The sequence below is a fragment of the Bos indicus x Bos taurus genome, chromosome 2 (genome assembly GCF_003369695.1).
Source record: "Bos indicus x Bos taurus breed Angus x Brahman F1 hybrid chromosome 2, Bos_hybrid_MaternalHap_v2.0, whole genome shotgun sequence".
Taxonomy (NCBI): Eukaryota; Metazoa; Chordata; class Mammalia; order Artiodactyla; family Bovidae; genus Bos; species Bos indicus x Bos taurus.
This window is the reverse complement of record NC_040077.1, coordinates 47,795,741-48,372,456: the sequence shown is the minus strand read 5'-3', so window position 1 is coordinate 48,372,456 and position 576,716 is coordinate 47,795,741. Positions and strand designations below refer to the sequence as shown.

At 37.1% G+C, this 576,716-nt stretch overlaps 2 protein-coding genes, 1 long non-coding RNA gene and 3 pseudogenes across 5 annotated transcripts; 5 read left to right on the top strand and 1 right to left on the bottom strand.

The window, feature by feature from the left end:
- Positions 1–41,240: 41,240 nt before the first annotated feature.
- Positions 41,241–42,288, top strand: LOC113900234 (annotated as a pseudogene).
- Positions 42,289–95,776: 53,488 nt separating this feature from the next.
- Positions 95,777–96,249, top strand: LOC113900232 (annotated as a pseudogene).
- Positions 96,250–125,130: 28,881 nt separating this feature from the next.
- Positions 125,131–221,232, top strand: ACVR2A (activin A receptor type 2A). Of its 2 annotated transcripts, XM_027561302.1 has the most exons (12): positions 125,150–125,825; positions 183,113–183,320; positions 189,479–189,588; positions 189,780–189,934; positions 200,519–200,542; positions 204,278–204,421; positions 206,330–206,473; positions 207,683–207,828; positions 209,475–209,589; positions 211,978–212,116; positions 216,571–216,701; positions 217,612–220,119. In XM_027561302.1, the coding sequence occupies exons 1-12, from the start codon at positions 125,771–125,773 to the stop codon at positions 217,804–217,806; spliced, it is 1,566 nt and encodes a 521-aa protein (XP_027417103.1). In that variant the 5' UTR covers positions 125,150–125,770; the 3' UTR covers positions 217,807–220,119. The 2 variants fall into 2 exon arrangements, with proteins under 2 accessions (XP_027417112.1, XP_027417103.1); XM_027561311.1 differs by lacking the exon at positions 200,519–200,542 and having other exon boundaries at positions 125,131–125,825; positions 217,612–221,232.
- A 120-nt stretch (positions 221,233–221,352) lies between these two features.
- On the bottom strand, positions 221,353–318,269 carry ORC4 (origin recognition complex subunit 4). 2 transcript variants are annotated; one of them, XM_027561329.1, is made up of 15 exons: positions 318,166–318,259; positions 291,895–291,954; positions 274,452–274,525; positions 266,558–266,634; positions 265,976–266,066; positions 256,534–256,609; positions 255,898–255,983; positions 252,435–252,483; positions 250,430–250,581; positions 243,538–243,711; positions 233,543–233,629; positions 227,923–228,031; positions 227,130–227,225; positions 226,976–227,043; positions 223,303–224,286 (listed from the first exon to the last, which is right to left on the bottom strand). In XM_027561329.1, exons 3-15 carry the CDS (start codon positions 274,506–274,508, stop codon positions 224,098–224,100), a joined length of 1,311 nt encoding a protein of 436 aa, XP_027417130.1. In that variant the 5' UTR covers positions 274,509–274,525; positions 291,895–291,954; positions 318,166–318,259; the 3' UTR covers positions 223,303–224,097. The 2 variants fall into 2 exon arrangements, with proteins under 2 accessions (XP_027417119.1, XP_027417130.1); XM_027561318.1 differs by lacking the exon at positions 291,895–291,954 and having other exon boundaries at positions 221,353–224,286; positions 318,166–318,269.
- LOC113881751 lies at positions 249,419–249,596 on the top strand (annotated as a pseudogene).
- Positions 318,270–318,343: 74 nt separating the features above from the next.
- LOC113904348 lies at positions 318,344–507,667 on the top strand. Its single transcript, XR_003514491.1, has 3 exons — positions 318,344–319,195; positions 491,346–491,439; positions 507,304–507,667. It is a non-coding gene; the product is annotated as an uncharacterized LOC113904348 (long non-coding RNA).
- Positions 507,668–576,716: the final 69,049 nt, after the last annotated feature.

Here is a 576,716-nt window from a genome sequence, read left to right as displayed (position 1 = left end):
TCCAGATGCATTTAGTACTGAATATTATTAAAGTCTAGGCTATCCTGAAAGTCAAGGCTTTTTCCCTTTCTCAGGCCCAAATTAGTCCTGAACTTCACTAAAGGGTGTTTTTTAGCCAATTGGATCATCATATGGCCTTCCAGGGCATCATTGTGAGGAGCTACCTTTTATAATTTCTGTTTGCATAAAGTAAGCTTTTAAATTGTTCTCACTCATAATATGCAAGCTCTTAGAAAAAATACAAATTATTTCTATTAACCTGCTTTTTTAAAGTGCCCAAAATAGCACTCCACACAGATCAATTGAGAATAAATGTATCTTCATGATGGCAGTAGGGACAGTAGTCACAGAAACCTTCTTCAAGGATACTAGCACAGTCAGTAAAGCAATTTGTATCTATTTTTAAATAATCCAGAAAGATCTCTGCACTCGCAGAATGACTATGTGAGCCCAGCCCCACTCACCTCACTGTAAGCCCTCAGCTCCTTCCCTTCACTCTCAGCTGAGCCCTGGCCAGAGTCTTTCTGGATTCTAGTTCTGCTCTCCTCTGCCCCTTGGTAGAGAATCTTGGAGAACATCAGTCCTCAGGCAGTGTGATGTCAACATAAAAAAATTCTGTATCTCAGGACATTTGCTAAGAGTTTTGAGGGAAGCAGGAAGTAAATGAAGCCTATCTTTAGCTTGACCTTTGGGGTTTTATAACCTCCTCATTGGGTAGTTCCCCCCTCCATGGGCTTTCTCAGTGCTTATGAAGGGCTCCTCCTTCATCTCCGACCTTCATAAGCTACTATCCCTAGGTTTTCACCAGGTCTCCTCCCAGGAGTATTTGCATCTTAAATATAAAAATCTTCCCTTCCTGGAAAAAAAAGAAGAAATTTAATTATTATTTTTAATAAAAAGATGCATACTTACTTTGCAAGATATAGGGAATTATAAAGAAAATAAGAATCACACCCATCATCCCACCATCTCTGGGATGGGATATCTCCTTCAGGATTACTTTCCAAACTTACATGCCTATACAAGTGAATGAGACCATGCAGTAATAACCTGCTTTTTTTCTCTGTATTATAACATTCATAAAGGCCCTCAAAGCTCTTTTTTAAAGTGCCTTAATAAATGCTGGCATAATCTGATTCTAACATTTTGTCTTTTCTGGTAGAAAAAGACTGCTGCTCTCTCTCTCTCTCTGCACCTTACCACCAACACACCATTTGGTCAGATGATACAGAGAACACTCTTTGTTCACAAAATAAATCACAGATGACTCTTCAAATAGGATTAAGAACAGCCCACCAAATGTGGCAGGTCTGTCTACCCCCTACACCGTGCTATCCAAGAACACATGCCAGGCCCTGGTCGTCTTCTTTGTACTCCTCAGTCCTCAGAACTTGGACATTTTTCATGCACTGAGTAGCCTCTGTCAAGCTGAAAATCCACATTTCAACTTGGCAAACTATCTTCTCTCACTGCTTTGAGTATTTCCTCCCCTTCATTTTCTGTCCTTTTCATAAGATGTTGGACCTCCTGGTTTGGTCTCTTATCTCATTGCATTTTGAATTTCTATTTCTTATTATTGTTTTATATTCCAGGAGATTTACTCTACTTGATTTTCCAGATTTTGCACCAAATTTCCTTTATGTAGGTAAGAATAGTTTTATTCTTTAAGAGTGCTCACTTTTCTGATTGTTCTTATTTCATGGAATATTTTCTTGACTCTCTGAATGTTTTTCTTTTAAAGTTTTTTCCTGTTTCCTAAATAATCTTGGTTTCAGGTTTAATTTTTTTCTGTTTATCTTGGTCTTTCTCTTTTGTGGCACTACACCTGTATCCCCACCATCCCCAAACAATGAATACAGGCATCATCACCAAAACCTTAACTTTCCTCCAAGGGTTAGTTCAGTTTTTCAAGATGAGGGTCTCTGAATATTTTCCAGGGAATAAATGACTCTTCAGGTTTCCAGGGACAGGAATATACATATTAATAAAGATGCACAGTCTCTTACCCACAATTATGGAATCCAAAGACTTCTAAAAATCAATGTTTTTTCCTAAGCTGACAGCTGATTAATTATGTTGCAAACCCAACCTGAATTGACTGCAACTGACTACATGTGATCTTTATTTGTCTATTTAGTATAGAAATATTAAAGGGTTTGTTTATGAGGTGCTTGCTGTCCTAGGCCTTCCTGGGGTGTTATGTAATATATGAGATACATATTCCCCCAAGACCCTGTTTTGTTTTGTTTTAATTTATTTATTTGGCTGCACCATGTCTTCATTGCAGCACATGGGATCTTTAGTTGTGATGTACAGGATCTCATTCCCTGACCAGGGATGAGCCTGGGTTCCCTGCATTGGGAACATGGAGTCTTAACCTCTGGACCTTCAGGGAAGTCTCAAGACCCTATTCTTTTAAAAGGATGTTTTCAAAACAAATAGATTGATTGCTCAAAAGGTAAACTAAAGAATTGATTTACACTTTTGAGTGTTGCTATTTTAATAGTTTTGTTGTTAAAGGTCTTTATTGGTTGTTTTTTCTTTCCCATTTATACCTATGAAATGTCCAAAGGAAAAAAAGTCTTAGGACTCAATTTTATCCAAGGTACCCCATTTATACAAAAACAGGAAAATTATCAGTGATCCATTAATTTGTTTGTTTTATCACTTGGTGTTGATTGTATATTGAGTATTCTTGTCCTCTTCCTGATTTCTTTCCATGCCTGGACCAGTGTCTTAAAGGCCTGGGTCTTTTCATCCTGGCATGCATATAATGGTGAGGCAAATTAATTTAAAATCTATAGCGAAATATTGTGAAAAAAATGTGAAAATGAAACATTGATTTAGAAGTGGTTCCTCACCCAGAGCCATTTATATTGGCCACACATAGTTTACTAGTTATCTCAGTTAGGCAAAATCATTTTTCTAGTTGTATGTGGAGTCATAAGGTGGAAATCAGATTAGCCTCCCTCTTAATAGAGCCCAAAGCTATTAATAATAAATCCAGGAGATATAGTTTAATTAAAAAAAAAAAAACTAGAAACTATTGGCAGACAGAAATCACCTAATAAAAAAGTAATTTATAATGCACACTCTAATTAATAATTTATTCCTAGGGTAAAAATATTATCAAAAGTAATTACAATTAAAATACACTATTTCTTCTTTAAGGATAATAGGATAACACTAAGAAGCTAGAATAATCTTGAGCAACAAATTCAACTGCTGGTATCTCCACTTTCTGTCAAATATTGTAATTAATTTTTAATGCTTTGTTTTTTATACAGATGTTTCTTTCCCTCAGCTAACAGTCCATTAAGCTGATAATTGTAAATTTATAAATGGTAAAAATTTCTAAACATAGTCTAGTATAATTCAACCCAAGAAAGCTATCCACTAATTTAAAAGGATTTGGAAAACAATAGCCAAGTGCATAAGGCTTGGATGAGAGATTAAAATTGGCTTAAATTAGGCTATATTGAGTTACTGACCTAGAACCAGTTTCTGATTAACCAAGAGACTTTAAGGAAGGAGATTAAATACAAATATCCTCCCTTAGACTATAAACATTACAAGAACAGTAACTTGGTACATATACATATTTTTCATTGTCATTTCCCCAACCTCTCACACAGAGCCTGGCAGAAAAATTCATACTGAAAAATTTTATTTTGCTTAAATAAATGAAAGAATAAAGAATTATAGTATATATATATATATCATTATATTATACATCTAAAACCAGTATAATGTTATATGTCAATTATACTTCAATTTTAAAAAATACTTTCTCCAAACAATTTTGCCAAATTAAAGGAAGAAAAGAATTCCAGAAAGAAAAAGTGTGTATATAAACAGTTGTGCTGAATGCCCAGATCGCCCTTAAGGACCAGAGGACTTATTTTCCCCTGCTTGTGGCAGGTGCTGCTGGATAAGAGGTGTCAGTCTAAAGAGCACTGCCTTACCTAAAATCACACCCCTACCCCAGGGTGGCCTATATCCAGTGACAGGTCTTTGGTGGTCGAAAAGCCTCTACTCTACAACTCTGAACAAGTTATCATATCTGAACTCCCTTTAGGGCTGTCTAAGGACACTTGAAATTTCATCATGGCTCAATTTTGTTCCTCTGCCCAATTCTACTTCCTTCTGTTTCCTTGAGCATTTCCTAATAAATCTCTAGTATACTAATCTCCATTTTAGGTGCGTCTTCCCAGGGGACCCAACACATCTTTCCCTAAATCCCTTCCTTTATTATCCAGAGTACTACTAAACTTAATAAGCCAGTAAAGAAAGGCTGAAGAAGGAAGTTTTCAGTTGAGAGAGAAGAGAATCTCCATGGTAGATCATTGGCAATGGCACCTTATTTGAGACCAGTCTCTCAAAACAAGAATGGATCAAGTTTGCCTGCTTGATGCCTGGGAGTAGTAGTATCCCAAAGGCGTCTAGAATGGTCACTAACAACATGGAATTGGGCATCCAACTGACCTGGATTTGAATCCTTTCTTCACAACTTACTGGTTGAGTGACCTTGGGTAAGTTACTTTTCCCAAGCCTCATAATGGAGATAATAACACATAAAAATGTAAAAACTTAACAAAGTTCTTGGCATCATAGTAAACACTCACTAAATAGTAAACATTCTTACTTCTTTTTAAATATTTGTTTCCAAAAAGGCAGAAAAATAATGCCCTTCCATTGTCAAATCTCCAAGCCTGAAAACTAAATGGCAGCTATTGTTGCCAAGGGGAAAAATAATCCTCTGCACCCTGGTTATCAGCAATCAGAAATGAGAACACTGAAAATTCATTCACAAGGAAATAGAGAAAGAACTACGGATAGAGAGCTTAAGCCCGTTTGCTTCTTGATGTATGGATGATGGATGGAGTATTTCTTTTGGGGGGATGTAATGGCAAATATAGTGCATGACTTTTGGAACAGGGGCTGACCTTTTATTAATACATCCACATGCAAAAGATATGGACACATCTTCAATGAAGATCTTGTCATGAAAACTAAGTGTAGGAGACTTCCAACTTCCACTATGACAGCATAAGGAAATCAAAAAATCCTGTCTCCCAAAAGCAGCTTTAAAGCTGGACTAAAAATCTAAAACATTTATCTAAACATTCTGGAATTTAACCAAAAACATATAACAAACTGAGATGTATTTATTCATGAAAATGACTAAACTTGGGGTAAGAACAGCACAAACCTGTGGCATTTTGCCTGGGGTTGCAACCACCCCTCCCTCAGTAGTTCAGCCAGAGTGGGACAGGCTGTGAAAACAATAAGCAGTGTTGCTGTTGCTGCTGCTGGAGAGGACTCACTTATTTTGGAGTACTGTCAGTTTGACTACGCCTAAGCCTTTGACTGTGTGGATCAAAACAAGCTGTGGAAAATTCTTAAAGAGATGGGAATCCCAGACCACCTGACCTGCCTCGTGAGAAACCTGTATGCAGTTCAAGAAGTAACAGTTAGAACTGGACATGGAACAACAGACTGGTTCCAAATCAGAAAAGGAGTATGTCAAGGCTGTATATTGTTACCCTGCTTTATTTAACTTACATGCAGAGTACATCATGAGAAATGCTGGGCTGGATGAAGCACAAGCTGGAATCAAGATTGCCAGGAGAATATCAATAACCTCAGATATGCAGATGACACCACCCTCATGGCCGAAAGCGAAGAAGAACTAAAGAGCCTCTTGATGAAAGTGAAAGAGGAGAGTGAAAAAGTTGGCTTAAAACTCAACATTCGGAAAACTAAAATCATGGCATCTGGTCCCATCCCATCACTTCATGGCAAATAGATAGGGAAACAGTAGAAACAGTGACAGACTTTATTTTGGGGGGCTCCAAAATCATTGCAGATGGTGACTGCAGCCATGAAACTAGAAGATGCTTGCTCCTTGGAAGAAAAGCTATGACAAACCCAGACAGCATATTAAAAAGGAGAGACATTACTTTGCCAATTAAGGTCCATCTAGTCAAGGTTACGGTTTTTCCAGTGGTCATGTATGGATGTGAGAGTTGGACTATAAAGAAAGCTGAGTGCCAAAGAATTGATACTTTTGAACTGTGGTGTTGGAGAAGACTCTTGAGAGTTCCTTGGACTGCAAGGAGATCCAACCAGTCCATCCTAAAGGAAATCAGTCCTGAATATTCAATGGAAGGATTGATGTTGAAGCTGAAACTCCAATACTTTGGCCACCTGATGTGAAGAGCTGACTCATTTGAAAAGACATTGAAGCTGGGAAAGATTGAAGGCAGGAGGAGAAGGGGACGACAGAGGATGAGATGGTTGAATGGCATCACCAACTCAATGGACATGAGTTTGAGTAAGCTCCAGGAGTTGGTGCTAGAAAGGGAAGCCTGGCATGCTGCAGTCCATGGTGTCACAAAAAGTCGTACACAACTGAGCGACTGAACTAAAGAGAACAGTTAAAAAGAAGATCTGGTGACAAAGAAGGACTAGGACTCCATTAGCCTGAGGTTGCTGGCATGTTTGGAGCAAGCACTGGACTGGTGGACTAGCCAGAGTTTTAATAGAGAGTTGTGGGAAGTGAAACATATATATGGGATAAACTCTTCAATTATCCTGGGTTGATCAGAGGTTATGCATGTGCACAGCCACCTGTATGTTCCTGGCTGATGAAGCTGAGTCTGGGTATATGAAGAGGAAAAACAAGAGAACCCAGCAGAAGGTAAAAGCTGATGTGGACTTGAAACTTATCTGAAGTTTGAATATACTTTCTGGCCTACCTACAAACACATTAGCAGTGAATAGAAGCCACACTGACTCTGTATTTGAGGACAGCCTCTGATCAATTATTGGCTGAACACTAAGCTACATAGGCAGAGAAATGATCCCTACAAAGTCAGACTTAAAAATAAAAGAAAAAAAAAAGTAAAGAGAAAGAGAATATGGATATCAGGGGCCATGCATTGCAAGGAGACAGACTTCACATATATATTCCAGACAAGTTATTAAACACACAAGCAACAAATCTTTCAAGGAAAAAAATTCAGAATCTAGAGTTGCTACAAGAGATTGTCTAAAGTGTCCTGTATTCAACAACATAATTATGAGTATGCAAAGAATCAAGAAATTATGACCCATACTCAGAGGAAAAAGCAGTAAATAGAAACTGTCTCTGAGATAATCCAGATGTTGGATTTATCAGACAAAGACCTGAAAATGGTTATTATACATATGTTCAAAAGATGAAAGGAAACTATAATATTTAAAGATTTAAAGGAAAATATGATGACAGTGATTCAGCAAAAAGACTGCCTCAATAAGAGATACAAATTATATTATTAAAAGACCTAAATGGAAATTCTAGAACTGAAAAATACATTTACTGACATGAAAAACTGACCAGATAGTTTCAACAGGAAGTGTAATATGGCAGTGAAATCTGGGAGATACTTAAAAATAGATCCACAGAAATTTTCCAAGCTGAAGAACAGAGAAGACAATAAAAGAACACCAATGCATTTAATGACTAACTTTTTTTCAGAAACAATGGAAGCCAAGTGACACTGGAATGATAAACTCAACGTACTTAAAATTATTGAGTTGTATACTTGTAATAAGTGAATTTTAGGACAGGTCACTTATAACTCAATAAAGCTGTTTTTTAAAAACAACAACAACCTAACAGTGAGAGACCACAGGACAAATATACTTGGAACCATTTCTAGAAATATTCTACCACACTCCATTCTCTCCTTTTACTCCCTCCGTTGCTTTTTCTCCTGCTCTTCCTCTTTCTTTATTTCCATCACCATCTTTTCCTTCTTCCATGCCATGACTTTTATGGCACCTATAACCCATGAAGATTACTCAAACCCAGAAATAATACTCAAAGATAGTTTTGAGTCACAGATATTCTAAGATGGGCCTTCTCTATGTTCAGATTTTTCTCTTTTCTTTCTGGAGGAAGAATTTCATTCCCACTGAGCAGTCTGGCTTTATAAATTTTTCAGAAAACAAAAACAAAAGAGGGACAAGTTGGATACCCAAAATGATGATTTCAAGATGCCTAGTATTCAAAACAGACAGCTTAAGAAACCCCAAGGATAAGTCTCATATGCATACTTGGCTTTGGCTCCATGATTTAGCAAAATAGCTATTTTTATGTAAACTTAGATATCTCAACTTAATATTCAATTAGTTTGTCATTTACGTTCTTATTATTTAAGCTGATATTTTCTGGAAAAAAATAACTCAGTTTATTTCTGTGCATTAATTTGAAGCAGGTTTAGGGAGGGGAGATTTCTTGAAAATCACCATACACTAACAGTAGCATTTTCTGTAAGATTAGTCACATACAGGAGAAATTGGGCAGCCTTTCAGAATTAAATCTGAACATGACAGATAGGGGCTAGCATCAGGTGGGAAAAGTTACACAGTGTTCTTGGAGCCTGGTGATGGTACTGTACTGGCTAAGCTGGTACACTTGTTGGTGCAGTATGCTACAAGGACATTCAAATTAAGCTCCTTTTTACGATGCTGAAAGGACATAATGTGATGCAGGCTTCACAAAACAAACTTTTATCAGAATTATTAGAATTCTACCCAAGCCAACAGATCTGGTAGGAAAATCTAAGGCAGCAGGCCCTAATAACAAAGCCTTGGGCTGGGAATCAAGAATTCATTCTGGTTCTACAGCTGTTATGTAACCTAAATTGTGGCATTTATGTTCTTTGGTCTTCAGTTTTCTCGTCTGTAAAATGAAGGTGTTGGTCCATCTGACCCTAGGACTCCTTTCAAGCTTAAATATAAATGAAGCTTATAAAATAGTCTCTAGCCCCACCTCTATTTTGTTAATTGCTAATTCACTTTTTAAATGTTTGCCCAGGACTAATTATTATCCTTCCCGAACAGTTTGGCAAATGATGATCCTACAGCAGATCATGAGGGCTCCAAAGATGCCAGAGAACAAGTTGTTATAAAAATTTACCAAATTCCTTATATTACTGAGGGATTTCTGGAGCCCAGTCATGATTGGATATGAAAGAGCTTGAGATTAACATCCACAAAAATAATGCCTCCAGACATTTTTGTCTTTTGTGGAATTGTGTCTAGATTTTCATAACAAAATATTTTAAATATTACACCCACTTTCCATGGAAATTTTTTAAAGGTGTAGTCAAATATGAAGCAGAGATCAATTTACCAGTCTTTTTTACCCCATTTATTTGCTGCCTATATGTCTCACAAAATGCACCCCCTTATGCTTTGAACTTTCTTTTGGAATGAATTTCCCAATGAGAGACTTAGGGAAATGCATACAGCAGAAGCACATACTGGAAAAGAGAGTCTCTCCTATGGTGTTCTGTTTCACTTTCAGCAGATAGTCAACACTGAGCAAAGAGAACCAAACGAGAGATGAGGAGGAAAAAAGAAAGGATCAAACCACAAATTGAGAATCTGATTAATCTGCTTCCCAAATAGAGAAATAATTCTATAGTAAAGAACCTTATTGCCCCCTATGCTCCTTAACTACATCAAAGCTCATATTTCTGTATTTTTGTGCAGGACCTCACTGCCAAGAGGTTTGTGTGTCAAGCTAGCTATTTCCCTGAATCAAATGGTGGAAATTCTCTAATTTGCATTAGCTCTAATCTAGTCCTGGGAGCTTGTCCAGTAAAACAGGAACAGGGAAATTTGCATCTGGGCTCACAGATTTTTCACAGTTTAATCAGCAGGTGAAAGAGAAGCACCTTGCAAAACTTTGCTTTATCTTTAGATGGTCCTTAGCTGTCGGTAACGGAGTTCTTCAGTGATCACATTTGACTAGAAAGCAACATTTGCCTTGTTCTACAGCTGTTGAAGAGTGGTCATGTTGTAAAAACCTAATTAGAAACTAAGGTTTTATTTTAGTAAATGCATACTGTCTTTCTCTGGGACCTCCTAGGTGGCTCGGTGGTAGAATCCTCTTGCCTAGCACAAGATGCGGGTTCTATCCCTGGGTCAGGAAGATCCTCTCGAGAAGGAAACAGCAACCCTCTCTAGTATTCTTGCCTGGGAAGTCCCATGGACAGAAGAGCCTGATGGCTACAGTCCATGGGGTCACAAAGAGTTGGACACGACTTTGTGACCAAACAGCAACAGCAGCATTGTCTTTCTCTAAACCATCTCTCAAACGTTACTACTTAGATTTTTTCAATATAAAATCAATTCTTATTAAATCAACCAGAAATAAATTTATTTCATTGAACATCCCCCCCCTACTTACCCCCTCTACATAGATACAAGATTATTTCACTAACCTGGATTTTTATTGACTATACTGATTCTCACCAAAAATTAGGGATGAGGATTCAACTGAAGGTACATGTCAATTGATTCAGGGATATTTTATTTGAAGAAGTTTTTCATGGTCATGCATTCTTCCTTCTCTTGACCAAAGCTTATATCAGTTCTTATGGTGAGAAGGATATACTACCATCTGTGATTTTTAATGAAAGATGATCCCAAGCCATAAGAAGCAGCTAACCCTCACCACAGCAGCTGGCCTCTGTCTCCAAAGAGAGTTATAGGAGAATCGTTGTATGCATAGCATTGCTTTGCAAGAATCTGATTATATACAGTATGGTAACTGAAAAATGTGAAGGAGCACAGCTTCAAAAAGTGAGAGTCACTATTCTATTCTCTATTCTACATACTTTCTGGGTTTCATAAGTAGAGAGTCACAGTTTCTCTAATTTTCACAGAAATGACAATAAGTTATTTTACATTATCTATCTGGAGGTAAAATCATTGAAGGAAAAAATTTAAATGCAGGTACAAAAAATAAAGCCGAGGTTTCTCCCCCGACTTTTGCCCATAAAGAGGGGGCAGAGGACAGGCCATACATAGGTAGAGAGCTGTATCCCTTTTAAGTGTGTAAGGTCGGAGTGGAATCAAAGAAAAACTAAGACATTGTAAGACAGCAAAAAAAGTAACTTGTCAAATGACTTTTAAGAGGAATTAAACTTTTCCCACTATGTTTCTTGAAGCAAAGCCAAAGAGTCATACCATTTTAGAAGATCAAGGGAATAAAATTCAGACAAGTGCTTGGATGGCAAACCAAGAAAGCTACAGGGCCCAGGAGATTGTTGTTTGAGAATGCAGGCTCCAGGTGTCACATCTATTTCTCAAGAGATACTAGAAATCTTAGGTGAAGTTTCCTGACTTTTAAAACAGTATGTAGCCCAAACAAAATGCCTGTGCACATTAGATTTAAGCCATGAGCTGCCTGTTTACAAATCTTTCATTTCACAAAATAAGTACACTTAAGCTCAGCAAGTTTAAGTTAAAGTTTAGTAGCTACTTGTAGGCAAATCCAAACCTGGATTCCAGGTCTCTGCTCAGTCTGTACCCTTCAATATAACTGGCTTACCCAAACTATGCCAACAATGTAAAGATGATGGAAAGGATAAAAAGGGAGACAATTACAAGTGGATAAGCACCCTTCCATTATTCCATATTGGTACCCAATTTGCATTTGCACTGTGAAGAATCTAAGCATTTCCAGTATGCATGTGCTGTGCTATGAGAAGCGAGATGTTTACAGTTGGGGGGCCACAGATCCTTTGAGAGATATGCAGGGATACACAGAACACTTCTTAGATTAGAATCTGACCCAAGGAGTGCAAACCATCTTCTTCTAGGATTATGACACTTTCTCAAAATGACAAGCGTGTTGACATAAGGCAATAAACACAACTGACCAGTATTTTCTAAGAAATTTTACTCGTTAATGCCTTGAAATAACAAACACTATTTAAAAACCTTTAAAAATAACTTGTCCTGCAGTATTTACTTGTTCCTTTTGAGAACTAAGAGCAAAAATAGCCACTCATGGAGACTTGCATAAGGATAATGTTTTATATCCTTTCCATAAGATCACAACCAATTGTCTAAGGTCAAAGTTAAAATTTACCAAACTTTCACAAAACAAGATAATGCCAACTCAAAGAGATATTTCATTCCTGCAAAGGAAAAAAATGTAATGTGCTATGTAAGAATGTTATTAGGGGATAGTGACTTACATCTTGCAAGAGTGTGGAATGTATTATGTATGCAAAATAGATTTTCAATAAAGTTGGGGACTGGTATTTAACAAGTTTGCCTTAAAGGAACTTTCAGCCATGGGTTGTAAGATAAGAATTTTAGTAAATAATACTACAAATAGTGTAAGTACAAGTCAATTTTTTAAATTAAATGCATATATTCCTATGCAAATAAAATGTGATATATGTAATACATAGATTACAATATATTTTAATAATCAAGTTAACAAAGCATGGCTTGGCACATTCACTGGCTGAGTTTTTTATCTGTTTTATTTAGAACTATATAATCAATAAAGGGAAATAGTTGGATGAAATTCCTTTTCAGAAGGATCACCTTAATTTCTTATAAAATATTACTGTTTAGTTCATCTGTTTTCTGCCATTGCACAGTTTCAAAAGACTCTGAGAGTAAATAATCCTTACCGAAGACCATACAACTAAATGTTCTCTTATGTTATCAAAAGGAATCAAATTAGAACACCAGCACTTTGTAAATAGCTGATCATGTGATCGGACATTAAATAGGAGGTCATTCTGTAAGGACATAAGAGCTTTAAAAAGATCTAAGAAGACAGAAAACTGAACCAATAACTAAATACTACCATGATCTCATGCTTCATTTTAGGAAACAGTGTAGTGGCAATAAAGAGAATTTTAGGACTATTTTAGATACAAGTATGCAAGGATGGTGAGCTTGCTGTCTGCAAAAGAGCTAACTGCTCCTTTATAAATGTCAGAACCAACTTCAGAAGGATCTGGGCCAATATAACATCATCTCAAAAAATAACAGCAATTATTATAGGTCATACTGCAAATGGTATTTTAAATCATACCATCCATACCAAATTAAGTTTCCAAAAGGTAAATCATGTGATTCCATAATTTTGGTAGCAGATGTCTAACTGGGTTCTTCGGACCCAACATTCTCATACACAACAAAGATTTGCTCATTGTTTTATGATTATATTTCCCAAAGTGAGAAATAATTTTGCTCTCCCAAACATGCCATACTTCTTTAATGAACATGAAAATATTCATCCTTGTATTATAGCATTTGTCATCTCTCAGGGATCAGGATTTATTCATCTTTTTATTTACTATCTAATTGTATTTTGCACATAGTAAATGCTTAATACATGTTTGTTGATTGATATTCACCAAATCCCCTTTCATTCATCCATTCAGTCAATCAATCTAATATCTTTTCAAGTAACTCAAATCAAGGAAGAACACTGAAATGTGAAATTTGTGCTATTTGCTTCCCTTGCTTTGATACATTTTCACCAATTAAGGCTTTTTAAATCAAGTTTTCTGCATTCCATGAAGTACATTCTCTCCCTTGACATTCCTAGATTTAGTGTTGCAATCAAGGGGAAATAAAATACTGATTTCTAATACTGTTTATAACAGGAATATGGTTCTTAAATCTCTTCCCTACATGTAATGACATATAAGAGCTTCATCTTCTCATGAGGAACTTACAAGGATTGCAGTACCAACCCCTTGTGTCATGAAACTTAATCCCCCAGTGTCTGGCCAAGTTTAAATTGGAGCACGTTCACTGTGCTTTCATAATCCAGTAAAATGTAAGCAGGAATTCTGGGACCATTTGCTTCATCCTTCTCAGTTAATGGTGAGGGGGGTTCCCTTCGCCCCTTTAACCTTAGAAATACTATTTGGCGTGGTCTTCAAGCCACTGCTTCTTTTGGATTTTCAGTTAGCACCTTGAGCTGACACAGTCAAATTCCTGCTGTGTTAGGGCAGAGACTGTGGCCACTCTCTGAGAATCACACCTTTACTGACTGCCTACCTCATACCAATTCATATCCGTTTTCTAAGCAGCATACAGCACCAGGGAGAGACCAGCGCTGGAAGGCAGAAGACCTGGTTTTTCATCCTTGCTGTCTCTATTTTCTGTCAAAAAGGATAACCCTTTAAACTTCTCTCTTCATGAGTAAAATGCAGAGTGTGAATAAAAATTTTTCTAAGATACTTCCCAGACTTGAAAAGCTACAGTCACAATCTCAGTTTTGTGTTCTATTAAATGAGAACATTGTAAAGATTAAACTAGACAGTGGACATGCAGGATCAGAGACATCACCTACTTTGTCACCACTCTAACCCAAGTGACCAGGACAGAGGCTACTACTTTGTAAGCACCCAGTAAATACTTGTTGAGTGGATCAGTAAGTGCTTTAAACAAGAACAATATGAATGTGATTCACTCTTAATGGTTACTACACTGGTGCTAACGAAGGAGATGATCCAATATTTCTGCCTGTCTACTGAGCAGTATCAGCCACAACAGCTGTCCCACACTTTATATCTTGCCTGCTTATCTCTGGTGCAATTTAACACCGTGCCTATTTTGGAAAGGTCTCATGATTTTTGCTCCAAATCTCTTAACTCCCTAGGCAGCAGTGTTAGGATTGGTCTGGATCCACCCCATTTTTAATATTTGCATACACTTTTTCAGTGATGCTTCCAACTGCTGAGAATAATATCAAAGATCTCTATCTTTCAGATGGCTGCATGGCAAAGCTGGCCATGGATATGCCATCTTGAGGTACACATTGATCAAAAGTTCTGGATTATTTGAAGCAGATCCAATTTCAAATTTTCCTATTGTCATAGAACATGTCAGATCATGTATACCAATTTTTATGTCAAGATATGTATCTTCTGTCTTCTCTGTTCTACAGTTCTTATTTAAGAAATTTAGGACACCATTTTACCAAAGCAATTTCCCCAAAACCTAGTCTTCATAAATGCTCTGTGATAAAAAGACTTTTATGGGAAAATAATTTGAGGGAAATATTACAACCACAGTGAATAGTACCTTGTTAAATGCTCTGATAAGTCCTGTAGAGAAGAAACCAACTTGTTTTTCTAGAATTTCTCAGATCTTTTTTCATCAGGAAACATTTTCCTTTTCCAGTACCACTTACAAATACTCTGAAATAAAGAAGCACTTTTTCAAAAATGCTCACAGATCTATTTTAATTTGGGGGCAATGAAGGATATGCAACCAAATTTATGGGGAAAAATGACAATCTTCAAATTAGTACTGACAAAAACATTTTAACCTTAAATCTTACCTGTGAATAAACTTCATGGTAAAGAGGCAGCTCGAGGTTTAATAGATGCTAGCTTTAAACTGTTAAAAGACACAGCTCCAGTGAGGCACGCTTCCCTCGTTCTGTAACCTCAGCTATTACAGCCAAGTTTAGTCAGGGGAGGGGGGACATTTGAGAGCTTGAGACAGTAGACTGCCCCAGAGAAAAGAACTGACCAATAAAGGGAAACCTTCCAGAAGATAGATGGACAAGAGATCATCTTCTCTTTACCCAGATAACTTGTCACAAATTTATTTTAGGTATGGAAGAAAGTTTTGTTGTAAGGCTCTTTTAAAAAGTACATTCACATTGGAAGGAAAACACATCTCCTATATTTCTCCCATTTTACAAGAACAATGGGAAAATTTGAGTGAACGACAAATGCCAGGGACAGAGGTCATGTGTGAAGTCAGAAAGTGCCTGTAAGTAAAGAATGATGTCCAGACAGGTCTGAGTCCTATCTGGGCACTGGCCCCAAGAGGCATGTGCAGAACCTCATAACTTCAGGGGCATGTTTACAGGTCTCATACCAAGAGAACATTTCATGCAAAGATGGGCTCAATAAAGGACAGAAATGGTAGGGACCTAACAGAAGCAGAGGATATAAAGAACAGGTGGCAAGAATACACAGAAGAACTGTACAAAAAAGATATTCACAACCCAGATAATCACGATGGTGTGATCACTCACCTAGAGCCAGATAGCCTGGAATGTGAAGTGGGCCTTAGAAAGCATCACTACGAACAAAGCTAGTGGAGGTGATGGAATTCCAGTTGAGCTATTTCAAATCCTGAAAGATGATGCTGTGAAAGTGCTGCACTTATTATGCCAGCAAATTTGGAAAACTCAGCAGTGGCCACAGCACTGGAAAGGTCAGTTTTCATTCCAATCCAAAGAAAGGCAATGCCAAAGAATGCTCAAACTACTGCACAATTGCACTCATCTCACACACTAGTAAAGTAATGCTCAAAATTCTCCAAGCCAGGCTTCAGCAGTACGTGAACTGTGAAATTCCAGATGTTCAAGCTGGATTTAGAAAAGGCAGAGGAACCAGAGACCAAATTGCCAACATCTGCTGGATCATCAAAAAAGCAAGAGAGTTCCAGAAAAACATCTATTTCTGCTTTATTGACTATGCCAAAGCCTTTGACTGTGTGGATCACAATAAACTGTGGAAAATTCTGAAAGAGATGCGAATACCATACCACCAGACCTGCCTCTTGAGAAACCTATATGCAGGTCAGGAAGCAACAGTTAGAACTGGACATGGAACAACAGACTGGTGCCAAATAGGAAAAGGAGTATGTCAAGGCTGTATATTGTCACCCTGCTTATTTAACTTCTATGCAGAGTACATCATGAGAAATGCTGGACTGGAAGAAACACAAGCTGGAATCAAGAGTGCCGGGAGAAATATCAATAACCTCAGATATGCAGATGACACCACCCTTATGGCAGAAAGTGAAGAGGAACTCAAAAGCCTCTTGATGAAAGTGAAAGTGGAGAGTGAAAAAGTTGGCTTAAAGCTCAACATTCAGAAAACGAAGATCATGGCATCTGGTCCCATCACTTCATGGGAAATAGATGGGGAAACAATGGAAACAGTGTCAGACTTTATTTTTGTGTGCTCCAAAATCACTGCAGTTGGTGACTGCAGCCATGAAATTAAAAGACGCTTACTCTTTGGAAGGAAAGTTATGACCAACCTAGATAGCATATTCAAAAGCAGAGACATTACCTTGCCAACAAAGGTCCGTCTAGTCAAGGCTATTGTTTTTCCTGTGGTCATGTATGGATGTGAGAGTTGGACTGTGAAGAAGGCTGAGCGCCAAAGATATGATGCTTTTGAACTGTGGTGTTGGAGAAGACTCTTGAGAGTCCCTTGGACTGCAAGGAGATCCAACCAGTCCATTCTGAAGGAGATCAGCCCTGGGATTTCTTTGGCAGGAATGATGCTAAAGCTGAAACTCCAGTACTTTGGCCACCTCATTCGAAGAGTTGACTCATTGGAAAAGACTCTGATGCTGGGAGGGATTGGGGGCAAGAGGAGAAGGGGACGACAGAGGATGAGATGGCTGGATGGCATCACTGACTCGATGGATGTGAGTCTGAGTGAACTCCAGGAGGCCTGGCGTGCTGCAATTCATGCGGTCGCAGAGTCGGACACAACTAAGCAACTGAACTGAACTGAACTGAAGTGGTTGCTTAATACAGCCAAGGTCCTTGGCTTCTGATTTGACAAGGACAACATGGGGCATTGTAGGCTGCCCTCTGTGGGTTCAGCATCAGGCACCTGGGCACTTACCTTTATTAACTAATTGTGACACTGTCAGAATTGAGGACCATTGCTCTATTCTCTTCCAAAAGATTCTTAATTTCTCTGGCAATCCACATTAAGAAAGAAGGAAATGAAGAGATGCTAAAGATGGACGAAACCAGAGTCAGGATCTCTGGCCTCTGTGGCAGACTCTTCACATGTCATATGGAAAGGCCCTATGAAACAAGTGAAAAGAAAATGTTAGTTGCTCAGTCGTGTCCAACTCTTTGCAACCCCATGGACTGCAACCCACCAGGATCCTCTGTCCATGGGATTCTCAAGACAAGAACACTGGTGTGGGTTGCCATACCTGTCTCCATGGAATCTTCCCGACCCAGGGATAGAACCCAGGTTTCCTGAATGACAAGAGCATTATTTACTGCCTGAGCCACCATGGAAACTCCTTATGCAAGCTGGTAATTGGTTTTGGGTGAAGAGTTATCAGGGCTAGAGACTAAAAGTGATTTTAAATGACAGCAGTTTATAGAATACTGTTGATTATGGTGACAGTGAGTGAAAGGAAAATAAAACTTTTACAAACCCCAAGGACGCTTTTATGAGTTGTGTGCTCAGTCGTGTCCAACTCTTTGCAACCCCATGGACTATGGCCCACCAGGCTTCTCTGTCCATGGAATTCCAGGCAAGAATCCTGGAGCAGGCTGCTATTTCCTACTCCTGGGGATCTTCCCAACTCAAGGATCGAACCCGTGCCTCTTGCATCTCCTGCATTGACAGACAGATTCTGTGCCACCTTGGGAAGCCAAAGAATGTTTTTGTAGTATAGGGTTATTTCTTGTAGCAAGTCCACTGTAACCAGATCCCCAAAGACCAGTTTCTTAATGCCATGACATGAAAACATCTTTATTTTACAGAGCCCTTTGTTGGAATTCTCTAGTTCCAATTGCATCTGCCCATCAGATAGCCACTGACAGCACCAGTTATTTATTGAACTTTCATTACATGCCAGGCAACAGACTAAGCACAGTAGTTCAGTTACTTTTCACCCCAACCCAACGTGGTGTATAATGTCATTCTCCATCTACAGAGAGAAAAATGAGGTTTGGAGAGTTTAAATAATTTACTCAATTGAAGAGTTTAAGTAATTTACTCAAAGTCACCCTACTGGGACGTGAATAATGGAGGCATGAACAAGCTGGCCCCTATCTGGTAGAATCCCTGCCCTTAAATTGCCTGTGTCAGGGTGCCTGGATGGATGAAGTTTAGTTATCTACCATAGTACCTCTAAGGTGTGTGTCCATGTTCTGGGTAAAGACCAGGCAGACTTTGCCTCTTTCCACTGTGAAAGGCTGTCAGATTCCCCTTACTCCTTTGTTTTCCTATGGCAGGGTAGCATTCACTCAGTGGGTCAGACATCATCAGAACTCACACATCCAGATGATCCAATGGTCAGATTTACTTGGATTTGTAAGCAAGACCCTTACACAATATCACAGAAGGGTATGCTTAAGAAACACTATGTTTCTCTATGGTGGATCTGCCCAACCTGTGTCATAGCTCTGTATCTGGTGGTATCCCTATTTCCACTGATAATCAACTTTGGTGCTCCCTGTTCCATGGTTCCCTCTTTTCTGAATGGGTCCCCTTCAGTGTTCACATGTTGCATTTATCTGATTGTGGAGGGAGTCTGTTGTCTATAGACAAAAAGTCACAAGTCACAGCCCTAGAATATAACAAACGGTATAGTCCTGTCCTCGATTACCCCCGGCCAAGTAGTAGCAACAATTTTCAAGAACAGATTGTGAGTTTTATTCCAAACAAGTAAAATACCTTTTAATCAGTTCCGCTTAGTATAGCAATTTCCAGGTCTCTGTGGATAGGCCATAGTAACAGTGCTTTGCTGATCTGGTTTCCACACACACTAAATTATCTATTAAAAGAAAATTCTTTAGAACAGATGCATTGACAAATCCCTCTCCACAAAGAAGTTAAGCTATTTAACAAAAATGTTGGTTCAGTATTTGTTCTCTCTGTTGTAAGTGTGTGTGTTTGCTGAGTTTCAGTAGGGGTGGATTGGAGGAAGCAAACAGGAGAATCAGGAAACAAGCATTAGCAGGCCAGGTGAGGATGAAAGAAAACTGCAGTGAGATAGAGTAAGAGGGAGTCACAGACAGAAAGAAAGGGAAGATAGGGCAGAACAATAAAAAAACAATGTTTTAGAGAAGTTACCAGAAGACAGAGCCAGGAAACCAAGATGCTTACCATTCCAGACAATGCTAATTTCAACAATTCTTCCCCCAGTTCAGCAATCTTAAATCATCTTCCCTTTTACACCATCTCTTAAAAGAAAGTACTGGATCCTCAACCTAAAACCTGTGTCTTCTAGACTCTTCCTTCTCACTCACCAAGTTCCAATAACTCTTCCACTTTCGTGTTGCTTAAACTTGCCCCTTTCTCTCCATTACTGCCATGGTCTCTTATTTAGCCTCCTCATTCATCCCCGATATTCCCTGGTGGTTCAGAGGGTAAAGTGTCTGCCTGCAATGCAGGAGACCTGGGTTCAATCCCTGGGTCAGGAAGATTCCCTGGAGAAGGAAATGGCAACCCACTCCAGTACTCTTGCCTGGAAAATCCCATGGACAGAGAAGCCTGGTAGACTACAGTCCATGGGATCCCAAAGAGTGGGACGCGACTGAGCAACTTCGCCTTCACTTTCACTTTCATTCATCCCCAACTGCATTTAGTCACACTCATTCTCTCCCAACCCATTCCACCCCTGGCAGCCCAGAGGGTTTTATTTAAAATGCAGAGTTTATCATCTCATTGTATCTAAGCACACTCTTCCTTGTCTCATTTCTGCTGTTTCTTTTGGCCCCTCCTTCTGCCCCCAGCACTAACAAAATGCTTAAATTCCTCAAATGGTGCCCCCATGGCATTCCAAATAAACTTTGAACTTTTCCTATTCTTGTCTCTTTTTCCAGTCCCCTTCTACACTCCAGCCGGCATCCTCAACTCCTGAATATTCCCATCTCTATATTTTTGCACATGTGCAGCTCTCTACAGAGAATGGCTCATCACCATCACCAACTCTTTTACCAGGTAGAGAACTAGAGCACAGATCAAGCTGATTCTCCTAACTGTCCCTCCAGTGAGCTCCCACAGTCCTTTGCGCTTGTATCTCTAGGAGCCTTTGTCGTGGTCACACTGTGTTCTAATTCCAAAAGATTTTAATCTCCTCAGGAGCAAAAACTCTGGCAGGACACCCCCAATATAAGCCTCATGCTCACCACATAATAGCTACCTAATAATTACTTCTTGAATGAAACAGTCTCTGCCTCCACCAAAACTTTCAATGTTAACAAGCTGTTATTTGCCAAGTGCACACCAAAGAAAAGGTAGGAAAAGTAAATTTTTTGTAACCTGTGACACTAAATTTTTACTTTCATGTAATTTGAATTTAACAAAATAATCTAAATAACCCATCTGGTTGATTAAAATGTAATTTTTACCTGAAAATACGAATAGGAGTTTAGGGTTTAAAATAACTTTGTATACTATTTGAATTGTTCTCTCTGATGGAATTCTATCTACAGTTTAATCACAGTGTTTATTGATGTTTCCATAAATGTATCTGCACTGAAGCACAGTTTATTTTCCAGACCGCAGAGCTCTAATTTCAACTACCCCAGAGAATACCCATCTTTTTCATCCAATTCCTTGACTTCATAGGAGGTCTTCCTTTCTTCTCAATGGGACAAATGAACCATTTCCCATCATTTAAGCTCACAGAGGCTGCTGTAGTGGAAGCCCTCTGCACCGGAGAGAACAATTCATTAAGCACTCAACAATACTACACTAAGTGCCAGGAGGAGAAATTAAGGACCTAGATAAAGACCCTGTTGTTGAGGAACCTCCATTTTTGGGTGTAAGCAGACAGCAACTTGGGAGAAACTGCTGTCAGCAACCCTGCATTCTGCTCCATCTCTCCACCTCTTGCTGGCTTGCTTTTCTTTCCCTTTTCTGCTTTCCTAAACTTTTTGTCCCCTCTCTCTTTTTCCTTTCTGAGAATTCCTTCACGCTTGCCCTTGGATTTAGGCCTGATATCGACAGTCCCAATAGCTTAAGACTGCTAGGCTAATACCAAATATTTTTCTTGCTTCTTCCCTCAACTTCTACTGCCCCAGGTTCCACAGTCGGAGCATCCCCTCAACCCCACCAGTGGGGAGTATTTCTGCAAAAGATTTGACTTCTCTGACATAATTTCTGTTGAAGGAAGTCACACCTGCACAATCTTTACAGAGTGATGTTACATCAGATAAGATAATGAGTATAAAAATATGCTAACACCATAAAGTGCTACACAAATCCCATCATTGTGATGACGTTTAGGATAGATTTTTAAGTAAAAAGATAAGAAATAAGCATGTGAGTGTCCCATGGACCAAAATAATTCATTTGATCTTGATTTATAACTCTGCCTAAATTTTCTGTCCCAAAGCTAACCTTAATCTTTGAGAATGTATAATGGTGGGTGAATGGGAGTGGTGCAAGGGGGAATAAATTATGGGGGTAGGGGTAAATTTAGTGACAAATACAGGAATTTCCGCTCAATCCCTTTGGGAAGTGTTGCTTACATTAACTACAGGGACTATAGTAATAATGACATTAATAATAATAGGAAATATTTATTAAGTAATTTACTATGCACAGACACTCTTTTAAGTGTTTTACTTTTTTCACTCTCTATCCTCCCAACAACACTGTGAGACAGGAAGTGTTTTACTCTTGTTTTACAGAGAGAAACTGAGGCACATATGGTTATGTAAACCCCAAGTCTGGAGCCCATACTCCCGGCCGTTCAGCATTGACCTGCACTTGATCCATGGCTGAAGAGCCAAGTTGCACAGAGTTGAAGCTGCTGCGCCACTTGGCAATAACCTTCAGATTCATGAGATAATAAATTCCCGATGCATGGTAAGCATACAGTAGATGTAAGCTAGCAACACATTGCCTCAGTGTGCTTTCTTTGCTTCTAGAACAATGAACTGGCTCTGCTGATTGTCCCAAAGCAAAACAGTCTTTGAAGATCATATGTTTAAAATAATGTGCCAAGCTTACACCCATGCAGATCCACAGTGAACCAGCAGAACTGGGAGCATTAAATACGTCAGGCTCGGACCCTCCCAGGCTTGAGAGCAGAATGGGGCAGCCAGAAACAAGAAGCATTCATTTTTCCATTTGCTCTATTCCATGAAGGCCCTTTGTGAATAGAATTAATTGAATTTTTTGGCCCCAAATCAATCCATACAGGGTAAAGCAGACACAGCCTAAGGTCTGTCTCTCTAAAAAGATAAGGTGAAATAGAGAGCAAGGCAATTTTAGATAATTTTAATGTAGTTAGTCCAGTTGAATAATTTAAGCCAAAAATCCCTGTTTAGCCTTAATGAAGGGTTTTAAAAATGAAATAATTGAGGTAATTGTCCCAGATTTCCATTTCACTTTGCTTGTATCCACAAGGCTTAAACTTGCATTTGAGAAATTCATTTTAAAAAAGGACAAGGAACTTGGTTCTCTGTTCAGGTAGAAGAGAAAATCTTTTCAGTCTTTACCTGATCGGAACCTTCCTTAGCCAGTTTTCTTTCCCAAGTCCTGCATCGGGACTTCCCCTGTAACTCCTCCTACCAGAGAAAAGACATGATCAATTATTTCATAATAGGGTGTGAGTTACTTAGTATATTACTCCTTCCTGGAATATCTGCAATTTAGAAAAGAGCCACTAAATTAGAGGAAAGCTTAACAGAAAGCAATGCATCATTATTGGTGCATTTCAGATATCCACAGTAGGCCAATATCTTTGAGCAGCGAAACTTCCCAGTTTCCTGTCAAATCCATGGGCATCTATTTGTGCTAGAGAAACTGAAACACTTCAGACTTTTTGGCATTTTAAGAATTAGAAACAATACATATGATATTATAAATACTAAGTCAATATGAACTTTTATTAATAAAAATGACACACAATGGGATTATCTCTCAATATACCAGAAAGCTATGACATTGAAGGTATTTCCTCACTCACAAGGTAGTTTTCTTTTTCAATTTTTTCATATATTACATAAGACTATTATTTTCAAATGCAATGAAATATATGGTAAGGACTGGAAAAGGTCAGTTTTCATTCCAATCCCAAAGAAAGGCAATGCCAAAGAATGCTCAAACTACTGCACAATTGCACTCATCTCACACGCTAGTAAAGTAATGATCAAAATTCTCCAAGCCAGGCTTCAGCAATATGTGAACCGTGAACTTCCTGATGTTCAAGCTGGTTTTAGAAAAGGCAGAGGAACCAGAGACCAAATTGCTAACATCTGCTGGATCATGGAAAAAGCAAGAGAGTTCCAGAAAAACATCTATTTCTGCTTTATTGACTATGCCAAAGCCTTTGACTGTGAGGATCACAATAAACTGTGGGAAATCCTGAAAGAGATGGGAATACCAGACCACCTGACCTGCCTCTTGAGAAACCTATATGCAGGTCAGGAAGCAACAGTCAGAACTGGACATGAAACAACAGACTGGTTCCAAACAGGAAAAGGAGTTCGTCAAGGCTGTATATTGTCACCCTGCTTATTTAACTTCTATGCAGAGTACATCATGAGAAATGCTGGACTGGAAGAAACACAAGCTGGAATCAAGATTACCGGAAGAAATATCAATAACCTCAGATATGCAGATGACACCACCCTTATGGCCGAAAGTGAAGAGGAACTCAAAAGCCTCTTGATGAAAGTCCAAGTGGAGAGTGAAAAAGTTGGCTTAAAGCTCAACATTCAGAAAACGAAGATCATGGCATCTGGTCCCATCACTTCATGGGAAATAGATGGGGAAAGAGTGGAAACAGTGTCAGACTTTATTTTGGGGGGCTCCAAAATCACTGCAGATGGTGACTGCAGCCATGAAATTAAAAGACGCTTACTCCTTGGAAGGAAAGTTATGACCAACCTAGATAGCATATTCAAAAGCAGAAACGTTACCTTGCCAACAAAGTTTCGTCTAGTCAAGGCTATGGTTTTTCCTGTGGTCGTGTATGGATGTGAGAGTTGGACTGTGAAGAAGGCTGAGTGCCAAAGAATTGATGCTTTTGAACTGTGGTGTTGGAGAAGACTCTTGAGAGTCCCTTGGACTGCAAGGAGATCCAAACAGTTCATTCTGAAGGAGATCAGCCCTGGGATTTCTTTGGCAGGAATGATGCTAAAGCTGAAACTCCAGTACTTTGGCCACCTCATGCAAAGAGTTGACTCATTGGAAAAGACTCTGATGCTGGGAGGGATTGGGGGCAAGAGGAGAAGGGGACGACAGAGGATGAGATGGCTGGATGGCATCACCAACTCGATGGACGTGAGTCTCAGTGAACTCCGGGAGTTGGTGCTGGACAGGGAGGCCTGGCAGGCTGCGATTCCTGGGGTCGCAAAGAGTCAGACACGACTGAGCAACTGATCTGATCTGATCTGATCTGATGTAAAATATTTTAGATATATGGAAGGAAAGTATAAACAGGCCACATTTGTCACATACTGAAAGTACTGACTCATTAAATAGTACACATTTTTAGAATAAGTTAAAGAATCAGAGTTTGTGTGGTATAGCTGTGTGTCTGCATCACACAATATATGTTTATGTGTCCTCAAGGAAAATACCATCTGAATTTTAGAGACGTGACATGTTGGCTTGAGCTTTCACCAGTGTAAAAATTGCCCATATGCATTTTTTAATATGGTAAAAATTTAAGTCTAAAATTTAAAATAATTGCATTGTGTAAGAATTTGACTATTGTCATTATTAGAACTACTTTCTTTAATAGAAAAATTACATGTACATATTGAGTATGTATTGTTGGACATAGCACAATACTTGTATAGTATTTCAGTCTACCCTCTAAGAATTCCTTTTTTTAATTCTGGTAAAATACAAATACATAAAATTTACCATATTAACTATTTTTAAAGTGTAAAGTTCAATGTTGTTAAGAATATTCACATTGTTTTATAACAGATTTCCAGAGCTTATCCACCTTGCAAAACTGAAACCTATTAAAAACAACTTCCCTTTCCCTCTCCTCTCAGCCCCTATCAGCTACCATTATACTAACTGTTTCTATGAATTTTACTTACTCTAGATATCTCATGTACATGGTATCATACAATAGTTTTATGACCACCTTATTTTACTTATGGGATTCCCTGGTGGCTCAGACAGTAAAGCATATGCCCGCAATGCGGGAGACTCAGGTTCAATCCCTGGATCGGGAAGATCCCTGGAGAAAGAAATGGCAACCCACTCCAGTACTCTTGCCTAGAAACTTCCACGGATGGAGAAGCCTGGTGAGCTATAGTACATGGGGTCGCAAAGAGTCGAACATGACTGAGCGACTTCACTTTCACTTTCTTTATTTTACTTAGCATAATATCCTCAAGGTTCTAAAGTGTGTGTTAGAATTCCCTTCCATTTTAAGGCTAAATAAAACTCCATTGCAGATATATACTACATTTTCCTTATCTGTGTATCCCTCAGTGGTCTCTTGGGCTGTTTCCAAATTTTAGCTGTTGTGAATAATACTGCTATAAACACAGGTAACACAGGTACACATATCTCTTTGAGACCCTATTTTCAGTTTTTGGGTGTATATACCCAGAAGTGGACTTGCTGGATGATATGGTAATTGTATTTTAAATTTTGGGGGGGAGCCACCATAATGTTTTCTGCAGTGGCTGCATCATTTAACGCTGCACCAGCAGTGCACCCAGCTTCTAATATGTCAGTATTCTCACCAATACTTGTTATTTTCTGGCTTTTTGATAATAACTATCCTGATGAAAGTGAGAAAGAATAATTTTTTTTAAATAGTTGCCTAAAGTCAAAGACAAAGATTATTTATTGATTGAACCCAGTACTGCATTTTCTTGTTGAAGACATTTGGAACTGAACACCCAGGGATTCAAATCGCAACCCCATCACATTCTGTTTCTTCTCCAGTGATTTGGAAATATTCACACCTTCCTTATTAGATTGTTCTAATGACTAAGTTAATGTGAACCAAGCACATAGCACAGTGTAAGTGTTCAAAACTGGTCAGTTCATACTGATTGGAACTGATATAAGAATAAGAAGACTTGAGATATCCATTCATAAAAATCCTGCTGTCTTGTTGGGAAGAGACAACTAACTCACATGGGACCTCTAAATGATGAGAGGAGAATGAACTTGGGACAAAAATATAGAATTCAACACAGGCAGAAATCAACCTACAGCTTTTAGAGCACTTACCGGGCTTCCCCGGTGGCTCAGTGGTAAAGAATCTGACTGCCAATTCAGGAGATGCAGGTTTGACCCCTGGGTGAGGAAGACCCACAGAAGGGGGAAATGGCAACCCACTCCAGTATTTTTTCCTGGGAAGTCCCATGAACAGAGGAGCCTGGTGGGCTACAGTCCATGGGGGTCACAAAAGAGTCAGACACGACTTGGTGACTAAACAACAGCAACAATGTCCATGGTGTTTGTGAATTGGACAGAGGAGAAAAAAGTCATCTCCATGATTTTTCCACCTGGCATCATCATCAGGTTAAAAAAAAAAAAAAAGGATGCAAGTAGACTTTTCATTCCTTCTACCCCAATATAGGTGGTCAAATAGGGAGTCAGTCGGAAATTGACTGGCAAACCAAACCAGAGGTGGCAAGACCTGGAGGTCTGCCATACCAACATGGCAGGAAAGAGGGAAACTTGGGATCATGGCAAGTTTTAAGGAGTCGAGCAGTAGGCAACAAGCACAGGTCTGGGAATAGAGTTGGTTAGGTCTGCTACCTAAGATCAAGTATTCAGCCAGAGGCAGGACTCTAGTAACCCAGAAAAGGGTCTAAAGTCAGATATATCCTACAGCAACTGCTATATCAAGCAAACTATCAAGGTGACCTAGTTAGATAAGGACTCACTTGGCTACTGGAATTGGGCACTGAAGAAAAACAATAGCCTGGATACCACAGAGGGTAGGAGGTGGTAGAAAGCATAAACTGTGAACTCTTGGATCAATTCCTTTAAAAAAGTCTCTAGTTAAAAACAGGCTTGAGATAGCAGACTTAATGTGGTGGTTCCATCTGAGAATCAAAGGAACTATGGAGTCAGAGAGTGAGTGGTTTGCTCAAGAACCTTGTACTCTCTGCTAAAATTGAAATGACCTGAAATGTGGACTATTAGGTGAGTTTATGCTCTAAACTCTTAATAAATATATGTTGAATGAATGATTTGTGGTTAATGAATCATTAGCTTCACTGGCATTATAGTCAGGTCATTCATTTATTCATTTGCCCAACATTAATTGAATACCTGTTACATACTGGGTCCTATTCCGAGTGCTGTGGATACAGAGATGAATAAGCCAAAATGTTCCCAGTCTAATAAGCAATGAGAATCTCTTGGCAACCAAGAATCTTTAGATCAAGCACACTTCTCCATGGGTTATTTCAACTTCCTGCCAACATTTTACAATGAAACTGGAGCACATGGTGAGTGGTTCTCTGATCCGTGTGAGAACACACACTGTACCCCGACACTGGTATAAAAGTGCAAGAGGTAGAAGTGAAAAATAGGAATTGTTGCAGTAGTTTTCAGAACATTTCTGCAACTATCCAGGCTTTGGTCTAACAGATAGCCTGGCTTCACTACTTACTAGCCATGAGACACTGGGAAGAATATAACTTGCTGTGATTCATCTTTAAAACAAGCACAATAATGGTATCTACCTCATAGGTACTATTACGTATTGAGCAAAATAAGCACTCAATAAGAGTTGATCTTTTTAAAATTTATGTTGTTAATAACTTCTTTTTACAGATACTAAAATGTTCTGAGATCTGAGATAAATTGGCCACAGTGGTGACTTTGACCAGTGGTGGAAGTGAAAATAACACTGATTTTCTCTTTTCCAAATTCCTTCCAAAACATGTTCCTGGCTCTCCTCACCACAAATCTGAAATATTGGAAAGATTTATTCAATATTAAAGAAAAAAACGTTGTATCTCAACAATATACCATAGCTTAAAAGCATATGTCTCAATAATGTGCTATGGCTTAAAATAAAGTAAGTATACTATATTCTTGAAATAAAAAATTATGAAAGGAAAGATGGAGAAAGGGAAGGATGGGGTTGCAGTTAAATTTGGGGGTAAAGTATATCATACTTGGTACCTTGGAACTTAGTCTGAGCTTTTTGAAATATGTAATTACCCATAATCCACTCAACAAATATTTATTGAGTGCCTACTATGTGCCAAGAATTATTCCAGGTGCTGGAGATATTTCTATGAGCAAAGACAAAACCCTGACCTCTTGGAAATACAACAAGTGGGGAGAAATGAAATATAATCAAATAAATATGTAATATTATTCAGGAAACGACAGATGTTATAAAGAGAAATAAAGCAAGATAAAGGCATAGAAGGTGACATGGAGATACTTCAGATAGACTGGTCTCTCTGAGGAGGTGATGCTTGAGGCCAAAATGGAAAAGGAAGCACAGCATGCAGTAATCTGGGGAAGAGCACTCTAACCAAAGAAACAGCCAGTGCAGAGGTTCTGAGACGAGAGTATTGTGCTCAAAGAATAGCAAGAATGCTAGTTTGGAAACTACAGGAGAGTGCGTGATGGAGGGATAGCAGGAGATGAAATCACAAAGCTATACAGCGATCAGGTCATGGAAGCCAAACCTAGGGTTTGGGAATTTGTTAAGTATAATAGAAAGAACTTGGATACTTTTAATAGAGAAATGACATGATCCAGTTTGTTAAAAGATTTTTCTGAATGTTTTGTGAAAAATAAACTGGAAGGAGACAAGATTGGGAACCGGAGGCTATTGCAGTCGTGTGGGTAATGATGTTGGATCGGGTTGAGGTAGCAGAAGCAGCAGCCATAGAAGTGGTAACAGCAACAGGAATCATCAGAATTGGTAGGTTTCAGGATATAATCTAAAGGTAGAGCTGGTAGGCCTGCTGATGAATTGGCTGTTGGGAGTGAGACGAAGAGGAAAATAAAAAATGACTTGCTTTGGTTTGCTTAACTGGTGGAATGTAAGTTCTCTCCAGAAATGAAAGAAGACTTGGAGAAAAAGGGGGTTAGATCCTCACTTATGCTTTCTGTGTGCATGCTCAGTCATGTCCAACCCTTTGCAACCCCATGTACTGTAGCCTGACAACCTCCTCTGTCCATGGGATTTCCCAGGCAAAAATACTGGAAGGGGTTACCATTTCCTTTTGCAGAGGCTCTTCCCCACCCAGGGACTGAACCCTCATCATCCCCTGCATTGGCAGGCGATTCTTTATCACTGAGCCCCCAAGGAAGTCCCAGTTATAACTTAGACATGTTAAATTTGAGATGCCTATTAAACACCTCAGTGGAGATGTTGTTCAGGCAGTTAGGCAAAAGTCTGAGGAAGAAACTGGAGCTGGAAGTGTAAGTCTGAAAGACATTAGCCCTTAGATCACTAGACAGTGAGTAGAAAATAAAGAAAAGAGAGCTGGAGACTGAGCCCTAGGTCATTCTACCATTCAGAGGTCTATTAATGAGGAAGACCCAACACAAGAGACTGATAAGGAGCAACCAGCCTGGCAGCAAGAAAACCAGGAAGGCAGGAAATCAAGAATTATAGAGTATCCAGAAGAAAACAAATGAGTACAACTTATATAAAATAAAATTTTAATATGGATGGCTCTTGGATAGTCTTCATAATAAGAGAAAATAAAATTTAAACATCATTGCAATATCATTATTGACCTATCAGATTAAAAAAGTTTAAAAAGTTTAATTACATACTGTATTGGTGAGGTTGTAAGGAAACAGTCTCGTGTACTGCAGATGGGTGTGTAAACCAGCACATTTTCTTTGAAGAGCAATTTTTTTTTTCTGTTTGCTTTTTTTTAATATAAATTTATTTAATTGGAGACTAATTACTTTACAATATTGTATTCGTTTTGCCATACATCAACATGAATCCGCCATAGGTATACACATGTTCCCCATCCTGAACCCCCCTCCGACCTCCCTCCCCATACCATCCCTCTGGGTCACCCCAGTGCACCAGCCCCAAGCTTCCTGTATCATGCATCAAACATGGACTGGCAATTCATTTCATATATGATATTATACATGTTTCAATGCCATTCTCCCAAATCATCCCACGCTTGTCCTCTCTCACAGAGTCCATAAGACTGTTCTATACATCTGTGTCTCTTTTGCTGTCTCGCATACAGGGTTATCGTTGCCATCTTTCTAAATTCCATATATATGTGTTAGTATACTGTATTGGTGTTTTTCTTTCTGGCTTACTTCACTCTGTATAATAGGCTCCAGTTTCATCCACCTCATTAGAACTGATTCAAATGTATTCTTTTTAATGGCTGAGTAATACTCCATTGTGTATATGTACCACAGCTTTCTTATCCATTCATCTGCGGATGGACATCTAAGTTGCTTCCATGTCCTGGCTATTATAAACAGTGCTGCGATGAACATTGGGGTACACGTGTCTCTTTCAATTCTGGTTTCCTCAGTGTGTATGCCCAGCATGGGATTTCTGGGTCATATGGCAGTTCTATTTCCAGTTTTTTAAGGAATCTCCACACTGAAGAGCAATTTGACAACAAAATCTGAAGAGTAAATATACTGTATGACCAATCAATTCTGCTTCTGGGAATTGATCTTATAGTTTGTTTATACACGTGAAAAATGATAAATGTACAAGGATATACACTGAACAATTACATTCAATAGCAAAAGGTCGGAACAATCGTCATGGAAATGGTTAAACAAATTATGACTCATCCTAAAATAAATACAATAAAATTATGAGAGCTGGTTAAATTATAGCTCATCTCAGAATACTATTTAGCTAATAAAAAGATAAGACAGATTTATAGGTACCATATGGAGGGCTCCTGAAGATATGTAATTAAGTAAAACAAGTCAAAATTTAGATTAGTATCTTTATTATGTTACTATATCTTTTATAAGAAAATAAAAGAATATAGTTACCTATATATTTGTATATGCCTAGAAGATCTCTTAAAGGATACACAATAATCTGGTTATAAGGTTATATCTTATACATTTTGAATTTTATGGCACATCTATATATTTCTATTTTTTAAGTTTTTTTTTTCTTTTTTTGAGGATGGAATGTTGCTAAGAAGTCAAGTAAATTAAGGACTGAAAATTGATCATTGATAAGGCAAGATGGAGTTTCCTGCTGCTACTGCTAAGTCACTTCAGTCGTGTCCGACTCTGTGCGACCCCATAGACGGCAGCCCACCAGGCTCCCCCGTCCCTGGGATTCTCCAGGCAAGAACACTGGAGTGGGTTGCCATTTCCTTCTCCAATGCATGAAAGTGAGAAGTGAAAGGGAAGTTGCTGACTCTTCACGACCCCATGGACTGCAGCCCACCAGGCTCCTCCATCCATGGGATTTTCCAGGCAAGAGTACTCCTAGTGATCTTTATAAAGCTGAGTCCACTGAACTGATATCGGGATGAAAATCTGATTATACATTGAAGTGAGTGGGAGGTTGAGTACATGGTGATACTGAGTCCAGAGTTTTGTATTGTGAAAACTGGATTTTGTTTCTACTTCTGACTCAGCCATGTCTAATTCTTTCAATCTGGACAAATCACTTGATTTCTGTGAGCCCCAATTACTACATGAGTAAGATGGAGAAGTCATATTTGCCCAACCAGTTGAAGAGTATTCTTATTGGGCTCCAATGAGAGAATGTCTCATAACTGATACACTATAAAACCTTATTGGATAAGATGTATCACTGTTGTAATTACTACCTAAGCACCCTTGTACTGCACAAGGAGTTCTAAAAGAAGTATTTTTGGAAAGTTGAAGATTTAGTGTTAGCTCTGTGGGTCTTTTTAAAATAATATAACCTGTATTATATTCTAGATGTGTCTATATTGCTGCTTTCTTAAATGCCTCTTTTTTCCAAATTAAAATATATATATTTTGGCTTAAAACTTTTGATTTTAAAGCTATAGCTTTTAAAAAGCTGTAAGAATTCCTACTGGTTATCATTGCTTTAACATTATTTTGATAATATAAATATACATAAATTATAAAAATAAAATATTATTTTTAGTCTCATTTCCCAGAAACAATCACTAGTAACTAGTACATTTTCAAATCTTTCCAGATATTTCTCTGTCATAATTAATACCCTTACACATATTTGCTTTGGACTTAAACAAAATCTACTTGGCCCTTCCTGGTACTTTTTAATACAAATGTTAACCACAGTGTTCCCCAAAACACATGACCCATCCAGATTTGACTTGTAATAGGAAAATCAAGAGCTTTTTTTTGTTGTTATAAAGAACACCCATATAAAAATTTGTAAAGAAACCATCAATTTTAGTTCTTTTTAGTTTTAGTTCTTTTCTAAATATTTAAACTATGTATTGAGTAGAAGTTGTAGAGCTAATTTTCCCCTCTCAGATAATTCTTCTCTCATTGGAAGCTGGGACAACAGCATGGATGGGTGCCTTGCAGAATGAGAACTGCAAAACTTCCTCTGCTAATCACACTTTTGACCAAGATGATAAGGAATCCCCTAATTTAGCCCTGAACACTCAATAGTGAATAACATATTCTTACTTGAAAGAGAAATTTTAAGGCATAATAAATATTCTTTTTCATCAAGTTAATCTTTGTTTGCATAAGTAGATCAAATCTCTAGGGCAGGTCCAACAGTAAAAAGTACACATAAATCATGCAGTACACCTCTATCTACAGATGGGAATTTGAGTTGCAGAGACTTAGCATGCACTGCTGAGCTTCCTTTTCCTTCTTACCTTCTAATTATACTTCATTAAGGCAATGTCTGAACTTGCAGCAACACCAAATGAATGGGAAAATAGCAAAGTTTGGCTATGTTTACAAAAATGTTGTGTTTTTTTTCTTCCCATTTTTTATGTTAGTCTGTTTGGGCTGCCATAATAAAATGCCATAGACTGGGTGGCTTCAACAACAGAAATTTGGTTTTTTGTTTTTTTGTTTTTTACCAATCTGCAAGCTTGAAACTCCAATATCAAGTTACCAGAATGGTTGTTTTTCTAATTATGGCTCTTTTCCTAGATTGCAGACTTTCACCTTCTCATGTCCTCACATGTTATAGAGAGTCAGCAAGCTTTCTGGTGTCTCTTCTAACAAGGGCACGAATCTCATCTTCAGGGCCCTATCCTCGTGACATCATGTCACCCTAATTCCAAAAAGGCCCCATCTCCAGATACAGTTACATTGGAAGTTCAGACTTCAACGTATGAATTTGCGGTTGATATAAATATTCAGTCCATAACACTAGTACTTTCTGACATAATTTTTACAGTTAAAAGAATTATAGAAAGAATAAAAAGTAGTAAAAAAAATGCCCTGTGTGTCTTTGAATATATTTCAGTTTCTTCTATTTGTTAAAATAAGACAAGTGAGTCTAGAGACTCACTATCAGAGCTAAAATTCCATTTGTTCAAAGAAAAAAAAATTACAGCACTTAATTTTTCTAATAGCAACTGAATTAACTTCTATCCAGCTGTGAAAGTATGATTGAATTATAACTTCCCTTCCCTTTCAAAAATTATCTTTTCCAAACAAAAAGCCAGTTTTGTTACTAAAAATAACTTACAGTATCTATAGGAGAGGTGGTTTTAATGTTGCAAAATCATAAGTAACATATATCACCTAACTGATGAAGAATTAAGAGAAACTGTGGGGAGCAATCTACCAGAGAAAAACTGTAAGGGATTTCAAATTTCTTATTAATTTCCTTTTAGCATCTCACATTCATCTCTGAATTTACTCCTTCACGTATTGATAATGTTATTACAACCAGACTTAATACAATTAGTTTGTAATCTTTCCACTTCCATAGTGATATAGAATTGCCTAAGCTTCATTTGTGAGGATGAAGCTTGATAGGTTACATGACTGTCACAAGACACTTTTCAGATACTATGAATTTAGATAAGTTAGTATTTAGGATTTTTGTTATTGTTAGGATTCAGACATCTTATAAACTGTAAGAACAGTACTATAAACTTCAAAGTTCAGTTCAGTTCAGCTCAGTTGCTCAGTCATGTCTGACTCTTTGCAACCCCATGGACTGCAGCACACTAGGCCTCCCTGTCCATCACCAACTCCCAGAGTTTACTCAAACTCATGTCCATTGAGTTGGTGATGCCATCCAACCATCTCATCCTCAGTTGTCCCCTTCTCCTCCCACCTTCAATCTTTCCCAGCATCAAGGACTTTTCAAATAAGTCAATTCTTTGCATCAAGTGGCCAAAGTATTGGAGTTTCAGCTTGTTGAATAAACTCCAAAGTTACTCAAATAAGTATTGAGAGTGTAATAGTGACATGTAGTTCAAGCAGTGCTTAATTTTTAAAAATTATAAGTAGGCATAGAAGATATCTCTGTATGACACATGGAAAGCCATAAAAATGATTTCTGCACAACAGAACATTATTTTTAATTATTGAATCCAACCAGTGGCTGCTTCATTATGTCAAAAAGTCATGGAAATATATAAATTTTTTCAGTCCTTCAATATAGGGCAAATCTAAAAACTCTAAGAGAAACCAAGTTGCAGCAGTGCTAGCCAAAAAAGGGGCAAGGATTTTGTAGAATATAGGGGATGCTAAGAATCCTCCTTACATTTGATGCAATAATGGATTTAATGCAAATTACATCTAATGCAATTACTTAAAGAAATGATTTATGAAAATTCTAGTTAAAGGCTGTTCTAAGCAACTATAAATGTAACAACCAAATGTACTAATCCTAAGTCTAAATCAATGCATGCCCATTCTAAGGCAGGAAGATATAGGATGTGGAGAGTGTGGAACTTGTAAAAGAAGCCATACAAAGGAACCAGCACTAGGTCAAAGATATTTTTCTGACCCACACTTACCTAAGATATCACCAGTTCCCTCCTATAAAGATATGAATGTCTCCATCAGAATAACATTCAATACTCACTGTAATTTGTTGGCGTGTATTCAAGCATAACTTAGTTTTAAGTATAATAGTACTAATTTGCTATCTGGGTTCAGTTATTTTCAATTGCACACAATTTCTTCAAACCTTATTAAAGAATGTTGTCTGAAAGAAGTGATCCTCAAGACTCAAAGTAACAACTGCAGTCAAGATTGGGTTGTTCAAAGTGCCTGGGGCAGGAGTGTCATTCCTAGCAGAGGGTGCATGTGTGTGTGTGTGTGTGTGTGTGTGTGTGTGTGTGTTTGCATGTGCTCAGTCATGTCCAACTCTTTGAAACCCCATGGATGGTAGCCCATGAGTCTCCTCTGTGCAAGATTACTAGAATGGGTTACCATTTCCTACTCCAGCAGAGGGTACTTAAACAGGTCTTATTCCTACCTGGGTGTATACATGTTACCCCAGCCACTAACTGGGCACAAAACACATTTACTATAGTGCACAAGGCATTGTCCCTGACTTCCAGAAATGTATAATATAGCTGAGGAGACAAAACTGATATACATACACTCACAAATTTAGCAAAGGAGAGCCTATATATAAGATGATGTGCTAAGCAGGATATAAAGAGAAATGAGACTGCATGATCCCTGCCCTCAAAATGACTGTAAGTAGTGGAGAACATAATAATAGCAATAAAATAATCATTTCAAACATAAATTGGCTCAGACGGTAAAGAATCTGCCTGCAATGCAGGAGACCTGGGTTCAGTCCCTGGGTTCGGAAGATTCCGTGGAGGAGGGCATGGCAACCCTCTCCAGTATTCTTGTCTGGAGAATCCTGATGGCCAGAGGAGCCTGATGGGCTACAGTCCATGGGATTGCAAAGAGTTGGGTACAACTCAGCAACTAAATGGAGAAGGCAATGGCGACCCACTCCAGTACTCTTGCCTGGAAAATCCCATGGACAGAGGAGCCTGGTAGGCTGCAGTCCATGGGGTCGCTGAGTCAGATACGACTGAGCAACTTCATTTTGACTTTTCACTTTCATGCACTGGAGAAGGAAATGGCAACCCACTCCAGTGTTCTTGCCTGGAGAATCCCAGGGACGGGGGAGCCTGGTGGGCTGCCGTCTATGGGGTTGCACAGAGTCGGACATGACTAAAGTGACTTAGCAGCAGCAGCAGCAACTAACACACACACACACACACACACAATGTGCAAAGAACTGCACCAAGAGTTTTACAGCACATGTACAATCTCATTTAATCCTCATATTAACATTATAGGATAGATATTACTGTTCTTATTTTACAAATAAAGAAACTAAGCTCAAGAGTTTAAGTAAGTGGTTAGGTTTATAAAGGGCTTCTCTGGTGGCTCAGCTGGTTAAGAATCCACCTGCAATGTGGGAGACCTGGGTTTGGTCCCTGGGTTGGAAAGATCCCATGTAGAAGGGAATGGCTACCCACTCCAGTATTCTGGCCTGGAGAATTCCATGGACTGTATAGTCCATGGGGTCGCAGAGTCAGGCACAACTGATCGACTTTCACTCACTAGGTTTATAAAACTAGTAAGCAGTACTTGTGGATCTGAGTCTAAGGAGCAGTAGCTCCTTCCTGTGACAGCACACTGCGCCTCCCACATGTAGACAAATTACTGTGAAATGGCAAACATTATAAAAGTAGACCCATGAACTTCAGTGTTTTACAGCAGTCATTTCCAGCCTGAGGGAACTGGAAATGTTTGGTGGAGGAGATGGCCTTTGAGCTGGCCTTTGAGCAACAGTGAGAAGCCTAATAAGAGATGAGTAACTGTAGGAAGTTGGATCACTCCAGGAAGTACATAAGCAAAGGCATAGAGGCAGGACAGCATACATTTATAAAGGAGGAATGATTAACAATCTATTTTGGTGGTCATCTGGAAATAAAATAGTGGTGTGATGTGAAAAGTAAGTTGGAATCACTTTGGAATCAAATGGTAACAAGCAGATCTTAAATACTGCTTTAAGGAATTTAGACTATTTGGAGGTTACTGTTGACCTATTGCCCACTCCAGTACTTTTGCCTGGAAAATCCCATGGACGGAGGAGCCTGGTGGGCTGCAATGCAGTCCATGGGGTTGCTAGAGTCTGACACGACTGAGCGACTTCACTTTCACTTTTCACTTTCATGCATTGGAGAAGGAAATGGCAACCCACTCCAGTGTTCTGGCCTGGAGAATCCCAGGGACGGGGAAGCCTGGTGTGGGCTGCCATCTCTGGGGTCGCACAGAGTCGGACACGACTGAAGCGACTTAGCAGCAGCAGCAGTTGACCTATTGAAAGGTGTTTGTGAAAGAAGGGCATCATAGAACAGTGTTTCAGTGTGATTAAACAAAGAGACAATCATACATGACAATTATTAACAAATATGAGCTCAGTGTGAAGAAATATTCTTGTCATAATATTAGGAAAGAACTGGTTAACCTTACCTTCAGGAGTGGTTATAAATAACTAATCACCTCCTGACCAGAATCATCACAGTCTAGACTGGGCCAAGAAGATTTATAAACTCAGTTTCACCCCCAACAGTTTGATCACACTGGGAGAAATAATAAAGTAGCCAGGAAAATAAAATAATAATCCATAATAACAGCTAATCTTGGTAGGGGTTATATTATATGTCAGGCACTACCCTCCAGGCCCTTTATAATAACTGTCTGCCGTCTGCGGACAGAACCTGCCGTCCAGGTTCGTTGCAAAGGAGGTTAGACAGTCCTGTGAACTATTTAAATCAAGCTGTCTGAGAAGTCAGAGAATTCATCACCTTTCAAGAGATCTAGTCATGATTACTGCTGCTGCTACTGCTGCTAAGTCACTTCAGTCCTGTCCAACTCTATGCGACCCCATAGACGGCAGCCCACCAGGCTCCCCCATCCCTGGGATTCTCCAGGCAAGAACACTGGAGTGGGTTGCCACGTCCTTCTCCAATGCATGAAAGTGAAAAGTGAAAGGAAAGTCACTCAGTCATGTCTGACTCTTAGCGACCCCATGGACTGCAGCCCACCAGGCTCCTCCGTCCATGGGATTTTCCAGGCAAGAGTACTGGAGTAGGGTGCCATTGCCTTCTCCGAGTCATGATTACTACTGACATAAAACATAGTCTCTTGCCCCTGTTGAACAGTCAGGGATAAACACTGAAATTATGCACCAACTTTCATTTTCCTAAACTCCATAAGGATCATTTGTCTCTAACATGTTTCCATTTCCAGGATTACAGTTTCTTTTACATTAGTTACATTTTATGGTGCTTGTTTTCCGGCACTTCTGTCTCTTCAGCAAACTCTCTCTTCTCCAAATCAGAGTGTAGGATGGGTTATTTCTAGGAAAAGCTTCTTCAAATAAACTGATTCCACCCACCATGTATTCATTCTGGTGTCTTGTTCCTGCATTTCGAAGCACTTTTGGAGCCCACAGCTCACTATCTATGATTGCCTAAACCTTCTCAATGTAATGAGGGAAAGAGAATGTGTGAAAGAAAAAGTTGGATTTGTGACCCCTGTAAATCTTAATTACCAAAGGAAAGCCAGCTACCTCTATTCTATTGTAAATAAGCTATATGCATACTAAGTCACATTAGGACAGAATGTGTGTGTATTGGAGGGACTAGTCTGAGCCAAATTATTATGTGTGTTCTTTAGGGAAAGAAATTATTTCTTAATTATCTTTGCAAGTGAATTGCACACTCTAGACACCAAATAGTTAATAAATGGGTAATGGGTTTTTTAAAAAATAAACACAGATTGGTGGAAGGGAGAGGAAATAAAATTCAAACATGAACAACTCACTTGTTTTAACAACTTGAGTTAGAATGTTAAATGAAGAATGAGGCTAATGGCTAAATTTGGGCAGCATGTTGGATTTTTACAGGGATTTTATAATCTTTTCTTTTACATGACCAATATAATGAATATCTTTAATAATAATAACTAAGTCAACAACTCAGGCAGCCACCAGGTGCCCTCTCAACGAAAATTAAAATTATATACATCCCTCCCTCTCACCGCATTTGCTTTTCTCACCATCTCCTTCATTTTAATCAACAGTGTAGTGGGTTAAATAACAAGCCCCCCAAAATCCTTAGACCCTATGAACATTATCTTATTTAGAAAAGGAGACTTTCAGTAAGGATTTGTGATGGAATCATCCTGAATTTACCCCCCAGGGGGCCTAAGACAAGCATCCTAAGAGACAGAGAGCAGGAGTCAGTGTGACCGCAGAACCAGAGACTGGAACAATACAGCTGAGGAGTGTCAGTGAAAGCCGACAGACACCAGAGCTAGGGGACACAAAGAACCAGATTCTCCCTGAGAACCTTCAGAGGGAGTGCAGGCTCACCAACACTAAGATTTTTGAACTCACAGTCTCCAGAACTGTGACAGAATACGTTTCTGTCATTTGGAGTCATCCAGTTTGTGGTAATCTTTTACAGCGTTCCTAAAAATCTAACAAAAAGGACAACTCTTTCCTTCCAGTTGCTCACTAAAACTCCAAGAGTTGTCCTTAACTTCCATCTTTCTCTCATGTCACCAATCTACCCAACAGTGGTAAAGAATTTATACTTTTAAAATGCATCCAGAATCTGATCACTGGTCACCACTTCCACTGCTGCCACCTGTCAAAACCACCATCCTATATTATCCCCTTAAAGAGTCTCCTATTTAAAGGAAATCAGTCCTGAATATTCATTGGCAGGACTGATGTTGAAGCTGAAACTCCAACACTTTGGCCACCTGATGGGAAGAGCTGACTCATTGGAAAAGACCCTGATGCTGGGAAAGACTGAGGGCTGGAGGAGAAGGGGACGATAGTGGATGAGATGGCTGGATGGCATCACCGACTTGATGGACATGAGTTTGAGTGAACTCCGGGATTGGTGATGGACAGGGAGGCCTGGCGTGCTGCAATTCATGGGGTCGCAAAGAGTTGGACACGACTGAGCGACTGAACTAAACTGAACTGAAAGAGTCTCCTTGATTCCACCCATGCCCCCTACAACCTATTCTCAATATACCAGACAGACTGAATCTTTAAAACTTAAATTGGAATTCCCACATTGACCTGTATGCATCCTGCCACCCCCTTGCCTCATCCCCCTGCCCCTAGCTCATTGCTCTGCTCCCGCCCACAGCAGGAATGCTCTTCCTTGCCCCTCCTCCAACACTCCAGGTGGGGTCTTTCCTCAAGGGCTTTGCACTGGCAATTCCTCCTGTTTAGAAAACTGTTTCCTCAGGTTATATCTCTGCAAAGTTCACTCCACCACCTCCTTTAAGTCTTACTCAAATGTCACCTTCTCAGAAGTAAAAACTTATTGAATAAATAATCAAGTAAATGGATTTCAAATCAATAACTTTTATAACTATCAAGCACTTTTACTTTATAATTATTCTAACTAGTATTGTTCTTTCTTAAAGCCTATGACCTAGTCTTAGTGTTGCATCCATATATTCTCAAACTGTACAGAATTAGATTCCTTTACAATGTCTTGTTCATTAAGTCCATGATTACTTCATGACCTTAGATGTTTTGGAATAATGTTTTGGAACATACAGTAATGTCCAATGTTTTCTGAAGTAGTATGTGGTAACTTGCCTCAGTCATTAATTAGCTTTAATATGTGACATAAGTGAAATAGTCTTTTCGTTATAATCAGGGAGACAAGCTTGTATCTCCTTATTTTTTCCCAAAGTTGTAAACTACTGTCAGAAATACAGATGGCGGTGGGTGTTCTGGTGGTCTCTATGCTAGGCTTGACGTGGGGACGGCTACAGCTTGGCATCCCTAACCTGTCCTGCCGCTGGCCGCCCCCTGGGCTTGTGGGCACGTGTCTGGCAGCTCTCCAGGCAGTGTGGCCATGGCCAGTAGACCTGACACCTCAGGCACTGACCTCTACTGCTTGGAGCCACTGCGGAAACAAGATTATGAAGGCTGTTTATGCTCCCTGCTTCCCTCTGCCGAATCCAGAAGCTCTGCTTTTGCACTGAGAGCCTTCCATGTGGAATTGGCTCAGGCTAGTTAAGGACTCTGTCTCTGAGAAAACAATTGGACTGATGCAAATGCAGTTTTGGGGGGAAAAAAACTGTGAATGATTTATATTGTGACAGTCCACCACATCAGCGTGTGGCCACTGAACTATGGAAGGCTGTCAGAAAACATAATCTGACTAAAAGATGGCCTGTGAAAATCACTGATGAAAGAGAAAAGAATTTGGATGACAAAGTATATCATAACATCCAGAAACTAGGAAATTATGCTAAAAACACTCAGAGCTCTCTTCTTTATCTAACACTAGAAATATTGGGTATAAAGGATCTTCATGCAGATCATGCCACAAATCACATTGGAAAAACGGAAGGCATTGTCACTTGCTTGAGAGCAACACCCTGTCATGGTAGCAGAAGAAAGCTGTCCCTTCCCATGGGTATTTGTATGCCGCGTGGTGTTTCACAAGAGGATTTTCTACAAAAGAGCCAAAATGAAAATGTGAGAGATGTGGTGTATGACACTGCCAGCCAGGCACACTTGCACCTAAAGCATGCTAGGTCCTTCCACGAAAGTGTTCTTGTGAAAGCGTTTCCTGCTTTTGCACAGACAGTTGCTCTGGAGGACTATTTAAAGAAAATCCGACAAGTGGATTTTGATCTATTCCACCCATCTTTACAGCAGAAAAATAGTTTACTTCCATTATCTTTATATATTCAGTCGTGGAGAAAAAGATATTTTAAAAAAGCAAAAAAAGAGATATGGATGGCAATTAGTTAATGAATAATGTAAGAGAGTAGTTAGAATAACATAGAAAGTTAGTTTCAAAATGAACAAACCTATCAAAGAAAAAGCTATTTCTCCAATATGGTCAGGATGGTAGCAGGTATATTATCACTACAGGAAGCAAGTTTGACTGTCAAGTTGGTGAAGAATAATTACAATTGTCAGGCAGAAAAATGATGAGATTGTGGGAAATTGAGCATTCCAAAATTCTCACAGAAGTGTTGACTTCATGTTATAGTCTGCAAACTCATTTTAATGCTATAAGATCCAATTCACTTTTCCAGAAGTCAGCTGTTGCCAGTTTTGTCCTGCCAATTGTGAAATGTTCCAGTGTGATTTTTGTGTTTGTTTGTTTTATTTGTTTGAGAATTCATTATCACATTGTCAGATTTCTAGGTCATTGCTTAGAAAGGCAATTTTAGTAGTGTTTTAAATCACCCATGTGATAAACCTTTTCTTTGGAACGACCTCTGTCTCAATCATCCAAAATAATTTCATAATCTCTCTTGGATAGAAAGTTTATAGATTTGAGGCCACACAATTCTTTCCTTGGCTAAAATAATAAATTTTCCCAAGCTAAAAAGAACTTTCCCAAACCATGTTGAAAAAAAAAAATTTGTGACACTCTACAAAATGTCAATTTCAACAGCCCAAATTTATTTTCAGAAATTTCAAGTAGATCAAACACTTCTACAAGTTAGGCACTGTGGGTCTGCTTCTCATTTTGCTAGATACCTGGTTTGTAGTATTTGTAATAGCACGTACTTCCTTTGAAGTTAGTATTCTTGAAGTCTCCAAAGGCTTGGATAAGTTCCTCAGAGACAGAGCTGGTATAATTTGTATAACAGCCCACGGCATTACCAGTTCACACTGTAATTTTGCCAGATCTTATAAAATAAGTTGGCTTGGCCCTAGTCATTAGAGAGATGGGCAGCCTCCAGGGTAAACCCAATTGCTGTAGAAACTATCATTAAAACTATTATTGAACATCTAGCTGGTGCCAAAAATACATCCAACTCATTGTAGTCATGGGGATCTACAGCAAGACAATGCTTTTGCGCTACACAAGGGGCACATGAATGCTTTAGCAGTTTTAATCCAGGGAAATGCTGAAATGGAAAAGCACTGGTCTCAGAAGGCACTCAGGCAACATCATCCTGCTCCCTCTCATTCTGGACCACTTCCAGTTCCAGCATCCTTTAGCATCCCCTTTATAGCCAAGAATCTGAAGAGAGACACAGATGTAATTTGATCATGTTTGGCCATTTTTCATCTCCAAAACACTTCTCAAATCTATCTCCTCTTTCTTCATGACAAATACCACTGCCTTACGTCAGTCCTTCATACTGTTCACCTGGACTAACACAGGAACTTCCAGACTGGTCTCTCTAACTCCTGTCTACCCACTTCCCCCACCCTGAATATACCCACTTACCTACATTCTCCATGTTGCAGCCAGCATGGCTTGTCTAAAATATACAAATGACTCTTTCACTCCCAAGTTTTGAATGGTTCTGAATTCATTCATCAATTCATGCTCCTGCACTGGGAATACAGTAGTAAACAAAACAGATCCAATTTTGCCTTCTTGAAGCTTACATTACTGTGGGTGAGACAGGCAATAAGAAGACAACTCTACAGTGGTATATGTAGCAGGAAAGAGAGAGTGATGGAGGTGGGAATATTTTAGAAAGGGTAGTCAGGAGGGTCAATTCTCAGCAGAAGGGAGTGAGGGGAAGGTGTCAGCCATGAGACAGATGGACAGCGAGGAAGCACAAGTACTCCAGGCAGAGTGATTAACAAGTGCAAAAGCCTGAGTCAGAGAGATGTTTGCATGTTCCAGCACATCAAGGTGGCCTATGAGGTTGGAACCTGGTATGTAAGGAGGTTGAAGGCAAAGTGGGGAGCAGAGCACAGGCCAATTCAAGTAAAGACTTGCCTTCCAGGCCTTGGTAAGAATGTAGATTTTATTCTAGATGTGAAGGAGCCATGGGAGGTTTGAGCACTTACTGGGGAATGTCATTATCTGATTTATATTTTAGAAGGACCACTCTCGCTTCTGTGAAAAGGGTAGACTTAGAGGAGCCGAAATGGAAGACTTATTCCCACTATAACTATGGACCTATTGCTGTGATCCTTGGTAGCTTGCACTAGGATGGTCATGGTAGTCAAATTTGGCATATCTGATCAAGAAGATTTGCTGAAGGATTGAATGTGGGTGGGTGTGAGAGAAAGCAAGGAATAAAGGACTCAACACTTCCTATAGAATACGGGCTTTATTGTTGGGCTTTATTATACAGCATCCAGTTCTATCTGTTTGACATCTGCTTCCTTCTTCATCCTCATCTCCCACCCACATCTGAAAATTTTCCTTCCAGGAATTCTGAATTCTGGGAGTTTCTCTGCCTATGTGCCCATGCTGTTTCATATCTCTATGATGTTTTTCAGGCTGTACTTTTTGTATGAATTTCCCTTCCTACCTATACAATTCTTTTCAATCTTCAAGACTCAGCTCAGGCATCATTTGCGCAAGAAACCTTTTCTGGATTAACTTTCCAGGTTAAACTAAGTATCTTCTCCTATATGCAGCATTCAGCAGTCTTATCACTAATCGTACTACACTGAAACTCAGGTTTTTGTCTGTCTTCCCACTGTCACCTCCACAAAAGGGGCATCTTGCATTATATGTCTTGGCATCCCCAGTGCCTCACTCAGGGCCTGCACACAACAGAGGCTCAATAAACGTTTGTTGATCTGAACTGAATCTCCCAAGAGCTCTTCACGCCATCAAGTCAGCCTTGTCAGGGACAAGAGTGGATCAGATCATCAAAGAGCCATGAAGAGTGAAGTTTTCCTGGATAAATCACATTGTGCAGACAGGCATGTTGACCACATGGATCACTCGTTCTTCATATTGAGTGCTCATGGCCTTTGGTCAAAGTAAGCCAGCTCCAAAATATCTCTGAATGTGATAGATACAGGGATCAAGGAGTAAAGTTTGGGAGTAAATGGAAGAAAGGACTCAGTTACCTACTGCCTTTTGAACATGGGGTAACAGACTTCTAGAAAAAATGAAATGAAGCAGGCATATCCTCTATTATCTCTGTCAGTGTGCTCAACACCAGCAACACCAGCTGCTTTTCCTGGTCATCATAGCTGATAGAAGATAGCAAGAGAATCAGTTTGCAAGCTGCAGGTACAGAGCAGTGTTCAGGGGATCTATAATCACATTACATAAAGCGGGGTTTATATAAGGTTGACAGAATGTGCTGATGAGAGCCATTTACAGTTCAATTGTAACAGAGCAGTCTGGCAAGCAGCTAGCTTTCTCTGGGAGGTGATGTACTTTGGGTTCTGCTATCAAGTCAGATTTAGAATAACAATCTGAAGGGAACACAATCCCCCTTTTAAAAATCCTGCCTTCTCTTCCTCAGATCCAGTGAAGCAAAAGAAGTTAGAAGTGTCTGCGTAATACTAGCAGATTTTTCATTACTTTTTATGGAAATGCAACTGTATCTAAAGATTTAATTTTTTGGTCAGGGGAAACATAGTCAATATAGAAAACTTGATTTAATACAGCAGACAACAAACTCTTTTTTAAAAAACAACTATATTCCTTGAACTTTAAAAATTTGCCAGATGAATTAACCAGCTCTAACAAATTTTCAGCATAGCTTCACTAGTTTCTATAAAACATGCAGCCAGTGACAATTCTATAAATGGATTAAATTATGGAAGAGACACAGATTGTCAGTCCATATATGTTGCGTGTGTGTGAAAAGATTGAAAACTGTTTTCCATAAACACAAGAATGTATTGTCACCTGGTTTTATTTTCAGATATGTTCTCAAACATTTGTTTCAAATAGTTTTCCCAATTTGTTTTATATTATTTTTCCTGTTGCTTTTCACGGCTTCTTTAGCTGTAATCGATTTTTAAAAAAAATTTTATACTTAAATATTTTAATTTTTTTTTTGAGTATATATGAGGGAGAGTGTGTGTGTGTGTGTGTGTGTATGTGATGGTAAAAGGCTTTCTCCACCACAAGAGTGTAATACTGGCCAAACTTGGTTTTTGTCTTTTAATTCAATGCTTTAGCTTTTACATTAAATCTTTAATTTATTTGGATTTTATGTTAATATAGTGAGTTCTTTTTCATTTCTGATGACCAGTTTTTTTAACATCATTCATTAAAGAATCCATCTTTTGATATTGTCATCTTTATTATATATTTTATTCCTCCACTAACTTGAGTCTCCTTCTAGACTTATTATTTTATCTCCTCCTCTGTTCCTGTCCTAGCAAAATCACATTGCTTTACTTACTAATGCCTTGATACTAGAGAAAATTACCCTTCGTCAATTTTCTTTTTCAGAATTTTATTAGCTGTTACATTTATTTACTATTATATTTTTCAGAATATTGTTGGATATACTATGATCAAAATGATTTTTGGGTAAGAAATCTTTAGAATCATTTAATCAAGTTCCCTTCAAAAAAAAATCCCATTTCAAATTACGACTAAGGTTACCATTCACACATTACATACTGTTCATGGGGTTCTCCCAGCAAGAATATGGAGTGGGTTGCCATTCCCTCCTCCAGTGGACCATGTTTTGTCAGAACCCTCCACTATGACCTATCCATCTTGGGTGGCCCTGCATGGCATGGCTCATAGCTTCATTGAGTTATCCAAGTCCCTTAGCCATGGCAAGGCTGTGATCCATGAACGGTATGAAAAGGCTGTCACCCTGCTTATTTAACTTATTGTCACCCTGCTTATTTAACGTATATGTAGATTACATCATTTGAAATGCTGGACTAGATGAATCACACGCTGGAATCAAGATTGCCAGGAGAAATATCAACAACCTCAGCTATGCAGACATCATTCTAATGGCAGAAAGTGAAGAGGAACTAAAGAGCCTCTTGATAAGGATGAAAGAGGAGAGTGAAAAAGCTGGTTTGAAATTCAACATTCAAAAACTTAAGATCATGGCATCTAGTCCCATCACTTCATGGCAAATAGAAGGGGAAAAAGTGGAAACAATGACAGATTTTATTTTACTGGGCTCCAAAATCACTCTGGACCATGACTGCAACCATGAAATTCAAAGACACTTGTTCATTGGCAGGAAAGCTATAACAAACCTATATAGCATATTAAAAAGCAGAGACATCACTTTGCCAGCAAAGGTCTGTATAGTCAGAGCTAGTTTTTCCAGTAGTCATATACAGATGTGAGAGTTCTTTGGACTACAAGGAGGTCAAACCAGTCAATGCTAAAGAAAATCAATCCTGAATACTCATTGGAAGGACTAATGCTGAAGCTGCAGCTCCAATACTTTGGCCACCTGATACGAAGGGCCAACTCATTGGGAAAGACCCTGATGCTGGAAAAGATTGAGGGCAGGAGGTGAAGGGGGTGACAGAATGAGATGGTTACATAGTGTCACTGACTCAATGGACATAAATTTGAGCAAACTCCAGGAGATAGTGAAAAACGGGGAAGCCTGGAGTGCTACAGTCCCTGGGGTTATAAAGAGTTGGACATGACTTAATGACTGAACAGCAACAGCCACCATTCACACTTTGATTGACTTTGAGATTATGGAATTCTTAATATTAGTGATTGTTTCCAGCCAAGAAAAGATGTCTTCCCATTCTTTGTCTTCTTTTATGCCTCTCAGCACATTTTGTCACTTTATTCATAGGTTATGCATATTTCATGCTAGGTTTATCCCTAGGTATTTTGAATGTTTGCAACTTAGAAATTACAATTTGTCCAAATCCTACACATCAAGATTCAAAAAAGATCTTACCCTCCAACATTTAGTCAGCATATCCTGTTAACATGCCACCTAATTTTAATTTCTAGCTCATCCTGAAATAAATGTGTCCTCACTAAGTTTCTTTAGTCATAGCCTTTAGAACTTTATCATTTGTAGCTGCCTGATATCTTGTAAACATTCTCAGTATTTAAGCTGGTTCTTATTTTATGAATCTATCCCAGCCACAGTAAAAATACTACTCCTTCCAGTTTCACTTGCAGCTACAGTACAAGCATCAGACCTAGGTTGTGCCAAGCAAATACACCCATAGAAGACTCCAGAAGTAAAGCATGGAAGGTAGCAACGTGAACCAGTGGCCACATGTGCAGAAATTGATCTGGCAAATGTAGAGTGCTATTATCTGATTCTTCAGAAAGAGTCGACACATGGCACCAAGTGCAGTCAGTGGAGGGTGGCACAGTATGTACTCCTGGTAATAACAATCCTGCAGCAGTTTATTGTTTAAGAATGTATTGTATTCAAACTTGGTCTGATGGCTCCTGCAGAAAATTTGTGAGCTACCTGAACTACCTTAATAAATCTCTTTTTCTTTAAACTAGCCAGAGTAAATTCTCTGACTTGCAACGAAAACTGACCAATTTACAGATGAAAGATGGAAATACATGTAGTTGGCACTAAGGAAAAAGAACTATTAGCAAAAGTTGATGAGACTGTGCCCTTGCTTATCTTTCTATTCCCTAGGCATTTATCTAATTATGTCCTTTAGCAGGCCTCTGACTAGTAAACAGTTTCTGTTTGAATTCCTCAAGTGCTGCTGAACTTGGATCCCTGGTGTAAAAAGCAAACATACTTTCACAGCATAGGACTTTGATCCCTCAGCTGTATAATTAACCATGTGTTATGGAGAAAAATGTGTGAATTTGATAATTTTAAATCCTTCTTAATATTGGCCATCAGTATATCTAGAGGAAATTGAAGTATACTTGAACACACAAATTAAGTATATGTATACAACTATTAATTCATGCTGAATGATAAACACATGCAATATTGCTAAACCATATACTGGTCTTGGCTACACCATCACCTTCAATAACCTTCCATATTTTACTGGATTTCCTAAGCCATGTTAATAAGCTAGAGGAGACCAGGACTTCAGAACTGAATGAGGATGGGATTTATTGCTTTTGTTATTGGCTTCTCATACTGGAACACCAATTGAAGGTAAAAAAAAAGTTCTCTTCAAGATTGCTAGGTGTAAAGTATGGACACAAGAAGCTGAAAATACATTCTCTTCTCTTCTTTTTTTAATTCTATTTTCTTTTTAAACCTCATATACGGGGGTGACCCATTTCTACTTTCAGGTCTCCTTTCCACTTCCTCAACTAGATAGTGAAAAATCTATTCTGTTCTCCCTTAGTCAAATTCACAGATATCTAAGGCTCCTTCTCTATTTGCCTTCACCAAGACTGAGATAATTTCTACTCATTTTCAGAAGTGCACCTCATACCCTGTTCACGGTATCTACTAGTTATTAGAAGAATAACGATTAACAGAGGATTAATTCTCAGAATGCTCACACCCATCTCAGATGCCATTTATTTCTCTAGTTTCAGAACTGCTAGCCTGTAACCTTTATTAGGAAAGAAACTTGTGTCTCTCTTGTTTAGTACAGTCTCTGGTACATATAGGCCTCACAAGCACTATTTGTTAAATTATGTTTTGGTGTTGGATTATCATTGATCTGTTTCTTGGATGTATGTGAAAATACATTATAACTGAATTTCAAATTTCCAAAGTATTTGAGGTGGTCTAAGGTCCAAATAGCAAAGCATCCTGAATATATTGTTTTTCTTCTTGAAATTTATTCTTATAATTTACTTTAGAACCAAAAGGATGAGAAGGAAATTCATATTTATTCCACAATTGCCTTGTCTGAACACTTTTTTGAAAACTTTATGTTTTGGGGGAACTTTAAGGTTACTTATATAACCAACTATATGCTCTTGTTGTTTAGTCTCTAAGTCATGTCCTGCCAGGCACCTCTGTCTGTGGGATTTCCCAGGCAAGGATACTGGAGTGGGTTGCCGTTTCCTCCTCCAGGGTATCTTCCTGACTCAGGGATCAAACCCACATCTCCTACATTAGTAAGCAAATTCTTGACCACTGAGCTACCAGGAAGCCCTAAACTATATGCTCTAAAAGTAGTGTATTCAAGTGAATTAATCAACAAGGTTTTTCCAATGGTCATGTATGGATGTGAGAGTTGGACTATAAAGAAAGCTGAGCACCGAAGAATTGATGCTTTTGAACTGTGGTGTTGGAGAAGACTCTTGAGAGTCCCTTGGACTGTGAGGAGATCCAACCAGTCCACCCTAAAGGAGATCAGTCCTGGGTGCTCATTGGAAAGACTGATGTTGAAGCTGAAACTCCAATACTTCGGCCACCTGATGCAAAGAGCCGACACTTGAAAAGACCCTGATGCTGGGAAAGATTGAGGGCAGGAGGAGAAGGGGATGACAGAGGATGAGATTGTTGGATGGCATAACCGACTCAATGGACATGGGTTTGGGTGGACTCCTGGAGTTGGTGATGGACAGGGAGGCCTGGAGTACTGCGGTCCATGGGGTTGCAAAGAGTTGGACATGACTGAGCGACTGAACTGAACTGAATCAACAAGGACCATCTAACAAAGAGTTGAACTGAAACATTTAACCAGTGAAAGTTTGAGGGATTATCTCAACTATTTCATGTGTTAGAATTGATATTTATAGACTCCATATTATAGTATAATTATGTGGGAAAATTTTCTATCACATTGAAAAGTCCAACTTTTTCTGACCAGACTAATAGACCATACTGTCTAGACAGTCTTTTCCTGTGACGACATGGCTAAAATGGATTTTTAAATACTAGTTCCTTTGGCTCTGCATTTATCTAATTGCCCTTCTGAAAGATAAACCCTAGCTCAGGTAGCTGCTACAGATTTTCTCTTTTGTGCCATGATTCACTTTTATCCTACTGACCTTCCTTTTCCAGCAATAATTGCAATGAAAATTAATAGCAATTGGAAATCAAGAAGAATTTTACCCTAGAAACTTGAGAATGTGAGAAAAACTGAAAACTTGAAAGGTAGTGTCTTTTATAAGTACTTTCTTGAAATTATTTATTTATTGCCTTAATCATGTTGCTTGGAACTATTGGCTTTCATATAAACACAATTAAGAAACATTTTCTTTTCACATAAAAAGCAGATGGGTACTTGTTTTCTAATAAAGCAAAATGATGACAGAATGAAAAGGAAAAGAAGAGAAGCTCTCCAAACCTACAACATTGTAATTTCTTTTTCCTCTTAAAGAATACTAAAAGGTCTCTTTTTTTTTTTTTTGCCCCTTCATTTGGGAATTTATCTCCTCAGCTCTTTCAAGGCCACTCAGAAGAAAATCAAGTCCATAATAGCTGGAAACAAAAATAAGTGGCAATTACTTTGTAAGTGACCACTTACAAAGCAGAGCCTTCTTTTACGCATAAAGTCTTCATGTCATTTACTTCAATTTGAATCACCCATTTCTTAGCTGTTTCAAATTCTTGTCAACTCTAGTGATCCTTTTTCTTTACATACCACACTACAGATTAAGGTAACTGATTTTGCATAGAAAAAAGTGAAGAAAAAAAAAAAAAAAAACACTGAGAACCCAATTTCAATCAGCCAGTGGGAGAAAAAAGGTCAGTCTATTAACAATTATTAAACAGCCACCATGTGTGGAGTGATGAAATAGATTCTGTGTGGGGAAACGGGAAGCAGACGATAGTAGCCATACTTATTGAAGAACTCAAAATGTAACAGGGACAGAACAAATCTCACAGACACTGAACAAATACAAAGGTAATGACATGGCAAAAAGACAGGGGAAATATGTATGAGTAGCCTGAGTATTTCATGCAGGACCAAAATCAAAGATGAGTCTAACTTACCATCTTACTGCTGGGGTATAGTTCACTTCACTCTCTTTACTGCCTTGCTCACTTATAGAATAGACTATAGGACAGACAAACAGGGTCCGACAGATGCAGCATGTATCAGCCTCTCATCACATCATTATACAAATTTGACCTCTCAAATTTCCCTCCAAATGTGTGAATTCAGAGGTTTTAAAGCAACTTCTTAATCCCCAAACTATATTCTAGAAAACCATGAACTTAAATTTTCATTAGAAAGTGAATGCTCCCCCTGTCTCTTCTACACTAGTTTAATAAAAACAATTAAAATTAATAGTTTTCACTGGATTCCTCAAGAAAAAAAAAATTTAAAAAGAAACAATTCTCCATGTGTGAATCTCAGCCAAGTGAGCAGAAGAAAATGTGAAAAATGAGAGATGGCTCTGGCTATCCATGCAGCGTTGGGGAGAGCATGGTGCTACCTCTCCTGTTTATCTTGATAGGGGGCTGTCCAAACAGAGGGAAATTTTTGAAAAATAGTAGATAATGAACACAGAACAGCAACCTGGGAAAATCACTAAGCAAGTCAAACAGCTAGCACTCTTAGCTTTTCCTTCTTTCTTTTCCTACATTTTTTGGCAATGAGAATAACCAAAGCACAGGATCACATGCATTAAACTTTTTCAAGATAAAGTTCCTATTTCAAAAATAGTAAATTCCTAGTGGGAGCATGATAAGAAGTATGTTGATTCTTTTGGAGATAGATAGTTACTGCTGTGGATGCCAGTGTTTTTGTTGATTTTGTTTTTTTTAAGTGCTCCAAAAAAAAAAAAATACCATCCATCTGTCCTTAATCTGGAAATGACTCAATGGTTTGCAAGCTTTTGTTTAAAGCTCACAGAATTGCTATACATTGATTTGACTGCCTAAATGTGAAACTGAAGCCTTCAATGAGACACCCAAGTGAGAAAATTATTAGAATAACAGAATTATGTTTTTTAATAACCATTTATTGTCATCCAGTGTATTTAACTTAATACCTTATGTCTTTGACATCTAGTTAAAATGTTAGTCTCATCTAACTGAAATTGATGAAATCTAAAATGTATAATTAATGACCTCCTTTGCAGAAGAGTAGAAAATTAACTTTATTTCTTTTAGAAAAGGTGTTATTCTCATGAATATCCAAATTTCTCTAAGTTGTTGAAAGTAGTTTAGCTTAATAATCTTATTTTTAAAAATCACAGAATTTTTATTCTTCCTTTTGCAAAAGAAATAAAAGCCACATGCACTGTAACATTAATGCTCAAAATTAGAAATTTTTGCTGGCTACTTCCATCCTCAAACCCCATACTCATTGCTTGTCATGCCCCCTTTTTACACTTTTGTATTATTTCTGCACTTATCTGTCTCCCCCACAAGACAGTAAGCTCTTGGTAAAGCAGGAAATAGGTCTTGTTCATTAGAAGCTTTAGTACGCCCACCCCCAAGTCCAACAAAGTGGGTATAGTAGGCATTGTACTCCAATAAATGTTGGTCCATAAATATTTTAAAACTTAAATTAATAACTGTGCAAAAGATTGCATTTGTTTCTATATACAAAAATAGGGAATTGTTGATATCACAGCCAAGATGACACCAAGAGTTCCAAGTGGGCACATGGTGTATAAGCAATACCTTACCCACCTTCCCCTTCCTCTAACTGGCCTGAAGCTGCTGTTTGAGCAATATAACATTCCTCCTTACTTACCCCCAAGGCTGCTCTGGATACCAAATCTGTACTAAGTTCTCCAAGGTTGAGTGTCCCTGCGGGGAGAGCTTAGCTGTGAACGGTGCTTTATTCCAAGGACAAACAGAGTCCCAAAGAAACCCCTCTAGACTTTCTGAGCCCTCTAATCTGTGTGGGAATCTAATGCTGTCCTGGACAAGAAAAGGCAGAGTTCCTTAGATAGTGTGCATGTGCTTTAAGAAAATGGTTCCACAGCCTAAGTCTGATTGGAAAAGGGAATATTAATCAGCTGCTGAAAGTTGGCCTAGAGCAATGTTGACAGTGAGTGTCACGGGTCTGTGGAGTGTTTGTCTAAATCTCCTTGGAGTCAATCGTATTTCTGTCATCAGCAGAGCCAGTCCTCTAGTACACAAGGGTTAAGGTGTTTGGCTTCTCATTCTCATCTCTACTCTGGTAGAAGCCAAGCATCCTTAATAGGGAGTGAAAAGGCAGGAGAAGAAACCCTTTGAGTTCAACCTCCCCAGCTCCAAGAGTAGCAGCAGTGAGAAAATAAATATATAAATAAATAAGCAGAACTAGCTTTAGCCTGTGGTTAAAGAGAACTAAGAGTCCTGGTCCTGGACCAGGCAGCCCAAGAATCAAGCACAGAACCAGAATTAGTTCCAAGTACAAGATTTGCAATAAACAGCAAAGGGCCAGAGGGTCAGAGAGAGCTGCGATGATATGCTGAAGGAGGAAGCCTTTGATGTTGTTCCACTCACAAATGTACCAGCAGGCAAGGAACTGTTAATGGCCCTGACCAGATTTGTTTTTTCTCAGTTCCCAAATTATCAGAATGAGAGTGGGAGAGTATAGAATTCAGGTGCCTGCCCTTTTGTGTGTGTGCTCAGTCACTCAATCACGTCAGATTCTTTGTGACCCCATTGACTGTAGCCTGCCAAGCTCCTCTATCCATGGCATTCTTCAGTGGGTTGCCATTTCCTCCTCCAGGGGATCTTCCCAACCCAGGGATCAAACACAAGTCTCTTGTGCCTTTTGCGTTGGCAGGCAAGTTCTTTACCACTGTGCCATCTGGAAAGCTTGCCTGCCCTTCTAGAAACAGTTTTTAGCTTGGAGTGCTTGTTTCTTTCCCAAAATCAGCATCAGAGAACCATCCATTGTCTCTGAGAGAGAGGCAGAGCAGCGATGTGAGAGGTGTCCAAGATGATGATGACAAATGCAAAATTGGTGAAAGCGGCATTTGAAAAAGTCTCAGGAAGTCAGCAAAAAAGAAGTCCTATCTGTGGCTCCAGGAACAGCACCTCTGCCTGAGATCAATGAAGGATGTAAGCCAGAATAACTCAAACACATTACTTTAGCAAATAATAGGTGGTATGTGAGCAGGTGAGAGGATTCTGAGAGACCAAGGGTGTCAGGGTAAGGCATAAAGCAAAATTTGCTGAAGGAAACAGTTGGCGGTGCTACGCTATCCCTGTGGTATACAAACCTGTGCAGATGTGACTGTCCCAGTGGGACTGGATGGCTCAGACTAAGACTGGAACTCACCTGGATACTGCGGGCATAGACAGGAGGGAACTGGGTGCTCTCGTTTGTCATCTGCATCAGCATTCCTCATATATTCATTGAGGGACCAGTAGACACAGGCATTGTTCTAAGACCGGGGATATACAGTAGTGAGCATAAAAGATAAAAACCCTGCCCTCATGAATTTTGAGTATATAATATGAGGATGGTGACAAGGGTAATGGAGAAAATATATCCGGGAAGAAGGGAAAGGAATGATGGTGGGGATGGATCCCAGGAGTTCCTGGAGCCACTACTTCCTCCTTTAGGAAAATGGTGGTTTGTGTCCTCTGGGAGCAGTTGGAGCCTGCTCTTACTGCCACCTTCTCTCCAAGGGCTGCTCCTTTCATGACGGCTTCCCTGGGGGTGCCCTTCAGCACCAGGCCTTCACACGAAACTCAGAGCATTACTGGAACCTGGAGAGGAATGGATAGAATGGATCTCCTTTCCTTTGCCACACTAACCTTTTAGTTTCCACAAGAATAACCCAGCAGACTACATAGATTTCAGCAATTTTCTTTCTTAAAAAATGAGTGGAATTTCAAAAGAGAATAAACACAGAAGCAGAACAAATATCAAAATTCCAGCAAATTGGACTTTTTCCTTGAGTGTCAGATACACCACACAGACACATCTTAAGAATTAAACCTTCAGAAAAGAAGGTCCCTTGGAACCCTTTCCCCAGGCCCTGCTTTGGTTCTTTTATACCCACAAAGGTGCACGCATGCACACACACTTATACAACCTTCTTTCCACCACCATGTTTAAACAGATATCTGCTGATGATAAGAAAAAGACAAAGCAATATAGACCAACCATCTCTAGTTTCTATCAATTCCTAAATGTTACCTGGCTGGGGTGGGAGGTTAGTTCCTCATTAATAGGTCTCTTGAACCTTTCCCTTTTTTTTCATTTTTTAGTATTTTTCAGTATTAACTGAGAACCATCTCCTGATTTACATTGTCTCCATCATATAAACAGCCATTTAGTTTTCAAAGTCTGGGATTTCATCCTTTCCCAAATTAATTCTGTATTCAGGAACAGCTCTAAGTGCAAAACAGCATAGAAAACCAACTCCATGAAAGAAATGATTTGAAATAAGAAAATGAACCCAAATTTTCCTTAGTAGTTATACAATATAGCTTGAAATTCATCTCTGAAATTTCTTCTTTGACTGGACACCAGAATAATAAAGAAATTAAAATTACCAGTATATCAGGAATGGAATAGCTATTGAGTACTCAGAAAAATGAAGGTTAAGTGATTTGGTATTTTTGACCCAATAATCTATTAGAAAGAAAAGACTAGTTTAAACACAACCCTCACTGGACCATGCCTCACCATGGGAAAACTGATCATCGTCGCCACTTAGATTTGTCAAGGATCATTTCAGTGTTTAGTAGAAGAAAATTTTAATATTCCTTTAATATTGAACTGGAGGAATACTGTGTCTGAGAGCTCATTCACTCAGGTTTTCAGTTCAGTCTGATTTTGATGAGCACTGTCCCTTTTACTTTCTACAGATTATTTTCCTTATGTAAGTTTTTCCTGGTAAAGTTGCATATTCATCTAATATTCTCTTTATGCAAATTAAGGTTATTTACATATATAAAACTGGTTAAGAAATCAAAATGACATCAATTGATATTTGCAGGCAATTTCATCTGTGTATTTTTCAGTTTCATAGAATTTAAATTTAGCAGTTTCTGACTTGGATTCCATTAGATTGGTACACTTAAGAGTTAAGCTGATTTTCTTTCATTAAAGTTTAGTTTCTGAGGTTTAATCAGTGAACATATAATTGCTTAAAGTATTCATTTTATAAGATTTTTCAATTAATTATCAAAGATGCTTAAAATCTAAAAACCAGTACTATTTTTATACTTGTGGTCATAGATACACAGCACAATTTTTGCAGCTAGTCAGCTTGCTCTACTTTAATCTAATAAACCAGCTGGAAAAATGGTTCTGTTTTATCTCTGCCGGATTTCTTTCTTTTTCTTCTTCTGTATGAATATGGTCCCTTGATACTTTATCATTCTGTCTCAACGGCCGTAAGATTTTATTTCAAATCATTCTTTGATTCCTCAGGTAATAGTTAACATTGAGAGTTTAAGCTAGACACAGTATTGAATTATTTCATTTAATCCTCGTAATACCCCTTAGATGCACTTACCATCACTATCCTTATAAAGATAAGAAAAGTAATGCACAAAGAAGTCAACATTAGGAAGTAATACCTACTTTCCAAGTCCATCATAGTCTTGTTAACTGAAAAATTATATATGTAAAGAATGGAGCTGTACAAGGTCTTCCATGTTCTTATTAAATGCAATGAGATATGTGAAGCATGCGGCATAATGCCTAGCATACTTTTTGCATTGTAAGCATTCAAAGGGAGTTTCCATTGTACTCTCTGTGTATGTTTCTCTGTTAGAGTAAATGGTTCACCCTGTTTCAGGTATTTGTTTAGCTAAATGACCTTGAACAAAGTGCTTCACAGCTTGTAAATTGGAAGGCAGCATTCTTACCCAGGGAGTTCTTGCCTGGGGCCCTAGCTCTTACTCAGTACAATGTTGTCGCTGTTGTTATTCAGTTGCTAAGTCATATCCAGCTCTTTGCAACACCATGGACTATACAGCACACCAGGCTCCTCTGTCCTCCAAAATCTTCCAGAGTTTGCTTGCATTCATGTCCATTGAGTCAGCAATGCTATCTAACCACTTTTCCTCCTCTGCTGTCCCCTTCTCCTTCTGCTTTCAATCTTTCCCAGCATCAGGGTCTTTTCCAATGAGTCAGCTCTTTGCATCAGGTGGTCAAAGTATGGGAGTTTCAGCTTCCTTAACAGTCCTTCCAATGAATATTCAGGGTTGATTTCCTTTAGGACTGACTGGCTTGATCTTCTTGCAGACTCTCAAGAGTCTTCTCCAGCATCACAGTTTGAAAGCGTCAGTTTTTCAGGGCTCAGCTTTCTTTATGGTCCAACTCTCACATCTGTACATGACTACTGGAAAAACCATAGTTTTGAATATATGGACCTTTGTTGGCAAAGTGATGTCTCTGCTTTTTAATATGCTGTCTAGGTTTGTCATGGCTTTCTTTCTAAGAAGCAAGTGTCTTTGAGTTTTAGGGCTACAGTCCCCATCTGCAGTGATTTTGGAGTCCAGGAAAATAAAATCCACCACTGCTTCCACTCTTTCCCCTTCTATCTGCCATGAAGTGATGGAACCAAATGCCATGATTCTAATTTTTTCAATGTTGAGTTTCAAGCCAGCTTTTTCACTCTCCTCTTTCATCCTCATCAAGAGGCTCTTTAGTTCCTCTTCACTTTCTGCCATTAGAGGGGTATCATCTGCATATCTGAGGTTGTTGATATTTCTCCTGGCAATCTTGATTCCAGCTTGTGCTTCATGTAGCCTGGCATTTCTCATGATGTACTGTGCATATAAGTTAAATAAGCAGGGTGATAATATATAGCCTTTCGTACTCCTTTCCCAATTTTGAACCAGTCAGTTTTTATATGTAAGGTTCTAACTGTACTCCTTGACCCACATACAGGTTTCTCAGGAGACAGGAAAGATGGTCTGGTAGTCCCATCTCTTTAAGAATTTTCCATAGTTTGTTTTGATCCATAGAGTCAAAGTCTTTAGTGTATTCAGTGAAACAGAAGTAGATGTTTTTCTGATATTCCCTTGCTTTGTCCATGATCCAACAAATGTTGGCAATTTGATCTCTGGTCCCTCTGCCTCTTCAGTACTATATATTGCTGGATAAGCAATACAGCATTGATTAGTCCATCAAATCAACATATATTCCACCTTATTACACTCTCATGGTACACAATGGATACCTCTGTTCCCACACTGATTTGGGAATATCAACCATAGTCAAATCTAGATGACAATGTCAAGGTGTAAATAAGAAAGGAAGATATACAATGTAAAAAGTACACACAGTAAAGGGTGTAGGACTATAGTGGACACGCTCATAAAAACTGTAAATCTAGACTCAAGACTGGGTAGTCATGACCTATCTCTTGGTGGAAAGAAAAAGTACAAAAAAATCTAAAGCCCAAAATGTAAGAGGGATGATGAAGCCTCTTGTTCATAACCTTCATGTTGGTGATGCTTTTAAGTCAACAAGGAAAATAGTATAGTAACTGTAGTTTAAGAAACTTTTAAAGATATTATCAGTCTTCTTAAATGCTGCCAAACTGCTCTTTCTACAACACAAATCTGATGTTCCTCTGCCAGGAATATCTTTCAATGGCTACTCATCACCCACAAGATCACCATGATCTGGCCTTGTTTCTTGCAATTTCTCTCCTTTCCCAGCCTTGCACAGACCACTTGATGTAGTGGAGAGTATTTGGGTTTTGAAACTAGAAAAATGCAGATTTGGATTTCTTACTCCACTACTCCAAATTGAGTGATCTAGGGGAATTTAACCTCTCTGACTCTTATAGCCTTCTCTATGACTTGAGGATAATTATAAACACTTTCGTGGTTGTATCATTTGGATTAAATATGACATTGGGGCTTCTCCAGTGGCTCGGCAGGTAAAGAATCTGCCTGCTATGCAGGAAACACAGGAGACTTGGGTTCAATCCCTGAGTTGGAAAGATCCCCTGGAGGAGGAAATGGCAACCCACTCCAGTATTCTTGCCTGAAAAATCCATGAACAGAAGAGCCTGGCAGACTATAGTCCATAAGGTTGCAAAGAGTCAAATAGAACTGAACAGATTAGAGACAGTGTGATATTATTTGGATTAAATAATATAACACAATGCCCAGCATGCCCTAGGAATTTTATAAATTCAATTTGTTTTAATCCCATTATATTTTATTTGTATATTTTTTTTATAATCATATCAATACATGGAAACATTTCCAAGTTTCTTCATTTCTTTATGTCCCATTTTATTCATCTTTAAAATGGTCACCTAGAAGAGTTTTAATGAGGAATGGAGAAAATAATGAAAGCAAGGTGTGTAGAAATTACTCAATAAATGTTAATTATATTATTGTCACTGCTGCTGCTGTTAGTCCATGAACTCCTTGCACACAGAGACCATGTCTTATTTTTCCTTTTATCCCCAGTGTCTTACCTAACACCTATTTATACAGTGGATCCTCAACACACTTCTAAAATATGAACAAAAGAGTTTTATCTGCTCTGCTCTTGAGGCAGGATTTCTTGAGACCCACCAACACTACTGGATTCCAAAGCAGTTCCAAATCTCATATTCTTAGTCCTATTAGAGATTTCAGAACCTAACTTTATTACAGTTACCGTAGAAGAGAACCCCTAAACCTAACTACTTCAGCATAAAAAGTTTCTCTCTCATGGTACAGCCTAAAGCATATTGGATTCCCAAGGTTTGTGATAGAGATAAAATTACCAAAAATAGGTAAGTTCCCATAGAGTAGCATTTATGTGTATATTTATTTATATGTGTGACTTCCTTAACTATCAATACCCCTCAGTCCATAATCATTAACGCAGTGCTTTGTCTTTCATAAGAATTCAGAAGATATTTATTATTTACTAATCAAACTACACAATAAAGTCAAGCTGCTATCCAAATATTATAGGGCAAAAAAAATCTTATCAAAGAAAAGTTTAATATAAAAGCCTGTATTTACTGATGTCTAAGTTAGCTTTGCAAGAATATTAACTAAATCATATTCACACTGAAAGCTCTTCTTGTACCAATTTAACGCACTTCTATGTTAAAAAGTTTTTTCAGCTAGCTTAGTATGTGTATGACAGAGGTGATAAGTATTCTTTTGTACACCAGTTCAGTTCAGTTCAGTAGCTCAGTCATGTTTGACTCTTTGCAACCCCATGAACAGCAGCACGCCAGACTTTCCTGTCCATCACCAACTCCAAAGCTTGCCAAAAATAAAAAAATGTCCATCAAGTCAATGATGCCATCCAACCATCTCATCCTCTGTCATCCCCTTCTCCTCCCACCTTCAATCTTTCCCAGCATCAGGGTCTTTTCAAATGCGTCAGCTCTTCTCATCAGGTGGCCAAAGTATTGGAGCTTCAGTTTCAACATCAGTCTTTGTAATGAATATTCAGGACTGATTTCCTTTACAGTTGACTGGTTTGATCTCCTTGAAGTCCAGGGGACTCTCAAGAATCTTCTCCAACACCACAGTTCAAAAGTATCCAGTCTTCAGTGCTCAGCTTTCTTATAGTCCAACTCTCACATCCATACATGACTACTGGAAAACCCATAGCTTTTGCTAGGCGGACCTTTGTCAGTAAAGTAATGTCTCTGCTTTTGAATATGCTATCCAGGTTGGTCATAACTTTCCTTCCAAGGAGTAAGCGTCTTTTAATTTCATGACTGCAGTCACCATTTGCGGTGATTTTGGAATCCAAGAAAATAAAGTCTGTCACTGTTCCCATTGTTTCCCCATCTATTTGCAATGAAGTGATGGGACCAGATGCCATAATCTTTGTGGTTTTTTTGAATTTTAACCCAGCTTTTTTACTCTTCTGCACACAGGAGTCTGAATATTCCTGAATTCAATGTAGAGAGTGTTAGAGTATGATAAATACTGAATATTTTCTCTTCATAGCCACTAAGTGCTTTGCTGGTATTGACTCATTTAATCCTTTCAACAAACCCCATGAGAGAAGTTCTATTATTATTCCCTTTTACAGATAAAAGAACTGAAACACAGAGAAGTTTCAAAACTTGCTCAAGGACTCACAGCTGGGGAATGGCACAGCCAGAATATAACTTCAGGCAACCTAACCAACATTCTGTGCTCTTTACCACCTCCTTTACTGTTCCTGTAATAGAGCATAGAAAAAAAACTTTACAAAGTAGAAAGGACTGTGTAGAATACCACACAGGCAAATTGTCATTCTAAACAATATGTTTTTATATTGTCTTGTTTTTTTTTTTAATTTAAAAAAGCTTAAGCTTTAGTATAGCCTAAATTGATAGCACTTAAGTTATGAATTATCCTGGGAGCTGCTTTCTTGATGCCAAAAGGCATTTGATTTGATGTGGCAAAATAATACAATCCAGTTTTAAGGGTAAAATTTGAGCTGAACTCAAGATTTGCTTTTTAAAAAACAATCTGTAATCTTCAGTTACCAATGGCTGATTTCCAGGTTCTATTTTGAAAGTGATAATTAGGCCTGGAAATTTTCACTAACTTTGTTATGTAAATCACACCTTTGGGGAAAAAAATGGACAAAATAACACAATAGCAATAGGAAACCAATTTACCGTGAATGATATTTTTTCACCTATTCAGTTAGATGATATACGTGTGAGGCTTTTTTGCCATACTCAATGACTCCTAGAGTATTTAAAAATTCAGCCTCCAATTTAAAAAAGAATGGTGCTTGTTTTTGTTTATTCCAACCACAGATATAATCTTGAGTTCCTCAGATTCTGGTTTCCCACCCCTTGACTGGTTGGAGGCTCATTATAAAATCTTGTACCACCAGAATCTTAAATAACTTTTCTCTTTTTCATCACATCCTAGTCCCACCCCACCTCCCATTTTTGCCAGCTTTTCTCTGAAAAGAAATATAAATTAATCTCTGAACCATGTTTTTAAATTCCTATTTCTACACTTCCTAAAAACTTCAAGACTGGCCTAATTATACAATTCAGGAGGACTTTTCTTAGTCGAGGTAATCCCCAAATAAACTCTATACCCTCTCTTGCACAATCAATTGGAGATAACTTCTCTGAGTCAGACAAAAAAAGAACTATATCAGCTCTGTGCCACTTCACAGTGGAAGGCAAAATGAAAATGGTCCCACCAAATAGCACTGGACACCCTATTCTGTCTCCCCGAGAAGCAATGTCCGGTTTTGATGGGAAAGTCCAATTTCAATGATAGATTCAAGACATCTGCAAAACTAAATATATCTCTAAATACAGCACAGCTTGAAAAACAGATTAGATCTTGTTTCAAAACACTATGTTGTTAACCCTTTTCAAGATTCATAATTCCTTGATATCATTATCCTCATCATTACAGACAAAAAGTATCACAGAAAATCACTTTGTATGCAAATATTTGCTTGTGTCTCAAAATATGACATTTCATGGTGGCCACATTCTACCTTAAATTACTTACCAAATGGCATCCAATGGCTTTCTGATTGCTAAATGCAAGAACAAAAGCAAAATGGATATAATTCTCCTATTCATAAGTCGAGGTCAGAATAGAGAAGCTGACTCATCATAGAGTCGTTACAGCAAGTCACAGCCTTTTCTACCATCATTCTGTTCATTTGTTATTATGAGCTATACAATTGCTGTTTTTCTTTCTTTCTTCATTCAGGGCAGAAACATAAGGTCTAGACCAGAGAGAATGGAGTCCTTAATGGCTCTTTCCTCTCATTTCCCCACTTGACAGGCCAGTTAGTTGGCTTACGTAGCCAGCTGGACACAAATGCCTTTGTCATCTCGCCTCCTCATGCCTTCCTGCCTTAATCACTTGTCAGTGTGCTTTTGTCTCGTCTTCTGAGAGGGTTGGATTCCAGAGCACATATGCTCTCTTTGTTGCAAGATATGACATTCACCATAGTACAGTTTAGTACATATTTTAGTAATTTACCTACTTTAAAGAAGTCACTTTCCCTTTACAGGCAGACCTCAGATATATTGCAGGTTCAGTTCCAGCCTACAAAAAGTGAGGTACACAATTTTTTTTGTTTCCCAGTGCTTACGAAAGCTGTTTACATTATACTGCAGTCTCTTGTGTGCATTGTCTTAAAAAATTAATGTACATACTTTAATTACAAAATATTACTAAAAAGCGCTAATCATCATGTCATATCATCTATGATATGACAAGTATTTTATTGCAAAAAAGTACTAATCATCTTCAAGGAGTCATATCTTTTGGCAATAGTAACATCAGAGATCACTGATCATGGGTCACCATAACAAATACAATAAAACGCGAAGTTTGAAATACTGGGAGAACTGCTAAAATGTGACACAAAGTGAGCAAGTGAGCAAATGTCATTGGAAAAATGGTGCTGAAAGACTTGTGACACTAAGGGTAATCATCAGATCCATTAAACTTGTAACCTGCCTTCACTGATTAAGGTCCTTTAACCCCTGCTACAAAAAAAAGGTGCATGTTCTCCAAGCATCAAGTACTGTAGCCTAAACAACATTATTTGCCCCAATTGTTTTTTAAGAACTTGAAGCCAGTGATGTCCAGTTCAAGCTCCAGACTGTTAAAACTGGTTAGGACCATGGACCCTTCAACTGGGCATGAATGAGTTTCCTCTTGGTGACCTTTGGATGTCAGAGGGCCAAAAACTCCACCCTCAGAAAGTACTAAGACTGCCATCTTCTAAATGTGAGTCACATAAAATTTAGATGCACCTGCCCAGAACGAAGATTATCTCATCCTTTTCCTATTTTCAGTCACCTTTCCCCATACTCCCCACACCTCAGCTTTATCCCATAAATATCCCTTCGACTTTGAAGAGGCAGATTTGAGATTTGTCCTCCCATCTCCTGGCTTGGCTGCCTCATGAATAAACTCTCTGCTCTTTCTGTTGCCAACCTCAGCATCTCAGCATTTGCTGTGCATTAGGCAATTGAGCCTGGTTTAATAATACTTGCTCAACACTGGGTTGCCACAAACCTTCACTTTGTTGGGGGAAACAACAGCATCTGTAAAGCACAGTAAATCAAACCAAAGTACATCTGGATTCATATTCTTCCCAGTGATTGAAGATCGTATACAATAAGGGGACTTTTGTTTTTCAAGCTCTAAATGCTATTATATCTAGTTTTTTGTAAACATACTGACTCAACAAAATCTTCCCTGATTTCATAATATTTCCCTTTTATTTATTAATAATATCTTATTCTATTTTTTCTTACTCTCAACTTGCATATCAGAGGTTCCCAAATCTGTTGCATATCAGAAATGCCTGGGGAAACCCTAACTCTGTGAATTCTGACTCAGCCCTGAAACACCCAAGAAACTCTGTTTTTAAAGCTCCTGCAACAAAAGAGAAAGAGAGAGAAATGGAAGAGATGGAAAAGAAACTTATTTTTTTTTTAAAGTTCCTGCAATTTTATAAATCCTTATTCCACCCCCACCCACCAAAAAATAGAGACTTTTTTCATTGCATAGCTGGTATGGAACAGTTTAAAAGGGCCAAAGTATCTATAAGAGTGTGGCCTGGGACTATAAGTTTTTTACATTCTCTAGTGATCCTGAGGTAGACACCACTGACAGTGACTGAGAACCTTTGTTAGCACCTGGTGCCTGGTGGGCTGCAGTCCATGGGGTCGCTGAGTTGGACGTGACTAAGCGACTTCACTTTCACTTTTCGCTTTCATGCACTGGAGAAGGAAATGGCAACCCACTCCAGTGTTCTTGCCTGGAGAATCCCAGGGACAGGGGAGCCTGGTGGGCTGCCGTCTATGGGGTCGCACAGAGTCAGACACGACTGACGTGACTTAGCAACAGCAGCAGCAGTAATGGGGGATGTTAAAGTGGAGACAGGGAATATAGAGAAGACTGATATGGCTGGAGCACACAGTAGGGACTAAAGTTTAGATATGGGTAAAGAAATAAGAATCCTTAAATGCTAAATTAAGGAATGTGCATGTTTTCCAATGAGCCAGCTCTTCACATCAGGTGGCCAAAGTACTGGAGCTTCAGCTGCAGCATCAGTCCTTCCAATGAATATTCAGGGTTGGAATATGTATGAGAGAGCAAAGAAATACTATCAGGTATTAGAGTGGAGATAAAGGATCAAATGCTGAAAGGGGCTGAGATGACTTAAGCCTTTAGTTGGATTACAGGAAGACTTGTGACCCCATTAACTGGAAAAGGAGGTCCAGATTTTGAGGGAAAGATGATGAGTGTAGTGGTATATTTTTCACTTGAAAATCAAACTCAAGCTGATCTTGGAAAGATACTCCATAGCCAGTTGGAAATGAAGATCTGGAATTCAGGAGAGAAGTCATAACTGAAGAGATGGGTTTAGGGTCATCCAAAATTGTACTACTGAAATTTGTACACAAGACTTCTCAAGAGACCTTGGATATTTTGAGACTGAGGGGGTTGGGGTCAACTGGGGCCTTAAATTTGACAGTAGGCTGACTGTATCTTCTGTCCTTCCATTGAATCTATGAGCTCAGTGAAAAGGAAATTGTGAGGAATGTGAGAAGGTGTAAAACAAGAAAAAGTAAAAGATTTATTTAGCAATGTCAAGCGTCTGTCCATCAGACTATGTCAATTGCTTTAACAAACAGCCCTCAAATCTTAGTGGCTTAACACAGTAACATTGTACATATTTCTCACGTCACAGTCCAATGAGGGTTAGTGGAGTTCAGAGAGAGCAAAAGGTTAGGGTAAGGGGCTTGACTCTGTTCCATGTAACCACTCAGGGACCCCACTGTTCAACTTTGGTGTCAAGACAACCCTGGCTTCCTCCAAGAGGAGGGTGAGGAAAGAGGAACTATGGAGGCTTTATAAGAGGTCAGACCCAGAAGAAGTATATATCACTTCTACCTATACTCTGGAGAAGCAAATGGAAACCCACTCCAGTATTCTTGCCTGGAGAATCCCATGGACAGAGGAGCACGGTGGGCTACAGTCCAAGGGGTCGCAAAGAGTCAGACACGACTGAACAACTAACACACACACACATACACCCACACTCCACTGGTCAGTTATAGCGCTTAAACTAACTGCAGGAAATTCTGGGAAATACATTTTGCTGCATGCCAGTAGGAAAATAAAACCGATTTGGTGAAGGCATGAAAATGTCTCTGCCACATTCTTGACCAAGAAGGTCACCTCATACCTATTTTACCTCCTCTTTCAGTACACAGAACAAAATCACTGCCTCCCACGAGAGACAGCCCCAGTTCCCATTCAATCACTGCATCTAGCCCAAACACAAGGATCTCTGAGTAATGATCAGGCTGTCCATCTGGTCCAAATGGGATTTCTCAAGTTCTTGTAAACTACGAACTAAAAAAGGCACAAATCATCTGCCTCTCAGCACACATACGCCCAAAATTCAGTGGCAGGATGGGCACATAATTACCACTAAAACACTCCCATTTAGGAAGAGAAAACAGACACGAGTTAAAGCAATCCTAAAACCTTGCTGGGCAGACCTCTGAGGGCCTACTACCCTAAAGTGGGGTGGGCAGTGGGAAACATGTTCTTAGATAGGCCCTGATTCTACTTTTGGGGAGAACTCATTTGATTGTCCTATCCATGGCCACTGTCTCTACCATCTGGAAGCTACTTCACTATCCAACATCTCCTCTGGCCATGTCTGAAATGGGTACCTTGAAATAGTCCCTTCTTGCAAACTGCATGCTTTTAACCAGCTGCTTCCTGTTAGAGCAACTTGGGAACCCAAGAGTTGTCTTACTGTTTATACAATCAATATTTGTTTTAAATCCAAGCTTGCAGTTTGCAGTTTCTTTGGTAATATATTTTCCTCAAAAGCATAGCATGTTTCTGTTCTACTTTATTTGTGTTCATCTATTAGCTAAGTAAACATCCCCCAAATTTTTTCTAGACATAATTCTCAAGTATACTTTATTTTGGAGAAGGCAATGGCACCCAACTCCAGTACTCTTGCCTGGAAAACCCCATGGACAGAGGAGCCTGGTAAGCTGCAGTCCATGAGGTAGCTAAGAGTTGGACATGACTGAGCGACTTCACTTTCACTTTTCACTTTCATGCATTGGAGAAGGAAATGGCAACCCACTCCAGTGTTCTTGCCTAGAGAATCCCAGGGACAAGGGAGCCTGGTGGGCTGCCGTCTATGGGGTCACACAGAGTCGGACACGACTGAAGTGACTTAGCAGCACCATACTTTATTTCTTCTTTTCCTCACTCTGCACCTTGCAGACTCATTTTAATGGCAGTCAGGGCCATCAAGCTTGGTTGGAAAGTCACATCCTTAATTTGATCTTTACCAAGTGCAAATTTGAATAGGATTATTTTTAAATTTTTTTTCAATCTTATGTTCTGCTGATTGGGGCTTTTAGTAATGGTCATCTTTGTCAACTTTTCAAGGCCCCAAATTTCTAGGCTCTATTATTTTAATTTCTTCTTGCTAAGTGGCCAGTTCTTTCCTGACCTTATCTATCTTTTGAAATATTTTTCAGAAATTACTCAACAGAAGTAAATATATACTGACAATTTTATTCTTTCCAACTATTTCCTCTAGAGCTATTTGTTCAATAGAGACATCATCTGCCTCCAAAACATAAGTGATGACAGTTTTATCAAACCATTTGCTACTATATAACATGGGTTGTCTTTTTTTTCCGCCTTTAATATTGGTTTCTTTGCTACCTACTCCCCTTGCTAAGCCGATGCCATATAGTTTAGGTTTTTATTATACAGCACCAGTCTTGGTATCAATTTCTGTACTAGTTAAGATATCCTAGCTGTTTACAACATCTTAGTGAGTTGAGTAAAAACAGGTTTCGAGTTCATGTCATAGTCATAGCATTTTAGGGACAAAGAGGGGGCTTAGATACTCCCAACTAGAACATAATGACTTTTGTTATGGGCTTAATTGTGTTCCCCTCACCAAAATTCATTTACATACTAACTTCCTGTAACCTCAGAATGTGACTATATATGGAGATAGGGTCTTTACAGTGTAATTAAGCTAAAATGAGATTATTAGGGTGAGCACAATTAAATATGTCTATATTCTTATTAGAGGAGGAAATTTAGACATAGATACATACAAACAGAAAATGGCATGAAGGCACAGGGAGAAGACAACGATCTGCAAGCCCAGGGGAGAGGCCTGGGACAGACTCTTATCCTAAGGACCTCAGAAGGAACCAATTCTGTAGACACCTTAATCTCAGACTTCTGACGTCCAGAAGTATGAAAAATTTAAAATTTGTTGTTTTAAACCATCCAGTCCATAGTACTTTGTTATGGCCATCCTAGCAAACTAATATGACTTCTGACTCTCCGGGTGTCATCCAGCCAGCAAGTGGGGAAAGAGAGAATGTGAGAATCTTGCAGGAGATCTCAGGATCATTTTCTGGAAACTGTAGGGGCTGTGCCTCTGTATCATGTCTACCCCCATAACATAAGCTAGAACTAAGGCTCATAGATGCACCTTATTGTAGGAGAGATAAGGAAATGTTTAGCTGTTTGCCAGGGATAAAAAGGAAATGTGCGGTAAGCCCATGTAAGCATCTCTGCTAGAGTGGCTTAGCTCAGGTTGGGTAGTGTGAACCTGAGGTGGGAATGATTCTCTACTCAGACCAGGAATTAGTGTAATTTCAGCAAAAAACTGGGGAAGGAAGCAGAAGAAAGGGATTTTTTTTCCCCTTCATTTATGTATCACTCTGTTGTTGACTTTTCTCAGTTTTTATATAATTCACTTGGTCCTCAAAATACCCCATTTAAGTATCCACTGAACACATATTTGTTGAATTCATTATACGTAATAAGTACAGAAGAGACTCTCACTTAAGAAATTCCCAGTCCATTAGATGTATGGATGGATAGGTAGATACATAGTTGTAGGGGTATTATTGTCCTTATTTTATTTACAAGTAAATGCAGTCACAGAGAGATTGACTTTAATAAGTCATATAGTTAATAACTAATAGTATCTTTTGAAAAATATGAATATATACAGTGTTTGTCAGGCATGTAATAAATACTAGTCATCTCGTTCCACATTTTGGGACCCATTACATCCAGTGTAGTTTTCACAGATTACACAGGGTAATCAAGTACATTAAAACTGCAAGTGAAAGGTGCATTGTAAGAAGCATGACTGTGTTAAATGCTTCTAACTATACATATATCACTTGTTCTGTGACACCACCACCAAGTGCCTTATGTCAACTCTTCAAGGCCCCAAATTTCTAACCACATGTTCAAACATGACTGCCACACACTTGCCCTTCCCACCTGAGCTGCCCAGCAGAAAAGACTCTCCTGTTCTCATCTTTCATTCCACAAAACATGCTATGAAAAAACCCATTCTCTTGTGTTTGCTTATGCTCTTTTTTGCCTATCATCTTTATCTATCTAAATCCTACCAGTTCCTCAAGTCTCTTAGGTGGCCTCCACATAACTCACAAGTTTTCCTGTGTATTTCAGCTGACCACAAGCCTCTATTATCTATCTGAAATCACTACTTACAGCATTGCTTTGGCATACCATCTTTATACTTCCCTTATAGAACACTTTTAATGCTCAATAGACTTAGATTAAAGCATATTTTTATATTTCTAAACTTCTGGGGCTTTCAAAATTTATTTTGTGCCTAAAATAAAGTTTGCCTGAATTGTGTGCTCACTTATTTCTTTAAGTGTCATAAGTTGGAAGATGTTTTTTTGGTGTGGTGTCTAGATAGGGAGGGCTTCCCAGATGGCTCAGTGGTAAAGAATTTGCCTGCCAAACAGGAGACACAGGTTCAATCCCTGGGTCAGAAAGATCCCCTGGAGGAGGAAATGGCAACCCACTCCAGTATTCTTGCCTGGGAAATCCCATGGACAGAGAGGAGCCCAGCAGGCTACAGTCCATGGGGTTGCAAAGAGCCGAACATGACTTAGAGACTGAGCACACACATATTAAATAGAGCCTCCACTAATCAAAAAGTAAAATAGAAACTTACAGCATCTTCCTCCCACTGTCAGGGTAGCAGGGCTGCCTTGGGCTCATAGATTAGATCTGCCTGGAAGAAGCCTTGTGACCATAGATACTCTCAGTTTTCCTCATCTCTTTCCCAACAAAACTGTCTATCCTTTCTTCCACCCCCAGTTATCCAAACTTAATCAGATAAACACATTTTCAGTAAGATACAAATGCTAAACATGGCAGTAGTTTCATGGTTGCAATTTCATGACATTTAAGATGATTTGTGCAAATTGTAGTCAGTGAGACACCCCTAGAAGTAGGAGGGTGGGTTGTGAAGAACTTTAGATGTCTCTCAAATGACAAAATCATATGCTATACCATGGACAAAATTCTGGTTCTGTAAAATATCATCAATGGAAGAGGGAAAAATTGATTTGATTAGTAAAGGAGCATAAAGCATGGAATGTACATAAATCATTTAATGTAGAAGTCTTGTATCCCTAGTATAGCTTTATGGTTATAGAGCATGATTATAGAGAAGCTGGCCAGCTACTTATACAAAAAGTTTGTTGTTGCAGAAGCAACAACAAAATAATTGCTCTTGGATTTAGCATTTAACAAGAGAGATAACAACAAACAATGCTTTAGAGGACGACTTTCTGTTTAACAGTAAGTTAACCTGGTAAAAAATATAATGAATAGATTCAAGCGTCTTCCTTCTCTGCAAGTTTGCTGGCTGGTAGGACCACAGACATTATGGTCCAAGTCCTGAATGTAGTCCAGGCAGGCTCTGACCACCTCTGAGAAATAGCTGGGAACAGGCAGGTGATGTTTTTAGGTTATGAGCTTCAAGTACCTGGAGACCATATCTGGTTGATTCTCTTGGCTTACTCTTGCACAGTAGTACCACATACATTATTGCCACTCAAACATCCTTTAATACTGAAATCAGAAACCTATCTGTCTTTGTTCCTTCATCTCAAGAACAGAAGAGGAAACTTCACCTATACTCAAATGCTCCCATACCACTTGAGGCCCAAATGCTGAGAAATCTTCCCCTACTCCATCATAAAATATTTTCCTATGCCAATTACGGAAGATCAATCATTCAAATAATTCATACTGAGATGGAACAAAGTATCTGGAGAATAATCAAAAAATCAACCATGGATGTGAACACAAAGATATAAATGTCCTTCTAATTTCAATAATTCCTTATTCCTGAAAATAAAAGAAATTATTCATTCCTCCCTTTTAACTATATAGATATAAATGAGCTTCCCCATTGGCTCAGTGGTAAAGAATCTGCCTGCAATGCAGAAGTCATAGGAAATGTGGATTCAATTCCTGGGTCAGGAAGATCCCCTCAAGGAGGGCATGGCAACCCACTCCAGTATTCTTGCCTGGGGAATCCCATAGACAGAGGAGCCTGATGGGCTGTGGTCCATAGGGTCGCAGAGTCAGACACGACTGAAGCAACTTAGCATGCATGCATTCACATAGATATAAATGCATTTAAATAGAAGAGATAGGTTGAGCATCATAACTACCAAATTTCATTATGAAAAGTGAAAAAAGTGTTAGTTGTTCAGTCGTGTCCGACCCTTTGTCACCCCGTGGACTGTAGCTACCAGGCCCCTCTCTTCATGGAATTGTCCAGGCAAGAATACTGGAGTGGGTAGCCATTCTCTTCTCCAAGGGATCTTCTCGACCCAGGGATCAAACCCAGATCTCCCACACTGCAGGTGAGATCAATGCAAGGAAAGAAGAAAAAGACAAAAACTAGTAGCATTCTCTCATAATAATTCACTATAAATGTGTAGTAAATCAAGCTCCACAAAATTTTATTTAATTTTTTAAATAAAAATAATTTAAGGTCTTCACTATAAGACAGTAAAATGAAAAAAAGTAGAGTAAGCCAATTTATTTATTTATGGAACATGCCTTCCCATTTAGAAGTATTTCAAAGCACATCAAAGGATAAATTGTTAATTGCAGAACTAAGACTAAAATGGCATACTGATTACCTGCAAATGTTCCCAGCTCATTTTCCTCTATCACACAAAAATGAAGTAAATTTTTATTATTCTTTTTGTTTCCCATTTGAAAAACTTTTCCACCAACTACTTAATATTAACATGTTTGTGAATCTTACAAACAAAACCCTGTAGTCTGCTTTTATAAAAAAAAGTCTGTTTAATAGCCTTTTTGTGATTAGAAATCTTTTCATCATCTTTACTATATTACAGGGGAAGAAAAGCAATTTCAAATCTTATTATAAATGACAAAAGGTATTTTAAAAAGAAAAAACTAGTTTCAATGATACTTTTTCAGCTCATTGCAATAGAACCGCTTTGATAAACCAATGACAGTGTTTTTGTACAAATTCTCCTTAGTACTTTCATCTGTTCTGTATCTAACCTCTCCAGCTTCAAAAATACTAAAGGAATATGCAAAATCACAAAGAAACGCATCTTTATACATGCCTTTTTGTGAAGAAGAATGAAGTTCTGTGGCTACATCTCTGAATGAGAATTAGTCAGCTTTGTCTTCCTTGTATTCCTCAATCTGACCTGGAATATGGATTCACAAATATAAGTGGTGAAAATAGGTAGAGGACTATCATAGGTCCACCCACCCCCATTTATGGCTGAGTCAATAGGATCTGTTTATGGCCTGTACATATATGTGAGAACAGGAGAAAGGAGGAAAAGCAAAGAAAGGACCTCTTCAACCCTAGCTATTTGAACACCAAAAGATAGTATGTACCCACTTCCAATAACTCATTGAATGTTATTGCAGATCTCTCAGCAAATGAAAACATTAAGTCTAAAAGAGTGGCTTTTCTAGTGCTTCAGACAACCCACATCCTCATAAAGAAAATAAATTATCATTTATTTTTTAAAAATGTCTTATGTGCTTATAACCAAAACACTCCTCTAAACAATATCATGTGGTGGAAAATGAAAGGAACAAAGGATGTTTTGGTAACTGGGTCTTATTGTGTTAAACAAATGCAGCATGAAGTTTACATATTTATGTGGGTGTAATGATGTAATCCAATCTCAGAAAACTCGTGCATTTACAAGATGATGTTGGGATATATGCATTCCTGAGCACTGAGATTAACAATATGCTTACATAAAACTACACACGTTGTTGATAAAATTATATATATTGCCATCTTTATGGGAAAAAATGAAGACAAAGACAAGTCATTTGTATAAAATATTTTGATCAGTTCTCTATTAGCTTAAAATTGAATTACTTAGTTTTCTCCTTCTAGTTAGAAATGATCCAGCAAATTTTCTCCAAGCATTTATAATTCAGACTGAATCTTATTTTCATATTCTAACTTCTTTCATTTTACCCTAAAATTTCCTCTATGTTTTATCCTATTGTGTATAAGCCACCTTAGATCCTCTTTAAACAACGGGGGAAGCACAGTCAATCACATCTTCTTTCCTCCCAAGAAGCAGGGAGACTCAACTCCACCTTAATAGAGGGTCTGTTCTGAAGATTTACCTCTCAGCTGCCTTGGGAAAATTGTTTGGCCCCCACAGCACCTGCACCATTAGCTTCACAGGTCAAGGAAGAGTTTGGGGAGTAATACATGCATGTACATATTCAAATCACCAGGTATAAGATCTGGCTTGAACTTATGGTAAGTTCTGAGTAAAAATGACAACTTCAGAATCAATACAGAAAAAGCAACCAAAATCTTAAGCCAGCCTCTGTAGCGTCTCTCATTACATACACTGTTGTCGTTTGGGGTAGGATAGTTCTTTCATGCATATGACTGCCGTGCAAGGCTTTTACCTTCATCTCTGTTCCCTGCTCCAGTTGGTTGTAACAATTCCACCGTCTCTTCTCATTTCCAAATGCTCCATGAAGAACTCCATGGAGCTCCTAGATGAAATGTCAGAAACCAACAGCTAGAGACTGAGTAAGGAACTGAGTGTGGAAAGGAAAGTTTGAAGTGTAAACAAGACCTTCTCAGAGCCTCTTGGTGGGGAAAAAAAAGAGCCTAAATAACTTCTTTTCGCTCTTTGCCATTAGATCTTAAGAAAGAAGAGATCATCTGGGATCCTCGTCTGACCAATATCATTGCAGTCTACAATCCATCAAAGACCACAGATAGAATGAGAACAGGGTGAGCAAAGCAGATTTGCCGGTCAGTTTAGAGACTGGCCAAAGAAATAGACATTTACATCACACATACACACCCCAACAACAGCACAGTTGCTCACACAGGTTTTTTTTTTAAAAAGTTTTATTGCTATGTCATTCATATACTACACAATTCACCCTATAGAGTGTTCAATTACAGTTTTATTTTCAAAGTGGATTTTATTGGACTAGGTGGTCTCTAAGGGCACTTGCAGCTCAGGGATTCTCCAGCTTGCTGAGCTCTCCCACTTGCCCTTATGAGGAAATGGAGGGTCATTGGGGCCATGATTGCTTGGCTCTGCAATCAGTGCTGAAGGCAAAGACTCTTCACCTCTTTCAACACCCTAGCACAGAACACTTGGGGAATGTGGTGTCCCTAAGCAACAATCGTAGCATTGATAAATTGCACTGTCCTTCACAGAGCTCAAAGCTAATGTTGTTATCTTACAAGAGTATTTATTTTCATATATGCATTACGCAGGTAGGGGTTAAGTATGATTATCTTCACTTCAGTGATAATGAAAGTAAAAGGCGTTGGTTTTGAGTGGCTTAGTCAAAGTCCCACCATTTGTCACTGGGTTAACTGCACTGAGATTTCCAGTGAGAGTGCTTTGCTTTTATCTTTTAGGAGAATAAACTTTAATGGCAGTTTTCTACAAAGTTGAAAAGCAAAAGTTACAATAGAATATAGTTCCTTTGTAAAAGATTCTTGATGTGTTCTTTCTAACTTAATCTTTTGTTACTAACAATGAAGATTTAGCATTTATATACCACTTAAAATCTGCAAAGCACTTTTCAAAGGTTAACTAATTAAACATCACCTTGGAAATGAGAAAGAAAGTTCTTATATTTGACATATGCTTCCTTTAACATGTATATTAAATACTTTATTCTGAGTTTATCAGAATATTTGTGACACCAATGAGGAAAATCTCATTTTAACTAATTAATTGTCTTCTTTACAGAATACAATAGAAAGTGTTATTGAAAGTATTCATTATATATTCAGAAATTTTCATTTAAATAGAATAATACAGGGTTTGAGGCTCTTAATGTATATTTGGTGTGACATATTGTGATTTGAAAGCATAAAGTAATATGAATTGGATTGTTTTATATCAACCCTTGAGAGAGGGTAATAAAATCATCAAAATTGTTAATATTTATCAAACCTCCTCTGTGCCAGACACAATTCTTAATGGTTTACATTTATCAGCTTATATAATCTTGCTAACAACCCTATAGTGAAGTATACAATGACCCCCATTTCACAGATGAGGAGACTGAGAGAAGATTTGCTCTAACGTGAACAAGGTTAGATAGCTGGGCAGCCTGGCTCCAGAGTCTATCCTCTAAAGTATACTATTGAAGTCACAACTGAGAGTAAATTTTTAAGAAGATTGTAAGTTAAAGGCCCATGGACAGTTATTAGGATACAATCTGTCTAGGCCGCCTAAGAAGTCTGAAACGTGTTTAATTATAAATATAGAAAATGAACTAAAATTCTGACACCATTACAGATTTAGGGAAAACAATGATAGATTTCATATTTTCAATATGGATTTTAATGCTTGGTAATTATTTTAAATGCACATATATTAAAAATATTCTTTGCCACTAACCACGGTTAAATTTTTGAATTTTTAATTTGTCAATTTATCTGTTAATAACTTCTAAAACAACTGTTAAACTTAACACTGAGTGGGAAAAAAATGCCATATGTAAAATTTATTCTTTAGATATGTAAAGTACCCAAGGATTTGTGTGCGTGCCTGTGTGTGTGTGTGTGTGTGTGTGTGAGTTTGTGTGTGTGTGATATAAGCTAAGAACAAGTGAGGCAAAGTCTTTTTATTAGGAAAAACAAAAATATTACTTTTGGTCTACATATATTGTTTCAAATATTATAGTAAATTCAGTGGATATTTGATAAGCATTTTCCATGCACATATTATCTATTAAGTCTTGTTATGAATCTTTGCAAGAAAAGAGAATATCATATAATTGAGTATGTTATTATAAATATCTTGATAGAAATGTATCATCCTATCTATAATTGAGTGGTGGTTTAATTGCTCAGTTGTGTCCGACTCTTATGACCCCATGGACTGTAGCCCACCAGGCTCCTCTGTCCATGGGATTCTCCAGGCAAGACTACTGGAATGGGTTGCCATTTCCTTCTCCACCATAATTGAGTATGTTAGTATAAATATCTTGACAGAAAAGGAAATGATCATTTACTATGATTTAATGTGTCAAGATACATGACTTAACATCTAGGTTGAATCAAAGTATCATCCTGTAATAATCTGTTTTATTTACTGTGGATTAGATTTATACTTTAGTCCAAATAATGGTAGCTCATTCATTAAAACACCGAAAACACCTCCATGATGAATGTAAATCTTACCTCTGTCCCCAGTATTACATACAATGGCTCCATTGTATCATCAGAATTTTAAAAGCCAACTTTGAGAAAGCTACAGAATTCTCACCTCCTTGTGGAACCAGCACAGAGCAAATTCTCAAAGCTGTTTTCTACTTTTCTTTCTTCTTTCACCACAACCCCTCAACCCTGCAACTAAAAGAGTGAAAGGCTCAGCACTAAGAAGCCATATATGGTCAAAGGCATTAGAAAATAACTCAAATTTTTAAAACACCTTAGTTATTATATCACTCATTGGAAGACATATGCATTATACCCTTTTGTTACTTCTTTCCCTCCTGTTAACAACTCCATCCCTTCATCTGTACTCCTGGAAGTATAAACATACTCTCATGACAGTTAAAAGCAACAAAATTAGTCATGGAGCTTACAAAGCAACTATGTCAGTGATATTTCAACATTCTTATTAAATTAACTTCATCTTTATTAGCCCTCCACTTTGAACAACTCATTTTGTTTGCTTTGCCAGAAGGACAACAGTTGTTGAAGGTAAATATCAAGATAAGAAAAATGAAATTTAGTAATGGTTAGAGAGCACATAGAAAATCACTAGTACATTTTACACTTACCTTCAAAAGTGGAAAAGCTTTCTTTCACTTTCTCTTTGTTTCTGAACTACACTTTTAGGAATGGGAAACCTTGTAACTGATATATGTTTTATGTAAGGCTGGTGGTGATAACGCCACTCACTGGCTCTTGTAACTCTTAAGCGAAACTCTCTAACTCAAGATATGGAGCCTAACCATCAGACAAATCTTCCAATTTAGGAGTTAATCATTTTGATAAAAGCACCAAATTTGGTGATGTTAAAAGAAAGTTATAATAAAAAGAGGAAAATGTGACAAAACAGTTGGGCACACTATATTCCAACTTGTCTCACTGGGGAATGAATGTGATGCAATGTTTGATCACAATCTAGTTGCTAAGTGAAATGATTGTGTGACTAATGAGCATAACACAAGTATCACAAGGACCATCTAGTTAGTAAAGAGGTGTTTCATGTCTAAAAAGGACAGCATTCTATATTAATAGTGCCATGGTAGGAAGAAGCATTTTCAATAATGTTTATTATTTTTTGATTATGAAAGTAATATTTTCCTATGTATGTCTACATAGTTGAGAATATACTACATATAGAATTATACATGTATTATATGTATGTATGTATTCTATATGTATATAGAGGTGCTTCCCAGGTGGTGCTAGAGGTAAAAGTACCCACCTGGCAATGCAGGAGACTTGAGATGCAGGTTTGATCCCTGGGTCAGGAAGAGCCCCTGGAGGAGGAGATGGCAACCCACTCCAGTATTCTTGCCTGGGAAATCCCATGGATGGAGGAACCTGGCGGTCTACAGATTATGGGGTCTCAAAGAGTTGGACACGTCTAACGGGACTTAGCATGTACATGTATATAGAAATTTTTGTCCTGCTTTTTTGATCTTATATATTAAGTGTTTTGAAAGTGTGATTAAGAGATCCTTATTCTGCTATCCACCCAAAGTCAAAAGGCAGGGGGAAAATAGTGAGAAATGGACAGCCAGCTGAATGTGTCACAGCGCTAAAGTAAAACTTACATTTATTTAAAAAAATATTTTTTAAAAAGCTTATCATTATTATTGATCACTTGAGCTCTTCACAGGGCATGTAAACAACATGTGGCGTGTAGGTACATCACTGTTTCTGTCCCATATAACAGAAAACCCAACTCAAGCTGTCTTTAAACAGAGCTTGAGGAGCTTGAATCCAGAAGTTCCGACTTGAGATGAAGCTGAATTTGGCAGCTCCATGGATGTTGTTTTTGTTGTTGTTCAGTTGCTCAGTTTGGAGAAGGAAATGGCAACCCACTCCAGTGTTCTTGCCTGGAGAATCCCACGGACAGGGGAGCCTGGTGGGCTGCCGTCTATGGGGTCGCACAGAGTCGGACACGACTGAAGCGACTTAGCAGCAGTTGCTCAGTTGTGTCCAACTCTTTGTGAACCCATGGACTGCAGCATGCAAGGCTTCCCTGTCCTTCCCAGAGTTTGTTCAAACTCATGTCCATTGAGTCGGTAATGTCATCCAACCATCTCACCCTCTGTTGTCCCCTTCTCCTCCTGCCTTCAATCTTCCCCAGCATCAGGGTCTTTTCTAATGAGTCAGCTCTTCACATCAGGTGGCCAAAATATTGGCACTTCAGCGTCAGCATCAGTCCTTCCAATGAATATTCAGGATTGATTTCCTTTAGGACTGACTGGTTTGATCCCCTTGCAGTCCAAGGGATGTTACCCGCGAGCCAACTTGTCTTCAGCTCCACACTTTACCTTCCTTGCTGTTGCTTTTATTCTCTCCCTCCACATTTCCCCTGCGTTGCCCCATCTACAGCCACTGCAAAGATGACATCTTAATATCATGCCAGTCAGGAAAAGAAAGGCTCTGAACCAGTCACAGGGACCATGAGGAAGAGACACTGATGTACCAAACAAGTTCCAGTCCAGGCTGAAAATTGGGTATGTCCCACCTTTGGATAAGAATACAGAAAGATACGATAGGAATGGATATTTCCAGAAAAAATAAACTAAAATAACCAAATAGTAAAATATGTACTCTGTACTATCCTATTATTGTTCTACTGCCATTGGCTCAGATCACACCTTCCTTGATCCAGTCTTCACAAATAAAAAAAGAAATGTGAAAAAAATAGTAGATAATTCATAAATGAACGGCAAAGGTAATGAAAAGTATTTGGATTCGTTACTCAAGGAAAGGAAATTTTAAACCTGATTCAACGGATTCCATAATAATAGTTGTTAAAAAAAATTGTGATATACATTTTCCTTCATCGTGGCTTAGACTGGGAGAATTAGCTTGGCCTGTTACCCAAACATTCTGTCACTCACAAGAATAACAACCTTAGCAAGGGCTAACTTCTATTGGTCACTTATTAAGTGTCAGATAGTGGGTGTTCTTTGGAAGGACTGATGCTAAAGCTGAAACTCCAGTACTTTGGCCACCTCATGCGAAGAGTTGACTCATTGGAAAAGACTGTGATGCTGGGAGGGATTGGGGGCAGGAGGAGAAGGGGACAACAGAGGATGAGATGGCTGGATGGCATCACCGACTCGATGGACGTGAGTCTGAGTGAACTCCGGGAGTTGGTGATGGACAGGGAGGCCTGGCGTGCTTCGATTCACGGGGTTGCAAAGAGTCGGACACGACTGAGCGACTGAGCTGAACCGAACTGAAGTGTGCCAAGAGCTTTGTATTCACGCGTTCGGTTAGGCTTTACACCTCTGCTGGGTGGGGACTACTACTATCCTCATTTTAAAGATGAGGAAATGAAGTTGACTTTCTTCTCCAATGTCACAGCCTGTAAGTAGTGCAGAATTCTTTCTACATGTCCAGGTGATAAGCAACACAAAGTTCCTACTGAGCCTGTTGCAAGGCTCTGAGATGAGGATTTTTGTTTTTCTTCTAAGTAAGATTCTCGCTTTTTTTAAAGACATATTTTTGTACTCTTCAAGGAGAGCTGCCAAGTCTTATGCTCTTTGAATGCCCATTCCAGCTATTTCAGGACCATGACCAGAATTGATACTTATGGACTATGTTAGTGCATTGATTAATCTGGCCAAAGAGAATCTTAAACTGTTGTTCAAATCTATCTAATTTGAATAGGCACGTCGACCCAAGAGAATTTTAAAGCTTCTTTTACATGCTAAATCTATAAATGTATATTCTGTCTTTACAGTTGAGCCTCTTTGTATCAGTCAGTAATTGTTCTGTAGAAAATTCTCAAGTCATAGTTAAGTACTCAAGTCATAGTTAAGTACTCATGTCACAGTTAAGCACTAATTCTTAGTCATGTATCTGTGGGTTGGCTGGAGTGTCTTTCTTCAGACTGGACCAGAATTGCTCTCATTCCTGGTCTCCTTCAGAGGTGCAACCTGAAGGAGCAGTGTCTACTTGGGGTAAATTCTTTTCTTGAAGGAGACAGAAGAGAAAGTGAAAAAATCTTAGTGTGGACGCATATGTCAAACCTTTGCTCATATTTCTAACAACGCATGGGCCCAGTCACGTGGCTAAGATCAACATCAACAGGAGATGGAAATACACTTCTCTCTTGGAATGTTGAAGGGGGAGAGACTAAGTATTATCTGAACTGTAATTTACTGTATTATACCTCCTCAGATAAAGAACAAGGAGTATAACATGAATTAAGCACATGCTTATTTATCCATGAATTTAGAAAAGATTATGGAGTAGGTACCATATAGTAATTTTTGAGCTAGATGATGACACTGCAGTAATGAATAGTAGCCTAGTGGCAAAACAAATCCCATTTCTTTGTGTATCCTAGTACCAATCCCATTGGTAGACTCTTCCCCACTTGATAGCGAAGAAACTGAGGCATCAAGAGATCAAATAAAATTGGTCAAAGACACACAGATAACAAGTGCCAAAGGTCGCATGTAAAGCCTGCACATAAAGCCTGAATCTTTTCAACCTCATCAGTGTTGTTTTCCAATAATAGAGAAACTCCAAGATTGCTTTAGAAATGAACAACAAAAAATAGACTGCTTATTAGTTAGAGTTATATCCGACAAGCATAGTCAATACGAGTGATAGAGAACCAGAAATCCACTACTGTAGGCATTAGCCTTATACAATCATGGGTGCCGGCTGCCTAGCAGTCTGGTGCTGAGCCGGAGTATCAGCAGTCAGGAAGAAAGATGGACATGAAGTAGAGCAACCAGGGGGAGCCTGTGTGGAAAAACTGGAAGTTCACTAATCGGCCACTGCCTCCAGTCCCAGTGATTTGGACAACTTATGAGATAAGCCAGCATCCTGTACCACAGAGCTGTAGGTGCCCCTGGCCTGAGATTCTTGGAAGCTGAAGGAGTCTGATGGGAGCTGAAAGTGCTGTGGGCCCACGCGCTGCCCCTTGCCAGCAGAAGATCTGCGACAATGTACACGGAGACCAACAGTACCTGCCCTGCAGTAATGCCTGGAGCCTAGAAATGGCTGCCTTTTGGTGCCAAATCCCACTCAGATCTCTATTGTGGCTAACCCTAGCCTGGTGGAGAAGGAAATGGCAACCCACTCCAGTATTTTTGCCTGGGGAATCTAATGGACAGAGGAGCCTGGCAGGCTGCAGTCCATGGGGTCGCAAAGAGTCAGACACGACTGAGCAACTGAACACCAACACCAACACCAACACCAACTCTAACCTGGAACCACATGGGAAGAGAATGTGGGGAAATTGACATGGGGAAAGCCATCACACCATGTTAGGATTTTTACTGTGAATTAAGTAAAAGTTGTATTTAACAGTAAGTATGAAATGAAATGATTTGCTAGAAATTTCAAGTGTTCCAGAGTGGAAAATCCTGAGAGATGTCAGAGCATTCGTATCTAGAAGCTTCTTCCTGTGCAGTAACAAGCAGATCGTGAGTTTATTTATTTAAGCCTGACATTTCATAAACAGCCATAGCACTTAGGTTTTCTTTCATCATAATGTCACTCTGATGTATACGATTTGGGTTGCAAGAACTCATACAAGCTTAAGGAAAAAAGGGAATTAATTGGCTTGTATACCTGGAAATATAAGAGTAGCTCTCACATCAGGCATGGCTAGGTTCAGGGATGCAAAAAATATCACTAGGGTTTATTCAGCATCTCTCAACTATGCTAATCTCTGCTTCTCTTTGTGTGTAAGGTCCATGTTTTTCTACTCTAAGCAGGCTAGTGCCACGTGTCAGAAAACATAACTGCCAGTATTTCCCACATGTGTGTCTTTACATCTTGAGATGCAAAAAATAAATAAGCTATTTCTTTCCTCCTCCCACACATCACACACACACACACACACACACACACACACACTTTGAAAGATTCCAAGTTGCCTCGTCTGGGTCATACGCCCACCACTTGCATCAAACACTGTAAGACAGAAGGATGAGATACTATGATTGAACACTTTTGGATCTCCTGCCCACTCCCACAGCAGAAGCTGGCAGGACACTGAGGCTGTCATTTCCACCAAACCCCTAGAATGAAGGAGGAATCACTCCTGAAATAATACTGGAGTCCTGGCCAGATTAAAGTGATTAATGCAAATGTACTTTAAATCAAAGAATTATAAGGTCTTTGTTAATTGAAATAGAGAAGATGTTGAAGTTTATATTATTCTTTTCTCTTTTCTAGAAAGTATGACCATAACACAAATAAACACCTTTATTAGCTCTCTGATAACAAATGAAGTGTAGAAAAAAAAAAAAAGCACATATTGGCAATAGAAGCAAATGCAGTTTTCTATAGATAGCACTGGCCCGCTGCTATCTCAATTTAAAATACATTAAAAACATCGCCACCAGATGAACCTTATGGCCAGCTTTAGCTTTGAAGGAAATGAAAGAAATCGAATGTCCAGCAGCTATCCTGGAATGTTTTGCCTTGGCCTGAAATATTTTTATTAACAAATAATGATGCATGCAGCTGTTACCCATTGGTCATGCACAGCTCATATTTTTTAATACAAAACAAAAGAATCCATAAGAATGGAGAGGCTTCCTAATAATGAAGAATGACCTTTAATTTAATGGACTTTACTTTGAGGTAAATTGGTAAAAGCTAATTTTTTATAGCTTGTCTTAAAATTATTTGTCTTAGTGGCTTTGTTTTCAGACATAATGTGAATCTGTAAGTGATAACACTGAAATTGGTTCATAACTCTTCATTCTCTCATTTCTTCACTGATTTTGAGCCCATTGTGTTGTCATGTGCTGGGCTTAGTACTAGTGATACCAAAAAGAATAAGATACATCCTTGCCCTCAAGAAGCTCAAATACGGAGGGAAGGAAAGCTCAAGAAACACAGACAACACTATGAAATGGACGTGTTCCATTTTGCCTGCAGTGTCAGAGAAAGCCTTTTAGACCAAGATCTTGATGAAGAAACATTTTCTAATCAGAGGCCCTAGAAAATGGTATTCCAGGAAGAAAAGACAGCAACCATTGTTATAGGACATTACAGATTAACTATGTCATGGAGTTTAGAAAGATAACTCTGGAAAGAGGGGAAAAGGAGCCGTGACAAAGGAGGGACTGATTACACAGAGACCTTAAAGAGATTACAGAGAAACCTGACGTGGGGCTAAACTAGACACCCTGCAAAGTTCACATGGAAACTAGTAGTAGTGGATTGAATGAAGGTGCTAAGAAAGAGGGAGGAATCAGAATACCTTTCACGTTTCCAGTTTTGGAGACTAACTGGATGGAGGTATCATTGGTGGTATTGGGAGAAAAAGACAACACGTGGGGGGTAAATATGAGGACAGCGAGGATTAGAAGAGAGAACAGATCTGTGATTGCCTATATAAGACATTAATTTGTGTCTTAGTACAATAGCTACATAAAATCGTCTACCCATAATATATTTTTCTTTAGTATATTTTAATGTCCCATTTAAACATATTCATCATGTCAATACACATTATTAAATAACGATATGGACCAAGTCATCTGTTTTTATATTCCCAATAGTCTATGAGGAGTATAATTTTTTATGGCAGTAATCTCATGTATGTTTATTATTCTATCTTCACGAGGAGACTTTTAGAATTTTGGCTTCCCTAATGGCTCAGATGATAAAATATCTGCCTGCGATGCAGGAGACCTGGGTTTGATCCCTGGGTTGGGAAGATCCCCTGGAGAAGGGAATGACTACCCAAGCCAGTATTCTTGCCTGGAGAATTCCATGTACAGAGGAGCCTGGTGGGCGGCAGACCATGGTGTTACAGAGTTGAACACAACTGAATGACTAACACATTCTCAGGTACATTTATTATTCTGTCTTCATGAGGATATTACAGGTGTTTTGAGGGGGGTGGGGAAATACCATCTCCATGTGACCACATATTTTGAGACAAGAAAAAAAAAAATGTGTCTGACCTCAACTAAGCTGAGAACTACTCCAGTTTGTGTTTTCTAACCTTCAGTTTTCATATGGAGACATTGTCATCTATAAGAATATAACAATGTTAAACCTTTTCAAATGTCTTTTTGTTTAACTCACAAAATTTGAGGACTACAGATTCTTACAGATTAGGAGTAAACTATTCATCAGAAACAATAATAGCTATTAGATGTTGAATGCACATAGCATTTTTCACTGATGTTCTCAGAAACTTGTTTAGTTCCTAAATTGTGTCCAACTCTTTTGCAACCCCATAGACTGTAGCCCGCCAGGCTCCTCTGTCCATGGGATTTCCCAGGCAAGGATACCAGAGAGGGTTGCCATTTCCTTCTCCAGGGGATCTTCCCAACCCACGGATCGAACCCACATCTCTGCTTGGCAGGCGGATTCTTTACGACTGAGCCACCTGGGAAAGCCCACCTCTAAGAGACTTGCTTACCACCATATTATAAAATGGGCTTCTCTGATGGCTCAGACAGTAAAGAATCTCCCTGCAATGTGAGAGACCTGGGTTTGATCCCTGGTTTGGGAAGATCCCCTGAAGAGCAGGGCATGGCAACCCTCTCTAATATTCTTGCCTGGAGAATCCCCTTGGATAAAGGAGCCTGGAGGGCTACAGTCCATGAGGTCACAAAGAGTAGGACGTGACTGAGCAAATAAGCACACACACACATATTGTAAAACTTTGACAGCAATCTTAGGTAAGGCATTAAAACGAATTTTAAGAAAGGTAACAGTTTTTTTCACATCAAATGTCAGGGTGCAGGGAGGTTGGTTGTCTAGTCTTACTTCACACTGAGTCTTTTCCATTTACTTTTGTTAATGCATTCCAAAGTTGTTAAAATTTCTTATATAAAAATATGATTGATTGTTACAGTGACAGTAATTGCATTTTAGCAAAAGTAACCATTATAGTAATTTTCTTCAAGGAAGAGAAATCTAACTAACTAAAGTAGCTAGTTACTTCCTAACACATTAACTTTGAAATTTTTTAACATAAAAATACTTGATAAGGCAAGTACAATAAAATGGCATGCAATATTTGTAAAACTACTCGCATTAGGTACTTCTCAATTTTATGTAGCTGTTAATCACAAATTAAGTGAAACAAAATACAGGAAAATACTAAAATTTCTATACTAGTGGGCCAATTAAACTAAGTCTTCATTTGAAGCCTTTTAATAACGACTCTCAGAGAGTCTTATTTCATTTCTAAACTATAGAAGGTAATGATATTTTTAACCAAAATTTATTCATATGATGCCCTTAGAAGATTGAATGAAATGAATACATGAAGATAGTATGATTACAAAGGAAAAACAATTATACATGTGCCTAGACAGGGTAATGCTGTATATAGTGTCAACTTGAACATGTTAAATCACAAATGCAACAGCATTAGCATTTAATTCCATGTATTTAGCTGCACACCTGAATACTAATTAGCAACTAAAAAAGGAAACATGTGGTAATGTATGTATTGATAAAATCTCAGTTCCATATTCTTCAGACACCAGTGATTTAACATGAACTACATACCAGGAAGAGCTACTTTCTCATCTTCACCGTTTCCTTTCTAAAATTCTTTTTCGTTATTATTGAAAGCAATAATTCAATTTCAAAATCAATTAATGCTGACTGAAGTGTTGGCTAAATCCAGAATTACATTTTCTAATATTTATTGTTAACAATATATAGACAGTACCTGCAGAGTATAAAGCAAGAAGCCTCAAATTCAGTATGCAAATAGACAAACAGTAATTCAAAGTAACATAAGTCAATTGAGATAACTCAAATTTTTCATTTTTAAGGAGCCTCAGAGGACACAGGTACTTTGTTTCTGCCCCTTCTTAGCCCTTTTTTTTGAAATGGCCCCTGCAAATAAAAGATTTATTTTGAAGGCTTAGACAGAGGAAAAGGAGTTTAAACTTCATGATTTTTTCCTGCCTGCCTCTATTCATCTTTCTCCATCTCCATTCCTTTGCTAGCCTCTGTATTTAAATTGGCCCTTGCACTACCTTTGATTTATTTTGCAGTTATTGTTATAAAAGAGAATTTTATTCATAAAGCCATATTTCTTTGACTTAATGCTTCCCTTTATTTTTCTACTATTCCCCATAGATTGCAGATTCTCACCCCCTTGTTTGTATCATTTTGTCCCTCAATTGCATCTATAGTAAAAGTTAGTTCTTACTATGTATGGCATGGAATGCAGTGAGAGAAATTGCAGGTGTGTCTGTGTGAGAATACATGTGTCCCTTTGCTTTTGAGTTGTATTCAAAAATAAGGATTCGGTATAAAATTAATGACTACTGTCTTTCATCACAGTCCTATTTCCTTAAAACCTGGCTGGTGTTCCATTTATTAACAAAACACCAAGGTAAAAGGTAATTAGAAAATAATTACACTAGTGGACATCAAATAAGACATTTAAATATCTTATAAATATCTGCTAAGAAAGTTCCAAGGACTATGTAAGTTAGCATGCTTCTAGTTACAAACAACAGAAAAACCAACTGAAACTTGCAGAAACAATAATGCACATTTAGTGGCTCAAATAACTAATAGTTCAAAGGATGGGAGAGATTCAGGCGCAAATGACCAGAGTTTCAAATAATTTGGCTACAGTTATCTAGTTTTTCCTTCTTTGATTGTTGACTCTACCCTTAGCCTACTTTCTTTCCAGGTTGCAAATTTCAGCTTATAGCAACGAGGGATGTTTCCCATTTACATCTCCTGAGAAAGGGCATGTTCCCCCCCCCCCCCCCCCCCGTCAAAGAATAAAAGTCCCGACCCTCATTTTGATTGGCCCAATTTGGGCAACTCTTGAATCACCTGTAATGGCAAGAAGGAAAGACCAACCAAGGCATATGCCTGGAACATGCTGATATAACTCCATAGGTTTTTAAAATATTGAAATGCTTCTAAACCAGGTGATAAGCAGCCAGTGCTCTAAGTCCCCAAGGTGTTCCTCACTGCAACAGCCTGGAATCCTTCTGACCTCTCTTTATCCAACACCTAAAAAGTAAACACCTGCAAAGTGGGGATCCATTCAGACTCTGCTTCAGCAATGCAGCAGGCATCTCTTCTGTTAGGATTCCTTGGTTGTCAAACATGAATATATTTCCAGCTTGCGACTGAGGGTAGGATCAATCCCACTGTATTAGTTTTGTAGGCCTGCCATAATAAAATACCAGAAACTGGGTGGCTCCAAGCAACAAAAATGTATTCTCTCATCATCCTGAAGGCTGGAAGTCCAAACCCAAGGTGTTTGCTGAGCCATGCTCCCTCCAAAGACTCTAAGAAAGAATTCTTTCTTGTTTCTTGTAGCTTCTGGTGGTTGCTGGCAGTGCTTGGTGTTCCTTGGTTTATGACAGCTAACTCCAATCTCTGCATCTGTCTTTACATGATGATTATTTATGTGTCTGTGTCTAAATTTCCTTCTTATAATGACATCAATCACTGGATTACAGATCACTAGTCCAGCATGACCTCGTTTTAGCTTGATAATATCTGCAAAGATCCTATTTCCAAATAAGTCACATTCATAGGTTCCAGGTGGACATGAATTTAGGGGGGCACTATTCAACCCAGCACCCCACCTGCCAAGTGAGATGACTGCTCAGTGACAGGAAAGTAGTAAAGTGATGCTGAGGAGGTTCCCACAGGGTCTACTCTAGATGCAGGACACTCTGGGCCTCGGCTCTCTTCATGTGCCTGGTTATGTCTACAGCTATATAGTTGACCTGGCATTTCAGATTTTACTTGAATCTTCTGAGCTAGCTCTTCTGCTGCCTAATCTCATATTCAATTCTGTGAAAGCCTAAGTCCATGGACTTCAAATATTTGTGCTGGGAAGGGGTCTGGCAGAATCCTTACATCTGCACACCAGTCCAAGCACTATCAATAGAGTGAATAAGCAATATATTTCACCTATGATTGCAGCCATGAAATTAAAAGATGCTTACTCCTTGGAAGGAAAGTTATGACCAACCTAGATAGCATATTGAAAAGCAGAGATATTACTTTGTCAACAAAGGTCCGTCTAGTCAAGGCTATGGTTTTTCCTGTGGTCATGTATGGATGTGAGAGTTGGACTGTGAAGAAAACTGAGCACCAAAGAATTGATGCTTTTGAACTGTGGTGTTGGAGAAGACTCTTGAGAGTCCCTTGGACTGCAAGGAGATCCGACCAGTCCATCCTAAAGGAGATCAGTCCTGGGTGTTCATTCGAAGGACTGATGTTGAAGCTGAAACTCCAATACTTTGGCCACCTCATGCGAAGAGTTGACTCATTGGAAAAGATCCTGATGCTGGAAGGGATTGGGGGCAGGAGGAGAAGGGGATGACAGAGGATGAGATGACTGGATGGCATCACTGACTCGATGGACGTGAGTCTGAGTGAACTCCGGGAGTTGGTGATGGACAGGGAGGCCTGGTGTGCTGCAATTCATAGGGTCGAAAACAGTTGGACACGACTGAGTGACTGAACTGAACTGAACTGATGCTTTTCAAATGTACATAGCTATAATTAATTTTTAAAAATTCACTTAAAATCTTCTTGCATTTATAGTACCACTTTGTCATTATGTGTGTTCTCTATCAACACATAATAAATGCAACTTCTATTGTACTTTAGCACATTGGCTTTATTAAAAGGGTCATGAGTAAATTGAGATACAAGTCTGACTGCTGTGACAAAGGCCAAAAAACAATCAGTATCAATTCAGTCGCTCAGTCACGCCCAACTCTTTGCAACCCCATGGACTGCAGCACACCAGGCTTTCGGGTCCATCACTAACTCCTGGAGCTTGCTCAAACTCACGTCCATCAAGTTGGTGATGCCATCCAACCATCCGCCATGACCCTCTGTCATCCCCTTCTCCTCCTAGTTTCAGTCTTTCCCAGCAACAGGGTCTTTTCCAGTGAGGCAACTCTTTGCATCATGTGGCCAAAGTATTGGAGCTTCAACTTCAGCATCAATCCTTTCAATGAATATTCAGGACTGATTTCCTTTAGGATGGGCTGGTTGGATCTCCTTGCAGTCCAAAGGACTCTCAAGAGTCTTCTCCAACACCACAGTTCAAAAGCATCAGTTCTTCAGGACTCAACTTTCTTTATAGTCCAACTCTCACATCCATACATGACTACTGGAAAAAACATAGCTTTCACTAGTCAGACCTCTGTCGGCAAATAACGTCTTTGCTTTTTAAAATGTCATCTAGGTTGGTCATAACTTTTCTTCCAAGAAGCAAGCATCTCTTAATTTCATGCTGCAGTCACCATCTGCAGTGATTTTGGAGCCCAGGGAAATTGTCACTGTTTCCATTGTTTCCCCATCTATTTGCCATGAAGTGATGGGGCCAGATGCCATGATCTTAGTTTTTTTTGAATGTTGAGTTTTAAGCCAGCTTTTTCACTCTCCTCTTTCATGTTCAGAGACTCATTAGTTCTTCTTCACTTTCTGCCATAAGGGTGGTGTCACCTGCATATCTGAGGTTATTGATATTTCTCCCGGCAATCTTGATTCCAGCTTGTGCTTCATCCAGCCCAGCATTTCACATGATGTACTCTGCATATAAGTTAAATAAGCAGGATGACAATATACAGACTTGACGTACTCCTTTCCCAATTTGGAACCAGTCTGCTGTCCCATATCTGGTTCTAACTGTTGCTTCTTGACCTGCATACAGATTTCTCAGGAGGCAAGTCAGGTGGTCTGGTATTTCCATCTCTTTAATAATTTTCCACAATTTGTTGTGATCCACACAGTCAAAGGCTTTGGCATAGTCAGTAAAGCAGAAGTAGATGTTTTTCTGGAACTCTTTTTCGATGATGCAAGGGATGTTGGCCATTTGATCTCTGGTTCCTCTGTCTTTTCTAAAAGCAGCTTGAACATCTGGAAGTTCATGGTTCACATACTGTTGAAGCCTGGTTTGGAGAATTTTGAGCATTACTTTACTAGTATGTGAGATGAGTGCAATATTGTGCTACTTTGCGCATTGTTTGGCATTGCCTTTCTTAGGGATTGGAATGAAAACTGACCTTTTCCAGTCCTGTGGCCATTGCTGAATTTTCCAAATTTGTTGGCGTATTGAGTGTAGCACTTTCTCAGCATCATCTTTTAGGATTTGAAATAGCTCAACTGGAATTCCATCACCTCCACTAGCTTTGTTCATAACGATGCTTCCTAAGGCCCCTTTGACTTTGCATTCCAGGATGTCTAGCTCTAGGTGAGTGATCACACCATCATGGTTATCTGGGTCATGAAGATCTTTTTTGTGTAGCTCTTCTGTGTATTCTTGCCACCTCTTCTTAATATCTTCTGCTTCTGTTAGGTCCATACCATTTCTCTCCTTTATTATGCCCATTTTTGCATGAAATGTTCCCTTGGTATCTCTAATTTTCTTGATTAGATCTCTAGTCTTTCCTATTCTACTGTTTTTCTCTATTTCTTTGCATTGTTCACTGAGAAAGGCTTTCTTATCTCTCTTTGCTATTCTTTGGAAATCTGCATTCAGATGGGTGTATCTTTCCTTTTCTCCTTTGCTTTTAGCTTCTGTTTAGCAAAAAGGCAAAATGGTTGTCTGAAGAAGGCTTACAAATAGCTGAGAAAAGAAGAAAAGCTAAAGGCAAAAAACAATAATTCAAACAGATAGACATTAATTTCTTTTTCATGTAAAAGCTAAATCATAAGTAGTCCAGAACTCATATGGCAGCTCTGTGATCTTGAGGACCTGGACACTTACTGCTTTGTCGTTCTACCATTCTCAAGTCATGGCTTTCATCCCTGGTCTAAGATGGTGTTTGCAGTTTTCACCAGTGTGGCTGCATTCTGCTCACATATCGTTGGTAGACCCTAAAATAAACGGCCAAGCGTAGCAGCAAGAGTGACTGGGAAATGTAGTCTTTATCTGAGCAGGCTTGTGCTCAGCTGAATGTTGAAAGTTATCTTGCTAAAGAGAGAAGGAGAAAATCAATATTAGGGGACAGTTGACAGTCCTTGACAAAAACTACATGCACTTAGAAGAAAGTGATGGATATTTGCAAATAACTGGCATATTCCTAACTGATTATCAAGTTTGTTCTAAGATCATTTTCAATATAACTTTACACACCCTGAATATTTTAAATTTGTGACTTGTTTTCTTTAGACTACCTTACCTTACTAACTCTACTTATATAGTTGAACTAAATATATATTCATGAGATATCTGTAGTAAGAAAATTTTAGAGTCATAAAGAGAATGGCTGCAAATATTGAAGTTAACAGGAAACAGTGTATGAAAAGGGTAAGATTGTAAGTTAGTGAGTGACTGTTTTGCTAGAATGATAATTTTAACTCCCTTTATCTAGTGACAAGTTATCCAATCGCAGATCTTCCTCAGCTTACAGTGGGTTTGCGTCCCAGTAAACTCATGATTGGCTGAAAATATCATAAATCTAAAACACATTAATATACCTACTGAACATCACAACTTAGCCCACCCTAATTGAAACATGCTCAGAACACTTGTTAGCCTACAGTTTGGCAAAATCATCTAACACAAAGCCTGTTTTATAATAAAGTGTTGAATATCTCAGGTAATTTACTGATGCTTGCTGTAGACTTTATATAGTTGTTTTAGTATCTCCAGTGTAGCAATTACTTTTTTATCTACTTTCTGTACAAATTCCCTGACCATTTCTAGAGTTATATGCTTCCTAAGCAATAGATATGAAATATTTGTGATATTTAGGAAGCCAATACCTCACTCTCTTAGGGTTTGAATTGGAAAGCAAGATGTAATACAGATAAATTTCCTCAAAATGTATTCCTCTACATTTTCCCTACAAGCAACATATTTGCAAATCATATACTTCTCCCTCATCTCCAGCACCTCTTAATGCTAGAGAGGCCCAGGACTTCATCCCTTCTCACTCTTTCCCTGGTATACACTGGAAAAGTATATACACTCTTTCCCTGGTAGTTCTCATTCAGTCTCATGATTTTATAGGCCAAATGAAGATTTCTGCTTAGCCTAATAGGCCTTTTAATCCTAAATTTTTCATATCCAAACTTCTGATCTCCTTATTTACCTCCATCTCAAATATGTTAAGGTTCCAGTTTTCTCTGTCAGTGACTAATAACTCCAGTTTCTTGGGCCAAAAATTTTGGAGTCATCTTTTACTTTTTTTTCCCCTACATCCTACAATTACCCTTCAAGAAGTCATATCAGCCCTATATACAAACTACATCCAGCTTCCAATCAGTTCTCATTGCTTCCTCTGCTGTCTACAACTCTGGTCCAGGAACTGCAATTCACTGCAGTAGCCTCCTCACTGGTCTCCCCTACTTTTGCCCTAGTCCTTCTAATAGTCTTTTCTTAACAGAGCAGCCTGAGTGCTTTCTTTTAAAGTCTTAAATCAGGTCATTTCTCTGTTCATACCCTCTACTGGATCCACTTTCCCTAAGTGACACTTGAAGTCCTTATTTATAGCCTAGAAAGTTCCTCATGACAGAGCCTCTATCTGACCACATCTCCTACTCCACACCAGACACACTGACCTCTTTGCCACAGCATAATGTACTTACCATCCCCTTTGTTGACCTTAAACAGTAGACTACCAGTTATTTCTGCAGCAAAAATGCGTTTATTCAAGATCAACAAAGAAGAGCAATTCAGGAACCACAACTGTGGTGAGCCACAAGCAAAGTCTCCCCAAAGAGAAGAAAAGAACTCTTTTATAGAAGAAAAAAGAAAGTTGGGAGGGCTGTAGTAAATGAAGAGTCCACTGGAGGAACTGAGAGTCTTCATTGAACGAGTTGTGACAGTCTTTCGCTGGCTAAGCTCTTCCTAGGCAAGAAGAAAAAGTTTTCTTCTTCTTGGTGGGCTCTGCTATTGTAGTAGGGCAAAAGAGTACCCCCCTGACATTTAAAATAGAAAACTGTATCTTAACTGAGGTTACTGTCTATTAACTTTTACACTCTCTTCCCCTAGGTGTCTGCATGGCTTACTCTCTCACCTCCTGTTAGTCTCCTCTCAAGCATTACCTGCTCAGGGCACAACTGCCTTTCCATAGTAGTTATTAACATTTGACATATATTTTGCATGTTTATTTTGTTTATTGTCTGTTTTTCCCATAAGAAAGAAAAATCTTGTATAAACTTAATATATATTAAATATTTACTACATATTTCCAGTTCTTAAATCTGTGCCTGACATAAAGAAGGTGTGCGACAAGTATTTGATGAATGAACAAATGAAGTATATATATAACATTATTTCACAAAAATAAATAAGCATTCAGTTCAGTTCAGTTCAGTCACTCAGTCATGTCCGACTCTTTGCGACCCCATGAATTGCAGCACGCTAGGCCTCCCTGTCCATCACCAACTCCCAGAGTTCACTCAGACTCACGTCCATCGAGTCAGTGATGCCATCCAGCCATCTCATCCTCTGTCGTCCCCTTCTCCTCCTGCCCCCAATCCTTCCCAGCATCAGAGTCTTTTCCAGTGAGTCAACTCTTCGCATGAGGTGGCCAAAGTACTGGAGTTTCAGCTTTAGCATCATTCCTGCCAAAGAAATCCCAGGGCTGATCTCCTTCAGAATGGACTGGTTGGATCTCCTTGCAGTCCAAGGGACTCTCAAGAGTCTTCTCCAACACCACAGTTCAAAAGCATCAATTCTTTGGCACTCAGCTTTCTCCACAGTCCAACTCTCACATCCATACATGACCACAGGAAAAACCATAGCCTTGACTAGACAGACCTTTGTTAACCTCAAATAAATTTAGAAGAATCTCATGAGTATAGAGTATTATCCATGGGTTAGGCTCCAGGTAGTATTTTACAAGTGTGATGTCAGTAAATTTACATAGCAAGTCCTATGTTATTGGTCTTATTAAACCAACTTATAGGTGAGATATTGTGTAACTAGTCAATAAATGGGGAATATGGGTTCATACTCTGATATGCTGGTCATTCTTTACCCAACATTCCTTTTTAGATTTAAAAAAAAGTCAACACCAACAACAGCAACAAAAAAGATTATTACACCAAAGCTTCATTTAAAAACGGGCAACTAAATGCCTGGTTAGGATTCCAACTGTGTAAAAATTATAAATCCCAGCTTTTCAAAGGAAGAATATTGGGTAGGTCTGGCAAAAGCCTGAGCAGAGATTAGACAGGCAGAACTGAGCATTCAAACAGACAAACAGATTATAGTTAGAGAAACTTCTCTTAAGATGCCATCTTCCCTTCCCTGTTGTGGTCATCACTGAAGTGGCAACAGCCAAAAATGAAAATTAATCCCTTTTTGATTTCAGACAAGAGCAAGAACCATAAATAACATGCCAACTCACTTTCTCACGTTCACGTTAAGATTATTTCTTTCCCTCTTTCCAAAGAGCTGAGACAGGAGTACCATGTCCAGTCCATGTCCATCTAAAAGGATGATGAAGTTCAGGTTGTACAAGGATATTACAAAGGTCAACAATTTGGCAAAGTATTTCAAGTTTGCAGGAGGACATGTGTCATCTACAATGAACATGTACAGCAGGAGAAGCCTATGGTACAAGTGTCCATGTGGGCACTCAGTCTAGCAAGGTGCTTAGCACCAGGCCAAACATGAACAAGGCTGGCAAAAAGAGCTTTGGATGTAAAGCCAAATCTTGCAAAGTAAGAAAGGAAAAGGGCCAAAAAAGGAAGAAATATATGAGAAGATGTGGAAATAAAGTAATCTTATATACACCCTTCATTAATACCTGCTAAAATGAAAACGAAAACAGAAACAAAAAACCCAACTCCCTAACCCAACCAGCCATCCCATACTCCCATTGTGCAAAAGGATGAGAAATTGTTTTATGTTCTTGCCTGCTGGTTTGTTGTTATCAGTTTGCACCAGACGACTGAGATAATCCAAGGGTGCCAGAAATAAAATTCGGGATCTTTTTATTAAAGTGGTTTCTTATTTTGGTTGGTCATAAATAGTAAAGAAGGCCTTCCTTTGCCCTTCTGCTGGCCATGTGCAGAAACATGGGGTTGACTTTGCCTCTGATCTTCTCCAACTCTTCTTTTCTCTGAAAGATGTTTGAAAACTACTATTTAAAAAAAATAATTCAAAAAAGTCAAAGAAAGAGGATAAAAAGCATAGCACACCCCATACACAAGGAAATGTTCTTCTGAAGCATTTGCAAGTTGGTACCAGAAACTTATCAAAACCACCTCAAATGGTAAACTGCTTGTGATTATGAATGACTTTGTTTCTTGCTTCTTGTGCTTTTTGGTTTCCTATTATGCACATGTTAACTTTTAAGAAATAAATGTTATTTTAAAAACCTTAAAAAAAAAAAAAAACCACCTCAATAAAAGAAACGGTTACATGAATGACTTTTGAATACTGAAACTTCAAGTATGTTAGCAAATCAGAAGACCTGTGAAATAAGTGGATATACTTACTAACATCCTGGATGGTCTCTACATAAACAGATTCTAAAGGGACATTTATATAATTAATTCACATTTGGAGCCAAAAGAAGCCCTGTATTGATTCCAAAGGACAACATCTCTCAACGCACACAGAATAGTGAGTTGTCATTTCTTTGTTTCAATAACCAAATGTGGTTATGGCCAGCTTAGTACTAAGATTTGGGTGATAGCTGCAGCTGTCTAGAAACTATCTCTAAAAGGTAGGTGCCAATATCCCAGCAAGCACTTTAAGAAGACTTCAAGTTGTATTTATCTGATCTAAGATTGAATGATATATATAGGGGAAAGAATGTTGGCAGGAATTTAGCAGTCAGAAGTCTGTGTTTCCTTGCAAAAGACAGTTGGACAATTCCTTTAAAGAGAGCAAGCTATTACTCAAAACTCAAACATTTGCTTCTCCATTTACCAGTGAAAATTGTATCCTATTGTCAGATACAATGTGTGTTATTATTAAAAATTACATGTCCCTCCTAAATAGCTGAGTTCACCTACATATTTGAGTTAACATATCGACCAAAGAGAACAGGGTTGGCCACAAAGTCAATGAAAGTCAAATAAAAGGCCAAACTAAACAGATGAGACACCATGCCCTAAAGATCAACAGAGGAGATCATTGTTAGGTAAGAAGGGTTTAGTCAATTCAGCAAGGAGAATTTGCCATGCCCATCACAAAGCAACTCATTTAAACTACTTAAACACAAATTCTACTGCAAGACTTGTGGGCAGTTAGTTGAATACAACTGGGTTTTTTTCTTTACCATATTGTATTAAACTACATTGAATCTTATGTGGATATCCTAGAGATATCTTTGAAATTTTTGGTAATAACAATGGTGGCAACAAATCAGTAGCTTTATATTAGTTAACTTTTTCAACTATCTAATTGAAAAAATTAATTAATTTCAATATTTAAATTTATATTTAATTGTGCGATGTGATATTTAAATGTAAGATGTAATGATAATTATGAAGTAATGAACTACTTGTTTTAAAGCAATCCTTATTCCAGTATATTCTTCCTAAAATGATTCTACAGCTTTTGAATACTGGGCATTATCTGGACTGGTCTAGAGTATCAAAGACATGCCCGGAAAATCCCATGGATGGAGGAGCCTGGTAGGCTGCAGTCCATGGGGTCGCTAAGAGCCAGACACGACTGAGCGACTTCACTTTCACTTTCCACTTTCCACTTTCATGCATTGGAGAAGGAAATGGCAACCCACTCCAGTGTTCTTGCCTGGAGAATCCCATGGACGGAGAAGCCTAGTAGGCTGCAGTCCATGGTGTCACACAGAGTCGGACATGACTGAAGCGACTTAGTAGTAGTAGTGGTAGAGTATCAAAGAGTCCACACCTTGTCCATATTTGTCCTTTCTGAGATTTGTCAGAAAGAACTTCTATCCACTAAACTGAAAAGCACAATTTCTTCTTCTCTGTAGCATCCATTAGGATTCATTCTGCTAAATATTATAATTAAATACCTGGAAAACCCAAGAGACTCAACCAAAAAGCTATTTAGCCAAGTAGTGAGGCACAAAATTAATATACAAAAGACAACAAATGGCATGAATATACAATGGATTCAAGCACTCATTTAAAAAAGAAAAGATGAAAGCTACATTAATAAACTTAATAAGAAATGTTAAAACACAACTGAAAACATACAAGAAGTTTTGTACAAAGGGAAGATGTGCCTAGTTGGTAAATACCAAAGGATGTCAATTCTTTCTGAGTTAATTTATAATTTCAACATGAGCCCAATAAGAAAAATATTGACAGTGAGGTTTTTAACACAAGGCAAAATTATCATAAAGTTTATATGGAAAAATAATTAATCAGAAATAGGCAGAAAACTGAGGGCTAAAGGGCAATTAGGGCAAATTAGCACTATCAGATTTGTTGTTGTTCACTCATTCAGTCATGTCTGACTCCTTGTGAACCCATGGTCTGCAGCACGCCAGGTTTCCGGGTCCATCACCAACTCCCAGAGTTTGCTCAAACTCATGTCCATTGAGTTGGTGATGCCATCCAACCATCTAATCCTCTGTCGTCCCCTTCTCCTCCTGCCTTCAATATTTCCCAGCATCAGGATCTTTTCCAGTGAGTTGGCTCTTCACATCAGGTGTCCAGGGTATTGGAGTTTCAGCTTCAGCATCAGTCCTTCCAATGAATATTCAGGACTGATTTCCTTTAGGATGGACTGGCCTTTTCACCTTGCTGTCCAAGGGATTCCCAGGGGTCTTCTCCAACACCACAATTCAAAAGCATCAATTCTTTGGCGCTCAGCTTTCTTTATAGTCCAACTCTCACAACCATACATGAATACTGGAAAAAACATAGCTTTGACTATGTGGACCTTTGTCAGCAAAGTAATGTCTCTGCTTTTGAATACGCTGTCTAGGTTTGTCTTAGCTTTTCTTCCAAGAAGCAAGCATCTTTTAATTTCATGGCTGCAGTCGCTGTCTGCAGTGATTTTGGAGCGCAGGGAAATAAAGTCTCTCACTGTTTCCATTGTTTCTCCATCTATTTGCCTTGAAGTGGTGGGACCGGATGCCATGATTTTCTTTTCTCTTTTTTTTGAATGTTGAGTTTTAAGCCAGCTTTTTCACTCTCCTCTTTCACCTTCATCAAGGACTCCTTGGTTCCTCTTCACTTTCTGCCATAAGGGTGGTGTCATCTGCATATCTGAGGGTATTGATACTTCCCCCAGCAATCTTGACTCCACCTTGAACTTCATCCAGCCCAGCGTTTCACACGATGTACTCTGCATATAAGTTAAATAAGCAGGGTGACACTATACAGCCTTGACATACTCCTTTCCTAATTTTGAACCAGTCCATCACTCCATGTCCAGTTCTAACTGTTGCTTCTTGACCTGCACACAGATTTTTCATGAGACCGGTAAGGTGATCTGGTATTCTCATCTCTTGAAGAATTTTCCATAGTTTGTTGTGATCCACACAGTCAAAGGCTTTACAGTAGTCAATGAAGCAGAAGTAGATGTTTTTCTGGAATTCCGTTGATTTTTCTACAATCCGAAGGATGTTGGCAGTTTGATCTCTGGTTCCTCTGCCTTTTCTAAATCCAGCACTATCAGATATTAAAACACAAAGACCTGAACACTGAAACAGTGTGGTACTAATTAATCATTACACAAAATGACTGATAAATATCACACAAAATTCAAAACTAATTCCAAATGCATACTGCGATTATGAAAATTATGGCATTTCTAACCAGTGGGGAAGAGGTAAACACCTCAATAAATGATGGCCAACTGCCTGCGAGGAAAAGATCTTGGATTCTGAGCACATACCATTACTCTAGTAAAACCAGGACAAATTTCAAATGAATGAAAGATGTTCCTACAAAATAGTGAGAGCATATAATATTAGAAGAAGTTACAGAAGTTATATTTGAGTATTTCAGTGGAGAAGATCTTTATGACTCAAAATCTATAACCCATGAAAGAGAATAATAAATTTAACAATATATAAAACTATAAACAATGTCAGATAGTAAATTACAAACAGAAACTCATATCATAGACAAATAATCTCCTTAACATGTGAAGAACTATTGGATACCAATAAAAGACCAACAATGTAATAGAAAATAGGCATAAATACCAGGTGGTGCTAGTCATAAAGAACCCACCTGTTGATGCAGGAGATGTCAGAGATGCAGGTTCAGTCCCTGGGTTGGGAAGATCCGCTGGAGGAGGGCATGGCAACCCACTCCAGAATCCCATAGAGAATCACAAAGAGTCAGACATGACTGAAGTGACTTAGCATTCATGCATGGAACTCTGTGTATGTGTGTGTAAGAGTTATGTAAATGATGGACAGGGTGAGAGCAAAACTTTTCACTGTATACCTTTATATATATATATATATATTTTAATTTGAACTATCTGAACATATGACATTTTATGTCACAGGACCAGGAAAAGATTTTGATACCCAAGAGGAGCTATTCCTTTAGGGCCCTCATCATAAGCAACCATTTGCTGCTGCGGAGTGGAAAGTCAATTGAAACTGTCTTCTAACAACAGTCAACAAATGGGACTACATCAAACTAAAAAGCTTATGCATGGCAAAAGAAACCATCAACAAAACAAAAGGGAAACCTATTGAATGGGAGAAGATACTTGCAAACAATATATCCTATAAAAGACTGATATCCAAAATATACAAAGAACTGATACAGCTCAATATAAAAAAAACAGCAATTGACAAATGGACAGAGGACCTGAATAGACATTTTCCAAAGACAGACAGATGGTCAACAGGCACATGAAAAGATGCTCAGCGTGCTAATAATCAGGAAAATACAAACCAAAATGACAATAAGATGCCACTGCAGGCCTGTCACAATCACTATTATCAAAAAGACGACAAATAACAATTCTTAGGGAGGATGTGAAGAAAAGGGAACATTAATGTACTGTTGGTAGGAATGTAAGTTAGTATAGTCTCTGTGGAAAACAGTATTGAGGTTCTTCAAAAAATTAAAAATGCAACTGCCAGCAATTCCAGCTCTTAGTTATTTATTTGAAGAAAATAAAAACACTAATTCAAAAAGATATGGACCCCCATGTTTGTTGCAGCATTGAGTACAATAGCCAAGATTTGGAAACAACCTAAATGTTCACCAGTAGATGAATGGACAATTAAGATGTGGTATATATACAATGGAATATTACTCAACAGTTAAAAAAAAAAAAAAGAAATCATTCCATTTGCAACAACTTGGATAGACCTAGAGAGTATTATGCTAAGTGAAGTAAGTCAGTCAAAGGAAGCAAATACTGTATAATTTCACTTATGTGTGGAATATAAAAACAGAATGAAAGAATAAAACAAAAACAGACTCATATATACAGAAAACAAACTGATGGTTGCCAGAGGGGGTGAGGGGCGAAGGATGGGAAAAATAGGTCAGAGGGATTAATAGGTACAAACTACTAGTTATAAAATAAATGTTATGGGGATGTAATATACAGCATAGGGATTATAGTCAATACTGTTATAATAACTTTGTATGGTGAGAGATGGTTACTAGATTTACAGTGATCATTTCATGACATATATAAATATGGAAACACTGTTTTATTCCTGAAAGTAATATAATATTATGTGTCAATTATGTGTCAATTATGATTCAATTAAAAAACAAAAAACAAAAAACCCACCAAATTAACAGGCAAATAAATAAAACTATCTTCTTCATTGCCAGTGGTCTCTTTCTACTAAAAAGTACACCATCAAAGCTACACATTAGACAGAGAACCAAGTAGAATACATGTTTTACTTACTTCTGTTCCTTTTCCTAAGAGTAAGGGAATTATGCCCAAATATAGTGTATCTTCCTTTAAATCTTTCTCTTCTTTTTAATCTTTTCTAAACATACAAAAAGAAAAGAAAAACCCCCAAAACAAAACAACCTCAAAAAGCCAAAGGAAAAAAAAAATGGCCATTCAATATTTTCCTTGTCTTCATATATCCAGGCTGCCATAACAAAATGTCACAGACTGGGCTGCTTATAAACAACAGAAATAATTTATTTCTCATGTTTTGGAGCCTAGAAGTCCAAGATCAGAAAGCCAACCTGACTGGTTGAGGATCCTTTCTGGATCACAGACTTTTCATTGTATCTTCATGTGGAGAAAGGGGCTGAGGATATCTCTGGAACCTCTTTTAAAAAGGATACTAAGCTCAGTCAGTAAAGAATCTGCCTGCATTGCAGGAGACCCGGGTTCGATCCCTGGGTTGGGAAGCTCCCCTGGAGAAGGAAATGGCAACCCACTCCAGTGTCCTTGCCTGGAAAATCTCATGGACAGAGGAGCCTGGTGGACTGCAGTCCGTGGGGTCGCAAAGAGTGGGACACGACTGAGCGACTAACATACGGGAACACTAATGCCATTCATTATGTTAAGGCTCCACCCTTATGTTATGTTAAGGGCTCCACCCTCAACTTAAGACCTCCCAAAAGGAAGTGGAAAAACTCTCTTTCAAACTGAATTTAAGAGAGTCTCTTTGTACTTAAACTTTACCTTCTATTTGTCACCTCTGATTTCACGCCCTGTTTTCACACTAACATTTTACCAACTTTCAAGGTCATTTCTCTCTTGGCCTTAGGATATTATTCACCTAATTCAGCTCCCTATGAGTTTAACAGTATGCTCTGAATTCTTTTATCATCAATAAGGATATGAAGGAAACCATCCTCATGGCAGGTTTCCACTCATTATCATTTGATTCACTGTCATTGTATGAATCACTGGAAACTCAGTGATGGCTAAGTACTGTTTGTAACTTTGTCAAATTCTTCCATTACCCAGAGGTGGTTTAAACCAGACTACTTTAGCTCTTTGGAAGCTTCTTCTCTCTTACTGCTGTGATGCTGTAGCTTTTACTACTTTCTCATAAATAGATATCTGCAGACCCTAAGCTGCCTATATTGAAACTGATTCAATCTTTTGTCCAGAGGTTTCACTGAAGAATACAGTGTAGGGTAACTATGACAACACTGGTATAATAAAAGAAAAGCAAACTCCAATAATCTAGAATTTCCTTCAGCCATTGTTTCCAGGGAGAACCTTTAAGACATTTTATGTTGCAACTTGCTTTATATGGTAACAATAATATGAAAGAGATATTCCTGAAATTAAAAGAACTGTATTCAATTTTTTTTCCCTCTCACTTTTTCCACCTGTGTTTTAGTTTGCTTTCAGTACTAGAGTTAGAATAAAAAGCAAATTGGTCATGGGAGATAATCTTTGAAAAAGCAATTTTCAGTACAGTGGCCAAAAATATTTTTAAAAAATAACTATAGTAATTGTAGAAGTTGGGTGATGGATATGTGAGAGTTCAATACAATATTCCTCTCCTTTGGTGTATTTTGAACATTTTCTATAACAAAAAAATTAAAATAAGTAAACCTTTAAGTGCATTCTCAATCTCTTTTTGCTGTGGTACATCATATCAGATATCCTATAAACTACCCTTGGCATCATCCTCCAAATTGGATCTATGTCCAGAGAGAGATATTAAAGTATAATTGAGGTGAAATGTAGTATTACTTTACTGTAGTTAATAATTTGATGAGAAAAGTAGAGATAATAGCAAAATGGTGGTAATTCCTGAAAGATGGAAACTTGGGGCCATTCAAGTAGGTCATTGATGTTGTTTGCATATGTTCAGAGGAGGAAAGAGGGGAACATAGTGTGGATAACACAAGGGTGATATGAGGAAATAAGATTTTTTAAAAACTCTAGGTCCAGATGGTAAAGAATATAGAAAAAGAAGCTGAAGAACAAACTTAGGAAGGGCTGATAATGAAAAGCTGAGCTCAGGCAATCTCTGCATTTTATCACATATCCAGAATAAAGGAAAGAAGGCTATCATGGAATCCCTGTGAGTGTGATCCCAATGACCCTGAACACACTGAACATTCAGATGCCTGCAAGGACTGCAGTTTTAGCCTGAAACTGATCCAAGCAGAAAAGGACCCTGCACCTTCAAGGATACGGTTTTCCAAAGAGGTTTATCCTCCCTCAGCTTGAGAATGGGGGTAGACTGAACTAGAAAGAAAAGGCATCGATTTCAGTGGTTTGACTCAAGGAGAGAGCAATAAATGAAAGAATTGAGACAGCTTAGGAGAGGTGGCTTAGTGTTTTCAGACTGTACTGAGCTAATGAGGCAATATTTTCATCAGTACCTCACTTCATCTATTTATATGTTTTTATTTTTTTAGCTGAATTTGTCCAAACAATTAGTAATACCAGATGTGGAACTGAACAGATTGGGTATACTGTATTTTGGTAGATATAATGGGAAAGGTATACTTTAGAGCAGGAAAAGGGTTATCCGGCTGTAGAGAAATATTTAGAGGAGAAATCTCTTGCCCCACTCTTGAATCTTTAAGAGTTTGAGAAGGCAAGTTTTTGTTCAAGATAAGGGTAGAGAAAATCCAGCTAAAGTTGCTTTCTGTTTGGGATCTGAATGGCATTTCATCAGCCATTTGGAATTTAATTGCAAAGCATAAATAAATTTCTCAAGCCCCTTATTCTCTTTATAATAGCTTTTTCTCATTTGTGTGCTATTCTTCATTTGCCTGAAAGCAAATTAAGGTTTTTTAGTAGCTATCCACAAATGCAGAGCAAATTCATAGGTCTGGCTTTATTTATTATTCTCATTTGAGATTTCAGAATTTATGTTGAGAATATACGTAAGAAACTAGCCAAAGATGCAAAGGTAGCTGGCATGCCTATTACTTAAGAAAATGTGATTAAATTCAAAATCTCCTTCACAAAACTAATGACCTTTAGTGGAGACAAATGCATATTCAGTTCAGTTCAGTCGCTCAGTCACGTCTGATTTTTTGCGACCCCATGAACTGCAGCCCGCCAGACCTCCCTGTCCATCACCAAATCCCAGAGTCCACCCAAACCCATGTCCATCGAGTTGGTGATGCCATCCAAGCATCTTATCCTCTGTCGTCCCCTTCTCCTCCTGCTCTCAATCTTTCCCACATCAGGGTCTTTTCCAATGAGTCAGCTCTTCTCATCAGGTGAACAAAGTGTTGGACTTTCAGCTTCAACATCAGTCCTTTCAATGAACACCCAGGACTGATCTCTTTTAGGATGGACTGGTTGGATCTGCTTGCAGTCCAAGGGACTCTCAAGAGTCTTCTCCAACACCACAGTTCAAAAGCATCAGTGCTTCGGCACTCAGCTTTCTTTATATTCGAACTCTTACATCCATACATGACCACTGGAAAAACCATAGCCTTGACTAGACGGACCTTTGTTGCCAAAGTAATGTCTCTGCTTTTTAATATGCTGCCTAGGTTGGTCATAACTTTCCTTCCAAGGAGTAAGCGTCTTTTAATTTCATGGCTGCAGTCACCATCTGCAGTGATTTTGGAGCCCAGAAAAATAAAGTCAGCCATTGTTTCTACTGTTTCCCCATCTATTTGCCATGAAATGATGGAACCGGATGCCATGATCTTAGTTTTCTGAATGTTAATCTTTAAACCAACTTTTTCACTCTCCTCTTTCACTTTCGTCAAGAGACTCTTTAGCTCCTCTTCACTTTCTGCCATAAGGGTGGTGTCATCTGCATATCTAAGATTACTGATATTTCTCCCAGCAATCTTGATTCCAGCTTGTGCTTTATCCAGCCCAGCGTTTCTCATGATGTACTCTGCATATAAGTTAAATAAGTAGGGTGACAATATATAGCCTTGACATACTCCTTTTCCTATTTGGAACCAGTCTGTTGTTCCATGTCCAATTCTAACTGTTGCTTCCTGACCTGCATACAGGTTTCTCAAGAGGCAGGTCAGGTGGTCTGGTATTCCCATCTCTTTAAGAATTTTCCACAGTTTATTGTGATCCACACAGTCACGTGAGTTTGAGTGAACTCCAGGAGACGGTGATGGACAGGGAGGCCTGGCGTGCTGACATTCATTGGGTCGCAAAAGTTGGACACGACTGAGCGACTGAATGAACTGAACTGACCACAGTCAAAGGCTTTTTCGGTGATCCAGCAGATATTGACAATTTGATCTCTGGTTCCTCTGCCTTTTCTAAAACCAGCTTGAACGTCTGGAAGTTCATGGTTCACTTGTTGCTGAAGCCTGGCTTGGAGAATTTTAAGCATTACTTTACTAGTGTGTGAGATGAGTGCAATTGTGCGGTAGTTTGAGTATTCATTGGCATTGCCTTTCTTTGGGATTGGAATGAAAACTGACCTTTTCCAGTCCTGTGGCCACTGCTGAGTTTTCCAAATTTGCTGGCATATTGAGTGCAGCACTTTCACAGCATCGTCTTTCAGAATTTGAAATAGCTCAACTGGAATTCCATTGCCTCCACTACCTCTGTTCGTAGTGATGCTTCCTAAGGCCCACTTGACATCACATTCCAGGATGTTTGGCTCTAAGGCGAATGATCACACCATCATGATTATCTGGGTCGTGACAATCTTTTTTGTACCATTCTGTGTATTCTTGCCACTTCTTAGTATCTTCTGCTTCTCTTAGGTCCCTACCATTTCTGTCCTTTATTGAGCACATCTTTGCATAAAATGTTCCCTTGCTATCTCTAATTTTCTTGAAGAGATCTCTAGTCTTTCCCATTCTATTGTTTTCCTCTATTTCTTTGCATTGATTGCTGAGGAAGGCTTTCTTATCGCTCCTTGCTATTCTTTTGAACTCTGCATTCAAATGGGTGTATCTTTCTTTTTCTCTTTTGCTTTTCACTTCTCTTCTTTTCACAGCTATTTGTAAGGCCTATTCAGACAGCCATTTTGTTTTTTTTGCATTTCTTTTTCTTGGGGATGGCCTTAATTCCTGTCTCTTGTACAATGTCACAAACGTCCATCCATAATTCGTCAGGCACTTTGTCTTTCAGATCTAGTCCCTTAAATCTATTTCTCACTTCTACTGTATAGTCATAAGGGATTTGATTTAGGTCGTACCTGAATGGTTTAGTAGTTTTCACCACTTTCTTCCATTTCAGTCTGAATTTGGCAATAAGGAGTTCATGATCTGAGCCACAGTCAGCTCCTGGACTTGTTTTTGCTGACTGTGTAGAGCTTCTCCATCTTTGGCTGCAAAGAATATAATCAATCTGATTTTGGTGTCGACCATCTGGTGATGTCCATGTGTAGACCCTTCTCTTGTGTTGTTGGAAGAAGGTGTTTGCTATGACCAGTGCGTTCTCTTGGCAGAACTCTATTAGCCTTTGCCCTGCTTCATTTTGCTTTCCAAGGCCAAATTTGCCTGTTACTCCAGGTGTTTCTTGACTCCCTACTTTTGCATTCCAGTCCCCTATAATGAAAAGGAAATATAAGAAATAAAAGAAATATATGTTAGGAATTTACATAAACATGACAGAATATTATTTGGTAATCATGATATATCTAAAACAATTAAAAATACTAAAATCTTTATATTGATCACTGACCAGATGCTGTTTTCTAGAATAGAGCTTTATAGAATAGCTAGAATGACAAGACAAGGATCTTTTCTTCCTGATGGGGAGAAGTTCAATCAATATGTGTAGTGAGTGACAGAAGGAAAGCCTAAATGTAGTAGGAAAAAGATCATCTGTGTGAGGATAGTTCTTAATATTCCTCAAATATCTAGAAAGGAAACATAGATGGTAGTCAATCATTCTACATTTGAGTAGAGCATGCTGCAGAAACAGAGACTTAGTATAATCATGGGCTAACTTCTTGTAAGTGATATTTTAATGTGTGAGCATTGTGAAATCTCATCAAAAGATACGTTTGAGTTGAATGAGAAATATCCTGTATCTCATGGAGATATTTAAAACAAAAGATTTAAAATTCTGTCTATTCCTATAATCCAGGGATTACCTAGAGAATCAAGGATTAATATAATGATTTAATAGAGAATTCTAAACTCTTAGGCACCCATCTAGTTTTGATAAGTTAGTGAATATCAATATTCTAAAGAAAATATAAGTGTGGTAAAGAAGCATAATCATTTGATAATAAGATACATAAAGTATCAATCTTCAGTTCAGTTCAGTCACTCAGTCGTGTCCGACTCTTTGCGACCCCATGAATTGCAGCATGCCAGGCCTCCCTATCCATCACCAACTCCCAGAGTTCACTCAAACTCACGTCCATTGAGTCACTGATGCCATCCAGCCATCTCATCCTCTGTTGTCCCCTTCTCCTCCTGCCCCCAATCCCTCTCAGCATCAGGGTCTTTTCAAATGAGTCAACTCTTCACATGAGGTGGCCAAAGTACTGGAGTTTCAGCTTTAGCATCATTCCTTCCAAAGAACACCCAGGACTGATGTCCTTCAGAATGGACTGGTTGGATCTCCTTGCAGTCCAAGGGACTCTCAAGAGTCTTCTCCAACACCACGGTTCAAAAGCATCAATTCTTTGGCGCTCAGCTTTCTTCACAGTCCAACTCTCACATCCATACATGACTACTGGAAAAACCACAGCCTTGACTAGTCGGACCTTTGTTGGCAAAGTAATGCCTCTGCTTTTGAATATGCTATCTAGGTTGGTCATAACTTTCCTTCCAAGGAGTAAGCGTCTTTTAATTTCATGGCTGCAATCACCATCTGCAGTGATTTTGGAGCCCCCAAAAATAAAGTCTGACACTATTTCCACTGTTTTCCTATCTATTTCCCATGAAGTGATGGGACCAGATGCCATGATCTTAGTTTTCTGAATGTTGAGCTATAAGCCAACTTTTTCACTCTCCTCTTTCACTTTCATCAAGAGACTCTTTAGTTCCTCTTCACTTTCTGCCATAAGGGTGGTGTCATCTGCATATCTGAGGTTATTGATATTTCTCCCAGCAATCTTGATTCCAGCTTGTGCTTCTTCTAGCCCAGCGTTTCTCATGATATGCTCTGCATATAAGTTAAATAAGCAGGGTGACAATATACAGCCTTGACGTACTCCCTTTCCTATTTGGAACCAATCTGTTGTTCCATGTCCAGTTCTAACTGTTGCTTCCTGACCTGCATATAGGTTTCTCAAGAGGCAGGTCAATCTTACTGCTGGTACTGCTAAGTCACTTCAGTCATGTCCGACTCTGTGTGACCCCATAGACAGCAGTCCACCAGGCTCCCCTGTCCCTGGGATTCTCCAGGCAAGAACACTGGAGTGAGTTGCCATTTCCTTCTCCAATGCATGAAAGTGAGAAGTGAAAGGGAAGTCGCTCAGTCGTGTCTGACTCTTTGCGACCCCCATGGACTGCAGCCTACCAGGCTCTTCCATCCATGGGATTTTCCAGGCAAGAGGACTGGAGTGCGGTCAATCTTAAGTATTCACAAATTCAGACTCTATATCTGATTCTACTCATAGGCAAAATAATAACATTGGCATCCAGCTTCAAGAGTTGTACAGATGATAAGATAATATATGTGAAAGCAATATAAGAACTATAGAGCACTGCAGATATACAGACTTCTGTTATCAATATAAATAGTAATTTTAAAAACAAATCATTCTTATATTTCAATGGCACATATGTAAATATCTTAACTCTGAAAATTAAACCTTTTACTCTTTGCATAAAACTCTGCAAGGGAATCTATATCTAAGAATTAAAGATGGGCCTGAGGTTAAGCATTTATTTTCATTTATTTTGAAAGTATTTTTTGAGAGTATACATTCATACTTTATTATTCACAAAGTGTATTGCTCAAAGAATATTTAGTATTTTTAGTATTATAAATGAATACACCAATGTAACCACCATCAAAGGCAAGATATAGGACATTATCAACATCCTAGAATATTCCTTCATGCCTCATTCCAGTAAACTATTACAAAGATAACCACTATTCTGAATTTAATTACTGTTGATTTGTTTTAATTGTTTTAGAAGTTCATATAAATGAAATAATACAGTACATATTATTTGTGTCTGGCTACTTTGGCTTAACCTTATTTCTGTGATAGTCATAGTTGTTGTTGCATGAAGCAGTTGTTCATGATTTTTATTGCTGTATGTTATTTCACTTTAAGAATATACCAAAACAGAACCCCTTTTGGAATGGCACTCTGGTAATCTCCTCTCCTATAAAAACAATGAGAACACTACTAAAAATTGTTGAAATAAAAATTTTCATACCTCCGGAAATAAACCAAAGATTTGAACTATCTGAAGAGAAATTCATTCAAGAAAAACAATTTAACTGTATAAATACAGTGAGCTTTGTGACATTTTAAGTTGCTTTATTTTGATTCCCTCTCCCCAGGTCCATGGTAACCTTGAAAATAAGCAGCCTCACACCATAGTAGCTGTGAAAACCACCCTAGTAGACACTGAAGGGGTCGAATGGATTTGGAGATCCCCAGAAGTCCTGTCAATTGTTATAATTTGACCTGTCTGAAAACTTCCTGGAAAAGCCCCATTCGTGAGGCTTGTCTGTGGTTTACTTAACCCAGAGTTTGCTCAGCCACTGAGAGCTCTGTCCCCAGGGCACTGTCAAAGACGTTCAGCCGCAGTTGTTTAGCATTACAGTTGTTTAAAACAGAGATACCATTTGAGACAAGGAAGAGGCTTGCCAAAAATCTTTAAAGGGAACTCTGGAAAACAGATGTCTATAGTGGGCTTTAAAAAGTTCCAGCATATTCCTGGGAGACCCAGAAGGCCACATGCATATACAAGGCTGTGTGTATGCCCCAGAAAAAACACAGAAGACCTTATTCTCTGACCTCTAGCACAATCCAAGAGTCTGTGCAAACAGGGAGTGAAGACTAAGGCAGAAATAAAATGCCAGAGCACTGAAGGCATGCCTCAACACAAACACACACAAAGCCTCTTGGAAAAATCTCCACCTCAAAAGAACTGACTCAAATTTGTTCCTTTTTATAGCTGAGTAATATTCCATTGTATGTATGCACCACAACCTCTTTATCCATTCATCTGTCAGTGGACATCTAGGTTGCTTCCATGTCCTAGCTATTGTAAATACTTCTGCAGTGAACATCGGAGTACACGTGTCTTTTTGAATTATGGTTTTCTCAAGGTATATGCCCAGTAGTGGGATTGCTGTGTCATATGGTAGTTTTATTCCTAGTTTTTAGAGAAATCTGCATACTGTTACTTCACCCCTTCATACAGACAAATCATAATCAAATTGTCAAAAGATAAAGTAAAAATGTACTTTAGTTTGTAATGCTTTTATTCCCCTATATGAATTAAAAGATATACACACAGATTATAAAATCATATTGATGGACTTAGTATATAAAAATATAATTTGTATGACAATTATAGCACAAAAGTTGGGCTGAGAAAATGAGCTACAGTGGAGCAGAGTTTTTGTACATTATTGAAATTAAGTTAGTATTAATCTGAAGTAGATGGTTTTAAGTTAGTATGTTAATAGTAATGCCCATGGCAACTATTAAAACAGTGAAATAATATAATAGAAAAAACAACAAGGGAGTTAAAGTAATGCACTAGAAAACATCTAACCCAAAGACTGCAGAAAGGGAAAAAAGACATGACACAGAACACAAATAAAATGGTAAATGTGAATCCTACCTTACCAGTAATTACATTAAATATGAATGAATTAACCATTTGAAGCAAGACAAATATTGGAAAAATGGATTTTAGAAAAACAATCCAACTTTATGTTGTCTATAAAAGACATATGTTTGATTCAAAGAACAAAGAGCTTGAAAATAAAAGAATAGGAAAACAATCTCTTTGGTTACTGTAATCAAAGAGATCTAGTAACCAAAAGAGACCTAGAGTGGTATACTAATATGAGACAAAATAGATTTTAAGATAAAAATGGTTACTAGAAACAAAGAAGGACATTTTATAATAATAAATGGATCAATCCCTCATAATAATGTAACAGTTTTAAATATATACACACCTTGCAGCAGAGCTCCAAAATACATAAAGCAAAGCCTATGGAATTCAAGAAAGAAATAGACAATTTAAAAACAATAGTTTGAGACATCAATACCCTACCTTCAATAATGGATAGAACAGAAAGAGAGAAGAAAAACAAGAAAATTAAAAAGTGCATTGATGGTATAAGACAACTAGACCTAAAATACATCCATGGAACGCTCTATCCAGCAACAGCAAAATTCAGATTCTTCTCAAGTGCATATGGAATAATTCTCTAGGGTAAACCATATGTTAGGCCATAAAACAAGCCACAATAAAGTTAAAGTAATGGAAATCATAGAATATATGTTCTTTGGACATAATGTAATAATATTAAAAATCAATAATGGAAATTTGAGAAGCTCACAAATATGTGAAAATTAAATAACATACTCCTAAATAATAAATAGATTTTAAAAGTCACGAGGAAAAGTAGAATATATTTTGAGATGAATGAAAATGAAAACACAATTTACTAAAACTTATGCAGAGAAAGAAGTGCTCAGGGAAAAATTTATAGTTATAAATTCCTAGATAAAATAGAAGAAATATCTCAAATAAATTATCAAATCTTCCACCATAACAAACTAGAAAAAGTAAAGCAAACTAAATCCGAACAAGCAGAAAGGAAAAAACAAAGATTAGAGAGGAAATAAATAACATAAGGAACATAAAAATAGAGAAAAGCAGCCAAACTAAAACTTGAGTATTTGAAAATATCAACAAATTGTCAATCCTTTGTATTGATCAAAAAAATTAAAGAACTGAGAAAGAAGACTCAAATTACTAAAATTAGAAATGAAAAATGGGCCATTTATACTGATCTTACAGATATAGGAATTGTAATGGAACACTATGAACATTGTATGCCAACAAATTAGGTAACCAACGTGAAATGGACAAAGTACAAGAAAGACACAAACTACTGAAATTTTTTTTATCTCTGTAACATCATTGTTCACATATTTAAGACTTTATTAGGTGAGATATATTAAAATTTGTTTTTTAAAAAAATAAATGTATAATCTTGATCCCTTTGTGATTATGAAGCACTCATTTTCTTCTCTAGTATTACTTTTTGCCCTAGAATTTGCTCTACCTGATATGAGTGTAGTTTTACATTGTTTTCTTTTGGTTATTATTTCATGTTATATTTTTCATAGTGATTACTTTATACATTTAAGAATCCTTATATTTAAGGTGTACCTTTTATAAGCAACATACAGTTGGCTGTTTTCTGTCCACTTTGACCATCTTTTTCATTTAATGGGATTGTTAATCCAACTAAGTACAATTTTTGCTGTATTTGGATTTAAATCTACCTTCTTACTGTATGTTTCATATTGTACCATCTTCTTTTAGATTAATCAAATGTTTATTATTCCATTTGCCACATTTATTAGATTGTTGGGCTTCCCTGTAACTCAGATGATAAAGAATCTGCCTGCAATGCAGGAGGCCCAGGTTTGATCCCCAGTTTGGGAAGATTCCCTGGAGAAGGGAATGGCTACTCCCTCCAATATTCTTGCCTGGAGAATTCCATGGACGAAGAGCCTGGCAGGCTACAATCCATGGGGCCGCAAAGAGTTGTACACAACTGAGTGACTAACACTTTCACTTTCACTTTTCATTAGATTGTTAGTGATATATTTGTTATTTTGTTGGTTATCAAAAATAAGAAATTCAACATTCATCCTTTGCTTGTCACAATCTACCTTGAAGTAGTATATTTACACTTCTTGGATAACACTTTTAGTGTCATTTATTTTCATTCTGCATATATTTTAAATTACATAATATATTACTACTATTATTTGTATAGATTTACTAATGTACCCTTCCCTGTGCTCTTAATCTTTTCCTGCAGTTCTGTGTATAAACCTGAAAAAAATTTCTTTAGACTTTCTTTTACAATAGATCTAGTAGCAACAAATTCTCCCTTCTTTTGTTTATCTGAAAATATATTTATTTCACATTCCCTTCTGAGGCTATTTTATGAGTTTAGAGTTTTGAGTTGGCATTATGTTCTTTCAGAACTTTAAAGATGCCATTCATTAAGACAACTTTAAAGATGTCTTCTGGATTCCATTGTTTCTGTCAGAGAAGTTGGACTTAAATCTTATTTTTGCTCCTTTGAAAGTAATGTATATATATTTTTTTCCTCTGACTACTTTCAACATTTATTTTTATCATTGTTTTTCAGATGTTTGATTATGAAGCTCTGGGTATAGTTTCTTTGTATTTCTCCTGTGGTGTTGTGGAGCTTCTTGAACTTAAGACTTCCTGTCTTCCAGGAGTTTTATAAAAGTAGTTGCCAACAGTATTTGAAATGTTGCTTTCGTTCAATTCATGCTCTCCTATCAGTGTATCAGACTTTTAAACTCTGTTCCACATAGCTCTTATTCTCCTGCATTTTCCACTTCTTTTAGTCTCTATCCTTAAATTTAAATATTTTGGACACCTTTCTCTGCTAGGTTCACTCTTCTTTTCTCTGATGTGCCTAATCCATTGTAAACTCATCTTTTAATTTTAGTTCTTGTAATTTCTTGTTCTAGCATTTCCATTTGGTCCTGTTTTTTACACACTTGCTAAGCTTTAAATTGAATGCTGAACATTGTGTGTGAAAAATTGCAAAGACTCTACACGAAGTTACCTTTTTCCAGAAAGGATTTAATATGTCATAGTCATGTAATGTATTAACTTATTACATCCTTCCAACTGAGGCTGGATTTTAGACTTCTTAGCATCATCAACTTCCAGTTTGTTCTAACTCTTAAAACATAGCCTTTGATTTTTAAGGAGTAGACTTTTTCCTTTTCTTATGAAATCTTGAAGTATTTACTTTGGTTCTTGCATCTTGATGGTGTCTAAATTTTCATCTTTTTCACTTAAGCTCTCCAAGACTGCCAAAAATCTCAGCTCACTCTTTTATCTCTAAGCTTTACTTTACACTTAGTTTCTCCACATTTTACCCTGCACGGTTTAGGAGACAGCACATTCTGTAAGAGGAAATTGCACAGAAGTCTGGGTTTCCTCCTCTATGGTTTTCTTAACTTCTGGATCTTAGTCTTTCAAGTCCTAATCACCTTGTTAGACTCAAACCTTAACATCTGTCTCCCTACCCCAGCGAGATTGCCATAAGTCCAGGCTGACACTTTCTTAGCCTCTATTACTGATGCCACAAATCTACAAATACATAAGTGAAATTTTGAGGTGAATGTGGAGCTCATTCATTATAGTTTTCTCCGCTCTGGGATCTTGGTTCCCCCAGTTCAGTTTAGTACCCTGTCCATCACTAACTCCTGGAGCTTATTCAAACTCATGTCCATTGAGTCAGTGATGCCATCCAACCATCTCATCCTCTGGTCGTCCTCTTCTCCTCCCACCTTCAATCTTTCCCAGCATCAGGGTCTTTTCCAATGAGTCAGTTCTTCACATCTGGTGGCCAAAGTATTGGAGCTTCAGCTTCAGCATCAGTCCTTCCAATGAATATTCAGGACTGATTTCCTTTAGGATGGACTGGTTGGATCTCCTTGCAGTCCAAGGGACTCTCAAGAGTCTTCTCCAACACCACAGTTCAAAAGCATCAGTTCTTCGGTGCTCAGCTTTATAGTTCAATTCTCACATTCATACATGACTACTGGAAAAACCATAGCTTTGACTAGACTAAAAACCATAGCTTTGATTAGGTTCCTGCAGTACTGGCCTCCTTAGTTCCTGTTTAGTGACTTCATACAATTGCCTTACATACGTTTAAATAGTTGTTCTCAATAGGAGAGTTAAAGTAGTATAAGCTCTTCTATCATAGCCAGAAGTGTAAGTTGAACCATTTACTTTCAATATGCAATTTTCCTTAATCTCTACTTTCAGCATAGTCTTCTCAGTTGTGGTTTTAAAACTGCAAAGTTAAAACTGAGTCAGAAAAAGTATGTACCTGGGTGGACTTGAAATAAGAAAATAAGTCAGGAAAGCATCTATTCAAATATTAAATAAAATTTGTACAATTGCTGTTTTTCTATGATTAGCCTAAATCACAAAGGGAAGATGGATTCCTGAGTTATGTAGGTATTTATCTAATACTGCAAATTCACTGTTCGGTGTATTCCAGGTCTAATGTCAGTATTGAAAAGCAAAAACAAAACATCTTTTCAGTTTTAAAGTACAAAATGTAGTGCCTTTTTATAACATATATTTTTCATTACTTTTTGAATGTATAACATATATTCTCCTTACAAAAAGGTGAGGTTGAAAAACATCTTGGTATTCTCAAAGTCTTATTTATTTATTTTTTAAATGAGAGAAGTAGGTCTCTCTACTATGTACCATAGGCCTTCTGGATGGGACATGCTCCATTTAGAGCTCTGTTTCCTGCTTGGAGGGACAATTAAAATGCTTGCTACTTGAGAAACATTATGGCTCATTGGACTAAGCTTTGAGTCAGTCATTTGGAGTTATAATCCTCCTTCTGCTACTGATTCAATTTGTGCCCCTGGGCAAGCTATTTAACCTTTGTATTTGTTCACCTGAAAAATGAGATAAAATTATCGCTTATTTGCAAGAGTAGCTAGTAATAACTGATTTTGAATGTGAAAAAATGCATGTAACATATTTTGACCAGTTAAGATTACTACAAACATTCCTACAATTGTTTCCCCTGAAGCCTCAGTAGTGCTTTGATTAAAATTTGTCTGATCTAAGTTAAAATGAAGCACAATAAAGTGCAGTTAAGTGTTTTGCTTAATCTGCATGCTTAAACAGGTAGGAAAACCCATATAGTTTAGCCTGAGAAAACAAAAATATTTTAAAAATAGAGAAAAAAATGATCTTTCTTTTTTCCACTGTTTTTTTTTTAATTGTAAAAGATATTATATATTATACACATGTACTATTCCCTATTGCCAATTGCAAAAATTCACATTTATACACAGTAATAACAATAAACTCACATCTATTATTTTCCTATTTATAATTTTTCAGAAATGGAGTTTTAATAATAATTATTCTTAATTTTTATGATAATTTTATCTCAGCACAGACTGTTTTAAATGCTCTCACCATATTATAGAAGGGAAATGTTCAGATCACACATTTGCCTGGAACTTCATCTTACTTTGCAGTGAATGCTTTTGAGAAACTATGAAGACTGAATGTTTTGTATACAGAGACAGTTAAAACATACTTATACTTTGGAAAAGTGCCATTGAAAGGAAAACTTAAAAAATGCTTTTAAATATTTAACAAATTATCCTTAATTTATTTGATAAACTTGAATTCAATTTAAAATAGAAAACAATAAATTCTCTCTCTTTACTATGTGCCTCCGTTTGCCTACTTCTAATATATTTGTAATTTCTCTGAGACTCAGGTTTTTTCTTGTCTATGAAATGGTAATAATATTACCAAGGCTACTTACTTACTTCACAAAGTTGTAATGAAAATTAAGTAAGAATGTATATGATATTCTTTAAGAATAATTTATTTTGTTAAGATAATGTTGAGGAATGCTGTCATTGAACAGCTCCAAGTAACATCTTGGTATTCTCAAATTCTTAATGTTTTTCAGTTCAGTTCAGTCGCTCAGTTGTGTCTGACTCTTTGTGATCCCATGGACTGCAATACGCCAGGGTTCCCTGTCCATCACCAACTTCCAGAGCTTGCTCAAACTCATGTCCACAGAGTCGGTGATGCCATGCAAACATCATATCCTCTGTCATCCCCTTCTCCTCCTCCCTTCAATCTTTCCCAGCATCAGCGTCTTTTCCAAAGAGTCAGTTCTTCACATCTGGTAGCAAAAGTATTGGAGTTTCAGCTTCAGATCAGTCTTTCCAATGAATATTCAGGACTGATTTCCTTTAGGATGGACTGGTTAGATCTCCTTGCAGTCCAAGGGACTATCAAGAGTCTTCTCCAACACTGCAGTTCAAAAGCATCAATTGTTTGGTGCTCAGCTTTCCTGGGTTCCCTTACCCTACTGCTCTCTACCCGGGTGCCCTTTCCCAATAAAATTTCTTGCTTTGTCAGCACATGTGTTTCCTTGGACAATTCATTTCCAAGTGTTAGACAAGAGCCCAGTTTCGGGCCCTGGAAGGGGTTCCCCTTCCTGCAGCAAATGGCGACTCTCGGTGGGACTCTTCTTTGCTGAGACTGACATGCTGACCACTCAGGGTACTCAGGGGCCAGCTTGCCTGCCAATGCACCACACCCAGCGGCCGCAACTGGGACCCTTTTGTCCCTGGTCTCCTCCTGACACAGAAAACTGGCCAGAGTGTCCCAACCAGATAAGGAATAAGAGACTTTATTGACCTTTCTCCCCTTCCCTCTCTCTTTCCTCTCCTTAACCCTTCCTATCCTTCCCCATTTTCCTAGTCCCCTGGTCCTGGATGCAGGAATCTGGTTGACGGGCCTCATCCTGAGCTGAGGATTGGAGACTGATCACCTCCTCTTGGCAGAGAACTCGAATTTTGGTTCTGGTCTGGTCTGATTTCTGGTAGGGCCGAGTTCCAGTCCTTCCTTCTCTGGAGGCCCAGGGTAAAGTCCCATAACACCTGGGTATCTGCAGGTGGCAGGAGATGTCTGTAAGACCACCCCTTTTGCCCCCTCTCCCGCCTTCTCCCCTTCTTTCAACCTGGCTTCCTTTCCTTCCTTTGAAATCTTTAAAACTGTTAGTACTTTGACTTTTTCATCCCCTTTCCTGGCTTTTAATCCTCTACTTGCTAAATTTCTTTTTTCTGTCCACTCATTATCTAGAGGTTCTCATTCATTTCCATGGCCTTAAATACCATTTGAGTGCTGACAATTCCCAAATGTATATCTTTGAGATTGCATGTCCCTCCAAACTTCAGTTACCCACATCCAATTTCTTATATTATATTCTCTTATATTCTATATATTCTCTTATATTCTATCTTATATTCTCCATTTGTATGTCTCACATCATTTCAATTTTAACACTTTTAAAATGGAAATCTTCCACTATTAATGTCTCTATTCCCTTCCTTATAATGTATCTCTCCCCTTAAATCTTGCCCAAGGCAACAAATGAAACTATTGCTGCTCCTTTGCTAGAGATAAAAAGTAGGAGTCATCCAGTTCATCAGCAAATCTGTTGATTCCAAAATACATCTTGAATCTGTCTACCCCTTTCCATAATAGTTCATGGTACCATAATCTAGTTAATGCAGCATCATTCTAACTAGCTGCTTTCTTTGATAATCTCTTGCAACCTGTTCTCCATTTAAGAGCAAGAGTAATCTTTTAAACATAAAGCAGACCATATAACTACCTTAATTAAAATCCTCCAATGGGAGAGACATGGAGCACAGACTTATGGACACTGGAGGTGAGAAGGAGAGAGTGAGATGTATGGAGACCTAACATGGAAATTTACCGTACCATATGTAAAACAGATACCAATGGAAATTTGCTATATGACTCTGGGAACTCAAGCTCTATAACAACCTAGAGGGGTAGAATGGGAGGGAGATAGGAGGCAGATTCAAGAGGGCGGGGACATATGTATACCTATGGCTGATTCATTTTGATATTTGGCAAAAACCAGCAAAATTCTGTAGAGCAATTATCCTTCAATTAAAAAATAATTTAAAAAAATCCTCCAATGGCTTGATGCTTCGCTTTGAATAAACTCCAAGAACGTTATTTTGACATATAAGATCTTGTAGTCTGGGGCCTGTTTCCCTCTCTCCTTTTCACTGCTACAAGAGCCTTTTCAATTTCTTGAACATATTGTAGGTTTTGTACATACTGTTCCTTCTTAACTAGCTCCTCTCATAGCTATCTCCTTTTCATCTTGTAGGTTTCAGTTTAAATGCCACTTCCTTAGTAAGTCCTTCCTGAATCATCCTCTTATATAAGAACTCTCTTCATATCTAATATTACCATTCTTGTCCTATATCTCAACATCCTGTCAATTTTTATAAATAATCCTTCCCATTTGACAATTATTTGCTTACTTGCTATTTTCCTGTCTTCTTTATGTTACTGTAAGCTCAATGAGGGCAGGGATTATATCCATTTCATTTATCATTATACAATCAACATTTCACACAAGTCTTATATGTAATACTTACATCAGATAAATGAATAAAGATGGACAATATAGTGAAAATGATTGATTCTTATGTAGTTGTGCATTATAGAATATTGTAGGACTATTTTAGAACTAAGCTTCAAAGCCTTATTTAAATTTTAAGTATTTGTCAAAATGGAGGCAGGGCACTGCATTTGAGAAAGTCTTGGGTTTACAGCCTATTCTCTATTTCAGTGCCTTTCAAATTGTATTTGCCAAATTTACAATCTATGAGATTTTTTTATAAAATATAGTAATATTGAATTACTAAAAACATGAAATAAAAATAAAAATATGAGCCCTTTATTATTACCTTCAGTGAAGTAAAATTATTCTGTTAAGTTTCTACAAAATGTAAATGGTTGTTGTCAATGTCTATGGCTAGTCTCATTGAGGATCAGTGACAGTTTGAGATTAACACTTGTTTGAGAACTTTACTTTGAGTAGTTTTGTTTTACTTAAACTTGAATGACTTAAGTCCTTGGCATTTTACATAGTGTATCTCAAAGCCTCAACTATTCTTTGTAATATGAAAAGTAGTTGAGAACTACTAGAAATAAAATAGTTAAAAAAGTAAGCAATAAAAGAGTTGTAGCATTTATAAAATAGTCATAAAATTTAGAAATAAAATAGAAAACTTTAGAAATAGGAGATAAAACTAAGTCCTCTGTCACAAATATAAATTGGAGGGTGGGGAAAAAAATCATCCCTACATTTTAAACCTATTTCCCACATATTTACTGGATTTCGAACAAGGTGCCAGCGGGAGAAAAAGTCAAATGTTACCCTTGGGATTATCTTCCCTCATAGCTCAGTTGGTAAAGAATCTGCCTGAAAAGCAGGAGACTGGGTTCGTTTCCTGGGTCGGGAAGATCCCCTGGAGAAGGAAATCGCAATCCACTCAAGTATTCTTGCCTGGAGAATCCTATGGACAGAGGAGCCTGGCAGGCTACAGTCCATGGGGTCACAAAAGTCAGACACGACTTAACGCCTCAACCGACACCCTAGGATGTTACCAAGAAACCAATTGGTTGTTGAGATTTTATTACCAGCTGCATTGGTATAGCTTTTTAATCAAAGTGCTGGATACTTTATTTCCATCATAGCTAGTTTCTCTTAACTCCTCTAGCTCACTTTCCTGACCTAAAATAGTCTGTCTTAATGTTTTGTCCCCTTAGCCATTTCCACATCCTTTATTCTTCTCAGTACGTCTTTTTTTTGCCTGATTGGCGCAATGCAATGCTATGGATATGTAGAAAAGGAAAGTTACAGGGCAAAAGCTAGAATATTCACGGAAGGTAAGATGATTATTATCTGCCTTCCTTTGACTTACCAAGTTACTAAATTTGTTTGCCTTGTACTATGCCTTACAGCTTAGGTATATAACAAATTCATTACTTGTGCCACTTCAGGAATGTCCATGTTATTTGAACATAGGAGTAGATTTTTACAGTAGGTGAAAGCAGCAGAAGTACTTTAAAATCCTTCATATAAGGGGAATTCAGTATCCTTCATTCTCCAAAGGGATTGTCATCTTCCTGAAAATGGAGAGAGATCTGGCATGTCTTATTTGTGGCTGTTGGTATATCCAAAGGCAGGTGAACACCTTAAGGTGAATTTCCTCACAATGTGTGGCATACTACCCAGTCCCAAAGGCGAGGTCAATTTCAGCCCAGTTCAATTGCAGCCTTACCTTGCAGTTGGAGATTTAATCTATGTTTTTGAACCTTGTGAGCTTCAAGCATATGAAGCAATCAACTTTGTTCAGGAAGCAGTCTATGATTCTTTTACCTGTTTCCTCATCCAGTCAACACACACTTGAATCTCTAGGGTAAATTGGCTTCTTGAGTGTCTTCCAGTTGGGAAGAACTGTAAGTTCAATTGAACTTCTGTCAGGACTGTGGACTTGAAATTCTTAGCACTGCAGTGACTGCAAGCCTCAGTATCAGGTTTGAGTGATGTTAGCTAAAGCTATTGAACACATAATTGTCTAAAGCTCAGGCAAACCAGAATTCCTTTCATGTTTCCTTTTCCTTTCCTTCCTTCCTAAATCCAGTTTGTTCAGCTTGCATTGTTAGGAAAGTGTTGGATTTGTAGATAAGAAAAGGTGATTATAGAAAACAGGAAGGAAAGAGGGACAGTAGCATTAGCTGCAGCTACCTCTATCTTTTTAAGCTTTGGAATTCAAGTGGGAATTAGTCATATATTCTCAAGTCTTATTCTGTTAAAAAAATTTTTTTTTAATTTTTTGCACTTACAAATTGAATATTTCTAAAAGTGAAAAAAACTAGCCAAAAATGAATTTCTGGTTCATGTGAACTGGGAAATAGTCAATATTAAGTTGATACCTGGTATTAGTTTATTGATCTAATTAATATAGCCATATCTTTAGAAACAACATAAAATAGAATACTTTCATTATTCCTAGGTTTTAAAAAATTTTACTGAAATATAGGTGATTTACAATGTTGTGTTTCAGGTGTATAGCAAAGTGATTCATACTCACACATAGGTTATTACAAGATACTGAGTATAGTTCCCTGTACTACACGGTAGATTCTTGTTGGTTATCTATCGTATTTTAGATATTCTTTTTTTAAATGCAGAGGGTGGGAATGAACACACATTCAGGAACAAAACAGGTAATTACTGTTACTGGATGTTAACAATTTCTACCAAGGAGCTATGCTAACTCTTTATTAAAGAATAGTCTAGTGAAGACTTTGACTTGTTGCTCATTTTTCATATTACGGAAAAATATTTTTCATCTTCTCTTGCATTCTTATACGGGAAATTTGGGTGGTAAGATAAGGAATATTTTTTCAAGTTTTAGTCCTATTGCTAGTCATTCCTGTTATTCCACTTGTTCTGGTTTCCCAATTTAAGAAATACTGAGGTGATGCAGAGATAAGACAACAGTGGGGCCTGACTCAGGGCATAACTAACATCAAAATCCTGAAAGAACTAAATAAAATACACTCTTCCATTCTAGAAATGTTGGTGGCAAGTCTTAATCAGAGAATGGAAGGTTTCTATTTATTCCTCTGACCAGTTCATGAAGTCCAAAGAACTACATAACATGAGACCATTTAGACACTTTGAAGACCAACTACTTTTCTTAACTGTTGCACAATATCATTCAAATTCTGAGCATCACGACTTGAGAACTGGAAATCTTGGAGAGGGTTTAAAGAGCCACAGTGATTACTAATAACCTTGACAAGTTGTAGAAATGGGCAGATAATTACAGGATGAACTTAATAGAAACACAGTAATTTAGAGGAAGAGAAAAATAAAACACTATAAATACAAGGGAGAAGGCTTGGCTTTGTGGGTAAATGTGGGAATTAGTAAATCACAAGTACAACATGAATTAGCCATATAAAAGAGATGTTTTCTTTATTTATTAGTAAAACCCCAAAACTTGTAGATTACATGTGGGAATATTGTATTTAAGAAAAAAGGCAGTTATTCCCTAGTCAATTATACAATTATTCACATTAAGCACCTATCACATCAGGCTTGACACTGAATGCTGGCATAAAACGGGGAAGCAGACATAAGACTTGCACCTACAGGGAGATCGCTGAAGTGTGGTAAATAACAAAGCTGGTACCTTTAATACTCTCTTCGGTTTGTATTCTGTAGCCAGCTCCGACTATAGCAAATACTGTGAACTCCCTGAGGTAGATATCCTACTTTTACATTTTGGATCCCATTCCGTGCCTAGCATAGCATCTAAGAAATCAACTTGGATTCAGGGGTAAAAATAAGCCCTAAACGAACTAAAATTCGAAAAAGTAAATACTAGTCTGATCAAATATGTCGATCAAAATCTGCAGGTTTTCTCTTCAGCGAGTAATAAATATTTGAGAACCTATTATACGCAGAACAGTTCTCAACAATGCTTTGTGTACAAAAGGGAAGGAGGGAATGGATTCACATTGCACATCACGATAATTACCGTGGAAATCCTGGCCGGGTGGATAGCCCATCCTCCTCGAGTTCCACCAGCCTCCCAACCCCTTTTCTTTCCCTTTTAACCGAAATACAAAATGCATAAAGCAAAAGCCTCAGGGGCAGGACGCACTGCTACCACTGGGGGTACAAACACCAGCTCCCGCAGGTCGGCAAGTGCGGAGGACCAAGTCCCACCCCGGCTTGCCGGCGCCCGGGATCTAAGAGCGGACGAGGCGTCCCCCCAGAGGAAAGACAAGGCGCCGCAGACGCCCGCCCCGCCCCGGGTCCTGTTCCTCTCGGGCTCCCCTGACCATTCGGGAGTGCGCTCCGCTGAAAGGTCAGTAGAGCACGATTAGGAAACCATGCACTCGAGACCCCAACAACATTCACTTGCCACCCACTCGAGCCCCACCGCCCAGCAGGCCAAGCAGGCCGGACGACGAGGCCTCGCTGTAAAGAGCCTCCGTCCGCCCCGCCTCCTCGCCCTCCTGCCGGCCCCGCCCTCGCTCTCTTACCCCTCCCCCGCTCCCGCCTCGCTTCCCCGACAATCTCCTCGCGCTCACGGCCCGGCACGCGCTCTGCGCCCGGCCGCCGCCGCCGCCGCCACTGCCGCCGCCGCCGCCACCGCCGCTGCCGAGCGTTCCTTCGCTGTGCCTGGCTTCCAGCTTCGGGCCGGAACCGGAAGTTTAGGGGGCGGGGCCGGCGGAGGCCAGGGGACCGAAAACGCGGCCGAGCCTGGAGCCCGGAGCCGGAGCCAGAGCCTGGACCAGAACTTGGCCGCCGCCTGCACCACCGCAGCCGCCCGCCGCTGCTTCTCCGCGCCACCGCCGCCGTCTCGGCCGCCACCGCCGCGAGCTCGGCCGCCAGTGGTCCGCGGACTTTGGGTGTCCGGGTTGAAGGTCGGTCCGGACGTCGGACCCAGCTCGGTTCCCGGACTGTCCGGGCGGCAGCGGACGCCGCCGCCTCCTCGTCGCCTCAGCCTGGCGTTTTGTTCGGAGAGACCCGAGAGGCGAGCGGAGCTGACAGTGATTTTGACAGTGATTTAAACCCGCTTTTGTTGTTGTTGGCTTTTCGTTGTTTGGTTTTGTGTGTTGTGCTTGTGTGTGGCGATTTTTCCCCCCCGTGGTGCATTTTTTTTTTATTGTTGTGCTCGCTCTTTTTATTTTTTATTTTTTCTATTTTTTTTTTTTGACCCCGTGAACGTTTTTTTGGTCGGGGCTTCCGAATATGTTTTATGACGGTTGATTTTACACCAGGAGGTTTGTCTCCGAGGAAGACCCAGGGAACTGGATATTTAGCGAGAACTTCCTACGGCTTCCCCTGCGTCTCGGGAAAATGGGAGCTGCTGCAAAGTTGGCGTTTGCCGTCTTTCTTATCTCTTGTTCTTCAGGTAGGTGCATGGAGCGCGGCGCGGCGGGGCTGCTGCCGCTGCCGGAGGCCGCGGTTGTTGTCGGGTCGGCGAGCTCCAGCGGAGCCTGGGGAGGTTTCCCCACCCCGAGCCCCTCGGCTGCCGCCCTCCGCACCCCCCCTCTCCCGGGCTGATTATGATCTGGAAACCTCCATGAATTTTTCTCTTTTCGAGTTTGGTTGGCGACTGATAAGAGTGACTGCTCTGTTGTTGTGGAAGTGAGAAAGTCATGGTTTGTGGCCGTAACGCTGAATGACAGCGCTGGTTGGCTTGCAATTAAGCCGCAAATACCACAAGTGACAATTTATGCAAAGGTTTGAGACCCGAAAGGCATATTCCAAAACGTCCTTTTAGTGCGGCATATTCCAAAAATAAGGGTGTTTTGTTGTTGTTTGTTTGTGTGTGTGATTTTTAACGTCTTTTAATCAGTGTTTCAGTGACTATCACAGCAGATCAAGTCAGTTGCTACTTAATTTTGACCGTGAGAAACAATGCATTATATCAGCAATTTCATCTGGGTGTCCCCTCACGTTTTCTGCAACTTCAGTGTCCAGCAGTGTTAAAAATAGTTGTAGTTGTTGTTGTTGGAGTATTAACAGTAACCCAGTGCAGAAGAGGTCTGCCACTGTGAGTTGCTAATGTGCTGGCTTTCAACCACCATTTATGTGCTCTTTTCTGGCATAGATTTTGCTTACCTACGGAATACTTATTTTAAACGCGTTGTGTTGGAGCATTGTTTGCGATTTAGAACAACCCATTTGAAATTGTACATACTGTCAGATGCACTGTAGTCATAAAATGGGTTTTGGCCCAGGGTTGGAAGAAGAATTTGGCCCATTTATATTTGAGATTTTGATTTTGTGAGAACGTTCTGTGGTTGCAACCAGTGGTTGGAAAACTATCTAGGCTTTTGTATTTGAAATTCTGTAAATGAATACAGCATCTAGCTCAAAGGTGTGCAGATGTACGTAAGAGGAGAGTTAGTTTGTAGATGAAACAGTTTTAAAGTGGCAGTGGATGTATTTATCATAAAATTCAATATTCAGTTATTACGTTGTGAGATAGAATTATAGGGGGACAACGAATTGACAGGTTTCATGGCCATGTCTTTTATCTCGTTTGCCACAGGGAAATTAGAGGGTGGGAGTCTTTTCTTTGTGTACCTCTGTGGTGTGTGTGTTTGTGTGTGTGTGTGTCGGTGTCCATCAGTCCTCCCTGCCCCCCTTTTTAATAGAATCTTTTGTAATGTATAGAATTTGCTGAATGGTACATTTCCTTGTGGTTAATAAATGGATAAAGTCTAGTCTTATGTCTGTAGTGGTATTGATCAGTTCCGGGTGGGCTGAATGTGTTTGTGAAATGGCGATCATTGCCAGAGATTAACCAAAAGAATCATGTCTGTTTAAATGGAAGAAGGAACATGCTTAAGGCAGGCTGACGGTTCTTTTTGTGCAGGGTTTGGGGAGGAAGATAAACAATGGTGTCTCTGAAATGAATGAATACTGGATAACATTAAACCTCTTGCTTTTTGTGACCTAACCTAACCATGTAGTTTTTATTTTTCCTGTAGTACTCTTCCTCCTCTGCCCCTATATGTTCTGGTTGGTGAACTCCTCTTATTCATATCCCTTTTTCTGATCTCCTGCCCTTGAGGAGGAGGGGCATCATGGCCACTGACCAAGGAATTGTGGACATTATTCCCTCCCAAACCCACGGGAGTCACACTAATTGTTGAGGGAGGCTATTCTTGAGCAGTCTCAAGGTATTACTTCTGGAAAAGCAGGCTGTCGCTATAGATCTTACAGCTTCCTTTGCTTGGCTTGGGAGTAAAAAGAATTGAGCATTAGTTTCTTGTAGGATTATTTTCACTGAGTCAGGAGGTTAATAGGGCTAAAATTTTCCAATAAAGTAATTTTGTTACTGGAGAGTACATAGATATTGCACTTATATTAAATTCATTAAGTATTGTTGAATAGGTTTTTTAAAAAAGTCGTAGTTTAAAATATAATTCTGTTGAAGATAATTGAAATAAATCTTAAAGACTTTAATCCATATTTATACATGAAGATTTTTAATACTTAAAATGTCTAATTTTTTAAAAGGTCTTTTGTTACGCATCAGATACACTCTCAAAGAGGATTATTATTTTTTTTTCTAATTGATTTTTCTGTGTAATATTTAATCTGGCCTGCTGGAAGCATGAGGATGGCTATTTTTATGAGAAAACATTTCCAAAGTTGACTTTTTGTTTGTTTCTTTATGGATATTTGATTTTTTAAAAATCAAATGAAGAATAGTAGTAAAGAGCAGTTTTACTTCAGGTGTTTAGGATGGATGTTTACTGTTCTCTTTAATATTTTGTGGACTTGGATTTTTCATTTTCCGTCCCATGGTGTGGATACTAGAGACTGATATGTAGAGTGTTCCTCTAGGATATGGCCAAGTGTATAATTCACTCCTTTCATTCTGGGGGAAATATTTTTAAGTTTTGCCCTCATCCTGAAATGCCTTCAGATTCCTTTTGATTTTGAATGTTTTCATTGTCCTTATCCTTACTCAGCTTCTGTTTCAAAACACAAATATACTTCTTAGTTATTTTGTTTTTAAAGCATTGTGGTTAATTTGTATCATTCTCCAAATTTGTTGAAATCTGAGGAAGAGTTTAATACTTGCTCCAGTGTTTAGGTTTATCCTCTCTAGAGTGATGCAGCTATTGTGGTATTTGAGTTGCATTGAATAAGCTGAGAATTCCTTTGGATTCTGTGGGAACTGAAACAGTCTGGTCTATATATTTAATGAAATAAGAAATGGAGATAAAGTAGTTTTGTGCATTTTCTTCTGATCGGCATGGCAATACCGTGTGGGTGTGTGTGGATATGTGCATCTATGTGTGATTAGAGGGGTCATTGGAGTACAGTGAATCTTCTGGAACTCTTCTGAACTTTGACTAACAAGTGATAGATATTAAATGCTTTTGTTTTCTATAAGACAGAATCTCTTAAATATAGTCTGTGATCAGATTCAAATATATTATCTTGGAACATTAATACCAGAAGAAAAACAAAACAGCACCCTCCCTTTAATTCATTTTTTTCTGCTTATAAGCCAGTAGTTCTTAAGCTTGGGTGACTTTTGCTCCCCAGCCCGGCAGCTCTTCCCCAGGGGCCCTTTGGAGACGTATTTGGCTGTCACAGCTGTGGGGGAGGAGGAGAGGGTGTGCTACTGGCATCTAGTGGGTGGAGGACGGGATGCTGCTGATCATCCTGTGATGCACAGGACAGCCTTCCACAACAAAGAATTATCTGGCTGTGAATGTCAATAGTGTTCAGGGTAAGAAGCCCTATTCTAAATTCTTAATTTTAAAAAGCATTAGTATATTAGTAAAAGGTCTCTGCTCTCCCTCCCACAGTTAGTCATCTAAATTTTACAAGTACATGGCATTTTTGATCTCCAGGTGAGCTTGTATTGAGAGTTTTCATCTTTTCATTATCTTTAAAAATTAGAGTCACTAGGAGAATAGACTAGGTATATACGTTATTTTATCCTATTGCACTTTAATAAAAATACTTTTGCTGACTGTTAACAAATAAACTTTTTCCAATCATCTGTTATGATGGAGTACTTTTGAAGACTGTATATTCATGGATATGAAGAGTGATTGGTCAAGGTATCAAGTTTAATTATTTTTGCTTTTGATCCAGTAGTTTCTTTGCTCTTAATAATCATCTTTAAGACTATTTCCTCCTATCCTTATTGAAATCACGGAATGATGTGGTGACAGCAGGGGTGTGAGAGATAGAGAAGGAGGAGGAGGAAGGGAGGGTGACAGAGGGAGAAGAAAAGAGATGGATTAACATGATGCCTGAAAGTTTTGTAAGTGTCATATGGAAGAAATATTTTCACTATTACATCTTCCCTGAATGGAAAAACTGAATTTACACCTTGAGTTTTTTTTTTTTTTTTGAAAGAATATTTCCTTTATCTAGCAAATTTTTAATTTTAAAAAACTTTTAAAGTGATTTCTTAATTACATAATTTTCTTAAGAATCTGTTATCTGGATTTTGGTTACCATTAGACTCGTTTAGGCTATACTACTAAGTAATATTCTATGATCTATTGCAGACCCTTGTCCTTTTTGAGGTTAACATTTGACCATAATTAATAAGTGCTTATTTTGTTTTGAACTCTGGTTTTAAGGAAGTTAGCCAGCCAGGATAAGAATTACAGTGAAGTACTTAAGGTAAATAGCGCTATACACCATAGAGAGGAAAAATTCTGAAGTTGCTCTCACAAAACATGCAAATAAATCTCATACTTTTCTTTGTAACACACCTCCCTAGACATATCTCTGGTACTAGCTGACATTTTCATCTTTTGTGTCCATTGGACTCATTGTTTCATGAGAAGTAAAGCATAACTAAACCAAATGAGATTTTAGTAATCTTTAAATTGTCTCTTTAGATGCTAAAATTCTTTCATCGCTTTTTTACTTTTGTCATTACTCTCATTTCTCATCTTTGGCATGTTGTAAACCTGTGACTCAAATTTGTTTTTTCATGCTCCCTAATGTTGCCATTGTCATGGTGCCACTCAGTCAGGTAAGGTTGGCAGCGTTTGATATTGAGGTTACTAGTGTTCCTCAGTTTTATTCCATATTTTGTAACTTATCATTTCTTCCTTCCCTTTCATGTGAGTCCCTTTCTCCTTTCCACTCTTGCTTATCTTCTCTGTTGCTCCTCTACTGTAGGCTGCTTACTTGTGGAACCTACTCAGTTACTTAGTATCAAGGGTGGCTCAAGAGGGCTCCGCTTGGTTTAAATGAAAACAGATCAGATTTAGAATGCTCGAGAATTGACCAGATAGTCTTTTCTACTGTTCTTTTCATTTGTTGGTTTCTGGAATACCGCACACACTTGAGCTGGTATTACTCTCTTGAAATCAAATGGCTTGAACTTTACGTTGCTCTTACTCACATACCTTTTTAATATTCTGTTTTTCTTGCTGTTTTCAAAAAGTCTGTCTTATTACTGTTCATTCATCATCTTTGTTTAAACCAAAATTTGACCGGACCAGAGAGTATATTTTTTGCCATAGCTGGGACCACATTACACTTCCTCTGTGGTAGATTTAATTCTGTTAGGTTATAATAGTCATGTCTAGACAAAACATTGATTTCAAATCGACTATTGAACATGAAAGTTCCAGGAATAATGTATAGAGGAAGGAGAAAAAGTCAAGAAGGTAAGGAAACTGCAGATAGCAATAGACTTTCTGTCGCTCTCCAATTGGATTGTGTTAGTCACTTTCACAAATGCAACACTTCTAGTGACCATGGTTTGTTTAATAAAGGGACCTGAAAGGAATGTGTTGTTGTTTCTGAGGTTGGATTTCTTAAACTATTAGCATGGTGACTTAAGGGGGAAAAATGGGAGGTTCTTCTGGATACTGGACAAGAAAGTGGTTGTGGTGGTCAGTAGACTTGAGTTCTCGTGCCAGCACTGCCACTGCCATTTCTTTTACCTGAATTTATTATAGTACCTTTCTGACTGTAACTAATTTCCCTGCCACTAATTCCTCTCCCAGTCCAACCACATAGCTGCCAGATTAGCCTCATTTAAAAATGTCTGAATATGTCACTCCTGCTTAAAACCTTTCACTTGTCACCTTTAGCATAAAATCTAAAGTCTTTAGACTGGCGTACAAAGTCCTTTATCATTTAAATCCTGCCTCTTTTCTCTAAAAGCAGGTAAAGAATCTCCCTGCAGTGCAGGAGACACTAGAGACACTAGTTCAATCCCTGGGTTGGGAAGATCCCCTGTAGAAGGAAATGGCAACCTGCTCCAGTATTCTTGCCTGGGAAATCCCATGGATAGAGGAGCCTGACCAGCTACAATCTGAAGGGTCACAAAGAGTCAGACATGACTGAGTGACTAAGCACAGAGAGAGTAAGGGTATAGGCTCTAGAGTCTAGGGTATCAAACTCTAGACTACATTCTGAGTAGTCTAAGAATGTCTCTGATCCTTAGACTACATTCTCATTTCACAACTTAACTTTGGGCAGATCACGTCATCTTTTGTGCTTCAAATTTTGTCATCTACAAAATGGGAATATTAATAGTGCCTACCTCACATAGTGGTTTCAAGATTAAATGTCACATAAATGCTAGCATGTGCCCTATACTCCAGGTATACAAACTCAACATACAGTTTCCTGAATGTGTCATTCTTTATTGTATATGACTATGGTACCTTTGTACATGTTGTTTCTTCCTCCTTTACCTGTTTAACTCCTCGTTTGTAAGACTGATAAGTACCACCTCTTCAAAAAAAAATATTTCTCTGCCATTTAACCTAGAGTGAATTAGTTAATTTCTGTTCTTTATAAATGACCTTGATTCCAGTAATTACTCTTAATGTTTACTTGCATATATGTAGTATAGACTTTGAGCTTTTCAAAGACATCTTCTCTTTGTTCACAGACTCACACCTAGAACCTGGTATCCACTATGTGGTTAGCAAATGTTTACTTGAATGAATGAAGTGAAATGTTTTTATTTCTGGGCCTGAGTTTTCCTTTTATGTATTAAAGCAATAAACTTGGATTCAGTTCAGTTCAGTTCAGTCGCTCAGTCGTGTCCGACTCTTTGCGACCCCATGAATCGCAGCACGCCAGGCCTCCCTGTCCATCACCAACTCCCGGAATTCACCAGACCCACGTCCATCGAGTCAATGATGCCATCCAGCCATCTCATCCTCTGCCGTCCCCTTCTCCTCCTGCCCCCAATCCCTCCCAGCATCAGAATCTTTTCCAATGAGTCAACTCTTCGCATGAGGTGGCCAAAGCACTGGAGTTTCCGCTTCAGCATCATTCCTTAGATGATCTCTAAACTTTTTTCCTACTGTAAAAGCTTTATGAATCTAGTTCTAAGGGTAAAGTTTAATAATGACATTTTATTAAGAAAAAGTGATTTTGCTGGTTGTTTTTTGAGTATCCTTAAGTTCTGCCCCCTTTTTAAATGCTGTGTCTCTGATCCTTAGACTAAATCATTTAATATAATTTGAATTGTATAGATTTAAAAGACATCTTAGAGTATTTCGAATTCAGTGGCTTTCAGCTTTTTTGACCATAACCAACAGTAAGAAATACACATTGCATCATGACTCAGTTCCCATATACGTAATAGGTATATGCATCAGAAATAGAAGTTTCATGAACTTACTGTATGCAAGACATTTTTGTTTTTATATTCTATTTCATTAATGAATTTTTGATTATGACCCCATTAATTAATTCAGTGACCCACTAATATGTTCTAAGCTCTCCCCAATTACTGGTTTTAGTCTCTCCACCCAGTATTCGGAGTAGAGAAGGAAACTACATAAGTAAATATGTGCAATGAAAAATATGTGCACTGAAAAATACGCTCATTATTTAATCTGCAATGGAGAACTTGTGCCTCCATACAGAATATAGGGAAAACTGGTCCCAGGGCAGAGCGTGGACCTGCCATGGCTGAGCTCATTTCTCTTCTGAACTACCTGGATGACTTATGCACATACAAAGGCGCTAAAAAAAATTATATTGTAATTTTGAATAGTTCAAATTTTTCATTTAGGAAAGACTTGCTGGAGGAGATAGGTCCTAATAATAGGCAAAAAAATATCTTGGCAGGAGGTTGAGAAGCATATTCATTAGTCTTACTGTGTGGGAACAGGGACAAAATGGTATCTGGAATACAGAAAGCATTTGTGAGTAAACCTGACTATGGATGGTAGGCAAGTTGAAATAGGAATTTTGGACTAAATTTGACTAAATCTAATTTCTGTGATGGAAAAATGTTTAGAACTGCTTGAAGTAGAACAGTCTCAGTTGAGGGAGTTAAATCCAGATGAAAAGTTATTAAAACCAAGAAGAGGTAGGAGTGGATGATAGACATCCTGATGACTATCCCAAATACTTATAGTATGTGGAATATAGAACAGAAAAACAGCTTAGAGATTAGGTAGAATGGCAGCACTACTAAATAAGATTGGTAAAGAAATAACAAGCCAGAAGAAAATAGGAAGCACTTCCATAACCAAAGAAATTCTATAGTGAGAAATGGATTTAGAGTATAAGCATGAATGAAAATATAAGTATAGATTTGGGAAAATAATACATAAAAATATGAGAGCATATATTATTCTCTTACATACAGTACAGTGTATGCTGGGTACGTCTCCATTGTGAGGTTGGTTCTAAGCTCTGGTAGCTCAATATGTTGTTTGTATTTAAATAATGGTCAGATTCCAGTAATTGCAGTGATGCTTATACTGGTCATTCAAATTATATTATTTGAAATCTATGTGAGACATTTTCTTCACAGTAAATTGTTTTAGAAACTTTTCTGAGGTTGTTATATGTTATTCAGGCCTGCTTCCTGAACTTTTCAATACCTTTCTTTTGGACTATATAAAAGTTTCTTTGGTATTAGTAATTGTAATCATGTTGGGAATCATTTTATTCTCTAATGTTGCTGAACAAAAATAATTGTAAAGCAATGAGATAATTATTTGAAAGGCTTATGTAAGGAGGGGTTGCCTTTTAAGATGAATCTTGCCTTTTAAGATGAATCATCTTTACATATTATAGTAATAAGTCTATCTTATCTAAAGCTTTAAGAAAAAATTTTCCTACTGATTACTAACCTTATATTTTATAGAAATGAGCCCTGTCCTGGGAAAAACCTGTTGGTCTTCACATCTTTATGATACATTGTAATTCAAGCTTGAAGGGGAAGCTTATTATTTCAAGAGGAAGAGGCCTGGGCAAATTGTCAGATCTGGGCAAGCTTCTAAAACTATGAGATTAATTTTTTTTTTCATTTATTTATTTTTTAATTGAAGGATAATTGCTTTACAGAATTTTGTTGTTTTCTGTCAAACAATATTTTTAAATTTGTAAACCAAGATGTAGTAAAGGAAATAATATGCCATATAATACAGGAGCTGGGTCATAGTAGACCTTATGTACATGTCAGTTTTTAACCTTTCTTAAAGTCTTATTTTAAAAAATGTAGTATGTAAAACATTTAAAATACAGTTTTAGTTTTTGGGAGATTTTTTAGATTTGCTGGTAAATTACTTATAAGTTAATATGAGATAATATTTGACTAAATGATTTGGCCATAGAATATATCAGTAATGCTGCCAAATTGGTGCCAGGAAATATTTAGAACATTCAGCCATCATAGTTCTTTTATAAAGAGTTAAGTTCTTGTTGTTTTGCTGCTGCTGCTGCTGCTAAGTCACTTCAGTTGTGTCCGACTCTGTGCGACCCCATAGACGGCAGCCCACCAGGCTCCCCCGTCCCTGGGATTCTCCAGGCAAGAACACTGGAGTGGGTTGCCATTTCTTTCTCCGGTGCATGAAAGTGAAAAGTGAAAGTGAAGTTGCTCAGTCGTGTCCAACTCTAGCGACCCCATGGACTGCAGCCTACCAGGCTCCTCCATCCATGGGATTTTCTAGGCAAGAGTACTGGAGTGGGGTGCCATTGCCTTCTCCGTCTCCTTGTTCTAGCATGCATTAAAAGGAAACATTGGTGTAAATGTTCATCTGTATTTGTTGGAATTTAAAATATTTCTCATAGGCAATTTCACCTAAACATTAAGTGTTTTAAAACTTCATATACAGTTTTGGAAGCTTCTAAAGTCAGTTTTAAGGTACCAGCTACCAGCTACAAGCTTTCAAAACATGGTTAGTAAGAGTTTTGAGGTCAGTATTTTAAATGTTGTATAATATTTTGGACTAAAACTTGAGTCTTTCGTTTAAATTCTTGCTTTCCTGCCGACCCTTTTTTGACCTTGGCAACCGTGAAGACCTTACTCATCACTAAATTAAAGAGGATGAAATAAGTATTCATTCGTTTAACAAATAAATGTTGAACTACACGCTAGGCACAGTGCTAAGTGGTTGAAATGGAGCAGTGAGCAAGACGCACGTGATAGTGCGCTTACAGAGCGAACAGTCGTAAAGTAAGCAGTCAGATAAATAAAATCATCAAGGAGTGTCATATGTGCTCTAACAGGATTCTGAGGAGGTAACTTTATTTTGCCTCATGTCCCATATCACAATCTCTAATTACTCAAGTTTATTTATCTACCTATTTATCATCTGTCCTTTGCACTACTTGACTGTAAATTCTGTGGGAGAGGGTTTCTCTCACGTATTCATCACAGTATCCCTAGAGCATGGCATGGTTTCTAGCAGAGTAGAAGCTCAGTAAATATCTGACTGACTGCCTGGAGAAATGGATGCAAGGATGGGACTAGAGAGATTGATAGGGACAAGATCATGCAGGGCTTTTGATCTAAGCTGGGAAAGAGACTAAACTCCAAAGGGCAGTGGAAAGCAGAGTTTTAAGGAGGAGCTTGAACGGTGTTGTGTGTTAAGGTCACTGGCAGCTGTCTGGAAAGTATATTGAAGGTGTGTAGGAGTGAGAAGGTGAGACCAGTTAGTTAGGAAACTGTTCACGCCAGCCTAAGCTAGAGAGACTGTAAGATCCCTTCTAGCTTTGTATTCTAGTCGTTGCCTACACTTCCCAGTCTTACTCTCTTATTTTACTAGTTACCCCATTTTCTCCCTACTTTTTACTTAAGAAAAATGGATAGCTTATTGTGCATATGAGAACTGAATACAACGTCTCCCAAAAAACTCAAAAAGAGACAAAATCCAAGCCAGAGATTACTGAATTTTTTGTGGCAAATTCCTGTCTTTAGATTCTATGCATCTGCTAGTTACTTACTCACCATTTTTATTTCTCTCTGGAACTTTGGTTTACTTCTTTTTTCAAATGTCTGTTTTTTTCTTTTCTCTTTAAGAAGAGCACCTTTTGATTGTTTTATCATGTAATATACTGTATTGTTGACGCGACTGAAGATTCAGGAGCAGAAACCAGCATATTTTATATCTTAATTCTTAGGAATTTGGTATCTTTACAGCTTATCAAAATCTTGCTATAAAAGCTGAAAGGATAAATAGTTAATACTATGGGCTATTATTTTTACTCAGGGCTATTGCCTCTGTTAAGTAGTTAGCTTGAATATTTTTATCTGAAAGATTTTAAGCCTGTACTCTTGGTGGGAGGGGGAGGTGATGCTTGGCACAATCAACTATATTGGCAGAAGTTCAGCAGCATCATCTTTGACTAGGAAAAACTGCATTATTATACAGAGATAAAGCCAAAAGAGACGTTAAACATCACTGCAGTTAGAAATATAATGGTGGCTGTCTCTTTTCATTTGGTTTCATTTCTTTTCATTTTGGATGTAGGTAAAGCCACCTTCTTCTGTTAATTCACCCTGTAAATATTATAGGTGACTTTATTTATTATTACCTTAAATAAAGTAATTAGGCTTTGTGCTACTTGGTAGTATAGTTTCACATAGCAAGATTAGTGTGTGGAATTTGCTAATTATTTGTGTGTAAGCTTAGAGTTGAAATTAACTTCTGTAAGTACACTTTTAAATGGTTTGGGGAGAAATGATAAGTCAAAACTTAAAGAAAATGATGAAAAATGAGTAAGGGTAGTTAACAAGATATTAATTATTCAAGATGGGCATGGTAATAGTAAAGCAATTTGGTTAGTAGGCATTCAGAAGAGTAAAATGCCTTTCTAAATAATCATCCTTTTATTCCATATAAATATTATATAACAAATCTTTCCAGGTAGCCTTTTAAGATATTCTCTTCCTTAGTTCTTTAGAGATACATAATACCTGGCTTGGGTGTTGAATTAGGGAATAAATTGCTATTTGTATTGTTTGTTAAAATGTAAATAGAGATTGCCTCTTACCTGAGGGGGCTAGAAATAATAGAAGCAGTTAAATTAGGAGAGTTTAACTCCCTAGAGGACCTGACAGACTATCACGTACTATTTTCTCCATTAACTACCTTATCAGAATGATTTTTCTGAAGAATAAACTATTCAAACTGAAGAATGAAAAAAATGAAAAGATTAGGGTCAGAGAAGAATGTTGTTATATTTTTTCTTTTTGAATCAGTGAAAGGTAGTTTTGATCTTTCATCCACAGATCTGATCTTTCATTTCAAAAATAGCCCTCCATCAAAATGTGTAATTCTTAGTCTAGCAGCGTGTATTTAGCAACGCTTATTAAGCAGTAGTTTTATGATTACTATCTAGTTGTATTTCCATGATATGGAAAGATATCAGCTCACTAAGCTAGAGAGCCTAAGAGTAGATGAACCTAGTCTGTTATAAAATTGTAGAGTTGCTGTTGTTGGAACGTGTGGTTACTTAGTAAGGACTAGTTATAGAAGCTGTCTTGTTTGTACAAGGGTAGCTGTTGCTTGAAAAGAATGGGTTTCTCAAAAACAAACAACAGTAGGTCCTTCATCTCAAATTCAGTGAAAGTAGTTAATTATGCAGTGTGGGGACAGGTATATTAGAAAGAACAAGCATTCTGTAGGGAGAAGACTTGGATGTTGGGCCTTTCTTTATCGTGATGTGATATACCATGTGAACTTGGGAAAATTCCATAACCTTAGTTTTTTCATCTGTAAAGTGGAGTTTATAGTACTGCCTCACAAGATAACAGTGAAGATCAAAGGCTATAGACATAAACACACTCATATCATATATATGTGTATATGTATACACACACATATATGGAAATTTTAAAACTTCAAAATATTATTCCAAATGGAATAGTCGCTAAGTTGTGTCCACCAGGCTCCCCTGTCCATGGGAGTCTCCAGGCAAGAATCCTGGAGTGGGTTGCCTTTTCCTTTTCCTTAAAATACAAATTAAGTATTTGTAATTAATACAGTGATTTTTTTTTTTTCAAGGAGAGCAATAGGAAAGGTTCAAGTGAACTACAACACTTTTAATTGAGAATTTGTGGTTCTTCATCAATAGACATTTATTTTTACCCTAATTCTTCTGTGAATAAAGGATTTGACTCCGTGAACAACTGAATATAAAATCTTAGAGGAAGATCCATTCCTTACAGTGACTGATGGTTCTTACAACAAATCAACTGCTGCTTATTCCTCCAAGCGTTTTTTACCCACTTGCCTTCTATTAGTCTTTACAAGGAGGTGGACCAAACCCAACTTATTCACGGTAGTTTCCTTAGTGTTTGACACCTAGTAGATGTTTAACAAATATTTGTGAATGAATATTGAGTGCTTTCAAGTGCTTAGGATAGGGGCCACAGACTTTTTTATAACGGACCAGATAGTAAATATTTTAGTCAATCTCTCTTGCAGCTACTCAGCTCTGTTAGTTGTAACACAGAAGCAGTCATAGACAGTACGTAAATGGATCAGTTTGACTGTGATCCAATAAAACTTTATTTATAGATACTGAAATTTGAATTTCATATGATTTTCATATGTCACAAACTCGTGTATTCTTTTTTTCAACCATTTGAAAATGTAAAAACCATTGTTCAGCAGCTGTACAAAATCAAGTTGCAAAGTGGATTTGACCCACTGGCAGTAGTTTTCTAACCCCTGGCATAGCATATTGTATAAGTAGCACCCTCCCCCAGCTTAGAAATAAATATATTATGTTCCAAAAACTTTGTTTGGAACCCAGGAAGCATTTTCTTATAGGATCATTGTCATCTGTGTTGGTTACATTCCCAGACCAATCTACAAGCCTGTTTTACCTTCAGTGTTCTGAATTCCAGCAGTACAACTTCATCCTCAGGAATAACACTGTCTCTGAGGGAATATGGATTTAATATTCCTTCCTGGACCAGAAGGAACACAGACTTTCCCCAGCACTATCAGAATTTCCTTCTTCCTGTTCTCTTCATTTCGAGTACCCTGCTCCTTGGGACTTTAATAGGGTGGTGTGGTCACAGGACCAAAAAGGTTTGTGTGTATGGTTAGGTGGGAGAAAGGTGGCAGGGAAAGAAGAATGAAAGAAAAGAGAAGATACCAAGATGAATCACACACAGTCAGAGTAGCATTGCTCTGTGAAACTTTAGTTATGTGTGTGTATATGAACTGGGTCACAGTGAAAGTGTATTTATTTCTTACTGTGATTGGTGATCAGAATGTTTGAAAGCCTGTGTTCTAAGGGTTTGAGGTACAGATCCCGAGATTTTTTTTTATCCTTTTATTGTATGTGAGAGCCAAATGAAAAATATAAAGTAAGCCTCTTGACCACTTAGGACAGTGTGTTTCTAGTAAAGTTACCTTATGAGGTGGTTACCTGTTTTACAGATGAGAAAACAGGGTCATGCAGCTAATAAGCATCACAATTGAGATTCGAACCCGTATTCTTACCTTGCTTAAGAATATCTGCTTCATCCAATATACTACGTTGTTTTTCCTTGTAGGGAAAGAAGGAAAAAAGCTGTGTATGACTTCCATTGAGTTGGAAAAACATCACAATTGTTGGCAACTCACCGGGTTTCCTGAGATATTGATTTAAATATAAGGACAGGGCCACTGGAAGAAAATAGGAACTATATGAAGAGTGACATGATGTGTTAGGAAAGAGGGCCTCTGTCATTTTACCTTTAATTTTTCTTCTTCTTTGTTCTCCCTGCTCCTTCATATCTCAGCACCAATATGGGCTCCTAACTCATACTAGAAACAGCAAGGGTTCCAGTGGGGAGGAGTAACGTAATCTTGTCTTTAGCTGAAAGGAGAATGAGGAGGGAAACCCAAGTAGCTAGGCCACCTTGGTCATCCAGGTTAATTGGCTGTTCCCAAGTGGCGGTGTGTAAGTGGGTACAGATAGAAAAGGACCTGCTATTACTTGTGGTACGAGCAGAAATCTTGACTTTGAAGACTTGTAGCTTTGATATGCTAGTTGAGAATAGTTCTTTTTTAGTCATTAAAGGACAACCTCTCTTAAGCAGTACTTTTTAACTAGACTTTGTTACCCATTTTAAGTACTTAAATTTCAAAAGGCGTGTTTAAGATATCTTTCTCTTACGTGTTGAGTTAGGAAGTATGGGGACAACAAATTTATGCTGATTCTGATGTCTAACTTGATTTGGAATTGTCTTGGGAAGAGGTTGGGGCTTCCCTGGTGGTTCAGTTGATAAAGAGTCTGCCTGCAATACAGGAGACCCCAGTTTGATCCCTGGGTTGGGAAGATCCCCTGGAGAAGGAAGTGGCAGCCCCCTCCAGTATTCTTGCCTGGGAAATCCCATGGACAGGGGAATCTGGTGGGCTACAGTCCATGGGGTCGTAAGAGTTCAACACGACTTAATGACTAAACATACCTAAACCTGGGAAGAGGTAGATTTGATAGGAAGGCTGTTGTTCTTAATTAGAAATGTAACAAAATCATAGCGGACAAATACCTGGTTAATTGAATGGAAGGATGACAAACACTTGTGTTCTCAGGCTGAGGTGAGATTCTTGATTTTGCAATGGAAAGTACTAATTTATATAGAAAAAGTTTCAACTGGTAATACCTGAAGATTTGGACTTAATATTTTTAGCCTTACCAATATTTTTAGCCTTACCTCTTACCTCGATGGTACTGCTTACCATGTTCTGTATTATAATTGCCAGCTAATGTGTCTGTCTTCCAGCTGACCTGGAATTTTTTTAGACTCATTCATTGTAGTGCTAAGTTAGTGTTTGATGTAGGTCAAGAGCTTCGGAGCCAGAGTGACAGATCATGTATCTTGGCTCCATTATTTTCTGTCTCTGTGATCTAGGGGCACGTTATGTAACCTACCTGTACTATGGTTTTCTCATCTGGAAAATGGAAATAATAATGGTATTTACTTTATAGGGTTGTTATAAAGTGTAGGTGAGTTAACATAGTAAAGTGCATTGAATGATATCTGGTATATAGTAAGCATTCTGAATAGCTCAAAAATATTAGTTGAAAGGTAAAACAGACTGGGAGAAAATATTCACTATGTTTGATAATATTCACAATATTGTTATCTGTAATAAACGAAGAACTCTTAAGACTCAACAAGAAGAAAGCAAACAACCCAGTTAAAAAATGGGCCAAAGACTTTGACAGATACCTCACCAGAGATGATATACAGATGGTAAATAGCATATGGTAAATAAGCATATGATATCATCAAGGAAATGGAGTTTAAAACAACTAGGTACCACTACACACTTATTAGAATGGTAGTGTGAAATCTGAAACACTGACGCCACCAGCTGCGAGCAATGATACGGAACAACAGGAACTCTCATTCGTTTCTGGTAGGAATGCAAAATGGTATAACTACTTTGAAAGACAGTTTGGTGGTTTCTTAAAAAACTAAAAATCTTCTTACCATATGATCCAGCAGTCACACATCTTGGTATTTACCAAGGAAATTGAAAACGTGTTCATACAGAAGCCTGTATGTAAATGTTTCTAGCAGCTTTATTCTTAATTGCCCAAATTTGGAAGAACCAAAATGTCCTTCAGTAGGTTAATTGATAAACTATTGTCTGGTACCTCCAGACAATGATGTATTTTTCAGCATTAAAAGAAATGAGCTCTCAAGTCCTGAAAAGACATGGAGCAACCTAAAATGCATATTACTAAGTGCTAGTCTGAAAAGGCTACATAACTGTAGATTACCACTATATGGTATCTGAAAAAGGAAAAAGTATGGAGATTATAAAATGGTGAGTGGCTGCCAGGAGTTGGGTGGGAGGAAAGGGATGAATAGGCAGAGAATGGAGGATTTTAGGGCAGCAGAAATACTCTGTATGATTTGATAATGATGGATATACGTCATATATATTTGATGAAACCCATGGAATGAATGTACATTACTAAAAGTGAGCCCTAAACCATGGACTTTGGGTAATTGTGATGTGTCAGTGTAGGTTGGTCTTCAGTGACAAGTGCAGCACTCTAGCGGAGAAGGCGATGGCACCCCACTCCAGTACTCTTGCCTGGAAAATCCCATGGATGGAGGAGCCTGGTGGGCTGCAGTCCATGGGTCGCTAGGAGTCTGACACAACTGAGCGACTTCACTTTATTTTTTCACTTTCATGCATTGGAGAAGGAAGTGGCAACCTGCTCCAGTGTTCTTGCCTGGAGAATCCCAGGGATGGGGGACCCTGGTGGGCTGCCGTCTGTGGGGTCGCACAGAGTCGGACACGACTGAAGTGACATAGCAGCAGCAGCAGCAGCACTCTGGTGAGTGATATTGATAATGAGGGAGGCTGTGCATGTGTGGGGTTAGAGAGTATATGGGATATTTCTGCACCTTCCTTTCAATTTTATTGTGAACCTAAAACTGCTCTAAAAAAAGTCTTAAGAAAAATAGTTGCTAATGCTGCTTGTTGTTTTTGTCCAGCACAGTACGTAGCTTTAAACTGTTTATTGACTATGAATAAGTGCAATATAGTAAAATTATAATCTAAAATCTGAGGGCATCCTAGTACATTTAGTGAGAAACTGACATTTGGCAGATAGCTACACTCTTTCGTTTAGGATACAATAGTTTTTTTCTTTATAACAGTTAAATTTATTTATATATTTATTGGACTCTTGTTTAATTCTAAAATACCAGCTTAGGGAAGAATACAGTTGGCTCTTCCTATCCGTGGGTTCTGCATCCATGAATTTGACCAATTGGGGATCAAAACTATTTGAGGAAAAAATTCCAGAAAGCTTCAAAAACCAAAACTTGAATTTGCTGCACACTGGCTATTATTTTCATAGCATTTATGTTATATTTATAGCTATTTTCATAACATTTTCATTAGGTATTATAAGTAGTCTAGAGGTGATTTAACATAATCAGAAGGATGTACAGGTTATATGTAAATACTGCACCATTTTGTATAGAAGATTTGAGCATCCTGGATTTTGGTTATCCTTGTGCAGGGTAGGAAAGGTGTCCTGGAACCAGTCCCCCTTGAATACCACGAGGCAACTGTACTGACATTTCCAGTTATGTAATTTGGTGGTAAAATTGTTTTATATGTAAATCTGGGGAGATCCTTTCAGAAAACTATAGAGTGGAGTAGTGCATCATTCAGTAATATATTCCCAAATAAGAGCACCTCAAAACCTTTTATCCCAAAATGAGGTAAAGACAAAGGAAGTGGCTGTGTTAGGGGGATAACTGTAACTTCCAAAAGTGTACCTAGTTGTATTTTCTCAATATTTGAATATCTTCACTTCTGGGAGACTAGCTGCATCTTGTGCTGTGCTGTGCTTAGTCGCTCAGTCATGTCCGACTCTTCTGCAACCCCATGGACTATAGCCTGCCAGGTTCCTCTGTCCATGGGGAATATCCAGGCAAGAATCCTGGAGTGGGTTGCCATGCCCTCCTCCAGGGGATCTTCCCAATCCAGAGATCGAACCCAGGTCTCCCTCATTGCAGGTGGATTCTTACTGAACCACCAGGGAAGCCCCTTCTTCTTCTTAATGGTTTATAAAGTTTTCTAAGTGATTTCATATATGTTCTTATTTGATACTTTGTGAACCTGTTTGAGATAGGTTTCATGTTTCTTTTTGCTTTAGCTCAGATTCTAAGATAGTAGAATTAGTCTGAAGTCATTAACCAGTGGAGCTAGAAAGACCAACTTTTGCCTCATTATCCTCTGCTGTCTCCCACCCTTAGAGGAGGAAATGTTTGCATATATTTATACTAGAGGTAGTTACTTTGCAGGTCATCCTTATACCATATTTTGAGAAATTCATGCTTGATTCTGGGAAAGGGAGGAGCCTGAAGTAGCAGTACAGCAGTAGGAAGCACTAAAGTGAGCTCTAATTCCACGGCAGAGGTGGTTTTACTCTTGCTTGGATAGCTTGATGGCAACCATAAACTCACCTATGTTAATATTGCTGAAGGAGATTTGCAGGTAAATCCTGCCTTTGATTCCTGCAGAAGTGCTTTTATTAATTACTTTTGCTCTTGATGAAGAATGGCTAACATTGTTTTCCAAATGGGTCATTATTAGGTTTGTTACGTTACATGTGCATCACAATTTTACGTTTTTCTAATATTTATATTTATCTTATTTTTGGCTGTGCTGAATCTTCATTGCTGCAGGCTGTTTTCTCTAGCTGTGGTGAGCAGGAGCTACTCTCTAGTGGCGGCGTGCTGGTTCTCCTTGCAGTGGCCTCTCTCGTTGTGGAGCACGGGCTCTGGGGTGTTGAGGGCTTCAGCAGTTGCAGCACATAGACTCAGTAGTTGCAACTTGTAGGCTCAGCAGTTATGGCTCCTGGGCTCTAGAGCACAGGCTTAGTAGTTGTGGCCCATGAGCTTAATTGCTCTGCAGCTTGTGGAATCTTCCAGATCAGGGATTGAACTAGTGTCTCCTGCATTGGCAGGTGGATTCTTTACCCCTGAGCCACCGTGGAAGCCTGCACAGTTTTACATTATTGCATTTCTTTGGTCAAAATTGTAACTGGCAGGTTATGTTATAGCTCAGTCATTATATAAAATAAAGATTATTATTTGTTAAAACACTATTATTGATAGCCACTGCTTTTTGCTTGCTCTGGGCTAAGTACTTTTAAGTTTTAGTGATAATATGTGTTACTCACCCTACGAGATAAATATTATCCCCATTTTATAGATGAAGAAACTGAGACTCAGTGACTTGCCTAACTAAGTAGCAGAGACAGTACTGCAAAGGTCTGCAGGGATTAATTCTATTATTCTGTTGAATCAGATATTCTAAAATGTTTATTAAAACAGGAATGACCAATTCCAGTGCAGTGTGACTTCCTTTGAATCTATTCTGCCAGAATTCCTTCCCCCTGTTCCACCCTAACAGCAGCTATTTGTGGTACTCCTCAAAACCTGATATGCAACAAAAAATGCTGAGTTATCAAATTGAGTTTTTGATAATATATTATGGGTACTGTAGCTGATAGAGCACAGCTTTCCACCTTTTAAATGAAACTAGTTGTTTGTGCACAGCTGTTTAAAGACTGAGAAACAGAATTGTTCCTTTTGGTTGTATAGTGAACCAGAATCAGAACTAGGTCAGAATTCATTTGCTCTGATCATCACTTGGGTAATTAGTGAATCAAAGGATCAAAGTAAATGCATCTTTTAAAAATTATACCTTGATTCAGAGAGGTTGAATTAATTGAAATTTGCTCGTGTTGAACAAGAAATCCAAGGTTCTTTTTGACTCACATTTGAAAAAGAATTTAATGATAGTGGTTGTTAATGACTTACTTGGTGCCTGTTACCTATGCTTGGTGGGTAAGGAAGAATGTGTTAGATAGATAACTATGAGTGTTTCTGGCATTTGGATTTGGGATTCCTTTGCCTGCATTCATATTAAGACAAATTGGTTTAAAAAAAAAAAAAGATATACTTTGTTTTTCCAAACTCAAGGACTTCAGTTTTCTCTTACTGTAATTTTTAAGTTATAGATTAGCCTGCAGGAAACTGAAAGATAAAAAGAGAATAGACAAGAAAGGAAATCCCTTACTTCTGTGTTTCTTAAACTAGGAATAATGAATAAAAGATGGCAAATGAGTGGTAGGATTAATAAAGCCATAGTGATTTGATTTGAATTTAAGTGACTGGATTTATAGGAAAACTTAAATATTGTTGATCCTGAATGCATGTAGCTATGATTGATATTATCTGTCATTTAAGGTGTACCTACCGTGTGCTCCTTAGTTAGTTTAGCTGCTCAGTTGTGTCTGACTTTGTGACCCCATGGACTGCAACACCCTAGGCTTCCCTGTCCATCACCAACTGCTGGAGCTTACTCAAACTCAGGTCGGTGAGGCCATCCAACCATCTCATCCTCTGTCCTCTCCTCCTCCTGCCTTCAATCTTTCCCAGCATCAGGGTCTTTTCCAGTGAGTTGGTTCTTTGCATCAGGTGGCCAAAGTATTGGAGTTTCAGCTTCAGCATCAGTCCTTCCAATGAATATTCAGGACTGATTTCCTTTAGGATTGATTGGATCTCCTTGCAGTCCAAGGGACTCTCAAGAGTCTTCTCCAACACCACAGTTCAAAAGCATCAATTCTTCAGCTCAGCTTTCTTTATAGTCCAACTCTGACATCCATACATGACCACTGGAAAAACCATAGCTTTCACTAGACGGACCTTTGTTGGCAAAGTAATGTCTCTGCTTTTGAGTATACTGTCTAGGTTAGTATGCCAGTTATTATGGAGGCTACAAAAAGAATATGAAGTCATTGGCTGTCCAAGAAACGAGTCACTTTGGAGGTGATAAACCTTACACTCTAAACATAATACGCATTCTGAAACTGAAAATGTAGTAGAAGAAAACATTTCATGTGTTAATTATTAAAATTATTAATGGTGTTAATAATTAATGGTGTTAGGCACTAACAGATGTTTGTCTCCTCTTTTTTGAAGCGGGGGAGGGGGTGGTGGCTTTGGTTTCCTTTAAGCCTTCACTAGGTGAGGAATCTTTTCAGATTCTACTTGGTCTAGTCTTTTTTGAGGCCTTGGCTTTCTTTGAATTTATTGCTGCTAAAATAAAAGCACCATGAGGATAGGGCTTATGGCTCTCATGTTAATCACTGCATTCCTAGTGTCCAGTGCTCAGTAAATATTTATTGAATACATTAAAATGAAAGAGTCTCTCTTTTTCCTCTGTCTTCAAAAGTTTCTGTTCTACACTGGCTTCATATCTACGTTTTATTTTCTCTTGACTTGTTATCCTAAAGTAAGTGAAATAATTCCCTCAAAGATTAATGATTTTCTACTTGCCTAATCTAAAGGACCTGTGTTATCCATACTTGGTTACTGCTTGACTTTCCTGTAACTTTGATCCTATTGTCTACCTGTTCCTTCTTGAAATTCTTTTGTCCGTTTTGCTTTCTTGGTGTTTCTGACTATAGCTCCTCACACGTCAGCTTTCAATCTGCCCATCCCTTTAGTTTGTGTTTCTCAGAGTTCAATCCCCAAGGAATTCTTCATCTATATACTCTTCCTTGTTGAAGTAATCCCATCTCTGTTCTTTCACTTGTAACTAAATGTAGGTGTCCATAGTTAAATCTCTAACTTTGATCTCCCTCCGGTGCTCCAGACTTAATTATTAGTCATCCAGTAAATATTAAGTATATGTCAGAACTGGGAATATAGAGATGAATAAGATACAGTCTTTGTTCTAGAGAACTCACAACTTAGTTGGAGGAGAATAATTAGTAAACTAGCAGTTATGCAGCACATTATATTAGCGTGCCTGGGACTATAGAAAAAGATAGCCTAATTCAGTTTTTAGGGAGTCAGGTAATATTTTCCCTCAGTGTTGCTTGAGATAATCAGAAGATGTTGAGGATTTTACCAGGTGAATAAGGTGGGAGGACTTTTTTACGTTGTGAAGTCTGGTGCATGTGCTTTTTGGCGATGAGTCAGCCGTTATGGAAACCTCAGGGTCTGAGGATGTAAAGCCTCAGTACAGAGAGTGAGAATTGTCCAGTCAGTGAAGCCAGTGTCTGTGCCAGCAAAATGGTATGAAGTATTAAATCTAGAGGGAGAGAGGTGACTGTAAGAACAAGAGAGTCATTTATAGAATTCTTTACTACTCAGTCAAAAGCAGTGTGTGTAAGGGAATGATCTAAACTAAGACTCTGAAAGTGGTGTGTGCCAGATTTGCCCTTTTCTGTGGTACCTGTTGTATATTTTAATAGTGGTCATAGTACTTTAGGGCTTCCCTGATGGCTTAGCTAGTAAAGAACTCACCTGCCAGTGCAGGAGATACAAGAGACGCAAATTTGATTCCTGACCCAGGAACATTCCCTGGAGAAGGAAATGGCAACCTGCTCCAGTATTCCAGCCTGGAGAATCCAGTGGACAGAGGAGCCTGGTGGGCTGCAGTCCATGGGGTTACAAAGAGTCAGACATGATTGAGTGCACACGCGCACACACATAGTAAATTAACGTGGAGCTTCTCAGGCTTTTATAGGCATGTGAATCACTTGGAGATAATATTAAAATGCAGATGTTGATTCATTGTGTCTGGAGTGGGGCCTGAGGGTCTACATTTCTAATAAGCTCCTGGTGATGCTATGCTGTCAGTACCTGTACTTTAAGTAGATAGTGACCAAAGGAGCCAAGAGTGGCCAGACAAAGGGAGAGGGAACAGCTTATATGGGACATGAATAGTTATTACATGTTTGAGGAACTGGAATTAGTTCATGAGACCTAGATCATAAGGCATATTATGGGATATGGTGGAGCAGTGACGAGTGAGAATGTAGAGATAGGCAGGGATCAGAACTTGATTTCCAAAGGAGTATTCCCAGGTGGTGCTAGTGGTAAAGAACCCGCCTGCCAGAGCAGGAGACACAAGACTCACAGATTCGATCCCGGGGTCGGGAATATCACCTGGAGAAGGAAATGGCAACCCACTCCAGTTTTCTTGCCTGGAGAGTCCCATGGACAGAGAAGCCTGGTGGACTACAGCCCATGGGGTCGCAAAGAGTTGTACACGACTAAAGTGACTTACCACACACCACATTAACTTTATGCTGAAGGCTGTGGAAGGGCCATTTTGAGCCAGAGAATGCTTCGTCAGATTAGTGCTATTTAGCGTAAAGAGATGCATTAAATTTTCATCAGAGAGAGGTCAAAATACTTGTGGCTCATTCTGATAGAGTAGCTGATGATATAGATCTAAGCTGGAGAAGGATTTGAATTTTTAGCCAGTAGATTTACAGGCATGAATCAATTTGGCAGGAGAAAGAAAAAACCAAAGATCAAACAATGGAAAATACTAACTTTTTCAGGATAGGGGGAAAGGACAAGGAAGAGCTTGTAGAATGTGGCCAGAAAGGTAGAAGGAAAACAAGTATACTGTCATTGTAAGAAATCTTGATGGAGAAAATATTTGACAGTGCCAGAGAGCTCAAATAAGATAGAACCTGAAAAGTTAACCACTAGAATTTTAAATTTGGAGATTATTTGTAACTTTAGCAAGAGACATTTCAGTGGAATGGTGGAGACAAAAACAGTGTTGTAGAAGATGGGGAATGCATTGTGAATAAGGCAATAGGTTTGGTGGTGGTCGATTACGTTTTAGGGGATGTTGGCTGAGCAGGGAGGTAAAGACATGGAAAGAAAGCTAAAGTTGAGATGTTCATGTGTTTGAGGAGCTGGTTCAGGAGAGAGCTTATAGAAAGGGGAAGATTAAAATTTAAACCTTTTGGAGCCAGATACTTGGGTGCCATCTTCAGTGCTTTGCTTTTTAGTGTTCTGCCAAACCCACAGAGTTTTTACCTTCTGGGTTTTTGTTGAATCTGTTCTTGCTTGCCTGTTCCAGTCACCAGTGTGCTAGTTCTACCCTTACTATTCCTTGCCTGGTCTCTTAAACAGACCTTTCTCTCCCCCACTTCCAAACAAAGCAAACAAAGAGGCACCAGGGAAAAAGAAAAATCTGTCTTCTGTACTCTGTGTTAGAAACCATGGAGACGATAGATACTGACATCTATCATGAATGTGCAGATCTGACCCTGACACTCAACAGCTTAAGTCCCCTGAACTGACTTCATCACCTACATAGGATTTTCAGCATCAAGCTTTTTAACATGATTTATAACACCCTTTGGGCTTCCCTGGTGGCTCAGTGGTAAAGAACCCGCCTGCCAACGAAGGAGACATAGGTTCTATCCCTGGGTCAGAAAGGTGCCCTGACTAACCCACTCCAGTGAAATCCCATGGACAGAGGAGCCTGGAGGCTACAGTTCATGGGATGTCAAAAGAATTGGACACAACTGAGTGACTTAAAAACAGTAGTACCCTCTGGAACTCATCATTTCCAACTTTATTTCCTCTCACCACCATCTTCTGCTTTGATCCTGTAACACTAAGAAAACTCTCTCCTCTCCCCTCCTACCAAACTCTTTCTTTCACCTGCCAAACTCTTTTTCCCCTCTCCCCACATACTTGTTTTTTTTGCCTCCAGACTCTACTCATTTTCTACTTCCTGCAATTCCTGTGGGGCTGCTCTTTCCTAGCAAACTCTGATGTACTCCTTTCTGTGTTCCCATAGCGTCTTATTCGTCCAGTTAATACTATACTTCCTAAATTATTGACACTTGCTCCAGTTTTCTCCTACGTTATTGACACTTGCTCCAGTTTTCTCTATTTACATTAGATTTGTAAGGAATTTGTCTAATTTGTCTCTGAGTTCTTGCTGCCTGCCTCAGTGCTGGTAGAGTTGGTGCTCAACTCATGTTCATTGATTAGATATATAAAGAATCGTATGTGGGGGTGGTGGCCTTTAATTGGACCTGGGAAGAATGGTAGGATTTCAACAACTGGCCTTTAATGAGGAAGAAGATTTACTACGGAGTGACCAGCATAATGTACGAGCATTGAGATGGTAAATATAATATTTATAGATAGGTTGAATACTTCTTTTAGACAGAAAAGAAAAGATAGAAAATGTAATACGAAATATATTTCAAAAACTAACTTGGGTACAGATGAGATAAAGCCTTAGCTGCTATTCTTTAAGATTTTTATTTTTCTTTTTCCCCCGTAACAACTCTTGTGGATTTTTAAATTGAGAAGTAACACCAACTCTTGAATTCTAAGTAAAAGCTGTGTTTCTTCTTGAAGTATCCATGTAGAATAACTTGTCTGTTTTGTGCAAAGTTTTAGAAATTTCTGCTTTTTAAAAAATTGCATTTCTAAGGATTATAATATATTGCCCTTTAGGGATATATTACTGTTTTCCGTTATTTTAATATTTTAAAAAATTATCCATGATTACTTCTGTTCCCCCCCACCCCCGGCCACATTGATTATCAGTTAATAAGGGCAGTTTACATTATTTTTCCTTTAATAATAGAAGTTAATATTAAAGGGGAAATATTAGATTTCTATATTTTTAATAATAATATTAAAGGAAAATACTAATTCCTTTAATATTCTAATATTACAAATTTCTACCCTTAAGAGAACTTTCTAAAGTTGCTTCCTTTTTGCATGGTAACTTGTTTCCTAGAATTGTTTGTTGAAATCTGTAAGTCTGCAGGTATTGCTTTACCTGTGTTTTTCCAGATTGTAAAAATATTAAAATTGGTTGTACATCATTCATAAGGGAGTTGACTCTTGTCTTTTGTATATTCCCTTAAAGCAGTGACCAATTTATGGTTGTGAGATACTTTCAGTTGTGTTAGTTACAGTGTGATACTGTGGAATTGTGGAAAGAAATCCAGGAGTGAATGTTTTTGTGGAACTGTTAGACAAGATTAGGTCAAAGAAGGGAATAGCATATAGGCTTCAGCAGTCATTCAAAGGGGTGCCCTTCATTGTGTTCCTGTAGAGAAAACAAAACCTGTGACCTATGCTTATGCTGTAGGTGAGAAAATTCTATATGTAAATCAACAGTAAATGTTACGATAGTTTATATTTAAATGCTTAGTTGCATGAGAAAACAGCTGAATACCATTTGAGTGTGAAATTCAAGACCAAAAAAATCATCAAAAGGTAAATGTATCCCGAAGAACTTCATAAAGGAAACTGGACTTCAGTGAGCCTTAGATAAGTTAAAATTTAGATAGATGGGAAAGAGGCTGTGTTAAGAGTTGAGGAAGGGAGGGTGAAGGCTGGGGTAGGAGCTAAAGTAGGGCGGGGCAGGGAGGCAGCATGTTTGTGTTGAGTGAGGTATGGGTGTGCTTGGGGTATAGGAGAGGGTGGATGTGGGGAGTGTGAGACCTGTGTGGTTGTGTGAAGCTTGTGGGGATGTGTGAGAAGAGGATGTGAGGGTATGTGGAAGTTGTGAAGGTATGCAGTGGTATGTAAGAGGAAGGAGTGTGTAGGGCTGGGAAGGTATTGTGGGGTGTGTGAGAGTAAGATGTGTGTTGAGGATATGTGTGTGGAGATATGATGGTATGCAAGAGAGTATGTGTAGGGATGTGAGAGGAGCGGGCGGAATGTGAAGGTGTGTTTTGGGAGAATGTGTGGGTTTGAGAGGAGGGTATGTGTGGAGTGTGTCAGTGTGTGTGCTTCTCAAAGCAAAGAACAATTTTTAGTGGAGTGAAAAATGTCTGAAGTATAATGAAACCATCAATATTCAAACATGCCTGTTAGTCATTGTGGTGCTCTCATGTAGCATTGGAGAAGGAAATTGCAACCCTCTCCAGTATTCTTGCCTGGAGAATTCATGGACAAAGGAGCCTGGCAACCTGTAGTCCATGGGGTCGCAAAGAGTTGGACATGACTGAGTGACTGTCACTCTCGCTCATGTTAGCATAGCATCACATTAAGTGTGGGCCTATTTCTTCCTCCCTTTAATATTCTATCTGATGATCTCTATCACTTGCTTAGTCAAAAATGTACTTTTAATCTCAGATAACGGCCTGTCTGCATTTTTTGAGTTAGTCTCTTGAGTAAAAGTGTATCTCGCCAGAGTACTGAATTTAACAAGCACTTTTGTTAAATTTTGGTTTTTCTTATTCGCGCATTTGCAACTTGAGAGCAGTTGTTACACTTTGTACAGTTCTTCACTGTCTAGTACCCTGTGAGCTGCTTAGGACACAGTTTCACCCTTTACTCTTTCAGGCCTGCTGGCCTGTAAAATCACTCTGTGGGCATCCTGCGGGCACTCTGATACCATAGATAAATGGTAATAGGTAGATAATAGATACCATAGGATAATAGTTAATTATCACACATCTTTTAGTTGCAAAACCTGTTTTGCCTGGGTTTTCTCATTTCTTACTACCATTAATCCACTCACTGTATTGTGGAAACTCCACTATTTCCTTCTTACCTTTTAATGAGCTTCCTTTTTCATTTTTTCTCAGTATAGGGTGCTTTTTGCATTTGTGCTGTTCTTTTCTCTCAGTACCCTCTTCCTTCAATAGGTATCTTTACTTTCCAAATATATCTAGAATCTGTTTTCTAACTGCTGCTTCTGTGAAGCCTTTTCAAATGAATCCTTTTTTTTTTATCACTTTGTCTTCATATTCCTCATGTACTTTGTTTGCAACTAACCAAAAAGTTATTTTAAATAATTTCTAAAATTTTTATATATCTAATATCCAGAGTGAATTGCAGATTCCCCAAGGGCAGAAAAGGACTATTTTATTTCTTTTGGTGTGTTTCCCTACCCTTTGCATACTCTGAGCCCTTAGATATGGGTATCCATCGTCTCTCATTTGGAACTCCCCTCCTGTGTCTAGAGGTCATACATGGAGAGGTGTTTCTCCTGCAACGTTGTACATTCTAGTTCTTTGACTTGTGGATTTTTATGATACTAAGAATTTGTTAAGAAGACTTTTTCTCCTTCTTTTTGGTCATTGTTGAGTAAATGCCAACAAGCTAGTACCTCATTACTAAATTAATTGTTAAATTAGCGTTTTCCTACTCTTACCTTCTGCTAATCACTCTCTTTGCATTTTAATACCTAAGAATTTTGAAAGAACTGGGACCCAATTAAACTTAAAAGCTTTTGCACAGCAAAGGAAACTGTAAGCAAGGTGAAAAGACAACCCTCAGAATGGGAGAAAATAATAGCAAATGAAACAACTGACAAAGGATTAATTTCCAAAATATACAAGCAGCTCATACAACTCAATGCCAGAAAAACAAACAACCCAATCAAAAAGTGGAAAAAAGACTTAAACAGACGAAGACATACAGATGGCTAACACACACAGGAAAAGACGCTCAACATTGCTCATTATTCAGTTCAGTTCAGTTCAGTAGCTCAGTCGTGTCCGACTCTTTGCGACCCCATGAATCACAGTACACCAGGCCTCCCTGCCCATCACCAACTCCTGGAGTTCACTCAAACTCACGTCCATCAAGTCGGTGATGCCATCCAGCCATCTCATCCTCTGTCGTCCCCTTCTCCTCCTGCACCCAGTCCCTCCCAGCATCAGTCTTTTCCAGTGAGTCAGCTCTTCTCATGAGGTGGCCAAAGTATTGGAGTTTCAGCTTCAATATCAGTCCTTCCAGTGAACACCCAGGACTGATCTCCTTTAGGATGGACTGGTTGGATCTCCTTGCAGTCCAAGGGACTCTCAAGAGTCTTCTCCAACCCCACAGTTCAAAAGCATCAATTCTTCGGTACTCAGCTTTCTTCACAGTCCAACTCTCACATCCATACATGACCACTGGAAAAACCATTGCTCATTATTAGAGAAATGCAAATTAAAAGTACAATGAGGTATCACTTTACATCCATCAGAATGGCCATCGTCAAAAAGTCTACAAACAATAAAGGCTGGAGAGGGTGTGGAGAAAAGGGAACACTCTTGCCCTGTTGGTGGTATTGTAAATTGATACAGCTGCTGTGGAAGACAGTATGGAGATTCCTTAAAAAGCTAGGAATAAAACCACCATGTAACCCAGCAGTCCAACTCCTATGCATATACCTATCCTGAGGAAACCAAAATTGAAAAAGACACATGTATCCTGTTGTTCATTGCAGCACTATTTACAATAGCTAGAACATGGAAGCAACCTAGATGTCCATCAGCATATGAATGGATAAAGAAGTTGTGGTACATGTACACAATGGAGTAGTAGCCGGCCATAAGAAAAGAATGCATTTGAATCAGTTCTGATGAGGTGGATGAACATAGAACCTATTCTACAGAGTGAAGTGAGTCAGAAAGAGAAAGATAAATATTGTATTCTAACACATATATATGGAATCTAGAAAAATGGTACTGAAGAATTTATTTACAGGGTGCCTGTGAAAGTGCTGCACTCAATATGTCAGTAAATTTGGAAAACTCAGCAGTGGCCACAGGACTGGAAAAGGTCAGTTTTCATTCCAATCCCACAGAAAGACAATGCCAAAGAATGCTCAAACTACCACACAGTTGCACTCTTCTCACACGCTAGTAAAGTAATGCTCAAAATCTCCAAGCCAGGTTTCAGCAATATGTGAACCATGAACTTCCAGATGCTCAAGCTGGATTTAGAAAAGGCAGAGGAACCAGAGATCAAATTGCCAACATCTGCTGGATCATAGAAAAAGCAAGAGAGTTCCAGAAAAACATCTATTTCTGCTTTATTGACTATGCCAAAGCCTTTGACTGTGTGGATCACAATAAACTGTAGAAAATTCTGAAAGAGGTGGAAATACCAGACCACCTGACCTGCCTCTTGAGAAACCTGTATGCAGGTCAGGAAGTAACAGTTAGAACTGGACATGGAACAACAGACTGGTTCCAAATAGGAAAAGGAGTGCGTCAAGGCTGTATATTGTCACCCTGCTTATTTGACTTATATGCAGAGTACATCATGAGAAATGCTGGGCTGGATGAAGCACAAGCTGGAATCAAGATTGCCTGGAGAAATATCAATAACCTCAGATCAGCAGATGGATACCACCCTTATGGCAGAAAGTGAAGAAGAACTAAAGAGCCTCTTGATGAAAGTGAAAGAGGAGAGTGAAAAAGTTGGCTTAAAGTTCAACATTCAGAAAACAAAGTTCATGGCATCTGGTCCCATCACTTCATGGCAAGTGAATAGGGAAACAGTGGAAACAGTGGCTGACTTTATTTTTCTGGGCTCCATCTGGGCTCCAAAATCACTGTAGATGGTGATTGCAACCATGAAATTAAAAGATGCTTACTCCTTGGCAGGAAAGTTATGACCAACCTAGACAGCATATTAAAAAGCAGAGATATTACTTTGTCAACAAAGGTCCGTCTAGTCAAGGCTATGGTTTTTCCAGTAGTCATGTACGGATGTGAGAGTTGAACTATAAAGAAAGCTGTATGCCGAAAAATTGATGCTTTTGAACTGTGGTGTTGGAGAAGATTCTTGAGAGTCCCTTGGACTGCAAGGAGATGCAACCAGTCCATCCTAAAGGAGATCAGTCCTGGGTGTTCATTGGAAGGACTGATGTTGAAGCTGAAACTCCCAATACTTTGGTCACCTGATGCAAAGAGCTGACTCATTGGAAAATACCCTGATGCTGGGAAAGATTGAAGGCAGGAGGAGAAGGGGATGGCAGAGGATGAGATGGTTGGATGGCATCACTGACTTGATGGACATGGGTTTGGGTGGACTCCGGGAGTTGGTAATGGACGGGGAGGCCTGGCTTGCTGCGGTTCATGGGCTTGCAAAGAGTTGGACACAACTGTGCGACTGAACTGAGTGGAGAAACAGACATAGAAGATAGACTTATGGACACAGGGAGAGGAGAGGAGAGGAGAGGGTGAGATATATGAAAAGAGTAACATGGAAACTCACATTACCATATGTAAAATAGATAGGCAACAGAAATTTGCTATATGGCTCAGGAAACTCAAACAGGGGCTCTGTATCAATCTAGAGTATATGTATACATATGGCTGATTCATGTTGAGGTTTGACAAAACAACAAAATTCTGTAAAGCAATTGTCTTTCAATAAAAAGATTTTAAAAAAGGTACATGCAAAAAAAAATTTTGTATTTTATCCCTCTTAAGAAATTTTGCAGAATATCTAATCTGGGTGCCTGTGTATATAATGGTATATATATGGTGTGTGTGTGTATATATATATAGAGTATATATATATGATGTATTTAATTATAAATAAACCTTGACAGCTGATATATCAATATTTTGTGAAAGAAAAAAAAAGAGAAAAAACTGCTATCTGCTTCAGGTCAGTCCTAGCAGGCAGAGGCGTGGAACAGCTGCCTTATACTGTCTTTTTGGTGTCAGTGGAATTGAGCAGATATGTATTGAAAAAGTTGTTTTATAAATATTCTGAGGACTAAGTCCCCTACTTAACCATCCTTTAAGATTTCATTTTAAAGACAAACTTGCCTCCTGCTTTTTGGGATCATCTTAAAACGCTGCTTACATTGCCATCTTCTTTCTCTTCCTCAAGTTGACGTCCTGTTTATTTTTCTACTCGTTCTCTTCTCTAGTTACTTCCCATTTACATTCTTTGTAACTTGATTTTGTTTGTTGGACAGAAATAATTTGTTGAATGGCTGCTGTGTTAGAGACTCTTATTGATGAAGATCGTTTGCTCTCTGATGCAAACAGCAGCAAACCTGGTCACACACCTTCAATTTCCTCCTCTGAGTTAGCACGGAAAACACAGAGCCCATGGCTTGTTATGTATGTATTCTATCCAGTAAAATTTAAATGATTGATAGTTAACTTCTTAAATGTGTCCTGCCTAGCAGTTCTGCACCTGTCAGAAAGGAGTCATGTATTATTTCTCCACATTGGACACATTATGTAAAGTCCAGTTAAAAGTAAAATATACTTGATGTAAAAAAGCTTGTTATATCTTGATGGAAAGTTGGGTTCCATGCTATGTTGAGTAGTTGATTTAAAGCATTGATAGTCTACATTGTGTCCTATTATATTTTCAGGATATTCCTCAAGAGAAACCTCTCTTTCGGTTCTTTATCAGTCTGACATTAACAGACTGCCGCAGTTTTTCATCTAATGTTTTTTGGTTTAATATTGCTATTTCTGCAAATTCAGAGAAGTTGTCACTGATGGCATCTCTTGGCTCATACAGTTAAAGAAGCATTGCTGTGACTTCTTCCTTTGACAGAGTGGTGCCAGGTGATCACAGTAGTGGTCTGAGTCACATACTACTGTCTCCACGTTATCTGATTGAGCAGGATTTGTGACAGATTTTTGTTAAATGCATCCTTCCTTTTGCATATTTTCTTCCTTAATAATGTATCTTCTAACTCACAAAATATTACTCATCTGACTTTACATATAGATATTTTGGTGATACAAGTTGTAGTCGTCTTTCTACGGTTTCTAGGTTTTTCCTTTTGTTTTATCAGAGATAGCCATTGCCTTACTTCTTGGGAGCACCTTTTAAGTACAAAAGAGAGAAAGCAATGAAAAAAAATTCCCAAGAATAATTTTCAGGCATAGGAGGGGACTATTTTTAGGATAGGCAGAGTGGTTTATGTGCCTTTGAATGCTCATTTACTTGATACCTAACTTGTAGTTCTACTTTGGAGACAATCATGGTAGCTTCATTTCCAGATGGTGTTCCTTAAAATGTACATGTACATTATTTGTGATATAACATTGTTTTGGATTTTTTTAAAATAAACTAAACATTACAGTATTTAGGAAGTGATTGAACAGATAGAGTGGGTATGTTCTAAGAAGATCACATATGGCACATGTTATAATGAGGGCATTGGGCCAGTCAAGCTCAGGATGGTAGAATGTCTGACATGCTGCAAAAGAAATATAATGCAAGCCATAACTGTGAACCACAAAATATAATTTTAGATTTTCTAGTAGCCACATTAAAGTTAAAAAGAGATTAATTTTAATGTTTTATTTAATGCATTATATTAAAATATTATTTCAACATATCAGTAAGAAAATTATAAAATTTTTTGTACTAAGCCTTTGAAATTCAGTGTATGTTTTATACTCATGGCGTATCTTAATTCAGATTAGTGATCTCTCCTAGTGCTGGGTAACTACCCATGGTTGTGGCTGCTATGTTAGACAGCCCAGGTATAGAGTATTTGGTGAAATGATGGTGATGTCCAGAAATTGGGGGAGGCATGAGAGGAGCAAACGTGAATCCCTGAGATAGACCTGGCATAGGTAATTCTGTATGAAATTGTCTTTAATTTCAGCGGGAGTCACATTGAGAAGTTGGAGTGAAACAGAACTTTGGTACATGGTGGGAAACCAGCTGAAAGGTGAAAACAGCCTAGATTCGAAAGATAAAAGTAGGAAAAGGCAGACTTGACAATCGCTAGTATGGAGAAGGCAATGGCACCCCACTCCAGTACTCTTGCTTGGAAAATCCCATGGACGGAGGAGCCTGGTAGGCTGCAGTCCGTTGGGTCACTAAGAGTCAGACACGACTGAGCGACTTCACTTTCACTTTTCACTTCATGCATTGGAGAAGGAAATGGCAACCCACTCCAGTGTTCTTGCCTGGAGAATCCCAGGGACTGCAGAGCCTGGTGGGCTGCCGTGTATGGGATCGCACAGAGTCGAACACGACTGAAGCGACTTAGCAGCAGTATTCAATAAGAACAAAATAATTGATTATCATTTTAAAGAAAACATCTTTCCCAGCCAAGGGCTTTTTAGGGTAGGGCTCAGAAAGTGAAGAGGAACTAAAAAGCCTCTTAATGAACGTGAAAGAGGAGAGTGAAAAAGTTGGCTTAAAGCTCAACATTCAGAAAGCTAAGATCATGGCATCCAGTCCCATCACTTCATGGGAAATAGATGGGGAAACAGTGGAAACAGTATCAGACTTTATTTTTTTGGGCTCCAAAATCACTGCCGATGGTGATTGCAGCCATGAAATTAAAAGACGCTTACTCCTTGGAAGGAAAGTTATGACCAACCTTGATAGCGTATTCAAAAGCAGAGATATTACTTTGCCAGCAAAGGTCCATGTAGTCAAGGATGTAGTTTTTCCAGTGGTCATGTATGGATGTGAGAGTTGGACTGTGAAGAATGCTGAGTGCAGAAGAATTGGTGCTTTTGAACTGTGGTGTTGGAGAAGACTCTTGAGAGTCCCTTGGACTGCAAGGAGATCCAACCAGTCCATTCTGAAGGAGATCAGTCCTGGGTGTTCATTGGAAGGATTGATGCTAAAGCTGAAACTCCAATACTTTGGCCACCTCATGTGAAGAGTTGACTCATTGCAAAAGACCTTGATGCTGGGAGGGATTGGGAGTGGGAGAAGAAGGGGACGACAGAGGATGAGGTGGTTGGATGGCATCACCAACTCAATGGACATGGGTTTGGGTGGACTCCGGGAGTTGGTGCTGGACAGGGAGGCCTGGCGTGCTGCAATTCATGGGGTCACAAAGAGTCGGACACGACTGAGCTACTGAACTGAACTGAACTGATGTCATTTAGTTTAGAGGAGAGCAGTACAGTAGTTAACTCTTAATGGCACCCAAAGACAAACCATTGAGGTCAACAGGTAAAATTAGTTGCAGAGAAATGGTGTGGGTAACAGGGAGGCAGGGGAGGATGATTTATACTCATAGAGTAGAAAGGAAGGGTCTGAGGTAAATGATTGATTTTTATGAAATAGGCACTGGGCGAAGTTCTTAGTAATTTAAGAGCAAATGAAAGATTATGCAGAATGCCATATCAAAATTTATTGCTTAGGGAGTGAATAAGAGGACCTAGTGATAGGGCTATGGCCACAGTATGTAAGTGAGGTTAAGAGCTCATACTTTTAATTTTGGTCCAGTCCTGTCCTGACCATTTAACTTTATATTTCTTGGCAAATTAAACCACCCAAGTTGCAGTTTCTTCATCCATAAAATGGGCAGAAATAGCATCTACTTCATAGAATTACATTGATTGAATAAGATTATGTATTCAGTGACTTTGGCCAGCATGTTACATCTTCCTGTTATTCCTCTTAAGTTTAGAATATCCAGAGGGAAGAAAAAGAGTTAATACAATGTTTTCTTGGAATACATGCTTACACCACATCTTCTAAGGGATTACCCCTTAACGCAGTTTTTAGAGTTTGGGTTGGTGAAAACTCTTGATTAATAGTTGATGAGAAATTTCTTTAAGTGTAATTCCTATTAAATGAAGAGAGACTGACCACAGTGACCTCATCACTTTATCTTTCTGGAACTCAGTTGGAATTGAATTAGTGTTTCTCCAGCTCTGGTGTGAGGACCTCCGAGCATTAGAATCACCTTGAGTACTGGATAAAATTGCAGATTCTTGATCTCCACTTTAGACCCACTGAGTCAGTCTCTGAGAGTAGAGTCAAGGAAATTTTCCTTAGCACTCAAGTATAGCTGATCTACACCACATCTAGTTTGAGAACCACCAGAAAGGATGATTCGGAGATCTTTTTCGGTTCAAGTATGAATCTGTTCATTATATTATAAGCCTAGAGTAGGAGTTGGATAGGAATAATGATATCTATTCCTGTTTACCCTGTAGGATTGTCGTGAAAAACAATAAGATATCTTTCAGTTTGTAAAAATAACTTTAAATGAAAAGATAATTAAATTTTAGACGCCTGTGGTGTCTTATGGGCTTCCCTGGTGGCTCAGATGGTAAAGAATCTGCGTGCAATGCAAGAGACCCAGGTTCAATCCCTGGGTGGGGGAAGATCCCCTAGAGAAGGGAATGGCTGTTCACTCCAGTATTCTTGCCTGGGGAATTCCATGGACAGAGGACCATTGCAGGCTGTAGTCTGTGGGGTTGCAAAAGGTCAGACATGACTGAGCAACTAATTAATGGAGTCTTATATATAATACATATTACATAAGTATAAGTGTATTGTAATTTATAATACATATCTGTATATGTGTGTGTGTGTCTATTTGCAGTGACTCTTAGCTATAAATCTACAGTGATTTCTGTATTAGGTGAGTCACAGTACTTACTAAGTAATATCAAATTCTTTTTTTTTATTTTATTTTATTTTTAAACTTTACAATATTGTATTAGTTTTGCCAAATATCGAAATGAATCCGCCACAGGTATACCCGCGTTCCCCATCCTGAACCCTCCTCCCTCCTCCCTGCCCTACCCTCCCTCCTCCCTGCCCTACCATCCCTCTGGGTCGTCCCAGTGCACCAGCCCCAAGCATCCAGTACTGTGCATCGAACCTGGACTGGCGACTCGTTTCATACATGATATTATACATGTTTCAGTGCTATTCTCCCAAATCTCCCCACCCTCTCCCTCTCCCACAGAGTCCATAAGACTGATCTATCAAAAAAATAATGAGTTTATTTTTATTTTCCTGATTTCTGTTTGATTTTTTGCTTTTATTAGTTGCCTGGAGGTCCAGTAGGATTATAGCCATTCAAACAAGTGAATATATAACTTGAAGACTAGTGTCTGTTCTAGATTTTTAAATTTACAAATTAAAGTGTTTAATAGTAGGAATAATAATTCCTACTGTTACAAATTACAAATATTGGAATAGTTTTTTAAAAACGATCTTTGTGATTCAGTTGTTTGGATTGTCCTATTTAGAGATTATCTGTACTTTTTCATACTCTTTTCCGTCAGTTAAACCCTCTGCTCTCAACAAAGAAACCCAGTCCCACCGCTAGGGTATTTTCTGGGGATAAAATATAATCCCCCATTTTTTCCATCTCTAGAGAGGGCAGACTGTTAATAGGTATCTGTTTTGTGTTGGTTATAGTGTTTCATGCTTTAAAAACATGCTTATTTTGGTATCCCCTGTCTAATTCCTACACATAATTTAATATAAGGTATACTTATTAAATGATTTTTAAATATGCAGTGTGTTGACCAGACAATACACTTTTAGAGAATTTAAATTGATTTAGTTGGTTTGGACTGGGGCCAGAAATCAATGTCTTGGTTGTACAAGACACTAGATTTAGGTTGTACATGGCTCATGCTTTGAGAAACATGGCTCTGTTTCCTGTTGCCTCCAGAGGCATAAATTGTAGGCACTGGCTGCACAACATAAATTAGGAATAGTATGCTTCCAGCTTGAAAGTGAACATAAAAATGTTGCACATCAGAACTCCACATGTGTTTGTATACGTTTTTTCCGTAGAACTCAAGATAATGTTAACACAGGTAACGGGACAAACTTAACCACCTGCAGGTTAAAGCTGTTTAATTACACAGAAAACATTTTTATAAGTAACAAAATCATAGGACATGGCTGGATTTTGAATGAATCTGTATTTCTTAGCCTTCCTTTTAAAGTTAGTTTCAGAGATTAAAAAATGCTACCATCAATTAATGGAAATTTTAGATTGTGTGGCAAAATAAACAGAGAAGCAGAAAATAAGATAGGCAGTGTCTAGTACTTCTGTTAAGAAAAGCTATTGAGCTTTATCGTATGCCTAGTACTAGGCTCCTGCAAGCAAGGCCTGCAACACCAGCATTCACCTCTTGAACGGATTAAACGCCTTTATTCCCATGAACCATCCTCAGTTGTCGGTCTTTTCCTGTTTCTTGAACAGTCTGCTCACTCACTTTTACTCCTATTTTTCTTGTAATATGTCTCAATTTTTGTCTCCCTTCCTGGGTTCTTAGTTTCCCTCTTCATGGTATAATGAATGAAATAGCTTATTACAAATTAAAAATTCCTAAATATCAGACTAATCAAAAAATTAAAAATTGATTTGATAAAACCCATTTTCTTTACTTACACCAGTGCTGCTTCCTTTTCTCCTAGGTATTTACTTCCAAGCCTTTTCTTAAGTGTTAGGTATACGCTGTAAGTGCTGCTTTATATTTGAAAAATGCTAGTATTACAGATGGATCATAGACTGTGTAGCACATAGTGCATAATTTTCAGCAGCCTGTCACTTCCATTCTCTTCATCAGACTTAGGAAACTTTTAATACCTACTGAATATTTAAGTTCCTGTTGGGCTCAGACTTTATTGAAAGGAATTCGCTGTTCTTAGTTTGTTTTTAAAAAGCAAAATTGTTCTTCATTGAAAATTAGGGCAGGTGGGTATAAGTGCTAAACTGGAAGAGGGTGTGTAAATTCCACTAGGAATTGGTTTTCAGATTTAGTGGAGGTCTAGGATTAGAATTGTTGACCCCTGAGTCACCAGCTGGCCAGCTGCTTAACCAAGAGCAACTCAGATGGATGCAGTTGTTCCCCATGTCCCTTTAACTGTTTTTGTCTCCATCCTTTTCTTTCTCCTTGCTCCTGCCCTTTCTCCATCTCCTCGGTGCTCAAGTACATCACTGAGCGTGAAAAAGGGCAACAGCAGTAGTGCTGCTACTAAAGCTTTTGTGTCTGTGAATTTCTTTGCTTTCTGCTCTGCATGTCTGAACCCAAGTTTCCACTTCTAGGGTAGCCCTAAAGCTACACATTGGCCAGCTATGGCCTTACTTAGTTTCTGGCACGGGGAAGGTAGCTTTTAACTTGAAGAAAAGTGCCCTATATTTGAACTTTTTTGAATCTTATTTTGGTATCTTACAGTGACTTACTAGTAAGATTTTTTTTTTTTTTAAAACCTCATGTTTAAATGGTTCACAAGTAAAAGACTAGGAACAGACCCAATAGTTGTTAGGGTTCTTTGGATCTTTTGTCCTTAAGAAAATGATGGATATAAACATTTCTGGGTGGGAGGATGTTGGAAAAAATGGTGGAATGGCATTCAAGGTGGGCTAACAGGTCTTTTTAAACTTATTAAACTTTTTAGGACATAAGCAAGGATGTATCAGCAGATTAACCCCCTTCCACTATTGGATTTAAAAGTATTATACATAGTTTTAACTTTATTTAGTATTCTTAAGCTCTACATTTCCAGGATTGTCTGTTATACTCCTGAACATAAAAAAGTTACTTTTACTATTAGATTAAGTAAAAAAGTGTTTTTCTAGTTTTGTTAATGGGTTATAGGTGGTGGCTTATTAGAAAATAGTTTAATTATTCATATAGGGAACTTCACTGGTGGTCTAGTGGCTGAAACTCTGGGCTTCCACTGCAGGGGGTGGGGATTTGATCCCTCATCAGGGAACTAGGATCCTGCAGTCCCCAAACTGTAAAAAGTCATTCATATAGATAGGAAATCTTACCAGGTATTGAGTATTGTTGAAGTAGACATACCTTGTTTTCAACGTAAACATTACATTTCAGATGAAAGTTATATTAGTGAAGGTGATAAAATTTGTAGACTAATTGTGAGTGATATGCTTTCTAGGAGTTTATATGAAAGCTTTCACAAGAAGGCTAGTCTAGAATATCTGTGTTCTGCCATTTGTTTGATACTTGATGAAAACTGTTAGTGCTCCATTTATCATGCTTGTTTTTTACTCTTTGATAACTAAATTTCTTAACTACTGACTGTTTATACACGTTTTATCACACTGCATGGATATAGCATATTTTACAGATTGAAAGGTCCGTCTAGTCAAAGCTATGGTTTTTCCAGTTGACATGTATGGATGTGAGAGTTGGACTATAAAGAAAGCTGAGAGCCAAAGAATTGAAGCTTTTGAACTATGGTGTTGGAGAAGACTCTTGAGAGTCCCTTGGACAGCAAGGAGATCCAACCAGTTCATCCTAAAAGAGATCAGTCCTGAATATTCATTGGAAGGACTGATGCCGAAGCTGAAACTCCAATACTTTGGCCACCTGATGTGAAGAACTGACTCAACTGGAAAAGACCCTGATGCTGGGAAAGATTGAAGGCCTGATGTGCAGTAGTCCATGGGGTTGCAAAAAGTCAGACTTGACTGAGCAACTGAACTGAACCAAACAGATTGAAAGTTTGTGGAAACCCTGGTTTTAAATAAGTTTATCAGCACCATTTTTCCAACAGCATTTGCTCACAGCATGTCTCTGTGTCATGTCTTCTTGTACAGTTAATAGTCTACGGTATAGTGTAAACATAACTTATATGCACTCGATTTCAGTTCAGTCTTTCAGTCGTGTCTGACTCTTTGTGATCCCAACTCTTTGCAGCACATCAGGCCTCCCTGTCCATCACCAACTCCTGGAGCTTGTTCAAACTCAGGTCCATCAAGTCGGTGGTGCCATCCAACCATCTTATCCTCTGTCATCCCCTTCTCCTCCTGCATTCAATCTTTCCCAGCATCAGGGTCTTTTCCAATGAGTCAGTTCTTTGCATCAGGTGGCCAAAGTATTGGAGTTTCAGCTTCAGATCAGTCCTTCCAATGAATATTCAGGACTGATTTCCTTTAGGATTGATTATTTTAACCTCCTTGCTGTCCAAGGGACTCTCAAGAGTCTTCTCCATCACCAGAGTTCAAAAGCATCAATTCTTTGGTGCTCAGTTTTCTTTATAGTCCAACTCTCACATCCATACATGACTACTGGAAAAACCATAGCTTTGACTAGACAGACCTTTGTTGGCAAAGTAGTATCTGTGCTTTTTAATATGCTGTCTAGGTTGGTCATCGGAGAAAGCAGTGGCACCCCACTCCAGTACTCTTGCCTGGAAAATCCCATGGACAGAGGAGCCTGATAGGCTGCAGTCCGTGGGGTCGCAAAGGGTTGGACACAACTAAGTGACTTCACTTTCACTTTTCACTTTCATGCATTGGAGAAGGAAATGGCAACCCACTCCAGTGTTCTTGCCTGGAGAATCCCAGGGACGGGGGAACCTGGTAGGCTGCCGTCTGTGGGGTCGCACAGAGTCGGACATGACTGAAGTGACTTAGCAGCAGCAGCAGCAGGTTGGTCATAACTTTTATTCCAAGGAACAAGCGTCTTTTAATTTCATGGCTGCAGTCACCATCTGCAATGATTTTGGAGTCCTTAGATAACCAGTGGTTAAATGTTGACTTCTGCTTTTATTCTCCTTTTCACACACATGTATGCACACTCTGTGTCTGGTTTCACAGTGTTCAGTTCTCATATTTTTATGTTATTCCATGTTGGTTGTGTTTTCAGTTTATATTACTTAAGCTAGATGGGCTGAATCTAACACTGTTTTGTCAGACTGATAGTAGTAAGTACAGAATATAACAGGCAAGGCAAAAAAAAAAAAAAAAAATTGTGGGAACATTGCCAGAAAGTGTTTATATTATCCTTTGGAAGTGATTGTTTGGTGGTAGGAAGGTGCTTAGTTTAAAAAATAAAAAATTAGATTGACAGGGCCTAACATGTTGTGTTGCCATGCAGAAATTTTATTTGAAAGTTTATTCTCCTTCCTCATATTTCTGACTTTTTATCAGAAGTCTTTTTGGACATTTTGGACTTTACTTTTTTTCCTAATACTTAAAAACAGTCCATGGCAGCCAAATGGGGAAGGTGATTTGTCTTCTATGATGTTTATTAATATAGAAAAGAAAGGATACCAGAAGACCTTTGATATGTTTATAGATGCATAAAAACAAATTATTAAATGAGTTTCAGTGAGAAAGAAGTTACATAACAGAGAAGTAATAAATAAGAATTTTACATTTTTCTTTTTTAGTACTTAGAATCTTATCTGTAAATATGAAGGCTGTTGGTGATTTTTGAGATAAGGCTAGTTAAGTGATATCTCTGTTATGTAATATCATAGTGTGTTTTTAGTTTGCATTCTTTTCCATTAATAGAAGTGTATTGCTATTTAAACTTCTAATAACTATTGCTAATTTTCTTCCGTTACTGGTTTTAAGTTGCCAGGTGTTACTTTGATGAAAACTTTTGTGATGATTTTTTTCTGTTTTGGTTAAGTTTTTCTTAATACTATTGATTCTTCAAGGGCAATATTTCACATTATTTTCATAGCTGCTGAAGTGATCCATTTTTATATCAGTGTTTGATGATTTACTAAAAAGAAATCCTGCATCTTCCCAAGTAAATAAAGCACTAAAACCCCTTAATGTACCTGTTATCTTTTCAGAATAATTGAGGTTTTTAGGTTGTTTTTAATAGAAACTGCTTTGTAGTGTGTGTGTGTGTGTGTGTGTGTGTGTGTGCTGTGCTTAGTCGTTCAGTCATGTCCGACTCTTTGTGACCCTGTGGACTGCAGCTCGCCAGGCTCCTCTGCCCATGGGGATTCTCCAGGCAAGAATACTGGAGTGAGTTGCCATGCCCTCCTCCAGGGCATCTTCCCAACCCACGGATTGAACCCAGGTCTCCCACGTTGCAGGTGGATTCTTTACCAACTGAGCCACCAGGGAAGCCCATTGTATATGTATGTGTTTGTTTTCCCTTAATCTAAGGATATCTGTTTTGATTTTGAGAATTTACCTTTTATCTCTGTTCTAAATTTATACCCAATTTTGGCTTCTGTGCAGTTTTATTTTTATCTATTTTTTAAGGTTGACTTTTATGTAACAGTTTTATTTACTTATTTTTGGCTGCACTGGGTCTTGTTGCTCTGCCCAGGCTTTCTCTAGTTGTGGCGAGCTGGGGCTGCTGTTTGTTGCGGTGCGCAGGCTTCTCACTGCAGTGATTTCTCCTGTTGCAGAGGCCGGGCTCTAGGGCGCCCAGGCTTCGGTAGTTGCAGCATGTGGGCTCAGTAGCTGTGGCTCCTGGTCTCTGGAGCACAGGCTCAGTAGTTATGGCACATGGGCTTATTTGCTCTGTGGCATATGGGATCTGCCCAGACCAGGAATCCAACCAATCCAACAGTCTCCTGCATTGGCAGGCAGATTTTTAACCACCACCAGGGAAATATTGTGCAGTTTCAAAAATAGTCCTTTTATTCTGATGGGAGTGTTGGCCTCTAGCTATAGCACCATGATCCCTCTGTTCCCCCCAAATGAACATCAAATACCAGAAATCTGTTTTGTGCAGTCTGTGTAATACTTATATCTACTTGTACCTGTTTTGATGTAATTCACATTTTGAATGAGCGCCAGATAACTGCACAGAACTGTTTTAATCTTGAGATGTGGACATTTATAGATAGCCCACCCAGTTAGTGGCTATAGGCAAAGTTACTTTTCTGTTGTGCATTGTCTTTGAAGGTATCTTGCTCATCCTGGATAATGCATATTTTTCATGACAGTAAGATAATATTAAATCAAATCCCTTATGATTATACAGTGGAAATAAGAAATAGATTTAAGGGACTAGATCTGATAGAGTGCCTGATGAACTATGGACAGAGGCTCATGACATTGTACAGGAGACAGGGATCAAGACCATTCCCAAGAAAAAGAAATGCAAAAAAGCAAAATGGCTATCTGAGGAGGCCTTACAAATAGCTGTGAAAAGAAGAGAAGCGAAAAGCAAAGGAGTAAAGGAAAGATATTCCCATTCGAATGCAGAGTTCCAAAGAATAGCAAGGAGAGATAAGAAAACCTTCCTCAGCGATCAATGCAAAGAAATAGAGGAAAACAACAGAATGGGAAAGACTAGAGATCTCTTCAAGAAAATCAGAGATACCAAGGAAAATTTCATGTAAAGATGGGCTCAATAAAGGACAGAAATGGTATGGACCTACAGAAGCAGAAGATATTAAGAAGAGGTGACAAGAATACACAGAACTGTACAAAAAAGATCTTCACGACCCAGATAATCACGATGGTGTGGATCACTCACCTAGAGCCAGACATCCTGGAATGTGAAGTCAAGTGGGCCTTAGAAAGCATCACTATAAACAAAGCTAGTGGAGGTGATGGAATTCCAGTGGAGCTATTTCAAATCCTGAAAGATGATGCTGTGAAAGTGCTGCACTCAATATGCCAGCAACTTGGAAAACTCAGCAGTGGCCCCAGGACTGGAAAAGGTCAGTTTTCACTCCAATCCCAAAGAAAGACAATGCCAAAGAATGCTCAAACTACCGCACAATTGCCCCTCTCACACGCATGGTAAAGTAACGCTCAAAATTCTCCAAGCCAGGCTTCAGCAGTACGTGACCCATGAACTTCCAGATGTTTAAGCTGGTTTTAGAAAAGGCAGAGAAACCAGAGACCAAATTGCCAACATCCACTGGATCATGGAAAAAGCAAGAGAGTTCAGGAAAAACATCTATTTCTGCTTTATTGACTATGCCAAAGCCTTCAACTGTATGGATCACAATAAACTGGAAAATTCTGAAAGAGATGGGAATACCAGACCACCTGACCTGCCTCTTGAGAAACCTATATGCAGGTCAGGAAGCAACAGTTACAACTGGACATGAAACAACAGACTGGTTCCAAATAGGAAAAGGAGTGCATCAAGGCTGTATATTGTCACCCTGCGTATTTGACTTATATGCAGAGTACATCGTAAGAAACCCTGGGCTGGATGAAGCACAAGCTGAAATCTAGATTGCTGGGAAAAATATCAATAACCTCAGATATGCAGATGACACCACCCTTATGGCCGAAAGTGAAGAGGAACTAAAAAGCCTCTTGATGAAAGTGAAAGAGGAGAGTGAAAAAGTTGGCTTAAAGCTCAACATTCAGAAAACTAAGATCATGGCATCTGATCTCATCACTTCATGGGAAATAGTTGGGGAAACAGTGGAAACAGTGTCAGACTTCATTTTTTTGGGCTCCAAAATCACTGCCGATGGTAACTGCAGCCATGAAATTAAAAGATGCTTACTCCTTGGAAGGAAAGTTATGATCAACCTAGATAGGATATTAAAAAGCAGAGACATTACTTTGCCAACAAAGGTCTGTCTAGTCAAGGCTATGGTTTCTCCAGTAGTCATGTATGGATGTGAGAGTTGGACTGTGAAGAAAGCTGAGCGCAGAAGAATTGATACTTTTGAACTGTGGTGTTGGAGAAGACTCTTGAGAGTCCCTTGGACTGCAAGGAGATCCAGCCAGTCCATCCTAAAGGAGATCAGTCCTGGGTGTTCATTGGAAGGACTGATGCTGAAGCTGAAACTCCAGTACTTTGGCCACCTCATGTGAAGAGTTGACTCATTGGAAAAGACCCTGTTGCTGGGAGGGATTTGGGGCAGGAGGAGAAGGGGACGACAGAGGATGAGATGGCTGGATGGCATCACTGACTCGATGGACATGAGTTTGAACTCTGGGAGTTGGTGATGGACAGGGAGGCCTGGCGTGCTGCGATTCTCGCAAAAAGTCGGACACGACTGAGCAACTGAACTGAAGATAATACTAAATACCAGGAGGAGAGTTAGCAACAAAAAGAATCATAGGGTAAATATAAATTAAATGAGGCTGTATTTTGTCAGATAGTGTAAGATAAACATTTATACTGCCAAATACTTAGATCACTTATATCTTAGGAGTTGATCATGGACAGGGAGGCCTGGCGTGCTGCAATTCATGGGGTCGCAAAGAGTCGGACACGACTGAGCGACTGATCTGATCTTATACTTAGACCAAATAAGAGACTATGGAAAGCAAAAACTTGATCTCTGTATTCTAATTTGTCAGTCGTTTTGGTACCTGTGGTCATCGGGTAAGTATGGATATTACAGACTTAAAAGTTTTATTGAGTTTCCAAACTGTTTCCATTCTAACAGTTTACCAATATTCAGGTTAATCTAAAAAATATCACTTCCATTCTTAACTTTTAATGTCTTGCAAACCTGACTTGATTATACCCAATACTAAAGAATATGGAACATTCATGTTTAGTGAAAGAAATCTTGTCAAACACTGATTAATCACAGCCCTGCTTATTTGGTCATGATCTTCTCTGTCTCTGTTTATTTCAGTTCTGTCGCTTGCTTTAATAGTCCTGCCTAGTCCTGTTTCCTCCATAAAACATTCTTTTTTCATTTCCTTGTGAATTGATTGATTTAGTGCATGTTATTGAGTTCCTGTACTGTGCTGCCCTGGAGAAGGGAAAGGCTATCCACTCCAGTATCCTGGCCTGGAGAATTCCATGGATTTGATGGTCCATGGGGTCTCAAAGAGTCACACATGACTGAGCAACTTTCACTCACTGTGCTAGGTATTGCTGATACAATGATAACAGAGCTTGTTCCGGAAGCTCTTAGTCTAGTGAAGGTCCAAGTTATCATCTGCAGATTCCTATTGCATTTATCAACAGCCCTTATCTTGATTTTTTAAATTTACAGTACAAGCATATGATCATTTTATCTGAATATGTTCAATATAAAAGCAAAGTTTTCTACAAAGATTATTGTCAGAAAAAAGTCATTTTATATTTGAGACTGCAGGTTTTTTTTTTTTTTTTTTTTTGAGGCTGTCAGTATTTGTATTCTGAATAGAAGTATAATGTTTTGTAGAGGACAGGCTTGAGATGATGTCAGTAAGTAGTAATTTTGAATGTTTATGGAAATTTCCTGAGGTAAAAGGGGAATAAAGAATTTAGACAAATTGAGGGGGGTTGATTTACTGTCATAATTCGTTTTAAAGTATTCACAAAGGTTTTTTAAAAAGTCTTTAAAAATCTCACCTTAAAGAGCAATGTTGTAAGTAATTTATGGACACCATAATATATACTATAAAACAAGTGGAAAAAAACACTATGTTAGTATTATGTGAATGGAAGTTTGTGGGTTGGAAAAGTATTTCCAGTGACAATATTCTATATGACTTCAAAAAGTATTGCTTCTCAACTTAAATGCAAATGAAGGTAATTCACGTTTTGATACTTTTAAATGACTCAGGCAAAAGATAATGAGATGACAGTTGTTCAAAGATATAGGTGAAATTTGAACAAAGTTGTTTTTAAAATTTTTGTGCTTCATGATTTAAAAACATTGATAAAAGTAAATTAATGAGTTAAAATATATATTGGGCTTTTCATACAAATATGCAAAGGTTTGTATATTTCAAATTGGTCAAAAGATTTTAAAAATATCCTCTCATTGGTAAAAAATTAAGGCATCCATCATATTGAGGGTTGTATGGTATTCATTTATGGTAGATAACTTGCAAGTTTCTGGGTTGTTGGATGACTATTTAACATAGTGAGAAACTGTTAAAAAATACATGTTGAACTAATAAAATGCTCTATACATTTATTAAGATTTTCTTGATACCATGAGGGATGATGCTATACCAGAATTTCCCAGTTATTTGCTTAAAATGATTCTTCTGCATAATGTTTTTTAACAACTTTATTTCTTGATTTGTACTATATAATGTTTTGGGTTAAAAGCATAATTTCATAGATGATTCTCTTTGGACATGTGTTCTACCCCTAGAGTGATAGGAAGCAGTGGCATGTGAAGCAGAAACAAGAATTGCTTTTATGTTGCATTTATTAATTTTGAAACTTCGTTAATCCTTCCTGGTGAACTAAGTTGTCTTTGGGAGGCGCAAGTTTAAGGAAGACATTCAGTAGCATGCCTATTGATATTCTGTTCTCAATGACTTGCTGATAGTTTCAGACAGTATTAAACTACTTTTCCAGAAGTGAGCCTCAGAATTGTAAGTTGTCAAAATAGTTCTTTTCTTTACATTTATTGTTGAGTGCATATATAGGAAAATTATGATAAGATAAGGCTGGTTGCAAGGCTGTGAAAAACACCATCATCTCGGGACTTCCCAGGAAGTCCAGTGGTTAAGACAACATACTTCCATGACGGAGCATGAGTTTGATCCCTGGTCAGATATGCTGTGTACCACAAGGTGTGGCCGAAAAATAGAAAAAGAGGCATTGCCATCTTAATCAGATAAGAAAACAAATTGTAATTGTAAAAGAGTCTTTAATTCCATCTACTTGTTTCAGAGGAGATGGGGGTACAGTAGTAGCTGGTGGGTTTTTAAAATTCAGTTGTTATATCCCATTTTTACATTTTAATCTTTAGTTAAGTACTGTTTCTCTTTGGAGGAAAGAAGAAAAGCGAAAGGTGAGGGAGAAAGGGAAAGATATACCCAACTGAATTCAGAGTTCCAGAGAATAGCAAGGAAAGATAAGAAGGCCTTCTTAAATGAAAAATACAAAGAAATAGAGGACAACAATAGAATGAGAAAGACTAGAGAGATCTTCAAGAAAATTAGAGATATCAGGGAACATTTCATGCAAGGATGGGCACAATAAAGGACAGAAATGGTAAGGATCTAACAAGCAGAAGAGATTAAGAAGTGGCAAGAATTCACAGAACTATACCAGAAATGTCTTAATGACTCAGATAACCACGATGGTGTGATCACTCACCTATAGCCAGACATCCTGGAGTGTGAAGTCAAGTGGGCCTTAGGAAGCATTGCTATGAACAAAGCTAGTGGAAGTGACAAAATTCCAGCCCAGCTATTTAAAAATCCTCCAAGATGATGCCCTTAAAGTGCTGCACTCAATATGTCAGCACATTTGGAGAACCCAGCAGTGGCCACAGGACCAGAAAAGGTCAGTTTTTATTCCAGTCCCAAAGAAGGGCAGTGCCAAAGAATGTTCAGACTACCTGTGCTGATTTCACATGCTAACAAGGTAATGCTCAAAATCCTTTAAGCTTGGCTTCAGCAGTACGTGCACCGAGAACTTCCAAATATATAAAATGGGTTTTGAAGAGGCAGAGGAATTGAAGATCAAATTGCCAACATTCGTTGAATCATGAGAAAGCAAGGGGATTCTAGAAAAACATCTGCTTCTGCTTCATTGACTGTGCTAAAGCCTTTAATTGTGTGGATCACAACAAACTGTGGAAAATTCTTAATGAGATGGGAGTGCCAGTTACCTCACTTGTCTCCTGAGAAACCTGTATGCGGGTCAAGAAGCACCAGGTAGAACCAGACAGGGAACAATGGACTGGTTCAAAATCAGGAATGGAGTACACCAAGGCTGTATATTGTCAACCTGCTTATTTAACTTTTATGCAGAGTACATCATGCAACATGCTGGGCTGGATGAAGCACAAGCTGGAATCAAGACTGCCAGGAGAAGTATCAACAATCTCAGATATAAAGATGATTCCACTCTAATGGCAAAAAGTGAAGAGGAACTAAAGAGCCTCTTGATGAGCGTTAAAAAGGAGAGTGAAAAAGCTGGCTTGAAACTCAACATTAAAAAACTAAGACCATGGTATCAGGTCCCATCACTTCATGGCAAATAGAAAGGGAAAAAATGGAAGCAGTGACAGATTTTATTTTCTTGGGCTGCCAAATCACTGTGGACGGGGACTGTAGCTGTGAAATTAAAAGATGCTCACTCCTTGGAAGGAAAGCTATGATAAACCTAGACAGTGTATTAAAAAAGCAGCGACTTTGCTTTGTCAACAGTGGTCAGTCTAGTCAAAGTTATGATTTTTCCAGTAGTCATGTATAGATTTGTGAGAGTTGGAGCATAGAGAAAGCTGAGAGCTGAAGAATTGATCCTTTTGAATTGTGGTGCTGGAGAGGTTCTTGAGAATCCCTTGGGCTGCATGGAGATCAAATGAGTCAATCCTAAAGGAAATCAAGCCTGAATATCCATTGGAAGGACTAATGCTGAAGCTCCAATACTTTGGCCCCTGATGCAAAGAGCCAACTCATTGGAAAAAACCCTGATGCTGGGAAAGATTGAAGGCTAAAGGAGACGGGGGCGGTGGGGTGTGGGCAGCAGAGGATAAGATGGTTAGATATGTCACCCAACTTGATGGACATGCATTTGAAGAAATTCTAGGAGAGAGTGGAGGACGTGGGAACCTCATGTGGTGCCACCATGGAGTTGCAAACAGTTGGACACAACTTAGTGACTGAACAGCAACAAATGTTTGGAGGGCAAGTAAGATAGTATTAGCCCAAATGACATTTACATGTATGAAAGGCATATATAAACAACTATCTGAAACAGTGAGTAAATATGAAATAAAATATTTTATGTTGGATGGCAAGTAGTGTGCATTTTGTGGAAAGGAAGCAGGAGTCCTGATGGTAAAACTTGAAAATTATCACATGTGTGAGATTTAGCCTGGGAAACTTTTTGCAAGAGCTGGGCTTTCAGAAATGATTAGGATGATGATAGATTGCAAAGGGTAGGGCAGTAAAGAAATATTTGCTTGAACCATATCCATTGCTCCAGCACCATTTCCTGAAAAGGCTGTCTCTCCTCCATTGAAATTCTTTTGTTCATTTGTTAAAATTAATTGGGCATATTTGTTTGGGTCTGTTTCTGGGTTCTCCTTCTGTTCCATTGATCTTTGCGTTTATCTCTCCACCAGTACCACCCTGTCATATTTACTGCAGCTATGTGGTAAGCCTTAATATCAGGAAGAATGATTTCTCTCTTTATTATTATTTTTCAGCAGGTTTTAGAAAAAGCCCTTTTATTGTCTACAGAGAAATTTGCTGAGATTTTAATATGAATTGTATATTTTATATATGTTATCAGTTCAGTTCAGTTCAGTCGCTCAGTCATGTCTGACTCTTTGCAACCCCACGAATCGCAGCACGCCAGGCCTCCCTGTCCATCACCAACTCCTGGACTTCACTCAGACTCACGTCCATCGAGTCAGTGATGCCATCTCATCCTCTGTCGTCCCCTTCTCCTCCTGCCCCCAGTCCCTCCCAGCATCAGAGTCTTTTCCAATGAGTCAACTCTTCGCATGAGGTGGCCAAAGAACTAGAGTTTCAGCTTCAGCATCATTCCATCCAAAGAACACCCAGGGCTGATCTCCTTCACAATGGACTGGTTGGATCTCCTTGCAGTCCAAGGGACTCTCAAGAGTCTTCTCCAACACCACAGTTCAAAAGCATCAATTCTTCAGTGCTCAGCCTTCTTCACAGTCCAACTCTCACATTCATACATGGCCACTGGAAAAACCATAGCCTTGACTAGATGGACCTTTGTTGGCAAAGTAATGTCTCTGCTTTTCAATATGCTATCTAGATTGGTCATAACTTTCCTTCCAAGGAGTAAGCGTCTTTTAATTTCATGACTGCAGTCACCATCTGTAGATGTGTATATGTATGTATATATATAAATATGAATATATCAGTTTAAGAAGAATTGAAATCTTGGTTATGTGGACTCTTCCAATCCATGAACATGGTGTGTTTCTTCAAGTGATTAGGTCTTTGATTTCTTTCATGTTTTATAATTTTCATCATACAAATCCTATATGTTCTTTATTAAATTATTTGTAAGTATTTTATTTTTTTAGGAGCAATAGTAACTGATGCTTTTAATTTTTAATTTCAGTTCTGCCTGTTCATCGTCAGTGTAAAGAAACATAATTGATTTTTGTGTGTTGATTTGTTTTCTGTGATCTTACTGGACTCACTGATGCTAGCATTTTTTGTTGTTGTTTGAAGATTCCATAGAATATTCTGAATAGACAATCATTTTATCTGCAAATAGAAACCATTTTATATTTCCTTTTCCAATTGATATGTCTTTAATTTTTTTTTCTTTGCCTTATTGCAATAGCTAAAGCTTTCAATACTATGTTAAATCAAAGTGGGAGGGGAAGGCATCCCCTTTTTGATGTTAGGGGAAGGCATTCAATCTTTCACCATACAGTGTGATCTTAGCTGGAAGTTTTTTGGCAGGTGCTCTTTCTCAGTTTGCGGAAGTAGCTCTCTATTCTTGTTAGACTTATCGATAGACCATATGATTTTTCTCTTTTTGTCTGCTTGTTTGGCAGACTGCATTTATTGACTTTTGAATATCAAATTAGCCTTCATGCCTGGAATACACTGTGGTACATTACTTAAAATATATTTTTTGGATTTTTGTTTGCTAAAATTTTGTTGAGAACTTTTTCATCTAATCCGTTGTTGTTCAGTCGCTAAGTCGTGTCCAGCTCTTTGTGACCCCATGGACTGCAGCAGGCCAGGCTTCCCTGTCCTTCGCCATCTCCTGGAGTTTGCGCAAACTCACGTCCATTGAGTTGGTGATGCTGTCCTAGTGATATATTGGTCTATATACCCTGTTCGCCCTTTTTTGTTCTGTCTTCGACTGATTTTTGTATCAAGGTAATACATGCTTCATAAAATTAGTTGTGAAGTAGTCCTTCTTCATCTGGTTCTGAAAAAGACTGTGTAAAATTAATGCTGGTGTATTATTTTAGTACTTCATGCTTTTAAAAAACAGAACCCCAGTTCTCAGATGCATTCACATTAGATAAAATTTACATTTTCCTTATTGGAGGCATATCTTAGATTTGAGTATGATTTTTACAGGGCTGTTTTAACAAATTGTAGGTCCTGTGTGTTGCCTTTTTTCTTTTTTTAAATGGTAGGAAAAAAATGAAATTGTCAGTATCAATCATTATGTATAAACAGTAGGAGGGAAATAGAATTATTATCTGAAATAATTTATCAAAAATAATTCTAATACTTGATTCTGTGATAGACTTACTGATTTGCAGCTTGCCTGAGCGTGTGTTATGAAACTACAGAATTACCCATAGTAATTTTGGAATTGTTAGGGAGATTGAATGACATGTAGAAACAAAGCAGTGCAAGGTTTGGTAACTTGTTCAAGGTCACAGTGTGTAAACTAAATTCCAAGTTCAGTTCACAGTCTTCTAAGCCAATACTTAGCTAGGAAGGAACATTAGATCACCAGTGAGTCTTTGCCAAAGGAAGCAAAGAAAACATACACAAAGTATCTGTATATCTATATACCCCCCTGCTGACCTCAGGTCCTTTTCAGCTACTCATTCCTGGGGCATACAAAATGGTACTCAAAGATAAATTTGAGAAAACACATGAGGGATTCTGATGCACAGCATAGGTTAAGAACCATTATAATAAACCCCACACATTATGTCCATTTATTTCTTGTGAAAATCGTATTAACTATTTGTAATTCGTTTGTTAGAACAAACCTATGGTAGAAATTTACAGTTTAAGAAAATCTTAAATTGTGAAATGTTATTAAAAACTAGAAAATATAGGTAACTTTTACCATCCTTTTTAGAAGTGCACTTTTAAAGTCATTAGGTGAGTGTAAGCGGAGAAGGCAATGGCACCCCACTCCAGTACTCTTGCCTGGAAAATCCCATGGACAGAGGAGCCTGATGGGCTGCAGTCCATGGGGTCACAAAGAGTCAGACATGACTGAGTGACTTCGCTTTCACTTTTCACTTTCATGCATTGGAGAAGGAAATGGCAACCCACTCCAGTGTTCTTGCCTGGAGAATCCCAGGGACAGGGGAGCCTGGTGGGCTGCTGTCTATGGGGTCGCACAGAGTAGGACAGGACTGAAGCGACTTAGCGGCAGCAGCAGGTGAGCGTAAGAGCATAACAATACATGTAACTTGCTTTATTTTTATAATTATGTTATTGTATTTAGTGGTCAGTTAGAGATATGATGGGATAGACTGATTACTGAATCAACTTGAAGATACGGGAGGGGGTTGGCAAAATTGTCAGTTTTCCCCATAAGCAGTTTTCTATCTGTGAATAGTATCAAATGATAGTCTAGATCTAGAAAGTCATTCTGAAATCTTAACTTATCATTAAATATTGAGAAGTATTAAAAGAAATAAAAAGTAATCGTTTGTTTATCTTTTTTCTAGACCAGAGGTGGCAAAGAAACGAAACTGATGTCCCCCGCACCCCCCCCCGCTTCTGTACTAATTCCAACGTCTTTCTCAGTACATTGCTTCTGGCAGCTATTCTTAACTGGAATTGACACCAAAGATGAAACCTATTGTATTTGGCATTTTTGTTCTAGGCAATGTACTTTTTTGGCGGTCACTTTCGTTTACTTTAAATGTTGTTCTGTGCCTCAGTGGAGTCTTCTTTTGGAAATTAAAAATAATTAATAGTGGTTTTTAACTTGAGTTATATAAATGGTAGTTCGTAGAAGACTCCCCACCCCCAGCAAAACACAACAAGCGAAAGAAAAGTCCAGTTAGCTAAAAATTAGGATGTTGTTTCAAGAGATAGCTGACCACAGAGCCTGTAGGCCAGATCCAGCCTGTGAACTCAGAATGATACTTACATTTTTAAATGGTGGGGAAAATTTTTTTTAAAAAAGAATATTTTGTGACGTAAAAATTACATGAGATTTAGTCTTCAGTGTCCATTAGTAAAGTTTTATTGAAATGTAGCAGTGCTCATTCATTTACTGTCCAGTGGATGCTTTTGTGCTGCATTGGCAGAATTGAGTAGTTGTAAAAGAAACCATAAGGCCAACAAAGCCTAATATATTCACTGTCTGGCCCTTCCCAGAAGAAGTCTGCCAGTCTGTTGTGAGATAGTACAGGTAGCGCATGTTTGCTTTTGGGTTGTTTAGTAAAGGAGGAAACTTAATTTGCCGTTTTTTTCAACAGGTTTCTGAAAAGGAATAATTTAGAAACTTTGTGGTCTCAGAACTTCTTTAGATTTAGCCCCAAGGAGATTTTTATGTGGTTTGTATCTATAAATATCATCATATTAGAAATTAGGGCAGAAAATTAAAAAATATTTATTTAAAAGTGTCAATAAATCCATTATGTGTTAACAAAAGAATAGATTTTTATGAAAAATATTTACTAAAAAATTAGAGAAAATTTTTACAAATTTCTTTATAATTGTTTTAGTAGATGACAGCTGAATTCTTGTACCTGTTTTTCCACTCAGTTTGTTGTGATGCAAAAACTTGTGATGTTTTGACATGGAGGAAATCTGGCCATACACACACATACTAGTTAGAAAAATGGGGAGTATTTTAATAGCTTTTTAAGATAATTGTGGATATTTTTCTTTGATAGTACACCATAATTCAAAAAGTGGTAATTTCTTGGATGGTTTTATTTTCTTAAGTCAAGTTGATTGAAGTATACATTGCAGACAATACAGTATATTTTGTTTAGATACACAAGTCTGTTGCAATCTGATTAACTCATGAATTATATAACCATCACCACAATAAAAATGTGGAATATTTCCATCACCTCTAAAAGTTTCCTTATACCCTTTTGTAATTAGCCCTCTCCCCTCACTCTTAACTTCTGATCTGATTCTCATACCTGTACTTCTGCCTTTTCCAAAATATTGTGTAAATGGAATCACACAGTATGTAGCCTTTTCAGTCCATTTTTGTTTTTAGCATAATGTGTTTACAGTTTATCCATTTAGTTGCAGCTATCACCAGTTCATTTATTTTTATTGTATAATGTTTATTTTTACATCTATCAGTGCTAGATATTGGATGGTTTCTGGTGATTCTGAATAAAGCCACCCTAAAAATTACAGATATTTGCATGGATATATGTTTTCGTGTCTTAAATAGCTAGGCGTGAGATTGCTGTGTAGTACAGTAGATGCATGTTTCCCTGCAAGAAGACTTTTTCCTGAGTTAATGGGCCATTTTGCATTCCCACTACCAACGTGTGGTGGAAGTTGCAGTTGCTCTACATATTTCCCAAAACTTGAGACTCTGTGTTTTTATTTTTATGTTAGTCATTCTAATGAATATTAGATTTAGTTTTAGTTTGCATTTCCCTGGTTAGTGATACTGAGTATCTTTCTATGTAGTATTTCCCATTCATATTTCTTTGATAAGGTGTCTATCTGAATCATCTTGCCCATTTTTTTGGAAATTAGGTAATATGTTTTCTTATTATTGAGTTGTGATAGATCTTTATATTTTCTGAATATCTGTTCTTTTTTAGGTATATAATTTGCAGGTATTTTCTCCCAGTCTGAATTTTTTTCCTTAATTTCAAAGAGAAGTTTCAATTTTCATGAAGTTCAGCTTTTGAAGTCCAATTTTTTCTTTTGTAGCTCCTGTATTTTTGTATTTTAACAAATCTTTCATGTTAATAATTTAGGGTCACAAGATTTGTCTTGTTTTTAGAAGTTGTATAGTAATAGTTTAAGGTTTTATTTTTAGTTAATTTTGGTATATGGCATGAGCTATGAGTTGTTATGAGTTGAGGTTCTCTGTTCTGCATATAGATGTCCAGTTGTTCCAGCATCAGTTGCTGGAAGACTTTATCTTCTCCATCTGAGTACACTGCATTGGCACCTTTGCTGGTATCAGTTGACCGTGTGTGTCTGGGTCTGTTTCTGGAGTCTCTCTTCTGCCTCCCAGGTGCGTGTCTTTTTACTAAGACTGCATTGCCTTGATTGTTGAAGTTTTAGTGTAAGACTTACAAACAATTAGTATGGGAACTCCCTGGTGGTCCAGTGGTTAGGGACTAGGCTCTTTCACTGCTGTGGCCCAGGCTCAGTCACTGGGTGGGCAGCCAAGATCCTGCAAGCCGTGTGGCATGACCAGAACAACTGCCCCAGATCAAGTAGTGTGAGTTCTCGTTTGTACATCTTTTTCAGAGTTACTTTGGGTGTTCCAGTTCTCTTGCTTTTCCATATAAAGCAAGAGATGGTTTCTTAAAAGTTAGTGCATTGTGGAATCTGAAACTGCTAATGAACTTTTTGTCTTCTGTAATGCTAGAGTCTGCTTGGCTATCTTGAACATTGAATGGATTTTTTTTTTTTTTTTAACCTATGAGTGTTTTTCAAATGTCACACAGAATTCACTTGGAAAATATTGGTTCTCTGAATGATATAGACCTTTTAAATGTTGGCACATCTTATTATTCTGTATTTAAAAGTCATATTTGTTAATATTACCAATGACCTCATCAAAAAATTCTTTAAATATTGGGAAGGTGTCAGGCTAATGGTGGTGGTTGATACAATTTTTCCAAAATTCTTGTTTTTGCTTGGAAACTCATATTTTATCATTGGCAGTGCATACTGTCAATTGCTTTTCTTGAAGTAACAGGTTCATTTTGAGAACATTTTTGCCAGATACTCAAGTCTGAATAACCATGGTTGGTTTAGTTCACAACTCGGTCATGCAAGGGCTTCTCTTGGAGGCTGTCATTGTACTGCAGTGTGCAGCGGATGTGCTTTTGGTTAGTTACCACTTTGTCGCACAGAATAGTGAGAAGAAATCTTGACTCAAGGGTCAAAATTTTAAGAAAATTAACAATGTTACTGCTTTTCATCAAGGACATTCTTAAGGAAAGCTGGCCTTTTACAGAGAAAACGTGATTTATTTGGTCGCTTTCTACTATGTTTATTATACCTAAAACACAAAGATGGACCTGGAAACCTAAACCCAAAGTTATAACTGTAAGACAGTAAATTCTTGACATTTTAGGAAGATCTGAAATTTGGTATACTGGGAGACAGTGTAAGAACAAATATAGTTATATTAAGCTGTTGTTTTATTATCTTATAGGTGCTATACTTGGTAGATCAGAAACTCAGGAGTGTATTTTCTATAATGCTAATTGGGAAAGAGATAGAACGAATCGCACTGGTGTTGAATCCTGTTACGGTGACAAAGATAAACGGCGGCATTGTTTTGCTACATGGAAGAATATTTCTGGTTCCATTGAAATAGTGAAGCAAGGTTGTTGGCTGGATGATATCAACTGCTATGACAGGTAAGAAGGCATTTTGTTTATGATAGTGTTGAATAATTTTCACTTCTCCCTCTTTTTTAAAAAGGGGAAGAATCAATGCATGGATTTTCACTTAAATGCTTCTTTTTAAAGAGAGTATAAAGATCATTATTACATGTTGATGACAAAATATATATTTTAAAGCAATAAAACAAATATAGCATATTTATGTTTTATCTTCTGTTACTTTGAATTATCTACCAAGTAGTGAAAACTTTAGATAATAAGCATTTATTTCCCTATGTTGTAGGATTATGTTTTTTTTTTTTAAACAGCAATTTTAATGAAAAGGGATTTTTAAAATTGCTTTAAAAGAGAGTATATCTGTTGAAAAATCTATCCTGAAAGAGAATAAAGTTTAATCATAGTATTAAATTTCCTTTTAGTTTCCCTCTTTATGTATCTGGAAGAAATTGATCTCACTACATTTTCCCCCTTTTTCCTTGCAGAGTAGGCCTTTGTTCTTTATCCCAAGGGACATTTTAACTTGACATTCAGAATTACATCAGAACTAACACAGTGCTCATAGAAAGCTACATTTTATTTAAAAGATTTTGCTTAAATTGTTTTATTCTGTACTGGAAATAAAATACAGGGGATACAGTAGATATGTTATTGACTGCCTGTGATCTTTCTGTAAAGTGTCCCTAGATGTTGAGTCGATCACTTAAACGGCTCAGGACACAAGATTTTCACCGTGGGTGGGTGCTGATGACTGCAGAAGCTGAAAAATCCTAGATAACCAGATTTTTTGGAGCCAAATAACTAATACACTCACGGAATCCAACTATGTCCTGATCTACTTGCAGGGACTTTAATTGATTACTGTAAATCTGTGGTTGATTGGCCATATGTGATTAATAGTAAAATGTGTTGAATAAAATCATGAAAATTGAATTAGTTCCACTTTTGGTGAGAAAATAGTCATTTAGGTACATAGTTAGTAGTTAAGATATATTTCTGATTCTGTGAATTTTCCAAGGATTACTGCTGTATAATTAAACATTTTAGCTGTATTTCTGATTATTAGCTTCTTTATTAACAGAGGTGATCATTAAGTGACATTTGCTATTATGAAAGGATAAGTAGGGCCACTGGGGACAGTATGGAGGTTCTCAGAAAATTAAAAATAACAATGATATAGCAGTTCCACTTTTGATTATATGTCCAAAGGAAACAAAAACATAAACTTGAAAAGATAAATGCACCACGGTGGTGGCCACATTATTTACAATAGCCAAGATGTGGAAGCAACCTAAGTGTCTGTCAGTGAATAAATGGATCAAGGAAATATGCTTTGTATATACAATGGAATCTTTTTCATCTGTGAAAAAGAACACCTTGCCATTCATAATACCGATGGACCTTGAGGGCATTGTCCTAAGTGAAATGTCAGAGAGAAACAAATACCATATGATCTCACTTGTATATTAATCTTGAAAAAACAACAACAACACAAACCCATATATATAGAGAGAGAACTGTTTGATGTTGTTGGAGGCTGAGGGTGAGAAGTGGGCAAAATAGGTGAAGGAAATCAAAAGGGTATGAATTATCAGTTATAAAACAAATAAGTCTTAGGGATTTAATGGAGATGTGATGTAATTGTGACTATAGTTAATAATACCATATTGTATATTTGAAAGTTGCTACAAGAGAAAATCTTAAAAATTTTGTTCACAAGGAAAAAAAATTGTAACTGTGTGGGGATGCGATGTTAACTAGATTATTGTGGTGATCATTTCACAATATACTCTAATTTTCAATCATTGGGTTATATGCCTGAAACTAATGTTATATGTCGATTATATCTCAATTTAATCTTAAAAAGCCAAGGAGAAAGAAGTTGGGGAAAAATGAAGTTTGGGGATAATCTCTATTCAAAGTTTGTTGTTCAGTTGCTCAGTCATGTCCAGCTCCTTGCAGCCCCATGGACTGCAGCATGCCAGGCATCCCTGTCCTTTACAGTCTCCTGGAGTTTGTTCAAACTCATGTCCATTGAGTCAGTGGTGCCATCTAACCATCTCATCCCCTGTCCCCTTCTCCTCCTGCCCTCAATCTTTCCCAGCATCAGCGTCTTTTCCAGTGAGTTGGCTCTCTGCATCAGGTGGCCAAAATACTGGAGCTTCAGCATTACTCCTTCCACTGACTATTCAGGACTAATTTCCTTTAGGATTGACTGTTTTGATCTCCTTGAAGTCCAAGGGACTCTCAGCAGTCTTCTCCAGCACCACAGTTTGAAACATCAGTTCTTCTGTGCTCAGATGTCTTTATGGTCCAACTATCAACATCCGTACATGACTATTGGAAAAACCATAGCTTTGACTAGACAGACGTTTGTAGCAAAGTGATATCTCTGCTTTTTAATACGCTGTCTAGGTTGGTCATAGCTTTTCTTCCAGGGAGCAAGTGTCTTTTAATTTCATGGCTGCAGTCATCATCTGCAGTGATTTTGGAGCTCAAGAAAATAAAGTCTGTCACTGTTTCCATTGTTTCCCTGTCTGTTTGCCATGAAGTGATGGGACCAGATGCCATGATCTTAGTTTTCTGAATGTTAAGTTTAAGCTAGCCTTTTCGCTCTCCTCTTTCACTTTCACCCGGATACTCTTATCTTTAGTTCCTCTTTGTTTTCTGCCATAAGTGTGGTGTCATTTCCATATCTGAGGTTGTTGATATTTCTCCTGGCCGTCTTGATTCTAGCTTGTGCTTCATTCAGCCCGGCATTTTATATGATGTACTCTGAATGTAAGTTAAATAAGCAGGGTGACAGTATACAGCCTTGACATGCTCGTTTCCCAGTTGGGAACCAGTCTGTTGTTCCATGTCCAGTTCTAACTGTTGCTTCCCGACTTTCATACAGATTTGTCAGGAGGCAGGTCAGGTGGTCTGGTATTCCCATCTTTTTAAGGATTTTCCACAGTTTGTTGTGATTCACACAGTCAAAGGCTTTGGCATAGTCATTACAACAGAAGGAGATGTTTTTCTGGAACTCTCTTGCTTTTTCAATGATCCAGCGGATGTTGGCAGTTTGAACTCTGGTTCCTCTGCCTTTTCTAAATCCACCTTGAACATCTGGAAGTTCTTGGTTCACATACTGTTGAAGTCTGGCTTGGAGAAATGTAAGCATTACTTTGGTAGCATGTGAGATGAGTGCAATTTTGTGGTAGTTTGAACATCTTTGGCATTGCCCTTCTTAGGGATTGGAATGCAAACTGACCTTTTCCAGTCCTTTGGCCACTACTGAGTTTTCCAGATTTGCTGGCTTATTGATTGCAGTACCTGTGCAGCATCATCCTTTAGGATTTGGAGTAGTTCAACTGGAATTCCATCACCTCCACTAGCTTTGTTTATAGTGATGCTTCCTAAGGCCCATTTTACTTCGCATTTCAGGATATCTGGCTCTAGACGAGTGATCACACCACGGTGGTTATCTGGGTCATTAAGATCCTTTTTGTATAGTTCTTCTGTGTATTTTTGCCACCTCTTAATACCGTCTGCTTCTGTTAGCTCCATACCATATCTGTCCTTTATTGTGCCCATTTTTGCATGAAATATGCCTTTGGTATCTCTTAATTTTCTTAAAGAGATCTCTTCTTTCCCATTCTATTGTTTTCCTCTATTTCTTTGCATTGTTCACTGAGGAAGGCTTTCTTATCTCTCCTTGCTATTCTTTGGAACTCTGCATTCAGATGGTTGTATCTTTCCTTTTCTGCTTTGCCTTTTGCTTCTCTTCTTTAGTCAGCCATTTGTAAGGCCTCAGACAACCATTTTGCCTTTTTGCATTTCTGTTTCTTGGGGATGGTTTTGATTACCACCTCCTGTACAATGTTACTAACCTCCATTCGTAGTTCTTCAGGCACTCTGTCTACCATATCGAATCTCTTGAACCTGTTTGTCACTTCCACTATATAATCATAAGGGATTTGATTTAGGTCATCCTGAATGGTCTAGTGGTTTCCCTTATTTTCTTCAATTTAAGCCTGAATTTTGCAAGAAGGAGTTCATGATCTGAGCCACAGTCAGTTCCCAGTCTTGTTTTTGCTGCCTGTATAGAGCTTCTCCATCCTCAACCGCAAAGAATATAATCAGTCTGATTTCGGTGTTGACCATCTGGTGATGTCCCTGTGTAGCGTCCTCTGTTGTGTTGTTGAAAGAGGGTGTTTGCTGTGACCAGTGTGTCCTCTTCGCCCTGCTTCATTTTGTACGCCAAGGCCAAGGCCAAACTTGCCTGTTACTCCAGTATCTCTTGACTTGCTGCTTTTGCATTCCAGGCCCCTGTGATGAAAAGGACATCTTTTTTTTGGTGTTAGTTCCAGAAGGTCTTATAGGTCTTCATAGAACCATTCAACTTAAGCTTATTCAAGACTATCTTTTATTAATTAGTTGAGCTCAAGGATCTCTGTTCTTTTTATTGTAAAAAGCTACTGGCTTCTCACCTAAAACCAGTATTGCTTGAGATTAAACTTTGCTAGATAATGGTGAGTTGGTCAGTGCAAATGCCTGCTCTTACAGTGATAATTACTACACCAGCTTTGTTTCTGAGGGTTAAGTGCTAATTTAAATATATGTGAATTTTTGTTTTTATGTTCTGAATTTGATTAAAAGGAAATATTAAGAGTAGTCAGATAAATAAGAGTAAGAAAAAGAAGATTCAAGAAATGTCAAAGTATGGAGGAAGAGACGGGGAAAATGAAGAATGAAATTGAATGGTGAAAAGTAATTTCCTTGCATTAACTAGGCTAGTATTTAATTATATTAACCTATAATTTGAGGCATATTTCTGAATATTAAATTTTGAATTTATATATTTCTCTATAAATTGCTAAAAATTTAGCTTTCATTTGACCTTTACTTTCTATTAGATAGATATAGGTATAAATTTTATTTTAAAGTTTGATTTTGGTAAAATTGCCTTCTCCCTGAAATTTCTTGGGCTTTTCACTTTAGAGTTAAATTTAACCTTATTTGAAACAACCATTGTAAAAGTTTACAGTTTATTTGTAATATATGTCTTTAAATATAACTGATGTTATTAGCAATTTAAATATCTGCTTTTAAAAATTAGATATAACTAATTTTTTAGTGGTTGATTAGGATTTGTTCTAGAGGCTAAATCTCTGTTTTTTCAGTAACTCAGTTCCTATATCGAAGGCTGCCTTCCTTCTACTCTCTAAATCAACCTAACTCTAGTCAGTTTTTGAGTTACTTGGGCCTCTATTTTTGTCGTTAAAATTGCTCTTTACTTGTTTATCTTTAGCCCTGCTCATTGTGTTCAGGGAATTTAATTCTGCTGCAAAAATGGCTTAATTCCCAAGCCTGATTTAAGTCTCTGATGTTGAAATGTGTTCTGCTGTGAGATATGAGCAAGGATTACTTCGTGCCTGTGTATTTGTATGTATGAGAAGTGAAAGTGCAAGTGTTAGTTGCTCAGTCATGTCTGACTCTCTGAGACTCCATGGACTGTAGCCTGCCAGGCTCCTCTGTCCATGTATTTCTCCAGGCAAGAATACTGACATGGGTAGCCATTCCTTTCTCTAGGGGATCTTCCCGACCCAAGGATCTAACCCTGGTCTCCTGCATTAGTAGACTCTTTACTGTCTTAGCCACTAAGGAAGCTCATTTATCTGTATACATATATATGTGTGTGTGTGTGTGTGTGTATATATATATATGTATTTATGTGTGTACACACAAATACAGTTTTTTACATATAGTTTTCAGTTTTTGTATTCATAAAATGGAAAGGCTCTATTTCCTGTGAGGATAAAGCACTCTTAGACCAAATTTCTTCATTGACTTTATGTTCCTCTTCAAGCTTGTCTGATAATTAAAGAAAACAATAAAAAGATGGTTGCCTTAGATTGATCATTAAAATCCAAATTAAAGAAGTTGTTTCATAGAACCAATGTGATTGTTATAAAATCAGCTGTTGAATTTTTTTCTGATGATATTTCATAGTTGGTTTCAAGGAACATTTTTTACTTTTAAGAGTTGATCGTTGAATATTAATAAAAATCTCAAAATTGACTATAAGTGACTTACTCATTATTTTATCTCTGAGAAGAACTTTAGTAAAATACCTGTTGTAGATAGAGAGTAATAATGTTGGTTTTAATTATTTCTTCTCTTTTTATTTATAGGACTGATTGTATAGAAAAAAAAGATAGCCCTGAAGTATATTTTTGTTGCTGTGAGGGCAATATGTGTAACGAAAGGTTTTCTTATTTTCCAGAGATGGAGGTCACACAGCGTAAGTTCACTGGGAAAACACATAAGTCTGTTCAACTATTAGATTGAAAACAAAGCATGTTTGTGTTAGAATAATTTGCTCCCACCTTCTCCTCCTCTGTTTTTCTCCTACAATTTGGCACTATAATAAATATTTATTGTGGAATTTTATTGACCAAACCTGAATGATTTTCTTCCTCCTCTTTTCCACAGCTACGTCGAATCCAGTAACACCTAAGCCTCCCTATTACAACATCTTGCTCTATTCTTTGGTGCCACTTATGTTAATTGCGGGGATTGTCATTTGTGCATTTTGGGTGTACAGACATCATAAGATGGCTTACCCTCCTGTGCTCGTTCCAACTCAAGTAAGTTATTATCTAATACTTCATGCTGTTTTTGATTGTATATTTTAAAGAAATATTCCTGTGGAGAAACCACAGTAGGTAGTTACAAATTTAAGCGTTCAGGAGACCTGGGTTCGATCCCTGGATCGGGAAGATCCCCTGGAGAAGGAAGTGGCAATCCACTCCAGTATCGTGCCTGGAAAATCTCATGGACAGAGGAGCCTGGTGGGCTGCAGTCCATGGGGTTGCAGAGTCAGACACAACTGAGCGACTAACACTAACACTTAAATTTAGGCGTTGAGATAGAGTAGAATGAACAGTATTCCCATTCCTGTTCTTCTTTGGAGAGTTCTACTGTGATCATAGTACTTACAAATGTGGGATACACTCTACTGTGTTTCTTGAGAAGTAATTGATGATGGAGAAGTGATATCAAAACTTTTTCTTTCCCTTCTATTTTCTCCTCCATTCCTAAGTTTTTGTGCCTTTTTCAAGACTTGCCAAAACATTCTTGTAATCATGGAGGAGAATTCAGTAAGTAACCAGGAATGTGGAATAAAGAGGTTTCACACAGGCATGAAGAGGATGCACCTGAAAAATGTCGTTCTAGGGAGGAGGAGCAGAAGGGCAGCATTTCTCATCATGTGTTGTAGTTCCAAGTATATGTATTTTATTTGCAGCGTATCAAGTGTGTAACTGAAGTCTGAAAACTTCTTTAATGCCCTTGATTCTTTTTCCCTCAACACCGAATATCTGAAAATATAGGTGTTGTGGGCAGTCAGAATAAATTCTGAAGTTTTTCTTCATTCTCTGTTATGAAGATAGTGGCAGCTGATTCAGTGCTTTATAAGGATTTTTAATATAAGTAGTTAATATTCTACAGGCAGAGAGGAAAGTGGTAACTTTTGGTTTACTTACTTGAGATGTCTTTAAACTCTAATTTGTGTTTCTTTGACTTTTAAGATCATATTACCTCCACCTTCTGGATCTTTTGGTTTAACTGTTTCTCTAATACCAGTAGGATTAATGGTTAAAACTTGGTAGAAGAAAATAGTTAAGTCCTATAATTTAATGACCAAAATAACTTCTTCCCTTTAAGCTTTATTTACATAACATATTCCTTTCTTGGTGCTTGAACGAATCTGTTAGCATTAGATCATTGATCCTTATAATCTTTGTAAAATATACATATGGAGAAATAAGCCTGAAGGTAACATTCCTTATTTAGTAAATTAGGTAAACACAGTATATTTTATATAGCTGAAATATTTTAATTTTTAACATTAGTAGATAAATTGTGGGTTTGTTAAAAGTCATCTTTTAAAAATACTTTAAAATTTAAAAAATATAGTCCCTATGCCTAATAAATATATGTAGTTTACCTCAAATGTCCATAGAATACACTTTACCTTCTTATTGGTGGTAACTGTTTTTGATTTAATATCTACATTTGAAAGAAAGAATGTTTCATACTGTAATAGTATCTGAATTTACCCTGGCTTGTGATATAATAGAAACAAACTGGATACTACATTTAAAAACAAATTTGTTAAGTTTCATCATAAAACTTTAAAAATAATAATGTAATCCTATATATAACATTTATTTATATAAATTCTAGCTTAAATTTTTGGTTGGGTATTCTTAAAGTCTGGATATCTTATATTTGAGGCCACTTTAATTAGAAATGCTGGGTTTGGACTTATAAAAAGGAAAGATGACTCCTTATTCATAAATGACAACTAAGAATGTTCAATGAGTATCCATCTCTGTGGGTTTTAGGTATTTTTTGCAGTCGTTAATATTTTTGTACACATTTATTTAGTGCCTGTGTTGTTCTGTACATACATACAGTTTGTATGAATTGTATGAATTACTGAAAAATAGGAATAAACTTAAAAAGGTTTTGAGATGGAATGACTGGGATGGTCAGACTTTATTGTGAAAAATACAAGACATGCCTGACTATGCATTCCTTCTGTCATGAACTGCGTTGTGGAAAAGGAGCATTGTCATCAATGTGGAACTTCATTTACGTCTTCTTTCACTGTCTCAATATAGTGTCATGCTATCTCATTTTTGGTGAGGTTTATGCAAACTACTTCTGCAAGACACTTAGTGGCCTTCTTGTCACAAAATGCTCAGTTTTATTTCTCCTTCAAAAAATGATTGATAGTTGTATCAAGCATTAATTGTACATTTATAGTGTACTAGATTACTGGTAAGTTACACAGATGTGTATTAATATATACATTATGTAAAAATATTAAAAAATACGTAAAACTTCCCCTTGATTTCCAGTTGTAACCAGTATGTAAGGATCATCTTTGGAATTTGTTCAGAAAAACAAAACAATACCCCTGGACCATACCCGTGAAAGTATGGAATGGGGCCTGGGATATTATGATTCTAATAAAAGTTCCCCAGGCACTTCTGGTGACCAGCCAGGTATGGAAAGCACTGATCTGATTTTACCTCACAGGGTTTTTTATGTAGTGCTATAATGCCCATTGTATAGATAAAGAAATTGAGACACAGCGAAGCCCACAAGTATCAGAGCTGGAATATGAACCAAGGACTCTCTGACACTAAATCTTTGTTCTTACTGCTTATCCTGTTCTGCTTCTCTTTCTTCAGAAAGCAGATGCTTTAGCTACCTCAGATAATTCAGTAAACATCCCTGCCATCTCCAAATCATTCTCTAAGCTATTTTCCTACTTTGGGACATTGAGTAGTCTGACTACTAAAAGGAACAATAACATGATCACGTTGTTTTACAGAGGACAGAAGCGGAAGTAAACAAGTAATAGATAAATAGAAAGGCATATTCATGTGTTTTCCGTTAAAATTTTTTAGCACACATTTTAGAATAGGGTTTATGAAGATGGATTGGATCTTAGGTAAAGATTCTTGTGTTCTGAGTTGATGGTGCCCATGCCCTAGTTATTCAGTGCCCTTGTTTGAGGGGTAGGAGAAGTAGGTAGGGGAAATAGACTACCCAGTTGAAGTCTTAAGCTGACTTTGGTATTTCACCCCAAATTCATGTCTCCATATTCAAAGTTTAATTTCAGGACCAGTTAGGGAAAGATCTTACATTCTTGTTGTGCATCTCTGCAACACTGTCCCTCTAATTTCTTCAAACACTTTTAGACAAAATTTATCATTCCTTTTCTTAGGGAAAGCTTTTCTTAAAGCATTGGCTAAAGACAACTTAGTGATTAAAGATAGCTTATTGATGGATCATTTCTACAATAAGAAGTACATTTGAAGAGAATTTACAGTGATTCTCAGCAGAGCAAGCTAAAGTTACGTATACTGTGCTCATTCATTGGTCTCATCTCAGTCTTTTATTCTCTTTGGGGAGAAAAGATCAGTATTATGGAGGTATTCTAGAGGACTAAGTGATGTATCTAAATGAATCTCTTAATAAGCTGGTTTCTGGTAGTTAAATGGTGGAATTCTTTATTTCCAAGACATCAAGTTGTTTATAGTTTCTTAAGATTTTGTTAGTATTTTATTCTGAAGACATGATGTAGAGATGTACATGCTTTAAAATCTAGTCTCCAATGATGGTTTTAATTTATTTTAAAATAAAAATATTCTAAAATAGATTTATCATAGTTAAAGGCGTAGAAAAAAGTAACATGCTTAAAAAAAAAATCTATTCCTTAAAAAAAACAAAAAAAAACCAAAAACTATGCTTCTTTCTTTATAACCTGTAACCACTATATATCTAACATTGTTTCACGTTATCACTGTCTTCCCTGCAATGCTGCATGAAAGCCTTAGAGACAGCTACTTCTGTTCCTAGCCCTGTTATTTATGAAGTCCAGTTCATTTACCTTTTCATCCTTTCTGATCCTCTTGTTTTCAGGGCGTTTTTATACTGGAGGCTGAGATTATTTCTGCAGTCTTGTAGCTGGTCTTGTTTCCAGTCTCTCTCTCCATCTATACTATTTGCTATACAATAACATTTTACATGTCTGATTATGTTACTTCTGTGCTTAAAAATATTTGAAGGCTCTCAGTGATCCAGTAGCAAGAATACAAAGTTTGAAGTCTGACAGTGGTCTTCCATACTTTTCCTTTTGATTATTTTCTCTCATTAACACCCTAAGCCATCCATCATATACACCTATAAGGCTATTAGTTATGTGCCATCCTTGAAAGAATAGAGAAACTAGTGCTCAAGTCAGTTTCTCTCTTTTGTGATTCACATGAATAACCTTGGTTAAGAAAGGTTTTAGTCATTTGTGAGCATGTTCCATTCTCATACTTGATTATAAGATGAGGTATATATTGTAATCATTACTGCATCTCACACAATATTTCTATGTAATAACCATTCTGTAAGTAATGAATTGCTGAATTGACGTTGTTTCATTTAATGTTATACTAAGATGATAATGCCAGAAAAGGCAATGGCACCCCACTCCAGTAGTCTTGCCTGGAGAATCCCAGGGACAGGGGAGTCTGGTGGGCTGCCATCTATGGGATCGCACAGAGTCGGACACGACTGATGCGACTTAGCAGCAGCATCAGCAAGATGATAGTGCAGTATATTCAGGGATTGTTTCATAAATGTTTGAGGTGCTTTACGGCTTTACTTTAAGATAAATCTTGGGACCATGTTTCTTGGGGATAAGATAAGTTGAAGTATTTCAAGCTTTTATAAGAAAATGCCATTATTCAATTTTCCATGATCACAGGTGCAAAAACATCCTTTTAGTTTGCATCACCTGGGTCACATTTCTTTTACCTGTCCTGAAACTGTCTTTCCACATGTAGGTAGATGCTCTTATGAGCTCCAGTCAGTAAACTGAACGCAAACTTGTTTTTTTAGTACCAGTGAGTCATGAATATGAGGGAATTGATGCACTGACTCTATTATTGAGAAGTTTTATTGTGGTTAGAGTTAATGTGATTTCAATAAAACTGTTTGCATTGTTTCTATAACCATATATAAGCTTAAGTTTTTTGCTTATAAAATCTCTGTGCTAATAAAAAAATACCACTTGATAAGAAAATGCATTTTAGGGGCTAGAAATTGTTTGCATTTAAGAAAGTATGAAGTTAACTTCTTGTTAATTTTTGAAGGCTATGGTAATAGAACTAGAGTATTGCAACATTGGTACTTTTTAAATGACATCAGTCTCTTCAGTCCTGGCATCGTGACATTTTGTCTAGGTTTTGATAAGGACTAAAGGCTTTTAGATGTTTAGAATATTGAGTTGAGCATACAAAATAATCCTATTGACCTTAATATTAAAGTAATGATAAGTTGATGTTTCACACTATGTCAAATTATTATCCACCAGGAAACCAAGCCATCTCTGACGAGGTTTGTAGGATTTTCCTGTTAAGTCTATATATGTTTAAAATTAAGAAGATACTAAAGGGGCAGCATAATAGTATCCAGCCAAGTCTGTTTAGGAAAGTGTGCTGCTCCCTTATTTTGGAAGAATGCAGGGAGAAGTGTACTGAATTTTGTTGAATATTTAATATGCTAATATTCAGTTATACTTACAAAATAAATATTATATCTGTAGAAGTGCATCTTGAAGTAGGTTGATTGCTAAATGGTTGAGGTTTGTGAACACATTTCTCTTTATTTTTCTCTTTCACCTTCTGTTCTGTTTAAAAATTAATTACAAATGGTTGCTTGTTATGGCAATACAAATTATACAGAAAGAAGTATGTCCAAAAAAAGAATCATTTGTTCCTCCTTTTCCTTTATCAGTTTACTGAAATAACCAGTTTTAGGTTGGTGTGTATCTTTTGACATTTTTCTCTAATCTCACTTGTTTGAATGTATACTTTTCTTTTTTATAAACTATATAATGTTATTCTATAGTTACTTTCCTTTTATTTAACAGTATACCGAGGATAGCTTTTCAGCTCAGTACTTTTTAGTCTATCTTGTTCTGACTGAGTGATGTTTTTAAGTGAAGTTTAGTGCAGCATAATGCATGCTCATGAAATACCAAAAGTTGATGTTTTATTGGCTTAGAGTTTGTGTTAGGTTTCTGCTAAGGGCTAGAACTTACATTTCACAAGTAGTTTTTAATTGTATTATTTTTGGATATTTAAAATACGGTGATATAATGCTACTGTATACTCTTGAGCATATTCCCCGCCCCCCCCCCCCCCCCCCATTTCATGCCTAAAAAGTAGTACAGGGCTACTAGAAATGCTTTCTGTGTTCATTATTTTTGTATTATGACCTAAATTAGAACTTTTATGTATACTTTTAAACTAATTGTAGGGAGAACTGTCATAAATGATCCATAGACATGCTGCAGCTTGACAAAGTGTTGCTCTAGGTGTGTTTAAGTTATTTCTCTTACAAATGTACAGACAGATCCACTTGGATTGGCTGAAAGCAAAAAAGAAGGGCAGGGGAGAAGAAGTCAAAGTGTCGGGGGATTGGGGGGGGAGGTGGAGTCTGTATCAAAAGCTTAAAACAAGTTGAAGCTGCACATTAAAATTAATCAAAACACCTTATTTCTAAAAATAACATACTAAATTTAAAAATCTTGAGATCAGTTTTCCTTTGGCCTACGGAGAGCCCCATTCCATTAGACAGTTGCAGATGGGGCTGTTGCATATAGACCAGAGTGCCTAATATCTCCTTTTCCTTGTCTGCCAAGGAGATGGTAGGTAGAAAGAAGTGAGTTTGCTTTTCTCTGTATTTTTTATTTCCTGAGTCTCCTCCTCAATCTGATCCATCATTCCTAGCTACTTCATTGCTGTCAAACTTTTTTCTATTAATTTGAGATAATAAAAATGAAGAAGTCCATTTGTTTGTTAGTGAAAGCTGTTTGCATCAGGTAGGCCGGGAGGTGTTCACATTGGTTGGTTTTATTTTTGTTGAACTGTTCACCTGTTGCTTGAGTGCCCACTGTGCGGGGTATGCCAGGTGCTGTGCTTGATGCGTAGTATTAAGTGGCTCAGGGCCAGTCCTTGCTGGCCTTTTTGGAGCCCACAGTTAACATGTAGGTGCACTAAAAGGTTGGTTGATTGGTTGTTTGACTTTGCAGCTTGGAAAGGAAGGGTGAAGAAAGTAAAAAGGGAGTTGCGTCAGTAAATTTGGGCAAAGGTGGAGAAAAGGATTCCAGTTCTGCGGTGATAGGAAGAAGAGCCACATGTGGGGTGGTGGGCTCATTTTAAGTGCTCAGTAAGTGTTAGCTGTTAATTGCTAGCCACCTCAAAATTGTACTCCAAAGGAGGAATTTTTTGAAGTTGTTGATTTCAACGTCAAAACTGATGTATTGAAATCATTTTACTTGAAATTAACTTGCAACTATTGAGACACACACATACATGTATGTCAGTACTTGAAGTTAATTTCGAATAATGGAAAAATTTCATTTTGAGTACTCTGTCAAGCACTTGTACAGAGCACTTTATACATATTAGCTCAGGTAATCTTTCAATACTCATGATGTAGGTTCTGTTTTATTACGTTTATTTTAGAGATAAGAAAATCAAGGCACGCATAAGTGAAGTGACTTGGCCTAGAGTCAGTCTGCTGAGTGGCAGAGCCTGGGCATTTATGTCTTGAGTATTATCCATTGAGTTAATTTTAATTGAATGGCTTATTTCAATAAATTATTAGGTCAGGTCCATAAAAAACTAAAGTCAGATAAAGGGAGGGATTAGAGTATATAAATTAAATTTAAAAGTTTTTATAGTGGATATATATATTGCCTTGCAGATCAACATATCAGTTTTACCATATCACAATTATTACTGTATAGCATGGTCCTTTTCCTCTTTACTTGCAGAATACAAATGCTAAATAAAAATAAAATTTCTTCTGTACACAGTAGTAAACCTGGTGCTTCTAAGCAGCAGCCAGAAGAATGGGCATGGCTGCAATATCTCTTTCAGACTTATAATCCCAGTGCTGGCTTTGCTGATGAGCTAATCACTTCTTATGGAGCTTATTCAGAATCCTCATTCAGCCACCTTGGTCTGTCTTTACTTTCGGAAAGAGTTAGATGAGGAGAAACTGTGGAAAGTAGGAGTTGATATATCACAGAGAAATTTTGAAGATCTGATTGGATAGAATCATGGCTGTGCATTTGACAGTGTCAGTATTATCAAATCTGTTAATGTATAATGTCTTGCTTTCGCTAGCTCAGAAACATTTGTCCTGATACACATACTATATTATTTCTTTACATATTCTATTTCTGTCAGCTTGGCAGTAGTCCTTTTTAAAATTTGCAATTGTAAAATTTCTTAGAATTTAAGATTACTAGATGATTAGAGGAGACAAGTCCCAAATTTGTCGATTTTTAAATACTTTTCTTAGAGTACTCAATTCTTCTTGATGGTCCGAAGAAGTTGTTGAGTGAGTTATTTAAAAAGTATGTATAAATATAAATCTTGGAATGGTTTAAATAGTAAGAGAAGACTTATAGTACATTTCCTATATTTTTATTTATAGTATGTAAAATCCATATTTCCAGAAAGAGTTCTTTGTATTCTGGTTCTGTATATATAACTGCCTACTGAATATCTCCACATAAATGTCTCCAAGCACTTAATAGACAAGAGTAATGATCTTCTCTCTCAAACCTAGTTCTCACTAAATGGACAGTAACCATTTAGCTACACGAGTTAGAAATCTAGAATGTGTCCCAATACTGTGTTTTTTCTACCTAATCTGCCTCCCTCTAGTTCTTAAGTTATATTTCTCAGAGATGCTCTCCTCAGAAAATCTTTTCTTACTCATTTTGCCTAGTATTTGTTAGGTTTCTCCTTATAGATGCTCACGGTAACCAAATTCCTTTTTATTGCTCTTATGTTATGATCATACTTTAATTAGTAAGATGCTTTGATAGTTTTTCTTCCCCACACTGTATAGTGTCAGGAGAGCCTGGGCAGCCAGTGCCTGGCACAAACCAGGTGCTCGGTAAAGATCTGTTGAATGAATAGAGAAGTATTATTCATTCTTTTCTGATATATGTTAATAGTTAAATTTCTTTTTCCCTTAAGGAATAAGCAGCAAGTCTCTTTCTCAGCTGGCAACCTAATTACTTGATGTTAATGTGCTGATTTTGTTTTCACTCTTATCTCCGGTCGCAGTGCATGGTATTCAGGTTTCATTTTCCAAGTTGAGAATCCAGACTATTTTGTTCAGTTGCTTTTCATTTGTTTGTGTATTTTAGTCAATTTTTTTTGGGGGGGATTCCTATTGAGGCCTGTTCTTGGTGTCTCTTGTTTTGCTTGGATTGTCTTATAGCTTATTCTAATATTCCTTTATTGAGAGGTATATTGAGTAAATGTACACTTTTTGATAAGATGCATGGATGGCACCTGCTTGCACAGTGACATCTTTGTCTCTGAAAGTACTGGTATAGAAACAAAAACTGAGAGATGTCTAAGCTTTGGGAAGCTACAGTCTAGTTACTTGTTTGGCATGCATTCCTTTTAAGGGATAAATTTTACTCTGCAGTACTGAGAAGATGTTTTGATAGTGGGATTAGCTAAGCCTTTTAGGTGAATTATTAAATGATTCTGAATCATTATCACAGGAGAAAATCAGAAGCAAGAAAAACTAGTTAAGCAACTGGTACACATAAACAAGTTGTCAACTCTTTTGTGTCAGTGCTGTTGTTTTTTGTAGAAATGTTGGAAACTGGGAAAGTATAATCAGTGATTGGAGGGATTTGAAGCCTTTCTTTACACTCGTGACAGTATTTCTCTTGATTTTAAATTGGGGCCTTACTTATTTTGGGATGACTAGGAAAATGAGACTCTTGAATCTTGTTCCGTATCTGAGTGTCCTGCATCTGAAAAGAATGCGTGGGTTTCTTCCCAGGGCCACCAGTACTTGACTTCCTTACCCTGCTTGTGGCTGGGTCAGTAGTTAACGGTGGCCTGGTCTGTCCCTGTGATCTGCTCAGTTCTGATCTTCCTCTTCTCCTATCTTACTTTCTTACCCTAGTTGTATTATTTATGTTGTACACACCCACACAGGCACCAGAAATGTTTTTCTGTGTCACTGTAAGGATTTTTCTATCTGCCTTGAAGGGAGAATGCAGTAGTTCAGCAACTTGGAGATTGTAGATTCTGAAGACAACTGTCTGAGAAACTCAAGTCTAGCTATATAAAAATTTCTTGTGCTGCTCGTCCAGTTTTTGTTAAAGGCAATACTGCCCTCTGGTGTCCACAATCCAATTCCAACCCATAGCTTCTTAATTAAATTGTTTTTTTTTTTTTTTTTCACTTTTACAGTTTAGACCCTACAGCTTCTTAGAAAAATGCAAAAATTATTTAAGACTTTCGGTTTAGTTTATTTGCTGGCTTGAAGTCTGTTGGATCAAGTAACTTGGGATCATACTAGAGTCATCTATATAATACTTCTTATCTGATAATGTCCAAAATTAAAAAAATATATATATTACTTTCCTCTGTTCATAAGGAAAGTGTTCTTAGTTCTCATTTTAAAAATATGATACATTGGATCATTGCCAACTTTGAAAAAACGAAATCCTTATTCTCCTTCCTTCACTTTTGTAACTAATGTGTCATTTTTCATTTCATTCTGGATATAAATCGTAATTTCTTTTGCCTGTGTTTTTTCTTCACAAGCACGCCTTTCATATAATGATAGAGGTAAGATGCACTGATGTTTGTTTTATGGCTGTGGAACTTTGTGGATGCATACTAAACATTTTGTTCTTAGATTTTGTTGTTGTTGCTTTATTGTGCATCCTTTATAGTTTATAAATTTATGTTATAGTTTTTTCCACTTACAATATTAAAAATATTTATTTTATCATAGCATTAGTTTTCGGTTTTAAAGAATTGTTAACAATGTTTATACTTATCTAAGGTGAAATGTGGAAACGATTGTTTTAGTTGATAAGTTAACACCTGATGGCTAAATTTTTAGCCTTAAAACCTTGGATTGGTTAATTTTTATAGTATGTCATTAATGTCAGCATGTGCTCATTTTTAACAGGTGCTGACTTTCTCATTGAACCCATTATCTTTTAATGTGAAATCTGTATTTTCAGGTAGTTTATTTCATCTTTGGCATCTTTAGTAAATGGACTGGCCAGAGGAATTATAACTTGCTCTTTTGCTGTCTGGGAGTTTTAAGGCTTTTATTTAGATTAGAATTGGCCTTTCATGTGGAGAACTCAGAATGAGTAAAATGGTTGCAGACAGCTTTACAGCTCCTCGCTTCTAACCTTGTATCCATTCTTGGCTGTAGGGATGATGCTGGGTAGTGGTACTGGGATGGTGGCCACTGTTGTTTCCGTGCGATTTCTCAGCATGATTTCTTCTGCTGCCATAATTTTCACATACAAATGGGGTAAAGAAGAGATGTGATCAGAGCCATGTTCTAACGTGTGTCTTTTTCACTGGGCAAAATAGCATGGGTACTGCAAGAGAACTGGAACTTAGGGCGTTTTCAAGAATTCTGTAGTCCTTATAGTTGTCCCTCTAGAAGTGGTTTTTCTCTGTAGCAGGGCAAGGGCATGTTTTATGGATAACATTAGAATGTTGTCATTATGAAGTTTAAGTTTGAATTTGTCTCCCGAGGTGTTCATGTATTTTAAAGGTATAAATCTTTCTTCCTAGAATCAAGTGTTGAGTTTTTTATAAATTAGTAAAATGATGCTAATAAACTGAAAATCATTTTTAATATTCTTAGATTATAGGATAAATAAAAGCTAGATGTAAGAGAAGCTGTTAAAGCTTCCTGTAAATGTAATGAAGAGCTAAAAAGTATGAATTAGAAGAATATTCTAATAATCTTTTACTAGAAAAGCAAAAAGATATATTGATTGGTATTACAGATTTTATAGTTATAATCTTACAGAGTTCTCATTTTTAAACCTGACCTTTCCAAGAATTGTAGAATATTGTTGAAAAACACATATTTCTAAAAGTTCTGACATTTTGTAGGTGCTGACTTTTTAGACCTTTTTCTCACCCTTTGAAAATTGGCCTGTGTTCTTGTCAGTTTAAGCTTCTTAAGGTAATTTTGACAAAGCGTATTTCAGGCTGTTAATATATAATGTTGACCATAATGGTAATAATCATTAAGAGAGTGATCTAAGATTTCTTACCGAAATAATGGTAGCTTCAAAACTTTGTAAGTAGAGTCTTGAAAACTAACAAGAACTTTTTAAAGTTTATCTGTACATTTGGAAAACATCCAGTGATTTTTTTTTTTATTGTAAACATAGGCATTGGAAATTTTTGTTTCTTAAAATTAAGTTTAATATTACATTAAAATCTTATTTTGAACAGTTAATATATTCTTAATTTGAGATGTGGATTAAGTCATCTAAATCCTGATGTATAGACTGGATCGTATCCACACGGTTGGTACTCTTTAGAATAGAGAATGGGTAAGAGACATTATCAGTCAGTTTATAAAAGTTATTACAAATCTTAGTGTGCACGTATAGTACCATTTTACTTTCTACTTGGTTATTTTCCCTCTTCAGCTTTCAGCCCTCAGCTGCATGGTTTAATTTTGGCATCCCTGCTTTGAAAACTCAACTTTTCTAACTTTTCTTTAAAAGATGAGGGAATCATTGATTTTAACTTTGTAGTTATAAAGTTTTTCAAATTGAACTTTTTCTTTCTAGTTAGCCTAATTATTCTTTTATGCAGTTATCGAATAATTCTTGAATTTTGAGGACCGAGTGGTTTCCTTTGCCTTTAGAAGAGTGGTTTTCAGCTTTTTGCCCTCTGTCTCCACGTTCACAGAAGTCCTATGTCCCTATCAGTGGGATCTCTTATTACAGACCTACTTGATCAGTCAGGGGATGAGGAAAGGAGGGAGGGTTTAATACTGGTAAATGTCACAGTCTTGTTTCCCGTCCCACTGAGGGGCCATACTTCTAAGGGTTACATTTGACTTCCTTGACTTATCACTTTGTTAACTAAAACAATCTTTACCTCTACTAACCTTCCATATTTTGAATGTGTGAGGGAAACACAGCTTCTGTAGACATTTAAAAATTATGTTAGAATGGGTCACAGGAAGTCTTCTGGTTTATCATACTGTTTTAAAATAGAAATTCACAAAGGATTTTTAGAAAGATTGTCTACTTCAGAAGAAGAAATTACATTATGTTTTCTCTTTAATACTTTGCAATGTTTCTATTGCTGAGAATCTTTCTAACGTAGATGTCAACTTTTAAAAAATCTTGAGTGGCACTTGGGCTGATTAATGCCTAAAGGGAGCACTAACTGTCTTGAGGCATTAGAAGACGAGTTTTGTTTTGTTTTTAAAGGGAGAGTAAAGGCAGAAAGACATGCATTGATGAAGGGGGTGACATATAATTTATAAGTGTCTTAGGCTCCACCCAGTGCCATAAAGTCTGTTGCTACAGAAATTTTAGTTACTTCTTACAGTATTCATTACCCAGGCCTTCAAACATCTCTTGAAGCTTTCCAAAAGGCTTCCTTCCTCATGCTTTATTTGCAGATATTAAACTAATACAATGCTTTCTGCAAAGGGTTGGCACTTCACTTTGTATAGGAGGATTCCCTGGTGATGCTGTACTCCTATTTATGTATTTGCTCCATTTAAAAAATTAACTATAGCAGTATACTTCTCTTTCATTTACCATAGCGTATCATCTAATGTGACCACTTGTTTTCTGAATTATAATTTGTATTTTCTTTGCCATTAAGTCCCAGAATACTATCTCAGTCAATTCTGGGAAATAATTATAAGCAAAAGGATGAAGTGTTACTGGGTGGAAAAATTAGAATGAACAGGGTAGTTTGGTTATAGCAATACTAACTTACATATTTTTATATGTGCTTTGTATTTGAAATACTTACTTGTAATGTATTTGAAAATAGCCGTGGGTATTTCTGATATTAGTGAAAAAGAGTTGAAGCTAAACACTCATTGGGGAAAGTAATGGATTTTGAGGAGTGGGTTTTTGATGCATAGCCATAATTTGCTGTTTTGTTACTTTTCAAATCCTTACTCTATAAAGAAGTATCAACTGGATAAAATTGAGATACTATTAGTAGTATCCTGGAAGGTCACAGAAAATCTTAGAATTAATGAGACTGGATCAAAAAGATATTTTCTCCTGATTGCTATATATATGTAGTGATCACACACACACACAGAGTAATAGTGTTGAATGTTATTATGAAAATGAAATTCAAGCTCCTTGCTTTGTGATCCCTATAGATAATTAGTAATGCTTGAGAACTCTGTTTTGGCAAGGTTGAAGTTAATGTCATTTGTATGTGTTTACCATTTTTGTCAATTGATTCCTTAGTATACTCACTTTTTTCTGATGTTTAGAAGTGATATGTATCATGTGCTGCTTTTTAAAATAATACTATTATTGTTTGTAGGACCCAGGACCACCCCCACCTTCTCCATTACTAGGTTTGAAGCCATTACAGTTACTAGAAGTGAAAGCAAGAGGAAGATTTGGTTGTGTGTGGAAAGCCCAGTTACTCAATGAATATGTGGCTGTGAAAATATTTCCAATACAGGTATGTTCATTGCAGTTTTCTGATATGCATATATTTGTTAAAAGATGCAGCTGGTTAGGTCATTGTAAATCAGAAACAGTCTGAAAACACAAGCCATATGTTTCAGGGTGGTTTTGTGCTACTGGGGAAAATGGTTAGCCCTTTTATGTCTGTCTTCTCATCTGAGAAATTAATCATACAACAGTCATGTTTGTTTGGAGCGGTGGAATTTCAGTATATGCACATATTTTTGCCAATAAAAGTTGTACAGAAATGCAGAGACGATTCTAATTAAAAATTAAAAATTCATTGTTTGAGTGGTTAATTTTTAATGTCCCATTGACATTACCAGAAAAAGCAAACAGAATAATGAAAAAGTAGTGTGCTTTGTTTTAGAATTGCTGTTTGGAGATATATCAATATTACTAGACTGATTGGATTTTGTTCTACTTTTGAGTATTGATGTAATTGTTTCATTTTGTTCAGTGAATTTTCTTTCTTTCTTTTTTTTTTTTTTTTGTTCAGTGAATTTTCAGAGGCAGTCAGCTGACTCCAGATAATTGGTTTACTGTTGACTTGTTTTTGTTTTAGAGGCCAACCTCATAAAACCCTGGTCTCACACACCTCTGAGTTACCCTTTAGTTTTGCTCCATTCGTGGTGTAGATCTGTGATGATTCCTTTGTTCCTGTTGTCTGTTTCTCTACACCTGTGGCTAATACCATGCATGGTATTGGGATCCTGGCTGGGTGTTTTGATGCAGGTTTCATCACTCCCTTGCACCTTTGTTGTAGACCTTCCTTATACCAAAATAATTCAGTTTCTTTGTCTAATATACCTAGACTTCTGCCGTCTTACCTCCTTGAAAGCCTGTTTCTCAGAGTCTGTGAAGAAGTTTATTACTTTTTTTTTTTTGGTAGCAAGGCAGATACTGTTAAATGTAGTTTAGTTCTCAGAGGAGAAGTCTGTTGGGCCAATGAGTGTTCTTATTTCATGTGAGGACGCATTTGGATTAACATAAATGTAACAACAACAATGACCATAGCTAACATTTTATTGAATGGTTCTGTTGTGTCAGATAGAGGTACTTTACATATGTAAGTACACACTGATACGTATCCATGTATTACCCATACATATAATACAACACACACTTCACGTATAACACAACAACCCTGTGAGGCAGACACCACAGTCCCTGTTTTACTAATGAGGAAACTGAATGATTATGTAATGTGCCAGAGATTCTTAGATAGTTTGGATCCAGAGGGTTCGTACCCATTGTGCCTCCGTCTTTCATTATTCTCCCATTGTGAAAAGAAACTAATCCTTTGTAAGTAGACACAACACATAAGAGGCATGGATCACTTTGCAGGCATAAGTGAGTCTGTGGTGTTTCAAATTATTGTATTGCATATTTATACCCCATTGCTTTCTTATCAACTCTGCAGGGTATTCTAAACATTTTGTTAAGAATGTCTGACATACTGTTAGTCTTCGAAAAAAATTATTTTCTATTTAGATGAAGTCATTCTCCCTGAATTTCATGTCTCAGAGAGATTATTCTTAATAGTAACATAGGTAACTTCACACCATGATGAAATTACACTGTAGTTATTAACTTGTGTAGGGAACATGTTGCCATTTTTAAGATTCAGAAGTGCAGCATTTCTGATAACTCCTACATTTACAAATTAGAAACATAAAAAAGTATGTTTGAGGGAATGGCGGAGGGCAGGCATTTAGTATGGAGCTGTTACTTGTTGTCAGAGTTTTCTTTTATTAAAAAATAGGACAAAAGAAAACCAAAGAATCTTTTAATACTTAGTCTTTACAAAAAATTGTCTTAGAACTTACTGGAGTAATCTCTTAGATATGGTTTATTTGCCTGTGTTCTTTGTATTCTTATTTTTCTTTCTTTTTAACTCTAGGATAAACAGTCATGGCAGAATGAATATGAAGTCTATAGTTTGCCTGGAATGAAGCATGAGAACATACTGCAGTTCATTGGTGCAGAGAAACGAGGCACCAGTGTTGATGTGGATCTTTGGCTAATCACAGCATTTCATGAAAAGGTAGAAATATCAGTACTCCCCATTTTAACTCAGTAAGGTCAGGGTTGGCTTACTTTCCTAATGTTGGCTACAAAACCCTCACTTACTTTTCTGGGAACAGGGTGTATCTTTATAAATAAAAACCTGTTTTAAAAGTAATTTATATTAATAGAAAAACAAAGATGACAACTTTTTCGCCTAACCCTCTACTTATATAATACTAGTCTTTTGTCCCTGATTTCTTGTGCTGCAGTTACTTCTCTTACAAATAATTATTTTAGTATCAGTTCACTTCAGTTCAGTTGCTCAGTCGTGTCCGACTCTTTGCGACCCCATGAATCGCAGCACACCAGCCCTCCCTGTCCATTACCAGTTCCCGGAGTTCACCCAAGCTCATGTGCATCGAGTCGGTGATGCCATCCAGCCATCTCATCCTCTGTCGTCCCCTTCTCCTCTTGCCCCAAATCCCTCCCAGCATCAGGGTTATAGCCAATGCTTAATAATTTTCATTCACCATTTACCATCCACCTTTATTACACAGGCCATTTTTCAACTTGAATTTTGTTTCTTAAAATTCTTTAATCAGTGTCGCTTAGTGACAGAAGTAATGTCAGGAAATTTATCTGATCTTTGATTTGTCACTAATTTGTAGGGTAGTTACCACCAAAACACATTTGCTATTTTTCCTCAATTTTTCTACTTTCAGAGTTAGTATGAAAGTATACATTAATGAAGTAGGAAATTGGGTTATTTTTGCCAATCAGTTTCATCATTGTCAGAAAAAAGTGGCTCTTTTATTTCTCTGATTCTTGACCAAAAGGTTGTCAGTGATCTCCAGAGGAAGATCCTTTAGGTTAGTTGTTTATATGTTTTAATTTTTTGTTCTCCTAGTCCTATGATATAACATCTCAATAGTATATTTTAACTTCTAAAATATTTTCTAGAATTTTAGATTTCCAATAATCTTTTTTTTCTTTTAAATTTCATCTTCTAAATGAGAAATTAACTGACTATGCTTATAGCAAACCTTGAAAGATTAGTGGTATTCCTTTCAAATGTTTATTAACGTGAAACTTAAAACCATTCAGAAAGAAATGGACTTTGGATATTATTCACTGAAAGGAAAGATATGTTGGCTTCCATAACCTCTTAAAAGTAAAAAGGAAAGTCTCCATATACACATGGCTTTTATCAAGAACATAAGTTGTTTTTTTTTCCCCCTTTCTTTAGGGTTCACTATCAGACTTTCTTAAGGCTAATGTGGTCTCTTGGAATGAATTGTGTCATATTGCAGAAACCATGGCTAGAGGATTGGCATATTTACATGAGGATATACCTGGCCTAAAAGATGGCCACAAACCCGCCATATCTCACAGGTAGAGCTGAATTTATATTATTTTCCCCAATAATTCAGTATTTGTTTATTATTTAAACTTTCAAACCATTGGGCAAAATTTTTCCCCTAGTTATTTAATCATGCTGTTGGAGGCATTTGATTTTTATTTGTTTTTCAAATTAGCTTTGAGATTGGCCAGGAAGTATTTCGGATGATATATATATTAACATCATTATCAAAGGTTAATGATTGACTTATGTTTCAATTTGTCTTATTTCCTAAAACATAGTTAAGAATGAAAGTGTATTTATCTCAAAGGAGAAATTTATTTTGCCTCAAAACATGATTTACTTCAAAGATGATTATAAATATGTATAAGAGGATGTAATTAAGGAGAGATTTTCGAATATATTTTTGTTGTGTTTTGAATGACCAAGTGATCATTACCGAAGTGCAGGTGATGGGAGGCATGATTTGAATAATTGGGTTGCCTAAATTTCCTTTTTCAGTGAAGAAATAGTACTTGGACCCAATAACGGTCAGATCCTTAAAGGGAAAACATTAGTTCCCTTTAGACATGGGATTCAGTTTGCCACTATAATTTAACTTCCTTGAACCTGGGATCAGTTTATCATCTTTTCAGTTTAAAGATGGTTGTTTTAAATTAACTGATTCTTGGAACTAATACTTAATCGAGTGCTGGTGGTGTTTTAGGTTGCAGGGAAGCATTACTTTTATTTCAATTCCAATTTTGAAAACCTTAAATGACTTCCACCTCTGAAGTTGCTCCCCTTCATCTTCCTGCATACTGTCTAACTGCCTCTTCCTGAATTTTTGCTTGCCTCACATAGTCCTATGGGAAATAATCCTTGTGAACCCCAAAGGTTACTTTAAATAGGGTACCTAAAAATCGATTGAGTCTAAAACTGGATATTGTATCATTTTTGGGTCTCTCTGCACACATAAATTTAACCATTGCTTACGACATAGATGTGTTTGCCTGGGGTATAGTTACCTCTGGCATGAACTAGTTGAGGCTAGAGTGTAGAGGAGGAGATCTGATTGCCTTAAAATGGTTACTCTTTTCGGAACACCAGGATCCAGCTGGAGCATGTATGTTATGGTGAAAATTTTTTATGTGGTAAACATTCCTACGGATGCTTTTTGTACAGCCAGGTTGATGACTATAATAAGAACCATTAAAATAAGGGACTATTTTAAAATGTAGGCCTCTGCCAATAGGCAAAAAGACTCCAATCCTGCTATTATTTGAAAATTTTTTCATTTTGGTTTTTAAACTGAAGTTTCAGTGAGAGTTTCTAACTTTAAACTGAAATATGCTTATCATCTTAAAAAACATTTTTTTGATTGGTAGATTGGAGTGACATAGATAACATGAAAGCTGGACAGTATCTTTGGAATGGCAGCTCTTTATAAAAGGCTTTATGGGGAGAATTCCTTCCTATTGTCCCTGTGGTGGATAGGACTTGGTCACTGTACCCTTGTGCTTCAAGCTATATGGAGACTTTACTTAAGCTTTTTTCCCTCTCCCTTTTTCTGTATTTCATACTTTGAATTAACTTTTTTTATAGCATACATAGTCTCTTTTCCTAGTCAGAGTCAAAAAATTTAAAAGATACTGTTTAAACTGAATTTGAATACTTTGTCTATCTTTCTATTTGCAAGGGACATCAAAAGTAAAAATGTGCTGTTGAAAAACAATCTGACAGCCTGCATTGCTGACTTTGGGTTGGCGTTAAAGTTTGAGGCTGGCAAGTCTGCAGGTGATACTCATGGACAGGTAAGGATGATAACTATAAACTCTTAAGGAAAAATAATCCTGTCCCATATTTTCTTAGATGGCTGATCTGGAATCAGTTGGTCTAAAATTATTGTGGTGGTTATTAAATTGGCATCTAATACAAGAATAACTGTCTTGAGTAAGTTTTAAAGTTGCTAAGGAAGATATTTTCATATGGTAGTTTAGATCAAGGAGTTCATCTAAAACAATTCAGATGTTATAGGACTCTATTTTTAAAACTAATCAAAGGAGAATCTAACACATTTTAATAGGCCTCATTCTTTTAGGGAGTTCTTAATATTATTAACTTATTAGCTTTAATTTAGGGTTTCCCTAGTGGCTCAAATGGTAAAGAATCTGCCTGCATTGCAGGAGACCTGGGTTTCATCCCTGGGTTGGAAAGATCCTTGGAGAAGGAAATAGCAACCCACTCTAGTATTCTTGCTTGGGAAACCCATGGACAGAGGGGCCTGATGGGCTACAGTTAATCGAAGTTTACACAGAGATCTCAGCAATGGAAGCCTGTAAGGAAGGCTAGAGAGGAAAAGAACATCCATATTTTATTCTCAGAAACTGAGGCTAGGAAAGGTGTTTTCAAAACAGTTTGACCAAAAGGTGTTATTTCCTTACAAAGCCAAATGATTTTGTATAATCATTGCTTCATCTTTCAAATTATGCAAATTATTTGATCACCTGATTCTCAGATTTCTTTTTTCCCAGTGTATGCTGTTGGCCTCCAAGAACACAGCACAACAAATTTTGGCAGTATTGACTAATGATTTAAGAATTTAGTCAATAGTCATAGTTCTAGAAAGTTGACAGCATGTGTATTTTGGAAGGAAGGCATTTTTGTGGAGTATTGCTGAGATGGGAGATTGTGCAGGAAGTCTAGGACCAAACTTCTGAGCTGATTATTTTAAGACTTAACTTTTCCAAAGAATTCAATCCTTTGGTACCTTATAAACTTAATATACCATCCCTCCCTTAAAAAAAAAAAAAGGATTCATTCATATCTTTTAATGCCCTCATGATTGGGTTATATGACGTGGGTAAAAATAATAATACATAACAATAATACATAATTACATGTATGCATAATAATAAATAATACATCACTGATTCCTTGACTTTAGATTTCATGGACCAGAAAATTTTAAATGCATGTTATTGACTATTTTATATTTTGCAAAGAACACTGGGAAAAAATGATTTTTATCTTTTGTCATCATCAATTGATAAAAGAGAGGACATTTTACACTAAAAAAAGATGATGTCATTATTTCATAAAAATAGAAGTACTTTGGATGACATACATTTGTCTTTAGGAGAAAAGACTTTTGGGAAAAGCTTGCTTGTAGCACATTAAAAGTTACTTAAAGTGGCAAAAAAGGGAAAGTTACTATTTAAAGTGTTCTCCTTATTATTAATAAATGAATTAGAAACTTGAACTTTAGGGTCTTAGTGAGCAAAACATTTTTTTTTTATAATACCTTTGTTAAATGTGTATTTACAGGTAATTGCCCGATTTCTAGTGTAGCTCACAGTAACTTAATAATGTATCTTTTGGAAATACTAGTATCTGGGCCACTCCCTAGACCTACTAAAACTCAAGTGGATTGTGATCTACCCAGGTATCACACAGAAATTTTTAAAATAAATGAATTTTGTCAAGCACCAACCAGAGTCATCTGTACTAGCTTGGTAATCATAGTTACATTAATAAGAAATAGCAAACTGCTAGGGACAGATATCAATAAGGAATATAAGAATTCATGAAGAAACAAATAGATTTTGTGCAAATAGAACTTTAGAAAGTTTATCTATCCTTTATGTGGCTAATTTGCTTTATGTTTTGTATTGTTATACTCAAAAAGAGTATTTTTTTTTTAAGGATACATTTCAAGCAGTGTACAGTCAAAAAGCATACAGATTTTTTCTCTGTTCCATCCTTTATCCACAAATAACCATTGTTCAGTTTGTGATTACTTCCAGAAGGGGGAAAAAGTCTAAGCCTAAACCAGCATAGTATGTGTTGATATATCTATTAAGTGTATACCGAAGGGATCTTAGTATATGCACTGCTTTGTTCTTTGCTGTTTTCATCCTACAGTATTTTTAGAACTCTTTCCATGTCAGTCCTTATAGATCTACCTCATGTTTTTCTAAGAGCTGCATAGTACTTTTATTTGTTTAAGCACACCCTACTCATGGTTGCCTCCACCGTTTCCATTACTGTTGTATTACTTGAAATGGAATAAAATTCTGGTGGTCAAAATTTAGTTATCTTTCCTGATAGTATACCACAGTTGGTTTTGATTCTCTTTACAAATGATAAAATGTCAGTTCACAAAATTAGTAATGGCTATTTGCTTTTAACATCTTTTTCAGGTGGGTACCCGAAGGTATATGGCTCCAGAGGTGTTAGAGGGTGCTATCAACTTCCAAAGGGATGCATTTTTGAGGATAGATATGTACGCCATGGGATTAGTCCTGTGGGAACTGGCTTCTCGCTGTACTGCTGCAGATGGTAAGGGAACAAATATTTTTTAAAAAGATATTATGTATGTGTATGTGTGTACCTACTACACATGTATGAAAAGGGTTGAGTACTCTCTAAGGTAATATTATAAAGTACAGCTGTTTTTTAAGTAGACTCCCAGAAGTGGTAGCGTAAAGAAAATTCAGGAGGCGGGACAGGAGGGCAGGAAAGGAAAGGTGCTGAAATGTCCTGATTCATTATGGTTGCCAGATGCTTTGCTGGGCACTTCACATACCTTTAGCTTATTTCCTGAAACAACTTTGGAGGTAATTATTAGCTTAGTTTTCTTTGTGAGGAATTTGACACTCAAATTTTAAGTAGAAATTAAGTAGCTTGTCTATTTTAGCTTCAAGTTGATGAGTGATAGGGCCTAGATTTGAAACTCTGATCCAGATTCAGGGAGAGGGCTGCTACCTTGGTCAGGTCATATGGGTCCTAAGACACCTAAGGGTTAAAGTCAGCTCTTGGGTGAGAGTTGCATGTAGATTTGGCCTCTCAGACATTGTCCTGGGAAGGTATATGATGGAAACATATACCTCAGCAACAGATTGAATTAGCATTCTATCCTCCATGGCTGAGCACATTATACTGCAGGTTAGATTCTGCCTCTTCAAAGCTTTGAAAGTCTGATCTACTGTAGACATTATTATAAACATAAGTTACATTCTCTAGCACATCACCTTGGTTCCAAGAGATTCCTAGTCCTTGTTTTTTAAATCCTTTTCAAAAATAGGTATTCACATTGATTGATTATAAACCTGCATGTTATATTCCTGGTGTGAAGGAATTATAGTGTTGTGGGTACTGTCTTTAGTGCTCCTTAGAAGGTCTCTCTTTTCTCCAATTATGTTACACTTTTTGGGATATCAGAATATAAGATAAACTTTCTGACTGCTAACCCCCAAACCAATGTTAGTTTGATGTTTTGTTTTTTTCTAATTTTGATTTTTTAAAGGTGTAACTATCTTAACCTATGTTCTAAGAGTATTTTTTGAGTACTGTAATAGTTTTTCAGTGTATGACAGACTACCTCTGGTATATGAAATTTGACTTGGGAAAAGGTGCTTTTAAAGGGAATTTAGTGGACAGTGGTCAGGAATGGACAGCCATTCATTCTTCCAAAATTGGTGTGGGAGTGGACCCAGAACCTGAGTAAACTGCTCAGTGTGTTTTGGGTCAAAGTGGAAGATGAACGCATTTATTATGTGCATTTATGGAGGCAGAAAGAAGCAGGTGAGATGGCAGATGTTACGGGAAAATACATTGCTTAAAATTTGACTAATAACTCTGAAGCAAATCAACTGGATATAGTATTATGAGGGATAAACAATGTACAGTTCAGTTGATAAAAATGTATCTTGGACAGTTAATTCTAGAGTAAGGTTAAGTATGAATTGTCCATGTAGGTATGTGTTTTCTGAGTTTATGTGCTCAGTCATGTCCAACTGTTTGCAACCACATGGACTGTAGCCCATCAGGCTCATCTGTCTATGGGATTTTCCAGGCAAGAATACTGGAGTGGGATTCCCACTTCCTTCTCCAGGATATCTTTCCAACCCAAGGGTCGAACTCATGTCTCCTGTGTCTCCTTCATGGCAGGTGGATTCTTTACCTGCTGAGCCATGGATAAATGTTAATACCTGAGAAGTGTAAGGAAATATTATCAGAGTTTGGAGGAGTGAAGAGTTGCTTTGTTTTGTATGAGGGAAGTTTTTATGGAATAAGAGAGGGATAGATGCTTAGATTTCTTAAATACCTTGCATGTGCTATGGAATACTTAGTTGCAAAGAGGCATTTCTGATCCAAGTCAGAAATTATAGGGGACAGTGTGAACATTGCTATAGTGATTTTAATTTTTTTTGATGGCTAGTCATTGATGGTTTAGTTCAGTGAGTCTCAAATTTCAATGTGCAAACCAAACTCCTGGGAATCTTAAAATTCAGATTTTGACTCAGTAGGTCTAGGGTGGGGCCTAATAATTACATTTCTTATAAGCTGCCTGTCAATGCTGCTCACCTGTGGACCACATTTTGAGTAGTGAGGGGAAGAGACACTTTAGAATGTCAGTACTCTTAGGTGCACAAGCAGAGCCCGACTATTCAGCTACCAGGTATTCGTACAGTTAGACAGGGTTGAATTAGATAGCCTCCTTCATGATCCACTTAACTTAATTCTATGCAGGAGTATTTGGTATGTTTCGAGAACTTGCACAGGGTTTGTTATCTATATACAGACACATCTGGTCACTGAAGTTGCTCATTAGTGACCAGTTTCCCATCAAGGACAGATGGTTCACAGACTCTAGAGTCATTCTCAGGTGGATTCAGCTTACGTCATAGCTGTATGCCTTTGTGCAAATTATGGAACTTTTTTTGAGCTTATCTGTAAAATAGGGTAATGCCACCTGTACTCTGTGAAGATAAAATGGAATATAAAGTTTCTGGTCAGCATTAAGTGTTTATTGATGATTAGCTATTACTAACTCCTAACTGAATTTCTGTATTTGAGTAGGCCTAAGTAAAAAAAAAATTATGTTGTAGAATAAATCTTGCTTTTCTGTGAAGGCACCATTCTGACTTGTTGGGAACCCTCTTTATACAGTACATTTGTGATTTTTAAACTAAATATTTGGCAGCTTTTGTGAGGGCAGAGATGTGCCTCTGGAGTACATACCTCCTTGTATGATTGTGTAGGGGGCTAGGGCATGTCAGAATAAAGATGGCTGTAATGGACTGAACCGAAAGGAAAGCACTAGTGTTGATAGTCTGATCTGAATTGCAGGAGGAGTGGGTACCTTACAGAGATGTTATATCCTTAATATGCACATATCCACAGTTCCCTGTGTCCTATATACAGAGGTAGGTATTCCTTATGCAGTAGGTAAGAGAGCTCCTTAGAATACTTAGCAGTGTTACATGCCAAATTAGACTTTTTGATTTCTTCTAAATTAAAATTTGTGGTTGTAACTACAGTTGAGTGTTTGTTTCTCTCCTGTCATTATCAGTTCAGTTCAGTCGCTCAGTCGTGTCCAACTCTTTGTGACCCCATGAATCGCAGCACACCAGGCCTCCCTGTCCATCACCAACTCTCGGAGTTCACACAAACTCATGTGCATCGAGTTTGTGATGCATCCAGCCATCTCATCCTCTGTCGTCCCCTTCTCCTCCTGCCCCCAATCCCTCTCAGCATCAGGGTCTTTTCCAGTGAGTCAGCTCTTTGCATGAGGTGGCCAAAGTATTGGAGTTTCAGCCTCAGCATTAGTCCTTCCAATGAACATCCAGGACTGGTCTCCTTTAGGATATACTGGTTGGATCTCCTTGCAGTCCATGGGACTCGCAAGTCTTCTCCAACACCACAGTTCAAAAGCATCAGTTCTTCTGCGCTCAGCTTTCTTCACAGTCCCAACTCTCACATCCATACATGACCACTGGAAAAACCATAGCCTTGACTAGATGAACCTTTGTTGGCAAATTAATGTCTCTGCTTTTGAATATCTAGGTTGGTCATAACTTTCCATCCAAGGAGTAAGCGTCTTTTAATTTCATGGCTGCAATCACCATCTTCAGTGATTTTGGAGCCCCCAAAAATAAAGTCAGCACTGTTTCCCCATCTATTTCCCATGAAGTGATGGGACCAGACGCCATGATCTTCGTTTTCTGAATGTTGAGCTTTAAGCCAACTTTTCACTCTGCTCTTTCACTTTCATCAAGAGGCTTTTTAGTTCCTCTTCACTATCTGCCATAAGGGTGGTGTCATCTGCATATCTGAGGTTATTGAGATTTCTCCTGGCAGTCTTGATTCCAGCTTGTGCTTCTTCCAGCCCAGCGTTTCTCATGATGTACTCTGCATATAAGTTAAATAAGCAGGGTGACAATATGCAGCCTTGAGTTACTCCTTTTCCTATTTGAAACCAGTCTGTTTGTTCCATGTCCAGTTCTGTTGCTTCCTGACCTGCATATAGGTTTCTCAAGAGGCAGGTCAGGTGGTCTGGTATTCCCCTCTTTCAGAATTTTCCAGTTTATTGTGATCCACACAGTCAAAGGCTTTGGCATAGTCAGTAAAGCAGAAATAGATGTTTTTCTGGAACTCTCTTGCTTTTTTGATGATCCAGCGGATGTTGGCAATTTGATCTCTGGTTCTTCTACCTTTTCTAAAACCAGCTTGAACATCTGGAAGTTCACGGTTCACATACTGCTGAAGCCTGGCTTAGAGAATTTTGAGCATTACTTTACTAGCATGTGAGATGAGTGCAATTGTGCAGTACATTCTTTGGCATTGCCTTTCTTTGGGATTGGAATGAAAACTGACCTTTTCCAGTCCTGTCATTATAGCATATGACAGTTAGGAAAAGGTGGTGAAAGTATGCTTTAGAAAACTTGTTCCAGTTAGGAAAGCAAGATGATTTGAATTAAAATGACTTTTCCCCCTTTTTTACATTTCAGGACCTGTAGATGAATACATGCTGCCATTTGAGGAAGAAATTGGCCAGCATCCCTCTCTTGAAGACATGCAGGAAGTTGTTGTGCATAAAAAAAAGAGGCCTGTTTTAAGAGATTATTGGCAGAAACATGCTGTAAGTTATAGTTAGCTTTTCACTTTAATTTCCAATTAAAAAAAATGCTCATCAGAGGAATGATTTATATTTTTGCACCTTTTCTTTCTGGATTTCCTGAGGCAGAGATCTTGGTACAAGGTATTCTATTCTAGAGTCCTAGAAACAGTGCAGTTAAGGCCACATCTGTACACTCGTGAGGGAGACGGTAAAGTCAGAGCTGTGGGGGACACTTGGCTTTGTGCTCCTGTGTCACAGTGTCTCCTATCTGGAAGGTTTCCAAGGGAAACAAGTGGCTGACTGTGAGCCTGTGGAGAGTTGTATAACCTTGCTGACCACCACCGTCGCATATGATGTTGTTTTAAAAAGTGAAGTACCTAGTATTATTCTATGACAGTTACTGCATTTTGATTGGATGATTTTCAAGTTCATAAGAGACTAGGAATGTGAAGGCTGGAACAATATTGCCCTGGTTATTTTGTTCTAGATATAACTAGAAACATGGATAAGCCAAGTAGAGAATCCTTAAGTGTGGCTTCCTAACCCTTTTCCTACTTATCTGCAAGGTAGAAATGCTGAGAAACTAAGAAAAGAATAAAAATTGGTAAACTTCTCAAAGCCTTAGTTTTGAATTCAGTTCAAAGGTTAGCTTAAATTACCTGCTTTGTGAATAATGATCAGAGATATTTGGAATTAAACAAATCACCTGCTGTGATCATCTCCAGTGCTTAAAAAAAAAAAATACTGTTTTCTCTCAGTGCTTCTCTCCATGTGAGATATTCGAAAGTGAATGTTGACAAATATCAAACTTGGCTAATTTTGAGACTTTCTTTAACCCACAAGAATAGCAATTTCTTTATGAGAGTTTTACTCTAGTTCCCAATAGAAAACAAAAATTGCTATGATATTTAAATGTGTTTTTCCTTTTTAGGGAATGGCAATGCTCTGTGAAACGATAGAAGAATGTTGGGATCACGATGCAGAAGCCAGGTTATCAGCTGGATGTGTAGGTGAAAGAATTACTCAGATGCAAAGACTAACAAATATCATTACCACAGAGGACATTGTAACAGTGGTCACGATGGTGACAAATGTTGACTTTCCTCCCAAAGAATCTAGTCTATGATGGTTGCACCATGTGTACACACTGAGAAACAGGACTCTCAACTGGAGCTGCTAATGAAACTGCTTGCAGTTTATTTTCTGTGTGAAATGAGTAGGATGTGTCCTAGACGTCTCAGAAAGAAGACTCTCATTTCAAATGGTGGCTCTGGGAGACTTACGGCATTGCCTGTAGCAGAGACATACATGAAGGACACGCGACTAAGAGAAAAGTTGTAAACTCTATAAAGAAACTTTTGAAAAAATGTACATGAAGAATGTGGCCCTCTCCAAATCAAGGATCTTTTTGGACCTGGCTAATCACGTGTTTGAAAACTGACATCAGATTTCTTAATGTCTGTCTGAAGACACTAATTCCTTAAATGAACTACTGCTATTTTTTTTTTTAAATCAAAAACTTTTCATTTCAGATTTTAAAAGGGTAACTTGTTTTTATTGCATTTGCTGTTGTGTTTCTATAAATGACTATTGTAATGCCAATATGACACAGCTTGTGAATGTTTAGTGTGCTGCTGTTCTGTGTACATAAACAAAGTCATCTAAGTGGGGTACAGTAAAGAGGCTTCCAAGCATTACTTTAACCTCCCTCAACAAGGTATACCTCAGTTCCACGGTTGCTAAATTATAAAATTGAAAACACTAACAAAATTTCAATAATAAATTGACCCATGTTTTGTAACAAGGTATTACAAATTCACTGTGTTATTTAAGAAAAAAGGTAAGCTATGCTTAGTGCCAACAGTAAGTGGCCATTTGTAAAGCAGTGTTTTAGCTTTTCTTGTGCTAGCTTGTGATTTAAGGGAAAAAAAGTGCTGTTTTTTGAAATGAAAAAATGGTGTATTTCCCCCTTTTCTCCCATGTTTTAAAAAAAACTTCATCTTATATCAAGTTCCCAAAATATTGCATACTTAGCTACATATTTTTTTAGGTGTGCTGTGCTTGGGGACTATTTGAAAATTTAAAGCATGATTTAAAATTTTTTAAGTGAGCTGTAACACTGGAAAGCTCTTCATTTTTATTCTTTAAAAATAGATTTTTTTTCCTATTTATATATGTAAAATTGTAGTGTATTTCTTTTCACCAAACAGTGTGTGGGACATTCTTGATCACTGTTTTAGAATCACCTCAGGAAGTGTCATTACCCAGAATTCCTCACTCTCTGCTTTGAGACTTGTAACTTTATTACTATATTTCTGCTTGGTGCCATCTTGTCAGAGTAATATTTGATGTCTGTGATATGTCAAGAATTATCCTAGGATAGAGATTTAAACTTTTAAGCACAGATTTCAGATGTTACTGCTTTAAAACAAATCAGGGATAACAAGTTAAACTTATAACTTAAAATATGCAATGACATTTAGAGGTAACCAATGTTGATATAGGTAACATAGCTTAGCATCCTTCCACAAATTGCTTTTACAACTAACTGATATTAATTTAGGATAGTTCATGCCTTATCCTTGATGAGAAAATCGAACTGATAAGTAGGTGCCAAAGTGCTTTTCAAAACACTATTACATTAGAATATAATTGGATTCCTTCTCAAATTTACAGGCCAAAGCAAAACATTAATTAGATTACTGACCAACAAATAGTCAGTATTATACTATGTACTTTTGTCAGGTCATTTAAAAATCCATGTTAATTTTATAAAAGAATTTTTTATGTGTCACTATCAGGAGCTCACTGTGAATGTGTTATCTTCAAATGGCTATTTAACCACACAGTACACTACATTTTACATAAAACATGCACTTAATCTCTGGGAATAAATTATATTATTTATAAATAATACATAGGTCAACAGACTCTAAGCAGGGAGGGAAAGAAGAGTAACAGCATTGTCGTCAGTGTGCCACACACCATACAGAGAATTGTGTTCTTGGTCACATCATGTACCCAAGGCTTTGTTGTATTTCTAAGAATTCCCATTTCAGTGTTGAGTTTACCTTTATTTCAAAAAGTACCTGGCTTCTCAATTTCTTGGTTTTGCTTCTACCTGGAAACTAATCAAGAAGGGAAAATAATGAGAATGTTCATACATGAAAATTGTTCATCTCTTGAAGACTGATTTCTACCTGTTCTGAACATTTAATCCTGTTTTTAAAAGTTTAAAAAAAAAAGTCAAAGGAAAACAAGGAGTATTATGATGAATGTTTGGCTTATGTGAACACTTAAAGAGTTACATTTATAAGACCAGTTATTCACAAAATAAAGTTTTCTCTTCATGTTAGAAAACGTTTTTAGAAATCCTGGGTATTGTACTTAACTCTAGCTAACCAATTTTACAATAAAACCTGTATCCTTTTGAGAACTACATTGGTAGAAAAATAATTTTTATAAGCAGTAAAATAAGAATGTTCCAGTGACTACCTGTCCTGTACCTAGTCTTGTTAAAACTTTCTTTTGCAGGGCATTTTCACGTTTGGTTTACAGTCAGTGTAGAGTGGGCAAATTAATAAAAAGTTTGAGCTTAGGGATACTGAAAAAAAGAAAGATCAAAGAAAAATGATTTGTTTGGGGGTAAACAGACCCCAATAATTTTTTCCTCATGTGTATGGTGCTCCTTATGATTCGTCTTGTATTTTGCCTTTATGACACACATCAGAACTGCTGCTCTAACTTACACTCTTGACCTTGCCCAGATCTCCGTGTAAGGAATGCTTTATGATCAACTGCCATAGGACTGATGGACTAGTCCAAACTGATGGACTGTTTGGCTGTATTCGAAGTCTATGCCCTGCACCGCTCTTGTATGTATTTTAGATGCTAGGCAGTTTTCAGCATGTGACGTGTGATTCTTGTTTGAATGTTTATTACAGGTACCTTGTGAATTCCAGAACAGAGACTGTGCCTCACAGTTGTTGGTCCCATGAACTTGCACTGTCCTTCATGGTGATGTTTTGAAAATACAATCAGAAAGAAAAAAGTTTAGAACTTAAAGATGAATCATAAATCATGAAACTCTTCTTCCCCCGTCCTTACTCCTAGGTAGTATAACAGCTACATTTAAGTAAAATGCAGGTAGGAGGGGAAAAAATCCTGGATAGTTTAGTGGAAAAAACTGATTAACTTTAAAAAAGATGCTTTGCCACAGATATTTTCCAGTTTCTCTTTTTTACCTTTTTAAAATATTACTTTTTAGGAACATTTGGTATAATGTGCATAAAATTATTTACTGATTTATGGGCAAAATGATACAAGTAGCATCTTGATTGAACATCATTTACCTCAGATATTCAACCAGCAGTACATTTTTTATGCAGTCTCAACCCATATCCTATTTGTTACCTCTCAAAATATTGGTAAACAATTATTTTAGCTTTACTCTGTATTTCTTGTCAGTGTTTTGGGCACAGGTTGTTGTACTACTGTCAAATTGTACTTGCTATTTTTTCTGCAAGTATTTAACAAAAAGTCAAAAAAAGAAAAAAAAAAAAGTCCCATAAAACCCCACCTTGGGTAAGTGATTGTTAAATATTGTACAAATAAAATGTATGCTATCCCCATTCCATTCCCAAGTTAAATAAAAAAAATAAACATGGTATGATTTGCATATGAAGTTTTTCTTTAGTTACACATTCTTAAAGATGGGAACAGCAGCTTTACAATTGCTAGGGAGCCTTACACCTTAGAATGTGCAAGAATGGGGACAGGTGAAAGGGAGGTTTGGCATTTCTCTCCTTTGCTGTGTAAGCAGATTGTGTTCCTTTGAAAGTACAGATATTGGTCCTGCCAATTTTAAGAGAGACTAAATGGCATTAGTTACCTTGTCTTTTCATACAGACTTTTTCTTAAAAAGTGACTTAGGTAATAGACATCAAAGATATAAATTACACTTCCCAACTACAGTTTACCAATAGAAGGGAAGAATTCTGATATTTTACACTTAAGGTAATCAGTAAGAGGGATCACCAAGGAAGCAAGCTTTCATTTGCATTTTTAGTGCTGCAAATTCTAAACACTAGAATTTTGGTTTATCACCTGACTTTCCAAGCAAATGGGGGTGAAAGAGCCCCACCTACCCACATTTAATGTCGAAGTTCACATCAATGGATCCTCAATTTTTTAGGGTAAAGGTGAAGGAAGGGGCAACACTTAGGTTACACTGGTTTGAAAGAAACTGCATTTTCTTCTAAAACCAAATGAAAATACAAACCATGAATCTACAGAAAGACTGAAACTGTTTCTAATGTTGTTCTGCAAAACTGATTCTTCAGAAAGTTAATAGTATGTAATCAATATATACAGAATTATGATGTAAGTTTTGGGGCAACAGCACATACTTCTGAGTCATTCACATTTGCACGTCCACAAAACTGGGAACTTTTTTCTTAATGTTTTTGGTTGGACACATGGAGGGATCACAGGAGTGATCAGTAACCTCACTGATGCTGCTAACATGCCTGCTCACCTGGTTTTCAGTCTTTTGATCGTGTGGTTAACAGGCTGCATTCCTTTTCTAGTAAATGAAAATATCTTTAAGCCACATTTGCTTATGTTATTCTTGAAAGGTTTTTACTAGGGCTTTTGAGATTTGGTTTTTATTTTATTGACGACAGTTTAAACAATTTAAAAGATGAAGTTAGTTTTAAAACATTTAAGTATATTTTAGCTTCTCTATATTAAGGAATATGGAAAGGGAAACACAACATTCTTTCTCTGAAAAACTGCTTTTGAAATGTAGGCTTATACTTCATTTGTGTGACTTTTGCTAACTTACTTTTTATAGTTTGTTATTTAGCTATTTCACTGATGTGATGGATATTTCTGTAGTTTTTACATAGCCAGGTAAGTAGATGAGGGCTTTCAAACCTTCGAGTGGGCATCCTAAGCAGATAAAAATTTGCAGTCTTCAAGCCAGTTCTTTAGGTGCTTTTGTGGTCAGTGCTTTTAAAGCAGAGGGTACTCACCTAAAACAGCTCAGAAAAAATTTTAAGGGACAATTTTGGCTCAAGTGCAAAAAACCCTTACGTCTTAATATTGCTGTGACCATGGTAAGTATTTTGGCAAAATATCCCCTAAAAATCTGTAAACTATTGCACAGAACCAGGATGCAAGCCTTGGCTTTCATGAAACACTGCTGAAAAGTAAATGACAGTGATCTGGAACCTAAGAATGCCTATGTATGCAAGGAATAGTTGCAGGTACTGAAGAGCTATTTTTATGCATAGAAATCTCATACTCCATTCTAAACGCAGTAACTCTTAAAACCAAGAAAATAGTTTCTTAGAGTATACTTAAAAAGACACACTAAGAAACACAAAACTGAGCTCTGATGTCAACGAAATGAGTTGGAATTCCAGGGTCTGTCAATGCTCTGGACAGGGCCACTACTGTGTTAGTTTTCTCACCTGTAAACAAGAGTAACTAATGTCAGGGTCTTTGACAGTTTTAAAAGGATTGCAAACTGTACAAGGATAGGGACTTTGTCTTTTGTAACCCTTCTATGAAAAAAATAGACAAATATTCTTGAATAAATGAAGTCACTAACACTTCATGAATGCTTATTAAATTTCACTTTAAACACATACCAATATGGTCAACTTTTTGATACAAACATTTAGTTAACACTGTCATACATTTTCTATTATTCGTGGGAGTGGCTTTACAGGAATTTGCTAAAGTGCTTGTTAAACAAATGCTAGTTCCTACAACATGCCCAAGAGTCGCATTTAAAAACATCCTACAAAAGATTCTTCCGTAGATGGTATGAGTACCATATTTTAAGAAGACTGGAAGAAAATGTTCAAACTTTTGGGTTTTTTCTTACATGTGAACCATCTTCTAGTCAAACTGATCAGGCTCCTGAACTGAAAGACCTTGGTCTGGGAGAGAATCTTAAATTTTCATGAATACAGAAAGACTGCAGCACTGCCCAATGGACCAAAAGATTACTCATTACATTTCAAGTCTTAACCACTGTTTCTTTACTGCTTTGTTTACAGTTTGTAAAAATATCTGGCTGCTGGATTGAAATGAACTCTTCAAATGTACCACATAAATACTTTACAAGGGTTAAATTAAGCATACGTTTCAATCCCTAAGACAGTCATATTTATTTTTTTGAACAGTTACAACATATCACTGGAATTAAAACTTAAAATCATGTAACTGCTCGTATGATTCAAAGGCAAGGCACAGCCATGATACATGTTTAACAGTCTCCCATAAATACAAAAATACATCTTTATAAATATAAGAAAATGCAATAACATATCTTGTTAAAGGACAACAGCTTTTAGTTCTTTAGAGAAGTCTGCCTGAAACTCCATAACTGAAACCATGGTTATACTCATAACCAGCTTAGGGAGGATGTCGCCCACTGCCTAACATCTGTAGGACAGTTGGGGTATTTCTGCAAAGCATTCATAATTTGTGTATTATCCAAAAGTAGTTTCATCAGCTGATACTCCCTCTGTGCATTTACTGATGTTCTTTCCATGGGCCTTATTAATTCTAATTGTTGTAAGTGTTCAAACGCCTGAAAGATGAAACAAATAGTTTAGGTTGAATAAGGGAAGTAAACAACATTAAGCCAGAGAACAGTTAGGATTTTAGTCAGTTTTAGAACAGAGTACTAGGAAACAAAATGTAATAATAGATGTCAGTAAAGTTCAAAAACAATTCTCATCAACCTCATAAAAACTTCACACATCACATGAGGCAGTGTCAGTATAGAGCTGCCTGTCCCTACATCACTGAATGTAAACGGAACAAACAACTCAACTGCACAATCTGATTTTGTTCCTCACCTCATTCTGTCATATCTTTTCCTAGTACTTAAGTTAACAGAGTTTCTGGTTCTCTATGAAAACCCAAAGTCTGATAAGACCAGTACATTTTAACTAATGGCCCAAGTTACTCAAATTTGCCTTTATGTTTTGTTTTGTTAGACTTTGCTGTATAAAAGTTTAATATAGCTGTAAAAACAGAGGGCAGCAGGGAAGACCTCTAGCAGCACACCTGTTTAGCTGATCCTGTATGTAAATGACTCAGCAGAGTGGTGGAGGTATGGAGGAGAGGACAGGCCCCTCCTTCCTGAAGAAGTCTGACAGAGACCACTACCACCTGTCAGAAAGTTCCTTTCTTCCATCTTCCCCACATTAATAGGGCTCCTTACTGTCCACTTCCTCTTAGCCCTTCATGTACCATGTCTTTTCTAACCATGATTGTTGTTTTAGTTACTTTATTAGGATATGAAGAAAAAAAGAAAACATTAAATTAGGACCAATCAACTATTAAATACTGATACACTGACCTTTCTATTCTTAAGCCTCACTGTGAAAAATACTACTGGGATACATTCTTTATAAACTAGAAAAATTCTTATGAAAAGAAAAATTGTTCAGGCAATTTCTGAAAATGAGAAAATACTAGAGGATCTGGCTATTGGCTGAATAAAATTGAGACTTCAAATATTTCTAGGTAGCAAAATACTTTCTTAATCAAAATGTAGAAATGACCAGTCTCAAGCTACTAGTAAAAATTTAAGTGCTCAGCTAACCCTTTCCACTAATACATTCCCATAAACCATGACTATCATTAGGAAGGGAGGAAAAAACCAACCTCCAGTACGTTAAGTATTTTTCCTATTGTTTTGAAGAAAATGGCAATGCCCTGATCTCATGTTTTTTTGGTTGCCCTAAAAAATAAGCTTCTGACTTCTAATATCCTTTAATATCCTTATAAAGGATACTAAAAAACTTATGGGTGCACTGCTTAAAAAATTCATAAAAGGTGTTTCTTCCCATAAAGTCCTCGAGAGCTGTGCTATTCAATATGTAACCTCAATGGGCTCTTGAGGATCTGAAATGTGGAACTCTATTTTTATAAAGTTTAAAAACTAACAGAACATTTTAAGTATGTTTGAAACAATTTCAGAATGTAAATTTACTTCTTCAGCTAAATAAGGGTCTGAACAAATAATTTAAAGAATCTAAAGAGCAATTATTTCCAATGACTAATCAGTGAATCAAAATGTGCTTTAAGTGTAAACACACAGAATTTCAAAGACTTAACACAAAAGAAAATAAAAAACTTCATTAATACCTTTCTATATTGACTACAGATCTAAATATTTTGGTACATTAAATAAAGCTTACTGTCTAAGTTAATCTCACCTTTCACCTTCTTTTTGTTGTCGTTGTTGCTACTAGAATATCTAAAATTACATTATGTAGCTCATGTTTCTGGTGGACAATGGTATGCTAGAATAAATTTCCTCAAGTTTTGAAACTCATGCCTTACCCAAGCTCTAACAAAATTGTCTCTATATACCCTCACTAACCAATGAGATTGTTTTTTATTTTCTTAATGACTCATTCTATCTCCTTTTACTGCTGAGATTTTATAAAGCCAACCTTAAGGGTATAAAAAGATAGGGCTGTATCTGTGTCTTGTGAAAGTCGCTCAGTTGTGTCTGACTCTTTGCAACCTCATGGACTATCCAGTCCATGGAATTCTCCAAGCCAGAATACTGGAGTGGGTAGCCATTTCCTTCTCCAGGGGATGTTCTGAACCCAGACTGAACCCAGGTCTCCCGCACTGCAGGCGGATTCTTTACCAACGAGGGAAGCCCAAGAATACTGGAGTGGGTAGCTTACCCCCTCTGCAGCGGATCTTCTCAACCCAGGTATCGAACCAGGATCTCCTGCATTGCAAGTGGATTCTTTACCAACTGAGCTATAAGCTGTGTCTTGCTGCTGCTGCTAAGTCACTTCAGTCGTGTCCGACTCTGTGTGACCCCATAGACGGCAGCCTACCAGGCTCCTGCGTCCCTGGGATTCTCCAGGCAAGAACACTGGAGTGGGTTGCCATTTCCTTCTCCAATGCATGAAAGTGAAAAGTGAAAGTGAAGTCGCTTAGTCGTGTCTGACCCTCAGCAACCCCATGGACTGCATGCTTAGGTAGAATTTAATGAGTAGTTCCTTTTCAGCACGCAATTGATAGGAGGAGACAGTAGAGGGCAGTACATCCCCACAAACTAAAACAACAGTACTCTTCAGAATTATTCAAACATTTCATTTTTAGAGTTTTTTTTTGGGGGGCGGTGTCTGTTTTGAATAAAATTCCTATGATAATATCTAATGTTTCAAAATTAATAAAAGTTCAGCTATGATATATATGATCAAAGTAGACAAAAATAAGCCTATCTGCAGAAAAAATCTTACCTTCATGACAACAGGTTTCTCAAAATTATAAACAGAATGGGCCTTTCTTTGAACAAACTTCTGGAATTCTGGACAGAAAGCAATGACATTGTTAGTACCGTCAAATAAGCAGTGGAGTATAGTCAGAAAGAAACTATCAAATGAGTCATCTCACCATTATAAACCATTTGAAAATTAAAGGGCTCCTCTTCATAGATATCATTTAAATGTTTCATTGCTATGATAAGACAGATTTCCAAGACTGACAGACCTATAGTAAAAGGGGAAAAAACTATGAGGTATAGTTTTACATACTGATTGAAACAAATCCTCCAAATAGGAGGATAATGTGAAAGGTTATGGCTTTGAGGGGTGGGGAGAGGCCAACAAAGCACTCCTCGGTTCAAATGTGTATCCGTCACTATTATCTGAATAATCTTAAGCAAGTTATTCAACCTCCCTCAGCTTAGTTTTAATTTTTTTTTAAATAAGGATCTTTCTAAACTTCCAGAAATTGTTACAAAGATTAGAGACAATACTATCAAGCACTTATCATATGACCTACAGCAAACATGAACAAGAGCTGCAATTATTATGTAACTTTCAATCATATAAGGCCCTCCATTATTCATAATCTCTAACCCCTGGAAATTACATCTAATTTATTTTTCCTGGAGAGGAGAAAGTTCACTAGATTCTCAAAAGGGATAGTCAACACCAAATGGCTAAAAGCCAATGCTCTTCAGTAATACTTGGTACACTGAGAATTGTATTTCCAATGCAGCAAGGCAGGTAGTGCATCAAGTTTCTTTCACTTTAAATGGGAGAAGTGAGTTAAAGGATGTATAGATATAAAAATATTTTGCAAATAAAAACACTATACTGATGTTAATTGTAATTTCAAAAAGTATACCATTATATAAAACTCAACCTTATTTTAAAAACTACTAATCAAACAGGTTTCTCACCATGCACAATATTTCCTTTTGAGTCCATGCTACACAGCTGGTTTGCCTCCATTAGATCTGCTGCAGTTATAAATGGGTGTGACGGTGTTACACGATTTAAAGCAAGCATCTAGGGAAGTGCAGATCAGAAAAAGAAATGCATATTTACATGGGCATTTGGGGGTATTTTATTGAAGAAAACTTAATTTAGAGTTATGAAAGAGTAAATATTAATACTTGGGAAAGTTACTCTCAAATTTAGCTCTATTTAAATACAGTATTTCAATTCATAAGCCACATAAATGTATAAATGTAAATAAAGCATTAAAAACTTCTTGCTGCTCTCTTGACCTCTTCCTATTTGCATATCTTGATTACAAATCCTCAAAAGAAGAAAAAAACATTTTAAAAGGAGTGAGGAGAAGAGACCAAAAATAAGTAAGAATACTATTCAAAGCTCCAGAACAAAAAGGCAGAACTATGACTTCTATAAACTTTCTCACCACCCAATCAACCAATCCAGGTTAGTCTTATGTGACAGACAGAACTCAGCCACTTTGATGTTCAATTGTATTAAAAAGAAAAAAACAAAAATAAAATTATACCCAGAAACAACTCTCCTGGAAAGCAGGGAGCAAGTTGCTTTTGTGTAGCAAGCTATCTGCTCAACAACTAACAAAACTTCTGCATTTGAAGTTTTTATTTGTAACTTTGATAACAACTAAATTTTTTTTAAAGTTTATTTTTCACTGAAATATAACTGACTCTGCATTTAGTTCATATAGATAAAATCAGCAGATAAAAATGCATGGTATCTGATTAAATTTGAATTCCACATAAACAATGAGCAATTCCTTAAGTCTACATATTATATATGTAATGTAATAGTTGGGACATTTACATTAGAAACTCCCTCCCTTTTTAAAAAAAATTATTTTATATAAGTATAGTTGATATACAATATTGGGTTAATATCTACTATACAGCAAACTAATTCAGTTATACATACATATATATTATTTTTCATATTCTTTTCCATTATGGTTTATCACAGGATACTGAATATAGTTCCCTCTGCTTATAGTACAACCTTGCTCTCTATCCATTCTACATATCATAGTTTACATCTGCAAATTCCAAACTCTCAACCTACCCCACTCGTGCCCTCGGCAGCCACAGACCTATTCTCTATGCTTTTGAGTCTGTTTCTGTCTCGTAGATAGGTTCATTTGTGTCCTATTTTAGATTCCACATGGAAGTGATGGCATATGATATTTATCTTTCTTTCTAACTTAGTATGATAATCTCCAGGTCCATCCATGTTGCTGCAAATGGCGTTATTTCATTCTTTTTATTATGGCTAAATAGTATTCTGTAGTTATGCACATACCGCTTCTTTTTTCATTTATCTGCTGATGGTCATTTAGGTTGTTTCCATGTGATGGCTACTGTGAATAGTGATGTTATGAAAGTGTGTTTGTGTACATTTTTTTGAATTATAGTTTTGTCCAAACATATGCCCAGGAATGAGATTACTGGATCATATGGCAACTCTATTTTTAGTTTCCTAAAGAACTTCCGTGCTATTTTCCATAGTAGATGGAGCAATTTACATTTCCAACAGTGTAGGAGTGTTCATTTTCTTCACACCTTGCCCAGCATCTGTTATGTATAGCATTTTTGATGATGGCCATTCTCACTGGTGTAAGATGGTACCTCACCGTACTTTTGATTTGCATTTCTCTAATAATTAGTGAGTTTAAGCATCTTTTCATGTGCCTGTTTCCATCTGTATATCGTCTTTGGAGAAGTATTTATTTAGCTCCTCTGCCCGTTTTTTGATTCGGTTGGCTTTTTTTTGTTATTAAGTTGTATGAGCTGTTTGGTATTTTGGAAATTAAGATCTTGTCTGTCACACCATTTGCAAAATTTTGTCCCACTCTGCAGGTTGTCTTTTTATTTTGTTTATGGATTTCCTTTGCTATACAAGAGCTTGTAAGTTTCAGTAGGTTCCATTTGTTTATTTTTGTTTTTATTTTTTTAATATAAATTCATTTTAATTGGAGGCTGATTACTGTACAATATTGTAGTGGTTTTGCCTTTTATTGCCTTGAACTCTCTCCCTTTTTTAACCAGGGCCCAGGGTCCTTAATTGAACAAAAGAGTTTGGTAATCCTTGACCTTCATTTCCCTACTGGGAGGGACCCAGGAACCCAGTAGCTCCTTTCCATTCTCTTACCTTTCCTTTTTATTATAAAATATTTTCAACATATAAATAGGCAAGAGAGTAATATAATGAATATCCATGACCACTTCCTCAGCTTATGAAATATAAACTTACAGAGTTGAAGCCCCTGTCTCTTGCCCTGGTTGGACTCTCTACTCTTCTCCACGTAAAAAAAAATCATGCATGTCTTCATCCTTCTACTACATATCTTTGTATTCCTAGATAATACAGAGTAATTTTCAAGTTTTATATAAATATCATCTTGAACTTATGCAACACAGACACCATACCATCAGACATAAACTTTGCACACCCACCAAACTGGCAGAAAAAAAAGGTTTAATTGTAAAATTGAAATTGTACACCATTTCCCTATACTGGAGAAGTTAAATATCTTTGTAACTTATAAATCATGTAGGATTCTACACTGGTAGATTATTCTTAGTTCTTTCGCTCATATTCACTCATATTCACAGTTTGTTCCTTTATTGATTACTGTAGAAGCTTTTTCTACATTATGGACAGTGTTGATGATTACATGCATTGCATTTTTCATCTCCTAATCACTTCTTCTATGGTATCTTCCAGTGTCCAGACATTTAACAAAAAATTCAATATAATTAACATTAACTGTCTTTTCTCCTATGGCTTGTAATTTGTGTAACTTCTCTAAGCAATCTTTTCCTACTTCAAGTATACAAACATATCTTTCTTCTAATTAAAAAAAAAGCTTTGTTTTTATACATATATTTAGGTTTATCAATCTGAAATTACCTTTAGGCTATGCATTTGAGGGTACTTTTTTTACCATGTGTATAACTCCTTAATTTTATTGAAAAATTAGCAAACTATATTTAATCTCAGTCTTTATTTTCTTTATAATTTCTACCAATTACAAAACTTTTCTTTTTTTTTTAATTTTTATTTTTATTTTTTTATTTTTATTTTTTTTGATGTTCAAGCTGGTTTTATTTTTATTTTTTTTTAATTTATTTTAAATTTTTAAAAGAAAATCCATCCTGAACCCTCCTCCCTCCTCCCTCCCCATACCATCCCTCTGGGTCGTCCCAGTGCACCAGTCCCAAGCATCCAGCATCGTGCACTGAACCTGGACTGGCATCTCGTTTCATACATGACATTTCACATAAAACTTTTCTTAAAAAAGAAAAATCAAAACAAAAATTAAGCCATCACCTTGAATTAAAAATATAATAGGAAACTAGCAAAACAGTGCTTTCTCATGTTGACAATTTTGAGCCAGACATTTTTCCAGAATGAAGGTATGCTATGCTGTGCTTATTCATTCAGTCGTGTACAACTTTGTGACCCCATGGGCTGTACCCCATCAGGCTCCTGTATCCATGGGAATTCTCCAGGCAAGGTTGCCACACCCTCCTCCAGGGGATCTTCCCAACCCAGGGATTGAACCCAGGTCTCCTGCATTGCAAGTGGATTCTTTACTGACTGAGCCACCAGGGAAGCCCAAGAATACTGTAGTGGGTATCCTATCCCTTCTCCAATGAGAGGTATGTGTTTCTGTATGTATGTGTGTGTGTGTATCCTCCAAATACCGTAAGTTAGTAAACACAGGTACCTAAATTACTAAAGTCTCTACTCTAAAAATTCTTAGTCTTTGTAATACCTCTGTGATAAAGACAGCTATTGCTAAAAATGGCAGGATGGTTTTGATAAATGGGAGGAGGATGTGCTAATAAGAGGGTAAGTACACAGGGAGGAAAATTCTTTTAAGTTTCCTAAGCAAAACCAGAAATGGAGAAGGAGAATCTGTAAAAAGAAAAAACAAAAACATGACAGAACCATGTAAGAGTAAAGCAGGATAAGCCTGAAGCCAGAGAGACTTGGATCTGAGTCGTGGGTTTGTTATCTACTAGCTGTGTGACATGGGGTAAGTTATTTAACCTCAAAGAACATCAGTTACCTCAAAGGTAAGTATAACACCCAAACATTAAAAAAAAAAAAGCAATAACAAAAAAACAGGATTGATATAATGGTAAGATATAATGCTGGTCATAACTAGAGCAGGAAACGGCAACCCACTCCAGTATTCTTGCCTAGAGAATTTCATGGACAGAGGAGCCTAGCGCGCTACAGTCCATGGGGTCGCTCAAACAGTCAGACATGACTCAGCGACTAACACACAAAGTAACTAGGTCACCTGACTTTTGTGCTATTTAATAAGTGATACCCATTATTATCATAAAATGGAAGTGACCAAAAAGAAACTCATGAAACCAAAATTATTTTCTCTTTGGAAGGTATTTGCTATACCTTTCATAATAATGAATAAATAACTTTCTAGAAATAGTAGTCTAGTATCAAATACTCTAGCGAAGGAAGTTTACTTTTCAGAAAAATTAAGTACCCCTTTCTTGATACTGTTTAAACTTAAGATAGAATTACTTGGTGAAAGACTATGACCAGGTAGGATTTGTCCAGGCATGTAAAGCTAGTTCAACATTTGGATCCAAGATATTAGAAGGTGAGAAATAACAATAATATATGAAGAAAAATTAGGTCATGTTAAGAGATTTGCACATTTCATGCACTTAAGTGTGTGTACTCGATTTCCACTTACTCATTACAATAAAAAAGATTTTGAAATGGCAGAAATAAAAAAAAAATCAAGCAATGTTGTTCAATATAACAAGCTAAACAAGAAAAGTCATATATCATGTTCATGGATAAAAAAAATAAACATCTGGCAAAATCCAACACAACCACAACAAACTCTCAGCAATTTATGGATAGATGGGAATTGCCATAACTTGACAATAAACATGTATTAAAAAGCTTCAGCTTATATCATATTTGATAGTAAAAGACTGAAAGTTTTTGCCCTAAGCTTGGCAATTATACACCCGCACCATTCTAATTTAATATAGCGCAAGTTCTAGCCACTGCAAAAAAGAAAAAGAAATAAAACATATACAAATTAGAAAGGTAAAAAGAAAAACTATTTTCAGATGACATGATTATCTATATAGAAAATCTCAAGAAGTCTATTAAAAAAAAAACTTAACTAAATGAGTTCAGCAATACTGCAGAAAATAACATCAACAACAAAGAAATCACATTTCTATATACGATCAGTGAGAATGCTAAGACAAAAAGTAAAAACAAAGTATTATTTACAATTGTTCCAAAGGAAGTTAAACACTTAAGAAAACACTGAAAACATACACAGGATCTGTGAGGTGAGATTTATAAGATGATGATAAAAGAAATCAAAGAACTAAATAAAAAAAGAGATGTACCATATTCAGGGATTGGAAGACCTAACGTAGTATATATGTTAATTCTCACAAAATTTATCTAGAGGTTTAACCAGTTCCCATCAGAATATAATTACCTGGTGAAAGAGAATGAGTGAATAAAAATAAAATTAATACAAACCAGTAGCATGTGTAATGAACGCAGGTTTTTGCTGACATTAAAATGCTTCTGCAGCACTTCTTTCACACTTCTATCTTCTGAGAGACTCTAGATGAAAAAAATCAAAAGAGAATTAAGGAAGAATGCAGATTAAAACCTAAATATAATATTATGCCTCACTGGTCGGTATACCTCATTAACTCTATCTAGTATTTATTCATTATTAAATAGGTGCTGGTCTTTTGGGGAAAAACAAAAAAATCAAAAACAAATTTCTACTCTATTGATTTTCTCCTTATCCTCTACCCTTTATGTTAATTCTGAAGACACAAAGATAAATATAACCCTTGTTACCATAAAATTTATTCAATCACAGTAGTGGGATGATCAAAATGTAGTAGTACATGCAACAGAGAATGAGGGTTATTTGTTGTTGTTTAGTCACTCAGTTGTGTCCGACTCTTTTCCAACCCCATGGACTGCAGCTTGCTACGTTCCTCTGTCCATGGGATTTACCAGGCAAAACTACTGGAGTGGGTTGCCATTTCCTTTTCCAGGAGATCTTCCCAATTCAGGGATCAAACCAGTGTCTCCTGCACTGGCAGACAGATTCTTCACCGCTGAGCCACCAGAATTTCCACAGTTTATTGGATCCATGTAGTCAAAGGCTTTGGCATAGTCAATAAAGCAGAAGTAGATGTTTTTCTGGAACTCGCTTGCCTTTTCCATGATCCAGTGGATGTTGGCAATTTGATCTCTGGTTTCTCTGCCTTTCCCAAAAGCTTGAATATCTGGAAGTTCATGGGTCACACATTGCTGAAGCCTGGCTTGGAGAATTTTGAGCATTACTTTACTAGCATGTGAGATGAGAGCAACTGTGGGGTAGTTTGAGCATTCTTTGGCATTGCCTTTCTTTGGGATTGAAATGAAAACTGACCTTTTCCAGTCCTGTGGCCACTGCTGAGTTTTCCAAATTTGCTGAGATATTGAGCGTAGCACTTTCACAGCATCATCTTTTATGAAGTGAAATAGCTCAATTGGAATTCCATCACCTCCACTAGGTTTGATTGGAGTGATGCTTCCTAAGGCCCACTTGAATTCACATTCCAGGATGTCTGGCTCTAGGTGAGTGATCACAGCATCGTGATTATCTGGGTCATGAAGATTTATTTTGTACAGTTCTTCTGTGTATTCTTGCCACCTCTTCTTAATATCTTCTGCTTCTGTTAGGTCCATACCATTTCTGTCCTTTATTGAGCCTATCTTTGCATGAAATGTTCCCTTGGTATCTCTAATTTTCTTGAAGAGATCTCTAGTCTTTCCCATTCTATTGTTTTCCTCTATTTCTTTGCATTGATCACTGAGGAAGGCTTTCTTACTCTCCTTGCTATTCTTCGGAACTCTGCATTCAGAAGCTTATATCTTTCTTTTTCTCCTTTGCTTTTCACTTCTCTTTTCACAGTTATTTGTAACCCTTCCTCAAACAGCCATTTTGCCTTTTTGCATTTCTTTTTCTTGATGGTCTTGATCCCTGTCTCCTGTACAATGTCACGAACCTCTGTCCACAGTTCATTAGGCACTCGGTATATCAGATCTAGTCCCTTAAATCTATTTCTCACTTCTACTGTATAGTCATTTAGGTCATACCTGAATGATCTAGTGGTTTTCCCTACTTTCTTCAATTTAAGTCTGAATTTGGCAATAAGGAGTTTACAAGCTGAGCCATAGTCAGCTCCTGGTCTTGTTTTTGCTGACTATATAGAGCTTCTCCATCTTTGCCAGCAAAGAATATAATCAATCTGATTTTGGTGTTGGCCATCTGGTGATGTCCATGTGTAGCATCTTCTCTTGTGTTTTTGGAAGAGGGTGTTTGTGATGGCCAGTGCATTCTCTTGGCAAAACTCTATCAGCCTTTGCCCTGCTTCATTCTGTACTCCAAGGCCATATTTGCCTGTTACTCCAGGTGACTGGAGTAAACCTTTGACTGCGTGGATCACAATAAACTGTGGAAAATTCTGAAAGAGATGGGAATACCAGACCACCTGAGCTGTCTCTTGAGAAACCTGTATGCAAGTATGGAAACAACAGTTAGAACTGGACATGGAACAACAGACTGGTTTCCAATAGGAAAAGGAGTACGTCAAGGCTGTATATTGTTACCCTGCTTATTTAACTTATACGGAGAGTAAAAGTTCAATATTCAAAAAGTAAGATCATGGCATCCAGTCCTATCACTTCATTGCAAATAGATGGGTAAATAGTGGAAACGGTGGCTGACTTTATTTTTGGGAGCTAAAATCACTGCAGACATTGACTGCAGCCATGAAACTAAAAGATGCTTACTCCTTGGAAGGAAAGTTATGACCAACCTAGACAGCATATTATAAAGCAGAGACATTACTTTGTCACCAAAGGTTTGTCTACTCAAGGCTTTGGTTTTTCCAGTAGTCATGTATGGATGTGACAGTTGGGACTATAAAGAAGGCTGAGAGCTGAAGAATTGATGCTTTTGAACTGTGGTGTTGGAGAAGACTCTTGAGAGTCCCCTGGGCTGCAAGGATCTCCAACCAGTCCACCCTAAAGGAGATCAGTCCTGGGTGTTCACTGGAAGGACTGATGTTGAAGCTGAAACTCCCAATACTCTGGCCACCTGATGTGAAGAGCTGAGTCATTGGAAAAGACTCTGATGCTGGCAAAGATTGAGGGCAGGAGGAGAAGGGGACAACAGAAGATGAGATGGTTGGATGGCATCACCGACTCAATGGACATGGGTTTGGGTGAACTCCGGGAGTTGGTGATGGACAAGGAGGACTGGCGTGCTGCGGTTCATAAGGATCGCAAAGAGTTGGACATGATGAGCGACTGAACTGAACTGAACTGAGCCACCAGAGAAGCAAGAATTCAAATACAAGGTAAAGTATTACAAAGAATGCTTAACATGTATGAGGTAATAGGCTACAAAGAAGATAGAGCATTACAATTTTAGGGAACAACATGAGCACTGCAGGGAGATGGTGGCATATGGACAAAAGATGCGTAGTCACAATATCCTGAGGTTCAGTTACTGGCAGACTGATTGTATGGAAAGACAAAGGCAGCAAAGCTTAATTGGAGATAACTGCAATTCTCCATATAAGAAACAAAATGAGTCTGAATTAGCACACTGGTGTGAAGACAAGAAAGAAAAACATTAATAGAAGACACGTCTGATGGAGACTCTACTGGTGAAAAACAGAGATGAAGGGTAAAAGGGGATACAAAAAAATGAAAAGATGAAACTACAGGGAATAGAATGTCCCAGGAGGAGTGAAGAGGGAGATGTAGTCAGAAGTGAAACTTGCATTACTGACATTTAAGAAGTAAAGGGAAAAAAAGGAGCAAAGTAAGGGATTGAGAAAGATGTTGAACAAGTGAACAGAATCCAAGAGAGAGCAATAAAACCAGGGGAAGAAAACAAGAGGGACACACTTCAAGAGGGAAGTGGTAATAAAACTATATACTTTGTATAACTAAATTAAGATATATTTTGAGAGGTTGACGGCTTCAGAAATTTAAAGGTCAATTTGGCCAACCAGTGCATCCTAAAGATCAGTCCTGGTTGTTCACTGGAAAGACTGATGTTGAAGCTGAAACTCCAATACTTTGGCCACCTGATGCAAAGAGCTGACTCATTTGAAAAGACCCTGATGCAAGGAGGGATTGGGGGCAGGAGGAGAAGGGGATGACAGAGGATGAGATGGCTGGATGGCATCACTGACTCGATGGACATGAGTTTGAGTGGATTCCGGGAGTTGGTGATGGACAGGGAGGCCTGGCGTGCTGCGATTCATGGGGTCGCAAAGAGTGGGACACAACTGAGTGACTGAACTGAGGGCCATTTAAAAAAGCAATACCTAAATATATACTTAATATATCAACTTTATAAGCTATTTGGTAAGAAGGATTTTACCTTTTTTTAGAAGGATTTTTAGAATTTTTAGAAGAATTTTAGAAGGATTACAGTTAATTTCCAAAAGTTTTCTTTAATATGTATTACTTTATTATTTTATGCTCATCTGGTGTACTTCCAAAGGGTATTTGACCCTGTTTATACAGCAACAGCAAGCCCTTTAAGAAAGAAAGAAAAGACTAAAAACAGTGACTGCAGTGAATAAGGATCAATGAACCGTGAGATTCATGTGGCACTGAACAAAAGATTAGATGGAAGGACAGTAAATTCAGAGTTGGCAGAGACAAAAAAGGCTTGGCTAAGATTGATATAATTTTTCAAAAGTCATCTGCAAGGAATAAAAATTATTTAACAACAGTAACAAAAAAAGCCCAGAAAACTAAGTATACTGTATTTTCAGAGTTAAAACTGTATGTTTCTACTTCCGACTGGAAGAAGATCTAGATTCAGGCATAAGTTCAAGTCTAATGGGGTGAAGTTTTATGCTCCCAGTAAATACACTATCCTAGTTATTATAGTTTCCAACCCTTGCTACTATTTTTAGTCTTTATCTTATTCATGGAAGCTGTAGAGTCCCTTTTCACCAATAAGCACAGGAGTAACAGTTGCAGAAATAACTTCTTAACATGCTCACTGCAGTTTGCTTCACAGGCAGTTTCTCAGAAGAATGTTATAGGGGAACAGCAGTATTACAGAGGAACAGCAGGATTCATGCTGCTCCAGGGACAACTCACTGGCAGCAGTACAGGTACCAAGTCTCCTAGTCTGTCCTGTTAAACATTCTCACCTCCTGTTAACTGAAAGGTTAAGACAGCAGGGGATCTTTCTTGAACTTAGCTATAGCACTTTGTGGGAACTTCCTTTGAAGAGAAATAGATATGGTCCTCTTAAGATGCTTTTATACAGAGATTTTTCTTACACTGTCTTGCTGAGATGTTGTTTATCCTGCTTACTTGCACATTTCCATAGAACTAAAACAAACACTCAAGCTGGTACGATGTCTAGGTTCAAGCCTATCATGAAGATATTTCTTGGATGCGATTCCATAGGTGACTTGTTAGCACTACCTTTGCTTTCTGTTTAAACCTAGAATTTGAAAAAACTTGCTGGATAGTCAGCACTGAGAGAAAGGATAGCTCCTTCAATGCACACCCCCATTTTCAGGCAAGGCCTCTGGCCATGGTGCTGACATTTTAATTTTTTTCTTCAACTGAAGCTCATTTATTAGCATATTCCAAATGCTATCGGCAACAAGGGACTAGACAGTGTCCCTGAATAAGATAAAGACTAAAAACAGTAGCAACAGATTGGGGACTATAATAACTAGGATAGTGTATTTACTGAGAGCATAAAACTTCATCCCATTCAGTTCAGTTCAGTCGTTCATCGTGTCCGACTCTTTGCAACCCATGAACTGCAGCAGTTGGATGGACAGCAGCCTCCCTGTCCATCACCAACTACTGGAGTTACACAAACTCATGTCCATTGAGTCAATGATGCCATCCAACCATCCCATCCTCTGTCATCCCCTTCTCCTCCCGACTTTAATCTTTCGCAGCAGCAGGGTCTTTTCCAATGAGTCAGTTCTTCACATCAGGTGGCCAAAGTATTGGAGTTTCAGCTTCAACATCAGTTCTTTCAATGAATATTCAGTACTGATTTCCTTTAGGATGGACTGGATGGATCTCCTTGCAGTCCAAGGGACTTTCAAAAGTCTTCTCCAACACCACAGCTCGAAAACAACAATTCTTCTGCGCTCAGCTTTCTTTACAGTCCAACTCTCACATCCATACACAACTACTGGAAAAACCATAGCTTTGACTAGACGGAACTTTGTTGGCAAAGTAAAGTCCCTGCTTTTTAATATGCTGTCTAGGTTGGTCATAACTTTTCTTCCAAGGAGCAAGTGTCTTTTAATTTCATGGCTGCAGTCATCATCTGTAGTAACTTGGGAATCTAAGAAAATTAAGTCTCTCATTGCTTCTATTGTGTCCCCATCCGTCTGCCATGAATTGATGGGACCAGATACCATGATCTTAGTTTTCTGAATGTTGAGTTTTAAGCCAACTTTTTACTCTCCTCTTTCACTTTCATCAAGAGACTTTTTAGTTCTTCTTCACTTTCTACCATAAGGGTGGTGTCATTTGCATATCTGAGGTTATTGATATCTCTCCCGGCAATCTTGATTCCAGCTTGTGCTTCATCCAGCCCAGCATTTCTCATGATGTACTCTGCATATAAGTTAAATAAGAGGGTGACAATATACAGCCTTGATGTACTCCTTTCCCAATTTGGAACCAGTCCATTGTTCCATGTCCAGTTCTAACTGTTGCTTCCTAACCTGCATACAGATTTCTCAGGAAGCAGGTCAGGTGGTCTGGTATTCCCATCTCTTTCAGAATTTTCCACAGTTTATTGTGATCCACACAGCCAAAGGCTTTGGCATAGTCAGTAAGAAGTAGATGTTTTCCTAGAACTCTCTTGCTTTTTCAATGATCCAGCGGATGTTGGCAATTTGATCTCTGGTTCCTCTGCCTTTTCTAAATCTAGCTTGAACATCTGGAAGTTCACAGTTCACATACTGTTGAAGCCTGGCTTGGAGAATTCAGCCCATTAGACTGGAACTTATTCCTGAATCTGGATCTTCTTCCAGTGGGAAGTAGAGACATACAGTTTTAACTCTAGAAAATATAGTGTACTTAAGTTTTCTGGGCTTTTTTTGTTGTTGTTGTTTTGTTTCTGGGCATATTCCAAAGGGAGGTGGCAAATGATGATTCAGATCAGATAGATCAGATCAGTCGCTCAGTCATGTCCGACTCTTTGTGACCCCATGAATCACAGCACGCCAGGCCTCCCTGTCCATCACCAACTCCGGGAGTGCACTGAGACTCATGTCCATGGAGTCAGTGATGCCATCTAGCCATCTCATCCTCTGTCGTCCCCTTCTCCTCTTGCCCCCAATCCCTCCCAGCATCAGAGTCTTTTCCAATGAGTCAACTCTTAGCATGAGGTGGCCAAAGTACTGGAGTTTCAGGACGGGGCAAGAAAATATCAGTGCTAAGAGACAGAAACTCCAGTGGTACTAGCTCTACCTTAAGAAAGAAAGAACCACAAAATAATCAAAAAGATGACGGGAGTGTTTTCACATTCATTCCTATCATCCTGCCCCTTAACTCAGTGCTCAGCAAAGGACAAAAAAAAAAAAAAAAAATAAGGGCAAGCAACTCTATTATCACATGCTTACCATTTTCTGAGTCATCAAAAGTTACACTTCATAGAAACTGTCACCATCTACTTCCTTTATATACCCACTATAAGACGCTCAGAATGCAACACAGCAGGGAAGGACAGAAAAATCCAGGACAGGACAGCACAATCTAGGCTTATGGAGTCATTTTAGGAAAAGAAAGTGAGCAGAGATAAGAATACAATAAGCACTGGGAAATCACAGACATTTAAATTCTAGGAAAGACTGCGTCTGATCACTAAAGCAATCAGAAAAATAACTATTGTTAACATGACAATCAGTTCAAGATTTAGGAAAGGTGAAAGTTTGTGACACACTCAAAAGTGGACTCACAGGCCAAAGATCCAGAGCTCTGATGCACTTCAGACCCAGGTAAAGAAAAAGACAATATAAGAGCACCAACCATAAAGTGTTCATAAAGCATGGAATCCTTCAGTCAGATGCAGGATCAAGAAAAACTTACATGACATAGTAAATTACTGAGTTCCAGGCAAAATTAATTTGGGGAGGAGGGTAGAAGGGAAGACTCACTAGTTATATCATGACACAATATCTGGGTTTAAGGAAAACAGTCAATTATTTTGACATAAAATTCTGTATAAAAATAATTAACAATCAGAACAAAGGTAGAACAAAGTAAAAAAGATAAGCCAGAGAATAACATTTAAGGTTTGAATCCTTCATGTAAAAACAACTTCAGCATGTAGATAAGGTCTGAAATGCTATAAACCAAATAATTACTTTGCAGTGAAAGGAGGGAAGATGAGCGTGAACATAAGGGAAAATTCTACTTTTTACCATGTTTCTAAAGCACTGATTAAATTTTATTATATGAGCTTTTAATTTTAAAAACAGTGTCAAAATTAATAGTGCTTACATGAGCACAGTATTTTAAAATCAAAATAAGAATCAAGTTTCATTTATACAAGTTGAGTAAGTTCTGCACATGTGCAGTAACATGATTATAGTTAACAATATAGTACTATGTACTTGAAATCTGCTTAGAAGATAAAACTTAAGTGTACCACAAAATTAAAAAAAAGATGAGAAAAAATCTATATGAAGTGATGGATATGTTAAATAGCTTGATTGTGGTATTTCACAAAGTATACCAAAACATCAAGTTGTACACTAATATAAACAATTTTGAATTTGTCAATCATACCTCAACAAATGGGGAAAAAATTATTAAAGAGCAAAATAAATGCAGAGTCTCACTTTTAATTTGGTATTGATATTAAAGATTTTATAATAAAAAGAATATCAACTGCCATTATTGCTATAACATAAAAAATCTTTTTAGAGCCAATGAATATAGACTGTGTTATGTTTGTTGTCTAGTTGCTCAGTTGTGTCCAACTCTTTGTGACCCCATGGACTGCAGCCCATCAGGTTCCTCTGACCATGGGATTTCCCAGGCAAGAATACTGGAGTGGGTTGCCATTTCCTCCTCCAATAGACTGCGTAACTCTAAGCAGAACTAATCATCCTCACACATTAGTATTTCATATTATAGACCAGTTATTCCCAATTCTTACAAAACCAAGGACTCCAATATTTTCTACAAGGCCCATATTTTTAATGTGTGAGATTTATCAGGAACACTGTTTTCCAAACACATTATTAATCACATATTCACATACATACACTCTCTCCCTTCTCCCTAACAACTAAAACTTTTCAGTATAAGATAAATGGATGCTAGTATGCTTACTTGAAATTAAAAGACGCTTACTCCTTGGAAGGAAAGTTATGACCAACCTAGATAGCGTATTCAAAAGCAGAGACATTACTTTGCCAACAAAGGTTCGTCTAGTCAAGGCTATGGTTTTTCCTGTGGTCATGTATGAATGTGAGAGTTGGACTGTGAAGAAGGCTGAGCGCCGAAGAATTGATGCTTTTGAACTGTGGTGTTGGACAAGACTCTTGAGAGTCCTTTGAACTGCAAGGAGATCCAACCAGTCCATTATGAAGGAGATCAGCCCTGGGATTTCTTTGGAAGGAATGATGCTAAAGCTGAAACTCCAGTACTTTGGCCACCTCATGCAAAGAGTTGACTCATTGGAAAAGACGCTGATGCTGGGAGGGATTGGGGGCAAGAGGAGAAGGGGACGACAGAGGATGAGATGGCTGGATGGCATCACTGACTCGATGGGCATGAGTCTCAGTGAACTCCGGGAGTTGGTAATGGACAGGGAGGCCTGGCGTGCTGCGATTCATGGGGTCGCAAAGAGTCGGACATGACTGAGCAATTGATCTGATCTGATCTGATCTGATGCTTAGTTGATACAACAATAGCCTGCAGAAGTTATGCTCATCAACTTAAGTAAATTTACAGAGTCCACAATGTTTAGTAAATCCAAGAACTCAAAGATAGCATTTGTCAATAGAGATAATATAACCAAAGGTGCCAGTCTTAACAGACACAAGAAGAAAAAAGCTTAACTCTTCATAAGAACAAAAATCCACACTCTACAGGTATGTATGAACCTTACTAAGTTAGTATATTGCTGAACTTGTAAAATAAAGAAAATACTTAATGATGAAATTCATTAACAAAATAATCTAAAATATAAACAAGATATAAAACAAATCTCATAAAAGTTCTTTTGAGGAAAAAAACAGGAGGTATGACATTTCAACTGTTTTTTAAAATAAAAAACACACAACAGTATATATTAACGCGGTTTTATGCCACAGTAACATTAGAAACTTTATGCTAATTTACAGATTATAAAAATTTTCAAGTTTCAAATGCTTTCAAATGGTATAGCAAGACACAAAAATAACTTTAATGTTATTGTTTTTGTTCCAAATTACCTGTACATTCTCATTCCATTTCTCGGCGAAAATCTCCTCTGGAAATACCGAAGGTAGAGATAATTGTTCTTTAAATATTTTAAGATACTGTGGAAAACTAAATGAATTCATTAAGTGTATCTGCCGGTGGGAAAATCGTGACTTCACTCTTTTTTCTAAGAGTTCCAAAATATCCTTAAAAACAAAAATCTCCATGAGATGCATGTTTAAAATAACCATACCAATGATACAGGTATAATGATTTGAGCTACCACTTATAATTAGCAGTGCTTACCCTATAATACACAATTAAGCATTAAAAAAATTTATGCAAGCTTCTAAAGACTTTAATTATTCCCTTGATATACGTAGGACTACAAGGTAGTACAGGTTAAGACAATGTGACTTGTAAATAAACCAAACCTCTAAAAATATTTTTAATGCAAGCTACTTTTAATCCTTTTCTAAGCACTTGTAGGTCTGGTGATGTCAACGATGTCCTGATTAGCCTTTTTCTAATTATGTTTTTCTCTGCTAATCTTTAACACTGCAAGACCTACAATAATTGCTAAAAAATTATAACCATAGTGAATATAGCTATATTCCAGAGTAATATGAAGAGTTTCAATAAGGAATTTCAGTCTATGAAGTTCATCTAAAAAAATTAAGATAATAAAATGTAGTTAGACTTAATAATTAACATTGATGAAAACTTACAACATTGTTTTCATTGTTTTATGTAGCAAAAACTCAAGAAGCAGCATACGTGATGAAGAAAAATTCAGTTTACTAAACTATACAGATTAAGCTGAAGCTACACTAGATGTAAGAAACAAAGTATAGAAAAGGAAACTGGCAAGAATATAGCATTACATTGGTAAAATAAATTATTCTGTCTTCTGGCTCTTTTATAGTAACATTTGAGAAGCTATGTGCTAGTTTCCCTTAAGAGAGGGAGCAAGTTTAGTGTCAATTTTCTATAAAAAAGAAAAACAAAAAGCTGTGGTGAGGCCCAGAAATATGGAATTCCAAATCTACCCAGATGACTCTAGGGTAAGAAACAAATGACACACAGGGAAGAATTAAAGGCATCATGGCTAACGTGGGAAGGAAGACAGGAAAGATGAACAGTTTGGGGCTGAAACTGGGAAGGTGACTAAAAAACCTAAGATATTTTTATAGGTACAGAAAAATATAGTGTCAGCATAAGAGAACTATAAGTTATTTCAGAAATACTACACATTAATTTTCTGCTAAGGAGGAGTTCTAGATCACCCATCTGAGTAGGTGGTTGAAAGGTAGTGGAAGCAATGCTGGGCAAACAGAATTAAGAGCCTTAACTTGGGAATGGGAAAAGACAGAAGTCTGTATAGTCAAAGCTATGGTTTTTCTAGTAGTCATGTACAGATGTGAGATTTGGATCATAAAGAAGGCTGAGTACCAAAAAATTGATGCCTTTGAACTGTGGTGCTGGAGAAGACTCTTGAGGGTCCTTTGGACTGCATGGAGATCAAACCAGTCAATCCTAAAAGAAATCAATCCTGAATATTCATTAGAAAGACTGGTACTGAAGCTGAAGCTTCAAAACTCTGGCCACCTGATGCAAAGAGCTGACTCAATGGAAAAGACGCTGATGCTGACTGAAGCAAAAGGAGAAAGGGACAGCAGAACATGAGATGGCCAGATAGCATCACCGACTCAACAGACACGAATGTGAGCAAACTCTGGGAGACAGTGGAAGCAAAAGACTGAAGCAAAAGGAGAACGGGACAGCAGAGGATGAAATGGCCAGATAGCATCACTGACTCAACAGACATGAATTTGAGCAAACTCTGGGAGATAGCGGAGGACAGGGAAGCCTGGGATGCTGCAGTCCATGGGGCTGCAAGGTGTCAGGCACAACTTAACAACAAAACGACAACAAAAGAATTTTAGAGGTGAACACTAACCGATATTTTTATGGTAGACAGTAATGACAGAAGTTGGTAATGTGGGGATAGAGGAAATAGTGAAAATAAATGATGCCACAGGGAAGAGGTTATTTGTTAGCAAAATCACTACTCCATCAATCCTTCTGCTCTTTCCCTCTAAAAATGGACACCTAGATGGACTTGAATCACACAGTTGGAGAGTTACACAGCTGGAAAATTAAACATACAAAATAAAAAAGAGCCTTTACTAAGGAGCCACAAACCCTTTATTTGGGCCCTCGTTGGGACGACAGCATCTGCCATTGCCACTTCCATCTAAAGGAAGAGCTTTTAGCAAGAAGGAACAGGCTTCCTTAACGACTGTGTTATATTGCTATTTTTCAGAAAGAAGAATAAAGATACGTGGAGAACCCGCCAGATTTAGTCTGAGAGAGGCTTATTATGAAAGCATACATTGAGAGCTCTAAAGTACTGGGGAAGAAGGACATAGAAAGCTACTCTTTAGAGACTGTTCATGTTCTCAAGGCAAGAATACTGAAGTAGTTTGCCATTCCCTTCTCCAGTGGACCACATTCTGTCAGACCTCTCCACCATGACTCACCCGTCTTGGGTGGCCCCACATGGCATGGCTTAGTTTCACTGAGTTAGACAAGGCTGTGGTCCATGTGATCAAATGAACAGTATGAAAAGGCAAAAGACAGGACACTGAAAGAAGAACTCCCCAGGTCGGTAGGTGCCCAATATGCTACTGGAGATCAGTGGAGAAATAACTCCAGAAAGACTGAAGAGACGGAGCCAAAGCAAAAACAACACCCAGGTGTGGATGGGACTTGTGATAGAAGAAAGGTCAGATGCTGTAAAGAGAAATATTGCATAGGAACCTGGAATGTTAGGTCCATGAATTAAGGCAAATTGGAAATGATCAAACAGGTGATGGCAAGAGTGATCATCAACATTCCAGGAAGCAGCGAACTAAGATGGACTGGAATGGGTGAATTTAACTCAGATGACCATTATATCTACTACTGTGGGCAGGAATCCCTCAGAAGAAATGGAGTAGCCATCATAGTCAACAAGAGAGTCCAAAATGCAGTACTTGGATGCAATCTCAAAAACGACAGAATAATCTCTGTTTGTTTCCAAGGCAATCCATTCAATATCATAGTAAACCAAGTCTATGCCCCGACTAGTAATGTTGAAAAAGCTGAATCTGAATGGTTCTATGAAGACCTACAAGACCTTCTAGAACTAACACCCAAAAAAGATGTCCTTTTCATCATAGGGGACTGGAATCCAAAAGTAGGAAGTGAGAAACACCTGGAGTAACAGGCAAATTTGGCCTTGGAATACAGAATGAAGCAGGGAAAAGGCTAATAGAGTTTTACCAAGAGAACACACTGGCCATCACAAACACCCTCTTCCAAAAACACAAGAGAAGATGCTACACATGGACATCACCAGATGGTCAACACCAAACACAGACTGATTATATTCTTTGCAGCCAAAGATGGAGAAGCTCTATATAGTCAGCAAAAACAAGACCAGGAACTGACTATGGCTCAGCTTGTAAACTCCTTATTGCCAAATTCAGACTTAAATTGAAGAAAGTGGGGAAAACCACTAGACCATTCAGGTATGACCTAAATCAAATCCCTTATGACTATACAGTGGAAGTGAGAAATAGATTTAAAGGACTAGATCTGATAGACAGAGTGCCTAATGAACTGTGGACAGAGGTTCGTGACATTGTACAGGAGACAGGGATCAAGACCATCCCTAAGAAAAAGAAACGCAAAAAAGCAAAATGGCTGTGTGAGGAGGCCTTACAAATAGCTGTGAAAAGAACTGAAGTGAAAAGCAAAGGAGAAAAGGAAAGATATACCCATGTGAATGCAGAGTTCCAAAGAAAAGCAAGGAGAGATAAGAAAGCGTTCCTCAGTGATCAATGCAAAGAAATAGAGGAAAACAACAGAATGGTAAAGACTAGAGATCTCTTCAAGAAAATCAGAGATACCAAGGGAACATTTCATGCAAGGATAGGCTCAATAAAGGACAGAAATGGTATGGACCTAACAGAAGCAGAAGATACTAAGAAGAGGTGGCAAGAATACACAGAAGAACTGTACAAAAAAGATCCTCACGACCCAGATAATCATGATGGTGGGATCACTCAACTAGAGCCAGACATCCTGGAATATGAAGTCAAGTGGGCCTTAGGAAGCATCACTAGGATCAAAGCTAGTGGAGGTGATAGAATTCCAGTTGAGCTATTTCAAATCCTGAAAGATGATGCTGTGAAAGTGCTACACTCAATATGCCAGCAAATGTGGAAAACTCAGCAGTGGCCACAGGACTGGTAAAGGTCAGTTTTAATTTCAATCCCAAAGAAAGGCAATGCCAAAGAATGCTCAGACTACCGCACAATTGCACTCATCTCACACGCTAGTAAAATAATGCTACAAATTCTCCAAGCCAGGCTTCAGCAATATGTGAACCTTGACTTCCAGATGTTCAAGATGGTTTTAGAAAAGGCAGAGGAACCAGAGATCAAATTGCCAGAATCCACTGGATCAACACAAAAGCAAGGCAGTTCCAGAAAAACATCTATTTCTGCTTTATTGACTATGCCAAAGCCTTTGACTGTGCGGATCACAATAAACTGTGGAAAATTCTGAAAGAGATGGGAATACCAGACCACCTGACCTGCCTCTTGAGAAACCTGTATGCAGGTCAACAGTCAGAAATGGATATGGAACAACAAACTGGTTTCAAATAGGAAAAGGAGCACATCAAGGCTGCATATTGTCACCCTGCTTATTTAACTTCTATGCAGAGTACATCATGAGAAATGCTGGGCTGGAGGAAGCACAAGCTGGAATCAAGATTGCTGGGAGAAATATCAATAACCTCAGATATGCAGATGACACCACCCTAATGGCAGAAAGTGAGAAGAACTAAAGAGTCTCTTGATAAAAGTGAAAGAGGAGAGTGAAAAAGTTGGCTTAAAGCTTCACATTCAGAAAACTAAGATCATGGCATCCGGTCCCATTACTTTTGGCAAATAGATGAGGAAACAGTGGAAACAGTGCTGACTTTATTTTTTTGGGCCCCAAAATCACTCCAGATGGTGATTGTAGCCATGAAATTAAAAGACGCTTACTTTTTGGAAGGAAAGCTATGACCAACCTAGACAGCATATTAAAATGCAGAGACATTACTTTGCCAACAAGTTCCATCTAGTCAAGGGTATGGTTTTTCCAGTAGTCATGTATGGATGTGAGAGTTGGACTATAAAGAAAGCTGAGCGCCGAAGAATTGATGCTTTTGCACTGTGGTGTTGGAGAAGATTCTTGAGGGTTCCTTGTACTGCAAGGAGATCAACCAGTCCATCCTAAAGCAGATCAGTCCTGGGTGTTCATTGGAAGGACTGCTGTTGAAGCTGAAACTCCAATATTTGGCCACCTGATGCAAAGAGCTGACTCATTTGAAAAGACCCCGATGCTGGGAAAGATTGAGGGCAGGAGGAGAAGGGGATGAAAGAGGACGGGATGGTTGGATGGCATGACAGACTCAATGGATGTGGGCTTGGGTAAACTCTGGCAGTTGGTGATGGACAGGGAAGCCTGGCGTGCTGCAGTTCATGGGGTTGCACAGAGTCGGACACGACTGAGCGACAGAACTGAACTGAACTTGAGAGAAATAGTACTAGCAGGACTGTTGAAAGATGACTTAGTAAAGACCTTCCCATTTCTAAAAAAGAGAAGTAGCTGTAGAAAAGGAAAATAAGTAGAAGGGCCTGGCATAAGTTTGCTAAAAATGAAGGAAAAAAAGGGATAAAAATTATGAATGCATGGCAGCCATAATGTTAGTATTAAGATGACTCATATTAGTATCAAGATGACTCTTAAATACCAGTTTTACCTGAATTCAATAAGACAGTTCATATAAGGAGAGTAAAAGAAGGTAAACACAATGCTTTTTGGCCTTTTGCCTAGTAGTATATGTTCTTGTCAGCTTAGTATCTGATACATATTCTGAGGACAATGAATTAAACGTATTTCTGGAACTAGGAGATGGAAAGGGAGCTTGCTCCATCCACTCCACCCATCGATCTGGTATTGCAGTACTTTCACAAATGGTACACCCACTTCCAGGGAAAATTTTAAAAAAGAGAGAGAGTAAACACAAACAGACCTACATAAACTGTCTGAAGATTTAACATGCATGTAGTCTTCACAAAGTAATGTGATAGTTACATTAAGACTTCAATTAAAATCATTCTAAAAATCTCCCAAGGAGCAAAGACGCTAGTGACTACTATGATTAATATGATGGAAATAATCCCTTCCATTTCCAGAGATGTATACCTAACAAAGTTGGGTTAGTATCATTTTGAGCTGATTCCAAGCACTTTTAAAATATGGAAAGAATCTTAAATATAAAAAGTATGAGAAACCATTAGCAATTTTTATAAAATGGTGGTGATGTTAATTTTCTATTTATTTACTAATGTAGAAACGAGTTGCCAGTCCAGGTTCGATGCGCGATACTGGATGCTTGGGGCTGGTGTACTGGGACGACCCAGAGGGATGGTATGGGGAGGGAAGAGGGAGGAGGGTTCAGGATGGGGAACACATGTATGCCTGTGGCGGATTCATTTTGATATTTGGCAAAACTAATACAATTATGTAAAGTTTAAAAATAAAATAAAATTTAAAAGAAAAAAAAAAAAGAATTACATAATATTTTTAAGCAAAATCTCACTTCATATTTTTTATTCAGTAATCTGAGTGAAATGGAGGGAGGTATTAGCCTACAAGCATGTGTGATAAATGTTTCCTTGTTTCCTTTGAGTTAAAAAGTGGCATAAAGGTGCCACACCCTAATGAAATACATTAGTGAGCTACATAGTAACTAAGTCAGTTATTAAACTTTAATTTTCTAAACATTATAATCAATTGTTTTTAAATAGAAAGACTTACCAATCTGCATGTAAGACCAATAATTACTACTGGAGTCTGTGCAGACTGAGAAATGTCAAGAAGGTTATAGAGGAGTGTTTGGTTTTTATGATGAGCAAAAAGATCAAATTCATCTAATATGAAGATCACTGGGCAACTACTAGTCCGGTCACCTAAGAGAAAATAAGAGTTTTATACTAATAAGTAGTCATATCAACCTTTCTTTAACTTCCAAACTATTTAGTACATTTCATTTTCTAAAACTCAATCCAAGAAAAGTACACTGTTAACCTACTTTCAGTAGGGCACTTACCAATGCATGTACAATTATTCAACAAAAAATTATTCAAAAGACAAAATAGCTCCTATTGCCCTCAAGTACTTCAGTCTAATTACCAGACTTCTAGTAGCTTTATTGATGAAAAGTTAAGAAAATCATTTAAATGACTGAAGACTACTGTTTCTTAAATTATGTAAATAATTCTTCTATCATCAGAAAATAGACAAAGATTTTTTAACCTACATAGACCAAAATACTCTGGGTTTAAATATAAAAGTACATAAAATTATTACTTCAAAACAGACTCACTTTTAGTTAGAAATGCAAAGTAAGTCTTCCCCTGGAAACAATTTTTATAAACAATGGTAACACTATGAAGTTTAACCAAAGCTACTTTAACTTCTACTAATGACAATTTCAACATTTTAAAAAATAGGGAAAACTTTCATATGACTCTGGATTCATTTTTCTCACTACAACAATGGAAAGTGCTTTAGGAGAACAAGCACTATTTCCTTAAGGTCAAAGGCTTTATTTTATATCCACATAAACAAGTGAAAAAAAACATGGTAATAAACAGGTTAATTAATAATTCTTTTAATTGTTATCAGATATTATAGTTTGGATAATACTATCTAAAAGATAATAATGTGGTTTTAATGTCTTTCAGGTTAATGTATTGGAGAAGGCAATGGTACTGGAGTGGGGTGCCATTGCCTTCTCCAGTACATTAACCTAAAAGACATTAAAACCACAGGGACCACTCAGAAGTCTAGACACAGACCTACATAAGGCAGAAATTTCATTTTGGTATATTCAAGCCATCTCCACTTTCCACCTTTCCAAAACAAATTTCAGCTAAATTATGAATTATAAGTGTACGTACTGGATGAAAACATGTGTATGTCTTTAAAGTGTGAAGAAGAGAAAATTTTTGATTATGTAAATAATTTAAAACTTCTATTCATCAGAAAAGTCCAAACCAAAATTAAGAAAAAAACAAGTGCAAGAATTCTCACAGTTATAAAGCAAAGAACAGGAAAAACACAAATCAGGAAATATCTATGGCCAATTAAAATTTGATATGAACACCATGAGTACCCAAATTATTAAAATTAAACTGAAAATTTTTTTCTATTAAAAAAGCAAACAAAAAAAACAATTGTTTGAGGTTCTGAAAAAAAAAAGTACTTTAAAATATGTTTAGACAATGGATCTTCTAGGATAATTTGGTAATTAATATTTATGCTTTTAAATGTGAAATCTTTAACCCAGTATTCTACTCATCGAAATTTACCCCAAGAAATCTGGATGATCAGTTAAGCATTTCTTCCTAATTATACAAAATCAGGAATAAAAGTTGATAGCTGGTGATTAATCAGTTATAATTTATTATGTTACAATTTTAAAATAGCTTATATTTTAAAAATGAGATATATGAGAACCATGAAAATGATCATGCACTCAATATTTACAGACATGGAAAGATGCTTACAACATACTATGAGTAAGTAAAAAGATGTACATTTCACAATAAAATAAAAAACATTTCATTCTTATAAAAATTATACTAATGATATACTATAGGTGAATAAAGATATGAAATAAAATGTTAATTGGAATAATCACTATTAATAGGGATTTCAGTGGTCATTATTTCTTTTTTATATTTATTTCTTATAAAGCATATGATTAAGGGAAAAATAAAGCTAAACTATTGATACTGTTAAATAAGCTAGTATTTACCTTTTTTTAAAGCTTCCAGAAGAAATGAAAGGTTTTCAGCAAAGCTACCCTGAGAATAACAAAAAAAGACACCATGACTAGAAGTTTATTGAAATAAAGAATAAAAGAGGGCTATATGACTCCAGACACTGTATAAATAGTTTTATGTAGTTTTCTAGTAAATGAAAGTCATTGGCCAGATTCTGAACTCCATCTCTTGTATGCTTACAATCTAAAACTTTAATGTAACAGTAGAGATGGCATAACACTGAAAATGGGATCATGCCATGTTCAAAATTTTTTATTTTCTGGATAAAATCTGTAAAAATTTAATCAAAGGTAGTTTTTAAGAGTTGCTATACTCTAAACACAATCAGAGAAAAAAAGAAATTCACTGTACTTTTATCTTCAAACGTGTCAGTCTGCTGTGAGTCTCAAATCCATACCACTAAAAAAATGACCATGAATTTGAATGAGATCCCAAAGGAAAAGGAAGAAGAAACCTGCCTCAAACATTAGACAATACAACAGTGTTTCTCTATTGAAGAGCAGATTATATAATTTGTATATATCATATCAAATTTGGCTGCTTTACTTGGAGAAGGAAATGGCAACCCACTCCAGTATTCTTGCCTGGAGAATCCCATGGACAGAAGAGCCTGGGGGGCTACAGTCCACGGGGTCCCAAAGAGTCAGACAGGACTAAGCGACTTCACTTTCACTTGGAACACAGTCGATACATTTTTGGGTACAATTTAAATATTCTGGATAGAAACTAACAGAGTAGCAGATGCATTATCCAGATGTTCCAGCTTGTGGATAAAGGCCTTGTAAAATATTTTTTCACTGAAGTCCTTAATTTTTACTTCATTCAAATTATCTTAATTTAAAGAAACAGTCAACTTTAAACTTGAGGCAATGTAAAGGACAAAAGATACCCACTTGTTTGTTTCCCAGTTGAGAGATCTGACATAAAATAACATAATATGTTTTAAAGAGCTTCTACACATTTTGTGATGATTACATGCTGTCAAGAAATATTATTTCCAAAGTAGGTAGGGCAAGAGGTATTTACCATAATGTAAACAAAAGCTCAGATAAACTGTTGGAAAATCAGTGGTCAAAGTTACTCAAAGACTGCTTATCTTTTGGTATTTATATATATATATATATATATATATTTAAATTTATTTATTTTTAGCTGTGGTGGGTCTTTGTTGATGCATGCAGGCTTTCTCTAGTTGCAAAGAGCGGGGGCTACTCTTATTTTTGTGGCTTCTCTGGTTGCAGAGCATGAGCTCTATCTAGAACGTGGGCTCCACAGTTGTGGCACACAGGCTTAGCTGCCCCACAGTATGTGGAATCCTCCTGGACCCAGGGTTGAACCTGTGTTCCGTGCACTGGTAGGCAGATTCTTACCACTGGATTACCAGGGAAGGCTTATTTCTTTAAAAGACTATTACACTTTACAATAAGTATATACTTAGGTAAATTCATATGTACATATTATAAGAATTTACTTATGTAAGTATATATTTATATATACACATATACATATGTGTGTGTCTATAAAAGTATATACAAATTTGCTCTAAATACACAAAACAGAAAGGCTCTGGGGTTAAATGACTTAGATTCTTAATGTCCAGCCTTTGTTATTTTATGACTTTAGACACACTAATTATGTCTCTTAGCCTCCAGGTGCCTAATTGATATAATATAGGAGTTAAACTAATAATCTGTATGTGTGAGGGTTATGATATCAATAGTAATGACTAGGATGGTAAGTAGCTGTGCCATGAATTATTTCATACAATCCAATACAAATAGCAATATTTAGGAAAGTTAGAAACATAAATCTACATCAAGTGGAAACCAAAAGCCGAACAGATTCTATGTAACAGTAACTCTGCTTTGCCAAGGAGGCCGCTATCTTTTACACTGCATTCTGGACACGGGGAAAACAACAGATTTCAGAAGGAACATTTGAACTTGCACTTCAAAAACCTGTAGGTAATGGATGGTAACACAGCACTGGCTCAACTTTTTATAGATGATTTTTCATTAACTGGAGGACAACTGCTTTACATTGTTGTCTTAGTTTTCTGCTGTATAATGACATGATTCAGCTGTAAGTATAAATATTAATATATCCCCTCCTTCTTGAGCCTCCCTTTCATTCTTGCCCATCATCACAGAGCACCCAGCTGAGCTCCATGTGTTATACAGCGGTTTTCCACTAGCTATGTATTTTACACATAGTTCAAATTTACTTATAGTTAATTTTTAAAGAATAAAATTACTAGATGTTAGGTGGCTCACAGTTTAGAGGAACACCACTGCATCATCACCAGTGACCAGAAAATGAATCTGAAATGTACACAACCCACTTCAATTGCATTAAGCTGAGGAGTCACTTCATGATGAAAATTACCTCAGCTTCAAGTTAATCATGTTTCCCTTGAGCCTAATCAATCAAGTTGATAGGTAAAATGTTTAATACAAGTTTCAAAATATTTCTAATCAGTTAAATTATTTATGTTTACTGCCCTGAGATCCCAAGGAACAATAATGATGTGGGTACTTTCTGAGAACATTTTAATAGTAAAATATAACTGACATTTGCACAGTATCTTAGCATCCAATTTAAAAAACAAACAAAAATAATTATGTTTAACACTTCTTTTCATCTTTAGAATAAATGTGTGAAGTATAATAAGACAATGCCAATGTAACTGGTGAGGGATCTGTAATTCATAGATACTTATTAGACACGTTATACAGGTAGTCAATAGTTATAGTCAATAGTTACAAACCTACCATTTGTAGCTTCAAATTCAGTATATTTTCTACTACTCTCATGCTATCCAAGTCTCTTAAGACTAGAAATAGACTAATAGAGTGTTAATATTTTTAAAAGCAGATTAATCTATCTCCAAGGGCAGAGAATCAGAATATTTTTCTTACAAACAAAGAAACAACTCAGTTAATATTTAAACAAATCTTGATTTCTTAAACTATTTTATAACTAATAGGAAAAGTGAAAGTGAAAGCCACTCAGGCATGTCTGACTACTCTTTGTGACCTCATGGACTGCAGCCTGCCAATCTCCTCTGTCCATGGGATTTTTAAGGCAAGAATACTGGAGTGGGTTGCCATTCCCTTCTCCAGGGAATGTTTCTGACCCAGGGATTGAACCTGGGTCTCCTGCACTACAGGCAGATTCTTTACTGTCTGAGCCACCGAGGAAGCCCTAATATAACCAATAAAATCTACTTCATAAAGTCTAAACTTAAAAGATTTGATGAATAAATACATCCTATACATTGTACATTCTTATGGTAAGAATCTTGTATATTTTAGAATCTCTGAACCGTTCCTACTCTTCCAAAATATAAACAGGTCCATGCTAATATAAATAGGTCCATGCTATACAGACTTTACTTTGAATCCTATTTAATAAAATAATGAAAATGATACTTACAAAAACTTTATCTCCAACTACATTTTCCAGATTTAACTGTCTTGTGATTTCCTTTAGGGCAATTTTATCATTGATCTGCAGCAGTCCTGAAATAAAACCCATTTAAAAGTAGGTCATAAAAATGAAATAAGTATTTGATACTATGCAGATTATTTTCTAGTCAAGTAAGTTTTTTAATGCTTTAAAAAATTTAACTAGAAAGAAAAAGTCAAAAATTTTTAGTTTACATTATTTCCTTTTTAAAATTTAATAGTGAAAACATTAGACTCCAAGAACCATCTTCCTTGGAATTAATGTTATTTAAAAAAAGGATAAGAACACATGTACACCCATGGCTGATTCATGTCAATGTATGGCAAAACCACTACAATATTGTAATTAGCCTCCAATTAAAATAAATAAATAATAAAAAAAAGAAAATAAATACAAAAAAAAGAGACCTTATGTGCCTTTATTAATAATTTTTTTAATTTCTAAAAATACTGTGCATAGTGTGCTAAAGTAAAAGTCCATTAAAGATTTAGTTTTTAAAATATAGTTATTAATGCAGATTTTAAATATGAGTAAATTTAGTCTCATAATGTAAAAAGCTCATATGCTTACATCATTCCAATGGCAAAATGAGAACATACTTACCATTTAAGTGAACTTGTAATATGTTTTCACTCACTCCTTCTATTTCCATTAGTTCTTTCAAAGCATGGTTTATTAACTAAATAATATTAAAAAGTTTATGAAATATTTAATAACAAGTAAAAGATGATAAGCCCATATTCTTTTTTAAACTATGAGTAATAGGAACAGAATATTAACAGCTGTCATTGAAAATTAACAATTAAATTTGCAGATTCTCTACAGACAGAAAGTTCAACTAGAACTTCTAATGTCTGATTTAGTAAGATGTCAGAACCAGGAATGATGCCACATTCTCTCAATCAGCTACCCAAACTTCTGATAAATGTTTAGAAATAACCCTTAAGTTTTCAAAGGAAATACTTCTTTGCAGTAGAAGTCATAAAAACTACAGGTATTTAAGAACTTTACGTATCAGTCAGTTCATTACATGTCTACAGTACTGACTCTACAAAATTATTACTGAAATCAGTTAAAAGCTATTGAAAAGAAGTACCAGAACAATACTAAATGACTGCAAAATATCTACCCTCAGTACATTAATTTCTGTGAAATACTGTGAGCTACTTTGCATGTTACCTTGAAATGAAAATCAAAAAAGAAATACAAAGAGATTAAGCTAAATATGAGATGTTGCCTTTGTTAGTTGTTAAGTAAGCAGAGAAAGCCCTTGTTAAAAATTATTACTAGTAATATACTTCAAATATAAAGTGTGTGCATGCTAAGCTGCTTCAGTTGTGTCCGACTCTTTGCATCTCCAAGGACAGTAGCCTGCCAGGCTCCTCTGTCCATGGAATTTTCCAGGCAGGAATACTGAGATGGGTTGCCATTCCGTTCTCCTGGGGATCTTCCTGACTCAGGGATCGAACTCATGTCTCATGTCTCCTGCACTGGTAGGTGGGTTCTTTACCACTAGCATCATCTGGGAAGCCCAAAATATAACAGTAATTACTACTAAAAATACCCAGAAAGTGTTAAACCATCTTAAACTGTTCAATTATAAAGCTTCACATTTTTATAATTAGTTTTTTATGCCACATACTTAACATTCTTTATATTTTTGATTTGTGACATCTTATCACTCATACTGCACTATCATATGTATCTCTTCATATTAATACTACATATATTTTCTGAAATTTGAAAATAAATAGAATTAAGAAAAAACAAGAAGATTTTAAAAAGGAAGAGTGATGGATTATTCTTCCTAATATGAAAATAGAAGCAGAAGGGTACTATCACAAAATATATAGCTCAAGAAATTAGGCTATGTATACAACAAAAGTGGCATCAAACTTAATGAGGACAAAAAGGATTATGCCACAAAGTCACTGAGACAACTGGTAAACTATTTTGAAAGACAAAATACTACTTGTATTTTCAGTATTTTATCTCTATTTGTCATTGCAGTATCTGTGTGCAACAACAACAAAAAAGCAAAACCTCTCATTTCAAATCTCAGGTTTCACAACAGGATATCAAACATATTTAAAGCAGATGGTGCTCCACCTCAGATCACAGGTAAACTAAGTCCTTTAAAAATAAAAAAGAGACAACCACAAATGTCAACTGTCATACTATGAGTAAGAGCCCAGCAGAGAAAAGTTACATTCTTAGAGAAAACTGTCAGAAGATGAGGTGGTACTTCTGTCTTTGGATCAAGTCAGATCCTATCACCAGAGTTAGTCCCCAACTGATACTAACTTGCTTCTCAAAATACAGCCTGTATGGCATTTTCTTAGCAATCTGCTATGTTCTTGCACTTACTTCTTGATATTTTACTTACATGGTATTTGTATTTCCCTGGTTCTGATTTTATGTTTAAAACCACTTTAGGTTTGATAAACTGTTCAAAACCATTTCAAATTATTTGCAGAATGAAACAGGGTCAATAATAATACCTTCATTTTACATATGCAAGGGGAGAGTTATACAGGTTTACAGCCTTCTTTCCACTAAATTTACTTTAACATCAAGTTACTATGATTTGCATGAATTAGCTCACAACTTTTTCGTGAGGTGTGTGTGTGGTCTGAAATGATCATTTAAATATATTAGCAAGCATGTCTTCAAATAATAATTTTAGTTCCACTCTGCTAAGTCACTTCAAATAATAATTTTAGTTCCACTCTGCTAAGTCCGATTCTGTGCGACCCCAGAGACGGCAGCTCACCAGGCTCCCCCGTCCCTCGGGTTCTCCAGGCAAGAACACTGGAGTGGATTGCCATTTCCTTCTCCAATGCATGAAAGTGAAAAGTGAAAGTGAAGTCACTCAGTCGTGTCCGACCCTCAGCGACCCCATGGACTGCAGCCTTCCAGGCTCCTCCATCCATGGGATTTTCCAGGCAAGAGTACTGGAGTGGGGTGCCATTGCCTTATCCGTAGTTCCACTCTGGATATTGCTAAAATTTACTGTGTAATTAGCTAGGTTAACAATCATAAGTCAGATTTTTTTTTCCCCCCAAGGAGACAATGTCATCTTTTCAATATTTTATACTATATTATATACTAAAAAAACCTTAGTTGGTTATGTTACATTAACCAACATAATCAATTTGGATACCCCATTTCCACATTCTTTGTAGCTAAAAATTAATGTTACAGATATACTTGTATAGTTTGCTTTGAACTGCCAGCATCCAGAGGTTTTTATGCTTTTATTACTATTCCCAAATACTTTCAGGGACACAATATTCAACAACATGCAACCAGAAGAAACAAACTAGAAGAAACTTTAACCATCTAGCAAGTCTAATTTCTATGTAGAAGAGTATTTTCCAGACTTAAATCTCTCATTTGGAACCATGTCTATTTTTAAAATAAAATGTTTGAAATACAACAAACCACAGAATTTGTTATCTTTACCACTTAACTGATGATTTTCAATTTTTGTATTTTAGACAGTTTGGCTAAAGGGTAGTATTTTTAATATACCACAATCTTATTTTTTAAGTTTAAATTTCTGTAATTATACATGATTATACTAAGCTATGAAGGCAATGGCACTCCACTCCAGTACTCTTGCCTGGACAATCCTATGGATGGAGGAGCCTGGTGGGCTGCAGTCCACGGGGTTGCTAACAGTTGGACACAACTGAGCGACTTCACTTTCACTTTTCACTTTCATGCATTGGAGAAGGAAATGGCAACCCACTCCAGTGTTCTTGCCTGGAGAATCCCAGGGACCGGGGAGCCTTGGTGGGCTGCCGTCTATGGGGTTGCACAGACTCGGACACGACTGAAGCAAATTAGCAGTAGCAGTAGCAGCAGCAGCATGATATATATAATTATACTAATTATATGATATAATAATACTCTTATCTAAGAATAACCTATTTTATATCTCAGGACACGCCCACACACAACAAATCATAAAAGTGAGGAGTTAAATAATGCTTTTCAGCTTTCTGAGCTCTCAATATTGGAATGCAGTAGGAATAAACTAAATTATACCATAATGGAATACCATGTATGGGTTTTTCCATACTTCAGTTAAGTCACATTAGATAAATTATTTCCAAGCACCAGAACATGGTGTTGTACCCATAGACTTGTAGAATCCTTAGTGTAAACAATGGACTTTAATTAGCAATGTTTCAATATAGTTTCATTAATTTTAACAAATGTACCACAGTAAGGCAAGATGTTATTGACAGGGAAAACTGTACCGGGGTGAGTGTGTGTATGAGCGTGTGTCTGTGAGAGAGAGACTACGTGGGAACTCTGTACTATCTGCTTACTTTTTCTGTAACAAATATATCTATTTTAGCCAATTTACTAATGAAATGGAGTATTCAGGTTTAATTTGTATTTACTTATACATTTTTGTAAGCATTTACTAGCTCTATGTCCTTTTCTGTAAACTTTCTGTATGCCTTAAGAGACAAACTTCCAAGATGAAAGTTCAGAATAAATTAAGTCATTAGCTGTTCAAATTATACTTCTGGCTTGACACTTTGATGCATGAATCACTGAGATTCAACTTCTCTGTTGTAGGTCATTTTACTTCAAGATGCACAATGTATGATGGAATAACAGGTCTAATGTACTAATTTCTTAGACCTCGTTTTCTCCTATACTGATACAAGAATATCACTATAGAGCTCTTTGAAGAATTAAAGTATCATGTAAAAATGTTATTCAAACATAGTATATAATGTGTTTTCCAAAAACAATAATTAAAACTGGAAAAAAAGGAAAATCATCCTTTTACTAAAGAAAGACCTAAATTCACATCAAGAGGGTTTGCAGAGTTACGGTTTTTACGACCTACACTTTGATATAACCTGTGAAACTTTCACACTGCTAAGAAACAGCAATTCTACAAGCATCTAGGCAAGGAAAAATCATATATAAACTCAAACAAGTTAGCTGTGGTGGTCATCAGTGAGGTTCACCATACTTCTGGTTAACCTCCCTTTCTAGGTATCTAGTAAAAATGCACTGCCCTGCTCTCTTGAAACTAGGTGTGACCATGTGACTCACTCCGGTCAGATAAGTGTGAGATGTGCTCTGTAGCACCTCTGGGTAGGAACTTTAAGAATGTCCCTGATCCATCAGGCTTCCTTTCCTCCACTGGGATGTTAGTGGAGGAACATGCTGAGGTAACATCACCATTTCTTGTGAGTGAAGACAGAGAATAGTGCCTCCTTGCTGTTACAGTGTGGGGACACAGCAAAAGCAAACAACAAATTTGTGTCAAGACTCTGAAATTTAGGGTTGGTATGACTGCATAATTTAAACTATCCAGTTTGAAAAAGCAGTTTATAAAGGGAAAAGAAAAGCCTGCCCTTGGAATTTTCCCATAAAACACAAATTGAATAAACTCTATGTGATTTCAAGGGAGGAAAAAAAAAAGTGACGGAAGAGTTTAATCCCAGTCATTTATAAGTAACGTGCAAAATAATATTTTGATTTAAAATAGTCTTTTTACATTTCCCTATGTTACTCAACTTCCTATCTCTTTAATATTTATGTGTTCTGAAGGAGTTTAGTGATTTGTTCTGTTAACTAGGTTGCTGGGTTTTTTCCCCTTGCCTTCAACCAACTTCCCACTCTGTAATTTTAAAAATAGACTGCATGGTCATATAGTTCACCCCTCAAAAAAAATAAAAAGATATATAGTGAAAAGAGCCTTAACCTCTGTTCCCATATCCCACTCAACAAATAACCCACTATGTTATTGTTTAATATTTCAGAAAGACATTTGTTGACACTGTTCAGTGGCTAAGTCGTGTCTCTCTGTGACCCCATGGACTGCAGCACACCATAAAGAAGACATAAGACATAAAAATGGCCAAAAAGCACTTGAAAAGATGTTCAACATCACTATTAGAGAAATGCAAATCAAAACTACAATGGAGTATCACTTCACACTGGTCAGAATGGCCATCATCAATAAAATCAACAAACAATATGTGCTGGAGAAGATATGGAGAAACAGAACCTTCCTATACTGTTGATGGGAATGTAAACTGGTACAGTCACTATGGAGAACCGTATAAAGTGAAAGTGAAAGTGGAGTCGCTCAGTCATGTCCAACTCTTTGTGACCGCATGGACTGTAGCCCACCAGGCTCCTCTCTCCATGGGATTCTCCAGGCAAGAATACTGGAGTGGGTTGCCATCTCCTTCTCCAGGGAATCTTCCCAACTCAGGGATCGAACCCAGGTCTCCCACATTGCAGGCAGACGCTTTAACCTCTGAGCCACCAGGGAAGCCCAGCGGTTCCTTAAAAAACTAAAAATAGAATATCATGACCCAGAAAACCCACTCCTAGGTGTTTACCCGGAGAAAACCATCATTTGAAAAGATTCATACACCTCGATATTCAGCTCAACTGCGGCACTATTTACAATAGCCAGGGCTGGAAGCAACCTAAATGTCTATCAGCAGAGGAGAGGGTAAAGAAGATGTGGTGCATATATATATTTATACACAATGGAATATTCAGTAAGTTCACTCGCTCAGTCACATCTAACTCTTTCCAACCCAATGGATTGCAGCACGCCAGGCTTGCCTGTCCATCACCAATTCCCGGAGTTACACAAACTCATGTCCATTGAGTCGGTAATGTCATCCAACCAACTCATTCTCTGTCGTTTCCTTCACCTCCTGACTTCAATCTTTCCCAGCATTAGAGTCTTTTCCAATGAGTCAGCTCTTCGCATCAGGTGGCCAAAGAATACTTTGGCTGCAAAGAATACTCCAAGCTCCAATAGGAGCTTCAGCTTCAGCATCAGTCCTTCCCGTGAATATTCAGGATTGATTTCCTTTAGGATGGACTGGTTGGATCTCCTTACAGTCCAGAGACTCTCAAGAGTCTTCTCCAACACCACGGTTCAAAAGCATCAATTCTTCAGTGCTCAGCTTTCTTTACAGTCCAACTCTCACATCCATTCATGACTACTGGAAAAACCATAGCTTTGACAAGACAGACCTCTGTTGGCAAAGTAATGTCTCTGCTTTTTAATATGCTGTCTAGGTTGGTCATAGCTTTTCTTAAAATGAGCAAGGGTCTTTTAATTTCATGGCTGCAGTCACCATCTGCAGTGATTTTGGAGCCCCCAAAAATAAAGTCTGTCATGTTTCCATTGTTTTCCCATCCATTTGCTATGAAGTGATAGGATCGGATGCCATGATCTTAGTTTTTTGAATGTTGAGTTTTAAGCCAACTTTTTCATTCTCCTCTTTCCTTTTCATCAAGTGGCTCTTTAGTTCTTCTTCGCCTTCTGCCATAACGGTGGTGTCATCTGCATCTCTGAGGTTGTTTCTCCCGGCAATCCTGATTCCGGCTCATGCTCATCCAGCCCAGCATTTCTCACGTTGTACTCTGCATATAAGTTAAATAAGCAGGGTGACAATATACAGTCTTGACATGCTCCTTTCCCAATTTGGAACCAGTCTGTTGTTCCATGTCCAGTTCTAACTGTTGCTTCTTGACAAGCAGATTTCTCAGGAGGCAGGTCAGATGGTCTGTTATTACCATCTCTTTAAGAATTTTCCACAGTTTGTTGTGATCCACACAGTTAAAGGCTTTGGCATAGTCAACAAAGCAGAAGTAGATGTTTTTCTGGAACTCTCTTGCTTTTTTGATGATCCAGTGGATGCTGGCAATTTGATCTCTGGTTCCTCTGCCTGTTTTAAATCCAGCTTGAACATCTGGAAGTTCATCGTTCATGTACTATTGAAGCCTGGCTTGGAGAATTTTGAGCATTACTTTGCTAACGTGAAAGATGAGTGCAATTGTGTGGTAGTTTGAACATTCTTTGGCATTTCCTTTTTTTGGGATTGGAACGAAAACTGAATGGAATATTACCCAGCCATAAAAACGAACAAAATAATGTCATCTACAGGTACACGAGTGGACCTAGAGACTGTCATATTGAATGAAGTAAGTTAGACACAGACAAATATCATATGATATTACTTATATGTGCAAAATTTTTAAAAAGGGTACAAATGAACTTATTTATAAACCAGAAGTAGTATCACAGATGTAGAAAACAAACTTGTGGCTACCAGGGGGAAAGGTGGGACAGATAAATTGGGAGACTGGGGTTGACTTAAACATAGTACTACACATAAAATAGGCAACTAATAAGGACCTATCATATAGTACAGAGAACACTACACAATATTTTGTAATGGCCTATATGGGATAAGAATTTAAAAAGAGTGGACATAAGTATATGTATAACCGATTCACTCTGCTGTATATCTGAACCTAACACAACATTGTAAATCAATGATACTCCAATAAAAATTTAAATGTATACATTTAAGGGAACTTTTGTTCATGGAGAAATCAACAATATGATTTTTTCCCTTTTTTGGATGATATGCAAATATTTCTGTATTCTTTTTTTACTGCAGTATCGTAGTCCATTACATGGATGGATGTATCAAGATTTATTAATCAGTATTCTGAGGGTCATTTATACTGTTTCTCATCCTGCACTGCTAATAAACATTACTGCAATGAGTAACAATACACATATCATTTCACAAAGAAAAATTTCTAGAAATGTTGCTGAGTCAAAAGTAGGCACATTTGTAATATGGTTAGATTTTGTCTAATTCTAATTTACACCACCAGTAAGAACATCAGTATGTTATCAACTTTATAGATCTTTTTGTTAATCTTATAGAAAAAATTACTATATTTTTATTTAATTTACCAGATTATGAGTGAAATTAAACATGTTTCTAAGTTTAGAACTGATTTGTATTTAATTTCCTATGACCCTTCTGTGCATATCTTTCCTCAACTTTTCTACTGTTAACAGAGCTGTTGTTTTAATAATAGTCTTATAGCTCAAAAGTATATTAGTCACATACTATTCCTATATAAACTACCATAAATAGCACTGAAGTCAAACACAAAGAAAAATAATAAAAAAACTAAGGATAAAGAAATAGTGGTTGTATACAAGGACTAAGCCAAAGGACTGAACATAAATTAGACAGAGTCAAAAATAAATACGGTCATAAATGTGATTATAATAAATGAAAAAATTTTAAAAGAAAATAAATTATTTAGATCTAAATCTCCAATTTATGTACTACAAATAATACTGGAAACAGATGATGACAGTAAAATCCTAAAGTCCTAATTTTTACAAAATGTACAGTCAAACTGTATTGCTTAAAAAATAAAAACAATTCTAATTCTATTTTACATAGTTTTACTTAATATAAAATAATACATAATACACAATTTTACTTCTATACACAGTAAAAATGTGTATTAGTGAGAAATCTAAATTTACTGCATGGAATAAAGCAAAAGCAGATTATACAATTACATAGTAATATTTGTAATATAATAGCCATAATTGGTCTTATACACTAAACAAACAAAATGAAAAGAGAAAGCAAGGGTAAAAAAGCAAGAGTTATCTTTATGAGGTAACCAAAGTAATATAATAAAGATGGAAAGTAGACGATAACTCTAAAAGATGTGAATGTATATATTAAAAAAACTTGCCTAAGTTAGGGTTACAGAATAAACTAAAAGAAAAAAAATGCTTGATGTGATAGCTACCTAATCTACAAATAGAGACAATATCATGCCTACCTTGCAGGGTTAATGTAAAGAATAAATAACAAGATAAATAAAAGGTTCAAGGAACATGTTCAATAAATGCCAGTTTGCTTTGTCTACTGGCAGTCACAAATTCTTGAAGGACCAAAGACCACAATGGAACAAATAACATTTGAAAATTTGTTACTGTGACGAAAAATAAGGTAAAAAAAGATCACTCTACTTAAATTAAACAAGTCTAACTTTATAAAGGCTTTGCATGTATTCTAAGACTTAAAATTAAAAAAAAAAAATGCTAGTAATACAAGGATGAAAATAATCAAAAACATTTTCAATGTTGTCCACAAGACTCATCACATGCCTACAAAACAAAGGAATGCCAGAAATCAACAGCTTTTACCATGGTCTTTCCTGAACCTCGGGGTCCAATAATGAGAATAGAGTTACTTTCTCCATGGATAGCAGTTCTTTTTAGCAGTTCAATTAAGTGTCTGAAATGATATAAAGAGGCCAAAATTTAAAAAGCAAAGCTGAAATAATTTGCTAGGTAATACTTTTTAAATTAGTCCTACAGAGAAGAACAGAAATACTGATTCTCTAGAAACCTCAAGAAGAAACCAAGTAAGACTGAAATATTGTGGTCTTTATGATGGTATGGGATAGGAACAACTGTGGCAACTCTTAGGACCTTTCACTCCACAGCTGGCTGCTGAGCATTAGGGGCAAACTCAGAAATCTCTCCATAATACGAAATGACAGAAATGATACAAGATTGAAAGTTAAAGAGTTTTTTTCATTATGGAAATATGTATATCTTCTCTTCCTTCACAATAAATCATTTTTTTATACACAAAGCAAAACTACCTCTATAAAAATGTTCGCTATCCTTGTTTAAGACAAAGTCTGTGTATGACAATTTCTACAAAACCTAAAGGGTATCTATAAGTAGTTTCATAGCAGACAAGTGGGAACCTAAACTTACTTATATTGTACTTGTACTCCAAATAGGTTACCATGTGGACTCTGATGACAAAATCTTTCACGTAAAATTCTTTGTACCTGATAAAAATAAAGTGAATACAAATGAAAACATATATGCAATCAAAAATGAAGAAGTAAATATATTTATAGCAGTTAGAGTTAAGTATTAATGAATCAATTCAGCTCTCCCTAAACAACTTGTCATCATGAGTGATAAAATTAACAGTTCTTGTTTTCCAGGTGGCACTAGTGGTAAAGAATCTGCTTGCCAATGCAGGAGACATAAGAGTTGTGGGTTCAATCCCTGGTTCAGGAAGATCCTCTGGAAGAGGGCAAGGCAACCCACTCCAGTATTCTTCCCTGGAAAGTCCCATGGACAGAGGCACCTGGCAGGCTATGGTCCATAGCGTTGCAAAGAGTTGGATATGACTGAAACAACTTAGCAGCAGCAGCAAGTCCCAGAGAAAGGATAAGAATTTAGTTATGAAGCTTTCAACAAGAGAGCTTTATGATGTTACTTTAGCTACATCAGCAATTTGAGGGCTGTTTTAATGTATGTGAATAAATGAATACCTCATTTTGTGTAATATGTCAGTCAAGGAATAAAGAATGGGAGAATTTAATAATGTAATCTAATCTAATAATGCTCATGAACCATACCTCAGTCTTTTGAGTTTAGTCACTCAGTCTTATCTGACTGTGTGATCCCATGGACTGTAACCCACCAGGCTTCTCTGTTCGTAGGATTTCCCAGGCAAAAATACTGGAGTGGACTGCCAGCTCCTTTTCCAGGGGATCTTTTCAACCCAGGGATTGAACACAGGTCTCCAACATTGCAGGCAGATTCTTTACTGTTGGAGCCATCTAGAGACCAACATATCTAAACTGGTTTAGCTCAAGTCCTATCTTTCTGTACCTCTCACAGAAGTCAGGATTCTGAGGAAATAGAAGAAATTTTAAAGTCCACACAGTTATTGAGGACCTATTAGATGCAGAGGACAAAACTACTAAAAGAATATGATCTATGCCTAAAAAAAAAGCATATATATATTAGTAAGAAATGACACAGTCAGTAATCTGCAAAAAATTAGTAACCTAGCATATAAGGAGATGTTCAAATATATGGAAAAAATCATACTCATCTATGATATAAAATAGGAAATCATTGGAATTAATTAAAATTCTTCTAAAGAGCTAAATTTTTATTTTGTCTTAAAACGAAGGACTTAGACACAGCTGTAAAAAAGAAATATCAATCTATCATATTCTTTAAAAAGATGGACCATCAAAATCGTTTATTTTCTACATTTGCTGCTAACAAAGAGTGTCCAGTGACAAAAACCTTAGGAGGTTATTTCAGATTTAGCTCCATCAGCAGAAACAAGAAGCTGCCAACATTATTTGCTTCTTGCAGACTGAAGTGTGCAGTATGGGAGTGATCTTTCATGTATCAACGAAAAAAATCTGAGTTCACTTTCTATGTACCAGAGGCACAGGGAAGCAAATTATTCACTAGGGATAAAATAATCTATACTTAGCATTTAGGAAGAAGTGGAAAGAATAGAAAGATTGGTGTCCGAGAGACAATACACTATTCTGGCAGGCCTGTTTTGAAGATTAAAGAAAGTAGTAATCTGTAATACAATATAGTTATTATATAGGAAATAGCTGATATCTATAAAAAACCTAAGGAAGCAAACATACATTCAATTAATCACAGGGTGTATTCCTCCCCCTAGACAAGATCACTGTAAATCAAAACACGAACCTCAGTGTTTTTCTTGTTTAAAACTTCATTAAAGTCTACAGAGAGACAAGTATGAATAAAATACAAGATAGAGAAAAAGTGAAGCAAAGCTGTAGTGAATATTCAGAGGTTCCAAAATTCTCAAGTGAGTTGATGTGAAAGTTAAACAGGTATGTACATGTATAGGAATTAACTTAGGTGTACAGGGAAGATCTCCGCTATTTAAAAAGATACGTTCAGTTCAGTCACTCAGTCCTGTCTGACTATTTGAGACCCCATATACTGAAGCATGGCAGGTTACTTGTCTATCTCCAACTCCCGGAGTTTTCTTAAACTCAGGTGCATTGAGTCAGTGATGTAATCCAACCATCCCATCCTCCATCATCTCCTCCTCCTCCTAACTTCAATCTTTCTCAGGATTAGGGTCTTTTCCAATGAGTCAGTTAGTTCTTCGTATCAGGTGGCCAAAGTACTGGAGTTTCAGCTTCAGCAACAGTCCTTCCAATGAATATTCAGGACTGATTTCCTTTAGGATGGACTGGTTGGATCTCATTTCAGTCCAAGGGAAACACAAGAATCTTCTCCACCACCACAGTTGAAAAGCATCAATCCTTCAGTGCTCAGCTTTCTTTATAGTCCAACTCTCACATCCATTCATGACTACTGGAAAAACCATAGCTTTGACAAGATGGACCTTGTTGGCAAAATAAAGTCTCTGCTCTTTAATATGCTGTCTAGGTTGGTCATAACTTTTCCTCCAAGGAGAGTAAGCGTCTTTTAATTTCCTGGCTGCAGTCACCATCTGCAGTGATTTTGGAGCCACCAAAAATAAAGTCAGCCACTGTTTCCACTGTTTCCCCATCTATTTGCCATGAAGTGATGGGACCGGATGCCATGATCTTAGTTTTTTGAATGCTGATTTTTAAGCCAACTTTTTGACTCTCCTCTTTCCTTTTCATCAAGTGGCTCTTTAGTTCTTTGCTTTCTGCCATAACAGTGGTGTCATCTGCATCTCTGAGGTTATTGATATTTCCCCTGGAAATCTTAATTCTGGCTTGTGCTTCATCCAGTTCAGCATTTCTCATGATGTTCTCTGTATATAAGTTAAATAAGCAAGGTGACAAAATAGAGCCATGACAACTCCTTTCCCGATTTAGAACAACTCCTTTCCTAGTCTGTTGTTCCATGTCCAGTTCTGTTGCTTCTTGACAAGCAGATTTCTCAGGAGGCAGGTCAGATGGTCTGTTATTACCATCTCTTTAAGAATTTTCTACATTTTGTTGATATCCACACAGTTAAAGGCTTTGGCATAGTCAACAAAGCAGAAGTAGATGTTTTTCTGGAACTCTCTTGCTTCTTTGATGATCCTATGGATGTTGGCAATTTGATCTTTGGTTCCTCTGCCTATTCTAAATCCAGCTTGAACATTTGGAAGTTCACTGTTCACATATTGTTGAAGCCTGGCCTGGAGAATTTTGAGTGTTACTTTGCTAGCATGTGCTGCTGCTGCTAAGTCGCTTCAGTCGTGTCCGACTCTGTGCGACCCCAGAGAGGGCAGCCCACCAGGCTCCCACGTCCCTGGGATTCTCCAGGCAAGAACACTGGAGTGGCTTGCCATTTCCTTCTCCAATGCATGAAAGTGAAAAGTGAAAGTGAAGTCTCTCAGTTGTATCCGACTCCTAGCGACCCCATGGACTGCAGCCTACCAGGCTCATCCGTCCATGGGATTTTCCAGGCAAGAGTACGGGACTGCAATTGTGCGGTAGTTTGAACATTCTTTCGCATTGACTTTCTTTGGGATTAGAATGAAAACTGACCTTTTCCAGTCCTGTGGCCAATGCTGAGTTTTCCAAATTTGCTGGCATATTGAGTGCAGCACTTTCATGGAATCATCTTTCAGGATTTGAATAGCTCAACTGGAGTGCCATCACCTCCACTAGCTTTGTTTGTAGTGATGCTTTCTAAGGCACACTTGACTTTGAATTCCAGGATGTCTGGCTCTAGGTGACTGATCACACCATCGTGACTGTCTGGGTTGTGTAAATCTTTTTTGTATAGTTCTTTTGTGTGTTCTTAACACCTCTTCTTAATATCTTCTGCTTGAGTTAGGTCCATACCATTTCTGTCCTTTATGGAGCCCATCTTTGCATGAAAAGCTCCCTTGGTATCTCTAATTTTTTGAAGAAATCTCTAGTCTTCCCCATTCTACTGTTTTCCTCTATTTCTTTTCATTGATCACTGAGGAAGGCTTTCTTATCTCTCCTTGCTATTCTTTGGAACTCTGCATTCAAATCGATATATCTTTCCTTTTCTCCTTTGCCTTTAGCCTCTCTTCTTTTCATAGCTATTTGTAAGGCCTCCTCAGACAACCATTTTGCCTTTCTGTTATTTCTTTTTCTTGGGGATGGTCTTGATCTCTGCCTCCTGTACAAGTCACGAACCTAGATCCATAGTTCTTCAGATACTCTATCAGATCTAATTCCTTGAATCTATTTGTTACTTCCACTGTATAATCATAAGGGTATTGATTTAGGTCATAGGGGAATGATCTAATGGTTTTTCCTACTTTCTTCAATTTAAGTCTGAATTTGGCAATAAGGAGTTCATGATCTGAGCCACAGTTTGTTCCTGGTCTTGCTTTTGCTGACTGTATAGAGCTTCTTCATCTTTGGCTGCAAAGAATATAATCAATCTGATTTTGGTGTTGACGTCCATGTGTAGAGTCTTCTCTTGTGTTTTTGGAAGGTGTTTGCTATGACCGGTGCGTCCTCTTGGCAAAACTCTATTAGCCTTTGCCCTGCTCCATTCTGTACTCCGAGGCCAAATATGCCTCTTACTCTAGGTATTTCTTGACTCCCTACTTTAGCATGCCAGTCCCCTATAATGAAAAGGACATCTTTTTTGGGTGTTAGTACTAGAAGGTGTTAGTACTAGAAGGTCTTCATAGACCCGTTAAACTTTAGCTTCTTCAGCATTACTGGTCAGGGCATAAACTTGGATTACTGTGATATTGAATGGCTTGCCATGGAAACAAAAAGAGATCATTCTGTCGTTTTTGAGATTGCATCCAAGTACTGCATTTTGGACTCTTTTGTTGACTATGATGGCTATTCCATTTCTCCTAAGGGATGCCTGCCCACAGTAGTAGATATAATGATCATCTGAGTTAAATCCATCCATTCCAGTCCAGTATTTTTAAAAGCATAATTAAACACTTTCCTTTAAACAGAAGGTAAGTAAGGTCTTACAAAGGAATGTCAATAACATTAAGTTTTGCTGTAAAAAAATGTAGTTCTGGTTAAGCCAGTGTAGAAATATCACACCCATTCCCAGCTAGACTCCTCAAGTATATACACAAGGGAACCCTCTTACACTGTTGGTAGGAATGCAAACTAGTACAGCCACTATGGAGAACAGTGTGGAAATCCCTTAAAAAACTGGAAATAGAACTGCCATATGACCCAGCAATCCCACTGCTGGGCATACACACTGAGGAAATCAGAATTGAAAGAGACACGTGTATCCCAATGTTCATCGCAGCACTGTTTATAATAGCCAGGACATGGAAGCAACCTAGATGTCCATCAGCAGATGAATGGATAAGAGAGCTGTGGTACATATACACAATGGAGTATTACTCAGCCATTAAAAAGAATACATTTGAATCTGTTCTAATGAGGTGGATGAAACTGGAGCCTATTATACAGAATAAAGCAAGCCAGAAAGAAAAACACCAATACAGTATACTAACGCATATATATGGAATTTAGAAAGATGGTAACGACAACCCTGTATGCGAGACAGCAAAAGAGACATAGATGTATAGAACAGTCTTTTGGACTCTGTGGGAGAGGGAGGGGGGGATGATTTGGGAGAATGGCATTAAAACATGTATAATATCATATAAGAAATGAATCGCCAGTCCAGGTTCAATGCAGGATACAGGAAGCTTGGGGCTGGTGCACTGGGATGACCCAAAGGGATAGTATGGGGAGGGAGGTGGGAGGGCGGTTCAGGATGAGGAACACGTATACACCCATGGCGGATGCATGTTGATGTATGGCAAGACCAATACAATATTGTAAAGTAAAAAAAAAAAAGAAATATTAAACGTTTATGATAAAAACACTAAATATACTAGGAATATAAGGAGACTTTCTCAACCTGTTAATATCCACAAAAAATCACAGCTAACATCATCAGTTCAGTTCAGTCGCTCAGTTGCATCCAACACTTTGTGACTCCATGAATCTCAGCAAGCCAGATCTCCCTGTCCATCACCAACTCCCGGAGTCCACCCAAACCCATGTCCATTGAGTCGGTAATGCCATCCAATCATTTCATCCTCTGTCATCCCCTTCTCCTCCTGCCCTCAATCTTTCCCAGCATCAGGGTCTTTTCCAATGAGTCAGCTCTTTGCATCAGGTGGTCAAAGTATTGAAGTTTCAGCTTCAAAAACAGTCCCACCAATGAACACCCATGACTGATCTCCTTTATGGTAGACTGGTTGCATCTCCTTGTAGTCCAAGGGACTCTCAAGAGTCTCCTCCAACATCACAGTTCAAAAATATCAATTCTTTGGTGCTCAGCTTTCTTTATATTCCAACTCTCACATCCATACATGACCACTGGAAAACCCATAGCCTTGACTAGACAGACCTTTGTTGACAAAGTAATGTCTCTGCTTTTTAATATGCTGTCTAGGTTGGTCATAACTTTCCTTGCAAGGAGTAAGCATCTTTTAATTTCATGGTTTCAGTCACCATCTGCAGTGATTTTGGAGCCCAAATAAATCAAGTCAGCTACTTTTCCCACTGTTTCCCCATCTATTGGCCATGAAGTGATGGGACGAGATGCCATGATCTTAGTCTTCTGAATGTGGAGCTTTAAGCCAACTTTTTCACTCTCCTCTTTCACTTTCATCAAGAGGCTCTTTAGTTCCTCTTCACTTTCTGCCATAAGGGTGGTATCATCTGCATATCTGAGGTTATTGAGATTTCTCCCGGCAATCTTAACTCCAGCTTGTGCTTCCTCCAGGCCAGTGTTTCTCATGATGTACTCTACATATAAGTTAAATAAGCAGGGTGACAATATGCAGCCTTGACGTATTCCTTTTCCTATTGGAACCAGTCTGTTGTTCCATGTCCAGTTCTAACTGTTGCTTCCTGACCTGCATACAGGTTTCTCAACAGGCAGGTCAAGTGGTCTGGTATTCCCATCTCTTTCAGAATTTTCCACAGTTTATTGTGATCCACACAATCTAAGGCTTTGGCATAGTCAATAAAGCAGAAATAGATGTTTTACTGGAACTCTCTTGCTTTTTCGATGATCCAGCAGATGTTGGCAATTTGATCTCTGGTTCCTCTGCCTTTTCTAAAACCATCTTGAACATCTGGAATTTCACGGTTCATGTATTGCTGAAGCGTGGCTTGCAGAATTTTAAGCATTGCTTTACTAGCGTGTGAGATGAGTGCAATTGTGCAGGAGTTTGAGCTAATGTCATACATCATACTCAGTGGTAAAAGACTGAACACATTTTTCCAATATAAAAAATGGTCTGCTCTTGGTAGCTTACTCAGTATTATACTGAAGGTTCTGGTCATGGCAATTAGACAACAAAAGAAATGAAAGGCATACAGATTGGAAAGGAAGAAGTAAAACTGTATCTCTTTGAATATGACATGATGTTATACACAGAAAAGCCAAAGGAATAAACTAAAAAAAAAATATTATAAATGAGTTTAGCAAGGTTACAGAATACAAGATTAATATAGAAAAATCAATTTCATTTAGATAAACTAGGAACAAATAAAACATAAAAGTAAGAAAATAATTTCATTTACAACCGCAACAAAAGGAATAAAATACTTTTCAAGAAACTTACCTTAAGAAGTGAAAAACTCTGAAGATATTAAACTAAATTGAAACTTGAGAACATTTAAGAAGACATGAATAAAATTAGGATTCCATCTATCCAAACATTTAGAGAGGCTGAAATTAGGAAGCAGCAAAGACACTTTCCCCTTGGCAACGCAAAGTGTGGTTCTTCATACATAAAAAGGGAAGAATTCAAGTTAAGAAGATGACTGTTTCTCTTATCCCCTTTACATGGTAACAGGCCTTCAGATTAATGAAAATATACACTAACCTGTGAAATGTAGTCTGCTTGTATTAAGTTGCTACTCTTTGATTTACGACTGCTCATTTCCACAAACTGAAATCCTTTAAAAAATAATAAAAAATTTTAGCATGAATATAAGGATGATTGGCTTACAGAAATTAAGAATTTACTATTACAGACTCACACAAGTTCTAAAACATGAAAAATGTTAAAATTTCTGAAACTTTAAAAATTTTCAGTTGAACCTATGGGAATCATTTCATAATACGTAAATAAAACCGTTATGCTGCACAACTTAAAATTACACAGTGATATATGTAAGTTATTTCTTAATAAAACCAGAAAAAAAAAATCTCGATGGCTCCTCTTTACCTAACTACAGGTTATTTGACACTCCCATTTCACATTTTAGATGGTTCTTATAATTAGTTCTACCTTTCTTTTCAATCTAGTATTCAGCTTCCTTTCTCTGCCTTTAAAAACAAAATCAAACAAACAAAAAACAATGGATGTGTTTCCTTTGTACAGAATGTTTCTCCCCACATTCATTCCACAGGATCATCTATTCCAGAAAAACTTTGCTTTCTTGCTACACTCATCAATTATACACAGTCATTACAGACTAGGTAAAATGTTTCTTCTGCAAACATACAGAATTGCCTGTCCTTCTCTTTATTCATAAACATATCATACTACACAAAATTTTGTGGTCAATGCCACCAAATTGAGAATACTTAAAAATTCCAAGCATTAACTGGAATAATATATATGTGTGTGTGTATATATATGTATATATATAATAACAAAAAAAAAAAGTTCTGTAAAATTCTCCTTGAGGGCAATATATTCATAGATAAACATCTTCAACTAAAAGATCTAATTTTCTCACCAGCAATTTCCTAGAGAAGTACTTCACTAATCAGGTAATAATAACTTAGTCAGGAATTGTTAGAAGTGTTTTGAATTTATTATCTCATTTAATTCTCAGAATAATCCTATGGAATAATCCTAATACCTCTTTCAGATTAGAAGACACAGAAAAGTAACCTGACCAAAACCATAACAGTACAAAGGTCAGTCAGGATTTAAACCCGATCTACTTATACTTCATTATACATAACTATTATCTATCTATATATATACACACACACACAAATATAAAATACATATATATTATATACATAGTTATAAGTATATATACTTGATTATATATAACTGCTACTTAGCCACCTGATTTTAAAAAGCACAAATTTCAACAACTTGAAGGAAGATCTGCCTGTGATATATTTTTATATTCATACTTACTAATTTCATATACTGACATTTAGACAACCACCTTTGGAATTAGTTTCTACAGGACAGCAGCAGAGCAATGCTTTGACAGACAGCAAGCAAATCCGTACCCTCCCTTACAGTATAGACGAGGCCTAAGTCCCAGAACCAGTTGAGGCTTCCCTGGTGGCTCAGATGGAAAAAGGTCTGCCTGCAATGCGGGAGACCCAGGTTCGATTCTTGGGTCGGGAAGATCCCCTGGAGAAGGAAATGGCAATCCACTACAGCACTCTTGCCTGGAAAATCCCATGGACGGAGGAGCCTGATAGGCTACAGTCCTTGGGGTCGCAAAGAGTCGGACACGACTTCACTTAAGTCCCAGAAGGATTCTGGCTCCAGGCCAGAATAGAGTACAAGAACAGAGTACTCTCCCGATGCTTTGGTTCCTTAAGCTTCCCTCTTAGGAGAAAAGTGGTTTTCTCAGCTGCCTTAGGGCACCTTTTAGCAACCTTTTCTTTATTCAAGGCACCTTGCTTAACAATCTTTACACTGATTATTTTAATTTTATCCTACTAAATTTTTTTCTCTTAAATCAGATTTGTGTGTGGGGAAAAACCCTTTCAGGAATATGAAATTACATCTTCATTCTGTTTTAAGATACTCGACTGTGAAAAAGGTCTGAAATCACAGGGAACAATGGAACAACTGTACCCGAGACAATAAAAAGTAAATTCTAAAAAAATGGGAGAGAGACTTGACAATATACTTTATCTTTTCAAAGCTATGTTAGTAGCTATTTCACAGTACTAATGGAATTAAAATATATTTCTCCCCATTTCATGGACTGAGAAAACATGCTCAGTAGAGCTAAGTAAAATGTCTGAGGTCACAGGGTGGTGTCTAAACTGCCTCCTTGTATTGAATATACTTCCGGTAAGTCACTAAAAACATGCACAGGGTGACCCATGACCATTTGGTGATCATTCGTGAAAGAAACATACATACACACCACACTTCAGTGCCTATACATAAATTTTGACTGTAAATTAAGTATTAATCAAAAGACTGATGCTCAACCATAAACGATCCAACTAGAAAAATGGGTCAAAGGCATAAACAGACATTTCAAACAAAGAGGCTATATGGATAGCAAATAAACACCTGAAACACATTAGCCATTAGAAAAAGGCAAATTGCAACCACAACAAGGTACACATTTATTTGAAAAGCAAAAATAGAACAGAGAAAACACCAAATGCTGGTAAGCATGAAGAGAAGAAAGATCTCACATACAATGACTGGTGAGATATGTGAAATGTTACAGCCATTCTGCAAAGTTTCTTTTGGCCATTTCTTATAACAAACCCTTACCATGTGACACAGTGATTACACTTTTGGGTATTTATATCACAGAAATGAAAATTTATGCTCACATGAAAATCTGTGATATGAGTCTCAATAATAAGTTTATTTGGAACAGCCAAAAAACTGAAGACAATACAAATGTCCTACAATGAGTTAATGGGGTTAAAGAAATGGAAACATCCACATCAGGGACTAAAACTGAGGCAAAAAAAAAAAATTAACCACTGATATGTGCAATACTGTGGATGGCTCTCAAGGGCATTACGCTTTGAGACCAAAAATAAAGGCTGATCACAAAAATATTACATATTGCATGATTACATTAAAAAATTCTTGAAATGACAAAATTATTATAAAGATGAAGAACAGATACATGATGGCAAAGAAACAGAACTAAGGAATGAGTATGATAATAAAAAAGGAGTTACATTAAGAATTTTCTTTGTAATGATGAAACAGTTTTGTATCTTTATTGCAATGTCACAAAATATACACATGGGATCAAGTCACAGAGAATTAAATAGACACACAAAAATGAGTACAAGTAAAAACTGTTGAGAACTGAATAAGGTCTATAGTTCAGTTAACAGTGTTATACCAAGGTCAACGTTTTTTGTCATGGTTTTGACCTGCAATATCATAAGACATCACGCTACAGAGAATCTGGGTGAAGGGTTTATGGAACACTATGAACTACATTTGCAACTTCTGTGAGTCTCTAATAATTTCAAAATAAAAATTTAGGAAAAATAAAAGTCTAATTATACACTTTCTTTCAACTGTTTAATGACAAAAGAAGAGAATAATATTATCTGCCAATAGGTAATATTATTATTATCAGACAATAGATTATTAAATTACATTTGACTGAATTCCTCCTCAAATTTTACCAGTGAATCATAAAGCAATGCCAAAGAATGCTCAAACTACCGCACAACTGCACTCATCTCACATACTAGTAAAGTGATGCTTAAAATTCTCCAAGCCAGGCTTCAGCAATACGTGAACCATGAACCTCCAGATGTTCAAGCTGGTTTTAGAAAGGCTGAGGAACCAGAGATCAAAATGCCAACATCAGCTGGATCATGGAAAAAGCAAAAGAGTTCCAGAAAAAACATCTATTTCTGCTTTATTGACTATGCCAAAGCCTCAGACTGTGTGGATCACAATAAACTGTGGAAAATTCTGAAAGAGACGGAAATACCAGGCCACCTGACCTGCCTCTTGAGAAACCTGTATGCAGGTCAGGAAGCAACAGACTGGACACGGAACAACAACTGGTTCCAAATAGGAAAAGGAGTACATCAAGGCTGTATACTGTCACCCTGCTTATTTAACTTATATGTAGAGTACATCATGAGAAATGCTGGCCTGGAGGAAGCACAAGCTGGAATCAAAGACTGTCAGGAGAAATATCAATAACCTCAGATATGCAAATGATACCACTCTTAAGGTAAAAAGTGAAGAGGAACTAAAGAGCCTCTTGATGAAAGTGAAAGACAAGAGTGAAAATGTTGGCTTAAAGCTCCACATTCAGAAGACTAAGATCATGACATCAGGTCCCAACACTTCATGACAAATAGATGGGGAAACAGTGGAAACAGTGTCAGACTTTATTTTTCTGGGCTCCAAAATCACTGCAGATGGTGATTGAAGCCATGAAATTAAAAGATGCTTACTCCTTGGAAGGAAAGTTATGACCAACCTAGACAGCATATTAAAAAGCAGAGACATTACTTTGTCAACAAAGGTCCGTCTAGTCAAGGCTATGGTTTTTCCAGTGGTCATGTATGGATGTGAGAGTTGGACTGTGAAGAAAGCTGAGCGCCAAAGAATTGATACTTTTGAACTGTGGTGTTGGAGAAGACTCTTGAGAGTCCCTTGGACTGCAAGGAGATCCAACCAGTCCATCCTAAAGGAGATCAGTCCTGGGTGTTCATTGGAAGGACTGATGTTGAAGCTGAAACTTCAATACTTTGGCCACCTGATGCGAACAGCTGACTCATTTGAGAAGACCCTGATGCTGGGAAAGATTGAGGGCAGGAGGAGAAGGGGACGACAGAGGATGAGATGGTTGGATGGCATCACCAAATCAATGGACATGGGTTTGGGTGGACTCCGGGAGTTGGTGATGGACAGGGAGGCCTGGCGTGCTGCAGTTCATGGGGTCGCAAAGAGTCAGACATGACTGAGCGACTAAACAGAACACTGGACTCTTTATTTCTTACTGTCTGATACCAAGGTGTTACTATTCTAAATAGGACTAGCGACAAAGTGTAAAAGAAGCTGAAGGTCTATGCATGATGAAGTCATTACTCATGTTGTCATCAAATGAAAAATAGGTGACTACAATTATTTAGGTGTATAAAATTTGGTAGAAGCTACTATTTTAACTATAAAGAGGAGCAGTAAAAAGGATAATCCCAAAGAATAGCTTACTTAATATTATTTCTTTAGAGTTTATACATCCTACATTATTGGTTTATGGTAGATCCTCCTCTAAACTTACATTTTGCTCAGGAGAATAAACCTAATTTTCAATTTCAGAGCTTCAAGTAATAACTGGTCTAATTTAAATTGCCTAATAAAACTAAAACCAATCCACTCCTGTAACTAGCTGCCTCTAATCCTGCTTTACATCACCATTATTTCTTGATTGGATATCTATGCGAGCTTTCTTCTCATCTCCAACACTTACCCCCATTTTAATGTAAGTGAAAGTATCAGTCACTCAGTCCTGTCCAACTCTTTGCGACTCCTTGAACTGCAGGCTTCCCACTCCTTCACTATTTCTTGGAGCTTGCTCAAGCGTACGTCAACTGAGTTGGTGATGCCATCCAACCATCATCCTCTGTTGCCCTCTTCTCCTCCTGCCCTCAATCTTTCCCAGAATCAAGGTCTTTTCCAATCAGTTAGGTCTATGCATTGCATGGCCAAAGTATTGGAGCTTCAGCATTAGTCCTTCCACTGAATATTCAGGTTTGATTTTCTTTAGGATTGACTGGTTTGATCTCTGGCAGTCCAAGGGACTCTCAAGAGTCTTCACAATTTGAAAGCATCAATTCTTCAGCACTCAGCCTTTTTTCAGGTCCAAATATCACATGTGTACATGACTACTGGAAAAACCATAGCTTTGACTATATGATCTTTGTCTAGGTTTGTCAAGGCTTTCCTTTTAATTTCATTGCTACAGTCACTGTCCACAGTGATTATAGAGCGCAATAAAATAAAACTTTCCACTGTTTCCACTATTTCCCCATTATTTATATTTAAACTAATTACTGGTAAGGAATTCTTTCATCTTGCTATTTGTTTTCCATATGTCTTACAGTTTTTTTGTCTCTCATTCTCTATATTACTATCTACTTTTGTGCTTGGTTGATTTTGGGGGTTAGAGAGAGATAGTGCTAAGTTGTGTCTGACTCTTGCGATCCCATAAACTATATAGTCGACCATGTTCCTCTGTCCATGGGATTCTCCAGGCAAGAATACTGAAGGGGGTTGCCATTTCCTTCTCCAGGGGAACTTCCTGACCCAAGAATTGAACCCAGGTCTCCTGCAGTGCAGGAAGATGCTTTATGGACTGAGCTACACGGGAAGCGTTAAGGGATAGGGAAACATTTAAATTCCTTTCTTATTTCATTTCTTGTATATTCACAAGTATTTTCTTTGCAGGTATCACAGAGATTGCTTTTAATGTGCTAAAGGTGTAAAAATCTAGTCTGTTACTTAAATAACATACCAACATCTTTGCTCCTTTACTGTTGCACCCCCACCCTTTTCAGTTGTTGATGTCACAGAGTTATGTCTTTTAATGCTGTGTCCAAAATCTTCAAGATGATCCAAAGAAATGAAAAGATACTCCATGCTTTTGGATTGGAAGGATCAATATTGTTAAAGTGACTTCCCAAAACAATGTACAGATTATGAGATCTCTATCAAATTACATATTACATTTTTCACAAAACTAAAGCAAATAATGTTAAAATTTATAGGGAACCATAAAAGATCCAGAATTGCCAAAGCCATCTTGAGAGTTAAAAGAACAGAGCTGGAAGCACAACCCTATCAGACTTCAGACAATACTACAAAGTGACAGTAATCAAAACAGTGTGGTATCGTCACCAAAACAGACATGGATCAATGGAACAGAACAGAGCGTCCAGAAACAAACTCACACATCTCTTTGACAAAGGTGGCAAGAATATATACTGGAGAAATGACAGTCTCTCCAGTCAGTGGTGCTGAGAAAGCTGGACAGCTGCATGTAAATCAATGAAGTTAGAACACATCCTCACCATACACAAAAATAAACTCAAAATTGCTTAAGATTTTTATATTAAGACCTAACACCATAAAACTCCTAGAAGAAAACATAGGCAAAACATTCTATCACATAAATCGTAGCAGTGTTTTCTTAGCTCATTCTCCCAAGGCAAAAGAAATAAAGCCAAAATAAGCAAATGGGACCTAATCAAATTTATAAGCTTTTGCAGCAACAAAACAAAAAGACAACTTATGGAGTGGGAAAAATATTGCAAATGACAATGGCTTAGTTTCCAAACACAATGACAAAAAAAAACAAAAACAAAAACCCACCACCACCACCAAAACCCAATCAAAAAGTGGGCAGAAGACCTAAATAGACATTTCTCCAAAGAAGACATACAGATGGCCAATAGGCATATAAGTTGCTCAACATCACTAATTATTAGACAAATACAAATCAAAATTACAATGAGGTACCACCTTATACCAGTCAGAATGTCCATCATCAAAAAACTCTACAAGTAAATGCTGGAGAGGGTATGGAGAAAAGAGAACACTCCTACATTGTGGGTGGGAATGTAAATTGGTGCAATAATTATGCTGAACAGTATGTTCACTTCAGTTCAGTTTCCTCGCTCAGTTGTGTCTGACTCTTTGTGAACCCATGAATTGCAGCACGCCAGGCCTCTCTGTCCATCACCAAATCCCGGAGTTTACCCAAACTCATGTCCACCAAGTCGGTGATGCCATCTAGCCATCTCATCCTCTGTTGTCCCCTCCTCCTCCTGCCCCCAATCCCTCCCAGTATCAGAGTCTTTTCCAATGAGTCAACTCTTTGCATGAGGTGGCCAAAGTATTGGAGTTTCAGCTTTAGCATCAGTCCTTCCAATGAAGACCCAGGGCTGATCTCCTTTAGAATGGACTGGTTGGATCTCCTTGCAGTCCAAGGGACTCTCAAGAGTCTTCTCCAACACCACAGTTCAAAGGCATCAATTTTTTTCTTCATAGTCCAACTCTCACATCCATACATGACTGCTGGAAAAACCATAGCCTTGACTAGATGGACCTTTGTTGGCAAAGCAATGTCTCTGGTTTTTAATATGCTGTCTAGGTTCATCATAACTTTCCTTCCAAGGAGTAAGCATCTTTTAATTTCATGGCTGCAATCATCATCTGCAGTGATTTTGGAGCCCCCCAAAATAAAGTCTGACACTGTTTCCACTGTTTCCCCATCTATTTCCCATGAAGTGATGGGACCAGATGCCATGATCTTAGTTTTCTGAATGTTGAGCTTTAAGTCAACTTTTTCACTCTCTTCTTTCACTTTCATCAAGAGGCTTTTTAGTTCCTTTTCACTTTCTGCCATAAGGGTGGTGTCATCTGCATATCTGAGGTTATTGATATTTCTCCCAGCAATCTTGATTACAGCTTGTGTGTTTTCCAGCCCAGCATTTGCAGGGTGACAATATGCAGCCTTGACATACTCCTTTTCCTATTAGCAACCAGTCTGTTGTTCCATGTCCAGTTCTAACTGTTTCTTCCTGAACTGCATATAGGTTTCTCAAGAGGCAGGTCACGTGGTCTGGTATTCCCATCTCTTTCAGAATTTTCCACAGTTTATTGTGATCTACACAGTCAAAGGCTTTGGCATAGTCAATAAAGCAGAAATAGATATTTTTGTGGAACTCTCTTGCTTTTTGATGATCCAGTGGATGCTGGCAATTTGATCTCTGGTTCTTCTGCCTTTTCTAAAACCAGCGTGAACATCAGGAAGTTCACGGTTCATGTATTGCTTAAGCCTGGCTTGGAGAATCAGGTTGCTTAGGTTTTATAAAAAAAGATCCCACTGACCTTTACCAATAACTCTACAGACATGCTCCTTGACATTAATCCATTTTGTTTTTACCCAGCTTTGTATAACACTTACTGCTTCAAAAAGCTGAGAGAGGAGTTTCTACCCCTAAAGATTCAAGTAGGTTGCCCAGGGAATTTTTTTTTTTTCCAGTGGACATCCATCTACTTTGATCATGTCTTCCTGGCTACTACATACTTTGCATCATGGTAGCTGACACACCTGTCCAACAGTAGTATAGTATTAGTGCTTAACCAGTTCCCCATTCATCGTGAAATTACGACAATGAGTACAATCTTCCATTAGCTCCATTATTTAGCTGGCTGCATCAGAGCAAATGTCTTTCCTCATCTCCTGAATCAAGCACATCTTTTTTGGCCTTTTTGAGTTAGGAATCTTTCATGTTGTTTGATACTAACCAGTCTTAGACTGGTACTCAGTTTATAACTTTCCTAAGTATTTTGTTTTTTAGGTACTAATTTTCACTTTTTTTAACCTAGGAATGTAAGTGTATCTCAGGAAATACTGATGAATGCTACTGAAATATACATATCAAAAAACAGTTAAAAAATTCTTTGCAAGAAATAAAAGTTTAGGTTTTTCTTCTTTTAATCAGTGGATAACATATAAGCATAAAACATTCATGGAATTTTTTTGTTTTTTTCATTCTTTAATTTTAAAAGTTTATATGACTATTTAGGAAACCACAAGGATCTCCCAAATAGATCACAGAACAGTGTACTATTTTGGAATACCCTCAGAAAGGTCTCTAAAGTGTCAGCTGGTCAGACAAAAACTTTTCGTTATTTTTTAGTAACAGGAAGAAAGAGAAACAACTTGTCTCTTTTTTTTTCCCTTATGCTTTATGATTTGTGATCTCTTTTTCTATCTACTAAGAAGCCCCCTAGGGCTTCAGAGCTTGTTTACTTACTATGATGAAAGTCCACTGGCCTCCTGAGGCCTGTTTTATTCCATTCTTCTGTTTTCCCCTCATGATCCTCAAATATTTTTTACCTTACACTTAGCATGGTGAGAGATGCTGTCTATACCGGATTTCTCCATCTTCTCCATCTTCTGTGGCCTCTTATGTGTTTTATCAGCTTTGATGTAGACAGAACAATAATCAAGTCAATTTTCTCAGTAGCTCACAAAATGTGGTTCCACAACTGGTAACAGGAACATCACCTGGGACTTTATCAGAAATGAAATTCTCAAATTTGTTCCCAGACCTATTATGAAATGAGAAATCTGGGGCTGAGCTGCAGCAATCTTAATCACTTCCAGGTGTTGAATGGCTTTGGGCACTAGTGACTTGGAGTTTTCAAGGTCCATGTAACTCTGTATAGACTGATCTATCCATAATTCCATTTCATTACTAATATTTAAATTTGTATTTTTTATGTTGAGAAATAGTCTATACAAGGTTGGCATCATAGTTCTGCGGCATCTTACTTGAAGCTGTATTCGATACTTCACTGCACTGTCAAAGTACTCCCAAAGCAATTGTTCTGAACAAGAATCCTTTCGAGCTTTATTCTTCCCCTCACCCCACCCTCCCACCCAACTCTTAACTGTTGTCTTGGTTCTCCTCTCCAATGTATTATGATAATTTATAAAAGGTACTCTGAATCAAGGTGGCCTTTGACAGCATGGCATATCAAATAAAGCACTTTACTGTAATCCCCACAATAATCCTATGAATCAAGTAATACTTTTATTTCAAATTTTACAGAGAAGAAAACTGGGACTTAGGAAGGTTAATTTGCAAAGGTCACACTACAGAACCAAGAATTCAACTCTAGGCTCTGGTGAACACAGAGCTGATAAGGACAGCTGACATTACCATCAATTTGAGTTTTCAAGTTCTCATTCTCCTTGACTTTGTCTGAATTTTCATTTATCTTAAATATGATACATAAGTGCCCTTTCCTGGACATCTTGCTTAAAGTTATGATTTCAATAGTGGCCTCAGATATTTCTTTTATCACATCACGAATGATTTAGAAAAAGTTCTGGCATCTTCATTTTCACTTCTGCCTTTGCTTTTCTGGTTTCATTTCAGATAAAAACCATTAACTCCCTTATTTCAAATGTTCGCTATTTCTATATTCAATTAGACTTACAATCTGTGTTGCTTAATTTTTTAGACATGCCAAAACGTTTGACTGTGTGTATCACAATAAACTGTGGAAAATTCTGAAAGAGATGGGAATACCAGACCACTTGACCTGCCTATTGAGAAATCTGTACACAGGTCAGGAAGCAACACTAAGAACTGGACACAGAGCAACAGACTGGTTCCAAGTAGGAAAAGGAGTACGTCAAGGCTATATATTGTCACCCTGCTTATTTAACTTATATGCACAGCACGTCATGTGAAATGCTGGGCTGGATGAAGCACAAGATGGAATCAAGATTGCTGGGAGAAATATCAATAACCCCGGATATACAGATGGCACCACTCTTACAGAAGAAAGTGAAGAACTTAAGAGCCTCTTGATGAAAGTGAAAGACACGAGTGAAAAAGTTGGCTTAAAGCTCAACTTTCAGAAAACTAAGATCATGGCATCCAGTCCCATCACTTCATGGCAAATAGATGGGGAACAGTGGAAACAGTGGCTGACTTTATTTTTGGGGGCTCCAAAATCACTGCAGATGGTGACTGTAGCCATGAAATTAAAAGACTCATACTCCTTAGAAGGAAAGTTATGACCAACCTAGACAGCATATTAAAAAGCAGAGACATTACTTAGCCAACAAAGGTCCATCTAGTCAAGGCTATGGTTTTTCCAGTGGTCATATATGGATGTGAGAGTTGGACTGTGAAGAAAGCTGAGCGCTGAAGAATTGATACTTTTGAACTGTGGTGTTGGAGAAGACTCTTGAGAGTCCCTCTGATGGCAAGAAGATACAACCAGTCCATCCTAAAGCAGATGAGTCCTTAGTGTTCTTTGGAAGGACTGATGCTGAGGCTGAGACTCCAATACTTTGGCCACCTGATGCAAAGAGCTGACTCATTTGGAAAGACCCTGATGCTGGAAAAGATTGAGGGCAAGAGGAGAAGGGGACAACAGAAGATGAGATGGTTGGATGGCATCACCGACTCGATGGACATGCGTTTGGGTAAGCTCCAGGAGTTGGTGAGGGACATGGAGGCCTGGCGTGCTGTGGTCCATGGGGTTGCAAAGAGTTGACACTATTGAGCAACTGAACTGAAACTGGAATTCAGTAGCTGCAACTTTGAAATGAGTAGGGACAGTATTCCAAATCACAGCAAAATTAAAGAGAAATGGAAGATGTCTGGAGTACTGGTAAATATTAATAAAACAAGAAAAAGTGTAGATTTTGACAAGTAAATGTAAAATTCATTTCAGATACTCCTTTTAATCCTACAAGTCTTAATTGAAGGCAGTATAAATATCAAATATGCTGGCCTAATTCTGGAATGGAGAATGTATTACTAATCTTTTTTAATGTGTTAATAATAAACTATCAATCCAAAGTTATAAAAAGTAGTAGTTAATAATCTTTTTGTAAAGATAATTGACTTTACCTTCTCTTACATCACTAGACTTAGAGCTGTATATGCCATCTGATTAAAATTATTTTTAAATTAAAAAAAACTTTTATCTTTTGTTAATCTTGGGATCTCTGTGTTAAAAGAAATAAATTTCGTAATAAATTATCTATATTTTAAGCAGTTTGAATTTCCACTGCTGGATACTACCATGGTAATATTTTACTACATGTGTTTTACTTGAAGTATAAATCATTTGTATTTATATATGTATATTTATACTTACATATAAACTATATTTTATATATTTATATCCAGTATATATTCCTATACATACATGAATATATAATTATATGTGTAATATTTCTGTAATTTACTATTCTTTTACACTTGGCAGGCTTTTTTGAGGGTCATGGCATGTAATTGGGCTTTTCTAGTTGCTCAGTGGTAAAAAATCCAGAAACATTGCAGGAGACAAAGAAGACATGGGTTGGATCCCTGAGTTGGGAAGATTCTCTAGAGATGGAAATGGCAACCAGCTCCAGAATTCTTGCTGGGAAAATCCCATGGACAGAGAGATCCCTGGTGGGACACAGTCCACAGGGTCACAGAGAGTCAGAAATGATTGAGCCAATGAGCATGCATGCATGCACATATGTGATTCCTCAATATTTTAAAATTTAGCTAAGTACTTGATTTAACCTAACTGGTCTACTTTTTTTAACAGCTAGTTTTCCTGTGGACATTCTCCACTGACTAACATTCATTCATTCATCACATATTTTCTTAAAAACCAATTATATGCCAATATTGCAGTACTTAATCTGGATACAAACATAATATGATTTCTGAGTCTTTCTTTCAAGGAGCCCATGGTCTAGTGGAGTAAACGTAAGTAAACAAAGTTATTTATATCACTGTGTGCTAATCAGGTTCCCTGAAAGGGGAAGATAGCACTTCAGGGACACAGAACCCTCAGATTTTGCCCAGAATAAGAGTGCATAGGGGTGTTAGAGAAAGTATTCCAGAGGAAATAATATCTCAACCAAGAGGTAAGTTTGGAGTGAGTCAGGGTATAGACAACTTTTGATTCTTCCAGGCATTATATTAAAGAGAAAAAGTCAGTGGGCTTAAGTGGGAAACTAGTCACTTAGAATATTTCCTTTAAATGATGTTAGGGAGTTTGGGAATGACAATTTTGGGGATGAAACTGATGGGTTTTTACATGAAAGTGGAATTCTCTAGCGGCTCAGAAGGTAAAGAATCTGCTTGCAACGCAGGAGACCTGGGTTTGATCCCTGGGTCAAAAAACGCCCTGGAGAAGGGAATGCCCACCTATTGCAGTTTGCTAAGAAAGCCTTCTTAAGTGAACAATGCAAAGAAATAGAGGAAAACACCCTCAAGAAAACTGGAGGTATCAAGGGAACATTTCATGCAAGTAAGGGCACAATAAAGGACAGAAACAGCAAAGACCTAACTGAAGAGGAAGAGATTAAGAAGAGCTGTCAAGAATACACAGAAGAACTATACAAAAGAGGTCTTAAGTTCAGTTCAGTCGCTCAGTTGTGTCCGATTCTCTGCGACCCCATGAACTGCAGCATGCCAGGCCTCTCTGTCCATCACCAACTCCGGGAATTCACTCAAACTCATGTCAATCGAGTTGGTGATGCCATCCAGCCATCTCATCCTCTGTTGTCCCCTTCTCCTCCTGCCCCCAATCCCTCCCAGCATCAGGGTCTTTTCCAATGCGTCAACTCTTCACATGAGGTGGCCAAAGTATTGGAGTTTCAGCTTTAGCATCAGTCCTTCCAATGAACACCCAGGACTGATCTCCTTTAGAATGGACTGGTTGGATCTCCTTGCAGTCCAAGGGACTCTCAAGAGTCTTCTCCAACACCACAGTTCAAAAGCATCAATTCTTCAGCGCTCAGCTTTCATCACAGTCCAACTCTCACACCCATATATGACTACTGGAAAAACCATAGCCTTGACTAGATGGACCTTTGCTGGCAAAGTAATGTCTCTGGTTTTTGATATGCTATTTAAGTTGGTCATAACTTTCCTTCCAAGGAGTAAGCATCTTTTAATTTCATGGCTGGCTGCAATCACCATCTGCAGTGATTTTGGAACCCCCAAAAATAAAGTCTGACACTGTTTCTACTGTTTCCTCAACTATTTGCCATGAAGTGATGGGACCAGATGCCATGATCTTCATTTTCTGGATGCTGAGCTTTAAGCCAACTTTTTCACTTTTGTCTTTCACTTTCATCAAGAGGCTTTTTAGTTCCTCTTCACTTTCTGCCTAAGGGTGGTGTCATCTGAGGTTATTGATATTTCTCCCAGCAATCTGATTGCAGCTTGTACTTCCTCCAGCCCAGCGTTTCTCATGATGTACTCTGTATATATGTTAAACAAGCAGGGTAACAACATACAGCCTTGGCGTACTCCTTTTCCTATTTGGAACCAGTCTGTTGTTCCGTGCCCAGTTCTAACTGTTGCTTCCTGACCTGCATATAGGTTTCTCAAGAGGCATGGTGTAGTCATTCACTCACAGTCAGACACTCTGGAGTGTAAAGTCAAGTGAGCCTTAGGAAGCATTATTACGAACAAAGCTAGTGGAGGATATGGCATTCCAGATGAGCTACTTAAAATCCTAAAAGACAATGCTGTTAAAGGTGCTGCACTCAATATATCAGTAAATTCGGAAAACTCACAGGACTGGAAAACAGGAGTGGCCACAGTTCATTTTAATTTGAAGGAAGCATAGTACCAAAGAATGTATAAACTACTGTACAATTGCGTTCATTTTGCATACTAGCAAGGTAATGCTCAAGATGCTTCAAGTTAAAGCTTCAACAATAGGAGAACCAAGAACTTCCAGATGTACAAGCTGGGTGTACAAAAGGCAGAGGAACCAGAGATCAATATGCAAACATTCGTTGGATCATGGAAAAAGCAAGGGAATTTCAGACAAACATCTACTTCTGCTTCATTTAATACACTAAAGCCTTTGACTGTGTGGATCACAACAAACTGGAAAATTCTTAGATATGGGAATACTAGACTGCCTTACCTGTCTCCTGAGAATCCTGTATGTGAGTCAAGAAATGGCAGTTAAAACCTTAGGTGAAACACCTGGTTGAAAACTGGGACAGGAGTTTGACAGGCTGTACATTGTCACCCTGTTTATTTAACTTACATACAGAGTACATAATAGGAAATGCCAGGCTGGATGAATCACAAGCTGGATTTAAAACTGCCTGGAGAAATATCAACCACCTCAGATAGGCAGATGATGGTGGTGGTTTAGCCACTAAATTGTGTCCGACTCTTGTGACCGCATGGACTATATAGCCTGCCAGGCTCCTCTGTCCATGGGATTTTCCAGGCAAGAATACTGGAGTGGATTGCCATTTCCTTCTCCAGGGGATCTTCCAGACCCAGGAATTGAACCCAGGTCTCCTGCATTGCAGGCAGATTCTTTACTGACTGAGCTACAAGGGAAGCCCCCATTATTCTAAATGGCAGAAAGGGAAGAGGAACTAAAGAGCCTCTTCATGAGGGTTGAAGAGGTGCGTGAAAAAGCTGGCTAGAACTCAACCTTCAAAAAACTAAGATCATGGCATCTGATCCCATCTCTTCACAGCAAAAAGAAGGGGGAAAAGAGAGAGATTTTATTTTCCTGGGCTCTAAGAACACTGCAACCAAGAAATTAAAAGACATCTGCTCCTTGGAAGAAAAGCAATGACAAGCCTAAACAGCTTATTATAAAGCAAAGACATTAATTTGCCAACAAAGGTCCATATAGTCAAATCTATGGTTTTTCCAGTAGACATATATAGCTGTGAGAGTTGGACCATGAAGAAGGCTGGGTGCCAAAGAATTGATGCTGTGGTGTTGTAGAAGACTCTTGAGAGTCCCTTGGACTGCAAGGAGATCCAACCAGTCCATCCTAAAGGAAATCAACCCTGCATGTTCATTACAAGGACTGATGCTGAAGCTAAAGCTCCAGTACTTTGGCCACCTGATGCAAAGAGTCAACTCATTAGAAAAGACCCTGATTCTGGGAAAGATTGAAGGCAGGAAGAAAAGGGGATTACAGAGGACGAGATGGTTGGATGGTATTACTATCTCAATGGACATGAGTTTAAGCAAGCTCTGGGAGATGGTGAAGGACAGGGAAGCCTAGTATGCTAAAGTTCATTGGGATGCAAAGAGTTGGACATGACTGAGCGATTAAACAACAACAAAAACTTTATGGCATTTAATTTTACAATATCTGCCTGGATATGATGCTAACAGCACAGGCAAAAGGAAAAAAAGATATATTTGGCTTCATGAAAAATTTAAAGTTTGTTTATTAAAAGAAATTATTAACAGTGTAAAGGTAACCCACAGAATGGGAGAAAATATTTGCAAATTATTTTGCAAATACATATAGACTACATATAAGACTCTTAAAACTCAGCAACAAAAAAATAACCTAATTCAAAAATGGGCAAAGGATCTGAATGAACATTTCTCCAGGAAAGATATACAAATAAGCTCACTGAAGATGCTCAGTACCTCTAATATTAGGAGAATTCAAATCTAGACTATAATGAGATACCATACCCATTAGGTTGACTGCTCTATTAAAAACAAAAACAATAAAACAGAAAACAAGTGTTTAAGACAACGTGGAGATATGGGAGCCCTTACTACTGCTAGTTGAAAATGTAAAATGGTACTGCAGGCAGTGGAAAATAGTATGGCAGTTCCTCCAGTTACCATATGGTGTAGTATTACTGGGTATATATAAAGAACTGGGTATATATATAGGAAAAGAACACATCCTTGTTTACAGTAGCATTATTCACAACTGATCAAACATGGAAGCTGCCCACGTGTCCAATGATAGATAAATGGATAATCAAAATATGGTATATACATACAACGGAATGAGTTCAAGTGTTAGTTGCTCAGCTATGCCCAACTCTTTGCAACTCCAGGACTGTAGCTTGCCAGGCTCCTAGTCCATGGAATTCTCCAGGCAAGAATACAGGGGTGGGCAGCCATTCCCTTCTCCAGGGGATCTTCCAAATTTAGAGATTGATTAAATCTCACAAAGGAAGGAAAATCTTATAACTTTTACATATAGATATTTATAAAAAATAAAATTTAGAATGTATTTAATATTAAAATGATATTAATACCTTCACTTTATCCCTAAAGTGAGCATGGCATGTCATGTCACTACGAGTAACCCAGGAGTCCTAAAGAAAGAGACGGAGATAAGTAACAGCAGTTATAAGAGTACCATCACGTGTTTATTCACTTTCAGCTTATTTTAACACAATGTAGGTATTTGGGCCCAGTTGGATGGAATTAATAAATTCAGTTGAGTTGGTGAACTAAGGCGCTGTTATGATGTTTTAAATGAAAGAAAAATGATTCAGGTGTTTTCCAATAAATTGCAGATCTTTCCTGGAAGGAGAACTGGCTGCCTGTTAAAAGCATGCTGCCTAGCAAAAATAAAACAAACAACCCCAAACAAAAATACTTTATAGAGAAAAGAAATTGCTTTTTGAAAGAAACTTGTACTATGGAGAGAGCACTTGTTTTCAAAACATTGAAAACAATGTTTTTATCTCTGATTTTGTGGTCAAAAATGCTGTATTATGTTTAAAAACTGTAGTGTATATAAAAATTAAGTAGAAAATAATATTGTGTATAAAATGTGTATTACATATAAAAATTTGTATTATGTATAAAAATTCTCATACATGTGCACTTAAAAGCACTTATAAAGAGGACTTCCTTACAGTTGTACAAAGAGTATGAGTCAGTTTTATAACCATTTGTTAAAAACACCACTTTCCAATGAGTTTGCAAAAACAACTAATTTACATTAGAAAAAATAAAATTAATAAAATTTCCACAAAACATTCTGTAAAACTGGAAGATGAGTGAAAATTAAAAGCATACAAATGATCATTATTTTCTTGAATAACCTTTTGGCGGGGAGCAAAACTCTAAAGTTTCAGCCGAGAAGCATATTTATGACAAGAACTCTTGGTGCATTAAAAAAAAAAGTAATACTATTCTACTTCCGATAAGGGCTGAAGAAAACACTAAAAATAATAGTACTATCAACTTCCTCTAATTTAGGTACAAGTTAAAAAATACAAATTCTACAACTGTTTATCTAATGTCCAACTCTGGCTGACATTTACCAAAGTAGAGTAAGAATGAACAAAAGATTAAAACTTTGCCTCTCTTCAGTTACAGAAATGTTTTTGATAAGATAAACAGTAAAATAATATAAAACAAAGGCATTTTAGAAGAAATCTGTGGGTGGTTTCCATGTTTTGTTAATGTTATTTGAGATGAAACTTAGGTATTAATAAGAATAAATTTAAGCTATTTTTCAATCAGCTAGAATTAATTTTCACATCTCTTTCCACTTGAAGTATTTATACCAAGGTAAAGATTAAAACAGAGTTCAAAGAAATGTTGAAGGTGGAGGAAATAAGCAATAAAATAGGTATAAATTCCATGTTAACTGATAAGCAAACACATTTTTAGTATTCCTAAAAGGATCAGACTGAAAATGTTATCTATGAAATTATGCAGATTTAGTAAGTCAAGTTGGGAAACAGTTTCTGCTAAGATGTTTCCTAGATTTCCCCAGAGCTGAAGCATAACTCCACATAAAATAACAGTCTTTTGTGATTTCTAGATATTCTTGTCCATAGTAAACAAACTGGTAGTTGCTGACGATTTTATCTTTTTTCCCTCCTCATTTGTTCCCAGAGAATAAGATGAATCCAAGTTTTAATAATATTTAATCATATGATGACATGCTGCTTTCTTCACTAATATTAAAAGGAAGAAAAATATTTTATAATGTTTAATTACTCAAAAACAACCATATGGAAATGTTTGCAATTCTCCAGAAAAGCCATTCTATATCTCAACTTTTGAGTTTTCAATACTGCATAGCAGTGTACCTGGAACCACATATATATAGGGAGACATGCCCTAACACAAATACATGTATATCTATGCATAGATATATGTGCACAGATACTATACATACATATTTTAGTAAATGTATTTGTTTGTAAAGTATCTTTTAAATCCTGACATCAAATAAGCCCATTGAGTTGTTTCAGGAACACAGTAGATCAACAGTCACAAAATAAGTAAACAACTGGGAAAATCATAGGTTTAATAACATAACATCTTCAGGGGAAAAACAGGCTTTTATAAGTTACTACAGTGTTTTGTGATTATTAACCATGGAGCATCCCTTGTGAATGATGAGAAGTATAAACTTTGCACTAGTGTAAAACTGAATAAAAAAGAAGTAATATTGGGAGGACTTCTTTAAAACACATTATCTAAAAATATGTCTGCAAACAATCTAGAAACTCTTTCAGCTTTTGGAATGTACTATATCACTTTACTGGCACTGATTTACATTATAACTGTATCTTTCAGTGACTCTGCCTGCAGTGCCTGAGACTGGAGTGCTATCCCTAAGTTAGGAAGATCCCCTGGAGAAGGAAATGGCAACCCATGCCAGTATTCCTGCCTGGAAAATCCCATGGACAGAGGAGCCTGGTGGGGTTACAGACCATGGGGTCTCAAAAGTCGGACACAATTTAGCAACTAAACAACAATCACAACCACCAACAGTAGTTTTTATTCTCTGAGCACATAGAATTTGACTAGCAATGTGCTAAATAGGAGGAGGAATTAAACTTGTGAATCAAAGCTAATTTTTTTTTTTTTTGGAAAGAGTAAAGTATCAAACATGGGACTCAAGATTTAAGAAAGACCTGGGTACTAAAGCCAGTAAGTAAAGAGAGAACACACATAGGCTAGTTTTATCTGAAAAGCTCTGAACCTTGTATAAAGAAGCACTGCAGTTTTTTAAAAGATCAATCACTCCAGGGCATATGTTCACTTGAGAAAAATGATGAATAGAATCCTCCCCACTATTAATGTATTTTTTCCTTTGACATGCTCACACAGTTGAATTTATGTAAATATGATATGCTACAACCCCAGTGAATTAATTAGCAAATGTTAATTATTTTAGAAGGAAAAACTGAAAATAACATTGCCTTAGAGAGAAAACATTCGAGAATTTCTAGAAATTACTCATGTGAACACAAATTCTTAGAATTTTCTCTAAAAACTTAAAGAACAGTATAATTCTAATGAGACTTTCACTTATGCAGGAATTAAAAGGAGACTAAATTCCTACAATTTGAGTACTAGGGCCAAAGAAATTATGCTTTCTAATTGAAGCTCCAATAATTTGGCCACCTGATGTGAAGAGCTGACTCACTGGAAATGGTGATGCTGGGAAAGACTGAAGGCAAAAGCAAAAGGGAGCAGCAAAGGATGAGATTGTTAGACAGCATCGCTGACTCAATGCACATGAATTTAAGCAAACTCTGGGACACATGGGAAGACAGAGGAGCCTGGTGTATTGCAGTCCAGTCCATGGGGTCACAAAGAGTTGGACATGACTTAGCAACTGAACAACAACAATGAGCACCCCATCCCAAGAGCATGTTTAAGTAACTTTGTTGTAACGGCTAAAAATTTGAGTTTAAACATTTTTACTGTAATAAGATCTTAAAATAGTTGTTTTTTAAATTTTTTATGGGAGGGAATGTTAAAAAAATTTGTTTGGTTGGTTTTTTTGTTTTAAAAAGACAGAACTTTTTCTTATACAACATTATATAATACAGAGGAAAGCATTATCTTTTTCATATTCTAAACTAAGGGAATGTGCAAAAAAACCTTGTTATTCTTTATATTGCAAAATAACCATTCATCATAATGACTTTAAGGCAACAGAATATTCAAACTATCTTCATAAAAGTTATAGCCTCACTTTTTAAAAAAAGATCACTAAATACAATGCCATCATTTTCTCAAAGGAAAAAGTGAGACACAACTTTACTCCTAGATTCAGTTGCAAGCAAATTTAGGTTAAGAACTAGGGTTCAATACATCTGTCCTTTACTGCAAATCTTCCTAACCCCAAGGTTAAAGGTCTGTCTGTAAGACAACGAATGAATGACCAATTATGAGCAAATGGGTTCAAATATTGTTGTTGTTTATTTGCTAAGTCCTCTTGACTCTTTCAGAGAAGGCAATGGCAACCCACTCCAGTACTCTTGCCTGGAAAATCCCATGGTGGACGGGGGAGCCTGGTAGGCTGCAGTCCATGGGGTCGCGAAGAGTCAGACAGGACTGAGCAACTTCACTTTCACTTTGCACTTTCATTCATTGGAGAAGGAAATGGCAACCCACTCCAGTGTTCTTGCCTGGAGAATCCCAGGGACGGCAGAGCCTGATAGGCTGCTGTCTATGGGGTCGCACAGAGTCAGACATGACTGAAGCGACTTAGCAGCAGCAACTTAGCAGCTTGACTCTTTTGAAACCCCGTGGACTGTAGCCCACCAGGATCCTTTAATCCAAGGGATTTCCCAGGCAAGAATACTGGAGTGCCACTTTATTCTCCAGGGGATCTTCCCGACCCAGGGATCAAACCTGTGTCTCCTTCGGCAGGCGTGTTCTTTCCCACTGAGCCCAAGGAAGCCTAGGTTCAAATATACTGTCTCCTATACTGATATTATTATTTATACAACTTTTCTCCTGTATACACCATTCTCTTTCTGAGAAAACACTATTCCTTAACTACAGATGTAAGGAAAACAATAAAATTCATCCTCATTGAAACAAAAAGTGCCCAACAACCATAAACTAAAGGACCAGTCACATTAACCGGCTACAGGGAGAACTCAGTAGTCTGGTTGAAAAACACTTAAATACATCCTGACCAATCCATTTCCTAATTCTTCAATAAGACAGAGCTAGCTCCTGATACCCAGATTATTCCTTAAAAAGGCAGCAGGTAAACAGACATGGAATCTCCAACACTGGATTTATGGTACAATCTACCTGTTAACTTAAAAAACAGCTTTTCTAAGTAAACACAAGACAGTACACAAGGGAAAGTCTTTTCTCCCCTAGAAGGTAGACCAGACTGCATAACAATGAGTCAAGCTTAATGAAAAGTGTAGGCTCAGAATCACAGGCTTCCCCTTTAAGCAAGCTGAGTATACCACTTTACCTTGACTTCCTTGGAAATGCCACAGAAGAAACAATAATATAAAGGACATTATCTATGCCATCTGGAAAGCAAAAAAGCTGAGATGACCAAAATGTTAAAGAATTTCTATAGGGTATAAAGCACATGAACTAAAAATCCACTAGGATAGAGGGCATTTACAACCCAGTATTAGTAAAAGAAAACTTAAAAAAAATAAGTTTGCTCAGCAGAACTCCAGAATAACTGTAAGATCTAAAGTAGCAGCAGGACAGGGAACTCCCTGGCAGTCCAGTGGTTAGGACTCTGTGCTGTTACTGCTGGGGGTCAGGTTTGATCCCTGGATGGGGAACTAAAATCCCACAAGCAATGCTGCCGAATATAAATAAAGGAGCAGCAGGACACAGATTACAACGACAAGGAAAGTGAATGGTGGTAAAGAAGTATACCAATATCCAACTTTGAATACTCAGAAGCTCCATTTATATCAATTGAAGGCAACACTTACAGTTCTCTAGGTAAAATGAGAACTGCATGAGAAGATACAAGGAATAGGTACTAAGATCTGAGAAGGGGAGATGGTACCCTAGATAACTTTCTGGCCCTCTTACAGGAAGAGATCTTACTCTCAAATGCAAGGTTTTATTTACTCTAACCAGCCTCCAAATGCCCCAACTGTTCCCATCTTCCAGTATTAATTGCTTTGAGTAAACTCCTATCTCACTATAAGTTGGCTAGTATAACCAACAGGTTATTGTGGTATTAGATTGTGCAAAAGTGCAAAAGTAACTGCAGTTTGGACCCTGAATTTTAAATCATTATAACTAGGCTCAAACACATCTTTATTTATTAAAATAGGAACCATTATAACGAACACATTTTTGCCAAAAATAAATGTTTGTTTAACTCTGTAGCATAAAAATCCATTCTTCAGGATACCATGAACTCTTGGTAAGCATTTTTTGCAGCCTGCTGGTTGTGGAGACTTTTTAAAAAGTGGTAGTAAGCTAGAGGTCAGGTGAATATGGAGAATGAGTCAAAATTCTGTAGCCCAATTCATTCAACTTTTGAAGTGTTGGCTGTGAGATACACAGTCAGGCACTGTCTTGCAGAAAAATTGTGCCCTTTCTGTTGACCAATGCCAGCTATGGGTGTTGCAGCTTTTGGTGCATCTCATTGACTTGCTGAGTATATTTCTCAGATGTCATGGCTTTTCCAGGATTCAGGAAGCTGTTGTGAATCAGACTGGCAGCACAACACCAAACAGTGATCATGACCCTTTTTTTTGGGTGCAAGTTTGGCTTTAGGAAGTTCTTTGGTGCTTCTTCTCAATCCAACCACTGAGCTGGTTGTTCCAAGTTGTTGTATAAAATCCACTTTTCATTGCACATCACAATCCGATGGAGAAATGGTTCACCGTTAAGGCACAGAGTAAGAGAAGATGACACTTTAAAACGTTATTTTTTTTGATTTGCGGTCAGCTCAAGGGACCCACTTATCAAGCTTATTCACCTTCCATGATCCTCTCAATTGGTCACTGTCAACTTCCAAAGGCCAACCATTGCTCCTCATCTTCAAGGCTCTTGTCTCCTTTGCAAAACTTCTTGAGCCACCACTGCAATGCATGTTTGTCAGCAGTTTCTGGGCCAAAGGCACTGTTGATGTTACAAGTTGTCTCCACTGCTTTAGGACCCATTTTGAACTCGAATTTGCTTTTTGTCTAACATCATTTCCATAGTCTAAAATACATTAAACAGCAAGTAATAAGTCATTAGGCTTCTCTGGAAGCTCAGCTGGTAAAGAATCTGCCTGCAATGCAGGAGATCCCGGTTCGAGTCCTCAGTTGGGAAGATCCCCTGGAGAAAGGACAGGCTACCAAACTTCAGTATTCTTGGGTTTCCCCGGGGTTCAATTAGTAAAGACTCCACCAGCAAGGCAGGAGACCTGGGATTGATCCCTGGGTTGGGAAGATTCCCGGAGAGGGCATGGCAACCCACTCCAGTATTCTTTGCCCGGAGAATCCCCATGGACATAGGAGTCTGGTTGGCTACAGTCCATGGGGTCACAAAGAGTTGAACATGACTGAGTGACTAACCACAGTACAGCACAGTAAGTCATTAGCAAGCAACATAAAGCAAGAAATGCACATTAAAATGACGTATAACATAACAACATTTAAGAATGTATCCCAATTTGTTGTTGTTCAGTTGCTTAGTCATGTCTGACTCTTTGCAATCCCAAGGACTGCAGCATGCCAGGCTTCCCTGTTCTTCACTATCTCCCTGAGTTTGCTCAAACTCATGTCCATTGAGTCAATGATGCCATCCAACCATCTCATCCTGTCGCCCACTTCTCCACCTGTCCTCAATCTTTCTCAGGATCAGGGTCTTTTCCGTTGAGGTGGCTCTTTACATAAAGATGGCCAAAGTACTAGAGCTTCAGCTTCAGCATCAGTGCTTCTAATGAATATTCAGAGTTGACTTCTGAATCAGTCCTTCTAATGAATATTCAGAGTTGACTTCCTTTAGGATTGACTGACTGGTTTGATCTTCTTGCGGTTCAAGGGACTCTCAAGTATCTTCTCCAACACCACAGTTCAAAAGCATCAATTCTTCAGTGCTCAGCTTTCTTCACAGTCCAACTCTCACATCCATACATGACTATTGGAGAAACCACAGCTTTGACCATACAGATCTTTGTTGGCAAAGTGATGTCTCGGCTTTATAATATGCTGCCTACTTTGGTCATAGCTTTTCTTCCAAGAAGCAAGCATCTTTTAATTTCATGGCTGCAGTCACCATCTGCAGTGATTTTGGAGCCCAAGAAAATAAATTCTGTCACTGTTTCCATTGTTTCCCCATCTGTTTGTCATGAGGTTATGGGACTGGATGCCATGATCTTAATTTTTTGAATGCTGAGTTTTAAGCCAGCTTTTTCACTCTCCTCTTTCACCTTCATCAGAGGCTCTTTAATTCCTCTTCACTTTCTGCCATTAGGGTGGTGTCATCTGTGTATCTGAAGTTAAATGGCAAATTTCAACAATGTAAAACCACAATTAGTTTTGCACTAACCTAATATTTATGGAGGGTGACTTCTGAGGATAGAAGGCTTGACTTTCCCTGGATCACCTGCTCTGGGTGAAGCTACCTGCCATGTAAGGAAAACAGTCAGGCAACCTGACAAAGACGTCCACATGGTAAGGAACTGAGAAGTCAGTAGTAACTTGCCAACAACATGAGTTAACCAGTTCAGATGAAGATTTTCCACCTCCTTTCAAGCCTTCAGATGACTGCAACTACAGCTAACATCTTAACTATAACCCATAAGAAACCAAGAGCCACAACCATCTATCTAAGCTGTTCCTGAATTCCTGATCCACAGAAACTATGTGGGAAAATAAATATTTTTTTAAGCAATTACTGACTGTAACTATTTTAGAGTTAGTTTGATACATAGCAACAAATAACTAATACACCCTCCTTCAGAATTTATTAAAAACATAAAAGTAATGATAATCCAGTTACTGACACCAAGAATCAGTCATGAATACTGTAAACTTCCTCTTCAAAAAAAAAGAAAAACAAAACTACAAAAATGCCAAAAAATCTAGAGGATATGACCAAGGTAAAATTTAGAGAAAACCTTACAATATTTGTGAGATAAAATTTAGCCTTTTTCCCTGGTTTCTGGCACAGAGCTTCAGAAACCCTTGCAATTTTCTAAGTGATGAGAGCACCAGGAGCATTTTTTTGCTTTAATATTTGGTTACTGAAACCAGTTACTAACACAGTGATCCTAAAACTCCAGTGATTTCCTGGGTAATAAGAGTATCTTTTGTTCTAATGAGATGACTCAGTGGGCTCCTGCATGTGTCCTGCATGAGGGCTAGTCAGCAGGAAGACCAATTCAGGATTAGAAGCTTGGGATTTTTGGCCATGCCTCTCTCTTGAGTAGGGAGAAAGGAGTTAATGATTCATCGTGAGAAATGGAGTTAATGGTTCATCATGCCTATGTAATGAAGCCTCCTCCATGAAAACCCCAAAACATACTGGTTTTAGAGAACTTCCGGGTTGGTGAATATGTGAAGACTTGGGGAGTGTAGCAGCCACTCTGAGATGGTGTCAGAGTTCCACTTCCACTTTCTCATACCCTGCTATATGTACCTTTTCCAAATATTTGTTCCTCAACTACATCCTTTCATGAAAAACTGGTTATTTTGTAAGCAAAATATTTTTCTGAATTTTATGAGCCACTTGGGCAAATTAATCAAGCCCAAGGAGGGAGAGTCAAAACCAGACAAAGCATAAGAAACTTACAAAGGTAAAGCTCACGCAAAAACCATAGAGAGAAACAAAGACGCTGACCCAAATATTTATTAGAAGGGGACAACAGAGGATTAGATGGCTGGATGGCATCACTGATTCAATGGACGTGAGTCTAAGTGAACTCCGGGAGTTGGTGATGGACAGGGAGGCCTGGCGTGCTGCGATTCATGAGGTCGCAAAGAGTTGGACACGACTGAGCGACTGATCTGATCTGATCTGATGTAAACAAGAGCATCTTTGAGAATGCTAGAAACCTGGTTCTTTAATCTGACATAGGATAGGTACCAAAAATCCATTATAAACAATTTTGCAAATAAAATCATGAACAATATCTTCATTGTTGTTGTTTATTTGCAAAGTTGTGTCCAACTCTTTTGTGATCTCATGGACTGTAGCCCATCAGGACTCTCTGTTCACAGGATTTCCCAGGCAAAAATACTGGAGTGGGTTGTCATTTCCTTCTCCAGGGGATGTTCCCAACCCAGGCTTCAAACTTGCATTTCCTGCATTGGCAGGCAGATTCTTTCCCATTGTGCCACCACGGAAGCCCAATATATTCACTACTATCACTACCAATATTTAATAGCATTCTATAGAAAACAAGCAACAACAAAAACTCACTAACCCAAGTTTAAGTGGTTCCTATATATGAGTTTAAATATTACCACTCTTTCCAATAAAAGTTAGACTGTAAGATTTCTTTAAACTGAAAAGACTCAATTTAAGTAACCACACTATCAATTTAACCATTGGAACAAAACGTTTATTTACTTTGTTAAATTATGTATGTTTATTGATAGAAATGTACAAATTTGTTAATCAGAGTTTATTGTATAATTAAGCATCTGTAAGTAGCTCTTGCTTCAGTGATTAACGAATGGAATATATTACAACAATATTAAAGTAGTAAACTGTAAAGTTTCATTGTTTAACATTCTACTTATTAAAATTATTTAGTATTATTCTAATATTAGTACAAAATAAATTAGGGAGATAAAACATCTTTAAAATGCAGCTCTTTATTAAAACTAAATAAAAAAGATTAAATGAGATATCATTTTGGGGACACAAAAGTGTTTTGTTTCAGTTGAGCCAAATACTTAGGGTTGGTGAAATTGCGGTTAATGGAACTAACACACAATAATGTTACAAACACACATTACTAGAAGTCACAATTTTACTGTTTTCCATTCAGCAATTCCACTTTAAGAATCTACTCAAAAGAAATAATTACAGATATGCACTGTTCAGTTCAGTTCAGTCAGTTGTGTCCGATTCTTTGTGACCCCATGAATTGCAGCACACCAGGCCTCCCTGTCCATCACCAACTCCCGGAGTTCACCCAAATTCTTGTCCATCGAGTCGGTGATGCCATCCAGCCATCTCATCCTCTGTCGTCCCCTTCTCCTCCTGCCCCCAATCCCTCCCAGCATCAGGGTCTTTTCCAATGACTGGACTCTTTGCATTAGGTGGCTAAAGTATTGGAGTCTCAGCTTTAGCATCAGTCCTTCCAAAGAACACCCAGAACTGATCTCCTTTAGAATGGACTGGATCTCCTTGCAGTCCAAGGGACTCTCAAGAGTCTTCTCCAACACCACAGTTCAAAAGTATCAATTCTTCGGCACTCAGTTTTCTTCACAGTCCAGCTTTCACATCCATACATGACCACTGGAAAAACCATAGTCTTGACTAGATGGACCTTTATTGGCAAAGTAATGTCTCTGCTTTTCAATATGTGATCTAGGTTGGTCATAACTTTCCTTCCAAGGAGTAAGCATCTTTTAATTTCATGGCTTCAGTCACCATCTGCAGTGATTTTGGAGCCCCAAAAAATAAAGTCTGACACTGTTTCCACTGTTTCCCCATCTATTTCCTATGAAGTGATGGGACCAGATGCCATGATCTTTGTCTTCTGAATGTTGAGCTTTAAGCCAACTTTTTCACTCTCCTCTTTCACTTTCATCAAGAGGCTTTTTAGTTCCTCTTCACTTTCTGCCATAAGGGTGGTATCATCTGCATATCTAAGGTTATTGAGATTTCTCTTGGCAATCTTGATTCCAGCTTGTGCTTCTCCAGCCCAGCGTTTGTCATGATGTACTCTGCATAGAAGTTAAATAAGCAGGGTGACAATATACAGCCTTGATGTACTCCTTTTCCTATTTGGAACCAGTCTGTTGTTCCATGTCCAGTTCTAACTGTTGCTTCCTGACCTGCATATAGGTTTCTCAAGAGGCAGATCAGGTGGTCTGGTATTCCCACCTCTTTCAGAATTTTCCACAGTTTATTGTGATCCACAAAGTCTAAGGCTTTGGCATAGTCAATAAAGCAGAAATAGATGTTTTTCTGGACCTCTCTTGCTTTTTCCATGATCCAGCAAATGTTGGCAATTTGATCTCTGGTTCCTCTGCCTTTTCTAAAACCAGCTTGAACATCACAAATATTTAGCTAAAATGATGTTTAATATAGCTCTGGCTATGAACAGTAAAATATCCAATAGTAGAAAATTAGCTTTTTTTTTTTTTTTTTTTCACAATAGAAACACAATGAGACACAACTGCTCTTCAACTATAGTTCTGATGATTTGGTTTAAGAAACAGCAACAACAACATGCAATTTTTTGTTTAAAAAGGATCAAGCCTTTCTGTCTGGATGGAAGGGGCTTGGAGGTTGACACTCTTGTCCTTACAAGAAAAAAGCTGAACAAACTAAAAAAAAACAACTCGCTGTTGATCCATAGGAGAATAAGGTCATAAGACAGTCTCCTTCAAAATTAGAGACACATGTGCAAATATAGAGAATGAAGGCTTACTGGAGCAGAAGGTGGGAAACATAAATTACACTGAAGCCAGATCCAAGGTATGAAAACCTAAAATGTAATTGACAAACTGCTGGAGACTCAATGTAGTTTAAGTTAAAAACTCCAAGAGGACCCAGTCTTAGGGAGGTCTCGAAACTCTCCTGAATTTTATCTCCAAGAACCTTGCTAGGTTCTCAGAGAAGACCAGAGAAAAATCTCCTCCTGCTTCACCAGGTGTAAGGGAAAAGTACCGATACTGAAATACATCCAAGAGCATTCTGTCCTCTTTAACAGGGCTTGCCCCAAAACAAAACTATTTACCAGAGCCTTAATGACCTGAGGGGAAAAAATATAGAACTCTAGAGAAGGCAATGGCAACCCACTCCAGTACTCTTCCCTGGAAAATCCCATGGATGGAGGAGCCTGATAGGCTGCAGTCCACGGGGTCGCTAAGAGTTGGACACGACTGAGCGACTTCACTTTCCCTTTTCCCTTTCATGCATTGGAGAAGGAAATAGCAACCCACTCCAGTGTTCTTGCCTGGAGAATCCCAGGGATGGGGGAGCCTGGTGGACTGCTGTCTATGGGGCACACAGAGTCGGACATGACTGAAGCGACTTAGCAGCAGCAGCAGCCCCTTTTAGTCTTCCTGACTTATCTAAAGAGATTAATGTGTGTTATGTTGGAGGGTGGAGGAAGGGAGCTGAGAGGCACATGTGAAGGTCACATCCTAGGCACACAGACTATCACAAACACACAAAAAAAGTGAGACCAAATTACAGAAATATGAAATGTTTCCCTTCCTGTCACAGAGTACATCAATTGGGAGTGGGTACATTAACAGGGGATTACAATTGAAAGAACTCTAGGACCTTATTTAAGAAACTGCTAAAGAAATTCAAAGAAAAGAGCGGAAATAAAAGGACACAAGAAATTTTAGCTTCTGACATCTACAGGTAAACAATGAACACAGCCTACCTTTGAGATAAAGAACAAAAATGATCACACTAATGACTTATTTACCTCATTTTCTTAAACCTAGTACATCAAGTATGGCTTTTAACAGAAAATTACAAGGCATAGTAAAAGGAGAAAAAAAAACATATATAGATTGAAGAGACTGAAGAGACAGAATGATATTCAGACATGGCACAGAATTTGGAATTAACAGACTAGGAATTTAAAACAAATATGACTAATATGCTAAGGGATCTAACAGAAAAACAGACAACTGGTAACTACTAATAGGCAATGGAACCAAAGAATGAATCAAAAAGAAAAAACAGAAATGAAAACAGTGGCACAGGAAAAAAGGATACAATTGACATGCTTAAAAATGTAGTAATGATGAGAGAAAGAATGTTATAAAGGACACAAGTGATGAATTGGAAACATTCTGTTAAATGACACTTATACTATCTGTTAAACAGTATGCTGCTACTAAGTCGCTTCAGTCGTGTCCAACTCTGTGCGACCCCATAGACCGCAGCCCACCAGGCTCCCCTGTCCCTGGGATTCTCCAGGCAAGAACACTGGAGTAGGTTGCCATTTCCTTCTCCAATGCATGAAAGTGAAAAGTCAAAGTGAAGTCGCTTAGTCGTGCCCGACTCTTAGCGACCCCACGGACTGCAGCCTACCAGGCTCCTCCGTCCATGGGATTTTCCAGGCAAGAGTACTGGAGTGGGGTGTCATTGCCTTCTCCAGTTTAACAGTATAGGTATAGTTTTATTTGAAAGTGGACCTGGATTGCTTATAAATCTATACTTCAAATACTACAGCAACCACTGAAAGAAGTTTTTAAAAAGTATAATTTATAGCTTCAAAGAGGAAAAGAACCTGAATGCAAAATGCCTGGTTAAAACCAGAGAAGGGATTTATTATATCAGTAATGACTTTATATGTCAGTGGTCTAAATAAATAGACCAATTATGATAGTAGGTAGAAAAAAGCAACAACCTTATGTTCTCTATAAGAAACCAACTTTAATAATGACACAAAGTACAGAAATGGAAGAAGACATACAATAATCCAAAAAGAGTTTAAGTAACTATATTAAATTTAGATTAAGCAAGAAGCAGCACCGGGAATAGAGACATAACTACTGATAAAGTAATTAACTCCCCAATAAGACAATACATATTCTTCTGAAGTTCACACATCACATTCACCAAGACAGACTATATTCTGGGCCACGTGTGCTGGTCACTCAGTCATGTCCGACTCTGTGCGACCCCATGGACTGTAGCCCACCAGGCTGCTCTGTCCATGGGATTCTCCAGGCAAGAATACTGGAGTGGGTTGCCATTCCCTTCTCCAAATCTGGGCCATAAACACACCTAAAACTTACAAGAATAGAAATCATGTTAAAGTATGTTCTAATACCATGATGGAAATAAACTAAAAATGAATAATAAAAAGATAGCTAAAAAAAAATGACAATACAGAGATTAAAGGTCAAAAAAGAAAGTCAAAACCTGTATATGACAAAGCTTTTTGTGTGTCTGAGTTCGAAGCCATTCCAGATACCTTAGACTGCCAAATGTCTGATCTCCAGATAACTGAGGCATTTCATACGTAGATAATTTTCTGTTTTAGAGCATTCTGCTGCAAGGGACTAGTGCCTGCATACCCAGAGGATGACCTGGTCTACACAGGCTTCATAGGCTATGGCAAGACCAGTCTGCTATACAAGCTCTGCAGTGAAAGCCCTGATGGCATTGTGTTCACCACAGGCCTTAAAAGCAGTGCCATTTCCAAATGCCATCTTGAACGTCAAAGAACTTGGAGGAGAGAGTGGCCAAGATGGCAGAGTACAAAGATCCTGAGCTTACCTCCTCTCATGAGAACACCAAAATCACACTAACTGCAGGAACAATCATATATGAAAAAGACTGCTTCTGCTGCTGCTGCTAAGTCGCTTCAGTCGTGTTCGACTCTGTGCGACCCCATAGACGGCAGTCCACCAGGCTCCTCTGTCCATGGGATTCTCCAGGCAAGAATACTGGAGTGGGTTGCCATTTCCTCCTCCAATGCATGAAAGTGAAAAGTGAAAGTGAAGTCACTCAGTCGTGTCCAACTCTTAGCGACCCCATAGACTGCAGCCTACTAGGCTCCTCCGTCCATGGGATTTTCCAGGCAAGAGTACTGGAGTGGGGTGCCATTGCCTTCTCCATGAAAAAGACTGGAACCTGCCAAAAAAGATCTTCTACAACTAAAGACATAAAGAAGGAGCCACAAGATGGGTAGAAAAGGCAGACTTGTGATATAATCAAATCACATTTCCCCCAGGCAGGTGACCCACAAAATGGAGAATAATTATATTGCACAGGTTCTACCACAGGCATGAGAGTTGAGTTCCATGTCGGCTCCCAAGCCCAGGGGTCCAGCACCAGGAAGATGAGCCTGGAGAGCATTTGACTTTGAAGGGAAGCAGGTTTAATTGCACAAGCCCCACAGGGCTGGGAGAAACTCTTGAAAGGTGAATACAAAAAACCATGCGTATTGGGATCCAGCACAAAAACAGTAACTTGACAAGGGCCAGGGTTAGACCTACTTAATGATCTCAGAGTCTCCTCCAGAGACAGCAAGAGGCTGCAGCTCACCCTGGGGACATAAGACACTAGTAACTGACATATTTGGGAACACTGAACTACATGTACATTTAACTACATGTACCCTAATGTTCATTGCAGCACTATTTACAACACCCAGGACATGGAAGTAACTTAGATGTTCATCAACAGAATATATAAGGAAGTTGTGGTACATATACAAAATGAAATATTATTCAGCTAAGAAAAGAAATGCATTTGAGTCAGTTCTAATGAGGTGAATGAACACAGAGCCTATTATACAAAGTGAAGTAAGTCAGAAAGACAATATCATGTATTAACGCATATATGTGGAATCTACAAAGATAGCATTGATAATCCTACTTGCAGGGCATCAAAGGACACAAAGACATCTTGGACACAGTGGGGGAATGAGTGAGTGGGATGATTTGAGAGAATAACATTAAAACATATACATATGTAAAACAGACAGCTAATGGGAGTTCAGTGTATGATGCTGGGATCACAAAACCAATGCTCTGTGACAAGCTAGAGGGGTAGGATGGAAAAGGAGGTAGGAGGGGGTTTCAAGAGGGTGAGGACATATATAGACCTAATGCTGATTCATGTTGACGTATGACAAATACCATCACAATAATGTAATGATCCTCTAATTTTAAAAAATAAATTAATTAAAAAAAAAAAACTAAAAGGTGGTTCTTTGAGAAGATAAAATAAACTTTTAGCCAGACTCATCAAGAAAAAGCAGACCCAAATTAATAAAGTCAGGAACGAAAACAGAGAAGTTACAACTGACACAACAAAAATATAAAAGATGATAAGAGACTACTACTACAAGCAATTTTACACCAAGAAAATGGAAACAATTCCATTTCCCATCACATCAAAAACAATAAAATACCTGGGAAAAAACCTAACTAAAGAGGCAAAAGACTTGCACTACAAAAACTATAAGACTCTGATGAAATAAACTGAAGATGACCCACAAAGATGGAAAGATATACCATGTTCTTGGAAGAATCAATACTGTTAAAATGACGATACTACCCAAGGCATTTTACAGATTCAATTCAATCCCTATAAAGTTGCCAATGGCATTTTTCACAGAACTAGAATAAACAATTTTAAGCATCACATGGAAACATAAAAGACCCTAAAGAGTCAAAACAATCTTGAGAAAGAATACTTAGAGGATCGTGTTCCTTGACTACAGACTATGTTACAAAAATACGGTAGTAAAAACAGTACTGCAGTAGCACAAAGAAAGACACACAGGTAAATGGAACAGGATAGAAAGTCCAGAAATAAATGCCCACACCTCTGGTCAATTAGCATGCTGAATTAATCTATGACAAAGGAGGCAAGAATATATACTGGAGAAAGTCTCTTCAGCAACTGGAATTGGGAAAGCTGGACAGCTACATGCAGAAGAATTAAATTAGAACATTCTCTAAAATCATATACAAAACAAGTTCAAAATGGGTTAAAGAGGAAATCATAGGCAGAACACTCTGACATAAAATTAGCAACAATATTTTTTGGATCTCCTAGAGTAACAGACTTCCCTGGTGGTTCAGACAGTAAAGCGTCTGCCTACAATGTGGGAGACCCGGGTTCCATCCCTGAATTGGGATGATTCCCTGGAGAAGGAAATGGCAACCCACTCCAGCACTCTTGCCTGGAAAATCCCACGGACGGAGGAGCTTGGTAGGCTACAGTCCATGGGGTCTTGAAGAGACACAGACACAACTGAGGGACTTCACTTTCACTTTCAGAGCAATGGAAATAAGAGCAAAAAAAAAAAAAAGATACCTAATTAAACTTAAAAGCTTCTGCACATCAAAGGAAACCATAAACAAACTGAAATGACAAGCAGACTAGGAAAATGTATTTGCAAATGCTGGAACTGACAATGGATTAACTTCCAAAATATATAGCACAAAACCAACACACAAACCAACACAATCCCAGTCAAAAAATAGGCAAAAGACCTAAATAGACGTTTCTTCAAAATAGGTACACAGATCGCCAACAGGCACACAAAAAAATGCTCAACCCAGTCAACTGTTAGAGAAATAAAATTCAAAACTACAGTTTATGAGCTATCACTTTATGCAGAGATAGGCACAATACAGGACAGAAACAGTATGGACCTAACAGAAGCAGAAGATATTAAGAAGAGGTGGCAAGAATACACAGAAGAACTATACAAAAAAGATCTTAATGACCCAGATAACCACAATGGTGTGATCACTCACCTAGAGCCAGACATCCTGGAGTGTGAAGTTCAAGTGGGCCTTAGGAAGCATAACTATGAACAAAGCTAGTGGAGGTGATGGTTGAGCTATTTCAAATCCTAAAATATGAGGCTGGTAAAGCACTCATTATACCAGCAAATCTGGAAAACTCAGCAGTGGCCACAGGACTGGAAAATGTCAGTTTTCATTCCAATCCCAAAGAAGGGCAATATTGAATGTTCAAATTACTGCACAAGTGCACTAATTTCACATGCTAGCAAACTAATGCTAATACTCCTTCAAGCTAGGTTTTAATACTATGTGAATGAGAACTTCCAGATGTACAAGCTGGATTTCGAAAAGGTAGAAGAACTAGAGATCAAAATGTCAACATTCGTTGGATCATAGAAAAAGCTACAGAATTCTAGAAAAACATCTACTTCTGCTTCATTGACTATGCTAAAGCCTTTGAATGTGTAGATCACAACAAACTGTGGAAAATTCTTCAAGAGATGGGAAAAACAGACCACGTGACCTGCCTCCTGAGAAACCTGCATGTAGGTCAAATAGCAATAGTTAGAACCAGATATGGAATAACAGACTGGTTCCAAACTGAGAAAGAAGTACGTCCCAGCTTTACATTGTCACTCTGCTTATTTAACTTCTATGCAGAGTACATCAGGTGAAATGCCTGGCTGGATGAAGCACAAGCTGGAATCAAGACTGTGGGGAGAAACAGCAGTAACCTCAGATATGCAGATGACACCATCTTAATGGCAGAAAGTGAAGAGGAATTAAAGAGCCTCTTGATGAAGGTGAAAGAGGAGAGTGAAAAAGCTGGCTTAAAACTCAACATTCAAAAAATGAAGATCATGGCATCAGGTCCCATCATTTTATGGCAAATAAATGGAGAAACAATGGAAACAGTGAAAGATTTTTTTTTCTCTGGCTCCAAAATCACTGAGGATGGTGACTGCAGCCATGAAATTAAAAGACACTTGCTCCTTGGAAGAAAGGCAATGACAACCCTAGACAGCATATTAAAAAGCAGAGACATTACGTTGCTGACAAAGGTCCATACCATCAAAGTTTAGTTTTTCCAGTAATCATGTACAGACGTGAGAGCTGGACAATAAAAAAGGTGGAACACGGAAGAACTGATGCCCTTGAACTGTGGTGCTGGAGGAGACTCCCTTGAATAGCAAAGAGATCAAACCAATCAATCCTAAAGAAAATCAACCCTTATTATTCACCAGAACTGATCCTGAAGCTCCAATATTTGGCCACCTGATGCGAAGAGCTGACTCACTGGAAAAGATCCTGATGCTGCGAAAGATTGAAGGCAGGAGAAGAAGACAACAGAGCATGAGATGATGATGGATGGCATCACCAACTCAATGGACATGAGTTCGGGAGATGGTGAAGGACTCGGAATCCTGGCATGCTGCAGTCCATGGGGTTGCAGAGTTAGACACACCTGAGTAACGGAAAATGAGTTATCACCTCACATAGGTCAGAAAGGCTATCAACAATAGTCTACAAGCAATAAATGTTGGAAATGGTGTGTAGAAAAGGGAACCCCCTTACATTGTTTGTGGGAATGTAAGTTCCACAGCTAGTATGGAGAACAGTATGTAGGGTCCTTAAAAAGTAAAAATAAAGTTACTATATGATCCAGAGATATAACTCCTGGGTATATTTCTAGAAATATCATTTATCACTGGGAATCAAAACAACAATCTATACTTGTTAGAATGATTAAATCCAGAACTTCCTGTTGGTGAAGTGGATAAAAATCTGCCTGCTAATGTTGAGGACACTGTTTGATCCCTGGTCTGGGAAAATTCCACATGTCTTGGAGCAACTAGGCTTGTGGCCCACAACTACTGAGCCTGTGTGCTGCAACTACTAAAGCTCAGGTGCCCTCGAGTCCACACGCCTAGAGCCTGTGATCCACAATAGAAGCCACTGCAATGAGAAGTCCACACACCACCATGAAAAGTAGTACCTGCATGCCACAATTAGAGAAAGCACAGCCAATAAAGTGACTAAATCCAAAACAATGGATTGTTTGGATCAAATGCTAGGATGCTGCTGCTGCTGCTGCTAAGTCGCTTCAGTCGTGTCTGACTCTGTGAGACCCCAGAGATGGCAGCCCACCAGGCTCCCCCATCCCTGGGATTCTCCAGGCAAGAACACTGGAGTGGGTTGCCATTTCCTTCTCCAATGCGTGAAAGTGAAAAGTGAAAGTGAAGTCACTCAGTTGTTTCTGACTCTTAGCCACCCCATGGTCTGCAGCCTACCAGGCTCCTCCATCCATGGGATTTTCCAAGCAAGAGTACTGGAGTGGGGTGCCATTGCCTTCTCCGATGCTAGGATGACATGAAGTAATTAGAATTCTGATTTACTGCTGACTGGAGTGCAAAATGGTAGGTACACTCACTTTGGTAGGCAGTTTGGCAGCTTCTTACAAAACTAAATGTACTCATCACATAATCTAACAATCAGGAACGTTGGTATTTTACCCAGGTGAATTGAAGACTTTTGTCCACACAAAGACCTGCATCTGAATGTTTATGACCACTTCTGTCATAAATGCCAAAATCTGGAAGGCCAAGATGTCCTTCAGTGGGTATATGGATAAACAAACTGTGATACATCCATCAGATGAAATATTCAGTGCTAAAATGAACTGAGCTATCAAGTCATGAAAAGAAATGGAAAAGACTTGGGAGGCATATTGCTAAGGGAAAAAGCCAACCTGAAAAGGGTAGACACTGTATGATTCCAACTATATGACAATTTGGAAAAAGCAAAACTAGGGAGATCATGAAAAAATCATTAGTTGCCAAGAGTTCAAGGCATGAATGGGAGAACAGAACACAAGGGACTTTTAGAGACGTTAAACTATTCTGTATACCATCAGGGCAGATATTTGTCATTACACATTTGTCAGAAACCATAATGTTAAATTCAAAGAGGGAACCTTAATGTAAGCTATAAACTTTGATTAATAATAATGTATTAATACTGGTTCATCAATTGCAACAAATGTACCACACTAAAGTAAGATATTAATAATAAAGGAAACTAGGTTATAGTAAGATGAGCTGGTTGAGTGTGGCTATACAGCAATTTACTGTAGTCTATACTCAGTTTTTCTGGAAAACAAATCAAAAACCCCTTTTCGTTAAAAAATTTCAAAGAAAGAAAAAAGGGCACACTCAAAGTCAAAATTTGTGAAAACACCAGGTGGGAATAAAATCTTACAAAAGATTTGTGAAAATGAAATGTAAGCACAAAGGCAGTCTAAGCCAGTAAGACAGATAATCTATAAAATGAAGAAAAAAAAAATGTACAGGCAAAATCTGCTTTAGCAGATTGTTACCCTACAGGAATATCTGCAAAACAATGAACGCTAATTCAAGGGAAATGCTAGCTACTTTAAAGCTACTTTAAGATTAATTCATCTGTTTGTTGTTGTTTTTAAAAATCAGATGCTGGAAAAGCATTTATATAGGAAAAGCGAAATTTTTTAATACTTTATTTTAAAGAGAAGTAACACTGATCAAGGCATTATACAGGAACACAGCTGGCAGATTTCTGTAATATAAAGCAAATAAGTATCATATTATTTTATACAAGTATGTAATACAATGGAAAGATGCTAGCTAAATGTTATTTCTTTTAAAAGTATACAACAAAACTCTATAATCCAGTTTTGTTAATAAATGTACAGAAACAGGTAAAAAAATACTGAAATAACATATATCAACATCTTAACAGAATTATTTAATGAGTGTAGAGATTATAGGTGAATTTCATTTTTTACTTTTACACTGAATGTACATTAATTCTGGGGAACTTAAAAAATAATCATGTTGCTTACTTAAGTAATGTATCTTATGATTTGAGAATACAAAGTAATCAGTAGTAACTGTAACAACAAAATTTTAACTTTTAAAAAGTATGTCACATAAAATTATCTCAACATAATTTTTTAAATACATTATGCCTTCAGACATTGCATCAAAGTGGTGCTATAACACACCTGGACATAATACAAACCAACAGGTTTTAGAGAAAATATTTTAGATATTTACTCATTATAAAGTAAGTTGATGTAGATATATATATGGAACTATTAGGAGAAGTGATTATTTTAAGAGAGCAGTATAAGTTGACATTTCTGGGTCATCCATATAAAAAGTGTTTATTTTTATACACTGTGGAAAGATTAAGGAAAACTGAAAATGTGTATGAGTGTGTCCAAAGAAAACTAATACACTTAGAATTTTAATCTTGCCAAATCTGACTTCAACCTTCATACTTTATTAGACAAAACGTCACAGTAATCTCAATTCCATTATGAATCAAAGAAGCAGTATAAAATACAAAAGACAAAGACTTTATTGCAGGTGAAGAGGGAGAAAGAGAACTATGTGAGATTAAGGGGAAAATATTAGAAAAAACTAGCAATCTCAACACATGCTTGTGTGAAGATAACTATTTAAGCCACACTAGGAGTGAAAAGGGGAAACAAATTGAAGTAAAAGAATGGGGAATGTGAGAGTGAAAGTGTTAGCTGCTTACTCGTGTCTGACTCTGCAATCCCATGGACTGTAGTCCTCCAGGTAGCCATTCACTTCTTCAGGGGATCTTCCCGATCTAGGGATTGAACCTGGGTATCCTGTACTGTAGGCAGATTCTTTACCATCTTTACATTCTTTACCAGGGAAGCCAACTACCTATACCAAGTTTCATCCACCTCCTTCATAATGTTCAACTCGTATCTTATTTTCCCATTAAAGCATTATTACAATGTACAAAGCTATCTAGACTCATCAACCAATTCTGTTCAAATAAGATAAACACATAATATAGCCAGTATTTTAGTTTGGGTTAAAATTCATTGACAAAACCATCTCCAAAAGGCCTGCAGTGCTAAAATGGTCAAAATTAAGCAGAACCCCTTACTCCACTCGATCAGAAGACAAGTGGTTCCAGAGAGGATAATACAGAAGGATCCTACACTAAGAGACAGCAGGCACAGTGCACAGTAGAGGGTGAGAGTATCAAAGAACTAAAAAAAAAAAAAAAAAAAAAGAATGTTGAGATGTTGAGATTCCTGAGCTGTTTTCACCTGGTTCTCAGAGCATTGGAAATCAGGCTTATACCTTGATACCTTATACCAGGAGCAAGAGGCAATACTGACCTTAAAAACTGGGTAATTTCTCTGTTGTGAGTGGCTGCCCTATGCATTGTAGGATGTTCTATAGCATCTGCAGCATCTATCAAGTGATTTTCAGTAGCAACCCATTTCTGATAACCAAATGTGTCTCTGAGACACTGACAAATGTCTTGGGGGGATCATATTGAAACAGCTAAGAAACACTGACTTGGAGGCAGAAAATTAAACAATCCTTCTTGTTGGATTCTTACTAGCCCAAGAGAAAAAAACTTCCAAATACCTAAAGAAATTTTAAGGAAATTGATATTTGGGTTTCCCTCCCAAATTTATCCCAGCCAAATCTTTCCACAGTGAGAACCATCAACAGCTAGCAAACCTTAGCTAAGTTAAGAGAGGCATGAAATAGATTTCCAACATTCCTTACAAAAATTTGAACACAATCAAGGATCACAACAGAGCCAAGGAAAGCCTCTAAAGTGAGACTAAAATACACCAACACAAAGAATAACTTAGAAAACACAGAGTGCGCAGAGAGAAATAAACATCAAAACAAAACTTTAAATCCATAAAGAGGAAAAAATACTAGAAATCCCGTGGGGGGAAAAAAATACAAAGATCAAAAAATCGTACTGAAAATCAAAAAAAACAATAGGAGAAATGAAAGTCCCAAGGTTTGAAAAATCAAGTACATTTCCCAGAAAGTGTAAAGCAAAAAACTGGAAAAATATGAAAAATGGGAGCAAAGAAATAGGTCCAGCAGTATAATGTCTAATTGCCGGTACAAGAAACACTGAGGTAAGGAAATTACAGAAAATGAATCAGAAACTTTAGAGCTGAGGGATACAGGTTGCTAGGCTGAAAGAACTCATGAAATGCATATAAATTTCTATGGACTCATAAATTATCTCACATTACTGTGATGTTTCAGAACATTGTATAAAACAAAGAGAAGAATCTATAAGCTTCAAACAAAAAGGCTTCAGAAGCTTCCATAAGGGAGAAGAAAGTGAAATGCAACATTAAAAACAAGAAAGGAGTCAAATTTTTATCAAACACTAAGAATTTCTCCTCAAATCTGAAGAGAAACATTACCAATTTAGAATTCTACACCCAGTCAAACTAACAGAGTACAAGTAAAGATAATTTCAGGAACGTAAGGCCTCACAACGTTAAACTCTCAAATAGCCAATAAATTTTAGAAAAACTGCTCAACCCCATTAACAATCAGGAACTGCAAATTAAAATAATAACATAAAGCTACTTTCATCAGATTGGCAAAAACAAAAACTACCAACTGTTTTCAAAACTGTAGAAAAAAGGATCTATCATACATTGTTGGTGGGAGTATAAATTGATATATTCACTTTAAAAAGTTTGGCATAGTCTACATTCTGCAGAAATGCATGCTATGTATATAAAATGCATGTGTAAGATTACACAGAGTTGTACTATTTCTAAGCACTAAAAACTAGCCACAATCCAAATGTCCGTAATACTAGACTAGTTAAATTAATTGTGTACGTTCACAAAATGACTTACTACACTATACTTACTTATAAACATTACTATCAGCAATGAAAATACATGAACTAGACCTAACAGGACTGACTGAAAATGATACATAACATGTAATTCAGTTACATACAGGATATTAAAAAAAAAGGCAAAACCAATGTACATTGTTTAGGAATGCTGACAAAGGTGGTTAAAAAATACTTGAAATAAAAGTGAAGGGGACAGCAATGTTCTAATTCTTCATTTTGATACAGAATACTGTGTTCACAATTATTCATTATACAGTATATCTGTGGCTTGTGCATTCTTCCACATTCTGTTTACTAATCATTAGAATTAATCATTATTTTATAACTATGATTTGTACACTCTTTTGCACATTTAGTATTTTGCCACAAAAAAAAGATTTAAAGTTTGTTATCTATGGCACTTTTATGGCTCTGCTATAGTTTTTTTGTTCTAAAGTGTCATATATTTGGTTTCAATAGAAACAAAACTTTAAGGCACCAGAGTCCAGTTTTTATTCCATTTGACAAGATTACTGCACACACAGAAAGTGGTAAAAGCACTAGTCAGTGGTGCATAAACAAAATTCAGTGTCAAAACATACAAGAAGAATAAGCAGTAACTTTAACTGATAGCATACCCTAAAAGAAATCACTACAGAATTAAGTAATACAAACACAATAAACATGAGGAATTTCAGAGTTTTGGTTTTAAAAAATACATACATAAGTGATAGTCTTTCAATGCACATTTACAAAAAATTATAACTGAAAGACTGAAACGGTTTTAGTTATGATTTTATGGACAGAATGTGAGAAAGAAACGGTGGTATTTTACTAAAAACAGTTATTAATGAAAACCTGTCTTTTTTAAACACTCTGAATTAACATGAGGGAAACATTACTTCCAGCAAAAACAGTAGCATTTGAGAAACCAACGGCTCTAAATCTGAGGCTAGTAACCAAAGAAACTAAAAACATCCTTTTAAAAATCTCGCATCTACACTAAAGGGAAAACTTTGATGATGTCTCCTTCTCTATCAACGATAATTAAGACACGAGATCAAGAATTACACAATTCCATACCCCCCTTCTGAGAAATGCTACAGGCATTTTGTTGCGGAAACCACGCAAGACGCGGAGGGAAATTCTACTGAAGAACCAAGTGCCAGCTTGCTCCCTCCTCAAAGCCACTCCAGAATTCCTGTGAGGTTAACGAAACAAGGACTGATGGTAGTAACACTCAATATAAACAATACATCCAATGACAGAAGTTGTCAAAATTCACACAGCTTGTTTCTCTCCCTGGACAGGTGCCCCACTCTGAGGTGGAGAAGCAGTTAACAGAGTCATCTGCTGAGGGTTCTGAGATCCCGTTTCTCTCTTACACCTGGACCATCACATTTCTCACCATCACCGAGTGTAGTTACCACATGCCACAGATTTAGGTTCATGAGCTCATCTACGCTCCCTACGCTCGTCCAGGACCCGCCGCCGGCTGGCTCAGGGGGAAGCCACGAGACGGAAGGAGCCCGCCTAGATTCTGGCCTGTCTGGCCTAGACAAGCCTGCCCCCCTTCCCGCATTCCCAGTCTCCAAAGCGTTCCGTCCTCTCCTTTTCGATTCGCCTTTCGCCACAGGCGCCCAAGGCTTTCGTTTTGAGGCTAGTCCACTCCATGTTACCTCTCATGGAAAAGTTATCTCTTACCAGGGCAGAGCGAGATTCCGGAGACAGTGGGAATCGCTTCACAGGTTCCTCTCGCAGCGTTCTCTGCTCTGCTTCACCTGCAGCTGCCAACGAATTCACCAAGACTCCCGGCATGCACCGCGCAGGCACCGCCTCCCCACCCCGCCCCTCTCCCGCCCAAACACGTGACCTCCTTTAGCCTCCGTCCACGCCCACTTCCGTTCCTCCACTTTCCCTTAGGAGGGAGGAGGGGACTGGGGGTGTTAAAGAGTAGCGACTTCCTCCTACTCTCCGCCCCCGCCTCTCTACCCCCTGCTACAATGTCTTCCGGGTCGCGATCGCCTCGGAGCCTTCTGGGAAACCATCTCATTTCCTCCCCTCCCCCTCCTCCTGCCTTCAACCAACCAGCCTCCCGTCAGAGAGGGACATGCGCAGTGAGTGCCTCCCGTCTCTTCTACCCGAACCCCCCTCCCCCCCCAAGCAGAGAGACCCCAGCAGCAGCAGCAGCTGATGATGAAGAGAGAGGCAGTGGCAGAGGGGGGGCACCTTTTATTTCTATTTTTAAAGGGACAGGACACTAATTTTACCCCACTTCAACCTTGAATTGAGGGGGGTGGGGGGAAGGCGGCTGAGTTCCTTCCCCCACCCTCCAGCCCTGAGACCTGAGAGGGGGATTGAGCCTGAGAGAGAAGGAGAAGGAGTTTCTTCTTCTTCGAAAACCCCCATCCACGACTCCTACCCCCTCACCCCTCCACTAGCCTCTCTCCCGAGCCCCCTCCATCCTCCTCCTCTTTGGCCGTGAGAGGAGAGAAAGAGACCAAAAGCCTCTTAGCAACACAGACCCTTCTCTGCTGTTGCTGCTGCTGCTGCTACTGCTGCTGCTGCTTGGCCCTGGCTGGAGACATCTCACTACACCCAGGAGCAGCCACTTCCCCAGCTCTCCTCCTCCTTCGCCTCCTCCTCCTCCTCCACTCCCCCCCCCCCCTTTATTACCCTTTGTGTCATCCTCCACAGCTCCAGGGAAGGCACTCAAAAGTGGGGGGCAGAAAAGGTAAGTGTGTCTGTGGGGGCTTCATTGCCTTCCTCTGGCTCTGACTTTAACTCCGGGGCAACAGTAGCACCAAACCACATACGCAGTGGAGCTCCGGGGTGAGGAGGGGGTGGTGCTGGGGGGGTGGTGAAGGAGGGGTTGGAGTGGGGAGGGGTGTGTGAGGTGGGTGCCCATCCTGTCAGAGGAGGAAGGGCACTTTTTATTTTTATTTGCTGTTGTCAAAAGTGGTTTCTCTCCTCCAGCTAACATCTGATTGTGTCTTGCTCCAGTGGGGGAGAATACAAAAACAACCCCCTCCTTCCTCCAATGAGGCGCCAGGGAAAGAGACAGAAAGAGGCACACTTTCTAGATGTCACTTTAAAAAAATCATTTGGGGAGCTTTTTTCCTTTTTCCCTAGGAAAAGCTCCACTGCATTTGTTTCTGAGTGGGAAAATGTCGGGATCTGGATTGTATCGGAACTGCTTATCCATTTGTAGACCTGAGTGTTTTCCCCTTTTTGGTTCTGTATGTGATTTGGATATTGACTTCAGTGTTGGAACAGACTTGATTGGGTTTTGCTTTCTGGGTTTAATTTTCCTTTTTTTTTTTTTTTTGTTTTGTCTGACTTGCATAGAAAATTTCAAAATTTGGGTTGATAGAGGCCTTTGGTTAGGTTTTGACTTGTATTACTGCTTTTTTTGTTTAATGTTTGTTTCATATATAAGCATATTAAAGTTAAAAGCTTAAAATGCTTTAAGTTAAATATCACTGGTATTGTTTCTCCCTATATACGTTCGTGATATTTATTTTACATAAGATGAGAATATTATCTATTTCATAATTAATCTGAGTATTTTTATAATCTTTGTAACTTGTCTGAACAAGTAATCCCCATTGAAAACTTTTATGTTGTTCTGACTTTATGGAAGGCCAAACCTCTCCATCAATAGTTTGCTGGATTGGTACCACTTGCAGTTTTAACTGAATTATTTATTTACTGTTGTAAATTGAGATGAGTTTTTCATCTCTGGGGGGTACTGAACCAAATTGCTCACTATATGTGAAAGGATACAAATTCCTAAAATGTTTTCATGAGTCAAGGAAATCATGATGGTATAGTTAGTACATGCATTGTAGTGAGATATAAATTGAAAGATAAATCAGATTTAGGTTTATAGAGGAACAGTCTTGATAAAAATAACTATTTTTCATTTTTACATGGTATGTTCTCAGTGAATGGTTTTCAAATTCAGTACTGTATTTGATTTCAGAAATGCTTTCTGAAATGTTCAAAAACATTTCTTTCAAGTATGTTTCTGATGTAGGCCTTTTACTAGGGCTTACATTAGAAAGTGGTATTTTGTTTCATATGTACATTTCTTTATTCTTTCCTTAAAGATGGATGCACACATTCACACACGCACACACAATCTCTCTCTCTCTCACACAAGCACACACATACACACCCTTTTCTTATAACTGCATTGGTATCTCTGATCCCATAATTTATGTCAGCAAAAAATATTCTCCTGTAAAGTAGCAATTTTGTGATCAGACTGGCAATGTGAAAACAGCAATTTTATCAACTAGAAAGGATTGAAGAAAAATAAATCTAAGGATATTTGACACAAATATTAGACATGATAATACTTTTAATTTTTTAATTTTCTTGATGGTAAAGTGAAAACACAATATATTTACACTTTAGAGACAGGAAAGCATTGCATATGTAGAAGCTTGTTCTGTAAAATTTTAATTACCAACTGTGTGCAAAAGTAGACATTTACACAGGGGAAGGAAAAGCTGTGTAGCAATAAACAACATGGTCCTATTTCTCTCCTTTCTGTTGTGAATTTGAACAATTTCTTATCTTTCTCTGAGGTGTAATTGGTGCACTTTGGCAGAAATCTATGCCAAGTTCAAGTTTGTCTCCCAATAATAGTATTTCAGATCCACCTAGGATTTCTTGTCCTCACCTTAATACCTCAGCAACCTTAACATAAAAGACGGAAGTAGAATATAATGAAGAAATAACTTTTAAGTAAAGTGAATTGAGTAGGTTATTGGGGTGGTCGTTTCCCAGTAGGCAGCTGAGAGAAAATTTATAGCTTGATTATAATACTTTACTTACTTTCTGTTTTTATTTGAAAACATTTCTTATTCCACCACCCTCAGGGTAACCCTATATAGTTCAAAGATTCTAGACTGCCTCTAAGTTGAAAAATGACTTACCTTTAAAAAAGCTGTTTATTTTTTTATGGCTTGTTTATTACGTATTAAGATATATTTTAGAGTTGTAAGTTTCATGGAGGTGGTATCTTGGAGGTCAGTTTGTCCAGCTCTTCATTTTCCATATTGCGGGAGTTCAGAGAGTTGTAAAAGCTTACGCAGAGTTCTAAGGCCTGTAAGTGGACAGCACATGGACCAGAGAACTCTGGTCTCTTGACATTCACTAAGCTACACGGTCTCATTTTCTTTTATCAGGAATAAAACTATTGTGCACATGACACTTAAGGCTTTTATATGGGGTCATATTCTAATAATATTAAAATAAATAGCTATAAAGCTGTAATTTCGTCCATTTACAATTCAGTAACTTGTTGATTTTTTTTAGGGGGGTACTGATTTCTCTCATTGTGGATTGTGACTGTTTTGAGAATTATTTCAGCTTTCCCTAATGGTTATTTTCCCCCCTGCACTTCTAGTTAATCAGTGAATATACTTCTTACTCCTGTATTAAGCTATATATATATATATATATATATATATATATATATGAAAAATGCATATTGTATTATAAATGCTTTTTTATGATTCTTGCTCTATGAACTACTTAAGTAAGACTAAAATTTTTTTTCTTGTTAGCATTTATATCCCCCACAGCACAGTTTTCAGTACACAATAGGCCCTAATGGTTATTTGTCATATTTGATATTATAGTTAGACGTGTTTGAATTTCTTGACTCTTAGATGTAGAATTTCTTCATTTTCTTCCTTTTTCCTTTCTTTCCTGCTACAGTGTATTCACTACCATGATTTTTTTTCTTTATCTTTACTATGGTTCTCACTTTTTCTAGTGGCCAAATTAAATCCTGTTAACAAATAGTACTCATAAGAAGTAAAAACATATTCTGTACAGGATGTGATTTGACAAAAATGATTTATTTTAAATAAGGGATTAAAAAATTCCAATTAAGAGTGTACTAGCAAATATTCAGGATATACTTAAATTTCATTTCATTGAGTAACTGGCAGAATAGGTTATTGGAATGACTAGCCTGCATTTACCAGCTCTATAAAGCAACTGTAACATAGGTGACGTGTTTCCCTTTGTTTTTTTCGGTCCTTACCCAGACAATTACCAACTTTCCAGTTTTCTGTGGATATGAAGATTATTCCTAGTCATCAGTGGGACCCCAGGAAGTCAGCCAGAAAGCCTATGTGCAACTTATGAACCTTTGCAAACTTGTCTGTATTTTGAATGTATGTGCTAAACAGATTGTACTCACTCATTAAACGTTTATTGAGTATCTAATGTATGTCAGGCACCATGCTAGGCATCTGAGAAACAAGGATGGGTCCCTACAGTTTGTGGAAGGTATCTTAATTGTGTTACACAGGTGTATTGGTCATATCTTTATTTAATGTTTCTACCTAAATTAATTTTATGAACTAAATGGATAGTGCCAGGTAGAAAAATGGATGTTTAAAAAGGATATTTGCTGTATTTTATTAGAACAGACTAATATAAAGAAAAAAAATTGCACTTAATACTGTATTCTGGAGATTTCTATTCTGTATATAATTCAGTAATTTTAGACCATGAAAATAGTAGTGTATATGGCTATCACTTCTGATATTTTATTGCTATATACTTTTCTTTGAAGGTGACCAACACTGTTCATTAAAGTATGTATTTTTTACTAAATTATCACCCCTCCTAAAAACCCAACTCTGTAATCTTAAACTTTTTTTCTTTCTAAAGTAACTTTCTCTTTACTTCTCATATAAGAAGTTATCTTTCATGGTTCATTGGAAGACATTGTACATTATCGTTTTGAGCATTTAGTTATTTTCTACCATAGTTTAAACTGACAGTATGATTTAATTAAAATGGAATAATTAATTGGCTTCCCTCGTAGCTCAGATGATAAAGAATCTGCCTGCAATGTAGGAGACCAGGGTTCCATCCCTGGCTCTGGAAGATCCCCAGGAGAAGGGAATGGCAACCCACTCTAGTATTCTTGCTTGGAGAATTCTATAGACAGAGCAGCTACATACAGTCTATGGGGTCACAAAGAGTCGGACATGACTGAATAACTAACACACACATAGCGTTTAGGAGTTTTGGAATTTTTAATGTGTACTTCATGTATTTCTCCAGTATCCTCATAAGAAACTTCCCTGTTCTAGTTTTAAATCAGTTGCAGTTTTTAATCTTTATAAGTGACATCGTTTCTAGTACCTTAGTAAAATGAGTTCTTAGTCGAATGATTTCTTAGAAACAAAAAGTACTATCTTAGTTCTGTCACAGTTTTTAATATATAAATTTAAAAGCATGTTAGAGATTTCCTGAATTTCCTTTGCTCTTATATACCTTTTAGAATAATACTTTTTCACCGGTTAAAAAAAGGAGGGGATCCCCTGCTGGGTACAGTATTTTGTGAAGGTAAATAGATTTCTGATGGTCAGTCAATTCTGATCTCTTTCACATTCATTCTTAATTTTCTGTTTTAGTAATAATTATATTACCATTCATTTTAACTGACTAGCTCTGTGATAAATATTATCAATCTCAGTCAGTCCTTAAAGTGGTCCTATAAACATTGTAACAGTGTCTCCATGTTATAAATGAGGAAACCTATTAGAATAAAACAAACAAAAAACCTATTGGCAGCAAAATATTCCATCATGGTAAATTCATGACACTTTCTAATTAAAGACAGTAAAGAATTTTTATCAGTCAGTAAGTACTCTGATAAACAGTAAAATTGTGGCTCCAGTAGCTTGTTGATAGGGTAATGGAAATTTTCTCAAAATTTATAAGGACAGAAAAATAAGCTAAAAAAATCTAGTTCTTTATAAGGAACGTAGATGCAGACCAGTGTACAACTTGGAAATAAAATATACATAAAGTCAGTCTTATCATCATACAGCAAAAATGACACTTAGACCTTCTAGATATTGAACTTCCTTTGTCTTGCATAGAATTAAATTTAGCATTTTGTTTCATGAAGTTTGGAGGTTTCAACAATTTGTGATCCAGTGAATATTTATTATAAAAATTTTTGTATAACTGTTGATAATGGAAAACCTATAAACAAAACAGTTTATTATATTGCCTAATGTTTCGGTATGTATATATGCGTACTTTCTGTACCCTCTATCTTATAATATTTTTCATAATTACTACATGATGAATATAGGATGAAGTTTAACATACTCTTTTTAGTATTGCTTAAAGCCAAATATTTTTGGTATAAGAATGTACAACTTGTATTCTCTAGATGCCGAAATTATTATGTAGTTGTTCTTTAAAGCAGCTACTGAATTAAAATCCAGCTAGCAAAGTTGACTTTTACATTCTTTACTTTTAGGAGAAAAAAATAATTTAAAAAAATTCTATTTTATTAATCAAGTAACTTTCATATCCATCCTAAGGAATGCAGTTCATTCCGTATGCTTCAGTTCAGTTCAGTTCAGTTGCTCAGTCTTGTCCGACTCTTTGCAACCCCATGAACTGACTGCAGCATGCCAGGCCTCCCTGTCCATCACCAACTCCCGGAATTCACTCAGACTCATGTCCATCAAGTCAGTGATGCCATCCAGCCATCTCATCCTCTGTCATCCCCTTTTCCTCCTACCCCCAATCCCTCCCAGCATCAGAGACTTTTCCAGTGAGTCAACTCTTTGCATGAGGTGGCCAGAGTACTGGAGTTTCAGCTTCAGCATCATTCCGTCCAAAGAAATCCCAGGGCTGATCTCCTTATTGACTCTATTATCCTATAAATATTATACCAATGCATATGACCAGTAGAGTTTGGAAATATTTTTAAATGCTATATAACTATCCTATGTTATCTGTTATTCTTCAGAAAAGAAGCTTTATAATAAATATGATTTATTGCTTTTAAACTAATCTAAATAATATGTGGGAGTGAAAAAAATCTATGGTCCTAAATAATCTCCTTTAGATAACCTAAAGGTAATTCAGTTGTGAGTAGAGATTCTAACTCTTTAGCATTTTGCTTTGAGGTATTTCTATATCATGTAAGATTTTAGAGGTTGGAATGACTCAGTATAACTCTTCAGACAGACAAAGGGTGAACTAGGCTTAACGTATATTAAGGTTTATCTTCTAATGCAGCTGGACAGAAAAGAAAATCACTAATGATACCATACATGGGGGAAAGCATACAGTTCAGAGTTGGTTAAAATTCTGATTTGAGTCCTTACTTGGCTTGACCTTGGTAACCTTTTCTTAAGAGAACTTGTAATTCTGTGATTTTTCCTTGTATGCAAAGCTGTTGTTTTCTACGCCTTGATTCCAGAAGTATCTACTACTCTGTTGACTGCTAATTAACATAATCCATACATTCTTAATATCTTCTAGTATCTAAAAATAATAATCTAGGTTCACTGGTGTTGGAGGAGGGCAGTATTCCACATTCAACAAAATGTGTTGATTTTTACATAGCTTCTTTACTGATCTAAAAAGTACACTTATCTAAAAAGTGTATGTTATGTAAAATAGAAAAGATTTTTATTAATTTGGGTATTTATCATACCAGTGGTATTTGTAGCTGGTAAGAGCTTTCTGATATACAGTGAATTGAACACTGTAGTGAATATTCAGTGAACTGAGTGAACATTCAAACTTCAATTAATGATAAAGTTGTCATTACTGAATATTAAGTAACATCAAAATATTTAGGAGAAATCAAATACATGTTCCAGTAATGACAGAAATTTAGAATTTGTTTTTTAGCATTATTCCAAAGTCATTTGCCTTCTTCTACATTCGTCACACTGGAGTTTGTGCTGAAGGATTTCTTGGCCATTTTGGAGACTGTAATCTAGTTAAAAGGTTTGTTTATGCTTCCCATCTCTGTTCTGCTGATGGTATTAGAATGCAGGCCAGAGCCAGACATCTAACTGTTTATAACATTCAAACTTCAATTAAAGCTACAGTGTTCAGTTCACTGTATATCAGAAAGCTCTTACCAGCTACAAATACCACCAGTAATTATGGCAATGGTTTTGTGTGGCCATAGGCTTTCCTAAATCATGCCAATCCTTATGAATTGCTTTTTTATTTAGCAAGTATTAACTTTTAATTATTTTATAGAAGTGTAAAAATGAGCTGTATTTTCTTCTACAAGTACTATAGCATTTCCTTTTAACAATCTTTTTTGATAATAAAACCTAACAGCTTATATTTTTGAACATCTTATTTAAATGATCCAGATTAGCTTTTTTTAAGATTAGTAAATTTTTAGTAGGTGTTCATTTTGATATCCACTTGATTTGACTCCTATTTCTAGTTTGTAGAATATCGTATTATTTGGTCTGTTAAAAAACAAAACTATCAGTCACATTACTACAGTTTTCTAATATGTATGAGAGGAGACTAGATCCACATAATACAGATTTTAATCTCATATTGCTTTTCTGGTCTGCTGCTCTTACCGTTTGTGGTTTCTGTGTTTTCAGTATGATGATAAACTGTTTTTAAAGTTTTCTTTAAGCTGGTAAGAATTCTCTGAAAACAGTTTTCAGCAGCTTCTCTGTTTTTTGTACAATTGAATCAGAAAATGAATTGTGTATGTGTCTAGTTTTTCTAATTAGCAGGCAGATTTGCTATATTATTTTGCTTTTGTTTTTTATAAAGGTAGATTTTAGTTTTTATTAATTTTAAACCTTGATTTACTAAATGTATATATTCTTTATGTATATACATATATTTTTATTAAAATATAAATTTATAGATTTAAATATTTGGGGAATGATGAAAAATGATATTAAACTGTATGAAATTTGCTATAACACTCTTAAAATAACCAACATTACAATGGAGAAAGTTGCATTACTCATTTTCCTTGGCACTGAAACTAATAATCCATTCATTTTGGAATATTATAGGGTAGGAAGTTAGGAAATACTGCCTATGATGTCTAAAGATAAGCACTCACAATAGTCACGCAAAATTTGACTTGTGGGCTAAAAACCTGGAAAGATCCCTAAAGCTAAATTGAAACCAAATCACAGAATAATGTGCATAGTATGATTCCATTTATGTTAAAAAAAGAAAGACTAACATGTATACGACATATAAAACTATATTTGTACACGTGTAACAATTTTGTTTATATGCATATATTTTTATAAAAAGAAAAGTTGTATAAAATATATGCCTTATAGTTATGTAAATACATTAAGAAATGTTTTAAAAAATATGTACCAAATTGATTGCTTAGTTTATAGAAAGTATGTATGTGGATGCTGGAAGGTTGAAGAATTCTTAACTGTTTTGAATACTTTAGTATTCTCTCTCTTTAATCGCTAAGTCGTGTCCGACTCTTGGATTTGTTTTTAAGAATCAGCTCATATGCATGTACTGATTTTATAATGGAATTTAATTTTTTTATAATTTTTTTGCTAATTTTATAATTTTATATATTAAAGGATAGAGAAAAAGAATGACCCACGAAAATTGCAGTCCTAGCCCCTAATCAACTGTCCCTGACTACCTTGAAGAGAATTGAGTATTAGCTAACAAGCATCATAGCTTGATAAAGAATTAGGTCTGTAGACTGATCTAATCTTGCCTAACAGGATGAAAAGCCTAGTCAGTTGAGGCAGGAGCAGTGGATGTAATCTATACTGGTTTTTTGTTTTGCTTCTTATTGCAAAATGCATTTCTCCCTGTCCTGGGAAAATATAAACTGGAGAACCAGTGAAGACTGTCAGTCTTAAAAGTGGTAGACAGTAAGGTTTCTGGTCTCAGATAAGATAAAATGTATGGATCTAAGATGGACTTTTGTTATTTTAATCAGTAACCCAAATTATTGTATGTTCATTCAAAATACAGATGGCATAGTCACTTAACATTTTTATGATGTTTTCTGTATTTGCCAACTGGTTTGAATAGAAGACAAAAATAAAACAGAAGTTTTTAAGATTAAGTCTTTTTTTTGTTGTTGTTTTTTAGTGACTGAAACTTATACTTGAAAAACACTTAAGGAGCCTTTGTAAAATGACACCAAACTGAGTATGTAAATACTCAGAGTAAAGAAGGAATTAGAATTCTGTAAAGTAAGTCACAGTGGACTTCTTGGGAGGACATTGAATTAATCAGAGTTTAGGTAGAGGAGAGATCCTCAGAAGAGAGTAAAAGACAAAGTTTCCAATGGAATAAGGAGATAGGGAAGCTCATTTTTACTAGTTTGAAAGCTTGGATTGAATTTCAGAATAACCTGGTAAATTAGGATAGTGATTAGAAATAATACACTTTGCATTTATGTTTTAAAAACTTATTTCCCAGAATGCAAGTCAGAAAAGAAATAGGGGAAAAAATAACTTGCTTAAAAAAATCAGACAGTGAAAATAGTTCTTTGCAACTGTGACTGGTAATTATGTCAGAGTCTGAAGCAAGTGTATGAGTTGGAAATTTAACACTATAGTTAAAATAGGAAAATTTTATCCAAGGATACTGAGGTTCTTTTTCCCTTCATAATTAAAATTCATACTTAGGTTGGTTCCTAGGATCAGCAATATACAATTAAAATTATAAATTTTGTATATAAATTCTAAAAAATAGCAAAAAGATATAGTTTATGTTTTCTCCAGTCACTTTAAAAGATTTATTTAAATTTATTTCCAGCTGGCCTCATCATATAACTTACCATCCCACCTACTCCCTACCATTTACTGAACTTTTTTTTTTCCTGAAGAATAGCAATTTTAACAAGTTCTATCAAATATGACTCTGTGTTTTGTTCCATCCAAAAAGTCGTAATTATTTTTCCTCCAAGACTATGTAGAGGTCATTGACTTGGTGTTTATCTTTTTTTTTAATCAGCAGCTGGCTAATGTCTTTCCTCAACAAATGTGGGTTCACACCTATTATGTGCTTACTGGAATAGTAAGGGAAAAGAGACATGGGTCTTGCTCTTTTGAACTTAAGTCATAGAAATGAAGGATATTGATCAGATAATTGTATAAATTAATGCAAAATTGAAACTATTTCATTTGCTGTATAGAGGTACATGGTATTTAATATAAGGGCTTTTAGAAGGATAATTTAATCAATAAGTAAGACCAAGGGAAGCTTTTATTTTGCTTAAGAAAGTGTTTAGTTAGTTGAAATATTGATGAATTTGAGTCACCTTGATCAAGAGGGAGAAAAATGTTTTGTGGAAGGAACAGTTTGTTCAAAAATTCCTGATGGTGGAGAGCATAATACATAACCTTAAATGAAGGTCAGAGTGACAGAAGCTAAGAACTAGAGAGTACATGGTGAGAAGTAATGCTGAGGAGTTACGTAGGAGCCAAATTACAGGACGTTGTAGGCAAAGATTTTATTTCTTTTTTTTTTTAATTATTTATTTATCTGTCCACTCTGGGTCTTAGTTGCAGCATGCGAGATCTTCAATCTTCATTGCGGCATGTGGGGTCTAGTTCCCTGATCAAGGATTGAACTTGGGCCCCCTGCACTGGGAGTGTAGAGTCTTAGCCACTGGACCACCAGGGAAGTCCCCAAGATTGTCTTATATGTAGAGTTACTATATAAACTTAAACTAATATACTCAACAAAAAAACTTATTACCACAGATGACCCTTAAACAGTTCTGAGATAGGGATGCCAACCCTCCAAGCAGTCAGAAACCTGAATATAATTTATAGTTGGTCATTTTATTCGTGGTTCTTCTGTATTGGAGGATTCAACCAATTGCAGATCTTGCAGTACTGTAGTATTTACTATTGAAGAAAATCCCTGTATAAGTGGACCCATTTGGTTGAAAGTCCTCTTGTTCCTGTCAGCTCTATTTGTAAAAGGGTTGTTGTTGTTACAGTTCATTTTTATTTCATTTTAAAACTCATACTTTCTCCCATAGAGTCATTGTTGTAGTGATTAAGTCTCCTAAAATCCCTTTATTTTAGGAGAGTTAACAATTAAAAGTAGTGAATATAACATTGTGCCCTAAACGTACCTAGATGGAACTTAGAAAAGAAAAGCAAAATGGGGATTAAAATTGTTGTCTCTACGTGCTTAAGAGAATCTTCTCGGTATGATTGAGTAAGTTTGAATAATTAAGAAAAAGAATAAGTCTGCAAGTTTACCAGGCCAGTGTAAGAAAACATAACGTATGATGTCATATTCAACTGGACAACTTGAGAAGACCCACAATTGGCACCCACAATTGGATGTAGAACAGTATGATGTCAGGAGCATACCAAGAAAGAGAAAGTAGAAGACATCACATTCACAAATTGAATGTGCCAAATCTTGACATATTTTTGTTAACATTCTAGGAACACAATTTTTTTAAAAGCAGAATTTTGGAAATTCCCTGGCAGTCTAGAGATTAGAGGGCTGCACTTCCACTCTAGAGGGGACAGGTTCAGTCCTTGGTGTTAGTAAACTAAGATCCCATACACCCAGTAGTGTGGCCAAAAAAAGTAGTATTGCAAAATGATAACAATACTATGCCTACTATATATATATATATATATATATTTTTTTTTTTTTTTAATGAGTAATTCAGCAGTCAGAAGTAGTTACAAATTTCTAAGTTAACTATTTCAGGCCCTTGAAAATGTGTATGTCTCTTGAAGTCCTTTTAAAGACAAAATTGAAGAAATTTACTTTTTAATTCTTATTTTCCATTTAACTTAGAACATTGTCAATAAGATATTTTCATTTCTTGTTGAAGTTTAAATTTTAAGCTTGTTTGAACACCAGTTTCTGTCCATATTAATAAACAATAACTAAAGCTTCAAGAAATGCCCCAAGTATTAAGAACATTATAAAAAGATTGATAAATTACTTGAATTTTCCTAAGACCAAAATATCACAAACATATTACATTGTAAGGAAAAGGTAAAATACATGCAGGCATTTGCTGAATGGACAGGGGGCCATCACGTTTTTCTTGGCTGATGAATTCTGCCAATGTATCTTTTGTCAGGTGAGCTTTTTTAAAAATTTAATTAAATTAATTTATTTTTGGCTGTGCTGGATCTTTGTTGCCACGGGGCTTTATCTAGGGGCCGCTCATCGCAGTGTATGGACTTCTCATTGTGGTGGCTTCTCTTGTGGAGCACAGGCTCTAGGGCACATGGGCTTGATAGTTGCGGCATACAGCTTTAGTCACCCCATGGCATGTGGAACCTTCCCAAACCAGGGATCGAACCTGTGTCCCCTGCATTGGCAGGTGGATTCTCAACCACTGAACCACCAGGGAAGCCCCAATCAGGTAATCTTAAAGTTACCTTTCTGGCATTCTCAGGTATGATTTTTAAAACAGATAAACATGTAAAATTCAGAACTATATAACTGATTTTACTGTTTATTTACTTATGTATTTGCTTTTTTACTTATGTAAAACATTCTAAATGAGACAGTATCACTAGTATTGATTTATTTTACTACAGTGTCTAGTAAATTACTGATGATTCATAGGCCTTAAGTATTTGGAAAGCTTACTAGTGTTTGAAAAGACAGTTTACTAAATTTATCTGATAACTCTTAAGGGGTCATCAACAAAACCAGAGAATGACTTGGGAATTATTTTGAGTTTTATGTGTTTCCTCTGTTTTATTAATACAACTTTCTACTTATTTTTCTGTCAAAGTCTATTCCAAAGATCCCTAGTTCTGTGATAATAGGTTTGATTCCCCCCCTGCCCCAAGTAAGATTTCTTCATCAAAATTTTAATAATGTGATTACAGAAGGTTTTGTTTTGTTTTTTACTGCAGTGATAATCACTAACATTTATTGAGTGGTTATTTTGTGTCACTCACCATTGTAAAAACATTCCAAGGAACATGCTTCAGGAACTTTCCTCATATTTCTTCACAGCTTGTATGTACCTATCCTGGAACTTCTGATAAGAGTGTAAAAGTGAGACAAATAACCATTTTCTGTTGTTATTAATAGAAATCCTACAACTTTGGGAATGAACGATTATGAAATTTGTCCTTCATATAAATGCTGAACTTAATAGTCGTTTCTATATTCTTCTAACCACAGTATTCATAGGTGATCAGTGTTAACCTTTATACTCTTTATAAATAGGAAACAACCTTTAGAACTTCAGAAACATGCCTGGGTTTGAACACAGGTTCCATATACTGACTTCTGTAGTAGTCAACTGTGAACTGTTAAGAGTTCCAAACTTTAGTTTGTCTGTAAAGTTAGTATAGTGATGGAGTTTCTCACAGAGTTGTGACTGTTAAATGATAGAGTACCAAGTGCATATAAAATCCTAGCATGTTGTGAACATTCGCTAAAATGTGGTTTCCTTTCCTTTTCCTTCTCTGCTTCTTCTATTAATAGCAATCATGTTTTAAAATCTTTCTGAAATTATATATGCATTAAATTTTTAAATTGGCTCCTAAAACTGTTTTAAGACTTTTCTGTAATTTTGTAGATGAATGATTGTTTTACTTCATCTTTTTGCTTTTCTGTATTTTGTTAATAAAATGGGCATTTGTAAATGTTATTATACCTCAGTTAATAGAGGTAATAAATGAGCACATTTTGTTTATGTAGATACTCTACTGATAGCTCACAACTGTGGCTTTTGGTAATTCTTATTAAGTGAAATAATATTGAATAAATTTCCTTTTTTTATTTGTTGATCTTAATTGCAGTTGTAAATAGACAATGTTACAATTGCACAGTAAAACAACACTGTTGCCAAAAAATTAAGAGCCACTTCTCTAGACCACCCTAAGTGGGCACAATTATTATACATATTTTACTGATGAGGAAATGGAGGCACAGAATGCTACATAATCAAGTGGTAGAGTAGAGATTTGAATATATGTATATATTAATATATTTCACCTTTAAAAATGCCTCAGATATATTGAGTGCTGTATTAGTTTTAGGTGTTAATAGTGATTATATGTATTATCTGTATCTAAAATTTTGACTAATATGATAAGGGTCTAATTTGATAATTTCTCATTTGGCAGTATAAGACAAATTGAGTGTAATCTACAGTTACTTGAAAAATATATCAGACTTTTATGTAGCATTTTATATTTGCCAAATTCTTTACATTATTTTTACTTCTTAATCTATTTTTGAGAGAGAGTGGGGGTGGGGGGGGTGGGTTGGAAATCCTGGTCATATCCCATAAAGAAAAAGACATAAAGTTCAGGACCTTCTAAAGCATGACAGTTTTTAAAGTCAGTAGGAAGACTGACATTAGAATCAGAATAATCCATGTGCCAGTTTGTTGAGCCACACATCTCTACTGCCTATTACATATTGAAACAACAAACTTACTAGTTGGCAAACGAAACTTTAAAGATATATTATTCTGTTCTTCAAAACTTTCATTGGCTTGTGTCTCCTTTAATATCCTCTTGCCTAAGGTGACTCAGATGATAAAGAAGCTGCCTACAGTGCAGGAGACCCTGGTTCAATCACTGTGTCAGGAAGATCCCTTGGAGAAGGAAATGGCTACCCACTCTAGTATTCTTGCCTGAAGAATTCCATGGACAGAGGAGCCTGGAAGGCTACAGTCCCTGGAGTCAAAAAGAGTCGGACATGACTGAGTAACTAGAACTTAACTTACTTAAGGTTGATTCACTGGAAAGATAGTATGAAAAGTTTTGTCTTAAGTAGGATTAGACTAATTAAAGCTAAGAGGTGGCCTACTATCCCTTAGAACATTTAAGGGTTGAGTATCTTTTTTTAATTTATCAACTGACTTCCTCCTACCTCCTCCCCCCAACTTTGATAAGCTAGACAGAAACCTTCTCTCCTGTTTCTCATAGTACCTTTAAATAGATAGTGCTATCACTTCAATGTGCTTTTCTGAGCCACCCAAGACATTTAACCATCATTCTTAGTATTTTGTTTCTGTGAAAAGTGATTCTAAGTTTCAAAGAATAAATTATTGTACAATGAAGTTTTGAAAAGCAGCAGGATTGTAAGAACTTTCTGTTTTTTAGAAAGACATATTAGAGAAACATTTAAAATAGCATAGATGTTTTTTCTCATTTAAAATATTGCATAATGTCTATAAGTAATCATTTTAAGCAAATGATAAACAGTTTGGTTGCAATCTAGAAAATAATAAATGGTGATGACCAGAAAATTCAAAACCATCTCTTTAGGAGAGAATTATAAATGGTTGGTTAGAGAAATAATAGCAGAATGTCTAATAGTTGCTTAGGAAGTATTTTATGTAAAATAATTTATTAGTAATTTTCTCTTTAAAAGTAACAAAACTTAAAATCTAACAATTTGCAAGCCTTTGTGGGGACTTTCACATAAATGCCACTTTTATTTCAGAAAACTAAACAAAGATAACTCTATATATGTTTAAAATAGCAAGATATTGATTCAAAGATACAATGTCTTTACTATTTTCCACGTGAAATAATGTCTAAATTTTAAACAAGTTCTGCAAAATGTTTTCTCTCTCCCTTTTTGGTGTTTTCATATATTCATTCTTCCAATTATTAAGGGCATAGACTCAGGGAACCTAATCATCTAATAAACTAGTTTGAAAACTCAAATTATTTTGTAAATCCTGATGTGATTAAACTACTTTTAAGTTTCTACTAAAAATATAGTTGTGTTTAAAATAATCTTTTTAAAAGTTATGGCTTGTGAAAAGGATAATTCTCTTTAAATAAGAATGTTATTGATATATTTAGAATATTATTAAGGCTATATCTGCTACCAAGGGATGTCAAATCCTAACTCAGGAATATAGTAATATTTTCATATGCAGGAATTTTTCTCTAAGAGATGAAAGATGTACGTTATTGCCTATGTATTCATATTACATATTCAGTTAGGTAAAGAGAGGTCTAGGCCTCAGGAACCAATCTCAGGTTTTTTGTCGTGATATAAAAAAGCATAAATATTCATTCAGTTGTATGTTCTACATATCTTAACTGCTTGCCATAAGCCAGATATTCAGCAATAGGTAAGACATGTGGGGACCATGGAGCTTACGAGTGATCAACTCTAGAAAGAATAGTTCTCTCAGGTACTTAGAGAATGGAGATATAAGTTGAGTTGTAAAAGACAGACCTTGTAGGTGATAATAATAAATGCATGTAATTTTCAACCTGTCAATTTTATTAAGAAATAGAGACCCAGAAAAGGTAAACGATTTATCCCAGATCATATGGCAAGTGGTATATTTAGGACCAAGGTCCCCTTCTTCCCCCTTATATTTGGCACTTGGATTAAAGCAAGAAGCTAAAAAAGAAGATAAGATGCCTTGAAATTTTGACCACCCACTTTAGATTTGAATATAGTTAATATAATATGATGAGTTGTACTTTTTAAACTCATTTCTGTATGCTTGTTTTTATGTTATTTAAATTTTTTAAAATTTCTTTTTGTTTTCCTTAACATTGACTGAATGATCTTTCAGTTCTGCTAAATCCATGTATGTACAAAATTTTCAAAAGGGGATCCTGTGCCCCTGGAAGACACTTAAATGTTGGTCCTGTGGTTCCTGAAGTCCTATGTACTAGAACTTTTCGGGGTATTTTCTTTTTCTCAGTGAATAAAATTGTTTCTTTTAATTATCTTCAATTTACTTGTTTCTGGGGGGAAAAAAAAGTAAGAGAAAAGCAAAGGGATGGTGCAAGATAAAAAGCACAAGTTTTTGCGGGGTGGTTTTATGGCACCCCACTCCAGTACTCTTGCCTGGAAAATCCCATGGACGGTGGAGCCTGGTAGGCTGCAGTCCATGGGGTTGCTAAGAGTCGGACACGACTGAGCGACTTCACTTTCACTTTTCACTTTCATGCATTGGAGAAGGAAATGGCAATCCACTCCAGTGTTCTTGCCTGGAGAATCCCAGGGACAGGGGAGCCTGGTGGGCTGCCGTCTGTGGGGTCACACAGAGTCGGACACGACTGAAGTGACTTAGCAGCAGCAGTAGCAGTTTGATCTAACACTGGTTTGAATACCCGTTACTGTAGACTAATTCTGGTTATGGCTGATAAAAAACCTCTTTGTAATAAATTATTAAAGGGTATTCCAATAACTTACAGGGTTTTGACTAAATGATATAAGGATTGGAAAAAAGTTACATATTTCATCTTTGTTTCCTTGTAATTTTTGTGTTTCATTTACAGTGTTAGCTATTTAATTCCTTTAGGTTAACAAAGATTTGAATTTTTTTTTTTTTTAAGGGATATTACTTTGACTTAGGGACAGCAAAGCACAATTGTAGGATCACAGTTTGAGAAATAAATAAACTGAAAGTTGAGTCTGCAAAGCTAGATGTAGTAACAACAAGAAACATCCCACCTACAATGCATATGGCAAAGGAGAAATATGGTGCAACAGACTACAGACAAAAATAATAACTGGAAGTTAAAAATGCATATTCTGCTTTACAACCTTAGATCTGTCATCTCAGAACTAATAGTACTGTATCTCTTTCTCAGATATAATATGATGATATAGACATATTTAAATTTCTAAGAAAAATTTTTTTTCTAAAAGTATCTTACTTTATACATCATTTATAGTTACGGTGTAATGTCTCCTGTAAAACGTCACTGTTTTTCTGGTACATATTTGTGGTTTTGTCTCTCAAGGACACATACTATTTTCACTATATTGTTGTGCCAGATTTTTAAAATTTTTTTACATGAAAAATTGAACATAGAAAGGCTGGAAAGTAAATGGTGAAAAAGTTCCACTAAATAATTCCTTTAAATAGAAAGCTCTTCTGATGTACTTAAGGGTTTTAAGAATTATTTCCTACCCTTGGCTGAAAAGAAACACAAGAAATGCAGTGCTGAAAGGTCAGAAGTCACTGCTCCTTGAATAGTAATGAGAAATGAGGATAAAGCATTTCAGAAAGTTTAATCATAAACTAATGAAAAAGTGCTCCATTTGCATCTAACTTCCAAATATGTTCATTTCATCAAGTAAGTTACTACTGTATGTTATTTTATTAACTTTGAAATTAATTTGTAGATTCTATCCAGAAAGAGTATACAGGTAATTCAGTAGTCTATAAGGGGCTGTTGTCTGGTTTGATATTTAATCAGAGCAACCTGCTAGCTAATACATTCTTTAATTTTTCTAAATTATATGTAAGTTCATGTCCATTTAAGTCTCAGCATGTAGTACATCTAGAGGTAAGTATCTAGCCCTGTGATTCTCTGTTTCTACAGTTCTGTCTTCTGATTAAATAAAACTAACAGTTAATTTGATGTATAGTTTAGTGAAAGTCACTTAGTCATGTCCGACTCTTTGCAACCTTAGGGACTATACAGTCCATGGAATTCTCCAGGCCAGAATACTGGAGTGGGTAGACTTTCCCTTCTCCAGAGGATCTTCCCAACCCAGGGACTGAACCCAGGTCTCCCACATTGCAGACAGATTCTTTACCAGCTAAGCCACCAGAGAAACCTATTTGATGGATATTTAATGGTATTCATAATCATTGTTGAAATTCATGATAATTAGGAAAGTATGATAATTACTGTAAGTGGTAGTAAAAACAGTAATAGGTTTTTTAAAAGTTTTTTCTATTTTATTTGTCCAAACAATACTGTAAGTTTTCATAAGACATACAGTTTAATCTTTACCGTATATAATTCATTAGTTTATTTACTTACCCCATCCTTAACAATTTGGCATGTTAAAGCAATGCTTTTATATACTCTTTCTTCTAGTTCTAAGATAGTTCTGCTGGATGCACATTAAAATCATTCAGGGCCAACCTCTTACATTTAAATAAGAGTCTCTGAAAGTGGGGGACCCTTGTATTGTTATTTATAAAAGTTCCTCAGATGATGCTAAAGTGCAGCAGGTATTAATAATTATTGTTCTTAGTAAGGGTTAAGATCCACTATCTTCAAATTCTCATGCCTTGCTTTTGAGAGATCTTTAAACATCAGAGTCACAGGGTGCTTGAGTGCTGATGAAACTGCAGTAACTGAACTCTGTAACTTGTTTTGGAAGAAACCTAAGTGATGAATTCCTGTGAGGATGGCTTCTGGATCCTCAACTTGAGACTAGAACTCTGAGACAAGAGCTAGATAACTGAGAACAATCATCCTAACTCAACCCAATTAAATGTATCTTTAGCCAGTATTTTACTCTGGGAGTGATATGGATAAAAAAGCTCTGCCACCTAAAGCAGATTGCTCCCTTCCTGGTTTGCTGTCTAACTTTCATTGCAAACAGATAAAGAGGACCTGTTGTTGTTGTTCAGTTGCTAAGTCATGTCCAATTCTGCAACCCCATGGACTGCAGAATGCCAGGCTCCTATGTCCTCCACTGTCTCACGGAGTTTGCTCAAATTCATGTCCATTGAGTCGGTGATGCTACCTAACCATCTCGTCCTCTGCTGCTGCCTCCTCCTCCTGCCTTCAGTCTTTCCCAGCAGCAGGGTCTTTTTGGGCTCTTTGCGTCAGGTGGGCAAAGTATTAGAGCTTGAGCTTCAGCATCAGTCCTTCCAATGAATATTCAGGGTTGATTTCCTTTAGGATTGACTGTTTTGATCTCCTTGCAGCCCAGGGGACTCAAGAGTCTTCTCAAACACCACAAATCAAAAGCATCAATTCTTCGACGCTCAGCCTTCTTTATGGTCCAAGTCTCACATTCATACGTGGCTACTGGAAAAACCATAGCTTTGACTATACGACCTTTGTCAGCAAAGTGATGTCTCTTTTTTTAAATTAATTGTCTAGTTTGTCATAGCTTTCCTTCCAAGGAGCAAGCATCTCTGAATGTCATGGCTGCAGTTACTGTCCACAGTGATTTCGGAGCCCAAGAAAATAAAATCTGTCACTGCTTCCACTTTTCCCCCACCTATTTGCCTTGAAGTAGTGCAACTGGATGCCACGAGGTTAATTTTTTTAATGTTGAGTCTTAATCCCACCTTACCACTCCTGTTTCACCCTCATCAAGAGACTCTTTAGTTCCTCTTCACTTGCTGTCATTAGTATTGTGTCATCTGAGGTTGTTGGTATTTCTCCCAGCAATCTTGATTCCAACTTGTGATTCATCCAGCCTAGCATTTCACATGATGTAGTCTGCATGTAAGTTAAATAAGCTGGCTCATACTATAGTATGACAGTAAAATGGCTGTAGTATGACTGTGATATGATTACGTGTATACTACAGTTATACTATAGTATGTACAGTATTTAGAATATATGTACAGTATTTAGCTACTAGACCTCAGATGAGCAGTTTAGTTGCAAATAAGTGATTAGTATATAGTATTCTTGCTTTAACTGTTTGTTTTATAAAAAATATATATAGATAGTAAGCATTATCATAAGACCTATTAAGTGGATGATATCAGGGTTCAGAAAAACATGCTTTTTTTTTTCCTTTTCTACATTATAGTCATTAGATAAACCAGATATTATAGAATGTTTCCATCCTAATCCATAAGTCTCTTTAGTTTTGTCTTCATTTTAAGCCTATTGCTTCTTCTTTAGCTCATTCCTTGGCTCAGTAATGATAGTAAGTAGTCTCTTTAGTTAATTCATCTACCTCTAGCTTTCTATGCACTAGTCCATATTCTGTCTTTTACTAAAATTAGTTCTAAAGATAAATCTGCTTATGTTACTACCCTGATTAAAAACCTGAAGTGATGCCCTTTAATTTTGTCTTATATACAACCTGATTTTCAGTCTGACACAAAAGCTCCTCTATCATCACTGTTTTCCTTCAGCTTAGATCTCTAGTCTTCTCTCCCATTACGTCTCCTCCTATATCTTTTCTTGCAGCTAACTCATCTGATTCCTCTTGAACCTTACATTGTACTTCTTCAGGTATCCTTACCTTTACACAGGTTCTGTCTTCTGTATAACGCCTCTTGCCTTGCCTGCTCCCGTTCCCAATAACCCAAAAGGACATAGTTTTACTTCAGGTCCTAACTCGGATGTCACTTCCTGTCATATCATCCTAACCCTCCTCAAGCAGAATAAATTTACTCCCTCTTAGTTAATGGCATGCACATTTATCTTTTATCATCATATAAGGTAATTATCTCTACTTTTAGTGTCTGTCTACCCCTGAGATTATGAAGTGCTTGCTTTGTTTTTATTTGTACATTCAAATCCAGCCCAAGTCATAATAGGTACATGTCCTGGGTATATTGTAATCATTAAGAACATAGGCTTTGCAGAGAGTCATACAGACCTGGATTGGAATGAGGGTTCTGCAACCAAAAAGAGTACATTTTGTATGAAGAAAAGGAAAATTTTTAAAGGGAAGGAACTTGGGCAATGGCCAGTCTGGATATTTTTTTCCTTCCTGCTTGGCTAGGGTTAGAGGCAGGTAATAACCTCAAAACCTGCAGAAGGCCCAGCTGAGAGGCAGAAATTCAACTAGCCAATATTTTTACTAAACAGTTTGATGTATGCTTGGCTTTTTGCTACCCAGGCACTAAGGGTATGAAGATGAGTAAGAAAAGGGCTCTGCTTTTGAAAAAGTTCAGAGTGAATAGGGAAAATAGACATGTAAATAAGTAAATATAATGTCATCTACAAATTTACATTAATAAAGTAATTATGAAGTACAGAAACACCTTATGAGAATAATTCCTTTGGCAGAAAAACCTCAAGTCCATAAGTGATGCCCTAGAAAAGTTGTAAAGTATAAATTGGAATTCTATAGATGGGTAATATGGTAAGGGCTTGGTAGACTGAGAACAGCACATAGTAAGGCATGAGGTACAGAAGCAGCAAAAGTAGAGAAACCATTGTAAGGTTTTATGTGGTTATCTTAGAAAACCTTACAAAGCAGCATCTACTAAGATACCATAGATAAGGCCCAATGTAAATGTTTAAATATGCTTTCTTGAAACAATCCTCATATCAACTTACTTGTTACATTTCCCCCCTTGAAGTATAGAGTAGATAGCATGAATTTTAGAGATCAGAATTTGAGTTCAAATCCTCAAATACTTAGTTTTTCTAGGTATCATTTTACCCATTTATAAAAAGGAGTTATTAACTCTACCTAAACTGCAGGGATTTTAGGAAGATTCAGAGGGAGTGCATGCAAAGTTGTTGGCACAGTGCTTGGTCCATAAGAAGGTCTTAGCAGGACTCCATAAAAGTTAACTGAGTTGTGGCTGCTGCTAGGCCTTTTTTAAAAACTTATGGAAGAAGTGATCTATTGAGTGCTTGGTATTTATTAGCTGCTGGAATTACAAAGATGAGTAAGGTGCAACTTCTGGCCTTGATGAATTTATAATTTAGTTAGTACATACACTATGTTGTTGTTGTTTTAGCCGCTAAGTCTTTTCCAACTCTTTTGCAACTCCATGGACTGTAGCCCGCCAGACTCCTCTGTCCATGGGATTTCCAGGCAAGAATACTGGAGTTGCAGTTTTCTTCTCCAGGGGATCCTCCTGACCTAGGAATTGAACTTGTGTCTCCTGCATTGGCAGGCAGATTCTTTACGTAAGCTACCAATGCTATATATTTTTTAAAACTTTTTACATTATGTTGAAGTTTAGCCACTTAACAACATTGTGATTGTTTCAGGTGAACAACAAAGAGACTCAGGCGTACATATACATGTATCTATTCTCCCCCAAACTCCCTTCCCATCCAGGCTACCATATAATGTTGAGCTGAGTTCCATGTGCTATACAGCAGATCCTTGTTGGCTATCCATTTTAAATATATCAGTGTGTACCTGTCCATCCTCAACTCCCTAAGTATCCTCTCTTGCCCCTGGCAACCATAAGTTCATTCTCTAAGTCTGTGAGTCTGTTTGGTAAGTTCATTTATATAATTTCTTTTTAGATTCCACATATAAAAGATGGCATATGATATTTCTCTTCTCTGCCTGACTTACTTTACTCAGTATGACAATCTGTAAGTCCATCCATGCTGCTGCAGATTACATTATTTCACTTTTTAATGACAGAGCAATATTCCCTTGTATATACGTACCACATCTTTGTATATTCCTCTATTGATGGACATTTAGGTTGCTTCCATATCTTGGCTATTTGAACAGTGCTTTAATGAACATAGGGGTGCATGTATCCTTTCTGATTGTGTTTTTCTCTGGATATGTGCCCAGGAGTGGGATTGCAGGGCCATCTGATAGCTCTGTTTTTTGCTGTTTAAGGAACCTCTGTACTATTTTCCATAGTGGCTGTACCAATTTACATTCCCACCAACAGTGTGAGAAGAGTTACCTTGTCTTCACCCCCTCCATCATTAGGGAAGTGTTTATCAAGGAAAACTGCTACTTGAATGAAGAACAGTTGGCTAGTTTGGAGTTGGAGATGAGAGGAATGAGGCTTTTCAGGGAAAGGAAGAGCTTATTCAAAAGGAAGAGAAGACTTGTTCAGAGAAAGACAAATGGTAGAAAAAACTCTAAAAGAGCAAAGAATAGGAGTAGAAAACATGCAAGGAACTGAATCTTCTCAGACAAAGCTCTCTGTGGTTGAAAAGTCCCCCAGAGGACCTAAAGGTACAGATTTACTTCTCTACAGAAGAGAAATGATAAATCCTTTAGGTTGAATATGAGAGAAACATCTGAAAAATTGCACTGTCCCAGTTGGGATGCAGGATCATCTGCTCATCAGGCATGAAAACACTGTCAGTCCTCTGAACGGTCAGTGCTGAACACTGGTCACAGGGTGGGGAGGACAGAAGGAACAAAGGAGTGGGAGTTCATTAGTGATGTTAGTATCTGAGAGATGACGCCAACAGAAAAATTGTCCATGTTGCAGAGAGATGATAAGAAAGAAGAAATTTCCTGTGGTTTCTGAAAGTTTCTGGAAATGTGTGATAAATTGACTAGATTGGTTTGATGCACAGAGGTGTATTAACTAGTTCTCAATAGCCCAGTTGCTTGTACTCAAAAATTGGACAGTACCTTAGCTCTCTAAAAGCTAAAAATCATGTCAATTTTGTGGGCTATCCCATTGTTGTTCAGATGCCCAGTCGTGTTCAACTTTTTGTGACCCCGTGTGCTACAGCACTCCAGTCCTCCGTGCCCTTCACTGTCTCCTGGAGTTTGCTCAGATTCATGTCCATTGAGTCGATGGTGCCATCCAGCCATCTCATCTTCTGTTGCCCCCTTCTCTTCAGTCTTTCCCAGCACCAGGGTCTCTGCCAGTGAGTCAGCTCTACGCATCAGGTGGCCAAAGTATTGGTGCTTCAGCCTCAGTTCATCCAATGAATATTCAGATTCAGCCATTCTTAACCTCTCTTTGAACGAAAGGAGGAATTTGGGTAATACTAAAAGTTTCTACCACAACAAGATGGTGGAGTAGGAGGACGTGCACTCATCTTCTCCTGTGAGCACTCCAAAATTACAACTTGGCTGCTGAACAACCGTGAACAGGAGAGTGTTGGATCCCACCAAAAAAAGACACCCCACATCCAATGGCAAAGTAGAAACCCCAGCAACATGGTAGGAGTGGCGAAATCGCGTTTACCCCATACGCGCCAGAGATGTTCGGCTCAAACAAAACCTGTGCAAGAGGAGACCCCACAGAGACTGGGCCAAACCTGCCTTTGAGTGCTTGCATGTCTCCTATGGAAGTCTGGGTCAGCAATGGCCTACCACAGAGGGAAGCACTCTGGGTGCAGCAGACCTGGGTATGCCATAAGCCCTCTTGGAGGAGGTTGCCATTAACCTCACGATACAGCTGCCAGAATTTACACAGAACTGGAGAAACAGTCTTGCAGGTTAAGTTCAGTTCAGTCACTGAGTCGTGTCTGACTCTTTGCGACCCCACGGACTGCAGCACGCCAGGCTTCTCCAGCATGCAGGAGTCTCCAGTAGAGGCTTGGGTCTCCCGTGGCTTGCTGCAGGGTTCCGGGCACTGAGTGCAGCAGTGCCTGCATGGGAACGTTTGAAGAAGGTCACCATTACTTCATTACCTCCACCATAGTTTGGCCTCAGGTCAAACAACAGGAAGGGAACACAGCCCTGCCCTTAAACAGAAATTTGAATTAAAGTAATCCTGAGCGTGGCCCCAACCATCAGAACAAGACCTAGTTTGCCCCAGTCAGTCTCTCCCATTAGGAAGCTTCCATAAGCCTCGTATCCGCCATCAGAAGGCAGACAGGATGAAAACCACAATCACAGAAAACTAACCTATCTGATCACGTGAACCACAGCCTTGTCTAACTCAGTGGAACTATGAGCCACGCCATGTAGGGCCATGCAAGACAGGTCATGGCAGAGAGTTCTGACAAAACGTCCACTGGAGAAGGGAATGGCAAATCACTTGAGTATTATTGCCTTGAGAATCCCATGAACAGTATGAAAAGGCGAAAAGATAGGACACGGAAAGATGAACTCCACAGGTGGGCAGGTGCCCAATATGCTACTGGAGAACGGTGGAGAAATAACTCCAGATAGAATGAAGATTCTGAGCCAAAGCAAAACAACACCCAGTTGTGGATGTGAAGTGATGGAACTAAAGTCTGATGCTATAAAGAATGATATTGCATAGGAACCTGGGATGTCAGGTTCATGAATCAAGGTAAATTGGAATTGGTCAAACAAGAGATGGCAAGAGTGAACATTGACATTCTAGGAATCAGCGAACTAAAATGGACTGGAATGGGTGAATTTAACTCAGATGACCATTATATCTACTACTGTGGGCGAGAATCCCTTAGACAAAATGTAGTAGACCACACAGTCAATGAAAGATTCCGAAATGCAGTGCTTGGATGTAATTTCAAAAAGGACAGAATGATCTCTGTTCATTTCCAAGGCAAACCATTCAATATTACAGTAATCCAAACCTGTGCCCCAACCAGTAATGCTGAAAAAGCTGAAGTTGAGTGGTTCTATGAAGACCTACAAGACTTTCTACAACTAGCACCCAAAAAAGATGTCCTTTTCATGATAGGGGACTGGCATGCAAAAGTAGGAAGTCACGAGGTATCTGGAGTAACAGGCAAATTTGGCCATGGAGTACAAAATGAAGTAGGTCAAAGGCTAACAGTTTTGCCAACTGGTCATAGCAAACACTGTCTTCCAACAACAAAAGAAAACATTTTACACATGGACATCACTAGATGGTCAATGCCTAAATCAGATTGATTATATTTATTGCAGCCAAAGATGGAGAAGTTCTATACAGTCAGCAAAAACAAGACTGGGAGCTGACTGTGGCTCAGTTCATGAACTCCTCATTGCCAAATTCAGACTTAAAGTGAAGAAAGTAGGGAAAACCACTAGACTATTCAGGTATAACCAAAATCAAATCCCTTAAAGTTATACAGTGGAAGTGACAAATATATTCAGGGGATCAGATCTGATAGAATGCCTGATTAACTATGGATAGATGTTTGTGATATTGTACAAGAGTCAGTGATCAAAAGCTTCCCCCCAAGAAAAAGAAATGCAAAAAGGCACAATGGTTGTCTGAGGAGGCCTTACAAATAACTGAGAAAAGAAGAGACGCCAAAGGCAAAGGCAAAGGAGAAAATGAAAGATACACCCATTTGAATACAGAGTTCCAAAGAACAGCAAGGAGAGATAAGAAAGCCTTCCTCAGTGATCAGTGCAAAGAAATACAGGAAAATAATAGGATGGAAAAGACTAGAAATCTCTTCAAGAAAATTAGAGATACCAAGGGAACTTTTCATGCAGAGATGGGCACAACAAAGGACAGAAACGGCATGGACCTAACAAAAGCAGAAGATATTAAGAAGAGGTGGCAAGAATACACAGAAGAACTATACAAAAAAGATCTTCATGACCCAGATAACCATGATGGTGTGATCACTCACCTAGAGCCAGACATTCTGGAATGCAAAGTCAAGTGGGCCTTAGAAAGCATCACTATGAACAATGCTAGTGGAGGTGATGGAATTCCAGTTGAGATATTTCAAACCCCAAATGATGATGCTGTGAAAGACCTGCACTCAACATGCCAGAAAATTTGGAAAACTCAGCATTGGCCACAGGACTGGAAAAGGTTAGTTTTCATTCCAGTCCCAAGAAAGGCAATGCCAAAGAATGTTCAAACTACCGCACAATTGCACTCATCTCAAATGCTTGCAAAGTAATGCTCAAAATCCACCAAGCCAGGCTTTAACAGTATGCAAACCATGAACTTCCAGATGTTCAAACTGGATTTAGAAAACACAGAGGAACCAGAGATCAAATTGCCTACATTGGTTGTATCATCAAAAAAGTAAGAGAGTTCCAGAAATACATCTACTTTTGCTTATTGACTACTCCAAAGCCTTTGATTGTGTGTATCACAACAAACTGGAAAATTCTTGAAGGGACGGGAATACCAGACCATCTGACCTGCCTCCTGAGAAATCTGTATGCAGGTCAACAAACAACAGTTTGAACTGGACATGGAACAACAGACCGGTTCTAAGTCAGGAAAGGAATGTGTCAAGACTGTATATTGTCACCCTGATTATTTAACTTACATGCAGAGTACATCATGAGAAATGCTGAACTGGATGAAGCACAAGCTGGAATCAAGATTGCTGGGAGAAATATCAATAACCTCAGATATGCAGATGACAGTGTACTTGTGGCAGAAAGTAAAGAAGAACTAAAGAGCCTCTTGATGAAAGGGAAAGAGGAGAGTGAAAAAGTTGCCTTAAAACTCAACATTCAAGAAACTTAAAGATCATAGCACCCGGTCCCATCACTTCATGGCCAGTAGATGGGGAAACAGTGTAAACAAGTGACAGACTTTATTTTGGGGGCTCCAAAATCACTGCAGATGGTGACTACAGCCATGAAATTAAAAGATACTTGCTCCTTGGAAGAAAAGCTATGACCAACCTAGACAGCATATTAAAAAGCAGAGACATTACTTTGCCAACAAAAGTCCATCTAGTTAAAGCGATGGTTTTCCCAGTAGTCAGGTATGGATGTGAGAGTTGGACTATAAAGAAAGCTGAGTGCCGAAGAATTGATGCTTTTGAACTGTGGTGTTGGAGAAGACTCTTTAAGAGTCCCTTGGACAGCAGGGAGATCCAACCAGTCCATCCTAAAGGAAATCAGTCCTGAATATTCATTGGAAGGGCTGATGCTGAATCTGAAACTCCAATACTTTGACCACCTGATGCGAATAACTGACTCATTGGAAAAGACCCTAATGGTGGGAAAAGCTGAAAGTGGGAGGAGAAAGGGATGACAGAGAGTGAGATGGTTGGATGGCATCACCGACTCGATGGACCTGAATTTGTGTAAGCTCCAGGAGTTGTCAATGGACAGGGAAACCTGGGGTGCTGTAGTCCGTGGGATCGTAGAGTCAGATACGACTGAGCGACTGAACTGAAAAGTTTCTCAAAATGTTTGGTAGACACTATCATAAAATAATTGTTGTACTATGGTTTTACACTAAAACTGTATTTCCAAGACAGTGGAGATCCTAATGCAGGGTCGTGAACAAGAATGTAAAGAGGAAAAGAACTGAAATTTTTGAGCATTTACCTTACATTTTTTGGTTGTGGTAGTTTTTGGAGAGGGTGTGCGGAGAAGGTATATATGTTTCACGTAAGATGAACTTCACAATTTTAAAGTGTTTACAGTTTGATAGTTTATAAACAATGTCCTGAGACCGTCACTGCTAATTCTAGAATATTTCCATCATTCTAAAAAGAAATCTCTTAGCAGTCACTTAGGATTTTCCTATCCCCCATCCCCTGGCAACCACTAATCTAATTTCTGTCTCCGTAGATATGCTTATACTGGACGTTTCATAAAAATGGTACTATTCAATATATTGCTTTTGTATCTGGCTTCTTTGAGTTAGCATATTTCATCCATACAGTAGTATACCTCAATACATCACTCCTTTTTGTGGTTGAATAATTTTTTATTTATCAGTACACTGCATTTTGTTTATCCATTTATCAGTTGATAGATATTTGAGTTGCTTTCACTTTTTGTTTGTTGTGGATAATGCTGCACATATTTTTGTTTAATCCTAGAAGTGGAATTGCTGGGTCAGATGGTAACTGGCATTTGAGGAACTGCTAAACTGTTTTTCAAAGTGTTGTACCTTTTTGCATTCCTTGTAGTATGTGAGGGTTACAGTTTCAAACATTTATTATGTATCTTTTTTTATTACGGCAATCCTAGTGGGTGTGAAGTTGTATCTCATTTGGTTTAGATTTGATTTTCCTGATGGATAACAGTGTTCAACATCTTTCATGTACATTTTAATGGCCATTTGCATAATTTCTTTGGAAAAATATTTACTCAAAAATTTGCTATTTTTATATAGTATGTTTATTTATTTATTTTTGACTGTACTGAGCCTTTATCACTGCACAGGCTTTTCTCTAGTTGCAGACAGCAGGGGCTACATTTTAGTTGCAGAGCGTGAGCTGCTCTTGCAGTGGCTTCTCTTGTTGTGGAGCATGGGCTCTGGGGCACATGGGCTTCAGTAGTTTGGCTTCTGGGTTCAGTAGTTGTGGTTCCTGGGTTCCACAGCATGGGCTCAGTAGTGCACTGCAGCATGTGGGATCTACCCAGACCAGGGATCGAATACATGTCTCTTCCATTCTTTGAATGCATCCATGTCTCTTGAATTCTCTGGCGAATTCTTTACCATTGAGCCACCAGTGAAGCCCTTCTGATTTTAAAATGAGTCTTTTGTCTTCATTGCCTTTTTACTGTTCAGTTGCAGGAGTTTTATTAATATATTTTGGGGTAGAGGGTTACAATAGACCATTATCAAATACATGTATTTATGGGCAAATATTTTCTCCCATTCTATGTGTTGTCTGTTCATTTTTTTATAATATCTTTTCATACACAAAAATTTTAAATTGTATATTCAATCTGTTTTTCTTTCATTACTTGAGATTTTAGTGTCTTATTTAAGAAACCAGTACCTAATTCAAAGTCACAAAGATTTATACCTCTGTTTGCTTCTTCATCTCTTAAATAAAATTCCTTGACCTATTTTGAGTTAACTTTTGTATATGTTGTAGTGATCCAAATTCAATCTTTTGTATATTTAATTTCCCCAGCACCGTTTGTTGAAGAGAATATTTTTCTCCCATTGAAGAGTCCTGGCACCATTGTCAGAATCAGTTCAGTTCAGTTGCTCATTCGTGTCCAATTCTTTGCAACCCCATGGACAGCAGCACTCCAAGCTTCCCTGCCCATCACCAACTCCTGGAGTTTACTCAGACTCATGTCCATCATGTCGATGATGCCATCTAATCATCTTATTCTCTATCATCCCCTTCTCCCACCTTCAGTCTTTCCCAGCATCAGGGTCTTTTCCAGTGAGTCAATTCTTTGCGTCAGGTGGCCAAAGTATTGGAGTTTCAGCTTTAGCATCAGTCCTTCCAATGAACATTCAGGACTGATTTCCTTTAGGATGGACTGGTTGGATCTCCTTGCTGTCCAAGGGACTCTCAAGCGTCTTCTCCAACACCACAGTTCAAAAGCATCAATTCCTCAGCACTCAGCTTTCTTAAAGAGTCCAGCTCTCACATCCATACATGACTACTGGAAAAACCATAGCTTTGATTAGATGGACCTTTGTTGGCAAAGTAATGTCTCTGCTTTTTAATATGCTGTCTAGGTTGGTCATAGCTTTTCTTCCAAGGAGCAAGTATCTTTTAATTTCATGGCTGCAATCACCATTTCCAGTGATTTTGGAGCCCCCAAAATAAAGTCTGTCACTGTTTCCACTGTTGCCCCGTCTATTGGCCATGAAGTGATGGGACTGGATTCCATGATCTTAGTTTTTTGAATGTTGAGTTTTAAGGCAACTTTTTCACTCTCCTCTTTCCCTTTCATCAAGAGGCTCTTTAGTTCTTCTTTACTTTCTGCCACAAGTACACTGTCATCTGCATATCTGAGGTTATTGATATTTCTCCCAGCAATCTTGATTCCAGCTTGTGCTTCATCCAGTCCAGCATTTCTCATGATGTACTCTGCATGTAAGTTAAATAATCAGGGTGACAATATACAGCCTTGACACACTCCTCTCCTGATTTAGAACCAGTCTGCTGTTCCATGTCCAGTTCAAACTGTTGTTTGTTGACCTGCATACAGATTTCTCAAGAGGTAGGTAGTCTGGTATTCCCATCTTTTTCACAGGATGCTGCGGCTGCTACTAAGTCACTTCAGTCGTGTCCGATTCTGTGCGACCCCAGAGATGGCAGCCCACCAGGCTCTCCCGTCCCTGGGATTCTCCAGGCAACAACAATGGAGTGGTTTGACATTTCCTTCTCCAATGCATGAAAGTGAAAAGTCAAAGTGAAGTCGCTCATTTGTGTCTGACTGTTGGCGACCCCATGGACTGCAGCCTACCAGGCTCCTCCGTCCATGGGATTTTCCAGTCAAGAGTACTGGAGTGGGATGTCATTGCCTTCTCCGTTTCACAAGAGGAGTGTGTGCAATTGTGTGGTGGTTTGAACATGCTTTGGCATTGCCTTTCTTTGGGATTGGAATGAAAACTGACCTTTTCCAGTTCTATGGCTACTGCTGAGTTTTCCAAATTTGCTGGCATATTGAGTGCAACACTTTCACAGCATCATCTTTCAGGATTTGAAATAGCTCAACTGGCATTTCATCCCCTCCACTAGCTTTGTTGTAGTGATGCTTCCTAAGACCCACTTGCCTTAGGAAGTCAAGTGAAATTATCATCAAATGGAATTATTTTCTTAACTGCTTCTTTGGTTTGTTCACTTTCTGTGAACAAAAAGCTTTAAATATACAGTTGCTTTTTTTGATGGATCTTATATTCTGCAACTTTGCTATGGTTATTATGTATAATAATATTTATGGGTTCTTCAGGGTTTATGTAGATGAGATCTTGTCATCTGCTAATAGAGATACTTTTACTCCTTCCTTTATACTGTGAACCATTTTTATTTATTTTTCTTAGCCAGTATCCCAGTTAGAGCTTCCAATATCATGTTAAACAGAAGAAGCATGAATAAAGAATAAAGATTCTTTTCTTGTTCCTTATCTTAGGAGGGAAGCTTTCACTGTCTAACCATTTAACTATGATCTTATTGTGTTTGTTAGATGCTTGTTCAGTTTGAGGAAATTTCTTTTTTATTTCTACTTTGTTGATTTTTTTTGGGGGGGGGTCATAAAATGGTATTGGATTTTGCCATATGTTCTTTTTTTTTTTTTCCATCTATTGCAATGATCATATTTTTCCTTTATTCTATTGATATGTTAGTGTTGTACATTGACAGATTGTCAAATGCTGAACCAACCAAGCATTCCTGGAATATATCCCACTTGGGTATCTTGTGTAATCCATTTAGATGATGCTAGATTTGACTTATAGTATTTTTTGATAATTGTACATTTATATTTATAAGAGATAGTGGTCTGTAGTTTTCTTGTGATTTCTCTTTGGCCTTGGTATTAGTGTATAATGGTCTCATAGAATGAGTTAGGGAGTATTCTTTTCTGTTTTATATTTTGAGAGAGCTTGCACAGAATTGGTGTTAATTTTCCATAATGTTTGGTAGAATTCATCAGTGAAGCCATCTAGTCCTGGACTTTTATATTAGAATTTTTTTGAATGTTGATTTAATCTTCTTACTTGTTTCAGGTACTTATTTCTTCTTAGACAGTTTTGGTTATTTATGTATTTCTAGGAGCTTCCCTGGTTGCTCAGACAGTAAAGAATCTGTCTTCAATGTGGGAGACTTGGATTTAATCCCTCTGTTGGGAAGATCCCCTGGAGGAGGGCATGACAGTCCACTCCAATATTCTTGCCTGGAGAATCCCCATGGACAGAGGAGCCTGGTGGGCTGCAGTCCCTGGGGTTGCAAAGAGTCAGGACACCACTAAGCGACTAAGCACAGCACAGCACAGGAATTTGTGCATTTCATCTTGATTGTGTAATTTGTTCAGCACTGAACTGTTTCTAGTATTCTCTTATGATTCCTTTTATTTGTATAAAATCAGGAGTAATGTCCTTGTTGTCATTCCTGATTTTTGTAATTTTTGTCTTCTTTCTTTTATAGTAGGTCAATTTAGCTAAAATTTCATCAATTTTGTTTATCTTTTCAGAGAACCAACTTTGGGTTTTATCAATGTATTTCTTTTGCTTTCTATTCTTTATGCTCTACTTCTGCTTTAATCTTTATTACTTTCTTGCTGTGGATATAGTTTACTCTTTTTGTAGTTTCTTAAGGTACAGATTATGTTATTGATTTGAAATCTTTTTTCTTTTTTAATGTGGGCATTTACAGTTACAAATCTTCCTTCTAACACTGCTTTCACTTTATATGATAAGTTTTCATATTTTTTATTTTCATTTTCACTTAAAGTATTTTCTAATTTTTATTGTGGCTTCTCTTTTGACCTATTGATTTTTTAATGTATGTTGTTTAATTTCCACATATTTGTGAATTTTCCAAATTTTCTTCTGCTGTCAGCTTCTTATTATATTCTGTTGTGATCAGAACACACTTTATGCACTTTATTTCAGTCTTTTCAGCTCAGATATACATTTCTATCATCACTGAAAATTCTCTTGGGTAACACTCTTCTAACATAATGCTCTTTCAAATGTTCCATCGACCAGTCCTGATCTGCAGTCTGTCACTGGTCTAAGACAAAGTAAGTCCAAAGTACTACTGTAAAGTAGGTTTACTTAAGAATTGCAGGATCACAGTCTGTGCGTATATTCAACTTTTGCAACGTAAATTCAGTCTGTTTTCTAAAATCAGTGTACGAATATGTAATTCCACCTCCAGGGAATGAGAGTTTCTGTTGTTCTGATTCTCTGCTCCTTGGTATTGCCCGCCTCCTGTTTTGTGTGCGTGTGTGTTCTTTTTTTCAGTTTTATTTTCTGGTTAGGTGTGAAATGGCATCTCATAGCTTTAATTTGCATTTCTCAAATTACTAATTATTTTAAATACACATATGCATATAGTACATTTGTGATTCAGTTTTGTCATCTTAGGAATTATATATATGTCTGGATACTAATCCTCTGTTTGTTATGTGTATTGCAAATATCTTCTATGTGCAATATATTTTTATGATGCTTTGTTGAGCAGAAGTTGATAGTTCTTTTTGTGTCATGTTTAATTCTTCTGTAAGTTCTTTTTTTTTGTTTGTTTAAATGATTTATTCAACAGGCACTTTTCTTCTTTAGTTATACAGCACTGTCCTAGCACGTACACACAAATATAATCTTGGAATTTCTTTTTTTTTTCTTTTTTATCAATTTTATTTTATTTTTAAACTTTACATAATTGTATTAGTTTTGCCAAATATCGAAATGAATCCGCCACAGGTATACATGTGTTCCCCATCCTGAACCCTCCTCCCTCCTCCCTCCCCATACCATCCCTCTGGGTCGTCCCAGTGCACCAGCCCCAGGCATCCAGTATTCCGCATCGAACCTGGACTGGCGACTTGTTTCATATATGATATTATACATGTTTTAATGCCATTCTCCCAAATCTTCCCACCCTCTCCCTCTCCAACAGAGTCCATAAGACTGTTGTATACATCAGTGTCTCTTTTGCTGTCTCGTACACAGGGTTATTGTTACTGTCTTTCTAAATTCCATATATATGCGTTAGTATAATGTATTGGTGTTTTTCTTTCTGGCTTACTTCACTCTGTATAATAGGCTCCAGTTTCATCCACCTCATTAGAACAGATTCAAATGTATTCTTTTTATTTATTTATTTATTTTTTATTTTATTTTATTTTTTTAAATTTTATTTTATTTTTAAACTTTACATAATTGTATTAGTTTTGCCAAATATTTTAATGGCTGAGTAATACTCCATTGTGTATATGTACCACAGCTTTCTTATCCATTCGTCTGCTGATGGACATCTAGGTTGCTTCCATGTCCTGGCTATTATAAACAGTGCTTCGATGAACATTGGGGTACACGTGTCTCTTTCCCTTCTGGTTTCCTCAGTGTGTATGCCCAGCAGTGGGATTGCTGGATCATAAGGCAGTTCTATTTCCAGTTTTTTAAGGAATCTCCACACTGTTCTCCATAGTGGCTGTACTAGTTTGCATTCCCACCAACAGTGTAAGAGGGTTCCCTTTTCTCCACACCCTCTCCAGCATTTATTGCTTGTAGACTTTTTTTGTTTTTTTCTAATTTTATTTTATTTTTAAACTTTACATAATTGTATTAGTTTTGCCAAATATCAAAATGAATCCGCCACAGGTATACATGTGTTCCCATCCTGAACCCTCCTCCCTCCTCCCTCCCCATACCATCCCTCTGGGTCGTCCCAGTGCACTAGCCCCAAGTGCATCGAACCTGGACTGGCAACTCGTTTCTTACATGATATTTTACATGTTTCAATGCCATTCTCCCAAATCTTCCCACCCTCTCCGTCTCCCACAGAGTCCATAAGACTGTTCTATACATCAGTGTCTCTTTTGCTGTCTCGTACACTGGGTTATTGTTACCATCTTTCTAAATTCCATATATATGTGTTAGTATACTGTATTTATGTTTTTCCTTCTGGCTTACTTCACTCTGTATAATAGGCTCCAGTTTCATCCACCTCATTAGAACTGATTCAAATGTATTCTTTTTAATGGCTGAGTAATACTCCATTGTGTATATGTACCACTGCTTTCTTATCCATTCATCTGCTGATGGACATCTAGGTTGCTTCCATGTCCTGGCTATTATAAACAGTGCTGCGATGAACATTGGGGTACACGTGTCTCTTTCCCTTCTGGTTTCCTCAGTGTGTATGCCCAGCAGTGGGACTGCTGGATCATAAGGCAGTTCTATTTCCAGTTTTTTAAGGAATCTCCACACTGTTCTCCATAGTGGCTGTACTAGTTTGCATTCCCACCAACAGTGTAAGAGGGTTCCCTTTTCTCCACACCCTCTCCAGCATTTATTATTTGTAGACTTTTGGATCGCAGCCATTCTGACTGGTGTGAAATGGTACCTCATAGTGGTTTTGATTTGCATTTCTCTGATAATGAGTGATGTTGAGCATCTTTTCATGTGTTTGTTAGCCATCTGTATGTCTTCTTTGGAGAAATGTCTATGTAGTTCTTTGGCCCATTTTTTGATTGGGTCATTTATTTTTCTGGAATTGAGCTGTAGGAGTTGCTTGTATATTTTTGAGATTAGTTGTTTGTCAGTTGCTTCATTTGCTATTATTTTCTCCCATTCTGAAGGCTGTCTTTTTTTTTTTTTTAAACTTTACATACTTGTATTAGTTTTGCCACCTTGCTTATAGTTTCCTTTGTTGTGCAGAAGCTTTTAAGTTTAATTAGGTCCAATTTGTTTATTTTTGCTTTTACTTCCAATATTCTGGGAGGTGGGTCATAGAGGATCCTGCTGTGATGTATGTCGGAGAGTGTTTTGCCTATGTTCTCCTCTAGGAGTTTTATAGTTTCTGGTCTTACGTTTAGATCTTTAATCCATTTTTTGAGTTTATTTTTTTGTATGGTGTTAGAAAGTGTTCTAGTTTCATTCTTTTACAAATGGTTGACCAGTTTTCCCAGCACCACTTGTTAAAGAGATTGTCTTTAATCCATTGTATATTCTTGCCTCCTTTGTCAAAGATAAAGTGTCCATATGAGCGTGGATTTACCTCTGGGCTTTCTATTTTGTTCCATTGATCTATATTTCTGTCTTTGTGCCAGTACCATACTGTCTTGATGACTATGGCTTTGTAGTAGAGCTTGAAGTCAGGCAGGTTGATTCCTCCAGTTCCATTCTTCTTTCTCAAGATAGCTTTGGCTATTCGAGGTTTTTTGGTATTTCCATACAAATTGTGAAATTATTTGTTCTAGCTCTGTGAAGAATACCATTGGTAGCTTGATAGGGATTGCATTGAATCTATAAATTGCTTTGGGTAGTATACTCATTTTCACTATATTGATTCTTCCAATCCATGAACATTGTAAGTTCTTTTTTGTTTTAAAGTTTTGTCTCTCACATTTAGATATCTGTGCCCAATTGTACTTGAATTTGATTTGTGTAGAATTTGAGATAAGGATCTAATTTTATTTTTTTCCTCTACGGTTAAGGGTTCCAGGATTGTCTATTGAACTGAATCTCCTTTACCATTGATTTTCAATATCCAACTGACCTTAAATTGTGTTTTAATATTTATATAGGTCATCTTCTGGACTCACCGTTGTGTTCCATTAGTCAATTTGTCTAATCCTTTCCTTAATTGCTACACCTTTAAAATAAGTCTAGATAGCAGATAGTTTAAATATTGTCATATAGTTCTTCCATGGAAATTTTATGATCCGTTTGTCACCTTTATATGTTTGTTATTTATCCAGAAAGTTTATTAAACATTCTTTTTCATTCTAATAATTTATTTGTGCATTCTTGGGATATTTTTAAAACAATCATTCTCAGCAAATAAGAAAACTTTTGTTTCTCTCCAAACTTATACCTATTACTTTTTTAAATTGGAATATAATTGGTTTACAGTGTTGTATTAGTTTTCTCTATACAGGGAAGTGAATCATATTTATATATATATATACGTACACACACACACACACACACACATATCCCCACCCTCTTGAACGTCTCTCCCACCCACCCCTCATTCCACCTCTCTATACCTATTATTTCTTACCTTTGGCTTTATATGCAATCTAGAATCTACAGTGCTGCTGGTAATGGACACGCTTGTAATGTTGCTGATTTTAAAAAGAATGCTTTCCATATCACCTTTAAGTATAACTTTTTTTCTTATGGATGTATTTTATTAGATTTTTAAAGCCCTCTTCTTTTCCTAGTGTTAAACTTTTTATCATGTATAAATATTGAGTTATATTAAATGTGTTTATTGAGATGATTATATGATTTTTTTCTCCTTTAATCTGTTAATACAAATGTTAAATTACATTGAAGTGGTTTTCCAAATTATTTATTCCAGTTATAAAGTCACCTTAGTCATATAGTAATATCTTTTTTATTCAACACTGGATTAGATTTTTAAATATTTACTTTGGGTATTTTGCATCTATTCATGTGCTGTGCTGTGCTTAGTCACTCAGTCATGTCTGACTCTTTGTGAACCCATGGACTGCAGCCCACCAGGTTCCTCTGTCCATGGGGATTCTCCAGGCAAAAATACTAGAATGGGTTGCCATTCCCTTCTCCAGGGCATCTACCCAATCCAGGGGTCAAACCTAGGTCTCCCGCATTGCAGGCAGATTCTTTACTGACTGAACCACCAGGGAAGCCCAAGAATACTGGGATGAATAGCCTATCCCTTCTCCATGGGATCTTCCCGACCCAGGAATCAGACTGGGGTCTGGTTCATTTCACGCGGATTCTTTACCAGTTGAGCTACCAGGGAAGCCTGCATCCGTTCATAGAGCAAGGCTGTTTTGTAATTATCTTTCTGTAAAATTAGTTGATGGGTTTATCCTTTTTTTTCTATTCTCTTGAAGTATTTGTATAAGATCACAGTTTTATTTCATGAATGCATAGTGAAATTCACGGGCAACTCACAGAGCTCTTGTTTTCTCCTGAGATGTTTAACTTTTGATACAACTGATTAAAGTATATTTAAAATCCTAGTTTGTTCTTTAGATAATTCATTGGATTTGGGAGGGTTCATCCATATCATTTATGTTTTCACACTATTGATATGAAGTTCTTCCTAATATTCTCTTATCTGTGTAATCATATGTATTATTTGCTATATTCCGTTTCTCTTATCTAACTTTTTAATTTGTGGTTTTCATGTTGCTCGTGATTAGCCCTGTAATGGCATTATCAATTCTATTCATCTTTTTGAAGAGCTATTGATACTTACTTACTATTGGATGCTTATTTCCTACTTAATTTTTTTCTGTAACTATCTCTATTATTTTCTTCCTTCTTTTTTGTTTTGCTTTATACATTATGTATTATGCTGACTTTTAATACTTTAATTTAGATGTGTTCTTACTAATTTTCAGCCATTTATTTTTCCTAATGTAAGTGTTTTTATTAGTCTCTCAGTCATATCTGACTCTTGGCAATCCATGAACTGTAGCCCACCAGACTTCTCTGTCCATGAAATTATCCAGGTGAGAAAACTGGAGTGAGTTGCCATTCCCTTATCCAGGGAATATTCCCGACCCAAGGATCAAACCCCGGTCCTCTGCATTGCAGGCAGTTTCTTTACCAACTGAGACACCAGGGAAACCCTAATGAAAGTGTTTAAGGCCATTAATGTCCACTAAATATGTCTTCAACTGTATCCCACAAGTTTCAACATATAATGGTGTTTGATATATGGTGTTTCAATATAATGGTGTTTGATACTGTTTTCTTATAAATATTTTCAGATTCCTGTTGTGATTTCTTCAGCGACTTCTGAGTTTTTTTTCAGTTTTTAAAAAAATTTATGTTTTGCCCCAAGCCTATAAGAGTATCTTTCTTGTTACTTATTTCTGCATTTAAAGACTTTGTTTTGAGATTAACAGTGTCATGAGCTGTTTTTTTTTTCTGACACTGTATCTTAGATACTCACAGATAACCCGCAAATTAGATACTGTCTGTACTTTAGAGCAGAGAAGACAATGGCAACCCACTCCAGTACTGTTGCCTGGAAAATCCCATGGATGGAGGAGCCTAGTAGGCTGCAGTCCATGGGGTCACTAAGAGTCAGGCACCACTGAGCGACTTCACTTTCCCTTTTCCCTTTCGTGCATTGGAGAAGGAAATGGCAACCCACACCAGTGTTATTGCCTAGAGAATCCCAGGGACGGGGGAGCCTGGTGGGCTGCCGTCTCTGGGGTCGCAGAGAGTCGGACACGACTGAAGCGACTTAGCAGCAGCAGCAGCAGTATTTTCAGATAATGAAACTAAGACTGAGATGCTAAATTTAACCGTTTCATGTCCCTTAGCTGGTAAGTCGACAAGCCAGAGTTGAAACCCGTCTCACTCCAGTGTTGCCAACAGTTTTATTTGTATAACTTTTGTTCTGTAGACCTTTTGTAGTATGTGTAAAGCAAGTTTAGATCATGAGTGGCTTAACATGGCCCAGTATATAAATAGTTCTTTTGTCACTCAGTTGTGTCCGACTCTTTGCGACCCCATGGACTGTAGCCTATCAGGCTACTCCATCCATGGGATTTTCCAGGCAAGAGTGCTGGAGTGGATTGCCATTGCCTTCTCCAGGGGATCTTCCCGACCCAGGGATTGAACCTGGGTCTCCTGCATTGCAGGCAGACGCTTTACCGTCTGAGCCACCAGGCTTTATTTGCATTGAAAATGCCTTAAAAAGTTTTCAGAGGCTCTAATTTGTTTACTAATAAATCTTCCCCACTGTTGCTTATTTTTCATTTCATCATTTCATTTAAAGATATGAGCAAAGTGTTGGTCATGAAGGTTGATCTGTCTCCCCACAAAGTTTTCTATTTATCTCTCGCTTCTATGTAAGATAGATACAGTGCTTGAAACTTTTTCTCAAATAGATTTCATTATTGCTGTCTGATTTTAAAAGATTTGTTCAAAGAATGTCTGTTAAGCAAAAAACTTGCTTAATTTACTAGTTTAAAAACTTCCTGGAAGAATGTATTTTTATGTGTATTAAACATGGCATTCCAGAAGAACATAATGGCTTTATGTAAGGTTGGTCAAAACATTTCCTGGCTATTTAAAAAATTAAATCATTAGAACACAGTGAAAATGTTCATGAAGTTTATGGGATGGATAGTTGCATGCATGGGTGAATGAATGAGTAAATAAATGAAAACTTTGTATGTAAGTTTTTTTTGTAGCTAGTCTCCTGTGTGCAAACCTTTGTAATGTTGTTAATGTTATATTAATAGATACAATAACAGCAGGAAGACTCTGGATGAAGAACCTTGGAAAAACTTATCACTCCTTCATGATGTTATTTAACAAAAAAAAGCCATCATACCATCGTTTGTAAATACATATTTAACTGAAGAGTTGTCAGTGGCTTTTTAAATATGAAAATATTTGCACATGTGTGAAACCTTATTCTGACAATTGAAAAAAAGTATGATTTAATGTTTGCTTCCCATACATATAGTAAGCTGCAACAGTTACATTTAGTAGTGGAATCCCAGAAATTAGCTTTTCTGCCCTACTGGCCTCACCAAACTATTTCCTCCAGTTTTACTGAAGCATAACTCTGGAAAATATAAGATATTTCAAGGGTATAATGTATATACCCTTGAAAGGTATACCTCTGAAAGGATTCCCTCTATTGGGTTAATTAACACATTCATCACCTCACATGTTTACCTTTCTTTTCATCCTTCCTCTCTTATCCCTTCTTCACTCCCTCCCTCTCTTCATTCCTTTCTTTCTTTCATAAGAACATTTAATGTCTAGTCTCTTAGCACATTTCGGTTGTATAATACAGTGTTATCAACTGTAGTCGCTGTGTTATACATTAGAACTATCATCATACTCTTAAGTTTGGATATAGTTCATCAGTGTTACTTCAATACATTAAAACTAGTGGAAATTTAATATTAAGTGAGCTGTGCCAGTATACTAGTATAATTAAAATGTTGTTTAATAGTCTGGATTTAAACACACTTAAAATTGCTTTTCAACTAAGAAATAACCAAAGGAAATTCTCCCCATTCTTTAAAAGATTTCTCTAGAACAGGGCAAAGAGAGATCTTAGTTCTTCATAACTGGTGACATGCTTTCACATATTTGGAAACCTCCAATGCATGGTCCTTCCAATGCGTGCCTTAACAATGTTCAACTAGGGAGGCCTACTTAACAAATCTTTAATTATGTGTATGCCTTGAACAGAACCAATTTTTGCAGTTTATTCAGTGGGACTTGATAATCACCTCATATGTTCTTTCTGTAGTGGTGAGGTTAATTGTACTAATCTGCTTTTATGTTGCATACACTTGTAAACTGATTATTTTAGGGCCTAACTGAAGTGTGGACTGCCATTCTAGAATTTACTGAAGATTTTAAAGTAAAAGATATTCATTTTGTTAGAATCCCTCTTAATAATGCCCAGAATTTAGAGTATTAAACTGAATATTTCACAAAAGACATTGAAAAAAATACTACTTCCAAGTTTCTTTTTCTTACAATGACTGATTATTTGTTCTTTAGAAATATTTTTGTCATTTCTCTCTACATGACCTTACTTCAGTCAAAGCATTATGTACCATTTTACCTAGCCTTTATAGATGATGATATGGTTCTACTGTTTATCCTGTCACCTTGCCATTTTATTATCTGTTCATTTTTTAACTACAGAGGCTTTGTGTATGTTTCCGCCACAATTATGAAATGGTTGAATAGGCTCATTTCTGATGGTGGTATCTTCTGTCTCTTCTTATGCTTTTTGTGTGTTATACATTTTTTTCTCCACTGCAAAAAAGTTTCCCAGTGTCTAAGTGATGATGTGTTCGAAATAGTTTTTGAGTTTTAATTTTGTCGAAGTGTTTAAAAATAATATAAATAATTTTTTGGCTAATTTTTCACTTTAAACATTTAAATATTTGCAGTCCTATACAATTTTCATTTAGAATGTAACTCCTTTGCAAAATGTTCTTTGTTTTGTCATAAATAACCTTCCTTGTGTATCAGAGATACAAGTCAGACTGATCAGTAATTACAATATTATTGTAACTATAAGTAGCTGGTAATAGTAATGAAATGATCAGTGGCATAGTGGTGAATTTCTTTTTCTTTTTATGTTTCCCTTTCCTGTTTTTAAGTCTATTTCATTGTTACTTTGATAAATCTAGGAAATACATAAAATTAGAAGGAATCACTGTTAAGACTTTGGCAAGTTTTTATTTTTTATTTTTTCTCTACACTTTCCTCCTCTTATGTTTTTTTCTCTATACCTTCCCTTCTGCTTGCATGTGCATTGTATACCTAGTTTTTCTTAATCAAAGTAAAGGGGGAATTTAGGTATTGCTAATACATAACCATTTTATTCAAAGCTTTTAAATGTATTATTTCTTTGTGTGTATGCACTGTAACTTTGTCATTCTCTTAGTATTAAATCTTAGATCATTTCTAATATTTCATTATTATTCCACAGCAATGAATATTCTTTTACATGAGAGTTTATCATCATCTCAATTTCCAAAGACTAGAATTTTTGAAAATGAAATTCCTGATTTAAAGTTTATAAGCTTTTTTTTTTTTTTAATGGTTTGGCTGAGACATGTGGCATGTGGTATCTTAGTTCCCTACTAGGAACGCTCCCTGCAGTGGAAGCATGGAGTCTTAACCACTGGAATGCCAGGGAAATCACTATGAAGATTTTTAAAGCTATCTTTCATATTGTCAGTTTACTTCAGTCAGTTCAGTCGCTCAGTCGTGTCCAACTCTTTGCGACCCCATGAATCGCAGCACGCCAGGCCTCCCTGTCCATCACCATCTCCCGGAGTTCACTCAAACTCACGTCCATCAGGTCGGTGATGCCATCCAGCCGTCTCACCCTCTGTCGTCCCCTTCTCCTCCTGCCCCCAATCCCTCCCAGCATCAGAGTCTTTTCCAATGAGTCAACTCTTTGCATGAGGTGGCCAAAGTACTGGAGTTTCAGCTTTAGCATCATTCCTTCCAAAGAAATCCCAGGGCTGATCTCCTTTAGAATGGACTGGTTGGATCTCCTTGCAGTCCAAGGGACTCTCAAGAGTCTTCTCCAACACCATAGTTCAAAAGCATCAATTCTTCGGCGCTCAGCTTTCTTCATAGTCCAACTCTCACATCCATACATGACCACTGGAAAAACCATAGCCTTGACTACACGGACCTTTGTTGGCAAAGTAATGTCTCTGCTTTTGAATACGCTATCTAGGTTGGTCATAACTTTCCTTCCAAGGAGTAAGCATCTTTTAATTTCATGTCTTCAGTCACCATCTACAGTGATTTTGGAGCCCAAAAAATAAAGTCTGACACTGTTTCCACTGTTTCCCCATCTATTTGCCATAAAGTGATGGGACCGGATGCCATGATCTTCGTTTTCTGAATGTTGAGCTTTAAGCCAACTTTTTCACTCTCCTCTTTCACTTTCATCAAGAGGCTTTTTAGTTCCTCTTCACTTTCTGCCATAAGGGTGGTGTCATCTGCATATCTGAGGTGATTGAGATTTCTCCCGGCAATCTTGATTCCAGCTTGTGTTTCTTCCAGCCCAGCGTTTCTCATGATGTACTCGGCGTATAATTTAAATAAGCAGGGTGACAATATACAGCCTTGACGTACTTCCAGCAAGAAAATCCACAAGTATCAACATCTGACTCCATCTTACTTGAAAAGAAGCGAAAGTGGAAGTCCCTCAGTCATGTCCGACCCTCTGCGACCCCATGGACAATACAGTCCATGGAACTCTCCAGGCCAGAATACTGGAGTGGGTTGCCATTCACTTCTCCAGGGGATCTTCCCAACCCAGGGATCAAATCCAGGTCTCCCACATTGCAGGCAGATTCTTTACCAGCTAAGCCACCAGGGAAGCCCTCAGTTTACTTAGATGAAGCTAATTTAGACGTCTACTTAGGCACTGTATCAAACTGTCTTATTGTACCATTGAAAGCTTTGGATTTTCTCTTCTTTGCAATCTTTACTTTTATATATTTGTGTCCTTAGGGTGTTAAATATTTCTCATGTATTTTTTTTACCATTGATACTTCCTTTTGTTTTAATAGAATATCCACTGATTTTTTTTTATCTATTGAGGATTTAATTTTTTATTTATTGAGTATGAATATGTAAAAATGTATTCTATAGATGGATATTAAAATTTTGTCATGTTGGCTGAAAATACTTTCCCAATTTGTTTGCTTATTAGATTGAAGTCAGAATTATCATAAAATTGTTTCACAAATTCTTTTTCTATTGTCAGTCTTAAGCTTCAGATGAATAGATATAATAATATATATATACACTAATGAATAACATCATTTTCAGTTTTTTTAGAGGAAATTTGCAAGATGCAAAAATTTGACTTTGCTTCCTAGAATCTTAATTTCTAAAAAGTAAGAAGGAAAAAAAGCACAGTTCCAGCTCTTAAAAATGTTTACAGTCTTTATTCCAAATTTGCATATTTTTAAACTGCATTTTTAGCTGCCCTAATCATTGGAATTTGAGTCCCTTAACATGCTTTCAAAATGTATATAATTTTATATTTTGTGTTCAATAATTTAAATATTTAACACTTTTTCTGTGTTCAATAAGCTCATAATAATATAAACTTTTGGTGAAGTCTTGTTTTAACTTCATGTTAATGATATTTTGTTTTGCAGATATATGATTACTGTTAGAAACAAACAAATACCTAGTTTGAATTTGTGCTTAGAAATTTTTAATGGTTAATAGTACTCAAATTATAAAGTCATTCCTGAGTTTTAACTATATTACTATTATTTTGAGGGGGTGGGTCATTTTTCTTTCCACCACTGGTATATTCAGATAAGGACTTCTGAAATTTACTATTGTTTATACTACTCTAAAAGGAAATATATATAGTAGATTATTTTCTAGAAAATTATGAATTATTTTAAAGAACACAAGAATTTTTGAGAAGACTTTACAAATTCCTTAGGCTCTGAGACCCAATTTGAGAAGCAATACACTTAGCCTGTCTCTCTTTTAGTATTCTAATAAAATTTTTGAGAATTGTCTTGATCAATAACAGGGAGAAAAACAAAAACAAATTTTTAAGGAAATTTGAGTTATATATTACTTTTAGAATTTGTTTTAGGGATTGTGGATGGATTGAGTACCAATATTTCTTTGGTTTCTTCAGAATTTAAGTTATTCTTCAGATGTTCTGAACTTGTTATCTTTCCTGAAAGTTTAGGACCTATATACATTTTTTGTCTCAGTTTTAGTTTATATTTTGCCATTGAAAAACATTCAGGTTTTAATTTACCTGAGAAATAGAAGTAAAATATGGCAGGAACAGAAGCTGGGTATCTTTAGGATTCTTTCTTATCGGGGTCAAAACGTTTTTTCCTGTAAAGGGCCATGAGTAGGGCCCTGTATGTTTTATAAGCCAGACTCAACTTTGCTTTTGTGGTGCAAAACTAGCCTCAGACAGTATACAAATGAATGGGTATGATTCTGTTCCAATAGAACTTTTTTTTTTTTTTTTTTTTTAACAAAAACAGACAGTGGGCTTAGTTTGCTGGTTGCTTTGCTAAGGCTTGTTTTGGATGAATCTGTCTCTGTAAGGGCTGACTTACTAAAAGAAAAAAAATGTTGGTGATTTTGATGAGGCCTCTCTAAGGGCAGCTTTTGCCACCACTGTACAATTTATACATCTTATAAAACCTCTGACTATACCAATTATAATATTGCTACTTTTTTATTTACTTGTATCTGAGACCTTTGACTGCAGACCCTGCCCAACCTATTAGTTAGCTCATTCTTAGATGGACATTGATCTTTCTTGTTTTTAGCCCATTGTCTAAATTCCTAGGTTGAGTCTGTAAGTACGTTAATGCCAATAAGGTATACCCTTCTCCCACCATTGTCACCCTGTTTGATCAGACTAGAAACTTGATATACTTGTTCAGTACTGATAAAATTCCTTTTCCTGGGATCACGGGACTGCAGTCTCTAATACCAGGCAGATAATATTTATGCCTCTGCTTTATATAAAGTAGATATCACAAAAACTTACTGCTCCTACTGCTTATCTTCAAGTGTTACCACTGCACAAAGACCTCTTCCACATTGCTGCTTCTTCCAGCTAAGCTCAGTTAGAAGCTGGTGCTACCCTAGATCAAATCTGCATTCTTTCTCATAACTCCTTGGACACACTAATTTTTGCTGCTCCTTACCTTTCTCTGAGGCTCACTACTGCCCCCAGCCCCAACCTTGTCCATTCCCAGCCATTTTTCATAGGGACAGTCAAGCCTCACAGTTGAACTCACCCTCGTCCTCTTACCTAGTGACAATCAAAAGAGCACTAAAGTTAAAGTGAAGTGAAAGTCGCTCAGTCTTGTCGGACTCTTTGCAACTCCATGGACTGTCCATGGAATTCTGCAGGCCAGAATACTGGAGTGGGTAGCCTTTACCTTCTCCAGGGGATCTTTCCAACCCAGGGTTCGAACCCAGGTCTCCCAAGTTGCAGGCAGATTCTTTACCAACTGAGCCACAAGGGAAACCCAAAAGCTTTGATGTAACTACTTGACAAATAATTGGAGGCTTTACGTTGGCCAGCTTCCCTTCTTTTCTTCTTCCCTTCTGTCCTTTTTTCCTTCCTATATTCCTTTAGTAATTGATGTATTAAAAATAATGCTTAAAATGTTGACAGCAGTTTGTTCTTATGTATAGTCTACTGCTCTTATATTAAGGTATTTCTGAATACATTTGTAAGAGCTGAAATTATGTGTTGTGGTCACTTCTTAATAGCTAAAATCATGGTTCTTGCTTGTTTTGCCTCCTTCAAGTCCTATTACCCAATGAGCAGGTGAGATTCTTCAATACGTTGGAGTCTGACAGAGATGGAATTGCATAGCCTGCATCTGAGAAAATAAATTTAGACATCACATTTTCCAAAAGAAGATTTGGAACTAGATAGCTCCCAATTTCATCCCCGATTTTCTCATGTATAAGCCCTACCTGTTCAGGGCAGGAACAAGGAAAGGGTAAGCCATCTTTGCTTTATTCTGGAGCATGTACCAAGAAGGGCCTAGCAGACTTCTTTCTAGCCACATGGAACCCATATCAAGGCTTTCCTATTTTCATATAGCCTTGTATGTCCCAGCATTGTTAAGACAAAAAGGGAAGGAACGTGGAGTGAGAATAGCTTTAAGATTGGAGGAAGCTGGACCCTGGTAGGCTGTGTAAACCTATTGTTTAAAGTTCCAGCTATCAGCTTAGAAGAACAAACTTAGGAGTTTTTGTGGTGTTTCTATGTTTTTCTAGCCTGTGACCATCCTCCATCCCATAGTTGAAGCCAGAATGTTACCTAACAAAATCAGCAGCAGTATCATGAGCATTTCAGATCATCGTTCAAAAATGATGTAGGATGACCATTCTTAGGAAAGGAAATTAATACAGGGAATATCACAGTATGAATTAAAATGTGAAGTGTCTCAAAGTTGAATGTGTAAATTACCACCTGTTAGGTAAATGAGAGCTGACATGGAAAGTGAGGGATAGGAAAGTTAAACAAAATAAAATGCTAAATTTGAATATTCCATGGATTATAGTTTTTTTAGTAGAAAACACTCTAAACTCTGTGTGATTTTTCTTAAAGATAGGAAGATTTTCTATTAATGCTCATTGGCTGGAATATATACAAAGCAGAACTGAAAAGATAAATTTAGCATTTAATTGATGTGTGGTTAATAAAACATATCTGTTATTTGTGTGTTCCAAAATTAACTAGATGGTTTGTTAAAGTTTTGGAGGTAGCAAGTGCCAAGAGGCAGTTACAGCATTATTTTCACTGGCTAGATTTATACATATTTGTAGATTTTTTAAATACTGTGTTAATAGGTAAATATTTTATGTTCAGCTCATCATGATGCCTCATGTCTCACAATCTACTATTCACCTTAGTATTTCCCTCAGCAGTACTAAACTGTTTTTAAATCTACCATATTCACTATGTTTTCCTCACCTTTGCTCAAGCTGGACCTTAAGTGAAGAATGCACTTCATTTGTCTGCTTGTTTCATTCTTATTTACCATGTCAGATTTGACTTGAACATCCTTTCTGGCTTCTTTTGTTCTTCAGAGAATTTTTGGCACCACCAAGTTTTGTTGTTAAAGTTTTTTGGGAACGCCTAGAGAGCAGAGATGGCATTCCCAACATGTTGCACAGATCATGATACATCAAGGTGCTCAATAAGTATTGGTATAATCTATATTGGATATAGATTTACTTAAAAAACAAAACCACTGAATTTAGATTCTGTTTTTGTTTTTATTTGACTGTTAACTGGAATTAAAACTCATGGAAGTGGGATGCTGTTCAGAGTTACAAAATAATTTCATTCAATTCCTGTCCCCTGTCTTACACTACACCCAACTTCATCCCTCGCCCAGCCCCTCAATCTTCCAAAGCTGAGTTTTAAAATCTCATGGTAACTGAGTTGTCATTCTTATTCTCATTTCACACCCATGCTATAATAAAGTGTCTTGCCCTGTGTGGGCAAAGGTTTAACAAAACCTTTCCCCTTCAGCGTGAGAGTTTGACCTTCTGTTAACTGCGAGCTCTGTTTCCTTGGTAACCTGATAAGGGTAATATATCAGCTGTGTCACTAGGTGACATTGCTTATGGTAAAAATTGATAAACTTCATCTGTACTGATAGCACTATTAATACCTGGCAAGAAGCCATATATTTGGGTTTTCCTGAATGTGGTGACTTTCATAAATGGGTCCTGGAAGCGAGGCCTATGGAATTGATACAAAGATGCTGACAGACACCTGGTAGGGTATGAGGTCTCTAAAATCAGTGCTTCCTCATCTGTCTAATATGGATCTCATCTTGTAATGAAGCCTTGATCTAGGAGGCCAGAAAAGAGCTCCCTGCTAGCTGCGTGAACCATTATGTGGACTGCTACAAGGTCTCCTGCAGAAGAGGAATAGCTGGCACTGCCCTGCTGGCAAACGTCAACTTGTCTTGTAACATTCTGGGTAGACTATTGTCTGGGGTCCCTTGTGGTTGTCCTGTGAATCTGCATATTCAGTTGGACCTAAAAAGATATTTTTAGTGGGATTGGGGGATCTGGCAACATAAACTTTGTTTCTGGGATCATCCTAAGGAGAGAATGTTTTGGGGAATGTATTTGAAGAAGCAGATCTTACATTAGTTATTTGAGTGTTATGCTATCCCTTTGAGATCATATCTGAATCCAAGAGTTTTTTCTACATTAGGTTATAGCATACGTCCAACAAGTAACTTCTGTTGAAGAAAGTCTGATTTGGTTGTACATTGCAATTGTTCATTCATCAAGTATTCCCACTGATAATGCATTGATAGGTTCCTTTTTCGTTGCTTTTATGATTTGGGAGTCATCTTAAGTGAGGAGATTATGAGTGATAACTGTAACTAATCAACAGTTAGTGTGTACCTGTTTTTGCTTTCACTATGTCATTGCTGTTTCTACCATATTGATAGATTCTGTATCTAATTTTTCATATAGTTTTGCTAACAGTTACTTAATTATTTCATTTAAAATTTGACCTTTCCTTTAAAATTTGAAGTCATTTATAAAAAAGGTTTTCATTCTCTGGTTATAATTTTAAGTGATACATTATTACCAGTAGGTAAAGGAAAATAACAAAGTTTTTTAGGAATTGAGAATCTTAAGACCCAATTCTAGACCCAAAATCTATACGCAAAAAGTCTAAATCTTTAATCTAAGACCCAACATTTTAGCTAATGCAGGATGCATTCATTTAATTTTTTTAATGTTTCAGAAACAACATGTGATCTCTTTTGAAAAAATGTATGGATAAAAGAAAGGAAAGTTTCTAAATGTATAATTTCATTGTTCAGAGATATCCACTGTTAGCATACATGTTTTTCATTACTTACTTTTTATTTTGCATAAATATACAATGTAAAGGTGGAAGAGGGAAGTGAGAAACAGAGAAATGTATCTATCTCCATTTTAATTTTTTAAATAGGATCAAAATGTTCATACTGTTAAATGACCTTTTTTCATTTGATACATCATAAGTATATTTCCATATCTGTGTATTTGTCAGCATAATTTTAAAATTCAAGATAGAACTATACTAAATGGATGGAGAACGCAATGGCACCCCACTCCAGTACTCTTGCCTGGAAAATCCCATGGACGGAGGAGCCTGGTAGGCTACAGTCCGTGGAGTCGCTAAGAGTCGGACATGACTGAGCGACTTCACTTTCACTTTTCACTTTCATGCATTGGAGAAGGAAATGGCAACCCACTCCAGTGTTCTTGCCTGAGAATCCCATGGATGGGGGAGCCTGGTGGGCTGCTGTCTATGAGGTAGCACAGAGTCGGACACTACTGAATCGACTTAGCAGCAGCAGCAGCATACTAAATGGAAGAACCATAATTTATTTGGTTAGTCCACTGTTGTTGGCTTTTATGTTTTTTTCCTTATTGACAGGAGTCTACCTTAAGACCTCACGCTAAATGGTTATCCAGCCAGTGCTTTCTTCTAGATTAACATTTATGTAAATGTCACCTTATACTGTCTTAATGTGTTTACCATCTATGTCACAATGCTGGATAATAAGAAGGTTGTGGGAAACTCAACAGTAGGTGGTTCCTATTTATACAAATTATTGCTAAGCCATTTTATCCTTATCTTTTCAGTGTCTTCATTAATTAATGCAAATACTGAATAAGATCAGAGGACAAAACAGGTGACACTTCCCTAAAGACTTTTCTCTCTATATCAACATAGCATTCTACTTTAGGGGTGAGATTAAGTCTCTGGTGCTTTTATGTGATGATGTATGTAATATCCACTTGAGTAATATTTGTAGTATGTTTGCTACTAGTAGGACAGAGTAATCTCAGCTGCTTTATTCAAAAGTATCAGCACAACTGTTAAAATCATTAAGAACCCATGGAAAAACAAACCAACAAAAAATCCTCAGGCAAAATTCTGTTTTTATCATGGTAGGATCAAGGTTCTTTAATGAAGAAATGGATAGGGTACCAGGTATAAAAGTTTGAGGGCGTATCTCTAGTTCACATTTCACCATTTTGTCCAAAATATAACTTGGAGAGTTTTTTCATTTTTGTATTGTTATAGCTGATACTTCCTAGCATGTTCTAGATTGTTAGAATTATGGAAAAGTCTGGCAACAATGGGGCTTCCCTGGTGGCTCAGATGGTAAAGCGTCTGCCTGCAATGCGGAAGACCAGGGTTCGATCCCTGGGTCGGAGAGATCTCCTGGGAAAGGCAATGGCAACCCACTCCAGTACTCTTGCCTGGGAAATTCTGTGGACGAAGGAGCCTGGTAGGCTACAGTCCATGGGGTCTCAAAGAGTTGAACATGACTGAGCGACTTCACTTTCACTTTTCTGGCAACTTTGCTACTGTGAAAATTAGAAATACATAAATAACATTAAACACGATCTTAATACTGTTTTGTTTATACAACTGTCTTTTAAAATGTAAGCGTAAAACTTTAGTATTACTATAATTTGATAATAACTCCAAGTAATAATTTAATAAAACAGTACACATAGCTTAAAATACTGAGAATTATTTTCATTTAAAGTTAAAAATCACTAATAGTAGCCTAGTAGATTTTGATATTCTCTCCCTCTTTCTGTCACACTCCATCTTCATATATAAATATACATAGATATTTATGTAAAACGTATTTTTCTATGTGTATGTATATATGATACTGTTTTATGTATATGTGCATATATATAAATATGTGAAGAGTTTGCAGATGGTCATAGTTATGAGGCAAACATGGTGCTAAGTCACTTTATATTCTCACTTAATACACCTAATTATCCAGTGAAATAGGTACTATTTTTTTTTAACACGAAAATCATTTTGTATTGGGGTATAGCCAACTACCAGTGTTGTGATAGTTTCAGGTGAACAGTGAAGGGTCTCAGCCATAGGTATACATGTATCCATTCTCCTCAAATCCCACTCCCATCCAGGCTGGCACATAACATTCAGCAGAGTTCCATGTGCTATACAATAGGTATTTGTCTTTGAGATGATAAAATTCGCATGTAGAGAGAAGTGGCTTGTCCACAGTCACATGGTGTTTAAATAATAGACATTGGGACTCAGGCTGAGATCTCTCAATGCTTATGGTGTTACAACTAATAGATCAGATCAGATCAGTCGCTTAGTCGTGTCCGACTCTTTGCGACCCCATGAATCGCAGCACGCCAGGCCTCCCTATCCATTACCAACTCCCGGAGTTCACTGAGACTCACGTCCATCGAGTCAGTGATGCCATCCAGCCATCTCATCCTCTGTCGTCCCCTTCTCCGCCTGCCCCCAATCCCTCCCAGCATCAGAGTCTTTTCCAGTGAGTCAACTCTTCGCATGAGGTGGCCAAAGTACTGGAGTTTCAGCTTTAGCATCATTCCTTCCAAAGGAATCCCAGGGCTGATCTCCTTCAGAATGGACTGGTTGGATCTCCTTGCAGTCCAAGGGACTCTCAAGAGTCTTCTCCAACACTACAGTTCAAAAGCATCAATTCTTCGGCGCTCAGCTTTCGTCACAGTCCAACTCTCACATCCATACATGACCACTGGAAAAATCATAGCCTTGACTAGATGAACCTTTGTTGGCAAAGTAATGTCTCTGCTTTTGAATACGCTATCTAGGTTGGTCATAACTTTCCTTCCAAGGAGTAAGTGTCTTTTAATTTCATGGCTGCAGTCACCATCTGTAGTGATTTTGGAGCCCAGAAAAATGAAGTCTGACACTGTTTCTACTGTTTCCCCATCTATTTCCCATGAAGTGATGGGACCGGATGCCATGATCTTCGTTTTCTGAATGTTGAACTTTAAGCCAACTTTTTCATTCCACTTTCACTTTCATCAAGAGACTTTTTAGTTCGTCTTCACTTTCTGCCATAAGGGTGGTGTCATCTGCATATCTGAGGTTGTTGAGGTTTCTCCCGGCAATCTTGATTCCAGCTTGTGTTTCTTCCAGTCCAGCGTTTCTCATGATGTAAGGCAATGCTAAAGAATGCTCAAACTACCGCACAATTGCACTCATCTCACACGCTGGTAAAGTAATGCTCAAAATTTTCTAAGCCAGGCTTCAGCAATATGTGAACTGTGAACTTCCTGATGTTCAAGCTGGTTTTAGAAAAGGCAGAGGAACCAGAGATCAAATTGCCAACGTCCGCTTGATCATGGAAAAAGCAAGGGAGTTCCAGAAAAGCATCTATTTCTGCTTTATTGACTATGCCAAAGCCTTTGTGTGGATCACAATAAACTGTGGAAAATTCTGAAAGAGATGGGAATACCAGACCACCTGATCTTCCTCTTGAGAAATTTGTATGCAAGTCAGGAAGCAACAGTTAGAACTGGACATGGAACAACAGACTGGTTCCAAATAGGAAAAGGAGTTCGTCAAGGCTGTATATTGTCACCCTGTTTATTTAACTTATATGCAGAGTACATCATGAGAAATGCTGGACTGGAAGAAACAACTAATATATATGCCCAATATATTTACCTGTTGAATATCCTGTTCATTAAAGATGATCTTAGATATTTTCTCTATGTTAATTCAAAATTACCCATTTCTGTCCTTTAAGTTCTCTTAGGCTCCCCACTGTCTTTAAAAATGCATTGGTTTGAAACACTTTTAAAGAACAAAGATGGTTGTTTATGTCCTACAAATTTTTCATTGAAGATACTATGTCGGATAGCTCTTTCTAATTGAAAATGGAATAAATGTTTAACACTGAGATTTGTAATCATTAAGTTTGCCTTTGCATACTGATCATAGTGCAATCAAATAGTAAATTGGAAAGATTATATGAAGAAAATAATTTAAGCTTTCTGGATAGTGCATGTTTACAAAATGTCTTACATGATCCGTATTATCTTCTGGAGGATATTATGGCTAAATGTACATATCTGTTCACTTTGCTTTAGTTATTATATGCATCTAGAGAATTCAGTATGCTAATTCAAACATAGGTTCTGCCCTGCTCATACTATCCAATATAATACTAGCACTTATTATTATAATAGATGCAATGTCTTGAGATCTACTGAAAGTCAGATACCCAAGAATGGGACTATGTGTACATGTATTGTAGTTACCTGAAACCTGCATAGTGAAAATGAATCATCATTTAGTTAAAAATAAGTTTACTAAGTCATACCGTCTCACAAAGTGTCATCCCTCGGGATAATATATTTTTAGATGCAATGCAGATTCCTGTTTTACCAGGGAATAAGCATTTAGAAAATGTATGGGCCAAAATGCGTACTTTTATCTTTATAGGTAAAATTTTTATTTTAGAAATTATCAATGTGGTTTCTCTATGTCTAAAAAAATGTTTTTCAAAGTATCTGTGTTATACAGCATAAAGAAAAATACTTGTTCCTTTTATTGTGATTAATTTTGGCTTATCATTTTTTTTTTCTGGGGATTTGGCCTGTATATCAACTAAAGGTTTGATTGAATGGTAAGTTGAATGCTTTTAGATTTAGCATATGACATAATATATAACTTTAGAGTTTCAGGGCCCACCTGAATTAGTTGTTGTAAAAAAAACTGAATAAAATGGCTCTTGATTGTCCCTGACAATAGATCATTACTTTCCATGACAGGCTCTTGTATTTTAAATGTATCAGATTTATTTAACACTGAAGTTTTATCATTCTAAATTTTCATCTCCTGAAAACTAGATCACTTGGGTCTCACTGGGGGTAGTTTTTCCTTTACCAAGGTTAAATATTTATGTATGTTTTCTGTTAGTTTTCTTAAACCACAGTGATTTGATTGAGAAATATAAATTTCTGTTTTACTTTAATTAAATTTTGATTTAACATTGTTAGTGTTCTAGAGTGCATATATGTAGCCCTAAAGTTTGCTCTTTTAACAAAAATGGCACTGGAGATGAAGTGATAAGATGGAGTGAATACTCCATCTAGGTTTCTCTGTACACCCTTGGGTTCTCTGCACACTCAGGCCTTACACCTGAGGCCTTAGACCCCTCCTATGGAACTGACCATAATCGTCACAAAGCAATATTTTCTTACATAGTAGCTGATTTAATCTAAATTGCCTGCTCTCCTTAAAAGTGTGAAGATTTTTTGTTACTGTGTGACATGACAATAGATAGAGATTCTATTGTGGTGATGAAGTCAGTTTAGAAGAGAAGAAGGTTACTGTTGCCTTAATTTTAGATTTACTGTGCTTTTTTGGGGGGAAGGGGAGAATATAGGTAAGTCAGACTGCCATTAAACCTTTTTTCTTGATGTACAAATAAAACCTCTTGGACTTAAGGAAACATTGCCAACATTGGTGAATTTGAAGTTAATATTAAAATTCAGTGTTGTAATTGTTTTTCATGAATCAGTTTTAAACTGTATAAATGATTTTCTTATCTATTTTCAGTCCTTGCTCTTATATTTAAAAACATTACCTCGGTGGAAACAAAAAATTAGGTGGTATGAATGGCAAGTAAACCTAAAAGAAATAAATTTTTTCACATGAAGACGTGGCAGTAATGATTTGGAAATGAGTGGCTGGAGTAATGCTAACTTTTCACCCTACCCCAGCCTCTGTTAATAAAAGGGTGTTGGCAGAGTAAAGGCTTCTTCCTTTAGACAGGGCTACCAGAGAAAGGTGTCCTCTGGGTTTCTATTAAGGCAAATAGGTCTCTAGACAGAGCATTTTGTGAAGACAGTGAGGCATAGGGGATTGTCATTTGTTAGTTAGTAATTACAGCAGCAGTAACAGAGGTGCAGTAGAAAAAGCATTGTCAGAAGGGATTATTGAAAAGATGGCTCAGGAAAGAAGCCAAGACTAGAATGAGGCAAACTAGGGAGGAGTATAGATCAGGAGTCTCTAACCTCTGGGATTCAATGCCTGATGATCTGAGGTGGAGCTGATGTATTAATAATAGAAATAAAGTGCCCAGTAAATGTAATGCACGTGAATCATCCCGAAACCATCCCCCTTCCTCCCTGGTCTGTGGGAAAATTATCTTCCACAAAACTGGTCCCTGGTGCCAAAAAGGTTGGGGACCGTTGCTGTAGATGAGTCAGGAAGTGCAGGGCATACTGGGATAAACTGAATTTAGTCAGATTTGTTTCTTGGGCTTCTTTGATAGTCACAGGCAAAACTGAAAACTGATTTACTCCATTTAAAATCGAAATAAAAGTCTAGAACCCTGCACACTTAACCTTTTTTCCTTGTCTGACCTCTGTCCCATTAGCTTTCTTTATATAAGCTCTAGACCAGAGAAAGAGAAATGGAAATAATTATTCTGAAAGGTGTGTATAATATTAGAGCTTTTTTATATATAAATATTTCTATATGTATATCTAAAAGCAGAAACTCAATATTTTAAAAACTTTTAATATATTAAATATACATTAATTTATATATTTTTATTATATATATACTATATATGTTTTACTTGTATATTATATATATAAATATATTGTTTATATATTTTTATTTATTTAAAAACCTTATATATATTTATATATATCTAAAAGCAGAAACTCAATATTTATTTAAAAATATTACTATCACACTTAAAAAAGTTAGAAATAGTCCTTAATTATTATCATACATGCCAGCTTTCAGATTTTTCCTTTCCAATTGTGAGTTTGCCTTTTTGAGGGTTTTTTGTTTGTTTGTTTTTTGTTTTTTTAGAGTTTGCTTGAATCAGGAGATAAGATCCATACATTGCAGTTCGTTGATGTATCTCTTAAGTGTTTCTGAATCTGTAGCTATTCTGTCTCAGGATTAATAATTGATTAGCCATACTTGTATAGGTATAATTTCTCTTACAGGGATTTTAGCAAATAGCCATCTATACTGTAAGAAATATATGAGACAGTACATATCCAGTTTTTTATTCAGTCTCCACATCAATGTATTATGATCAAAATAACTAGTCTGCAATGTTAGTAGTATTAGGAAATGTTAGTAATTAGCCAATTTATTCAATTGTAAATAGCATCTGTATAGTTGCCTTCTTAATTTGCCCTGCAAGTGTAGTCTTAGAAAGTTAAGTATCCTGATTATCCCATCCTGGTTAGAAAAACAGGTCATAAAGTTGAAATGACTGGTGATTTGCCCTCCATCACCCTTAGAAATGACTTGAAGGCTCAGAGCACTTGATTTTTTCAGCAGAGAGATGCTTTTGTCTCTCTGCTTTGTACTACAGTGAAGTGTGAGTTTTAAAATAGGATATGTGTAGCCTGATGATGAGTATGATTGGTACTGTATCAATCAAGATAGACTATATTATGAAGTAGTGAGAAAATTTAAAACAACAGTAACAGTGAAAATTTGTTTCTTGATATCCTTACATGACCATCATGATCAGAGGTATCTCTCTGTTCTCAGTAATCTAAGGACTTTATGAAGCAGCCACCATTTCAGTCATCACTTATCATCAAACTGGAAAGAAATGGGGAGAGGGAGGAAGAGCAGTGGAAGGTCTCACATCTGCAATTAAATGATCCAGACCAGAGGAACACATCCAGTCTCAAGGAGGCTGTGAAGTTAGTCATGTATATGCCTCATAGTAGAGAACTAGCTATGGCCAGCAGTACAAATAAGTAACGTTGTAAGTAATAATTCTGACATCCATTCATTCATTTACTTGTCCATTCATTCTTCAGTCAAATGTTTATCGAATGGCTGCTTTATGCAAGTCACTGTACTGGACAGTAGAAATAGTAAAGTGGGTCGAGCACTTTCCATTCCTTCTTTCTAGGTTCTCAGGCTAGTAGAGTCAGAAGCAGGTTATTCTGTATTAGGGTCAACAAAGTATCACCTACCCTCCAAATCTGGCCTGCACCTGTTTTAGCTCTTAAGCTAAAATGTCTTACATTTTTAAAGTGTTGAAAAACTAAATGAACAATAGAATATTCAACAGAAATTGTAAGTAGTCTGCACAACTAAAAATATTTACTATATGACCCTTTATAGTAGAAATGTTTGCTGACTTCTGTAACATCTGTATTTAAATTTGAAACTCCTCAAACTGATTGCTCTCTAGACATTGTCAGATAAAAAGCACACATTTATCTTGTAACTGCCTTTTGTTTGACTTGATACTGCATTTTTATGGAAAAATAAGTATTTTTCTGTGTTGTTGGAATGGTGACTTCATTGGCATCTTGAGTGGTCTTACCATGAGCACTGGAGACATGGGATCTGCATTAGATTTGATACATAGTTAGGTAACCTCAGACGGTCAGATCCCTCAGTGGGTGTGTGGTGATGGTGGTTTAGTCACTAAGTCATATCCCACTCTTGTGACCCCAGGGACTGTAACCTGCCAGGCTCCTCTGTCAATGGGATTTTCCAGGCAAGAATACTGGAGTTGGTTGCCATTTCCTTTTTCAGGAAATCTTCCCAACCCAGAGATCAAACCCCAGTCTTCTGCATTGCAAGCAGATTCTTTACCTACTGAACCACCATGGAAGCCCCAAGTGTGTATATACAGATATTAAGTAATGATTTGTTTGGAAACAGAATGTAAAGCAACCATGAAGATATCTGCTTCCTTGGAGAAGCAAGACCTAAATTTTATGGGCTTTGAAAATCAAAGGCAGTAGATAAAATAGATTTTTCATTTTCCATTCTATGGCTTGGGCTTCTCAATTAAGGATTGTAAGTGTAGATATTTCTTAAACTGAACAAGATGATGCGGTTCAAAGTATATGGGGTTCAAAGTATATGGGCTTCAAAAATTATGTGTCATTTCCCTACTGTGAACGAGGCACTTGATATTGAAGGACAAGTAAAAATCACTCCCCATACTTCAAGTTCAGAATAAAAGAGGAGGGAATTCTGATTCAGGTTGAGAGAAATTGTATAAAAGCTGGTTTATTCTACAATAATTTTGGAGGAAAAGCCTTAAAATACACTTTTATAGCCCAAGGAAAGAAAAGATACCTTGAGCTCATACGTCACACAGTCTTGCATTGACCATCAGAGATCAGTTGTATCCTAAACTTCTTTTTTTTTTTTTTTTTTTGCATTTAAGAATTTAGAACTCTGACAGATTCCACACTAGTATCAGAATCTACTTAAGGCATTCTAATATATGGACTGTAGATTGTAAATGCCAAAAATACCTGTTTAACAACAGTCTGTTGAATTCATAGCCAAGGTTAGCTTCTCTTCTTTTGAGTTTATAGGAGCCAAATTTTTATAGGTTTGCAGAAAATTTTCATTCATATCTAGAGCTTCAGAGCTTGAGCCCTTTAATGTTCCTTTCAACTATTTTACAAATACTTGAGTTTGTTTTCTTAACAATAGGAAGCATATTTTTCCAAATAATTCATAAGAATCTTTCTAGTTTTATGACTGTGACAGGATGACAGACAAGACTCAGTTTTATGATTCCAATAATTCTGATCAGATTCTGAGCTTTTATTCTAAATGGCCTGTGTATTTAGTGGGTGCCTGTACTTAGTGGATGCTTGTTGGCATAATATTTTGCTAGTCATCTATTTGTTTACGGAACAGCAGATTGCTCTAAATACACCAGATGTGCCAGTTTTTACTATAAATTTTGTGTGATCCATTTCCCATTGCTATTGACTACTGCTATATGTAATTCTTGGGGGCTTCTCAGGTGGTGCTAGTGGTAAGGAACACACCTGCCAATGCAGAAGATGTAAGAGACAGGGGTTTGATCACCAAGTCAGGAACATCCCCTGGAGGAGGGAATGGCTGCCTTCTCCAGTATTCTTGCCTGGAGAATCCCATGGACAGAGGAGCCTGTCAGGCTACAGTCGATCGGGTCAGGTCTTCATTAGTAAGCTCCTTGTGTTGTACAGCAAGGAGTTCAGTTAAGTTGTCCTCTTTCAGATCTAGTTCCAGCTTGTACACAAAAGCACAACTACTTGTGGAGGATGTACACAAAGGACAATGCATGCCAAGCACGAGGACTAACTTATGTGACTGGATGTGCAAATGCACGTTCACATTTTTGGAAGTTCATAATTTGAAGGTGGGCATGAAGGGGTCTTACTGTACTGGGTTTGGCCTAACTTATATCAGTCTTATCCTGGCTTATATCAGTCATATATCAGTGACTTTTAGATGTTTTAGAGGGTGACAGTAGTGTTGGTAGGAGTAACCACCCCAAGGATATTGTAGTTAAAAAACCGAACTTAGTTTTGATAATACAAATGAGAGAAAGTGAAGCTTCACAGAATATTTTTTGTTGGTGGATGAGTTCAGAATATAAACCATTTCTGTGTTCCTGAAATTCTCCAGTCATAGAGGCAGTCCCTGTCCATCCATGGCATCCGTGTCTCGGTTATATTTGTGACTACTCTCCTCCCCATTAAAACTAGCCTTTGCCTGTTTTCATTTGTGTCCAGATCCCAGAAGCTAATTTAATTTTAATTTAATAAACCATGTTTTCATGTTAATAAATACTGCTTTATCTCTAGTGGATCTTTGGGGATTACTAAGACAAAATCAAAACAAAAAGCAGTCTAAAGGAAAGGAAGTTTAGAATCAAAGTGAAGGTGAAGTCTGAAAGTATGGAATTAGGGGCAAGTGATTAATCTTTCCCTCAGAGGAGACAGGTGACCATATACTAAATATGAGTCAGTAGTAGTCTGACTGAGTCATTTATATCTTGTGATGCAAGAGATGTATTAAAATCATACCCTTCAATGAAATCAGTGTATATGAAAATTCAGTGTATTCTGTATGTTTAGACATATCTTCTGCAGGTCACAAGTTTCAAGTAACCTCAAAAAATGACCCAGGAATGTTGAGTCATGAGAAACTCAGTAGTTTACTTTGTATAAATATTCTTTTAAAAGTGTGATTGTTTTTCTGAACTTTTGAGCAACTGTTTGGAATGTAGTATTTTACTAGTTTCTAAATAAATGTTTATTATTGAAAAAAATGATCTCATTGATTTTCCCATTAATTTTATCCAACAGTAAATCTAAAGTAAAAGTGTGTGGTAATGTAAATACAACATTTACTATATTTAATAATACTTAAAAATATATCAAGCATCATATTTTCACATAGCATTGTTTAGGTTTAAAATCTTTTTCACTGAGCCTCAATTTAAAGACTCGTTAGGCTTAAAATAGAAAATTTACATTCATTCTGAAAGTTTTTAGATGGTCAGGGAGAAAGACAAATACATCTGTGGCTCTTTCATTAGTTTGTGGATCTGCTACACTTTAAATATTATGAAGTAAGGGAAATGCTTAAAATGAAAATATTTAAAAGTATTATAATATAATTAGGAAAATATAGAGCTCTTTAAGCATTTAAAATGTTAAAAGGAAATACTCAGCAATCCCACTGCTGGACATACACACCGAGGAAACCAGAATTGAAAGACACACGTGTACCCCAATGTTCATCACAGCACTGTTTACAATAGCCAGGACATAGAAGCAGCCTAAATGTCCATCAGCAGACAAATGGATAAGAAAGCTATAGTACATATACACAATGGAATATTACACAGCCGTTAAAAAGAATACATTCAAATCAACTCTAATGAGGTGGATGAAACTGGAGCATATTATACAGAGTGAAGTAAGTCAGAAAAATATCAATACAGTATACTAATGCATATATATGGGATCTAAAAATATGATAACGATGACCCTATATGCGAGACAGCAAAAGAGACACAGATGTAAAGAACAGTCTTTTGGACTCTGTGGGGGAAGGTGAGGGTGGGATGATTTGAGAGAATAACATTGAAACGTGTATATTATCACATGTGAAACAGATCGCCAGTCCAGGTTCGATGCATGAGATGGTGCTCAGGGCTGGTACACTGGGGTGACCCTGAGGGATGGGATGGGGAGGGAGGGGAGTTCAGGATGGGGAACACATGTACACCCATAGCTGATTCATGTCAATGTATGGCAAAACCATTACAATATTGTAAAGTAATTAGCCTCCAATTAAATAAATTAATTTTTAAAAGAAAAGAGAAAAAAATATTAGAAGGAAATGTAGCAAAATGCTAAATGGTTGTATTCAGGTGCTAAGATTAGGACCTTATTTTTTTTTTCTTCTAGATTCCAATATTTCTGTAATGTAGCTGTTACTTTTATGATGAGAAGAATAAATATATTTTTGCAAAATGCAATAAAGGAAGGTAGGATTAAATATAGAGAAGCATTTGCTGCAGAGGCACTTATATTAAATGTAAGGATAATTCCTGTACCCTAAAGAGCGTAGTTTCTTTATAGTATATATCACTGTAAGAAGCAGTTCATGGCTCATAGTGTCAGAATGCTAGGCAAAGTAAAAGTAGTTAAATGTTAACTTACTGACCGTCTTCTCTAAACCTCTGCTACCATGGGATTCCCTGGTAGCCTAGCTGGTAAAGAATCTACCTGCAATGCAGGAGACCCTGGTTTGATTCCTGGGTTGGGAAGATCTGCTGAAGGGATAGGCTACTCAGTACAATATTCCTGGGCTTCCCTGGTAAAGAGTTCTTGAACTCGGCTGGTAAAGAATCTGCCTGCAGTGTGGGAGACCTGGGTTCGATCCCTGGGTTGGAAAAATCCCCTGGAGAAGGGAACGGCTACCCACTCCAGTATTTTGGCCAGGAGAATTGCATGGACTATAGTCCATGAGATCACAAAGAGTCGGACACAGCTGAGCTACTTTCACTTCAAACCTCTGCAATTCTCCCAAACATCGGAATAAAAACTCTGTGAAGATGGAGTTCTTGTTTTTTTAAATTGTTATACATGTAAAATTTATAATCATTTCTAGGATGTAACATATGAGATACGCAGTTAACTCCTAATTAATTGTGTTCCGGTGGAAAATTACCTATGTTCTCTGCTCCCTTACTGTTTCCGTGGCTTAAACTGTAAAATCAGAGGAATATGAAATTTCTCAGAAAGATTAAAGATAGTTTGAACTATAGAGAATGTATGGAAAATGGAGCCAAGCAAAATCAACCTTGATAAGAAGTCACTGATATATCTCTGTTACTCATAGCAAAATATCTGGCTCTGAGGAGGAATAAGAGTAGAGCCGGCCCTCCATGTAACAACCTACTCTGGAACTTGAGCATCTGCAGATCCTGCATGGGTCCTGAACCACTCCCCTGCAAATAACCAAGGGACAACTTGCAGTCAACAGGGCAGAGAGGTGATGGGCACATCCCACAAATCCTAATTACTATCTGTGAAAGGATCCTGTACTGCAGCACAACCCAAGGCAGCACTCACTCAGAAGGCTTCTCCAGATGGATGCCCATGTGCTTAGATGACCTGATGCCCCTGACTCTGGGTCTGCTCCAGAATCATAGCTTTAATCCTTCTGTTTCTTCTACACATTGCGTACTGAACTGTCACTCAGAACTTTGTGGGGTAATTTCAGGTATTTTAGCACACAGGCCATATAAAATATCAGTAACTACTCATTTTGAAAGTGATTACATTAATTTAGTAGGTAAATCACTTAATCTTCCACATGGCCAGTATGCTTAATATTTCCTTTTATTTACTTCAATGTGATACTATAGAAATAACTTTTAGACTGTCTGAGTCTTTCTGCTTTCATTTGTTCTGTAGCCTCATTCTTTTTGGTGCTGTGTCCTTCCATGCTTCTTTCCTCTTTAGAGAAACATTTCATCCTTCTTGTGCAAAACCAAAGGCACTTTTCCTGGATCCTTCAGACTTTGTGAAAGTATAATTTCCTCTCTCTGGTCCTAGAGTAGGCTAGGACTCTGTAGTCTTAGACTGAAACTGCTGTCTCCAGAAACACTGCAGGGTTTATATGTGAGGATCTCTCATTATAAAACCTGAATTTTCAGATTCTTGTCACTCATTCAGTGTTTTCTGTGTTATCTTACCTTTTTTAAAGTGTATATCCGTCTCCCTGTCAAGATTTCAAGTCTTTACTCCTTTTGACTCACAGATTCTCTAAACTTCTCAGGTCTTTGCCATTTGCCCAGGACCACTAGCATCTCATTGTGGATTTTTCTTTATCTCGGATGGTCATATTTTCCATTATTCATCTTTTGGCCCTTCTGTATCTTCTGTGGTTGGTATTAGCTCATTCATTCACTTACTCATTCAATGGTTATTTACGGAGTCACTGCCATACACCAGAGCACTAGTATTAGGGTAAGTGGTAAAAGAACCAAAATGATCCAAAACCTTATGAAGTTTTTTGTCCAGTTGAAGGATAAAACATTAACCTCATATAATTGTTATAGGTGCATTTCTTAATCTGCATGAGATTTCAGGGGATGGAGGTTTTTATTACAGAACTATCTTGTGCATTTGCAACTCAAAAAGGAACAAAATAATGTTACCTTTTTGCTAGTAGCCTTGGCCCAATTTCAAAACATTTGGCTTGTTTCCGATAGAATGAATATGTTATCCTCTATAAAAATCTTGTAATTATAACCAGTATTTACTAAGCATTATGCTTTCTTGCTCATTTAGTCATGATTTCCTATGATCCTCACAACAAATTTACGAAGAAATGGGTACAAAGAAGTCACTTGCCCATAGTTATTCAAATACTGTGTGAGAGAGTGGAGGTTCAAACCCAAATATATTCATTCCTAGAATGTGAACTCTGTTATTGCCCACGTTTGCTGATTTCCATCAGCAGCACATTACAGTTTTGACTTCTGATTATAGTGAAATTAATCAGAAGTCAAATGTGTAAAATTTGTGTTTCCCTTTTGTTCTTAATAACCATCAAATATATCTGCTCTGTAATATGTTAGTGAATCTTAGTTTCAAAAATCAAGATATAAGCATATTCACAAAGCTACTTTTCCTTGGTTATGAAAGAGATTATGATTATGACTTTTGAAATATTGAGAAATACTCTCAAGTGGAAAATATTTTTTAAAGGATTGCATATTAATTTTATTTATGGTTTTAAATCATAACCTCTGCTTGGTTGAAAGTCAGTAAGCATACTTTCATTGTTAAACATTTTTTAAGTGAGATGTAAAGATATCATACATTCTTTCCCCAAGTATATTATGTATATTTTTACTTTATAATATTCATTTATAGTATTTCACCCCCAAATTAGATAGAGAGCATCCCAATCAAAGCCCTATATTCCACCATGCCCTTATTGAAATATTTCTCTTTTTATCCATTGTTTACATCATTTATAACAAATATTTTTTAATCCTTCACATTTTTGCTATCAGGAAACTTTCCTGCTAGATAAAGATTGCCCTCCAAAATTGACAGCCTGACTTACAAATACTGTATACAATTTTTTTTCCTTTTTGCAATTTAACACTTAGTTTCATTTTGTGGATTACAGATTTATATAATACATAAAAGCATTGTACTTGAAGTCAAAAACAAGATCTCTACCTTGTTTTGCCATTAACATTGGGCAAATTGCTTAGCCTTTTCCTTGCTTCTCTTCTCATAAAAGATGCCACCAACTCCCTGTGACATGCCTAACTAGAAGCTTCATCTTTATTTGGATATAAACACAAGGACATATAAAACAAAAGATACTATAATAGCCATTGAATAAATAAAGCAATTTTGACAGATCTTAGATATTATTTTCCCTTATTTTCTACCTCTTAAAATATAGCTTTTAAAAATATTAAATAATTCAGTAAATGTTTGTTGATTTCCAAGTCATTGTTTCAATAAGTATAAATTTTTCATCATTGTTACATTGACCTTTCAGTGGAAACTTAGGCCTGATAAAATCTTCATCTCAGATTTAAAAACAAACAATGTCTTTAATACACTTGTGTTTTTGTTTTTTTTATTTTGGAAATACTGCACAAATATATACTTTTCAAGAGTGATTCAAGCTTACCCTACATTGGCTTATCTTCTTTAAAAAATTGTCTTCATTTAAAAAAAATGTATATCATCATGAATTCTTTGGAAGAAAGTCATTATGTAAATACAGGGTATCTTTGTTACTATTTATAGAATATTTTTGACATTTAGTGGTGGCAGATTTTTTTTTTTCCTGCGGCCTTTTTTCTCTCTCTCTCAAGCAATCCACTCCCTTATCTTCCATCTCCAACTAATAACATTTTCTTGTTGCCATCATTTTTCCTTATTTTTTGGTTGAAAATTGACACTTTTTAAAGAGTTGTATTAAGCATTTTTGATTGCCTTTAAATTTATTCTTTACATTTTTTCCTAATGCATCATTTTTGTATTTTTTCAAAATATTTGGCTCACGGCTTCCATTGTATTTGATTATGGAAGTTGAGGGGAGGTCTGTGATGAAGAGAAAACAGAGAAGGAAGACATATTTGATAACAGGAAACCAGTACTTTGGGAAGAGCAACAGCACTTCTCTTCCACCAGTGACGCAGGAAGAGGCGGGCCACAGGAAGCATGGGACCAGCGCTGACTTAGGCTGATGAGAGGTGACCGAAAATGAGGGTCTCGGCAAACAGAGAACTTCAAGCAGAGACTTAGCTACTCTCGAGAGAATATAAATTCTCTTAAAATAGAAGGTGGGGTCTAATTTTAAGTCAGAGAAGCACCTGAAAGCAGAAGTGCGTAGATTCCAGCTACTCAGCTAGGAGCTGACGGAAAAGGAGGCAGTAGGGAAGGGAAGGAGGGAGAAGAGAACAGTAGGCAGGGTGACCCAAGGATGGGTCTTCTGTGCCACAGAAACCTCTTCGGGCTGAGTAACCAGTGCAGCATGTCCTGACCACTGAGACAAGGGCAGGGTTACGCATCGCTCTCTAGGTTCAGGGCATTTCTGTTTAAACCTGAGGAAACAAGGAATGACTGGTTTTCTTGGCAGCCAGTATAAAGCAAGGTTTCCCACATCACTGTAATAATTATTATAGTAATTATTGTTGCTTGTGGCAGAAAAGCTAATCTAAATCTCATATTTTGAATAATGGCATTTTCTAACATCAACTGCAAGAGAAACTGTTCTTCGTATTACCTCAGCCTTTTGAAACCTTTGCAGGAATTCTTTGTCACTAGCACAATTAGTGATATCCAGGACTTTTAAAAGCTTTTTCGTTATTGTCCCAGTCTTTAGCTAGTCAGGAAGCCTTCCAAATGTTCTCTTTTAAAAGTGACCATGGATCATGTTGAGAGAACATTTCCAGATACTGATATGTGTCCATAGCCCCTTATCTATAACTGAACTATATAACATTCAGAGGAGGGAGGGAAGGAACCTACACTTTTTTAAATAGAAAATTAAGGAAAACTATATTTAGTTAAGGTAGCAAAATCTGAATTGAACTTAACTCGGTGGCAAATCCAGAACTGAATTTATGTGAGGCTGTTTATAGGCTTTATGTTTCCCATATGTGAATACTGCTATATTTCACTGCAGAAATACTTATTTGATTCTCAGGTGCTGCCCCTGTCACCTCTGAGGATATCACATCATATATAGTGCTATATTGTCATTCTAAAATTAAAGAAGAAAATAAGTATGTATCAGTGCTAAAATTCTGCTGGCCCCTGTGGTTTTGAGTGAGAGATATTATGACTGTTAGTAGGTTTAGTTATTTAACCTTGGGGTTACATGTTTAATAACTTACTTATGTCAGGCTTCATCATCCTGAAGAGTGATAGAGACCATCAGTAATTTGTATATCAGTTTTGTTATTCAGAATCTGTTTACTATAGAAGTACTGTTTTACCAGATGGTGATGCTTGAGTTACTATGTCCCTTTAATCAATTAAATACTTAGATTCAAATAAATCCTTAGGTTTGAACTCCTTAGGTTGTCTATAAACAGTGTGACATGATGAATGTTATCAGTGTTATCAGTCATTTGTTGAGGGCTGAGTTTGAATTTACAAACAGCTGTCTTTCTGACTAATGTCTGATAAGCAGAGTTTTTACATTTTTTTTCTTGGTTAAGAACAAGTGAAAGTTTAAAATCAGTAGACCTCTGTGAGGCTTCTAAATAGATTCTTAGAATAGTTCTAGAAGAGGAGGTTCAAAGGTATTCAGAACAACGGTAGCCCAGTAACCCTACACTTTGTTTTTTGTTTTTCTTGGCCATACCATGCAGCATGTGAGACCTTAGTTCCCTGACCAGAGATCAAGGATGGAACCCATGCCGCCTATAGTGGGATCACAGAGTCTTACCACAGGACCCGGAGCGAAGTCCATGTAATCCTATACTTTGAATGGAGCTACATTTATTTGGTATATAGGTTCTTGTATGTTGATTTTAAAATACTTACTATTCTTGGGTTTATTATTATGTAACATTTAAACATTCAGAAGTAGACTTTCTAATGATATTGGATTGTTGGAAAGTTGAAGCTATAGAAATTCAGATACAAAAGAAAGAGTTTTCCTGAAAACCCAGCATATTTCAATTCTTCTTTCGTTACTTTGAGGTAATGGATTTATCTGTAAGAACAGAAGAGACTGATCTGGAATAACATTGCTGCTGCTGCTGCTAAGTCGCTTCAGTCGTGTCCGACTCTGTGCGACCCCAGAGACGGCAGCCCACCAGGCTCCCCCGTCCCTGGTATTCTCCAGGCAAGAACACTGGAGTAGGTTGCCATTTCCTTCCCCAGGAATAACATTAAATACCCACAAAATAATGGGTACTTACTGGGTATGATACATTCATTATCGTGTCTAATCTTCATAACACTTCTTAGATATACTTACTCTGTTCCCTTTTATAGATGAGAAAACTGAGATCCAGAGGACTGAAGACTTTACCATGTCCTTGATCACATAGCTAGTAGGTAGCAGAGCCTTCTAAGCCTCTGACTTTTGCTTTTAGTCCTAAGTTTTTTAGACCATGCCTACCATCCTTTGAACAATGAGTCGTATATTCTTTTATTTATATGGTGAGACCTTTTCTTACACATAAAATCTCATCAGATAATTACAGTATTCATTATTTGTACTCTAATAGCAGAATTTTTCAGTATCGTGTATTGGAGCTCTTCACTTACAGAAAACTCTCCAAACTGTTTACCCCACCACAAATGATACTACATGATTGACTTGGCCCCTGACTGTCTATACAATCTCCTTTGCAATGCAAATTAACCTATTTCTTGACACACCAAACTTAAAACTTGTTTCTCCTTTAGGATATTTACGCAACTATTCCCTCTACCTAGAATGTTCTTCCCTCAGTCTTTCCATAGGGGGCTCTTGTTAGTCAGATTTTAGCTTAAATGTTAAGTCTTCAGAAAAGTTTTCTCCATCTACCACCAAATCTAAACAAATCACTCAGATCACATTACATTGTTTTAATTTTGTGTATGGCACCTACTACTACCAGTATTTTTCATTTATTTGTATATAAACTCCAGTACTTTGGCCACCTCATGCAAAGAGTTGACTCATTGGAGAAGACTCTGATGCTGGGAGGGATTGAGGGCAGGAGGAGAAGGGGACGACAGAGGATGAGATGGCTGGATGGCATCACCAGCTCAATGGACATGAGTTTGAGTGAAATCTGGGAGTTGGTGATGGACAGGGAGGCCTGGCGTGCTGCGATTCATGGGGTCGCAAAGAGTCGGACACGACTGAGCGACTGAACTGAACTGAATTGTGCCTCTGACTGCTAGAATGTGAGTTCCATGAGAGCAGAAACCTTGTCTATCTCGTTCATCACTTAATTACCAGAACCTTAGATAGCCTGGCCAGGTAATAGCTAGACAAGTAAATGAATGAATTGTGTCTAGAAATTAGATTATTCAGATTACAGAAACCCACTCCAATACTCGTGCTTGGAAAATCCCATGGACAGAGGAGCCTAGTAGGCTGCAGTCCACGGGGTCGCTAAGTTGGACACGACTTCACTTTCACTTTTCACTTTCATACATTGGAGAAGGAAATGGCAATCCACTCCAGTGTTCTTGCCTGGAGAATCCCAGGGACGGGGGAGCCTGATGGGCTGCCGTCTGTGGGGTCGCATAGAGTCCGACATGACTGAAGCGACTTAGCAGCAGCAGCAGGAATAATATCGATTTAGAGATATTTGGACCAGTGGTTCTCATTTGTTGTTCAGTTACTCAGTCATGTCTGACTATTTGTGGCCCCATAGAGCGCAACACACCAGGCTTCCCTGTCTTTCACCATCTCCCAGAGTTTGCTCAAACTTTTATCCACTGAGTCAATGATACCATCCAATCTTATCCCCTGGCACTCCCTTCTCCTCCTGTCTTCAGTCTTTCCCAGCATCAGGGTCTTCCAAAGAGTCAGCTTTTCACATCTGGTGGCCCAAGTATTAGAGCTTCAGCTTGAGCATCAGTCCTTCCAGGGAAAATTCAGGGTTGATTTCCTTTGGTATTGACCAATTTTATCTCCTTGATGTCCAAGGGACTCTCAAGAGTCTTCTCCAACACCAGAGTATCAATTCTTTGATGCTCAGCGTTCTTTTTGATCCAACTCTCACATCTGTACATGACTACTGGAAAACCATAGCTTTGACTATACAGACTTTTGTTGGTAAAGTGATATGTCTGCTTTTTAATATACTGCCTGGCCTGTTTTCATATCCTGCTAAAATAGCCTACATAACAGCAGCAGTCTGGGAATGTGTTAGAAAAGCAAATTCCAGGGACCTTACTCAAGACCTGTTGAATCAGAAACTCTGGATGTAGGACCTTACAGTCTTTTTTTTTTTTTTTTAATATAAATTAAAACAGAGGCTAACTTCTCCAAAGAGTAAACGTGTTAATAAGTTTCAGACAAAACTTGATCAAAGAAGTGTATTGGCTTTCTAAGGATTACTATAGTATCTGATATGAATCTTTAGAAGGAAAATTCAGTACAGCACACTATATTTGAAGTCCTCTGCTCTAAACTGAAGGTTTACCCTAGGATGTTAAAATATTTTCACAATCTCACTTACATCTTATCTGTCTTGAAATATTACTCTCAGTTTTCTACTCTCATTTTCATATATACCCATTAAGTAGTATTCATCCAAGTTTAGTGGTATGAGTACATATAAAGTAGCTCAAAAAAAGAATGAATCCAGAATGGCATCTGCGTTGGTATTTTGAGATACTGATGTTTTTTCTATTAGGCACAGTACCAAAGCCTTATCTTTTTTTGAGCTAGAAGAGAATACTATGAAAAATAATACACCTCATTTTCTAAAAGTCTAACCATTTTTTAAGAGGAAGAAATGTAACTTGCAGAATGGCAGCCACAAGCCAGGTACATGCAGGTAGCAGACTAATAGGTATAGAATCTGCTCTTCAGAGAGTAAGATAAGTGACTTGATCCAAGTTCCATGGGTACTATGCCTGAGACAGGATTCAAACCTAAGTGTGTCTGTTTCCAAAGCCAGTGATTTTTCTGCCATTCAGAGGTGCCTCATAATTCCAATGTAAAAGACCAAGTGAATCATCTTAAAACATTACTAGAAGCCAGCAGGGTATAAATAATAAATGAAAAATAAAATTATGGTGAGTTATGTTCTTTATTCACTAAATATACTTGAAAGGTTAACATTACTCTCAGCATATGCCTAATCAGTTGAAAATGTTGGATCACAGTTAAGAAATCCAGATTCAGCAACTCTTTTTAACAGGTGGGAAAATGTTGTTTGTGAAGAAATGTTCATTTTCAAATTATTGAAAGAACACAGTGAATATCAAGATAACATTATTTAAAGAAGCATTTGAGACTGAGCAAATTTTCCCTTATTCTATTGCTTTAGAAATTAAAACTACCTCTTCATGCTATTTCTGTATTAGATATTGAGGGAAATACAAAATTAAATGTAATTACTTGTTACTTGGTTTATGGCTGACCACCTGTCATATTTCATATGATTGGTTGCATTATTTCATCCCTTTAATACATATATAATCCTTATTTAAATAGTAAGTTTACCTGACTTATTTAATATCAAAGTGTTTTAGTATTATAGAGTATATTTTAAGGAAATACCTTTATTTGAAGACTTCATTTTTATTTGCTTAAAATTTATGCCTTTTGTATAAAAAGTGGGAATATTTAATAAGTAGATTTAACATTTATAAGGTATTTAGAGAGTGTGTGGAATAGTATAAATACAAATTGCTTAATTTGAGCAATAAATGTCTGCATAATAATCATTTTAAATTAATTCTATTAATATGAGTTAGATTATTTTTGGAGTATTCTTGGTAACTTCAACACACTTGGGAAAAAGTTTTCAGAGAGAAGAAGCAGTTTTAGGCTTTTTCAGTGCTTGCAATGTTAAATATTAATTGGGATCCCTGAGCTATAAAGCCACCATTAATGGTCATGTGTGGGAGAAGGAAAATTGAAGTAACCCTTTTCTTCTTAAAAGAGAATATAGAAAAGTAATTGAAATACTGTTAAGAGTTAAAAGAGCAATATTATCAATTTTTAATTACCCCAGGACAAATTGTATAGTTTAACATTTACACTTTTCCATTTTCTGTCTTTAATATGCTTTTGACAATTTAAAAGCAAATTACAAGAGAACAAAGAAGGAAAAGGAAAATGATATGGACAGACTATAAACATTTAACCTGATAATTTGTTAGGAGTTCTGGAAAAATTGTGAGATAAATTGCTGAAATAATAAATATATAGAACTATAAAGGCTTCCCAGGTTGCTCAGTGATAAAGTATCTACCTGTCATTTCAGAAGTCGCAAAAGACACGGGTCCAATCCCTGGGGTCGGAAAGGTTCCCTGGGGTCGGAAAGGTTCCCTGGAGTCGGAAAGGTTCCCTGGAGTAGGAAATGTCATCCCACTTCACTATTCTTGCCTGGAAGACTCCACGAGCAAGGGAGCCTGGCAGGCTATAGTCACGGGGCCATAAAGAGTCAGACACAACTGAGCACAGTTGAACACAGACACACACATAGAACTAAAAAGTATTGTTATTCCTTATCTTAAAGCAGTAGTTCTCAGTCCCTCATAGCACATTTCATAATATTTGAAGATATTTTTTATTTTCCTCACCTGATAGTAGCAAGGTATTACTACCGGCGTCAGTGGGTAGAGGTCAGATATGCTGCTAAACATCTTACACTGTGCAGGACAGCCCCCAACGACAAAGAGTTATCCGGTCCAAAATATCAGTAGTGTTACATACATTGAGAAACCCTGCTGTAGAAAGAGACACACACCTCTCAAAAATAATAGAAGTACAGAGAGATCATGTATAAAGCTGTACAGCTACTAAATGAAGTGGCCAGAACTTGAACTAATGCCAAGCATTGTGCTTTCCTTGATTCTTACTCTCCTTAGAATTAAAATTTCAGTTATCATTGGAAACTTATGGTGGAGTAGAGGAGGAGCAAGAGAATCATCAAAGTCAATGCTGTCTTCATTTTGATTATTTTCCTCTTTATTGTAGTTTATATTTTGTTCAGACATTTTGTTTGTACAATATCTGGTAGTACCCTTTGTTTTGGAATTGATATAATTTTTCCCCACTAAAAACTGAATCAATACATATTATCAGTGTTTCATTCAAGGCATCTAGTAAGCCTTTAAATTATAGGAGAAAATATTTAAAAAGTAAGTTAAACAAGCATAGAAACTGTCACATATCTAAAATTGTTTGCAGAAAACCACCTAAATGTCCAAGAACAAGAAATGTTTGGGTGCCTGACAGTATTTATACTGAATATATTGAATATTCATATACTGAATATTCATTATAAAGAATTATTATGTACTCACTATGCATGATGTTTGTGATGAATTTGTAATTACAAAGGTACATCCTCATGTTAAGTGAAAACAATAAAACAGGATCCAAAATATATACGACTGCTTTTAACTAAAAGTAAAAGATATAGAAAAAAATACTGACAGATAAAATACCTGGTATATAGTATTATAAATTCAAACTGCTGGTTCTATTGTATTCTGCTAGACAAAGTAGGTTATATTGATAAGTTCATTCATGTACCAAAATATTTTTTTAATGCTAGAGATAAGGCAGGGAACAGGAGAAGCACAAAACTTTTCCTTAAGATGCTCAGAGTCTTATCAGGGCAGACAGATAAGCAATAACAAACTGTGCTATGTAGTAAGAGTCTTGGTGGGAGAGTACATAGCTGGAGCCCTGTATTATTGTTAGCAAGTGTTGGCCAGGTTAAATTTGGTAGCAAATTAACCCAGAAAGCTCAGTAATTTAATACACAAGGGATTTGTTTTTTCACACAATAAGTGTCCAGTTTATATCAAGCATTGCTTCTCCATCTTGCAGAAACATTATGACTTCTTCAGGTGTCATGGCAGAGGCAGTAGGAAGTAGAGAATTGAACATTTTTAAGAACAGTCTGTACATTGTTTACATCTTTTTCCTTTACATCTTACTGGCCAGAAATCAGTCTCATTCCCCTAACCTTCCTGAAGGCATGCTAGAAAATGCAGAGGAGTTACATTTGACTATTTGTTGAGTATCAGCTATGCCATTGGTCTTTACCACAGATTGGACAATTTAGGAAAGGCCTCCTTGGAAGCTGCAGCATTTAAATTAAGACCTGAAAAATAAGTAGTCACCTAGACTGGTAAAGAGATGGAAAAATTATTTCAGGTAGAAATAATCTTATGCCTGTGCCTAGTGGAGTGAAAATGATGGCTCTTTAAAGAACTGGAGGTTCAGTATTTGAACTTTGAAGGTGGGCGAAGGGCAGGCAGGGGCACAGTCAAGAAGGACTTTGTAAGCTTTGGTGAGGTATTTAAAAATTATTCTGAAGGCAAAGAGAAGCCACTGAAAAATTTAAAGCATGATAAAGTTTGAGTAATGGGAGTAGGATAATGCAGTAAAGTTTGCATTTTAGAAGAATCATTCTGGTTACATTGAAGAATATGGATTGCAGGAGAGAGCAAGATCACAGGTAGGAGGCCAGTTAGGAATCTCTGGCATCAGTCCAGTTAAGCAAAGATGGTGACTTGTAGGAAGAATGAGATTAGAAAGTAATAGATTGGGGAGATAATTTGAGAGGCATAGTTGTTGAAATTTAATAGTTCGTTGGATGGACAGTATTAAGAGCAGGTTATATGGGGATGGGAAGTGAGTGGTTCAATCAGAGACATTTTGAGTTTGAGATATACAAACATACAAGCTGTCAGTGTTTTTGTCTAAATGAACTATTTGAATACATTGGTCTAGAGATCAGAAGAGAGATCTGAGTTGAAGATACACATTTGAAATTTATCAGCATGTAGATCATAACTTAAACCAAGGGATTTGGTGAGTTTGTACATGTATACTGTAAGAAGGAAAGAGGGCCTGTGGCAGAGCCCTGTGGACAATATTTAAAGCAGAGGTTCTTAATTTTCACACTGTATCTGAATCACCTAATGAGCTTTCTAAAAATATGATACCCAGGCTCCACTCTCCAGGGATTGTGATTCAAGTTAGTCTTCGTGTATCCTAAGATATCTATGTTTCAAAAGCTCCCTGGGTGACTCAGCCACAGTTTCAGAATCACTGATGATGAAGAGAGCACAAAGGAGAATAATCAGTGAGATAGGAGGAAAACTATTTGGTGTCTCCAAGGTGAAGAAACAGCTGGGTCAAAAGCTGATGAAAAATAATGATTAAAATGTCTTTTAATTTACCAATATAAATATGAATTAATGACCTAAATTAATGGTCGTAGAAGCCTAGTTGCTGTAATTGAGTAGTAAGTGAGGGATGGAGAAAAGGAGACAGTTGATGTCTCCACTCTTATATGGAGTTTGTAAAAAGAAGGAGAAAAAAAAAGGGTACTAGCTGGAGAGAGCAGAGCTTGAGGTTGAAGGAGGGCTCTTGCTATAATGGGAGTGACTTGTGCATGTTTAACTGCTAAGGGTAGTAGAGAGAATGAACATATTAGCAACAGAATTGAGACTTCGAAACCAGAACACAGAGACATACCTTTCCATTCTAAAAGGAGGGAAAAAGAAATGTTGGAAATCTGTGAATATTAGCTTTTAGTATAATCTAAGGAAAAAGATTTTTTTTTCCTGTTAAACAGAACTTTATATGATTAGTTGGGTGTGACGGATGAGATGGTAAAGGCAGAGTTTTTAGAGAAGTGATGAATGTTTGAAATAATCACTATGGAGGATGAGAGAGCTAAAGAGGAAAAGCTAATAGGATTACCAGGCATCACTGAGGCCCAAATTCAGGATGCTAACCAAGGATTTATGGTTGCCACTATCTGTAGAGTTTTATATTTTGTAATTTTTCTCTTGAAGCACTCAGGAACCCAGATATGATGGGAGGACAGTGTGGCAGGGAAATTGAATGTATTGACAGGTGAGTGGTTTAAGTGATGTACAGTGCAATAAAGGCAGAGTAGGGAGGCCAGTAAGAGAAAGGACAAAATATAGAAAGTAGTCAGTGAAGTCCTCTCCAATTTTTTTAACACATACCACCAATGTATACATGTATTTATAAATTTATTGTTTTAACTTCCATGCTCATATACTTTATATAAAGCTTATTAAAAGTACATTAAATTATACCAGTATTATATATACTTTATATATTCTGTAAAACCATACATTATAAAAATATAAAGTATAAATAACTAAAAGATTAAGAAGTTCTAAGACTTTGATCCTGTACTCTACACTTCCTACTTCAGGGGTGACTTGCCTTGAGAATCTATATATATTGGATTGTAATTAGAAGAGAATGCTGGAATGTTGGGGGTGGATCATGATTAGAGAGTGATACAGAAGGTCTAAATGTATTATTTGAAGGTAGACCATTAATGATATCTGGGGCATGTCCATGGAAAGAACTGGCAGATTGAGTCACTAAGAAAAATCAAGAAATGGAAGATATGTACAGAGTCATTAAATGCAGCACATATTGGTTACTCTGGTTGACTGCAACTTTTGGGTAAAAGGAAAAGTCTATGAACCAGGTGCCAAAGGATAAAAAAAGAGAGGGGTTTTTGAAGAGGTAGTTATCTAGTAGGTGACAATGAGGAAGAAGGATAAATACAAAAGCTTACAAAAAGCATGGACTTGTACTCCTTGAAGAGACTTATTATATATAAGACTACTCCAGTAGACAGTAAATGCTGAAAGATGTTCCTAACTCAAAAGTGATTTGTTACTGGGTAACTTGTTTAATGAAAGAAGTCCCTCATTTCCATTAATAACTCTAGGGAGGTATAAAGTGATTCATACTCCTGAATTGTTATAATTAAATCAACACTTAGTTTAAATCAGCACTAAGGAATTGAAGCAAAAACTTCCAAGAATTAGCGCGTAATTTTGGAATCTTTAGTCAGATGTCCTTGTTTTTTCTCCAGAAAATTGGATTCCATCTTAAGCTTTTGTCAATCATGAATGTGTTTATATGGTAGTTTTTATAATGATATTGTTTCATGTAGATTGTTTTAATGAATGAAAAGAATAAAATATATGAAATCCGTACTGTCTGGAAATCTGCCAGGTGTATAATCCTAAGTATGGAGCATTTTTTTTTAATTTATTTACTTTTTAATTGAAGAATAATTGTTTTACAGAATTTTGTTGTTTTCTGTCCAAACTTCAACATAAATCAGCCATAGGTATACATATATCCCCTCCCTTTTGGACCTCCCTCCCATCTCCCTCCCCATCCCACCAGTATGGGGCATTTTTAATGACAGACCTCAGTAAATTAGGAGATTTTGAATTTCTGGTTGTTATCATGAAGGTCTACAGGCCAGGATGACTTGAAATGAGAGTATGTGTCAAAAGAGATGGGTAAAACAAACAGAGGGAGAACTGAGTCTGATTTGCAGAGTTTTCTGAAACCAGAATGGAGACTTTTATCTCTGAAATTCATCAGACCACCCGAAACCTTTGGTATATTTGAGATACTCTGAATTAGGAAAGACTCACTTGAAAAGCTGCTAACTTTTCCTTGTGTCTTTGTTCGTTTCTGTCTAACCTACCATAATTTCTGAATATCTGCTTTTTCTAATTTTCCAATGTCTTCCCTCGTAGTCCATGTGCAGGGTAGAGGTAGAAAGGAGCGTTCATTCACTCATATTCTCATTCATCAAACTGATTTTTATAGATTATCAATCACTACTTGATGCTGGGTGAAAATGAAAGTCGCTCAGTTGTGTCTGACTCTTTGTCTTTGCGTCCCCATGAACTATGTAGTCCATGGAATTCTCCAGGCCAGAATACTGGAGTGAGTAGCCTATCCCTTCTCCAGGGTATCTTCCCAACCCAGGAATTGAACCAGGGTCTCCTGCATTGCAGGCGGATTCTTTACCAACTGAGCTATGCTGGGTATGCAGTAGTAAATCAGAAAGTTTATACCCTCAAGGAGCTTACAGACTGGTAGAATGGAGAGGTAAATAACTGGAATATAGTGAGATAAACTTGGAGAAGGAAATGGCAACCCACTCCAGTATTCTTGCCTGGAGAATCCCATGGACAGAAGAGTCTGGTGGGCTACAGTCCACAGGGTCACAGAGTCAGACATGACTGAGCGACTTCACTTTCACTTTAATGAGATAAAACTGCTGCTGCTGCTGCTAAGTAGCTTCAGTCGTGTCCGACTCTGTGCGACCCCATAGGTGGCAGCCCACCAGGCTCCCCCGTCCCTGGGATTCTCCAGGCAAGAACACTGGAGTGGGTTGCCATTTCCTTCTCCAGTGCATGAAAGTGAAAAGTCAAAGTGAAGTCGCTCAGTCGTGTCTGACTCTTAGCGACCCCATGGACTGCAGCCCACCAGGCTCCTCCATCCATGGGATTTTCCAGGCAAGAGTACTGGAGTAGGGTGCCATTGAGATAAACTAACCATATTCTAATAGAGTGGGCTCCTAAACCCATTCCTTAACAGTTAGATTAGTCTTCCAGGAGAATGTGACATTTCCTGTAAGACCTAAGATCTTTGAGGAAAGCAGGAGTTTGCCACTGAAGATCAGAGTATTGGTTCACAGAGGAGGATGAATGCTCAGGCTGAGGGAATAGAACAGAATGTCCCCAAGGCAAGAGAAAGCAAGAACCATATAACTGGGAAAATTGGTTCAGAAGTTAACCTCCCGTTTTCCTCCCCATCTGCATAATTAGAGCTATATATTCAGATTTTCATACAAGTACAAACCTGTACAAATAGCCCTCTATAAATAATCTTCAATGCCAGAGTCTCAAACTTGCATGTATAGAAGTACCTTATTCCAGTTATCTAATGCTGCATAACAAATAACCCAAAACTAATTGGTTAAAACATCCATTTATCATACTCACAGATTCTTGGTCAGATTTTCACACAGGGCATAGTGGGAATGGTTTGTGTCATTTCCATGATGTTTGAGGTCCAACTTGAGGATTGAAAGGCTCTGAGAAGTAAAATCATCTGCATCCTTGTTCATTCACCTTTTTTAGTATTTAATTCTGGATGTTGGCTGGGGGATTAATTCTTCTCTAAAAGGGGCACTTTGTATGGTGTCCTGGGCTAATTTGAGCTTCTTCATAGCGTAGTGACCAGGACCCAAAAGCAAGTGTCTCAAGAAGAAAACTAGTTAGGAGTTTTACACTTTTTATGACCTAACCTCAGGTGACCCCATCTTTACCATATTCTACTTGTTGGAACAGTCATGGGCTTATGTGAAGAGAAGGGAAAATAGCATCTACCTCTCAGTGGGAGAAGCGTCAGTCACATTGTAAGAAGAGAATGTGGGAAAAGACTGATTTATTGATTAGCATCTTTGGAAAGTACAATCTTTCATTTTCCTCACTTGATGTTCACAGTTAAAAAATCTATATTCTACTGCACCAGTAGCAGTCACCAACTGTCCTGTATAGCTTAACTGTTGGTTATTCATGCATATCTTTAATATTACTTTTGAGATATTTTATAAATATTAGTAGCTCCATCTGCCTAATAAGTGCAAAAGCAGAAAAGAAAGATCAACAAAGTTTTAAAATTAAAATAGTGATAAAACTGTAACTACTGTTTGTATGCTGTCATTGTAAACATATAAATAAACAGAATTAAATGTACATCCTTTTGGAACATAATTTTAAGTAAGGGAATTTCAGTACTACTTTGCCATCTATGTAAGCTTGCTAGTTAGATTGGAGAGTTTGGGGTTGCTTTTTTAAAAAGCCTAATTTTACTTCACTATACTGACTACTAGCCTCGGCTATAATATGAACTGAATACTAAACTTCTTAAAAATTCTGTTTCCAGTAAAAATACATGTTAAAAATGTTAAACTACGACTCATTACATTACTTTTTGTTTTTCTTTGTTTGGCCTTGATTTTCCCATGTGTAGATTTGTCTTTTATGTGTTTTTGTGTAAGGTATTATGTATATACATGTGTCACATGTGCATATGTATACATACACAAATATGTTGAACAGTGCATATATATATAATATACAGCCATAAACACAAATCAAGCCCTTTCTTATTTCACTTACCTATGTTAACCACTCACAAGAGTCTTCAGATTTAAAGTGATCCAGAAAGGCCAGAATTAAATTAGAAGGAAAATTTTTTAAAATCATGCGTCTGTTCTTGGTTTCAAGTTTGCTGTTCTAATCCATCCCGTCCTCCGTTCTTCTGCCTCAGAAATATTGTAGGAATAAGGTTAATCTGGGCATGAAGTTAAATAACATAGTGCTTTTATCTACTTTAGCAAAATCTGAGTCACCTAAGAAATACTTCCACATCTACTTTGCTAAAAAGCAGAGTTGAAAATGGTAATGTCCACTATTTTACTGCTGTACATTTATTACCTCATTTAATACTCAGAAGAGTATATGTTATTCCCTCTATTTCAAGAAAAAAAAACAAAAGCCTAGAAGAAATAAAGAAGCTTGTCTGTTACACATCTGTGGCATCATGAATACAGTAGGATTCTAGGCCAAATCTGTTTGATTCCAAATGCTGAATTGTTTCAATAAAATATTAGTACCTGTAGTTTTTTCTGGACTATTTCTCAGCTGAATATTTTAACTTTGATGTAACATTTATGTGAGTAATCAGAATTGCTTAGTTTATTCAGCTAGCTGAATGTATAAACCTGGATTCTTTGTGGGATTCCCTGGTAGCTCAGCTGGTAAAGAATCTACCTACAGTGCAGGAGAGCCTGGTTTCGATTCCTGGGTCGGGAAGATCAGCTGGAAAAGGGATAGGCTACCCACTCCAGTATTCTTGGGCTTCCCTGGTGGCTCAGGCATTTACAAAGGAGAAGATTTACAAGAACAGAACATTGGCCCAACTGGGAGCTCAGTCTGTTCATTGGCAAATCAAAGAAATTTTAAGGTCCTTGTTATGACCAAAAAAGTATACAGAAGAAATTATGAAAAGCATAATTTATGTTGTAAAAGACTAGAACATTCTTAGTCACCAGGGGAAAAATTTATTCGGAATATAAGTTCCTATAAGAAAATATAACATTCTGTGAGAAATCAGACTGTTGCCTTAGAGTAAATTTGTCATATATCCATATAAGCAGCATAAGAAAATAAAATTACGTTATTCACTTGTATTATTTTTTTCTTTATTAAACCAAAGCTGAACACGGTCCCAGCTATGTTGCTTGATCTTTCTATTATTTTGCTTTCCATCTGTGACTTTTTTCCTCTTCAGTGTAATAGATAACCCTAATTGTGGGGTCGCATTTCTTACAGAGGTCAAAATTAATATAATTGAAAACATAACAGCCTTGAAACAATTATAATATTTAACTTAGTGGTTCAAGAGTAACTACTATTGGAGTCATGGAAAAGATAGAAGTGGTGGTATAAGAAACAATTAGCACAGGAAGAAGAGCCAATAGTGGCCCTTGTTAAGGGAACCTTTTCAGAAAAACACAACCTGTTGGTGTTCTGATACATGCTACATGCTAAGGTGGCAAATTAGTCCATGGAATATTTTGGAATGGTATTCAGTGAAGTGCCCTTTCTTTGTTCTAGATAAGGGATAGGCCCAACTTTTCCATCCCATCATAGATCGCTTGGCTTCTTAGAATTTCTAACTGTACATGAAACAATGAAACAAGATGGGAATGATTTTTTTAAAAATTCATTGTATACTAATCAAAAATGAATCCCTAAAGTTTGATTGGAAAATGAATTTAAGATGTTTGTCAGAAGAATAATTCAAATACATTATGTAATTCATATTATTAGAGTTCATTTTTAGCATCATCATTGCTGTTTCTCAGTTGCTCAGTCCTGTCTAACTCTTTGCAAGGACTGTACCATGCCAGGCTTCCCTGTCCTTCACCATCTCCTGGAGTTTGCTCAAACTCATGTCCATTGAGCCAGTAGTGCATTCAACCATCTCCTTTTGTCATCCCCATCTCCTCCTGCACTCAAGCTTTATCAGCATCAGGGTCTTTTCCAGTGGGTCTGCTCTTTGCCTGGGGGGCCATAGTGTTGAAGCTTGAGCTTCAGCATCAGTCCTTCCAGTGATATTCAAGGTTGATTTCCTTTTGGAATGACTGGTTTGATCTCCTTGCTGTCCACTGTCTAAGGGACTCAAGAGTCTTCTCCAGCACCACAGTTCTGAAACATTGATTCTTCGGCACTCGGCCTTCTTTATGGTCCAACTCTCACATCTGTACATGACTACTGGAAAAGCCATAGCTTTGTCTACACAAACTGTTGTCAACAAAATAATGTCTCTGCTTTTTAATACTCTGTCTAGTTTTATTATAGCTTTTCTTCCAGGGAGCAAGCATCTTTTAATTTCATGGCTGTAGTCACTGTCCACAGTGATTTTGGAGCCTAAGAAAATAAAATCTGTCACTGTTTTCCACATTTTTTCCATCAATCTACCATGAAGTGATGGGACCAGATGCCATAACCTTAGTTTTTTTGAATGTTGAGTTTTAAGCCAGCTTTTTCACTCTCCTCTTTCACGTTTATCAAGAGGCTCTTCAGTTTCTCTTTGCTTTCTGCCATAAAAGTGGTGTCATCTGCATGTCTGAGGTTATTGATGTTTCTCCTGGAAATCTTGATTACAGCTTGAGCTTCCCCCAGTCTGGCATTTTGCATGATGTACTCTGCATACAGCCTTGACATATTCCTTTCCCAGTTTTGAACCAGTCCATTTTTTCATGTCCAGCTCTAACTGTGGCTTCTTGACCTGCATACAGGTTTCTCAGGAGGCTGGTCAGGTGGTCTAGTATTCCCATCTCTTTAAGCATTTTCCATAGTTTGTTGTGATCCACATAGTCAAAGCCTTTATCATGGTCAGTGAAGCAGAAGTAGATATTTTTCTGGAATTCCCTTGCTTTTTGTATGAGCCAGTGGATGTTGGCAATTTGATCTTTTTCAGTTCAGTTCAGATCAGTCGCTCAGTCGTGTCCAACTTTTTGCGACCCCATGAATCGCAGCACGCCAGGCCTCCCTGTGCATCACCAACTCCCGGAGTTCACTCAGACTCACATCCATCCAGCCATCTCACGGTGATGCCATCCAGCCATCTCATCCTCTGTCGTCCCCTTCTCCTCTTGCCCCCAATCCCTCCCAGCATCAGAGTCTTTTCCAATGAGTCAACTCTTCGCATGAGGTGGCCAAAGTACTGGAGTTTCAGCTTTAGCATCATTCCTTCCAAAGAAATCCCAGGGCTGATCTCCTTTAGAATGGACTGGTTGGATCTCCTTGCAGTCCAAGGGACTCTCAAGAGTCTTCTCCAACATTATGCTTCAAAAGCATCAATTCTTTGGCACTCAGCTTTCTTCACAGTCCAACTCTCACATCCATACATGACCACTGGAAAAACCATAGCCTTGACTAGACAAACCTTTGTTGGCAAAGTAATGCTCTTTTTAGCAATATTCAATACTAAATTTAAAATCCTGCTTTTTATGAAATAATTTTTGTGACAAATGCCACACTTAAACAATGTAATATAACGTGTGCATGGTGAGGGTGTAAGAAGTAGTACAAGGAGCTGTGGCAGTAATGGCCTTATATCCTTCTTCTCGAATGGACAACCTTCTCCATTCTCCCTGCCGCTGCTGCTGCTGCTAAGTCACTTCAGTCGTGTCTGACTCCGTGCGACCCCATAAACGGCAGCCCATCAGGCTCCCCTGTCCCTGGGATTTTCCAGGCAAGAACACTGGAGTGGCTTGCCATTTCCTTCTCCAATGCATGAGAGTGAAAAGTCAAAGTGAAGTCGCTCAGTCGTGTCCAACTCTTAGCGACCCCATGGACTGCAGCCCACCAGGCTCCTCTGTCCATGGGATTTTCCAGGAAGAGTACTGGAGTGAGGTGCCATTGCCTTCTCCCTGGCTAACTACTTTCTTCTCTATTGTGCAGCTTATAAGTTGTTCCTTTTAGGGACATTCTCTGATCTTTTCATTTTGCATTAGATGTACCACCTCTGTGATCTATAGTACCCTGTGTACAGCCAGGTACTTATATTTCTCTCTCTTCCTCACTGGATTATAAAATTGTGAGATTCACTGTTGTTCATCTTTGTATCCTCAACATCTGTACCTGTGCCTCTTACCTGTTAGGCACTATCATCTTTGTTTAATGAACACAAACATGGAAAGACGAATATGAATATATTCACATGAATTTTATGAAAACAGTTATACAAGCTTATGTTGCAGGAGGAAAAATGCATTAGCTCATTACCTATGAAACATTCTGTCATTATACTTCCTCATTCCATTTGGGAATATTATTTTTGTTCCTTTGTATATTTAACCTACGTGCTGTGCTGTGGTAGGTTGCTTCAGTCATGTCTGACTATTTGGGACCACATGGACTGTAGCCCATCAGGCTTCTCTGTCCATGGGATTCTCTAGGCAAGAATACTGGAATGGGTTGCTGTGCTGTCCTCCAAGGGATCATCCCAACCCGGTCTCCTGCATTGGCAGTAGCATTCTTTACCACTATCAGTGCCTGGGAAGCCCTATTTAACCTATAGTAGCAAACAAAAATAGCTACTGCTTAAATTACATTTTGTTGTCAGTAAGTTTTTTAACACACAATATTGAGTTTTTAAAAATCTAAATTTTTTCAGCACTTTTAATTTGTACTTGTATTATTTTGTGGCCATTTTTCCTCTGAAAGAATGTGTCATTAAATATTTAGTAGATGCAGAAGCAAAATAAGATTTGCCTTAAGGAGAAAATTTGACCTTGTGGAAGATTCTTTGGAATTTATCTATTTTTAAAATTATGGGCTTTCTGACTTTAATCTAAAATTGGGTGAATAATATTTATAGTTTTTGTAACACCTTAGAGTTCACAGATTGCCTTTTGTACTTTTTAATGTAATCTTCAAATTAAATTTCTTGTGAGGTAGTATAATATGAAATAATTTAATAGGCTATCATAAGTGAACTAAAAATCATAGAGTTTAAATAACACCTTAGATTCTACAATTGAACCTAGAATTTTACTTGTGGGGAGATTTTTACTATTGATTCTATTTCTTTAATAATTTTGTACAGATTTTTCTATTTAATCTTGAGTCAGTGTTAGTAAGCTAAATATATTTTTCTAGGACTTTGTTCATCTGTCTTCAAATGTATTGTCATTTTAATGTCTACAGCATCTGTAATCATGTAGTTTTTGACATTAGCTATTTCTGCATGCCTTCCTTCCTCATCATCTCTTCCTCCCTCCCACCCCTTTTTTTCCTTCTTTTCTTTCTTAGAACATTTTGCTGAATCTATTCAGAGGTTCGAAGTTTTAGGCTTTTCAGAGAGTCAGCTTTTAGCTTTCCTTTCACTTCTCTTTTATCTCTGTTTTCTAGTTCATTAACTTCTGTTCTTATTTAATTATTTATCCTCTTCTTTTTTTCAAGTCCTGTTTTTTTTTTTTTAACTTTATTTTGTTTCTCTTATATAATCTTATTTTATTGGATTCTCAGATTACTAATTTTCATTCTTCTTTCCTATAGTAGATATTTAAGGTAAAATCCTATTCAACTATTGATTTCAGTGTATACCACAAGTTTTCATATTAAGGGTTCATTTAGTTCTTTTAATATAGTCATTTAATATGGTCACATATTCCATATTAAGGAATATTTAGTTCTGATTTCAATTTTGCATTATTTAGAAGTATGCTGTTTATTTTTGAAACAATTGAGTTATTTCTGGTTATCATTTTGTTATTAAATTCTCTTAATTTCATGGTTGTGAAAGAATCTGGTTTGTATAATGTTATTTAAGTTGCTGAGTCTTACTTTCGTGGCCTAATTTATGATCATGTTTTTAAATGTTCTGTTTTGGAAATGTACTTGAAAATAATGTGTATTTTACAACTCTTGGTACTATTTTATATACATGTCCATTAGATAAAATTAACTGTTCAAATCTTTTATGGTTTTTTAACATTGTCTTCTTGACCTTTCAATCGCTAAGCCCAATTATGGATCTTCCATTTCACATGGTTTAGTTTTCATTGTCAAATTTTGGTCTTTGTGTTTTGAGGTTGTTAGTTGCATGCAACTTTGTTATATTTTCTTGAAGAAGTGAACTTTTTATCATTTATAATGATCCTTATTTCTAGCAATCCCTTTTTCCTGATATTAATATAATTTTGATAATATTTGCATTAATATCTTTTTCATTTTTGAACTGTAATATACAGCCCATTACTTTAACTGTAATTTCTGATATCTTTGGGTTTATTTCCACCATTTTATTTAATGTTTTTATTTTTCCATCATTTCTTTGTTTCTTTTCCATTCTTTTATTGACTTCTTTTTGTATTTTTCAGTATTTTTTTCTCATTTTTTTTTTCCCCTACCTAGTTTGGAGGTTATATTTAACCTAGAAGTATTTTCATTTATAGTTTTTAAATTATGTACATACCTTTCTCTCTACTAAAATGAAAAGACTTTAGAAGAGAATATTTTAAATTTGCTTACCTTTCCCCAAATTATATATTTTATTAGTGTTTTTAATTCTGTGAGAAACAATTATTATATTTCATAATCTTAATATTATTTATTTATATTTACCACTTTTTTCTCCTCATCATTCCTCAGATTATTTCAGAGCTTTTGATTGAAAGTATATTCATTGAGGATATGAGAATAATAAACTCTCAGTCTTTATCTCTAAATAACTTTATTTTACTCTCATTGTTAGAAGAATTTTGTTGGGTATAGAATTCTAGGTTATTAGGTTAATTTCTTCTAGCCCATGAAATATATTATTTCACCATCTTGTGGATTCTTTTTTTTTTTTTCAGAAGTTTAATTATTGGTCTGTCAGTCCTTTGAATGTAATTTATCTCCTTTTTTGTTCTTTTCTTTTGATTTCTTTTCTTTTTCTTGTATTAACAATTTTCCTCTTCCAATATGGCCTCAATCTCTTTCTTGCTTTGCTAGAGCTCTAATTCAGATGTATATGAGATCTTTTTACAATATTTTCTGTGCTCTTTACCTCTCAGGACTACATTTGACATAATTTATTCACAATTATCTAATTCTCTTTTCAACTAGATTGAAGATATTGCTTAACCTATTGATTGACTTTTTCACTTTATCATACTTTGCATGTTAAAAAATTCTCTTTACCTTTTCAGAATCCATCTTCTTTTCTTAGAGTGTTAAACATTTTATTACTTGAAACAGTAGACATATTTATTGTGTGTGCAGCTATTCTAATACCTGGCAACTTCTTAGGAGTGACTCTGACATGTGTTGTTTGTTTTACATATGATGTCTTATTTTTTAATGTATTTAAATGATTTTTAACATCTTGAGATACTCATTTTTCTTTGAATTTTACATGTGAAAATATTTTTATACCTGTGTTAAAAGTGAATTTTTCAAGGTTTACATTTGTTTTTATCAGACATCTAAAAAATAGTACAGTACTATTAATAGCAATAGAAAAACAACAACAACAACGATTAATATACCACCATTTTAAATTCTTGACTTGAGATTTGGTGTAACCAAAGAGTAGTGACATTTCAGACTTCAGACTTCAGTGAGGATAGCTTATGGTTAAAAATGATTAGAAAGGACTTATTTTTCCCATCCATCCAGTGCCAAAGTTCTGTATAGGCAATTTCCCCTACATTTCCTCTTAGGGAAGGAAGCAAGTGGGTGGCTATGGTATGGAATAACACTTAAGAGCATTGTCTCTGGACATCAGACCATCTGAATTTGCATTTTGGCTGTACTACTAACTTTGAACAAATTACTTAACCTTTCAATTCTTCAGTGTCATGTTGTCCAAAATAAGGATTAAAATGGTGCCTATTTTGTTGTTTTGTGAGGATAAAATGAGTTAATATCTTTGAAGCACTTAGAATACCATAAGTTCTAGAAGTGTTTCCTAGTATATCATAATCTTCATTATTGTGTCTAATGACCTCTTATACTAAGGGAGTAGTACTTTGTGGTCCAACATTTTTAGAGGATTTCTGCTGTTATACATCCTGCCTTTTGAGGCCACAAAAAATACTCAAGTTCCCTGTTAGCTCAGTTGGTAAAGAATGTGCCTGCAATGCAGGAGACTCCGTTTCACTTCCTGGGTTGGGAAGATCCTCTCGAGAAAGGGATAGGTTACCCACCCCAGTATTCTTGGGCTTCCCTTGTTGCTCAGATGGTAAAAAATCCACTTGCAATGTGGGAGACCTGGGTTCGATCCCTGGGTTGTGAAGATCCTCTGGAGAAGGGAAAGGCTACCCACTCCAGTATTCTGGCCTGGAGAATTCCATGGACTGTATAGTCCATGGGGTTGCAAAGAGTCAGACACAACTGAGCAACTTTCACTTTCACTTTCAGCTGATTCAGCAAATATTCTTAAGACAAAAAGAGAACTCAAGTGCAGGTTACTATTCGGAATACAAGTCTTCACTTGGTCTTGTCCTCAGAATTCCTTACTGTTTTCTTACCTGATGGGAACATTTAAGAAATATCTTTTATATTACTTATTTTATTTTTGTTGTTTTAGTTGTTTTCAAGTGATACTCGTGTTCTAAGGACTAGAAATCCATTATATAGCTTGTAAATGGCAGTGCCAAGACTAAAATCCCAAATTGACTCTGAGCATGGTGCTTCAAGAAAATTGGACAAACATAGACACAAATGTTTCTAATATTTAAAACCATTAGTAATACAATACTGATGGAAGTAACTGTACAGTATGATTGTTCTTATCAAATTAGAAAAGTTAAGAAAAAAAGTAAGGAAGAAATAAGGAAACAGAATGTGAAACCCCAAATTAACAAGCATTCAAAAATCCAGATACCTTCTTATCTCTTATTGGCAAAGGTGTTAATTGCCACAACTCCTGTGCAGCACAATTTGGCAGTGTGTATCCAAGTTAAAACATTTATATTTTATGACACAAAAATTTATATTTATGGCAAATCATTTTAAAATTCTAAGAATTTATAAAAACAGGGATGTATAGAGATTTAGCCATAGATTGGTTACTATATCGCTTTATAGAAAATTAAAATATTCGAAACAAGTATTTGCCTCACAGAGAATGCATTGTGTGAAATACCCATATAGTGAAATGCTAAATGGCGATTTTAAAAGATTTCTTTGCAATATTTATGACGCTAAACGAAGTTTGTGATTGTTTGTTGAAGGGAAAACATGGTTGCAAGTTAAAATATACAAACAACTGTTATTTAACAAACAATGATGTGTACCTACAAAAGACATACTGTACGGCGCATGGAATTCTGCTCACTGTTACGTAGCAGCCTGGATGGGAGGAGAGTTTGGGGAAGAATAGATACATATATATATATATATATATATACGTATATATGTATATATATATATATGGCCAAGTGCCTTCACTGTTCACCTGAAGGTATCACCACATTGTTACTCAGCTATATATCAATACAAAATAAACAGTTTAGAAAAAGGGGTTATGTGTGTGTGTATGTTTGTACATATATATATAATTTATATTATAAATATAAATTTTGTTATATAATTTAATGTAATGTATAAATACAAACACACATGTATAAACATATATATATATATATTTATATAATCATAACCTCAAAAGTTAAAATAGTGCTTGGGCATGAGGTTTAGTGTGATTTTTAACACATTTTCTTTTTTTTAATTTTTATTTTCTACACTAATATGAACACTATTAAAAATAGTAACATGCTATTAAATGAATTCTTAAAGAAGAATCATAATTCAAGAAGCTAATACTCTAATAACTTTATAATTTTGTATAGTGACTTTTCAATTCTAATGCTTAAGCATGTGTATTTTTATGTAGTTAAAATTATTCTGTACATATAATAACTGCCATTTTCTTTGGCAATTTCTAATTGTTGTTTCATGTTTCTACATAGTTTTGCAGAGACCCATTTGATGACCACTTTATTTAATTACTAAAATTTAATATGGAGAAAGTTTTCCTGCATATTAAATCAAAGTTCAGAAAGCTAAGATCATGGCGTCCAGTCCCATCACTTCATGGCAAATAGTTGAGGAAACAATGGAAACAGTGAGAGACTTTATTTTTGGGGGCTCCAAAATCACTGCAGATGGTGACTGCAGCCATGAAATTAAAAGATGCTTGCTCCTTGGAAGAAAGCTATGACCAACCTAGACAGCATATTAAAAAGCAGAAACATTACTTTGCCAACAAAGGTTCATCTAGTCAAAGCTATGGTTTTTCCAGTAGTCATGTATGGATGTGAGAGTTGGACTATAAAGAAAGCTGAGCACCGAAGAATTGATGCTTTTGAACTGTAGTGTTGGAGAAGACTCTTGAGAGTCCTTTGGACTGCAAGGAGATCCAACCAGTCCATCCTAAAGGAGTTCAGTCCTGAATATTCATTGGAAGAACTGATGCTGAAGCTGAAACAATACTTTGATCACCTGATGCAAAGAACGACTCATTGGAAAAGACCCTGATGCTGGGAAGGATTGAAGGTGGAAGGAGAAGAGGACGACAGAGGATGACATGGCTGGATGGCATCACCGACTCAATGGACATGAGTTTGAGCAAACTTTCGGAGCTGGTGATGGACAGGGAAGCCTGGCTTGCTGCAGTCCATGGGGTCGCAAAGAGTCAGACACAACTGAGCGACTGAACTGAACTGAAAACTTAATATATTTTCTCCAGTTGCTTAAATGTTTATTTTTTTAGCATTTATCTATTACGGCTAGTCCATCGATTGAATAATAGAAATGATAATTCTAAAAATTAGTAACTTTATCAAATACCTTTTTGGTGTGTCATAAAAGTAATATTTAATCCTTAGAACACTTTTAGAGTTAGTCATTATTGTCCTCTTATTAAAATGAAACAGGTTTAAAGAAGCTAAATAACTCAGTAATCACAAAGCTAGTGAGAGGTTGAGCTAGAATTCAATTCTGGTTTATATGAGTGTATTTCTGATGTATCTAAGCTTTTTCCATTCAGTTCAGTTCCATTCTGTTCAGTCGCGTGTCGTGTCTGACTCTGCGACCCCATGAATTGGCAACACGCCAGGCCTCCCTGTCCATCACCCAACTCCCAGAGTTCACTCAGACTCACGTCCGTCTAGTCGGTGATGCCATCCAGCCATCTCATCCTCTGTTGTCCCCTTCTCCTCCTGCCCCCAATCCCTCCCAGCATCAGAGTCTTTTCCAATGAGTCAACTCTTCACATGAGGTGGCCAAAGTACTGGAGTTTCAGCTTTAGCATCATTCCTCCCAAAGAAATCCCAGGGCTGATCTCCTTTAGAATGGACTGGTTGGATCTCCTTGCAGTCCAAGGGACTCTCAAGAGTCTTCTCCAACACCACAGTTCAAAAGCATCAAGGCTTTGGCGCTCAGCCTTCTTCACAGTCCAACTCTCACATCCATACATGACCACAGGGAAAACCATAGCCTTGACTAGACAGACCTTTGTTGGCAAAGTAATGTCTCTGCTTTTGAATATGCTATCTAGGTTGGTCATAACTTTCCTTCCAAGGAGTAAGCATCTTTTAATTTCATGGCTGCAATCACCATCTGCTGTGATTTTGGAGCCCAAAAAAATAAAGTCTGACACTGTTCCCACTGTTTCCCCGTCTATTTCCCATGAAGTGATGAGACCGGATGCCATAATCTTCGTTTTCTGAATGTTGAGCTTCAAGCCAACGTTTTCACTCTCCTCTTTCACTGTCATCAAGAGGCTTTTGAGTTCCTCTTCACTTTCTGCCATAAGGGTGGTGTCATCTGCATACCTGAAGTTATTGATATTTCTCTTGGCAATCTTGATTCCAGCTTGTGCTTCTTCCAGCCCAGCGTTTCTCATGATGTACTCTGCATATAAGTTAAATAAGCAGGGTGACAGTATACAGCCTTGACGTACTCCTTTTCCTATTTGGAACCAGTCTGTTGTTTCATGTCCAGTTCTAACTGTTGCTTTCTCACCTGCAGATAGGTTTCTCAAGAAGCTGGTCAGGTGGTCTGGTATTCCCATCTCTTTCAGAAATTTCCACAGTTTATTGTGATCCACACAGTCAAAGGCTTTGGCATAGTCAGTTAAGCAGAAATAGATGCTTTTCTGGAATTCTCTTGCTTTTTCAATGATCCAGCAGATGTTGGCAATTTGATCTCTGGTTCCTCTGCCTTTTCTCAAACCAGCTTGAACATCTGGAAGTTCACGGTTCACATATTGCTGAAGCCTGGCTTGGAGAATTTTGAGCATGACTTTACTAGCATGTGAGATGAGTGCCATTGTGTGGTAGTTGGAGCATTCTTGGCATTGCCTTTCTTTGGGATTGGAATGAAAACTGACCTTTTCCAGTGCTTTTTCCATAAGAGTTTTTAAAATTGTGTTCCATAATTGTTAACAGGAAATATTAACAGGGATGAAAAATAGTTTTAATTCAGTTTCCTGAATTGGCTATTTCAGAAGTTTTTAAGACCATTGTCTTTTAGTTTCCAATATTGTTAAAACCTTTCACAATCTCATCTTAGGCTCAGTTTTCCTTGCCCAGTCTCTGTACTCTTCTAGAATCTCTTTTTTCTCAATGTTTTCTACTTTCTTAGTATTTCTCCTGTTTGTCCGATTGTCATCCTTTGATCTGAGTATTCATTTGCAAATTTTTCATGTTTTATTTCTTTGATAGCTTCCTGTCTCTAATTTTGCTGTTATTGACAGTATTGTTATTGTTGCATCCTTATGTTTGTGTGTGTGCTCAGTCACTAAGTCTTGTCCAACTCTTTGCAACCCCATGGACTGTACCCCACCAGGCTTCTCTGTCTGTGGGATTTTCCAGGCAAAAATACGAAAGTAGATGCCCATTTCCTCCTCCGAGGCATCTTCCTGACCCAGGGATTGAATCTACATCTCCTTCATTAGCAGGCAGATTCTTTAACACTGCGTCACCTAGGAAGAACTTTTAATTGGATACTGGACTCTTTGATCCTGATTGTCATGTATTTTGTTTCCTTTTCATTTCTCCATCATTTTCGTTCTACCCTAGAGAAGAGTTTTTAACTTTTAACTGTCTTTAATCCTCTTTACAGCTCTACGCTTTTTCTCCCATTTCTGATCTTTGTTTTCAATGGCTTCTGACTCTTACTTCCTGGGTAATTTCTTATTTACCTGAGGTTTTTAAATATATATTTTTGAAGTTCCTTCTGTTCCATGAATAGTATCAGTTTCTCCACATTCACTCTTTTTCTGTGGTTTGAATTCTTGTCTCTGTGTTCAATGAGTGGAGCATGTTGATTGGAGAGCTACCCTGAGATTTGAATGAGCACTGCGCTGATCTGTTTGTTGGGAGATAACCAAATATCAGTTATCTTCCAGGTGTGTACTCTTATATCCATTGGATCATAGAAAAAGCAAGAGAATTCCAGAAAAACATCTACTTCTGCTTCATTGAATATGCTAAAGCCTTTGACTATGTGGATCAAAACAAACTGTGGAAAACTCTTAAGGAGATGGGAATACCAGACCACCTTACCTGTCTCCTGAGAAACCTTCATGAAGGCCAGCAAGCAGCAGTTAGAAACGGACATGGAAAAACAGACTGGTTCCAAATTGGGAAAGGAGTACGTCAAGGTTGTATATTGTCACCCTGCTTATTTAACTTATATTCAAAGTACATCATAGGAAATACCAGGCTGGATGAATCAAGCTGGAATTAAGATTGGTGGGAGAAATATCAGTAACCTCAGATATGCAGAAGACACCACCCTTATAGCAGAAAATGAAGAGGAACTAAAGAGTCTTTTGATGAAGGTGAAAGAGCAGAGTGAAAAAGCTGGCTTAATACTCAACACCCAAAAAACGAAGATCATGACATGTTATCCCATCACTTCATGGTAAATAGATGGGGAAACAATGTAAATAGTGACAGACTTTTATTTTCGTGGACTTCAAAATCTCTGCTGACTGTGACAACAGCCATGAAATTAAAAAATGCTTGCTCCTTGGACGAAAAGCTATGAAAAACCTAGACAGTGTATCAAATAGCAGAGACGATACTTTGCCAACAAAGGTCCATAGCAATAGCTTTGATTTTCCCCATAGTCATGGACAGAATGAGAGCTGGACCATAACAAAGCCTGAGCATTGAAGAATTGATGCTTTCGAACTGTGGTGTTGGAGAAGACTCTTGAGAGTCCCTTGGACAGCAAGGAGATCAAACCAGTTAATCCTAAAGGAAATCAGTCCTGAATTTCATTATAAGGACTGATGCTGAAAGAGAAGCTGCAATACTTGGGCCTCCTGATGCAAAGAGCAGACTCATTAGAAAAGACCTTGATGCTGGGAAACGTTGAAGGCAGGAGGAGAAGGGGCAATAGGGGCCGAGATGGTTGGATGGCATCAGCAGCTCAGTGGACATGAGTTTGAGCAGATTTCAGGAGCTGGTGAAGGATAGGAAAGCCTGGCATGGAGTCCATTGGGTCGCAAAGAGTCGGACACAACTAAGCAACTGATAAAGAACAACAAATATACTCTTAGGCAGTTCAGATTACATAGAGAGGAATTTCCAAGTATCTTTTCACTGTAGGAAAAGCCTGGTTGTCAGCATTCTGGGAGGCTTTCAAGTGGAAATGGAAGAAAGAGAGTGGTGTAATAAACCTTTATTCAATCCCAGTTGTTAAACAAGACTGCTTATTCCACTTTCAGCTCTTCTTTGTAATTTATAATCTAAAGCCTCTCTGGTTCAAACTTTTGCAGAATAAAACTTTAGTCAACTACTTAAGCAGTCACCTGGCTTCAGAGTAGGAAAGCTCAATTTGGCATCCTCTTTAAAAAAATTGTGAACAAATCTTTACATTTAAAGCCCTACCTTATTATACCGTTCTATCCAAAAATACTCTACCTTTTCTGAGATTCTACAGTAAAACTTCTTTCTGTCTCAGTCCCCTCCCTCCCTCTCTTCCTACTCCCTCTCTTGCTTTTTTACCTTTCTCATCCTTGTGTTATTTTTAATCCAATTTCCAGTTTCAAAAGTATATTGATCTTCTGTTTTTGTCTCCTTTCTACTTTTTTCTTATAATTTTAAATATATATATCTTTATTATCATTTAAATGGTATTTCAGGAGGACTAGAGAGGAACATGTTTAATCCGCTATGTTTAACTGAAATACTCATTTTATAATATTAGGGCCACCTATTCAAGAACATTTAAGTCATAGTTTAAATCTACTAATTAAGTTTCATGGTTGTCATCATAGAGGTTAAATGCAGCTCTTATTAAATTACATTCTAAATAATGCAGTTTTCCCTTGTTATTTGGAATGAAGTCTCTTCTTCCTATTTTCTATCTAGTTGGTGATATTATTTTAGCATATTTAACTTACATCTGGAAAAAAATATTAAACTCATTAGTTCTATAACTTCTAAACTAATTCTTTTCTATTTCACAGCATACATTGTATCAGAATACTATTTTGCTTCTTGGTGTGTTCTATCAGTTCATTATGTTTCTTTTTTCTGTTGTTTTGCATTTGTAATATATATTTTACCATTTTGAATAATGTTGTTAATAGTTAATATTCTTATTTTTATCACTGAGTTGGAGGGAGTACTTCTCCTAGAGTTCTATTTGATATAATTTTGACTTTTCTTTTGAAATGTCATTATTTTTATAGTGTGTCTTGGGACAGGTTCAAAAACTGAAGAGACATGTCCTGAGGACACAGTAGCCTGCTTTAAGGAAGCTTCCTCTGAACATATTTGGGACAATTATGTCCCAATCAAACAACGATAGAAATGGATGATAACACAAAGAATTGCAAGCAATAATCTATACGTCCATACTGATACATTGAAGAAATTAGAAGAATGGATGAAGGGAAAGTTGCATTTTATAGAATGCCATCTAATAAATGTAGAAAGGATAAAAGAAATGGAAAAATCACTTTTATTTATAACAACTGTAATAATTTAGTAATGCAACAGTCACAAGTTGATGCTAAACTTATTGGGTAAAGAACCACTTGGAAACAGGATATTCACATGGTCTCCAAGTATCACCTCACAGATCACTTGTTAATTATAAAGTTACCTAGAAAATGGAGACATCTGGCAGGTACCATCTTAACCATAATATTAAACTTCAAAAGACCAATGAAGGACAGACCGTCATCATATGCCTCCTAATACGTCACACTTCAGCACGTAAAGATGCTGCTTTTGTTATAGTCCTGCAATAATGTTTAACGTAAATCTAATCATGAGGAATTAACAAGATGCAATCAAATTGAGAAACAGTCTGAAAAACTGACCTAGACTCTTCCAAAATGACAGTGATGTGAAAAACTGAGCAAGATTGGGGAATTGCTCTATATGAAAGGAGAATGAATATTGATTGGATCCTGATTTGAAAAGGAAAAAACAACAACGGTAAAACCACAAAATGGTTTTGGTGACAGATGGTAAAATGGAAATATGGATTGTAAATTACATCATATTAATATCAACGTAAAGTGTCCTGAATGTGATTTGTCATTGTTCTTGGCAATGTATACAAGTAACTCTCAATAGTAAAGGGGAAAAAACAAAACAAAACACAACTACTTATATAGATACAGATATGCACATACAGAAGCTGCTGCTGCTGCTAAGTCACTTCAGTCGTGTCTTGACTCTGTGTGACCCCGTAGACAGCAGCCCACCAGGCTCCCCTGTTCCTGGGATTCTCCAGGCAAGAACACTGGAGTGGGTTGGCATTTCCTTCTCCAGTACGTGAAAGTGAAAAGTGAAAATGAAGTCGCTCAGTCCTGTCCAACCCTCAGTGACCCCATGGACTGCAGCCTTCCAGGCTCCTCCATCCATGGGATTTTCCAGACAGGAGTACTGGAGTGGGGTGCCATTGCCTTCTCCGACATACAGAAGCACATACCCATAAAGGGAGGAAGGCAAATGTGGCAAGTGGTTGAAAATACCTTAAACTATGCAAAAGATATTAGGTGTTCTCTGAAGGTACTATTATTGGAACTTTCCTTAAAGTTGAAAGGGTTCGGTTCAAGAGATACAAGAGACATGGGTTTGATCCTAGGGTAAGGAAGATCCCCTAGAATAGGAAATGGCAGCCTACTCCAGTATTCTAGCTTGGAAAATTTTACGGACAGAGGAGCCTGGAGGAATACAGTCCATTGGGTCACAAAGAGTCAGACACAACTGAGCGACTACGCACATTGCATGCAGCATTCTATATCTACAACTGTATCTCAGTAGTAATTTCTCTAACAGTTTCAGTTTTTTGTTTTTTGTTTTTTTCTATATAAAAAATTGTGGTGTGTGTGTCAGTGTGAGTGGGTATGTGTACACATTTTTGTGAGACATTTCCTCGGATATCTCTACTGAAATCGTATTCTTCAAGGAATCTCCTCAACGTGTATTTTTTATAAGAGGTTCTGCTTTGTCATAAATATCCTGAACTAAAATATTCTTTCTTTAAAAAAAATTATACCATTTCCTAACTTCTTTTGAGTTGTTTTCCTAAAATGGCCTAATGAACCTTTGCATCAGATACTTTCTACTTGGTATAAAATGATTGTCTTTATGAATTTTTCACACATTTCAAAATTTTTAAAAGTTTGAGGAATTATCACAGGAGCAGCCTCTTTGCAGCTCATGGTCTCTGATGCTTAATAAAAAGAGTCTAAAGTGCTGTTTCATCTCTTAACATATTTACAGCTTTTAAATGCTTATCATTGAGTCATTATCTCCTTTACCATCCAGTTATACTAGTTTGTATTTAAATCTTATCTCCATCATCATTGTGTTTATGGCTTGTTGGTCTTATTTGGTCTATTATTAGTGCTGAACTTGAAATTTAAAAAAGTCTTTCAGTTGGACTCAGAAACCCTTAGAGGCTCAGTTCTACTAGCTCTAAAAATTCAGGCGTATGTTTGGTAATTTAAAAGTTTCCTTGGATCAGATATGTAGAAAACAGTTGCCAGTATTGCTTTTGCTCTAACATATTGTAAGCTGACCACTCTGTTGTATGACATGTGCAGCTGTTTTCTTTCAAACTGTACTTAAAAAGCTTGGTGTACTCCTTTCCCAATTTGGAACCAGTCCATTCCACATCCCCTGCATAAGGTTTTTCAGGAGGCAGGTAATGTGGTCTTGTATTCCTGTCTCTTTGTAAAAATAATCCACAGTTATTGTGATCCACACAGTCAAAGGCTTTGGCGTAGTCAATAAAGCAGAAATAGATGTTTTTCTAAAATTCTCTTTCCTTTTCTATGATCCAGTGTATGTTGGCAATTTGATCTCTGGTTATTCTGCCCTTTCTAAATCCACCTTGAACATCTGAAAGTTCTTGGTTCACATACTGCTGAAGCCTAGCCTGAAGGATTTTGAGCATAATCTTGCTAGCATATGAAATGAGGGCAATTGTATGATAATTTGAACATTTTTTGGTATTGCCTTTGGGATTGGAATGAAACTGACATTTTCCAGTGCTGTGATCACTGCTGAATTTTCCAAATTTGCTGGCATAATGAGTGCAGCACTTTTACAGCATCATACTTCAGGATTTGAAATAACTCAGCTGGAATTCCAACACCTCCACTAGCTTTGTTTGTAGTGACTCTTCCTGAAGCCCATTTGACTTTGGACTCCAGGTTATCTGGCTCTAGGTGAGTGACCACACAATCGTGGTTATCTAGGTCATTAAGATCTTTCTTGTACAGTTCTGTGTATTCTTGCCACCTCTTCTTAATATCTTCTGCCTCTGTTAGGTCTTTGCCATTTTTGTCCTTTATTGTGCCTGTCTTTGCATGAAATGTTCCCTTTGTATCTCCAGTTTTCTTAAAGAGATCTCTAGTCTTTCCCATTCTATTGTTTTCCTCTATTTCTTTGCACTGGTCACTTAACAAGGCTTTCTTATCTCTCCTTGCTATTCTCTGGAACTCTACGTTGAGTTTGGAATATCTTTCCTTTTCTCCTTTGCCTTTTGCTTCTCTTCTTTTCTCAGCTATTTGTAAGGCCTCCCCAGACAACTACTTTGCCTTCTTGCTTTTCTTTTTCTTTGAGATGGTTTGGTCACCACTTTGTGTAGAGTGTTATGAACCTCTGTCCATAGTTCTTCAGGCACTCCATCTACCAGATTTAGTCCCTTGAATCAATTCACCACCTCCACTGTATAATCAGGAATTTGATTTAGGTCATACATGAATGACCTAGTGGTTTTCCCTACTTTCTTCAGTTTGATCCTGAGTTTTGCAATAAGGTATTGATGATCTGAGCCACAGTCAGTTCCAGGTCTTGTTTTTGCTGACTGTATAGAGCTTCTCCACTTCAGTTGCAAAGAATATAATCAGTCTCATTTTGGTACTGCCCATCTCGTAGCAACCATGTCCTTTGTGTTGTTAGAAGAGGGTGTTTGCTATTACAACTGTCTTCTCTTGGCAAAACTCTGCTTGCCTTTGCCTTGCTTCATTTTGTACTCCAAGGCCAAACTTGCCTGTTACTTCACTTCTACTTTTACATTCCAGTTCCCTATGATGTATAGGACATCTTTGTTTGGTGTTAGTTCTTGGAGGTCTTCACAGAATGGATCAACTTCAGCTTCTTAGGCATTAGTGGTTGGGGCATAGACTTGGATTACTGTGATGTTGAATGGTTTGCCTTGAAAACAAACCAAGATCATTTTGTCATTTTTGACATTGCAACCAAGTACTGCATTTCGGACTCTTATTGACTGTGAGGGCTACTGCATTCCTTCTAAGGCATTGTTGCCCACAGTAGTAGATATAATGGTCATCTGAATTAAATTCTTCCATTCCTGTCCATGTTCACAGATTCCTAAAATGTCGATATTCACTCTCGCCATCTCCTGTTTGACCACGTCCAATTTACCTTGATCTCGGATCTAACATTCCAGGTTCCTATGCAATATTGTTCTTTACAGCATCAAACTTTACTTTCACCATCAGATAGAACCACAACTGGATGTCATTTCCACTTTAGATCAGCCTCTTCATTCTTCATATAGCTACTTCTCGCTCTTCCCCAGTAGTATATTGGATTCCTCCTGACATTTTACCAGTATATAAAGGCTGTGACTTTCTATAGGAAATGATTTTATAAATGTAGTTTTCGCTTCTTTGTTTCAAAATGAGGATGTTTTGTTGATTATTCTTAATAATAAAAAAAAATGACATCATACTCTAATTCTGTTCTGCAATTTTAATTCTGTTCTGCAATTTGCCTTTTAAAAATCTGCCAACATATTTCTAAGATCGACCTATATTGCTGCACAGATTTACCTTACTGTTTTTAATTCCTGAACAGTACATGTTATGGATATACTGTACATCAGTAAATAAATTCCTTATTGATAATTATCTAGATTGTTTACTTTTTCTCAATTATGAATAGTGAGTGCACTTATTTTACTGTTCAGACATCTGTCTGCCTTATTACGCCACATATTAAATACACTTGCAGTAGTGGAATTGTTATTGATAGAAAACAATGATAAAACTCTTAGCTCTGGTATTATAGCTTGAATTCTTGCCTCCATCACTGATGTGCTGCTAACTTTGGCATGTAATTGACCTTACTATAAAATTGATCTGAATTAGAAAACACTTTACAGAATGGTTGAATTCTGTATCTCCTCCTTAATAACAAAATTCACGTAAGGCAGTTGCTATGTACCTGTTGCACCTGGCAGGAAATAAGTGTTAAAATATCCCTATTGCTATGTGAATTTTCTTTAGTAAGTTTTCCAGTCATCTCTTTTGTTTGTTTTTTCTTTTGAAGAGCTTTTTTTTTTATTATTTTTCAGGAAATTTGTTCTATTAAGGATATTTACTCATCCTTTTTGTAAGTTATGTTTTCCTAATTTATCATGTCTACGTTTTGATTTGCTCAACTATGTCAGTCTTTTATGGTTTCTGTTCTTTGTGTTATGCTAAGAAAGGAAATCTCTACTGTAAGGTTATAAAATTGTCATCCTGTGTTTTATTCTAGAGATCTTACTATTTTTATTTTCTGCATTTAAGTATTTACCTCTTTGTGTGTGTGTTGGCGGGGAGGGGGTTGCTAAGGGCTGCTCCTTCTCAACTCCCTCGTGTATGCCCCCAAGGGACATATTGGAAACGCTATCGTCCTTTTTAGGTTATCAACATGATTGAGAAAGCACTACAGGTATTTAGTGGTCAGGAGCCAGGGATGTCTGCCAGGCTCTTTCACTGTGCAGAACTTCCCTCAGCAAAGAATTTCTGAGTCCTAGTTGACTTTGAAATGCCCTGCCAGACCTCTGAATGTTACTATTGCTTTCTGCCAACAACAAACATTTGAAAATTAAGTATCTAAGAATTAAAATAAAAATAACAGTGGATTTAATCCACTGCTTCTCAGATTAAGTGGATTCAAAAATAGTAACACCTGAGTATGTAGAGAAGAACTAAATTTCATGTACCAGGAGCAGAATGTTCAATAATACAACCTTTTTGTTATTGTTGTATTGTTGATTGCTGCTTTTCCATAGGAGTTTATTCTTGTTTTATTGCCACAATACCCCTCACGTATAACTGAAAACAAAATTAGAAAATTTCAGTCACCTCTCCTGTTTCTGCATTATTTCTCTTCACTGGGTTTCATTTTCACAGCATGTTCACCTTTCTCTTCTCTTTTGAGCTGCTGATTTTCCTTTTATATCCAATAATTTTCATTTGTGTAGTGAGATCTCCATTAGTAGTATTATTGTCTCTCTTGTACTTCTTTAGCATATTGGTAGGCTAAAGTGGATTCCCTGACAGGAGTGGGCTGGGAAACAGTGAATTTTTATTGCTGAATATGATCAACTTGTACAGTAGAGGTTCAGTCCTGTTCCATAAATTACAGTGGTCAAATAAGTCATTCCTTGTTTTTTTTTTTTAATATACCTTTTTATATAATATAGATATGATAATATAGTTTGAATTTGTATATAGCCTTCTGGTAGTGAACGTTAAGAAATACTGTCTGAAAGAGTTGAAAAAAACATAGCTTACAAATTATCTTCCATAAACATAGTTTCTCTTACTGGTTTTTTTAATTACTCACAAGAGAAGCTGAGAAAAAAAAGCATTTCTAGAATGCAGAAACATCTTTTAAGATTATGATGAAAGGTACATAGCTATAGTATCTACAGTATTTCAATAAAAAGTCCTTAAATCAATTCCTTATGGCTATTTATTTTTTAATTATTAATAAAAATGGTGTTTGTGCAGAGGGCTAAGATATATAGATAGATAGATACACATACCAAGGTTGTGGCCTTTTGGGAATTATGTTTTATCTAACCATAGACCTTACTCCTTGGAAGAAAAGTTATGACCAACCTAGATAGCATATTGAAAAGCAGAAATATTACTTTGCCAACAAAGGTCCGTCTAGTGAAGGCTATGGTTTTTCCAGTGGTCATGTATGGATGTGAGAGTTGGACCGTGAAGAAAGCTGAGCGCCGAAGAATTTATGGTTTTGAACCGTGGTGTTGGAGAAGGCTCTTGAGAGTCCCTTGGACTGCAAGGAGATCCAACCAGTCCATTCTAAAGGAGATCAGCCCTGGGTGTTCTTTGGAAGGAATGATGCTAAAGCTGAAATTCCAGTACTTTGGCCACCTCATGCAAAGAGTTGACTCATTGGAAAAGACTGATGCTGGGAGGAATTGGGGGCAGGAGGAAAAGGGGACGACAGAGGATGAGATGGTGGATGGCATCACCGACTAGATGGATGTGAGTCTGAGTGAACTCCAAGAGTTGGTGATGGACAGGGAGGCCTGGCGTGCTGTGATTCATGGGGTCACAAAGAGACGGACACAACTGAGCAACTGAACTGAACCATAAACCTTAGAATATGTGGAAGAATGGACAAATGATATCACCTTCAAGTAATTTTCTACATATCACTTCTTGCAGCTAGACATTGTATACAATTTAGACAGAAACTGCTGCTGCTAAGTCACTTCAGTCGTGTCCAACTCTGTGTGACCCCATAGACGGCAGCCTGCCAGGCTCCCCCATCCCTGGGATTCTCCAGGCAAGAACACTGGAGTGGGTTGTCATTTCCTTCTCCAGTGCATGAAAGTGAAAAGTCAAAGTGAAGTCGCTCAGTCATGTCTGACTCTCAGCGACCCCATGGATTACAGCCTACGAGGCTCCTCCGCCCATGGGATTTTCCAGGCAAGAGTACTGGAGTGGGGTGCCATTGCCTTCTCCTAGACAGAAACTAGTTAATTATAATTGCCAGTTCAGGGGATATCCTTATATTTTTGAAAGCCAGATAGACAAAGAGTACAGACCTACCTAGATGGAAAAAGTGTTTACCTTGGTATACAAAGAACACCTATATGTAAAACCACCACCACTGCCTACATCATTCTCATGATCATTAATCATGTTCATTGAGTTTTTACTCAGGCACATAAGCAATAGTCTATGTGCTTTAAATGAATTATCACATTTAATTTTCATAAGAGAATTAAATAAGGTAGATAACCATTATCCCCATTTTGTTGATGCAGAAATTAAGGCACAGAAAATCTAAACAACTTGCTCAAGGTATTATACCTAGGAATAAAAAAGTCATACAAATTTAATTAAAAATTCATGTTTGTAGCATGCTGCATCTTCAGTAGAAAAAGAATTTTGCAAAGAATTCGACATGACTTAGCAGCTGCACAACACAACAACCAGGACACATGAAAAAACTTTTTGATTGAGTCCTGGTAATCATTACCAGAGAGCCTAATACAGCACAAAGCATCATGTCCTGCTGATTACTAGAGTAAGCATTACCATTATTCCACTACACCCCTCAAGAAATGGTCTCTGCTGAATAGCCAGGAACTGTTGAGCTCATAATCAGTATGCAACAAATACTCACAAAAGATAAGTGAACCTATGTGATGTTCCCAAGGACTAACTAAAACAATGGGTGACATAGTTTAATTCTATCAAATAAGTTAGTTTCAAAAATGGGTTCCCAATTTTAGGAATGAACTAAATTGCTATATTATTGTTATAATACAATTGTATTCTCAAAAAAAAAAAAAAACCTTTTAAAAGTTAATTATTTTAGCTTTATAATCATTAATATTAAACCATTATATGTGATAATATAGTTTATAGTTTAATGCTAGAACTGTTCTAGCTTGGTGTTGGTCAAAGTAGGGAACACATGACAAAAAAAGATTTTAACTTTTTTTATTCTTTTTCACAAAGAGGACATCTCCCCAGGTCAGCTAAAATACTTTTTGGTCATAAGTAGTTTATATAAGGTAAACATGGTATTTAAGTTAATTTTAACAGCTTTTTTGAGCCATAGATTACATCAAATAATTCACCCAGTAAAAGTGTATGATTCAATGATTTTTTAATGTACTCACAGAATAGTACAATAATCAGCACAATTTTTAGAGTGTTTAAATTACCCTCCCCAAGAAAGGGTAATCACTAAGTACCCATTAGTGAAGTTGCTCAGTCGTGTCCGACTCTTTGCAACCCCATAGACTGTAGCCTACCAGGCTCATCTGTCCATGGGATTTTCCAGGCAAGAGTACTGGAGTAGGTTGCCATTTCTATCTCCAGAAGATCTTCCCGACCCAGGGATCAAACCCGGGTCTCCCACATTGTAGGCAGACGCTTTACCATCTGAGCCACCAGTGGTCACACCCTATTCTCCCCCACCCGCCAGCTCTAAGAAATCACTAATTTACTCTTTTTTCCCCCTATAGACTTGCTTATTTTGGACATTTCATACAAGTGAAATCATGTAATATAATATACTATGTGGTCTTCTGTGGCTGAATTCTTCCATTTAAGATCATGCTTGCCCATGTTATATTATGTATCCTAATTTCATTCCTTTTTTTGGTGAATAATATTTTAGTATATGGATATACCACATTTTGTTTGTCCATCCATCAGTTGATGGACATGTGGATTGTCCCTTATTAGATGCATGATTTTATCTTTTCACTTTCTTGATGATATTCTTTACAACAAAGAAGTTCCTAATTTTGGTAGAGTCTCTTTTTTTTTTTTTCCTTTTATCACTTGTGCTTTTGGTTTCGTATCTAAAGAAGGATTTGTTGTTCCAAGGTTACAAAGCCTTATTTCTGTGTTTTCTATTAAGAGCTTTATAATTTTATCTCTTAAATCAAAATCTGTTGTCCATTTGAGTAAATGTTTGTGTATGATATATGGAATTAGTTCACTCTTTTCTTTTTCATATGGATATTTGATTGCACTCAGCATCCTTTATTGAAAAGACCTTTCTTTATCCATTAAATGGCCTTAGAATCCTTGTCAAAGACCAGTTAACCGTAAGTATGAGGGTTTATTTCTTGACTCTTAGATCTGTTCCATTAGTCCACACATGTATCCTTATGCCAATACCACGTTATTTGCATTCTAAGTGTAGGTTTCTGGCTTTGGTCTTCTTTCCCAAGATAATTTTGGTTATTTGTGCATTTCCATGTGAATCCTAATCAGCTTGTCAATTCAGCAGATTTTGATAGACTTTTTCTAGGGATTGGATTTATTCTGTAGATAATTTCAAGAATATTACTGTTACTGTCTTAATAATATTAAGCTTTTTGATTCAGAAGTATGGCATGTTCTTCAACTTAATTAGGTTTCTTTACTATCTTAAAATAATATTTTATAGTTTTAAAAATTTAGAGCTTAAGTCTTAACACTTTTTAGAAGTTGATTCATAAATATTTTCTTTTCATGCTCTTGTAAATGGAATTGTTTTCTTAATTTTACCTTCAGATTATTTGTTGCTAGTTGCTAGTGTATTGATGTACATTGAGTTTTATCCTGGTGTCTTATTGAATTCATTTATAGTTCTAATAGTTTTTATAGTTGGTTCCTTAGGATTTTATATATAAAATCATGCCCTGTGTAAATAAAGATCAGCTTACTTTTTCCTTTCAAATCTGGCTGTCTTTTCATTCTTCCTTTTTTTTTTTTTTTTTCTCTTTTTCTTTCCTAATTGCTCTAGTTAGAAACTCTAGTGAGGCGCCCCTCATGCTTCAGATGGTAAAGAATCTGCTTGCAATGCAGGAGACCTGGTTTTGATCCTTGGGTTGTGAAGATCCCTTGGAGAAGGGAATGGCTGCCCACTCCAGTATTCTTGCTTCGAGAATTCCATGGACACAGGAACGTGGCGGGTACAGAGCATGGGGTTGCAAAGAGTTGGACATGACTGAGCAACTAACACACACACACAAACACAGAAACTCTAGTTTCACATTGAATACAAGTGGCAAGATATCCCTGATTTAGGGAGAAAGAATGTAGTCTCTCTGATCATTATGTATAATAACTGTGGATTTTTCATAGATTCCCTTTATAAAGTTAAGGGTTTCCCTTCTATTTCTAGTTTGTTTAGTGCAATGTTTAAATTGTTGAATTAAAAGTACTCATTAATCCAATTTTACATTGGATTTAACATTTTGTATTTAGAATCCACATCATATGGAGACTCCAGTAACTAAAATCTCTTTCATTTATGTTATCAGCTCTTCTGCTGCAGCTGCTGCTAAGTCACTCAGTTGTGTCCGACTCTGTGCGTCCCCATAGATGGCAGCCCACCAGGCTCCCCCGTCCCTGGGATTCTCCAGGCAAGAACATTGGAGTGGGTTGCCATTTCCTTCTCCACTGCATGAAAAGTGAAAAGTGAAAGTGAAGTAGCTCAGTCGTGTCTGACTCTTAGCGACCACATGGACTGTAGCCTACCAGGCTCCTCCATCCATGGGATTTTCCAGGCAAGAGTACTGGAGTGGGGTGCCATTGCCTTCTCCAATCAGCTCTTCTACTCTCTATTAAATAGTTCTACTTTCCAGTTGTATGAATTTGGACAATTTTAACTTCTGTGTACCTGAGTTTCCTCGTCTGCAACCCTGGATTTGATTGATTTCATTACCTACCTTTCATTACCTACCTTACCTTAAAGAAAGACTGAACTATTTACAGGTAGAGCATTTAGGATAGCTGCTGGTCCCATTGTAAACATAATATTTTAGTTTTTATTAAGGATATGCATAATTAATAAATGAATTAATCTCAGTACATTTTTTTTTACATGTATAGCTTACTTATAAGAGATTTGAGAAAATAACATTTATTTCAAAGCTTTATTTTTAATCTCTTGGATTTTTTTCACAGTGATAAATACCTGTCTTAGTAGAAAAATATTCAAGCAAGCTTATCTGAGTGTTCATGTCTAGCACTTAAAAAATCAGATGATGTAAGACTCAGAAACCCTTGTTTAATATTTGGAAAGTTGTTTGTTTCATTTGTAGGTATGTCTCACCTGTTCCTAAAGATGACCTTGGTTCTTCAGATAATGCTTCTTTTACATAGCTATGTACTATGTCTGAAAAGTCCTGAGATCCATCTTCCTGATTTTAATATTTAATTATTTAGCTAGAACATGAATGAATAGCTATGAAAAGCAGCACATCTTGCCATGAGAGACTGGATTCATTAAGGACATCTTAAAATTTAAAGAACTTTTTTTTTTTTTTTCTACTTGAGTGGGTTGTCATTCCTTTCTCCAGGGGACCTTCCTGACCCAGGGATCAAACCTGTGTCTCTTACATCTCCTGCATTGGCAGACGGGCTCTTTGCCACTAGCACCACCATAGGAGTGCAAGTTGCTCAGTTGTGTCTGACTCTGGGACCCCATGGACTGTAGGCTGCCAGGCTCCTCTGTCCATGGAATTCTCCTGGCTAGAATACTGGAGTGGGTAGATGTTCCCTTCTCCAGGGGATCTTCTCAACCCAGGGATTGAACTCAGGTCTCCCGCATTACAAGCATATTCCTTACTATCTGGGCCACCAGGGAAGCCCACGAATACTGGAATGGGGAGCCTATCCCTTCTCCACGGGATCTTCCCAACCCAGGCGTTAAACTGGGGTCTCCTGCACTGCCCCAAAAAAATCTTTTTGTGTTCTGAGAATTACTTCGATGTAAATTGAAAGGAAACAGATAAAATGTTTTGTTATCTCCTGTTGTTATGAGTTAGACAGAAAGAGCCAAGACATTTCAAGATGACATTCTTAGGATTTCTTTGGAATCAGCTGAGAGCATCATTTTATGCATGTTAATTTCCTTACCTTAGGGAAAATCATGAAATATAATTTAATTTATAAAATTTAAATACCATCTTTAAATTACTCTTTTAACTATCTAGAGAAATTTTTAATTTAATTGATTCCCCCCACTTTTGATAGGAAATAAATTTTAGCACAAGCAACCATTTGAGTACAACTCCTAATACAGGTGTGAAATTAATATAAAGACTCTAAGTATTGAAAATAGGTATGAAGTTCTTGTGTTGAAGCAGTTTCCTTTCTCTTTAGACCCACACTAACTATATTAAACCCCAACATCATTTTCTAGTTATCTAGTACAAAAAAGATTAGAAATGATACCTAAATATAAAGGTATGAAAAGGTATTTGGATGGAAAAAGGAAAAATCTGTAGTTAAAAGGGAATCTTAAAAAAATGAGAGACACAATGGTATTATGACAATGTATCATATTAGGTAGACTGGAATCATTCAATAAACTTAAAATTATTCTATATCTTTCTATTTAACAAGGGAGGAATATGTATGGTACATTATAGAATATTTTTCTTCACAACTGGTTAATTTTTTTTTAAAGTTTGATATTGGAAGAGGTAAATATTCATTATTTAGAAATGATTTATTTTCTTCAGTTTTCCTAAGATTAGCTTGATGAAAATAATACATACCTTTACCTATTCTCTTGCCTATATCATAAACTATGCTATGTTAGACTCAAAATGTGAAGTAAATGGTCAATAATTATGTTAAATGTAGTCCATATGAAAGCAGTTTTTGTAAAATCTCAAGTGTTATATAGAGTTAATTCTTGGCCATTTTTATCACCTTTAAGACTGTCTCTTCAAGAAGAATAGGTGAATATTAGAGGTCATATACGAGCCAAATGATTTGGCCAAAGGTAGAATCCACTAAGGGTGGGACAGGTGGAGGTGGGCAATGGTGAGTTAGGTGGGGTGTTATTGTTGCTGTTTAGTTGCTTGGTCATGTCTGATTCTTTGCAACCATATGGACTGAAGCATGCCAAGCTTCCCTGCCCTTCACCATCTCCTGGTGTTTGCTCAAGCTCATGTCTGTCGAGTCGGTGATACCATCCAACCATCTCATCCTCTGTCATTCCCTTCTCCTCCTGCCTGCAGTCTTTCCCAGCATCAGGGTCTTTTCTAATTAGTCGATCTTTGCCAAAGTATTGGAGCTTCAGCTTCAGCATTAGTTCATCCAATAAATATTGAGGGTTGATTTCCTTTAGGATTGACTGGTTTGATCTTCTTGCTGTCCAAGGGACTCTCAAGAGTCTTCTCCAACACCACAGCACAAAAGCATCACTTCTTCAGTGCTCAGCCATCTTTATGATCCAACTCTCACATCCATACATGACTACTGGAAAAACCATAGCTTTGACTATGCAAACCTTTGTCTGCCAAGTAATGTCTGCTTTTTAATCTGCTGTCTAGATTTGTCATAGCTTTTCTTCCAAGGAGCAAGCTTCTTTTAATTTCATGGCTGAAGTCATTGTCTGCAGTAATTTTGGAGCCCAAGAAAATAAAGTCTGTCACTGTTTCCATTGTTTCCCCATCTATTTGCCATGAAGTGATGGGACCAGATGCCAAGATCTTAGAAAATTAGAGATACCAAGGGAATATTTCATGCAAAGATGGGCACAATAAAGGACAAAAACTGTATGGGTGGGGTGTGGTTGTAGCTAAGAACATGCAACTATATGGTCTCATCAAGTGCCATTCTTCTCCTTAGCTCTTAACTTCCATTCCTAGTTTTTAAAAGTCTTTCTCCTATTTATGACATATATGCTGCTGCTAAGTCGCATCAGTCATGTCCAACTCTGTGCGACCCCATAGTGGCAGCCCACCAGGCTCCTCTGTCTCTGGGATTCTCCAGGCAAGAATACTGGAGTGGGTTGCCATTTCCTTCTCCTTATGACATATATGGGTATATAATATATATTTAGTAAAACACTGTGGATATATTAGAAAATGAGGAGTTTGAGCTTCATAGTGTGGGAAGCTTTTCAGATTTTCAGATTAGGAATATTAACTGAGTAGACTTACTGTATTTTAGGAAAATGACTTGGTAACATGAATTGGCATGGGGAGATTAGAAATAAGAAAACTCAGAAAGCTGTTATAATCCAAATGAGAGATGAAGTTATGGGACTTGGAAAGGGACAGAATGTTATAAAAGGGACAGAATGTTGAAGAGGTATAAGTTAAACACTGTTTGGTGATTGCTGACTGATGACTACTTATATTGGGGACCTTGTAACCTTGTAAAAAGGATAGGAATTAGAGGTATTTCTGGGGTTTCTATCATAAAAGTTTGATTCATTAACCATGAAAAGTGAAAGTTCCTCAGTCATGTCTGACTCTTTGCGACCCCTTGGACTATACAGTCCATGGAAATCTCTAGGCCAGAATTCTGGAGTGAGTAGTCTTTCCCTTCTCCAGGGGATCTTCCCAACCCAGGGATTGATCCCAGGTCTCCCGCATTGCAGGTGGATTCTTTACTAGCTCAGTCACAAAGGAAGCCCAAGAATACTGGAGTGGGTAGCCTATCCCTTCTCCAGTGGATCTTTACAGCCCAGGAATGGAACCGGGGTCTCCTTCATTGCAGGCGGATTCTTTACTAATTAAGCTATCAAGGAACCCCATTAACTATGATGTAGAGCAATTAAAAAGTAGGATTGAGAATGGATAAAATGGGTTGAGTCTCAAATGTATTCATTGTGTGTTGACTGTGTGATATCCACTTAGAAATGTCCCCACAGACAAGTGGTAGTAAGCTATTTCCAACATTATCTGTTATTCACATATGAGAAGTGAGATCTAAGGAACATGTAGATATGAGCTGACGTCATTAAATAGATAAAATCTCCAAAGGAGCTATCCATATAGGAAGAAGACTGCTGAGAACTGAAACGTGGGAGAACAATAGAAAATTAGGCATTAAAAGGGGATTCAATAAAGGAAATAGAATAGAACACTAAGAAAAGCAGGAACTCAGAATAAAAGATGCAACAAGAGCAAAGATAGATACTTAAATGATGAAATTTAAAACAAATGTTCATAGTGATTTAAAAAAAAAAAAAACTCATTTCAGAGTAGTATCTTTTTATTTTTAATTACTGCAAAAGTTTTAAAAGATAGAAAGTGACAAATAAGTGTCCCTCTCCCCACTGTGTTGTTCCCCGGATTATTAAATTTTTAATTTCTCCTACATCTTGCTAATCATTTTTCTTGCATATACTGAAAGATCCCATGATCTTTGTTTTCTGAATGTTGAATTTTAAGCCAACTTTTTCACTCTCCTCTTCTTTCATCAAGAGGCTCTTAGTTTTTCGCTTTCTTCCATAAGGGTGGTGTCATTTGCATATCTGACGTTATTGATATTTCTTCCGGCAATCTTGATTCCAGCTTATGCTTCATCCAGCACATAATGACGTTTCACATTATGTACTCTGCATATAAGTTAAATAAGCAGGGTGACAGTATACAGCCTTAATGTACTCCTTTCCCAGTTTGGAACCAGTTGTTCCATATCCAGTTCTAACTGTTGCTTCTTGACCTGCATACAGATTTCTCAGGAGGCAGGTCAGGTGATCTGGTATTCCCATTGCTTTCAGAATTTTCCACAGTTTATTGTGATCCACACAGTCAAAGGCTTTGGCATAGTCAATGAAGAAAAAATAGATGTTTTTCTGGAACTCTCTTTCTTCTTGTATAATCCAGCAGATGTTGGCAATTTGATCTCTGGTTCTTCTGCCTTTTCTAAATCCAGATTGAACATATGGAAGTTCACGGTTCATGTACTGTTGAAGCCTGGCTTGGAGGATTTTCAGCATTACTTTGCTAGTATGTGAGATGAGTGCCATTGTGTGGTAGTATCAACATTATTTGGCATTGCCTTTCTTTGGGATTGGAATGAAAACTGATGTTTTCCAGTCCTGTGGCAACTGCTGACTTTTCCAAATTTGCTGGCATATTGAGTGCATCACTTTCACAGCCTCATCTTTTAGGATTTGAAATAGCTCAGCTGGCATTCCGTCACTTCCACTAGCTTTGTTTGTAGTTAGTGATGCTTCCTAAGGCCCACTTGACTTTTCATCCCAGGATGTCTGGCTCTAGGTGAGTGATCACACCATTGTGGTTATCTGGGTCAGGTCATGAAGATCTTTTTTGTATAGTTCTTCTGTGTATTTTTGCCACCTCTTCTTACTATCTTCTGCTTCTGTTAGGTCCATACCATGTCTGTCCTTTATTGTGCCCGTCTTTGCATGACCTGTTCCCTTGGTATCTCTAATTTTCTTGAAGAGATCTCTAGTCTTTTCCATTCTATTGTTTTCCTCTATTTCTTTGCATTCTTTTTCCCTTAGTTTATATTTAAATAGAAGTTGACAGTCTGTTATCCAATATGACTGAATGATGGGTAGTAGTCACATGTACAACACATTCCTTACTCCGGAAAGCATATCGGAATGCACTTAACTAAAAGAGAAAGGAATATAGCTTACAGTTTAATGATAATATTAAATATTCCTTGAATTAAAAATCAATTTAAAATTGCATATTTCAGTATTTAATTATTGATAATAAATTACTCTGACTCCTTAATTGAGAAACGACTTTAAAAACCATGTCAACGTTATGTTTCTTTACATGTATATAATAAAATACATACATTTTTGACCCTTACAGTAGATCTATATTTGGGGTAAAAAAGGCCCTGGTATCCTGAAGGCCAATAACAAGCATTTGTCTGTCCAGTGTCAGATGTTAATTAGGGTTTGAACAGAAACTGAGTCCCAAGTTTCTTGTTTTATGGGCCTGTCCTTTTTCCTTCATACCACATATCCCTGCATAGACTGAAAGTGACTATCAGCAGCAAAAATATAGTGTATAAATTTTCATATACACACACACACTCAGATACTTAGTTCAAGTATATGCATGTATTATCTGTGAGTCACTCTTTAAATATCTGAAAACTGTTCTACCAGCAACAGATATCTGAAGCTTCACTTCCACGTCTGTCTTAGAAAAACCTTAAGTCGCTTACTCAGTTGTGTCCGACTCTTTGCAACCCCGTGGACTGTAGCCCACCAGGCTCCTCTGTTCATGGGATTCTCCAGGCAAGAATACTGGAGTGGGTTGCCATTTCCTTCTCCAGGCGATCTTCCCGACCCAGGGATCTAACCCAGGTCTCCCACATTGCAGGCAGATGCTTTAACCTCTGAGCCACCAGGGAAGCCCTAGAAGAACCTTAGTTAAAGTTAATAGGTTTCATGTGTATGAAGTGTTTGCACTTATTCAGTATACTAGCACAATTTCTGTTTCTTTAAGAAAAAAAAAATCTGGCTTCTCATTGAGTACTTCTGTCAGTACAATGGTAAATTTTGGCAGTTTTGATCTTATAAGCATTGAAGGTTTAGCTCTGTATTTTTTAGTCTATCAATTTCATATTGCTTTTTGTCTTTTTTTTTTTTTAACTTTATATAATTGTATTAGTTTTGCCAAATATCAAAATGAATCCACCACAGGTATACATGTGTTCCCCATCCTGAACCCTCCTCCCTCCTCCCTCCCCATACCATCCCCCTGGGTCGTCCCAGTGCACCAGCCCCAAGCATCCAGTATCGTGCATCGAACCTGGACTGGCATCTCATTTCATACATGATATTTTACATGTTTCAATGCCATTCTCCCAAATCTTCCCACCCTCTCCCTCTCCCACAAAGTCCATAAGACTGTTCTATACATCAGTGTCTCTTTAGCTGTCTCGTACACAGTGTTATTGTTACCATCTTTCTAAATTCCATATATATGCGTTAGTATACTGTATTGGTGTTTTTCCTTCTGGCTTACTTCACTCTGTATAATAGGCTCCAGTTTCATCCACCTCATTAGAACTGATTAAAATGCATTCTTTTTAATGGCTGAGTAATACTCCATTGTGTATATGTACCACTGCTTTCTTATCCATTCATCTGCTGATGGACATCTAGGTTGCTTCCATGTCCTGGCTATTATAAACAGTGCTGCGATGAACATTGGGGTACACATGTCTCTTTCCCTTCTGGTTTCCTCAGTGTGTATGCCCAGCAGTGGGATTGCTGGATCATAAGGCAGTTCTATTTCCAGTTTTTTAAGAAATCTCCACACTGTTCTCCATAGTGGCTTTACTAGTTTGCATTCCCACCAACAGTGTAAGAGGGTTCCCTTTTCCCCACACCCTCTCCAGCATTTATTATTTGTAGACTTTTGGATCGCAGCCATTCTGACTGGCGTGAAATGGTACCTCATAGTGGTTTTGATTTGCATTTCTCTGATAATGAGTGATGTTGAGCATCTTTTCATGTGTTTATTAGCCCTCTGTATGTCTTGTCATTTTTATAATGATCTCCAAAATGCCTTTATACATCCAATCCAAATTTTAAAGATACTACGGTTCAGGACAATTAAAAGCAGCACAGAACTATTAGCAGTCCTGAATAAGAAAACACAAGCTATTGCTGAAGGAAATTTAAGGAATTTCCTAACCAAAATACTCAGATCATAGTGTTATGTCTTAAAAAATTAGCTCAATGGAAATACAGATGACATATTGAACAAGGAAGGTTTTCACTGTATTGAAAACGTCACGATCATTATGAAAAAGGAACATTTTGTTAGTAATAAGTTTTAACAATTTGGCAATTTATGAAAATGTTGAAATTTGGAGGAAGAACTCATTCTACACCTTAGCTTTTTTGTTTTGTGGCTGTACACTATAAAAATTGATAATTCAGGTAATATAATTATATTTTACTAAATAATTGACTAGACAAATGCAGAATTATTTTTTTTTATATTTAATTTAATTAATAAAGTTAAAGTCGCATCCAAACTTTTGCCACCCCGTGGACTGTAGCCCACCAGGCTCCTCTGTCCATGGGATTCTCCAGGCAAGAATACTGGAGTGGGTTGCCATTTCCTTCTCCAGGGAATCTTCCCAACCCAGGGATTGAACCCAGGTCTCCCACATTGCAGGCAGACGCTTTAACCTCTGAGCCACCAGGGAAGCCTTATAATTAATAAGGGACTTTAAATTCCTTTTTCTTTCTTACTAATTTCCATCTTTAGAATATATAAACATAATTTAACAGCCTTCTGAAATTTGGACTATGTGCCCAATTGACGCTTTCAAAAAGTTTTAACTTCTGTTGTTGAAATTACGTGATTCAAATAGTTGTCAAATTTAAGAAATTTTGTGACACTGCAGATATTTGGTGGCTCCTATAGGCTTTGAAATAGCTCTGCTATATGGGTAGAGGAAAGTCTGCTCCATGGATCTAGAAACAAAGTCTCTGGGAACACTTAGGGAAATAATATTTTCAAAAGGGAAAGTAACTCAGTCGTGTCCGACTCTTTGCGACCCCATGGACTATATAGTCCATGGAATTCTCCAGGCCAGAATACTGGAGTAGGTAGCCTTTCCCTTCTCCAGGGGATCTTTCCAACCCAGGATCGAACCCAGGTCTCCTGCATTGCAGGTGGAGTCTTTACCAGCTGAGCCACAAGGGAAGCCCAATAGTTTCAAAGCCCATGCATTATTTTCTGAAAGAAAATTTTACTTACTATCTTGAAAAAAATGTAATACACTATTTTGAGAAAATGTTAGTAAGTTTTAGGTAAATTGATTAAATAAACTTTTGGTTTGTTTTTGGTCTTTTGGTTTTTCACAACTCTCAACTCTTCCTCTGTAGTACATTAGAAACACTGTACTTCTGGAAGCTGACACAGTAGAGCAATGATCCTGTACATCGCAAAATGCATCTAGAGTATCATCTTTTATAATACAGTGCAGTAAGTGATTAGGTCAGTGAAACCATGCAAAATTAGTTTCAATATATTGTTTCCTAGGGTTTCCCTGGTGGTGGTGGTTTAGTGGCTAAGTTGTGTCCGACTCTTTGCGACCCCATGGACTGTAGCCCATCAGGCTCCTCTGTCCATGGGATTTTCCACGCAAGAGTACTGGAATAGATTGCCATTTCCTTCTCCAGGGGAATCTTCCCAACCCAGGAATCAAACCCAGGTCTCCTGCATTGCAGGCAGATTCTTTACCGATTGAACTATGTTTCCCTGGTAGCTCAGTGGTAAAGAATCCACCTGCTATGCCAGAGACACAGGTTTGATCCCTGGGTTGAAAAGATCCCCTGGAGCAGGGCATGCACCCCACTCCAGTATTCTTGCCTGGAGAATCCCATGGACAGAGGAGCTTCCTGGGCTGCAGTCCATAGGGTCACAAGAGTTGGATACAACTTAGCAACTAAACAGCAACAACAAATATTGTTTCCTATAACGGGTGTTTCTGTTACCATACAAACATCTAGATATAAGCATGTAGAAAATTTTCATCAAAATTCATCAAATTTGAAACTTATAAGCCATGTGATATAATCAGAATTCAGTCTGGGAACCCAAGGAATCTATCTCACAGATCAGATAAATTATACTGAAAAAGTTGACTTCTGATCAGGTGAGACAGGCATGTGTATTAAGATACTGTACAAGGAGGAAATGGTTAATTGTATCTCCAATCAGATTTCCCAAGGATGAACCTGCCACACTGCAGACCTTGATTTACTATCTAGCTTTTGCTTATATAGTGTGCTCCAGAGTAGCAACAAGGATTTACTCACTTAATGATAGTTAATTATTCTCCTGGGAAAGGTTGGGAAGACCAGCTAATGTGTAATATATTTTAGAAAGCTTGCCAAAAGTGATTAGAGTTAAAATAGTTTGGGCAGTTATTAAGGGAAGCTTCACTTACCTGAAAACTGCATTCATCCGTAATATCTTATTTCTTCATAATAAGAGATGAATGAGGAGTTCTTTGTCATAAAATGTGGTTACAGAGGCCATTCAAAAGGACTTATTTTGTTCCTGTTTTTAAAGAGGATTTATGAGTCAAGTTATATTATCAACTAATTAGAGTGATCACTTGTCCATATTCTAAAATAGAAATTAATTAGAGCTTATTAGGTGAAAGGACTATTGATTTTAGTGTCTTTAAAAAACATGAAACTCTAAGCTTTTTTAGTTTAGGAACTATCTTGTGGTCGTCTTTATACTGTCAACATCTAGATACCTTGTTTGACATATGATGAGTGTTCTATAATTCTTTCATAAAAAATAGCCTTCATATGTATGTAAGATAGAAAATCTACTTTGACTTAGTTGTATGGGTATTTTGTTTCTAATATAGCTTTCTGTTATAGCTGTTTATTATAAAGGACTGTGTTTAGATTCTTAGAAGTGAGTTTCTTAGCAGTGGAGAGTCTCAGGCTTAGCCCCCTGCATTTTCTCATTCAACAGATCTGGGATAAAGCAGAGGAATCCACTTTTATTAATAAGCATTATGGGTTATTTTACAGGTACTAGTTGGGCCATGCTGAGAGACACTGCACCCAAACCTGTACCCAGTTCACATCTGAGCTGCCACAGCCATTCTCTCTTCTTTCTCCAGTTTGTATCAAACTTTATCTTTCTGTTTCAAGTATATATTGATATTATTTTTACCCCAGTTTCCTGTAATATTGTATTTTGCAAAATGTAGATCCTGAACCACCAGCATCAATGTTGGCTGGGTGATTTCATAAAGTATTGCCAGGAAAAATTATCAGTCATGTTCATAGTTGTTAGAACATAAAATCTAATTCTAGCAAGCATCTACCATAGTGCCCAGCTCCTAAAGTAGCCACAAAATATCTGTTGAGTGAATAGATAAAAGAGAGGAAGGATGTTAGAAGAATTAAAAGATCTACTTGTTTCTCTGTTTCCCAACCTGCAGTTGTTTAGGGATTTTTTTTTTAATATGGAATAAGGGGCATAAAATATTAGAAAAGATTTAAGAAATCAATAAACATGGACATTGGTGATCCTGTCACAATAAGGGCAAATACTCCCTTTGACAGCTAAGGTCACCTCTGTAATTACAACACAGGTACTAACTTTTCTTTTAAACCAGAAGAGATTCCAACTTTTATAAGAATAAATTTGTATTATCAAGAAAAGTTATATTATTATTAAAAGTTTATTCTGTTAAGAATATAGGAAAATGTATAATGTGTACTTAGAAAAATTCCCTTAAATATTTTGAAGGATGAATAGATAATTTTTAATTATCTGGAAATTATTTTTAATTCTCTGTGTTTTAATTATCTGGAAAAATGTCCTTTTAGTTTTTAAGTTCTTAATGGTTCCAGATTACTGAGATGTTATTATATCTTTTCAGCATGATGACCTCTTCACTTAAGGCATCTATGTGTGTATGTATGTGTGTGTGTTTGTTCTTTTGGGGTTTGGTTCACTAATAACTACTTTGGATATTGTCATCTTAGAGTTAAAAAGCTTTCAGTAATGACCTTTGTATTATTTTGGAGGAAAGAGATTTGAAGTCAGACTTGAACTATGATTCCTCCTATGTGACCTCTCCAACTTTGTTTCCTCACTGAATGGGAATAATGCTTGCTGCATAGATCTATTATGGATATTAAATGAGATAATTCACTGAGAACAATGCCTTGCACATTGAAAGTTCTCAGTAAACTATTTTTAGAAGACTAGAAAAAGAATTTTATGTGTATTATTGTAGTTTTTTCAAGATCTGTTCCTTCATATTTTTCAAAGTCTACTGTTCAAAAACTGGAATGAAAATAAAATCTACATAGACAATGCATATATTATCGTCTGTTGCTTTTACCTCTTATTGTAAACAAAAGCTCTCTATTTCCAGTTTTTTAAGGAATCTCCACACTGTTCTCCATAGTGGCTGTACTAGGTTGCATTCCCACCAACAGTGTAAGAGGGTTCCCTTTTCTCCACACCCCAATGTTCATCGCAGCACTGTTTATAATAGCCAGGACATGGAAGCAACCTAGATGTCCATCAGCAGATGAATGGATAAGAAAGCTGTGGTACATATACACAATGGAGTATTACTCAGCCATTAAAAAGAATACATTTGAATCAGTTCTAATGAGGTGGATGAAACTGGAGCCTATTATACAGAGTGAAGTAAGCCAGAAGGAAAAACATAAATACAGTATACTAACGCATATATATGGAATTTAGAAAGATGGTAACAATAACTCTGTATACGAGACAGCAAATGAGACACTGATGTATAGAACAGTCTTATGGACTCTGTGGGAGACGGAGAGGGTGAGAAGATTTGGGAGAATGGCATTGAAACATGTAAAATATCATGTAGGAAACGAGTTGCCAGTCCAGGTTCGATGCACGATGCTGGATGCTTGGGGCTGGTGCACTGGACGGCCCAGAGGGTTGGTATGGGGAGGGAGGAGGGAGGAGGGTTCGAGATGGGGAACACATGTATACCTGTGGCGGATTCATTTTGATATTTGGCAAAACTAATACAATTATGTAAAGATTAAAAATAAAATAAAATTAGAAAAAAAAAAAAAGCTCTCTAGGCTTTGAATAGGAATGGGTCTTCACTGAAGTACATCCGTATGATAATTCTAAAATGTAAAAATGAACTGCTTTTTTAATATTGGATAAGCATAAAAGTCAAAGTATTGCCTAAAAAGGAATACTCATACATCTTTTCCCATCTTGTATAACACAAAAATAGCTAACTGCTTTTAGGGGACTTCCCTGGTGGTTCCGTGGTTAAGACTCCATGTTTCCAATTACAGGGACTGGGGGTTTGATCCCTGGTCAGAGAACTAAGATCCCACATGCCACATGGCACAGCCAAAATATATATATATATATTTAGAGGATGACTAAGCATGAGACATGGACAAGGCCATGGCACCCCGCTCCAGTACTCTTGCCTGGAGAATCCCATGGTCGGAGGAGCCTGATAGGCTGCAGTCCATGGGATCGCTGAGAGTCAGACACGACTGAGCAACTTCACTTTCACTTTTCACTTTCATGCATTGGAGAAGGAAATGGCAACCCACTCCAGTATTCTTGCCTGGAGAATCCCAGGGATGGCGGAGCCTGGTAGGCTGCCGTCTGTGGGCTTGCACAGAGTAGGACACAACTGAAGCGACTTAGCAGCAGCAGCAGCTACTATGTCCTTCTTTCTTTTATAGGCGTGTGCATATATTTACATAAGAATATTTATTCATTTACTTATAATGAATGAAACAGTGAACCTTTATCTGAAGGATGTCTTAGTAATATAACATACCTTACATATTCATATCCTATCCTTACTGCATAGAAATAACTTGATGGCCCATTATTAACAAATTTTTTATTGGAAAGTGGGGATATTGATAGGACTATACCATAATGTTACTTTCAAATTAAAATGAACTGTTAATTTTTCAGAAAACATAATTTGGAGAGATTACACAGTCATTTATAAAAGAAATCAAAAAGTTCACCTCTGCTATTCCTGAGGGCCAATAGTAGTTTAATTTGTTTCTTCATCTTTTGAAGAGCGTATGTGTTTTTAAGACAATCTTTGTATGAATTTCTCTTGGGGTAATTAAATGTTATTTTCAGTTCAGTTCAGTTGCTCAGTTGTCTCTGACTCTGCGACCCCATGGACTGCAGCATGCCAGGCCTCCCTGTCCATCACCAACTCCCGGAGTTTACTCAAACTCATGTCCATTGAGTCAGTGATGCCATCCAGCCATCTCATCCTCTGTCATCCCCTTCTCAGAATATATATATTTTTTTGTATTTCAAGAGATTTGATTTTGTAGTTTACCTTAAAAACCTTATACTTACTAATTATATCATTTCAAATAAGTTATTCTCAGTAGAATACTAAGGTATGAATCTACCCTTGTTTATCCCCAAGTTTTAATTTTCATTTGGATAAACTTCCTACTTGACATTTCTACCTTTACTTCGTTTTCTTCTTTGTTCTTCTTGTCATTTTGGTTGTCAAATAGAGAAAATAGTATGTAAATGTAAAACCAAAGTATTTAGAGAAAAAAGGCAAGTTAGACTATTTTTAACTTATTTTGCAAAGATAAATAATTGTCTCAAAATTCATATTATATTAGGAAAATTTATTTGCAAAGCAAGGTTAATAGGAGACATATCCAAATTACCATGAATGTTGCAAAGAAAATATTCCTCTAAGAGTATTCTGGAAAATGTAGAAAACATTTTTCCACTAAATAACTATGTATCATCCAATCTTTGAACAAAATTTGACTTTGATTACTATTTAACATGCCCAGCTCTTGTCTATATTAATGTTAGATAGATAGATCTGTAGATAGACAGACAGACATGTAAATACTTACATTTATATTTTTACATTCTTAACACTTTGTTAAAACAAGAAAGATATATAGTAATCTTCATTTGAATGTCTTTTTTGTAAAATATATCACCAAGTTTTGCTTTTTAACCCTGTCTTAAGCTCCCTCTGTTAAGAGGAATATACTCTTAACACTGTGTGCAGTGATAACTAATATAGTTCTTGGAGTGTATTGCTTTATGTTTATTATTTTCTTTCATATTACTTTATGTTCATTATTTTGGTGTTTTTTTTTTTTTTTTTTGCTCTTTTCCCTTTATTTTTACTGATGTTTTGAAATTCATTTTTCAGTTCATTTTTATTTCCTTTTCTGCCTTGTTAATATGGAAATAATGTGCTTTTTTATTTTAATACTCACTATCTGACATGCATTTCCCCACAGGTATTCACTCTATTCCCTCTCTTAGATGAAGGCTTTAGAATGTTTTAATTTCTCATTCCATTCCCCATTACCAAAAGAGGCCTTTAGGGTGCTTTTACTTCCCTTTACTTTCAGTTCAGTTCAGTTGCTCGGTCGTGTCCGACTCTTTGCAACTACATGAAACTGCAGCACACCAGGCCTCCCTGTCCATCACCAACTCCCGGAGTTTACTCAAACTCATGTCCATTGAGTCAGTGATGCCATCCAACCATCTCATCCTCTGTTTCCCCATCTATTTGCCATGAAGAGATGGGACCAGATGCCATAATCTTAGTTTTCTGAATGTTTAGTTTTAAGCCAACTTTTTCACTGTCCTCTTTCCCTTTCATCAAAAGGCTCTTTAGTTCTTCTTCCTTTTCTTTCCTTTACTCCCTCCCTTCCAACTCCAACTCTGTTTTGCTTCCAACTCCTTTTTGCTGAAATAGTTCAATACTTTGAGTTCCAGATTTATTATATTTTTCCCTTGTCATATGTCTCCTTTGTTTTAAGAACCCTTACTTTATAGTTACATTGCTTTATAGTTAAACCCTTTACTTTATAGTTAAATTCCCAGTCAGATAATCATTATCCATTTAGTTTTACATATATAGTAGGGCTGTTGCACTTACCTTGAAATTTCTATTCTGATTCATATGTTGTTTGGTTCAAGTACCTTTTTGGATATTTTCATTAGATGTTTTAAAGGAGTGGTATTATCTCTTATGGTGTATATCCACAATTCTTTGTGCTAATCTGCTTGATGTATGAAAAACTTGTTTGGGCATAGACTTGTTTGTTGACAGTCTATTTTTCTGTCCTCAGTATCCTCTAGTTTAAAGCACTGCAGATAAGAAAACCACAGTCTGATTCTTCTTCTTTGCTAAATAACTTGTTCTTTCTTTCTTGAAATTTGTAATATATTCCTTTATTCATTATAATGTAGAAACTTTATCAAAATATGTTTAACTATATCCTTTACTTTGATTAATCTACCTAGAACTTAGCTCTTTCGTTCACAAACTCAGTTTCTTCAAACTAGGGAACTTTACTTGCATTATTTCTTCATTCTTAACCTCCATCTGTATTTTTTTCTGGTTTTATTTTTCTTCTGATATTATATTCCTTACATGATATTTCTCTTGGAGTTATTTTTCAAGTCTGTTTTTCCTAAATATTTCTCTCTCTGTATGTTTGCTCTATATCTTGAGATATTTCTTCCATTTAATCTTACAGTAATAATTCTAGGCACAACAGGTACATACTTCATTTCAGTTCTTCTATTTCTAAGAAGAATTTATCCTGGTGAAATATACATTCCTTAAAATGTATAATCTTACTCATTTTTGAGTTGTTACGAAATATTGGCTGTATTCCCCATGTTGTACAGTATACTCTTATAGCTTAATTTATACATTATAGTTTGTACCTTTTACTCCCTTACCCTTACATGCCCCTTCCCCCTTTCCTCTCCCCACCAAAAACCACTAGTTTGTTCTCTATTTTTAAATTTAAGTCAGGTTTCTAAATTCCAGGGTATGTTTTAAAGCTGAATATCTTTATGTACTGTGTGTGTTAGTTGCTTAGTTATAGCTGACTCTTTGTCAACCTGTGGACTGTAGCTCACCAGGCTCCTCTGTCCATGAGGATTCTCCAGGCAAGAATACTGGAGTGGGTTGCCATTCCCTTCTCCAGGGGATCTTCCTGACCCAGGGATCTTTATCTTTTACTTTGTTAATGTTTTTTTCTTTATCCTCTAGCAATTCCAGTCTACTATGACCTAATAACTTAGTGCTTCGCTCATCTCAGGGCCTGTTTGCTTTTTCTTTCTCTGTTTATTGGAGCCCCTTGTGTATATTATTATCTCCTTTTGCTTAATAATGTCTCTGTGCAACCTTTGAGTGAGTGATGAGAGGCCTAACATTGTCTGCTCTGTGATCTTTAAATATACAGACTGGCAAGCTTATTCACCATTTCTTGAGGCAACAGAAGAATTATTTGGGTTAAAGTCCTCCTAAGGAATAGAGAGTAACTTGGACCATCTTTATGTTTGCTTAGAAGATCTTCCACAAACATCAGCCAGAACTCCTAGGACTACACACATTGATCTATACTTACTTTCAGCAAAGGCCAAGATTTCTCAAACTGAGAGTTTTGGTGAGACCCTCTGGCCTGTCAGCCACAGCTTCTCCAGGCTCTGTCAGTCTCAGAAGGGAACAAAATTGGGTACTTGATCCTTCCTTCTGGAATCTCAGCACGTCATATGTCTTGCACATTTTCTGAGCTATCTCATCACCAACCTGGTGCTCATCAGAGGGAGGATATCTTGAATTGGAAGATAAAAGGCACAAGGGACACCTTCTCAGGTGGCCACTTTCTCAGCAAGTTAAGTGGAAATAATCTATGAAACTTTAAATTTCATCTTTTCTAGAAAACTATAGAATGATAGTCTTAGATGTCCTCTGGTTGTGATATTTTGGTTTACAAGTAAAGAACCTGAGACAAGAAACTATATTCTGAATTTTAGTATGTTCAGATCAAATTTGTAACTTGGAAGCTGGATGGAAAGAATGGTCCAAGACAAATTACAACTAGAAAAAGGAGAAATAGAAAGTTTAGCTAAAAGAAGAAAAAATTAGTGAAATTTGATACTGACAAAACTTACAAATGAACAAGTTAAACAAAATGTAATAAGACAGTTGTCTCTTTCTGGGTACATTTTTTATGACCATCACCAGGAACTTGATGTCTCCTTCCAGAAAATCTTTGGTCCTGTAACTCAATTTCTCCCTTACTGAAAAGAAGGCAATAAGGCATTCATTGAATCAGTAGATTTACTTGTCTAAAATGTGACGTTTTATCTGGTTGTTTGTAAAGGCAGTAACTAAATCAGACAAGCTATCTTTAAGATGAAATCTTAATTTAGTTAGTGAGCATTAATTGCTCAGTTGTATCCTACTCTTTGCAACCCCATGGACTGTATCTTACCAGGCTCTTCTGTCCATGGAATTCTCCAGGCAAGAATTACTTAAGTGAGGAGCCATTCCCTTCTCCTAGGAATCTTCGGGTCTCCTGCATTGCAGGTAAATTCTTTACCATCTGAGATACCATGGAAGTCCCTCTGCTCTCCATAGATCTTTACATCGCCCCTAACTTGTTGCATTTGTGATGATCTTCCCTTCTTGGGCATCCTTCTTTTCCATTTTTGCCTGTTAAAATCTTACCTGTCCTTCAGGGTCAATTCTAAAATTCCATCGTGTACAGTATGATGGATGAAACTGTGTATTAATATCAGAATGTGAATTATAAATTGTCAGAATATTGACTAAAAAAGAAACCTGTATCTCAATAAACAACAGTAACAAAGACAATGCTAGTAAAATGTAGTGGGAAAAAAAAAAGTAGAGCCAGGAGTGATTTCCTATGTGAGAGGTACCCTACTAAAGCCTCCTACACAATGTCACATGAGTTCTAAAACTTATATGTATTTTTACACATTTTTTTTTCTGTAGGCAATCCTATAAGATATTCTTACTATTCTAATTTTACAAATGTTAAAACTGAGGCACTTAATAGGTAAAGACATTTGTTGACAGTCACATTCAAATCCAGGCAGTCTAACCAGAGACTTAAATTTGTGTCACAATATAGGAGAAAATAGATATTCATCAAGTAATTTTATTTAATTCATTACAAATAAGTCTTAGTCTAAAAATTGCATGTCCACATAAACTTTTAGAATGTAGCATATAGCTAAATGGCTTGACCTATACCAATGTGGATTTCCACAGGACTGGAAAAGGTCAGTTTTCATTCCAATCTCAAAGAAAGGCAATGCCAAAGAATGCTCAAACTACCGCACAATTGCTCTCATCTCACATGCTAGCAAAGTAATGCTCAAAATTCTCCAAGCAACAGTACGTGAGCTGTGAACTTCCAGATGTTCAAGCTGGATTTAGAAAAGGCAGAGGAACCAGAGATCAAATTGCCAACATCGTTGGATCATAGAAAAAGCAAGAGACTTTCAGAAAAACATTTACTTTCTGCTTTATTGATTACACCAAAGCCTTTGACTGTGTAGATCACAACTGTGGAAAATTCTTAACAAGATGGGAATACCAGACTACCTTACCTGCCTCCTGAGAAACCTGTATGCAGGACAAGAAGCAACAGTTAGAACCGGCCATGAAACAACAGCCTAGTTTCAAATCAGGAAAGGAATACATGAAGGCTATATACTGTCACCCTGCTTATTTAACTTATATGCAGAGTACATCATGTGAAATGCCGATCTGGATGAAGCACAAGGTGGAATCAAGATTGCAGGGAGAAATATCAATAACCTCAGATACACAGGTGACACCACCCTTATGGCAGAAAGTGAAGAAGAACTGAAGAGCCTCTTGATGAAAGGGAAAGAGGAGAGTGAAAAAGCTGGCTTAAAACTCAACATTCAAAATAATGAAGATCATGGCATCCATTCCCATCACTTCATGGCAAATAGATGGGGAAACAATGGAAACAGTGAAAGACTTTATTTTTGGGGGCTCTAAAATCACTGCAGATGGTGATTGCAGCCATGAAATTAAAAGACGCTTACTCCTTGGAAGGAAGGTTATGACCAACCTAGAGAGCATATTGAAAAGCAGAGACATTACTTTGCTGACAAAGGTCCATCTAGTCAAGGCTATGGTTTTTCCAGTGGTCGTGTATGGATGTGAGAGTTGGGACTATAAGGAAGGCCAAATGCCAAAGAATTGATGCTTTTGAACTGTGTTGTTGGGGAAGACTCTTGAGAGTCCCTTGGACTGCTAGGAGATCCAAGTCCATCCTAAAGGAAATCAGTCCTGAATATTCATTGGAAGGACTGATGCTGTAACTGAAACTCCAGTACTTTGGCCACCTAATGAGAAGAACTGACTCCTTGGAAAAGACCCTAATGCTGGGAAAGAGTAAAGGCTGGAGGAGAAGGGGATGACAGAGAGTGAGGTGGTTGGATGGCATCGCCAACACAATGGACATGAGTTTCCGCAAGCTCCAGGAGTTGGTGATAGACAGGGAAGCCTGGCGGGCTGCAGTCCGTGGGGTCTCAAAGAGTCAGACACAACTGAGTGACCAACTGAACTGATACCAATATAGAAGAATGTTGTCTAAGGAAATATAATGGGAAAATTGGTATTTCAAGGGATTATTTGGTAGCATAATATGAAGTGGGAGGTTAGAAAATTGTCACAGTAACCTAATCAAAAATATTATGACTTTTCTCTAATTGAGCAATAGGAAAGCAAAGGGGAATTTGAATGTTTGACATATAGAAGGTGAACATATGTATTTGACATTTGAATGGATATGGAGCACAAAAGAGAGAGAGGACACATAATTCAAATCCCCCCAGTTTTCTGTCTGTAGAACCCTGCAAGATAAACACTTGTTGAAGAACTGGTAAAACATCAGGTTTTGAAATTCTAAAATCTATTTACCTTAGAAGAATGATTAAGATGCTATTTCCTATTTACAGAATGAGATAGTTGATTAGGAATAATAGCTCAAAATCTTTTCTTGGTCTATATTTATCTAAATCAGAGTTATCTAAAACTTGAATTTTAAAATGCTGTGTTGTCCAAAATGCTTTTTTTGTAATGCATTTAAAACTAAGAAGGAGTATAAAACATATCTTAACATATTGTGAAAGTCTGTGGAAATGTCTTAACTAGTTTGAACTTTATTTTGCCTAAAGCATTTTAAATTGAAAAATCACTTAAAATTTTCATCAGAATTAATTGTAAAATATTTTTTGTAATGTCAAATTAGGTGAATGTATTTATGAAATAGTTTTGCAAAGCCTCCTCAAAAGTGTTTCAACGTGTACAGCAAAACAGAGGAAGGAAATAGCACTTTACTGTTGATGCCTATTGAGTATCCTCAGCGTAAGAGATCTTCAGATCCTAACATTTGGAGATCCTCCTACAAATAGTACGTCTTAATTCTCAGTCAAGCCCACAGTTGACAAGCCTTACCCAGACATCTCTTTTGGTGTTTCATCCTTAATGTGAGTGAATGTCCAATAGTGCGTTCCAAAAGTTGTCCAGTAATTTAAGAAAAGCCTCTAGCATGAAAAATGTAAGTCTAAACAGAGGAAACTGACCAAAGGTAGCCAAGTAATTAATATACAAAAGTAAAAAGAAAAGAAACATACATAAGATAGGGTAAGACAAACTATCCTCAAAGCGCTAAGAGAAAATATGAAGTGAAGTAAAAGTCGCTCAGTCATGTCTGACTCTTTGTGACCCCATGGACTATACAGTCCATGGAACTCTCCAGGCAAGAATACTGGAGTGGGTAGTCTTGCCCTTCTCCAGGGGATCTTCCCAACCCAGGGATTGAACCCAGGTCCTCCTGCGTTGCAGGTGGATTCTTTACCAGCTGAGCTACATAGGAAACAAGAGAAACATGGAGCCCATTAAAAAATATGGAGTCCATTAAATAAGAAAATAGAAAATCCGTTAAGCAACATGCTGTTTAAATTTTTTAATTAGAAAAGTCAGAGCTTTTAAACTTAAAATACTATAATATAAATAAAATTTAATTTTAAATTTAAATAGGCTGAGAAAAAGCTTGGAGAGCTCCTAGAAAAGAGAACAAGAAGCAGAGAGATAAAAAAAACAAATGGCAGAAAAAACATGATATTCACATCTTAACCCAGGAGGCCTATAATATTATAAATAAGATTTCCATAAAATAACAGAAAAATTAGAAAAAGAAATTATCAATGGAATAATATTACTCAGTTTTATATATGTCTGAACTAAATGATATATGCCTTCACACTGAAAAAGCTCACTGAATATCTAGCACATTTAATGAAAAATGCTCACACCATACAGAATCATCTCAAGATTTCAGCATACCAAGGATAGAGAAAACAACGGGAAGAGCTTCCCAAGGGCAGAGAATGGGGATAGTTCACATCCAAAGGAGTATAAATGGCATTAGACTTCTGACAAGTACACTGTGAAACAATTTCTTCAAAGTTTTAAGGATAACAGTTTCATTATTTAGAATTTTATCCCCAGACAAATCAAGTATGATGGTAGAATAGAATGAGTACTCCCTCCAACACCCTAAAAAATACCTTCCATGGACTGATTTCTAGGAAATTACTACAGAATGTGATTATGCTAGATGGTTAAGTAAAGTATGAAGGAAGAAGACACAGACAACTGAAAATAAAGGATCCCAGTCAGGAAAGGGATAAAGAAAAGGGTCAGCATGGGTGCTGTTCAGCAAAACTGAAGGAAGGAACTCCCCCAGGAGACAAAGGAAAGTGATATATTTGAGCATATAGAAAAAGTATTCGTATACATGTTGCAGGGATGTTGGAGGAGTACATAATAATTGTATTAAGTCCTAGAAACCTACGTTGGTGAAAAAGAGAGGAAATTATTAACTCCACTAGAAAAAAATAGGCATGGACCTAGTTCAGTTTTTGGCCTATAAGTGTTTATAAGTCATGATACATAAATATTAGCTAGTCAGTTAACCCAAAATTATAATTTTGGCATCAGCGATGTGTAGAAATGCGAGATAAGTGTATAGAAGAGTTGGCATCATATATATGATGGCGAGTCAACCAATACTGTTTAAAATTGATAAATGAGTAAATATCATAAGAATAAGAATATTATTTAGAAGTTCATAGATTAATCCCAAAGGAAAAAGCCAGAAGAATTGAGGACAATTGCCTCTGGGGACATAGAGTAGAAAGGTATGTGGCAGAAGAGTACTATTTTTCACTATAAGTCTTTTAATATTATTTTACTTCATAAGCTACATGCCTATGTTACCTTGATAAAAGTTAAATCAATTTAAAAAAATATAACATCCTCTTTTTTGTGAAAGTAAGAGTTAATTGTGCATTCTTTTGGCACTTTGTCGAACATAATACACATTTAAAGGCAACAAAAAAAAGTCTTTAATTGAATGCCTGTTTTATCTCAGTTTTCTAATTTCTTGACATTCAATTGTTCATAATATTCCTTATAACCCATTTTATTTTTGTGAGGTTGGTAGTGATTCCCCTCTTCTATTCCTGATTTAACTTAATAGTACTTTAGTTGAATCATTTATTTTGGTGCATTCTGTTTACATTATTTTTTTCTCTATTTTCTGATTTTCATTGCAATATCTTATTTGACTTATTGACTGTTTAAGAATGCGTCATTTAATTTCCACATATTTGTGAATTTCCATGTGCATTTTAGAATGATAGATTAGTGTTGTTGGGTGGAATGTTCTGTAGCTCTCTGTTAGGTCCAGTTGATTTTTAGTACCCTTTAACTGTTTTATTTCGTTATTTATTTTCTCCCTGGTCACTGCATGTTGAAGATGGAATGGCAAAGTCTCCAAATATTATTTTTCAATTGTCTATTCTTTCCCTTAAGTTTTGTAAGTTTTTGCTTCAAGTATTTTGGGATTTTTTTTGTTGTTATGTCCATGCATATTTACAATAGATAAGTATTTCTGATAGATTGACTCATGATTATAAAATGTCTGTTAGTAAAGAATTTTGTCTTAAGGTCTCTTTTGTCAGATATTAGTGTATCCATTCCAGCTCTCTTTGGTTACTGTTTGCAGGGCATATTTTTTTCAACCTATTTTTGTCTTTGAATAGACAGTATTTCTCTTGTAGACATTATATAATAGGATCATGTATATTAATCCAGTCTGCCAATTTCTGACTTTTAATGGGGTATTTATCCCATTTATATATAATATAATTATTGATAAGGTAAGAATTACATCTACTGTTTTGCTACTTGCTTTCTGTCTATGTCCTTTATGTCTCCACCTCTTTGTTATTTTCACCATTTGCATTTGATAGTTGTTTTTCTTCTTTTTACTGTACCATTTCAATTTTCTTACTGCTTCTTTTACTATATTTTGAGGTACTTTCTTAATGGTTGCCCTGGTGATTATAATTAACATCTTAACCTAAAACAATCTAGATTAATACCAACTTAGTTTCATTGCAAAAATTTTGCTTCACTGTGGTTTCCTTCCCTTCTTTAATTTTTACTACTATTGTCATATAAATTACATTTTTATACATTATCAGCCCATACAAAAAGCTTTAAAATTTTGCAACTGCCTTTTAAATCATATAGAAGAAAAAATTACAATGAAAAATATACTATCTTTTATCCTTACCTATGTGGTTACTTACCTTTACTGGTGCTCTTTGTAATGTGGTTACAGTTATTGTCTAGTATTAGTTCCAAGGATTCTACTCTTTTATTTCCTGGGCAGAACTGCTAGCAACATATTCCCTCAGTTTTTATTTTTCTGGAAATATCTTAACTTCTCCTTAATCTTTAGAGAATAGTTTTGGTGAATGTAAGATTCTTTTTTGATAGTCTTTTTCTTTCAGCACTTTGGATATGTCATCCCCATGCCATTTGGCCTCCATGGCTTCTGATGAGAAATCAGCTTTTAATCCTAATAAGGATTCCCCATACACAATGAGTCTATTCCCTGTTGCTGTTTTCAAGATTATCTCTTGTCTTTGTTTATAATTTTTTTTGACATTTTGACTATAATGTGTTTGAGTGCAGATCCCTTTGATTTTTTTTTAAGTTTTATTTTATTTTTAAACTTTACATAATTGTATTAGTTTTGCCAAATATCAAAATGAATCCGCCACAGGTATACATGTGTTCCCCATCCGGAACCCTCCTCCCTCCTCCCTCCCCATACCATCCCTCTGGGTCGTCCCAGTGCACTAGCCCCAAGCATCCAGTATCGTGCAGCGAACCTGGACTGGCATCTCGTTTCATACATGATATTTTACATGTTTCAATGCCATGATCCCTTTGATTTTATTGTACTTTTGTTGAGTGTCTTGGACGTTAAGATTAATGTTGCTTTTTCAGTATCTTTGGGACGTTTTCAGTCGTTATTTCTTTGATATTCTTTCTTTTCCTTTCTCTCTCCTTTCCTGGGATTCCCATTTTGCATGTAGTGGGATGCTGGATGATGTCCCACTGGTGTCAGTGGCTCTGTTAATTTTTAAAAATTCTTTATGCTTCTTGAATGATATAATCACAATTGACCTCTCTTTAGTTCATTGACTTTAAGTTAACTGATACCTTCTGCCAGTTCATATATGCTATTCAAAATAGTGAGGTTTTTCACTTCAGTATACTTTTCAATGCCAGAATTTTTTTTTAATTTCTCTTTATTGTAACTCAGTAGTTGGTGAAATATTATTTATATACTTTCATTTAACTCTTTTTTTTAGTTCTTTGAACATATTTGTTATAGGTGATTTAAAATCAAAAAAGGGTTTATTGTCATAGCTGTCTCTTTTGTTGTTTTGCGACTTGTTTTATAAGTGATTTTTCTGTGAAGTTTGTGTTATTTGTTATTTGTGACCACTAAAGTCTCCGTTCTGTTACTTTAGTAGCCATCTAATGACTGATAGGGTTTTGAAATGATAAATCTCTTAGCCTTTTGCTGAGGAGGCTCTGTATATATGTTGGAATATGTTCTCAATGCTCCATGGTAGTTTACAACTCTGCCTTAGACTTAGCCTTCACTTTCTGCTCACACAGAGTGTCAAAGTCAGCCAGCGGTGAAAGCATAAAACCTCTCAAGTCTTTCATGATCATGCACAAAGCCCTGCACCTGTTCATGACCCTCTAGGGTCTCAAAAATATATTGGACCTTTTTGTAGTCTTCCGTGAACATTCCATTCTCCAGTTTTCCATTTAATTTTTTTGATCAGCCTCTTGTTAACCCCAGCTATCAAAGCTACCACCAATTAGCTTTATTGTTAAGCACTTGCTGCTTACTGTCCTCAAGTACCTTCAGGATAGGACTGTTTTCACAGAGGTAGGGCTGAGTCATATGAAGTGAAGTGCCCTGAAAATGGAGCCATTTAATGACCTGCAAGATTAGTCAAATAGTGACAGTCCTCTAGAGATGGATGTTTTGGGGAACTCTAAATCTGTACTAATCCCTTAAACGTCTGATAGGCTGCAAGTTTATACAGCTACCAAAGTTAGTGGCTCTTCGTTTTCAAGGCTGCTCCAGCTGGACTTGAGAGAGGAAGGGAATTACGGAAAATTAAAATGTCATAAGATTTGCTCTTCTTACCAAGATTCAGCTAGTTATTTTGAATAAACAGTCTGGATTGTCATTAAGCCTTCAGCCAATTTCCAGAATTCTGAAAATGTTGATTTTGACATTTTTTTCCAGTATTGCCATGCTTTTATGCAGAAGCTATTTTTGGAGGTCTTTATTCCACCATTCCAAATATTGTGCTGTGTCTTTTAAAGATAATTCAAATGGAACCAATAAAACAAAGGAGTATTGTAGATAAGATTTCTACCCTACACAACTTCTTCCCTAGTCCCAACCAGAATATTAGCTAGTACTAGCAATTACTGTGTTCTTCATAAATATATGCCTAGAAAAGCATGTGTGTATGAGAGATAAGATCTATTTCCTTTATACATGTGGAAATATGCTGTATATTCTATACCATTTTCTTTGCGCTTAGTAATTTACCTTAGATAACGGTCCATATTGATCCATATAGATGAAGCTATCTCAGTCTGTTCTTGCAGCTGTTATAGTTCTTTGGTATTCCTTGATGGGTAGTCCATTATTTATATATTTTCTAGTATCAGATATTTGTTGTCTACTATTCTGTTATTTCAAACAAGAATGAAATGAACATTGTTGCATTTACATATTGACCATGTGGACAGGGAGGCCTGGCGTGCTGCAGTTCATGGGGTCACAAGAGTTGGACATGACTAAGTGACTGAACTGATATTACTGCAGGATAAATATTATAGAGTTGAGTAAATCAGAAAGAGGAAAACAAATACTGTATATTAACACATATATATGAAATTTAGAAAGATGGTAACAACGATCCTACATGCAGGGCAGCAAAGGAAACACAGATGTAAAAGGCTTTTTGGACTCAGTGGGAGAAGGTGAGGTGGGATGAATTGAGAGAATAGCTCTGAAACATGTATGTAAAATAGATGGCCAGTGCAAGTTTGATGCATGAAGCAGGGTACCAAAAGTCAGGTGCTCTGGGACAGCCCAGAGGGATAGGGTGGGGAGGGAGGGGGGTTCAGAATGTGGGGGATACATGTATACCTGTGGCCAATTCATGTGGATGTATGGCAAAAAAATCACAATATTGTAATTATCCTCCAATTAAATAATTTTTAAACAATAAAAACATTTTACCTATATAATGTAAGATGTATTTATTTTTAAATTTTGATGGATGTTGCTAAATTGCTATTCCAGTGATGTTTCATCAGTCTGTATTTCTGCCCGCAGTAAAAGAAAATGCTGTTTCTCTTCACTGTTACCACATTGTATTACAAAATATATTTTGCCAAATTCAAAGACGGAAAAATACCTTTATTGTTTTAATTTTCTTCTCTTATAATACCTTTTTACATATTTGTAAATCTTCCTTCACACCACACACCACCGTAAGAGTGCCTGTTTTCATAACCTTTACTCATGTTTTTAGGAAGATTTTGATTTTGCTATAGATCTTTGTGAGTTAGGGTGAATAGATTTTTAGTCTGTTTTATTTATTACAAATATCCCTATCTCTAGTTGATTATTTGTCATTTGGCATAATTACAGTATTTTTTTTTCCTTAATTTTTTAAAAACAGTCAAATTTTCCAGTCTTCTTCCTATGGTTTTATGTCTTTTTAGAAAGGTCTTTGCTTCTCTCAGTTTATGAAAATTCAAGCATAATTTCTTCCAAGAACTTACTGTTCCATGTATTTGTTTATTTGGCTGGTTCATTCTTTATGAGTGCTAACAAGTTGTCTCTGTACCATTCCCCTTCTGATTTAAAATGCCACTCTTGTTGGGCATTAAATTCTTGTATGTATAAAGAATATTTCTGGACTCTTTATTCTTTTTCATTGATGTCTTTGCCAATTTGTCCCTTCTCTAGTGCCAGAATTTTAATGTCTATTTTTCCATAAGAGCTTTAGAATCAGCTTGTCTAGTTCTATTTCCTTCTTGGAGGAAAAAAATACTGTTGTTACTTTTGTTGAGATTACGTTAAAAAAACAGTGATCTCAAATCTTGGAAGGTTCCGATCAGGATCATGAGGAAAACTTGTTGAAACATAGTTTATTGGGCTCCACCTTTAAAGAGTTTCTGATTCACCAAGGCTGGCTGGGTTGAGGCTTGGGAATTTGCATTTTTAATAAATTTCAAAGATGACATTGATGCTGCTGGTCTGAGGCACTGTACTTTGAGAAACACTGTAGTAAATATATTTATGCATTCATTTTGGGATACTTATTACACATCCAGTGTTAATATCATTCTAACAACAAGATAGGTTGTTTCATTTTTGTCCTGTTTTCCCAGTAGAGTTTCATAGTTTTCTTTGTATTGATCCTACTTAAGTTGTAAGTTTATTCCTATGCATCTTATTTTTTGTTGCTTTTGTAATAATGGGTAGTTTATAGTTTCACTTAATATCAGAGTCATTCCTCCTTTATTTGGCAATTTGTGAATTATTGCTTATTTATGGTTAACAATTCCTCCTTATTCAACTTCTTGCAGTGGAAGTGGGGATAGTTTTAAGTTACCATCTGGGAAATTGAAGGGAACCAAAAGAGAGGCAGGTGAGCTATGATAAGTAGATACCAAAGCTTTCCCCACTCATGGCCTAAAATGTCTTGCCCTCATGTGTTTCTTCTACTGCTGGAAAAATTAGTTGGGATAACTACCTATTCTAAAATACAGTAAAACCTCTGAAAAGTATAGTCCTTACATGACAATTATGATGAATTACTAATATTTTTCAATCAAATAGCTTGAGTTTTGGTTGTATATTTTGAAGCCAAAGGGCATTCCCGGAAGTCTTTGTGAATTCCAAGGGCAAAGGATAAAGGAATGTCAAATAACAAAAAAATACTTTTACTGAAGGTAAAAGAACGTTCCAGGACTGTAGCAATATGTTGCTGCTGCTGCTGCTAAGTCACTTCAGTCGTGTCCAACTCTGTGCAACCCCATAGATGCAGCCCACCAGGCTCCCCCGTCCCTGGGATTCTCCAGGCAAGAACACTGGAGTGGGTTGCCATATCCTTCTCCTATGCATGAAAGGGAAAAGTGAAAGTGAAGTCGCTCAATCCTGTCCGACTCTTAGCGATCCCATGGACTGCAACCTACCAGGCTCCTCCGCCTATGGGATTTTCCAAGCAAGAGTACTGGAGTGGGTTGCCCTTGCCTTCTCAGCAATATGTTGCTAAATATTATTGCCCAGACTAAGGATATATGAAGATTATTTTTTAGATCTGCAAGATAGATTTATTAAATTCAGTCTAAATATTCCTGGCAGATGGTGTAATCCAATTTAGTATTTCCTAATCACCCTAGCACCTCTTTCCTTCTTTTTCTATCGGTAAAAGAAATGAAAAGAAATGGAAAAGACATATCTCCATCCCATTCTTCAATTAGTAGGATCATATCATACTATAGTTGAGGATTTTCTTTCTTACTATGGTGGGCAGAATAATAGCTCCCCAAAGATATCCATGTTGTAATCTTCAGAAGCTGTGAACGTGTTACCTTAAATGGCAAAGGGGATTCAGGTTGCAGGTGAAGTTAAAGTTGCTAATCAGCTAACCCTTAAAATAGGGAGAGTATCCTGAATTATGCAGGTGATCCGGTATAGTCACAAGAGCCTTTAAACATGAAAGAGAAAGGCAGGCAAGAAGGTGAGAACAATTTCATGTGAACAGGAAGGACTCAGTCTGCCCTTGTGCACTTTGAAAATGGAGGCAGGGAACCTCAAGCCAAGGAGTGGTCTGAGGCCTCTAGAAGGGGGAATCATCAGGGAAACTGATTCTTGCTAAACGCTTCCAGAAAGGAATGCAGCTCTACCAGCAGCTTGATTTTGGCCCCTGAGATCCATGCAAGATTGCTAACCTACAGAATAATAAGGTAATAAATTGTGTTGTTTTAACGCAGAAGTTTGTGTTAATTTATTTCGGCAGCAAATAGGAAATTAATGCAGCTACTAAACAATTAGGACAGAGCCCTCACAAATATTGAAGTTTTGCTTGATGGTTTAACAGGAGGGTAAAGTTATGCTTAATATGCTACACACTTCCATTTTTTCCTCAAATTCTTAGAATTTGTCTGAAATTCCAAAAGGTTAACTTTTTTTTTCCAATTAACATATTTTTTGGAAGTATAATAACTCAGTTTATTTAGATCAATACATTTTCTATCTGCAATTACTTACCTGGAAATTTGGACTATCTGCAAAATGACAGGGGACCATCTTGCAAAACTAGCCTGAAAAACAGCTGAGTCAAAATTAAGACTGAGCTTTGATGTTGGAGGCTCAGACACTTAGAACCTTAAGTAGGACTGCTAAGTGACATGGGTGAGTTATTTAACCTCTCCATGACTCTTTCTTATAATAGAATTTACATTACAAAGTTGTGTTGAGGATTACCTAAAATGACGCATGTATAGCAGTTAGCCTGGTTCTGGCCCATAGGCAGAAAATTATAAGATGAAGATAGATACTCAATTAAAAAAAATCATTGTAGTTCCTTTCATCATAAAAGCAAAAATTCTAGACAACTCAGGAGTTCCCAAAGGCATAAACACAGCAATTGATATTCGTAATTGCATTCTTGAGTTATCAAGTGTACGATTTAAAGGTTTTTATTGAGGATATTTAAAATATGTGAGTGTTGGTACTTAAAGTGGCAAGCTTTTTGTACCTGGAAAATTAATTTATGTGGAATTTATATTAAGAATGTCAAATGAATAAAATATTTTAAGTGTTTTTTCATTATAATCCAAACCTTAGCTCTTTCACTTGTTATTCATCTATACAGCTATAAGCCATTTTAGTTACCCTTTCTGAGCCTAAGTTTCTTTTATAAAATTTAAGTAATAGAGTAGTTACCTGGCAGTGTGGTTTGGAGGATTCAGGACATGCTGTATTTTAGTATGAAGCATCTTGCATAGCATATAAGTGAGTGCTCAGTAAGTGGTGGTTATTCTTGTGATGTTTTGTGCTCCTCTAAGACTGCATTGCCTAAAGTCAACACCGACCTAGTTGCGAAATCCTATGGATCCTACTCTTCCATTATTTTAGTTTCTACTGTATTTGGTGCTATTGAACTTCTTAAATTCTTTTTCTCCTTCTCTAGAGTTCTTCTTACTCCTGTGGGTATTCTTCAAATTGTTTGCTTGCTTTTCTTCCCTTGCCCCCTCCTTAAATATTGGTGTTTCCCAATTTCTTTCACTTCAGTTCACTTCAGTTGCTCAGTCGTGTCCGACTCTTTGCGACCCCATGGACTGCAGCACGCCAGGCCTCCCTGTCCATCACCAACTCCCGGAGTTTACTCAAACTCATGCCCACTTTCTTTAGGTCTTTATAATTTCCTTTTTCCTCTTATGCATTGTCTCTGGATATGAAATGCTTCACGACACCAGCTGAAACCATTTGCCTAAGAACCAGTTGAAATATCCCAGAGACTTCTCCCAACAGAGTATATCTAAGAATTAAGTTATAATCATCTTATGCATACTTTTTCTTTCTTCTCTCTGCCCATATGGACATTGCTCATTCTTTCAGTTAATTAATTAAATATTCATTGTCTACTATGTTCTAAGCCGAGAGGATACAGTAGTGGAGTAAACAAATTACAAATCCTTACCCATCAAGGATCCTGTTTCTAGTGAGAGACAAAACTAATAAAAGCTGTTGTGTGCCTGATACTGATAAATTCTGTGGAGAAAAGCATGGAAGAGAACTAAGGAAAGCCAAGATGAGGAAAGCCAGGAAGAGAATGGGGCAACAGAGGATGAGGCCACTGAATAGCATCACCAACTCAGTAGATACGAGTTTGAGCAAACTCCAGGAGACAGTGAAGAAGAGGGAAGCCTGGCATGCTGTAGTCATGGGTGGCAAAGAGTTGGATGTGACTTGGCAACTGAACAGCAACAACAAGATAAGGATAAGTTGCAGTTCTGAGTAGGATATTTAGGGAAGCCAATCACTGAAAAGATACCATTAGAGCAAAGATCTGAGGAGGTGAGGGAGCCAGCGATGTGGATATCTACAGGAAGGTTATTTCAGGATGGGGAAATAGCAGCTACACACTGTGAGGCAAGGGTGTGTCTGGCATTTTGAGGAAATAATGAGGTAGCCATAGTGCCTGGCTTGTTGTTGAGGGAGAGAGCAGCAGAGAGAGGTGAGAGTTACAGGAAACATGATTGTGTTGGTCCTGTCTACAAATTTTCTTAAAAATTGGGAACTGTCCTTCAGTACTTAGTCTATCATTCTCATTTCATTTCCTCGTCTTATCTCTAGTAACTCAGCAAATTTTATGGGTTACAGCACCTATATTACTCACCTGTCTGTCCTCTTCATTCTCACTGCTTTTACCCTAGTTCAGGCCTTTATTGTTGATCAACTAGCTGATATGCTGCTAGCCTCACTATTCATCTTCAGTACTCATGCAAGAGATCGTTTTGAACAACTTCTGTATTCTAGGCCCTGTCCTAGGTATTGTGGATATAATGGTCTTCAACCTAAACATGACCATTGTCCTTAACAAACTTCACAGTAATTGGAGAGAAAATCATACAGGCAGTTAGTAAAATGACTATAATAAGTACTTTGAGATGGGAAGTACAAGCACTCTCAGTACTTAGTGATGGTTGGGCAACTCTGATTTATGTGGATTAGCACAAGCTTTCTAGGAGAAATTATCTTTCTTTTGAACTCTAAAGGATAACTGGGAGTTAGACGCTCAAGGAGAAGTGTTTCCAAGCAAAGGGACTGCTTTTGTGAATGCCCAGATAATAGAACTGAAGGTAGCATAATGTGACCAGCTAGAGAACAGAGAAGAGTAGCTCAGACTCAAGCTGGAGACGTACAAGGGAGCCAGATCATGTCCGGTATCTTAAGGTCCTTTTGAAGTGTTCAGTTACTCCAGTTGCTATGAGAATGATTGTTTTGTGACTTATGAATATAATAATTTATCCCCCAGAATTAAAACCCACCAATGACTTCCTATTGTTGTTGTTCAGTCGCTCAGTCCTGTCAGACTCTTACCCCATGGACTGCAGCACAGCAGGCTTCCCTGTCCTTCACCATCTCCCACAGCTTGCTCAAGCTCATGTCCATTGAGTCAGTGATGACATCTAACCATCTCATTCTCTCATCCCCTTCCTCCTTCGATCTTTCCCAGCATCAAAGTCTTTTCCAGTGAGTCAGTTAATCGCGTCAGGTGGCCAAAGTATTGGAACTTCAGCTTCAGCATCAGTCTTTCCATTGAATATTCAGGACTGATCTCCTTTAGGATTGACTGGTTGGATCTCCTTGTAGTCCAAGGGACTCTCAAAAGTCTTCTCCAGCACTACAATTTGAAAACATCACTTCTTTGACACTCTGCCTTCTTTAAGGTCCAACTCTTACATCTTCACATGGCTGATGGAAAAGCCATAACTTTGACTATGTGTACCTTTGTCATCAAAGTAATGTCTCTGCTTTTTAATATATTGTCTAGGTTTGTCTTCCTATTGACTTTAGGTTAAATTCAAGTTCTATAATACAGCACACATTCCCTTCTTTTTCATTTCTTTTGTATTGTAACACTGATTTATAATAGAAGTGTCATGTGTACATTTTTTTTCCACTTTTGTATACCCTACAGAGTACTCACTACCAAAAGTTGAATTTCCATTCGTTGCTATCTGGTTGATCCCCTTTACCCATTTCAGACACCCCTACCACCGCCCACTCCTTGCCCTCTGCTAACCTCTGCTGTGTTCTCTGTATCTACATGTTTGCTTGGTTTGGTTTGTCCATTTATTTTATTTGTTTTTTAGATTCTCATAATGAAATCAATACAAATATTTGTCTTTCTCCATCTGACTTACTTCACTTAGCATAATTCCCTCAAAGTCCATTTATGTTGTCACAAGTGGACAGATTTCATCCATTTTTATAGCTGAATAGTATCCCATATACTTGTATATGTGTGTACATATAAATATAAATTAAAAAGAAACATATTTTTTAACATCTTCTTTATCCATTCATTTGTTGATGAGCACTTAGGTTGTTTCCATATCTTGGCTGTTGTAAATCGACGCTGCAAAGAACATAGGAATGCATATATCTTTTCAAATTAGAGTTTTTGTATTCTTTGGGTAGATATCCAGAAGTGGGGTAGCTGGATCATATGGATAGTTCAGTGCTTAATTTTTTGTGAAATCCTCATACTGTTTTCTGTTGGGACTGCACCAGTTTACATTCCCACGAACAGTGTATGCAAGCTCCCTTTTCAGCACACAAGGTTCAGTAATCTGTCTTTTGCCTCTTCAGTGTCAGTTCCTCAGGCCCCACTCATATGTTTATATACTAGTAGTGTAGAACTCCTTGTAATTGCCCTCCAGGAGAGAGAAATTTTAAATCTCCAGGCCTTTGCAAATACTTGGAATATTCTTTGGCCCTTGCCAGCGTTTTAAATTCATTTTTGCTTTCAAAATTAATCTCAGATGTCATCTTCTCTGAGAATCTTTCCCTGAAAACTCAAAGCTAATCATTTCCTCTTCTGTGCTGCCACCCACTTCTGTGTGATCTTTTCATTGCAATTATCTCAATCTATAACAGTTTGTTTATATGTTAAACATCTCCACTAGTGTGAACTCTGAAGGTCTGTGGGCTTTTTGTTTTTGTTTCTGTGTATCCTAAGTACATGGCACTTAGCCATACTTAATAAACATTTAGAGAATTTAACTAATATAAAGGAAAGCTCAGTTAATTTTGACCAAAAAACAATGAGAATTATTTATAGGAAAGAATTAACCTTCATTTATAGCTCATTTAAATCAAAAGATTTTAATAACATTCAGCACATTTTAGCAAAGAAATCACACATTTCTCAGAGAATGTCCCACGAAAGTCCAGTCTGATACATGAATCTAACTTGCATCTTTTTAAGGACTCTAAAGGCATTACATTCTTAATTTAGCAATGTCTTCAGTTTTTACTTTCAAAACTTTCAGAAATTTCCCTATCATACTTGTGCACTTTTACTGTTTTTGTTAACTTTAGAATTCCTTTCTTTCAGTCACATAAAGTGATAGGCTCACAATGAAATACTTAAATCATTTTGTAAATTAATATTTGAATCAATATAGGTTCATTTTAATTTTCTTATAATAATGCTTTATATTTTCCATCTCTGGTTACTGTTCTTTAAAAATACAATGTTTAATCATAGACAATGAAATGATCTCACCAATGTAGGTATATAAGTATCCCCGAAACACAAAACTAGCCTTCCTGGCACTTCCAGAGACCTTGAGTAGTCTCAAGCTTCACCTCGTCCATATTCGTATTCCTTCCATAGAAGCCATTAAAATACCCACTGTAAAAACCTACTACAGATGCCTCAGAATCTCAGAACTGTCTTATCACTATGGGCAGTTCTAAAAAGAAGAAACATAGATGACAAGTAAATATATTTAAAAAGTAAAACTTTAATATTGATCACTGACAATAAAGAAAGATGTATTTTTCAAACCTTTCTCACTGGCAGAGGTTTTTACTTTTTAATACTAGTAATACATGTGTATGGATGTGAGAGTTGGACCGTGAAGAAGGCTGAGTGCCGAAAAATTGATGCTTTTGAACTGTGGTGTTGGAGAAGACTACTGAGAGTCCCTTGGACTGCAAGGAGATCCAACCAGTCCATTCTGAAGGAGATCAGCCCTGGGGTTTCTTTGGAAGGACTGATGCTAAAGCTGAAACTCCAATACTTTGGCCACCTCATGCGAAGAGTTGACTCATTGGAAAAGACCCTGATGCTGGGAGGGATTGGGGGCAGGAAGAAAAGGGGACGCCAGAGGATGAGATGGCTGTATGGCATCACCGACTCGATGGACATGAGTTTGAGTGAACCCCTGGGGTTGGTGATGGACAGGGAGGCTGGCGTGCTGCAATTCATGGGGTCACAAAGAGTCGGACATGCTGAGTGACTGAACTGAACTGAACTGAATACACTTGAAAATTAGTATACTGTGAGATGGATTCTCTCACATACTACTGATGAAAGTATAAATTGGCCTGTTTTTTGGAAAGCAGTTTAACAGTATATATTGAAAATTGCTTAATGTTCATACTTATGAATACCTAAAAATCTCATCCAGATGGAAATGTTTTAGAAGTAATGGTGGTGGTTACATAACATTGTGAATGTACTAAATGACACTGAATTGTTCACTGTAAAATATTTAATTTTATATTATGTGAATTTTACCTCAAATTGTTTTAAAATATTCATCCTAAGGAAATAATATAGAAATGTTAATGAATAAGGATTTTCCATTATCATATTTAATAGCAAAAAATTATAAACAAAAGCATTGCTTAATAGAAAGGGAACAATTATATATGATACACCTATATGCTAGTCAACTATGCAGCCATTGCAATAACATTTGTAAACAATTTTTAATGGGGAAATGCTCAAGGCAATATGTCATATGAAGAACATAGAATACAAAATTATACTTTTGGACAGTTTTTTAAAACAAGCATACATAGAAAAACATGGGAAAATTTTGAGTATTCCTTGAGTTATGACCAACCTAGACAGCATATTAAAAAGCAAAGACATTACTTTGCCAACAAAGGTCCATCTAGTCAAAGCTGTGGTTTTTCCAGTAGTCATGTATGGGTGTGAGAGTTGGACCATAAAGAAAGCCGAGCACTGAAGAAGTGATACTTTTGAACTGTGGTGTTGGAGAACACTTTTGAGAGTCCCTTGGACTGCAAGGAGATCCAACCAGTCCATCCTAAAGGAAATCAGTCCTGAATATTCATGGGAAGGACTGACGCTGAAGCTGAAACTCCAATGATTTGGCCACCTGATGCAAAGAACTGTCTTCATTTGAAAAGACCCTGATGCTGGGAAAGATTGAAGGCAGGAAGAGAAGGGGATGACAGAGGATTAGATGGTTGGATGGCATCACCGACTCAATGGACATGAGTTTGAGTAAACTCTGGGAGTTGGTGATGGACAGGGAGGCCTGGCATGCTTCAGTCCACTGTATTGCAAAGAGTCGGACACTACTGAGCGGCTGAACTGAACTGAACTGAGCTCCTTTAATACATGAAGCCCTTCCTTGTACCAGAGCTGAAATGGCAGGCTTCCCATTCAAATCTCCTGCAGATGACTCTGTTAAGGTCATCAGCCATGGGGGCTCCAATTTTGTCAGTAGTCCATTCATTATATCCAGAACCTTAACCATCATGGTACAAAGAACCAGAATAAAGAAAATGTTATTAACATACTACATAAGTTATACTTGGCAGTTTATACTGTCTTTTACCTGTAAATAAGTTAAATAGCACTGAAGGGCTTACTTGGGGGAAACATCAAATTTATTACATATGTACCATTCATCCAACTGTGTGCTAAATATATTTACATTCATCACCTCCTGTAATCAACACAGAAACATTGCATAGTTAAAACTTTATATACCCACCTTTATAGATGGGAAAAAGTCAAACGTTTTACTCTGGCTTATACACAGCAAGTGTAAATTGAATACACTTGAATACTAAATTGAGTAGCAGTAAACTGAGGGTCAAACACTAGTACCCTACTTCTAAATTCATGCTTTTTCTACTCCACAACTAGGTTTTATTTTTTTGCACCATGATACCCCTCACCACCACAAACCCTCAAGTACAAATAGTCCTCAGTTTGCAAATAAATTCTGTTCTAAGTATGTTTCTGAATTAGAAGTGTACATGTTAAACGTCTTTTCTCATAGATAGAGAATAAAGCTCATTAAGGGTCAACTCTCAAGTGTGTTGTTTCTCAGGTCTGAATTGGTAAATACTTAATACACTCCCATGACAACTGCTAATATTTTTTGAAATTTTCCATGTGCCAGGCACCATTCTAAATTCTTAGTAACCATTTTAATCATCTCAACAACCCTAGTAAATACCAGTATAATACACATTTTTATATAAGGAAGCCAAGCACAAAGTCACATAGGTAATTTCTGCCAAAGCCAAAATTTGAATCCAAATAATCTGAGCTTACACTGGCCCTGGTATCCTACTTAACACAGTGTTCCTGGTAGCTACTAATAAACCCAAATTGGCACAGATTTAAAATCTGTCTGCATTCTAAAAGTGTGCAATGTACATTGGTTGTCAACCCTGTCTACAGATCAAAAATACTCGCTACACATCAGAAATACTCACTACACATCAGAAATACTTGTGGGGTTTTCTTGACATACAGAGGCCCAATCCAACTATGGACAAATGAATCATTATCTTCAAGGGTGAGTTATGGATGTCTGTGTTAAGTTCCACAAATGATTTAGGTGTGCAGTTGTCTCATGTATACACAAAGCAGATAGAATTGTAATGGTATCAGGCTCTCATATCTGGCAGTTTTTAGTGTTTACAGCAATGTTAAGCAAGGTAGTATTTATTGGTAGTGTGGCCTATGGAGCTTTATTTCCTGACTAGTTTATTAATTTTGTCAGTTTGAGCATGTTATGTAATGTGTGTTAACCTTAGTTTCTTGATGCATATGAAACACAGTAAATGTTGTTAAGTAGCATTCAGGATTGGTGTGAGGATCAAGAGACTAAATGCAAGTGAAGCAGTTCAGCACAGTACCTGAAAGATAAAGTTCCCAAAGTTTAAGGTAGATATATAAGTATACACTGATATTATAAATAATCAGAAATTAATGTGTGTAGGGTAGTCATATGTTACAGAGAATAACCAGAGCATTTTGAGACCATGTAAGAGAGCTTCCTAGAGGTGAAGGCATTTTCAGAGGTCATAAGAAATATGGCAGGAACCTGTTAAGTGGGATCATTCCAAGACATTGGATCTATAGTGGGAAAAATCTTTGAGAAAAATAAACAGAGGAGTTTAAAATTTTTGTTGAAAGGTATATTTAGAGATAGACTATCATCTGAGTTCCTTAATATTGGATTTTGGATCTCCATCCACCTGAATTTGATTTGCTTTATATCTTGTTTCTATAAGGATTACAAAGGAGTTATTACTGTCTCCTACCTCTTAGCTTCCATGGTATTTTATTTGTATATATGCTTTTTTGGTGATTTATACACACTGATATCTCCAACTCTTTGTTCTCCTGAAAACAAGCAAGAGCACCCTGAAACCAGTCTCATATATTGTAGGGTTTCCAAATGTTACTGTATTGAATTGAAAGACAAGACCCAATTATGTTCTTTGATGTTGATTTAATAGAGGAACTATGATGTATATATAATACTAACAATATGGATGTCTAAAATTAGGTTTATGTTGAAATATCTACAAAGGAGTTAATAAATTATTTGTAGCTTCAAGAGCTAGGTCTTATTAACAACCAGAAAATGCTTTTGGTAGGTGACCATTTGTTATTTCTTCCAAGATGCATTTTTTAGTCATGTAATCTTTAGTGTCAAACCTTGTTGTTCTTCGGTTGCTAAGTCCTAACTCTTTGCGATCCTGTGGACTACAGCATGTCAGGCTTCCCTGTCTGTCCTTCATTATCTCTAGAGTTTGCTCAAACTCATGTCCACTGAGTCGGTGATACAATCTAACCATCTGATCCTCTTCTATCCTCTTCTATCCTCTTCTTTTGCCTTCAGTCTTTCCCAGCATCAGGGTCTTTTCCAATGAGTCAGCTCTTCACATCAGGTGGCCAAAGTATTAGAGCTTCAGTTTCAGCATCAGTCCTTCCAATAACTATTTAGGGTTGACTTCCTTTAGTATTGTCTGTTTTGATATCCTTGTTATCCAAGGAACTCTCATGAGTCTTCTCCAGCACCACAGAATTGAAAGTCTCAATTCTTGAGTAATCAGCCTTCTTCCTTGTCCAACTCTCATATCTATACATGACTACTGGAAAAACCATAGTTTTGACTATCTGGACCTTTGTCAGCAAGGGGATGCCTCTGCTTTTTCATACTGTCTTGGTTTGTCATAGCTTTTCTTCCAAGGAGAAAGCATCTTTTAATTTCATGGCTGCAGTCACAATTCACATTGATTTTGGAGCCCAAGAAAATAAAATATGGCACTGCTTCCAATTTTTTTCCATCTGTTTGCCATGAAGTGATGAGGCTGGATGCCAAGATATTAGTTTTTTGAATATTGAGTTTTAAACCATCTTTTTCACTCTCCTCCTTCATCCTCAAGAGACTCTGTAGTTCCTCTTCACTTTCTGCCATAAGGGTGGTGTTACCTGTGTATCTGAGGTTGCTGATATTTCGCCTGGCAATCTTGATTCCAGCTTGTGATTCATCCAACCCAGCATTTCACATGATGTACTCTGCAAGTAAATTAAATAAGCAGAGTGACAGTATACAGCCTGGTTGTTCTCCTTTCCCAATTTGGAACCAGTCTGTTGTTCCAAGTCTAGTTCTAACTGTTGCTTCTTGACCTGCATACAGTTTTCTCAGGAGGCAGGTGAGGGGGTCTGATATTTCCATCTCTTTTTAGTGTTAAACCTAATGACGTTCTTTATTCTCATAGTCTTATTTGGAGAAGTCAGTCATACCATATCTAATCTCTATCTTTGAAGTGAGAAAGAGAGTAAAGAAAGGAAAGAGAAAAAATAAATAAATAAATAAAAAAGAAAAAGGAAAGAGGATAGATAAATAAATGAGCAGAGAGGAGAATCTAAAATGTGTATTGTGTAATTTTGTCCCTTCACAAGATATTACAGTGGCAGACTTAGAAGCAGAGTACCTGGAATGTCAGATTCTTAGTAAACCAAAAAACACCACACCTACTCAGCATATGCTGAGCAGAAGCATATCATGCAAATGGTGCTTTGCAGGAGTGGGGCTGTACTTCTTTCCCATTGCACTTTTTCCACTATATCAGTCATTTCACAGGCACATGAATGTAAATACTGATAGACAGAGAAGGCAATGGCACCCCACTCCAGTAATCTTGCCTGGGAAATCCCATGGACGGAGGAGCCTGGTAGGCTGCAGTCCATGGGGTCTCTAAGAGTCGGACACGACTGAGCGACCTCACTTTCACTTTTCACTTTCACACATTGGAGAAGGAAATGGCAACCCACTCCAGTGTTCTTGCCTGGAGAATCCCAGGGATGGGAGAGCCTGGTGGGCTTCCATCTATGAGGTCGCACAGAGTCGGACACAACTGAAGCGACTTAGCAGCAGCAGCAGCAGATACCCTTGACACTTTACCCTTAGCCCAGTTGAGGAATGTGTCAGCTTTCTTCACCGTAATGAAGAATTTGTTATCTCTTAAGATCCAAAAACATTTATAGGGTAAAAGCCAGGCTTGTAAACCTGGTTATGTCTGCTGTTTTTGTGCTGTATTAAATGCATACACTCTGCTTATTCCCAGGAGGAAACTGTAGTTTGAATTCTAATTAATAAATATTTAGTTGAAAAGATGTGTTTGAGATTGATTGCATAGATGTTTCTCTGCAAAGTGCTGACACTTAGGAGAAGGTAGGCTTTGATTTCTTCCTTCTATTTTCCATATGTAATATATAATGGGCTTCCCAGTTGGCTCAGTGGTAAAGAATTCCCCTGCCAGTGCAGAAGAGACAGAAAACTTGGGTTCGATCCCTGGGTCGGGAAGATCCCCTTGAGGAGCAAACAGAACCCACTGCAGTATTCTTGCCTGGAGAATCCAATGGACCAAGGAGTCTGGCAGGCTACAGTCCATGGCTTCACAAAAAGTCAGACACAACTGAAGGGACTTAACACGTCCACATATTGATGTAACTCACTGAAATGAATTTTCTAGAAATGAATATGCTGGGAACTAGAAACAACTATGTAGATGTTCTTGATCACTCTATTAGTTCTCCTGTAGACTTTTCTGCAGTATTCCATTAAACGGGATAACTGAAGCCCCCAAGCTCCAAATTATGTAGGTTTTGTTTTTGTTTTTGGTAATTTACTTCTTTGGAATTGGAAATATACTTCTACCTTTGAAAACCATGTATTAATAGTAAACATGGCTAGATTCCTAGGACAGAGTTCCCAGAGATCACATCATCCTGACCATCTGTGAAAAGGAAAGGCTTCTCTCGTTTTTGGATCATTGTTGACAACGATATCATTGGAAATAGATGAACCCATAGAAAAGAGGATTCCCGAGAGATTACACATTACAACATTGCTGCATTAATGATACTTTGAAAAAAGTGCTATGTTGCTAAAGCAGGTCTTATATTAATTTGTTCCTGTCAGTCAGTCAGTTCAGTAGCTCAACTGTGTCTGACTCTTTGTGATTCCATGAACTGCAGCACACCAGATTTCCCCGTCCATCACCAGCTCCTGGAGCTTGCTCAAATTCTTGTCCATCAAGTCGGTGATGCCATCCAACCATCTCATCCTCTGTCGTCCCCTTCTCCTCCTGTCTTCAATCTTTCCCAAGGTCAAGGTCTTTTCTAATAAGTCAGTTCTGCACATCATGTGGCCAAAGTATTGGAGCTTCAGCTTCAGAATCAGTCCTTCCAATCAATATTCAGGACTGATTTCCTTTAGGATGGACTGGTTGGGTCTCCTTGCAGTCCAAGGAACTCTCAAAGTCTTCTCCAACACCATAGTTCAAAAGCATCAAATCTTCGACACTCAGCTTTCTTTATAGTCCAACTCTCACATACATACATGACTATTGGAAAAACCATACCCTTGACTAGACGGAACTTGTTGGCAAAGTAATGTCTCTGCTTTTTAATATGCTATCTAGATTGGTCATAGCTTTTCTTCCAAGGAGCAAGTGTCTTTTAATTTCATGGCTGCCGTCACCATCTGCAGTGATTTTGGAGCCCCCAAAATAAAGTCTGTTACTGTTTCCATTGTTTCCCCATCTTTTTTCCATGAAGTGATGGAGCCAGATGCCATGATCTTAGTTTTTTGAATGTTGGGTTTTAAGCCACCTTTTTCACTCTCCTCTTTCACTTTCATCAAGAAGCTCTTTAGTTCCTGTTTGCTTTCTGCCATAAGAGTGGTGCCATCTGCCTATCTGAAGTTACTGATATATCTCCCAGCAACCTTGATTCCAGTTTGTCCTTCGTCCAGCCAAGCATTTCTGATGATGTACTCTGTATATAACTTGAGTGAGCAGGGTGACAGTATACAGCCTGGACATACTCGTTTCCCAATTTGGAACCAGTCCATTGTTCCATGTCCATTTCTAACTGTTGTTTCTTGACCTGCATACAGATTTCTCAGGAGCAGGTAAGGTGGTCTCGTATTCCAGTCTCTTGAAGAGTTTTCCACAGTTTGTTGTGATCCACACAGTAATAATAGCACTGGTACTCTTTTTTTCCTGTAAGTATACAGATATTCCGTCCCTCTTGAACTTCCCTTTTACCCACCCCACCCATCTAGTGGTCACAGAGCAGCAGGCTGAGTTCTCTGTACTATACAGCTGCTTACCACTAGCTATCTGTTTTACATATGGCAGTGTAGGTACGTCAGAGCTACTCTCAACACGTCCTGTGCTCTCCTTCCCCTGCTGTGTCCACAAGTCCATTCTCTGCATCTGTGTCTCTTCCTGCTCTGCACATAGTTTTCATACCAAAAATCAGTGCTATTTTTCTAAATTCCAAGCTCTCTTGATCACTTTGTAATATAACAGACATATAATTTTAAAATGTAATAAGTATTAACATTGATGCTAACAACTAACAAAACCATGTGGAAAGGTGGAGCAGAGCACTAGACTAGGTCTTGGGTTCTACCACCAGAATTTTCCAGTACATGGCCAGAGCTTTGGCCTCCCAGTCTCTCTGTTTTCTTATCTGCTAAATGAGAATGATAACACCTATACCCTAAGCTTTTAATATTTAAATCACATTATACTAGGGAAAGCTTATGACATGAACTAAAAAGTGTGTTAATAAACTAGAAAGTCAGTTAAATATTCATTTAATCCAGATCAGACTTTCACAGGTTGGGAAAAACATGTTTTGTTTTCTGTTCATTTAAAACCTTTAATTCCTGTGACTGAATTGTTACAGGTTGTCCAGTTCACAAGGAATGAGTCTAAGCATTCTGGGTTTTGAGCATCTGACTTGTGAAGATCTAATGAATGCCACATTTGTGCTGTGCCCTCAGAGTTTCCTGTAGAGAACAGGTTTATTCCTTGAGTCTTCATGTTGCCTCTGCCTGTAGACAACATTCTGCAAGCCTCCTAATCAGGAACTAAACACATCTTATAGGAGCTGTGCTGTTAATAGGATTGATTTTCATGGTTTCCCCCTGCCAAAGTTGTTGTATTCTTAACATAATTAAACAACTGTGCACTTGTGAGAGTATAACCATACTCGCTGTATTTCCTATTGTAAATGTGCCTTTCCCTCAGGTGGACTAGACTAGCTATCTTCATGTTGACCTTGATTCTGAGTCAGCTTTTTCTTCAGAGTGGAGCTTCTTTCAGCCTGTTTCATGTCCAAGCCAAAAAACTCTGTACCCAGAGAACTTGTTAATGAAATAGTAGTGTATTGTTGATTAAAAACCTTTTATACATTGATGAGCTGTTAGAAGCACTTTATTCAAATTACATGAGTTTTCAAGAGAAGTGAAAAACAATTTTAAAAAAATGGTAGGGGAGAGAAAAATTTTGCATTAAAGTACTCAGGTAATTTTTAAAAAATCAACAAGTCCAAATCCCCCTTTTCCACACTTTGCTTAGTCTTAGAAGGTATGACTTTTAGAAAATAGCTCTTCATCTTTTGAGTTGGGTGACTTGCTGTAAAATTTAAATGAATTATAGTAGTTCAGATGTATTTCATTTAATGGAATTGTTAACAGTGTAGTTCTTAATATATAGCCTTACACAAACATTTTTTCCTGATTTTCACTTAGAAAATTAAGAGATAAACATATTTGAAATATCCTCATACTGGGAGGTTGTTGTTTTTCTGTCACTGAGTCATGTTCAACTCTTTGCAACCCCAGGGACTGTAGTAGGCCAAGCTCCTCTGTCCTGCTTTGTCTATGTTGGGAAGTGGTGCAATGCTAGTGATACTTCCTACAAGTATTATGTATATGAAGAAGGTGCTATGTTATGGATCACAAATGAAAAGTTCTGGAAATTGCATAAAAACTGTTAAATATTTGAAGTTATTTGTGAAAAGGACATTTGAGAGGAAATAAGGCGACCCGGATCCTAGTCCTTTCATCACTGTTACCTTTGGCAAGTCAACCTTTTAGCTTGTTTTCTCTTCTTGAAAATGAACCAAGCTCTGGGAGATTGTTAAGTTTCTTCTATAAATTTCTTCTTTTTAAAATATATTTTACTGACATGTAGTTGATTTACAATGTTGTGTTCTGGTGTACAGCAAGGTGATTTAGTTATACATACACATGTATTCTTTGCATACTCTTTTTCCATTGTGGTTTATCAGAGGATATTAATTATAATACTTCTCTTTGCTTTACAGTAGGACCTTGTTATTTATTCTATATATAATACTTTGCATCTGTTAATCTCAAACTCCCATCTTCCCTCCCCCTTGGCATTCACAATTCTGTTCTCTAAGTTTATTTCTGTTTGATAGATAAGTTCATTTGTATCATATATTAGATTCCCCATATAAGTGATATCATATGGTACTTGTCTCTTTCTCGTTTATTTCATTTAGTCTGATAATCTCTAGGTCCATCCATGTTGCTCCCCAGCTATGCATTTCTATTATTCTTGTTATTAAAATTTGATTTGATACAAAATTAGGCATAGTATACATAAAATGATTGTTTATACTCAGGAATTATTAATAGCACAATATGTAGCATAGCATAGTTTAAAGAAAAATGTCATTTCTTTTACACACATACTTGCTTTCCACCTTTTTTCTCAGTTCTCTGTAAAAAATCACAACTAGAGTCAGTTTCACAGCTACATTATTGCTCTTGGTTAAGATACATAATTTGTGTATAGTTTTTTTTCTCCAGTGGTATGTTTAGCTTTTGGAAGATCACCAAATAATAAATAAACTTTAATAAACCTACATTAGAGGATAGTAGGTGACCAAAGATTCCCTTGTATGGTCCACAGCACTCAAGACTTAGCCTTCCAGTCTGTTTTAGGTATTCAGTTGGCTATAAGCACTAATACAAAGTGAGACACTGAGCAGAGTGAAGATCCAGAAATAGTAATCCATCAGATTTGGCATCACATTGCTGACAGGAGCTCTGGCATTGTGGTAATGGTACCAGGACCTGGACCTGAGCTTTCCTGGTCAGCAACTATCACCTGACCCCAAGAAACATAACTACTATGGGACACGAAAAAGGGAGGTGCAACCCTAAGACACAAGTTGGACAGATGCTGAGAAGAGCCAAGAAAGCCTTTACAGCTGAGGAAGAATTCAAATCTGAGTAAGAGAAATTTTGCTTAGGTCAGGGCAATATTATTTTCTTGGAGAAAGTGTCTGTGGATCCCCCACATGAGTTTATCCATTATTTGATTTTTTTTTTTTTTCTTTTTTTACTAGTATAGGCCTTCAAGTTTCAGTAAGAATGTAGCCATTTATTAGGGCCCAGCCAGAATGATTATTTGCTATGATGCTTCACATTCTTTTTTCTGGTGGTTGTTAGTCCTTGTTTGTGACATTTTAGGAGTCTATAAGAATTACTTCCTGAAAGAGTTAAATCAGAAGCCATTATTATTCCTTGAACTTGTAATGTATGTTTCCTAGTGTCTTTGTATGAGGCTCCTATTGTGTTAGCATTTTGAACTGAGAAAGTTACAAGCTACCTTATTATCAGTAATACTAAGTATGTCAGCATACTTTCAGCTTCCAGGTAAAACTGGTCTGCCAAAATTTCACCAACATTTTGGGCTAAATTGATTTTGTTGGAATAATCACTCTGGTGATTGGAAGCTACTTGACAGTTTTAATAGGTAGTGTCCATATGTTTTTGTATATGTCCAAATATGCTTTTGTATATGTCCATGTATGCTCTGTCCATGTGCTTTTGTAGCCCTTGGCCGTTTTGTACACATAGGCCTTCCAAAGGGCAGCACCTGCATCTGAGTCATGAGACTGCCTTTGAGCTGCTGAAAGCCACTGGGCAAAGACTTTAAGCAATGGCTGACAGGTTTCAGCTTCCTCAGTCCTGGCTTAGACAATTCTGAGACATGTATCTTATACCATTTTCAGATTCCCCCGTTAGATTAAGTTTCCGTTGGCCTCTGCAATAGCTAACTTAATAACACACCCTGTATTAGCTGCCTGCCCTTCTTATCACCCTCCCGACTCCCCTCCAGTTATGCTGAACCTCTCAAATAAACTTCCCACTCAGTCCTAGTCTCAGGCTCTGATTTCCTTGGAAACCCCACTAAGATAACTAATAAACCAAAGATGAGAATCCTTCCAATTTTGCTGGTATAATTTATTTTATACTGTTATGATAAATTGTCTAGAGTAAATGGGCAGTTATAAAGTTCATCTGTTAATTGTTTGAGACTACAAATATTTAGTATGGTAGATCCTTTTTATTTATTGTGACATAAAATTGTTAATTAAAATCACTAGCCATCAAATACTAGTAAAAATAGGCTAAGTTATGTAAATGAAAGGATTTAAATGGTCACCCTTTTATTAAAATTGTAAACATAGCTTTAAAATACTCGAATCAGTATAATAGCAAAGTCTTAATACTAGAAGTAAGAAAAAATGCATTTTTAACCAAAAAATCGAATATAGTTCTTACAAAAATTTTACTGAGACCCACAGTCTAAACTGAAACAAACCCCAGTACCCTTAAAACACTCAAATATAAATGTTTAGGGGTACCTAAAATTGCTAAGAATTGAAAACAAAATAGTAAAGTAATAAAATCCTAAGAGACAAGAACTAGTATTCAGAGCATATAATATACCAAATAAATGAATAAAATACTTAACAGCTACCTTGATACTAGAAGTAAAATGTAATTAAATGCTCAGAGTGAAATGTTAAGAGCAATCTAAAAATACTAAGAGTGTTAGAGATAAATCATTTAGTACATGAAAACATGAATTTAAAAAGCAATCTTTCAAAACCAGAAATGGACACAGAGCATTCAGAGGAGTCTCAAGAGTAAAGGTCTCGTTTGAAGAAGATGAGAATCAGGCAATGCCCAGCAAGAGCCTGGTCACTGTTGATAATCCAAGTTGGGGAGCCCAGGCCAAAACCAGTTGCAAACTATTTGCAGACTATGTTTAAAAAGACACTCTAAAGGAAGAGAATGAAATCAAGCCCATTTCAGGGACTATAGACTTACTGCTGCATTTCTCACCCTTTAAGTAACATTTTGTAAAAGCCGATGATATGTAATAAAAAAAAGAAAAGATAATACAGGAATTTTAACTGTGGTGAAGAGCCAATGATAGCAGCATTTAAAACCTTTGATAACAGACAATCCACTTTATATCTCCCCAAATCTAATATGTTGTAGCATGCTTTTTTCCCAGCCATCAGCTTGCAAGATAAATGCAGTGTAGCACTTCATTGGCTCAGTTTGACCAGTTGAGAAACTACTGTGCATTTAATCTCAATGTTTTGATTTTTTAAGTATGTATAGGTTTTATGATTTAAATAACCCCAAAGACAATGCATTATAGGGATTAGAAGCATAGGGCCTTGGTCCAATCCTGAATCTGCCTCTTAACTTGCTAATGTCAGTAAGCACATGTTACTTTACCTTGCCTTGATTTCCTGGATTGTTAAGTGGGCACCATAAGAACATGCTACTCCATAAGAGTTTTTGAGGATTAAATAGCTTAAATATAAAATTCTTTGAATATTGCTTACCATATATTTATTCCCAATACATTTTTTGTGTATAACAGTGAATTATGGATAAAATTGAAATTTATAATGTTGTTGAGATTCATAACTACTTTCATATAATGACTATGGGGAAAGTGTTAGTCGCTCAGTCATGTCCGACTCTTTGCAACCACATGGACCATAGCCCACCAGGACCCACCTTCCTTGGAATTCTCCAGGCAAGAATACTGGAGTTCATTGCCATTTCCTTCTCCAGGGGATCTTCCCAACCCAGAGATCGAACCCAGGTCTCCCACATTGCAGGCAGGCTCTTTACCATCTGAGCCACCAGGAAAGCCCAACTATGGGGAAAATGCACTGTAATTCTCCTCATTTCAAAAATGAATATTTAAAACGACCCATTTGTGACAAAGGAGGACTGCAGTTTTGGCTTATTTTTCCATGTTATATTTACTATGTTTCTACTAAGGTGAGGAGGAAGTAAATGGTATGCCTACCATGCTAATAATAAACACTTTATGTCATTTCACATAATCCACAGTCAGCCATACCAGGTAGCTAGTAATCACTTTGTTTCAAAAGAAGTTGAAACTTCAGAAAGGTTCAGAGCTTCTGTAATATAGTCTCTCTGACTCCAAGCTTAAAGCTTGTGCTACTCTCCCTGTGTTATTTTTTTTTATCCTATAAATCTTTATTTCTGGATATTTTTTAATATTAAATTTATTTATTTTAATTGGAGGTTAATTACTTTATAGTATTGTATTGGTTTTGCCATACATCAACATGAATCCGCCACGGGTATACACATGTTCCCCATCCTGAACCACAGAGGAGAGATTCAAATTATGTAAGGACTGGTATGACCCAGATATCAACCAACCAAAGTAGATACAAGAGTCTTAGAGGCATTATGCTCTGCCAGGTATTATCTCCTTAAGGATTAGAACATGGAGAACTCTTGGTAGGGGAGAGGTCCCTGCAGAAGGGGACATATGGACAGGTTGGAACAGTGGCCACTTTCCAACAGTTATGGAGGTCTTTTCATGTTTAGCTAGTACAGCCACAGTGTTCATTCTAATCAAATATTAGATGTTTCAAAATAGGTACTTTTGATGCATCTAATAATAGGATAGGTATGTTAAGATTTGAGTACCGTATTAATTTTTAATATTTTTAAGACACATTTATAGAATCAGGCATAATTGAGAATTCCATCCTTGAGATTTCTGCTAAATGTTCATTGTATGATTTTCAATTATATTGATTGATTGATCTCCACTTAACATACATTGCCTTTATTTATAGTCATCAATTTTTTAAAAAATTATTAACTTGCAATATTTAGAAGAAGCTTGCAATTTATGGTTCTTTGGCCAAAAAAATATTCATTATATTATTGTAAAGACTTTGTTGGGTTTTCTTTTCCAAATATGAATTTGCTCTCCTAACCAATCTTCTTGTTAAATATTCTTTATTCACAACCAAAAAGAATAAAGGAATGATGATTTTTACCTCATAATCTATGCAGTATATCTTCAAATTTGTTAGAAACCTGATCTCTTAATTTTATAATCTGGGAGCAACAGAAATCACTGAGAATATTTATTCTTCTTTTTTTGTGTGATAGGAAACTTATTTAAAATGCAGATTTCAGTAGGTGAATACATTGTTTTTTGGTTTGTACCACAGTATTTCATGAAATTAAATGAATTAACTGTTAACTAATGCTTTTCCTTTGAAACTTACATAATTACCAGTATTCAGCCTTTTTTAAACAATAAAAAAAGACAATTTCACCTTGTTCAATCCAATAGAGGGGCTTCTGTTGCCAACTGATTCACTGCCTTGAGGTCATTTGTGTTTATTATTTTTATGTGAAAGAACTGAATATTTTATTTTATTTTTTGCTTCATTTGCTCTCTGTTGCAATCAGCCAATTAGTAGATACATTAAATGTTTTATGTTCAATTTTTACTGAGCATGAACCCACCATACTAAGTTTTACTTCCACACACCGATTTGCAGTTTACTGTACCTAGTTTAAAATCTACTTACTATATGTTTATGTAGGGTACATTTTTTTATTTCTGTATCTACCATGGTATATACAGCTATGTTGTCAATGATAAGAAATGATCAGAAAATCACAGCATTATAAATGTTGGCAACATTGGGAACATTTAATATTCGACTGTGGTGTTGGAGAAGACTCTTGAGAGTCCCTTGGACTGCAAGGAGATCCAACCAATCTGTCCTAAAGGAGATCAGTCCTGGGTGTTCATTGGAGGGACTGATGCTGAAGCAGAAACTCTAGTATTTTTTGGCCACCTCATGTGAAGAGTTGACTCATTGGAAAAGATCCTGATGCTGGGAGGGATTGGGGGCAGGAGAAGAAGGGGACAACAGAGGATGAGATGTCTGGATGGCATCACCTACTCGATGGACATGAGTTTGAGTAGACTCCGGGAGTTGATGATGGACAGGGAGGCCTGGCATGCTGCAATTCATGGGGTTGCAAAGAATCAGACACGACTGAGTGACTGAACTGAACTGAACTCAACTGAATATTCGACTAATTTTAAGTAGCATTTAAAGCTATATGTGAGAGGTAATATTAAGACTTGTATCACTCAGAGCAAAATGGCCTATGAAAATGAAAAGTGAAAATGTTGGTTACTCAGTCATGTGTGACTCTCTGTGACCCTCATGGACTGTAGCCCACGAGGCTCCTCTGTCCATGAGATTTGGCAGGCAAGAGTAATGGAGGGGGTTACCATTCCCTTCTCTACGGGATCTTCCCGACCCAGGGATCGAACCTGGTCTCCTGCATTGGAGGCAGAATCTTTACCTTCTGAACCACCAGGGTTGCCCCCAGATTGCCTGTAGTGTCTTGGCTTAAAAATTCAGGTATTTTTCTGCATAGTCATTCAGTTCATTATAAACGCAAGGAAGATGAAATAAATTTCTGGAAATACTTCACATTTTATGTGTTTAGCATTTGATTTGTCATCTTTGAAAGATCTGAAATGATATTCTGTTAATTTTTGCACATCCTACATAACCTTGACAGGACAATCCTCTAAATCTGAAAAATCTCTAATAAACAAGAATGACTCAGAAGTTCTTTTTGGTTGCATTTGCTTATATTTAGATTTCACTGTTTTATTTTTCAGTTACCTTTCACTGAGTCAATAACGATCCCATCTTTGTTTACAGTAACCTAGAGGTAATTTGTATAATCCAGACATCTTTTTCTATTTATAAGGACTTTATTCGTTTATCAATGTTTTCTTTTCCCTGATGAAATCCCTCATTATTTGACAGGTTGGCATAATATTAAGCTGTTCTTAGTAGGATTTGAAACATTGTTCTTCATTCCAGACATCATAAAATTAGTTATTACTACTGACTCATAGAATTTCTCATGTAATATGGTTTCTTTTGCTCTTATGAGTGCCTGCACCAAAAATCTGCAGAAAGTCAGAGCCTAGAGTTTCCCCCGGCACTGGTGGCTTTGATACTTTAGTCACATGAACGTTTTTGTTTGTTTGTTTGTTTTCAGACATCACTAAGGACGATATTCCTATTCTTGTGTGCACTTATTTGCCTTTTTCTGCTTGTTATTTTATTATTTAAATGGGTTGATAAATAGGAACATCACCTCCTTGCTCAGGGCTCTATCATCTCTCCCTGCTATCTTTTTGTTTCTGTTGAAAATTGTGTTAGAATTTGATTTGGTTATGCAGGTAATTTTCATTTTGTTTTTTTCCCTGTTCCTTTTATAACTTTTTAATATTTTCCCAAGATGCAACCACTTGTTGCTTTTTTTTCAATTATATAGGCTAACGTCTCTTTCCTTAAGATATTACCTTGATTATTTATTTCCATTAGTGAGGAGTAATGATTCATCATCTTGGAAGGTTGTTCCATTTATAATTTGAAAAATCACTTTGGCTTTATATAACACATATTAAAATTTTTTGATTAATTAATATATTTGGCTGCACTGAGTCTTAGTTGCTTTGTGTGAGCTTTCTCTAGTTCTTCTGAGTGATGCTACTCTAGTTGTGATGCTCAGGCTTCTCTTTGCGGTGTCTTCCCTTGTTGCAAAGCACAAGCTCTAGGTGCTAGGGCTCAGTAGTTGAGGCACACAGGCTTAGTTCCTCTATGGTATGTGGAATTTTCCCAGACCAGGGATCAAACCTGTGTCCTCTGCATTGGCAGGCTGATTCTTATCCATGGCACCACCAGGGAAGTCCAAGATCAGGCTTTCTTTACATTATCAATGTCATACATATTAAAGGACATTTTAAAAGGCTTATAGCATAATTTTGATGTTTCTCTATTAGCAGTTTGTATGCCAGTTTTCAAAATCTATAGCTGTATTGTGAAGCATCTTACTTTAAAAATATCTACAAGAGAGCAGTTTTTAGTCTATATGCACACACTTTAAAATTGTATTTATTTAAATTTCTCTATAAGTTGATTTTAAAATATATTCCAATTAGTTTTCTCTCAAATTAGTCTTAATTAAGAAGTACTAATTAATGAGTCTAGTGTATGATATTAATTTTTTAACTTACATAACAATTTTGTTTTTATATAGAGAACATATTCCAAAAAGACTTTCTCTGAGTTTTGAGTTACTATTTCAGCTAAACCTCTTATAACACCTGTAATTTATTCAGTTAAATATAGTGGACCTATTACTTTGCTTATTATAATCTTTGTTACCGCCATGTAAATAACACATTATGGTTCATAATTCTGAATCTGGATTTCTTTTTAGACATTAATTGGATTTATGATAGCTTTACGGAATCTTATCTTCATAAAACTGCTTTTCTTTGAAATGTCATTGTCTTTTGTGTCAAATACCCCAAAATGTTGTTACAGCATTGCTAAAATACTTGAAGATATAGGAAACTTACTTAAGGCCTTGTAATATGTGTGCACAAAAACAATAGTCTCTCTCTCTCTCTGTCACATACACACACACACACACACACACACACACACACGACCATGGAGCCATTTTCTGTTGCAGCAGCAGTAGAACATCTTTTTCTGTTGGGCGAAATTCCAACTCTTTCATTTGGTGGCATGAATTTCAGCATCACTCCCCAGGTTTTTATTTTATTCTTCATGTTGGCTCACCATCAATTTATAGTATTTTGTTTGTTAGATACATATTTAGGTAATAAATTGCTGACTGGATATGACTCATGCCTCTATCTTGCTATGTTGCTTTGGAATTTTAAAAATTAATGATATTCTGTTAAATGTTCATGAATTTCTGTTTCTTTCTCTGAAAACAGGCAGTGCAAATTTTGTGTTTGACTTCTGAATGCTTTTTTTAAAAAAAAATTCTTCTCATTTACTAATAAAATTTCTTGTAATTCCTCATTATAAATTCAAAGAATTATGGAGTTGGAAGAGGTCTGTAGAAGGATTGAAGCATACCCTCTGATGTTGAAATTTCCTTCTTTGATATCCCTCTCTCTTGTTCAGCAATTCCCTTTTAGCATAATCCTGAGCAATGAAATCACTAGTAGCTATTACTCTTGGTTTTCTTCTCTTCTTTCCCCTCCTCTGTAGAACTCTCAGCATTGAAAAATAGATCATTTCTGGTGTTCTGGAAACATAGGCAGCTCCTATCGGTGATGAGAATGAGAGAAAACGAATATGATGTTTTAGAAAATGAAGGTAATGTCAATAGTTATGACTTTTTAAAGGAATCACAAAAAAAGATGAAGTGGAGTCAGACTGCTAAAAATGTGTTGAGAGACTACTGAGTCAGGACTTGGAGGCAAGAGACAGAACCTGAAAAGATAAGAAGATAACATCAACACCATCCTAGTCATAAACTTCTAACAGTCAACATTTGGAGGAAAGCAGAGAGCAAGATCTATAGTGTATTATTTCCAAAAGTAAAATAGCTTTATAAAATATAATAAAGCTATACAACATAGCTTTATAGTGTTTTTCTGTAACACTGCCACTGAAGAAGTCCTTGAAAAGTTCTAACACATGGAAGGATAAATGAAATGATCCCTTTTAAAATTTGTTTTACTGAGCGTGAGCTTATTGACATGGACCTTCGTATTCACATGATTTCATTCTCCCAATACTTTTTTCCCCCATCTGCAACATACTCATCTTTCTCAATCTTGAGTTATCATTCATAGTAGTTTTCAAAGAACCTTATTTTTGAGGTTGGATGAGACTTTGCAGAATTAAAGTGATAAATGAACTACCAACCCATTTAATGGTTCCACCTCTATTTGCTCATTAATTGTCTATCAACAAGTCCAATAAGATAAAACTACAGTTGAATTTATTATTGCCAGAATATAAATACGTGTATCTTGGTACCATATTTGGCAAAATGTTGTACTTAACTCTTTTTCTCCAGAAAGGTCAGTGTTTGCATAATAGTGTAGCCAAAAAATCACTCATTGCTAAGTCGCTTCAGTCGTGTCCGACTCTGTGCGACCCCATAGACGGCAGCCCATCAGGCTCCCCCGTCCCTGGGATTCTCCAGGCAAGAACACTGGAGTGGGTTGCCATCTCCTTCTCCAATGCATGAAAAGTGAAAGTGAAGTCGCCCAGTCGTGTCCGACTCTTAGCAACCCCATGGACTGCAGCCCATCAGGCTCCTCTGTCCATAGGATTTTCCAGACAAGAGTACTGGAGTGGGGTGCCATTGCCTTCTCCGAAATCACTCACTAGTATTCCCCAAATAACAGATGTAATTAAGGAAGTCCATCAGAACCAAATTGATGATGTATTTTAGCTGAAGAGATACCCTGCCTGAACTAGATAGATGTTTTTAGAGAATGCTAGTAGCAGGGATGGGACCCCACTCCAGTACTCTTGCCTGGAAAATCCCATGGATGCAGGAGCCTGGTTGGCTGCAGTCTACGGGGTCGCGAAGAGTCGGACACGACTGAGCGACTTCACTGGCTTTTCACTTTCATACATTGGAGAAGGAAATGGCAACCCATTCCAGTGTTCTTGCCTGGAGAATCCCAGGGACAGGGGAGCCTGGTGGGCTGCCATCTATGGGGTCACAGAGAGTCCGACACGACTAAATTGACTTAGCAGCAGCAGCAGTAGCAGGGAGAAAGGGAAGAGGAAGGTGGCTTTTTTTTTAATCTAATGAAAATGTATCATTTACTGTAAATACCTTGAATTGCCTGGTTATTATCAACTTTCATAGAACATCAGTTGCTTTGGACTTCAAATATAGTTTCTTACTGAAGCCAGATCATTTAGACAAGTTGCAGGAGAGCTAAAGACAAGGCTTAATCTGGTGGACAAAATTTAGAATAACCTATGGTTGTTTGTTTTTGAAAGTGACTTGGCCATACTCAATAAGGGATTCTTAGGCTGTTTACCACAGAAACATAGAATAGGTACAAAAAAGAAATACAGAAAAGTTATCCCAGATCCACTAAAAGAGTGATCTGGATAAATCTAATAATGATCCTGTTACTAATAATAGCTTGAATATGCTCCAGCTAAGATTATTACTTTTATAAAAACAGTTGAGAAAACAAATGGTCCATGAATTGCATGATTAGAGCTCTTGTTGTACTGAAGAAATTGGGAACCTTAGAGAAGCAAACATAGGCTAAAATTATTTTTAATTCTTTGAATATTTTCTGTTAAGATTTTATGAGGTTTTATTTTATTCTGTAATTTCTTGCTGTAATTTGTTTCTACTCAGCCATATATGAAACTTGTGAATTAAAAAAATTCCTAAGTCACTATCAGATCAGAATAAATGGGATCTTGAGGGCTATGAAATTGCATACTGCTAATGGTATGAAAGCAATCACCGGTAAAAGTTTAGATTGAATTTAATTCCATAGCTCAGGGAATTTTTAGATAGCATATTTTCTTCCTGTAAAAACTGCCATATTTTAAACTTGAGAGTGCAGTAATACTTTAAGAAGGCAAATTTTTTATAGAAAAAATTGAGTTAAAACCATAAATTTTGTATCCCAGTATTGAACCATATTTCATGGATTTTAATGTGATTAGGCTTATAGAACATTATTCAGAAGCAAGACTGAGGTTTTTAGGATAAACCCTGATATCACAGAGGCTTTATTATGTAAATGGTACAGAAATACTAGAAAGCATATAGAGCAAAAAGAGAACTTAGAAGTAATCTTACTGTGAAGAAGGGTCAGAAGTAGACCATCATGGCATTTTACTTTCAGTGAGAAACCTGATAAACTGCAAGAGTGGAAAGCATGAGGCAGAAATGATATGAGGGTGTATTAGGTAAGGCTTCCAAAACTACTGAAGATTTTAGTTTTAAGTATGAGACCTTCAAAAAATGCTGTAGTTAATTGTAGACTGCATGAATTTTGAAACCCAGCTCTGCCAGTTATTAATATTAGCTGTGAAACCTTGGGCAAGTTATTCTCTCTGTTCCTTAACTTACTTGCTTGTAAAATGTAGGTGATAATAACATTTCTTTTTATTGTTGTGAGGACTAAATTAATTAATGGTAATTAGAATTTAGAACTATATAAATATTTGTTCTTACTACTCTATTTAAAAACAAGGAATAAGTTTTAGCAACTTACATGATCAATGTTAGAGATACCTATGTCCATTATCTAGAAGTCTGTATTTTTAATCATTAAAGAGTAATATGTATAGGCTGCATTCTTTTGTGATGTATAGCATTTTGTGATTTACAGAGTTATTGGTTCTTCTTAAAATAGTGGTCCTAAGGAAACACTAAACCGTGTTCCCAGTGACTTCTGTGGTAAATATGTTTAAACAGATTCTAATTTACTGAAAATTGTTCATTCTTTTTAATTTAGTTTTTATTAATACCAGTAGTAATTACACTGTTACTCTGAAGCAAAATTACCTGGCTTAGACATTAAGAGAGTTAGGCAGGTACAGTAGTCCTCAGAACAGATGAGAAATTTCATGCAGCACAGGGAGATTACAATTTTTTAATCCTTCATCGTCATAAAGTATACTAAAGAGAAAAGCTGGGTGCCTCACCTAATCACTGTAAAGCACTATACTTAATTACTAGAAACACTAACAAATATGCCAAATCTTAAGTAATTAAAAAAAAAAGGTAGAAATAAGGGACCATAAGTTAGTACCTGATTAATTAGCTAAGTAATTTGAAATAATGAGCATAGGAAATCAGTAGTAGAAAGATAGCTTTAGTATCAAGTTGATGGAAATTTCCTTTAAGGAGGGAGCAGTATCTGAGCTAATTTTTAGTTGGCCAGGACATAAGAGAAAAACAGCAAAAGGCAGCTGAGGTCAGATAATAGAAGATCAAGAGTCTTGCCAAAAGACATTGGGACTTCATTTCATAGCTGTAAATCACAGAGGCAGACATACAGCCTCTGCTAGAGATTTGAGAGATGGACTAGCTCCCTGTTTGTGAAGACATTTGAGAAGTCCATGACTGTTGCTATTAAGCGGCACTAAGCCTGGGGGGAAAATCGACTTTGGTCACAAACTGAAGATTGATGTTAACTTACTAGAAAAATCTAAAGTCTTTAGCGGCATATGCATATAGAAAAAATATTAGGAGGACTTCCATCTTAGGCATAAAAGAGAAACTATGTATAGTTTTCTTTCAAGGTTTAGTAGTTGTTGATCATCATCCTTGCTGAGTATAGCAGAGACTCTGATGTTTACCTCTGTATTAGACTTTTCATTTTCAGAAAAAATCTAAAGAGTATATGATACTGAATATACTATTTTTATTGTGAAGTACTTCTGGGCCTATTTATAAGAATTTTCAAGACTAAAATGTTAATACTCTATTTTATGTTATTTTTAGTAAGTTATGTATGTGTAGTTCTTGAGGGAAATGAATTATCAAGATTTTCTTTTTAAAATGTTGTCTTTGTATTTAAACAGAGCAAATGATGATATTAGAGGAGCTTCCCCACCCGCCCCCCACTAAGTTAGGGACGAAAAATTTTAATTTTGAGACTTTGAAGACATGTTTCTAGTTACATATGAGATTTTAAGTTAAATTTTCATTATAGAATATAACCTAGTTTTCCCTCTTTTTGGCCACAATATATATTATATATATACTATATATATATATATATATATATATATATATATATATACACAATAAAATCATTATATTGTATTGATTACCTATACAGTTTACTTAGAAGGCTAGTAAGGCTCACCAAAATATATAATCCATAAACATTATCTTAGATTTAGCTATGTTGATGTATTGCTTAAGTCCTATTTACTCTAAGTTTAAAGTTATTTTTTACCAGTGGATCTTGAGATTATCTTTTAAGATTAGAAATATAACTCAGAACAAATTCAAGAGCTATTTTTATAAATGTTAATAATGAAGTTCTGGTAGTAGTTACTGTTCATAAAGACTTAGAGACCTGTTTTACAGGGATTGGAGACCTTTTATATTATAATCACCAGAGACATCTATAAAAATAGAAACTCCTTGGCCTTAGCCTAGTTCTTCTGAATCAAAATTTCTGGGCAGGACACCTGAGAAATTACATTTTAAAGTAGTACATTTGGTCCTTAAGTGCATTATAATTTAAATTCACTGTAACTACCATTTACACTGTGCTTGGATCCATGTAATTTAAGATATTATAGGTTTGTGTATATTTGTGTGTGTGATGGAAGTTTTGAAGTCATTTTAAATATTGAGTAGTCCGATTAGCAAGTATCTTACTAATTTCCATAAACATCTGTAGGCAGTATTTTTTAAGTTAATGTCTTATTAGTTATCTGTAGAAATTAAGTCAGTTACAGTGAGATTGTGTCTTAACCAGTAAAATATCCTTCCTTAATACTTTTGAAAATTAGCTAAGTTCTAGCCCCATGTGATACCAATTAAAATCTGAATATTTAAGGAAGAGACTGAGTCTCCATAGGTTTAGAAGTGTCCCACATGTTTTTCATGTGTAGCTGCAATGATTCAGGGACATCCACTATTGAACAAGAGGAACAGTGATGTTCCTAGTCAAAAAATTATTGATTGACTTTGGAATCCATAGTACTCAAAACCACATGCTAAAGGTATGTCACTGTGGCATCCAAATTCTGTTTCCCTAACTGCTTATCTCAGGCTTATTTACACAATCAGAAGAAATCGAAATCAAAATTATTTCAAGAAAGCATTTTTCTATGTAAAGTTTAAAAAAAAAAAAAGCATTTTTCTGAATAATCCCAATTCTCTATTAGACGGTAGTTTCTTTTAAAAGACCTCTGATACAGTGCCTGATGAACTATGGAATGAGGTTCAGGACATTGTACAGGAGACAGGAATCAAGACCATCCCCATGGAAAAGAAATGCAAAAAAGCAAAATGGCTGTCTGGGGAGGCCTTACAAATAGCTGTGAAAAGAAGAGAAGCGAAAAGCAAAGGAGAAAAGGAAAGATATAAGCATCTGAATGCAGAGTTCCAAAGAATAGCAAGAAGAGAAAAGAAAGCCTTCTTTAGTGATCAATGCAAAGAAATAGAGGAAAACAACAGAATGGGAAAGACTAGAGATCTCTTCAAGAAAATTAAGAGATACCAAGGGAACATTTCATGCAAAGATGGGCTCGATAAAGGACAGAAATGGTAGGGACCTAACAGAAGCAGAAGATATTAAGAAGAGATGGCAAGAATACACAGAAGAACTGTACAAAAAAGATCTTCACGACCTAGATAATCATGATCTTGTGATAACTGACCTAGAGCCAGACATCCTGGAATGTGAAGTCAAGTGGGCCTTAGAAAGCATCACTACGAACAAAGCTAGTGAAGGTGATGGAATTCCAGTTGAACTATTTCAAATCCTGAAAGCTGATGCTGTGAAAGTGCTGCACTCAATATGCCAGCAAATGTGGAAAACTCAGCAGTGGCCACAGGACTGGAAAAGGTCAGTTTGCATTCCAATCCCAAAGAAAGGCAATGCCAAAGAATGCTCAGAATCCCGCACAATTGCACTCATCTCACACGCTAGTAAAGTCATGCTGAAAATTCTCCAAGCCAGGCTTCAGCAATATGTGAACCGTGAACTTCCTGATGTTCAAGCTGGTTTTAGAAAAGGTAGAGGAACCAGAGATCAAATTGCCAACATCCGCTGGATCATGGAAAAGGCAAGAGAGTTCCAGAAAAACATCTATTTCTGCCTTATTGACTATGCCAAAGCCTTTGACTGTGTGGATCACAATAAACTGTGGGAAATTCTGAAAGAGATGGGAATACCAGACCACCTGATTTGCCTCTTGAGAAATCTGTATGCAGGTCAAGAAGCAACAGTTAGAACTGGACATGGAACAACAGACTGGTTCCAAATAGGAAAAGGAGTACATCAAGGCTGTATATTGTCACCCTGCTTATTTAACTTATATGCAGAGTACATCATGAGAAATGCTGGACTGGAAGAAACACAAGCTGGAATCAAGATTGCTGGGAGAAATATCAATAACCTCAGACACGCAGATGACACCACCCTTATGGCAGAAAGTGAAGAGGAACTAAAAAAAGCCTCTTGATGAAAGTGAAAGTGGAGAGTGAAAAAGTTGGCTTAAAGCTCAACACTCAGAGAACAAAGACCATGGCATCCAGTCGCACCACTTCATGGGAAATAGATGGGGAAACAGTGGAAACAGTGTCAGACTTTATTTTGGGGGGGCTCCAAAATCACTGCATATGGTGACTGCAGCCATGAAATTAAAAAACGCTTACTCCTTGGAAGGAAAGTTATGACCAACCTAGACAGCATATTGAAAAGCAGAGACATTACTTTGCCAACAAAGGTTCGTCTAGTCAAGGCTATGGTTTTTCCAGTGGTCATGTGTGGATGTGAGAGTTGGACTGTGAAGAAGGCTGAGCGCTGAAAAATTGATGCTTTTGAACTGTGGTGTTGGAGAAGACTTTTGAGAGTCCCTTGGACTGCAAGGAGATCCAACCAGTCCATTCTGAAGGAGATCAGCCCTGGGATTTCTTTGGAAGGAATGATGCTAAAGCTGAAACTCCAGTACTTTGGCCACCTCCTGCGAAGAGTTGACTCATTGCAAAAGACTCTGATGCTGGGAGGGATTGGGGGCAGGAGGAGAAGGGGACGACAGAGGATGAGATGGCTGGATGGCATCACTGACTCAATGGACGTGAGTCGGGGTGAACTCCGGGAGTTGGTGATGGACAGGGAGGCCTGGCGTGCTGCGATTCATGGGGTCGCAAAGAGTTGGACACGACTGAGCGACTGAACTGAACTGAAGCTTAACTAAGTGATGTAAAGCACTGATTGGTCAGTTTAAGTGATAAAGGTTGAATAATATTGACCTTTTCATCCAGATCCCTGGTGGCTCAGACGGTAATGTGTCTGCCTACAGTGCAGGAGACCCAGCTTCAATCCCTGGGTCAGGAAGATTTTCTGGAGTAGGAAATCACAACCCACTCCAGTTTTTTTTTTTTTTTTTTTTAATTGGAGGCTAATTACTTTACAATATTGTAGTGGTTTTTGCCATATATTGACATGAATCAGCCATGGGTGTACATGTGTTCCCCATCCTGAACCCCCCTCCCACGTCCCTCCCCATCCCATCCCTCAGGGTCATCCCAGTGCACCAGCCCTGAGCACCCTGTCTCATGTGTTGAACCTGGACTGGCGATCTATTTCACATATGATAATGTACATGTTTCAATGCTATTCTCTCAAATCATCCCACCCTCACCTTCTCCCGCATTGTCTAAAAGAATGTTCTTTACATCTGTGTCCCTTTTGCTGTCTTGCATATAGGGTCATCGTTACCATCTTTTTAAATTCCGTATAAATGCATTAATATACTGTATTGGTGTTTTTCTTTCTGGCTTACTTCACTCTGTATAATAGGCTCCAGTTTCATCCACCTCATTAGAACTGATTCAAATGCATTCTTTTTAATGGCTGAGTAATACTCCATTGTGTATATGTATCATAGCTTTCTTATCCATTCGTCTCCCGATGGACATCTAGGTTGCTTCCATGCCCCAGCTATTGTAAACAGTGCTGCCATGAAAATTGGGGTACACGTGTCTTTTTCAATTCTGGTTTCCTCGGTGTGTATGCCCAGCAGTAGGATTGCTGGGTCATAAGGCAGTTCTATTTCCAGTTTTTTAAGGAATCTCCACACTGTTCTCCATAGTGGCTGTACTAGTTTGCATTTCACCAACAGTGTAAGAGGGTTCCCTTTTCTCTGCACCCTCTCCAGCATTTATTGTTTGTAGACTTTTTGATAGCAGCCATTCTGACCAGCGTGAGATGGTAGCTCATTGTGGTTTTGACTTGCATAATGAGTGATGTTGAGCATCTTTTCACATGTTTGTTAGCCATCTGTATGTCTTCTTTGGGGAAATGTCTGTTTAGTTCTATGGCCCATTTTTTGATTGGGTCGTTTCTTTTTCTGGAATTGAGCTGTATGAGCTGCTTATATATTGTTTAGATTAAATCTTTGTCAGTTGCTTCGTTTGCTCCCATTCTGAAGGCTGTCTTTTCACCTTGCTTATAGTTTCCTTTGTTGTGCAAAAGCTTTTAAGTTTAATTAGGTCCCATTTGTTTATTTTTGCTTTTATTTCCATTACTCTGGAAGGTGGGTCATAGAGGATCCTGCTGTGATTTATGTCAGAGAGTGTTTTGCCTATGTGTTTCTCAAGGCCACTCCATTATTCTTGCCTGGAAAATCCCATGGACGGAGGAGCCTGGTAGGCTATAGTCCATGGGGTTGCAAAGAGTCAGACATGACTGAGCGACTTCACTCACTCACTTCACTTTTCGTGAAAACAGTACTGGAGTGGGGTGCCATTACCTTCTCCGTCATGAAGAATTGATTTCTATGGTTCTGACTTTTACAGGCAACTCAAGAGTAATGAAGAATATATTTTTGGTAATTATCCATTCTAAACAAGGAAAGTATTTTCTAGGGTAGGGCTACATTCCTGTAGAACATCAGATTTAATGTGTTTAAAATTATATTTCTTCAAAATGTTGATGAAAACTAGGTTAGCAAGATAAAATTAGTACTGTAGAAAGTACTAAACTCTTTGTTGTTGTTGTTGTTGAGGTACTAAGTCTTGTCTGACTCTTTGCAACCTCATGAACTACACATGCCAGGTTTCCCTGTACTTCACCATCTCCCAGAGTTCGCTTAAATCATGTCCATTGATGCTAAATTCTATGCCAAGGATCAAAATGTCAAAGTATGTTTCACAGGCCTTTCTGATTCTTCTAAATGGAAAAATTATTATTACCGTTTAATTGCATAAAATATGTCCTACAGTAGACACCTCCCTTTGCCCATATTTATAATTTTAAGATTTCCTTTAATATCTAAAATTAATGAAAAAATATTTATAACCTCAAAGTCATGATATTTTCTTATGTTTTTGTTTTAGATGAATATTGAGGATATCAATTTCTGCATGTGGGAAGTAGATATTGAAGGTTATCTGGTTTACAGACAAGATCTTTAAAAAATAGACACTGAAGGTAAGTAATGACTATAGCCTCATAAATAATCTAATTTAAATGGTTAGGGTTGCCAGATTATAATTTAACTTGCTAAACTTGCTTACTTTTTTGTCACTGGCCCTGACAACCGCATTGATTCATATTCAGACACAAACTGTTATGCCTTAATACCATCTTGACAGAAAGTATCAGATTTCATTTATAATGAGCAGTTGATAAAATTGATGTATTATGGAAGAATGCAAAGTAATTAAAAAGAATGAAGAAGATATTAAGTAGCATCCATCAAAACTGGGTGCACAACTCAGAGTTTAACTTGAAAAAATAATTTTTCAGAACCTGCTATGCACTGTATTTTTTAATAATATTTATGTCTTTAACCATGTTAAGAGCTTGCTTTTCAACCATTCCAAAAAAAAAAAACCCTGTGACAGTTTTCAAACACTCATAGTATTACTTCTGAATGCCTAACTTCTTTTTCACTATTTCTTGAGCTCCTGAAGATTTGTCTTGACCTACGATACACTTTCACTTACCATATTCTGTTCATGTCTCCCATGACTGCTTACATGCTTATGTTACTAAGTAAATTCTGAATACATTTGGTAAAATTTTGAGTGAGATACAGAGCACAAAATGAAAAAAGGGTACTTTAATTTTGTGTGGTTCAGGAGGGAGGTGACATGGGTGTACCTATGGCTGATCCTTGTTGATGTATGACAGAAAATGACAAAATTCTGGAAAGCAATTATCCTTCAATTAACATTTTTAAAAATAATAATTATTTTGAGGGTCAGATAGGTACAAGGGAACCTTGGAGAGTGTGTAACCTCTTAATGATTAGGGCACTTCTATTTAGCTCTAAAATCCTTTTTAAGTGGGGATAAGAGACCAGTAATATCAAATCTCATGACTTTTTTCCAGAAGAAACTAGAAATAACAGAAATTGAAAAGTCCTAATTTTTCAAAAACAGCATAAAACTTCCTGTGACAGTGTTCACTTTTGCTACTGTGTGAATCAAATAAAACAGTATACAACCTCTGGTGCAGGAGTTATTTTCCTTTGTTCTATATTTCTTCATTCTTGGAGAGTACAAGTACTTAGAGTTTATTTTTTCTCCTTAATTTCTGATTACCATCTTGGTGAGTTTTTGCTAGTTTTTTATGATATTATTGTCAGAAATGACTTTTCTTGAAAATATAAATGATATTACTTACTTGTAATCCATCTATACTTTTATGTGATGAGTTGGTTGCTTAGAATAGCTATTCAATTGTTTTCTGAATTATAATAGTTAGGCAGTTATTTTTATAGTTCCTTTATCTCCATAGTGATAGATCCTTCTTAATTTTTTTAAAAGAGAGGTTCCCTTTTTACTGTAACGTTTGCATAGAAAGTAGAGTTCTGGTCCATGCAAAGCACTTGTTTTATTTGTATATTTTCTTTTATTCTCATTTCCATTATCATGCTGCTGACCTGAACTCATAGAAAATCATTCTCATATGTAGTCTAATATCTGTTGCACTGTTCTCTCTTGTTTATATGTATTTTTATAACATTATTTTATATATTTTTTTAATGGAAAATTTCAAATAAAAAAGAAAAGGGAGCATAATATCATGAACTTTCGTGTGCCCATGTCTCAGCTTCAACAGTTACCTCATGGCTGAACTCATCTTAACTATATCTCTATCCTGCCTTTTCCCCCACTTATACACATGAAATTTTAATATGCATAAATGGATTGTGCTGTGTATCTCATGGTGCCTTATTTTCATACATTATAGTATTTGGTTAGCAGATATTTTATTTAGGATTTTAGAATCTACATTCTTAAGTGAAAAGTACTATACTTTTGTGCTTCATTTTCCTTGTCTGGTTTTGCAATTAAGATTACACCAGCCTTATAAAATGAGATGAGCAATTTTTTACTCTTTTTTATTTTCTAGTATAGCTTTATATAATATGAATTTACTATTTCTTTATTGTGTGCTAAAACTCATATGTAAAGTATCTGGTTGAGAGATGTCTTTGAATGCTATTATGTCTTTAATGCTTTCTGATCTATTTAAGTTTTCTCTTCAGCTTTGGGTACCAGTAACACCTGATGGTCTCCCCACCTACCAGTGTACCCCAGACCCACTTTTCTTTTAGTCAGGAAATACTTGGACAGTCTCAGTGTCCACATCTCAGCCATGTAATAGTCACTTTCTTTTTGAACTGACCAGGAATTTAATGTTTTAACCCTCATCATTGGTCTGATATGCCCAATCTTGCTTGACTTAAACTCCCACTAACACATACCTAGATTAATCCTGAGCTCCATTAGTTTTCTATTCTATAACCAGAAACTTTAGTTAACAGTGCTCTTAACTGACATCTTTGCTGCTGCTGCTAAGTTGCTTCAGTCGTGTCCGACTCTGTGCGACCCCATAGACGGCAGCCCACCAGGCTCCCCCGTCCCTGGGATTCTCCAGGCAAGAATACTGGAGTGGGTTGCCATTGCCTTCTCCAAGGCATGAAAGTGAAAAGTGAAAGTGAAGTCGCTCAGTCATGTCCGACTCTTAGCAACCCCATGGACTGCAGCCCACCAGGCTCCTCCGTCCATGGGATTTTCCAGGCAAGAGTACTGGAGTGGGGTGCCATTGCCTTCTCCGAACTGACGTCTTTACATCTCTTAAAACCTTTTACGTACTGGTTATGTATCTCAAGGCTGTGTAAAAGGTAAATATTTTGAAAAAGACTAAGTAAGGTTATTATGTTCAGGGAAGGTAAGTTTTCAGAAAAAAACAGGCAGTCATCTAGTCTAATGTCCTGTACAGTATATACCAAATTACAGTTAACTTTAGAAGATTTTCACTTATCTCAAGAGTTTGAAACTTTCTTATAATTATTTATTATTGGAAGAATAATTAAAGATATTTTCATTAACAAAAACAAAAAATAATAGCATAAGCAGAGAGTTCACAGATCTAATAACAAAAGGAAATGATCAATAACATAATAGTTACTATACTTTTTGATGCATTTTAATGTTTATACCTAAGATCTTAATTCAGTTTTTCTAACACAGTTTCATAGTGTACTTTATTTCTTTTTAATCCTTTCTTACTTAAACTTTATGTATCTCCCATAAAAAGAATCTTACAGGACCAAGATGTGTAATGGACTTAGAGGTCTTATTAAGGAATTTAAAGTTTAGGTTTTAACTATTCAATAAGCCATTGGTAGGTTTTGAACCTACAAATCACATGGAATGGATGTGCTTTGTGAAATTTAAAATATCTTTGGAAAACATAGCTATGACTTCAGTATTTTGTTTTAGAAGCAACTCTTTAAAAGCCATAAAATAATAGATTTGTAATTTTTACTAAAATGTTATAAATAATTAGAAAAGTCTATAAATTCAAAGGCAGTTCAAAACCTAAGAATTAATAGTTGGTAGCTACAACAAGGAAGATGCTGATTTTCTTAACATACAAAGAGTGTCAACAATTCAATATGGAAAAGACAACCCATTTTTTATAAAATACTTAAACATATAGTTTATCAAAGAAGAAATGCAAATGACAAATGAAATTTTTCAATTTTCCAGCCTCTCTGTTGCATTGTAGTAACATTTTTCTATTGATCAGTTGCTGCCTAATGCTATGTTTTGCTATTTCTTTTCATTTGCTTAGAGTACCTTTGTTATCAATGCTGTGCTAGTCTTCCTTTTATTACTCATGACTGGATGTAATGGTTTTACCTGGCGTGCACATGGGGTTGTATGTATGTATGTATGTATGTATGTGTTGGTGGGAAGGGTCTGGGGTATTGTTTCAAGTTTGCTTTCCAAGGACTAGTCTTCTCTGCTGCCACAGACACAAAATATTTCCTGTAAAAATGACTTGTTTGTGTACTATTTGTATAGCTCCTACCTTCTTTACTTTTCTAAATCTAACTGGGTCTACTGGATTCTGCTGCCAACTCAACTCAGCTCTGTCCCCATACCTGTGATTAAAAACAAGGCCTTTGGCAACTTAGGGTATGTTATGTACCTTCAGGGCATACTTTTTGCCATCATTTTCTGAGATCCACTCCATGGTGTCCTCTACCACTACATTTCTCCTAAATTACTTCTCCATTTATTCTCTCAGTTCAGTCGTTCATGTGGCTCCTATTAGGTCTCAGCTCCTTTTGCCTGTTTCAGCATATGGGTATTACAACTGAATCCTAATATTACTGAAAACATTGAATTGGTTTCTTCATAAAGAAAGAAAAGGAAACAGACAGGGAGGGATGGATAGGACACAAAGAGAAGGAGATGAGAGAAAATGAATAAAGCAATCAACTCTAGGAGCAAAACTAATCCAGAAAGCAAGGACTCTGGAAATACGTTGTAAAATGACAGAAGATGAGCTGGACAAAACAAACTTCAGTAGATACTTTAAATATAAAATGGAAGATACCAATAATGTGATGCTCAATATCTTTTTTTCTAATTCTTAAAGAATTGCACATCAAAACCACAATGAGTTATCACCTTACACCAGTCAGAATGGCCATCATCAAAAAATTTACAAGCAATAAATGCTGGAGAGGGTGTGGAGAAAAGGGAACTCTCTTATACTGTTGGTGGGAATGTAAATTGATATAGCCACTATGGAAAACAATATGGAAATTCCTTAAAAAACTAAGAATAAAACTACCGTATGACCCAGCAATCCCACTACTGGGTGTATATCTTGACAAAATCATAATTGAGGAAGACACGCGTACCCCATTGTTCATAGCAGCACTCTTTACAATAGCTAGGACATGGAAGCAAGATACCCATCAACAGATGAATGGATAAAGAAGATGTAGTACATATATACAAATGGAATATTATTCAGCCATAAAAAAGAACAAATTTGAGTCAGTTCTAGTGAGGTGGATGAACCTAGAGCCTATTATAAGGAGTGAAGTAACTTAGAGAAAAACAAATACAGTATAATATTAACACACATATATATATGGAATTTAGAAAGATGGTACAATGAACCTATTTTCAGGAAAGCAGTGGAAATGCAGATATAGAGAACAGACTTGTGGACACAAGTCTGTGTGGGGGAAGGAAGGAATGAGAGGAATAGAGAAAGTAGCATCAACATATATATGCTAAAAAGTGAAAGTCGCTCAGTTGTGTCCGACTCTTTGCAGCCCCATGGACTGCAGCCTATGGCTCTTCCGTCCATGGGATTTTCCAGGCAAGAGTACTGGAGTGGGGTGTGTACTCTTGCCTGGAAAATCCCATGGATGGAGGAGCCTGGTGGGCTACAGTCCATGGGGTCGCTAAGAGTCAGACACGACTGAGTGACTTCAGTTTCACTCTTCGCTTTCATGCATTGGAGAAGGAAATGGCAACCCACTCCAGTTTTCTTGCCTGGAGAATCCCAGGGACAGGGAAGCCTGGTTAGGCTGCTGTCCATGGGGTCGCACAGAGTCGGACACGACTGAAGCGACTTAGCAGCAGCAGCAGCAACCATGTGTAAAATAGATAGCTGGCTAGAAGTTGCTATATAACACAGGGAGCCCAACCTGCCACTCTGTGATGACTGAGAAGGGTAGGATGACGGGAGGGGAGGGACAGGATATATGTATAATTATAGCTGATTCATGTTGTTGTACAGCAGAAACTAATATAACATTGTAAAACAATTATCCTCCAAGTGAAAAATAAATTAAGAAAAAGATGAAACCGGAAAGAACAGAAGAGTGGCTAGATATTATGGAAAGTACTTTTAAGTATATAAAAGATTCAAATAAAAAGAATTAATAAAATAAGCCAAATAAATAAATAATTATAGAGAAAATTTTGTGTGCTAATATGTGAAAGTAGGTAAATTGAGATAGACAATAAAGAAAAAAGATAATAAATATTTAAAGTTAAAATTTAGTATCTTTTGTAAAATAGAAGATAATTTGAATCCACATTTGGAAAAGGCCATGGGAAATTTTAACCTAGAACTTTCAAAACCAAGATTCATGAACTTACAAACGTCAAGCATGAAGAATGATTAAATTACTGATTGGAAGGTAAAGGGAGAAAATATTTGGTCTTCTCTCATTTATCCACATCAACTCTTAGGGCCAGTTGACAGTGGAGTAACATCTATATGATCATATAGAAATAAAAGCATTTTATATTTTAAATTCTAAGTGTCTTTGGGTATAAAGACTACAGATAGTTTTGAACTCAATGAATATTATTTTGAAAAAAATTAGAAGATGAACTACTGGCACTTACATTGAAATAACCTAAAAATTACCACAGAAAGATGAGCAGTAAGCACTGAAAGGATTTAGCTATAAAATACAGACGAGAAAAAAAATGGAAACACTGTATTCTATTCCCTTAAAATAGAAATGACGTATTACCTTGACCTCTTTTCCTCTCCTTTTCTTGCTGGGTTTTGTAGTTTAAGTTTGTTGATTTCCACTTCTTTAATACTTGCAAGTCAAAGAATGTCCATGAAGATGCAAATAATAAAAGTATAAGCAGAGTTTAACAGTACAGAGAAAAATACTAAAAAAATACTAACTGAAATATAGTGAAGGAAAGAAAGAGAAGGACAGAGTAACAGGAAATATGCTAATATCTTTATTGCTCGTAGAAGTAAACGAATAGATTTTGGATAGAGAAATAAAAAACAAAGCTGTATAAATTATATAAGTTAATAAATACAGAGTTTCATAAAGTTATCATTATAAGATCATAACTACTGGAACAAAGGTATGTGCAGAGAAACTACACCTGAAGAAAAATGAGATAACTAATGTTAAATATTTTCTTTAAAAAAAAAATCCCTAAAACAAGTTAAAATATTAAAAGTGAAAAGCAATTAGATGCTAGGTGTCACAATTATCATTTAACATTGTACTGAAGGGAATCAGCCAAGAGAAAACATTAATGTCAATGGGTTTTTGGCTTGTGTTGGTATTTTAGACAGTGGATTTTGAACTAAATCACAGAGGAAAATGCCATATGCAGGTAACACAATAAATTGCTTTTAAAATGTTGAAAACTAAAGGATAAAAAACTAAGCCAGCTAAAGGCAAGCAACATTCAAAAAACAAAGATTGTGGCATCTGGTCCATCACTTCATGGCAAATAGATGAAGGAAAAGTGGAAACAGTGACAGATTTCATTTTCTTGGGCTCCAAAATGACTGCGGATGGTGACTGCAGTCACGAAATTAAAAGATGGTTGCTTCTTGGAAGAAAAGTGATGACAAATCTAGATAGCACATTAAAAAGCAGAGACATCACTTTGCTGACGAAGGTCTATATAATCAAAGCTATGGTTTTTCCTGTAGTCCCCTACGGATGCGAGAATTGGACCATTAAGAAGTCTGAGTGCTAAAGAATTGATGCTTTCAACCTGTGGTGTTATAGAAGACTCTTGAGAGTCTCTTGGACTGCAAGTATATCAAAATAGTCAATCCTAAAGGAAATCACCCCTGAATATTCATCAGAAGGACTGATGTTGAAACTGAAGCTCCAATACTTGGTCTGTCTCATACAAACTGCTGACTCATTGAAAGAGACCCTGAAGCTGGGAAAGATTCAGGGCAAGAGGAGAAGGGGGTGACAGAAAATGAGATGGTTGTATGACATCACTGATTCAATGGATATGAGTTTCAGCAATCTCAGGGAGATAGTGAAGGACAGGGAACCCTGGCATGCTACAGTTAATGGGGTCACAAAGAGTTGGACATGATTGAGCGACTGAACAACAAAGGCAAGCAAATACTTAATGTCAGACCAGATGAATCAGCTCAAACATCAAGTGAGATGAATAAAGTCATTTTTAATACAAAAAATGCAGTTCACAATGAAGATGTAGCAATTACAAATATCTACAAACCAAATAATAACGTGGCGCCGACATATACAAAGCAAAAACAATGCAGGTACAAGGAAAAATAGTCAAAAACACACTAGACTTGGAAAGTTTATTCATTCACTCAGTCCAAAACAGGTCAGCCAGGCGTGGAGGTGAGAGAAGAATGAGGAAACATTGAAAGCATTTGCACAAATCAGGACCTTTGCAAGATGCCCACTGTCATGATGATTATTTAACATTGTGATAAGGGGAAAAGCCAAGAGAAAAATATTAGAACTTTAAAATGAAATTTAGAAAGATAAAGTGAAAAGCTCTATGTGCAGATCATATGATTATATACCTAGAACTGCCATCCAGTGGATTTTATTTAATCAATTGACAGGCTACTAGAAATAATAGAATTCACTAAGTTATTGTACTACAAGATCAATGTCATCATATAGATAATTTTCATGTATAACAGTAATTTTAGATTAAGCCCTAGTGCCATATTTTGCCTACATATATTATTTATGTGCCACAAATTTAAGAATATTGTTTATTATTTTCCTATGACTTCTATAACAATTATCACAAATTTAGGGGTTAATACAACAGATTTTTATTCTCTCACAGTTCCAGATGCCAGAAGTCTTTTTTTTTTTTTATTCTCCCATAACACTTTATTTTCAATTCTTTTTTTTTTTTGTATTTTATTTTATTTTGTTTATTTTTTAATTTATTTTATTTTATAACTTTGCAATATTGTACTGGTTTTGCCATATATCAACATGAATCCACCATAGGTATACACATGTTCCCCATCCTGAACCCTCCTCCCTCCTCCCTCCCCGTACCATCCCTCTGGTTCATCCCAGTGCACCAGCCCCAAGCATCCAGTATCGTGCATCGAACCTGGACTGGCAACTCATTTCATATATGATATTATACATGTTTCAATGCCATTCTCCCAAATCATCCCACCCTCTCCCTCTCCCACAGAGTCTAAAAGACTGTTCTATACATCAGTGTCTCATTTGCTGTCTCGTGTACAGAATTATTATTACCGTCTTTCTAAATTCCATATATATGCGTTAGTATACTATATTGGTGTTTTTCTTTCTGGCTTACTTCACTCTCTATAATAGGCTCCAGTTTCATCCGCCTCATTAGAACTGATTCAAATGTATTCTTTTTAATGGCTGAGATATACTCCATTGTATATATGTACTGCAGCTTTCTTATCCATTCATCTGCTGATGGACATCTAGATTGCTTCCGTGTCCTGGCTATTATAAACAGTGCTGTGATGAACATTGGGGTACACGTGTCTCTTTCCCTTCTGGTTTCCTCAGTGTATATGCCCAGCAGTGGGATTGCTGGATCATAGGCAGTTCTATTTCCAGTTTTTTAAGGAATCTCCACACTGTTCTTCATAGTGGCTGTACTAGTTTGCATTCCCACCAACAGTGTAAGAGGGTTCCCTTTTCTCCACACCCTCTCCAGCATTTATTGCTTGTAGACTTTTGGATCGCAGCCATTCTGACTGGTGTGAAATGGTACCTCATAGTGGTTTTGATTTGCATTTCTCTGATAATGAGTGATGTTGAGCATCTTTTCATGTGTTTGTTAGCCATTTGTATGTCTTCTTTGGAGAAATGTCTATTTAGTTCTTTGGCCCATTTTTTGATTGGGTCATTTATTTTTCTGGAATTGAGCTGTAGGAGTTGCTTGTATATTTTTGAGATTAGTTGTTTGTCAGTTGCTTCATTTGCTGTTATTTTCTACCATTCTGAAGGCTGCCTTTTCACCTTGTTTATAGTTTCCTTTGTTGTGCAGAAGCTTTTAAGTTTAAATAGGTCCCATTTGTTTATTTTTGCTTTTATTTCCAATATTCTGGGAGATGGGTCATAGAGGATCCTGCTGTGATGTATGTCAGAGAGTGTTTTGCCTATGTTCTCTAGGAGTTTTATAGTTTCTGGTCTTAGGTTTAGATCTTTAATCCATTTTGAGTTTATTTTTTTGTTATGGTGTTAGAAAGTGTTCTAGTTTCATTCTTTTACAAGTGGTTGACCAGTTTTCCCAGCACCACTTGTTAAAGAGATTGTCTTTAATCCATTGTATATTCTTGCCTCCTTTGTCAAAGATAGGGTGTCCATACATGCATGGATTTATCTCTGGGCTTTCTATTTTGTTCCATTGATCTATATTTCTGTCTTTGTGCCAGTACCATACTATCTTGATGACTGTGGCTTTGTAGTAGAGCCTGAAGCAGATGCCAGAAGTCTTAAAGCAGTGTCACTGGGCCCAAATCGAAACCAAGGGCTGTTATTCCTGTGAAGGTTCTAGGGGGACCCCTTCCTCACCTGTTCAAGTTTTTGGTGGCTGCTAGCATTCCTTGTCTTATGGCCACAGCATCACTTCAACCATGGGCTCCATGGCCACATTGCCTTCTCCATTTCTGTGTGTCTGATTTTCTCTTATAAGAACTCTTGTAATTGCATTTAGGGCTCACCTGGATTAATCAAGGACAGTGTTCTCACATATTTTAGTTACATGTTTTTTATAATTTAATTCTCTCACAGAAACCTAATTGAAAAAGGCTTTATTGGTGCATGAAATTACAAAATAAACAGGATTATAAACTTCAGCAATAGATTTAATAAATGCAAGAATATTGAAAATGATAAAGATGGCATCTCATATCAGTGGGAAAAGTTGTATTGCTTAATACATTTTGAGACAACTGCACAGCCATCTGGAAAGAAAAGCTGAATCCATATCTCACACCATATGCCAAAGTATATTATAAATGGATCAAATACTTAAATGTAAAATATTGCATCACAGATACTCAAGCAAACAGGAGTGTTTTTTTTTCTTATGTCTTTAAAGTAGAAAATCTCTTCAAAACAAGATCTAGAAGCCACAAAATGACATGATTAATAAATTTGATCACATTTTTCAACACACACAACCAAAATCAAAAGACTATATTAAAAACAAGTTTGTAATTCTTACTGAAGTGGCTAATTTTTTAAAAACTATTTTATTATAGTTGATTTAAAATGTGTTCATTTCAGATATATAGCAAAGTGATTCAGAGAGATATATATACATTCTTGGTGGAATATAAATTGACACAAATCATATGGAGTATAATTGGCATATATAAGTTTTATATAGCAAAGTGAGTCAGTTTCATATGGATACAGATGTATTCTTTTTCAAATTCTTTCCCGTTATATATTATTACAAGATAGTAAGTATTGCTCCTGCTGCTATACAATAGGATCTGATTATTTTTAATCTATTTTACATATAGTGGTGTGTATCTGTTATTCTCAAATGCCTAATTTATCCTTCCTCTTCTTTCCTCTTTGGAAATGATAATTTTCTTTCTATGTCTCTGAGTCTGTTTCTGTTTTATAAGTTCATTTGTATCATTTTTTTAGATTCTACATATAAGTGGTATCATATGATATTTTATATTTCTTTTTCTGGCCTTCACTTAATATGATGATCTCTAGGTCCATCCATATTGCTGTAAATGGCATTATTTCATTCTTTTTTGTGACTAAGTAATATTCCTTTGTGTCTATGTACCACATCTTCTTTATCTATTCCTCTGTTGATTGACACTTGTATTCGTTCCATATCTTAACAATTGTAAATAGTGCTTCTCTGAACATTGCAGTGCATATATCTTTTTGAATTAGACTTTTTAATCTTTTCCAAATATATGTTCAGTAGTGGGATTGCTGGATCACATGGTAATTCTATTTTTAGTTTCTTAAGAAACTTCCATACTGTTGCCCACAGGGGCCACATCAATTTATATTCTTACTAACAGTATAGGAAGTTTCCGTTTACTCCATACCCTCTCCCACATTTATTAATTATAGACTTTTTAATGATGGCCATTCTGAACAGAGGTGATTCCTCATCATAGTTTTTATTTGCATTTCTCTAATAATTAGCAGCTTTAAGCATTGTTTCATGTGCTTATTTGCCATCTGTATGTCTCCTTTGGAAAACATCTGTATGTCTTCTTTCTCTTTAGGTCTTCTGCCCATTTTTTGATTGAGTTGTTTGTTATTATTTAGTTGTATGAACTGTTAGTGTATTTTGGAAATTAAGGCCTGTTGGTCACATCATTTGCAAATATTTTCTCTCAGTTCATACGTTCTCTTTTTGTTGTTAATGGTTTCTTTTGCTGTGCAAAAGCTTGTAAATTTGATTAAATCCCATTAGTTTATTTTTGCTTTTATTTCTTTTCCCTTGGGAAATTGACCTAAGAAAATATTGCTACAATTTATGTCAGAGAATGTTTACCTGTACTCTCTTATGAAAAATTTATGGTATCATGTCTTTTAAGTCCTAAAGCCATTTTGAGTTTATTTTTGTGTATGATCTGAGAGAGTATTTGAATGTCATTGATTTACATGTGGCTGTCCAACCTTCCAAACACCAAAGTGGCTGTTTTTTTAACTAAACCTAAAAAATGCAAGAAGATAAAAGACCAACTTTACTATCAGACAAATGGCAGAGTATATAAACTGTTTATAGAAAAAAGAAACACATGCCTCTTAAGCACATGAAAATTTCAGCTTCACTCTTAATAAAAGCCACTGTGAAATACTACTTGTCACATATTGGGATTTCCCAAATTCTTAAAATTTGATATAATAGTTTTTGTGAAAAAGGAGGCATTATTTTATGTTTCTGGTGGAATGTAAATTGATACAAATCATATGGAGGAAAATTGGCAGTATCTGTCAAAATTAGAAAAACACATTTTCCATGGGCCTAGTTAATTACTTCTTGCAGTTTATCCACTGATACATTACTTTTGAGACAGGTAGAAAGTTATTCTTAGAAATATTTAATACCAAATGTTGGAGAAACCAAATGTGTATCTATGTACAATGGATTTAACTGTGAGATATCCAGATGAAATACTATGCAGCTGTTAAAAACAAACCAGGAGCCTTGTTATTTCTAATAAAGAAAAATCTTCATGGTCTATTCAGTTTTTCAAATTATACTTAAAAGTACAACCTTACCAATGCCTAACAGTACATACAGTATAATAAGGGACAGAGTGTTCATTTATATATGCTTATTTATGCAGAAAAAATCACTGCAAGGACACACAAGGAAATAATATCAGTGATGATATTATTTCATGGGGAGAGAATAGGAATTAGAGAACCATAATGGGAGGTAAATTTTACTATAAAATATTTTAAACTCTTAAAAATTTTTTAAATAAATACCTATCTTAACTACTTATATTAAATGAGTAAACTTTTGTTCACTTTTTCTCAAATATTTATTGAGGGCCTGCTTTGTGCCAGCACTGTTTTAGGTTTTGGGATTAGTGAACAAAACATAAAAATCTGAACCCTTATGGAGCCTACATTCAAGTGATGGGAGACAGACATTTGAAAATACCCATGTGCTAACTAGTGGAGGTGATGGAATTCCAGTTGAGCTCTTTCAAATCCTGAAAGACGATGCTGTGAAAGTCCTGCACTCAATATGCCAGCAAATTTGGAAAAATCAGCAGTGGCCACAGGACAGGAAAAAGTCAGTTTTCATTCTAATCCAAAAGAAAGGCAATGCCAAAGAATGCTCAAACTACCGTACAATTGCACTCATCTCACACGCTAGCAAAGTAATGCTCAAAATTCTCCAAACCAGGCTTCAGCAGTATGTGAACCGCGAACTTCCAGATGTTCAAACTGGTTTTAGAAAAGGCAGAGGAACCAGAGATCAAATTACCAACATCCACTGGATCATGGAAAAAGCAAGAGAGTTCCAGAAAAACATCTGTTTCTGCTTTATTGACTATGCCAGAGCCTTTGACTGTGTGGATCAAAATAAACTGTGGAAAATTCTTCAAGAGACGGAAATACCAGACCACCTGACCTGCCGCTTGAGAAACCTATATGCAGGTCAGGAAGCAACAGTTAGAACTTGACATGGAACAACAGACTGGTTCCAAATAGGAAAAGGAGTACGTCAAGACTGTATATTGTCACCCTGCTTATTTAACTTATATGCAGAGTAGATCATGAGAAACCCTGGGCTGGAAGAAGCACAAGCTGGAATCAAGATTGCTGGGAGAAATATCAATAACCTCAGATATACCGATGACACCACCCTTATGGCAGAAAGTGAAGAGGAACCAAAAAGCTCTTGATGAAAGTGAAAGAGGAGAGTGAAAAAGTTGGCTTAAAGCTCAACATTCAGAAAATCAATGTTTTCATTCATTCTCAGGTCCGTCTAGTCAAAGCTATGGTTTTTCCAGTAGTCATGCATGGATGTGAGAGTTGGACCGTGAAGAAAGCTGAGCGCCAAAGAATTGATGATTTTGAACTGTGGTGTTGGAGAAGACTCTTGAGAGTCCCTTGGACTGCAAGGAGATCCAACCAGTCCATCCTAAAGGAGATCAGCCCTGGGATTTATTTGGAAGAAATGATGCTAAAGCTGAAACTCCAGTACTTTGGCCACCTCCTGTGAAGAGTTGACTCATTGGAAAAGACTCTGATGCTGGGAGGGATTGGGGGTAGGAGGAGAAAGGGACGACAGAGGATGAGATATCTGGATGGCATCACCGACATGATGGACGTGAGTCTGAGTGAACTCCGGGAGTTGGTGATGGACAGGGAGGCCTGGCATGCTGCGATTCATGGGGTCGCAAAGAGTCGGACACGACTGAGCGACTGAACTGAACTGAACTGTTGCACCACTAAATAGGATTAGCAGGGTAAGTCTTATCAAAAAAGAGCAGATTGAAGGAGAGTCGTACAAGAAGCAAGGGAGTTAGTCATGTGGATATGTGAGGAAAGAATGTTCTGAGATAGGGAGAACAACCAGTGTAGACTCATTGGGAAAGGAACATCTCAGATGTTTTAAATAAAAGGGTTAAGAGGCCAGTGTGTCTTAAGCAGAGGAATAGTGGTAGATATAGGGCCAGAAAGATAATGATATCAATCAGACTTTGTTAGCAGAGGAGTAACATGATCTGACAAATTTTGAAAAGCTTGCTCTGATCTTACCTATTATATGTATTACAAATAGGCTGATGGGGCGTAAGAGTAAAACCTGGGAGGTAATTTGGAAATAATTGCGCCTTAGATCCGGAGTTGAAGCGATGAAAAGTCATTCGATTTTGGATGTAATTTGAAATTGTCAGCTGGATTCCTGACAGGCCAAATGTAGAGTGCAAGAGAGAGGACTCAAAGAAGAGAAGTTGTGAAAACGTTATCTAGGAAAATGGGAGTCTGAATGGACTAGAAAGTTATATTGATTGGCTGAAAGTGTTAAGAGCCCACTTGAGTTCTTCCTGAATTTAAAAGTGAGTCATGGGTTTTTCTCCAGTCAATTCAGCTACATGACTTAGGTCTCATCCCTTCCTAAAAAGTAGATCTCTGTGGCATAATGGAAGGATACCCTTGTTAAATTTTTTTTAAGTGAATTATAGGATATAATATATAGAATGTTCTCGTCTTAATAATTGTAAAAGGAATGCATATATGCTGATTTATGTTTATACAAAATTTAGATAGTTTCCCCCAAGGTTTAGCTGAACATGGTTTTTATGTTAATTCTAGATATAAATGCATGAGCATCAAATGATCCTTAATAAACCGTGTTTCTTATTTTTACTGTATTTTAGCAGGTGGCAAATATAAAATAGGTCTCAATTTAAAAATTAAGATGAGTAGAGAAGGATGAACTGGAGTTTGGAATTGACATATACAAACTTCCATGTTTAAGATGGATAACCACCAAGGGCCTACTGTATAGCAAAAATAAATAAATAAATAAAAAATAAAAATTGAGATGACAGACTGGTAATGAGCATTTTAAAGGCAGGAATACATTTTAGAGTATTTTCTTATTTAATCTTTTTTAAAAATTAAGCTTATATTATGCAATTTAAAAGATAAACATGATACTTATTTTCAACTTAATATATAAAATTTTATGGATTTTATGTCTTTCTAATCATCTGTTTTAGTGTGCAAAACTTTATGAGACTATGAAACAAATACTTAAGAAGATATCAAGAAAGTTGAAAGAATTAACAGCCAGATTAAACATCTAGTGAACATAGCTGGTAAGACAACATAAAAGGTGGGGGAGGTGAAAATGAAAGGAGGCAAATATCAAAGACTGAATCAAACATATACAGGGGATTTAAACAATAACCCACAATCAATAGCAAAGAGGGAAAGTGTGTAGGATACATCTAGAAGCAATGTAAGGCTTGACGTTGGAGACAATAGTTAGACATTGAATGAATACACCATGTACCATGTGACAGAGAATCTTCACTTGATTCACTATGCTATGCTATGCTATGCTGAGTCACTTCAGTCGTGTCCGACTCTGTGTGACCCCATAGACGGCAGCCCACCAGGCTCCCCCATCCCTGGGATTCTCCAGGCAAGAACACTGGAGTGGGTTGCCATTTCCTTCTCCAATGCATGAAAGTGAAAAGTGAAAGTGAAGTCGCCTAGTCGTGTCCGACTCTCAGTGACCCCATGGACTGCAGCCTACCAGGCTCCTCCGTCCATGGGATTTTCCAGGCAAGAATACTGGAGTGGGGTGCCATTGCCTTCTCCATGACTCACTATACAAGCTCTGTTTTCCAAATTCTCTGTATGAGCTGCTTCCAGGAAATATACAGAAATAGGTCAACAATGGGACCCTCAAATAGTGGGTACTAAGTTACTATCTGTATTTATTGAGAGTCAAATATGTAGAGTTCTTAGATTTTAATCATTGAACACTGTGACTAAGAATAAGATTTATAATGAAGCATATGAATGAATAAAAGGATATGATTTATCATTTAGTATATAGTAATATGTTTCCATGCGTAGGGTTAATACAAGTCTACAGTGGCAATTCTAAAAGGAAAAAGATTCAGAAATACAAAAGGTTTGTTTTCTCTCAGTACATTTTGGTGGTAAAACCTGACTGACACTTTTGTTCATTGAGAATTTAAAAGTTCTTTATGACCACGTACCAGATAAGAGGTTAATATCCAAAATATCGGAAGAACTCAATACAACTCAATATTGAGTCAAAAAATGAACAATCTGATTTAAAAATAGGCATAGGACCTGAATGGGCTTCCCAGGTCGCACAGTGGTAAAAAAATCCACCTGTCACTGCAGGAGATGCAAGAGACAGGGGTTCAGTCCCTAGGGTGGGAAGATCCCCTGGAGTAGGAAGTGGCAACCCACTTCAGTGTTCTTGCCTGGAAAATTCCATGGACAGAGGAGCCTGGATAGCTACAGTCCATGGGGTCACAAATTGTCAAATAGAACTGAGCCTGTGTGTGCACATACACACACACACACACACACACACACGTACACACATACAGGACCTTAATAGTCATTTTTCAGAAAGACATAGGTGGCCAGCAGGTACCTGAAATGGAGTTCAGCATCACTAAGCATCAGGGAAATGCAAATCAAAACCACAGTGAGGTATCACCTCGTACCTGTAAAAATGGCTGTTACCAAAAGCAAACAAACAAACAAAAAATAATAAAGAAATAATGCTTTGGCAAAGATGTGGCAAAAAAGGAACCCTATAGTGGAATGTAAACTGGTACACCCATTATGGAAAAAATTAAAATAGACCTACCATATGGCCCCACATCTGTGTATATATCCCAATTCTGGAATATATTGGAAGGAAATGAAATCATTACCTCGAAGTGTACCTGTACACCCATACTTATTGCAACATTATTCACAAATAACCACAATATGGAAACAACCTAAGTGGTCATCAATGAATGAGTGGACAATGAAAATGTGATATATATATATATATATATATATATATATATATATATGAAAATGTGAGATATTACATGGCACATATATATTTACACATGAATATATATAGATACAGATACATGAATATTATTGAGCCTTTTTTAAAAAAAAAAAAAAGGAAATCTTGCCATTTGTGACATGATGTACCTTTAGAGCATTATGCTTAATGAAATAAGTCACACAGAGAAAGACAAACACTGCATGATCTCACATATAATATGGAATCTTTAAGAAAAAAAGCCAGAATCAAGGAAGCAGATTAGAAGGGTGATTGTCAAGGGCTGGGAAGTGAAGGAAATGGGAAAAGGGTACAAATGGTCAAAGGGTACAAATTCCCAGTTACAAGCGGAATACATTCTTGGGAACTAATATTTAGCATGGTGCCTATAGTTAATACTAGTGTATTATATACTTGAAAGCTGCAAAGAGAATAGTTCGTAAATGTCCTGACCTTAAACACACAAAAAAAATATAATTAGGTGAGGTGGTGGATGGGTTAACTAACCTTACTGAGGTAGTCATTTTGCACTATGTGTATAAAATCGTCACATTGTACAGAAATATATCAATTATATCTCAACTAAGCTAGAGGAAAGAAACATATTCTCTAAGGAAAAAAAGTTACTTATTATGTGAAATTATTTATGTTGTATGTTTATGTCAAAGGGTGAATATTCATGACAGATAATATGAATGTCTTTCATTATGAGCTGCTAACTAGACACCATTGGCTGGTATTAGAGGTAAAACTCTGTAAATGCATCAAATTAACCTTTCTAAATCTGAAAAACTCCAGATTCACTTTTCCCCAAGAGTTTCTAAGAGTAAATTGTAATGGTATTCATCTACAGAAACATGAGGCTTTTGTTTTTCTCTATACAACCTTCAATGCTCTTTGAATTTTACCAGTGTTACTGATTACTGTAATAAATTTTTAAAAATAACCTTAGAAATAAACATATGACAGACCGTCTCGTAAGCTATGGAGAAAAGCTCAGTTTGCTCTTTACTCTATGACATGACTTTTAAGTGGGTAGTATTCTCAACCAAGAGCCCAGAGAAAGGGACGCATACTATGTTCTAGAGTGGGTAAGATGGAATGTATAAATTTGGGTCTTGGGCAAAGTTTTAAAATATGAGGGAGCAGGGATGGTTAGAGAACAAGAAAAGTAGTGAAGAGCAAACCCAAAGAAAGGGTGATACTAGATGAAAATACACAGTGTATAATGTGTTTGTTTGGAGCTTCTTGCTAATTATATAAATTTGTTTACTTTTACTTTATATTATGCAAATATAGCTTAGTATCTGTGTATGGGACTTGAAATTCTGCAGTGGAGTGTTAGTAGAACTTCCCTCGCTTTATTCCACATTAATGAATTAATCAATGAATTTTAAATAGCTGGCATGTTGTACAATTGTGAAGACATGAAATAAAGACATTGTACTGTGTTTTTACTTCACCAATTAACTACTTTAATACCCTTAAATTATAAGACTTCATTTCTTCTAGGTGAAATGTGTGAAGAGAAACAATTTTGTGATCTTGCTGTATACCTAATTCTTGTTTTACTTTCTAGCTGTCAGTTAGTTATTTTAACTTGTCTACCAGCATCACTTAACTACTGGTTATTTTTATAGATTCTTTTGTGTATTTGTCACTTATATGGACTCTTCATTTCTCAGCTTTTCTCTTTAATTATTACTTTACTTAGAAAATTTAAACCAAAACTTTTAATAACAAATCAAGTACTTTAATGAAGTATGTGTCTGTGCGCTTAGTAGCTCAGTCATGTCTGACTCTTTGCGACCCCATAGGCTGTATAGCCCATCAGACTCCTCTGTCCATGGGAATTCTTCAGGCCAGAATACTGAAGTGGGTCCCCATGTCCTCTTCTTCGTGAAGTATAAAGTTAGTAGAAATAGTGTCACCATGTGCCTCTGTTTTGTAAGTTATAGTAAAAGAATTTATTTGAAGCAAATTTTAATTGTGTCTCCAGCAATGTTTCTGCATAAGATTTATTCAACATCTTTTTTGTATTTAATATAGAAAATTTCCAAATATTATATTTACCTTTTTTATTATTTCTCATTTTCATTAATATTTGTATAATATGTTATAGTGTCTTCATTTAATTTTCCATGAATGCAGGAGGTTTTTTATCCTTCCAGGTTTGTTGGGATATAACTAATATATAGTATTGTATAAGTTTCAAGTGTACAACATAATGGAGAAGGCAGTGGCACCCCACTCCAGTACTCTTGCCTGGAAAATCCCATGGACGGAGGAGCCTGGAAGGCTGTAGTCCATGGGGTTGCTGAGGGTCGGGCACGACTGAGCGACTTCACTTTCACTTTTCACTTTAATGCATTGGAGAAGGAAATGGCAACCCACTCCAGTGTTCTTGCCTGGAGAATCCCAGGGATGGCGGAGCCTGGTGGGCTGCCGTCTATGGGGTCGCACAGAGTCGGACACGACTGAAGCGACTTAGCCGCAGCAGCAGTACAGCATAATGATTTGACTTAAGTACATCATGAAATGATTTCCACAATAAGTTTAATAAATATCCATCACCTTGTATAAATAAAAAGAAATGTTTTTTCACTTGTGATGAGAAAGAACTCATGATTCACTTTCCTAGCAACTTTTATATATAATATACAGCAGAGTTAATCATGTTACTCATATTATATTTTACATCCCTGCTGCTGCTGCTGCTGCTGCAAAGTTGCTTCAGTCGTGTCTGACTCTGTGCGACCTCATAGACAGCAGCCCACCAGGCTCCCCTGTCCCTGGGATTTTCCAGGCAAGAATACTGGAGTGGGTTGCCGTTTCCTTCTCCAGTGCATGAAAGTGAAAAGTGAAAGTGAAGTCGCTCAGTCGTGCCCGACCCTCAGCGACCCCATGGACTGCAGCCCACCAGGCTCTTCTGTCCATGGGATTTTCCACACAAGAGTACTGAAGTGGGGTGTCATTGCCTTCTGTTGTTTTACATCCCTAGTATTTATTTATTTTATAAATGTAAGTTTATCCATTTGACCACCTTCATCCAGTTTCCTCTCTCCCTCCGGTAACCACAAATCTGTTCTCTTTTTCTCTGAGTCTGGTTGGTTGGTTTTTGAAGTATAATTGACCTGCAGCACTAGATTAGTTCCTGGTGACAACTCAGTGATTCCATATTGCTATTCCTTATAAAATTATCACAGTAAATCTAGTTTCTGTCTGTCACCGTACAAATATAGTACATTAATTTTTTTACAAGAACACTTCAAGATTTATTACTGCTATATTACAGGTGAAAAGGCTGTTTTACGTAAGAGAGGATTACCCTAGGGTATGTAATGAGTTAATGATTTAGGGACTCTGATCAGGTTGTTTGTTTGTTTTTTTTTTTGTATTTTTTTCCCCCAAATGTGGTACATTTTTATTGACTATATTTCCCAAGCTATGTGTTTAATTCCCATGACTCATTTTTTATAAGTGGAAGTTTAGTACCTGTTACATTTCCTCACCTTTATCACTTATTTCCCACCCCACTCTGGCAACCACTTGCTTGATCTCTGAATCTGTGACTCTGTTTTGTTCTGTTTCTTCACTTATTTTGTTGTTTAGATTCCACATGAAATAATTTGTGTTTCTCTAATTTATTTCACGTAGCATAGTACCCTATGGGTTGATCCATGTTGTGGCAGACAGCCAGCTTTCATCCTACTTTTAGTTCATTTCAGTTGCTTAGTTGTGTCTGACTCCTTGCAACCCCATAAACTGCAGCACACCAGGCTTCCCTGTCCATCATCAACTTCCAGAGTTTGCTCAAACTCATGTCCATCGAGTCGGTGATGCCATCCAACCATCTCATCCTCTGTCATCCCCTACCCCTCCTGCCTTCAATCTTTCCCAGCATGAGGGTGTTTTCTAATGAGTCAGCTCTTCACATCAGGTTGCCAAAGTATTAGAGCTTCAGCTTCAGCATCAGTCCTTCCAATAAATATTCAGGGTTGATTTCCTTTAGGATTGACTAATCCTAAGGAATTAGGATTTGTCAAGGTACTCTCAAGAGTCTTCTCCAACACCACAGTTCAAAAGCATCAGTTCTTCAGCACTCAGCTTTCTTTGTGGTCCAACTCTCACATCCATACATGACTACTGGAAAAACCGTAACTTTGACTAGATGGACCTTTCTTGGCAAAGTAATGTCTCTGCTTTTTATTATGTTGTCTAGAAGAGAAGGAAATGGCAACCCACTCCAGTGTTCTTACCTGGAGAATCCCAGGGATGGGGGAGCCTGGTGGGCTTCCATCTATGGGGTCGCACAGAGTCGGATACGACTGAAGCGACTTAGCACCAGTAGCAGCAGCAGGTTGGTCATGCCTTTTCTTCCAAGGAGCAAGCGTCTTTTAGTTTCATGGCTGCAGTCACCATCTGCAGTCATTTTGGAGCCCAAGATAATAAAAGTCTTTCACTGTTTCCATTGTTTCCCAATCTGTTTCCCCTGAAGTGATGGGACTGCAATGCCATGATCTTAGTTTCTTGACTTTTGAGTTTTAAGCAAGCCTTTTCATTCTCCTCTTTCACCTTCATCAAGAGGCTTTTGAGTTCCTCTTTACTTTTTGCCATAAGGGTGGTATCGTCTGCATATCTGAGGTTGGTGATATTTCTGTTGGCAATCTTGATTCCATTTTGTGCTTCATCCAGCCCAGAATTTCTCATGATGTACTTTGCATGAAAGTTAAATAAGCAGTTAAATAAGCATCATGCAACACATTCCCATGGGCTATCTGTTTTATATATCGGAATATATGTATGTTTTCATGCTATTCTCTCAATGCGTCCCATCCTCTGCTTTACCCACTGTGTCCATAAGTCTGTTCTCTGTGTCCGTGCCTCCATTGCTGCCCTGAAGATAGGTTCATCAATACCATCTTTCTATATTCCATATATGCATTAGTATATGATATTTGTGTTTCTCTTTCTGACTTACTTGACTCTGCATAGTGAAGATTCTTCCACCTCCTTAGAACTAGTTCAAATGCATTCCTTTCTATGGCTCAGTAATAGTCCATTGTATATATGTACCACAACTTATTTATCCCTTCATATGTTAGTGGACATCTAGGTTGCTTCCATGTCCTAGCTATTGCCCATTCTTTAATAGGACTTTGTTTTTTCTGTTGTTGTTGTTGTTGTTGAATTGTATATTTTAGATATTAATCCTTTATCATATCATATATATTGCTTGCAAATGTTTTCTCCCTTTCAGGATGCAGTGTTTTCATTTTGTTGATAATTTTCTCTTCCTGTGCACAAGTTTTTAGTTTGACATGATCCTGTTTGTTTATTTTTGCCTTTGTTTCCCTTGCCTGAGGAAATGTGTCCCAAAAAATATTACTAAGACTGATGTCAAAGAGCATATACTACCTGTATTTTCTTTTGATAATTTTTATGACTTCAGCTCTTACAGTTAAGCCTTTAATACATTTTGAGCTTCTTTTTGTATATGGTGTGAGAAAGTACTCTAATTTGATTTTTATGCCTGTGGCTGTCTGATTTTCACAGCACCATTTATTGAAGAACCTGTCTTTCCTCCTTCCTATGTTTTTGCCTCGTTTGTCACATATTAATTGACCATATAAGGATGGGTTCATTCTAGAATCTCTGTTCTGTCCCCATTCATCCCATGGGATCCCACTGATCCCAAAAATCTGTGTCAATTTTTGTGCCAGCACTGTACTGTTTTGATTACTATACGTTTCTAGTGTAGCTTGAAGTCAGGGAGCTTGACACTTCCAGTTTTGTTTGTTTCTTGAGATTGTTTTGGCTATTTGGGGTCTAGTATGTTTCCATACAAATTCTAGAATTATTTGTTCTAGTTCTGTGAAAAATGCCATAGGCATTTTTATAGGTATGGCATTGAAACTGTATGATTCAATGAACCTTGGGTAATATGTTTGTCTTAACAATATTATTTCTTCCAATCCATAAGCATGATATGTCTTTCCATCTGTTTCTCTCATTTTTTTATCCATGTCTTACAGGTTTCCAAGTATAGATTTTTCACTTTCTTAGGTTCATTTATAAGATTTAATTATAAACAATATTGCTTTCTTAATTTCTCTCCTGATGGTTCATTGTTACTCTATAGAAATGCAAGATTTCTGTATATTAATTTTGTATCCTGCAATTTTACTGAATTTATTTATTAGTTCTAATTGTTTTTTCTTGGAGACTTGAAGATTTTCTCTCTAAAGTATCATGTTATCTGCAACCAATCACATCCTTTCCAATTTGGATTTTTTTTTTCTTGTATGATTATTGTACCCAGGTTTTCTAAACTATGTTTAATTAAAGTGGCAAGAGTGGCATCCTTTTCTTATTCCTGATCTTACAGGAATGGCTTTCAGCCTTCACCGTTCAGTATGATGCTAGCTGTAGATCTGTCATGTATTTATGACAAATACTTAATATGTTGAGGGATGTTCCTTCTATACCCACTTTGTTGAGAGTTTCTAATCATAAACTGTTTTAATCATAGCTTTTTTAATCAAATTGATGTTAAATTTTGTCAAGAGCATTTTCTTCATCTATTGAGATGATCGTATGATTCATATACCTCATTTGCACATGTGCTAATGTGGTATATCACATTGACTGATTTGCTGATATTGAATCATCCCTGTGTCCCTGGGATAAATCTCACTTGGTATGAATGTATCATCCTTTTAATGCATTGTTCAATTTGTTAATACTTTGTTGAGAACTTTTCTATGTTTATCAGTGATATTGGCCTATTAGTTTTATTTTTATGTGCTGTCTTTAGTTTTGGTATCAAAGTGATGCTGGATGCATAAAATGCGTTTGGAAGTATCCTGAATACATAGGTTTGTTTTCTGTCATCTTCAAAAACTGATTATGGCAACAGTAGTTCATATGGCTCACTTGCTACACATGATTGTCTGCTATCTATTTTTGTGTTGTTTGAAATTTTTAGTGTCATGTGTTATTTAGTAATAAAAAATATAAAACAAAAACTACTGCATACTGAAGGAAGGCATTAGTTTTTTGTTGCTTTTCAGTTTCAGCTAAACTTCTAATGTATATTTTATTTAAGAAACTTAGTAAATACTACGTGATCATAGTATCTTTATAAGATACATAGTATCTTTACATATTACTTTTTGTTTTACATAGTCTCTTTTATTTCAATATCTTTTTCATTCCAAAGAAAAAAGTAAAGTCATAAATCTGCTAACTTGCACTGCAAGAATTACCCAATTTCTTCATCCTAAATGGGACCTATAGAGAGATTGATTTTCATACAAGTCAGTTGTTGCTGCTATATTAGCATCACATATATATATATATATATATATATATGTATCTGCCTGTCATCTCTGTCACCAGGGTTACAAGTGTGCTATTTATGAAAGAATTCTGAATTTTTGTTTCTTAAACTTCAAATATATCACATTATTTTATACAAACTATTCAAGAGACAGTAGGTTCTATAAAATGATTAGGAAGATCATATTTTGCTAAATTATCTAGATCCAATTATATTTCATACCTTACATTATTAAACTTTTGAGTATAAACTTACAATCTTAAAAGACCAAACAAACTAAAAAAATTTTTACGAGTCTTATGATATACAGCATATTAAATATTCAGAGCTGCTTGAATTTATATCATTGTAATTTACTAGAATCTATTAATCATACTGAAATCAGATTGATTATATTCTTTGCAGCCAAAGATATAGAACCTCTATACAGTCAGCAAAAACAAGACCTGGATATGACTGTGACTTAGATCATGAACTCGTTATCACAAATTTCAGACTTAAATTGAAGGAAGTAGGAAAACCACTAGCCCATTCAGGTGTGACCTAAATCAAATCCCTACATTATACAGTGGAAGTGCCAAATAGACTCAAGGAATTAGATCTGAGGGAAACTGAAAATCTATGGACAGAGGTTTGTAATACTGTATAGACACAATGGTCAAAACCGTCCCCAAGCAAAAGAAATGAAAAAAAGGCAGAAATGGTTGTCTTACAAATGAAGGCCTTACAAATAGCTAAGAAAAGAAGCTAAAGGCAAAGGAGAAAACAAGAGCTATACCCATCTTAATGCAGAATTACATAGAATAGTAAGGAGAGATAAGAAAGCCTTCCTACATGAGCAATGCAAAGAAACAGAGGAAAATAATAGAATGGGAATGACTAGAGATCTCTTCAAGAAAATTATCTATACAAAGGGAACATTCCATGCAAAGATGGGCACAATAAAGGACAGAAAAGGTATGGACCTAACAGAAGTAGAAGACATTAAGAAGAGATGGTAAGAATACACAGAAGAATTATAAAAAAAAATTCTTCAAGACACAAATAACCATGATGGTGTGTTGACTCACCTAGAGCCAGACATCCTGGAGGGCAAAGTCAAGTGGGCCTTAAGGAGCATGACTGCAAACAAAGCTAGTGGAGGTGATGGAATTCCAGCTGAACTATTTCAAATCCTAAAATATAATGCTGTGAAAATGCTGCTCAAATATGGCATCAAATTTGGAAAACTCAGCAGTGGACACAAGATTGGAAAAGGTCAGATTTTCATTCCAATCCCAAAGAATATTCCAACTACTGCACAATTGAACTTGTCTCACATGCTGGCAAGGTAATGCTCAAAATCCTCCATGCTAAGCTTCAATAGCCGGTGAACTGGTAACTTCCAGATGTACAACCTGGATTTACAAAAGACAGAGGAACCAGGGATCAAATTACCAACATCCGTTGGATCATACATAAAGCAAGAGAATTCTAAAACACAACTACTTCTGCTTCATTGACTACCCTAAAGTCTTTGACAGTGTGGATCACAGCAAACTGGAAAATTCTTAAAGAGATGGAAATACCAGACCACCTGACCTGCCTCCTGAGAAACCTGTATGCAGGTCAAGCAGCAACAGTTAGAACCGGACATGAAACAACATTCAAAATTGGGAAAGGTGTACGTCAAAGCTGTATATTCTCACCATGCTTAATTTACCTTCTGTGCAGAGTACATCATGTGAAATGTCAGGTTAGATGAAGACAAGATGGATTCAAGATTGCTGAGAGAAATATCAGTAACCTTTGATATGCAAAAGACACTGCCCTTATGGCAGAAAGCAAGCAAAGAGGCACTAAAGAGCCTCTTGATGAAGGTGAAAGAGAAGAGTAAAAAAGCTGGCTTAAAACTCAGCCGTCAAAACACTAAGATCATGGCATCCAGTCCTGTCACTTCATGGTAAATACATAGGGAAACATTGAAAAAAGTGACAGACTTTATTTTCTTGGGCTCCAAAATCACTGTAGACAGTGACTGCAGCCATGAAATTAAGACGCTTGCTCCTTGGAAGAAAAGGTATGACCAACCTAGTTCAGTTCAGTTCAGTCCCTCAGTCGTGTCTGACTCTTGGCGACCCCATGAATCGCAGCATGCCATGCCTCCCTCTCCATCACCACCTCCCGGAGTCCGCCCAAACCCATGTCCATTGAGTCAGTGATGCCATCCAACCATCTCATCCTCTGTCGTCCCCTTCTCCTCCTGCCTTAAATCTTTCCCAGCATCAGGGTCTTTCCAATGAGTTAGCTCTTCACATCAGGTGGCCAAAGTATTGGGAGTTTCAGCTTCACATCAGTCCTTCCAGTGAACACCCAGGACTGATCTCCTTTAGGATGGACTGATTGAATCTCGTTGGAGTCCAAGGGTCTCTCAAGAGTCTTCTCCAACACCACAGTTCAAAAGTATCAATTCTTCTGCGCTCAGCTCTCTTTAACTCTCACATCCATACATGGTTACTGGAAAAACCGTACCCTTGACTAGACGGACCTTTGTTGGCAAAGTAACGTCTCTGCTTTTTAATATGCTATCTAGGTTGGTCATAACTTTCCTTCCGAGGAGTAAGTGTCTTTTAATTTCATGGCTGCAGTCAGCATCTGCAGTGATTTTGGAGCCCAGAAAAATAAAGTCAGCCACTGTTTCCACTGTTTCCCCATCTATTTGCCATGAAGTGATGGGACCAAATGCCATGATCTTCGTTTTCTGAATGTTGATCTGTAAACCAACTTTTTCACTCTCCTCTTTCACTTTCATCAAGAGGCTCTTTAGTTCTTCTTCACTTTCTGCCATAAGGGTGGTGTCATCTTCATATCTAAGGTTATTGATATTTCTCCCAGCAATCTTGATTCCAGCTTGTGCTTCTTCCAGCCCAGCGTTTCTCATGATGTACTCTGCATATAAGTTAAATAAACAGGGTGACAATATACAGCCTTGACATCCTCCTTTTCCTATTTGGAACCAGTCAATCTGTTGTTCCATGTCCATTTCTAACTGTTGCTTCCTGACCAACCTAGACATTATATTAAAGCTCAGAGACATTACTTTGCCGACAAGGGTCCATCTAACAAAGCTTTGTTTTTTCCAGTAGTCATGTATGGATATGAGAGTTGTTCTGTAAAGAAGGCTGAGTGCCAGAGAATTGATGCTTTTGAACTGTGGTGTTGGAGAAGACTATTGAGAGTTCCTTGGATAGCAAGTAGATCAAACCAGTTAATCCTACAGGAAACCAGTCCTGAATATTCATTGGAAGGGCTGATGCTGAAGCTGAATCTCCAGTACTTTGGCCACCTGATGCAAAGAGCCGACCCCCTGGAAAAGACCTTGATGCTGGGAAAGACTGAAGGCAGGAGGGGAAAGGGAGGAATGAGGATGAGATGGCTGGATAGTATCACCGACTCTATGGGCATGAGTTTTAGCAAACTCAAGGAGGTGGTGAAGGACAGGGAAGTCTGAGTGCCGCAGTCTGTGGGGTTGCGAAGAGTCAGACGCAACTGAACGACTTAATTGAAATGAGTAATCATATTATCTTATACTTAGAAATTTACTTATTTTACTTACACTGTTTGATATGAATAAAACAAATGAATTATTTTAAAAACAGATAACTAAATGTTGCTAATTTGGTAAGAATTTTATCCTGGATCAATTTCACTTAGTTCAGTTCAGTCACTCAGTCAGGTCGGATTCTTTGCAACCCCATGAACTGCAGCACACCAGGCCTCCCTGTCCATCATCAACTCCAGGAGTTTACCCAGACTCATGTCCATCAAGTCAGTGATGCCATCCAACCATCTCATCCTCTGTCATCCCCTTCTCCCCCTGCCCTCAAACTTTCCCAGCATCAGGGTCTTTTCCAGTGAGTCAGCTCTTCTCATTAAGTAGCCAAAGTATTGGAGTTTCAGCATCAGTCCTTCCAATGAGCACCCAGGACTGATCTCCTTTGATGGACTGGTTGAATCTCCTTGCAGTCCAAGGGACTCTCAAGAGTCTTCTCCAACACCACAGTTTAAATGCATCAATTCTTCGGCGCTCAGCTTTCTTCACAGTCCAGCTCTCACATCCATACATGACTACTGGAAAAACCATAGCCTTGATAGACGGACCTTTGTTGGCAAAGTAATGTCTCTGTTTTTTTAATACGCTTTCTAGGTTGGTCATAACTTTCCTTCCAAGGAGTAAGCGTCTTTTAATTTCATGTCTGCAGTCAGCATCTGCAGTGATTTTAGAGCCCAGAAAACTAAAGTCAGCCACTGTTTCCCCATCTATTTGCCATGAAGTGATGGGACCAGATACCATGATCATAGGTTTCTGAACGTTGAGCTTTAAGCCAACTTTTTCACTCTCCTCTTTCACTTTCATCAAGAGGCTCTTTAGTTCTTCTTCGCTTTATGCCATAAGGGTGATATTATCTGTGTATCTGAGGTTGTTGATATTTCTCCCAGCAATCTTGATTCCAGTTTGTGCTTCCTCCAGCCCGGCATTGCTCATGGTTTACTCTGCATAGAAGTTAAATAAGCAGGGTGACAATATACAGCCTTTACGTCCTCCTTTTCCTATTTGGAACCAGTCTGTTGTTCCATGTCCAGTTCTAACTGTTGCTTCCTGACCTGCGTACAGTTTTCTCAAGAGGCAGGTCAGGTAGTCTAGTATTCCCATCTCTTTCAGAATTACAGAGTTTATTTGATCCATGCAGTCAAAGGCTCTGGCATAGTCAATAAAGCAGAAATAGATGTTTTTCTGGAACTCTCTTGCTTTTTCCATGATCCAGTGGATGTTGGCAGTTTGATCTCTGGTTCCTCTGCCTTTTCTAAAACCAGCTTGAACATCTGAAAGCACATGGTTCATATATTGCTAAAGCCTGACGTGGAGAATTTTGAGCATTACTTTACTAGCGTGTGAGATGAGTGCAATTGTGCAGTAGTTTGAGCATTCTTTGGCATTGCCTTTCTTTGGGATTGGAATGAAAACTGACCTTTTCCAGGCCTGTGGCCACTGCTGAGTTTTCCAGATTTGCTGGCATATTGAGTGGAGCACTTTCACAGCATCATCTTTTAGGATCAGTTTATTTGCTGTGAATATTAGTGTTTCTTGATAGATGTATATAAAGTTTTTTATTGTTAGAAAATTTAGTGTATATATAAATTTTCACGTGTTGTTCTTGTTTGATCACTATGTTGCATCTGACTTTTTGGGACCTTATGGGCTTCAGCATACCAGGCTGCAGTATCTCCCATAATTTGTTCAAATTCACATCCATTGAGTTGGTGAAGCTGCCTAACCACATCATCCTCTGCCTTGTCCTTCTCTTTTGTCTTCAATCTTTCGCATCATCAAGGTCTTTTCCAATGAGTCAGCTCTTTGCATCAGGTGATGAAAGTACTGGAACCTGAGCTTTAGTGTCAGTCCTTCCAATGAAAATACAGGATTGATTAACTTTAGAATTGACTGGTTTTGACTCCTTACAGGTCAATGGATTCTCAACGGTCTTCTCCAGTTCCACTATTTGAAAGCATCAGTTCTTCACTACTCAGTTTCCTTATGGTCCAGCTCTCACATCTGTACATGAAACCATAGCTTTGACTATACGGACCTTTGCTGGCAAAGTAATGTCTCTGCCTTTTAATATGCTGTCTAGGTTCATCATAGCTTTTCCTTCCAAGGAGCAAACCTCTTTTAATTTCATGTCCACAGTAATGTTGCAGTCACTGTCCACAGAGATTTTGGAGCCCAAGAAAATAAAATCTGTCACTATTTCCACTGTTACTCTTCTATTTGCCATGAAGTGATGGGACCAGATATCATGATGCTAGTTTTTTGAATGTTGAATTCTAAGCCAGCTTTTCAGTCTTCTCTTTCACCGCCACCAAGGGGCTTTTTAGTTCATCTTCACTTTCTGCCATTGGAGTGGTATCCTCTGCATATCTGGTTGTTGATATTTCTCCCAGCAATCTTGATTCCACCTTGTGATTCTTCCAGCCTGGCATTTCACACAATGTACTCTACTTATGAGTTAAATAAGAAGGGTCATAAAAACAGCCTTTTCATACTCCTTTCCCGATTTTGAAACAACCAATTGTTCCCTGTAAGGTTCTGCCTCTTGTTTCTTGATCCACATACAGGTATCTCAGAAGACAAACAAGGTGGTCTGGTATTCCCATTTCTTTAAGAATATTCACAGTTTGTTTTGATTCACAGAATCAAAAGGTTTCATGTAATCAATGAAGCATTAGATGTTTTTCTTAATCCCCTTGCTTTCTCTATGATCCAGTGAGTGTTTGCAATTGGATCTGATACCTCTACCTTTTCTAAACCAAGCTTGTACTTGTAGAGAATTTTGGTTCATGTACTCTGAAGCTTAGCTTGAAGGATTTTAAGCATGACCTTACTAGCATGCAAAATGAGTGCAGTTATACAGTAGTTTGAACATTCTTTGGGATGGCCCTTATTTGGGATTGGACTGAGAACTGACCTTTTCCAGTATGGTGGCCAGTGCTGAGTTGTCCAAATTTGCTAACTGAGTACAGCACTTTAACAACATAATCTTTTAGGATTTTAAATAGTTCAGCTGAAACTTTATTACCTCCACTAGCTTTGTTTGTAGTAATTCTTCCTAAGGCCCCCTTGACTTTGCACTCCAGGATATCTGGCTGTTGGTGAGTTGACCATACCATCATGGATATCCAGGTCATTAAGACCTTTTTTGTATAGTTCTTCTGTGTTCTTGCCACCTCTTCCTAATCTATTCTGCTTCTGTGTTAGGTCCTTACTGTTTATGTCCTTTATCATGGCCATACTTGCATGAAATGTTCCTTTGATATCTCCAGTTATCTTGAAGATTTCTCTCATCTTTCCCATGCTACTGTTAACTCTTTTTTTTTTTCTTTTTGCATTGTTCATTTATTTAAGAAAGGTCTTCTAGCTATTCTCTGAAACTCTCCTTGGGTATGTCTTTCCCTTTCTCCTTTGCCTTTTGCTTCTCTTCTTTCCTCAGGTATTTGTAAAGCCTCCTCAGACAACCACTTTGCCTTCTTGCATTTTTGGGAGGATGGTTTTGGCCACCACCTCCTGTACAATTTTATGAACCTCTGTTCTTAGTTCTTCAGTGACTCAGATCTAATCCCTTGACTCTGTTCATCACCTCCAGTACATAATCATACAGGGTTTGATTTAGGTCATACCTGAATGGCCTAGTGGTTTTCCCTACTTTGTTCAATTTGATTCTAAATGTTACAGTAAGGAGCTGAGCCTCGGTCAGGTCCAGGTCTTTTCCTATTTAGAGCTTCTCCATCTTTAACTGCAAAGAATATAATCAATCTGATTTCAGTATTGACCATTTGGTGATATCCAAGTGTAAAGTCACCTCTTGTGTTGTTGGGAAAGGGTGTTTACTATGACCAACATGTTCTCTTGAGAAAACTCTGTTAGACTTTGCCCTGCTTCATTTTGTACAACAAGGCCAAACTTGCCTGTTTTCTCTTGACTTCCTCCTTTTGCATTCCTTTGATGAAAAGGCCATCCTTTTTCATTTATCTCTAGAAGGTCATGGAGGTCTTCATAGAACCCCATCAACTTCAGCTTCTTCGACAATCTTGGTTGGGGGCACAGACTTGAATTACTGGGGGCACAGACTTGAATTACCATGATGCTTAATGGTTTGCTTTGGAGACAAACTGAGATCATTCTTTCATTCTTGAAACTGCACCCAAGTACTATGTTTAGGACTCTGTTGTTGACTATGAGAGCTACTCCATTTCTTCTAAGCAATTCTTCCCCAAAGTAGTAGATATAATGGTCATCTGAATTAAATTTGCCTAATCCCATCCAAGTTGGAAGTGGTCAAACAGAAGATAGCATGAGTGAGCATCGACCTTTTCGGAATCAATGAACTAAAATGGAATGGATGAATTTAACTCAGATGACCATTATATCTACTACTGTGAGCAAGAATCCCTTAGAAAAAATGGAATAGCCATCACAGTCAACTAAAGAGTCCGAAATGCTATAGTTGAATGCAATCTCAAAAATGACAGAATCATCTCTATTCATTTCCAAGGAAAACCATTCAATATCACAGTAACCCAGCTCTATGCCCCAACCAGTAATGCTGGAAAAGCTCAAGTTGAACGGTTCTATGAAGACCTACAATACATTCTAGAAATAACACCCAAAACATATGTGCTTTTCATTATAGAGGACTGGAATGCAAAAGTAGGAAGTCAAGAAATACCTGGAGTAACAGGCAAATTTAGCCTTGGAGTACAGAAGGAAGAGGGCAAAGGCAAATAAAGTTTTGCCAAGTGAATACACTGGTCATAGCAAACACCCTCTTCCAAAAACACAAGAGAGGATTCTACACATGGACATCACCAGATAGTCATTACTAAATCAGATTGATTATATTCTTTACAGCCAAAGATGGAGAAGCTCTATACAGTCAGCAAAAAGCAAGACCAGGAGCTGACTGTGGCTCAGATCATGAATTCCTTATTGCCAAATTCAGACTTAAACTGAAGAAACTAGGGAAAACCACTAGACCATTCGGTATGAGCTAAATCAAATCCCTTAACGATTATGTAGTGGAAGTGAGAAATAGATTTAAGGGATGAGATCTGATAGACTGCCTAAAGAACTATGGACAGAGGTTTGTGACATTGTACAGGAGGCAGGGAGCAAGACCATCCACAAGAAAAAGAAATACAAAAAAGCAAAATGGTTGTCTGAGGAGGCCTTATAAATAGCTGTGAAAAGAAGAGAAGCTAAAGGCAGAGGAGAAAGGGAATGATACATCCATTTGAATGCAGAGTTCCAAAGAATAGCAAGGAGAGATGAGAAACCCTTCCTCAATGATCAATGCAAAGAAATAGAGGAAAACAATAGAATCAGAAAGACTAGAGATATCTTCAAGAAAATTCCAGGCATCAAGGGAACATTTCATGCAAAGATGTGTACAATAAAGGACAGAAATGGTATGGACCTAACAGGCAAAAGATATTAAGAAGAGGTGGCAAGAATACACAGAAGAGCTGTACAAAAAAGATCTTCACAACATTGTAAGTGATCACAATGGCGTGATCACTCACCTAGAGCCAGACATCCTGGAATGTGAAGTCAAGTGGGCCTTAGAAATCATCACTACGAACAAAGCAAGTGGAGGTGATGGAATGCCAGTTGAGCTATTTAAAAACCTGAAAGATAATGCTGTGAAAGTGCTGCACTCAATATGCCAGCAAACGTGGAAAACTCAGCAGTGGCCACAGGACTGGAAAAGGTCAGTTTTCATTCCAGTCCCAAAGAAAGGCAATGCCAATTAGAATGCTCAAACTACCATACAGTTGAACTCATCTCACACGCTAGTCAAGTAATTCTTAAAATTCTCCAAGCCAGGCTTCAGTAATACATGAACCCTGAACTTCCAGATGTTCAAGCTGGTTTTAGAAAAGGCAGAGGAACCAGCAATCAAATTGCCAACATCCACTGGATCATCAAAAAGCAAGAGAGTTCCAGAAAAACATCTATTTCTGCTTTATTAACTATGTGAAAGCCTTTGACTGTGTGGATCACAATAAACTGTGGAAAATTCTTCAAGAGATGGGAATACCAGACCACCTGACCTGCCTCTTGAGAAACCTGTATGCAGGTCACGAAGCAGCAGTTAGAACTAGATATGGAACAACAGACTTGTTCCACATAGGAAAAGGAGTACATCAAGGCTATATTGTCACCCTGCTTATTTAACTTCTATGCAGAGTACATCATGAGAAACGCTGGGCTGGAGGAAGCACAAGCTGGAATCAAGATTGCTGGGAGAAATATCAATAATCTCAGATATGCAGATGACACCACCCTTATGGAAGAAAGTGAAGAAGAAGTAAAGAGCCTCTTGATGAAAGTGAAAGAGGAGAGTGAAAAAGTTGGCTTAAAACTCAGCGTTCAGAAAACATAGATCATGGCAGTTGTGAATCAGGGAAGTTGGATGTGGACAAGCAGCAGATGGCAAGAGTGAACAGTGGTATCTTAAGAATCAGTGAATTAAAACGGATGAAATTCAGTTCAGTTCAGTCGCACAGTCATATCTCACTCTTTGCGACCCTATGGATTGTTGCACGCTAGGTCTCCCTGTCCATCACCAACTCCAGGAGTTTACTCAAACTCACGTGTACTGAGTTGGTGATGCCATCCAACATTCTCTCCTCTGTTGTCCCCTTCTCCTCCCATCTTCAATCTTTCCCAGCATCAGGGTCTTCTCCAATGAGTCAGTTCTTTGCATCAGGTGGCCAAAGTATTGGAGTTTCAGCTTCAGCATCAGTCCTTCCAACAAATTTCAGGACTGATTTCCTTTAGGATGGACTGGTTGGATCTCCTTGCAGTCCAAGGGACTCTCAAGAGTCTTCTCCAACACCACAGTTCAAAAGCATCAATTCTTCGGCGCTCTTTTCTGGTTTCTTTTTTCTCAATAATTCACATTTTTCATGTTAAAACTTAAAATTATTCAAATTCAGACAGATTCTAATTTCTTCATTCTTTCATTCTTCTGATTGAATCTTCAATTTTAAATTTTCAGGTTATTCTTGATGGGGAACACATGTATACCTGTGGCGGATTCATTTTGATATTTGGCAAAACTAATACAATTATGTAAAGTTTAAAAATAAAATAAAATTTAAAATAAATAAATAAATCTTCTTTAGTTTATTCAATGTAAATCTTCAATTTATTCTCCTTTCCAAAAACCATTGTTCACAGTGATCCTATGGTAAGGGTTTAGATTGGCTCATAAATACTTCCTAAATTAATTTGAAATATAAAGAATTTGAACTTTGAATTTAGTGGGAAAAAATACTAGATTAATTCTTGATGACTGTTTTTAGCATCTGGAATTTTTAATTTTTGAAATAATATCTTTGAAATAAGGATACACTATAGTCTAAACCAGGTTTAATCTATTATTTTATTCTTTTCCTATGTTTACTTATCCATATTAATTTTACATGTTCCGTGGTTAGATTTTTGTCTTCGTGCTTAGATTTTGAAATGTGAAGTGTCTGAAGAGCTGTTTTACTATTTTCTTTTAGCAAGGTCTTATTAGAACTGTGGTTACTCACAGTCATAAACTGAAACCCTTCCCTAGTATAGTTCATCTTGGGCTTCCCAGGTGGTGCTAGTGGTAAAGATCCCAAAGCCAACACAGAAGACGTTAAGAGACATGGGTTCAGTCCCTGGGTCAGGAAGATCCCTTGGAGGAGAAAATGAATATCCACTCCAGTATTCCTGCCTGGAGAATCCCAAGGATAGTGGAGACTGATGGCAACAGTCCAGGGGGTTGCAAAGAGTCAGACATGACTGAAGCAACTTAGCACATATGTACTCATATGTGCTTAGTAGTTTATTTTTATAGTTTAGTAGTTTATCTTAGTTTATTTTTAATACTTTAAAAATAAAAACTTCTCTAATAAAATGAGTTCATTCTTTTCATAGAAAAAAATTTGATGACAGCTATATTATATGCTATAAGTTTTTCAATTTTAAATTATATAAGTCAATGCTTTTTGGTGTATTCACCTTGTTGTACATCAATTACCACTTATTTCAGAACATATTCATCACCCCAGAAAGGAACTCTGTACCCCTTACCAGTCAGTCTTCATTCCCCTCTATGCCAAGCCCTAGCAAACATTAGTCTTCTGTTAGTCTCTATGGATTTGCCTATTCTGAACATTTTACATACATAGAGTCATACACTGTTCTGCTTTTTGTGTCTTGCTCCTTTTACTTAGTATAATGTTTTCAAGTTACATTTATACTGTACCATGTGTCAAATTTTCATTCCTTTCATGACCAAATAATATTCCATTGCATGGGTGGTACTACATTTCATGTATTAATTCAGCAATTCATGATAGTTTATTCTTTTTGAATCAGTTATTATCAGTGACAAGAATTCTAAAACTGTCATTTGATACCAAGCAGTCTTTGATGTATGTTTTAGACATTAAAAATTGGTGATATGTTTTTTTAATTTTGGTGTGTTTTTAACCATTATAATGGATTTAAACTTCCCTTTCAAAACTAGAAAGTTCTGAATTCCAAAACACATGTGACTCCCAGAGGTTTTGGATTGGTATTGTGTAAACTATCTGGAATTAAGAGAAAAGGAGAATTTGGTCATCCATTAAGAATATATATTGTTTTTTCTAGGTAAACATTCACTTGACCCTGCCTGCCTTATTTCTGTAGCTAAAGTGCATCCTTTTTGAAAAGAGTTTCTCTTCTGTTTTCACCACCAGAAACTGAGTTCATTTTTGCTGTAGGTATAAAGTTGCAGCTTCTTTACATCTGTGAGCAGCTCATATCTATTAAAGAAGTTAACAGACTAAATCTCAAAAATCTGTATACTTTTCACTTTTCTAGCTACTTGCCTGTAACCTTCTTGAAAACAAAAACTATCGTTTATCTCTTTTTTTCTACAAGGCTGGCAAAGAGTTTCTACTCGTCTGTTTACCAGAGAAATAATGAATGAATATGTAGAGTGAATAAATATTATCACTTATTTTTCCTAATCTTTGATAGAGTGTTTATCAACATTTTTAAAATAAGTGTTAAATTTTTCAAGAAATGTCATTGTTTTCAGTTACAAAAAATGTTAGGAAACTTTATTATTAAAAATCAGATCAAAACCCAAAGCTTTATGAGGTATGATTACAAATCAAGGGGAATTGGACCTCTATAGTGAACATTCAGAGAAATAACATTTCTAAATATGATAAGTTACAAAAGAATAAAGTTTAGAAAACTATTACATAAAACTTCTATGAAGCCTGTAAATCTGTTTTTAATATCAGCAGATTTTAATTGCTAAATCAGAGAAAATTTTGCTCAAGAAAATTTTGAATATGATCCTCACCATATTCTTTTTTATACTGACTTAGAATATTTGCGTCTTCTAGGGGTTACTTTTGATTAGATAAATGCAACTTACAGATTTGATGACAGTCATCTTAAGGTAAATTTACAGGATTGATGGCATCACCGACTCAATGGACATAAGTTTAAGTGAACTCCGGGAGTTGGTGATGGACAGGGAGGCCTGGCGTGCTGCAGTTCATGGAGTCCAAAGAGTCAGACATGACGGCTGAACTGACTGACTGACAGGATTTATAGGATTTTTATGCTCCTCATTAATTGTTGGCACTGTTGTTGTTTAGTTCCTAAGTCATGTCTGACCTTTTTATGACCACATGGACTATAGCCCACCTGGCTTCTTCTGTCCATGTGGTTTTCCAGGAGTGGGTTGCCATCCCAGGGGATCTTCCTGACCCAGGAATCAAATCTGCATCTCCTGCATTGGCAAGCAGGTTCTTTACCACTGAGCCACCAGGAAAGCTCCCTCAGTGATTTTTGTTGTTATTGTTATTGTTCAGTCACTAAGTTGTGTCCAACTCTTTGTGACCCCGTTGTCTGCAGCACACCAGGTTTCCTTGTCCTTCACTATCTCCCAGAGTTTGCTCAGATTCATGTCCATTATGTCTGTGATGCCATCCAACCATTCATCTTCTGTCACCCCCTTCCCCTCCTGCCCTCAATTTTTCCCTGCATGGGGGCCTTTTTCTGATGAATTGGCTCTTCACATCAGGTGGCCAAAGTGTTGGAGCTTCAGCTTCAGCATCAGTCCTTCCAGTGAATATTCAGGATTGATTTCTTTTCAGATTGACTGGTTTGATCTCCTTGCGGTCCAAGGGTCTCTCAAGAGTCTTCTCCAACACCACAGTTAAAAAGCATCCATTCTTCAGTGCTCAGCCTTCGTTCTGGGCCAACGTTCACATCCATACATGACCACTATACAAACCGTAGCTTTAACTGTATGGAAATTTGTCAGCAAAGTGTTATCCCTGCTTTTTCAATACATTAAGTTTGTCATAGCTTTTCTTCCAAGAAGCAAGCGTCTCTTAACTGCATGGCTGCAGTCAGCATCCACAGTGATTTTGGAGCCCAAGAAAATAAAATCTGTCACTGTTTCCACACTGTTTTTACTTATTGATTATATGTCACCAGAAGTTTCTTTGTACTTGCTGTCTTAAACCAACAATCTATGAGACAGCAAATTTGAAAATGTAGGAGTAGTAGTTAAACAATTTAAACCTCTGTAATAATCACAAACAGCATGGGGCAAAGGAGGTCATCCAAGTGATCAGCTGCCAGAGTGGCTAAGATACAAGCATGCTTATCAGGTCTCTAGTATAGTCATTGACTCATATGCTTTAGGTGCTCTCAAATCATTCCATTAATTCCAATAACTCTACAGTTATTAATTTCTTAAAGTTGTAAACAGATATTATTACTGCCTCTAAAATTATGATCTCCTTGGAAAATTCTCTGACCGTCTAGATCAGAGATCAGCAAACTCTGTTAAAGGCCAGATAGTAAACATTTTAGACTTGGCTGACCAGCAGGTCCTCAACTGCTATTGGGGCATTTTGAAAGCAGTGACAGGTGATACATGAATAAATGAGCATAGTGTTTCTGCTTTATTTATGGACACTGAAATTTAAATTCCATATAATTTTCAGGTGTTGTGAATTTTTGTTGTAGTGATGCTTTTTGAAATGTTTAAAATATAAATACTATTCTTGGCTTGGGGGTGGGGCAAGGGGGCATACAAAAAAGGTGGCAAACCAGATTTGTTCACTGGTTGAAATTTGCCAGCCTCTGCTCTATGTTAAATCTAATGGTAGAGAAAATCAGCTATAGTATTACATTCTCAAACTCCTCCAACTCCTACCAGTTCTCTCATGCTGTCCCAAAGTGATTTGAGCTTATACCTGGTGACAAAAGATGTTCAACTTGTTACCAGCAGCTTCTGTGTAACCCCAGTAATGTTGCTTCTTTGTCCCACTTCACAAGTAGCTCACAAAAGTAAATAAAAGGAAATTTCAACACTGCCTGCTGTGAAACTAATTGTCTTTTGTTAAGATGATGTTCAGTTCAGTTGCTCAGTCACATCCGACTCTTTGCAACCCCATGGACCGCAGCACGCCAGGCTTCCCTGTCCATCACCAACTCCCGGAGCCTATTCAAACTCCTGTCCATCGCTTCAGTGATGCCATCTAACCATTTCATCCTCTGTTGTCCCCTTCTCCTCCCACCTGCAATCTTTCCCAGCATCAGGGTCTTTCCCATTGATTCAGTTCTTCGAGTCAGGTGGCCAAAGTATTGGAGCTTCAGCATCAGTCCTTCCAATGAATATTCAGGACGGATTTTTGGATGGACTGGTTGGATCTCCTCGCAGTCCGAGGGACTCTCAAGAGTCTTCTCCAACACCATAGTTCAAAAGCATCAATAATGGAAACAAAAGCTAGGAAACTTGGAAACCAGGCTGTAGTTGGTTCTTGTTGTTTAGTCATTAAGTCACATCTAGCTACTTCACTTTCACTTTTCACTTTCATGCATTGGAGAATGAAATGGCAACCCACTCCAGTGTTCTTGCCTGGAGAATCCCAGGGATGGGAAGCCTAGTGGGCTGCCATCTATGGGGTCGCGCAGATTCGGACACAACTGGAGTGTAGCAGTAGCAGTAGCAGCTACTTTGTGACCCCATGGACGATAGCCCACCAGGCTTCTCTGTGCAAGAGATTCTCCAGGCAAGAATACTGGAGTGCGTTGCTGTTCTCATCTCCAGGGGACCTCCCTGACCCAGGGATTGAACCCATGTCTCCTGCATAGACAGACGGATTCTTTACCACCAAACCACCAGAGATGCCCCTCCTAGTTGGTTCTGTGCTGTATGCAAAGCTTAGTTACTCAGTCATGTCTGAGTCTTTGTGACCCCATGGACTGTAGCCCACCAGGCTCCTCTGTCCATGGGTTTCTCCAGGCAAGAACACTGGAATGGATATGCATTCCCTTCTCCAAAGGATCTTCCCAACCCAAGGATTGAACCCAGATCTCCTGTGCTACAGGCAGATTCTTTACTGTATGAGCCACCAGGGAAGCCCATGGTTGGTTCTACCACTACACAAAGTTCTGAAGTTTCTCAAACTTCTGAGGCTCCATTTTCTTTCCCGCTCCTCTGTAAGAAGTACTGAGAGGCTCCATTGTGGTAGTCAATATGAAATCACTGGTAAAGTAAAAAGCATATAAAACATTGCATTTTATGTTGCAACAGTGTTGATGGTTGTACTCTGTTGTTTACTCATACATATGATTTCTTGCAGAATTTCCTATATATGATGATATATTCCCCTTGAAGATTAGGTATAGATTAAAGATTGCTAATAAACTTTCACAGGCATTTTACCTTTATACTTTCACACTTTTAAGCTACTCTCATCTCCTTACTCTATAGATGTATCAAATTCATTACTAATAGTGCTATGAAATTTTAAAATTATATCCCTCATATTCTTTCTTACTCCTTTATGAGGGCAGAGACTTTGTTTCATCACTGTTGTATCTTCAGTATCTAAAACAATATCTGGAATAGATTTGAGTCTCATAAATAATTTGAGTGAATCAAAAATAATCCCATATGTTAATTTGCTTTTCATTATCAAAAGGAATGTAGAAAGCTAATTAAATACATTATAAACAAAATGTATTTAAATACGGAAAATATGTAGGTTTCTAAAGGAAATCTACTTTTGCAGTTTTAATAAAATGTAGATCTATCCACAGATCCTTTAGGGTCCATGAGCCCTAGTTTTTAAAATATAGAAGAATATTTAACTTGTATCAGCAGGCACACAATCCATAACTATGATTGTGAAATTACTTCAACAGCATAAAAAAAAATGCAAGCTTTATTCGGTCTTTTTAATAAGCCCTTCTTCTGCACTTTTAAGTTATAAGATAAAGAACAATGGATTTATAAACTTTATTTTGGTTAAATTTCTTTTGGTTGCAACAAGAAAAACAGTTTGGCAAACTTACTTAAAAAGGGCATTTGCCTGGGAAGATACTAAAGTATCATGCATTTGACAGGCAGGAAGAAAAGAAACAAGGGTAGCTCTGGGGATTTCATCTTTCCCTAGAGTAGAGCACTTGATGAGGGCTTCCACTCACACATCCAAATTTCAGGCTACTAAAATAGAAATTCAGCTTGGATCACTGATGCATGCCTGAAAAGGTCAGCCAAAGTCAGAGAGTAGAATCATGCAGTAGAGCTATCAGTACTGAGAGCCACTGTTCAGTGCCAGGGTGATTTGAGAAGCTACATCATGAGATGTGTAGTCTTATTAATCTGACTTTAGAAAGTACATTTATTTTATATCTATTAATGTCTCAAAATGAAATATTATACTGAAAGCTGCAGGACATCTTTGTCCACTGACAATTAGATAAATTTACAATTATGAATTTTAATGTGCCAAATCACCCACTGCCATATTAATTAATGGCTTAATATCTCATGATACAGCGAATTTAATGCAGTGGCAATATAGCATAGAGACTTAAGAGTATAGACCTTTGAACTAGACTTGCATGGCTTCATATCTAGCTCTCCCACTTTATTGGCTATGAAAGTTTGGACAAATTGATCTCTGACCCTTATTTTTGCTGTCTATAAAGAGGAAGTTTATCAGTGAGCTTTTGCTGTACTACAAACCACCACGAAAATCTCACTGGCATGCCACAATAAGCATTTAGTTCTTGCTCAGAAATCTGTGGGTAAGAGGAGTAGGTCTGATCCAGACTGGACTCAACCAGATGTGGGTTCAAGTGGAAGATGCATCTGGGTCTGTGCCTCATGTCTCATCTTCCTTGGACCTGTAGCTACCTGAAACATTTTTTCCTCAGAGACTAAGGCAAGATAGCAAGGAAGAAACCAAGTTGCTAAAGCATACATATTTCAAGGCTCTGCTTGTGTGTTGTCTGCTGTTACCCCATTTGGTCAAAGCAAGGCATGTGGCCAGTTCCAAACTCAAAGAGCAGAGAGGTATATATGCACCTCCTGTGGTCACATGGTAGGGAAAAGGAGGAGTAATCCAGGCTACCACAGGGGGTTGATATTGGTATCTAGCTAGTACAGATGTTTTAAGTTTAATAATATAATGTAAGAACTTAGAAGAATACCTGGCACACAGTAAATGCTAAATAAATATTTGTTATTATTAGGCATACTCTTCAGCAGAAACTTACACAAAAGTTGAGTATTCTGTATCTGTGACATAAAGTGGTTATTTGACAAGTGTGTCACTTCATTTGAGTTAAACATACATGCTTAAATTTAAGTAAAAACTAGTTTCTGTTTTTTAATTGTAGGTTAGATAAACAAGATTATATGTCTTTGAGATGAGCCAGTCAACTTCTGGGATAGTCAGAGTGATTACTGCCTCAGTTATTTAACTGTTAGTAAAATCGTGGAACTACTAAAGATTGAGTTCTGCCCTCTCATTTTAGAGATAATGTGTTGGGTCAAGAATGGTGAAATATGTAAATCAAAGAGAAAAAGGTAGATAGATGGAAGATGAATGGTTAAGTGATAAATAGATAAGTAGTTAAATAGAAAATGGGAACACAAAGAAGCACCTAGATTTCTGGAATTCTGTTGAGCTCAGGTGTTGTTTCCTGTTGTTTTATCTAAATGTTATCATATTTTTTTCTTTCAATGAACTATACAAGAAGAAATCATTTTAAGACTCTTTCAAAATAATTTTTTCAACTTTTCCTTCAATTGAGAAGAATATTATTATTATAGAATAGGATTTATTTATAATATTAAGAATAAAAACTAATCTTTACAGAGGATTACTTACCCTTTCATCTAATATTTTTGAGTACTTATCTGTTAGCCACTGGGCATGCAGCACGAAAAAAAAATTGGTATTGTAAGCTTACATTACTTAGAGGAGACAGGCAATAAATAAATAAATATATATTATATTCCACAATTCTTTACCTGCGATTCTAAAATCCAAAAGCTCTGAAACAAAGTTTTTGCAACTCATAAAGATAAAACTTGACCTAATATTAACTTGTTGAGTAGTAAAACTAATAAGAACTATTTGTTGCCTTTTTATAAATATCACTTAGAATATATGTTTTGCTTTTAAAGATATTGACATTTTATTTCAGGGTGCTCAGAGTCGGGAGGGAGAAGGCAATGGCACCCCACTCCAGTACTCTTGCCTGGAAAAGCCCATGGATGGAGAAGCCTGGTGGGCTGCAGTCCATGGGGTCGCTAAGAGTCGGACAAGACTGAGTGACTTCACTTTCACTTCTCACTTTCATGCATTGGAGAAGGAAATGGCAACCCACTCCAGTGTTCTTGCCTGGAGAATCCCAGGGACGGGGGAGCCTGGTGGGCTACTGTCTATGGGGTCGCACAGAGTCGGACACGACTAAAGCGACGCAGCAGCAGCAGCAGAGTCAGGAGAGAGAGTGCATAATTATAGTACGTTTACCATATTACCTATAAAAACTCAATACTTAATTACAAGACCTATCTGGTCCCTTAGGGATTATGTTGGGTTGTATAATATCTAGAAAGTACTCTGCCTGGAACTGAAGCATGTATGGTATAGAAAATGAGGATCAGTAGGGAGAGGGGTGAGTGATGGAGGGTGGAAAAGTTGTTTAGCTAGTAATAAAAGAAAACCTCTCTGGGTGGTGACGTTTGAGTAAATTCTTGAAACATGTGATGTTGCTGTCAGAGAAAAGAATATTTCAGACATTGGGAACAGGCATGTGGCTGTGTGGAGAAGTGTTCCAGTCTAAGGAAGGACCAGGGTCAAAGACCTAAACTGAAAGTGTGCTTGCTGCTGCTGCTAAGTCGCTTCAGTCATGTCTGACTCTGTGCGACCTCATAGACGGCAGTCCACCAGGCTCCCCCATCCCTGGGATTCTCCAGGCAAGAACACTGGAGTGGGTTGCCATTGCCTTCTCCAATGCGTGAAAGTGAAAAGTGAAAGTGAAGTCACTCAGTCATGTCCGACTCTTAGCAACCCCATGGACTGTAGCCCCCCAGGCTCCTTGGTCCATGGGATTTTCCAGGCAAGAGTACTGGAGTGGGGTGCCATTAGCATATTTATAAACTAGGATTTGGATGCCCGGCAAGGAGAAGTATGTTAGGATAGGTATCAGAGGGTGCCCAATCATTTAAGGCAATGTAATCCTTTGGATTTTATCATGGATGCTCTAGGGTATCTTTGAAGGATTTTGACTAAGAGTGTCTAAAGTCCAATTTTCTTTTTAAAAATATTGATATGTTGCACTGTAGATAATAAAAAGGACCCTCTTTTGCTCTGTGGATAATAGATGGCTATAGTACCAAAGATGAGAAAAAATAAATGATCATAACCAGATGAAATTGAGAAATTAAATGGTAACTGGTCATTTTAAACCAAATAATCTTGATTGTACTTTAAAATAGATATCCATTGAGTACATGCTGTACTTGAATTAATAACCTAAATATTATTTAACTATGATGTTTTTTCTTTCTAGATTTTTCTCTCATTATTAGGGCTGAGAAACTTAGCTTGGTCATGATAATAATACTATTTTCTATCTTCTTCCCTCTTCCAGAGAGTTTTCTGTTCTGCCTACTGGGAAACAACTAGAGGAAAGAGCCCTAAACTTGAAATGATAAGAATTGGTTTCTTGTGTTGGCCCTGCCACCATTTGATTGTAAAAATGGTTGAGTTGTTTAACCTGTCTGGATTTCAGTTTCCTATCCTGAAAGATATGGGGATTGAGTCATCTGATATAGCTCTTTCTTACCTGGAGTTATATATTTAGCAAGTCCTGTGTGTAAGACTAAAACTCTGTGATTCTTAATGAGACCTAATTAAGAATCACAAAATGTTCTTAAATATAAATCTAAAAAAATGTAGAATAACTGGATATCTGTCTAAAATTTATGCTTATTTTCCTTTTAACAGGACCAGGGAAATAAACACCAGAAGACAAGAACACGGAATATTTTCCTTCATCAGTCCATAGAAGTATAATCCTCCTCTAATTTTATCAAACACAAAGGAATGACTACCTTGACAGATGGCCACAGAGGATGTCAACAATTTTTTGGAGGCAAGTAATGAAATATATGTGCTCTGAGTTTTATATTATTAAGTATATAAAAACAAATATAATTATGTTTTAGAAAAAATAAAACATATTTTTAATACTTTTTCTATCATAACTATTTATCCCTTCCTGTTTTTTCCCCTGAGCACTATTTCATGTATAAAATTATTGTAAGCTGCTTTTACCCTAACCTGGAGTACTATATAGTATATAGGACTCATTATATCCCTAAATACAAAAACAATTAAATAATAGCAATTAAGTACCCAAGTTTAAAAACAGGGCTCTTTACATCTCTCTTGGACACATATATAACTACAAATACTAAAGTTATTTATGAAGTTAGAATTATTTTCTATTTATTTTAAAAGTATCTATACCATATAGAGGGCTTCCCTGGTGGCTCAGAGGATAAAACATCTGCTTGCAATGCGGGAGACCCGGGTTTGATCCCGACCCAGGTCGGGAAGATCCCTTGGAGAAGGAAATGGCAACCCACTCCAGTACTCTTGCCTGGAAAATCCCATGGACTGAGAAGCCTGGTAGGCTACAGTCCGTGGGGTCGTAAAGAGTCAGACACAACTGAGACACTTCACTTTCATTTTATACCATATGTAATTTTTTTGAAATTTTTGCATTTCCTGGTTATTTTAAACAACTATTCTAAAGTGCTCTAAAATCTTGGGAGGTCATCCCTTTACATCCCTGTTGTTGTGCAGTCACTCAGTCGTGTCTGACTCTTTGTGACCCAGTGGACTGTAGCACACAAGGCTTCCCTCTCCTTCACCATCTCCCAGAGCTTGCTCAAACTCATGTCCATTGAGTCTGTGATGCCATCTAGCCATCTTGTCCTCTGTCTTCCCCTTCTCCTCCTGCCTTCAATCTTTCCAAGCGTCAGGGTCTTTTCTAATGTGTTGGCTCTTCAAATCAGGTAACCAAAGTATTGGAGCTTCAGCTTCAGCATCAGTCCTTCCAATGAATATTCAGAGTTGATTTCCTTTAGGATGGACTGATTTGATCTCCTTGCAGTCCAAAGGACTCTCAAGAGTCCTCTCCAACACCACGGTTCAAAAGCATCAATTCTTTGGCATTCAGCCTTCTTGACCATCCAACTCTAACATCCGTACACGATTGCTGGAAAAACCATAGCTTTGACTATACGGACCTTTGTTAGAGAAGTAATGTCTTTGCTTTTTAAAATACTGGCTAGGTTTGTCATAGCTTTTCTTTCAAGGAATAAGCATCTTTTAATTTTATAGCTACGGTCACCATCTGCAGTGATTTTACGTCCCTAGCAGCTTTATATTTTGTGAGAATCATCCATCCCAAAATCCCATTGAACTTTCATTACTTTCACAACAGCTCTTATTGCTCCTGCAAAAATAGCAGACCAAGAATTGTAGACCACAGTTCCTTCTTCAAAACTGAAATTAATTGCATTACCCTCTAAAGGGGATTTGCTTGGAAAGAAATTGACTGCATTATAAAGAAAAAAATAATAAATATAAGGAATCTGTCTTCTCCACTTCCATGAAAAATAAAGGATTATGTAAATAATATGAAATGAAATAAAGGTAAACTCATAAAAACTTGAGTAGAATGCAGTAAAATTGAATTTCTCCAAGCATTTTATACAAACAAAGAAACTGTAGAGATGTTCAGAATTTTTAATTTACCGTTAATTCAACTCATAGGCCTAAGGTCATCCAGCAAATGAGTTTGCTTTTTAAGTTGAACATAAAGGACTGCTTTCTAAGTGAAGGAGACCATAAATGTTTAAAAAGCCCAGTGTGGAGCTTCTGAGTTTTCTTTCAGTAACTAGAGTCAAAATTAATTTTTGCTTTTCTGCTGGGGAAAATTTCATCTAATTACATTCAAATTATTCTGCAACTTTTTGGATAGCAAATCCTGATCACCAAAGAAAAGAAAAAGCAGCTGTGTTGCCCTTTCCTCATAGTTATAAGAATAGCATTATTATGCAGTCACTAGGCTTTATAGAACCATAAGTGATTATCCGCTGGTTGCCTTCTGGCAGAGAGACACCTAAACCTTTCTGAACTGCTGATAATGTATGCCTTCTCTTTTTAAGGATCTTCAAAGAAATAGATTTCATTGCTTCCTTCAGTAAACCAATATAATATAACAGCTGTCAGGAGTTAGGGAGATATTTCTTTACCCTTTTATTCAGTGACTGTTTCTAAAAATTCTTTTCTCAGAATTACATTTTAATCATGATGTAAATCTTCTCTTAATTTGGTAGATATAATTTACCTATTTAAGAAAATATTTCAAATTGACCCATTGCTCAATTAATGAAAATAGTTCCCATAAACAATGCTTCCATATAAGCAACCTGTTGTTGAGTTTCTTTCTCTGATATTTCCTTTTTTAACTTACCCACATGTCATATCTTATTTTGGTCTTCAGTTATTCTTTAATCACAGCATCATATCAATGCCTTATAGCTGTAATTTATCTTTCTTCCACATTATATTAAAAACCAGCTCTTTTTTCTCTTTGAATTGCATTCTATATTTGACCGTGTCATTAATAAGCCACAGATATTTATAATTCTAATCAAAAGGGCTGACTCATTTCACATATTTTAAGGTTTATTTGCAAATTATGTTTTATAAAAAAATTTAGTAGTTAGAAAGGCAGTCAGAACATAGTGGGTATGACTTACAAGCTTGCTATTCAAGAACACCAATTCCTAGGACAGATTGACAAACCACAACTGTGCCACCCCCACCAACTGTGTTAACTTGGGCAGATTATTGATTGTCTTTGTCCCTCAATCTGTACATCTTTAAATTTGAGAATAATAATTATAAGGGTTAAATGGGACTGATAATGTAAGTAAATAGCTTAGCTGCCTAACACTTGTATAATTCAATAAGTAGGTGATGCAGTTTTTCTACTTTTTGCAAAATGAATGTAAACAGGTTTCCTTATAGTAGTAAACTGAACTCTTGCAAAAGCAATAATGAATTTATCCATTATACTCATGCCAAATTTCTTTTGCATCATGTTTGTTGTACTTCTAGTAAATTTTATTCACATTGAAGTTTCCCAATGAGCAATTTTAAAGTTTATTTTTAAACATGTAAAATATAGTTTATCCAAAAATAATCATTAAAAAATATTTTTAAAAAAATTGTTGTTAACATTTTAACCTCATGAAAACTATGTATATTCCAAATTTTTTAAGAAAGTTTACTTGGATATTCATGGAATCACTGCCTGCCCTAAAATTTTGACTTCTTATCAACCACTGTTATTTGGAGAAATATCTCATGTGCAAGGCAGAATGATTTGATGAATTTTCTCATTTGTATTAAATATCTTTTATATATACATTGATCAGGTATTTATTTAATCTGAGAAACTGATTTGATATTTCACTGGAAAGATAAAAGTGAATAGGCAGTTTGGTTCTCTGTTAACATTTCTGTAAGGGATATCACAAACTGGGTGATTTAAATTAACAAAAATGTATTATCTCGCAATCCTTGACACTAGAAGTCTGAAGTTGAATTGTCCACAGGGGCATACTGTTTTGATGGCATTGGGGAGAATCTGCTCTATGCCTTTTTCTTAGCTTCTGTGATGGTGATGTTCCTTGGCATTTACTGGTTTATAAACTCATCACTCCAATCTCTGCCTCCCTCATCACATGGTTTTCTCCTTGTGTGTCTTTGTCTCTTCTCTTATTGTAAGGATACACTCATGTTGGATTCAGCATGACTTGATCTTAATTTGATTAACAATTTCCAAAATAAGGTCACATTCATAGGTGTTGAGTCTTAAGATTTGAATGTATCTTTCCGGGGAACACAATTCAGCAATAGCACTGTCTTTTTATGTACATATATGTTCTGGGCATCCCATGTGGTTCGGTGGTAAAGAATCTGCCTGCCAGTGAAGGAGAGAGGTTCAGTCCCTGGGTTGGGAAGATCCTCTGGAGGAGGAAATGGCAACCTACTCCAGTATTCTTGCCTGGAAAATCCCATGGTCAGGGGAACCTGGTGGCCTGCAATCCATAGCATTGCAAAAGAATCAAACATGCTTTAGCAACTGAACAACAACAACATGTGGTATACAGATCATCAGTACATTTTTATCACGTCTTTTCTGTATTCATTGCCCATGTATTTAGACAATTTTCATACATTTTACATGTAATAAAACTTATTCAGGGTGTGTACTCTTATTTCAGCCCATCAATAAAAGGATTTTATATATGTTTTCTTCTCTTTGAGCTTCTGAAAGGAAGGAAGGTGAAACATAAAATCCTATTGTAGGCTCCTTGTATTTTTCCATTCTTGCATAAAGTTTCCAAAACATACTTTTCTTGCAGGTAAAACGGGCTCAAATTACTCTTTGCATGTAATCGGCACTGAATAATGTTTATGAATTAAATGAAGAAAGTTATAATTATGCCCTTGCTTATAGACAGCATCCAGAAGGATTGCTATTGCAAGATAAGCTAAAAGAACTCAATTATACACCATTTATGTTAAATATTTTCCTTGAATTTGGTATAAAAGATAAACATAGGTAGGCACAAGAGAGTTTGCAGTGCATAAAAATGAAATATGTTCTGTATTTCCCGGAACTTAATCCTTAAGAACTCAAGGCTTTGGCTTACATTTTTATCTAATTTTCTAAAAGTTGAAACTTTGTGGAGAAAAAAAAGCAAAATACATGGTTAAATGACTAGTTGACTGTGTATTTCAGGAATGGGATCTGATTTTCCAAACTATGGATCAAATTAGTAAGGTGGTGGTTCTTCACACTTACCCTGGGAAAGTTTTTTAAAAACACAGATGTTTTGATCCTATCTCTACTGGTTAATCTTGATTCTGCCAATTACTAGTTGCATGAGTTTGAGCATTATTTAGTCCACTGAATCAAATTCAAGAGTAGAAGATTTTCCAGACAGGGAAAGACAAGTATCATGTTATATCCTCTGTATGTGAAATCTAAGAAAATTATACAAAGGAATTTATTTACAAATAGAAATAGACTCACAAACTTAGGAAACAAACTTATGGTTATCAAATGGGAAAGAAGGGAAGGGATAAATCAGGGATTTAGATTTAATATATACACAGTACTATATAGAAAATAGATAAATAAGGACCTATCATATAGCACAGGGGACTACATTTAATACCTTCTAATAACTTATAATGGAAGAAGTCTGAAAAAGAATACGTGTATGTGTATAATTGAATCACTTTGCTGTACACCTGAAACATTGTAAATCAAGTATACTTCAGTAAATAGTGGACTTTTGGGTGAGAATGTACCTCACAAAAATCGGGAATAAAATATTTACTTAGAGATGTGCTGATCTAATTAGGAAAACTTGGAACTGAAAAACAGGGGATTTGAAATTTTAAAAAGGCAAATAAAACAGTAAAGACTTTATAGTATGAAGAAGATCAGTAACAGTAAATATCCTCTATCTCTGGCAAAAAACAAATCTGGTGAAAATGTAAGGAAATTGTACTTTTCCCTCAAATGTCGATATTCAGAGGCCAAGGATACATCTGAAACTGGAATGGACTGATTTCTTAGATTGGAGGATTTAACATCAATGGAGTATTCCCTGTAAAACTGAATTACCATTTGCTAGGTCAGGAAGCAACAGTTAGAAGTGGACATGGAACAACAGTCTGGTTCCAAATAGGAAAAGGAGTACGTCAAGGATGTATATTGTCACCCTGCTTATTTAACTTATATGCAGAGAGCATCATGAGAAACGCTGGGCTGGAAGAAGCACAAGCTGGAATCAAGATTACTGGGAGAAATATCAATAACCTCAGATATGCAGATGACACCACCCTTATGGCAGAAAGTGAAGAGGAACTAAAAAGCCTCTTGATGACAGTGAAAGAGGAGAGAGAAAACGTTGGCTTAAAGCTCAACATTCAGAAAACTAAGATCATGGCATCTGGTCCCATCACTTCATGAGAAATAGATGAGGAAACAGCGGCTGACTTTATTCTTTTGGGCTCCAAAATCACTTCAGATGGTGATTGCAGCCATGAAATTAAAAGACACTTACTCCTTGGAAGGAAAGTTATAACCAACCTGCTGCTGCTAAGTCACTTCAGTCGTGTCCGACTCTGTGTGACCCCATAGACGGCAGCCCACCAGGCCCCCCTGTCCCTGGGATTCTCCAGGCAAGAACACTGGAGTGGGTTGCCATTTCCTTCTCCAGTGCATGAAAGTGAAAAGTGAAAGGGAAGTCCCTCAGTCGTGTCCAACTTGTAGCGAACCCATGGACTGCAGCCTACCAGGCTCCTCCGTCCATGGGATTTTCCAGGCAAGAGTACTGGAGTAGGGTGCCATTGCCTTCTCCGATGACCAACCTAGATAGCATATTAACAAGCAGAGACATTACTTTGCTGACAAAGGTCTGTCTAGTCAAGACTGGTTTTTCCAGTGGTCATGTATGGATGTGAGAGTTGGACTGTGAAGAAAGCTGAGTGCTGAAGAATTGATGCTTTTGAACTGTGGTGTTGGAGAAGACTCTTGCGAATCCCGTGGACTGCAAGGAGATCCAACCAGTCCATCTTAAAGGAGATCAGTCCTGGGTGTTCATTGGAAGGACTGATGCTGAAGCTGAAACTCCAATACTTTGGCCACCTCATGCAAATAGTTGACTCATTGGAAAAACTCTGATGCTGGGAGGGATTGGGGGCAGGAGAAGAAGGGGACGACAGAGGATGAGATGGCTGGATGGCATCACCAACTTGACGGACATGAGCTTGAGTGAACTCCGGGAGTTGGTGATGGACAGGGAGGCCTGGTGTGGCTGCGATTCATGGGGTCGCAAAGAGTCGGAAACGACTGAGTCACTGAACTGCACTAAACTGAGGACTATGACAGTAATAGTTATGGTGGTGATTAGGGCTAGGATAGGTGAGACTTACGGAATTCTTACGGATTGGGAACCTCTATGATCCTTTCCAATTCTGATATACTGCATTTGTAAATAGCAGTCTTTTCTTTGCACTTACTTATTCTGTATGTTTTGGACACTTTTATGTGCCAGACACTATACTGGAAGATAAAATTTATGGATATGAGGAAAAATAGAATATACTGTATTTGATAATCACTACTTTGTCAACAAAGGTCCACCTATGGCTTTTCCAGTAGTCATGCATGGATGTGAGAGTTGGACTATAAAGAAAGCTGAGCTCAGAAGAATTGATACTTTTGAACTGTGGTGTTGGAGAAGACTCTTGAGAGTCCCTTGGACTGCAAGGAGATCCAACCATTCCATCCTAAAGGAGATCAGTCCTGGGTGTTCTTTGGAACGACTGATGTTGAAGCTGAAACTCCAATACTTTGGCCACCTGATGCAAAGAGCTAACTCATTGGAAAAGACCTTGATGGTTGGAAAGATTGAGGGCGGGAGAAGAAGGGGACGACAAAGGATGAGATGGTTGTATGGCATCACTGACTCGATGGACATGAGTTTGAGTAAACTCCAGGAACTGGTGATGGACAGGGAGGCCTGGCATGCTGCAGTTCATGGGATCGCAAAGAGTCGGACACGACTGAGCGACTGAAATGAAATGCATGAACAGTATAGTGCAGGCAATTAAATGACATAATTCTATTTCATTTATATACATGTTCTTTTACCATTTAGGAGCTAACTGAAATGTATGGAATAGGAATTTCCATGTAATTAAATGTTCAGAAAGACATTATGATCATTATAAAAAGTGTCATTTTTTTAAGAACTGAAATATAGTTGATTTACAATATTTGTTTCAGATGTATAGCATAGTAAATCAGTGTTTTTACATATATACTCCATTACAAGCTGTTATAAGATAATGACTGTAATTCCCTGTGCTAAATACTATATCCTTATTCCTTATCTAAATATTTTGTACACAATAGTTTCTCTGTCTTAATCCCCTACCCCTATTCTTTCCCCCTACCTTCCCTCTCCCTACTGGAAATCACTCGTTTATTTTCTGTATCTGTGAGTCTGTTTCTGTTTTGCTATATACATTTATTTGTTTTACCTTTTAGCTTATACATATGATTTCATATAGTATTTGTCTTTCTCTGTCTGATATATTTTATGAAGTATACTATTCTCTAGATCCATCCATGTTGCTGCAAATGGCAGAATTTTATTCTTTCTTATGGCTGACATATTCCATTGTATAGATGACCTCATCGTATTAACTTGTCTGTTGATGGACATTTGGATTGCTTCCATATTTGGCTATTTTAAATACATCTGCTTTGAACATTGAGGTGCCTGTATATTTTCGAATTTGTGGGATTTTTTTTCCAGATATATACCCTAGAGTGGACTTGCTGGATTATATGGTAGTTCTATTTTTAGTTTTTTAAGGAACCTACATACTGTTTTCCATAGTGGCTGCAGCAATGCCTATTTCTACCAAAAGTGTACAAGGGATTCCTTTACTCCACATCCTTGTCAACATTTACTAATTGTAGACTTTTTGATGACAGCCGTTCTGACAGTTGTGAGGTGATATCTCTTTGTTTGGATTTGTATTTCTCTAATAATTGGCCATATTATGCATCTTTTCACACACCTGTTAATCATGTGAATATCTTTCTTACACAAATGTATGTTCCAATCTTTATCCCAGATTTTGATTAGGTGACATTTTTGATACTGCGTTTTATGAGCTGTTTATCTATTTTGGATATTAGCTCCCTTGTCAGTCATATCTTTGGCAAGTATTTTCTCCCATTCTGTAGATTGTCTTTTCATTTTGTATGTAGTTTCCTTCGCACTGCAAAAGCTTTTAAATTTAATAAGGTCCCATTTGTTTATTTTTGCTTTTATTTCTTTTGCCTTAGGAGACAGATCCAAGAGAAATATTGCTACAATTTATGTCAGAGTATCCTGCCTGTGTTCTTCTAGGAGTTTTATGGTTTTAGGTCTTACATTTACGTCTTTAATTCACTTAATTTTCTTTTTGTATATGGTGTGAAGAATCTCATGCTAATCTCATTCTTTTGCGTGTAGCTCTCCAGTTTTCCCACCACCACTTATTGAAGAGAGTCTTTTTCTCCATTGTATATTCTTGCCTCTTTTGTCATAGATTAATTCACCGCAGGTTTGTGGGTTTATTTCTGGGGTTTTAATTCGGTTCCATTGATTTATGTCTGTGTTGTGTCAGTATCATGCTGTTTTGATTATTGTAGATTAAGTATAGTCTGAGATCCAACCAGTCCATTCTAAAGGAGATCAGCCCTGGGTATTCTTTGGAAGGAATGATGCTAAAGCTGAAACTCCAATACTTTGGCCATCTCATGTGAAGAGTTGACTCATTGGAAAAGCCTCTGATGCTGGGAGGGATTGGAGGCAGGAGGAAAAGGGGATGACAGAGGATGAGATGGCTGGATGGCATCACCAACTCGATGGACATGAGTCTGAGTGAACTCCAGGAGTTGGTGATGGACAGGGAGGCCTGCGTGCTGCGATTCATGGGGTTGCAAAGAGTTGGACACGACTGAGCAACTGAACTGAACTGAACTGAAGCCTGTAAAGATGATAACTCCAGCTTTGTTCTCCTTTCTGAAGATTGTTTTGGCAATTTGGAGTTTTTTATAGTTCCATTTGAGTTTTAGGATGATTTGATCTAGTTCTATGAAAAATATTTTGGCTATTTTGATAGGGATTTCATTAAATCTGTAGATTGCTTTGGGTAGTTATGGCTACTTTAATGATATTCTTCCCATCCAAGAGTACAGGATATCTTTCCATTTCTTTATATCTTATTCAGTTTCCTTCATCAGTGCATTATGGTTTTCAGTCTATAGGTCTTTCAGTTTCTTGGTCAAGTTTATTCCTAGGTGTCGTTTTGATGCAGTTTTAAACAGGAATGTTTTTTAGTTTCCTCTTTCTGATGGTTCATTATTAGTGTATAGAAAGCAAATTTCCGTATATTGTGTACCCTTCAACTTTGCTGAATTTATTTATTCTAATATTTTTTTAGTGGAGACTTGAGGGTTTTCTATATATAGATAGTATCATGTCATCTTCAAATAGTAATGGTTTTATTTCTTCTCTTCCAATTTGGATGCCTTTTTTTTTTTTTCCTTGTCTGCTTGCTGTGGCTAGGACTTGCAACACTGTTAAAGTGGTAAAAGTGGGCATCCTTGTCTTGGGAGTGGGCATCCTTGCCTTATTCCTAAATTTGGAGGAAAGGCTTTCAGGTTTTCATCATTGAGTATGATTTTAGCTGTGCCTATGTCATAGATGGTCTTTATTACTTTGAGATATGATCCTTCTGTACCCACTTTGATATGAGTTTTTAATCATGAGTGGATGTTGAATTTTGTCAAATGCTTTTTCTGTGTCTGTTGAGATGATCATGAGATTTTTAACCTTCTTTTGTTAATGTGATGTGTCACATTGACTGATTTGTGATTACTGAACCATCCATGTGTCCCTGAAATAATCTAACTTGATCATGCTGCATGATCCTTTTTTATATCACTGGATTCAGTTTGCTAACGTTTTGTTGAAGATCTTTATATCTACATTAGTTCTTTATCTGGTTTCGGTTATCAGGGTAATGAGGGTCTCATAGAATGAATTTGGGAGTATTCCATCTTCTCAGTCTTTTGGAATAGTTTGAGAAGGATAATTATTAACTTTTTATATGCTTATTAGAATTCCCTTTTAAGCTGTCCAGTCCTAGACTTTCGTTTGCTGGGAATTTTTTTTAATTAAAAATTCAATTTCACTTCTAATGATCAACCTGTTCAAATTATCTGTTCCTCTTGCTTTAGTCTTGGCAGATTGTATTTTTCTAGAAATTTGTCCATATCTTCTAGGTTGCCCAATTTATTGGAGAAACAGTGTCATCCTGATCCAGGATCTTTGAGGAAAAACTTCTTATACTCCCTACAATATGCAATTTGCTGAATCTCAAATTACTCTATTAATGGGTCAGACTCAGATCCTTACATTAATTACTGTCATTGTCCCTTGTCTGCATGCTTGTTTACTGAGCATGCAACTGATCAAGTTCCTTTTGATGCAACTGTTGCTTGTTAATAGCTAAAATTGCAGGGAGAGAGACCAGTTTCCTGAAAGAAAAACTGCTGAGGATAGAGACAATGGATCCATAAGAGAGAAGACTGAGTGTGATGGACCTTGAAAGGCAGAAATTGATTGATTTCAGAGCCCCAGAAGGAAAGAGGAGAAAGACAAAACTCTCTAGTTATGACTTTAAAGAGCCAAAATGAAAATGCAGTAATCAATTTCTGCTGTATATTTCAAAAACAGTTCAAGGATTAAAAAAAATGTTGATAAGTAAAATGGTGCTATGTTTATTTAGTAAGCTTCCATATGTCTAGTTTTACTGCATTTTACTAAGACAATCTATTTTTTAATGTTTTAAACACCATAATAGTATTCAACATGTAATGTCAGTGAATGAGAAGAGGGTCCACAGAAATGAATATACTGGTTTGGATACTCAGCATTTTTCTGGTGGGGTTCTCCAGAAGTAATGTGTTTCTATTAGGTTTTGTTTTTGAATTATAAAAGCAATATATACTCATGATTTTTAAGATAAGAAATATAGAGCATGAAAAGGTATGAAATAAAAAGTAAAATTTGAAACGATCCTGTTTCTACTTCCCACAAGTAACTTCTGTTAGCTTTTTAAAATGTCATTTCAGAAATCTATTCATATACAAGTGCATATATGTACATACATGTGACACAGATATGCATACAAACACATGCGTATATTTTTCTATACCTTTTTCTTTACATAAACACAGCAAATTCTTTGTTCTTTGCTAGTGCCTTTTCTGGAGAAGGCAATGGCACCCTACTCCAGTACTCTTGCCTGGAAAATCCCATGGATGGAGGAGCCTGGTAGGCTGCAGTCCATGGGGTCATGAGGAGTCAGACACGACTGAGCAACTTCACTTTCACTTTTCACTTTCATGCGTTGGAAAAGGCAATGGCACCCCACTCCAGTACTCTTGCCTGGAGAATCCCAGGGATGGGGGAGCCTGGTGGGCTGCTGTCTGTGGGGTCGCACAGAGTTGGACACGACTGAGGCGACTTAGCAGCAGCAGCAGCAGTGGCTTTTCTGTTATTTGTCTCTTTCTGATTTCTAAGAGCTCTTTGTATGCTAATAAAATATGTATATTTTATGCATTTCAGTTGCTTAAATTGAACATTAATTTGTCATTTAATTTTGTCCTTCAACTTGATTTATGGTAGTCTGTTTTTCTCACTCTGAAATTTTTTATTTTGTTTTAGTGGAATTTATGTCCAAGATTATGAAATATGCAACATCATTTTATCTTTCCCACCTTTATGGCTTACTTTTTTATAACAGCAGTTTTAGTTTTAACAGGAAGGTACAGAGATTTTCTGTAGACTCCCTGACCCCAGACAATTCTTGGCCTCCCATTGTCAATATCCTAAAACAGGGTAAATTTGTTACAATTGATGCACCTATTGATACATCATTATCATCTAGAGTCTACAGTTTACATTAGGGTTCACTCTGGTATTGTATATTCTACAGATTTGAAAAAATGTATAATGCCATGTGTTCACCATCCATAGTATCATACATAATATTTCACTGTTGTAAAAATCTTCTATGCTCTGCCTATCCACCACCTCCAGAATTATTTTATAAATTTTTTTGTGTTTAAGTCTTTAAATCACCTGAAATTTTGCTTATATTCCAGCAGCTTTGATTGAAGTAACCATTTCTTAAAATGTCACCCTTACCATATATCAAAATCATATATATATCGTAGTATATTTCAGGATTCTCATTATACATTTTCTGTTTGTCTGTTTCTTCTCTAGAACTAAAGTCTTTGATTACTATACCTTTACAATGTTTTTAACACCTGGAATGAGTGATGCCTTTTTTACTTCTTTTTTCTCAAAAATTTCAAGATAATGACACGCTATTAGCTGTATGAGCTTTGGTATCATCTTTCAATTCTCAAAATAAAAAAATTCTTACTGGTATTTTAATCATAATCTTATTAAAATAATATATTAATTTAGGAGAATCAGCAGTCTTCAAATATTGACTATATCTATTCTGAAAACAAATTACATGTCTTTCAGATATCTGAATTTGTTTGAGTTATTTACTTTTCTTCTGTTTTTCTTATTAAATGGATTTATTTCTATCTTTTTAAAACTGTGCTCCGCTTATAAGGAGAGTCATTGATTCCCTACACTTATTATATATAACTAGTTACCTTTCTAGATTCTTTTTTTTCCCCTAGTTTTCCATTGATTTTCTTTAAGTTTACAGCATATCATCATGAAAATCAGGATATAATTGTCTCCTCTTTTTATTTTCCTGATTATATTGAGATACAATTGACATAAAACATTATGCAAGTTAAAGCTATACAGTGTGATGATTTGATGTATGTATATACTGTGAATGAATACCATAATTTAGTTAACACATCTATCACCTCAGATAGCTACTCTGTGTGTGTGTTTGTGTGGTGAGACCTTGTAAGATCTGTTCTCTTAGTAACTTTCAGGTGTACAATATAGTATTATTAACTATAGTCACTATGCTGTGCATTAGATCCCTAGAGCTTATTCATCTTAAAACTGGAAATTTGTGCCATTTCCCCAACCTCATCTCCCCCCACCCCTAGCAGCCCCAATCTACTCTTGTTTCTGAGTTCTGTTTTGTTTTGTTTTGTTTTTGTCTTAAGAGTCCATGTATCAATGATTCCATTGTATAATGCCGATGGGGTTGATCCATGTTATCACAAATGGCAGACCTTCCTTCATTTTTACAAACAAGTACTATTCCATTTATTTTTATATGTATTATATTTTGTATATCCATTCACTCATTGGCAGATACTTAGGTTACTTACATGTATTGACTATTGTAAATAATGCTTCAATGAACATTGTGATATAAATATCTCTTTGAGATACCAATTTCATTATCTTCAGCTATATACCCAGAAGTGGGGTTGCTGGATCATATGCTAGTTCTGCTTTTAATTTTTTGAGTAACCACTATACTGTTTTCCATAGTGGTTGTACCAATCTACATTTCTTTACCCCAGTGCACAGGGCTTCCCTCTTTTTCAGTCCTTGCCAGCACTTGTTTATCTCTTGGTCTTTCTTATAATAGCCATTCTACCAGGTGTAGAGTGATATCTTATGATTTTTATTTGTATTTCCCCAATGATTAATGATGTTAAGCACCTTTTTATGGAACTGTTAGTCATTTGTATATCTTTGAAAAAAAAAATCTATTCAATTCCTTTGCCCATTTTTAAAACTTGAGTTGTTTGGTGTTTTTCTTGCTGTTGAGTAGAATGAGTTTCTTGTATGTTTTGCATATTAACCCTATATCAGATAAATGATGTATAAATATTTTTTCTTATTCTTTATGTTGCCTTTTCACTTTGTGGATCTTTTCTTTTTTTTTTTTTTTTTTACTGTGTAGATGCTTGCTTAATGAAGTCCCAATAATTTATTTTTGCATTTGTTTCTGATATCACATACAAAAAACTCATTTCCAAGACCAATATCAAGGAGCTTTTTCCTTAAGTTTTCTTCTAGGAGTTTAATGGCCTCAAGTCTTACATTAAGCATTTAATCCAATTAAGATTAGTTATTGTGAGTGGTATAAGACAGAGATCCATTTTCATTCTTTGGCAAGTGTATATTCAGTTTTCTCAACACCATTTGTTGAAGACGCTATCTTTTCCCCACTGATTTTCTTTGGTTCTCTTGTCAACTTGGTCCCTTACTGACTGAATGCATGGGTTTGTTCTGTGCTCTTCATTCTGGTCCATTGGTTTCCGTGTCTGTTTTGTGTTAATACCATGCTATATTGTTACTAAAGCTTTTTAATATAGTTTGAAATCAGGAAACATGATGCCTCCAGCTTTATTCTTCTTTGTCAAGATTTCTTTGACTATTTGGGACCTTTTGTGTTCTTTACAAATTGTTGCATTTGTTTTTCTTCTGTAAAAGACACCATTGTATTGAATCTAAAGATGGCTTTTGATAGTATGGGCATTTTATTTAATATTAATTCTTTAAATCCATTAATATGAGATATCTTTCCATTCATTTGTGTTTTCTTTGGTATCTTTCATCAGCATGTTCTGGTTTTCAATGTATTGATGTTTCAGTCCCTTAGTTAAATTTATTCCCAAGTATCTTATTCTTTTTGAATCAAGTCATTTTCTTTATTTCATTTTCAGATTGTTCAGTGTATGTAGAAATACAACTGATTTTTGCATGTTGATTTTTCTCCTGCAACTTTACTGAATTCTTTTCTTGTTTTAACAGTTTTTTGGTGTAATCTTAAGGTCTTCCCATTTACATAATATCCTGTATCCTGTGCATACAAGGAAAGTTTTATCCCTTCTTTTCCAATTGGACAGCTCTTATTTCTTTTTCTTGCCTGATTGCTCTGGTTAGGACTTCCACTATGTTGAATAAAAGTGATGAGAATGAGTATCATTTTCTTGTTCCTGATTTTAGTGGAAAGGTTTCAACCTTTCACTGTAAGTATGGTGTTAGCTGTAGGCTTGTCATATATTGGCCTTTATTATGTTGAGATTTTTTTTGTTGAGAGTTTTTATCCTGTAAGGATGTTCAGATCAGATCAGATCAGATCAGTCGCTCAGTTGTGTCTGACTCTTTGCGACCCCATGAATCGCAGCACGCCAGGACTCCCTGTGCATCACCAACTCCTGGAGTTCACTGAGACTCACGTCCATCGAGTCAGTGATGCCATCCAGCCATCTCATCCTCTGTGTCCCCTTCTCCTCCTGCCCCCAATCCCTCCCAGCATCAGGGTCTTTTCCAGTGAATCAACTCTTCGCATGAGGTGGCCAAAGTACTGGAGTTTCAGCTTTAGCACCATTCCTTCCAAAGAAATCCCAGGGCTGATCTTGGATTTTCTCAAATGCTAGTGTTTGGCATCTGTTTAGATGATCATATGGTTTTGGTCTTCATTCTGTTAATGTGATGTGTCACACTTACTGATTTGCATATATTAAATCATCATTACATTCCATGATGAATCCCACTTGTTCATTATGCATGATCCTTTTAATGTGCTGTTGAATTCACTTTGCTAATGTTTTGTTGAGAATTTCTGCATGTATTTTCATTAGGGATATTGATCTATATTTTTCTTTTCTTGTGATAGTCTTATCTGGCTTTGGTATTAGGATAGGCTGGCCTTGTAAAACAAGTTTAGACATTTTCTCTCCTCTTCAGTTTTTTTTGGAAGGGTTTGTGAAGGATTCACCAGTGAAACCATCTAAGCCTACCTAGTCTTTTGTTTGTTGGGAGGTTATTGATTTTTGATTCTTATGTCCTTAATTGCTCTTTCATGTTTTTCTGTCTTCATGTTTCAGTCATGACAGGTTGCATATTTCTATAAGTGTATCCATTTTTCTAAGCTTTCCAACTTACTGGCATATTATTGTTCAGAGTAGTCTCTTAGTATCTTTTCTGTTTCTGTGGTGTCTGTTTTAGTGTCTTACCCTTCATTTATAATTTTATTTATTTGAGTCCTCTCTTTTTTTGCTTAGTCTAGCTACAAGTATGTCCATTTTGTTTATCTTTTTAAAGAGCCAAGTCTTAGTTTTGTTGATCTTTTCTTTTCTTTTCCTGTTCTCTATATTGTTTATTTCTTCTCTCATCTTTATTATTTTCTTCCTAATGCTAACTTTGGAGAAGGCAATGGCACCCCACTCCAGTACTCTTGCCTGGAAAATCCCATAGACCAAGGAGCCTGGTGGGCTGCAGTCCATGGGGTCGCTAAGAGTTGGATACGACTGAGCGACTTCACTTTGACTTTTCACTTTCATGCATTGGAGAAGGAAATGGCAACCCACTCCAGTGTTCTTGCCTGGAGAATCCCAGGGACAGGAGAGCCCGGTGGGCTGCCGTCTATGGAGTCGCACAGAGTCGGACACAACTGAAGCGACTTAGCAGCAGCAGCAGCAATGCTAACTTTGGGCTTAGTTTGTTCTTTTTTCAAGTTCCTTGAAATATAATATTAGATTGTCTATAGAGATCTTTCTGTTTACATTTATAGTTATAAAACTTCCTGCTTGAAATGCTTTCACTGTATCACACTGGTTTGGGTGCTCTGTATTTCCATATATATTTGTTTCAGCATTTTTTATTCCCCTTTTGAGTTCTTCATTGATCCATTGGTTGTTTAGGAGCATACACTTTAATTTCAATGTATTTGTCTATTTTCCAACTTTATTCCTGTAATGATTTCTAAGGCAATGGCACCCCACTCCAGTACTCTTGCCTGGAAAATCCCATGGACCAAGGAGCCTGGTGGGCTGCAGTCCATGGGGTCGCTAAGAGTCAGGCACGACTGAGCGACTTCACTTTCACTTTTCACTTTCATGCATTGGAGAAGGAAATGGCAACCCACTCCAGTATTCTTGCCTGGAGAATCCCAGGGACAGAGGAGCCTAGTGGGGTGCCGTCTATGGGGTCACACAGAGTCGGACACGACTGAAGCGACTTAGCAGCAGTAGCAGCAGCATGGTTGGTGTAATTTCTCTCTTTTGAATTTGTTGACATTTCTTTTGTAGCTTAACATATGATCTACCTAGAAAATGTTCCATGTATACTTGAAAAGAATATATACTCTGTCACAACTAGGTGGAATATTCTGTACATGTCTCCTATCTATTTGGTCTATGGTATTATTCAAATCCTGGAGAAGGAAATGGCAACCCACTCCAGTACTCCTGCTTGGAAAATTCCATGGATGGAGGAGCCCGGTAGGCTATAGTCCATGTGATCACAGAGTCGGACACAAGAAACTTCACTTTCTTTCTTTCTATAGTTCCTTTTGGAGAAGGAAATGGCAATGCACTCCATTGTTTTTGCCTGGAGAATCCCATGGACAGAGGGGCCTGGTGGGCTACAGTCTGTGGGGTTGCAAAGAGTCGGACACGACTAAGCAACTAACACACACACACACATACATTATTCAAATCCACTATTTCCTTATTTGATCTCTGTATAGATTGATCTGTCCATTGTTGACTGGGGTGCCTTTTCCTTCCTAATGTTTATATATTTTCTTTTTCTTCTCCAACTTAATTGGCTAGTGTATTCAGAAAATATTAATATAATTACTTTAAAAGAACTGTCTTTCTTCCTTAGGTGCTTTAAGATCTACTCTTTGTCTTTGATCTTCAGCAATTTGACATGATGTGCCTAGAATATCTTTTTTTTAATATTTCCTTCTTGAGTTTTGCTGAGCTTTTTGGATCTGTTGATTTTTTTCACCACACATGGGAAATTTTCTAATATTTTTACTTATTCAAATATTTTTCCTCCCCCATTTTCTCTCTCTTCTCCTTAAGAGACTCAAATAATGTGTATGATATATTACTTGATATTGTTCCATACGTTCATGGGTCACTGAGACTGGATTTGTTTTTCCAAATATTTTTCTATCTGTCCTTGAGAAATTTTTATTTATCCATCTTCAAGTTCTCTGCTGTTTCTCTATCCTCTCCAATATGCTATTAAGGCCAACCAGTGAATTTTCATTTTGATACTGTGCTTTTTATTTCTACAATTTCAATTTGATTCTTTTTTAAAACATATATTGTGGTGAAATATACATATTGTATTGAAAGTTGCTCAGTTGTGTCTGACTCTTTGTGACCTCATGGACTATTCAATCAGTGGGATTTTCTAGGCCAGAATACTGGAGCAGGTAGCCTTTCCCTTCTCCAGGGAATCTTCCCAACCCAGGGATCCAACTGGGGTCTCTTGAATTGTAGGTGGATTCTTTACCAACTGAGCTATCAGGGAAGCCCAAAATATATATAACAAGATGTATTACTTTAACTATTTGTAAGTATATTCAGTTGTTCTTTATTGTCTCTATTTCCCTGATAAATCTGTTTGTGAATTTATTATGATGGTATTTTCCTTTATATTCCTGATAAATTTTATAACAGCTTCCTTAAAATATCTGTCTGAGTCTTCTCAGAACCTGCTCTGTTGGAGGCTTTTGCTATGGCCTTTGGATCACATTTTACAGTTTATTCTTGTTTTTTACTCTATACAGAATAGATGATACATGTTAGAGATTCTGGATTCCATTATCTTCTTCTGAAGAGTATTGACTTATTTCCTACCAATTAAATCACTGGCTGCTAGTCTTTGTCTAGTAAAGGCTTGGTTTTATGTTAGAGTAGTCTCTTTTGGATTTGCCCTTAATCCAAGAGTGACTCAGTACAAGGATATAATCTTTACTCCTAAAACGTGGCCCTTGAGGGATTTCTGTGGAAAGCCTGGGTTTTTCACCAAGCTGCTTTAATTTGGTGAGATTCAAACTTCAAACTCTGTCTCACACAGTGGGCAGCAGTAGTAATCCCTGTTTCAGCCTTCCATCTGTTGCCACTGGGCTCTTTAGCATATTCCCCATAAATGCACAGTTCAGGGCTCAACTGTAATGGGAGTAGAGATGCAAATTGTTAACTCCTCCGTGTTTCTCTCTTTTCTGAAGTCCACCTCCCTGAACATTCAAGTATCAACCATTCTCTCAGCTTTGAATTCTGTCCTCTGACACCTCAGCCAGTAAAAGTGTGGCTTTTACATTAATTCTAGCTTCTTCCCCATCTTTTTCTCTCAAGGGAACTCATATAAATGTAGATTTTGCCCAGTGATGTTCTTCTCTTTCAAGGGTAAAATTCTTTCTTTTCTCCCTATTTTTGGTCCCTCTCTATTGTGTTTTCCAATAGTTCTTTTTATTTGTTCCAGTATTTTCCACAGTTCAAAATTATTATCAATGGATTAACAAGTCTGAATCAAATATTCCTCATTTACCAGAATTGAAATTCCCAGGGTTTTTTATTTTCATATTTATCTGCTTCATTATTTTGCATTCATGTATATTATTTCAGTTCATGATCAGTTTAGTCACTTAGACCTAAATTTAATTCCTGGCTCTGACATTTATTATGTCATTACTTCAAATTTCTGATCTTTAGTGTCCTTATTTGTAAAATGGAAATGAGCCTATGTACCATAAAAGGTTAGTTGCTAATATTAAATGTGAAAATACATGTGAAACATGTGGCACAGGGCCCAGAACCTCATTGGCACTCATAATGCTGCTACTCTTCTTAACATAAAGATTCTATAAGATAGATGGTTAACTATTACCATATGGGATGCCTTACCTAAGATTGTACTGCTAGGTAAGGAGTAAGATCTATAGGAGTATAGATTAAGTAAGTCAATTCTGCAAGATAGTTATATGCCTCCCAGAGGTTCCTGCATCAGTGTTATCTATATACTAAGGAGAACCTATCAGATTATGATTCAAATAAGGAATAGAAAAGCAGGACTACTAACAGTAAGGTTGCAAGGTCAACGTTCTGGGCAATGTCCATTTCTCTTCTTTGAGCATTTAAGAGCCAGCCAACTGACTGGTGACCAGAAGATACTACTGTAGCATTTTGTTTTTCCTCTCAGAGAATAATGAGATTAAAGTAAACTTCCATTTTTAGAGCCACCCAGAATATTCAATGAGAATACTTAGGTCCAGTAAAGTAAGTGGTACTCATATATATGGTCAGTAAATATTGAGTACCACTGTGTAATGAACTGTTCTCTCCTCTGGATTTATTTGTGACTCACAAATGGCTAATTTGTACCCCGGACAAACATGGAATTTCAGAAATTGGTTATTGAGTGAATTTCTCCGTGAATAGTTAACATCAGTATTTCTTCTGTCCGTATGTATTGTTTGGGGTTGTATTTAAGCAATGCATAGAATTTTGTGTGTGGGGTTTTTTTTTTTTTTTAAGTATTTGGCTATAGTGTAGCAATTTAATGCTATAGATAAAAGGGGAAACTGGTTGATGTTCCATCAGCTCTCTTTCTGGTAAGCATTATTACAGTTACTATTCATATTTATGCCTTTTCAAATAGAAACCCATCAATCATGCAAACTTAGGGCCAGATTCTGATCTCTAATGCATATTATGAATTGCAACATATTTTTTTCCACAAAAAATATCTTCAATTGCATCTGAGATTAAAATCTGTCCTTTCAAGCTCATTTTATTTTTATCTCGACTAAAGCAAAATGCAGTGTCAGAAGAGGAAATAATTCCTGACAAGATGTGGGTTCTTTTTTTATACATAATTCTTATGAAATCAGGCATTCATATTTCTATAATCATAATAATGACTAAGAGAAAATAGATAAATTATTATTTATTCCTTTTAAAATGGAATCTTTTATCCTTTTGTAGTCATATGCACAAACTCAGATTGTAGGGAAAGGCCATATTATAAAAAGAACATAACCTAAGTTTATAATATATGAAAAGCAAACAAAGCCTATTTACATAGAACATGAAATTTATAAGAATATATTTTATATTTGCCTCTGTAAAAATTTCAGAGAGGGCAATGGCACCCCGCTCCAGTACTCCTGCCTGGAAAATCCCATGGAGCCTGGTAGGCTGCAGTCTATGGGGTCGCTGAGGGTCGGACACAACTGAGCAACTTCACTTTCACTTTTCACTTTCATGGATTGGAGAAGGAAATGGCAACCCACTCCAGTGTTCTTGCCTGGAGAATCCCAGGGACGGGGGAGCCTGGTGGGCTGCCATCTATGGGGTCACACAGAGTTGGACACGACTGAAGTGACTTAGCAGCAACAGCTGTAAAAATTTAACAATTTTATTAAAACTTACCAATAGATTAAAATACTAAGACTATCTTATTTGGGGCATTTATTTTTTTTTTTACATGTAAGGTAATTGAAAAGACGATTTGAAAATAAAATCTATATTTACATTTTTCCTCAGCTCAAGAAATTTGATTCAAACTGTGTTTATTGAGAACTTTTTATAACATCACATTCTGCTGTGCATTTCTAGCGAGTATAAAAAAGTGAATATAGTACCCCTTGCCTTAAAGAAGTATGTAGCTAGTAGGACAAACAAAAGCACACGTGTCACACCTGGATACAAACAGAGTGGAGAAACCTTCAGAGTATAGTTTTCAACAGTAAACTCTTAGAGCAGTGTTGTTGTATGCTGCTTATTTCAGAATTACAAGTGATCTTTAAGATTGCCCAGCACAGTGCCTGGAGCATAATAGGCGTTCAGTGAATGTTGAAAGAGTAGGTGAATATTCTCTCATACTTGAGATTGGATACAGGCTAGGACTATTCTGAATCTAGGTATGCGTGTTGACTGTGTGACTAAACCAGTTATTTTAGAATTAAAGTAATTTTATATGGGCTTCCCTGGTTGGCTCAGATGGTAAAGAATCTGCCTGCAATATGGGAGACCTGGGTTCAATCCCTCGGCTACAAAGATACTCTGGAGGAGGAAATGGCAACCCACTCCAATATTCTAGCCTAGAAAATTCCATGAACAGAGGGGCCTGGTGAGCTCCAGTCCATGGGGTTGCCAAGAGTTGGACACAACTGAGGAACCCAGCACAGCATAATTTTATATGGATTTTACCATCTTTGTGACCTTGGATGCCTCCGTTTTTAACTCAGTTTTCCTCATGTGTGCTATGTGACTGTAGTATCTATCTCATAAATTTGTTGTAAAGAGTAAATGAGATGATGTATTTCACGCCTATTTATAGTGGCTATAATAGTTTAGGTTACAAAAAATGTACAATTTAACAATTACTGTGAGTATCCTCATTATTTTTACAAATAAGAGAAAGTACCTATTATGAAACAGAAGTAGTTAAACCATAACATTGACATTGCATGTAAGTAGAAGAATTTTAACTCCAAATTCAATACTACGTCATTTTATCTATAATATTTGATTTTTTAAATAAGGGAAAATACTATGTTATAAATAAATTTATTATTTGATTTTGTACTTCGTAATTTTGTCTTTGTATAGTGAAAATTCAGTCACTTAGGAATGACTATTTACTCTTTCACCCATTCCACGATTATTAATTGAGCATCTGCTCTTTACCAGGCATTAGGTATGCACTAATGATAGCAGTGAACATGACTAACATGCCTTCAAGAAATTCTAGTTCACTGTTCACAGACCTAGATTTGGAAGTCCAGCCCTTCATAGATGGCTCACAGGTGATGAGCAGTGTCCTAGACGTAGATGTCACATGAATGACAGTTTCTTTTTTGGAATCCATGAATTATAACAAGACCAGACACCAATAGTCTTGAGAAGTTACAGTTTAGCCCACATTCCTGAAAGTTATATGTAATTGTTCTCCTCAGTCATTTAAGAGAAAGATCCATTTTGAGTGTGCTTTAAGAAATTATGAAGGCTTAGGTACAAATAAATAAAGTGAGCTCAGGAAGTACATGATCACAACTGAATCTAACTCTACTGTTACAGTTCTGTTAATTATCTAGGCTACATTAAGTAAAAATAATTAAGTTTCTTTATCTTTTGTATATTAGAAAAGTCTGGACCGTGGATAGGTACCGAGGTTCATAGCTATTTTCTGTTAGAAACTTTTCTTCCTGCTTCTCCACAATTAATCACCTTACTGCTAACTATGTGAAAGAACTTTGTTGATGAAAACAGTATACTAAACCTCAGAAAAGTCTGTATGGCCTTTCCTTCTCTGCTTTCCTATTTATTGTTTGAATGAAACAAATTTGTTTTTGAGAGAGACTGAACAAACTAAGCATTTTCAGTTTTGTTTTGAGTTTAATTTCTTACCAATCGGAAGATTTGAGCAAATACCCTTGCCCCTTTTTGCCCAGCTATACGGTGCAGATGATAAACCTCTACTGGATTGTACTGTGATTCATATCTCAAAATAAGAATGAGGCTTTAGAAAGTATGAACTTTGACATAGCTAGCTATTGTTTTTATTGGCCAAAAAGAATGAATTATTACAGCCACAACTATTAATTAAGCATATTCTAAGTGCCATATGCTTCATATAGATTGTTGGTGTTGGTAGTCCTCACTGTAACTCTGCATGATACGAATAATTATTGCCTAATTATATATAAAAGAATATGGTCTTCAAAAACATTAACTGACTTTTCCACAGGTATTTGAGGTAGTCAATTGCACAGCTAGACTTCAAACCCATGTTTGTGTCAATCTGAATCCAGTGCTTGTTGCACCATATTACCTCTCTCTATTGGATACTAAAATACAGGAGTGGAGTGAGAAGCTTATGCAGCCTTCAAGTCCCTGTTATGGCCTTACTCTTTTCTCCTCTTTTTAAAAAATTTACTCATTATAGGTACATGTTAATCAAATAATATTAAGTGTCCCCTCCATAGGAATGCACCTGAAGATAACTGCTTTTAGTTCTCAGTTTCTTTAAATTTTTTCAAGTATTTAGCCACCTAATTGTAAATCATGTGTGTTTTGTCATTGCTATGTCTATGTTTACCAATGGTAGATATTATTTATTGATAGAAATTATATTTTATCATAGATGATGACTTAGCTCACTGTGCCCCAATCTTGCAATATAGTTTTAAAAATTAACATTTACCTTATTGATGTTATATAACTATTATTCACTGCAAAACTGCAAAAAGTAATACATTGTAATTACAGTTACTTTCTTTTATAGCACTTTTTATTGCCTCTAGTTTTTTTCATTCTCTGTTAAGAGCTTTCTATAATTAGAAAGAAATTTTCTTTTCACCTATTCCTTTTCCTATCTCTATCACTATTCTTTGAAACTGAGATTGATATAAATGTTCAGTTTTATCCAGTTAGTTTCTTTATTAAACTTGTAGCATGTTTTCTTGCAGACTCTGCAACTGATCCCTGCCAGAAATTCATTTTAATTCTTAAAGAGCCAATGCTCTTGCTTGGAAAATTTTGCCAAAATCCACATTTATAACATCTTTGATAGACAAATTTAAACAAAGATCTTTGCTCTTTTCCTCACAGTAAATAGCTTCTATGGTAGGAGCAGTATTTTATTTTAATTAGTAAGTATTTTAAGTAAATTAGCAATGGCTTTCAGCAGAGCTTAGAAATATGTATAATGATATAATGATACGCTCTTGGTTAGTGGACCTCCAAAATATTGAAATGGTAGATGGCATCAGCTGTTCATTTGATCCCTCAAAAAAGCTATCCTTTTGCAGCATATAGAAACAGCTAGAGAAGATGGTAGCTCAAAGCCAATGCGAATATTTTGTCCCTTTAAGGAATATTGTTGTTGTTCAGTGCCTAGGTCATGTCCAACTCTTTGCAACCGAATGAACTGTAACCTGCCAGGCACCTCCGTCCATGGGATTTACTGGGTAAGAATACTGGAGTGGGTTGCCATTTCCTGCTCCAGGGGATCTTCACAACCCAGGGATGAAACCCATGTCGCCTACATTACAGGCAGATTATTTACCACTGATCCACCAGGGAAGCCCTTAAGGAATATAACAATTACTTTAAATCTACTTCACTTTAGTTCACTCACTCAGCCGTGTCCAGGTCTTTGTGCCCCCATGGACTGCAGTACGCCAGGCCTTCCTGTCCATCACCAACACCCAGAGCCTACTCAAACTCATGTATATCGTGTTGGTGATGCAGTCCAACCATCTCATCCTCTCTAGTCCCCTTTTCCTCCTGCCTTCAATCTTTCACAGCATCAGGGTCTCTTCGAATGAATCAGCTCTTCACATCAGGTGTTCAAAACATTGGAGTTTCAGCTTCAGCGTCACTCTTTCCAATGAATATTTAGGACTGATTTCCTATAGCATGGACTGGCTGGATCTCCTTGCTGTCCAAGGGACTCTCAAGAGTCTTCTCCAGCACCATAGTTCAGAAGCATCAATTCTTCAGCACTCAGTTTTCTCTATGGTCCAACTTTCACATCCATACATGACTACTGGAAAAAACATAGCTTTGACTAGAGGGACCTTTGTTGGCAAGGTAATGTCTCTGCTTCTTTATATGTTGTCTAGCATAGTCATAACTTTTCTTCCAAGGAGCAAGCATCTTTTAATTTCATGCCTGCAGTCTCCATCTACAGTGATTTTGGAACCCCCAAAAATAAAGTCAGCCACTGTTTCCATTGTTTCTCCATCAATTTGCCTTGAAGTGAGGTACCAAATGCCATGATCTTAGTTTTTGAATGTTGAGTTTTAAGCCAACTTATTCACTCTCCTCGGTTGTTGATATTTCTCCCAACAGTCTTTATTGAAGCTTGTGCTTCATCCAGCCCAGCATTTTTCATGATGTACACTGCTTATAAGTTAAACAAGCAGGTGACAATATACAGCCTTGACATACTCCTTTCCCAATTTGGAACCAGTCTGTTGTTCCATGTCCAGTTCTAATTGTTGCTTTTTGACCTGCATACAGATTTCTCAGGAGGCAGGTCAGATGGTCTGGTATTCCCATCTCTTTCAGAATTTTCCACAGTTTGTTGTGATCCACACAGAGGCTTTGGCATAGTCAATAAAGCAGAAGAAGATGTTTTTCTGAAACTCTTGCTTTTTCGATGATCCAGCAGATATTGGCAATTTGATCCCTGGTTCCTCTGCCTTTTCTAAAACCAGCTTGAACATCTGGAAGTTCACAGTTGACATACTTTTGAAGCCTGTCTTGGAGAATTTTGAGCATTACTTTGCTAGCATGTGAGATGAGTCCATTGTGCAGTAGTTTGAAAATTCTTGGGCATTGCCTTTCTATGGGATTGGAATGAAAACTGACCTTTTCTAGTTCTGTGGCCACTGCTGAGTTTTCCAGATTTGCTGGCATATTGAGTATAACACTTTCACAGCATCATGTTTAGGATTTGAAATAGCACAACTGGCATTCCATCACCTCCACTAGCTTTGTTCATAGTGATGCTTCCTAAGGCCCGCTTGACTTCACATTTCAGGATGTCTGGCTTTAGGTGAGTAATCACACCATCATGGTTATCTGAGTCATGAATATCTTTTTTGTATAGTTCTTCTGTGTATTCTTGCCATCTCTTCTTAATATCTTCTGCCTCTGTTACATCCATACCATTTCTGTCCTTTATTGTGCCCATCTTTGCATGAAATGTTCCCTTGGTATCTCTAATTTTCTTGAAGAGATCTCTAGTCTTTCCCATTCTATTGTTTTCCTCTATTTCTTTGCATTGATCACTGAGGAAGGCTTTCTTATCTTTCCTTGCTATTCTTTGGAACTCTGCATTCAAATGAGTATATCTTTCCTTTTCTCCTTTGCCTTCTGCATATTTTTTTTTCTCAGCTATTTGTAAGGCCTCCTTGGAAAACTATTTTGCCTTTTTGCATTTCTTTTTCTTGTAGATGGCATTGGTCACTGCCTCCTGTACAATGTCACAAACCTCCGTCCATAGTTCTTCAGAAATTCTGTCTATCCAATCTAATCCCTTGAATCTATTTGTCATGCCCACTGTATAATTGTAAGGGATTTGATTTTGGTCATACCTGAACTGGTTTTCCCTGCTTGCTTTGATTGAAGTCTGAATTTGGCAATAAGGAGCTCATGATCTGAGCGACAGTCAGCTCCCGGCCTTTTTTTTTTGCTGACTGTATAGAGCTTCTCCATCTTTGGCTGCAAAAAATATAGTCAATCTGATTTTGGTATTGCCCAACTAGTGATGTCCATGTGTAGAGTCTTCTCTTTTGTTGTTGGAAGAGAGTGTTTGCTATGACCAGTGCATTCTTTTGGGAAAACTCTGTTAGCCTTTTCCTGCTTTGTTTTGTACTCCAAGGCCATATTTGCCTGTTACTTCAGGTATCTCTTGACTTCCTACTTTTGCATTCTAGTCCATTTTAGTTCACTGATTCCTAAAATGTCGATGTTCACTCTTGCCATCTCCTGTTTGACCACTTCCAATTTGCCTTGATTCATGGACCTGACATTACAGGTTCCTATGCATTATTGCTTTTTACAGCATCGGATTTTACTTCCATCACCAGTCACATCCACAACTGGGTGGTGTTTTTGCTTTGGCTCCATCTCTTCATTCTTTCTGGCATTATTTCTCCCCTGATCTCCAGTAGCATATTGGGCATCTACCAACCTGGGGAGTTCATCTTTCAGTATCCTATCTTTTTGCCTTTTCATACTGTTCATGGGGTTCTCAAGGCAAGAATACTGAAGAAGTTTGCCATTCCCTTCTCCAGTGGACCAGAACTCCACCATGACCCATCCATCTTGGGTGCCCCTACATGGCATGGCTCAGTCTCATTGAGTTAGAGAAGGCTGTGTTCCACATGATCAGATTGGTTAGTTTTCTGTGATTGTGGTTTTCATTCTGTCTGCCCTCTGATGGAGAAGGATAAGAAGCCTATGGAAGCTTCCTGATGGGAGAGACTGACTGAGGGGAAAACTGGGTCTTGTTTTCATCACTGGGGCCATGCTCAGTAAATCTTTAATCTAATTTTCTGTTGACGGGCAGGGCAGTGTTCCCTCCATTATTTGACCTGAGGCCAAACTATGGTGGAGGTAATGAAGATAATGGCAACCTCTTTCAAAAGGTCCCATGCACGTACTGCTGCCCTCAGTGCCCGCAACACTGCAGTAGGCCACCACCCCCGACGCCTCTGTCAGAGACTTCCGGATACTCACGGGAAGGTCTGGGTCAATCTCTTGTGGGGTCACTGCCCCTTTCTCCTGGGTCCTGGGGTGCACAAGGTTCTTTTTGTGCCCTCCAAGAGTCTGTTTCCCAGTCCTGTGTAAGTTCTGGCAGCTCTGTGGTGGGGTTCATGCCGACCTCCTCCAAGAGGGCTTATTCCATACCCAGGTCTACTGCCACCAGAGCCCCTGCCCTGCAGCAGTCCACTGCTGACCCGTACTCCACAGGAGACATTCGGACACAGTTCTGTCTCAGTCTCTGTGGGGTGTTTGGGTCCTGGTGCACAAAAGGTTTGTTTGAGCCTTCTGAGCATCTCTGGCAGTGTTTGATTCTGAACTTGATCTTGCCCCTCCTGCCATCTTGCTGGGGCTTTTCCTTTGCCCTTGGACGTGGGGTATCTCCTCAAAGTAGTTCCCATGCCATGCAGCCACCACTCCAGCCCCACGCAGCTGCCACAATTAGTCACAAATAACAGATATCTATCTTTCTCTCTTTAGTTGCTAAGTTGTGTCTGATTCTTGCGAACCTGTGGATTGTAGCCTGCCAGACTTCTCTGTCCATGGGATTCTCCAGGCAAGAATACTGGAGTGGGTTGCCATTTCCTTCTCCAGGGAATCTACCAACCCAGGAATCGAACCCGGGTCTCCTGCATTGCAGGCAGATTTTTTACCAACTGAGCTATGAGGGAAGCCCTTTAAATCTACTAAGCACCTTTGGAATAAGTTATGTAGTGTATTGTGCATACTGAGAATATTTGGAAGTCCCACTATACCTAATGACTTATAAAATCCTAAATCCACTGGTGCTAGTAACCCCTGATGATGGAATCTATAAAAAAGAAATGAGTATGTCAGACCTTGGAAATATGTCATGTTGAGTCTATTCAAATTATGTATTAATAAATAATGTAAGTGAAATAGTGAGTGAAGGTCTGCAATCAAACATTTCATATTCAATAAAGTGAGTTAAAATACCCTTTAAGGGTATCTTTCAGAAAGTAGGGATTCTAAACTGAACAAAAGAGAAATAAATTCAAGGTTTGCAAAACAGTGTTTCCTTTTGAAAAGTTTTTTGATGAAGAGCTATAATTAACATGTTAAATTCTACCTGATACAGTGTTTATTTTTTAAAACAATGCTAAAGACTGTAGGGGAATATGAGTTAAGTATAATACTACTTTGTAAAAATAAAAATATATATCAGATGAGGACAAATTATTAAGTGTCTTTTCAGTAGAGTTATTTGGAGTTGGAGTGGAGGGATGCAACTTTTTACTTTTTATTCTCCATATAATTTGAGGTTTTTTTCAAAGTGAGTAACTGTGTTTTTTAAACTAGAAAAAAAAAAGAGATATTTTAAAGAAATTAGTATAAGATGGATAAACCTGAAGGAAAAAAAGAAAATTTAACCTTTATATCTTGTTAGTATGGCAGACTACATATCCTAACATCTCAGTATAAATGAGTAAAAAGGATCTGATAGTTTAAAAATAGTGTTTGCATGCAACTGTGAACTAGAAACATGATGTGGAAGTTGGTGATGGTTGTTCAGCCTAAGAGGTTAAAGCAAACAAACCATAGCAACAACAAAAAACTTAGGTAGAAATGCAGTTCAGTCATGTATGCCTTAGAGTATTTATTGAATCTGGTAAACTCTGGGCTTGAGTTTTCACATACGTGTTCCTTATTGAAAGAGGAACAGAAGACAGTCAAGATCCTTATATTTAAGCATGAGGTCCCCTCAGCATAGACTTCCACATCTCCATACCTTCATTGTAGGAGTACATAATAAAATCAGCCTGTCACCTCCCGCAGCACTGCAAGGAAAAATGATTGGGTCAAACCTTAGCACTGAATACAGTAAAAAGAATATCTGCCTAATCACTTTTAACCACGAGCTGATCTTGTGGATTTGCTACTGAAATTCACACTACTTAGGTGTTACAAATGATAAAATTAAAGCAAGAATTTACAGTGGTCCTAAGTTTAAAATCCCTCAAGTACCTGGCAGAAGCAAACATAAATCCCCTCTACATTCAATACAGGACTCAAAAAATTCCCACAGGTAATTTTTTTAATGAGTTTACAATCAAAAATTTAAAAGTAAGGTGTCATAAATGAGTATCAGAAACCATATTTAAGAGAGTAAGATTTGCAAAAATCTCATAAAGTTATCAAACAAAATGAAACAAATCTGTTTTAATAAAGAAATAAAGGTAATGAAAGAAGAATAATGAAGTGGGGAGACTTTACCTACCAGATGTGAAGATTTGGTATAAAGTTTTAGTAATTAAATACAGCAATATACTGGCACAAAGATAAATAGATTGGCCAGTGAAACAAGATAGCCCAAGAATATCTATGTGGTTGGTAATAGAATATAACAGAGCTAGTATTATGATAAGGATTGACTATTTAATAAATGATTTGGGCTCATTGATTATTCAGTAAGGGAAAACATGACAGAAATACTTCCTATATTTTTTTAATTTAATTTAATTTAATTTTTTAAATTTACAATATTGTGTTGGTTTTGCCATATATCAACATGCATCCGCCACAGGTATACACGTGTTCCCCATCCTGAATCCTCCTCCCTCCTCCCTCCCCATAGCATCCCTCTGGGTCGTCCCAGTGCACTAGCCCCAAGCATCCAGTATGGTGCACCGAACCTGGACTGGCGACTCATTTCATATATGATATTATACGTGTTTCAATGCCATTCTCCCAAATCATCCCACCCTCTCCCTCTCCCACAGAGTCTAAAAGACTATTCTATACATCAGTGTCTCTTTTGCTGTCTCGTGTACAAGATTATTGTTACCATCTTTCTAAATTCCATATATATGCGTTAGTATACTGTATTGGTGTTTTTCTTTCTGGCTTACTTCACTCTGTATAATAGGCTCCAGTTTAATCCACAGCTGTGGTACATATACACAATGGAGTATTACTCAGCCATTAAAAAGAATGCATTTGAATCAGTACTTCCTATATTTTTAATTGGATTTTTCTTTCAAATGATCCTTTATTTCTAAGCCTCTTACCTGTCTATCCACCTGCCCACTTATCAAATGAGGCAAAATCCACTACTTTGTATTGCTCATTTATTGTTTTGGTGGGGGGGAATTAAGGAGAAAATTTAAATTGTTACACTGGAAGAGTTAACCTCTGTGCTGACTCACTCCCATATCTGTGTCTACTTCCACCCAATCCATTAGTCCCTTCTGTTTCTGACCTTTGACACAGTCGTTACGTTACATTCATCATTATTCTATATTATCAAGTAGATACTATATTATCTACTTAAGAGTTCCTGCTGATAGTTTTCCCCAGACATGATTCATATAAACATATATCTTTTTGTTGTTGTTGATAAATCTTTTAAATTGTGCCCTGTTTTAACTGTGAATCTTTTTGCACAGTATTATTAGTTACCTTACTCTTTTTCTCCCCTTTGCTGTTACCATCTAAATCAGTGGTTCTCAAGCAAGGCTAGTTTTTTCTCCTGAATGAACATTTGGCAATGTCTAGTGTCATTTGGGGTGGTTATGGGTGCAATATGATATGAGGCCAGGAATGCTGCTATGCATCAGACAATGCGCTGGACAGCCTCCCACAACAAAGAATTATCTCCCCCAAAATGTAAATAGTTGAGAAACCTTGCCCTATATAACTGCCTATCTAGATAATTTCTTATCATTCTTGTCTTCTTTCTGTTTTTGGCACTTCTGGATGTACCTGCCCTTCTAAGCCATCTTCCTAATGTGATATATACTGTGTTCTGAATTCTGTTACTACAACTAAAGCCTAGCCATGAGATGGCCTTTATCTTCACTGAGTGCCACAAAATAATACAGAAAGTGGAAAGTGGAATGGCAGAAATAGGTTTCCCTGTCCTGCTTTCCTGTATCAGATGTTTTCACCCTGTAGATTATGATCTTTAGGCAAATTAATGAAACACACATAGTGATGCTGCCTTATTTTTCATTCCCAGACTATATGGGAAAAAACATTTACTGGGTGGCTAGTTATGTGTGCCAGTCATTATACAAAGCTAGTGTTTGCAGCAGTTTAGCTCATTGGCTCTCAAAAAAAAACCTTTCTAAGAGAAAGGTTATTATTATTAATTTTTAGAGGAAAACGGGGACTTAGAAACTAAATGAACAGAAATGCCATGCTCAGTTTCACACAGAAATCAGGATTTGATCCCAAGACTTCAAGTTTAGTGTTCTTTCTACTATCCCACTCGACCACTTGAGACTTTTATTACTTGCAACATGTCTGTTTTATGTAGTTCTTTCTTAAGATTTGGTTCTGTTTTCCAGAAAATAAACTATTTGAAAAATAGTGTGGCTTAAAAAAAAAAAAATAAGTCCTCTTTTCATGCTTTCCTTCATTTCTTAAAGGAGTATTTTAGAGCAGTTGTACATTCACAACAAAATTAAGAGAAAGTTACAGAGATTTCTCATATAACCCCTGATGCCACATATGCATAACCTATGCCATTATCAGTATCACTAACCAGAATGGTAACATTTTTTTACCCAGCCTGAACCTACACTGACACAGCATAATCACTACATTAGTCTTTACTCTTGGTACATTCCATAGGTTTGACCAAAGTATAATGACATATATCCACCATTATGTTACTGAGTATTTTCACTGCCCTAAAAAGTCTTTTGCTGCACTCTGTATACTCATCCCTATACACACCTCATCCCTGGCAACCACTGATCTTTTTACTTTCTCCATAGTTTTGCGTTTTCCAGATATCTTAGAATCATACACTAGGTAGCCTTTTCAGATTGGCAGTTTTTACTTAGCATGCATCTAAGATTCCTCTGTGTCTTTTTATGGCCTAATACATCATTTCTTTTTATCACTGAATAATACTGTTATCTGTTGTCTGGATATACAATACTTGATCCATTCATCACTAAGGGACACTTGGTTGCCCCCAAGCTTTGACAATTAAAAAAATGCTGCTGTAAACTCGTATGTACAGATTTTTTTGTGAGCCTTAAGTTTTCTACTCGTTCAGGTAAATACCAAGGATCGACAGGGTTACATAATAAGAATATGTTTAGTTTTTTAAGAAACCACCAAACTGTCTTCCAAAGTGGCTGTACCATTTTCCATCCCCACTGGCAATGTATGAGAGTGACCTTTGCTCTACACCTCCCCAGCGTTTGATGTCAGTATTCACATTTTGGCCATTCTAATAGTGTAGTGGTATCTCATTGTTTTAATCTGCATTTCCCCTTTTCTTCATTTTTCACCCTGCCATAATTCAGGGTGCCAGTGCTATGGGTAAAAAATACTTAACAAATATTCTTTAAAAAGGAAAAAACACAAACAGGTTGGTGGCAGATGAGCATAAAGAGGAAAGGTAGGAATGCTGGACTTCTTCAAAACAATATAAGATACCTGCCAGAGCAGTTATTTCAAACAGAAAAGGCTAGGTTTGCATTATAAATTAGGACTTTGCTTATATTTCCTTTTGACTCAAGAAATACTGTGTTGTGGAAGCCCTTACTTGATGTATTTGAATCATTTATTTTACTGATTTGTATCTTCTTGTTGCAGTGAGATTAAATGTCATGGTGAGTAAAGAAAGGCAAGACCTCCCATGCATTGTGGATTTCCTTGTGACTCACCATTCTTGTTATCATCAAAATAATAAATGATTGGTCTTCATTCTCATAATATTTTGGTCTGTATGACCATTTTGATGAAATGAGAAAAGTCATTTGAAAATATTCAAGAACTATTCAAATATAAAAGAAAGTTTTCAGTAGCTTACTATACCTAATAAGCAGTTGTCTATATTAATTGATTTAAAGCATACATTTTACATTTTTATTCAGTTTAAAGTGTCTGTTAGTCCTGGTTTTTTCTTAGAGTTGCGGTCATTTTTCAGAAGAATTATTCCTAATTTTAATTGAAATTAGAGTTCTATTTTAATTTTAGTTCTGCATGTGTAACTTAAAACAGTAAATGTAAAAGCATATCAAAAGTAATATTTTAAATGTATATTTATTCAATAGTTAATGCAAATATTGATTCCTTCTAACATTTTACTTACCTGTGTCAAGAGTGCAAGTCATTTTGAGAGGGGGGATAAGTTGTCATAACCTGTGCAACTCCTGCCTTGCTTTCATCAGTAGGAAATCATGGATGAAGTATTAAGTATATTAGAGACATGAATATATTTTAGAGGTTATGTGAATGATCTTACTAAAAATTATTCTCAATTAAGTGTGCTCATTTTTGTTACACCTCACCCATGCAAGAAAGAGTTTGGATAGATCTGGAGGCATGGTTGGCTGTCACAGTGGTTGGAGGAAACTACTCCTTAGGTGAGCACTCTGAAAGATATTGATTCATATTTCTACTTATAAACAAGTGTAAGACACTAGGTAACTTTGTGAGAGATCTCTGAGAGTTCAGGGATTTCCAAGGCTAAATCTTTAAACTGAACAAACCTCCTCCACTCATGAGGATGTTTATTGAATATATCAAATTTACCTATGTCACATGGCAATAGGTGTTTGAACAGTGTTTCTTGAACTGTTCCTGGACGCATTTTTCTCCAGTGATGGCCCTTAAGAAAAGAGTGCAGAAATGGAAATAGGGACTTAATCTCTTTATTATTAGGAGATTATTAACACAGAGATACTGAAACTCAACATCAACAATTGGTTTAAATCCAGGTAAAGTGAAAGTGAAGTCTCTCAGTCATGTCCAACTCTTTGCGGCCCCGTGGACAGTAGCCCAACAGGCTCCACCGTCCATGGGATTTTCCAGGCAAGAATACTGGAAAATTTCCTTCTCCAGGGGATCTTCCCAACCCAGGGATAGAACCCGGTCTCCTGCATTGCAGACAGACACTTTACTGTCTGAAGGGCTTACTAAATATCCTGGCATTTTATCTGGTACAAGACCAAGATTCAAAGCTAGAGAACTCTAGTTGGAGATTGTCATACTACCATCCACACCATAGACTGAGAAAATTGATAAAGGGAATTGACACATATTGACCACTGCTATTTGCTAGACATTATAATGAAAAGGTACTATGGATATATTCATTCATTTGTAAATAAAATTTTGCTATGATATATGGTAGGAAAACTACTGGAGAATATGTAGCTACTTTAACCCAAGAACATCCAATGTGATGAAGGAGACACAAAAGCAGTCAATTGTAACTACATATGATAAATACTGTTATGTGGAATACATATTGGTGCAGTGGGGGCATACACATTTATTCCTGACGTGAATAACTGGGAGGTCTGGAAATGCTTTTAACAGAGAATGTGACATGAGTCTATTTATATCACCTAATGTTCAAAAAACTGTGTTGTACATATTTATAGATGAAACTGGAGTACAGAAAGACTGCCTAATCTATATAGCGCAGCTGGGAAAGAATCCGCCTGCAATGCAGGAGACCCCCTTCAGGGGTTCAGAAGATCCCCTGGAGAAGTGATAGGCTACCCACTCCAGTATTCTTGGGCTTCCCTGGTGGCTCAGATGGTAAAGAATCCTCCTGCAATGAGGATGTAAGATCGCCAAGCAATTTTAAAGACACAGTTGAGGTTTTAAATAAAAATATATCTTGGCCCAAATCTTTACAATTATGGTGTATGTTGTGTGTGTGTGTGAGAGAGAGAGACCACTGAGAGATGGTTGGCGGGGGTGGGGGTGGGTGGGAGGGGGACGGGGGTTGGGAGAGGAAAACAGAAAGGAGAAATCTAGAAAGGCAGGTAGGATAAAAGGTTATAAATACTTGAAAGTTAATAAATCTTTTCCTGCTTGCCTGCTCAGCTTCATGGCCAATTTTTGTGCTGTTTTATAAATTGGGAAAGGAGGAGAACTGAAAGAAGCTGAGAGATCTTGATTGATTACATTAGGAAGTTAAAGGGAGAAAAGAATCAATCCAGAAGGAGTGAAGAAGATGTTGTATTGGAGAAAAATGTCATATTGGAGGGAACTTGGAGAGAGAGTTTGAGGAAGACTGGGAGTGTAAGATGAGATTCTGGGGCATGCACCCTGCTCTGGGCAAAAGAGAATTTTAAGCTGTTTTATCATGCATTAACAATTAAATCCTACATAGTGCTTCTTCATGAGAGTTCAGTAAACATTTAAAATCTCGTTTCACTGAAGTGCTTTTGGGATATAGGCTGATGTTTTCTTTGTTTGTTTTTATGGTATTATGAGTATTATGAGTCTGCCCAAAAGGCAGCTTGGCTTTATATTGTTGTTTAGTTGCTCAGTCATGTCCAACTCTTTGTGACCCCATGGACTAACCCACCAGGCTCCTCTGTCCATTGAATTTCCCAGGCAAAAATACTGGAGTGGGTTGCCATTTCCTCCTCCAGGGAATATTCCTGACCCAGGGATCAAACCCACATCTCCTGCTTGGCAGGCAAATTCTTTACCGCTGAGCCATCTGGCTTTATATAAGTTACTTCTAATTTCTCTACCAGAACTCCAGCAATTTTACAGTTTCTACTAAACATTTTGTAAGACAAATGCATACTTGTTCCACTGTATAGATGTATCATAATTCAGAAATCACGTATCATTGAACACTTAGGTTGTTACAGTGTTTTATCATAAATAGAGCTTGTAAATGTTTTTCATGTTATCAGATAGAAAAATGAACTGCTAGAAATATACTTGCTTGTTAAAAGGTATCACATTTAAAGATCGTTGGTTGTTATCTTCAAGTTACTTTTCAGAAAACTGTATGAATATATGCATATAAATGTGTGCTAATTTTTTCCCAAAGTTCTAATGTAAACATTTCAAGCTTTTTGTCTTTGCTATTCTGATTGATGAAGAGTAGGATTTTTTTTTAATTAAACATATTTTTTGAGTCCTTGCTCTATAGATTGGACACAGGCCTAACTTCTGGGAATAGACAAGTTCCTTATTCTTGTGGAGCTTACATTGTATAGTGTGCATGAAGTTATAGCCTTAGGGTAAGAAAAACAGGTTAGGAAAGAGAAGAAAAAAATACTTAAATGCATTTGCAAAGAAGGGAGGATTAGAGGATGATCCAGATGGTGGCTTGGACTAGGGTAGCGGAGGACAGAAGATTTTCAAGAAAAGTGAGAAAGATTTTCTCTTTTTGTTTTAATATCAGAATAAGGCAAAGATAATACAAATCTAAAAAGTTATAGACCAGTTTCACAGGAACAGTATGATGCAAAACTCCTAAATAAAGTATTGGCAAATTGAAGTAATGTTTGTGTGTGAGTGTTAGTATCTCCAGACTGTATAGGTTTTATGAAAGGAATTCAAGAATAGTTCAGTCCTTTAAAAAAACAAAAAAACTATCAAAGTAATCTACTACATTGAATAAATTAAAGTGGAAAATTATATGATCAACACAATAAATGTGAAAAGAACATTCAATTAGATCCAGCAATAATTATAAGAAAAATTTAAATGAGTAAAGGAAAAACCAGCACGGATGCCATTTGAAAGTCTGAATAAAATAAAATGTTGCCTATTATTCCAGCTTTTCCACATATTCAAAGTTCTACCCAATACAGTAAATAAAATAGAGAGAAATGTACAGATTGGCTAGCAAAATACAAAATGTCATTATTTGCGGATGTTACTGTTATCTGTGTAGAATTAAAAGAACATATCAGCAAACTTGCTGGGTAAAAAATAAACTCTCAAAATCAGTAACTCTCCCGTCTACTACTAATCAGCTTTTTAAAAAGATAAAAAGGATATTAGTAATAACAAAATTATACCAAGAATAAACATAAAAAGAATGTTCTGAACAGTATATCTGAAGAAAATTATAAAATTACAAAGCTTTGATGAAAGAGATTTAAAAACACATTAACAGATATATATTGGTTTGACTATTTATAGAAAAGATGCAACATAACACAGAAGCATTTCAAATTAAACATGGGAAAATGAGTCAATATTTATTCAGTAAATTACTGTGGATTATTCAATAAATAGTATTGTGGAAATTTGGAATGAAATTAATAACACTAGTCTCATAATTTACACCACAGTAAAGATCAAAAGGATTAAATTTGCAGTTTTTCTCACCTTATTTTTCACTATGAAATATTTCAGATAAACTACAGAGTAAGTACCTTTAAATGATTTTTTCTCACTTATAAAAAAAGAAACAGTATATTACTGACAAAGCTAAAACCCATTTTCTATCCCTTGTCCAGTCTTCCCATTTCAGAAGTAACCACTGTTCTGAAATTAATATGTTGAAACGCATGGGTGTTTTTATATATTTTCTAAATGTATATTGATAAACAGTATTCATTAATTTTGTTAAACTTACATTTAAGTCCATGTTCATCTGCAGGGCTTAAATCCACCTGGAATGTGCGTTGCATATGATTTAAGGTATGGGATCTAATTTTTCCACATGAATAGCATTTTGTCCAAAAGAGCCCATTCTATTTCCACTGATTTTAATAGTATAACTTCTGTGAGGTTTACTAGCATTACCAGCTTTGTATGCTTTTTTGTTGCTATTGTGTACTTT

What these genes read in the sequence shown, in the direction of transcription:
- ACVR2A (XM_027561302.1), top strand. Translation starts at nt 125,771, where the DNA reads ATGGGAGCTGCTGCAAAGTTGGCGTTTGCCGTCTTTCTTATCTCTTGT. An exon ending in AGAGATGGAGGTCACACAGC is followed by an intron (nt 189,589 to 189,779) that starts GTAAGTTCACTG and finishes TCTTTTCCACAG; the next exon opens with CTACGTCGAATCCAGTAACA. An exon ending in TCGCTGTACTGCTGCAGATG is followed by an intron (nt 212,117 to 216,570) that starts GTAAGGGAACAA and finishes TTTACATTTCAG; the next exon opens with GACCTGTAGATGAATACATG.
- ORC4 (XM_027561318.1), bottom strand. Translation starts at nt 274,508, where the DNA reads ATGAGCAGTCGTAAATCAAAGAGTAGCAACTTAATACAAGCAGACTAC. An exon ending in AAGCAGACTACATTTCACAG is followed by an intron (nt 266,635 to 274,451) that starts GTTAGTGTATAT and finishes TATTTTTATCAG; the next exon opens with GTACAAAGAATTTTACGTGA. An exon ending in TCTGGAAGCTTTAAAAAAAG is followed by an intron (nt 250,582 to 252,434) that starts GTAAATACTAGC and finishes ATTTTCTCTTAG; the next exon opens with GTGACCGGACTAGTAGTTGC.